The 441,060-nt window shown below is 37.5% G+C and overlaps 3 protein-coding genes and 2 long non-coding RNA genes across 10 annotated transcripts; 2 read left to right on the top strand and 3 right to left on the bottom strand.

The window, feature by feature from the left end:
- Positions 1 to 4,378: 4,378 nt before the first annotated feature.
- Positions 4,379 to 36,366, bottom strand: LOC111193782 (uncharacterized). The gene is made up of 4 exons (XR_002650724.2): positions 36,217 to 36,366; positions 35,613 to 35,697; positions 34,802 to 34,882; positions 4,379 to 4,915 (listed from the first exon to the last, which is right to left on the bottom strand). It is a non-coding gene; the product is annotated as an uncharacterized LOC111193782 (long non-coding RNA).
- A 23,688-nt stretch (positions 36,367 to 60,054) lies between these two features.
- On the bottom strand, positions 60,055 to 246,304 carry LOC103040847 (gamma-aminobutyric acid type A receptor subunit gamma3). 2 transcript variants are annotated; one of them, XM_049479838.1, is made up of 10 exons: positions 245,813 to 246,304; positions 244,917 to 245,037; positions 243,909 to 244,057; positions 197,094 to 197,161; positions 125,292 to 125,512; positions 106,048 to 106,130; positions 86,446 to 86,583; positions 77,023 to 77,175; positions 67,512 to 67,711; positions 60,055 to 65,155 (listed from the first exon to the last, which is right to left on the bottom strand). In XM_049479838.1, exons 1-10 carry the CDS (start codon positions 245,943 to 245,945, stop codon positions 64,877 to 64,879), a joined length of 1,545 nt encoding a protein of 514 aa, XP_049335795.1. In that variant the 5' UTR covers positions 245,946 to 246,304; the 3' UTR covers positions 60,055 to 64,876. The 2 variants fall into 2 exon arrangements, with proteins under 2 accessions (XP_049335795.1, XP_007249168.3); XM_007249106.4 differs by having other exon boundaries at positions 245,820 to 246,302.
- A 7,933-nt stretch (positions 246,305 to 254,237) lies between these two features.
- On the bottom strand, positions 254,238 to 334,243 carry gabra5 (gamma-aminobutyric acid type A receptor subunit alpha5). Its single transcript, XM_022675796.2, has 10 exons — positions 333,764 to 334,243; positions 332,409 to 332,493; positions 331,939 to 332,063; positions 326,213 to 326,280; positions 325,116 to 325,336; positions 306,689 to 306,771; positions 276,098 to 276,241; positions 268,723 to 268,875; positions 265,528 to 265,739; positions 254,238 to 258,355 (listed from the first exon to the last, which is right to left on the bottom strand). Exons 2-10 carry the CDS (start codon positions 332,489 to 332,491, stop codon positions 258,062 to 258,064), a joined length of 1,383 nt encoding a protein of 460 aa, XP_022531517.1. The 5' UTR covers positions 332,492 to 332,493; positions 333,764 to 334,243; the 3' UTR covers positions 254,238 to 258,061.
- On the top strand, positions 271,532 to 416,294 carry gabrb3 (gamma-aminobutyric acid type A receptor subunit beta3). 5 transcript variants are annotated; one of them, XM_007249107.4, is made up of 11 exons: positions 271,532 to 272,335; positions 341,471 to 341,518; positions 348,734 to 348,825; positions 350,516 to 350,583; positions 388,216 to 388,436; positions 394,416 to 394,498; positions 394,753 to 394,890; positions 398,493 to 398,645; positions 411,287 to 411,531; positions 412,654 to 412,734; positions 414,076 to 416,294. In XM_007249107.4, the coding sequence occupies exons 1-11, from the start codon at positions 272,241 to 272,243 to the stop codon at positions 414,424 to 414,426; spliced, it is 1,575 nt and encodes a 524-aa protein (XP_007249169.3). In that variant the 5' UTR covers positions 271,532 to 272,240; the 3' UTR covers positions 414,427 to 416,294. The 5 variants fall into 5 exon arrangements, with proteins under 5 accessions (XP_007249169.3, XP_007249170.3, XP_007249172.3 ...); XM_007249108.4 differs by having other exon boundaries at positions 271,686 to 272,335; positions 412,654 to 412,707; XM_007249110.4 differs by lacking the exon at positions 412,654 to 412,734 and having other exon boundaries at positions 271,700 to 272,335.
- Positions 357,611 to 359,288, top strand: LOC111193781 (uncharacterized). The gene is made up of 2 exons (XR_002650723.2): positions 357,611 to 358,361; positions 358,726 to 359,288. It is a non-coding gene; the product is annotated as an uncharacterized LOC111193781 (long non-coding RNA).
- Positions 416,295 to 441,060: the final 24,766 nt, after the last annotated feature.

Below are 441,060 nucleotides of genomic sequence, written 5' to 3'. Positions count from 1 at the left end.
GGAGAGAGAGGGGAAGAATTACGGTTGTGCTACTTTGATCTGGTGTAATGCATGTAAATGCCTGTGTTAGGGTTGTTTTGTGCTGCTGCAGTGTCAATCCTCTGGGAGTTCCACGTCACAGTAGATTGGTGCAGTGCCTCTGAAGTATTTATGCTTTCTTTCTCTTTTTTTTCGGGAAACATCGCATTGCTCTAGTTTTCCTCCTTTCTTGCTAATATTTTAAGTGAAAATTAAGCTTCTCCTGGGTAGCAAGGTTAGTGTGAAATTGCATTATGCAGGGGTTTAAATAGGCTTTCGAGGGGCTTTTGAGGGGGGCGGTGACACAGGAGGCTAAGATACAATTTCATTACAGTTAAATTGATGCAATTTTACTTTTCTTCTGTGCTTGTCAGCCTTTACTTTCTCTCCCCGGTTAGCTTTCCCAGGCCTGATATGTAATGTAAATTACCTTTAAAGAGCTAGATTTGCAGCTCAGCTGCCAGCACTGATTAGCTTTAGTTAGACTAAATAATGTGTTAAATAGCTTCATCACTCTCTATCTAATCATATATGATAGTTTGAAGCTTGAAGCTTATATGAGCCCTCCTAAAAATGTATATAATATATTTATGTATTGAAATCTGCTGTCAAAATCCATTAGTTTTAGTAAGATCTGTAAAATACTAGGATAAGAATGACAGGTATGCTTGGGAATTACAGACTGATCTATTATTCAAACAGGGGCATCTTATAAAGTACTGCATCTAAATCTAAATCTATGTTCACCAACCCGTTCATATACTGCGTTCATGGCCTACTGTATATAACTGGTGCATCCCAAATACTTTACATACCAAATCATATAGGTTTAGCTTGGATGTTCAAATTCTCATGTGGACCAAACTCTTTACACATCACACAATGGGTCCTATTTTCTGATGTTTATTGTTTTATATGTAAGCAGTTAAGCAAAATTAAAAGCTACCATTAAAAAAGCAGTTAACATAAGCTGTTTACAAAGAAATATGAGTATACCCTAATAAAGCCATTTGTAAATGAGGCAAGATATCAGCATTACTCATGTAAATTATTCAGTAATAAGGTTAACTTTAATGATAGCAATATCAAATCTGGCCACTAGATGTTACATCATATAGTTAGGGTGTTAGAAAGGGGACTCAAAGGGTCTAGCTCCCTTCCCTCTACCTTCATGGAAAGCAAAAGCATGAGTAACAGTGGAATGAGTTATTACAAATTATACTTTATAATTTTTTCCCCACAAAGTCCTGTAAATTCTTCTACCGGCAATAGTTTCCAATTGGATGTTCCAATTGTGCATCAAATTTTGTGCTGTAATTAATTTGTGCATTGATATTTCTAATATTAGTATATAAGTAAATATATACTAAGTAAATGCCTTTGTAATGGTAAACCTATACTTTGATAAAATGTGCTAACTTCCATTTTTCTTTTCTTTTTTATATTCAATATGAATATAATTAAATAGACACAAATGAAAATATGTTAGAAAATATACACAAGTGTATGGAAGTAAATATAAAGTTTATAGTGTATTAAAACCTTATTATATACAATATAGGCTTGACTAAATTCTTGAAAGCTTTACAAATATACTAATTATATCCTAGGATTAAACAACGCAATATACATATTGTATATGATTGCAGTGGCCATATTGCATGAATAATTTAATCACACTTATTGTTTGTAGCAGAAATCTGTCTTATAAATATGATAGTCAAAAGAATTAAAAGTTATTTTTTGAAAGTCATGAGATGCCAAAATGTACAGTATCCTGGTAACTCTGGTACAATATAATAAAAATATACACTCTCCAAAGTCAGTGCAGTGTTTTCTTGTAAAATCTTACTGCACTTCACGCTTCCCTTTGCTGACTTTTTTGAGAGATGTGGATTTCATTTTTCAGCAGGACTTGGCACACTGCCCACACTGCCAAAAGTACTAATTGGTCTTATATAATATTCTAATTTTCTGAGTTACTGATTTTTAGGTTTTCACTGGCTGTAAGCCATAATAATCAACAATAAAAGAAATTAACACTTAAAATAGATAACTCTGTGTTTAATACATCTATGTAACATTTGAGTTTCACATTTTGAACTGAAATACTGAAACAAAGTATCTTTTGAATGATATTCAATTTTTTTGAGATGCACTAGTATATACACGTGACAACTGTTTTCGGAACATCGTTAAAGCAGTTATTTACTGTATGATTTTACTGTAAAAAAAAAAAAGACAGGAATTGGTTACAGTGATGTATAACTTTCATTACATATGAGATTTACATACAGTCTCTTTAGAGTCTTTTTATTCCCCTTTTTTCTGATTAGTATAATAAGAATAACAGAAAAAAAGCCATTAAGCTGTGTGGGCGGTCTCTCTTGACATGACAGTTTTATAATGCTTATTAAACTGCTTCTCTTTTGTCCCAGTTAGACAGATATAGTAATTGTCCTTTCAGCTCCCTGACCAAGTTTTGCTCCGTCCCTAAATGTAGCCTCAGTCTAATTTTCACTGTCTCACTCCCTCCAATGGTATACTCCGCCAAGTCTCATATTAATTAGAATGGGATTAAATGGGTTATGTCGGGTGTAATTAAGGAGCTGGGAAAGCTGGGTTTGGAGGAGATGGTAGGGAATGGGGGCTCATGGTTGCCTTTTCAGTGAGCTACACTTGGACCCTGATGAGACACAGTAATGAAATAAATGAGACTCAGATGGTGTTGGCATTGTAGATCTGCCACCATTTTAGATTTATGGAATGACCTTTGGAATTCCATATATGTGAACCGTATGTTTCTGAAGCTTATGATGTTGTGTCACAAATGTCATTCATATAAAAGATCTGTTTATGCCTGGGTTCCCCTGACCTACTCCTGCCCTACAGATATATGTTTATTATTAATACATGTTTAGTCTAGTTGAAAATACAGACACTTTTTTAAGTTTATTTCAGCTGAGGATGAAGGTATCAAGGTTGGTTGTTCACTCTGTGCTGGTGATAAATTGCTACCTAGCTTCAAAAACACAACTTCAAATTAGAAGATATGTTTGGAGTGGTCATCTTAATATCTTAGTGTGATAAATGATACAATGATAAATATTAGGTGACATTAATATTATTAATCGCAAAACATGCAGAAAGTGCCTTGAATAAAAAAACAGTACAAAGGTTCAAAATATTTTTTTTGTTAAGTTTTTGAAACGCCAAAATACACCGTGTTCTGATAATGATCCACCTACAGTGGCAAGCAAAAGTTTAGGGACCCCTTGTCAAAATCACAGTGAACAGTTTCTAGTTTCCTAGTTTTATTGTGAGAAATTTATTAAATAAATCTATGCTATCCACACACACACAAAAAAAACTGTAAATTCCTGCAAAATAACCCCACTGCTGAAGAAAATATTTTAGTACATGATTCCTCATAGGATCTTTCATTATTTCTATAAAGCACCTAACAGGGTTTCTGTAGTAATAGCTAATTATTACATGTAATATATTACATTATTACTTTCACATGTTTAAAATAACAATAAAGGAAAAGGGTTTGAAGCAAAAAAGTTTGGGCACCCTGCATGGTTAGTACCTAGTACCATTACTGGCAATATCATAGCCTGTAAGCATGTTTTGTAGCCAACCAAGAGTTTCTTCAATTTTTCCTTGCAAAAGTCTTCCAGTTCTGTGAGATACCTGGGTCATCTTCCATGCACTGCTCTTGTGACGTCTTTCTAAAATACTTTAATAATGTTCAGATCAGGTTCCATGAAAAGCCTTCAGCTTGTGCCTTTTGAGGTAGTCTATTGTGGATTTTGAGATTTGAGAATGTGTTTAGGTTCATTATCTATTAACTATTTTGTTTATTTTATTTTATTTTTTATTTTATTTTATTTTTTTTCTCTCTTTCTCCTTTTTTCCTTTTCCTCTTTCTTAATATATGTCCTCCCTTAAGAGTAATGCAATTTTGCCGAGTGAAATAAAGTGTTAGACCTCCAATGAGGGGGGGTGGTGGCTACAAAAAAACTATTTGTAGACGTCACTCTCTTTTCAACTTCAGCTTTTTTCCAGGTGGTGTTATGTTTGCTTCCAGAATTTGCTGAAATTTTATTGGATCTATTCTTCCCTCTACCTGTAAATATTCCCTGTGCCATTGCTTACAACACAACTCCAAAACTCTAAAAAGTTCAGTCTAACCTCATCGGTCTGCAGAACATGTTTGCAAAATGCATCAGGCTTGTTTAGATGTTCCTTTGCAAACATCTGACACTGAATTTTGTGGTAAAGATAGAGGAGAGGGTTTTTTCTGATGACTCTTCCACGAAGGCAATATCTGTGCAAGTGTTGCTGAATAGTAGAACAATGTAGACCTCTCTAGTCTACTTAATCTTCCTGAAGGTCCCCAAACTTTTGTATGCCACTGTATATGCTGAGATATTCCATATGTTGCACAATATTTTACTGGGGAATGTATTCTAGTATTAGTATTTTCTGATGCTTCTAGGACAAACAGAAACCGTACTTACAAAGTAAAGTAATAGAAGCATGGCAAAAATGTAAACGCTGTAGTTTCCACAGCATATTTAAATAACAGAATTTAATGTTGTGACAGAAAGTGTTTAAAGGTCAGTGAGAATCACAGTCTTATATACTGTAGGGCAAACACAGTATGTTTAAAGACATTATTAGATAAATGGAAACCTTAAATCCTTACATAGGTCAGTAGGCCATTTCATAACAGTGCTGCTCTGCATGAAACAGCTCTGCTACAGACTCTGTCCCCTTTTTGTTCGAGGGATAATCAGTAATCCCCAGTCTTCTGATCTTCCATTCTGTGCAGGCTTGTAGGGAGCAGTACATCCTCAAGGTATTTTGGAGGGCAACACTGTAAAACGTTCTAAGTAAGAAGCAGGAGTGTGTCAGCAGTTTCAATATAGAAGAGTAGCTTGAACATTTAAACATTTAATGGCACATCTGTTACGAATCAGCTAGTTATGTTACACAATTTTATTTCATTTAAATTGTAAAAAGATAAAACTTTAGCTAGAAATGTGTATTTGATATACAGCTCTGGAAAAAATAAAAATGTTTCTTTGATTTTACCAAATTGAAAACCTCTAATCAAGATGAAGATGAATGATCACAACCATCAAACCAAGCTGAACTGCTTAAATATTTGCACCAGGAGTGGCATAAAGTTATCCAAAAGCAGTGTGTAAGACTGGTGGAGGAGAACATGCCAAGATGCATGAAAACTGTGAATAAAAAGAGGGTTATTCCACCAAATATTGATTTCTGAACTCTTAAAACTATATGAATATGAACTTGTTTTCTTTGCATTCTTTGAGGTCTTTTTTGTTATTTCTGCAATTTTTCATTTTCTGCAAATACATATGTTTGAGGAAAATTAACATTGTTGTTTTACTCTATAAACTACAGACATTTCTCCCAAATTCCAAAAAAATATTATATTCCTCAAGAACACTGTTAAACACCAGTTGACACCCAATGACAAACATTGGTTGAGAAGAAACATCAGGCCAAAGTCAAACATTGGTTAACACACATCAGGCCAATGTAGGCCCAATGTCAAAGATGGGTTGACATTCAACATCAGGCCAGTGTAGGCTCAATGTCTAGCATCTGTTGACACCCAATATGAGGCTACAGTAGGGCCACCATCAAACATTGATTGACATCCAATGTCAAGCCAAAGTAAACCCACCACCAAAACACCAGCTGACACAAATCTCAGGCCAAAATAGACCCAATGTCAGGCACTGGTTGACACCCAAGCTCAGGCCCAAATAGGCAAAATGTCAAGGATTTGTTGACACTCAAGGTCAGGCCAAAAACAGGCCCAACGTCAGGCATTAGTTGACACCCAATCTCAGGCCAAATCAGGCCCAAGGTCAGGCATTTGTTGACACCCAATCTCAAGCCAAATCAGGCCCAATGTCAGGCATTGGTTGACACCCAATCTCAGGCCAAATCAGGCCCAATGTCAGGCATTGGTTGACACCCAATCTCAGGCCAATTCAGGCCCAATGTCAGGCATTGGTTGACACCCAATCTCAGGCCAAATCAGGCCCAATGTCAGGCATTGGTTGACACCCAAGTTCAGGCCAAAATAAGCTCAATGCCAGGCAATGGTTGACACGAAACATCAGGCCAAAATAAACCCAATGTCAGTCATTGGTTGACATCCAATTTAGGCCAAAATAGACCAAATCTCAGGCAATGGTTGAAACCCAATGCTAAAGTCAAGCCAACATTGAGTCAATTTATACTTGCTATTTGGGAGATGTCTTTCAGTTGCATTTTAACTTGTTTTTTTTATTTGAAGCAGTGAAAAAACAGTGCACCTGAGTAATCAATTTAGAGAAAAACAGATCAGCTTCTCAAGTGTCATCAGACGACAAGTTTGTGGAGATAGGATGTGCTGCAGAGAGTCTAAATTAAACTTTGGCACCTGTGCCCGATACCAACACACGCTTTTGACTGACAGCTTGTTTTGAGGGGATTGCTTTGCATTCTTGCTGCTTACATGGGGTGCTCCTCTCGTCGCCATGGCTACGGAGTCAGCATGTCATATGTTTCGCTGTTGTTGTGATGGGGTGCTTTTTGGGGCTTGGAATGAGCCGATTACAAAGACACACAAATCATGTCAGGAGCAGTGGAAGGCAGTATAGTCGCTGTGACATCTGTATTGATGACGCTCTCATTAGTTTTCTGCTCAGCTGGAAGGGGAGGCCAAGGGTTGCCAAGAGTCTTCTACTGTCAAACTAACGCCACCGCTGAATTTTAAGTGCAGCCTTGTGTTCCCCAGAGTTACCACAGCTCCTGATCTTTATAAAACACTGCTCTGTTATATATCCTTGCTCATCATTCCTAGTTAATAAACCACACAAGAACTCTAGTTTGAATTACCTATTTAAGCTCTGACAATGCGTTGTTTAAAAACGTCTGCTGTGAGTTCTACAGACTGTTGGCTAAAATAATCTGATTAAAACTACACCAAAGCTTAAAAGAAGCAGCATTATGCAAAAATATTTTGTTCTACAATGCTCCCCCTACAGTTGCGAAGTATAATTCACATTTGTGCCACAGCTATACAGCTCTGGAAAAAATGAAGAACCACTTCAGTTTCTGAATCAGTTTCTCCGATTTTGCTATTTATAGGTATATTTTGAGTAAAATGAACATTTTTGTTTCATTCTATAAACTATAGACAACATTCCTCCTACAGTCCAAATAAAAATATTGTCATTAAGAGCATTTATTTGCAGAAAATGAGAAATGGCTGAAATAACAAAGATGCAGAGCTTTCAGACCTCAAATAACGCAAAGAAAACAAGTTCACAATCATAAAGTTTCAAATCAATATTTGGCTGATTAACCCTGGCTTTTAATCAGAGTTTTCGTGCATCTTGGCATTTGCTCCTCCAACAGTTTTACACACTGCTTTTGGATAAATTTATGCCACTCCTGGTGCATAAATTCAAGTAGTTCAGCTTGGTTTGATGGCTTGTGATCATCCATGTTTCTCATGATTACATTCCAGAGTTTTTTTTAATTGGGTAAAATCAAAGAAACTCATCAACTAATAAGACAAAAGTAAAAGTTATTATTTGGCAATTTTAAGGGAAATTGCTAAAACAACAATTTCTACAATACTGCTTTACAGTTGACCCACATAAACTATAAGTCATACACCTTCAGTTTTAGCGGAATTTGAACTTGCAACTTGTGGAATTTGCAAAATGCATCATAGTTCTTCATCAGCGCCCTTTTCATATTTGGTGGTCTATTTTTAGTACAGCAGTGACACTGAGGTGTTTAAAAACTGCTCCACACTCTGATACATTCATACCAGAACAACACACACTAACACAATAACACACCACGGCAAAGCTACTGTTACTTCACTGATAAATAGGGTGAAAGGAGGATAATAATAAAGTATGCAGAGAAACAGATACAGAATTGTAATTACGGTGCGGGGCAGTGGATTAATAGCTATTTTATGAAACGTGAGGAGACGAAACTCAGAGATGTGCTTTTGGATGGGAATAAAATTACCGGAAGACCACAGAGTTCAGCGAAAAACAGTAGGTGATTCAGCCTGTAATTTACTCAGAGGACGTCTGAGAAAAACACATACATGGTCGTTCCGGTTGGAAATAAAATCACAGAGGACCCCCTATAAAAGAAAATTACCCCAGGACCCCCTGAGAAACGATCAGTGGAGCTAAACATTTTTTTACAACGAGAGCAGAAACAGAGAGGTGGTCATAATATTGTGACACGAATGCATTCATGTTCTATTTATAGACTAAACCACATGTATTGCTGCAGGGTCTGGGCTAGAGAAGAACCAGACCTAAGCTGACCCACAGACTTGTGTAAACGTATGAACCCAGCTCTGTGCTGCAGATGTAGGATGAGCTCTGTGGCCTTTCACCCGTTTCCCCTTTAGAAGAAGAAGAAGGAGGAGGAGGAGGAGGAGGAGGAGAAGGAGGAGGAGGAGGAGGAGGAGGGAAAGGCAGATAAGCCCCTGACATCTGTGGTTGTGGCATCTGTTTGCTTACAGCAAATGGAAACCTGCAGGCAAGCTGTGGCACAACTTTCCCCAACCTCATTCCCTGGTTAGATGGTCTGCATGATATCCCCTGGCTCTCAGTATCTCCGTACGGGCTGGGAGCTTACGAAACAAATGACATTTAGGTAATGTGAGGGGCAATGACTAATCTTCTCTTCTTAGAAAATCTGCATATTCCTATTCCTCCAGTATCACAGTAATTCTTTCATTTGCCAGCTCTCTTTCTCCGTATGCCTGTGCTAAGTGCATCTTTCCCATTCTCTGTCTCTCTGTCCCCAGAACAGAAATAGATGTACTCATACAGCTCCTGTTATCATATTTTTAACAGACATTTTGTTACCATGTCTCTGTTCTTCCATTCTTTGTCCTTGAAGGCGAACAAGAAACACTAGCACAGCGTCGCTCCCCCTGTTCTTTGGTCAGTGTTCACCTAAGTGTTCTTCACAACACAATAACAGGAAATGCTTTCTTTGTGTTGAATGAAAAACAGCAGGCACAAATCAGCCACAGTAATGAAAGTGAGTTGTACATCATTCTTTGACCCAAAGAAAAGCTCCCCTTTTTTCATCATGAAAATAACTGCAAAATTTAGAAATATTGATTTATTTTGGCACTGCAAAGATGTACACTACGTTGTGTGTATTATTATATAATATTATAAGAGCACCAGGAGTGCCAGAAAAGCTCTGTTGAAAATGTAATTTCTGGCATCCTTCTGGCGAGCAACGATAGCTACTTGCTAGCTAGAGAGCTGAATGTCACACAACACAACTCTCATGACAGGACAGATTAATTCCCCAAACCTTTTAAGCCAATGATTTTGTCAGTATATTAGTAGTTTATTATTTGAAATAGATCCTAGGCTTTAAAGAAAACAAACAAACACAAACTATAAACTGCCAAAATCATTGCACATTAAAGAGCACAAATATTAAAGCTTAACAAAACTACTACTAAAAAGTCATTTTTCTAATTAAACAGAAATCCCAAACAAACTTCAAGGCATCATGCACTCCATTGCCATAGTGTTATAAAAATATGAAATGTAAAAGTCATTGTCTGTAAAAACTGCACATTTATGGTAACAGGGGTGACAGATAATTTCTGTTTTTTTACAAACATATTTAAAATATTTTCTTGCAGTTATAATCTTCATTTGACAGTGATATATCTGTATACAATGTTTTTGGTAGTACTTTAACATTTTTTTATTTATTTTTTTACAGTGCAGTACACATTACTTTTTTCACTCAATTTTGAAATACGTATAGCCATTGATAATTAAATGTATGGCTCATTATGTATATTACCCTCTGATGGACTGGTTCCAAGTTTAGGTGACTGTCCAGCCTTGTACCTAATAATTCTACAATTCTACTACAGCTCTGCCTGGGACAATTCAGATAAGAGAATGAATAAAGGAACAAATGAACAGTGTTCAATGTTTCTTTAAAGCAAAATAAAATTCTCCCTTTTTCACTTGTTATTCATTTGGCATGTGCCATTGACAGTATCATAATCATCATTCCTGGCTGACTGTCCTGTGCTTTAAGTGATTCTTTTTTCTGAGATTAAATTAAAAGGTCAGCATACAGTTTTTGTAATAATAAGTTCGTAGTTAAATGTCATTTCTTTAAAGCTCTGATTCAGGTTCCAAGGCCTTTAAACAGTGTGAATTACTAATGTCACACAAAGCATTACTCATAGGCTGCTAGCAGCTGATGCGAGAACAGAACAAATGATCACATTTGCTGTAATATTGCGTGTTTTTGTTCTTTGAAAAACAATAAAGTACCGTATTTTAGAAGGAGAAAGAAACACAAGGTACTGATCTGAGTTTCCTCCAAGATATGGATTATACCTCCTTCTGGTCTTAACATTTTCATGCCTACTTTACAACATCAGCAATTCAAAGCAACATTATTTAGCCTTTTATCTTAAAATTACTGAGGTATACTGAGGGGCAATTTAGAACTGGTATGCATTTTTTACATACAGCTAGAGGCGCTGCGGAGCACCGTGTAGAACAGCACAGGCAAAAAAGCACAGTAACAAAACTCGCTAGCTAATGCTAGCCAGTTAGCATAATGAGCTAACACTGAAGTAACAGCAGCTCAGCTCTGTATCATGCTGTCCTGCCTGAAAAAACATGAGAACAGAACTCGCTGCTGTTTTTGCTGCTGCTTACAGTATGAGTAACCAAAGCCCTTTTTAAATATATTAATACTGTAACTGTAAAGATTAATTTTAATGCACACTGAACTGAATGTATTTGTTAACTGAAGAAATAAGGGAATTGTGATAAACTGATAAACATCTGCTTAAATATAGTAATGCCTCTGCTGGCTTCAGTAATAACACACTGTAAATTGATATTAAACATGTGTTTTACGTGTGCAATAGAACAGAAATATTTTTTTTAAATAAACATTAAGTATTTTAGGTTAATTTATAGTGTTTATGAAAAAAAAATGATCTAGTTTTGAAAAGGAAGAGTTAAAATTGCTGCCGTATGTCTTTTTAAGGTTGTTGTAGAAAAAGAAAATGAAAGGTGGGCTACCCCCACCTCTCGTCCGGGGTACAACTCCCCTACGTGTTCGTTTGATAGAGAGTCGTAGACAGGTGGAGTGAAGTTGAAAGCAAACCAAGTATTTATTACTGAATTCAGGAGAACCAATACATACAAGACAGTTAACACCCGTCCCAGTAGAAGTTCTGACCCCCCTCTAATCTGACTCCATGTTTATACCCAAAATGACGTGAAACCTGTTGATGAGGCGTTGCTAAAATCATCTCATGTTAGCGTGCGTAATTTCACGTGTTAGTGCTCAAGTTTCACAGGTCTGACCGGACCACTAGTGTTTGGCCTTGACTGTATCCAGCCGGACAGTGTGGTATTGTTTCAAGAATTGACTGGGTCCAGTCAGACAGTGTGATATTGTTTCAGTAATTAGACAGTGCCGCCCTCCCTATGTGCGCGTGTCTTCCTCCCGCTTTGGTAGGTGAAGAACTTTGCACACAGAGAGAGAAAGGCCACACTGTTCGTCTCGAAGTCTCTTTTGTATCAATTCAGTTCGTACAGAGTGCACTAGCTGATGATTGATGGCCGTTAGTCAGAGACATGCAGTTGAGCAAAATGCTTCAAGCATAAGCTACACGCATCACACAATGAATTCCATATATTATATGTTACTGTGTTAGTAGCGCGTGGTTAGTCCGCCATATAATAGGTCCTATGTGTTAGTATACGCTTTATGTATCATGTGGGTTAATTTGTCATAATAAGGTTGGTGTTAGTCACATGCTTGATCAAACAGTGTTTTACTATATATGTAAAGAATATATTGTGATTATTGGTTAATCTTTTATATAAATGCGTGTAGAATACACTGAGAGTAATAAAAATGATCAAATACAATGTGAGTATTGGTTATGCATATAAAATACAAGGTTTCACACAATGATTATGTAATTATAGATACTAAGATAAGTCATCATAACTGAAAGATATTTGTCAATACACCCAAAGTATAATAAACAGTTACTCTTCAAGGTCTATGATTTATATTCTTCAGCTGTTTTTCTGATAATAAAGTCTGATTTCTTCATATGTTGTATAATTTTTTGAGACAAAATAAAAACAATAGTAATCAAAGCCTTAACTTAAAGCCTTAGTGTTTTATATAATATGTACTCCTAACAGTACAGTAAGTCAAAAACCTATATTAAAGCCCATTCAAGCAAAAAAATAAACATATAAATAATAACAATAAGAAATACAGCGATATACCGTGAAAATCTTGCAAAATACCTTTATATGCATTTTTGGTCATACCGCCCAGCACTAGGAGAACAGCATCTCTGCTGTCACTTTCACTAATGTGAAATCATCCTGTAATATTTCTCTACTGTATCAGTCATCACATTTTTTTCATATACGTTGATAACTCTGTATTGCTTAGCTTGTCCAGAAATGCATGTATTGTGCTTTAGGGATGGCGAAAACATTAAATTACAGTTCCTGACTGTAGGGGGAGCCAAGAGCAAGAAATATCCATTTTTACATAATGCTGCTTAAGAAGATTTCTTCAAGTTGAAGGTAAATCAAGGACCACACATGCAAAATAATATACCCTTTTTAAGCATTTTTCTTTCTGTCCATTCTCTTGGTGGGTTTGTGTAGTATCTAGATTCCAAAGAATGTGCCAAGTAAATAGAACTAAAGAAGGAAGACCTGATCTATTTAAAGAATCAAAATATCTCAATACGACTGGCCATCCTAAATAAAGTGAGACCACATGAACGATTTACTGTGATTGTCTTCTAAAAGCATGGTTAAATTTCACCACAGTGGTCTTAAAAGGGACATTGGGCTGTGGTGTTTAACCTGTCTTACATATGCATCCTGACAGCTAGGTGTTTTGTCTGCCTGCGTCCACCGTCAGGGGCTGCAAACCGAGGCCTGTCCCAGACAAACGGGAGTGAAGGTGACACAGTGTCTGCTCGGCCTATCACTGACACATCTCGACAGCATACAACATGTTTTCCACTCCGTCAGCACCACTCCATCTGTCACAGTGATAGATCTAAGCAGTCAGAGCTCTTTAGTAAAGGTACATTTGACGCAGCACAGACTGCTGGCCTCATGCTTGATTCATTCCACAGGAGAATCATAGCAAAGCAGGGGAAACAGAGGAGCACACGAGTGTTTCTTAACACATACGTACAAAGAACACAAAGAACTGGAGTGGATTAGCGGCTGAAGCACTCTTGACAAGAACGTTCTTGACAACTTACTTACTGCAAGAAGGAAGAAGAAAACAAAGGATAGAAAACACAGATAAAGCTGCATTTCCATCCAAAAGACTTTTTCAAACACTTCAAACTCTTTGCTGTGTAAGCTAGGAAAAAAAAATCCTTTAACTGTAGCAGAAAAATGATTTGTCTTTTAGGGGAAAATTACAATGAAAAAACAAACCAACATGAACAACAGCAACACAAGAAATGAATAAATTATGTTAGAGTCATGTAGCTGCTACAGCAAACACAACCCACACACTAGCGCACTAAACAGAGTGTCCCAAATACTGCACAATAATTAATAGTGCATTAATTAAAGGGGACATATTATACCTCTTCTTAGAATAGGTTAGAACAAGTCTATTGGCAATATTAAAAAATGTTAATCCTTTGCACAAAACAAACTCACAAAAAGTCCCTTCCAGAATGAGCCATTTAAGGGCTCTGTCACTTATGCAAATAAGATGCACTTATGCAAATAAGATGCTTAATATGCTTATTGGTTCATGCATGCTAAACTGCGATAGAAGCACAAAAGCCATCTAATTCTGCTGTGTACTGTCAAAGGTTCTCAAATAAAATGACCGAATGGTAGACTTAAACTGATCTAGTGGGTGGGGCTTTCTTATGACATCACAATTCGGGAGAAATCCGAACGGCTCATAGAAGCACAATATGACTCCTGACACTTTCAAACTTCTTCGATTTTTTGCACTTGAAGTGTTTATAGGGGCAGTTGAAATACAAAAGCATGCAAAAAGTGAGTAGTCCCGTATAAAATGCAGACATGTTCTGTATGTAATGAAGGAAAAAAAAACAGCCAACAAAACCAGTAAAAAGGTGTGACTGGAGTTTAGGATGAGACTGGAAGGTTCTCAAACAGCTTATCAGGATCAGACTGCCAAATCCAGTTTGATTTTTGATAGTATAAAAAATGTAAATTATGTTTTTTAAATTACTGATCAATCAAAACCTATGCAAAAAGGATTTTCTAAATGAATAAATGAAAATCTAGCTTAGATTTATTTTAATGTAGATGATATCCTGCCTCAACTTCCTGTGTTTGGTTCATAAATCTGAACCTTCTTGAAAAGTGTTTTTACACTAAAGAAAAACCAGAGCATGATTAAGCTAATCTTGATTGAGACTGCTTCTTTTGCATTTGAATGCCAAATCTCTTCTGTGTGGGACCTATTAGCACTTTTTCAGCACTGTTCTGGTTTGCATACTTAATTCTGAACCAGTTCGCTGTGTTACCACCAACATAAGAAGATTTCGGACCAGGAACGATTGCAGTTCGCAGTGAGAACTGAAGAATACTAGGTTCTTCAGCGCAAACCGTGACCGCTTCTGTTCACAGTCACTGGGATCTGTCCTCTGTTGATGACATATATGTGACGTTTTGACGGTTCCACTAAAACTGGTGAAACCGTGGGCTGGTTTTCTGAAAAGCAATATGGTTCTTAAGAGCCCGAACAGAAATGGTTCAAAAACCTGAGTTTTTTTGGTGGAAAAGCGCTCTATGCCTCATCTCCAGCTCTTCTTCTTGTCAGACAGGTTTTTATTGTCTTGTTGTGTCCTGTTGTTCATTATATCATACTCTATGATTTTTAGTCAACCTAAACCTTGTGTCTTCTCATGAATCTCATTAAGTCTCTGGGGGCTGAATATGTGAAAATGGCTCCAACTAAGTTATTATTGGCTTGTTTTGTTGGTCAGAAGGAAAAAACAATGGAGCTGAAAATAATGAGCATGATCAGATTGCAGACCACGTCTACATAATCACATCACTTGTAAGACATCTATAAACATTTGGTGCTTTGGGCTACACTAGTATGATCGGAGACCCAGATAAAGTTAGTATTGTCATTTTTGTAGGCAGAAAAAAATACCATTATTTCCGGTCTACATTTCATAAATTGGCAGATTCATTACTGCACGCTTCCCTTATTTATAATTATTGTGACGTACTGTCTGTCTCCTCGTGACTGGATCTAAACTGAAATGACTTAAAAGAATTTAAAAGCATGCTAAGGTTACTTTTGAGTTGGTTTAAAAAGAAACCAAAAGCTGACACCTAATTATCAGAAGCAAATATTATCTGAGTCACTGAAACACATCTGTTCCTGTACTGGTACAGATTTAATTTAATTAACCAACAGCCGTTCTTGTATTTTCTTTCTCCATTTATATGACTCACCATGTGTAAAGATGATACACGGTTTTGTAAGAGGTGACAAACATCTGATGCTGTTTTCAGGCCTGTTTACCAGCGGACTTCTAGTATTTCTTGTTCTCATTCAGGATTTAGATTGCTGCTTTACATTATAGCAAACAAAATACATTTTTACTGATCCATATGTGTTTTGACAAACATTTAGAAAACACCTTTACGAATTTCATAATGCCAACAAGTGAAAACAGCAAAACTGAAGATATAATGATTTTGGTAGCCTTCGTCAGTTAACAGTTGGTGTCAACTAATTGACACATATTAAGACATTAGTGATCATTTCAAGATTTTTTATTAAAGTTTGATTTGTTTTATTACTAACAGCTTTAACTAGTGCCAACTAATAATTAGTTAATGATTAGTTAATAACTATTTAACCATTTTTTTTACTGTCAAAAGTACTGTTATTTGTGAATTTTCTATTCTATTTTTTTTACTTTGGCATCAACAATTCACACGTCTGGTACAAAATAAACAGTCTTATTCAAATGTTTAGGCATCCCTAGTCAAATTACATGTTGAACTAACTTACTATACGTATAACTAATTTCACATTAAAAAAATAAATATAAAAAAATAAATATGCTCTAATTTGCCCTAATTATGCAGAATTTTTGTTTATATTTTATTGAAGAAATGTGTTGTGCTGGACGATGAGCTTAAAGCATGATTTGGTCATCTTTTTCCTTTGGATTGTGTTGTTTAGGTGGCGTCTAAGTTGATTATTGCCAGAATGGAGATATACTTCATTTTGAGTGAGGGTTTCATTTTGTTGTTGGTCTTTTATGGTCAGAGTGTTATTCACACCCCTGAGTTTGGGGTGGTGGGTGGAGTCACTGCCTGTTGTACCATAATTTTAGAAAGAATTACTGCTCACTGGCAGTTGTTTTTGTGCTCTGTCTCTCAGATTTAAGAAAGTTGTTTAGTAAAAATATGGAAATATGGCCCATTATGAGTTAAAACAAATTAACTTTTCATAAACTGAACAATTCATTCATCTGCTTCAAATGAATGTGTTTTATCCCTGACTCTGTTAACCCAGTTTATACCAGTTGTTAAGACTGCAGTCCAGATTATCCGAACAAAAAAAAATACTATTCTACTATTGTATCCGTCCTTTAGCTTAGTGTGTGCAGACAAAAGTGTTATTTGTCAAAAATCAAAAATCCCTGAAGAAATAAAAAAGGGAAATGTATGTAGTGCAGCATTGTCTGGGGGGAGAAAAAGTCTGGAGTTTTGGTAGGGAATGTATTTCCCTTGAAGTTTAGGAGAGAATGAGGCTCATATCAACGGTCATCACTCAACAGCTCGGTGAAGGATATGGGGTGACAAAGATCATACTTATCCAAGCAGCTTTGTGTCCTCAGTTTAATTCAATTTCCTGAACAGGAGTGAAGAACAGCTCTATCAACACTGAAATCACACCTCAGTCCACTCAGTTCAACTGCTGCTCCTACTGGAGTTTAACTTCGCACTTTCTGTTGTCTATTGGTTGTTTTTGTACTGGAAGAATGCCTGTTTTGGTCCTAAGCTGGCTGTGACTCAGGTTTGTATCCTATGGGATGGTGGGTGAAATAAGTAGTTGGACTATAAAATATCAATGCACTACATGTTGAATGAATTAAGATAACACAACTTAAAAACTGTAAACATGTAGGATCACTTATGCTGATTAATTCAAACACATTTAAAAGTGATGATACAGATACTTGGTAGCCGTGGTAACATTTTCATTGCTGCTAAGAGTGGCTTTATGTTGGCAAACTGTTACAATGAACACTAATGCAAAATTATGCAATCATAAAAAAAAATCAATACAAAATGCCCTGAAATTGATTTAAAAACGCGTTTAGGTTTAATTTTCGGCTGCTCCTACTCCTGACATTATGCGTCCACTTGCCACTGCAAAAAAAGTCCATCTAGGCCACCGTACAGCAAGCTAGTTAGTTAGCCAGCTTCATTTATCTGAATAGACTTTGCTAGCATGGAGCAGGGGAAGAGCGAGATTTAACCTGTGCCGTCGTTGCTAAAAGCCAGTTTTTGGGCACAATTTGGATTTTACAATGTCCCAGGGAATAGAGAGCTTGACATGAACAGAATTGTTTGCAAGCAGTGTAAACTGAAACTGAGGTATTTCAGAAATACGACAATCACCCTGAGCTAAAAGAAGCTGAAAAGCAGCCAAAAGCAGCAGCAGACCAGCGAACTCTGGAGCAATGAAACAAACTCCCCGCTGTGAAGATTTCCCACTCCATTTACTACCATATAGCTCAGTCGAAGGCGAGGGCTTTAAGTTCATGGTTAATATGCTGGACTCAAGGTACATTTTACCTTCACATAGATATTTAACGAAAAAGTAGTGCCACAACTCTACAGTGAAACAAAGGATAAAGTGGGAGAAGCTAATTAATGCTGATTAATGCTGACAGACCAGCACATGTGACCTGTGTTTAAGATTTAAGTTGCTGTATGTGTTATATTTAAGGCTAAGTTTTGAAAATGTATGGTTAAGCTAAGGTTATGTTTAAAAGATTAACAAAAAAAATAAATATGAAATGTTGCAATAAGATTTGATACAATAAGAAACCTAAAATTATTGTTTTAAATTAATGTTCTATTTGATTAAATTGTCATTTCATCTTCTCAATCAGATCATTTAAACTAAATTATAGACCATTTGAATAAAAAAATAAAAAAAATCGTGCCGGAAACGAAAATAGTTTCTGAATCGAATCATGACCTCAAAAATCACCAGACACTGAGAGATTTGCACCCCTACTGGGCAGTTTAAAATGTATACTTTGAATCCAGTCCATTCCTGGCTTTGTTTTTGCTAGGAGTTAAAGATAACAGTAAATATTATTAATTTGGCCAGTTACTGTCACATCTACCAAAAATAACAAAGTCCGGATTGAAAGACAGCTGTTTAAGTAGCTTGAATACAATTAATGCTGCTAGCTCACTCAAATCTTAGCTCAAAATTATTTAACAGTTAAAGTTGAAAGGGTTTCAGGCAACTGTTTTTCTCAAACCACTTAAGGAATTTACTACATAAATTACATATGTATTTTATCCCAAACTTGGTTCAAAATCTAAATGTCAGAAATGTTGTATTTAACTGAGAAAATAAATTTGGTTTATATGGATAAAAATGAAGTATAGCTCTTGTGTTGAATTGCAGGCTCATAGTCTGCACTCCAGCTTATCCACACACACAGACCCACTTCTGTTCTCCTGAGTTTGGGCTGCTGGAATGACGTCTGAAAAGTGCAGCTGTTTAAAATGCAGTCATGTGGCCATGTTTGCCACAGACTATTACCCACAAGTTAGCATGTTACTGCCAGTTCAACTTTTCCTTTACGCGCAGTCAAACGACAGCCTTATCAAGCTGAAAGCTGTTGTTTTCACAGCATCAGAGTCTCCAAACTCAGTCAACGGGAAAAGCAATGCAAGCACAAAATGGTACAAAGTGAATGAAATATTTAGCTTCCCTTTATTTTAAAGGATGAGGATTCAGTTATAATATAAACAAAGAAAAAGTCATTCATTCAAATTTACTGGGAATACATGCAGATGTTCAAGGCCATGACACCCAGTCATTAATGCAGTAGATGCATCTGTAAAAAGTGCAATAATAACACATTTAATTTGATACACTGATTTTACATATATGCTGGTATGACACAGATACTTAATCATTACTTGCATACACAAGAAGGTATATTCTGGCATGGCTCTGCCCACATCTAATTAAATTTGCCGCTGGTGGTTTGGGGATTAAGAGTGTCTTTATGGAGCTTTGTGACAAACAAATTAGTTTGAAGAGTACAATATTGATTCGTAATTCCCACACCTTTCCCATTGGCCCCTGGTACCATCTATTTGCATACTGGGCAAGGCTTCCCCTCCTTTCACTTACCACCAATGTGTACTCATTTCCCCCAGGCAACCATATACTATGTGTATACTTAAAATAAACATAATTATTAATAGTGTTTGTCTAGCCTCAGTGTAAAAGACTATAAGAGCAAATTACCATGTGTTGCTTTTGTGGAACAAATGTTACAAATAGGCCTGTCACAATAATTACATTACTGACTTATCGAACAGTAAATGGACGCTACCTCAATAATATTTGATAATTGTGGTATCGTCTATTGTGTTTATTTGAATGTTTGTTTACATATATAACAGAGAACAATATTTTAGCCAGTCATGCTGTAAAAAAAAAATCTTCAATAACTGTAACTGCATGCACAGGTAAAGAAAAGAGTATAATTTTCCCAAACTATGATTATTTAAAAATGTGTTGCATTGTAAAGGATATAAATGCCTTGTTATGCTATACTATTATCATTAAGTCAGTGACATTTAAATGTAAATTTTCCTACAATTACAATAATATCGTATATCGCAATAATTTTTGGCGATGATATATCCGCCACAAAAAAATGCTATCGTGACAGGCCTAGCTCATGCACTAATTCACTATTGTTTATCATTGTTTGTGAAAGTAAAAACTGTTAGAATTTCACTGCAGAAATCTAGTTTGGGCTATATGGCATTCATTTAAAGTTACATTTAATATAAAAACTAATCAGAACAAAAGTGGTAGGGTGAGTAGGGTAGTATAAATATTGTGTTTTATTATTTTTTTTTTTTCAGATGACTGGCCTTGAGAGTGTAACTGATTCTGGGTTTTATTTATATTTAATGCAATAAAAGAGAGATGCGGAAAGGCTTGTTGTGACACTTCAAGAAACGAAGGGGACATGTCACGTATGGTATGGAGTGGCCTTCACTCATATCAAGTGCAAGCACAGGTGCATGGGGGAGACAAAGCTGTTAACTACACTGTAACAAGCATTAGTGATGTTCTAACAGTAAATTACTCTTACAATCAAATGCAGAACACTGCTGTAAATATAGCACACTCATGTGAGAGCTTCCCAGTAAAGGTAATTAACTACCAATAGCTTCTTAGTGAGGGACACTTTTAATTTGAAGAGGTGTTTTGTCATATTATTTTTGTTTAAAAACAATTCAATACTTGTTCATAAACAGGTAGTTTGATATTTTGTGTAAATTTAATTCAATAAAAATGTAAATCTTTCCTACTGGTTACTGGAAATGTATTTGCATAATGGTCATACCACACCCCTCCAACCCCAAATCACCATCTGTGTGTAGTCTTGCCCACCATGACTACATGTAATCATTAACTGCCTGGCCACAGTGTTGTAGGGAATAACAGCAAGTTGCCATTTCCTTTATTGCAAAAAAGTTACTTTGCACTGGATGTAACAGGGAATGTCTATGTCCAATTTTATTCAACAAATATCTATTCAAAATAGGGGGTGAACTCTACACAAATTAGGGGTGGGTGATATGGCCCTAAAATAATAATTTCTATAATAATATTTCATGTTAATTTCACGATAACGATACTCTTGTCGATATGACAAAACACTGAATTAAATAAACGCTTTTAAAAAAAATAAATATTATTACTGCATATGATATGATACGGCACACCCCTAACTGAGATTTAAGAGAAAAAAAATCAAGATTTTATCAGATTTGTAACAGAAGCAACTGATCCAGAATGTCATGATACTAATATTGCACTCCAAAATCTCCATTTATGCAGGATTAAAGTAAAATAAATGCTACTGAAATAATCTGTCTCTAGTAGATTTATAATGGGAAATGAGAACTATATGAATGTTTCTTTTGCTAAAAACAGTAAAAAAAAGTAGTAGCCTGCTGTGATAATTGATAATGAGGGGTGGGTGATATGGCACAATACTTCAGTGTATAATATTGTTCATGATATTCAAAAATGCTGGCGATATTATTGCGTAGCATACGATATGGCACACCCCTACTGTGTATCCTGTGTGTGTTTGGTGCAATGGTTGTGCATTTCCTTAAACATTACTCCCATACACACACAAAAGGCTAGGGGCAGTGTAGCACTCAGCAGTAGCAATGTGACAAAGTTTTGAAGAACAGCTACCAGCATCTGTATAATGTGTCAAATTTTAATGAGATAACAGCAAAAAAAGATATTGTCTCTAAATCAATCACTGAAAAAAAAAAAGTTACATAAGGCAGCGATAAGCATTGTTGTTCTTGGAGACAGATTTGTGCCCTCGCTGTCACTGTGCTGCTGTGCTTTATTCAATATAGTTTTTATACACGGCTCACCTGTGAGACCCAAGGGAGTGGTGACTGGGCTTCAGGAGAGGATGTGACAGAGTGCCAAAGCTCATTAGTAGAGCATCTCTGCATCCACTAACCAGGCCTGCAAATGGAGAAGGAGGAGTAGGAAGAAGAGGAGGAGGAGGAGGAGGAGAAGGAGGCTCTGACAGAGGCTCTGCATGTAAGTTATCCTTGCAGACATAATAAGGGTAATGAAGGGAAAGGCCAGGGGATGTTCACTTTGCTGAAGAGAACTCTCTGCCCACAGTCAAAACCTCTTGAGCAGCCTGAGGTTATGTTGCAGATGTTCCAAAAACTTGACTGGATTTACTGACATTTACCTCAAGCTACAGTTCTTTTAGCTTTATAAAAATGCTTTTTAAAATAACCTCTAGTGCCTCTTCTAGTCTAAATATGAACAACAACAACACCACAAACAAGAAACAGGATAGAAACAGGAAACAGAAAAAGGGTAGGTGATTCTTATGCATGTGAATAGAGGCTCCCTGATGCCCATAAATTGGGGCTACACGATATATCGTTTACGCATAGTCATCGCGATGTGCGCATGCACAATAGTCACATAGCAGGACGTGCGATGTCACTTAAGGCAATTAAATCAAACATCATGTTGAAATGTTTTGATTCTTGACACAAGTAGAAGATACACATCACTGTCTCTGTGTCTGTGTGAGTGACAGGCTGCTGCTGCCTGAGAAGCGCGAGGGGGAGAAGGAGCAGGGGGGTGGGTGTTGGGGGGTGTTAGGATTTAATGCTTCCTCTGACACATGTGAATTCAGCCACCGCTTCTTTTCGAGCTGCTACTGATGCAGTATTGCGAAGTAGCATCACAGTGCGCTCGTAGGAAAACACAGCGACTCAGTTCCGACACTTCAGCTCACAGACGCATTGTGCTGCAGGCATCACCTTTTAGTGATGTGGGGAGAGGGCACCATCTACCCACCTGGAGGGAGCAGGGCCAGGGCAGCTTGATGGCAAAGCTGTTTATTTACCTTTTAAAAAGCCATTTAGATGCCTGATCAAAGAGCCCAAAGTGTCTTCTTTATCTTACAGCGCGCTGGTTAATTATTTTAAGATGATGACGTTGTCTAAACAAACTTTACTTTTTTTCTTGCTTTTTTTTTGCCATATAGGGCCCATATTGGAGACTTAACTCTAAGACTCATGGTTCTCAGTCTGAGGAGACAACATGAAAGCATGCTTAAAATGTGAGAGTAGACTGTTCAGCACAGGATTACACTTAACTAATTAATACACTGGTTTCTTATCATCTAAGATTATTGTTTCATAATGTATAAAAATTGTTAAGCAGTTTATTCACTAAAAACATTTTTTACTCGTTTTCAAACTAACAATGATAGCAAGATTACAGGAAAAATAATGGCTTTGTGGGACATTAAATAAATTATGTCATTATCTAAGGAAACACTTTGTTGTGTAATAATGACGTGAGAACCTCTTTCTGGAGAAAACAAATGAAAATGTCTTCTTATCACAAATAAATATGAGAATCTGGCCAACTGTAGAGAGAAGGAACAGCTAAAAATAATGAATAAATTCTTAGAGAGATACAAAGTGAGCCAGATGACAAATGGGCAGAGCTGATATGACAAGACAAGGTAGATATAGAGAAAGGTTGGAGTTTGGGTTGGAAAACAATCATTTTGGACAATTTCTATGGGCTCAGCTAAATAACTATATATACAGCTCTGGGGGAAAAAAAATAAGAGACCACTTAAAAATGATGAGTTTCTTTGATTTTATCAAATTGAAAACCTCTGGAATATAATCAAGAGGAAGATGGATGATCACAAGCCATCAAACCAAGCTGAACTGCTTGATTTTTTGCACCAGGAGGGGCATAAAGTTATCCAAAAGCAGTGTGTAAGACTGGTGGAGGAGAACAAGCCAAGATGCATGAAAACTGATTATTTCAGCCATTTCTCATTTTCTGCAAATAAATGCTCTAAATGACAATATTTTTATTTGGAATTTGGGAGAAAAGATGTCTGTAATTTACAGAATAAATCAACAAATGTTCATTTTATTCAAACATATACCTATAAATAGCAAAATCAGAGAAACTGATTCAGAAACTAAAGTTTCTCTAAATTGTTTTTCAGAGCTGTATATATAAGAAATAAAGGTCAGTCAATGCAAAACATTTCAAAAACTCTGACAGTATCTTAAAGTGCAGTCTCAAAGACCATCAAAAACATTATGATGAAACTGGATCTCATCAGGACCGCCCCATGAAAAGGAAGAGTAAGGGTTGCACAGGATAAAGTTCATAGTTACCAGCCTTAGAAACCGCTAGTTAACGAGTACCCCAGATAAGAGACACCTAAATATATACAAATATATAAAGGTTGGGTAATAGACACCACACTTTTTAAGATCACCCTAAATTTGGGAGATTTTATACAAATAGCAACTGTTCATATTGTTATGTCACCTGTATTTGAAACATGTCTGAATGTTGCCTAGTCAGACAGAATTCTGAGGCAGGAAGGCAGTCAGTCATGTGTGAATCAAAGGGTAGTTATCTAAGGCTAACATCTACTGATAACAGAGCTAAACACTAATATCGAGCAGTGAGATGTCCATAATTTGACAACGACTTTTTTTCCATACGTTTTTGATACAGAGACCTTCTTCACTACAATGCCTTCTAAACATGACCATGGCTTCAAGTCAGATTTCATTGCATTTCGTACACAGAGGTCTTAAATCTTGTATACCCTTTTGTGGTAGCCATACTTAAGCTGTTCAGCTTTGGATAATAGAGACAAAACTTAAAAAAGTAGCTTTTATTATTCTAGTCTACAGTACTATTTTTTAATATAATGAAAAATAAGGTGCAAAACATCTTAACAGGTCCTTCATTTTTGTTTCTGCAAGGTAACAGAGTCCTCTGCATTCTTGGTATTAAGAAATACCCTTGGTGCACCATCTTGACATATGTGTTATTTTTTTTGTTTGTTTGTTGGTTTCTGTGCTTTTGTGTGTTGAGGTTGTGTTTCTCAGTTTTAGACACAGCCGGACACGTCTCTATGGGAACACACTCTATCTCGATGCCCCACCATGTGGTGCCAGACTGAAGCAATCAATCTTCCGATCCCATCAGGCCGAGCAGAAATCAGATCTATTAGAGAGTACAGAGCAGAAATCCAACCCCCGGCTAAGGCTGTCAACGCAGCCCTGGATAAGAGAAGGAAGAAACAAAATCTAATAATTGAGCCTAAAATGGCTCTTTATACCAGAAGGCACAGGTTTTCCCAGACAGAGGAGAAAAGGGAGGATGTTTAGAAGAATTACACAACCTCTGGATGTCCTACTTGACCGCACTGAAATTTAATCAAGTGGCAAACATTTGAATATACTTGTTCTTTATAATTTCACTAATGCCTAGCCCATACTAAATGATTTTAAGATTCTTTTTTTTATATATATAATTTTCCCATTTTCTCCATAATTTACAAGGCCAATTACCCAACCCAGTTATAAAGACTCCCCCTATCACTAGTGATGCCCCAACAACAGGAGGGTGAAGACTAGCACCCTCTGATACAGGTGAAGTCAGCCACCACCTCTTTTCCAGCTGCTGCTGATGCAGCACTGCAGAGTAGCATCACAGCGTGCTCGGAGGAAAGCGCAGTGACTCGGTTCCGATACATCAGCTCACAGACGCTTGTGCTGATTGACATCACCCTTTGGAGTGATGTGGGGAGAGAGCGTCATCTACCCACCCAAAGAGAGCAAGGCCAATTGTGTTCTCTCAGGGCTCCAGTGACCGATAACAAGCTACATAAACAGGATTCGAACCAGCTGTATGTAAAAAGCGGTGGATGACAGTGAAACCATAACTATGTTGGTTATGAGTTATTTTTGCTCAGAAAAGGCCCAAAAAACGCAATGTGTAAAAAAATTATAAAACCACAGCTGAAAATAAGCAGTCAACAGGGCTTATAGCTTGCTGCATACTGCAAAGTGAGCTTGAAGAAAATACACACATACAAACTATATACTGTAGTTACAGTATCCAACAAAAGTGATTACACCCCTCCCATTTCTAATAATACAAGTTTTATTTTTTTTTTTTATATGGAAAAAGATACATAAGAAAAAATATATATATAAAGATGGCTTGTACCGCAAAACAGAGTCTAAACATAACTCAACACACAGCCATTCATGTCTAAATATCTGGCAACACACGTGAGAACACCTCAAAGTGAACATGTCCAAATTATGACCTATTATGTCATTGTTCTTCCCTGGTAATGTGAGTCATTATGGGTACAAGCAGGGCTGTTAAATTTTGTGTTTTGGGTTCAATTCTCTGATACTGGCCCCTGGATATTTGTAGCATGGCACTTCATGGCAAATAATTCTATTAGGATCTGAGAAACAGAATATTCGCTCTCCTTCTTATGGCCCAGGGTATAAGAAGATTGCTAGCACTCTAAAACTGAGCTAAGGTCAAATAGCAGTTTTCCCAGAACATTGATCACTCAAAACAGGCCTCCCCTGGGTCCACCAAAGAAGTTGAGTCAACGGGTTTATGTCATATCCAGTGGCTGGCTCCAAAACAATAGATGCATGAGTGCTGCCAGTATTGCTGCAGAGTTTGATGAAGTGTGAGGTCAGCGTGCATTGCTCAGGCCATACGCTGTACACTGTTTTAACACTGTCTGCATGGCAGTCATCCCGGAAGTGAGCCTCTTCTAAAGCTGACGCACAAGAAAGCCCGCAAACAGCAGTTTGTGTGGCCAAGATGGTGCAAGCATGGTGGTGGTAGCATCATGGTATGGGACTGCAGGAGTGTTGCTGGCACTGGGAGCTGAATTCCAACATGTTTTAAGACTTTTTGAGACATTCTGAAACAAAATATTAACCCCTCCCTTGGAAAACTGGGACGCATGTCAGTTTTACAACACAATAATGACCCCAAACACTCCTCCAAGATGACAACTGCCTTGCTGAGGAAGCTGAAGGTAAAGGTGATGGACTGGCACGGACATGCATGCCTCCAGATCTTAACCCAATTGAGAACCTCTGGGGCATCCTCAATCATAAGGCAAAGGAGCAAAAGGTGTCTAACATCCCCCACCACCAGCTTTGTGATGTCTTAATGTAGGAGTAGCAACCAGTGCAGATTTGGCGAATTCCATGACCAACACGATTAAGGTAGTGCTAGATAATAATGACGGTCATTTCTATAGTGTTGATTCTTCCCATTATCTGGAAAAAACTTTTTTGATTAGCCTGAATTTGGAAGACATTTTGCAGTTGCAGGGAAAATAAAAAAAATGGCTTAATTATCTTGTACTGTGGGCCATGATAAGGCATTTTAAAGTCTTAGATTTTTTAAATCATAACTTATGTTTTTTTTTTTTTTTACTTTTTACAGTCAACGAGTTTATGCATTGCCTCTTTTGTAAAGTATAATAAGGCCTCTGTAATCACATATTGTTATAAAAGTGAGTCAACGGTTTCCTGTGTACCGTACAATGAATTATTCACACAATGAAACTCATTCACCATAGTTTTATTGTGGATTGTATTAAAAGGTAAAAGGGAGTCAGAAGCTCTAGGGAGTGCTGTATTGTGTTCTTCAAGGTAAGCACACACGCTAGAGCATAAAGATGTATGTAACTGGCCTTTACATGTTGTGCAATGTCTGTTTACTGTACGGTTCTCAAGGCTAAAGAAACTCGCCCACTACAGAAGTACATGTTTCAAAAGTAGCTTGAAACCAAACGCTATGAGAAGCAATTCAAAAGAAAAGTAGTCTTCTTGTAATTTCTGTAATTTTTTTCTCAAAGGTCTCTTTGTCCAGTGTTTAGTGGAGATGTAAACACCACTTACTGCACATTTCTACAATTGTCTTTCCATTTTCCAGAAATGCTTTGGAAATAGAATGAGATACATAGATAGAGCAGCAACATATAAACCCAAGGTCATGTCCAATGCCTGTAAGAGTAATGTCCAACAAAGCCACAACATCCAAGAAGGTCCAAGAAGACCACCAAAGGGTAGTTAGTTATGCCAACCTTATTACTACAGCAACCCACGCAGATACGTTTGTGATATCTGGATATGCCAGCGTAAAAGGACTTTTCTAGATGGTTTAAACTCAATAAATCAAATTACAGGAAATAGACATCATATATCATTAGCCTTTGAACAACACAAAAGAAAAAAAAAGAAACAGTGTTGTGCCAAAATACATAGATGATTATGCCCATGATTCCTATATCTACTGTAACTGTAGATTATCGCTTATTTTTAAACAGAAATAAAAGCAGTCTGAGGATAGTTCTGCCGTGTGATGTGCCTGTCCACAAAGCAAAGTCGAATTCTGCCAGTGAGGCAGAATTCTCCACAACACCTGCAAAAAAGGCAACTCGCCACAGCCCACAGCCTATAGGTGAAGATGACAGGACATAGCAAGTTCTTTAGTCCACTCACTAAACTGCAATGTGAAACCTAAACTAGCTGGATAACATTTATTCAGTGTAACAAACACTGAAATTTGGGCCAGGCTCTGGTTTTGACTTTTAACTGTGATATGTTTGGTGTCTAAATTCTGCATCCTCACTTCTTCAGCACTGTAACGCTGACAATGCGCTAGGTCAACGGTTCCAATGCTTTAGGTCAATGGAACCATGGGCAGGACTCTCAGTTCTTCCCATTTAGTGGTTTCCTGCTTTACCACAATACTGTAAATTCAGAAAGGGCTCGTCAACCAATAAGAATGTCCTCCAGGAGCAAGGTTTGGAACCACAACTCTGGAGTACCTTGTAGATTCTTCCTTATTGTCTTCAACCTGGATCATTGAACGCAAATTATAAAGTGAGGTCAATAGTGAGTTCACTGTTCCCTTAAGACTTCCAGAAAAAAATGTTAATCATATGGGTCTTGCAGTTTAATTAATTTGAAGTGTATGATTCATTCTGTCGCTGTGTGACCGTTGTACAGATTTTCGCAGACTGTTTCGTATTTTCTTGAAGTGCAGAATGAGTGCCCCAAGTCTTTGAGTGTTTGCCCAGAGTAAGATTCATTTTACCTGTATATCAAAGCCAGAGACCTGCATTGCATCCACTCCACCAGTGCTGTTGCTGAGGCCGGGTTACGGGAGCTTTCATACAGGTCAGTATTATGTTTTAGAAAGACCATCTCATAAATATTAATGTTGGGTCATCCTTTAAAAGTCCTGGGGTAAGTGCTTGGTACTCAGTGTACCTCCTTATGACTGACCTCTTTTCCATCCATATTTCTGGCTTAGAGTGCAGAACGCAAAGTTTGTCTATATATAAAAAAAGGAACCATATTTACTCTGTTTTTGAAAGCTCAGTATAGATAAACAAATGTTAATTGTAAATTCAAACGATTATCAGTGGTAAAAAGTAATAGACACCATTTATCTTATTAAATTATCATAGCTTGGTGTTGAATTAGCAAAGGTAAAATTTGCTTTTGTTATTGCTTCATTATAAAATGCAAGTGATTCATTCCGTCATGTAAATTAATGTTAAAGGTCACAGTCTGGTGGGTATTTTAGCAAACAACCACAGTACAGGGAAATGTAAAAATTTAAATGAATGTGCATTTTTATTAGTGTGTGAGTGCGTGTGTGTGAGTGCGTGTGTGTGAGTGCGTGTGTGTGAGTGCGTGTGAGTGCGTGCGTGTGAGTGCGTGTGTGTGAGTGCGTGTGTGTGAGTGCGTGTGTGTGAGTGCGTGTGTGTGAGTGCGTGTGTGTGAGTGCGTGTGTGTGAGTGCGTGTGTGTGAGTGCGTGTGTGCGCGTGTGTGTGCGTGTGTGTGCGTGTGTGTGCGTGTGTGAGGTTAGGGGGAAGCTAAACAGTTTTGTTAAATTCTGTTACCAATCCTTTTCAATATGACTGTATTAGATGTATTTCTGCCATGTTGTTCCTTAATAAAAACATAAATCAAACTTAGGCTATGTTGAAGGTGCCATGGAATACATTTATTGAGTCTATATAGCAGCTGTGTGACTTGGTTGGGGAAAATGTCCAATGCCACAGCACATTTAATGTGGTTTGAAAATAATACACTTCCAAACACTAAATCTTAGCAAGTGAAATGATCTAATTTCAAGGCAATACATTTAAGGATGAATTATATTTCCTATATTTCCTTACATTTAGGAATAATGGTCTTAATCAGTCTTACTTAGAATTTTCACTTTATTTTATGCTATTCAAACTTAAAATAAGCACAAAAAGTCACAGATCCTGTTATTATGATTTATTGTGTCTAAATTAAAGTTTCATTTCACTCTTTTAGTGATTTTGCGATTGGTTATTTTAAGAAATCTTTTTTGCATAATATAAGCATATACAGCTCTGGAAAAAAATAAAAGACCACCTAAAAATGATGGGTTTCTTTTTTTTGCACCAGAAGTGGCATAAAGTTATCCAAAAGCAGTGTGTAAGACTTGTAGAGGAGAACATGCCAAGATGCATGAAAACTTTGGTTAAAAACCAGGATTATTCTACCAAATATTGATTTCCTAACTCTCAAAACTTTATGAATATAAACTTGTTTTTTTTTTTGTTTTGTTTTTTTACATTATTTGAGGTCTGAAAGCTCTGCTCCTTTATTTTTAGCCATTTCTCATTTTCTGCAAATAAATGCTCTAAATGACAATGTTTTTGGAATTTGGGAGAAATATTGTCTGTAGTTTATAGAATAAAACAAAAATGATCATTTTACGCAAACATAAACCTATAAATAGTAAAAACTGAAACGTTCTCTCTTACATTTTTTTTTAGAAACAAAGAGATTTAGTCAAGATATTTACTTTTGATAGTTACAGTTTGATGGTTTGGAATTGACCCATATTACAGCTCTGTTTTGATTATGCTGGATTTTCTTAATCCAACATAATTTAATACAATTACTCCAACATTACTTGCACATGTTTTTTTAGTGATTTAAATTTAATTAAATGATCTTCCATATTAAGCAGCTTCAATCAGTAATGAGCACCACTAAATTTGTCGTTTTCATATTTCCTCAAGTCTTGATTTAGCATAGTCTCGAGTCTCAAATCATCATCTGTAATGACTCAAGCTGAGTTCAAGTACCAGACAAGAGTCTCTATCTTTGATAAATGCTAAATGGGTGACTCATGCACTCAGCACCTAGAATGTGCACCACAGACTGTGTGAAATTAAAAAATAAATAAATAAATAAATGGGAAAGATGGGACATCAGATACAGTGGGATAAATATGCTGTGTTGCTCTATGAGTGACAGGAGCCACACAAACCTTGAGGAAGAAACTTTGGGAGAAACCAAGGCTCATCCTCTTCTGGTCAGTCTACTTATCAACAAATGATAAAAAAAAAAACTCATTATACATCCACATAGGTCCAATATATCCAAGTGAATGGCCACTCAAGCAATAGAAGCTATTAAAAAAATTCTAGTTAGTCCATGTAAACTTCGGTAGCTGGTCTGTTGTGTGACAGGGAAGCCTGACTTCCACAGACAAATGACAGGAGAACCTGAGGGTTAAACCTCAACTTAGGGTTTACTCCAGTACAGACTGATTAATTAGTTTATGAACTTTTGTGAAGAGAATTTCCCTCTTGCTTTGGTTTGTTTTCACACAAGGGAAACCCCAAGTGCACTCAAAATGCATCTCAACAAACAGTATAAGGACATTCTTTTGGCTTATTGGTCAGAACTGTTTGAGGCAGGAGCAAGAAAGTAAATACAGAAAGAAGTACTACTCCTGTGTTCTCTGCATTTTACCATAGAACAACTGCTCCAGAGTTTGCTTTGCTCAATATATTGCAAGACAATTTTCTACAATACTTCACTGAATCTGTGTTAAATAATCAAATACCAAGAATTATGGATTTATTGGTGTCAGTTTCACAGAAATTAGCAACAAATATTATACACTGCAGGTTTACCCTATTCATGGGGTGAGTGTTACCATGTACTGTAATGAAGTCAAATTGGGGGCAGAGTCTTAGGGAATTTAGAGGCCCTATGCTTCAATAAAAATATTAATAATTGCTGCCATGGATCGATAATGAATTTCAAACAAAAGCGATAAAATGTCATAATATCGATATTTTGTCCCACCCCTAGTACATACATGCAATAGATACCAGCCACTGTCTACCAGCGGAAGCAAAACGCCTAAGCTCTACTGTAGAATTTCAGGATACACACACTTTGCTAGAAGAATACAGGTTTAGGGGGCAAGTACTGCTCTGTTGGCTCTTTTGATCATAGCTGATAGGAAAGTCTCCTGCTTTCTCGGCTGCATCACAGTAACAAGTTATTTGCATAGCCATGACTAAAACATATTTCAATCACAAAGGCTTATCGTTTATGAACATGTATTGGGTAATTGCAGTGGAGGGAAATGAGACTGGTACTGCCTCAGCCTAATTGGATTTCTTATCAGGATATCAAGTATACAAAGAAACAATACAATATTGTGGGTTGTGGGTGTTGAATTTATTATGAACGGCTTGAATATTTCAGTAAGCCCTCTGAATCAAACGCTGCAGGCAAAATGCCATAGCTTATCAGAAGAAATTATATAGACCAAAATGATACACTAGACGTGTAATCTATTTATTCTCCACAAAGATTGTAGGATCTTTAGAATCTCCTGAATTCCACTAGAGGGTTCTCAGTAGAGCTGTAAATGATGGACTATGGTGCTTTAAAACACTGAAATCTTAAATTTAGATCACAAAGAAGTGATCACCAGGTATAAAAATAAGACATGATGTTATCACTGTACTTCTGATCATAGTTTTTATGTGCTGTCGCCTTCATTTATTCATACTGAAATATCTAGTGCAGCTTGTTGTACTCCCAAAATACACTGTATAATGTGGCTGATGTGGCGCAGTGGATAACTCCACTGCCTGCTAGTGAGCTTTCACATCATGTGGGAGACTGGGGTTCAATTTTCGGTCTGGGGGACTATGCTGGACCACACCAACAAGAGTCCTTGGGCAAGACTCCTAACACTACATGGCCCACCTCTGTAACGGTACATGTCCACTGGCACCTAAGCCCCGATGCATCCTATTTATTTCAATGCAGAGAGCCGCCGCATTGCATTGAATGCAGCCCCGCCCTCTGGTGAAAAAGTTCAGCAGAACTCAACTTCATTCATTCATTCATTCATTCATCAACTTCACTTAGCTTCGCTGCATCCAGCCAATCAGGGAAGAGCAGGCTGCGATGCCACACACATACAAGCCTCAAACACAGCCACCTTTTAACCACAGAAGAGAAGCTGAAAATGGTGGAATATGGATTTATAGAACTATAGATTACAGTGAGGTTTTCTAAAAAAGTTAAATCTTAAACTTATGATTCTTTACTTGTAGCTTTATTTGAATTCAAAAACATTACGGACACGCCCACACGTGGCAAGCCGAGAGATTTGGCACGACAACATGCGTTGCAGAAAAGTGCCAGTGGACATGTCCCATAACAGGAACAACCTTAATCACTCTGGAAAGAGCTACAAAATAACCTGAGTATCTTACATAGGCTACATCATGCTGAAAGAAATGAGAGCTCGAAAAAAAAAAAACAGAAACAAAATCTCTTAGATGTCTCTCACAGCATGTACTTTTAGTTCAAATCTAAAGCCATAAAGTTTCACATTTTCAAAGTTTAACTGTTGTGTCAGAACACAGTTCTGTTAACATGTTCACTATAGAAGAAAAAAAACAAGTTTCATCTTTGTGCCATTGAGTTTTTGAAGGTCGTAGACAAATATTCAAAGCTAAACAGTTAAATAACTACAGAAAACCACCTATATTGATCTTCTGACAACTGAAAAGAAGAAGAAAGTATAGAAACCTGAAAGGCGATTGCAATATTGACATAGAAAAAGTGTACAAAGGCGCCATATATAAGAACCCTCTATAGAGGGTTCTTTGAGCGATAGAAGACTAGAGTAGAAGACTAAAGAAACTTATTTAAAGAGTAACCTTTTTTTTGTATCAAAGCAGTTCAGCTCAAGGCTTTATTTATTATATTTTCCTCTGCTATGAGGGCAAAGTCACGTACAGTGATGAACATCACTTAAACTAGAAGTAGCAACAGTGCTGTGTGTAGTGCACTCCTGATTTAATCTGCGTCGCTCTTTAAACAGGGTAAGTGTAGCACACACTGCAACAACAGGCATATTTATTTATCTCTCGAGATGACAGAAAAAAAATCCTCATTGTGACCTGTTATGTTAAGTTATGAGCATTAAATCTCATTTGTGGAGTTTTATTTTTTTATATTTAGTGATAACAAATTATATCTCGAGATGACAGAAAAAAAATCCTCATTGTGACCTGTTATGTTAAGTTATGAGCATTAAATCTCATTTGTGGAGTTTTATTTTTTTATATTTAGTGATAACAAATTATACAGTATACTACAGTAAAACTAAAGTAAAAATTATGTAGCCAATTTTTAGTAGTCATTAAAGCTTCATATTTAAAACAAATTAAATTAAATGTCTATTTTATGTGTATTTGATCAAATTATTGTAATGAATAATAGTGTGTAGCATAAAAATGTCTTTAAATATTATAATATTTAAAAATTAAATATTAATATTATAACCCCAACCTTGCATCAACTATTTTGCAGCATTTTGAACTAATGGTCATTAACTATTAGTAAAGAAACTATAAAAAAAAAAGTCTCAAGTAAAATCTTCAAAATATTAAGAACACTATTTGAACAAAATGTACTGGGACACCTGCACAATCGTTATTCTACTCAAGGCTTTTTAATAAAATTTGGAACTTTGCTGTGAGGATTTGATAGCATTTAGATCACTGGCTGGCCATTCCACACATCAACCCTCAACTCCCACCACTTTAAACTTGATTTTAGAGTTTCTTACCTTCATTCAGTTTCAGTGGTGTCTCATGTGTGTCCACTTTTAACAAGGTTGTTTTCCTTTTTTTTCAGGGGGTTCAATCACCTTTAAAAGTGAAAACAAAAATTTGTGTTTCAAACAGTAGAGGTGCGTCTCTGATAAGCTTTAAAAAGTATATACAGGAGTCTCCTCTTGTAAATAAGCTGGAATTTTGTGTAAAATGTAAATAAATGTAAAATAAAACTGAATTTTGAAGGCTTTCACACCTACCTGGTTTGTACAGTTTTATTTGTTTATGTTTAGTGATAACAAATCATAAAGTAAAGTAATAATTATGTAGCCAATTCATTAGTAGTCATTAAAGCTTAATATTTTAAACAAATTCAATTAAATGTGTATTTTATATGTATTTGATAAAAATATAGTAATAAATAATAGTGTGTAGCATTAAAATGTCTTTAAATATTATATTAATATGATAATCCCAGCCAAACATCAACTATTCTGCAGCAATTTGAGCTAGAGGTCATTTATGATTAGTAAAAAAACTATTAAAAAAATGAGAAACATTCGTAAAATTGTTGAATGTTGATAGAGGACAAACAAGCACAAAACAAGGCTAATGTCTCAAGTAAAATCTTCAAAATATTAAGAACACTATTTGAACAAAAAGTACTGGGACACCTGCACAATCATTATTTCGGCTACTCAAGGATGTCTAATAAAATTTGGACCATTGCTGTGAGGATTTGATAGCATTTAGATCACTGGCTGGTCATTCCACACCTCAACCCTCAACTCCCACCACTTTAAACTTGATTTATGAGTTTCTTACCTTCATTCAGTCTCATGACAGTGGTGTCTCATGTGTGTCCACTTTTAACAAGGCTGTTTTCCTTTTTCTCAGGGGGTTCAATCACCTTTAAAAGTGAAAACAAAAAGTTGTGTTTCTGTTGTTATTATAAACAGTAGAGGTGCGTCTCTGGTAAGCTTTAAAAATTAGATGCAGAAGTCTCATCTTGTAAATAAGCTGCAGATTTGTGTAAAATGTAAATAAATGTAAAATAAAACTGCATTTTGGAGGCTTTTACACCTACCTGGTTTGGTCCAGACTTTCAGACTTTTTAGAAGTAAACTAGCAGTTGTGAATGGGGCCGTGAACCACGTGGGTCACAGCGGTTTGGACACAAACACTTATGTTGATTAATTTATTTACTGTGACAGTAGATTAACACTTATTTATAAACATAAATAAAAGGAATTTTATTCTGCTAATTTAAACCTATAATAAACCTACATTTATAGCTCTCCCTACACTTAACCTACAGCTCCAGCTTACTTAACTCACCACACCTGAATCTAATTAACCTGTAGCCTAAGCTTAAGCTTAAAAAGTAACCTACCCATAACCATAGCAGAACACTACTAGAAATGCTTACCTTTTCTTCACGAGTTTCCATCAGTACAGTCGATAAGCTTAAAGAGAAGGAACAGCAGGATAAATGCTGCTATTTGTTTGTATATCTGCAGCGGCAACACTGTTTCTCAGTAGTTTTCTCAGTACTTGGCTGAAAGGTTGTGTGCATTCGGCAAAACAGCGCCACAGGTGGACAGGAGCTGTAGCGCCTCATATTAAATGAATACATGCACATGTAATGGGTACATTTTTAGCCATATATACTAAATATAAATATAGACAGAGGTTTGGCAACTTGGGTTGGGGTTGCAACTTAATGTTAGTGTTAGAAGTTAATGTTATTGTTAGAAGTTAGGTTAGTGTTAGAAGTTAATGTTATTGTTAGAAGTTAGGTTAGTGTTAGAAGTTAATGTTATTGTTAGAAGTTGAGGTTATTGTTAGAACTAAGGTTAGGGTTAGAACTTAATGTTATTGTTAGAAGTAAGGTTAGTGTTAGAAGTTAATGTTATTGTTAGAAGATAGGGTTAGAAGTTAATTTTATTGTCAGAAATTAAGGTTAGGGTTAGAAGTTAATGTTATTGTTAGAAGTTGAGGTTATTGTTAAAAGTAAGGTTAGGGTTAGAAGATACTATTATTGTTAGAAGTTAAGGTTAGTGCTAGAAGTTAATGTTATTGTTAGAAGTAAGGTTAGTGTTAGAACTTAATGTTATTGTTAGAAGTTAGGTTAGGGTTAGAACTTAATGTTAGTGTTAGAAGTTAAGGTTAGTGTTAGAAGTTAATTTTATTGTTAGAAATTAAGGTTAGGGTTAGAAGTTAATGTTACTGTAAGAAGATAGGGTTAGGGTTATAAGTTCATTTTATTTTCAGTAATTAAGGTTAGGGTTAGAAGTTAATGTTATTGTTAGAAGTTGAGGTTATTGTTAGAAGTTAGGTTAGTGCTAGAAGTTAATGTTATTGTTAGAAGTTAAGGTTAGTGCTAGAAGTTAATATTATTGTTAGAAGATAGGGTTAGGGTTTTAAGTTAATTTTATTGTCGGTAATTAAGGTTAGGGTTAGAAGTTAATGTTATTGTTAGAAGTTGAGGTTATTGTTAGAAGTAAGGTTAGAGTTGGATGATAATGTTATTGTTAGAAGTTAAGGTTAGTGCTAGAAGTTTATGTCATTGTTAGAAGATAGGGTTAGGGTTATAAGTTAATTTTATTGTCAGAAATTAAGGTTAGGGTTAGAAGTTAATGTTATCGTTAGAAGTTGAGGTTATTGTTAGAAGTATGGTTAAGGTTAGAAGATGTTATTTTTTATTATTATTAGAAGTTTTATAATTAGAAGTTAGGTTAGGGTTATAAGTTATTTTTATTGTTAGAAGTTAAGGTTAGGGTTTAAACCTAATGAAGTTAAGGTTAGGGTTAGAAGTTAATTTTATTGTTACATTTTTAGTTTTGGGTCAAAGGTTAATTTTATTGTTATTTTATTGTTAGAAGTTAGGTTAGGGTTAAAAGTTAAGGTTGGGGTAGTCGTTAATGTTAGGGTAAGTTCTTAAAGTTATTGTTAGAATAGAATTGTTGTAATTCTATTGTTAGAAGTTAATGTTTGGGGTTAGAACTTAATTTTATTCTTAGAAGTTAAGGTCATGGTTAGACATTAATTTCATTGATAGAAGTTAAGGTTAGGGTTTGGTTAATATAATTATTTGTATTTTTTTTATTTACACATTCTAATTCTAAAAATTGTAAATGTTTTAATGGGTCCTTGAAGAAACCAAAGATGAGTTTAGGCCCATTTTAAAAGTGTCCAGAAAGCTCCCAAACAGTTTTTAGGGTGAAGATATTTGAAAAAGAACACAATGTGGTTCTTCTGTGGATTTTTTATGTTTTATTGTATAATAAGAGAAAACTCCAGCATGTACTCTGTTAAGAGACCACTTTACTTCACACTCATCCATCATCGTGATTGATCACTGCACAAGCAAAAGGCCCAACTGACCTTTTTCACTAAATAAATGCTTCTAAAAAACAATCAGTTGATCTTGGAGTCCTAAGCATGATATTTATCATGTTCTAGTAAAAACTGAGAGCCTGTTTGCAGCTGCATTGCAGCCATTTAGCTTCACCACATCTACCACACTTCACCACACACATTACTGCTGCATGAAAACAGGTCTTTTTTCTTATTAAGGAATGTGTGAGTCTTTGTGTCTTTGTGTAATATGTACAGTGTTGAAAGCTAACTCTTTTTTGCTAATCCAGCTCTCTGCTCTCTGCCATCCAGCCTGAAAGCACAATTGACATTTTATGAAGCTCATCTTACAGCGAAGTCACATCAAATCCCATTTATAAAGTGTGACATGAAGTGGCACTTATATTCAGTTGTAAAGGAGATCAGTTTCGGTCCATTTGTTAAATAATAGTATGCCCAAAATTCCACATTCAAAGTCTTTAACCGCTGCCTGTATAATGAACATCCACATCATGTCTCAGATAAAAAAAATCCTGACACTAATCAGTTATGAAATCTAGTATCTCCTGCAGCAATGCATAAATGGAATTATGTTCCGTACCAAGATTATAGTTATTAACATCAGAGTGCTCTTCTCCAAAACTGTCTCAGTTTCACAGCAATGAGCCAATTAAACATGTTATATTATTCCACTGCAGCCCAGGATATTGTTGTGCTTTCTGGCTTTTCATGATATGATTTCCATTTACTGATGTGGAGTATCACGGTTGCCTAGGTAACTTTAAATAATCTAGACTAACATCAAAAGAGGAAGGACATCTAGGAAAAAATAGACATGTTTATATTATTGTTAAGTTATTGGTCAAAAGTACAGGCTTAAGTACTCCACTAAATAGGAAACCAGAGTACATTTTGTTTGATTTCCAGATATAACCTGAGATAACAGACAAATTGGCCTACTCAAATCTGCGGATGTTCTTATAATATGATATTTTGTGTCCTTAAAAGACAAGGATTAAGTACTTGATGCTGGTCCAGCCTGCAATTTCATTAAAAATATCAAAATACAGCATTGCATTTTACTTCTGTCCCTGAGGTTTACTCATTAAGTGTGTTTGGGATTATCTACCAAATACAATTGTATCTTAAAGACACATATATGCAAATTACTCATGTTCTGATTGGCTGCCCTGTAGTGTCTTAAAAAGCAGAGTATACTGAGTACTACAACAGAACAGCAGAAACAGGCAAAACTAAATGGAAACTAGATGGATAGATGCATTTGCCATCATCTTACTAAAATTCTATCCCATCTAGAATGACCATGTTTGTGTTTTTCTCAGACGTCCTCTGAGAAAATTACAGGCTGAATTTTTTACTGTATTTTGCTGAACTAGGATACATGGTCCTTCAATAATTTATTCCCTGAGTTTCGTCACCTCGCGTTTAATAAAATATCTATTTGTCCACTGTCACGCACTAAAATTACACTTTGGGCGTGCATTTCCATGGAGATCTGCATAAACACAACAACGAGAGGAAATGGAGGAGCTACTGAACTTCAAGACATCATGATCTCATGTGACTGAAAAAGCCAAACAACTCACTGGTCCTCCTGTTTTTTCAATTGCAGTCCAGATGCAAGAGTTTTATCACTGAGTAGAAGTGTGAAACATTTTTCAAAGACATTAATTCCGTCCAGATAGGGCTTTAGAGTAGTGGTGTACAGATCGATCCAAATGCTAATAGTATCAAAACCAGTGTTGGAGTGATACTAGTGTGATGGGATGAATACTTCAGTTTAAGTTTATGGCTGCAAATGAAGCTAGAAATCTTGCAAACTTCAGCTAGAAGTGTTAATACTGTAATCGTTCATCTGTAATCATTTTGTCCATTACAGAATTCAGTTCATGACTCTATTGAAAAATATTTCTATATATGGTACCAGTCAAAAGTTTAGACACACTTTCTTATTCAATGTTTTTATTTTTGTATTTGTTTCCTACATTGTAAATGAATACTGAAGTCATCCAGACTATGAAAGAACACATAAGGGATCATGTAGTCACTTAAACGTGTTAAACAAATAAAAATACTCAAATATTTCAGTGGCTGTTATCTGGGTGCTATTAACTTGGCAACTCTTTTTTGTTTCACAACTTTACAACAGATGCTCTCAAACTAACATTAGGAGGCAATAAATTGAGGTAATGAACTCTTGACAAGTTCAGCACAGCTGTTAACTGAAAGCCTGAATTCAGGTGACTGAGAAAATCCAGCCAAGATGTGCAAATCTGGTCATCTAATCAAAAGGTGCTACACTTTTTTGTTTACTAAATAATTCCGTATGTATTTCTTCACAGTTTGGATTACCTTAGTTATAATCTCCAATGATATTGGAAAAAAAAATATTTTAATGTGTGTCCAAACTTTTGACTGGTAGAGCACATTATTCGTTTTTTTTTTTTTTTTAGATACCAAATTTTGCAGAATTTCCAACCACTAACTCCAAAAGCACTGAGGAAAGTGTAATCTTCCTCAGATCTGATTTTTTTTATCTCTTTACATGTTCCTAGGCTAATAAATAAACGCTTGAATGAAATGTTTTCTACTTCTAGACTTTACCACTCAGACATGCTGCCCTTGATGACCTATCTGTGGAATTTTCAAATGAAAGCAGTTATGTTAGAAAGAGAATATTTTAACCAGGGAAAAACCTCTTAAGCATCCAGAATTTTTTTTATTTGTTATGATTTTTTATAGCACCAATGTTTTTACAAAGATCTCTTTTTTGACTGATATCACATGCCTATATCTTGAGGATTTCTATTCAAGGGTTACATATACATATACATGTTTGATAAGAAATGTTACTGAAAATCCTAATTGTATTAGAAAAAAAGTAAATCTGCAAGTGTTAAAAATAAGAATTAATCAAATCATAAATTTGGGGCATCCTAACGTTAATTTAAAAATCAATATATTCCTGAATACAAATCAAACATTTCATGTCCTCCAAACCTTTTGTTTCCTTACGGTTGTTGTCTTTTTTATATCTGTTTTCAAACATGCAGCATTTGATTTTGGATTTTTAAAAATGTAGTGGATTATATGAGTCCATCTCCCAAAACAAATCAGATTCAATCATCCAGCACGAAAAAAAAAAATAATAAAAAGTTCAACATATATTATATATTTCTTTCTCTAAGGTTTGATCATGCAATTGTGTAGGGCTGTGTACTAATACAACTGTGCCATTAAGATGGATATATGTAAATTATTCATGCTTTGATTGGCTGTCCTGTATTGGCTTTTTTTCTTTTTCTTGTGAGGATCAATTAAAATAATTATATTACTGATACTGAAGTTGGGTTTGATATCGGATCGATACTAATGTGATGGGATCTCAGCTTATGTTTTCCACACTCATTGCAGAGACTAATTAGACTAACCTGTGATCAAATTGATATTGGAATATTAGTAGAAATAATGAAATAACAACCCATATACTGCATATACTGATACCCTCCCCTTACACATGATTCAATCACACAGTTTGAATTCTGTACATGTTCAGCTGGCTTCTTTACAGTTCTTTGCTGAAACTTGGACATCTGAACTAGTTCCACTTTTGAGATTGTGTGCACAAAAGGTCTTTGTGTAGGATTCATTAGATTAAAGCAGAATTGAGAAAAACGGCAGTCTAAACTCACTGTTTTCAGGTGGCCACACAGTTCTCATGCTCCTGATGCATTTACTGATAACAGAACAAATAGTTTAGCTATTGTTTTGAATGCTTGTGATAAAATGCTGGAATAATTGGCTGTTTAGATAATTACATGACTGACAACGTATGTAATTAAAGTGGCACAGCCTCACAGTCAAATGGCACAGTCTCTCTAAACAAATGATTTCAAAAACAAACCTGAGTTTGAATTGGGTTTTATTTTTGTGCCAGTAAGGTCCAGATCTCTCTCTCTCTCTTCTCATTTCCCTGCAACTTCCCTGCATGCCTGTTCATCCGGTGAGGTAGGTCATTTATCAGCCTGTCATTTGCCTTCTCTGGAGCCGCCATTTCGCTTCACACATTGCTGCTTCTGCTGCTGCATTAAAATGGACTTATCCTTAATCAAGAAAGAGTATTAAAAGACCAGGTTTACTTTTACTTACTTAATGCTGAACACAAATGGTCTATTGGCTAATGCGTCTGCATTTAGTATTTTGGTTTGGTACGACCACAATGCATGATTTAAACATCAAAAACCTGAGGTTACAGCAGAGCCACCACATTTCTAAAAGCAAGAACATGCTGAAGGTTTTTGCTTTGATACAGTCTGTAGCTGAACAGAGAAAAATGCAGCCCTACCTGAAGGAAAACCACACATTATCTATTCCCCTGACAGGCCTCAAGGTAGAAGGGAAGCTGTATTTCTGACTTAATCTATTTTTGGAAAATGTCTTTTTGTAATGCTAAGAATTCTGTCAGCAGGGTTGGAAAGGTTACATTCTAAAACATATTCTATTCAGAGTACTGATCATTTTCTTTTTTTTCTCCCCAATTTAACTAGGCCAATTGTCAGCTAGTCAGCTGTATACAGTATCTCCTCTCACAAGTCATGCCTCAACACCAAGAGGGGATAACTCATCCGACACATGTCAACTAGTCACATGTCAACAAGTCAGCTACCGCCTCTTTTCCAACTGCTGCAGATACAGCATTGACGGGTAGCATCACAATGCGCTCAGAGGAAAGCGCAGCGACTCGGTTCTGATACAACAGCTCACAGACGCCTCGTGCTGATCAACATCACCCAAGGAGTAATGAGAGGAGAGAGTGCCATCTACCCAACCAGCTAGAGCAAGGCCAATTGTGCTCTCTCAGGGCTCTGGCAGCTGATGGCAAGCTGCATGCCCAGGATTCTGATCATAGTAGCAGAGCTTAGCCCGCTGGACCACTCAGCCACTCGTCGCCCTGACAGGTATATAAATAATGACACAGTCTAAATGATTCAATAAGTAGTGTTAGTGTACATTTATTAAATATAAAAACACTATGCGTTTATCTGTATTAATTTATAATTAAACTATGTGTATAAAATTTATACATGTACAAAAACAGTGTAGTGCCGCTGCCAGTGGAAAACATGCATCTCCAAAACAGTAACTTTGTAGGGGAGAGACTTTTGATAATTTTTTTTTCAGGCTTTTGAAGAATTTCTATTGGTGCTTTTTTGACACTGCGTAAGGAACAGTTATGTTGTAAATTAAAAATGGACTAAAATGGAGATGGAGTTGTTTTTTCATTGGCCAGTGACAATACCAGGGCATAGTCATAAGGGAATAAGCAACGATCAACAATGAAATGGCATATAATTTCTGATTTTGTGAAAAATAGGTTATTTATTCTCCTCAGGAAAATGTGTTCCTCAAAATATATTCCTGCCTTACAACTTAGAATGATGGGTCTGACCACGACCAGAAAGAAGCTGAAAAGAGATGGACGGCTGTTAAATTTAGCAAACAACCATTATGCTGTAAAATGTAGAAAAGAGTGTTCTGAGAACAGGATGTGAACTTACACACTTCCTGAGTTATGAAATCCCTAAGACCTTGAAAACTAAATGAATCTATATGTTCATTGTCCGTTCTTTCAGCTCTGCTGAGCACATAGGAGCACTTTGTAGTTACAGTGTATAATTACATCCTGCTTTGACCCTGTTCTTCAATGGTCACCGGACACAGGACCACCACAGACCACTGCCATGCAATAACATGGTGGCGGTGTGTTAACACTGTTCTGTGGGCAGCATGCTTCCTCTGTAGGATTTTAGCGGACGGAGACCTTTAAAGGACCGTTGAGAATTAAATCAGAATAGACCAATGAACCAGCCAATGAAAGGGTTTCCAAGCCAATGAAACAGTAGCTTAGCCCCGCCCACTGCACAGGAAAAGAACAGCAACATTGCGTTAGGGCATGGCATCACTACAGTCAACGCAATACAAGGCTAATTTTTTAGAATTTTTTTATCATGTCTATTTTACTGTTTAGGGATGGCTTGAGAAATATAAAGGTCAATATCGAACATAAAACAAAAATGTTAAACACAGACTTCCAATGCAACGGACATTAAAAAAGCAAGCAATTTAATTTTTATCTAGATTTTATATAGTCTTCTTTTGTATGCATTATTATATGCAGAAAACATCATTCTTAAATTTTCCCTTACTGGAACATAATACAGGTCTGAAAGGGTTAATATTAGAAGTATTTTTTTATTATTATTTTTGAAACTAATTTAGAACATTACACAGATTGACATTACATTATTTTATTGTCTCATTGCTCAGTGCACACACCCAAAACAACTCAATTAGCATAGAGCTCACTGGTTTAGAGTTGCATCAGGTGTGTTTAAACCATCTATACAGATATTACCATATATCCACCGTTCAGCATCTACACAGCAGAATAAACAACCCGACCCAGTCGTCTTCAGTTAGCTGCTTCCTGCTGTCAAGGTCTCCAGTTTTAGCAGCTCTTTTTTGAACCGGGACTAGCCTGGTTCAGCTCTCGAGTGTGTGGCACCTGCTGTGCCTAGATCAGCGAGCTATATGAATGTTTCATAATAAGTGCATCGCAGACTAAAATATGCATGGAAATTTGTTTTCGGAGACAGGCTTTCCACTGTAGCGTTAAATCTTCGAGGGAACGACAACAAAAACTAGAATTCCCCGCAATAGCAAACTTTAAATACCTCACTGCTCCATCAGACACAGCTAGCATAACTCTCTAAGAGGGGAAATCCACATAAAGTTAATAATTCATCCTTCAAGGGGATACTCAAATTCCATTTAACAATGTTCCTCCTCATACTGCGGGCTCATCTCTCCATATACATATTGCATACGCACCAGACTAAGGAGAATTGAACCCCCCTCCAAACCCCCACACCACCACCACCACCCCAACCACCTTTTTAATGCAATTCAAATAGAGACTTCATTAACTGATAGCACATGTACATGTATGGTAAAGTCCAGGGCAGAGCAGAAACATACTGACTTGTGGTATTTAACATGATACCGACACTGCAGATCTTCATCTATATCACATACATGTCATGTAGGGTCCGTCATTAGTTACAGGCTGTTCAAATCTGGATTTGCAGAATAAGCAGCTTAAAACTTTGATCCACTTTACTCTGAGAATTAGACTGTATTATATATAATGAAATGAGCAGGGTTATTTTCATTTTAGCTCTGGAAAAAAATAAGAGACCATTTTAAAATTATGAGTTTCTGTGATTTTACCAAATTGAGAACCTCTGGATTATAATCAAATCAAGCTGAACAGCATTTTTGCACCAGGAGTGGCATAAAGTTATCCAAAAGCAGTGTGTAAGACTGGAGGAGAACATGCCAAGATGCATGAAAACTGTGATGAAAAACCAGAGTTATTCCACCAAATATTGATTTCTGAGCTTTATGAATATGAACTTTGCAATGTTTTCATTGCATTATTTAAGATCTAAAAGCTCTGCATCTTTTTTTTTTATTTTTAGCCATTTCTTATTTTCTGTAAATGAATGCTCTAAATGACAATATTATTATGTGAGAAATGTTGTCAGTAGTTTATAGAATAAAACAACAATGTTCATTTTCGTCAAACATAATAACCTATAAATAGCAAAATCAGAAAAACTGAAACTGAAGTTGTCTCTTATTCTTTGTAAAATCTCAAAAATGCTTCAGATATGTTGTATCCTATTTTTACAGGTAATGTGTTTTTGTATTTTTTTGCTACTATGTGCTTAAAAGTGCAGGCTTCTAAGGGGAAACAGGGGCAATGGATGAGGTAAGAGAGTGTAGAGAAAAGAAGAAGCACCTTATGGGCTCTATTTTAGCGATCTATAGCGCATGCAGCTTGATCTAGGGCGTGTCAATGTGTCTTTGGTATCCTGAGTGTGCAAAAAATGTGCAAAATGCACAAACTATCTAATCACTAATCACTGGTGTGTTTTGGGCGTAGCGTGAAGTAAACCAATCACTGTGTCAGTTGTCCTTCTCTTTAAGAGGCAGGTGTGCTCTGACTATGACACGTTGGTGTCTTAAGAGTGCTGTACTTTGTGCATCTCAGTAGAGGATACTGACTTGCATGTTTACACCAATAAATTTACTAATAAATTTATTTAGTCATATAGAATTTAAGGTATTTCTCAATTAACATGTTTTTAATCATCATACAACCTTATTTTATTTTTGAATAAAATCCCTTTTTGTATCACTACCCCCCCATGTAATGCACACATGGGTCAAACATTTTCTATGTTAATTCATGTATGGCTAAGGGTTTATTTAGCACAAATCTTCTTTATGAAGAAGCTTTTGTATTACATCAGGTTTACACACATGGGTCAGACAAGACCCACATTTACCATTGCACAGCTCAACACAGCTCCCATATCACAGGTAACTCAGTTTTGCTTTTAATTGTTTTAACATAACTTTAGAAAATATCTGATGACAGTTAAAATATAGCATAGAAACACTCAGTCATACATGAATATACATAGAAAATTCATGCGGGCCATTTCTGACCCTAGTGTTGCAGAATAGAGGGGTAGTGATACAAAAAGTAAAAAAGGTAATAATAAAATAAGCATGTACTATGATTAAAAACAAGTTGGGTTACTTTTGACCCATGTTGCGCATCAAAGGGTTAATAAAATGCAAAAAAAAAAAACATTCTGAACAAATAGTTTAAACCTGTTTCTTCCTAAAAAATGATGGTTGTAGTCCAGACAGACCTGATCAAGCTAAGCAAGTTCTTCTAAAGACATTGATCAGCTCTGTCCAGAGTCTGGAACTCCAGGAAGACTAATCTCTACAGCAGAGCAGGACTTCAGACGATGGATTGGGGATTTACGATGACACACAGCAGCATAAAAACTCTGTTTCTGCTCTATGATGTGTAATCAGATCTAGATAATGGCTCTGGAGACTTGTTGGAGTCGTGATGGGTCAATCCTTTGCTCGCAGTCTGAATGTGATCTTTTAGAAGATAAGTGAAGCGATAGCGAATTCTGCACCATTGAGGCGTGACATAAAAACAAACGGTGGTTATTTGTTTGATTACAAACCACATTTCATTTCCTGAATAAAGAATGTAATGTGTTTATAAGTGAGGGATTCTGTTGTTGCTGAATTTAATTACGAACTCAATTATAAATGGGTCAATATGAATGTAATGTGTCTTTTGTGTCAGCTAAAAAAAACAAACAAAAAAACGTACAAACATGGTGTAACAAAACAGTTTTCAGTGTTTATTTTGAATGAACACATTATTAGAAATATAGAGAAACTTTAAAGTAGTTTTGATACAACTACTGTATATGTGTGTGTGTGTGTTTTTCATGCAAAAAAACGTTTTATTTGTTTACCTATATTCATAAAAATATCAAGCTATTCAAATGTGTCCAGAAAATTCCCATCCGCCCTGTTATCTATTGATAGTCCTTCCCCTTTAAGAAAGTAACCTATGACAGTGACAGTTGCAGCAGCAAGGGATGAGGAGGCGGATGCAAACACAAGTAACTTACTTAAATCAGAAGTAACCTAAAACAGAAAAATAATCCAAAACTTTAACAACATAGATACACAGAATACACTGAGACCTACTAACAACCATACAGATGTGTAAAATGCATAAGACCAGACTCTGTAACACTGACACAAAGATTTTTTTGTACACACTGAACTAGGGCAGGAAACAGTATACACCTGGGGAAGGTAATGAGGGGGCGTGGCTACCAGGACACAGGTGGAACCACTGATCACTAGGACAGAGGAAAACAACACAGAAAATATCTCAGGAAAATATGAGAAGACCAGAAAAAACACAGAGATAGATCAGAAGGACATAAAACAGGACAAAAGCTTGACAGTGACATTTGTGACATCATAACTTTATTCTGTTTTCTTTCCTAGGGACTGAAGACACTTGCTGCATGTTCAGCAATTTGCAATATTAAATTTACTAAATATATCTCATACTGTCTCCATACTTTAGCTGATTAAAGCTAGTAATGCTGAAGCTGTCCTCCCTGTTGTGGTAAAATATTAAATATTAAGATCATTTACATAATTTCAGAAATGTAAGGGACATCTTTGAAACCAAACACTAAGATCACCTTGAACAATTCAAAATGTTTGCTAGTAATGTCTTTATCAAAAATGCAAAAAAAAAAATAGTTATTGTCTACCCTGTTGTGCAGCTTGTCATGAAATGGTGGATACATAAATTACATTAAATAAACATAAAATATAAAGTGATCATGCTTGGACATATAATTTCTGTGTAAGCTGAAGCCTTAAAGATATGATGAGCCAAAAGAGATAAAAACTGTATCATTTAGTTTTTTTTTGTCAAAAACTAATGTGAGTACACTTATTTTTTTGGTTAACTAATGATACACATATTTTTGATAGACAGTAATGTAGTTATTACAATAAAAGTGTAATAAGAATGTGAGTTGTTGCTCAAAATCAAAACTGGCTTATTGAATGTATTGTGGCGTGAGGAGGCGGGGGAGTTGTGGGTCCGCCCCACGCCAGAGCGCAAAGCCATGCCTGTCTCAGCTGGCCCGCATGAGGGCTGATTGAGCCGCCAGTTGAGACAGGCATATATACTCAGCCTCCGTCATCATTTGGGAGGACTTTGACTGGGGAGCTGAGGGCTGAGGCTGCACGGACTCGTATTTAGCCTTTAAAGTAAAACTAAGTAATTCTACAGACTCTAGAGCCCCATTGGGCTGAGTTATGTTTTAAGTTTATTTTGGGTGTGGTGGAGGGCGTTAAAAGCCAATAAAGGTACGTTTTGAGTTCATTTAATCCCCGTGTCTGTGTATCTCTGTGAGCTTCCTCCTTCCGGGTCACAGTGGTCACGCCCCTAACCCCAGGGGCCTACCACAGTGGTGCGGTGCCCAGTGACCTGGTTGGAAGGAAGCCTCGGAGTGGAGCACGACACGGGGCTGTGGTGGACTCAAGTCGTGCCTTTGTTTGGCTGCCCGAAGCCACACCTCAGTTTCGTTTTGCCTTTTTTTTTTCTAAAAAAAAAAAAAAATAAATAAATAAAAAAAATAAAAATAAAAATGCCTCGCCAGAGGAAAAAAGGGAGGCCCGCCCCCGGCTACTCACCGCTGTTCTGCGAGGATGCCGGGGAATTCCCCTTCGCCTCCCTACTCCTCGAGCCAGAGCCTTCCCCCAGCTTCTCTCCATCGCTCTGCAGCGGTGACGCTGGGGATTTCCCCTTCTCCTCTCTCCTGCCGGAGTGGCTCCGTCAGCGGTGGGAGGACGCCAGCGAGAGGCGGCTGCAGCAGCAGTGGACGCCTCGCCCCGAGCTCGGCTGGTGCGAGTGGTGTCCCGAGCCCAGACACCGTGAGGCGGACTGCGCTCACACCGGCCCGGACTTCTGCTGCTGCTGCGTCTTCCCGGAGGAGGAGGACGAGTTCTGCGCCTCTCTGCCCGGGCTAAAGTCCGACTCCGCCCCGCCTCTCCCGCGAAACTCTTCGGCGGCCGAGTCGGAGTCGTGAAGGGGGGAGAACGGCCCTGAGAAGAGCGAGGCCGATCCAGCCCCGGCGCTACCGAGAGCCGCCGCTCCACAAGCCCCGGCGCTACCGAGAGCCGCCGCTCCACAAGCTGCCGCTCCACAAGCCCCAGCGCTACCGAGAGCCGCCGCTCCACAAGCCCCGGCGCTACCGAGAGCCGCCGCTCCACAAGCCCCGGCGCTACCGAGAGCAGCCGCTCCACAAGCCCCGGCGCTACCGAGAGCCGCCGCTCCACAAGCCCCGGCGCTACCGAGAGCCGCCGCTCCACCTGTCCCGGTGCCGAGAGCAGCCGCTCCACCTGTCCCGGTGCCCCGAGCAGCCGCTCCACCTGTCCCGGTGCCCCGAGCAGCCGCTCAGCCAGCTCCGGTGCCACGAGCCGCCGCTCCACCTGTCCCGGTGCCGAGAGCAGCCGCTCCACCTGTCCTGGTGCCGAGAGCAGCCGCTCCACCTGTCCCGGTGCCCCGAGCAGCCGCTCCACCTGTCGCGGTGCTGCCGAGAGCCGCCGCACCTCCCGCCACGGCGCTGCTGAGAGCCGCCACGGCGCTACCGAGAGCCGCCGCTGCGCGAGGCTGGGGGACGGAGGCTGGGAGGTGGGCTGCCATCTCCACGGGTCTCTCTCTGGAGGGGAGGGCCCAAGCGAACGAACTGCATCCCCCGCTCTCCTCACCCCGCCTCTCTTCGTTCGCTCCAGTCACCAGGTCACGCCTCACCATCGACCCTGGTGGCTGGAAGCTTAGGGGGAGGGACTGTGGCGTGAGGAGGCGGGGGAGTTGTGGGTCCGCCCCACGCCAGAGCGCAAAGCCATGCCTGTCTCAGCTGGCCCGCATGAGGGCTGATTGAGCCGACAGTTGAGACAGGCATATATACTCAGCCTCCGCCATCATTTGGGAGGACTTTGACTGGGGAGCTGAGGGCTGAGGCTGCACGGACTCGTATTTAGCCTTTAAAGTAAAACTAAGTAATTCTACAGACTCTAGAGCCCCATTGGGCTGAGTTATGTTTTAAGTTTATTTTGGGTGTGGTGGAGGGCGTTAAAAGCCAATAAAGGTATGTTTTGAGTTCATTTAATCCCCGTGTCTGTGTATCTCTGTGAGCTTCCTCCTTCCGGGTCACAGTGGTCACGCCCCTAACCCCAGGGGCCTACCACAGTACTTTATTCTGCCACAAACTTCCCCTCCAGAGGGTCCAGCTTTACTTCTACAACAGAGTCGACTTTCATATTCAGTTTATTCAATTTGTCCTCAGTGTTTTTTTAAGTACTGTTGCCCCAGCAACTCAGGAGAGGAAGGGTCTGTTAATTAGCTGATTAGCTGGTTCAGGTGTGCTGGGAACAGAGTAAACACTGGAATGTGCAGGACAGAGGCTCCTCAAGGACCTGAGTCTGGAACCACTGGTGTAGAAAATAGCACTTGTAACAACAGACTGATTGAATGTCCACAGGAGTTCAGTGCACACACTGAAGGACCTCACACTCCTCAGGAAATACTGATTACTCTGTTCTTTCCTGAACTCCAGAGATTCACTTTAGATTGCCATTCAACTCAACACACTTTTTAAAACTAATATCCATTCAGTGTTTCATATTTTTTCTTTTGTTTTTTTGCTGCACAAATTATTAAAAAGATAAAGTTCGTCATGTGTGTCATCTACATTTATAACATGTCATTTTATGTATATTCAAGTATTATTCAACTGCAATCGAAGCAGCATGTTATAACATAAAATAGAGTGAAAGGCAAAGCTGGCCTGAACATTCACTCATTAAATCCTGATAATGAAACACACTGAACAGATGGCTCCCAAAATGTTAAGTACTGACAGTTTTAGACTGTTCAAAAAGAATTAAATCATATTTGTCTTGGATGGAAGAAGGATACATATTTAGGAAACAAACATATTTAGGAATAACACAAAACAAGAATAAACAAGACTAAGAAATCACAATTGTGAAGGAAAATCACTAAGAAAACTTGACTTAAGCCCTATCCAGACGGGATTAGTTTCTCAGTGGGGAGTCTGTGAAAAATATTTCACACTTCTACTCAGTGATAAAACTCTTGCATCCGGAGTGCTATTGAAAAAACAGGAGGAGCAGTGAGTTTTTTGGCTTTCTCGGTCACATGACATCACGTTCAGTAGCTCCTCCATTTCCACTCACTGTTGTGTTTACGTGGATCTCCGTTGAAATGTGCGTCTAAAGTGTAATTACGATGCGTGGCAGTGGACAAATAGATATTTTATTAAACATGAGGTGATAAAACTCAGAGATGTGGATCTGGACTGGACTAAAATTATCTGAGGACCACGGAGTTAAGCAAAAAACAGTAGATAATTTAGCCTGTAATTTTCTCATAAGACGTCTGAGAAAAACACGTACATGGTTGTTCTGGACGGGAATAAAATCACAGAGGACCCCCCATGAAAGACAAAATTACCCCAGGACCCTCCTGAGAAACTAATCCCGTCCGGACTGGGCTTATGAGTAAGAAAACTAAGAAGACTAAACAGATAAAACATTACAAAACAAATAACAAAGAACAACCAGCACGAAAAACCAGCAGACATGACAAAAGTGCAAATCATAGAAGAATATATAAAAGATTTGACGAGAAACACTGAAACAAAGGGGCTTATATGGGACCAGTAACAAGACAGGTGGGGACTCTTATGACAGGGTGAGGCTAGGGCGGAGACTGGACAAAAAACACTGGGCCCTGTGCTAGTAGGGTCACCTTTCAGAGCAGATGAATCTGGTGATTTTAGTGAGCACTCTGTTTTGTTTGCGATAGCTCTTGTGTCATTGCTGTTACAAGGACATTGCAATCTCTTGAAATGTAACAGAACACTCTGTTTTAACATAAAAAATATTTGGTTTTGCATAAATGGGCACAGAAGCACAGTGAGGCCATTTATTAGAAGTTTTTTTCTCTGCCCCTCTCAGCAATACTACTGCTTTCTGTTTAAAGAAAAATATCTCAAGGACTGCAGCTTTCAACTACGCAAATATGCATATTTTGAGGGAAATTCCATTGCAATATAATGCTTAATTTTTATTATGTTATTATGTCATTATCACTGTGTTTTTACTGTTTTATTATAATAATGTTGTTATCATGGTATTACCATTGTATTATACCACAGTTAGTTCCCACCCTGCAATGTGATTGGCTGAGAGGCGTTCTATAATTGCCATTATCAGCCGTTAATGCACTGTAACCAAACCTCTTCATTTATTACTCTGCCACATACAGATAACCTAGCAATGAGCGCAGCTACAAACAGAGCAGCAATGGAACTATTTTAACTCATGGAGTTTTTATAACCAAACAGATCATATTTTCTCGTCCTCTTTAACTCAATATCTTTTAATAAACAGCGGTAATGGAACTGTGCTATAATCGCAATAATACACTCGAGGCTCATGCCAGTATTTAAGCAATAATACGCAAGAGGGAGTGCGGCCACTTGCCTACGACTGTAGCACAGCAGTGCCAATATTACACATTATACCACAGTTCCATTATCGCTGTTTGGGAAGGATTTTGAGTTAAAGGGAGTAAATAGGGTCTGTTTGATTATAAACACTTAAAATAGTTCCATTGCTGCTCTGTTTGTAAGTTCTGCATCGTTGCTAGGTTACCTGTATGTGGCGGAGTAATACATGGAGAGCTTCGGTTACAGTGCATTACCGGCTGATAATGGCACTCATACAATGCCTCTCAGCCAATCACATTGCAGGGTCAGAACTAACTGTGGTAATAGCACTCCCTCTCGTGGTATCATTTACCACTATGGTATTTTTTGTTAATTAATACAATGTTATTACTATAATTTTACTACATCGTTATTACTAGTGTCTTATTACAATTACTACTGTGTATGTGACAATAAAATTGGCCATATGGATTAAGCTAAAGTGAAGTATAACAATAAAAGAGAAGGGACGACTAGCTTTTGCTTTAATGCTTAAGCGTCCTGCTAAGTGGTAAAGAGATTAGAAAAGATCACAAAAGTTCACAAAAGATTCAGTTTTCCACATAAATATAATCAAAACCCTCAGAAATAGTGTTTGCTTTATCATAGATCCTGAAATATAAACCAGGCGTGATGTTTCCTGCTTAAAGTAAAAACACTCAGAAATGTCACAGAAAACCCGTAATGAGCCGCTTTAAACAAAGAGCCTGAGAAGAACAGAAACCCCAGTGGAACAGTCAGAGTGAGGTCAGTGGATCAGTGTGTTGCTGCAGACTGAATTCATTATGTACAACACATTCTTTATTTCTTCATGTATTGATATATTATTGTATTGTTTTATAGCCACAGAACTTATTTTATGGAAGTATATTGCATATAAAAAGTATAAAATGTATTTTGTATTTTATAGTTTGGAATTAGGAATGTAATGTTGAAATGGCTTTACATTGTATTTTAACTAAACAAAAACTAAACTAAAAAACTTTAATAGGAATACACTTTATAGTTGTCACAGTGTAGAGCTTGGAGGCAGAGACTGACATAAATACAGGTAATTTTAACAAAATAAGAAACTCAAAACAGATTAACTGGAAATAAACACTAAACAAGAGGCACAAAAGTAAATAGGAAAAAAATAAGAGAGCACTTCAGTTTCTGAATCAGTTTCTCTGATTGTGCTATTTATAGGTATATGTTTGAGTAAAATTAACATAGTTCCTTTATTATATAAACTACAGACAACATTTCTCCCATTTATTTGCAGAAAATGAGAAACGGCTAAAATAACAAACAAAAAGGTGCAGAGCTTTCAGAGGTTTTCATTTTGGTAAAATCAAAGAAACCAGTATTTTTTAAGTGGTATCTTATTTTTTTTCCCCCCAGAGCTGTATATTCCAATTAGCTCAAACAGTTGTTCGACTTTCTTCTCTCACTCACACGCTGGGAAAGAGAAGAAACACCAGGGGAGGATAATAAGAGGGCTGGGCAACAAATGAGACACAGGGGAAACACTAACGACAAGGTGAGGATAAGGTGGAGAATGTCACCTCAGAATGTCAGACATGCCCACATGGCGAGCTGAAAGAGAATGCATTAAAGAAAGAAGTGCTAGTGGACTCAAGCTTATTAGTTATGGTTAAATACAATTAAATCTTCACAGAAGAAATGTCGGAAGAAATGAGGTGTCTACAGACTTTCCAACAGAAATGTGTCAGTTTTGTTTTCCTTTAACAGGGAACAGAGCCTGTGCTGTTCTTGTACACATCTCAGTAATCCGGGTTGACATACAGAGCTCGATCGTTTGCTGCAAAAACTCAAAACGGGTTTGTGTAAATATATAAAAATGTAAAATAAATGATCAGACAGTCAGGCCACCTCAGTTGAAACAGATCGTAATCAGATAGAGTTAAAATGCATTTTAAAACTAGGTCAGATTCTCCAGCTTCAAATCAGTCATCTCTCATCTTCGGGTTCACTTCATTATGTGCTGAATGAACAGGGTTCCCATGGTAACTGCTCCAACAGTTTTGTGGCGGAGAGATGCAGGAGTTTCAAAGCGGGACTCATCAAAAAGACAGTCATCTTCAGTCCTCGGTGCAGAGCCCACACCAGCTTCCACTGGGGACAAATCTAAATGCATATCATTATATTCCAGCATATAATATAAACACATACACAGTTAGCTGATCTGGTCAGTGCTCTATTTGAAATGAGGAGTTAATTTTATAGTGTAAACATTTTTGAGTTTTTGGGAGTTTTCTAAAACACCTTCAGAATTGGTGTAAAGTCAAAGTTAACAAATCATGGGCAGTGTGAGAGACACAGTTTACTGATTTTGCAGCATGCTCTGTGGTCACCCTTGTAGTATGTTGGGGTTACGTGTGTGTTTTATATGTATTATACGTGTTTGTTTAGATAATGGGATGGTATTTAGTTGTGGCGGTTCCACTGGTGTAGTGTTATTCACTCTCTTGGTGTTGGGTTGGAGGGTAGATAAGGGTCTCCACCTGAGAGTTGCCATTTTATGAGAGAATCAGTGCTTGTTGGGTGGTCTTTTATGTTCTCGTCTGTTCTTAAAAATGAATAATGTATTATTTATAAACATATCTAGCTTGTCTAATTATCTTCAAAATTTTCCAAAGCCTGTTCTCCTGTCTCTAATAACTGTGTAGTTATATATTAAAAATTCATTTACAGTTGTACAGGTTATGTTATTACACATGTCAGCATTCATTTTTACTTGTGTTTAATAGGACATAGTATGTATGTAATGTATATTCATCCAACCGCTTTTGTGTGATGTTATTAGGGCTGTGAAAGGGCTATGAGAAGATGGAAAACATATTATGACATTTATACACATTTCTAATTAAATAATCTGTACAACTTTAATGAATCTGTAACAATGTGTACTACGCTGTTATTACATGGATTGTTAATGTGTAACTACATAGTTATAATAAAGTGTGACTGTAATTTATGTTTCCCTTAGATACTTAGTCTTATAGCTATGGGAATATAACAAATAGTAACTTAACAAATAATTCAGAAAATAATACATATAAGTAAATTAAAAACAACAGTGTTTAGATTTGAAAAAACAACTTTTTAAGAACACTGTTGAAAGTAGTTCTACTTTCAGTTGAAGTAAAAACTTGTTAATACAGATCAGTGAGTTAATATATGAGTTTATATATGACTACATGCAGTGTTAAATTAACTAAAGTGTCAGTCCTGTCACTGACTCCATTTCTCAGCATGCTTTTTCATTGTCGATCTATTTTTGTATTCTTACCATTCTCTTGCCTTGCCCTTTTTCCCTGTTTTGGATTTCACATGTATGACCTCTATGCCTGCTTCTTATGCCATGTTGTGTGTTTATGCTGCCATTTGGTTATTGACCCTGCCTGTCCTTGACTATTCTTCTAAGCCTGAACCTTTATTTATTAAATTAAGTGCTTGGTATCCATACTTGACTGTCCTGTGTTTGGCACTCGTGTGCCAAACTGTATACTGTATCGAGTGGGTCCATATATGTTAGCCAGGACAACTCTTTAAGAGTTAACTTATCTTACAAAAGACAATATTAAGGCTAAATATTGTAAAAATAAAATAAAAATATATATTTCTGACGACTAAGTCACCCCTCTTCAGGCATTTCTCTTATTAAGGCAAATGTCATATCATTACACCAAGGCCAGGAGTCATTTAGAGTAAATGTCAGATGCATCATTAGTTCACATTTTGGTGAGCGTCAGGAATTCATCCTTCACATATTCTCTGTGACGAGCTGAAATCTACTCAGTTATCTCTGTTTTGAAGGAGCTGTTTCGTTTAAGTGGTTTTGTTTGCTGAGTATTTTTTTTAGAAAGCTTTAGCTCGTTGTTTATGCTCATGCAGCCGATAGCATTAACCTACTTTTAGTCCTCCAGTGTTCGGCTGAGGCCTCCTGTGAGTGAAACACTGGAGAGACGTGGATGATTCAGTCGTGCTCATCGCTTCAGCTGAAACAACACTCTGTAAAAATCTAATCCTTTATCATTTATCACAACTGAATATTCACTGAAGTGCCATGTAGGTCAGTGCTAAAGGTCAGACAATAGCTGATGATTTGTGTGAAAAGGTCAGCAAATCCCATCCAGCTCTGACCGCCACTGTGTATCTGAGAGCGGCTCTTAATCCTCAGCTGCTCTCGGGGGCTGTATTGTGCACAGGAAATTTGGCAGTGTTAAATCAACACTGTTAGTGTTAAATTAACACTGAGAGTGTAAAGTTTAACACTAATCAGTGTTGATTTTACACTAACAGTGTTGATTTAACACTGCCAAATTTCCAGTGTGGATGTGGTTATTTTGTATACATACAGGTTTTTTACACCACTAAATTAGAAAAAAAGTTTGGACGGTATGGAAAACGCATATTAAAACAGTCTTTTTTGAATTGACTTTTAATTGATTGATTTTTCAATTTATTTCAGATTTTTGCCCATTTTCTCCCCATTTGGCTATCCAATGGTCCCACCCCTTTGTGCATCCCCATCACCAGTGGCGCATGCGACCCTAGGAGGGTGCGGTTAATCACATGCCTCCTTTGATACATGTGAAGCCAGTCACCCCTTTTTTAGAGCTGCTACCGATGCATCGTTGCATCATTGGAGGAAAGTGCAGCAACTCGGTTCCGATACATCAGCTCACAGACACCATGTGCCGCCCGACGCAACCTTTACACGTGATGGGGACAGCGCCATCTACCCACCCGGAGGGAGCAGGGCCAATTGTGTTCCCTCTGGGTGCCAGCAGCTGATGGCAGAGCTACATGAACGGGATTCGAACCTGCCACCTCCTGTTCATAGTGGCAGCACATTAGACCACTGGACCGCTCGGCACCCCATGATTTAATGTTTTGTCTGCTTAACTTAACATGTTATTTGTTAATTCAGGCCTGCAACACATTCCAAAAAAGTTGGGACAGTAAAGCATGTTTAAAACATTCTCCATACATTCTCTATTAGAAACAGGTCAGGACTGCATGCATACCCTCTTTTTTTACACAGCCATGCCTTTGTAATGTTTGCAGCATGTGGTTTTGCATTGTCTTGTTGACAAAAAGTATGAATGTCCCTGTAAAAGATCTTGAGAAAGTCTTGACAGCAGCATATGTTGCTTTAAGATCTCAATGTACTCTTTGGCGTTAATGCTCCATCAATGAAGTGTAGCAAATGTTACCTTTGCTAAGTGCACATACACAGGCTTGTTGTTAACGGCTTTGGTCCAGAGCACTTGGCATCTTTCAAAAAAAGACCTGGAATGCTGATTCATCTGACCGCAATACACTGTGGCTGTTTCTCAATATGAAGTGCACAAGTTTAGCATTGCGTCCTTGGCCAGAATGGACTTGGTAAGTGAGGAAGCGGGACTTTTATTCTGTAATTGGAACAGCTGCACACTTGATGACGCCAAACTCTCAGAGGAAAGAAAGCATTGTTCTGAAAACATTGAGCACATTTTAAAATATAGCCGATCCACTGACAAATAAACCACATAGCTTTATTTCTAATTTTTGTTTATTAACAAGGCCAATTACCCAAACCCCCCTATCACTAGTGATGCCCCAACACCAGGAGGGTGAAGACTAGCACATGCCTCCTCTGATACATGTGAAGTCAGCCACCGTCTCTTTTTAAACTGCTGCTGATGCAGCATTGCCGAGTAGCATCACACCGTGCTCGGAGGAAAGTGCAGGTCACAGATGCAGCCTTGTGCTGATCGACATCACCCCTTTGGAGTAATGTGGGGATAGAGAGCACCATCTACTTACCTAGAGAGAGAGCAAGGCCAATTGTGCTCTCTCAGGGCTCTGGCAGCTGATGATGGCAAGCTATTTAAACCACATTTCTGAAGTGTAAATCACTACATTGTTGCCTAAAAATTACTTAATAAGCAGTGCTATTTTCAAAATGTATAACTGTACTTTCTCCTCCGCCGATACTGCTGAGAGATGCATTGTGGGATATTGGGCTGTAAGAAGTCCACACAAATCACCTTCTATAAATCCTCAATAATGTTGGAGGAGCAAGAACTCAGCTGGGTATTTAAAGTGTATTTCGCTAACTGTGAACTTAATAGAACTGAATGGAACAGTACTTGGACTGCAACTGATGCTGTTTCCCGAGTCTACAAGAATACAAGTAGTAGAGACAAGAACGTAGATTGAGAAACAGCCTGTGTTTCCACTGTGTGATGGTCTATCCCAGATGCAGTCAATGACACTTCTGGACTTGGTTAGCAAAAGGCATCTTTTTGCATAGTAAAGTTTAAGTGGTATTTGCACTGTAGTTTGCCAAAGTAATCTAACCTTGACCATGTGCGTCTATCAGCTATTGATATTCACTCGCTGAAATTCCACCAGATTCTTTGAATGCTCTAATGATATTATGGACTGCAGAGGGAGAAATCACCTCCAATCTTTTTATGAAAAATATTGAAATTTATTTCAATATTTGTTTTCAGGTATTTGGAATGTGCAGGTCTGAAATGCAGGAATGCAGTAAGGTTTAATTAATAAATTAAATGAGGTTGACCAGACAAAACATGAAATATGTCATGTTCATACTGTCTGCAGTTCAATAAAAGTCCAAGTAAGTTACACAGTGTGAGTTAAATTTTTCTTAAAATGCAATTTTCTTACTGTCCCAACATTGTAATATGTGATGGGGAAGTGTTTTAAAAAGCATGATTGACTGATAAAATGTTTAAAAAGATACAAAGATACACAGATACATTTCTTGCAAAAACGCAGAAAATAAAACAAGCAGAGTAACACATTGCTACTACTTACAAAATACCTTTAATTCATTGTAAATACATTTAACTAAGTCACTTATAAAGTGCAAGATAAAACTGCAATGATGTACAGAAAAGAAAAAACAAACAAAAAATAAAAACAAAAAAACAAAACTTTAGTTCACGTCTTCTCATGTATCTCTGCACTGTACATATCAGATATAAAAAAGAACTACATGTATGAAAAAGCACAAGAAATAGAAATGGGTTTTAAAATAGGCCAAAAAAACTCACATACACCCTCTTTTATCTGGTCCAAGTCATAACCCCACGAACAATCACTGCACATCGCTGAGAGAAGCTAACTCAACACTGGCATTTACTCACAAACTGTCAAAACATGAAAAATATACACTGACCCGTCAAATTCTCAACACAAAGCTAAATACAATGAACTTCTATGTCTCGTTATGATCAGAGGTGGTATAAGTTTGTATGGGTTTGTATGAAGGGTGTCTGACTGGGGCATCAAAACAAACAAATGTTTATTTTTTTAGATTATTAATCTCGAGAGCAGCAGGCCACTGACATGAAAACATCCAAAGAACCGAAGCTTCTCTTCTTACCATTCACAAGTTTCAGAAACAACTTTAAAAAGTTTTAAGTTTAAAAGTAGGCATTGTGATATTTAAGATACTGCACAGACCAACCCCAAACCAAACCACAGCTTCAGAAAGCCTTAAATAAGAAGATGGATCTAAAATAATAATAATAATAATAATAATAATAATAATAATACATCCCCCAGCCATGTCTGTGAGCAATGATTTCTTTGGTGAATCATGATTCATGATTCACCATTATGAGTTCTTTGGCATTCTGACTTGACTGTTACTACTTCCTTTAAAATGTAGAATTTATTTGCAACTAGTAATCTGGATTGTTAACAGAATAAAAGATCTCAACATGCCCAGACTGGAATTGGAAAAAAAGTTCTGTTGATGAAACTATGAGACTATGAAGATTTTAACGCAGGTTAATAGGTTGATTTTTGAGTTAAGAGATGACCAATAATGTGTGGTTTAACCTTAGCAACCGGAGAGTTGGCAAAAGTGGAATGGGTTAGTTCTTATATTATACTCTGCAACCGGGGTGTTGGCGCATGTGGTTTGGGTCAATTACCATATTAATCTTGGCAACCAAAGAGTTGGCAGAAGTGGAATGGGCCAATTCTCATATTATACTCAGCAACGGGGGTGTTGCCACATGTGCCTCGGGCTGATTCTCACAATATACTTTGCAAATGGGGTGTTGCCACATGTGGCTTGGGTCAATTGCCATATTTATCTTGGCAATCAGAGAGTTGGCATAAATGGAATGGGTCAATCCTCATATTATACTCAGCAACCAGGGTTTTGGCACATGTGGCTCAGGGTGATTTTCATGTTATACGTCACAACCAAGATGTTGCCACATGTGGCTTGGGCTGATTGCAGTATTACACTCGGCAACCAGGATGTTGCCACATGTGGCTTGGGTCAATTGTCATATTAAACTTGGCAATCAGAGAGTTGGCATGAATGGAATGGGTCAATTCTCATATTATACTCAGCAACCAGGGTTTTGGAACATGCGGCTCAGGGTGATTTTCATGTTATACTCTGCAACCGAGATGTTGCCACATGTGGCTTGGGCTGATTGCATTATTACTCTCGGCAACCAGGATGTTGCCACGTGTGGCTTGGGTAAACTTGGCAACCAGAGAGTTGGCAGAAGTGGAATGGACTAATTCTCATATTATACTCAGCAACTAAGGTGTTGGTAAATGTAGCTTGGGCTGATTCCCATATTAAAATCTGCAACTGGGGTGTTGCCACATGTTGGCATGTTGGGTGTTGGGGTCAATTGGCATACTTCACTTAGCAACCAGAGAGTTGGCAGAAGTGGAATGAGTCTATATTCATATTATACTCAGCAACTGGGGTTTTGCCAAATGTAGCTTGGGTTAATTGTCATACTACACTTGGCAACTGGGGAGTAGCCACATGCAACACTCAGCCCAAAGGTCAGCCAAAATCAGCCCTAGATCCACATCAGTGCTGAGGCTGATGCAACGCAGGCTTGACATGTGGTATTCAGCGCAGAAATGGTAATGAAACGTTGGGCATGTTCCATGTTCATGTTTTAACAGAAATCCTCAATTAAAATCTTCTAAAAGTTTCTGGCCTAAATTATTCCTAAGTAGTAGCACACTCCTGTCCAAAGGGGGGGTTATGATAATCTTTATCACAGACTAGTGGTCTGCTTACGAAGCCTCAGTTAAAAATAGAGCATTATTAATTTCAGTTCCTTCATGCACAGTATTTATGGCTTTAATTAACGTACCTAACCTTCCAGCATTGTGGTTCTGTAACAAAATCTCAGCAGGAGAGAGCAACACCATCAACTGCATGATGATGGGTCAGTCTGAGAGGGGTTAGCACCACCAATAATGAACAACTAATAGTTATTGTACGTCAAACCGAGTCGACAGCTGCAGTAATAACAAACTAGCATCAGGAAAACCGCAAAACAGGTCAGTAATGGATCGACACCTTCAAGAAGCCACAACAGAAATCACAATAGCGTGAATGAAACGCAGGAGGAGAATCGGTTTGCCAGCAGATCACCACACATTTCAGATGAATTCAATACGCCAACGACAGAGCACAAGACAAACCTCGAAGAGAACCTCAGAAAGGCATTTAAAACGTCCTGTTGGAACACACCAAGTGTACCATAATAGATAGAGCATATGTAGGAATAGGCATCAAATCATAACATATCATCATGACGTCAGGGGTTAAAATTAGTGACCCCGACGTCTGTAAGTATAAAATTATTTTGACCGCAAGTTCTGGCGTTTGCCATCGCGTGTATTGTTGCTTGCACTGAAAAAGCTGCCGACAGAACAGTGAAATCGACTACATAGGAGACCACAGTGGCCTATGATGGGATATTGAAGAAAGATGCTGTACTCAAATAAATGCTACCCTTGTAAAAAAACAAAACAAAAAAATAATTATAATACTATTGCTATTGATCCATGTTATAACCAAACAAAACAATAATAATAATAAGTATACCACTGTGATGTAATAGTAATACAGTAATTAATGACAATGATTTGGCATAGTGTATTGCACACACTCAAATAATAATAAAAGGCCATTATTTAAGAAAATGCAGATTGCCTTGATACATGTATGTTTTTTTCAGCTTCCTTTAGAATAAATCCTTTGGTAATGACTCATAAATAAATTAGCAAAGCAGGTGTTATAGATCTCTACCTCTAATATGGATCATCTTACACTAAGACTGTGCTGGTGACCCTAAGGCAACTCTGTAGCTGTAAATGATATTATTGTGAACTACAGTTTGGTTGTGAACACAGTGGTAATGTAGGACTCATGTTAGTTATTAATGGTTATTGACTGCAGAATGGTGTAATAGAGTGAGATGTATAATAAGGATAACCTAAAGATTATAGGTGTTACTTTGTTTGTTTTGTTTGAACCTGTTCATACCTGCTGTTGATCTCCATCTCACTCTGTTCTTCTTATTGTAAAAGACATCCCATAATTGTGTGTGTGTGAGTTTCCCAAACTCAATCTCACAGCTGAATCATTTCCTTTGTGATTGAGTTGATTTTGCTTATAAGGTATTATGCCACTTCCTACTCTTGGCCAAGGCTAAAGGTAGCATTTTGCATTTGGGAACAGGGATGATAAGGGATACTCTATACATCAAACATGCACCTTATTGTCTGAACGAACTGATTGCGTTTATAGATCTATATAATTCAACTCTTGTTGGAAAATGTTTCGTATAAAAATCTATAAATATAGGCAAACCTCTTTAAAGTCTATACCAATAGGCTATGATATTCCAAAAGTCTGAATTGTTGTGTACTGAAATTGTGCAGATTCAGAGGATTAGTAATACTAATACTATTATAATTATAGCATAGCATGCAATGACCGTGACGTTAGAATTGAGTTATGCATTAAACAAACAAAAAAATTATAATAATAAATGGTGAACGACCGCAAAACGAAAGTTGAACAAACTCAACTCAAAAGGAAAAGCACAAAGTGAGTCAATCAGCAGTCAGTCAAAACCATGAGTTGTCCCTGTCACTGATACTCATCTCTCTCTGGCAGATGGCGACCCCTCTAGAAGAAGGCACTATGGATATCTCTGAATGCTTTCCCATGCCTCTGGTTTTGACTGATGGCTGGTTGGCAGGTCCCCTTGCTGGGAACCACTTGCTGAGACCATCTTGATATTAGAGGTCAGGGGGGTTGGTTACAAGCTGTGCAAGACTTCCTCCCCCAACTCTTCAACCCTTGGCCAAAAGCATTCTTATCCCTTTGATTTTCTTACTGCAGTGTTCTCACCCAATACGAGTTGAGTCTCTGTGATAAGTGGATGGTGAATCTTTTTTTTTTCCTTGGTACCTGAAGAACAAAGGCAAAGACTTCTGGCAGAGAAATGCTACCAGACAAAAAAAGCCTGTGGGCGATACCCCTTTCCGAGCGAATAGAAAGAGCCAGGCTGCTTACCTTAAGGGCTTCAAAGTATCTGCGTATCTGCTGTAACTTTGTCATGGCAAAGTTTCACTTTTCATTCGTGTCCTAAACCACTTATTAACTTTTCAACAAAGTTCTCCTTTCTTTTCCGAAAACCAGCATTTGTTTGTTTTGGCTGTTGCCTTAAAAATGTCTTGGTTTGGGTCTGTCTTTCATTTCCATTCGGACGAAACCACAAGTCACGAGTCACAAGTCAGTTCCTCTGAATCCTGGTTGAGAAGGAGGAGGTGGGTTTGCTAAAGATAGAGGTAGCCTACCCAGTAGACAACATTGAACAATAGAAAAGAGGTGGGAAAGAAGACGCGGGAGTACGCGTCTAGTTCTAAGATGTCTATGTGCACTCGGCCTCTTCTCCACGCTCCTCCTTTGCACTCCTCGTAGCAGCAGAAGAAGCTCTGGCAGTCCTTCCCATCCAGGCACTCGTATATGCAGGCATCGTCAAATTCCTGCCAGTACATTGAGTTGTTGAGCGCGATGACTGTAGGAGGAGGACCCACATCCAGCACTGAGTAATTCTGCAAAGACAATCACAGCACTGAGGAACGGAACTTGGCACTGAGGCTGGCATCTGCTCTGTGTCAAAAACATGTGCTGTATTCTCACTTAGAAGCAAGAGGAAGGAGTCGTGACTTGTTCACATCGATATATGTATATATATATATATATATATACATACATATGTATATATATATATATATATATATATATATATATATATATATATATATATATATATATATATACACATATATATATACACAGTATAGCTGGAGAGAAACATACTTCTGCATCTAATCCAAACTGTGCTGATGGTATCTGTCACTCAAAAGGATGATCTTATTGATTTAATATGCAGTCTCCCTTCCAGAGGGTGGGCTACATCCAGCATCAATCTTTCAGCTGTTACGTTACAGGATTTGAATGTGCTGAACTGTATAGTAAATTACATTTCTTATCCTTTCTTATCTGCCTGTCGACACTCCTAATGACCGATCCTGCTAATAATAATTATATAATAATAAACTGCACAGTATAGATAGGTACAGATGACCAATAGGGCAATATTTGTTTTGTTGAAAATACTGCAAAGCTAATTATCTTAATTTCTCAGCCGGGATAATGCAATCTAATCAGAATGAGTGATTGAGGATAGGTGTGCTGTGTCTGCGACTGTATAAACAGAATGCAAGAACCTGGTGATATGATACTTATCATGATATAGGGGCAATGATTCAAAGTATTGTGAAATGCTTCGATAATGTTAGAAACCTGAATATTAAGAAATGGTCATAGTGTAAAAAAACACCATCAAAAGAGTACAACACTGCGATGTAGCGACCAAAGTTTAAATATAACACTTAATAAAAACAAACAGTTTTTTTTACATGTAATTATGTATTAGCTATTAAGTAAAAATGCATTAAAACACAAGGAGGGTGAAGACTAGCACATGCCTCCTCCAGCACGTGAAGTCAGACTTTGCCTCTTTTTTTTAACTACTGCTGATGTAGCACTGCAGATTAGCGTCACAGCGCATTTGGAGGAAAGCACAGCGACTCGGTTCTGATACATCAGCTCACAGACGCCTTGTGCTGCTCGACGTCACCCTTTGGAGTGATGAGGGGAGAGAGAGCGCCATCTACACACTTATAGAGAGAGCAAGGCCAATTGTACTCTCTCAGGGCTCTGGCAGCTGATGGCAAGCTATATAAATCTGAGAAACCCTACACTTTTTATTTGGATTTATCATACTGTCCCAAAATGTTCTTATTTGGTATTTAAATGAAATTATCAATATTTTCACTTATTTGTCTGAACACAATGAAAATGCTAAATATTTTCGGTTGCCAAATATTTTAGTGCATCTCTTTCTTAAAGTACAGCTCTTTCTCTCCCAGAGGAGATTAGTTAATGGATGAAAGATCCATCCGGGCGCATCTAAATCATCATGGATTTCAGTCCTCTGTGGACCTCCGAAGCCCCAGACAGGCATCAGCAGGCATCACCCACCTCTGCTTTAATTGAAGGGAGCGAAACAACTCTTAATTCTTACGTTCACAGCTCTTACAGACCCACACGGCACCACAGAGATGTCACCCAAGAGCGTGGTCTGTCAGTTTTGTTGAAATGGTACAACTTAATCCTCCTTTCAGGTGCCATTTAGAGCAGATTGCAGCGAAAGATTATTGTATTAGTCATACCATGCTATTTGCTACAGTAAATGGAAATGGACCTGACACGCTGATTTGAAGTGGGCTTATAAGTGCTGGGTCTTATTATGTACTTACAGTAGCCTCCTGAACACTGTTAGTTCTATATCTGAAAAGACCTGCTGACTAATAATGACGTTAGTTCATAAGAGCATGCAGGAAGGTGCTGTATGTAAAGGCTGATTGTAGGGCTAACGGTGTATAATGAACTACTCCAGGGGAAATCGCCTTGTTTCATGTCCTTAAAGAAAGAGGTCGTCTTATTATTTTTTTTAATACATTTATTTCAATTTATTTCGCATTTTCTCGCAATTTAGCTAGGCCAACTGTCCCACCCGTTCACCTGCTACTCAGCAAGGAGGGTAAAGACTAGCACATGTCTCCTCCGACACATGTGAAGTCAGACACCGCCTCTTATAGAACTGCTTAGTAGCATCACGGTGCACTCGGAGGAAAGCACAGCGACTTCAGCTCACAGACGCCTTGTTCTGACTGACATCACCCTTTGGAGCGATGAGGAAAAATAGTGCCATCTACCCACCCAGAGAGAGCAAAGCCAATTGTGCTCTCTTATGGCTTCGGCAGCTGATGGCTAGCTGCATAACCGGGATTGGAACCAGAAAGAGGTTATCTTCAGTCATTTTTTTGGGAAAGTTCTTACCGATCGTTTCGTCTTGTTACAGGTGGGTCTGCGAGCGCTGTAGGAGTAATAGTTGAGGGTTGCGTACTCCATGAGAGCAGCGAAGACGAACAGGAAACAGACAGTGACAAAGAGGTCCATGGCTGTGACATACGACACTCTGGGTAGCGATGTCCTGGCCACTGTGCTGAGGGTGGTCATGGTCAACACTGTGGTTATTCCTGCAATTAAAAAAAAGACAATTTAAGTAGAGCAATATATTCAGAATAGCATGCCACCTTATTCACACAGCATGTTGCAATTTTCACAAACACTCATATACTTACATATACAATGATTCAGCTTTTGAAGATCTATAAACTTTGTTTTATCTGGTGGAACAAACTACTTTCCACTACCACTACCTTTCAAGACAGAGCTGAAGACAGACCTGGTGAAAGAGCACTTAATCTACTAACACCTCTAACAAACTAACTACTTTCTACCTCATTTCCTTTTTCCCTTATTTTCCTCCTTGATTCTTCTATTTTCTCTTGGCTTCCTTTAGGCCCTGTCAAAAAATGTCCTCTATTGCTAAATGTACAACATTAAGTTGCTTTGGATAAAATAGTCAACGTCAAAGGTAATGTTATGTTTTTTTTTTATTTTCCCGCTGAGGACCAGCATAATTTATGATTTTTGTTTATTTAATACTTCCAAACTCCCAGAAAGTGTTTGTTTGAGACTTGAACACAGCTTGATTCGTAAAGAATCTAAATCTAGATAAAGGCTGAAAGATCCAGGGCTTCAAAGACATAGGAAATAGCCTCTATTGAATATGGTAAACAATGCTGGAGATGCTGCTTGATCACATTCTCTGTGCTACATAAATCAAATCAGAACTAATTCCATGTCTTTATCTTTTTCCTGAGATAATAAATGAACACCTGCCCAACCTGAAACTAATAGAAATATGTTTCTAACTAACTGCAATTGTTTAAAAGATTCATACAAAGTAAAGGGTAGTGATTACTGTTATATGGTTTGCACAGAACAATAGCCATAAACTAGTTTACTAACTAAATGAATCCTTGAAATAACAGATATCAACATTTCTTTACGTTAAAGACATTTTTTTTGTTGCAGTGGTTTATTTTGTTGTTGTAGAATGCCCACAGACTGACTGTAATAATAACCTCTGACTGTAGATCAGTGATGATGTATGATGTCACCTCTCTGACTGAGTTATTATTTGGTCTTTTGCCTTGACACCGTTTCTGTAGCCACTGATGGAAAAGAAAAAAATCCTCAAATTGAAAATCCCACCCACCCACGCACCTAGACTTAGTCTTACTCATTCACACTCTGCCCTGCAACATTATTGAGATGCCTCCAAAACCCACTGACTGTGCCACAGTTTTCCAGAGGTTTCTATGGAAACAAGCGAGCCACATCTATTTCAAGCGGACATTTCACACTCCCGTCCTCTGTACTCTGCAACTGCTTCGCCACAGCCATTAGCTTAACCTGTTAAAAAACTAGCTTTGCGAATTCACAAGCACTTAGTCAACGCTCTGACTGCACTACAACTTACTGTAAAACATATATAGCATATAAACTGCTGAGCTCTATACTGACATCATCACCTCTCTCTCTCTATTTCTACAAGTTTTTTTTTTATATTGATACTTGGATCCTTGCATGAATACACTGATACAATACATTAAATATCAATCTTTCTCATTATGATTTAAATGATTTTCTCCCCAATTTGAAAGACCAATTACCCAATCAGGCAAGGGGGGCATTCTCCCAAACTTCAGTATTTCAGGGTTCATACACTTTTTAACCAATAAATTTCCATGATTTTTTCATGACTTTTCCATGCCTTCAAGGCAAATTTTTATGACCATACAATTTTTAAAACATCAGTGCAGACATGAACAATAAAACCAAAAATCAACTAAAACTATAATTAAAATTGATTATAGTAGACCTAAAGTGAATCTGACACAATCTTTAATACTAAGATCCTGATAGCTCCATTGTATACACTGTAAACAAAAAACTGTAGTTTTTACAGGAAAACGCTGGCAGCTGTGGTTACCAGAGTTTTCCTGTTAAAATTACAGACGATAAGTAAATACCTCTACTGAAAAAAAATGTTAATTAATTTACAGTGATTGAAATCACTGCAAAATGACAATAATAATCTGTCAAGTTTACACAAATTAAATGTTAATTTTGCATAGCAGTGTTCTACATAAAAATACCCTTTCCTGTATTTTTTACCTCTAACAAATGTCTACTGTAAAAAAAAATCTTGTCAAATTTACGGTGAAAAACTGGCAGCTGTGGTTGCCATTTTTTCACCGTAAAAAATACAGTGATCTTGTATATGGCTTCACGGTAAGGTATATTAACACTTGTAAAACAACAGTTTGAAAATGTACTAATAAAGAGGAGTTACTGTTAAAATAACGGTGAAAGTGTATATAGGCTCATGGTATAGCTGTATAATTCACAATGTAACCCTGTTGCTTTTTAAGTGAAAAATGATCCATTCCACAGCATTTATTGTCCAATTTTATGGCAAATTTTTGTGGTTGTCCAATAACTTTGAGTCACGCTGTAAACAACATACAGTTTTAAACAGCATTATCTTTTTCAAAAGCGCTTCATTAACTGCTGCTCACTTACAGCACAGAGATGTGCACGGACAGAGTGAAATCACTTATATACACATAATGTAAAACCCAGGCAGGTGGATAAAACCGCTATGAAACTACATCATGGTGATGTCTCTGAACTAAACATCTAATTAACATAGCCACGCCCCATAGACAGCTGCGTTACATCCCATTCAGGCCCTGCTTTTCACGATGTAATATACTTTTTTCACAAGAATATACTGTAAACAAAACGGTTTATCAATATGAAATTTACTGTTGACAAGAATTAAACTGTAATATCGTATACATTTGCAACTGTTTATTTTACTGTGAAATACTGGCAGCATTTTCAAACTGTTGTTTTTACAAGTGATAATATACCTTACCGTGAAGCCATTTACAAGATCACTGTATTTTTTACCGTGAAAAAATGGCAACCACAGCTACCAGTTTTTCACCGTAAATTTGACAAGATTTTTTTTTTACAGTGTATATTTCACATCTTAAAATGGTAAAAAATATAATTGACGGCATGTTTTTTATTTAAGGTTTGTACACCGTGAATAATACAGTAATGTGCTATTTTTAATATGACTGTCCAATGCTGTCACCATTTCAGCTTTTCACCATATATTTCACATGTTAAAACAATTAAAATTAACATTTTTCACAGTTTTTTAATCTATGGTAATTCAATGTTTATTCTACAACAATAAGCTTCTTCTTGCTTTACGGTTTATTTCTGTTGCCATTTCACAGTTTTTCACTGTAATTTTCACGGACATTTTAGGGCTAAAATTCTGAATTAACTCTGAGATGATTTATTTGTTAGCTCAAAATAGATTTTCTCCATCGATAATTTAAGGATTTGTAGACCAAAACTTTCTGGGTATTTTTATTTTCCCAAAACCTATCGAGGCCTGAAAATTGCTGTTTTCAAATTCCATGACTTTTCCAGGTTCTTCATTACCATATTTCATAACTTCATTTAGGCTATATGAACTCCTCATATCACTTGCAATGCTCCCAACAATAGGAGGATGAAGGCTAGCACATGCCTACTCCAATACAAAGGAAGTCAGTCAGCCACCAGCTCTTTTCCAACTGCCACCAATGCAGTATCCCTTGTAGTGCTTGTACACCAATGTGGATTTCTGATTTCGAACCATTCGGTACATTTCCACCAACAAAATTCAGTTCTAGAACTGAAAAGTTTGTTTCCAGCTGGAACCAAAGAATAGTAGTTTTTTGAAAACTGAAAACGTGCGGATGTGTCTAATTGTACAGGAGCAAAGAGCAATCAGAAAATATATCGAGAATCTGTTCTGAGTTTCTTGGGCCACCAGAGGGCGCTCCAGAGTGAGTACAAAAAAAACATTGGTTCATATTGAGCAATTGAGAAAAAACATAGTAAATAAATGTTTGATATTTTTTATACTGATTGCTGTACTCATTTCCCTAATACAGAACACTATCAAATGTTTTTAAAGCTTTTAAACTCCAGTTTCTACTGCATAAACCCTGTTTGTTGTAGAAAAATGGAAATATACAGGTCTAATGAGCCTGAACCAGAGTCTTTTTGGAGGAAAAGGGTTATGGGTAACCGGAGCACTCAGAAGAAAACGCAGCGACCCAGCTCTGATACATCAGATAACAGACACCTGTGTTGACCAATATCACAGCAGATGTGATGTGGGGAGAGAGCATCTTCCATGTACCCACCCAGAGAGATCATGTCCAATTGTGCTCTCTCAGACTCCGGCTGCTGATGGCAAGCAGCATGACTCAGCATTTGAACTGGTTATAGTGTATTTGTCCGCTGGACGGCTCTGGGGCCTCTTTTTTATGTCTATAGTGGTTTGGTAAAAAGTTGAGGACCTTTTATCTATAGATCACAGAAACATACACACACACAGCTGGCTTTCCAAAGTCTAGGCTGTAGAATAGGTGGGATGAGGATCACCAGTTTGAATCCTACTGGATCATGCTGCTTGCCATCAGCAGCCAGAGTCTGAGAGAGCACAACTGGTCTTGCATTCTCTGGCTGTGTAGATGGCACTCTTTTCTCACATTACTTTTAATATGATTTTAGCCAGCACAGGCATCTGTTAGCTGATGTATCAGAGCTGGAGAGCCACGCCTTTATTGGAGCACACTGGCTACCCAGTATAGGAGGAGGCACGGGCTAGTCTTCACCCTTCTAGTGTTGGGAGCATTTGTATGATGTGTCACACTGTTTAAAAAAAAAGTGTAAAAAAAAAAAAAAAAAAACATTCCGGCAGCAGGGGAGTGTGCCAGAAAATGTCTGTAAAATAACAGAAAAATACTGTCACATTTAAAACAGATATAAACTGCAAAAAAAAGTTATTGTATTTACTATGAATAACAACTATTACTGTCATTTTACAACAACTTATCCTATAGTTACCTGAACATTTTCCTTTCAACAGATTTTAATTCTTAATAAAGAGTCATACACTCCTTATGAAACAGAATAATTCTTAATTTTACAAGAAACTGTCCTAAAATCACATGAACTCTTTCACTTTTAACATATTTCAACTCTTAAAAAAGTGTCATACACTCCTTAAAACAGAGTAATAAGTCATTTTACAAGAAAATCTTTCACAGTTTCACCACACCAATCACTCTGTAAACCAACTAACATCAACTCAACATTTTAAAGTACAACAACCACAAGTCTGCAGTAGTGAGACGGTGAAAACAGATTTTAGAATATATTAGGAAACAAGGTGAAAAAGCTAGACAGTTACATGTGTTGCTAAAAGACCCTGACAACACCATCAGTTCTTTCCCCTCTAGAAACACAGAACCCAGAGAGTATTTTTTTGAAAGTGTGTGGCTGATGAAATCTCAGTGGATTAGTTCACTAGCTACTGTGCACCAAGGCTTGTTAATTTGTAAGTGAGATGGAATGAGACTACTCTTACTTTGTACTGCTCTGCTTCATTGATTCTGCTCCTAAGGCTTCTTCATTCACAAGTGAAATAATTAGCCCATGCTGACTATCAGAACACCATCTGCGCTACAAGTTCAACTAAAGAGACGAGGTTAACCTCAAGCAGTGCTACATCAAGCCCTAGCTGCAGCCTCGTTTACAGTAATCACTGCGTCAAGGCCCACACATGTTGGTCATAGTGTTTTTTTTTGTTTGTTTGTTTTTTTTAATCACCCCCTCATTAGTCCACTGAGGTCCAGCGGGTTTCCTCTGGGTAACATTTTCCCGTTTGAAGTCCAGAACCTTTCCAGCATCCTGTTTGGCCTGACATTTTGACATTTCTCTGGGTATGACTGTAAGCTCTGTCTCTGTTCTCTTATCCTTCCCATCTTTCTTTCATAGATGCTGTTGATCGAACAGGATGCTTGTTAAACAAATCTGTTTTTCAGCCCGTTTTCCTTCTTCTCCACCGAAACCTTAATGACTTCTTTTTGTCAGGCAGATTAATTGCATTCATTCCTCTTCCCTTCATGGACTGTCTTGCCTGCTGTTTTTCTTCTTGTCCTCATCCCCCTCTCTATTTCCCTTTCTTGTGTATGAGCAGCAGAATATGTGCAGTAATACTGACGGGCTTTTTCAACCACCGGTCTTTCTGTTATCTTAAAAAAACACACAGTAATATCCATTTGTCTGAGAACCTGCTTAAAAAAAATTACACTAAAAGGTCAACAGCCAATTGTGAGAAGTGGACAGATGTGATATTTACTTATATACTTGAATATCATACTTAAAAACCAGAAAAGGTTGGGACTGTATGGAAAACAAAGTGTGTTTTAGAATGTATTTACACCAGCTCTATTTGTTCTGGTTAAAACGGACTGTGGTTCGCTTGTACCCTTAGCGCTGTTCAGTTGAGCAGGTGTCAAAACAGTTATCTTTTATTTGAGCTAAACTGCTGATAAGGCTCAGTTTAATCTCATATATTAGCCAGATAACACTACTTACAACATCTATGAACAAACTCTGCCTCTGCTCCATGCTGTTTACACGCGCAGTCTGTGCTGCGTTCACTACTCGCAGCCTTGCAGCTGTGTTTACTACGTGTACATCTGCGCTGCACGTCCTATTAAAAACATCGTGTTTGAAAGCACACTGTGTGTCAGTGTTCTGTGTTTAAGCTGCAGCAAAGTGCACAGATATAAGAGCTGTAACACAGAATCTTCACGCTATATTAACTTTCCTGCTCCTGCACCAGACAGCTGTAACCAATCAGAGAAAACAAGGTGCTTGTGTGGTTTATTAGTGTGTATTTTGGTGTGTTTAGGTGTATGCCTGTGTGAAACCAGACCAAACAGAGGGAGGAAACGCTCCAAGTAAACAAACTTATTAACTGATCTGTACCATACACTGTAAACCCAGAAGTTGTTTGACCTTAAATAAATTAAGTCTGTTTTACATAAAACTGGATATTTCTAAACAATACTCAACGATTTTGAGTTAGTTAAACATTCGTGGACACATATACACTTAAACTGAGATCTTTGAGTTGAATCAACTTATAATAACTGAGTTTAGTCTGTTGTCATTAACACCTTCTTTTCCATTGGCTTCTGTTACAATCTATTTGCATACTGGGTGTGTCCAACAGTTTCTGACTAACACTCACCATCAGTGTGTAGTGTGTAGTAGATCACATATTATGATTAAATACTTGGCCTCTGTGTTGTAGGCTGTTCATCTACTTTATTTATTATTGAAAAAAATAGTTGAATGAAACCAGAAGGACTAAATACAAGTTTAGGAAAATATAAATTTTAAATATATATGTATATGTATTTGTTAAGTTCACTGTTCTTAAAAATTATATTGCATGAACTTAAAATTTATTAGGTAATCGGTTACAACAAAAGTTTTGAGTTTAGTCAACTTATCGGGTTTTACAGTGTAGAAACAAACTACAGGTGTGAATACTTTATTTATATTTACATTTATTTAGTTGCAGACAGTGTGAATTCAATCTATTTCATGTTTTTTTTCTGCTTAAGTTTTTAGCATTTAATTTATTAATATACTGTACATCCATTCCTGAATTTAAGGCCAGCAACACATTCCAAAATCAGCCAATGGCAGCAGACTAGTTGGTTCAACTCAAAGATCTGAGTTTGAATGTAAATGTGCCCAAAAATGTTCAACTAACTCAAAATAGTTGAGTATTGTTTAGAAATCTCCAATTTTATGTAAAACAGACTTAAATCATTTAAGTTCAAACAGTGTATGGGTTTACAGTGTAGGAATGAGGTAAAAACAAAAAAACAAAAAACAAAAAAAAAACAATAGAAATCTGGCCATGTGAAAAAGATGACTAGAATACAAAAAGAATACAAAAGAATGATTTTTTAAGGAACAAAGATGGACAGATCTTTGAAATGTTTGAAAACAATATTCCACAAAGGAAGCTTGGTCTGCATTTGCATATTTCTTCTTTTACAGTACATACAGTAATATAATTTTATTACACCAATGAAAATGGGCGTGGTTTAATGGAAATATCCTTCAGACAGCACCAGATCAAGATCTGTCACCTAACACTAGCTGATAGAACTACATGGGAAAGGGATTTCTATGGCAATCCTTTGACAATAACTACAATACTATAGTACATTTACAAATTAAAACCTAAAATATTTTTGTGCATAACAGAAGTCTAATTGTAACCCTAATGTGCTGAAGTGACATCAACTCTTCTGCGGAAAACCAATGCATTTTTCAGCAAGAAAATTCTAAACCACAAGCTGCATCTTAAGATTTCTGTTTGCAGGAAGAAGCTGAACAGAACAATATCCTTGGTTCATACTGATATTAACCCTAATTCCTATTATGAGTACGTAAATGCATTTCTCATCATCATGCTCTGCCTCAGATGCTGTTTACAACACTAGTCATTTAGATTTCAGGGAAAAGAATGCACATTACATTCCTTAGATGTGGTTTCATTAGCCTTGAGTCTGGATTTATACATATAGGATTAAATAAAACACACTTCACACAGTACACACAAAGGGCAGGAATGAAAGGAATGTAACAGTCAGTACAAACAAAATGCATAACCGAACCAATGAAACCAATGAAAGTTATGTGAGTAAAGCCAATGGAATTAAAAACGAACATCAAATGGACAAAAGGAAAAGAACTGAACTGAAAGAAATTACCTTGAACAAACAGTGAGCAGGGCTGCACATGCTTATTGAGAGCAGGGAACTATAAAGCAGTGTGTAAAGCCAACAGAAAAAGAACATATGCACAGTATTTACAAAGCATGGAAAGACACCAGACATCAGCAGAAGGACAGCAGAAACTGATGTAGAACAAAAACAACTTTAAAGTTCAGTTCAAAGAGTTCTTCCTATTTTTAAATGAAGAAAATAATAATAGAAAACCAGAACATATTATACTAATCAGATGCTGCTCATAACTGAAGGTGGTACAATATCTAATATCTAATATCTAATATCTAATATTTAATAACTCTATAAAATTATAAAATATATATATATTTCCACTGTGAGTGGCGGCAGTATTTACAACAGTAAATGTCTTTGTTCTTTTCTTGTCATGGTGTGACTTATTTCTCATAAATAAGAAATCATTATTTGATTGAATTCAAATCCATAGGGAAATTTGTGTGAAATGAGAATATGTACAAACAAATGAAGTAAACAAGAAAATTATTTTTAATAATGTTTATTTTAGTAAACAGCATCATACCACACCTATATCAATAAAAATATTTTTTTATAATATTGGTCTGTCTGTCTGAAATACTAATCAGAAGAGAAGCAGTAAATGATGGAGGCAGTAAGACGTACAGCAGTGTAAAATGATGTAAAATGTTTGGCGGGTGTGTGTTCATTGGTGGTTTTACCTAAAGCAGTTCTGGCTGGTGTTGCATCTTTTTTAATCCAGAAGGAGACCCAGGAGAGCACCACTGTGAGGATGCAGGGGATGTAGGTCTGAATGGTGAAGTAGCCCATTCTTCTGCTCAGGTCAAAATACACCGTCATCACCACATAGTCACCTGGTGGAGGAATCAGAACAGAGTGTGGAAATGGAAATCTACTAAAAAGCAATGCAGGCATTTATTTTTAAATGTGTGCATCATTTTCACAAACACAAAATATGTTGACAGTCACATTAAAACCTAGTTAATGTGACTAGGCCTGTCATAATAAAAAAAAAATGTTGCAAACAATATGTTGTCCCAGAAATTATATGCAATGAGCAACCCTGGTCTGTCCCAGCTGGCCCACATTGGACTGGGATAAAGGCTCTGCCTCAGCCTTCACTTGAGAGATACGCTGACAGTGAGAGGAAGGCTGAGGCAACACGAACCTAAGAGACACTAAACTTAAGCGACTAGAGCCGCACTGGGCCAATATTATGATTCTTAAAGTTTGTTTTGGTGTTGATGTAGGGCAACGTTCCTAATAAAGGTACGTTTTGAGTTCATTCACTCCCTGTGTCTGTGTCTATTTGTGCTTCCGCACAACCGGGTCACGTTGACCATGCAGACAGTTGCAATATGTAAGTGCATTTTGTAAGTGCAAACACAATTGACGATATTACGATTATTAATTAAGTCCATTTATTGAACGATATGTTGATAATGTAATTATTGTGACAGGCTCACTTGTGTCTCTATTTTTTTTGTTTTTCACTTATTGTAATTTGCTAGAGGACAATCACCAGAATATTGATTTCACTTGTTATATACCCCTTCACTTCACTCACTTCCGAGTATTAGCTATGGTTCCGTCTGACTATACTTCTAACATCTATCTTTCACTTTTAACAGATTTTACTTCTTAAAAAAGTGTCATATACTCCTTATAAAACAGAATATTTATTTTACAAGAACTCATCCTATAATTACATGAAATCTTTCACTTTTAACAGATTTTATTTATTAAAAAAGTATCATATACTCCTTATAAAACAGAATAATTATTAATTTTACAAGAAACTGTCCTATAATTACATGAAATATTTGACTTTGCTGTTGGAGCTGTTGGACTAACCAGTTCCATCTTTTAAATTCCAATTTGGCCGAATAACAACTTTTTCAATGCAGTTCATTTCACACAATACACTGGCACTGTGACATAAAAAAACAAACTAACAAAAACATCATTAATACAGTATTTGGTTTAAAGTAAACAAAATAAACTCGATCAAAAGATAAGAAGACAATGGAATAGTCAATCATCAGTGTCCATTCCTATAGGTGTGCCCAGCACACGTACACCCCCGCTCGCTAAACACACACATGAACGCACTGCAGAGCAAAATCAGAATTTTAACTCAACAACAAACAAAATAAGGAATAAAAAACATAACTGTCCCATTAACTGAGCTGCAGAAGTACATTCACAGCAAAATATTGACGTGCAGGTGCAGGTCAATAATCTCTGCTGGGACGTGCAAAGGGCCGCGCTATTAAGATCCCAACACGCCAAAGCCAGAGCACACTGAATGGTTTTATGTTGCACCCTAAACACACCCATGATTAATTAAGAGAATTAGTCAGAGGTGAAAAAAAAGTACAGAAAATTTGTAATTAAGTAAAAGTACCTTTACTTTGCTAAAATTGTACTCAAGTAAAAGTAAAAGTACCCATCTAAAAATCTACTCGAGTAAAAGTAAAAAGTACTCAATTTTTTTAATGAACTATTATTCCACATAATAATTTGGACCTTTCAGGCAGTATTTGTTCAGACCACCCCATAAAACATTTTCAAGAACAAGTGGCATAGGTTTCTATGATCCATTTTTTTTCTTTACTTTTAAAAGTTATGGTCATATAAGTGACTATAAACTGTAATTTTATAGTTTTACAGGTCATTGTTATATTTTAACTTGCAATTGCTGTGCTTTAACTGCTAGTTACATGTTTTTTTTTTTGTTTTTTATTTTTTACATTCAAGCAGTCAAAATGTTTTACTTAAGTAAAAGTAAAATTACCTATTTTAATTCATTACTTTCCACCTCTGGAATTAGTACATGCTTTATGTGCATTTTTTGCTGCACAAGGCATATTTTTGTGCCCTCATGATACCACAGACACATCAATATGCCCTAAATCTAAACCTAAAACTTGACTGAACACAATCTGTCCTTCCATAAGGTGGGATCTGAATCCATTCTCAGATGATCCTTCTAAATTCAGATTTTGTCTTAGTAAAGGTAAAGTATAGTAATATAAAACGCAGCTCTAGTCTTGCAGAATGTGTCATTTTATCTGAAGATGTTGTTGAACAAATAGGCAGCAATCCAGCTCCGAGAGCAGGAGCAGAAACTCTTAAATGTGAAGCTGAAGCTAAAAACCATTATGTTCTTTCAAAAGCCCACCTTGTCACCTGGAAATGGTTTTTAGAAAAAAGGTAACTGCAAACTGGAAAATGTCATGGCACTTGCTTGGATTTAATTGCATCCTTCATGAATGTACTACCCTCTCTCCTCTTTTTTTCTTTCTTTTACAGTGGTGGGTTGACATTTCTACATATTTCATGACGTACAGTGTGACTTCAGACGGAGTATTTGCACTAGAAATAGTGGAGGAAAAATAGCAAAGCAAACATCTTTATTTTCATGATCTTTTTCCCTCTTAGAAACCCCAAGCTTGTTGTTCACATATCTATAGTGACAGCAGATATATGATTTATTTATGCTTGTTTTCTTTTTTATATAATTTATATAATCACGTTTGAAAGTGATGTACAGACAACATTTTCTGTATTTATAAGTAGAAATATTCAACCCATAGTCCCCTTTTTGTATAAAATTGATTACCCCCTTCCTTTCAACAGGTGGTGGCACTCTGTTTTAGCAGGAATAACTGCCACAGCTGTAATACAGCACTGTCTGTAAAAGCTGTGGAGGATTTTTAGTTCACTCCTCTTTGCAGAAATGCTTCAGCTCAGTGATGCGTGTGCACATTTCAGCACCTTTTCACACCTTAAGATTTCATAATTGATACCCTCCACACCAAAAACATTCAAGACGTATTAAACCTTGGTCAATTTCCCTGCCAGACTTCACATCTTCATACAATTCAACATTAAATCAGAATAAAGCAACAGAGCAAACACTTATTACACACACCCAAAGCTCTCTGAGGCTAAACTCATAATTACAGCTGCGGCTACTGCTGTGTTATGACTGTTTTTGTGTTTTGACTGTTTTTGTGTTATGACTGCTGTTGTGTTATGACTGCTGTTGTGTTATGACTGTTCTTGTGTTATGACTGCTGTTGTGTTATGACTGCTGTTGTGTTATGACTGTTCTTGTGTCATGACTGTTCTTGTGTTATGACTGTTCTTGTGTTATGACTGTTCTTGTGTTATGACTGCTGTTGTGTTATGACTGTTCTTGCGTTATGACTGTTCTTGTGTCATGACTGTTCCTGTGTTATGACTGCTGTTGTGTTATGACTGTTCTTGTGTCATGACTATTCTTGAGTTATGACTGTTTTTGTGTTATGACTGCTGTTGTGTTATGACTGCTGTTGTGTTATGACTGTTCTTGTGTTATGACTGCTGTTGTGTTTTGACTGTTTTTGTGTCATGACTGTTCTTGTGTTATGACTGTTCTTGTGTTATGACTGCTGTTGTGTTATGACTGCCGTTGTGTTATGATTGCTTTTGTGTTATGAATGCTGTTGTGTTATGATTGCTGTTGTGGTACGAATGTTCTTGTGTTATGGCTGCTGTTGGGAGATGACTGCTTTTGTGTTATGACTGAATTTGTGTTATGACTGCTTTTGTGTTATGACTGCTTTTGTGTTTTGACTGCTGTTATGTTATGATTGCTGTTATGGCTGCTCTTGAGTTATGATTGCTGTTGTGTTATGACTGCTGTTGTGTTATGACTGCTGTTGTGTTATGACTGCTGTTGTGTTAGGACTGCTGTTATGTTATGATTGCTGTTATGGCTGCTCTTGAGTTATGATTGCTGTTGTGTTATGACTGCTGTTGTGTTATGACTGCTGTTATGTTACGTGCTGATGTGTCTGAAGTAACTGGGTCGCTCTTCAGCGAGACTCTGTTATTGGTAATGTGCTTTAGCATCTCACACTACACTGTAAAAAATCTTAACATACATTTAAATTACTATTTTATTAGGTTGGTAAAATTAAGCTGAGCAAAATGCCTTAACAGACAATTAAGAAATTATACATTTTAGGTTGAGTCATTAAGAAATACTATGGAGAAATTTGGTACCAGATTTTAAAAAGAATTTTTTATCCGTGTAGGATAAGTTTTAAAAGTCAATACATACAGCTAGTTAAAAAATACTACAGTCACATTTATTTAAACAATCATTTAAAGTAAAAGTCTTGGTGAAAGTTTTGGTGAAAATGATTAGTTGCACAAAAACTGCAGAAAAGTACTTTTAAAATGTGCGTTGTGTTGTGGTTTGCATGTACACATTCAAACAGAATCCTTTGAGTTGAGTCAACTTATAATAACTGAGTTTAGTCTGTTGGGATAAACTATTTGCATATTAGGTGTGTCCTCCAGTTTCTGACACTCAGTCATTCCCTCGAGGCTATCTTTGGTAAACTAGTAGATCATATATTATGGCCTCTAAATTCCCCTTTTACAGGCTAACAGTGTGAATATTTATAAAATAAATATTTAGGTAAAATGGAATAAAAAAAATAAAAAAAATTGGAACACAAAATACAATTCATTGGGGCAAATGAATTGGTGTAACAAAAATAAAAACGAACTTTTTAGTTGTAATAACTTGGTTTTAATTTATGTTACCTCAAGTTTTCATTCCCCATTACTTTTTTAAGGCAATTGGCTTGCTCAATTTTTTTAAGTAAAACTTACAGTGTATAATCAGACCATATTTTATTAGGACATACTTCAATAAAACAGCCTTCTTTTATCTGACTTTTATAGACTGAATAATCACTTCTTCCTCTACAAGCAAGTGACAAACACTCAGGGTACAAGTGCGATTCACGCTCCATTCATTCTTCTGACCTTTGTGTCTAAATCACACTTAGTGCTGCATTTGGCAGCCATTTTACGGCATAACGCCCTTGCTGTGCTGAAATTCTCACATACAAACTTCAGTCACATCACTTATATTTACTTGCACACCAGAACTACCCTTACTTAGGCTTATTTGCATGCTGAAAGTGTTTAGCATGATAGAACAGGCTCAATGTAAATAAAAATCTAAGTGTAGGCCAAACCTTAATTTCTACACAAAGACATTTACACACTGTTTTACATAAAATTGGATATTCATAAAATATTACTCAACTATTTTAAACAGTTATGAGAACATATACGTTTAAACTGAGATAATTGTGTTGAATCAGCTTTTAATAACTGAGTTTAGTCTGTTGCCATTGGCAGCTTCTTTTCCATTGGCTTATGAAACAATCAATTTGCCATACTGTGTGTGTCCCCCAGTTTCTGACACTCACCATCAGTGTGTAGTGATTCCCCCCAGACTACCTTAGGTAAAATTGTAGTTCTTATATTATGATTAAGTGCCTTGTCTTTGTGTTGAAAGTAAACCACATTTTGAGTCCCAAGTTAGGGGGGTTGTCTGTTAAATTTAAAGATGAACGTTTGTTCAGCTTAATACAGTATTAAGCTGAACAAAGCTGTTTTTTTTTTTACCTCAAATGATTTGAGTAGACTTAGCTTATCAGAGGTTACAGTGCAGTAAGCTGAATATTTTGCTTCATTTACATTATTTTTAGCATCTTATATGTGTTCTACGTCATATTGTGAATAACACAGGTCTGTGACATTTGCAAAGTATTGCAATCTGTTGTATTTACATTTTTGTGCATGTTATACACACTGCAAGCCCAGATAAATTGAATTTACTTATAAAAATAGAGTAATTTCTTCTTACTTTTTATTTCTATTTTACTTACATATTTTTATAAATACTAGTGTATTATAAATAACTAGTTGGCTTAAGATTTTTAAGTAATGTTTACTGATAACTAAAAACTAAAAACTTTTCATTATTATGCCTAAATTAACGCATTCCTTTCATATTTTTTGTTATATCAATTGCAATGCATAATAATTCTACTTTAACTGTTATGGTCAGGTGAACAAAATTTGTATTCAGTCAATTCTTTTTGATCACATCTAAATAAAATACAGATTTAAAATGCTCACAGAAAATTAAATAAAAAAGGAAATACTATAGAGAGAACAATATAGCATAGATCCAATACTGAGAAAGCAGCTCAGAAAATACTGCTTGTTCTTACAGCCTACAACACTCAGGCCAGATAGTGAATCATAAAACATGATTTACAAGTTTACCTAAGGTAGTCTGGGGGGAATCACTACACACTGATGGTGTCAGAAACTCGGGGACAGTGTGCAAATAGATTGTGCCAAAAGCCAATAGAAAAGAAGCTGCCAATGGCAACAGACTAAACTCAGTTATTATAAATTGATTCAACTTAAAGATCTCTGTTTGAATGTAAATGTGCCCACAAATGTTCAGCGAACTTGAAATAGTTGAGTAACCTTTAGAAATATCCAATTTTACATAAAATAGACTTGATTTCTTTAACTCTTCTAGCTTGTCCATAATGTAGACTTGAAATGCTTAAAAATGACTGATATTATTGTTGTGTATACTGCCCAAATTTGCAGAACGCTTAAAAAAAAAGCATTCATATCGTTTTGTTCTTAACATTGAAACAATCAGAAATGTAAGTGCAGATAAACATTTGTACACATAAAATGTAAATATAATCTTAATGAATGTAACTAAAAAATGAATATAACACATTATGTAATAATGGATTCATCTCAGTTTATTGATGCAACATTTCATTTGATTTCATATTTTTATTCATAATAAGTTTTGAGAATGTTTATGTCATAATAAGTTTAAGTAATTAGAATATTAATATGAGTCAAATTGACACACCCACCCTCCTAAAATACAAACCCATTTCATTTCACTTGGCATTTGAGGGTGAGGATGTATGTAATCTGTGATGAGAGAGAACTGTCCATGCCCACACGGGCAGTTATTAAGCCCTAAGAAAATGTCACCACATCCTTTTATCAAGTGACATTTCCTCTGGCCCACAACCGCTGGACTGAGGTGCATCCCAATAATCAGCATTGTCACCACTATCACTCTGTTAAATGACATTAAACATGATTAAACATCCAATTAGCATTTTAAAATAGCAGCCCTTCAGTATTTCTGACCGGAGAGGGGACAGAATATTCTAATAAATTACATCAGTATGAATCTGCCACCATCCCTGCACAGTCAAATTTATTAAATATAAGAACAGAATTGTCTGGTTGGTCCTGGGAGTTTTTAAGCTTTATTTATAAGCTTTTGTGTTGCTTTGTAGTATTAATTCCATAACAAGGTCAGATTAAACGATGATATCATTTAATTAAAGTAAATTAAAGTAATTAAAGTAATTAAAGTACTTACACAGGTGGTTACATCAAAATAACTGCTACTGTCATTCTGGTTTTAAACCAGGTATTACAATATAACACATCATGAATTAAAATATTACACCACCTTATTTTTCACACTATTAGGCGCACTGGATTATAAAGCGATATATCAATACACGTCTATTTTCTGGTCTATTTTCATACATAAGGTGCACCGAATTATAAATCTGATTATACGACACTAGTAAGAAACAGGGGTGTCGCCATATTTTCCTTCTAATTCAGCAGGTTTTACCACTAGGTGGCGAGACCTGTAAGGCTAAGCTAAGCTAAGTAAACAAAACTGTAATTCTTTAAAAAAAAAAAAGTAAAACGAGCACTGGATGTTAATCCACACAGATTTCTCTCCTGAAAACTGTTTATTTGGGTGAGTAAAGCTCTTCCGTTTATTTACAGTAAACTTAGATTTACAGATTTCCACTAAGGCTTTAGCATTAACAGCTAACAGTAAATGCCACCCAACAGCGCTACTCTGAGGAACCCTAAGTGTTCTGGTAACCCAGAACAATATTAGATTGTGTTTTGTCCCACGAAGCTTGTTTTAACAGAGTAAACATGCAGGCTACAGTCCAAAATATTAACCTCTAAACAGCAAAAGAGCTAGCGCTTAGCACGGTTAGTGAGTAATGCTAATGCTGCTCCAGCAGTGCTAGCTGGGGTTAGCAGCAGGTTACAGGCCAATAATACTCACCTCTCAATGGCAAAAGAGCTAGTGTTTAGCGCAGTTAGCGGCTAACGCTAATGCTTCTCCAGCCTCGGTGCTGGAGAAACTAAACTGAAACTCCTGTATAATGCTGTACCTCTGAGGAGTGACTTTACTGCTCCTTACAACCTGACTGATAAAATTCATACATAAGGAGCACTGGATTATGAGATGCCTTGATCATTTTTGGGAAAATTAAAGAAAAATATGGTACAAACATTATTGGTTGTAAATGAACTAAGGACCCTCACAGTGACAAAAAAACACACAACTTAAATTTTAGTTTTATTTTTGTTGGTGTTGGATTTAGTGTACATGATACGATGACGTTTTTTTTTTAACAAGTGGTTTTTATATATGAAATGTGTAGTTACTGTAAGCAGCATGTGTACTTCTTTTAAGGAACTTTTTTTAAGGAACATTACATTTCGCAGACGCTTTTGTCTACAATAGTGAAGTACAAAAGTAATAGAAGTTAAAGGTAAAAACATCTTTAGATAGGGCTTAAAGGAGGTCAAAGGGAAATAATGGGATAGAGGAGTGAAGGAGGGGAAGAAGGAAATGAGGTTAGCAGTAGTTTTTAGGTAGAACTGTACATAAAACTTGCTCTTTACAGAGTTGCGAGCAGGTCAGAATTCTCTTAAGCTTCAAGCGAGTGTAACTTATGAAGATTTTAGTAAATGCTCATAATTTTAAGAATATTCTTAAATATGAGGTTACAAACTTCTTAGCCTTAAGAAAGTTTGGGAACTGCACCCCTGGTTTGTAATAGAGATGTGTTAATGTGAAGAACAAGGCTGTGTATTGGCAAGAATTTAGCGATATATGTATCACAATACATGCCTTACAATTAGGTATATCGTAATACTGTAAGCCAGTTGATACTCTGATTGTGTAAATCATCTCTTTTGCTGACTTACACCTAATAGTATGTTGCATGTATTAAAAGTACTTTTCTGCATTCTTGGTGCAATTACACACGCTCACCACAGATATCTCTAAATCAACAAATTCCCAAAAGTTCCGAACTGTTGCTTTGATAAGGTCAATTAAAAAAACAAAAAAACAAAACAAAAGCACACACCAATGATGTGGTTACCTGCCGTTGTCTTGATAACGTCTGTAGTGTTCCTTAGACCCATGAAGTCAAACTGGTAGAGTCTCCACGACTTCTGATCCGCCGCCTCCACAGAGTTCTTCCTCCACTTGTAAATCATTTCATCTCGCGGGTAGCCATCTGTAATTACGACAGAACACATGGCAGTGACCTCTGATGCTGTGCACAAGTGGTGATGGATGTCTGAGTGCAGCATGGCTGCGGGGCACGCTCAGCGACATTAGTTTGTTGCCCGGCACCTGCTAATAAAAAGCCACTCTGCAGCGAAATAAAGACAGAGGCAGGAGGAGAAAGCGAGTAAATGAGCGGTTTGGTTCAATATTGCTCAGCATCAATCTTGATGCTGGGACTGACCTTCAGGTGTGTGTTGTTCTCGCACACAACCGCGAGTCCCAGGACGTCAGCAAGAAGAGGGACTGGAGAGAAAAGTCCCATAAGGCTCGGGATTCTAATACTGAATCGATTTTATAAAGACTGCTCGGTGGATAATATTTCACTCTCATGGGGATGAAATCTGAGCACTTTTTGCCACTTTAACATACTGAACATTCCTGAAGCTTTAAACCAGAAACCACCTTCTGCTCCCTGGAGATTACGCTACACTTGAGAAATGATCCCATCTAAAACGGTACACTTCATGCACGGCCACTGCTGACCTTTAGTCATTACCCGTGCAATATAATTCAATTTCTCACCAAATGCACATTAATCCTAATGACAGAGCGTTAGGTGATAATCACGCCCAAAAGGCATCCGAGGTAATCAGCATTCAATTAATAGTGCAAAGATATTAAGTGTGGTCTATAGAGTTAGCTTTTAACCGTTTTATTACTTTTTTATGTTTTGAGGATCGACTTCACTGCATTAATGCATTAGACATTCCTAACTCCTGTACTCTAAAGTATACCACTTTTAATAAAGACCATGTTTGTATAGATGTAAGATGTGTGAGGAATAGGGCTGTGTATTGTCAATAACATGGTGATACAATACAGTATTAAAGTAATACAGTCAAATGTTTGTACACAGTTTCTGATTCAGTGTTTTATTTCCAGCATTGTAAAGTCATCCAGACTTAAGTATCCAAACCAAAATACTCTATAAAGCATTTAGATGTTTCTAATCTGTGGTGCTGTTCACTTGCAGTTTCTGAGGCTGATAATGCTGATGAACTCTTACTCATTCTTTTCTTGGGTGGTCCTGATGAGAGCCAGTTTCATCATAATGTTTCTGATGGTCTTTGCGACTGCACTTAAGGATACTTTCTAGTTACTATTTTTTATTTCAGATTGACTGACCTTCATTTCTTAAAGTATTTTTTTCTTTACTTAGGTAAATAGTTCTGGCCATAATATGGATTAAACATTACTCAAATAGGGTTGTGTTGATTTTCAGGCCTCGGTGTTGTAGACTGTAAGAGCAAGTTACCTTTATTCTGTGTTCTTGGTTGTCACAGTATGTTGGCTTGGAGTTACAGAGTTTACTCCTATAAAGCCCCAGTATTATACTGTCAGTATTGGCAGTTCAATAAAAATATACTAAATATGGTGAGAGTACTATATATATATATACATATATCTTACAAGGTTTTTCCAGTTACAGAGGCAGGCCAATGTGTAGTTAGGAGTCTTGCCCAAGGACTCTATTTAGTGTAGCACAGCATAGTTACCAGACCTGGAATTGAACCCAAGTCTCCCATATGGTAGCTTACTGGCAGGCGGTGGTGTTATCCACTGCACCACACCAACCAAGTGTGTGTATATATATTGAATAAACTTAACTGTTCCAAGTTATCATCTAGCTTTGACTTATTTTGACTCATTAAGTTGAATTAACCTAAAATGTTATGTATTTACAACTTAACCAAGTCAAAGCCAAATGATGACTTAGTTGAGCCAATAAATATGTTTTCTACAGTAAAGAAATATTCTACATAAAATGGTACTGCTAAGTATGAGGTTTTACTGTAATTAATTTATCTATAACTAATTGATAAACTGGTTAGTTGATAAATTAACTTAATTTTCAGTACCCCAGATAATCACCTGATTGTGAAGCAAAACACACAGCAGTAAAGTCCTCATCCAGTACATTTCTTTTTCAGATCTACCCAAGAATCAATATTACCTAATTACTGAGCAATTAATCTGCTCTGGTGAGAATTCAGTGCGACAGGTTCTGCATTGAATACATTGTGGTTTTAAAACGCTTGTGCATTCTGAGAGCGTCACAGCTCAGAGGGTAATTTAGCTCTGGCCCATGTGTGCCATAATGAGCACCTGTTGGACCTCCATTAGATCCATAATCCCTTTAATTGGCACTAGTCGGGGATTACTGGAGAGCTGTAACCCGTGACGATGTGTAGCGGGGTAAAGTAAGATGCTTTATTAATTGTACCAGGAATGAGCTGAAAAAATGAACTTTCTCGGCCTGAGTGAATCCCAAGTGCCGCGCCATTGAATCGTGAGGAATAATTAGCGGAGTTGCACGGACCTTCCAAACCCTTGGTGAAATCATCTGTAAAATAAGCTACAGCAGCGTCAGCAGAATAGTTTCAGCTACTGTACATAACAAGTTACAAGAGTACAAATGAAAGAGAGACTACAGCTTTCTGTAGAGTCTGCGGATAATTCCATTTCAATATGTATTGCAATAGATTTTTAAACACGATTAAAAAAACTGAATGTTATTTTTCACAAACAAAAATATAATTAAAAATGTATATGCACTGAAAAAAGTGTAACAACCATGTCATTGATTTAAAGTACATTTTTATAAAAAAAAACTCTCAGTTTGCCTGAAAGCAAATCCATTGCCTATTAAAACAACCTAAAATAAATAATTTAACTATTTTTCACTTCATTTCAGAGGTTATGACATCACATCACATCAGATCACTCCTCCTGGAGTTTTTCTGTCAGTCAGTTTTCCCGTCACCACTATTACATTTAAAGGCTGTGGCCTCCCTGACCGTTGTTGTGGAATCAGCTCCCCAGAAACATTCGTGCTGCAGGCAGCCTAATTTCTTTTAAATCCTTACACAAATCTCATCTTTTTAGGGAAGTTTACTGCTGTTAATATATCTTTACTTGTATACTTTATTATTTATTTTATTTTATTTTATTATATTTTATTATCATTTTTGTTTGTTTGTGTGTTTTTAAATACTTGCACTGTTACGTGTAAGTGCTTGTATGCATATTTTTTATTCACTATACCTTTTGTCCATGGCTGTGTTGTTAAGCGATTTGAGTTTTTAGGAAAGGCGCTATATAAATAAAATATTATTATTATTATTATTATTATTATTATTATTATTATTATTATTATTATTATTATTAACCCTAGTTAAGGCCAAGCTACTCTACACATGCTCAGTTTGACTCTTTTGCAGGGATTTTCACCTGATGCTGATCCCGCTATTTGCATACTGGGCGTGTCTTGCCACCTCTCACTCACCATCAGTGTGTAGTCATTCTTCTTTTGTGTTGTTCAGTGTGATTATACGTAGTTGGCATCAATTCTCAGTTAGTTGTTATAGTTTTAGTCTATCTATCTATCTATCTATCTATCTATCTATCTATCTATCTATCTATCTATCTATCTATCTATCTATCTATCTATCTATCTATCTATCTATCTATCTATTTAATCTAATCTAACAGAACCAACTAACAGAATGGAAATTTTCAAGTTGGTAAAAGTACTTTTTTTCAGTGTTTTTAACTGGTGTATTATGTATTCTCAGCACTGCATTGACACTAATTGACATGGTGGCAATTAATGTATTAATGTGAGTTCTGTTGGTACAAGAGAATTTGATGCAGAATTGCTGCTGGAGTTTTTACACACCTCAGAGTCACAGCTGGACTGAGAATAGACCACCAACAGCGGAAACTTTATGGATTATAGAACTACAAAAGTGCTCCTAAATTATCAGCAGAGGTGAAAAAAATAAAAATAGAATTATAGGTATAGAATATGTAAGAATAACAGTATCTTATGCTTGATCGTTTGATGTAAACTGTGATATTAACTCTGATCATACTGTTCAGCCCTGGCTGTAGTATATGATATAAAAAGAGCTCATCTTCAGCTGAACGCTGAATCGCTCTTGCGTTCAGCTTCCATTAGACCTTGTTAATTAGGTGGGGTTCAAGGTCTTGAGACCGGTGATTATTATCCGCGGCCAGTGTCAGAGATACACTCTCACCTCGCTTGGTTTCAGCAGTTCTTCTTTCCGCCTCTGTTCCGGCCTCCCACATCTGGATAATAGCGCTTTCATTACTGGAATGTCCCCAGGGGTTTCACAGCATAAAAGGTAAGCAAATTCCACTTAATCAGTGGAGAAAATAGTCATCGCCATGGGAACCGGTGCGCCAACCAACGGCTCCTGTGGGTGAGGAATGGGCCGCTGACGAATTTGAGCACGCGCGCGAGAGCTGCCCGAGGCGGTGGGCGAGTCGGAGGAAGGGGCCGGAGCAGGTGATTTAAACCCGACGCGCTGTGTGTGGGAAGTGTGGAGCTATCAGAGCAAACGACTTTGTAATTTTGAGAATTCATCACGAGACAAGGCTACTATCGATCTGGGCAAAATAAAACACACGGCCTGTCATAGATTACAGAACACAAACCCTGCCACTGCCAGAAGCTAAGAAATGTGTGGAGGGTGGAGGTGGATGTGTTATGGTCTAGACAAAATTAAATTTCTGACACTTTGGATGACCTCTGTTAAGGTCTGATAGGAACAGAAAGTCTGAAGATAAAAGATTATAAATTCTTAATAAGAACAGGAAGCACATCACACTTTACAACAAACAGTAAAATCTACAGTGTTAACAGTTTTCACTCCCTGTGAAAGAGTTATCCTAACAACTCAGTGTAAAACAACAATCCACACAGTTCCTGTCTCTTCTCAGAGTTCAGTTTCTACTCCACAAAGAGTCTTCTGTCTCAGAGGCTCCACCCCTTGATTTTGCTTTGCTCCCAGCATGCTCTGCAGCCACCATTATTTCTTATTTGGGGTTTGTAGGAGTTATTATATTGTTTGTGGGGTTATGTGTTTGTTTGTGTATGACATTTGTGTAGATTTGTTGTGGTGGTTTCACTAGTGGAGCAATAGTTTTATTTACCCTCCTGGTGTTGGGTTGGAAGTTGGATAAGGGTCTCTACAAGTTAGCTGCTATTTTATGGGAGAATCAATGATTGTTTGAAGGTCTTTCGCACTCTTGCCTGTTTTATAATACAGTATATTGAGGGTAAATGTATGCTTTGCCTTTTGCTGTGATTATAACAGTACCCAAATGTAAATAAAAATAAACAAAATGGAGTAAAAACATAAAGAGATTTGAGAATACTGTATGTGGCTCCATATGGTGTTAAAACAGCTCTTGCAGTACAGTTTTTACAATATAGGAATTATGACCATTTTAAATCTTTAAGAGTTAATTTAACACAACATTTTGGAGTTTACCAGTGTAAATAGTGTTGGTTCATTAGCTTTGTCCACTTTGTCTGTGTTATTTATGCCAACACTTTGTAGAAAAGTAAATGAACACTTGGCCAGGAATCACTGATGAACTGGCTTTGCAGCAGAACTGAAGCTATAGATGTTTACTAATTAAAGCTGTAAGGTAGACTCAGGTCAGCTGTATTGAGTTCTGCAGTGAGGTCAATGCAACTGAATCAAAACTGCAGGAAGTAAGTGATATAGATCCAGGTGAATATATGGAAGAGCCCTAGTTAGCTACACACAATTTACAAATTTAACATGGTCCCTGATAACATACACTGAAAAAGAGTGTAACAACCATGTCAATGATTTAAAGTGCACTTGTGTTGGTCTAATGAAAAATTATGATATCAGTTTGCCTAAAAGCAAATTCTTTCCTTATTTAAACAACTTTAAATAAATAAAAACCATCATTGTGAAGTTGTTCCCCTCATAGTATCTTCTCTTAGTTACAGTAGTCAGTTTTAAATATGGCTAAATGCTTGTATACAGGAAGAAATGAAATCCCGATAAGAGACTTTTAAAGTTTGCCCAGCTTCAACTGTTTTTTAATATTTAACTTTGAATTATTCTAACATAATTTAGTAGGTTTTATACTTGTGACTGTAGTAAATATTTATAAAAATAAAGTATTTTGGCTAAAAGAAAAGGAAATAATGGAAAGTTTATAAAATTAACAGAATAACAGAATAAAATGTATTTGATTAGTTTATTTAAAGGTAAAATTATACATTGCTGTAACAGAAAAGAATCCGTTACTCCAGATTTTAAAAAAGTGTGAAAAAGGATATTTATTATTATAAATCATCTTTAATCTTTATTTTAAAGAACTTTACGGTACTTGGGTTAAATAATATATTGATTGATTTTAAATCAAAATGTTAGATTCTAACTAATTCAGAAATATGAGTTGGAAAAAAAACTAAATATATTTAGGTGTAACAAATTAGAGCATTTTTTAGGTTGGTCCAACGTATCTTTTTTTCAGTGTATGATCCCAATCCTACAATGCAGTGTAAAAAAAATACTCCACTGTAGTTCATAATTTAGAGTCAATTCAACTCCATCACACCACACAACAACTCTTAAACGTGTCAACTTAAAAGTGTCTATGAGAATCAGCAGAAACATGCAGGGCTTATTAAATCTAAATAAAATTGCTAGGCACAGTGGAACAAGCTGCAGACTAAGTTAGATAAATGCAGCATATATTATATATTTATCCTGAGCAAACCCTTTAAAACAGAGGAAAGCATTAAAACAAACTGCCAAACAAGCAGTGGAGACCCTCATCCACCCTGTAACCCAACACCAAGAGAACGAAATAACCCCAAACTACAAAGAAGGGCAGCCACAGAGCATGCTGGGAGTAAAGCAAATTTAGGAGGTGGAGTCTGTGTTCGAGAATACACTGCAGGGTCTTGAATCTTTAAGTTTTGTGTTAATATTCATGATAATATTGAAATTATATCGAAAATTATTATAAATTATTATAAAGAAAAGTAAAGGCAAACTAGAAATCTACAAATACCCTATTTTATGCATAACATTTCTTATTTCAGCAGACTGAAGCAGGAGAATGCCATGAAATCCATGAATATTAGAAAGATATTTCCACATTTTCTGCTTTTTGCTCAATTTAACACCAATATAAAGCAAAACAAGCAAATAATCATAAAACTGTGGGATCTGATAAAAAGATAAAAACATCTAATTACACTGGAAAACATTCAGTCTTTTTTTTTCACTGTTTGATGGGCAAGTAGTAAAGAAAAAGAGAGAGAAATTGCAGCAACAAAAATAATCCTGAGTGACACTATCGATAAAGTGCTGTACGACATCATCAAGCAGAGTGGTGTTCAACATGTCTGAAAGACAAAAGCCAAGCAGGCAAATTGTTTAGTCACACATTCGTACATTAGACTGCCAAATAACCACCTCCACACACAGTAATGAGGACAGCCAGCACACAACATCACCGGCATGAATATGTATGGACTAGCGCGAGGCTTCCCCCAAACATCACAACACGCATTTCTTCAAAAATTGTCTGCAAAGCAGAAACACACTCAGAGAACCATTTTAAACAGGTTCAAATGACTAACATTACTAAAAAAGAGATGAAGCTGAGAGGTTGACATTGGTCATGAGGTTGATTTAAAAAAGTATAACATTTACTATTTTGAGAGATATAATAATAATATACGATACAGAATGAAAGCCTTGCCTTGCATAAATTCCAGTCCAGTTTAGCAAACTGTACATAATTCAGCTACAGTAACAGTCTGTATCCACTGCAGCATTTTATCTGCATTTTATTTCACTTGGGATTTTGGTCTCGTGTTTGTTTTGATCAGTAAAGGTGTCCATGAATGGGCCAACTGTTTCTAATTTAGCTGAGTTCTGGAAATTGGCTGATTTTAGGGCTAATTTTGGCCATATTCTGGCTAGAGAATAGCAAATGTTAGCCGGGCCAGAGTTAGCCATCATTCTAAACTGAAAATGGGCAAATAAAAGTATAAAGTATAAAGTAACTCTTGAATTATCCCCACCAATCTCAGAATTTCTCAATATATCCCCATCAAACAAATGTTTCTAAAACCTAATCTAAAATTTACAGGTTTTTATCTCAATTAGATCAAACAATCTCTGTACCAACAAAGAAATGGGAAGAAGATCTCCTAATGACTCTCACTGCTGATTTCTGGACTAACGTTCTAAAAAAAAAATTTAACATGACTAACAATACTAACCTCCACCTTATACAATATAAAGTTATCCACAGAGTTCACTACACTAGACAAAAACTACATAAAATGGGATTAATAGACTCTGAAATCTGTACACACTGTTCATTAAACACCTCAGACAACTACATGCACTCTTTATGGCACTGTCCACCTGTCCAACACTTCTGGCAACAGAACATAAACCACCTAACACCATTACTGAAACAGCCCACCCCCCCATCCCCATCGCTCTGTCTGCTAGGAGACACTTCAAACACAAATCTAAACCAGGAGGAAAACAGGGCACTTTTGGTGGCGCTAACCATCGCCCAAAAACATCCTAACAAACTGGAAATCAAGAGAAAACATCACAATCAATCACTGGGAAAACTCACTCAAAGATCATATAGAAATGGAACAAATATCAGCATCTACTAAAAACAGAACTTAAGAACACATGAACACATGGTCAGCATTAAACAACCTCTTACATTAGTGACTCCATCAGCTCTCTACACACATCACTCATACACCACTAATACAACCGTTTTAACAATAACCATAAATCTAACACCTGTACCCGAATGTTCCTGTAATCACTCACACACACACACACACACACACTTAGGGCAGATACCTACCTTTACTATCTCTCTCTCTGTCTCTTATCTCTCTACTCTCTCTATCTATTACCACATAACATCAAACAAGAAAAAAAATAATAACAAGAAAATATATATATATATATATATATCTTCCTTTTCTATTTCTCCATTCTTTTCCTGTAAATATTCAGATCTATTTGTTGTTGTTTCCTAATAGTTGTATCTTGTTTGCTATAATCTGTTTTTTTGTTTCTCTTCCCCTCTCCTTTTTCTCTTGTGGTTTACAAATCGTTCAGTTATTATTATTATTATTATTATTATTATTATTATTATTATTATTATTATTATTATTATTATTATTATTATTATTAATTCTCTTTTTTCTATGTATTTTTTTTTATTTTTCCCCTTTTCTCCACTATCCCCCACTTCTTATTTTTTATTATTATATATATATATATTTCTTTTTGTTATTATTATTGTTCTTTTTTTCTATTATTATTATTTTTTTTTCTATTATATATTTTTTTGTTTTCTTCTCACAATGCCCACAGTACCAAAAAAAAAAAAAAAATGAAAATGGGCCAAAAGAAAGTGGCAGATGTGGGCCAGATCTAGCCCGGCAAAATTTTGCAATCTGGATCATGTTGAAACATTTAAATATATGTAGATTTGGTCCTATAGCTTGAATATTTATCATTGTCTTTACCAGATACACAAATGAAGAATGAAGAAAATGAAGAAAAAAATATATTATTTCTTTACCCAAGGAGCTTGTGGGAGATATGAGAATCTGACAACCGACCTTCAATGCGGAAATGTGGTTGAAATGTGATTGAAATAATGTCTGTTGTTGTTTTAACACTGACAACATTTAATGTTAAATGTTTGTGCAAACGTTGAAATTTAACGCTGAATTAACATAATGTCCTCAACCTTCTGCCTTTACATTTCATCAAGGTACAATTTCAGAAAATGGATGGAGGGATAAAAAAGTGGTTTTAGTTCCATTTTCAGTTACTGCTTTTTAATTTGACAACAAGTCTTCATAATACCTGGCTCATGTTCTACTTGGTTTACTGTTGTGTTTTTAAGATCAGATTTTTAATCAGGTTGGTAGTGGTGGGTAACATTCTTTATACTCAGCTTTACTACAGTGATGTAAGTTTATTATTAACACTCTGTTAACCATAGAATATTCTAGTTTATTCTAGAGGGAGAATATAAATATAATATATATATATATTTTTTTTATCATGGCTTACAGTTTATACTTCCTCTTCCATACATTTTTGAGCATCTTGAATGTGAGCTATTAAATGTTTATTCAAGTTTGAACATACTACGTCGAAACAATGTTGCCAAATCAATGTTAATTCACTTTTAAAAAACAACACCAAATCCAGCATTGATCCAACCATAACATTTATGTTGATTCAACGTTGAAATACCAGCTGGGTAAATTAAAGGAAAAGGGGATTTTATTCAAGCTCCCAGTGTAGAGACACAATTAATTAACACTTATTTACAATAATTGCTCAAATTAAAGTTTTCACAACGATTTAATGGTTAAACATTTATACTGTGTTCCTTAGGATTTCAGGATTTCAGCTTGTTATACACGGAAGGTCCGCTCCATCACTTTCTCACATATTCAGTATCTAAATGTAGCACTTAACAAATTATTGAGTTAAAATAAAAAAAAAACGTATTTTTGAGCTTCACCTTCACAGAAGTTCTTCACCATTAAATCTTATCGACTCCCGTGACATCAAAGCTGAGCAGAAGCTAATCCTGTTCTTACAGGGATTGAAAACTGTTAAATAGGGAAACTGTGTTGCAGACAGGAAGAGACACATGATCAAAGGTAGTAGCTTCTGTCCCCCAAACTCTAATTAAAGACTTCCGGATTTTAATGAACTTCAGTCCGGTTTTGTGCCGGTTAAACACAATTTAATTGTCTTCTGCATGAGTTCACTGAGATACTGGACCATTCAGATCATCACCAGATCAGAACTTCCTCAGACATGAAAAAGTTACTGATTAACTTTAGCACATATATCATTCCCGTCTCACTTATAGCTTTCTTTCAATGTAATTACCCTATACTAAATTATACCCAAAAGACAAAAACTTTGATTTTAACTTTGTTTTCTGCAATTTATGCTCATTTTAGATACAGACAGATATGTCTACACTGTAAACCCATATGTTGTTTAAACTCAAATGATTTAAGTCTGTTTTACAAAAAAATGGATATTTCTAAACAATACTCAACTATTTTGAGTTAGTTGAACATTTATGGGCACATACACATTTAAACAGAGATCGTTGAGTTGAATCAACTTTTAATAAGTGAATTTAGTCTGTTGCCATTGACAGCTTCTTTTCCATTGGCTTCTGTCACAATTTATTCAGCATTAGTGTGAAGTGATTTCCCCTGAGCTACCTTAGGAATACATCAAGATCCCCTTTAGCTGTAATACTTGATGTTTTAATTTATGCTAACTCAAGTTTTCATTCCCCATTACCTAAAAAATGTAAGCAAACTGGCTGCCTTAAAAAGTTAAGTAAACTCAACTTATCTGGTCTTACAGTATAACAAAAATAAAAAAGTTAAATCAACTTCTCCTTTAGTTGATATAACTTGAAGTTTTAAGTTATGTTAACTTAAGCTTTCATTACCTATTACGTAACTTTTTAAGGCAACCGGTTTCCTCACATTTTTTAAGTAAATTCGACTTATCTGGGCTTACAGTGTAGAAACTGTAACAAAAAAATGAATTATATCCTGGAAATTTCTTACTGTGCTATTGAAGTGTATAATGGTACAAAGGAAATTCCTAAAGACCTCAAAAAACGAGTTGTTGATGCTTATCAAGCAGGAAAAGTCATATAAAAACCATCTCTAAAGACTACAGACTCTAATCCACATTAGTCACACAGATAGTGTACAGAAATGTAGAAGAAATTCAAAGCCATTATTTCCCTCCACAAGTATAAATAGGAACCAAAGGTAACTTCTAAGCAACTAAAGGCCTCTGTTCATAAGTCCATTTACTATTTTAATAAATACAACAAATTCAAAATGAAAACATTTTGGTATAAGCTGGTCGAGTTGCTTAGTTATCTTAAACTTTGAATTGTTTCCAAACTGCAGACTAAATAGGGCGGGATGTAATTTTTTAATTTTATTTTTTTTAAACGAGCGACAATACATGTGCACACAGTGAGGAAATTAACAGAATGAAAAAAAATATTAACATAATAAAAAAGAGAGAAACTATTAATTAGAGGTTCTGAACACTATAATAAAATAATTTTCTATTAGTAGCGAAGCTAATTAACTAAGCTGTTTTTTTTAGCTGGATTACTCTCTGATAGTTGATGACAGACTGTAGCTCCTGTGTAAGCTCAGTCTCCACACTGCCCTGTGGCTATAGGGAGCCATACTATCTCTTTTTAGCTAATTCTGACGTATTTTTGGCTCCAATTTTTGTCCTGGAATACAATTAAGTGCTGATGCTGCATTATGTCCTAAATAATAAAATTAGTTGTCGTTATAAATCATTTAGCTTTTTCACTTAGTCAATTTCCGGTTGCCAAATATTCAGTGCATCGCAGCTTAACATGCTGCTTACTTCTGACACTCAATAATGTCCAGCAAAATGATCTCTTATATGAGAGAGAGGGTTTTAGAAGTGCATGTCCATTCATCAGTGCTCCTATGCTTTGATGGGGATGTTAATGTTGTCTCTGCATGGTCCGCAGAACAGGGTGAAAGCAATTCTCTTAGTTAATGGTACCAAGGTGGCAGGCAGTGACTCAGATGCTGAGTGCCAGAAACCAGCTTCCATCAAAACAGAGGCACAACAGAGTTTTATACACTACCTGCGAGCATAAAATAAGAACATAGCCTGCCACAACCCAGACCCACAATGCCTCTTTCTAGGAAACTGCATTATGATTAAAACCTGCTCTACCAAACAGCTGGCCGGCTGTCACAGATCAAAAAACACACTGACATTTAAACTTGCATTTTGTTTTGTACTTTTGTACATTAATAATTTGTACAATAATACATTTATAGAATAGTCCTTGGATTATTACCACATTTCCAGACAAATTAAACACTGAAAATCATTTCCAGTTCCTGGTGCAGCTTAGGCCAGTTTTCATTTTTCAGCTTTCTGTTCAAACTCAGCAAACTAAAACAAAAAATTCTATATCTATAGATTTATCTGACTGGTACTGTATATTTGTTTAAATAGTTGTTGTATTCTGCTATTTGGTTGACAAAGATGTCTTCACGACTAGAAAGATACTTGATTTAAAACACAAATCAAAGCAATTGCTAATAGCTATCTAGTCCAGGGGTTACTGTGCTTTTTTATATTCTAGTGTTTTCCTGCTCTAGCACACCTCTTCAGCTCAGGAAGGACTTGTTAATTAGCAGATTATTTGGATCTTGTGTGTTGGAAAAGGGCAGAGGAAAGCTCTATAAATAGGTAAGTACTAAGGTATTAATGTTTTTCACAGTATTCTACAGTGTGCATAAAATATAATATATATTTCTAATATAAAACCTAGAAACAAATACATCATGCCACCTCAAACTGACCCACCTTGTTATGTGATGCAAATGTGTGTGATCTTTTTTTTTACTTTATTATTTAAGATTATACACAGGCAATACTAAAGGCACTACATAAAAGCTTGAAACCACATTACTCAATTTATTAGATAAGATTTTATTCAACAGTTGCATCCTGGAATTAGTCCAAGATAAAATATTTTTCTTTGGATTTGCTGTTGGTCTCTCTCTCTCTCTCTCTCTGCCTAATGATTGTGCACTATTTTCAATGCACTATATGGTGGGGTAGTATCTGGTTTGGGACACAGCCCATGTTTCTATTGGCTGCAGGCATCTGTGTGACACAGCAATGTATGACATATAAATCTACACATTTAGGAAGAAATCTACTATTTACACAGAAGAAAGTAAACTGACTGAAATATTTTTACTGTTTTAAATCATCATTGTATTTTGGACTTTTAAATATATCTATGTAATTTTGATGGGATTTGTCAGCTGTTCTTTTTATTTATATTATTTAAAAATTTCAGGAATAGACTGATTTAAAAAATGCTCCGAAATGCCTTCTCCTTTAAAATTGCCAATTTCTGAGATACAAGGTTTCGGATGACAGTGACAATATGACAAGACAATTCAACCATATTGAGCAAACTTGCAAACACAAATAGAATTCTGCCTTCAACTGATCTGTGCAGTGAACAAACGCATACATACATACAAGTGAATTGTCAGTCCTGTCACTGACTGTCTGCCTGTCCTGGACTCTAGCTCTGTCTCTGAAGACTACATTTCCCAATATGCACCTGCGCTCTACCCTCCGGACAAGCCGGATCACATAGCTGTCCCAATTGTCATTTCCTGTTTCCTCTTGTATAAATACCCCTCTGTTTCTGTTCCCCGTTGCTGAATATTTAACCTATTTATTAGCACTTCTACCCAGCGTATATACAGAACCAGTCAAAAGTTTGGACACACCTTCTCATTCAGTGAATCCTGAACTATGAAGGAACACATAAGGAATCATGTAGTAAATTAAAAGTGTTATACAAACCAAACCAAAATCTGTGTAGGATTAAGGTGCTCTTATCTGGGGAGCTGTTAACTTGTGGTTTCTGAGGCAGGTAACTCTGATGAACTTATCCTGTACAACAAAAGTAAATCTTGGTCTTCTTTTCTTGGGGTGGTCCTGATGAGTGCCAGTTTAATCATTATAACATTTCTGATGGTCTTTGCGACAGCACTTGAGGATACTTTCAAAGTTGTTGAAGTTTTTTCAGATTGACTAACCTTCATTTCTTGACCCTCAGTTATTTTTTTCTTTACTTCACTTGCCATAATATGGATAATAACATTACTCAAACAGGGCTATAGATGTACTGTCTTAAAAGTAGTCTATTATTTACTGTGAAGCTTTAGGTGTATTTATTGTATAAATGTTTTAGTTTGCAGTTTATATGCATGCACTAAATATTCTACAATATTTTTTGCTGCATTATATCATTTTATGCTGTTATTTATTTTGCCACATTATTATTATGCTGTTATACTCTTATACAATATTCCTGAAATTAATTAATTATTTTACTGCTTTCCTATATCGCCAAGTATATCGTTATCGCAAACATACCCTAAAATATCGTGATATTATTTTAGAGCCATATCGCCCACCCCTGCTATTCACTGTAAAACCAACTCTACCTCTTCACAACTTTACAACTGATGCTCTTAAACACATTAAGAGACAAGAAATTGAAGTAATTAAGTTCAGCTCAGCTGTTTACTGAAAGCCTGAATTCCACCTCATAAAGCTGACTGAGAAAATACAGGTAAGATGTGCAAAGCAGCCGTCTACTTTGTAGAAAATAAAATAAATATACAACATATTTTAGTTTGTTTGCTAAATACTTCCATATGTTTTTCTTCATTGTCTGGGTGGCTTTAGCATAAAAAATAAGGAAAAAAAAACAAACCTGTATTTTGGGTAAGGTGTGTCCAAACTTGTGACTGGTACTGTATATTTGTTTAAATAGTAGTATTCTGCTATTTGGTTGACAAAGATGTCTTCACGACTAGAAAGATACTTGATTTAAAACACAAATCAAAGCAATTGCTAACAGCTGTGCTACTTCCTGCAACACTGCTACCCAACACTGATGAGAGTCTAAATATCCTAAAACCTGTGAGATGATCCTTAAAAATGAGCTAAAGGGGACAGAATACAGTTAAAAGAGCCACTTAACCCCTTACATGACACTAATCTATTCAGGCCATTGGATAATGAATCAATAAAATTGGCTCAGACTGTGTTCAATTATTTCAGCAGTGACTTGAGAGATTCTTGCGGATGGCTGAACACAGAGGGGAGGGTATATAATTACAGCAGCAGCCGGGGAGACTTGTAGCCAGGTATCATGTCAGTGAAAGTGTCCCTACGAGCAGCATGGCAGGGAGAGGGGCAACAACTGGAGAGAATTTTAGCTGTCTGTTGGATTATTCAGACGGGGAGCGTGTGTTTGCGTCTGGAATATGCTTGGGAGGGCATGCTACTTTGCTGGGCAGCGAGGTGTGAAATATTAAACCTCTCGCTGTGAGTCCTACAGGAACAGGCATTTCAGTCCGAATACATTCAGCACAGCGGCGGCTCCTCGAACCAGAGAGAAACGATTACGAGCCCGCGCTGCCCGGACCTGCCCACCGGACATCAGCCCTCATTTACATACGCCTTGTATTTAAAAATGCTGCGGATTCGTTCTCCGAGGGAGAATAGTGTGAGGGTCATCACCTGAGAGATGGGAGGCAGTCGATAGGGGGTGAAGATGTTGGAATGCCTAAAGGATCGTTTAACATTTCCCCCGCTCCCTCCCCTCCTCTCGCTCCCGCCCAAGACAGTGGGCCTCGTCTGTATTCCAGACAAGTTCCGGAAATGTTTCAGGTCTCAGACTGGCAGCTTCTTTCTGCCTGAGAGACAATGAACACAAAGCTCAGCGGCTAGACCTTTCCATTGCTGTGTGTCTGGGAGGCAGGGGTCATCTTCTGTGACTTCAGCAGAGTGAACCAGCCATGTTCTTTTATTAATTGCTCTATTCTAATGCCAGGCTTAGCCTCGGCTCTTCTGCTGTATTCTACATCCTATTTTTAGAACCAGAATGCAGATAGCTTAATAGATTCTGCCCTGTAGATGCTCCTCATACAGTCTTATGTAAAGTGTCACAGATGTTAAAGGATAAGAAGTAGTTAATGTCGAATTCGAATCTTGGTTTCAAACCTAATTGATTTGTTTAAATCACAGTCTTTCCATATACTGCTTCGGAATTTGTATTAAAGCTAAAAAAAAGTGATGTATGTGACTTTCCCAGAAAAGGTTTCATCACGTTACATGATTTTGAAGTGTTTCAAATCTGTTTAAATGTTTTAGTTCTAAGACAATGAAAGTAGCTCATCAGAAATCCTAATATTTTGTCCCGAAATGGACCTAATGAAAGAAAACTGTTCTCTGATTTTGTTGCCATACCTTTATACACCTTAAAAGAGATGCAAAGCATTGTAACACTTCCGTTGCATTGCTTTATTATTTAATGCTCAGAATTTGCTCATAATTTCCATTTTGTGAAATGGAAGAACCTCAAAAAGACCTAGGTCTGTGGTTTGGGATCATTTTGAACTTGAAAACAACCAGGTAAAGTGTTTGACTGCCCAGCAGATGTCACTGTAGTGGATGATTAAAAATAAACTAAAAATAAACACAAAACACTGGATACAGCTAACTGACAATGGACAAGAAATAAATTAAGACATAGAACAAACTGTGGAGCAACAAATAACAGGCACATAACATGCACAGAACAAGACAAAGAAATACTTAAACAAAGGGGCTGTGTATATACACTGAAACAGGCAAGGAACACCTGACGACAGTAACAAAGGGGCTGGGTTACAAAAGAGACAGGTGGGAATACTAATAAGAGAGAGGGGGTAGGGCAAAAACTAGACAGAAACAAAACAGAGCCATATGCTAATGGTGAAACATGGTGACTAAAACAAGCAGACAGCAAAAGCACAGGGACAAACTAAAAAATAGACACAGAATTTACATCCTATTCCATCTGAGAACCCATCTAAGGCATAAATCAAAAAGTAAACATGTTGGTATAACGCCAGTCCAAAACAGGGTCATGCCTTCTCATGAACATAGTCAATCAGCACAAATTTTTATTTTATGTTCATGTTTGTTTGTAGTTGAATATTTCTTCATTAAGAAAAATCAACAAAATGTATCATGTGATTTTTGCATAAGAAGATATGTGTTCCGTATATTTTACTACTCAACTTTTTGCAATAATTGATCATTTGCATCAGCCTATCATGTTCGACTCAACATGTACCTTTACTCATACCGAAATTACTGTATGTTTTTATTCGCACTATAAGGCGCATCGGATTATAAGATGCACTATCAATAAATGTCTATTTTCTGGTCTATTTTCATACATAATGTGCAACTGTCAAGTTAAGCTAAGTTACAAAACTGTAATTCTTAAAATAAATAAATAAATAAATCAAAGTCAAAGGAGCGCTCAACGTTAATCTATACAGTTTTTTCCCCCTTGAAATCTGTTTATTTGGGTGAATAAAGCGCTTCTATTTATTAACAGTAAGCTAAGATGTCCAGATTTCCAAGGCTGGGTGCAGGAGCATTAGCATTAGCAGTTAACTGTTAGCGCTAGCTGAGGAAGCATTAGTGTTCTGGTAAGCCAGGGTGATATTAACTAGCGGTTTGTCAATTGTAGACTATTACTAGAGATATTACTCACCTCAGAATTACCGCGCTTAGCGGAATACTAAACTGAAATTCCTTTATAACGCTGTACTTTAGCGCAGCAGATTATAAGATGCACTGTCAATTTTTGGGAAAATGAAAGGATTTTAGGTACAACTTATAGCAGTGATGTGCAGTTAATATAGTGGGCACCCCTTCTGCAACAAACCAGCTGTCAGTCAGATAAGAGTCCTATAGCAACTGAAAAACACAGACTAATGCTTTGAATTAGTTGCTGTTTTTTATTTTAGTTAATTTATAAAATATATGCTTATAGTTTACAATAACTATAATATATATTTCCTGATTTAAATATTATGTAAAGATTTACATGCACCTATTGTCACCCCTTCTCTGAAGGGTTAGAAGGGCCTCACTGCACACCACTGCCTTATAGTATGAAAAATATGGTTCTATTATTGAAAACTCTGATTCCAAACCTTTCAGCAGTCCTTTAGTATATCTACCAAGCACCTCTAAACTAAAGCATTTGTCAACATTACACATTTTCTGCCAAGGGAGTGTAAATGAAGACCTTAAGAAAGGACAATCAAGCAAGCTGGACAAGACCTTTCTGTTCATTCAGCTGGAATACCCTTTTGTGTTTCTGCCTTGGAGCGCCTCATGCTGTGTTTCAGATGTCCTTTGCAGTTTGACTTGTGGCAAAATAAAGCCTTTTTTTAAACTCAGCCCCAGAGTGACCTTGAATTTCCCCGAAATGCACTTTTACAGAGAGAGTGCTTCAGAACATCGACAGCAGATTTAAGATGACAAGTGTTTACATGCTTTATTTTGAAAAAAAAGAGGTTTATGGGATTTTAGAGATACATTTGACAGTGTTATGTCTTCTCGAGGACAGAGCTCCACAAGACAAAGCCTCATAAAACCTGAGTTTATTTATTTTTCTAGGAATATTCCAGATCACACAGAGATTTAGTGGAGCACAAGATATTTCATTTTTTAAGGATCGTAGCAATATGTTACATTTAAAGTTGAGTTGGTGTTTCTGTTATTTCACAATTCCACAATAGTGGAAAAAAGCATAAAAAAATGACTGAAACCCTGTAAAACTGTGATCAGTATTTGCCCTGTAAATAGGTCATTTTGTTCATTTTGTTTCTGCTTTGGCCAAAAAACCAAAAAAAAAAAAAACATTTCAGTGAATCACTAATAAATTGTATTTTAAAATGTAAAATGTATTTTGATTATAAATATAACCGCCACTTCTTAGCGCTTGTGTGTCTACTTTTATAATCTTTTTCTTACTACACAAATGTACTAGCAGAAATGGTGTCTCTGAAATCACTGTGTCAGCAGATACTCACAGCTGGAGAAGATTAGAGGGCAGGAGTGCTCATCCATTGGGAAGTTATGAAGCTGCAGCTGACATTCTGCATTTATGGTGAGCCTGTAAATGGACAAACACAACACATAGTAAACATCTACAACTATAAAAGTTATGAGAGGAAATAATATATATATATAAAAACTGTATTCAAGTGTCCATATTGTACCAGCACTGGTTTATTACACAACGATCAGTGAATGATGTCGTTACTCGTACCACACCTATCCTGAGCAACTGAAGCAACTGAAGCTGAGACACAAGGTGGCAGGTGTCCCAGTGCAGCACCAGTCTATCAGTCTACAAGCAATTCTCCCTAAAAGTTTGTATGGTCCTCAGATGTTCATTGCTATATTGGCAGGGAATTGTCACAGGCACACTAAAAATACCCGTACACCCCCTCTTCTTGCTCACACTGCATGCTTGAATCATTTGAAGCCATTGTATAGCTTTGCTAACTTGTGGCCTGTTGTGCGCTGAAATTCCCTTTAAAAAGACTTGCGGGTGATACTATCATTTGAGGACTTCAGCTATCTTCTCGAAAAAGTTTCTTCATATATCCAGAAGCAAGATACCTATTAGAGAAAGGCCATCGTTCCAAAAGAAAGGCTTTTTAACGGATATATTTGCAATGAATTTGGGGAAAACAGGTTGTAACTGTCAGAAATCCCTCCTCATGTTCGACTGCTCATTCGAAGCTTACACTGCATGGCAAACAACGCACAATGAAGCTAAAATTAAGCCCTATCATGAAATTCAGTCGCACCTGACCAGATCTAAAGTGACCAAGCTTTGCTTGGTGATTCATCCGCTCTATACCATAAAACAGTGTTCTCAAGTCTCACGCTTTCACGCCACACGTTATTTTTCACGCTTGCCAATCCTTTGGCTGTATATTATAATGTACTCTCGTTGAGCCAATCAGAAAATAGATTGCAACCACCAAACACCCCCCCCCCAGCCCCCGACCAATCTCACTCTCACCAAACTGCAAAACTTGAGAGCCCTGCCATAAAATATGATGCTGTGCTTCCCTAGTGTATATTTAAGGTCTCTGTAAAACTGGGAATCAACCGGAGATCCGATTTAAACCTGTAGTTACTTACAAAAGATAGCTAACGCTAGCTAGCTGGTGTAAACAGAAGCTGTAAGATCCTCCTTAGCTAACAAGACAGTGTCGGCTCTGCAGCAGCCCTGCTTCAGCTCTGTCTGTTGGCGGTCCCGAGCCGAGATGAGGGGCGAGACCATGAACTCACGTGTTGACGTAGACACGGTGCTTTTCCTGATCGACTTGTTTTTTCTGAATATTTTCTTTTGCTAGTTACTGCAGACAATGGAGGTTAAAGAACAGTTTGATGTGCAACATGCATAAACAACACAGAGAGACCTATAGTATTCCACAAAGAACAAGAAAACGTGTATTTTAGCAGAAGGAGACCTTTAATAATCTTTAAATTATGGGAGAGTATGAAGAATGCGAGGTCTTAACAGGACACGTCATTAATCAGCTGTGCTGAACTCACAGTGAAATCTATTAAAAGTGTCACTATCTGGAGCAGCGGGTTGTAGTCAGTGGGCTGCTGTGTATCTGAGATTAGACAGCTATGTGTGGATGAGTCATTTACTCAGTGTGGAAGAAGCGGAGGAGCGGAACCGTGAGACCGAAGCCGAGAGAGCAGAGCAGCCGGACAGATGTCTGCCTGGCAACAGGTGGAATTCTCTTCCCTTTAATCAACTTCCACCAGACAGCTGACATTTCTGACACGCACAACAATGTACAGCAGGAGTGTGTGATACTGTGTGACCCAGATCCCCGACTTTTTGGAGACTGGATACACAACCAACAAATCCTCAATATCACAAGAAAAACAACAACAAGCATTTAAGTTTAAAGTTTAAAGCATTTCTGGACCTTTTCTACTAGTTCCTTCAGCATAAAGAGGGCTTGGAGTTTGAGTCCCTATTTATTTTATATACAAATAATAACTAAATAATTAATATTCTTCAAAAATGTTCATAAAACAAAATAACCAATTATTGGCATCACTGTGGTTCTCGCTTATAAGAGGCATGGACCTGTTTTGTCTGTAAAGCGCTATATGAATAAGATTGAACTGAATCATAATTGTTGCCACAGTTGGGAAGGGAGGAGTGGGTGAACATAAATGCATGCAGAGATAAACAGCACCAGTCAAAGATTTACACACCTTCTCATTCAATGTTTTTATTTTTTCCTACATGGTAAATTAATACTGAAGTTATTCAAACTATGAAGGAGCGCATAAGGAATCATGTAGTAACTTAAAAGTGTTAAACAAAGCAAAAAACTACTTTAGTTGACTCTTATTCTGGGTGCTGTTAACTTGCGGTTTCTGAGGCTGGTAACTCTGATGAACCTATCCTGTACAACAGAAGTAACCCTTGGTCTTCTTTTCTAGAGGAGACCCTGATGAGTGCCAGTTTCATCATAACAATTCTTTGCAACTGACCTTGAGGATACTTTCAAGTTCTTGAAGTTTTTCAGATTGACTGAGCTTCATTTCTTAAAGTATTTTTTTCTTTGCTTAGTTGAGTAGTTCTTGCAGTAATATGGATTAGAACATTACTCAAATAGAGCTCTTCACTGTATACCAACTCGACCTCTTCACAACTTTACAGCTTGTGCTCTCAAACTAACATTAAGAGGCAAGAAATTTAAGTAGATAACTCTTGACAAGTTCAGCACAGCTGTTAACTGAAAGCCTGAATTCCAGAAGACTCGGCCTGATGAAGCTGACTGAGAAAATCCAGCCAAGATGTGCAAAAGCTGTCATCTAAGCAAGAGGTGCTACTTTGAAGAATCTAAAATATAAAACATATTCTGGTTTGTTTAACACTTTTTGTTTACTAAGTAATTGCATGTTGTCGCTGTCCAATGAAAAACACTTATATCCATTTTTGTTGATTTTTAGTTTACTACATAATTTGAACAGACAAACTGTCCCTTACACTGTGTTAAAATTTCTTGATGAATGGACCAATAGAAACCTTTACCTCTTGACCTGAAATAAACTCTTTTTACATTGACTCCCACTAAAAGTTTACAAGGATTTTTTTCTCTCCTGTCAAATTGCTGTTTTGGAGATAAGTGTTTTTTATTAAACAGCGACGATATGCTTTTCTTCACAGTTTGGATGACTTTAGCATTATTCTACAATATGATAACTTGTAATGAAAACAAACAAAAAAAAACCACTCAATTAAACTTTGACTGGTAATATATATCAAAGAAAACAAATAATAAAATTGACAAACATGCCAAGTTTACAAACACCATAAACTAGAAATGAACACAGACAAGACAAATAATACAATAATACAATACAGCTCTGGAAAAAATAAGAGACCATTTAAAAATGATGAGTTTCTTTGATTTTACCAAATTGAAAACCTCTGGAATATAATCAAGAGGAAGATGGATGCCATCACAAGCCATTAAACCAAGCTGAACTGCACCAGGAGTGGCATACAGTTATCCAAAAGCAGTGTGTAAGACTGGTGGAGGAGAACATGCCAGGATGCATAAAAAAACTGTGATTAAAAAAACAGGGTTATTCCACCAAATATTAATTTCTGAACTCTTAAAACTTTATGAATGTTTTCTTTCCAGTAACGAGAGGTCTGGACTACAAAAGAGACATGTGGGAACAGTGATGACAAGGCGGGGCTGGGTCGATGGTAGATTAACTAAAATAATCTCAGACAGTGATAATAATGTGATTATGATGTATACAGTATGACACTGTGCCTTGTTTCCTGCTGTGTTTGAAGTGTCTGGAAGGGTTAGCAGCAGCGGCAGAAGCAGAGAGATGCAGTGGTTGATTATACCACATCAGACACTGAAGCAGAAACCTCCCATAAATGTTGTCCAACATTATGCTGACATCACTGAGCATGCGTTCATAAAAAAAGCAACAATGAGATTCCGCTCAAATCCACATGCATATTGCTGCATTAAAGCAAATTTGTCTGAAGTGCATTCAGCCCTCAACAAGACATCAAGCCTGAAGTCTGTATGACTCTAGTGCTCACACGCATGGGTAATGCTCTTCACAGGAGTTTATACTGTACGCTCACTTTTACAAGAACTTAAAAGAAGAAAAAAAGCAGTTATGGGCATTTTAATGTATCCACCCTAGGCTGTGCTGAATGCATGGACAGCATTATTAGGTAGTTTCTGGGTGCAAACTTTCTTTGCAGTTTCTATAGCTAATTTTAGCCCCTGGGCCTGGTGAAATTTCATGGATGTGCTTAAAAAGAGAAGATCCAGCTGCTTTATAAAAATAAAAAATAAAAAGTTCACAGCAAGGGGTGGGCGATATGACACTTAATAGCATTTCAGTTTTTTTTTATTTTTATAATAATAGCATTCTTGGGAATATATATAAAAAAAAAAAAAACACTGAAAGGCAAAGGTTTCCCAAACAGGGTTTAGACCTTGTCCTAGACTGAAATTTCCTTTCAACCAAATCTCCATCCAAAATGATGTGTAGTCTGAGATTAGGCTATTATTTTATTCATTTTAAGATTTTAATGTTCTACTGCAACAAAGTAAATATTTTTTATAAGTAATATATTAATTATAATATTAAATAAAAAAAAACTAATAATATAAGTATAAATAAAAAGTAATTATATATTTATATAAGTAAGTACTTTGTTTTAGAAGAATTTTAAACAGTCAGTAAAAACAAAACAATAAAGATAGCCATCAGGGCTGATATGCAATAACTTCTGGAATCACCCAAAAAGAGGCGGTACTCTGGGAAATGCAGCCAACACTGATTGGTATATGATAGTTAAAGGAAGGACTGGCTGTACAGAACAATTACAGATAGTTTAACACTGGTTAAATGTGCTAGAATATTTTCTCTCCTTCTTGCACAATTGTGGGCCATCACCAGGTCACCCTAATTAAGAAGAAGCAGCCACCGCCAAAAACTACAACACTATATCACAGACATAATTAATCTACCACTATATTAAACCACTATATGCCAACATAAACAACTATACAAAAATACATAGCTAAACACATACAAAATAAACTGTTTTAAGAAAGAAAACTGCATGTTTTACAATATGGATTTTTTAAATATAATAAAAAAAAAGATCACAATATCGATGTGTACATAGCGATATGGCACACCTCTATTAACAGTATAGTTATTTAATCCAGCTACAGAATGCTTTGCTGTTTATATTCTGCCAAAGATTAGAAATATGCTACTGACTCTGAAGCTAGCACATAAAAATGTGCTCCAGAAAGAGGCTGCGATGATAAATATAACCATGACAGTACATAAATGGCTTGACAGCATTTATTAGGTGTTGTAGAGAGGTGTGGTAAATTGAATTAACCTCATTTCTCAGCGTAGACCTTGGACGCACGCCTCCTTGCTCTGCTGGAACTGGGAAATCTTGCGCCGCACAAAATGCCACCATTGTTTACCTCGGTTTACCACGGCCACAAATGACTGCAATTAATATGGAGAGTGACATTTCATTGCCCACTCCCACCCTGACTATATAACCAAATATCACTGTCCCAAATCTGCTGCGTCCATGAATATTGATAATCAATAGAGCTCCATATGGGAGCAGCTAGTTAGCCTTTGTTCCAGATTGGCTTCGCCCACAGCGTTCGCCTCTTAGCAACTGCACTGCTTGTCCTGTTGCCAAGGAAATGCTTGACGGAGCGTTGGAGACGCAGCGATGGAGTCCCTCCACTGGCCTGTGAAATCTCTGCTGGTCCAAATACAGTCTGCGTATCGTCTGCTCTTCAGGCAGATGAGCAGTGCACTGAAAGGCCCGCCGGTGCGAGAGACGAATTAACCGAGCCGCAATCTTCCCAAAATACATTCTGCACCTGCGGAGCACGGTTTGAAACGCAATTGTCTGCCGTTTGAGTTCCAGACGCATTTGACAGCAGGATTTAACAAAAAAAAAAAAAGAAAAAAAGAAATGAAGTGTCTGGCATGTGATGTCTACCCATTTGGGCTATGTCTAACACTGCAGCTCGCAGAACAGAAACGCAGAGCAATCTGTGACACTGTTTAGGCTTAAGGCAACATCCTCCTTTAAACAGTGCTTTATTTTTTATTTTTGCGTCTTCCTAAAGCTTCTGTGAGGAGCCTTCCATTTCCATTTACTCCATTTTTCATTTTTAGGAACTGAAATGAGCTATACAACGCTTTACCTCCTTACAAAACTGCATGAATCATTAAAGTTTCTCAACTAACACTAAACACAGCAAAAATTCATAGTGTTAAAATCACAGTGTGAAAACATTTTAATCCCGTAGAAGTTATTAGAATAACCCTTATTGTTAAACATCTAAAGAATTGGTGTTATCTGTCAGAGTTAACAAGTTAATAAATAATGGGCAGTTTCATATTTTTTTTTCTTCACTCATAATTTGTTGGATTCCAACAGGTGTGATTTTGCTTATAATATTTCAATACTATTTAAACTGTCAGTCAGTCCTGTCACTGTGTGTCAGCCTGCCACAGACTCTAGTTGTCCTGAAAAAGACTCCAATTCCCAAGATGCACCTGCACGCAACCCTCTAGACATGCCAGATCAGACGCATCAGAATTCCGGCTCACCTACTGAGATTGCTCACATTTGTATAAATAACCCCTGCTTTTACCTACTCCTTGCCTGGTATTGAATCCATGTTTATAGCTCTTCTACCTCACGTTTCTTTTGCACCTTTGCCTGGCCCTTTTTGCTCTGTTTTTGAATATCCTGTGTATAACAAGACCTGCACACTCTGTTGTTTGTATGTTGTTTGTTTATGCTGCCATTTCGTTATTGACCCTGCCTGTCCATGATCATTCTTATAAGCCTGATTCCTCATTTAATAAATTACATGTTTTGTAACTGCGCCTGTCTGTCCAGTGTTTGGCTCCTGTGACACTCTGTGGTTGCTCTTGGTTCGCAGTTATTATAAATTATACGTTGTGTTAATAGAAAATACAGTATATATAGTGCCATTAAATGGTGCTTAAAATACACTTTCTAGTGTATACACTTTCCAGTAGCATTTCTCACCAGTAGCAAGGTGTACACAATTTGTCCATCTATACAAAATTAGTACATTTACAATATACTTCGAATGTATTTATAACTTAAATCTACTTCAGTTCTTCACAGAACTTAAGAGTACTTGAAAAGTTTTTAAAACTTAAAATTATTTAAAAGCACAATCTAATGATTTTATGTGGTATTTAAATATAGCTTAATTACAACTAAAATATACTCAAGTTGCCATAGGTTGTTCCAAAAAAGTATATTTAGTATGTATTTAGTATGTACATACTTTAATTTAATAAAGTATGTACTTTTTCATGTTAAGTATACTTTTAGAAAATGTACTTAATACACTTTTCTTTTACAAGGGGTGTTATGTTGTTTGTGTGTGTTATGTGGTATATGAGAAATTACTGTGCATATGGTGATTCATACTTTCACATTTACTCTTGTTCTAAATAAGGTTTACTCAACTCCAAGCTCAGCTATGGTCTGGCCTATTAATTTATTGACATTTTCTAGTATAGAGGGTGTACATCAGGGGTCGGCAATAGGAGATCCGCAGGCCAGGTGTGGCCCACAAGCATGAAACATCTGGCCTGTGAGGTTGTTTGAACTATAAAGAACGATAATGAAAGAAAAAAATCAAATAAAATGCTCTTCTCTGGCGAGCTTTTGTTTACATCCCCCCTCTCCTGTCACGTTTGGCGTGACTTTATTTTTCGCTCACTCTCATTTTTTGCCTGTTCTTGGGCTCCCTATCTCCTTATAAGGGCATTTGAAGAGTTTGATTCCAAAACGCCATAAACGCCATTAAAAAAAAAAATGAGTTAGAGCCAGAATCAGAATGTTATGTGACCACTCTTGAAAAGCCAATACTCAATTTTCATCAAAACGCCCCATCCGCCGTGTAATACTGCCCTGCTTTCTCTCTTTCTTTCCAAAACGCGACAAACGCTAGTCTTGTTTTCCCTCGGAACGCCACATCTCCACTCATCCAATCACAGGGCAGCATTCCACAAGCTATAGAATGTAAACACGCGGCCTGTTGAGCCGGCCGGTATTTCGTGTAGCCTACTTTCACTTTCGTTTTTCACTCTAAAAGTCCGCGAAAATGAACAGGTTTGATGGTATAGAGGAGCCTGTTCGTGAAGCAGTTATTGAAAAAAAGAGAAAGCCATCAAAAAAGTCTCATGTACGAGAAAAGGTAAAGAAAATGAGGCATTTGGGAGGGGAAAATGCCGGCTGTCATCTGCAGTTCACACACACACACACACACATAATACACACTATACTACACAACACTACACTACACTACACTACAGCACATTAATGTAACATGATTTTGGGGATTTTATAGTCTTAATGTCTTGTTCGTTAATTAAATTTTGCACTTTTTTGAAAAGAAATGTTTTGAAATTTGTGTTTTTAGGCCCAATGGTCAAACTATTATATTCAGATGTACAATTTACTGTTATTTACTATTGTATTTTGCACATTTTCAGTAAAAAAAAAAAATTCTATTGATGCCAAAGGATATATAAGACATTTTGAAAAAAAAATTGGCATGGATTTATTGCGTTTTGCGAAAAAACGAATTATTTTTAAAAATAAATCTTTAAATATTAAAATCTTGATTTGATTTTTTTGTGTTATTTTAACCTTAGTATGGTATTTGATAGTTTGAAACAGAAAACGGTGGTTTTCAGCCTACCACTTTCTCGCTAAAGAAAACCCTTTTTTACTCAAATTGATAAAAATGGATTTATAGCGTTTTGGAACCAAACTCTTCATTTTTTCCTGGCTGTGTCATAAATTCACTACCCAGGGCAGCGGTAGTATTTTGGACTAAGACCCTGATGAAACGGGTTCGATCCCACGTGTTTATTCATTTATTTTAACCTTTCTTCTTGTGTTTACCTGATTTGAGATCAACTGCTCTGCAATTGGGTTCAACAACCCTCTGGGCTGGAGAGCTACTAGTCTGTAGCACTTTATCCCATTACACTTCATTTTCCAAAACAGAATTTTTTTTGTGGCCCGCCCTGCAACGGCTTGGAAAATATCTGGCCCGCGGCCAAACATAATTGCAAACCCCTGGTATACATTATGCAACTGAGGCCAGTCAGTACAGTACGGGCTTAAACTAAAACGAAAGAATTCAGCAGCCGTCTTTTCTTTCAACTTTCAGTCGGCTACTTTCAACTGTTTCAGGATCCAGAACACCGTCATCCTCTGAGGCATGCTACAACAAAGCCTCAATCTCACAGAGCGGTGGGTTTCTGATGTGGATGAATAAGAGGGACATGGCAGGTAACTCAGCAGTGCATCTGGATGTCCCTATTCTTATAACTAGGGCAGCACTGGGTTCAGTGAGTATCCACTCATCAGAGTCCACTTCTTTGCACACTGTGACCTGTATTTGTGAAAGTGGAGCAAGAGTGCATTTGGTCTCAAGCAGAGAATCAAGGAAGCAAGGTTCTCCTCAAGAGACGAGATGTATACACAAAACGACCTCTTGTCAGAATGAAGCCGTAATCCTGCGCCTGACATTTCGGACTCGGATGCAACCTGTGTGAGTGGGAGTGGGTATTTTGCACTTCTGTTCTCCTGCAGTGTAAAAAATTGCCTTGTAAAATTACAGTACTTAACGGTCAGCAGCTTCGACAGGATTTTACTGCTATTTTACAGTACATCTACTGTATTTTACTGCATACTGAATTTACTTTTTCCATCTTTCCCATTGGCTCCTGGAGTTATTTATTTAAACAAAGGCTGTATCTCCCCCACCCCTAACCCCTAACACCAGTGTGTAGTCTTGCCCACCAGATAATACTGTGTAGGGCTGCAACTAATGACTATTTTGTTAGTTGACTAATCTGATTTTTTTTTTTTCGATTAAATTTCGATTTAAATATCCAGATGTTGTTTAAACATGGACTATACTGACATTTAGTGATTAAATGTGTAATCTGTTGTGTTTGAGCACTTTTGGAGACACTCAAGACAATATAAACTGTGTGAGTGAGACATTTACCCATCTCCCATTGCGCTTCTGTCCCCAGCACTTTGTGTAATGCGGTACTGTTACAAAATAACGATTAATCGACAATGAAATTTGTAGTCGACAAATTTAATTAAACCGATAATGTCAATCATATCGACTAATCATTGCAGCCCTAATACTGTGAGGAAAAAAAGGTAGAAACATGACTGCAAGTAGGCGTTTCTTCATCTACATCATTTTTTTTATTAGTCAACCCATATAGGGCACACTAGCAGGGCTAACAGGAACTTCAAGCTACACCAGACTGCTCTTTTACTTTACTTTCACTTCAGCTATGCTGTAGCAGCAACAGCAAACGCGCTTTTTAACGCGCCCTGACTGGCCCTGACTGAAACTTGGATCAAACCTGAAAACACTGTCACTCCGGCGGCTCTTTCCAATAATTACTCCTTCTCCCATACTTCTCGTCCCTCAGGACGAGGAGGTGGAACTGGCCTATTAATCGCTAATACTCCACTACTACCTGCAAACTGATACAGTTCATTTGAGTATCATGCCACACTGGTTAATACTCCAGCAAAACTTGCCATTATTGTTATCTACCGTCCTCCTGGACAAATGGGCGAGTTCACACACGAACTTGACATGCTACTGTCTTCTATCCCTGAGCAAGATTGTCCCATGCTCATTCTAGGGGATATGAACATCCACAACGACAGTACCAACTTTACAGACTTCTCATCCCTCATGCAGTCTTTCGAACTGGAGCAGGTCCCCAGCCCTCCAACACATAAAGCTGGCAAACATCTAGACCTGATTTTCACTTGTAACTGTGACACCGACTCTCTAACTGTCACTCCTTTGCACCTCTCGGATCACTACTTCATGAAACTCAATATTCATATTTCAAACAAACCCACGGCTACTCCTACGATGGTCTCGTTCCGCCGAAATTTACGAGATATCTCAGCAGACCAGTTCTCCTCGCTGGTGACTGACAACATGCCCCCACCAGGCTCATTTTCATCACTCAATGTAAATGATGCCACCAATACACTCTGCTCCACACTAAGCTTACATCTCGAGCCATTAGCTCTAGCAAACCGCAGCCATGGCTAAAAAATAACTCACTGAGGGAACTACGTTCCAAACTCCGAGCTGCCGAAAGAAAATGGCATAAAAACCAAAAACAAGCAGACCTAAAAAACTACCAACTGCTCCTGGCTTCCTTCTCAGCCAGCATCACGACTGCTAATGCTGAATTTTATGACAATAAATTCAGCTCCCTCACAGACTCCCGGAAACTATTTGCTACTTTTAAATCACTACTGAACCCTCCTCTTCCTCCTCCGGCTACATGCCTTACTGCTGAAACACTTGCATCATTCTTTACTGGGAAAGTGGCAGCTATCAGCAACCAGTTTACTGATGTAACATGTAGCAGTCCTACTACATGCTCTGCAGCCCGGTGTCCCTCGAGTGTTTTAGAGAGAAAGGGTAGTAGTGAGACCGGTCTGTAGTTATCAACCTGGGCGGGGTTGAGAGAAGGCTTTTTAAGCAGTGGTGTCACATGTGCTTGTTTGAAAGCAGTTGGGAAAACACCAGAAGTTAAATGACCTCCTGGACCAGAACCAATCTGGATTCAAAAAAGGACACTCTACCGAGACGGCTCTGTTGTCTGTGACTGAAGCGTTGAAAACTGCTAGAGCTGCAGGCCAGTCCTCAGTGCTCATTCTGCTGGACCTCTCGGCCGCCTTCGACACGGTCAACCACGACTTCCTCCTAACTATACTTTCAAACATGGGGATCTCAGACAATGTGCTGTCATGGTTCAGATCATACCTCACTGGGCGCTCGTTCAAGGTGTCGTGGCAAGGACAGCTGTCCTCAGCCCACTCCCTATCCACTGGGGTTCCCCAGGGTTCGGTACTGGGTCCCCTTCTCTTCTCAATATACACTGCCTCTCTTGGTCAGGTTATCCACTCACATGGCTTTTCCTACCATTGCTTTGCTGATGACACCCAGCTATACCTGTCATTCTCACCTGAAGATAACTCAATCTCTGCACGGATATCGTCGTGTCTCTCCGACATATCCTCTTGGATGAAGGAGCATCACCTTCAATTAAATCTCTCAAAGGCTGAACTTCTGGTCATACCAGCAAAACCATCTTTTCAACACAACCTCTCTATAAGCATCGACTCTCTCTCTCTCTCACCGACAAAGGTTGCTAGGAACCTGGGTGTTATGGTTGATGACCAGCTCTCCTTCACGCACCATGTGGCCTCGGTTGCTCGATCCTGCCGCTTCGCGCTTTATAACATCAGGAAAATTAGACAGTTTCTGACGCAACAGGCCACCCAACTCCTGGTACAAGCAGTCGTCATCTCACGCCTTGACTACTGCAATGCCCTGCTAACTGGCCTCCCGGCCTGCGTAGTAAAACCACTCCAAATGATCCAGAATGCAGCAGCACGTCTGGTCTTCAACCAACCAAAACGGGCACATGTCACCCCGCTGCTCATTGAGCTCCACTGGCTACCAGTTGATGCTCGCATCAAATTCAAAACTCTTACAATCGCCTACAAGGTGATGACAGAACAGGCTCCTTCCTACCTGCACTCACTCCTGAAGGCTTACGCTACCTCCCGGCCGCTGCGCTCCTCCAATGAACGTCGCCTCGCTTTGCCAAACACTCACACAAAGCAATCCAGACTGTTCTCATACAGAGTTCCCCAATGGTGGAACAAACTACCTTCCACTACCAGATCAGGAGAATCTCTCGCTATCTTTAAGAGACTCCTGAAGACAGAGCTCTTCAAAGAGCACTTACTCTCCTAACACCTCTAACACACTAACTACTTCTAACCCCATTTCCTTCTTCCCCTCCTTCACTTCTCTATCCCTTTATTTCCCTTCGACCTCCTTTAAGCCCTATCTAAAAATGGGTTATCTAAATTCCTATTACTTTTGTACTTCATTATTGTAAGTCACTTTGGACAAAAGAGTCTGCCAAATGTAATGTAATGTAATGTAATGTAATATAATTAGCCATAAGTTATTCAATGAAGGTTAGCATGTATTTTTGTTTCTTAATCCAGAACAAAATGGTTCTGTGTCCCTTCTGCTAGCCTGTGGTACCGTTACATGTAAAAACGATTCCAGCTCTAATTTCAGTAACTTCATTGCAATTTTCAACCAGCATAAAGCCACACTGTACAGTAAAGAATTGTGTACAGTAACTTGCTCTTATGACCTACAACACTGTGGCTTTTAAAGTTATAAAAAAATAATAAACATCTAATTAACTTAAGAAAACTATTAAAGTCTACTTAACTTAAGAAAACTCAAAAGAAGGAAACCCTAGAGGGTAAGACTACACACTGATGGTGGGCAAGGGTTGGAGAAGCATACCCATTATACAATAAAAATGATGCCAGGAGACATCATTTTTAGGGGTAGATGGACTTTTTGTGTGAAGTACTGAAAGAAATGTTAAAATGTACTAAGAAATTTGCATTTCATTTGGAAATCAAGGTCTCAGAGTCTGGAGGAAGAGTGGAGAGACACACAGCTCAAGCTGCTTGAGGGCTAGTGTGAAGTTTCCACAATCAGTGATGGTTAGGAAAGACATGTTATCTGCTGGTGTTGGTCCACTGTTTTATATAAAGGATCAAGTCTAAAAGTCAGTGCAGTGTTTTCCTAGAAAATCCTACAGCACTTCATGCTTCCCTCTGCTCACAAATTTCATGGAGATGCAAATTTTATTTCATTTTCCAGCAGGACTTGGCACGCTGCCCACACTGCCAAAAAGTACCAACTGCTCTTAGAATAAACAATATTCTAATTTTCTGAGACACTGATTTTTGGGTTTTCATTGGCTGTAAGCCATAATCATCAACAGTAAAAGAAGTAAAAAACAGTAAAATAGATCACTCTGTGTGTAATACATCTATATAATATATGAGTTTCACATTTTTAACTGCATTACTGAAATAAAGGAACTTTTTAACACTTTCAGACCTGAATTATATTCCAGTGATTGAAAAATATAAGAATGCTGTTTTTTTCTGTGCTGGACACAAAACAGGACTGTAATAATCTAAAATAAAATCTATATTTAGATCTAGATCTTAATTTTCTCTTTTGTGTTTTGTTTAGTTTTTGTTTGTTTGTTTGTTTGTTTTTTTATATTGTTTTGTGTCAATTAATTTTGTAATAAACACATATAAACATATATGTGTGTGTATATATATATATATATATATATATATATATATATATATATATATATATATATATATATATATATATATATATGTAGGACTGTATATATACTGTATATATTTTTACCTAAATATATATATATAATATTTAGGTAAAAAAAGGGTAGGCAAAATAAGCTAAAGCTTCAGCCTATACCTTTTCGGTTGTTTTAGTGATTGTTTAAATGCAAGATACAGGATATAATTTTTTTTCTTTGAAGAAAGGATGTCATTTCTGTTCTTTATGTGTGTATATGTTTTGGCAAAAAACGAAATAAACTAAACTAAAAAACTATATTTAAAATTAAATCCAAATAACTAAAATATTTAATTGCTTTTTAATGTATATTGCATTGTTCAGCATTTTTTTTTTGTATTTGATTTTAATTTCACAAACCATCCCTTTGCCTTGTCTGCTATAATGCTGCTATATGTTAATATCTTGAGTTGCTGTGTTTTCCAGTGGAGTGGCTGGGGCTAAGCTACTGTTTCTTTGGATGGTAAACTTTTTCATTGGGTGGTTCATGGTCTGTTCTGATGAAAAACAGGCCTCAATTGCACTTATGTGCAGCAAAACATTTAATAAAAAGAAAATGTGATGTCCATTTTAATGGACTCAGGGTCTGAAAAGGTTAATGATATTACATTTATTTGAGATGTACCTGTATATCTTCAGAAACTCAACTTTTAAGACGATTCTTCGCATTACCACTACTTCATGTCCGTCTAAGTAGAGTAGCTGCTCTCCCAGCAACCAGCCGTATTAATTGGCCTTCAGTCCGCGACAAGGAGGGAGCTCTTTAGCGCCGGAGGGAAAGAACACGCGAGCCGTTTGACTGCGTGTGCTCCTGGCAGGAGTTTTCCTAAGCAAGGCAGAACCTTCTGGTGTTGCATGCAGGCCACTCTCTCCAGCCCGGCTTCATTACATTTAGATTTATTTATTTATTTATTTTTATTTATGAGAAGAAGAGCCTGGAGGCGCGCGCCACATCTGCTCTCATTAGGAATATCTACAATGGTGTTAGCATAATCTCTCACTGCTGAGATGATATTTACCATGAGGATAACAAGAGGCTAAACAGGATTTGGAGAAATAAGACAATTTTCCTCCTCTTTTGTGCAGCACTCAACAATCTGAAGTTTAAAAGGCAGAAACACATACGGCCCCATTCATAATTCTTGAAAACCAATCCAATCAGCTTCTCTAAGCATATAAGAGCATTTTTTTTATCTTTAATCCTCATTTTACCCTGTTCTTTAATTAATGGCCAGAACTCCATAAGTGAAGGTATCATTTGGTTAGTGGGTCATTCTCTAGACTGCAGTGACCCTCCTGTAACCTGTGTTAGTGTGTGTTGTGTTGTGTGGGTATGGGTAGATCAGAAACAGCAGTGCTGCTGGAGTTTTAAACACTGTGTCCACTTACTGTCCAATCTATTAGACACTCCTATCCAGATGCTGCTCTTTCTACATGTAAGCACAATCCCACTTCTCTTTTGTACCCCTATCCCTAGTTTTTGAGTGTAACTCTTCCCCTTAAAACAGTTTTGTAAGAGAAAAGGGAGTACAATCCTCCCCCTAATAATTGAGACAACCCTTCAAGCACCTGATAGAGATATAGTTAACGTTATAGCAGTGGAGCGCTAAAGTTCAGTAACCTAGGCACTGGGTAAATAAGAGGGGTAATGCTGCAGACTGAAGACTTAAATGTGCAAGGACTTGAAACATAACCCTGTCAATCATGTTTTGCATCAACCAATTAAATTCTTGATTTTACCAATCAATCACATTTTGCCTTATGACCAATTGTAGACTTTTACTATTATTTGCATAACACTGTAGCTCCTACTATAGCACTAGGAACACAGAATAAAGGAAATTTATTCCGAGGTCTGGCAACCAACACAAATACAACACCAATGCATGACAAGGATAAGGTAGCTTTGGGGAACAGAAAACACAAAGATGGTAAGTAAGGAAGAGGCCACACCCAATATGCAAATATAAGGTGCCAGGAGCCTATGGGAAAAACTTACATGTGTAGTAACTAAAAGTTGGTTGAAATCAAATTTTTTCATTGGCTCAACAAGCATTTTTAAGTTTTCAGGTTAAAGTTCGCTGAACTCATTTTACTGAATTGTACTAGTCTGTAAGTTCACTCAACTTAATACAATTAGTTCTTCTGACTAAAACACAATCACTTTTTAGAGTGCACTGAAAAAAATATTTATCGACTCAACTCAGTCAAGTCATCATTTTGCTTTGACTCACTTATGTTGTAAATATATACATACAATTTTAAGTTTATGTACCTTAACAGAGTCAAAGCTAGATGATTACTTAACTCAACTTAGTTTTCTTTTCACACAACAGCAGTTTAATTAGCTCAACTTTTTTTTTCAAGTATTGTGTATATGTATATATAAACATATTTAACATATTAAAAAAAAAACTACTAATACTGACAGCATGATACTGTACAGCACAATAATGATCACTGTAGCTCCAAACCAACATACTGTAAAAACTAGAAACACACAATAAAGGAAGCTTGTTCTTACAGCCTACAACACTGTGACCTGTCAATCAACTCATACATTACACTCATGCACACCTAGGATATGGTAGCTTTAAGCAACAAACAGCACAAAGATGGTAAGTAAGGGAGAGGCCACACCCAATATGCAAATATATGATTTCAGGAGCCTATAAACTGTATGAACCAACACTGTAGAAAGAGCATTGACATGTGTAATTGGTTGAAATCATATTTTTTCATTAGCTCAACAAGCATTTTTAAGTTTTCAGGTCAAAGTTCTTTGTACTAGTTTTGTTTTATTGAGTTGTACTGTCCGGTAAGTTCACTCAACATGATAATATTATCCAGAATAGAATCTGCATATCCACGTCCCCATTCTGGCCAGGCCTTCCCTGGGTTTGTACCGAATGACTCTGTTCCAAAGATTAAGCACTGATCTGAACTGGGTTAGTGGGAAAGGATCTAGTGCCATCGTCTCTCAACATCACACACTTTAAGACAGACAGCAGGTCAAGACCATAGTTAGGACTTCAATTAAAGTCCTTAAAACCATGATAGAATAAATGTAGACCTTCAAATAATCTATTTTTCCAAATAGCTCAATCCCAGAGAAATTCGAAATCCGTGGCTTTTGATAAAATGAACCGAGCAATGCTTAAAATACTGTATAACAACGACCACACCTCTCAGTTTTTAACGTTTTGACAGACACTAGCAGTGTCAGCTCTACTTAAAGTACATCGCTGCTGTAATCAATGTTTATGACAGTTGCTCTACAGGGGTTTGAAGTTTTGATAAGTCTTGAACTGAAGGGGATATCTAATTTTAACTCGCGTTCAAAGCTTCACCAAGAGACCTTTGTATTTAAAATACACAATAAAAGCTACTGAAGCTTTTAAGTTTGACTACAAACTAAGAAATTGAGATCCTATTTAAATATACACAGTCAAGTCACAACATCACATCAACCTCCTTGTTTCTACACTTATTGTATCACTACTTACTGTAGTGGGTCCTTTTCAGCACTATAGTAACACTAACTAACATGGTTGTGGTGTGTGTTGTTCTGGTTCAAGTGGACCAGACACACAGCAGTGTTGCTAGAGTTTTTAAACACTGTGTACACTCACTCTACACTCTATTAGATGCTCCTAGACAATCCTAGACCAAAGCTAATCTGCTAATCTAGCTGTTCCGCCTTGTAGATGTACAGGGGTTGGATAATGAAACTGAAACACCTGTCGTTTTAATGTAGGACGTTTCATGGCTAAATTGGAGCAGCCTGGTGGCCAATCTTCATTAATTGCACATTGCACCAGTAAGAGCAGACTGTGAAGGTTCAATAAACAGGGTAAGAGCACAGTTTTGCTCAAAATATCGCAATGCACACAACATTATGGGTGACATACCCAAATGTTCAAAAGAGGACAAATTGTTGGTGCACGTTTTGCTGGCGCATCTGTGACCAAGACAGTAAGCCTGTGTGATGTATCAAGAGCCACGGTATCCAGGGTAATGTCAGCATACCACCAAGAAGAACCAACCACATCCAACAGGATTAACTGTGGACGCTGTGAGAGGAAGCTGTCTGAAAGGGATGTTCGGGTGCTAACCCGGATTGTATCCAAAAAACCTAAAACCACGGCTGCCCAAATCACGGCAGAATTCAATGTGCACCTCAACTCTCCTGTCCAACAGAACTGTCCGTCGGGACAATAAATAAACCAGGTGTTTCTGTTTCATTGTCCAACCCCTGTAGATACAGTCAGAGACAGAAGCTTAAAACACTACATCTGTTGCTGCACAGTTTGTGCTGGTCAGCCTCTTGTCCTTCATCAGTGCAGTGGTTACAGGACACTGCTCACAAGAAGCTGTTGGAGGTCGTTGGTGGTCAGTTCTCTTTTCAGCAGTTATATTGAGGTGTTTAAAAACTCCAGCAGCACTGCTGCATCTGAGCTACAGTACGTGTACCACCACCAAGTCACCAGTGTCACTGCAGTGCTAAGAATGACCCACCACCCAAGTAATAGCTGCTCTGTGGTGGTCTATCTTGTGGGGTCCTGACCATTGAAGACGAGACTAAAAGGAGAAAAAAAATGAAAGTATGCAGGGGAAAAAAAAAGTTGCAGGACTATTCAGTAATTATAGAAGTGTTTTTTTAGCACTCATACATGGTCAGTTGATTTGAAAAATGTACACAATTTAGAAACAAGGAGGTGGTCAAAATAATCTGAATAGATAGTGTAAATTATTTAAACATTATAAAGTGTTAAAAGTACACCGTATTAATCTCAATATGTCTCAATACGCCACTGACAGATGTCATATGACTGACTTACCTCAGGGTATAAAGTATTTTCCCATCATTCCATATTCTAAGCAGCTGATTGGGCGTCGTAATCCAATGCGAGTCTGCGTTCTTGGAGTTTCTGAAGATAGTATCAGGCACCCAAATGAGTCCAACCATATTGCTGTTCAAAGTAAGTATTTTCATTGTGCTGTTGTATCTCAGTCGACTGTCTGTCCACGTCTGGGCGAAGATGATGTCAATCTGATACTCCTGCAAAAACAAAGAATGGGAGAAAAAGCAAACATGAGTTAATGAGGGTAATAAGCCTGCGAGGGTTTATCTCATCATTAGCGATATAATGGGTTTCAAAACATCATCTCGCCTTTAGCGTTTTAACAGCTTTTGGTTGTTCCAAGAATAATATTCCATGAACAAGATCAGACCGAACATGCAACACACCACACTGCTCTGAATTATTATTATTTTATGTTGGGCAATTTCCCATAGGAGACATTCAGCACTGTGCTTTAACTACCTCAGTCCTAGTTTTTGTTTTTGTTTTCCATTTTCACTATGTAGTTCTCCTGAGGGCTAGAACTCAGCCTAGGGGTGGGCGATATGGCCCTAACATAATATCATGATGTTTTATGGTATTTTTGTGATAACGATACTCTTGGTAATATGGCAAAACACTGAAAACATTTTTTTTCAAGAATACACTACTGCAGCAAAATTAAAATAAAAATAAAATTCTATTATAGCATACAATATATGTAAGGGGTTGGCAATAGGCGGCATGAAACATTTGGCCCCGTGAGTTTGTTTGAACTATAATGAATGATAATAAAAAAAACAATAAAATTAAAAAATGCTTCTCTGGTGAGCTTTTATGTACATTTCTCCCCTGTCCCTCTGTCGCGCTCAGCATGTCCGCCATTTCTCATTTCTGCCCGTTCTATGTCTCTCTATCTACTTAGAAGGGTTTTTTTTTTCTCCAGCTGTGTCCCAATTCATTAGCCAGGGCAGCGGTAGAGTATTGGACCATGACCCTGAAACACAGGTTTGATCCCGTGTAAGGAGCGGCGTGTTTATTTATTTATTTTTTCCTTTCTTTTTCGATTTACCTGCTTTGAGATGAAATGTTCTGCAAATAGGTTCAACAACCCTCTGGGCTGGAGAGCTACTAGTCTGTAGCCCTCCATCCCATTACACTTCATTTTACAAAACAGAATTTTTGTTGTGACCTGCCACATAATGGCTTGGAAAATAAATGACCCAATGGCCAAACTTAATTGCTGACCCCTGATATATGATTTAATATGGAATACCCCAACTGAGATATTAAAAAAATGCTAAAATTTAATTACATTTGTAACAGAAGTCAATGACCCAGAATGTCATGATACTAATAATAATGCACTCCTAATATATCTATATATCCAGGATTAAAAAAGTAAAATAAATGATCCTGAACAGATATAATCTGTCTCTACTAGATATATAATGGGATATTGGTGATATTATTGCATGTGATGCAATGTATTGATGGCACACCCCTACCTCAGCCTCACCATCTAAACTCAAAACAGTGTTTCTATTAATGCAGGCAGGCATCGATCATCAATTAATGACTCAATCAATCAATCAATCAATCATTGCTCCCTGCCAAACATGCACAGGCTTGGACCCAGGTCAGAATCCACTGTGACTTGTTGTAATGAGGATCATGAGGCCCTCAGGCAGAACGCAGGCAGGCAGGGAAGACCCTGAGAAGTGACCTGGCTAACAGACACAGAAATACCCTATGTTTTCCCTTCAGCTTTCAAGCCATTTCACTGTCTGCACTCTCCAAACCATTGTGGACATTTCACAGGGCCAGCGACGTGTGCTTGTCCACAAAATGCGATGTTAGGACCCGAGGCTTTTCATGTGTTGTCCCGAGAGACTGCCGGCCAACTCCTGAGTGCAGCTTAAATAATGCATGGGCCGCTAGCCCTAGCCTTCAGATTTACAGAGCAACCTGTAGGCTAGCTCTAATACTTAATCACATCTATCTCTCTGGTGACAGAAAAAAGTAGAGTGAACCATCTGGTATTTATATTATTTATTTCCTACAGCTTATAGTAGTTCATATGTTTTTGGGGCATGGTGAGCCTTACTTGAGACTAGTTTCCTTACTTATACACTGTAAACCCATACATTGTTTAAACTCAAATGCATTAAGTCTGCTTTACATAAAATTGGATATTTTCATTATGAGTTAGATGAACATTTGTGGGCACGTATACATTCAAACAGAGACCTTTGAGTTCAGTCTGTTTGGACACAGAGTTTCTGACACTCACCATCAGTGTGTAGTCATTTCCCCTTCGGTAAACATGTAGGTCACATATTATAATTAACTGACATGCCTCTAGATTCTTCATTTCCAGGCTTATAGTATGAATATTTGTAAAACAAATATTTAAGTAAAATGAAGCTTAAATAAATTGATATTGCAAAAAAAAAAAAAAAAAACTTTCTCTTTAGTTGTAATAAAATAATGATTTAAGATAACTTTTTTAAAGTAAATTCAACTTATCTGGGCTTACAGTGTACTGTAAACCAATTTATAATAATTGAGTTTAGTCTAGCTTCTTTTTCATTGGCTTCTGGCACAATCTATTTGCATACTGGGTGTTTCCCCTCAGTTTCTGACACTCACCATCAGTGTGTAGTGATTCCCCCTGGACTACCTTAGGTAAACTTGTAGCAATTATACAATCATATTTATTGTGGTTAAAAGCTTTGGTTTTTGTGTTGTAAACTGTAAGAATAAGCAGCTCTGTGTTGGCTGTGCTCTTTCTAGTTAATTTATGTGAAATAATGAAAAGTTAAAGAAAAGACTAATAATATATGTTAATTCAGCTTAACATTGATGTTTATATTAATTTATTTTTTAGTGGTATCCCTTTAATTTAGAATTGTTGGCTATAAAAACAAATTAAAATATGCATATGCTGAGTGCAAACAACTTAATGTAACAATGTTACAATAAACCTAAACATGTAAGACAGACCGGTTGTGCAATAGTGTAATAGTATAATGCAAAAATGAATAATGTCAGGAACCAATAGTTATATCATCATTGTTCAATGAAAAACAAGGATCTTCAAAACAGAGATTTTACATAAGAGAGATAGGACATTCATAACTTTCAATGGACATCAATGTAAAAAGAGTTTATTTTAGGCAATTTTTGGCTATTTCTATTGGTCCACAGTTTGTGTTTTTGAATTAAGTATTAAACTTTAGTTGTACTAAGTTTGATAATATACAGTTACAACCCACAAGAGTTACTGTGCTATTTAAAGTCAGTACAACTTAACTAAATTGAGTAAATAAAACTTACACACATACACATTAGACAATAGGTAAATATAACATGGAAAAAGCTTTAAATTTAACTTTTTCAAGGCAGTTTCCCAGGCTTTCCTAAATTATAATAAGTAAAACATTTTACAGTGTATAAACTCTATGGGTCAGTTTCCTAGACAGGAATTTAAGCCCAGTCCTGTACTACACAGCATTATAAACAGAGATTTTTTCCCAAAAGTTCTTACTGCTTTTGGGCATTCATAATTGGTTGAAATGAAAATGAAATGATGCATTATGCACACAGTAACTATGTCTCTAGTGGCATACATATTATATGCAAAGAAAGAAGATTAAAAAAAATGTTTTGTCATGGATTTTTGTTCCTGTCTGCAGTACAGCGCATATGCCTTTTTAATGAGTTAGATCATGTTCCTCTTCTGTGTTTTCAGAGTGTACTCACCACATACGTAACACAATGTGTCACGGCCACTGTGAATTACTTAAACATTAGTAAACTGAACAGAATAGCACTTTTTGTGCAGTATTCGCTCAAATGTTTATGCATGAGTAAAAGAAAGACATTCTGCTTTTTCTCCGTGCGCCCGGCCCAGAAACAGCCTGAGTGCACAGCCAGCACAACATGTCCAAATTACACTGGAACTCTACACAAAAAGCTTAGTACACTGGATCCAGAAGAAACAAGATACTTCCTGTTTTCAGACACTGATGGTCTGTCGACAACAGACAAGAAGACGAGCATGCAGTAAGATAGCTGGGTCACTGTAGAGCTGTGAAACCATGTACATGTCAGTTTCTGAAAAAAAAAAAAAAAAAATATATATATATATATATATATATATATATATATATATATATATATATATATGGAAAGGTATGTTTTCTGTATTTATAACTGAGCTTTTATGCAATACGATCTTTCAGATCTAGAGTGGCACAACAGTCTAACTGCTTGCTCATCAAGTGAAGAGAGATCATGGGCACTATCTCACAGCCTGCACAAGGCATGTTGCAATGCTCATTGCTATCTTATACCTTGCCAACAGTCCATTTTCACACATTTTGCCTGCATCATTTAAATAGCAACAGTGTTTGTGAATATATCTACGTTGATGGACGTGATGGTCTCAAAATTAGCTGTGCTATCTTTGCAATGGAAAACACAGGTGCACCACTGACTGAATACAACCTGGGTAGACATCAACAGTCAAATGTTCATTGCTATCTTGGTAGAGAATTGTCAAAAGCCACGTGCCAAACGCCCACACACAACTCTTGCTAGTAACATATGCATTTATTAGCTCAACTTGACTCAGTTAAGTCGTAAATATTTAGACATTTAAGTTTATTAAACTTTACTTAGTCAAAGCTAGATGACAACTTGATTTAACTTAACTAGGTTTTTAGTATATCTTTAAGGAACTGCCAATACTGAGAGTACTGTTACAACTAGAGACACAGAATAAAGGTAACATGCTCCTACAGCCTACAACACTGAGCCCTAACAACCAACACATACAATGTTTTTCACACTAATGTATGACTAGGATAAGGTAGTTTTGGGCAACAGACAACACAAAGATGGCAAGTAAGGGAGGGGCCACACCCATTATGCAAATATATGGTGCCAGGAGCCTATAGGAAAGTTGTATGAACAAACACTGTAGAAAGTTTTCAGGGTGAGGTTCTCTGAATTCATTATATTGAGTTGTATCGGCCTGTAAGTTCACTCAAATTGATGATATTAGTTTTTCTGACTAAAACACAAAATCACTTTTTTTAGAGTACAAACTGAGGGCACAAGCCCAAAATTTTACGTCAACAATAAACAGAATGAACAAGCAGGTCAATGTTGGACCTGTCCAGGTAGCTGCTCTAAACACACTGATGGTTTATTGCATGTTACATCCCAAAATACACCCATGATTAATTAAGATAATTGGTACATGACTTTTGTGTGTTTCGAGCCGCACATGCCATACTTTTCCTGTCGTTACGATAGCAAAGACACACTGATGTGCCCTAAATCAAGCTGCATAGTGCACAGTTGATGGCTCACCTATCACTCTATAAAATATTATTTTGTGTTTTGAACTAATTTTATCAAGTTGAGTGAACTTACTGGTCAGTACACCTCAATAAAATGGGTTCAATCTGAAAACTTAAAAAATCTTATTGAGCCAAAAAAGAAATTTCAACCAACTTTTAGTTTACTACAAGTGTCAATACTATTTCTCCAGTGTTAGTTCATACAGCTTTCTCATAGGCTCCTGGCACCATATGTTTGCATATTGGGAATGGCCTCTCCCTTACTTACCATCTGTTGCCCAAAACTACCTTATCCTAGGCACTCCTTAACCCCAAAATACATGAAAAAAGAACAGTTTAAATTAACATATTGTTGTGTGAATAACGCTCAGTTAAGTTGAATAAACTTACCTGATTTATCATCTAGCTTTGCCCGTGAAACTGTATATATTTTCAACTTAACTTAACTCAGTCAAAATCATGACTTGACTGAGTTAAGTTGAATAAACTTACATTTCTATATATTTACAAAATGATGACTTCTGACTTTAAGTTGAGCCAATAAATATATTTTTTCAGTGCATAGATCTAAAATAGGACCCCATAAGTTTATAAGACTGGGCATATCATTAGCTTAGGAATGTTCTAACCTACAGTGCTGCTGAATTGCACTCTAAGCACTGTATGCACTCTATTAAACACTCATACCTCATACCTGCCTTTTTGTGATCAGTAATACTAAATCCTGCTTTATCCCACAATCTTGTAAACCTCAAACCATGAAGGATAGAAACACATTGAAATGCAGTGTAACCTCATCTGCTTTAAGGTTAGCTATGACTAAAATGAGGAGGAGGTAATCTGAGGTGTGATGCAGGGTGGCCGTGTCATTGCAGGCTATGTTTAACTACATGTTTGCATGTTTGCCCACATTGTAATTATGGCACAGTCACGCTAGTGTTAGCAGGTCAGCATGCAGGCCTACATGAAATGATCCAGTGGTGAACAGCATTTCTCTTTATTTGGACTGGATTAGTCTCGCGTTAAGATTGAGGAACTGTTTTGAATTTCGGCTTGTTTTGGAGTGTATCTAGTTAAAGTACTGCTGAACTGATAACTGAATTTATATTTTATGACGAAGGAAAAGCCATGCAGGTCTGATGAGCTGAGACTTTTTTTTTTTTTTAGATTTTTTGCCTCAAAAAAGCATCTAACTTCAATCACAGAAAAAAAATCCAACGTTTGATTTTTTTTTTTTTACCTGATTTTGGTTGCATTTGGTTTGATAGTGTAAACCCTTTACCAACTCAAGTCTTTAAGAGTTGTGTACTGTATCCAAGGTTTAGGTTAAGACTAAGATTTTGAGGGCGTCAATTTGAATAACCCCCCTTTCAGAGACTTCTTTAGAGACTATTTTTAATTTTTTTTGTGGAGTGAATTTTGTTTTACACAAAAAAAAAATTAATCCATAATTACAATTTTAATAATGAAAAGGAAAAATTGTATATTACCTATATTGTTAGATACCTATTTTATGCATGAATATTTAGCACACCTCGCTAACGTGAGCTTTTTAACGGAGTGAAACACTTGCTTAGAGAATAAATATAACATTAAACATAAAGTTTGTATAAAATGTAACTGGGAAATCTGCTGCTGCTGCTGTGCGCTGGAAGCTGTTTGCTCCCCGTGTTTGGAAGAACGATTGAGACTGAATGGTCAGTCTCAGAAGAGGGTTCAGGAAACCCGTCAGTCCAAAAAAAGTGTGCCAAAAGCAAAGGAGAGATTCCAGAAGCAAAAGTCTTTAACAGAAAAATCCAAGAAAGTTCACAAAAACACAAAAATATAAGCAAAGACTGACAAAAACCAACCTGAAATAATTTTCAAATTTTGTTGTAAGTTGTAATTTTTCAAACTGCAAAGAATAATAAAGTAACCAAGTATATTTAAAAATATGTATTTGCCAAAAAAAAAATCTATTTTGAATTTGCAACATACAATTTTTTCTTTTGATTTTTTACATTTTGACTGCAGATTTTATTTTTTTTTTTTGGCACAAAATTCACTCCATAGTAGGGGTGGGCAATATTATATCGTATAAAATATATCATGACACAGAAATATCATGATATTAAAAATCCATATCGTGATAATAGGGCTGTTCTGTCTTAAAAGTAGTCTATTATTTACTGTGAAGCTTTAGGTGTATTTATTGTATAAATGTTTTAGTTTGCAGTTTATATGCATGCACTAAATATTCTGCAATATTTGCTGTATTATATTATTTTATGCTGTATTATTTATTTTGCCACATTATGGTTATGCTGTTATACTCTTATACTATATTCCTGAAATGAATAAATTATTTTAGTTTTCCTATATCGCCAAGTATATCGTTATCAAAAATACTCTGAAATATCATGATATTATTTTAGAGCCATATCGCCCACCCCTACTCCATAGCTCTACACTGCTCTAAACTTCTACAGTGTACAGTTACAAGCTTATTGTTAAGAGCGATGTGTTGCTGGTGAGCAAGCAACACTGTCCTTCCTCAGCTGTCTTATCTTGATTTAATGTGAAGACTCAAAACTGGAAGTCTCTTACTGTAATCGGCTTCTCCTCCAGCAGAACCGATTTAAAAACTCTCATCAATTTACCAAAGAAGGTGCATGTGAAATTACAGGTGTGAACAGCTATGCATTTTAAAAAAAAAATCATTTGGAATCAGATCACCCAGGATACATGTTAATACCAGGTATGAACTGGTGCTAAGATGAGCTCAGTGACCGCTGGCATAGACAGCACAAAAATGATTATGTTCCACACAGTATTAAAGACGGTGGACTCCAGGAATGTTTTTCACTACCAAAAGAAAAATCCACAGCACCAAGCAGTGAGCATGGTCAGCAGAGATACTGTGACCTGTAATACATTCACTACTTACTGCATTTGCAACATGGCTGTTCCATGAAGATAGTGTGGCTAGCTTAGCCATGAGGAGGACTTTACTTGTCTGGGACTCCACCCCTGCTGGAGCAGAATCTTTCACAGGGAATAAATGTGTGTTCTCCTCACATTTGGAGCAGTTATTTGTCTCAGTGGCCTCAAATGGCTTCTTTGCTGCTTTACTGTGAGATAAATAAGGTTGTTAGAAGCTCACAAGGTGTCCTCAAGAGACCAGAAGCACAGACCTGCTGCTGCAACAAAAAAAAACCAACACTTCCCCATTGACTGATCAGCTCTGTTTACTCAGGACTCCTTAGAGTGCACAGTTTCTCTACTGTGGTTCTGAGTAGAAACTACCGAATTAAAGTTTAATGTCTGGCACTGATTTGGCCCTGTTAGTCAGTTTACAGCACTCTGAAGCTTTACACTCTAAAAAAGGTGATTTTGTGTTTTGGTCAGGCAACCTAATAGTATCATGTTGAGTGAACTTACCGGCCAGTACAACTCAATAAAATGAGTTCAGACAACTTCAACCTGATTGTTGAACCAACGTGATTTCAACCAACTTTTAGTATATTAAATAGGGGTGCGATGAGACACTAATATCACGAGACGAGACACGATACTGGGTTCACGAGAACGAGACGAGATTTAAAAATAAAATTTTAAAGAAAACTTCAAAAATGAAAAATGGCTTGAAAACTAGAGTTTTATTTGACAAAATCATATAACGCAAACTTAACAGACTGGTTTCTCTCACACATTCATTCTATAAGAAATAGAAATAAGAATAAAAAATAAAACTTTTCTAAGTCTTATATAGTGCAAACAATATATGCAAACCACAACCAGTCATATTAAGCCTATAATTTGTGCTTTTTTGTCCTAAATCTCTTGTAATTTAACTATGCATAACTATAACCAGTCATATTAACTTAGACTTTTTAGACTTAGACTTCATTTATTGTCATTCTTAATACACTCCTGTACAGAGAACGAAATTTCGTTGCATTGACTCGCAAAAAAACAGAGAAAAATTAATAAATATAGCATGTAAGTAAAATACAAGATATATGAAAATTTAGCAGCATAAATATTAAGTATAGATATATCACATAGATACACAATGTACATCTGCAAAAATATACACACCTCTATGATAGAAACATAAATATCTATAAATAAAGTGACTTATGCAGTTAGAAATATGTAAAGTGTGAAAAGTAAATACTAGCACTCAGATAAGCATATGCTTGAAGTGCAAACAGAGACAGAACTTTTTTTTAAATACAGTACAGAGCTTTAGTACAACTGCCTATGAAACAGTCACGTGCATGATTTACTTACAGTATTTACATATGGTTTGTGTCTTGTTGGTCACTCTGTTACCGTTTATTGTTTCCACTGGAGTCAAAGTGCAGCCAGACATACAACTTAAAAATAGCAGAAGCATATTCTATGCAAATGCTCGTATTTTCCTCTTCTGCTGAGAGCTGCTCTCACTGCTCAGCCATCACACTCTATCGCTATCGCTACTGTGTTGCCAGATCCCTCTTAAAAAGTCCACACTAAACTGGTTTTTCCCCCCGCAAGACACGTTTTAATCTTGCGAGATCTCGTCACACCCCTAATATTAACATTGGGTGTGGCCACTTTCTTACTTACTATCTTTGTGTTATCTGTTGCCCAAAGCTACCTCATCCTAGTCATGCAGTAGTAAAATGTATGTGTTCATTGCCAGGTCTCTATGTCTCTGTTTAGGCTGTAGAAGCAACTTAACTTTATTCTGTGTTCCTAGTTGTTTCAGTTTTATGGTAATAGAAAACAATAGTGATAAACGGGTATTTATTATATATTTATATATATTATATATAAATCATCTTTCTTTCTTTGTTTTAAAGATGTTTTTGGTACTTAGCTTAAATAATTTATTGATTGGTTTTAAACCATAATGTCAGATTCTAACTAGATCCTAAATATTAGTTGAAAAAAAATATATTAAAATATATTAAGGTGTAACAAATTAGAGTATTTTTATTAGGTTGGTCCAAAGTATCTTTTTTTCAGTGTACACTGTAAACCCACAGTTAGTTTGAACTCATTAAAATTTTACATAAAAAAGACTTAATTTGTTTATTTCCAAATATTACTCAACTCTTTTAAATTGGCTAAACACTTGTGAGCACATTTATATTCAAACAGAGACCTGAAGTTTAGTCTGTTACCATTGGCAGCTTCTTTTCCATTGGCTCCTGGCACAATCTATTTGCATACTGGGTTTGCCCCCCAGTTTCTGTGTGAATCAGTGTGAAGTGTGAAGTGATTCCTCCCTGGGCTACATTAGTTAAACTTGTATGTTATATAGGAAAATGATAAACTGGCTTTTTTTTTTTTTTTACTGTATGCTTACTTTTTTGAACTGTAATAAAACAATTTAAGATGTTCTATTTCTTTTTCATAAATAAATAAAAAAACAAAACAAATAACTACAAATAAGTTTTCTTTTACCTAAACAGAAAGTCTGAAGTAAAAGTAATGTGCGAAGAATCATATAAATCATATAAATCAGTTACTTTATCTTTTTAAGTTCTCTTTTTTTAAGCCTCACCTCTTAAACTCTTAAAACTGTTAACTGTGTAAAACATTTGAATGTCATTAAAATGCTGATCTGTGTGCTGATATGAGCACTGAAGAGAATAAATACATTTTGCCGAGCTGCGTATTTACAGACAGGGGTGGAAAAAGCATCCCGACTGTTTGCACAGTAAACCCGGCGAGGCTGCCGCGTCGTTGTGAATGAAAAAAGGATTTTTTTTTACAAGGGAAACAACTGGCACTCCTGTGCATTCTCCACAAAGATCCTCCTGCCTCATCAGAGCTGTGTTTCTGGGTTATTATTCTGAGGCGTTTACCACAAAAGTTTCTTTTTTGCTGTTGTAGGCAAAACACTCACCGGAGACATCCCACAATGCTCCAGTGCCCAAATAGCTGGGTAATGCTCGGTGTGCCTGCCCTATTCCTTATTCATCCGGGCTTTATTTCCCTTTCCTCTCGCTGAAATGATAAATGGCACGAGGACTTTAATTAGAGCTAAGGGAGGAGAAGGGCCGGATGAATCTGCGTACAGGCAGCTCTCGCATACAAATCAAAGGCAGGAGCCTCTCGCAGGTCGCCCAGCCCGGCCGCGGCCCGTTTACGTCGAGCGGTGTGATGTCTCTGTCAGGCGTAGCGGCATTACCTCCCTCATTCTGATTGCTGCAGCTGAGGGAGCAGCCCGGTGCAGCGTGGGAAATCACTCATCTGCATGCAGGTCATTTCAGAGCATGACGGGAAGTCGAGCAGAAAATGATTCCTTACAGGCCAGAGTTCGGGCCACACCGCCTGCTGTAATGAGTTATATTCCTCCTACTCTGCCCCAATTTAAAAATTAAATATGAGAATATTTCCCAAGTGAAATAGAATTTAATAGATTTACAGCCTATTATTGAGCGGGACAGGAATTTGATTTTATGGCGACAGGAAACAGCAGGTAAATTGCATTAGAGTCGTGCTCTATTTGTCTTTAGACTACTTAAGGTCCTAATGCTTGCTTTGAGAATTTGCTGTGCAAATTACAGACAGCATTAACAAGATCATGCTCTGTTCTGAGCGAGACAAAGCTAATAGAGATGTATATGATCTTCGTCTGCCTATTGCAATAACTGATCAGTGTAATATCTACAGTTTAAGCACATCTGCAGTATAATTGCATAAAAATCAAGCCTCGCCTCAGCAAAAATAACAGAGGCCTGATCCCAGATCAAATAGCAGCTGAGTAGCAGCTGAATGGGTGGGGCAATTGGCCTAGCTAAATTTGGAAAAAGTTTGAAATAAAATTGTTAAAGAAAATAATTACAGCAGATGCACTTTGAAGACGTGAAAGCGTGTGGTGTAAGTATATTTATCATTTAACAATCTGCTTGAATGTTAACAAAACATGTAAATAGCACTATGCCACTTGTTCTTGAAAATGCTTTATGGGCTGCTCTGAACAAATACTGCCCGAAAGGTCCGAATTATTATGTGGAATAATAGTTCATTAAAAACGATTTAATTTATGATTTGTTGTACTTTTTTACATTACATAATTAAAAGTAACTATGTAACTTTTACTCAAAGTCAATTTTAAATTGAGTACTTTTTTACTTTTTCTCGAGTAGATTTTTAGATGGGTACTTTTACTTTTACTTGAGTAGATTTTTAGCAAAGTAAAGGTACTTTTACTTAATTACAAATTTTCAGTACTTTTTCCACCTCTGTGCATTTCTTTGTCCAATAGTCATTTTGAATCACATTTCCTTCCATAACATGATCAATGAGATCAAAATCTGGGCATGGGTATCAGAATCAACGTAGCCCTCATTAACATTTCTGTTAATACTGTTAATTAAGTAAGCTAATTAATGATTATGAAAAAATATAATTACATAGAAAAGAGATATAAAGTATTTGACATTGATAACCTTATAATCTTTTTTTTCTTTCTAGTGGATAATAGCATGGACTTTCAGCTACAGTATGAGATAATCACTGAGCCTGTATGGCTGGTCTCAGTATTATAAGAGAACTCCAAACACAAATTAATATAACAGATTGTTTAATAGCACACAAGCTGTGACAGTCTGGGGCAACTCAAACTGCACACTCGTAATTGTTCCACTGAGCATGATATCTGGTTTAGCATGATAAATCTGTCTCACCAGAATCATGAAAAAAATATTATCATATCACTCATTCATTTTCAGGCCCTCACATGCTAAACTGCAATAAATCTATCGGACTTCAGATTAAACCTCTATAAAATATATAGGTATACATGTATTTGCTTTTGATTGATGCCATGTGTCTAAAGCTGCTGTGATGTTGGTAGAAGTTTGTCAGAGTGCACAAATTTTCAGTGTCAGGTCAGAAAATTGTGCATCGTGACCAAAGAACGAGTTGCTTCGTGACAAAGCAGGTGCATTGTGACAAAACTGAAGAACGGTGCTGCAGAAAACCCAGATAAACACCTATTATATCAGACTGTTTGGTATTTTTCCACCTGGTTTGAGATGACATTTTACACTACAAAATCTGTCTGTCCTACTTACTGAATTAATGAAGCTAACATAAAACTTTAAAACTTGCATATATTTAGAAATACTCAAGTTGATTGTATCAAACTAATATAAAAATGAAAAGTATATATAGACTTAGTTATTTTGTGTATATTTTTGACATAGTTTGAAGTTCAAAATAAACTGACCCAATTAACCCTTTCAGACCCTGCATCCATTAAAATAGGAATAGTGTATTTTCTTTATTTATTTTAATGTTTTGTTGCACATAACACTATAAACACTATTTGAGAGCCGTTGTTCATCAGAAAAGGCCATGAACGAACCATGAATGGCCAGTGAACAAGTTTATAAACCAATCAAATAGTAACTTTATTTGCCATTGAGGCAAAGTTACAGCATTTTTTTTAGTAATGTACTGTAATTTAGAACACCTTTTAATAATGTGTTTTACTGTTTAGCAATGTTTTATTAAATAAAAGGGTCAAAATGAAATAAAAAATATTTCACACTGGCTTCCACTGTAACGAAAAAAAAAAGATTACATAGTTTAGTTTAACTGGATTTATTTTCTATACAGAATTTATTGTAGAATATTCTTATATTCTGTGCATTACAGACATTTTCATTTTATATATATATATATATATATATATATATATATATATATATATATTACAGCATTCTTATATTATTTTCCATCACTGGAGATAATTTATGGTTAAGTTTTACAAACTGTAGTGATCTGCAGAGTTGTTTCAATAAAATAAAGTGACCTTTAGGATGACCTTATATTTGGGAGTTCAACCTTGATAACTATTGGTTTCTGGGATCTATTTGCATACTGGGATTCTCATACTGTATTTATTAACCCTATGAAGTGATTTTTTTACAGTGATGTTTCAGTCATATAAATGTAATATTGACACTAACACAGAGAGTTCTATTTTTTAATAATAAAAAAAAAACAAATACAATAAGGGATTTTATGTGATACACAGTGCACCTAACATCATAAATTATGTTTTTCATTATGCACACTTCCTCTCGCATGCTGATTGAGCCTGAAGAGTTCCTCGTGCACCCTGTTAGCTCCCAGCAGAAAAGGTTACAATTATGGCCGGATGGTGCTGCTGCCCGGTGACTTGTGTTAAATGAGAGCGCTATTAAAATGAGGGGACCCCGTCTTGTGGAAAGATCACAAAAGGTCAAATGACTGTCAGTGGTGTGAGAAAGTGGGGCAGGTGTGTGACACCCACAATTAATTATCAACTTATCTGTGTGGAATTGGAGAATTGGAGAGTGTGCTGGAAGAGGAGAGTTAACTCTGTAACCCTGAGGGCTTTTATACCACAGAGTAATTAGTCTTCTATACGGCCAGTGTTAAAAAACAACAACCCATTGATTAATCATTCCAGGAAAAACACATACAGACCTCTAACTATCTGAAGGTCAGAACATACATTAATGCTAATAAGTGAAGAGATGCTCAATCAGTGCAGATGCTCAATGTTAAACTGCTCAGAGTCATCTCACAGCCTGTGTCAGATTCATGCACAGTAAAATCAATAGCGTTAAAATCACAGTGAAAACTAACAGTGTTGACTCACTGGGAATTCTCCTAATATCCCTTATGCCGGTCTTACACCTAACGATTTAAGCGATTTTACTGTCGCAGACAAATTTCCAGAGCAGGGATAAAATGATGAGAGTCTTGCTAGAGTTGAGTTGTGGTTGCGTCATCCCGATCGTTCAGTGTAAGATGGTCATTGATGCCCGGATTCGCAAGATAGTCGAGATCACACCCAACCAGTGCGGATTCGTCAAAGGCCATGGAACAACCGACGCCATCCATGCAGCCAGACTGCTTATTGAACGCCACCGAGAAAAGAACCTGCCGATCCACATGGCGTTTCTGGACCTGGAGAAGGCGTTCGACCGAGTGCCTCATGACCTCATCTGGCACGCCCTGCGGTCCCACGGAGTACCCGAGATCTACGTCCAGTGGATCCGGCTACTCTACCAAGACGTCAGCAGCGTCGTCCGAAGCCCAGTGGGAATCTCACCACCATTTCCAATCACGGTGGGAGTGCACCAAGGATCGGCTCTGTCTCCGCTCCTGTTCATCCTGTGCATGGACACAGTAACTGCTGATCTCCAACACCCGCACCCGTGGACGCTACTGTATGCCGACGACGTGGATATAGCTGACGAAGTCCGAGGACAACTGGAGGCCCAAGTGCAACAATGGGACACACGGCTGAGCGAGAATGGAATGCACCTAAACATCGCGAAGACTGAATACATGGAATTTGGCGAGCAAACTGGTGGAACCATCAGCGTCAAAGGCGTGCCCCTCAAGAAGGTCACGCAGTTCAAGTACCTCGGATCCATCCTTAGCAGCGATGGCGACACGCTCCCAGATGCCCGTGCCCGAGTCAGCGCGGCCTGGGCCAAGTGGCGCCAAGTGACGGGCGTACTTTGCGACCGCAAGATGCCAGTATGCCTTAAGGGCAAGATATACAAGACCATCGTACGCCCTGTCGCCCTCTACGGTTGCGAATGCTGGCCCGCAACCGCACGACACGAGCAAGCGCTGCACGGCATGGAGATGAGGATGCTCCGGTGGAGCCTCGGCCTGACGCTGCATGACCACACCATGAATGAGGACGTCCGAAGACGAATGGGTGTGGCCCCGATTACCGACAAGATGCGAGAAGCACGCCTGCGGTGGTACGGACATGTTGCCCGAAGCGATGAGAACTCGGTGGCCAAGACAGCGGTGCGCCTCAGCCCACGAGGGAGGAGGCCCCGAGGACGGCCAAAGAAGCGGTGGCTTGACCGGATTAAGGAGGACATGAAAAACTTAAATGTTGCTCCTGAGGACGCCATGGATCGCACCAAGTGGAGACTGGCATGTCGATACGCGGACCCTGCGACTTAAAGCGGGAATAACGCGAGGAAGAAGAAGATTCGATACGATTTGATTTTCTTTTTTCTTTTGTTTACAGCAGAGAGGCCTATGCCAGTTTTAGATTAGTCAGTCATCTTGTTTCAAAAGGTGGGCTTGATATAAGTGATGCAAAGTGATACAAGTCATCTGTAATACACCACATTAGGCACTAATGGTCAAATTTAAATAATTTAATTAAGATATACATGTAATGCCATCTAGTGTTTTTTTTTTGGTAGCAGCAGTCTGCACTATTAAAACAGCAACATAATAAAATAAATAATAAAAAAAATACAGGAACAGTCATGTACAAAATAATGGAACAATTAGAGCCTTAACTAACTGAACTCTATCCTACTATAACAGTTAAACATGAAAAATAAGACTTTAAGACTTACAAGAATTACAAGTTTTTTTCTTTAACAAAGATATATTATTAACTTTATCTGAGAGAAAGATGCTCCTTAAAGTACCAAAACTAGTAACATATTTGAGGCTAGACAAAACAACTGTTATTTTTATATTTTCAAGATTTTCTTTAAGAAGATGAGAATGTCCACATTCTCATCTTCTAAAATAAACTCCCTTTAAATCAACTTCTATTTAAAGTTAAAAAGGTTGTGTCCGTCGTCTGTGAAGTTGTTGACAGCTGTTTTAGAGATTCATATTTTTTTATTGGACAGCAATGATATGCTATCTTAGACAGAGTTAAATTAGACACTTCATTAAAACAGTTCATTCATCCTGTTTAATTTTACTTAATTTGAAGGTTTGTGTGAGATTTTAGTGAACTTTTATATAAAATCATTAATCAAACCAATGAACATCTATGTGTACTTAAATGAGTTGTCGGCTGAAGCTGCTGGAATGAATTATTAGGGCTTTTGTGGCTTGCCTTTGGATTTCAAAGCTCAGAAATATAATGAGACCATTAGTTATTCTACCTTACATCAGTAATAAAACACACACACACACACACACACACACACACACACACACACACACATTTTGATCAAACGGTTTCTGTTTCAAGTTGATCACTCAGTTTGAAATGGAGATTCATTGCAAGCTATTTGTGCATCATTTCACATGCAGTGACTTTTTTAACTTCAGAGAGATAGAGAGGGGTACAATGTCTTGTGTACAATCAGAGATTATATTTATATTCTGATAGCTTTACGTCTCTAATGTCTTTGAGATATTGAATCTAAATTGTGAGCACATATGGATGGATGGCCATGTTTGATGATCATGCAGCTGCAGGACATATTTTAACCGTTTCTTTAATGAGAGAGAGTCTCATTAATATTTAGAGCAACATTGTGTGGCATTTATAACTGAAAATAACAGATTCCAAATCAATGTGATGCTCCACTGTCCTGTGAAAGAGAGAATAGTGTTTCTGTAATATTCACTATGGACATGGCATGCTGCTAACTGCACTATGTAACTTTGGTGAAGATTTCATATCTGGTAATATTACTTACCTACAGGTTCAGTCTGTTTGCTTCCTTCACTTTATGCAAAGGTTGTGTATTTCTTAACAGGCCAGACAATATTTTTGTCAATATTCTGCATGATATTACCCCTAAATATTAAGGATTTCTATTCAAGAATTACATAAAAAAAAGCTTTCATGTTTGATAAGGAATGGTATAATAGAAGTATAGAAAGTAATAGAAAGTATGGAACTGTCAAAATGCAACTGTCAACATATAATGAATAAAATCATAAAATTGGCTCTTTCCTGAACTACATTTTAAAATGAATATTTTCCTGAAAACAAATCAACCAGTTCATGTCCCCTGAAGTAATTAAACATACCAGTCCTGCTTAAAATTTTTATAAACCTTTCATAACCTTTAAAAATTTCTGCCTTCGCAATGCCCTCAGGGATTCAACTGTGCTAAAGGCGGGGATGATATGACCATGTACTTTGTTACATGAACACTCACTAACAATATACAGATCAGTCCATTAATAACACCGCTCCCCTGGTGATGTCCAATCATCTGCATCTCGAGTTGTTTAGTATATGTTTGAGTAAAATGAACATTGTTGTTTTATTCTATAAACTACAGACAACATTTACAAAAATCAACAAATATTGACATTTAGAGAATTTATTAGCAGAAAATGAGAAATCGCTATAATAACAAAAAAGACGCAGAGCTTCAGAACTCAAATAATGCAAAGAAAACAAGATCATATTCATAATGTTTTAAGAGTTCAGAAATCAATATTTGGTAGAATAACCCTGTTTTTTTATTACAGTTTTCATGCATCTCAGTATGTTCTCCACCAGTCTTACACACTGCTTTTGGATAACTTCATGCCACTCCTGGTGCAAAAATGTAAGCAGTTTAGTTTCTATTTTTTTTTCTAGAGCTGTATACCACCACATCTTCCACAGCAGGCTAATAGATAGAACGCACTACAAATACAAAAGCTTGTTTGTCTTGGTGTACAGAATGTGGGTGCAGCCTGCGAGGTCATGTTGAGTGACTCATTCAAAGACTGTGCTTTCTAAGAAAAAAAAAAAAGCAGGAAAGAAAGTTGCTCAGCCTCTGGTGTGCTAATTAACACAGAGTCTCCTATAGCTATATGCTGGAACTTGCTGTGCTCATTGTAGCTGATAATTATATTTCCTGACCTTAAATAATAAAAAAAAAATCTAGTTAGAGATATCCAGTTCTCTGTGGACTGGCCTGCATCACATCTTTATCTCATTACCAGAGGAGAAGCCTTGTGGATATTCTGGATCCAGAAACAAGTCATCTGGTCCCCTCAGATCACGTATCTTAAGTAGGGCTGCAGGCGTCCTGGAATAGACTCACACAGAGGACGTGAACAGCGCACGGAGCTGGAGTAACATTACTGCAGGAATTCCCTACTGGAACCTACTTTTTTCATTCAATCGTCCCGGGTGCTTTCAAGTGATGAAGAAAAAGTGCTTACATTGCTCCTTACTGTTACCATCTCTCTGTTCCTCCTCTCTCTCTGTCCTCCATCTTACCCTCCTCCACCTCCCACTCTCTTCCTCTCTAACTAGGCCCCCTGTACCACTAGAATTCCTCACTCTTATCTTCTGAATCTGTTCTGTTTTCTCCCACATTCATGTTTTATGTCACTCAGTTACTTGCCCACTCACCCACTCACTCATCAACCCACTTACCCAACAATCCACCTTCTCATTTACTCACCCACTCACCAACCCACTCACTTACTCACTCACTCACTCACTCACACACCAACCCACTCACTCATCAACCCACTTACCCAACAATCCACCTTCTCATTTACTCACCCACTCACCAACCCACTCACTTACTCACTCACTCACTCACTCACTCACACACCAACCCACTCACTCACCAACCCACTCACTTACTCACTCACTTACCAACCCACTCACTCATCAACCCACTTACCCAACAATCCACCTTCTCATTTACTCACCCACTCACCAACCCACTCACTTACTCACTCACTCACTCACTCACTCACACACCAACCCACTCACTCACCAACCCACTCACTTACTCACTCACTTACCAACCCACTCACTCATCAACCCACTTACCCAACAATCCACCTTCTCATTTACTCACCCACTCACCAACCCACTCACTTACTCACTCACTCACACACCAACCCACTCACTTACTCACTCACTTAAAAAACCCACTCACTCATCAACCCACTTACCCAACAATCCACCTTCTCATTTACTCACCCACTCACCAACCCACTCACTTACTCACACACCAACCCACTCACTCACCAACCCACTCACTTACTCACTCACTTACCAACCCACTCACTCATCAACCCACATACCCACCAATCCACCTTCTCATTCACTCACCCACTCACCAACCCACTCACTTACTCACTCACCAACCCACTCACTTACTCACTCATCAACCTACTTACCGACCAATCCACCTTCTCATTCACTCACCCACTCACCAACCCACTCATTCACCCACTCACTTACCAACCCACTCACTCATCAACCCACTTACCCACCAATCCACCTTCTTATTCACTCACCCACTCACTCATTCACCAAACCACTCACTCATTCACCCACTCATTCACCAACCCACTCACCCCCCCACACACCCACCCACTCACTCACTCATTTACTCAATCACTCACTCACTCAATCACTCACTCATCCACTCATTCACTCGCCCACTAACTCACACATCCACCTACTCACTTAGTCACTAACTCAATCACGCACCCTCTCCCTCACCCACCCACTTACTCACTCACCCACTCACTCACCCACTCAACTACCTACTCACTCATTGTCTCATTTATTCACTGACCCACTCAGTCACTAACTCACTCATTCGCCAACCCACAAACTCACTCACTCATCCACCAACTCACTCATTCACCCACCCACCCACTCACCTTCCCACTCAATCACTCATCTATTCACTCACTCACTCATTCACTCACTCACTCACTCACTCATTTACCCACTCACTCACCTACCCACACACTCACTCATTCTTTCATTTATTCACTCAGTCACTAACTCACTCATTTACTCACTCACCCATCAACCCACTCACTCACTCACTCACTTACACACTAACTCAGTCACACACCAACCCATTTGCTCACTAACTCACCCACTCACTTATTCACTCATTATCTCATTTATTCACTCACCATTCGTCACTAACTCACTCATTTACCCACTCATTCACCTACCCACTCAATCACCTACCTTCATTCACTCACTCATTCTTTCATTTATTCACTCACCACTTAGTCACTAACTCACTCATTCACTCACGCATCCATCAACCCACTCACTCACACACTGACTCAGTCACCCACCAAAACATTTGCTCAATTACTCACCCATTCACTCATCTACCCACTCATTCACTCATGCACCCACTCATTCACTCATGCACCCACCAACCCACTCACTTACTCACTCACCCACTCACTTACTCACCCATTCACTCATCTACCCACTCTTTCACTCATGCACCCACCAACCCACTCACTTACTCACTCACCCACTCACTTACTCACATACCCACACACCAATTCATTCACTTATTTAGTCACCCACCCACCAACCCACTCGCTCACTCACTCACTTACTCACATACCCACCCACCAACTCATTCACTCAGTCAGTCACCCACCAACCCACTCACTCACCCACTCACCCATGTACCCACCCACTCACTCACATCCCAATTGGTCCATTTCTTGTTTGCTTGGCAACAATGCCTCAATCAACTCCAGAACAGCCTCTCAGGACCCCTCCTGAACACTACTCTTACCTGCCACTTCAAAAAGCAGACCCTCCATTTCACACACTCTGAAGAGAGGAGAGAGAAGTCTCTGTACTCTGAAGGAAAAGTGTAATGTGATGTGTCAGTCGCAAACTCGTTCTTGTGCTTGTGAATATTGGAGCCACTTATTGATTTATAAATATTTAACATGGTGCATTTGTATACTGTAAAAGAACCAACTGTTAACCATGGAGCTGGTAGGCGTACATATTCCCAACACTAAATAAGCTGATATAACAAAAAAGAAATAATAACTATAAAGTTAAATTTAAAGTAGCATACTCTTCCATTGAGAAACTGTAGAAGTAAATAGGTCGTTTGGACACTGAATGATTGAATGATGAGCCAAGTTGTTCTGGCTCAGTGAGAGGAAATGGAATTCCCCTTGCTAACACGCCAAGTGTCCATGTTATTTCTCCTATTGACTTCTTAACACCACTAGAGCAGATTAAGAAGTGGGTCCCTGATTGCTGCCAGTGCGTGATCGTGCTGTAGATCCGTATGGCCCTTTGCTCCAGGGAGAGCTCTAAAAATGCTAACTCGCTGCATCACAGGCCTTTTCTCCTGTCCTCATTACAGACACCCTCAGGTCATATTGTGGATGGGAATCATATGGTTTTCCAGCCAAACCTGAGCAGTTAAATAGGGTAACAAAACAAGCTAGAGGCTAAAACTAAAACCTAAAAAGGAGCTCATTCTTACTCAACACTCTAAAAAGTGATTCATATTATCTAATATAAGCTGAGTGAACTTACCGGCCAGTACAACTCAATAAAATGAGTTCACAGAACTTTAACCTTAAAAACTTAAAAATGCTTGTTGAGCCAATAAAAAATGTGATTTTAACCAACTTTTGGTTACTACAAATGTCAATGCTCTTTCTCCAGTGTTGGTTCATACAGCTTTCCTATAGGCACCTGGCACCATATATTTGCATATTGGATGTGGCCGCTCCCTTACTTACCATGTTTGTGTTGTCTGTTGCCCAAAGCTACCTTTTCCTAGGCATGCGTTATTGTATTATATGTGTTCTATGAAAATATGTGTAACTATATATATATCAAATAAACTAAATTATTTATTCCTATAATACTTGAAAAAAACTGTTGAGCTTACTAAACTATTATTGTATGAACAAAACTCAGTTAATTTGAATAATCTTTAAATGTTATATATTTACAACTTAACTGAGTCAAAGCAAAATGATGATCTAAATGAGTTATGTTGAGCCAATTAATATTTTTTTCTATACTTTTTATAAAAATTGTTCAGTTTAGTAGTGTTTTTCTGTTAACATGTACAACAACCCTTCTGAGTTTGTTAATGTGACTAAAAATATTTTAGCAACTTATTTCAACACATTTTTTCAGTCGGCAAGTCTAGCATACATTTCTCTATTACCTGTACTAAATATATTTCAGCCAACTTAAAATATTAGATAATGATAAAAGAACTATGATACATTTTATGTTGAAGTGATTCAGTAATTTAAGTTTAGCTAACATTTAAGACTTGTTAGGTCAACTAATTTTGTAAGTGCAGGAAACAAATGAGCCATGAAGTTGTACTGATTAAAAAAGCCAGGAAATTAGTTGCTTAATAATTTTAAGCTGGAGTGACTTCAAATTTTTGAACATGATCAAATATTGATCCCCCAGTTACATGTAACAAGTAGTTTATCACTGAGCTGCTCAGTCCCTTTAATGTTACAGCATGCCTGGAACTATATAACGAGTTACAGCATTTGCTATTATACAGTATTTGCCTTAAACACTTTCAATATGACAAATACGACAATCCACTATCCGCTATCCTATATATAGTTTAGAATATCTACAAACAATACATTTATTACAAAAAAAAAAGACTTTCGCCATGGAGTTGTAGAGGTTCCTAAAGGTTTTCTATGATAATACATCTCAAACATAATTCAGCTTGAACAATCCTGTATATTTTGCGCTAGGGATGGAGTGCTGATACACGCGTCAGTGCTCTTTCTACAGTGTTGATAAATTGACTAAGTTGACTAAGTTGACTAAGTTAATTTGAGCCAATATTTTTTTTATTGTTTATATTAAGAGGTAAAAAGGTTAATTTTAAGCCATTTTGAAAAATAAAATGGTAATGGTTCCACATATACCTTGGTATGAACAAAACCAGATGATATTATCTGTTATGTAATTCAATCAACTGTTTATTTTTAACGAATTCAGTTGTCTATAAATACTCGTTTGTAAGGTATAAGGATGTAAATAAGTATTAAGAGAGCTGGTGAGGTGACTCTTTATGCTATTCTGCTTCTAGTGTGCTCCTCAAGGGCTCTGAGCAATAAACTGAAGCACTGAGCAGCTCATTACAAGGTAAAGATGCTGATCTTCTGCTGCACAATATTCTGTAGCAGCAATAAATTAACAGGAAAATAGGTCTAACCAGAAATAGCATGCAGTTAAAATCTAAATGGAATATGGAGCATCTAGGGATAACTGGACTATACCGTATATACTGTATTTTTGAAACTGTGAAAGTCAACATAACCAAAGCCTGTTCCATGATTATATGGCCTGGTTCACTGCTTTGCAAAGTGTGTGGAGAATTTATGTTTTGCTGTTGTTACTTTTTATGGTGGAATGTTGAACAAAGAAAGTCAGGGGTTTATTTGAACAGAAAGTCTAGGAGGGACATTTGACTAAAAGAACAGGGGATGCTTTCAATCAGCCTATAACTTGGTAAAAGATGAGTAAAACAAGTATGCATTTTATGTCTGAAAAGTGGCACCTGATAGTATAAAATCAGAAAAACAGCAACATCACACCATTACTAACTTGTGCTTTGTGAATAAGCAGTGTGGGCAGTGTGCCAAGTCCTGCTGGAAAATGAAATCCGCATCTACGTAAAAGTTGTCAGCAGAGGGAAGCATGAAGTGCTGTAAGATTTTCTGGGAAAACACTGCACTAATTTTGGACTTAATATAACACAGTGGACCAACACCAGCAGAAGACATGACTCTCCAAACCATCACTGATTGGTGTAAACTTTACACTAGACCTCAAGCAGTTTGGACTGTGTGTCTCTCCACTCTTCCTCCAGACTCTGCTCCCTTGATTTACAAATAACATTTAAAATTTACTGATAATCAGTGATGGTTTGGAGAGACATGTCACTTTGTTTATTTATTTTTCTATATTATTTACATACTGATAGAAAATTAAGGTATAATTGTCACAAAGGTAGTTTAATAATGTTGAAGTAGATTTTTTCACACAAAAATTAACACACAAGTAAAAGTCAAATAAATGGTTATGATTTTGATGGTATTTCAACAAAGATAAACAAGCCTTATTTGCAAAACAGACAAAAAAGGTTAAGAAACACTGGTCTTACTATATTTGTGATGGGTGATTTTCAAAATAATTTCCAATACAAAAAATGCTTCATTATTGCCAAAATGTTCCAAAAGTAATGCAAGTATATTGTCATATATACCGTATGTTACAGATTAATTATAATAGGGAGTCAGCTGAAACATCAGCTATATGATTAAGTAATCACTAAACACGGCCTAATGTTCACTATATTTCACTCCTGATGTTGCTGAAGTCAATATAGTGGTTTGAACTTGGCCCTGTAGCTGACAGCTAATCTTTTGCATTTACAGAAGAGAAATGAAAGGATGCATTTCAATTTCCTGCACAGCAAGCTGAGGTTATACAGGTGAGTCAGTGAGTCCGTACACAATAAATTACCCGCAGAAAACTTAATGCAATCAGCTCCTACAGACTATTTGGAGACGTCATTAGCAGAGGAATATTTTCTTATTTATTGAGCTGCTGTGGTAAAGCACTCGTATCATAAATTTTCTCTTTGTATATTATTTATTTGTTTACTTGGACCTGCAGTCTACTAACAATACGTATGTGTTTGTGTTTGTGTATCCAAATTAGTCACAATTAAATTTTAAATAGATGTTTTTTTTTGTTACTATGCGTTTAAGTGTGAACAGTTGAGACCAGGTTAATTTACCTAACATTTCTTGGTACATTACACAGAAAGCATTTTTTTTTCAACCCTCAACCATGTGAAGTCTTGCCCACCAGGTCTACCTTCACTTAGGTACTCAGATGAGAGTTAAATAATGGTTCACTCTTGTGCAACAATGTTCCTATTTTTGTTTTGCCACAAAGGGCCTGATTTTAGCGATCAATAGTGAATTATTCAATTGTGGATCGCACACCTGAATTCCTGTCAGTGTGTTTTTGGACACAAGGTATAAACTAATTCTCTTAATTAATCATGGGTGTGTTTTTGGGCGTAACATGAAATAAACCATATAAATAATAAACCAAACAAACCAATCACTTGCCATCCCCTTTAAGAGACAGGTGAGCTCTGACTTTGGCACATCGGTATCTTGACAGCGTGGCACTTTGTGTGTCTCATTAGAAAATACTGACATGCGCTGTGAAGGTATGCCAGCAGCTTATTTAAAAGAATAGCAATGTAATTTTATTCTTTATTCTGTTTATTGTTGAGGTGGAAGTAGGGTTTGTGCTCTGCAGCGCTTCCGTGTGTTTGTGTGTACACGCACTGGCCGCATCTATAGGAATGAACTCTGAAGACTGACTGTTGTCAGGGTTTTTATCAGTCAGTGGCGCAGTGGCCTGTGTTTTCCACCACCAAGATAGCAACATGCCAGAAATGTACCTGAACACACCTCACTTTCACAAAAACCCACCCATCAGTGTAGATTTTAACAGCAAGGGTGCAAAACGTGATAAAAGACTTTTGACGGGTGTAAGATAGCAAAGAGCGTTACGAAATGCCTTGTGCAGGGTGTATGATTGGACACAAAATGTTACTTTTTATCAGGTATTATAAATGCAAAACAAACTTCTATAATTCTAAGTGTCTACAATGCTATGTCACGCCCAAAGGCAAGTTAGCAGTGGCTGACGAGACTGCACAATGATGGTAAGGGACATGCCCATTATGCGAAAAAAATAATGCTAGGTACTAAGAAGCATGATGCACTTTTTGAGCCATGCACTAAGAAATGTTACCTCAATTTGTTCCTCAATTACGTCAATATGTTTGACTGACATACGGCAGTGTGACTAATTAACAACGGTGGCACCACTCAGGATGAAGGATCCATAATCTGGCGAAGAACAGTGAAGCAACTGAACCATGTTTGGGTTAGTGTTCAGTGTAAAAGCACTTTTCTGATTGGTTTGGACTTTCAGACCAATTAAAGGAAGTTAGAACAGTCCATTGTTACTCAGTTAGTGTGTGTTTTATTCAATAACCCCATTAATTTTTTTTTTAGTGTAATTCTCTGTTTTTTGACTCTGTTCCAGACTTTTAGGTATGAAAACGTTTTAAGAATGCGTAATACCTGTTGAACAGGTGCATGTCCACAAGCACTGCATGATAGCATGCACCTCATACACACACGCTGAGCTGCTTCATCAAACTAAACCAGGATCTCCATATCAAATGGTAGGAGCATGTTTCCAGCACTGATTCAAGCCTCTTTGATCACCCACTGCATCCTGTGTGATTGTGTTCTGCATTCTGCGCTTCACTGAATCACTGCCATCTTTCAGGAGGCCAAGCCTGGCTCTCCTGCGCCTGTAATTCCATTCAGCATGTTTTTATTTTTTTACTGTCAGTGGAACAGCCATGTTGGCTGTTTGAACAAGCTCGGTACAGGATCAAAGGCAGGAGCTGCTACGTTCTCACGCGCTGTTTGTCAGAAGAAGGGTTTTGGGATTTGGAAACAGCTCTAGGATGTTTTCTTTTCTTCTATTTGATCACACCCCCTACCTTTACTCTGCTGTTTTTTTATATTATGCCATTATTTGGTTACACGATATTTGAATGGCACCTACATAAAGCCTTTATAACTCATATAATATTACATTTAAGTGTGTATACTTGATTTTGCATACAAATTTTGACTAACTTTACTGTTATACAGTGTTATTTATATACTGTAACTAGTTTTTGTATATTTTACAGTTAATTCATACAGTAAATAGTTGAAATATCCCCTATGCAGATGGCCAGAAGTGCTTTTGCAGATAAGCCTTAAGAACCCCATATAGACAAAACTGTGCAAAGTGCTTTTGCAGATGGCGAGATGAAGTGCTTTTGCAGACAGCCTTATGAAACCACTATGCAGATGGTGAGATGAAGTGCTTTTGCAGCCTTATGAAGCCTTATGAACCCCATATACAGAAAACTGTGCAAAGTGCTTTTGCAGACAGCCTTATGAAACCACTATGTAGATGGCCAGAAGAAGTGCTTTTGCAGCCTTATGAAGCCTTATGAACCCCATATAGAGAAAACTAAAGTGCTTTTGCAGACAGCCTTATGAAACCACTATGCAGATGGTCAGAAGAAGTGCTTTTGCAGCCTTATGAAGCCTTACGAACCCCATATAGAGAAAACTGTGCAAAATGATTTTGCAGACAGCCTTATAAAAACACTTTGCAGATGGCCAGAAGAAGTGCTTTTGCAGCCTTAAGAAGCCTTATGAACCCCATATAGACAAAACTGTGCAAAGTGCTTTTGCAGACAGGCTTATAAACCACTTTGCAGATGGCCAGAAGAAGTGCATTTGCAGCCTTATGAAGCCTTATGAACCCCATATAGACAAAACTGTGCAAAGTGCTTTTGCAGACAGCCTTATGAAACCACTATGCAGATGGCCAGAAGAAGTGCTTTTGCAGCCTTAAGAAGCCCCTATGGATGCAACCATATAACATACTTTTGCAGATGGTAAGAAGAAGTGCTTTTGCAGCCTTATGAAGCCCCTATGGAGGCAACCATATAACGTGCTTTTGCAGATGGTCAGAAGAAGTGCTTTTTACAGCCTTATGAAGCCCCTATGGAGGCAACCATATAACGTGCTTTTGCAGATAGCCTAACAAAGCCACTGTGCAGATGGCCTTATAAAATGCTTATGTAAACCGCACAATGAAACCTTTATGCAGAAAAAGTGTTACTGAGTTACTGAAAGTTGTCTCTTTGCTAAATGCTAGTTTCTATCTATAGATAAGAGTATTGCTGACTATGTTTAAGAATTCCTCACATTTGCTGCTAAACCCAGAGAAAAGTTTGCAGCATTGCTTTACTGATTCAGCTAAATCAGCTTCAGCTGCAGGAGATGGAACTCAGGGGAGACGCTGCAGAAGCAGAGCCGTTTTCACCCGTCCACACATCCTATTCAATTTGCCGAGTGACTCATTCTGTGATGTTTGTGACCTGAGCCGCTGGACCGGTTTATTTACACAGGGCTGTGATTAGTATTAATGACCTCACTTTAAAATGCATGGCCCTCATACCCCGAGCTAGTCCAGCTCTTCCCCCAGCTTCTGTATTCGGCCCTGACTCTGCAGAGTTGGAGATGTGACCTACTTTCTAGTGCATACTTCAGAGTGATCGAAACAAATGGTTTCCCTAACTCAGCCAGCACAGTTCTGCACTCGCAGCGGCACCACACTAACTTTGTTTGCTTTTGTACAGTTTCAGGTTGACTCTATTAGAAACTAAGCAGTGTAGATTTTGTAAAATGTTTTCTACGAATGCTACCACTGTGGATTATTATTTTTTAACACTGAAATATGCCAAATATATTGCAAAAATATTTCAAAATATGTTTGTTCCTGGGATTCTACTTTCTTTTTTGTTACTACATATACACTCAAGAAAATCAAGGTCATATTGTTGCTGTCCAATGAAAAAGAAGAATCTTAATTTTTGAACAATTTTACTTTTCTACATCAATTGAACAAACTGTCTCTTACTTTGAGTCAAAATGAAAGGACCAATTCTCCAAAATGACCTGAAATAAACTTATTTTACATTTTTATAAGTTAAGATTGTTATCTCTCTCTTTCTCTCTCTAAAGTTGTATATACAGCTCTGGAAAAAAAAAAATAAGAGACCACTTAAACATTATGAGTTTCTGTGTCAGGTCTGATGCTGATAGCGCTTCTGTCTCTCCCACACTCAGTGCTCCCTGCAATCTCCAGTCTCCGAACTACACTACCCAGAACGCACCACACGCTGACATCACACATTCACCTGATCTCGGTACACCTCCCGGAAGTCCGGAATACTAATTTCTCACAGTATAAATAGCCCTTTCACACGCATACCTGTGCTGAGTATTGATTGGTTTTCCACTTTACAACGCGTTTCTATTTCTTGCCTGTTTTCCTTTTGTGTATGACCCCTGGATTGTTTATTCTCAACTCTGATTTTTGCCTACGCTCTGACATTGGATTTTTGTGTATTACCTGGACTGTTTATACCATTGCTGATTTTTGCCTGCTCTTCAATATTGCCTTGCCGTGTATGACCTCAGGACTGTCCCTCGTTTTTCGGTACATGTTATCTCTCTGGCTGCTGTTCGCCCCTGTTGAATCTCTTCTGTATATTGACTACCCGTTGTTTCTGTGCTGTAAAATAAATCACATTGTTCTGCATCTGCACGTGTCTGAGTACTGTCTAGCCTTGACATTCTGTGATTTTACCAAACTGAAAACGTCTGAAATACAATCAAGAGGAAGATGGATGATCACAAGCCAACAAACCAAGTTGAATTGCTTGTATTTTTGCACCAGGAGTATAAAGCTATCTAAAAACAGTGTGTGAGTTATCCAAAAAGCAGTGTGCATCGTTTTTGTTATTTTAGCCATTCCTTATTTTCTGCACATAAATGCTCTAAATACGAATCATTTTATTTGGAATTTGGGAGAAATGTTGTCCGTAGTTTATAGAATAAAAACCATGGAAACAATGTTCATTTTACTGAAACATATATCTATAAATAGCAAAATCAAATAAACTGATTCAGAAACTGAAGTGGTCTCTTCATTTTTTACAAGGAACAAGGAAAGTACAAGAAAGGGCAGTTGGCATCTAGCATATTAATCAATATGAATACCCATAAATGATAAGGAAAGTAAAGCACACAACCACTGAATTCTGGACCAGTGAAAACGTTATCTGTTGTAAGGAATTCTGTTTCTCTATCTGTCAGTCTGATTGTATTGTATTGTGCCAGGTGTAAAGTTTGGAAGAGGAGGGATAATGCTATGGGGTTGTTTTTTAGGGGTTGCTCTATGTTCTTCTTGTCTTAAAAATCTTCATGTTTCAGGATATCAAGACATTTTAGACAACTGCATGTTTATATGCTTCCAACTTTGTGGGATTCCAACAGTTTGGTGTGGAAGGACTTGACTGACCCACTAAGACAAGCATTGCTTGGATTAACTGGAATGAAGACTATGAGCCAGGCTCTTTACTGTCTTACCTTTCAAATGATTAAAAGAATGAATTTTGTCTTTTTATTCATCTAATTTTATTTTTTACCTTTTAGCACTTATTTTATTTATTTTATTACTTTCATCCTTTTATTTGTTTTTTTTTACTGCTTTAACTTTTGTCCATTTACCTTTTCATTTCATTTATTTCTTCATTTTACTTTTTTATAATGTTTTTTTTACTTATTATTATTTATTTTAGTTCCATAATTTACTTTTTTACAATTGTGGTTATTTAAGTCCTTTATCTCTTTAATTGTGTTTTTATTTTATTATTCTACGTATTTATCTCTTCGTTTTATTTCTCTACATTTTAGCCTGTTTGCATATCCTTTTATTTTGAATATTTTTTTTTTCTTAATTAAATCTTACATTGTTTGCTTGTTTTTACAATTTAAACTTAATTTTCAATCCCTTTAATTTTATGGAAGCTCGGCTACACTGAAAATGAGGGTTACCCTCAATGTATTTACCGAGTGGAAATAAAGGTTGATTGATTGATTAATTGATTAATGTCTAAAAGAGTGCTGAACATTATTTATGTTATGCTCAGTGGAAGATGGACTGAGAAGATGGTCTGGAGATAAGGATGGTCATTGGTCTGAAAGTGAGGTGTGTATGGGTATGTCTTCCACACTTGTGATGAACACAAGGACATGCAGCAGTGCACAAACCCAAAGCACGTGTCTGTTGGCAGCTATGCAAACTTTTACATCAACAACAAACGGAATGAAAGAGCTTGAATGAGCAGGTCAGTTTCCTCTGCTAAAAAGCGTTGGGCACTTCTAGGTAGCTGCACCCTTCAAATAGCAATTTATCAAAGTCCGAGTGCACCTGGCTCTTAATGTTAATGTAAGGCAGGTGAAACACTGATGATTTATTGCACTTTACGCCCCAAACACGTCCAAGATTAATTAATAGAATAAGTGCATGCTTTTTGCACGTTTTGAGCTGTGCTAACATAAAACAAATGCCTGTTGCACTGTATTGCATAAGCCTATATTTTAATATGAGCAAAAATGAAAAACAAAACACCCTTAGGGTTTCAAAAATGAAACACAAAGGCTCTTTCTACTTAAAGGATCTCCTTAAAATTCATACTTTAGCTTTAGTTTCAAGGATTTCCACATCAATGATATATTCCTCATCTTGTTCAGTGAAACTCAATGTTTTCACATTGATTTTTTTTTTCACTGCATAATGTACAGTGAAGTGGGACTTTGTTTGAATTTTGCATCACGCAAAATGAAACATTTAGTGCCTAGAAGGGAGTTTTGTCAGCTTACATTGTTAATTTACTGAGCAATTTCACACGACCTCATGCATGGCAGTTCATCTGAATCTCAGAATGTGAGATCACACCCGAGAAGGAGCTGAACCTGTGCTGGGCGGTGAGGCAGTGCAGAGCTTAACTCATGCAGTAATGCTGGGAATTAATGTTGCCTGTGCTGGTGGAGTGATAAGGGAGTGCTTGGCCTATTTCTGAACCCAATCCATGAGTTGAGGTTTTTTTTTTTGACATGGTGCAGCCAGAAACCTCCCGCTGAGAGACACTTCTGTTTATGTGACACTACCAGGCCTATGCATCAAAAATGCATAAAAGAATGAGATAATGAGATACCTTGACACACATACAGGGGTTGGACAATGAAACTGAAACACCTGTCATTTTAGTGTGGGAGGTTTAATGGCTAAATTGGACCAGCCTGGTGGCCAATCTTCATTAATTGCACATTATTGCACCAGTAAGAACAGAGGTTGTTGGTGCACGACTTGCTGGCGCATCTGTGACCAAGACAGCAAGTCTTTGTGATGTATCAAGAGCCACGGTATCCAGGGTAACGTCAGCAAACCACCAAGAAGGACCAACCACATCCAACAGGATTAACTGTGGACGTTGTAAGAGGAAGCTGTCTGAAAGGGATGTTTGGTTGCTAACCCGGATTGTATCCAAAAAACATAAAACAGCTGCCCAATTCAATTACAGAATTCAATGTGCTCCTGTTTCCACCAGAACTGTCCGTCGGGACAATAAATTATTGTGGTCTAAAAAAAGGTGTTTCAGTTTCATTGTCCAACCCCTGTACATCCATGCTGAAATGCCCCCATTCATTCTTTAAAAACACAAATGGTCCCAGAAATGTCTGAGAGTTACTTTGCTTGATGTCACTGTTTTTCTTTTTAATGCCTTTAAGTCTGTACCAAGGTCTAAAGTAAGTATCCCACCTCATTTTATTATTCTGGTTCTTTTTTCCTTTTTTGTCTAATGAGCAACAATAGCCTGCAATTAACTTAATGTAATTATGATTAGATGATTATGATTAGAATGGCACTGCTGAGGTAAACTCATGGTTTGAATTGTACTGTTGAAGTAAATTCATGATTAGAATGGCACTGCTGAGGTAAATTCATGATTAGAATGGCACTGCTGAGGTAAATTCATGATTAAAATGGCACTGCTGAAGTAAATTCATGATTAGAATGGCACTGCTGAGGTAAATTCATGATTAGAATGGCACTGCAGAGGTAAGTTCATTATTAGAATTGTACTGTTGAAGTAAATTCATGATTAGAATTGCACTGCTAAAGTAAATTCATTTCAGTTTTAGCCAAAATATTATTAAATGATGATCCAGAAAGTGATAAACTGAAAGTTTTACAATTCAGTTCAATCTGGATTTTTTCTGGGTTCTAAAGAAACTAATCCTTTTTGTTTTGGACTACATTGGAAATTCTGTAGGTCAAATAGAAGCAAAATTTCAATGGATGGTGCTTTAAAGAATCGTTATAGTAAATGTGACATTACTTCATGATCATACACCACAGCTAAGAAACATGTTTGAACATTTAGCAGCATGTGTAGGAGTGTAATGTACATTTAGAAAACGTTAAGCTGATCACACTGGATATTGTAGTATATTGACTTTTTCTTGTTGTTGTGTCAAGGACGCAGCTCACAAAAATGCAAGACGTGTAGGTGGAATAAAGGCTGCGCATGCTTCTGAGAAACAGACAGCGGGTGCAGCACCATACTATATTAATAAAAGTAATTAAAAATTGACCTTGGGCTGCAGTAATTGGAGAGTGGTTTGCTGTGTAATGAGATGTATTGAACTATGCTGAGGTTGAGGGGGCTGTTGAATCGTTTTTCAGTTTGGTTACACACTCATGCACATACAGAATAATAGCGTTTGATTTAAGAGCGCCTTTATCATTATCATAGCTGTTAAGAGCTCAGAAAAACTGTAATCAATTACTGCATTAACCAAACTCTCATAATTGTCTCCATTAATTGAATGGCTGGTTATCACAATATCCCCACAACCTTCTCTTAATGTTTTAACTTGCCCCAAATGATCGTGCCTGAATTGAATACATAATACATTTTATTAACTATTTTTATGGCTTAAAATCCCTCTGCTGTGATTTATAGGATTTTTCAGAATTACTTTGTTTTCAAAAAATGCACTCAACTGCAATGCAATGAACTTCAACCTTAAAACCTAAAAATGTTTTATGAGCCAATGAAAAAAATGTGATTTTAACCAACTTTTAGTATACTGCACTTTTCAATGCTTTTTCTAAAGTGATGGTTTTTACAATTTTCCCATAAGGCTCCTGGCACCATATATTTGCATATTGGGTGTGGCCTCTCTCTTATTACTTACCATCTTTGTGTTGTCTGTTGCCCAAAGATACCTTATCCTAGGCATGCATTAGTGTAATATGTGTGTTAATTGCAAGGCATTAGTGTTGTAGGCTGTAAGAGCACATTACATTTTTTTTCTTAGTCATCACAGTATGTTCACTTGAAGCAACAGTGTTCATTCCTATACTGCTGTAGCAGTATGCTGTTAGTAAATAAACTCCATTTGTAAATTAAAAAACTATTTTGGGTTAATTAAACTACTACTGTGTGAACCAAAATCAATTAAATTGAATATTTACAACTTAACGTCAAAAGTCAAATCAAAACGATAACTTGAGGTTAAGTTGAATAAACTTAAAAAGTCAAAGCTAGATAATAACCTGACTGAGATATGTTGAATAAACTTAAAATGATATATCCATCCCAGACCTTTGCTATCTGGGATTAGTAGGGTCTAACAAGTCTAAAAACGAAACGATGTCCTCACATAGGGACAGTACTTTATGTTAACATTTTAAATTCAAGGATTCAAGGAGATTAAAAAATAAAATAAAATCTCCTTGAATCCTTGAAATTATCTTTGCCAATTTGTATCAAAATGAACCAATTAGACCAAAAACTAAATTTTAGCTTTTTAAAGCCAGTAAATAAACTGGTTTCAAACTTAAAATTGCATAAGAATTTTTGCCAGGTCCATGTTTCTCTCTGGACTGGCTGTAGAAAAGTTTGACTGGGATTCCCACCATTTTGTTTTTAATCAATTGAGTGTAATGTTATCATGTGGCCACTAGATGGTACCGGCAGTGTCTCCATTTGAGACCAAATGATCAACATTTAAAAAAAATTAAGTAACATGGTGCAGAGAAGCAAAAATGTACTGTCCCCATACAAGGACGCAGGGTCTCAAGAAGATACATTTACAAATTAACTGAGTCAAAGCTAGATAATAACCTGACTGAGATAAGTTTAATAAACTTAAAATTATATATAGTTACAACTTAACTGAGTCAAATCAAAACAATAACTTGACTCAGTTAAGTTGAACAAACTTCACAGCTAGACACCTTGAATTATTTAAGTTAATTCAATTTAACTGAGTTTTGTTTACAGAGCAATAACTGAATTATCTCTACTGTTTTTGCTTCCAAGTATTGGGGGCTTTAAGGGATTCAGTTTATTTACTGAGAGCATAATACTACAGCAGCACAAGAAGAAACTGTGAAGTTCCAAACCAACGTACTGTAACCACAATGAACACAGAATAATGGTAACTTGCTCTTACAGCCTACAACACCGTATCAACCAAAACACTTATTCAGACTAATGCATGCCTAGGATAAGGTAGCTTTGGGCAACAGACAACACAAAGATGTTAGGTAACGGAGAGGCCACCCCCAATATGCAAATATATGGTGCCAGGGGCCTTATGGGAAACCAGTTTGAACTGTGTAAACTGTAAAAAGAGCATTGGCACGTATAGTATACTAAAAGTAGGTTGAAATCACTTTTTAAAGAGTTTAGAATAGACACAAGATAGAAGAACACTCAGAATGAAGAGGATTGTTTATACTGTAGCTGTCTGACCACCTTGGTGAGGGGAAGACATTCTAGTATGAGTAAATATGCTTTTGTTAATGAATTTAGCCCAAGGGTTGCAAACTCATTTGAGGTAACGAGCTGCATTACACTATTACACTATCTATTGTCAAGAGGGCCGAACCCAACACTGTACTCACGTCTTTAAAAAAGAAGCATGAGGTTCTCATGCTAATGGAGGTTCTTAGATGCTAATGGAGAATTACATAACATTAGCAAATGTTGGCTAAAGTGTGCTGTTAGAGAAACAGTGGCTGACTGATTGACAAAAGGGCATTAATAAAAGACAACTGGGATACTTTTTAAATTGTATTAAAATGTTTTTGTGATTTTAAAATTAGAAACTTAATCTGCTGAGTAAATATTTTACTGAGAGCATTATCACCTAATTCTTCATTACGGAAAGGAACGCTACCTCAGCACAGCTCACAGCTCAAACTTTAAACAACTTCTACTGTTAAACATGACTTTAACAGATGAACGTCTGGATTAAGTTGGTCAAACATGTAAAACTTATGCCTTAAAGGAACAGGGAGTGTTTTTGTGTGATTGAGAGAAAGAGAAAGAGAGAGAGAAGCAAATGAATAATGAGAGGAAAGAAAACTAAGAGAGTGAGGGTTAGTTATAGGATTTAATCCACATCAATATGATTAAAAGCCAATCTACCCTCTGACCTCAACAGCTTACACAGTGACATGACACTTTATTTTGCTAGCTGTCCAGGTTAAACTTCTAAAAAAAAAAAAAAATATTGGTTAAATAAGTACAAACCTTGTTGTTGGAGTTGCATGTTGCATATGACAGTTTTTAAACAATCTCACTAGATCAGCTTTGAGTTTCATTTAATAACTATTCAGTTGCATGTTGGATAAAAGTTAGATGTGCACACTGAAAAATATGTTTTTTAGTGGCTGTTGTTTTTATGTAAAGAACATAAGTTCACTCTATTACGTTTGCATAGCGTTTCTTTTTTTTTTTCAACACAAGGTATGCTCTGGCATGGCCACGCCTACAACTAATTCCTCTGGCCACTGATGGCTTGAGTTGAGAGTGCTTCTCTGGACTTCTGCTTGAATTATGCTTGGGCAATGCCATCTTGATGTGTATAGCTCACACCTTTTCTATTGGTCCCTGGTACCATATATTTGCATACTGGTGTGTCTTTCTTGCCTTTACTCACCATTACTGTGTAGTCGTTTTCCCCAGGCAACCTTCCTACCTCCTGCTGTAAGTGTAACTGAGGTATATAAATTGTGCTTGTTTCAACCTCAATGTTGAAGGCTGTAAGAGCAAGTTATCAGTTACTCTGTGGCTAACAGACTGTTGAGGATGATCATTTTTAGTGTAACTTAGATATTAACTATGGTATTAATGGTATATAGAGCTCTATAAAAGAGATTATTTAAGTTTCTAAATCAGTTTCTCTGATTTGGCTATTTATGGGTATATGTTTAAGTAAAATAAACATTGTTGTTTTATTCTATAAAGTACGGACAACATTTCTCCCAAACTCCAAATAAAAATATTGTCATTTAGAGCATTTATTTGCAGAAAATGAGAAATGCCTGAAATAACAAAAAAGATGCAGAGCTTTCAGACCTCAAATAATGCAAAGAAAACAAGTTCATATTCATAAAGATTTAAGAGTTCTGAAATCAATATTTGGTGGAATAACTCTGGATTTTATCACAGTTAAAAACTGCATGTTCTCCTCCATCAGTCTTACACACTGCTTTTGGATAACTTTATGCCACTTCTGGTGCAAAAACTCAAGTAGTTCATCAAGTTCATCCTCTTGATAATAATAACAAAATAACTAAAATATACTTTATGTGAAAGAAAAGCTATATACTATATGGTATATGGTATATACTATACCACTATATTATATACTGTTCACTAGTAGCTAAATTAATCTAATCATCAACAGCAGTCAACAATCAGTAACTAACTGGGTTGTATAGAAAAAGGCATTCATACCTGTAGCAGGTGAACACTTTTTTTTTGTTTTAATGCTTGCTATGCATGACCATGAAACAGAACAGAAAAGCTAGATAGAGATAATAAGTAGTTATCGTGAACAACTACAGGACATGTGTTGGTGTAATGCACTGTGAGTACTGTGTGTCTTTTTCATTTACTTTTTTTTACTGAGTTACAATTGTGAATAATTGTGAACAGAACTGAACCACTGTACCTCAGCATACCTGTGTAAAGACCATCTCTTCCAGCATAAATAGATTGTTCTTCTTCTTCTTTTAATAATTAAAGTTATGTCACCTTCAGAGCCATCCAATTACATTTAATTCAATTCCCACAAAGTCAGTGACTGACTTTCATATATCCTTGAACATGACAGACTTCCTCTTTTTCAGTTCTAACACAGAACTATTAGAGTTAATGTTCTGTATAACTTTCAGCTTTCTGTTATACGGCCCATTTTCACAGGATCCACATAATGACATGACAGATGTTCAGATATTAAAAGTAAGAACTGGGCATATAAGCAGTTGAATTATACATTCTTACCAAAGATCTCCAGCCAGAGGAGCTTTTGAGTGAATTAACTAATATCCACCTAAAATAGACCGAACAATGTGCTCTCTTTTGTTCCACAGTTACCAGTGGCTGATGAAATCGAATAATTGGGTGACTTTAAGCCCACATATCCCTCTGTGTACTGCATGAAAAGCCTTGAATTTCCCCCTCTATTATAGTCTCAAGCTGGTATCATTCTTTCCCTTTCAGATCAGAGAGAGGTCATTTAAATGTACATTTATTTCCTGCTAATTAATCACTAGATTGCAGAGACATGATTTCAGAGCTAATGTCTGAACACTGGGTTATAGCGCTGCCACTCATGCTTTTCTGCTTTTAATCCTATCCAGGAACCAATCACCATTCAGCAGAATCAGTGCATTGGTAGGCCACTGAACGTTTGCTCAAATGTTGTTTATTTGTAACAGTTATTGATACACACCAACAAATCTTACTCTAACCTTAGTCTGCTGTTGATGATGTCCTCAAACTACTAAATCATAATTTTAGAACATTTCCTTATAATAATTTTAATCGTGTGGGAATCATTTATAAAAAAAAGACACAAAAAATGACTTTTTATCAAGCTAAGTGAGCAAAATAAGACAGTTCTCTTCTTTAAAATAAGTAAAACAAATAGTCCTCAGTCTTTTTCGGCAAGTCTTTTTTTATGACAAGTGAAGGATCCCTTTAAATGATGTTATTTTCCACCACTGTATAAATTAAATGTATTTATATTTATAATTTTCAAAGAAACAAGAATTTAAATACTACAATTTAAAAAGATCTATTCAACACCTTAGCATTTTACACCCCAGCAGATACATCAAAAAAGCACAATACATTTACCTCAGCAGTGCAATTTTAATCTTAAATTTACCTTAGATTTGCTACTCTATTCATATGATTACCTCCAAATTTCTAGTTTAATCGTAAATGTTCTTCAGCAGTGCCATTCAATTCCCATGTGAGTGAACTAAGTAGTACACAGAGAATGCAGCCAGTCTTTTGATAAACAAGCAAATGACAAAGGTAACTTAGCTCAGCAAACTCAGCATTAGTATATTAGTGCTGTTAAGAGGTTGTAAACTGGTACCGAGCATGATAAGTGATGCTAAACACTTTATGTAATTTAATTTCTACAAATAAAGCATAAAATAAACTTAAACTTGTTTCTCACTTAGTAGATTTTACTTAAATACTGTAGAACCAAATTAACCCATGCCTCTTTCCTATTGGGCCCTGGAATTAATTATAGGCATAATGTCCGTATCCCCCAACACTAATTCACCATCAGTGTGCAGTGTGTTGTAAGCTATGAACTGCGAAACTAGGAATGCTGCGCTGGATTAGCTTCTACACATAATGGGAAGTTTGTGTGACAGAAAGGCTGCAGGAAGTAACAAAAACACAAGCTGACCTTGCTTTAATAAGCAACAGTTAATCATATTTAGTGGCTAATAAATAAAAATAGTGACAGTCCCCTTATTCCTTTCTGTTTATTAACTGAATACCCAAAGCCAGGTAACCTTATCAAAAGGGCAAATAAATAATCCCAGGAGTCCAATAGTTATATTAGCCTTGGCTATTTTAACTTAATTAAGGTTTTATAAAAAAAAAAGTGTAATTTTATGCAATATAAGTTTCTAGGATTTTTAGAGTAAGTACAACTTAGGATCAAATTTGAAAGTTAAATAACCTAACAGCATCTCAATTGGCTGATGCAAAAAATCATGGATAGCTCGTTCTACTCTACAATTGGTCAATATAAAATGTGATTGATGGCTCAAAGCAAGAATTTAATTGGTTTATGCAAAACATGATTGACAGGATCATGTCCCGAGTCGCTTCCCATTTAGGTCTCTGGTCTGCAAAATTACCCATCTCGACATTTAAGGAACTTCTGCATACATGAGAAATATGCAATGCATTTTTCCAAATTCCTTTACACCATTGGCTGATGCACGCAATGATGGACAGGTACTTCACACTTTCGATCGGCCAGTGCAAGAAATGATTGACAGAATCCCACGCCTACTCTTCATGCCCATTGGTTCTCCGGGCTGTGGTTACATGTTCTATGATGTATCGAAATCAAGTCGCTACACTTTTCTTCGAGCACGCTGTGATGATACTCGGAAATGATACATCAGCAGCAGCTCGAAAAGACGCAGTGGCTAACTTCACACGTATGGGAGGAGGCATGTGCTAGTCTTTACCCTCCTTGTGTTGTGGCATCACTAGTGATAGGGGATATACAGCTGAGTAACAGCTGAGAAGCAGCTGAATGGGTTGATCAATTGGCCTATCTAAAGTGGGAGAAAATTAGAAATAAAATAAAAGTTAAGTATAATTTAGACAAATTGAGTAGAATTAAAAAATATATGTTTAAGTACACTTAAATAGTAGTTATGAAAGTAAACATTACCTGAAAATAACACTGCAATATGACTTAAGTAAAATAATTGTTTGTTTTTTATATATTCTGTGAATCTCTACTTTAAACAAATTCCAACACCAGTGCTCAGCATGTGTTTCATCCACAATATCACCACAAGCTTCCAGCATGCTCTCTTATAATTCATGACTAAGCTGGGAGCACAGAGTGAGCATCCAGAAGCGCTGCTAGCCCATTACTCTTGTTTCAGGTTAATAAATCAATAAACGACTCTTGCAAATTGATTAACAAGAAACACTTGATTGTCATTGACTTAAAAAATGGATGCTCAAATCCACAGCATATTGAGAATTTGGGTTCTACAAAATAGCATGCAAGCATCTCTTAAAGACAAAAAAAAAGTACAATGAGTAACTGAAAAGGTACAGTAACTGTGCAAATTGTGAAGTCACCAGAGTCTACTCCTCTCTTCCTGAGCAGCAGCAGAGAACCTGTACTTGCCTCAGAGATGAGACAAATGTGTGGGATGAAGTGTGGGAGTTCTGCTGCTGCAGGAAATTAAATTATTTAAGGAACCAAAGGTGCTCTTAATGGCATTGAATCTTTTTGGCTTTGACTATTTTAATAGCATAGAGTGTTTTTGAATGAAGTTACAGTCATACAGCACCTTTCTAGAAAACCAAGGATACTATACAATTGACATTTATTACACACAACCATTTATACTCAGCAGCCAATAGCGCACAGCATACTCTCAACCGGAAACGACCGTCCACCTGGAGGACTGCATCAGGCACTACAGCATTTTACCCAGAATGCAAATCCATTTTAAACATTTATACATTTATACATTTTATACACACACAATTCTATACAATACACATACCTGTAAATACATATATAAATTAATTTAGATTATTAATTTTTTCTTGGTAATTTAGAGTATCCAATTTACCTGATCTCCATGTTTTTAGACTGTGGGACGAAACTGGAGTCCCCAGAGGAAACCCACACAGACACAGCAAGAATATTACTCATTACATTTACATCTCAATAGAATTCATAGAAATTCACTGTACACTGCTTGACAATCTAGAACTAATTTTGCCTATACATATATATATATTATGTTTGAAAACATTGAATTCTGGCAGACTATTCAAAATATACCCAAGAACTATTAAATGATGACTATTTACATTTAAGGAGAAGCCTTATGACTATTTTTTTATGAATCTCATCTCTTTTGCCAGTGGACAAAAAATTTATTAAGCATTTTTTGCCGCAAAAAACTCAATTTAAGAAAAAAAAACAATGAGTCGGAAACCTTGTTTATCAGCAGACAGCTGGAACTGTCTGGCTCTTAGAGGTGGAGCTATTTTAAGTCAGATTTATGGAGTGAGACATGTTGTTATAGTGAGGGGAAATGTGAGGAGCAGATTCACTTGGTTTTGGTCTCAGTGCAATACAACCAGCCTGCATGCAACATGCAAGTAAAGATTTCTATTAGCTCAGTAACGTCAAGCTTTTTAAATAACATTTTATATTTGTTTAATTGTATGAACTTTTTATTTTACTCATAATGAAATGAAACAAGAATGATTGCTAATTGCTAATTATATATTGTTCATTTTTTAAATTTCCCTTCTGACATTAAACAATTACTTGCTAATGTTTTCTAATAAATTATATTGAACCTATGATGTAGCTGCAAGAAAAAAACAAGTTTTTTGTCACTTAAATTGTCTTTGAATCTTAAGATCCAAATTAAAACTTTTGAACAATATATTTTAAATGATTTCTTCTGTATCTTTAGTTTATAGGAATGGTGATGCTATACCTGAAATGAAAGGTACGTACATGATGATACAGTCTAAAAGAAACAAAAAACCCTAGCCCATATTTTTCCCATTAGCTTAAATGTGTTCCTCTGGAGTAAAGAAACATACCAGTCCTGCTTACATTTTTATGAACATTTCATAACCTTTAAAATACGCTTTTACTGTGGTAAAATCTGCCTCTGTAGCGCCCTCTCAGCCTCAACTGTGCTACAGACGTGGATGATCTGTGTACTTTGTCTGATCTGAATATAGTGATCTGCGTGTCTGCGTACCAATCAATAATACTGCCCCCTCTGCTGACGGCCAACCATCTGGGTCTCCCCTCTATTAGAGGCACACTGCTGCTGCAGCAGCTCAGCCAATCAGCTCTCCCTCCTGCCCTGCCTCTAAATCCATACATCACCCAGTGCCACTCCCAAACTACCCCTACCCTCCCACGATCATGTTTTTTTTTTCCCCAGATGTCCTCTGAAAAAATCACAGGCTGAATAACCTACTGTTTTTCGCTGAACTCTGTGTCCTCCGGTAATTTTAGTCCTGTCCGCGTCCACATGTCTGAGTGTCGTCACCTTGCATTTAATAAAATAGCTATTTGTTCACTGCCACGCACCGTGGAAGTGGAAATGGAGGAGCTACTGAACGTGATGACGTGACCGAAAAAGCCAGAAAAACTAATTCCATCCGGATAGGGCTTAAGATTGCATTTAAATGTACAAAAATTATTTGGGAGCAGAACTAAATGTCTCAAATCGCAACTGTCTGGCCAATTTGCTGTTAATATGTGTATAATGATCACTTTGCCGTTCTTAATGTGTACATAATAAGTGCTTAATTTGGCATATCATGTTCTAAATCGTCACCGCATGCTGAGAAAGGAAACATAGCCCCTGTGGGCTGCCCTTAGGCCCTTTTCTGATGAGCTAACGACCCTGTGTGTGAGTGTTCATGTGTGTGTGTGCACTTGCTCTGGTGTGTATGAATGTGAATGTGTTCTGAGGAGTACAGGTGTGAACGCTCTCTGACAGCAGAAACTCCGTGGCGCTGCTGCAGGCGGGCGACTCCACGCTGGGCCGGCTCATTTTGCACATAAATACCCGGACCTTTATGACAGATAGCAGCTGTAATAGAAAAACAAATTGCCTCTCTGCCTCGGGTTACGTCAAAAGCAAGAAATGATTGCCTTTCAACAGGTACAATCTCTGCTCTGATGTTGTTGTGATCCATAAGGCATTGCAACGTTAGGATTTGGAGCACTGACCTGACTGAGGGAAAGAGAGAAGCCTTTGGATCTGAATGCTTGATGGAAGCACTAAAGGATTACCTTCAAGAGTCAGATTATCAATCTGATTCTGATTTATTTTTGTGTGAGATGGATGTATAAAACTAGGACCCCACAGAACCACAGAGCAGGTTTTTTTTTTTTTAGTTAAAGGGATTGCGGACCATTATCAGCACTTCAGAGAAACTGGTATGGTGGTGGTGTGTTAGTGTGTGCTGTGCTGGTCTGAGTGAATAAGACACTGCAGAACTGCTGGAGTTTTTAAACCCTGTGTCCTCATATGTGAAGGCTTCGTTCACATTACCAGACTGAAGTGACTCAAATCAGATTTTTTGCTTAATGATTTTTTCATGGCTGTGTGAACATGCTAAATCATATTTTTTCAAATCAGATTTAAGTCACTTTCATATGTGGTCCTAAATCGGACACGTATCCGATCCATGGACATGCAACTGGAATGGTAACGGTCAAATCGGAATCTATGTCTTTTTGCTTTTACCCATGCACTACGTGCTTATCTCTCGTACCCTCACATCTCTTGCTGCAGCTGTGCGGCTACAGATGTAAAAACAGCAAAAGCAAACCACCTGACCTTTTTTCACCTCCTCGATCTGAGCGTGTACTTTAAACAAGATGTTTGCTCTCCACTCCAGCAATAAATGCTCCACATATGAGCTGCTAACACATTTATTTCCCTTTATAAAGCTACTAGTCGTCTCTCAAATATGACATTTTTGTTGGTGGTAACTAACCCCCTGATTTTAGCTGACTCCACCCTCAGCTCAAATTTGAAAAATGCTAAAAAAAAAAAAAAAAAAAATGGGAGGGGTAATTTGGGAGGGGCACTGGGTGATGTATGGGTTTAGGGGTGGGGCAGGAGGTAGAGCAGTTTGCCTCTGATATCATTGACATGCAAATTAGTGACTGTTTGAGTTGCATTTTCATTTCATTTTCATCAGGTCAGGAAAGGTTTATAAAAAATGAAAGCAGGACTGTTATGTTTCATTACTTCAGAGGAACACATTTCAACTACTAATAGAAATAATGTGATTTAGGGTTTAGTGCCCCTTTAAAGAGTAATAACTGGTTGCATAATTAGATAAACAAACCTGAATGCAGTTTGCAAAGCTACTGTATTGAACCCACAAACTATTGCTCCACCTTCCATCTATATGTAGAATTTCCCCCTCATTCACACAGGTGTTTCTAGTCTCTTCTGGTTTCACTGCCTGTGTCAATATATCACATAAAGCAGCTCTGTGTGTTTAATTTTATTTAATTGCTTTTTCTGAACTCATTCTTATATTTGCCCTCTTCTTTCATCTACGTAGAATCCAATCTCAGGTTGTAATTATGCAGGTTAAAATTCAGCATGTTGTCTTTTAGCATGAAGGTTAAAATCTGCAAGCTGCCATTCAGATTGTCTGTTTACATTAAGCATGCTGCCATTCAATATGCAGGCTAAAATCAGCATGCTGCCAGGTAGATTTATATTTAGCAAGATGCCATTCATTATGTGGGCTTAAATGTAACATTTTCCCATTCACTGTGTAGGTTTACTCAGTGTGTTGCCAGGTAGGTTTAAATACATTATGTTGTCATTTGGTACATATGTTAAAATCAGCATGTTGTCTGCAAGGTACGTGTCAATAAATGGCTGTGAGGTCCACAGAAATATGTTACTGTAAATACATTTAATATGTTACAATGCTGTGTAGTTCCAATCACTGTAGAAAACTGTAAATATAATGTCACTACTGTAAGAAAAGTGACAGTAACACTACACAGCAAATGTGCCAGTTTAATTCAGAATGGTACAGTTTGTACATACATTTAAATGATAAGTTATATTATCTGTGGATCACTGGCAAAAGCAACAAAAAGCTGCACTGTAAACCCACTATTAGTTTGAACTCAAACCAATTAAGTACGTTTTATGTAAATTTCAATATTTCAAAACATTACTCAACTATTTTAAATTAGGTGAACATCTGTGGGCACACATATACATTTAAACTAAGATCTTTATTTAGAATCAACCTAAAAAAAAAAGAGTTTAGTCTCTTGCCATTGCACTCTAAACCCTAATAAGTTTATTTAAGTCTACCTAAATCATTTGAGGTAATTTGTTGCTTCAAATGAATGAAGTTTTCAAAGCTCGTTTTTTTTAAGTAATTTATAATACTGTATGGAGCCAAACAAACATTCATCTTTAAGTATAACATACCACGAGAACTTAATACTTAAACAGGGTGTACCTGAAGCTTAACTTTTTAAGCTAAAGTAACTATTGCACAACCAGCTAACAGCACAAAACAAAGAGGATTGTTTATACAGCCAACGACACAGAGATCAAACAATTAATCACAATATACAACCTACAAGTTTACCTAAGGTAGCCCGGGGGGAATCACTACACACTGACGGTGAGTGTCAGAAACTGTTGATCACACCCAGTATGCAAATAGATTGTGCCAGAAGCCAATGAATAAGAAGCTGCCAATGACAACAGACTAAACTCAGTTATTATAAGTTGTTTCAGCTCAAAGATCTCAGTTTGACTGTACATGTGCTCACAAATGTTTAACTAACTCAAAATAGCTGAATATTATTTAGAAATATCCAGTTTTACATAAAATAGACTTAATTCATTCGAGATAAAACAACTGATGGGTTTACATTGTGGCAGCTTCTTGTCAAGTGTTCTTTGCACTTGCATAATGGGTGTGTCACCCAGTTTCTGTCATTCACCATCAGTGTGAAGTGATTCCCCCTCGGCTACCTTAGGTAAACCTGACCTGTAGCTTATGTGTTGTAGGCTGTAAGAACAAGCACCAGTTTGTGAGCTGTTACTTCCAGAGGTGGAAAAGTAACAAATTACATTTACTCACATTACTGCAATTGAGCAGATTTTATGAGTAATTTGTAATTTTTGAAGTAGTTCTTAAAATAGGTCATTTTACTTTTACTCAAGTATGTTTTGACACAAGTAAGTTACTTTACTACACTGGAAAACTCCCCATTACTGAGTAAAAAATAAAATGCTGCGGGAAAAAAAATAATTGTCTGAAATAAAATTGAGTTTTGTTCTCCATAGTAGCGCAGCTAAACTTTTCCATGCAATGTTTATTATGGTGGGAGGGACGCTGTGAATCAGCTGTCTAGCCTGGGGTCTGTGTGCGGCTCGGGGGAACCGGTGTTCTGTCGAGTTATGCTACCCATCTATATGTGCTTCTTTACGGCACTGTGCATGCGCCGATCAACAGTTTTGTTGTATGTTTTCATGTTTTTCATGATAATTCCTTAAATTATTAAACAATATATATATATATATATATATATATATATATATATATATATATATATATATATATATATAAACAAACATTAAACAATCTGCTTGAATGTTAAAAAACATGTAAATAGCAATTAAAGCATAGTAATGGCAAGTTTTATAATAATGAATTGTAAAACTATAAAAATACACCTATATGGCCATAACTTTTTAACAGTAAAGAAAAAAAAATGGATCATAGAAACCTATGCCACTTGTTCTTGAAAATGTTTTATGGGGTTGTCTGAACAAATACTGCCTGAAAGGTCCAAATTATTATTTGGAATAATAGTTCATTAAAAACAATGCAATTTATGAGTTGTACTTCTTTTTACATCAAATAATTAAAAGTAACTATGTAACTTTTACTCTAAGTAAATTTTAAATTGAGTACTTTTTTACTTTTACTCAAGTAGATTTTTAGATGGGTACTTTTACTTTTACTTGAGTAGAATTTTAGCAAAGTAAAGGTACTTAATTAAAATTTTTCAGTACTTTTTCTACCTTTGGTTATTTCTGTGTTGGCTTAATGCTACGCTCGTATTTTATAGTATTTTCTTGTTTCATCCAATTTTTTGTGCAATCAAAGCAAAGTGACAACTAAATGGCAATATATTTTTATTATGTATGTTTTTTTAAAGTAAATTCAGCTTCTCTGGATACATTGTGTGTAGTCTATACAGAAAGTTGTACTACTATCTATTCAAAGCAATATATCACAAGAGTAATCCAGAGCTAAACTGAAAAGTACCTGCTGAAACCAATTATCTCACTTTCCTCTACCTGTCTGCCATAAAGCATTTTCTACTGTAGTGTGAACATTTTCACACAATTAGGACAGGATTAATGCATACTGTTAATAGTCAGGCACTTAGGCTTCTGCACGCTCTCATGAGGAAGTCATAGGATGATCATAAAAGAGGTCTCATCACGGTGTCAGCAGATGGCAGTGCTTTAGTGTAGACACAGTAAGTGCACTCATGTGCTGGAGTGTGAGTGTGTGGGCGGCAGGTTCTCTAAAAATTTCAGAGTTGTTAACGTGCCAAATCTCAGCTGAACGTCAGACGAGACGAACAAAGGCAATTTTTTAATTCCAAAGGTCTAAATAATGTGAATCCCATCAATGAGATAATCTTCATAATGCAAATTCCATCACTGATGCAATTCTCACGACAGCAAGAACTGAGAGGAAAGTGGATTCTTTTAATAAATGCAAACTCTGAAGAAAAACAAGACACATGACTGAGTGTTGTTTGTGTGAAATCCACTTACCGCCACCACAACTCAACACCAAGCCCCACAAGTCATTTACAGACACGTGATGCTGATGCTTGTTCTAAGTGCCATTTGCAAACATGCGTTTATTGTTTCCAGTTATAATCATTGTTGTTCTAGTTCTGAAGGCATTTTACTTCCATTAGAAAAATGAATAACAGTGTTGAGACTGTATTAATAATTTTATCATGACAGATTTTTAATGGGCTTGAAATCCTTGAAATACTTGCAATAACATCCCATAATTATAAACTAGTGCTGAGAGTTATATAAGGAGAGAGCTTCTGCACACATTTTAAACTGTTTACTGTTTTGAGTATCCTTAAAATGATTTTCTTTGGAACTAATTCAGCCAGTGTAGTAAAAATCACTGCAGTTTCTTCATGAATACTTTCTGTTTTTATACTTATTTTCGTTCTTACATGATCATTTTTCTATTATTAACTAGTACTGCTTTCTAACTTGAATGTGCTGCTCTACAGCTCTTTATTAGCATTTTTAAAATAAGCCTGTTTCTTCCTTTTGTACCATGTCTGTCTTGCATTCTTTTTTATGTTTATTTTTCTCAACTCTTATATTATTTTTATTTACTGTTTTGTTATTTTCTTTATTTTACCCTTTATCTTCTAAGTTTACATACTGTTAACCTCCTTTTCATACTGATGTGGCGAGAGATTTTAAATTTGTTTTGATATAACTGTAATATTTGTAATATTTGTAAAATTAAAAAAAAAAAATGCCTGTTTACATTGAGCATGCTGCTATTCAATATGCAGGTTAACATCAGTATGCTGAAAGGTAGATTTATACTGTATTTAGCACGTTGCCATTTATTACGTGGGCTTAAATTCAAGGATAAACTCAGCACGTTGCCAGGTTGGTATAAATACATTTAAAGTAAATCAGCACACATTAATAAATGGTTGTTAATTCCACTGTAGTGTACTGTGTTCCTGCACATTATTCATTTCTTCCTAACTTGGATGTGCAGCTCCTTACATCTTTTTAAATATATGACAAAGTTTAACATAATGGCAGCTTCACATTTTAAAAGTTTGCCATTAACTTACAGCATCATTTACAAAAGACCTTTTTACAGTGTGCCTTGGATACTAATAATAGTCATAAACACTTAATGATTTAAACTGTGATTGGAACGAGTTTGCACACTCATTTTGGGTGTTAACCCTTTCAGAAATAAATGCTTGTGCATCTTTTATAAGGTAACATGAATTACATAACAGATCATTTGCTGATTCAGTCTTGATTCAGTCTTTACTTAACTAAATGTGGCTTCAGATTTAAGCCTGTAAAACACTTTCCCATTCGATTTTCTTTTCAACAGCAGAATGGCTTCTAGAGGAAAGAATATACTGTGAGATAATAAGAGTTATTATGTTTCTAAAATGCTTTTTCTCTCTGTCTTTTAGTGAGCTCTTGGTATACACAGTGTATAATGTGGGCTTATTCGTTTTGTCGTAACTACCACAGGGACTTCCCTATCCGCTTTGTTCTCCTGTGTTTTATCTAATTCTTTCAGCCAGTGTTTTTTCCTCCTTTCCGTGATAATCACCATAAGAATAGGACTGTGTGGTGACAGTGCGGAGGAAGCTCACTCCAAACCCTCAGGAGATCAGAACCACTCAGGCACCAGAATCCCATCCATCCTGTAGATCCTGAGTTCTGCTACTGTCACAGAACTTACACATCCCACACTCAACAGAACTCATCAGTCCTTATCAACACTTTTCCCTACAGCCACTCATCCACCATGGAGCTGTTCAACACTCAGCACAAAGATTTTAATATTAGTCACTTTAGCCTTTTATTCTACTTAATGCTGTTTAACAGTTACCTGCACTCTAAAAAAGTGTACTAAAAAGTACTTTTTTGTACTCAAAGATACACTCTTTATAATTATACCCTCAATGATACAATATTGGTCTTTACAGGGTCAGTTGAGTTTCCTTTTAAATACAAAGTATTTTTTTAACAGCAATACGTACAGATTTGTACCATTTATCCAGCCAAAAGGTATATTCTGTATTCTGTATCACTGTACTAATAAACAATCTATATTTATAATTATACATTTTTTTTATTTGAAAGCCAGACCATTTTGGATCATCAGGGGCCTCATGTACTAAGACTTGCGTGGACTTCCTACTAAAACGTACGCACAAAAAAATCCAGATTTATCAAACCGTGCTCTTAGTACATCGCAATCAATTTGAAATCAAGCGCAAGTGCACGAAAACATCACACCTGCCATGACTCCTCCCTCAATTACGCAGAGTAATGTTATAATAATAATAATAATAATAATAATAATAATAATAATAATAATAATAATAATAATATGCTAGAGTATAATAGTCAAGTCAAGAAAGAAAAGTGTCGCAAGACGCATAGCGTAATAATTAATAATTACCCATGTTTAATTGTATTATTCTAAGATGGATAATAAATGCTTTCATTTAAATGCTTTAAATGAGTTGCTTACCAAGAAGCCACCCGTGACGCACTCTGTTTGTTTTCTTATCTCTTATGCTCTTGGAAATCTAAAACCGCTTATACGCCAGTCATCATCATGGGCCAAAAAAACATAATGGTCACGGAAAATGCGCTCTCAATGAATTTCGGCCATTAGCAATATTTTCCAATAATGTCAACGCTGCCATCTCCAACAACTCCAGCGCAACATTTCATGCATTTTTTATATAATCTAGGCTAAGGGGAAACACGTTAAACATTATTTCAGTAAGCCAATGAAATTGTCTGATTTATTTACTTTATTTTATCCAATAATGCTTACTACTATGTGTGCATAAAGGAAATCTTAATAGTTGTAATTTCAAAGCATCGCCTCTAAGTGTCGACAAAAGACAAAAACACAATACATACGTACAAAAAAAAAGCGTACACCCGAAACGAAAGTGCCGTGGGGGAACGCACTTTCTCACTCAGCTCAACCTCTCTCTCTCACTCACTATATCAGTTGGTCTTATATAATATTCATATTTTCTGAGATACTAATTTTTCATTGGCTGTAAGCCATAATCATATGAATCAACAATAAAATAAATAAAAGCTTAAAATAGATCACTCTGTGTGTATTACATCTATACAATACATGAGTTTCACATTTTGAACTGAATTACTGAAAGAAAGTAACTTTTCAAGGATATTCTATTTTTTTGAGATGCACTAGTATTTTTCTACATACGTGTGGATAAAATTGGACAATAAGAACTAAAGTTGTTTGTGAACACCTGAATAAAATATGTGACTCAGTTTACAGTATGTAGCTCAGTTAACCTCTAAATAATGTAAAAGAGAGAGAGAGAGAGAGGGAGACTGACTAGCTTGCCAGTTGGTGCTGACACTAGGTACCATGCTGAAGGATTTCCTTGGCTCAACATGGTTGCCTAGGACACAGCGTTACCCAGACATTTAAAAATAGCCCCCTCAGCCATGTTGCAGCAGGCCTTTTCAAGTGTTGTCCTGTTAATGAGCAGAAACTCATTGTGTCTCTTCATGACTCATGCGTAACACCTGCTAGTTTATCATAAGCACCCTGTGGAAGAGGTACACACAAGAGCGCGTCTCTGCTGAGGCGTCTGCTCCAAGTGGCAGAGGGTTCTTGGCAGGATCCTGACAATATTAGTTCAGTTTAGAACTGAAATAGTTTTTTTTTTTTCAGTCATTTAAATATCTGGAACTGACATAATTTTGCATAAGTTTGGGCCCTACAGGTAGCTGTAGTCTGTAGACTGTTATTAACCCTCTGGGGTCTATAAATTTGTTGGTGCATCAAATGTCAATGTTTTTTTGTTTAGGTTTCTATTAATATCTTTGCAGTGAAATACAGCATGTCCTCTTAACGTGTCTAACTGGTGGATTTGTGTGTCTGTCATCTGCCTCTCATCTGTAATGGGTGGATTCCTGCATCTGTCTATGTTTTGTGTAAAACTGACCAATAGACACACACTAGTCCCTAATGCCTGACCAGGCCAACAGTATTTTCTGTTTTAATCATTCTTAGTCAGTAAACTTAACAGACTACACAGATCACAGCCCTGGATAAAACATATTTTACACACACCTTAAGATCATGTTAATCTCCCATGTTGCTCCCATTCCAGACACCTTGCAGGAAGCTAAGCTGTGTTACCTGAAACTAGGCTGGTCAGAACAGATACAAAAAGTCTTTCCATGATAACTCCAACTCTCTGAAAGATAAAATAAGCTATCAAAATAAGACAAATCTATTTAAACAAGTAAGACACCAAGAGCGAAAAATATAATTTGAAATTCAAATTGGTTTTGGTTTGTCAAGCTAAGATTTGACATGCTTTCAGGCTTTTGCATCTATTGCTTTGGGGTCGGTCGCTAAAAAAAATGTTGAGAAAAAAACTCATTCAAGGTGCCGAGTCATCCAGGGGTCTAAAGCGCTGCCACTATGAGCGGGAGGTCGCAGGTTCGAACCCCTGCTCACGCAGCTTTGCCATTAAGCTTCCAGCGCTCAAAGGGAGCAAAATTGGCCCTGCTCTCTCCGGGAGGGTAGATGGCGCTCTCTCAGCTCTGTGAGCTGATATATCAAACCGAGTCGCTGCGCTTTCCTCCGAACACCCTGGCTGCTCGGCAATGCTGCATCAGCAGCAGCTCGAAAAGAAGCAGTGGCTGACTTCACATGTATCAGAGGAAGCATGTGCTAGTTTTCACCCTCCTGGTGTGTTGGGGCATTACTAGTGAGGGGGGGGGGGGGGGGGGGGGGGGGTCCTAATGAGTGGGTTGGGTAATTGGCCGTGTAAATTGGGGAGAAAATGGGAAAAAATTAGAAATAAAAAAATTTAAGTTTTTTTTTTTTTTTAACAAAATAATAGAGTGTATCCTGTTATTTCTGTTTTGGAAACGCTCATGCAGCTTTGCCATCAAGCTTCCAGCGCTCAAAGGGAGCAAAATTGGCCCTGCTCTCTCCGGGAGGGTAGATGGCGCTCTCTCAGCTGTGAGCTGATATATCAAACCGAGTCGCTGCGCTTTTTTCCGAGCGCGCTGGCTGCCCGGCAATGCTGCATCAGCAGCAGCTCGAAAAGAAGCAGTGGCTGACTTCACATGTATCGGAGGAAACATGTGCTACTTTTCACCTTCCTGGTGTGTTGGGGCATTACTAATGATAGGGGGAGTCCTAATGAGTGGGTTGGGTAATTGGCCGGGTAAATTGGGGAAAAAAATTTAAATAAAAAAATAAAAGTTTTGTTTTTTTACCAAAATAATAGAGTGTATCCTGTTATTTCTGTTTTGGAAACTTGCCAGTTGTTTGGCTCGTGGTACACCCAAAAAAACCCATTGGTTTTATTATTTTTCTCTCTATTTTGGTATTTGTCAGACCTTTTCTTGCTGCAACTTGTAAAGCTGATAAGGTTATAGGAAAAACCCTTTACATTATATATAGAGCCTCTTTTAAAGCTTTAAAAAAAAGTCTGCATGCTTTTTAATGAATCTTATGTACAATTCATTAAAGAACCCTCTATTGAAAGCTTTTGCTTCTTGTTGTAATTTACCTGCCTCTTGTTTTTTCCTTTAAAAAGTAATAGTATTCTTGGGTAATCTATTTTAGATCACTGTTGTGCTGCACTGAGTACATTTTTGGAACCTAGACAGAGGACAGTACTGTCTGTTGCCCTAGCATTATGATATCAAAAATGTCAGAATGAGACACATTTATTGATAACTAACAGGTTTTGGTGTGGCATTTTTGAGTAATCAATTGGAATTGGACAGCATTTTTTTATGTTTTATATAGGTGCTTTATGGTTTTCTAATGCAGTACTGGTAACTGTTAAATGTCCCACTGTCACTGCTGATTCCAGGAACTCCAGCTCCCATAATCCACCTCTCCCTGTGATATGTTCCACACCACACAATCCAAGACAGTTCAAAGACACTTCACTACTAATCATTGTGTTCACCTATTGTAAGTTCCTGTTTGGTCTGTGTATAAATAATGCACTTTTCCTCATTGTCATATTGCAAAGTATTGCCAACACATCTGCCTGTTTGTTGATTTCCCATGTATGATCTCGGTTTTTGTCTCTTGGTTTACTCGCTTTTTGCATTAGACTTCCTGGTTCTGGCTGCCTTGTTGGTTGTCTACTGGTTTTTGTATCTTGTTCTGGTTTCTGGTGTCTGTTTTAACGTAGCATATGTTTGTCTTGTCTGCTATACTGACACTACTGTGGTGCTTTAGCCATAGTGTACTGTTTGACCCCATTTAAACTTATTATTGGTTTTACATCAGTGAGAATCTGAGGGAGCACTTAGAGACAAGCTTCTGAGCAGGAAGCAGTTGCTGGAGGTGTGTAGAATGGATGGTGATTGATGCTCTTGGGTACTTTATTCTGCCTACTTATCAGCCACAGCTGCTGGTCAGGTTCATACTCTTTTAACGCAGTTGAGTAATGCCTATGAGTAGTGCATTTTTAAAAAGAGCTAAACTCACATTGCCCCTAAAAGGCCAACTGCCAAATGAATCTTTAATCAGTGATTTATGGTGCGATGGAATTAGACTTTTTTAAGTTTGAAAATGGGAGAATGCTTTTACTCTTCGATTTCGGGATGCTGTGCTTAATTGGACTTCCTGATGAGAGAATAAATAATTACTGGCTCTTCCTTCTTCCCGCTACGTGGCCAGTCATCTGAAGAGATGACGGCTATTGTCTTCTGGGAGAATGTGTTTTCTCTTGATGGACTCTAATGACGGCTGTCATTTATCAGATTGAGCACCTACCTGCCGAGCCGCGGGTATCGCAGGTCGTTGTGTGGGGAAACTAGATGAGAGTGTTTGTGTGTGGTGCTGACGATGGGTGATTTAAGATTGGGCCCAATATTAGACAGACTTATTTCACAAACTGACATTTTGACAAGTAGCTGCCTTGGTATCAACAAACAATTTCTCCTGTCAAAGTACAGAATGCCCTCAGTGTTTTTTTTTATCTGAAAAACAACGTATTTTATGTTGCTTTTCTGGGGAGTTAAAACACATATCGATGTTAGGAGCTGATGCATGGCTAGCTGGGAGCTGTAGCGATCGAGATTAAAACCACTTCCCGTAGAGTAGTGCCCTCCAACCAAAATCAAACCAGTTAAAGACTTTCACAGAAAATGTTGTTTATACCTTATTGATGTAGTTTAAATGATGCCCTGAAATGACCCAATATCGAGGGTTAGCCAACATTGTACTTAGAAGTCATCATGATCTAATTACCCATCATCTAAACCAGCACTTTATGATCTTTAACTCGCTTTCCCATGCAACACTATAGACTGACGCTGAAGTTTAACATTCACTGTATTGACTAATACAATGATTATTGGCAAATTGATGCCCATCCTTTCTGATCCTATTGCAAACCAATAACTCCCACAGCTAAGACAAGTGTTTAAGTTAAGTCAGTAGTCACTGACTCCAGCCTGACGGGCAGCTGTTAGCTCGCGGCTGCTTCCCTGATTCAGTCCCTCATCAATAATCCTGCAGTCTAGCATCAGGAAGGAACTTATTCTCTGTTGTGCTCCTCAAGGATTTACTGGCTCTTGCTATTTTCCTGCTCAGCTGGTGGCTAGACTGTGTTCTAAGAATGGCTTCACTGGGTAAACTGCAGGAAAAGTCTTTTTTTTTCAATTTTGTGCAGCCCTAGACCAGTAACATTTAGATTTAAATATACATATGGTATTGAGCATTTGGAACTTTTCTGTTCATCACAGTGTTAGATCTTTTATAACCCCAATCAATGTCTAATATTAACACATTTTTATCACTTCTTAAAACAGTTTCTTTAGTTTTCTGTGGCTGCTGCTCATTGTAGTTCACACTACATAGCAAATTGTGAGTTTCATCATCGGATTTCAAGTGTATGGGTGTGAGCACTGAATAGACTCTATGGCAGAGTAAAAGTAACACACTGCGAAGAGTTGAATTGTAGATAGTAGATACACAGCATTGTCTCTTTGTCTGTGTGATTGAAAGGAAATCTGAGGAAATGCTAAATCTGTCACAGCTCACAATTTTTTATTTTATATTTATTAAGCCTTATTTCAGTATCAAACGTTTTGATCAAAGTTAATATAACTTATAAATTAAAAGGATTTATGTTAATAGAGCAACAAGCAACCATTTTTCCATGCAACTGTAATATTTGATTGAATAAATAGTATATTGAGAGTTATTTAACATTAAGGAGTAATTACATTCATTTTGTATTACATCTGGTTACATTTTCTTATATTTATAAGTTACATCTGGCCCTCAGAGGACAGCCAATATGCCAATGTGGCCCTCGGCAAAAATGAGTTTGAGACCCCTGGCCTACATACACATGGTTGGGCACATGATTGTAAACACACGTGTCGAAAGCTGTGCACCTCAGTCCAGCACAGTTTTGTGCAGATATTTCCAGTTACAGCTGAATTCACATTCAGGCTCTTATTAACCTTTTAAAAAGTAGTTGAAATGCCTGATTAAAGGGCCGATTATTGTTGTTTTGCTGTTTTCCTCGGGCTTTGAATGCTCTAGGGCGCTAACTCAGCTTTTGGTCGGTCCAGACGCGAGACCTCACATGGGTGGGGGCGGGGTTGGTGACGTTATGGGTCCTGCATTGTTAAATATTGCGATCTACTGTATATTGTCGAAAAAAAAACAAAAACATTTGCAATGAAAAAATTTCTCAATATCGTGCAGCCCTAACCTAGAGTATATAGTACATCTGGCATAATTTATTTGCATAATGGGAATGTCCCCCACCAGTAAATCACCAACAGTGTGTGAGCTTGCAACCCGGGGATGGCTTCTTGTTCAAGAAAGTGAGCAATTTGATTACCAGTAGTAATTGTCACTATTTATAATATATATAAATGTGTCCAGCACAGAGCACAGAGGTCCTTCATTGCATATCTCCACTAGCAAGTCACAGTGTCCTACTTCAGCAATCTATAGGCGACTGCCCATCAACTGCCCACTGTGCAGAGTGATTTAGGGCATGTCAGTGTGTCTTTACTATCGTAACGACAGGAAAAGTATGCCTTTTGCAGCTTGAAATGTGGCATGTACTAATTCTCTTAATTAATAATGGGTGTGTTTTGGGTGTAACATGAAAAAAAAACAATCAGTGTGTCACTTGCCTCACAGTCTCTTTAGGAGCCCGGTGCGCTCTGACTTTGGCACTTTGCTATGTCAGGGTCGGAGCTACCTGTACGTGTCCAACGCTTCTCAGCAGAGGAAACTGAACTGCTCATTTACGCTCGTTCATTCTGTTTATTGTTGATGTAAAAGTCTGCATAGTTGCACTATGGGTTTGTGCACTGCTGCGTGTCAATGTGTGCATAAAAAGCGAGGGTGTTCACACGTTTTGCACTCGTCTCTGCTGACAATTCCCTCCCAAGATAGCTGAAGATGAATGTATGACTGTTAACATCTGCCCGGGGTTGTTTTCAGTTAGTGGTGTACCTGTGTTTTCCACTGTCAAGATAGCAATGCAACAGAAATGTACATGATCACACCTCATTTCGAGACCACCGCACCATCAGCGTATATATATATATATATATATATATATATATATATATATATATATATATATATATATATATATATATATTTACAATCTTTCACCTTTGCTATATAAACATTGCAGGTGGAAGGCATGAAAATAGACTGCTGATAGTGTGTAAGATAGCAATAAGCATTGCACTGCGCCTTGCACAGGGTGTTAGATAGAGCCTTCACTGTGCAGTAAATAAAATGGTATCTAACTCCTATGGCCTACAACACTGTGGCCAGGCAGATAACTAGTATATTAGTTACAGCTGGGAACACAAGGGAAGATAGCTTGGCTGGGCTATCTGGACTTCTAAGAAGTGTTACTTTAATTTTGCCCAAGAGTCTGCTTGATGGGCACCATTACAGCTGCAAGAAAAAGTATGTAGACCCTTTGGAATTATTTGGATTTCTGCATGAATTGGTCACTAATTATGTTCTAATCCTTACAAGATACGCCTTTTGGAGTGGCCCAGTCAGAATCCTGACCTCAACCCAATTGAGATGCTGTGGTATGACCTCAAGAGGGCGATTCACACCAGATATCCCAAGAATATTGCTGAACTTAAAAACAGTTTAGTGAAGAGGAATGGTCCAAAATTCCTCCTGACTGTTATGCAGTTCTGATCTACAACTACAGGAAACGTTTGGTTGAGGTTATTGATGCCAAAGGAAGGTCAACCAGTTATTAAATACAAAAGGTTCACATACCCCCACCCCCTCACTGTGAATGTTAACATGTTATGTTCAATAAAACCATGCAAACATATAATTTTAATGTGGTATTTGTTTAAGCAGACTGTGTTTGTCTATTGTTGTGACGTTTCCTGTAATTGCAGATCAGACCTGCACAACGGTCAGGAGGCATTTTGGACCATTCCTCTTCACAAAACTGTTCCAGTTCAGCAACTTTTTTGGGATATGTGGTGTGAATCGCTCTCTTGAGGTCATGCCACAGCATCTCAATTGGGTTGAGGTTAGGATTCTGACTGGGCCACTCCAGAATGCGTATTTTGTAAGGATCAGAACACATTTAATGACCAAATCTAAATAATCCCAAAGGGTTCACATACTTTTTCTTGCAACTGCATATACTCCTACTTATTACATAAAACTTACAGAAAGTTCATTTTAAAAGACAGAATTTGCTGTGTACCAGCCACTTAGTTACATATTAATATTTGACTGTTCCTACAGATCCTATCTACTGTATTTCAGAAAGCCAACTAATGAGTTAATGCTGAAAAACAGAACCTAAATATATCGGTGCGCCCCACCCCCCCTTCTCCCTAGATTCTCCAGAGTATTGATCCCACTTTTCCTTCCTAGTCAAAACGTATCTATTCAACAAGTGGGCACAAAAACTCCTGAAGCGCACTAATCAGCCATTCATTTCCTATGCGCTGTGGATTTCCCGGGAGACAGAGCCAGCTTTGCTGACCTACTCTACTCACAGGGGATGATTTCAACCCTAAACAGGCTAGCACAGAGACACGGCTCGCCATGCCGCGGATCGTTACACAGTTCAGAGAGCGAAGGTTTGTGGGCAATGGAGTGTAGCGAGGCTGAGTGTCTGCAAGAAAACAGAAGATGTGTGGATTGTGGCGGGGCGTTCTCCTGAGAGCGCTGCAGGCTCCTGGCTTGTGGAGCGTGGACGGATCGGTCCCCGTGCTGTCGCTCACTCTGTCCCCGCAGGGTATTAACTGTGTTTTGTGATGGTGATGACCTGCAGGACTCTCTAATCCCTGCATTCTTTCATATAATTGTTACCTATAATCCCTGGGATTTTACACAGGGCAGTGTGAATACGGTACAGCTAAAAATGCTGTAAAGCACTGGTGAGGGAAATGGACCCTTTCTGCTCTGTTAATTTTTTCTGGCCTTTATGTACAAGGCAATTAGACACTTTTGGACAGTGTGCCAGGAAGATAAAATGGAGGGGGGAAAAGATTTACATAGTTTTTTATTTGTTGTATAGACAATTATTATACTTGTGGTTTCTATGTTTTTGGCTGGTAGGCCCCACACAAACTAGCAAACAATCATTCTATGCCAAAAGGATTCTTCTGTAATACTGCAAATTAGCGATACACTAAATGGTTTTCTCTAAAGATTTCTTAAAGCAGCTACAGCAGTTTAATGGATTCCAATACGACATCAAATCTAGCCAAAACTAGACAGGAGTGTTTCCTATAGACACTGAGTAGTGTGAAGACTAAGCTTTCATAGGGACTCTAGTCTGTCATCAAATATTGGTGAGTAATCCAGCTCAGAAAAAAAACAAACAATAAGCTAGCTTTAGAGTTAATTGACTCTAGCCCAGTTGAGGCAAGCTGCCGTGTCTATTAGCAGCTGCCCTGCCAAGGCTGACTGCTATGTATGTTGACATCTTGATTTTAACTCAGCTAAACCTCTCGATCCCAGTGGAAACCAGCTGCTGTGCCGAAATGCTTTATTGTAAATTAAAAACCCTCTGTAGGGTTGAACTTTTTTGCCAGTGTTCAATTTACAGCCTTTCGACATTATTTAACTGTAAATTGGTCAGATCATAGTGTCTGACAACAGCATTATATTGTTACTGTCACAGAAAAGACAGAAGAAAAAACATATCTTCCAGACGTTCAATGGAATCAGTGTAAAATGGTTTAATTCCAAGTTATTTCAAGGACAACAGTATGAATCACTATGCTGTACTAACCACAATGCCAGTTTGTGATGCCTGAGGTAAGACAATAGATAAAAAAATCAGAATAAATACATTTTTTCTTTGATATATGAAGAATGTTTTTCCTTCTGTTGTTTTGACCATTTCACAGAAGCATGCCTTCACCAGAAGAGTTTATTTATCCGAGATGCTTTGTTCAGATTTCCAAATACCGCTCTGACGACCTCATGTTTCAATGTATTGTAATCAAAGTACCTGTTTTACCTTCCACTGTCATTGACGTCGTTTCATTATTCCAGTCAGTGCTTTGTTCCCATTTTTAACTTTAGTAATAATTAACCTGCCAAACAAGACTTCTGAGCTCCTGTACAGCGTGCAATGTAGAGAAAGCCGGCTGTGTTTGGTGCCTTGGCACAGTGTGTGCATACTGATTATTAAAGCTATTAGCTTACCTACAGTTCCTGCGTGCCCTTGAATAATGAAGGCTTGATCATTTAATTGTAAGTAAATTGCTCATATAGCATTCCATGTCCATCAGATTTAAATCAGAGTTTTGTACTGATTTGGTAATTGTCTTTTACTTATTAATGTACATAAATGGCACATGATATTAAGAAAGAAAAGAGAGCCAATTACAGTAATTACAAGAAGGAGGGATGGAAAAGCGAGGTAACATTTTATGGGTCTGTAATTATGAGCACACGATTTAACATACATTTTTTAAAGATCCCGCACAGCACACCTTTTCATTTCGAGATTTAGGTTTCTTTGAATCCTCATAACAATAAAAAACCTGCTAGTCTCGCATTCTTATTCAGAAAGCACAAAGAATCCATCTTCATTTGTTTCCTTGAGACAGCATAATGCTATTTAATTATACACTCCATTAAAATCGAAAACAATAAAAGGGTGACAACTGATAAATGAATTCCCGACAGGACTGAGCTGGTGAAAATTAGCTTGTCACGCCATAAAGGAGAGAGGCGCGTGTCCTTAATGGCACCTAAAACATGGAGACGTTCGGCAACGGGAGCTGATGACAGTGCGTCTGCCCACGTGTGAGATCCATTTGAATCTCAGCACAATGCTCCCTGCACGCAGAGGCTCTGGAGCTGAGTCTGTCAATTCAGTCCCTCTGCCTCAGCGCAACAAATCCCTTCCCCACTGACACCGCACACAACAAATTGGAATCATCAGCATGGTGGCCTATTCGCTACCAACACTTGAAGATGTTCCCTTTAATCTGAAGCAGGACAAACAAATGTGAACCCCTTTTTTTAGTTTGGTCCTAAAATATAAAAAGGGCTAAATAGCTATTCGCTACATTTTCTTCATTTTGCAACTGTAACCATCTAATATGTATCTGATAAAATGTACATGACAAAAAATAATGAAGGTGAGTTCTTTGGAGCAATGCCATAAAACAATCACTTTCTGTTTAGTGTTTTTGTGGATAGCATGGTTTAATCTACATTGTTAAAAATGACTTAACCCAAAAGAGCCCACTGTGCTGTAAAGCTGTCCTTTAATTTAACTTGTGAAGTCCCTAAGTGTCATATACTGAACATCGTGAGAGCATCACAGGACATTGTGGGAATCTGTGTTTGTTCATCTCACCTTTTTTACAGAATATAAGAGTGCTTGGTTAGAGCTGTAGTGTACTATTAAAAGTGTACTATTGGCTTCTACAGGTCTGTTGTTGTGTCATTTATGCTACATCATGATTTTAACTGCTATAACTGCTATAACAATATTTACAGTCATGTTTTCCCAATAAGAAACTAATATTATTAAGCTGTTTACTGCCTTTCCTAAAACTGGTATCAATATTCAGAAATGGGTCTGGGCACATAAGGGGTCAAGGAGAACTCTGATGTAAAATAGACTTGGAGTGTAGTGAAACTTGACAACAATGGTGCCGCCATCTTGAAATTAAGTCACGATAAGTCACCTGATTTATGCATTTCCACAGAAATAATTTTACAATCTGTTGCAATCTCTATTCTAACAATTTGTGCATGCTTGCCAATGAACTTATCCTGACTTAATTTCAAGACGGCATCTGGGATGGAGAATTATCTGAAGGTACTGTGTGTATAAACAGTCTTTTTTCTCAGTTCTCAGTGCCTCGTTTTAAATGCCAGGACCCTTAGAATTTTACCAATGAAATGTGGAGCTACTTTGAGCTCGTTAAAGATGTAAAAATAGCGATTTCTTCCATGGGCAATGCTATGCCCCTACTGCTAACATTGTAAGCCTGTTGCACCCCTAGTAAAGAAGTTTTACATTTTGTACAGGTTCTAAAAATTCCTTCACAAGACTTTAAGGAATTTTCTGTGGAGGAACATTGAAACTCAAGTTCTACAGTGTCATTTTACATCCAGAATTCTGCCAGAAAATGAGATTGTCATGGAGAATAAATGAGTTTTGGGGGAGATGGGAGATAAGTGATGCTAGTGAGCAAAGTAAGCACCCCCCTTTCTATTTTACAGCACTGTCATCTCATACGATCTGTGCAATAAACTGAAATGAAAGATGTTCAGATTGTGATACGCGCTGCATCACTGGTGATTTGTATTGTTTGTGCGCCACTGATCCTTTTAACATTCATCTTATAAAATAGTTATTTTGTCCTACACACAAACTGTCCATAGATACACACGGAGTCTTTCTGAGCGCAGGGTGAAGACAGCCTGTGCCTTGCAGTAACACTGTAAGAACAGGGAACAACCTTGGAAAGTTCATTGTCTTTTGAAAATGTCTTTTGATATTCACAGACTTTGCTGTGGAAATGAAATGTCCCCAGGGCATTAAAACAGTCCTTTCATAGACAGCATTATGTGACCCAAGAATCAATACAGTCAGGTCTTTCATGTGGTTGTTAAGATTCTTCTTATTATCCAGTCGCTCGTGTTCTGAGAACATTGCTGGAGGATAATAATTGGAAATCAATACAGCCTCATACTCTCGGTTGAGTCAATGTTATGATATAGTAAGTATATGTGTGAATATAAGAATCAGGTTTTTAATGCTTTTCGTTGGCTGGTCAAATAATTCTATGATGGAAATATATAGCATTAAAAAGATGTTAAAAGTGAAATAATAGTTTTTCAGCATTACTGATAGTAATAGTTTTTTCAGATTACTCTCTCACATTTTATCAGCTTCACAGAGCATATATGAGCACTCTGTAATTCTATTATTACAGAATGAGGTCCTGCTTCTCTTCATCCTCTTCTTCAATCATCAGGACCCCTGATATATTAGAAATACAGCTCTGGAAATAAAGTAAGAGACCACTTCAGTTTCTGAATCTGTTTCTATGAGTGTGTTATTTATAGGTATATGTTTTAGTAAAATGAACATTGTTGTTTTATTCTATAAACTACAGACAACATTTCTACCAAATTCCCCCCAAAAAATATTGTCACTTAGAGCATTTATTTGCAGAAAAATTAGAAATGGCTGAAATACCAAAAAAGAGCTTTCAGACCTCAAATAATGCAAAGAAAACAACTTAATAATAACTCTGGTTTTAATCAGTTTTAATGAATCTTAGCATGTTTTCCTCCACCAGTCATACACACTGCTTTTGGATAACTTTATGCCACTCCTGGTGTAAAAATTCAATCAGTTCAGTTTGGTTTGATGGCTTGTGATCATCCATCTTCCTCTTGATTATATTCCAGAGGTTTTCAATTTGGTAAAATCAAAGAAACTCATCATTTTTAAGTGGTCTTTTATTTTTTTTCCAGAGCTGTTTGTGTTGTGCTGATACGAGTGGATCAGACACAGCAGTGCTGTTGGAGTTTTTAAACACCTCAGTGTCACTGCTTGACTGGGAATAGACCACAAACCAGACATATCCAGCCAAACTGCATCCTGTGAGTAGCCTTCTGTGAGCACTGATGACGGACTAAATGATGACCATCACAAACAGTGCAGCAAAAGATTCAGAGCTTCTGTTTCTGACTTTACATCTATAATCTAGAGCAGCTAGGTAGGTGTCCAAATAGAGTCTAATAGAGTGGAGGACAGTGAGTGAATACAGTGTTTAAAAACTTCAGCAGCTCTGCTGTGTCTGATCCACTCAACACAGCAACCAGCAAAGAAAAGAATGCGAAGAATGACCCACCACCCAAAAAATAATAATAATAGTACCTGTTCTGTGGTGGTCTGTCCTGTGGGGTCCTGACCATGGAAGAACAGAGTAAAAGTAGGATAATAATGAAGCCAAGAATGTTTTCATTAATCAAGAACGAAAGTCGGAGGTTCGAAGACGATCAGATACCGTCGTAGTTCCGACCGTAAACTATGCCGACCCGCGATCTGGCAGCGTTATTCCCATGACCCACCGGGCAGCGTGCGGGGAAACCAGAGTCTTTGGGTTCCGGGGGGAGTATGGTTGCAAAACTGAAACTTAAAGGAATTGACGGAAGGGCACCACCAGGAGTGGAGCCTGCGGCTTAATTTGACTCAACACGGAAAGGATTGACAGACTGATGTCTCTTTCTCGATTCTGTGGGTGGTGGTGCATGGCCGTTCTTAGTTAGAGGAGGGATTTGTCTGGTTAATTCCGATAACAAAGTATGTAGAGAAACAGATACAGGACTACATTCTATAATTATAAAACTACAAAGAGCTCCTATATGATCTTTTGCATTGATTAGATGGACAGTGAGTGAAAGATTTCCTGTAATTATAGGACCAGTCCTGTAAAATTACTTATTATTCTGTTTTATAAGGAGTGTATGACACTTTTTTAAGAATTAAAATATCTAAAAGTGAAAGATTTCATATAATTATAGGACAGTTTCTTGTACAGTTAATAATTATTGTTTTATAAGGAGTATATGATACTTTTTTAAGATTTAAAATCTGTTGAAAGGGAAAGATAAATACAATAACTGTTTTTTTACGGTTTATATCTGTTTTAACTGGACAGTATTTTTTTACAGACATTTTCTGGCGCCTCCCACTGCCGAAAAATTACCGTTTTTTTACACTTTTTTTTTTACAGTATATAGAAACATTGTGGTGGCTACAATGGTGTATGTTTAATATTAAATCAACATTTATGTGTAAACATATTGCTAAAATGCAACTGAACTTAAGTATTTGAGCAAGTATCACCATCTTAAACACAGCTGTCATATTTTGCTTTAGATTGAAAATCCTTGAATTTGACGTCTGGAAAGAACAGATATCTCCAGACATGTAGACTTCTTGTCAGCCTTGTCTTGAGCCTTATCTCCAAGACATGCATTCTGAAGGGTGTTCAGGTCTGGTGAGTGACAAGACCGGTCATGAACATCATTTTTTGGCCTTGGAAAAAAACAGCAGCTGAAGGATTTGGGCACTTTTTTTTTTTGCACTTCAGAATTCATCCTGCTAGTGCTGCTGGCAGGCATGTCGGGAGCAGGTTCTTCTAGCAGCTGTACACATGCCACCATGTTTCATAGATGAGGTGGTAGGCAGTGGTGGAGGGAGGGGGCGAAAAAATAAAAAGCACCTACTGCACAACATGGGGCCTGTTCATTCTAGAATGGGCTAGGCTTTCTTTTTTTACTTTTTATACTATAATACAGTTTATACTATTGTGATGGCCACCTATAGGGAGCCACATCACATTTTATCCACTACTGTGGCACTACTGTGAAAACCGAACAGAGCTCTGCATCCAATTTTCCCTACTGGAAAGGGAACATTTGAAACACTGTATAGTAGAGACACAGTAAAAAGTGTATTGTCATTTTTACCGGAAATTATCAGCAAAAAAGTTGCCACTAAAAGATTTTGTAATATTACAATAATTTACTGTGAAGAAACTGCAGCATATTACTGTATAATAAGAATAGTAATTAACTGTAAACAAATTAATCTTACAGCTTTTTTAGATTACCGTATTTTATGCACTATAGGGCGCAGTATCAATGAATGTCTATTTATTGGTCTATTTTTATACAGAAGGGGCACCGGATTATAAGGCGCATTTTAAGCAACACTAATAAGGAACAAGGGTGTCGCCATGTTTCCCTTCTAATTTTAGCGGGTCTCACTGCTTGGGGCACCTAAGTAAACAAAACTGTAATTATTTTTAAAAAAACATTGTCTTTCAAAGTCAAATGAGTGCTGGATGTTGATCTACATAGATTTCTCTCCTGAGAACTGTATTTTTGGTTGAGTATAGTGCTTCAGTATACTTAAAATAAGCTTAAATTTCCAGTATTTTACCGCGGTTAGCAGCAGCACTAGCCACAGTTAGCAGCAGGGGTTAGCAGCAGTGCTATCCACAGTTAGCAGCGCTTAGCAGTGTGTAGGGCTAGTAAATGCTGCCCAACAGGGCAGACTACAGTTCAGTATACTCACCTCTGAACAGTAAAAGAGCTATCCCTGCAGTTAGCAGCTAATGCTAATACTGCTCCAGTCTCAGTGCTGGAGAAACTTACTGCTCCTTACAACCTGACTGGTAAAACTCATAAATAAGGCGCACTGGATTATAAGCGCACTTTTTGGAAATATAAAAGGATTTAAGTGTCTCTTACTCTTTACAAAACCACAAGTAGTATTTTAGCACATCACTATAAAATAATAGCTGGCCATACACTGTAAAACATTCACTGTAAATAAACAGTAAAACACTGGCAACAAAAACATTACAAAGTTACTGCATTGCAGTTGTCAACTTGCTCTTAAGGCCTACAACTCTGTGGCCAAGCAAAAATGATCCTGTATTTTTACAGTAAATTCTTACAGTAAATAACTGTAACAAGAAACTAAGAAATAGCTAATTCAGCTCCATTTTACTGATGAATTATGATGGACAGCAATTGAAAAATTGTCACATCATCCCCTCCCCAAACCCGTCCCCCCTTTTGAGAAGAGTACAATGCACTACATTTAGCTAAAGTTCAGCAATCCAGCTCCTTTGCTAACACAACAGTTTGTAACTCCATTTCAAAGTAAAGAGTGACACTCAAAAACAAAAGTTAGGTGTACATAAGCGAAATTGAGTTGGACCTTAGTCTTTTGTCTCAGATTCATTCATGATTTTTCAGCTTAGTGAAGGCCTGCAGTTTATATGTACGTCTATGATGCTCCTGTTGAAAGACAAAATCAACAGCCTACTGACATAAATGCCACAACTTGACATCTTGGAAACTGTCTTGTTCATGAACTAATGAGACAACCCCACACCCCTGGCCAAAAACCAAACGCTGCCGACTGTACAGTTACTCGTGAAATGGGGGGTAAGGAATGAGGGTGTATTATGCATAAAGGGTTGTGATTCCTCTAAAGTTCAACCAATATAAATGTAAATACCCTCTATATCACATTCTGCTCTTTAGCCTCACGCTTACTGTTTGTATACAAATATTCAGTACTGGAATACAGAGCCACATCAACACACACTGCATCTGTCAATTTACATCACAATTTACAAAGTAATTCACTATGCTAGTGGCATTGTGTATGACTATGTATGTGACAAAATTATCTTTAACTTGAGCTGAAACATCTCTGAACCACATGTTTGCTCATGGGAATTCAGTGGGACTGAATTATGTATTGTTATTTATAGCCTGAGGTTTCAAATAATCAAAACAGAATTAAAATTCTGTACTGTATATAATAAATTAGTTTGCATGTATGACAGAGGATAGCAATAGGCAGCCCGTGGGCCAGATGTGGCCCTCAAGCATATAATATCTGGCCTGTGAGGTTGTTTGAACTATAATGAATGATAATCAAAAAAAAAAAAGAAATACAATGCTTCTCTGACGAGCTTTTGTTTACATTTCTACACTGTATCACTTTAGTTTCTGCCCATCATTCTTTTTCCTCCCGTTCTTGGGCTCCCTATCTCCTTATACAATCTTCTTAGATCTATCTGCTTTGAATCAACTGTTCTGCAATTGGGTTCAACAACCCTCTGGGCTTGAGAGCTACTAGTCTGTAGCACTCCATCTCATTACACTTCATTTTCCAAAACAGATTTTTTTTTTTTGTGGCCCGCCACTAATTGTTTGGAAAATTTATGGCCCCCGGCCAAACTTAATTGCCGACCTCTGATGTATGACATATATAAATGAAGTCTGATACATTAGGAATGTACTTGTTACAAAAGTTCTTGTTTTGAACAAACTTAAACTCTTAAACTGGCTTAGAAATTGTGGGTAGGGGACAAAATATTTAAATAAATGGCTTCAACATGCTTCTGCAACCATCCCTACAAAGCCAAATATATGCATTCTAACAATATAAGGGTCTGGTAGGTCCATGTCATGTGTTTTTGGCAGTGTTTGCCGGTTACCTGATCATCATCTGTGCTGTTTATGGCAAAAATACAAGAGCTACCGCGAACATGGAGAATTCAGAACATCAAACTAAGTCTTCACCTGCTAATTTACACATATTAAATAATTCATGCAGTATGAAAGAAGACAGCACTGCCATACATGTTTCAAAAGTACTTTCCTGCATTTTCATTTCAATTACACATTCTCACCAGAAAGGTCAGCAAAACATATGACGTGTGAGTGTAACTTTAATGGATATTTAATATTTTAATTATCACACTGCTATTATATAGGTAAAAAAAAAAAACGTTTATATGTATCAGATATCAGATATGATAATGATATGATATATGATATGATACAATCCACCTATCTTTTAAAGGTTAAGCAATTTGTGTATGTCAAATGGAAGTGAATTCATTAAAATATATATTATATATAATATAATTCAATTTCATCAGCAAGTGAGCTTATACTTATCCGTGCTGACAAAGAATAGAAAAGTGTGTTATAAGTCATTGTACATTGCTGCTGTCCAGTGATAAACATCTATCTCCTGTTGTGTTTATGTTTAGTTTAGTAAACAGGAGCTGGCCCTCCAATTATGTGAAAATTTCATGATGAATGGTCCAACAGAAATGCATCAAAATTACTCGGGGGAAAAAAAAACATTTTTTACACTTATGACCATTGAGAGTTAAAAAAAGCTTTCTATTTCTCCTGTAAAAGTTACTGTATTGCATATACATGTTTTTTATTGGACAGCAACAATATAACACTGCACATAATTAGTGTAGCTGCATGTGGCATTAATGGCATGATGATATTTTAGAAAAGCGAGTGAATGCACATTAGGAAGAATAACTGTCATTGATTTGTTTGTGAGGGTGGATCTGTTCATGTTATAGATAGATGGATGGATGGATGGATGAATGGATAGAAAATAACAATAATAACATTAATCGAAGTACTGTAATGTAGGCTTGTGTGGAGTCTTACTACAGTATTATACATTGTAGTAACTGAGCTACTTATAAAACTGTACAGTAATATTTTTTGATAAAAGCCTAGCTGTCAATCACTGTCAAGCACGGTCACAATACACAAATAACTACTTACTTTGGGACATAATATCATTGTTTATAAGATGAGCTTGCTTTTTGTGTGTCGCCAGTGTACTGTGAGATAATGTTCATGTAATACTGTTCAAGCACTGAGAAGTGACAGGTAAACTAACTATTATCTTTCTCCTTTGGTTTAGCAGTGTGGGCCTGGGCCTGTATTACCTGTTTGAGTGCTCTCAGAATTATGAGACTGGTATAACATGACATTTTTTTTAATGATTATTAAAAAAAATGCCCCAGTATGTGTTGTATTTGTTTCTTGTAAATAGCATTCTGTTTATAAGAACCAATGAAGAAGCTTAAAAGATAAAAATAATAGAAGATATGTGTATCCTGGGAGTTTTATGACAAGGTCATATGACATCATGATACAATACCAAGCTGCACAATTTATTATATTGTTTATTATTTACTTGTTATATAAGTTACAGGTTTAAGATCAAGCTAATGAAATAATTCTGATTTGTTTACCGTCTTAAACCCTATATTTATCATTCAGCTCATTCTTTAATCCTAGTACTTTCTGTACTTGTGAATTATTTGGGGACTACATGGTGCAGCATATTGTATTCCTTTGTGGAGTCCCACAGGGCTCAATTCTGAGGCCTCTGAAACTGTTCACAATTATGGCAGAAGGGTAGTTAAGTGTGTGGTGTATTGTGTGAATTGTGTGAGCTTACAGTCATACAGGCATTTAGGGGGTTAATTTCACATTGAACTTCTTGGCAGATTCAGGCCATTTGTCCAACTTGTAGTCAACATCATGCAGCCTTGCCCTCTTAAACAAAGCCCAGTCAAAACCAATTTCAGATGTTCTTTTTATTACGGAAGATTGTTTGAGATTAATCATGCAATCTTATCAACAACCTCACGCTGCCAAGAAAATGCAGCTATTTTTATCGCTCACTTTCTATTCGGCTGTTTTCCATTTTTCCTTCAGGTCTAACTCTCAGGGCCTCGGGGGAGCGGCTGCCTAAGCTCGAGTTTGAACTCCTACTTTGGAGGCTCAGTTTGCCACTAGCCCTGCTTTCAATTATTCAGAAAAACAGTCTCCACTCCAACTGGGGTACACTTAAGACTGGCCCACGAAGCCAGGAAGTGTGGTTTTGAAAGAGGTTTTCGGTGGAAAGTACATGTGTTAAAAGACATTTATAGTGCAGAGAAAAGCTTGTGGAAATCCATTTCACTTACCATATTTATTGAGGACACCGGTCCAATGCTGTTCACAAAGATATCAACGTCAATGACGGTCGGTTTAACTGCAAAAACACAAAAATATAATGAAAGATTTTTATTCAACTTTGCCTGGAATTCAGGACATCAACACTTTTCCTAATATAGACTCACTTCTATCTGCCCACTTGAGTAAAACTTTTTTATTTCTACATTTATCGACACTGGCCCTGAATTTCCTAAAACATCCATAAATAAAGACATTTCGAAGCAACAGAGCTTCTCAGAAATTTTTTATAAGAATAGTATGTATTTTGTACCTTCCTATCATTCCCAAATATGCAGCCAATGGCAGCCAGGCTTGCCAGAATTAATAGATATATACATTTTTTACACATTTATCATTAATAAACTAAACAAACTGATTTATTTAAACAATCAGTGCATGAAACATTTTAAGCATCATAATGCTATAGGGTAGAACTGTAGTATATACTGCAGCTTTATAGCATGCTGAAAAAAAATACACAGTTAAGACTTAAACAACATTCATCTGAAGGTTTTCCTTTCCACTAGAAAAGAAAATCCACTGCAGAGCTTTCAAAATGTTCCCTCTTCAAGGCCAAATACACCCCCAACTTGCCATACATGCTGGCATTTCTGACATTTGAGTGAGCCAAGATTTCTTTTCTTCAGTCTTAACAACAAAGGTTTCTTAATCGCTCTTGGCTTGGAGGTACTGTTCCTGAAAAAAAAAAAAAACTTTAACCTAAAAAAAACTGAAAAAACTGAAGGCTTACTGCAGGAGATATCTATATACTACTATATAGAGGTGAGTGAAATGGCCCTAAAACAATACCATCATATTTCAGAGTATTTTTGCAATAACAATATATTTGGTGATAATTCAAACCATGAAATATATTGTATTAATGTCAAAAATACACTATTGTAACAAAATAAATGTTAGATTTTATTTAGTATAAAAATATAATTATCCTAATGATAATCTTACAAAATAAATAATTGAGCTTAAAATTAAGTGTTTGCAACAAAGCAGCTTATAAACCACAATATTGCATATTATGTGCAATGCATATAAACTGCAAACATATAAACAAAATAATCTTAATGCATTGCAGTAAATAGCAAAACACAAAAATAACTGTTGCTAACTGAGGGTTGTTCATCACTTGTTCATAAAGAGGTAGTTATAATTTAAACTGTATATTGGAAAAGTTTCAGAAGTTGTTTTTCTACATTTTAATATTTCTTAGTACTTTGTACAAAATGTCCATCTTTCCTATTGGCCACTGACATAATGGGCGTGTCCCCCAGTAACAGGCTGGCAAGACAGCTGCCAATGAATTACTGTAATTTTACCAGACATTTTTTTATAGTGTATGTTTGAAATAAACAGGAAGGGTTCTTTAAAGTGATCACTTAGACTGAGAACATTACAGTGCATGGTTCGTTAAAGACCCATAAAGACCCAGCGAGGCGTCTGAATGAGAAGTAGGATTGTATAATGTATCTGATTTGATTAATAAGTTTCACCATCATCTAAACTAGGTGCATTATAATCTGTAAATATGCTTTGCCTCATTGGGTCAGGGTCTCCTCTTCCAGCTGCTGGTGCTGTCAGAACTCATTTAGAGTGATCACAGGGTCCTGGACCATGTGCTAATGCTAATTAACACTGCCAGGTGACCCTTCTTTAATTAGAGGAGTATAAACTGCTCAATCATTCAGTATGCTCTTTACACAGTGAAGGACTGTGGAGGTGTATGTGTGATTATTCAGCATAGCAAGCTTCTGGAGTTGTGAAAATGTGTAAAAGTGTTTTTTTTTGGGTTTGTACAACTTAATTAGGGGGTACTCTTTGATTGTGTAATATTTTGAAACGTATTTACTAAGTGTTGAGCTCCTGACAAGTGTTTTTTTTTTGTTGTTGTTGTTGTTGGCTGAGAACGGCAGTGAATTAACTTTGTGCTGGATGAGGTTTCTCTTGTAAAGTAAACTTTTAATCATTATTTTTCTTAACTATGTAACAGAGTAAATAAGTAAATGAACAACTCCTAAAATTAGTGTACGCTAAACTCTGCCTTAGAGTATATTTGATAGTCATACATATACTTAAAATAAATGTATTTGAACTCATAAGAAGATTCCAAAATGCAGAATTTGATGTGTGGCAGAATATGGATGAAAATTGTCCTGGTCGTTGCCAAAATCTGCCATTCAGTATTAATCTTAAATGCCAGAATGGTTCTAAAGCATGGCAGTGATCCTTTGACAGACTCAGTCCATGAGCACTTGATCACAGTGATCAGCATGTTAAACACTGGCTTTATGGACAACAGCTAAAAAGTTTGGGCCACTTCTGCAGTATGAAGGATGTGGCTGTAAAGAAAAGGCAGTTAAGATGAGGGAATTTTGATAAAAGTGAAGTATTTCTCAGACAACCCTCCATTAGTAGACTATTCTCTGTTTGAGAATTCAGAAGCCTCTCAGCCGTGTGTGTGACCAAGCTTCAGAGAGCTGCTAGTGTGGGTGTTCAGTCTTTAAAGAAGTAGTACACTGTAAAAACAGTCATTTTCCTGTAATTTTGGGGGGAAAATAATCTTTAAAATAAAATATATTTTTGTGGAGACTGTTTGCAATTTTATTAAAGTAAAAATAGTTTATGCAAACTACCTGCTTTTAAGAGCTTTTAGCTTTTAAGGAAACTAACTGTGAAATAAAATGTTTTTGTAAAAAAAACATTTAAAGCATACTCTATAATTTTACATCTTTCAAAAACAGAGAATTATTATTTAATTTTGTAGCTATATGTAAGTATTGTGACAGTAAACTGCATTTTTTATGTGGGTACATGTATGTGTATATATATTACAGTGTCTTGCTTGCTTATTGTAATGGCTACATAAATGATGGATCCATTACACCAGCTAATGTAGCACATACCATTACTAGTCCATTAAAATTAAATTAATACTATACACACACAAAAAAAAATATTTTAACGTATTATTAAGGTTACTGCATGAATATTTGATGTGAGATTGTAGAACAACTGATATGAGCAACTCATTTCTCACTACTGCAGACACCAGAGTATGAAGTTTTTAGGTTATTGTTGACACTTTTCCTTCCACCTTAAAACAATTTTCCCTTCCACCTTAAAAAGACACATACGTTACAATGACCCGTTAGTACATGTTAAGTGCTGAGTTATACATTTCTGTTTGTGTTGTGCAGAAATAACAAACAGTCCACATAAACTAAACTAGGATTTATGTTTAATTGTTCTGTTCCACCTTAAACGCCGAAGAAGTTCACAGCACCTAAATCAGACTGAAGCCTGCGCGCCGCCACAGCTGCATTTAAGGTGGAATGATAAATAAAAAACATTTAAGGTGGATTGATAAATGAGCAGCATTTAAGGTGGAATGATAAATAATAAACATTTAAGGTGGATTGATGAATGAGCAGCATTTAAGGTGGAATGTCAAATTAGCAGCATTTAAGGTGGAATGGTAAATTGAAACACTTGAACATTTTAATGTGAGTGATTTACTAAAGGGAATAATATGAGTGAGGCAGGCAGACGACGAGAGAAGCTAACAGTGAATGGTATAATCCACTTTAGGGTGTCAGAAATAGTATTTAAAGACTTGTCCAGGCATGAATACTGTACATTTAATGTAATAGTTAGCATATTTAACATTATAAGGATATATAAATGCGTTGTCCCCTCCAAACTATTGTTTTGACCTTAATTAAGTCTTAATTGAGGGGTGAGACCATCATGTGTGTGTGTGTTTGTGTGTGCACAGAAACACAGTTTACCTTTTTAAAGATGCTTTAAAGTGTCACACAGGTGGTTTATATGTCCATTATCTGCCAAATATTACACATCTAAGTTAGCTCCTGTGCCGCATGGTTGGTTGAATCAATCAATCTCCATCGTGCTCTCTCTCTCTCTCTCACCGCGTTCACTCCGCTCCCAAGACGCTGGCCTGTTATTAGTCCCGCGTATTAGAAAAAACTATGCAGGAGGAAGAGCGTTCTTTTATAAAGCTCCCCAACTTTGGAATAGCCTCCCTATTAATATACGGGACTCAGACACACTCTCAATCTTTAAATCTAGACTCAAAACATTTCTATTTGCTCAAGCTTTTGAGTAATGTCTCATTACAATTTTCTTCCTCTTACAGCTTATCCAGCAAATATAAACCCTGTCCTAATCATCTGCTTTCTCTTTCTCTCCCCATGTCCTGAGCTGCTGCTGCCAAGTGCCCATCCCACTCCAGTTTTATAAAACCATTCTAACCGCTTTTTCTTCCCTCCCCTCTCTGTTCTCTCTATCTATCTTTCTCACATATGCTGAGACGCCTGGCCGGCCGGTCTTCCTGGATGTGTCCGTCTGTGGTTCCAGCTTTCAGGAATCAGCCCTGTCCTTCTACTCATCAGAATTATTTCCTTTCCTTTCCTTTCCTTTCTGTTTTCTCTATCTATCTCTTTTACATGTATGGAGATGCCCTGTTCCTGATGTTCCCAGCCTGGCTCTCCACTGCCCGCTGTGTTGTTCTCCGGCTCTGCAACCCTGCACTGATTACCATTAACACACTCAGTATCTGTTTCTGTATTAGCCATAGCTCTATAGTTTGAGCCCATCACATTCTTATATTCATAAATTAGTACCTGTTATATTAGCCATAGTTCACATTAATTCTCTGTACTGTTTTTGTTCTGTTATTCGTTTGTTGTTTGTTGATTGTTTGTACTGAGCGGGTCATCCCGAGTAGGATGGGTTCCTCGGACTGAGTCTTGGTTCCTTCCAAGGTTTCTTCCTCTTAAAGGGAGTTTTTCCTTGCCACTGTGTCACCATAAATTGGCATCTCTGTGGTGCTGCTCATAAGAGGCGTGGACCTGTTTTTCCTGTAAAGCGGCTTTGTGACAACCTTTGTTGTAAAAAGCGCTATATAAATAAAATTGAATTGAATTGAATTGAATTTCTCTGCTTTTCTTAATGCAGCTTCTAGCCCCGCCCACTACTCAGCTTTTGACTGACAGGCAAATGAACCAATCATCTTTCCCTAACTAACACGATAGCTCAACAGAAATAATACAATTAAAATGTGTAAACTTTTTTTTTTTCAGAATTTCCTCTAAAACTAAATAATAAATAAATTAATAATAAAATGTGAATGGGATAAATATAAAGGCTTCGTTCACATTACCAGGCTGACGTGACTTAAATCTGATTTTTGGCTTAATGTGGCTCAGATCTGATTTTTTTTTTCATGGCCGAAATCCGATTTTTTCGAATCAGGTTTGAATCACTTTCATATGTGGTCCTAAATTAGATACGTATCCTAATCCATGGACATGCGACATGAATGTGAACAGTCAAACTGGAAATCATGTGTTCATGTGCTTCTTCTCTCTTAAACCTTTGTATCTCTTGATGCAGCTGTGCAGCTATAGCTACAAAAACAGCAAAAGCAAACCACCTGTCCTTTTTTCACCTCCTTGACCTGAACCTGTACTACAGACCAGCTGTTTACTCTCCCCTCCAGCACAAGATTCTCCACATATGAGCTGCAAACGCATCCATTTACCTTTGTAAAGCTACATGTCATCTCCCACATGTGCAGTGTTTCAGGGACAGATTCATTTATATTTCACACAGATACAGGTCACTTGTATTTCTGAATGTGAACCGTCAAAACAGCCAAATCTGATCTGAGCAAAAAAATCAGATTTGAGCAATGTGGCTTGTAATGTAAACGCAGCCATAGTAAATAGCATATAATATAAACTGCTAATAAAAGAACAATGGCGAACTGTGTGGCCAAAAGAGAAAACACCATCAATTCCTCCTTTTCTCTTTTATTCTGGTCTCCTTCAAGCCTGGTCTGATTCCCTCGGTTCTGCCACACTGAAGCCTGCCTGCTCTCCCCCAGGCATTCTCCCTCCCTCACACACAAGAGTGACATTTCCAGCCTCCCTCCTGACTCCACAAATATCTTATTTGCCGAGCGCTTGTCAGAAAACAAATTCTCATCTCTGTCAGCCGCATGCCACTGATTCTGTTTATAACTTTTTTTTTTTTCACTTGGCTTTCTAGAAACAAATGTTAGTAAAAATCGATGCAAATGAAAATCGAAGACAGAGCAGACACCAAACCATTATCTGTGCAACATTGCAATAATTACTGCCGTTAATTCAACTGACAGTAATGCACTGCTGAGGAGAGAGGAAATAAACACAGCTTTAAGTTGAGTTTCTGAAAATGCAAAAGCACATGTTTCATTAACCCCTTAAAACCCATGGGTTACTATTTAGGTACTCAATATTTAGATTCAATAGCTAGCATGACTTAAATGCTTAAACGCTGTACTGCAATGTGAGCATGCTCAGTAGCTCTAGAAAGAACTGGTTGCAATAGTGTGGAAGCTTAGGACAGACCGAAGAGACAGCACATACTGTATGCAGCTCATGTAAGAACTGAAGGGTTAAGGTTAAATATGGTGATTTTTACTGTTCCTTATATCTGGGCAGTGCAATACTGACAAATAAGATTACAGCACTGCCACTTATTTAAAGCAATATTTAAATACTGGTTGTGGCCTTCTGTTGCTGTCACTCACCATCAACCTATAGGCTTCTCCCTGTGGGGGCTACCTTTTCTTACGTTGGCATGTATGTTTTATGATACCTGGCCATAGTCTTGAAGCCTTTTAGCAAGCTTACCCTTTCCTTGCTTAATGAGAGTGAGTGTAAATTATGAGATTTAATCCATATTTTAGCATAAATTAAGTATAATTAGTCCACCTTGTAAATTGAACAGTAGTGAAAAAACAGTGCTTTGCTTGGGCCAAACTGGGGGAAATTATTCATTTAAATTAAGAAGTTATTGCATGAAGTTTCCTATTTAAAATCAAATTCTTTTTTTTTTTCAACACTGTGTAAAGCTTGTCCAATCTTATATATAAGGCTGTATATATTTGCATACAAGGTATGTCTGCTTATCATTAACACCCACCATCACTGTGTAGTCATTTCCCCATTTGGTTGGAATGGTTATTTTATATGATAGTTTAATACCTGCTTTAATACCTGCTACTGGAACAAGGTGGCATCTAATGTTTTAAGTCTTAAAAGTCTAACCTCTTTACAGGCAGGCATTGTAGTCAAATTTCAGACTAAGTACACACCAATATCTTTAGGATATCTATTCATGCATTACATAAAAAAAGTTTCATGTTTGAAAAGAAACCAACTTTCAAAAATCCTAACTATGAGTGTAATAGAAAATATGAAAAAAATTATTTAAGTAAATCTGCAAACTATAAAAATATTATGAATAAAATTTGAGATTTCCTGAACTGTACTGAATTGTAAAATCAATATTTTTGTCACGTCTTAGCCCTGTCTCATGTCTCTGTGTGTCTTCCCCACGCACGTGACCTGTGCCCCTCTGTGTCTCCTGTCAGTAGTTTTCCATCATGTGTTTCTCATTTGTAGCTCCGCCCCTTCCCCAGGTGTTTCCTATTCTAGTGTGTGTCCTGTTTGGTTAAATAGCCCTCCTCTGCCACTTTGTCTCCGTCGGTCTTTGCACCTTCCCCTGTCGTTTGTCTCTCTTTATGTTTCATAGCCTCTTTTCCTCGCGCCTTAGTTTCTGTGTTCATCTCTTGTTTAATATTTCTAGTTTCTTGTTTATTTCCGTGTTCCCTAGTTCCTTGTATATACCCCTGCTTTGTGTTTATTAGTTTGTTCCCTTATATATATTTCCCTGCCCTGTTTGGTTAGTTTATTTCTAGTATCTCTTGTTTGTTTAGGTTTATGTTATTTTGTTTCACTGTTTATTTTGGTTATTGGTTTTTGGTTTATCTTTGTTACGTGTTTACTTGTTCCTTGTTTATTTGTTATTTATTTATTAAATTATTTATATCGCCCTACCTGCACTTGCGTCTCCTCGTCTCCCTGCCTGGGTCACCCCCATATGTGACAATTTTCCTGAAGACACATGTCCTCCAAACCTTTCGTTTCATTACGCTTGTTTAGTTTTTAAGTCTGTTTTTGATCATGCAGAATTTGGGTTGATTCCTGTTACTGATCTTAAATTATTAAGTAGAGTAGAAAGAGAACAGGCAGCTTCTCAAAGTGTCCTGTAGGAGTCTCCAAAGCCCTAAAAGTATAAGAATGTAAATAACTAATTTTAGAAAAGGGGATTTGTGTTGTCTACACTTGTGGTCTATATACAATTGTTGATTGAATTTTTTTAAGGTGGGTTGAATTTATCTTTGTGTATTTTCTGACTTTCAACCAAAAAACTATATACCAGAGTATCTTTAAAACATTATGAAATGTGAGCTATGCCACAGAATAGATTACCTTTTTATACTATCTAAGCTTTATTTAAAACAAGAGATACCATCAAAAACTACCAAAAAAAGGCAGTGGTTCTCCCATAACACAATAACCCTTGGATGGAGACCCTTATCCAACATCCAACCCACGTGAATAACGCTCCATCAGGGGAACCACCACAACTAAGCTAAACCACACACACACACAGCAGAATTAAGAGGCGGAGCCTGGTAGAGTTGAATTTTAACTCTGAATAATAACACCAACTCTGTGGATTGTTTATCACTGAGGGTTGTTAGAAAAACTCCCAGAGAGTTAAAAACATGTTAACACTGTGATTTTAACACTGTGGATTTTACTGTGTATGGGCCTGTTAAGGGGCTAAGAAATTAAGTGGCATTAAATATATTTTTTTCTTTCCATACAAATCTAAATTCTATATTAGCTTGAACTGGATTTTTCCAACATTGTTTAATGCTTGTCCAGTCTTGTTGGAGGCTGGATACATCAATTCCATCAGTTCATCTCCAACTATCTCTCAGTCAAATCTTGACCGTGGAGCATTTCATTCACATTTTGCATGCCTTCCCAACATGACGCATGAAAGCAGCAGGTAGCACAGCTGTGAGAGTTCATGCATGATAGAATAGGCCTTTGGGTTTGTAAACACACATTAAAAAAACTGTCCTTTTAAAGCAAAAGTGAAGCAAGCGAGAGTTACGGCAAGCTCTTAGACCAGCTTTTGGTCTACAGTGCAAAGCTGCAAATGAATCTACTTAGAACTTATCAGACCACTGAAGACCAGTCCAGACAAAGGCAGTGTCAGGCTGTAATTAACAAATGTGGTAATAAAGGATCACTGCACAAACGCTAAGAGGCTGCTCGTGGAGAAGCAGGCTGAATCACTATCTTGAGCCCTGCCCTACTCTGTGATAATTTAAGTCTTCTGCCAGGAGCATACAGAGGTGTCATCACACTTCAGCATCACTTGCACCATCGCCACTTCTCTCTCTCGCTCTCTCTCTCGCTCTCTCTCTCTATCTCTCTCTCTCTCTTTTTCACTCTAATCCACATGCTCTTCCCCTACTCATCTACAAAGCCTGAGGGCAGAAGGTAGGGTTACAGAGAGCTCACACTGGCCAGTGGGGCAAGCATGTCAAGACTCCCATTTAGCTAAGTAACACCATGCTCATCCAACCTGTTGGATCTCAGGCTAATGTAATCGGGTAATGAAAAGTAATGAAAAGTAATGAAAACTGGTGTTCTGTGTTTGTAGATGTGGAGAGAGGTATTGGGGGCACATTCTGACCATTCTGAGTCAGAGGTTGCCAAGGTTAGGACCCCACCAGATGTCTCTTTCGTGTCTGACACAACACACAGCATACCCGCACACCCACATCAGTGTTCCCTCAAATGAGTGATTGAGGAGAAAAGTGAGGTAAAACTGACAACAGAGATTAGTGAAAAAAGGGGGATTATAAAGGAGCAACAAAAAAAGGAGAGGAGAGGAGGATACTTCACTATCTAGAAAAAATGGCACTAGTAAAGTCAGGGTAAGGATAAAGCAGAAGATTGGCCATAGGCGGAACCAACACCAAGCAAAACAACAGATTTGACCAAACATATTTTCTTTTTTTTCACAGCTTTTCATTTATTTAAATTAAATGAATTATGTGCACTGTAACCAACTGCTTTTTTTTACAGTAAAATCATACAGTAACAGTTTAACCATTTTCTGTTGTACAACTGTAGAGCGCAATGCATCTTGGGATGTCCTATGTAAACAGCTGCCATCTGTAAATATAACAGGTACATTTGAGGTAAAAACAGGTGGTTAGATTAAAGACGTTTCCCAAAAATGTACTGCTTTGTTGTGAGACACAAACTTTACATCTCTCCTATTGGTCCATGTGGCATGCCTGGATATGGTGTTGTAGGCCATAAGGGAAAGTTGCAGTTTTCTTTGCTGCAAACTGTGACTTTATGCTGGATTGGAACTCTAATAAAGTGAATGGCCAGCTATAATTTTACTTTAATGTGATGGTAATCTTTTCATAGTACTTGTTTTTATATTATATGTGGTTGTTGTCAAGAACAATTACAGTATTATAAAATATTTATGTATGCCAAAACATACTTTAAAAAATACGTAATATTTTGTAATTTTGTATAGTAATTTATTTATAGTATATTACTATTCGTATTATTCTGTAACATGTATAGGAAATGTTTAAAAAAGTGCAGTCTGTGTAGCCACAGTTTTTAATAACTGGGCTAAAACTATAAAGATATATCTTATTTCTACATATGCATATAGATTTGCTTACATGATCATATATGTTTACAGCCTCAATCTGCCTAATCTAATTTGCTGTTTTTTCTAAGCTGGATTGCTCACTAGTAGTTGATGACAGACTGAAGTCTCTGGGTAAACTTCTTAACACTGATTTGTGGTATAAAGAAATATCTTGTCTGTTTTTTTTTTTAGCTTACTCTGACATATTTTTGCATCTTAGAATTCTTGCCATTTTAAAAGTGTTTTTTGTCATTTTCAGATGAATATTTTTGGTTGCCAAATTTTCAGTGCATGTCAAGTCTACATTTTGACACCTTTTGTGCTTACTGATGAGAACAGAGAGCCTAATAGTATTGAATTGAACTATATTTAACAATATTTTGACTAAGAAAAAATCAGGAAGTGCATGTTCACGTTATTTCTTGTCACCATGCCGGCAGCAGATTGCTTTCTAATTAATGTTAATGTGGTGCTAACATGGGTGGAACGTGGACTACTTGGGTTTCAGGTGGGCATGGGCTCTGAGTGGGTTTGTAAATACAGTATGTTTTTAGTGGGACCAAGTTGGTCATCACACTTGCATTCATATGTGGGCTGAACATGGAACCTATGGACAAACTTCCGTAGTTCCCATTTGGGCTACCCATACAAGCCCCATGCTGGCATGTTATCTGGGTTGTTATTAGTGTGCAGGCAACTGAAATTAACTACTGCAGGAGTTGAGGTGTAAGTGAGAATTTAAATTAGCAGCTAGCAAATTAGCCAGTTTTGGCTTCATTAGACTGTGTGGCTTAATGTGTGTTTCAGTGTGCATTCATGAGGTGTGCAGTAGTCAAAGTCATTCTCACTGTGTAAAATTGTGCTTTTGAGTTGCCTGTTTATTCAGTACCAACAGTATCAATTTTAGTCCAGATATCAAAAAGTAATGTTGATTGATTTATAATAATTAAAGCCTTTAAAATTGTTTTTTGCACAAATTTGTTGGCTTATTTTTTTTTCTACAGGAATCAACATCAACCAGAAGCCTAACTATTACAAATATATGGGTTATTAGAATAAGGAACTACAAAGCAAAATTATTTTTTTTAAATTTGACTAAATCTTGAGTTAATGGCTATTTTAGAGTTTATTTGCAAAATGTTAATTCACCTTTACTGCTTAGTTGCAATTTGAAGCAGCGTCTATCTAACACTTCTTAATACATCCTTTCTTACATCCTGTTGGCTTCTGGCATCAATCATTTGCATAATGGTTTTCCTCATCACCCTCGTTCACCATCAGTGTGTAGTTTTGTTCAATAGGGCTATACCTCCTTGGGTAATCAGTTATTTATTTTATTGTTTTTAGGTAATGGTTGACTGCTTGGCTCCAATGCAGTAACCCATGAGAGAAAATTACCATTTTATTTTCTGCACAGTGTGACTGTGAATTAGAAACATGAATTAGTCATGTTGGGTGAATAATACAAAACATGACATAGATGAATAGTTGCCTACTGGGCATCTTGTTACTCAATTTTCATTATTCAAAGTATTAATTGCACACCAAAGGGAAGGTAGCCCTGGTCAGCAATACCACACACTTATGGTTTATGAGTTATGGGTGGGGTGACACATGCAATAAATGATGCAAATAAATAATACATTTTTGTGTGATTTACTAAACCCTGATTATAGGTAGGATGCAGATTCATACAGTATACTGAAGATGAGTAAAATTAAACTCACACAGAGTGTTGTGTAGGTGGTGGCGGTGCATTGCCTGGTGGTCATACTGTGCTGGGCATTGTTAAGAAACATAATATAAAGTATGAAGTGCTTTAAAACAGACCATTACGGTATAAGGAAACCCTATAGTGAGGAACTAACCAAAAGACTTACTAATGAGCCAGTCTGTCCTGACTTCATGTTTGCAATAATAAACCTGCTGTGCTTCAGGCTTCCTCCAATAAGTAAGCATTTGTGCTGGAAGTGTGTGATTCGGAAACAAAGTTCAGAAAGTTAGAGCGGAATTCTTCAAATAAAGAGAGGTATAAAAAAACTAGGGAGGAGAAAAGGAGGAAAGACTAATTCAGAAGGTACTGGAGAAGAGAGTGAAGGTAAGCGCAATAGCAGAGGGAAAAAGAGAACGTCAGGTGAAAAAAAAGAGAGAAGCTACTGCAGAGTGCAGACGGCAGAATACGGGCTGAATAGAGTGATTCAGAGGATGAAGCGAGACAGATGTTCTGTAACACTGTCTCCAGCACTGGCTTCAAGCTTCCAGCTTCAATCCTCTCAGAACCCTTCAGTCTCCGTGCTCTGTAGTGCCAGCGGAGCGCTCTGGGGCTCCCTGCCTCCTCTACGGTGCACGCAAATTATTGAACCGTATGTCATGAACAATTCATACACAGGATTTCATGCTCAGCTTCCGCCGTCATTTAAAGAGCAATCTTTTAAATCTATTAGCCCTCCCTTGCTGACGTGCCCATATGCCATAACAAGCCATTCGTGCTGGCATGGCAAAGTGCACCACCATCATCATGCATTACTGGTCTTCGGAGGTCCCGTGTCTCGGCCAATTTAATCAGGGTTGGAAGCTTCTCTGTCTGCCAGGGCCTGTATCACTTCCGTAGATATGCTGAGGGAAGTCTGAATAGATATAAAGGGATTTAGCACGCATTTATAGTCCGGATTATGGCGTTTGAATCCCACCGGACTGCTTGGGGACATCTTTGCCCCGGAGTGTAAGTAGTCTAAGCAGCGTAAGGCTGGCACACAGTGAACGCGCTGTATGAGTTGGTGAAATAGACTTTGAGGAATGCCCCCTGGGGCGCTAATGGGCTTTCTTTTCTTATTCTGCTGGCTAAACAAATTGACAGTGACATACTGCAGAAAATGTTGTCTCATAATTTCACAGTCTTCTAATCTTGTTGCACTGCCATTGGCTCTGAATTGGGCAGTCGGTTGCCAGGCACGGAAACGCTGTGCAGCGGGCATGTTTTGCAGCGTAGATGAGATTAAACTCCATAATGGCTCTAAATTCATTAAGACATCAGCGCCTGTGCGGGGTGGCCACACAAGGGAGGAAGCAATCAAAGCAGGCACATCTTGTTCGTCGGTGACCCTGTCAGAGACCGGCGGAGAGGCCGATTTTACATTCGGCACAGGCGTCACCGCCAAGCAAATTAGTAACAATCAACCCTCCTGATCACACGAAGCCCCGGTGTTACTCTGTTATTTCCCCTCGCTGTGTGTGTTCGCCTGAGTGCATTAATGCACGCGCCCTCTACCAACAATTACCATAGATACGCTAATTAATTTGCCAGCAACAACAACACACCAACCGAAGGCGCACGAGCGATAACATGCGAAGCCTCATAAACAGCCATTAAAACTCTCTAAATGCAGACCCGTAACCCCATTAACAGTGTGACCGTTAAGCGAATACACCTTAACGAGCATTGTGCACTCAATGAAAACGTTAAACTGCTACATTATATAGCTGTGCTCACTGTTAGAGCAGTGTTTCTCAAACAGTAGTTCACAAGTGTCTCCCTATACATACATACTGCATTTGCTTTCTTTCTCTTTTTCTTTTTCTTTTTTTTTTAGCAAAAATGTGAACCATTTGGAGGATCAGGAGGACCCGTCTGAAAGCTACCAAAGTAGACAGTTCAGCTCAGAGTCTACAGACCATGGTACAACAGATTAAATGAGATTAAGACAGATCCCGAAACCAATACACTATATGTGCACCCAATGCTGACACAGGCATTCAGTCGCACACACACACACACACACAGCTTGTATACACTTTACAGAAAACTGTTGCCAGTGGAATAAGATGCACTGGAGCAGCTTTTTATTTAGCCAGACCAACTTTTAGCAAAAAAAAATAATAATGTCGGTTGAGGCAATTAGTTAACAATAGTTGACAGTGCAATTTAATCTTTGTGAAAATCACATTAAGGAAAACAAGTTTATCACACCTGGGCTCCAAACCACTGTTGACCCTTGCCTTCAATAGCATGCACTTAACACTGAACACATAGGGTGAGCTTCCCAGACCAGACAGAGATTAAGCCTAGCTTTAGAATATTCAGCTCTGGACAAAATAAGAGATCACTTAAAAATGATAAGTTTCTTTGATTTTACTAAATAGAAAACCTCTGAAACATAATAAAGAGAAAGATCGATGTTCACAAGCCATCAAGCCAAGCTGAACTGCTTGAATTTTTGCACCAGGAGTGGCATAAAATTATCCAAAAGCAGTGTGTATGACTGGTGGAGGAGAACATGCCAAGATGCATGAAAACTGTGATTAAAAATCAGGGTTATTCCACCAAATATTGATTTCTGAAGTTGTTTTCTTTGCATTATTTGAGGTATGAAACCTCTATAATGCTCTAAATGACAATATTTTTATTTGGAATTTGGGAGAATTGGTGTCCGTAGTTTATAGAATAAAACAATGATGTTCATTTTACTCAAGCATATACCTATAAATAGCAAAATCAGAGAAACTGATTCAGAATCTGAAGTGATCTCTTATTTTTTTCCAGAGCTGTATTTTGCTTTAAAAAAAAAAAAAAAAAAAAAAAAAACTCCATTCAAAATGCTGTGCAGTCCAACACATATTGTGAGTTTCCCAAACAAGGATTAAGCCTAGTCTGCACTGTGTTTAGTCCTTGTCTGGATAAACAGTCGTACTATCTGGTCATTGGAGATCTGACTGTAAGAGTGAATTCAGCACTGCTGGTGTTGCTGTAAGCAGTATCATACAGTTAAGCAAAGCTTGTATTTATATTTCCCTGCTGAAGGCATGTCCTGCAGCGTGAGGCTTACTGTCACCTTCCATTCGAGCGGTGTAATTAGGTGGCCATGCAGGAGCTGACAGAGAGTAATGACAAGGAGTGATAACTCAGGTATGACAGCAGGCAGCTCCAGGAGCCCAGGGGCTCGCTGGCAATGTTGCTTCTTTCATCTCCCCGGCCTCATCAAAGTCACACTTAGTGGGAACTAATGAAAGACACAGACAGCATTTTCCATTTCCTCTCGCACATTATATTTTAATAGATTCCCTGTCGGAGCTTTCTGCTCTTACTTCCCCTATTCTTAAGAGCGCTTACGCATTTGTATTTTTCGAAGCAGCAAAAATGGCTCGTCCTCTTAGTCCCCATTTCTTAGGTCCGAGTGTTTCTGGCTTTTGTCAGCAGCTGAAATGAGGCGCGGATAGAAACGCTTTGAGAAACAACAATTCATTTGCAGTTTAAATCTGAGCCGTACAGAAGGATTGCTGAGACAAATTGGAGGATTACTAACCCTTTCCCCCCCAACTGTAGCTTCAGCCAAGAACAGATTGAGACAGTAAGAGTCACACGCTGCAGGCCCTGTATCAGCTCCTCACAAATTTATCCCTCACCTGCTGCAGCTTATCAGCCTAAAGACAAAATCTCTTCCAAGAGCAGGGCTGGTGCCGGCATTAGACAATGATACATGGCTAATGTCTTCCAGAAGGATAACGGATCTGGGAATACAGTGGGAGGAGAGGAAGGTGGGTCAGACCTGCTCCAGCAGCAGGGGAGGTAGGTGGTGTTACTCGTTAATTACAGCTCTTTGAAGATTTGGCCCTCCGGTGCAAAATAGTTCCATTAGAAAATGTGTGTTCACCTCCAGGGATATGTCCACCTACCTGCTCATTAACCTCCGGTAGCCTATGTGAGGAAAAGTAGCAGCAGGAAGCATTTTTTTTTTTGCAATTCTCCAATGAACACTTTGCCTGCAGGCAGTGCGAATGTCCCTTAAACATGGCAAAGTTCTTTTTGCCGGAAAACATTCCCACACTTGCTGAAAGTCCGATGAAGAGGCTTTTAGCACATTCTCGAGTTAAAGGAACTGTTTTCTTGGACCAAGAAAAGAAGAAGCTGTCATGATCAATTGTTTGATTTTCCTTGTATGGAAGTTGATTTACTGGATGATTACAGTAAAAAAGGTACTGGAACCAAAGTCAGTTTAACAAGGATAATGAACAACATATAAAAAGAAACTGATAAGCCTTCTAACCTTCTAAAACCACAACTGTCTGCAATAATTGGCTAAAACACTAGAGATGTCACTGTCCTTAAATGTGACTTCATCCAAATTCATTCAGTGTTATGCGATAAAGGGATTCTTATGCCTTCAGATAAGTCAGATAAAAATTGAGCAGCTCAGTCTAGCTACAGTACAGTAGAGCTTCAGGTGATTTGCCACCATCCATGACAAGATGTCACGACAATGCAGCATGGTGGCTTGGTGGTTAGGGGTTAGTGTTCACCTTTCAATACTAGGGTCTTGGGTTCAAGTCTCTATCTGGGTTGAGTTTCCATGTTCTTCTCATTTTGCATGGGTTTCCTCACAAAGTCCAAAAAACATGGAGATTAAGTTAATTGGATACTCTAAGTTGCCCTGAAATTAGTTACTGTAAGTTGCCCCATTGTGTACTGTATGTGTGTGTGTGTATTGTTGGGTATAAGTGTGAATGTGTGTATGACTGTATGCTCAGATGTGAATTGGCACTCTGTTCTGGGTCATTGCACTTAATGCTTAATGCAGTCCTTTAGATGGACAGTTGTTTCCGTTTGAGAGTATGCTTTGCAGGATTGGCTGTCACTGTTTGTTAGTGTGTAATGTGTGAGTTTGTTTGTGTAGAGTGTTGCAAAGCACCCTTTAAAGCAGATGTGGCCCGCAAGCATGAAACATCTGGCCCATGAGGTTGTTTAAAATATAATGAACAATAATAAATTCTCATTCTTGGGCTGCCTATCTCCTTATAAGGGCTTTTTTTTCTGGACGTGTCCCAATTCACTAGCCAGGGCAGCGGTAGTGTATGGGACCGTGACCCTGACGAGATGTGTGTTTATTTCTTTTTAATTCAATTGTTCTGCAAGTGGGTCACTGGAGAGCTACTAGTCTGTAGCACTCCATCCCATTACACTTAATTTTCCAAAACAGATTTTTTTTTTTTTTTACATAATGGCTTAGAAAATATCTGGCCCGCAGCCAAACTTAATTGCAGACCCCTGCTTTAAAGGCACTATATATGTAAGCAAGGTATGCCCAAATTCCAGTAGAACTTTTCACATCAAAAGGTAGGAATGAAATGGGTGAGTTGAGTCTCATCAGCATAGCAGTGGTAGGAGAACCCACAAGAAGAGATTACTGGACCAAAGGATCTTTTGAATAGTGAAAACAGAAGTGGACCAAGCATTGACTTATGCTGAAGAAGAAAAAGAGTTCACTGAAAAAGAACATACAAGAGTCTCTTAAGAGGAAAAAAAGAAAGAAAGAAATAAAGGAGAAAAGAAGATATACTGGTCTGTAGCTTTTGATGTCTGATCTGTGATGGCTACTTTAAGATAGGTACCCCTCTATTAGTTTTGGAGGCAGACGGAACAAGACCCGATGATTGCTGAGGAGTTCCCAAGGATGAAGCTGTTGAAAAAAGAAGGTCCTTAGCAGTGGTCTTGATGAACAGTATAAATGGGATGAGGTCTAGTGAATGCGTGATTGTATTATAAGATCTGAAAGGCTGTTGGCAACATTTATGGCTGGAGAAGAAAAACAAGTCAGAGAAGTAAGGAGATGGTGTCTGATGGGAAGAATGAAGACAGGATGAAAGGATAGGTAGATGTAGTTGGCTTTCTCCTGAAAGAAGATGACAGGATCTTCTGGGGAGTAAAATGTAGGTGTTGGGGGAGCAGGAGAGTTCAGAAGTAAAAGAAAAAGAGGAAGAGCTTGCAAGAATCAAATGCTATGGAAGCTCATTGCTGGACTTTTGCGCCACAATAGTATCTCATAAGTTCATATACGTCCATATATGTCCATATACGATTCAAATTGTAAACCATTAAATAAGTATTGTTTGCGTACAGATTTATTGAACATACATCAGCCATCCTGTTGATTGGTCACGCTGTTTTGCCAAATACTGTATAAACAACCTGTATTTTGAGTACTAGAAGAAGAACTGAGAAAACAGTGTCGCTACAGCTACAATCATCCTGCCCAGTTATGAAGCTTTTTAGATTTTACATTTTTCTGGCAAGACTGAACTGGAAAGTCATTTTTAACGTATTATTGCATTTATGTTTCATAATTTACAACCAGATTCATGCCTTTAAGCATTTTTTGTTTATTTTACAAAAATCAACATCAAGCCGCCCTGAAAAACTCAAGGCCTTCAGTTCCTCTGAACCTTAATACTCAATAAAGTCAGCAAAGATTTGTAGGAAATGCTGAAGCATAGAAGTTTTAATAAACCATAAGATGAAATATAAGGTGAGCCATAGAGTTTCTTGCTCATATCAACAGTATTCTGCATTATTAATGACATGACTGTAGTATTTCCAGCTATCAGGACACTGTGAGTATTTATGTGTGTAGCTGTTTGTTTCTCAGGTTCTCAGTAAGTAACAGGCTGTGTGAGCAGGGATGTGTTGGAGGATTGTAAATAGCTCGCTGTAAATAGGTAAGGTGTTGAAAAGGTATTGATGTAGACCTCTCAGAATAACCTAGGTGTTACAAATCATATAGTAATTATCACGCTGGCTGCCACCACTAATTGTAGTGACAGAATCTCAGGGATATTGATGGAAATGACGAAACAGCACATTCTCACCCACAATTAGTACTGAGTGCTTCTAATACTGGCTGTTATGAGACAGTAAACAAAAACACACACACACAGAATCAGGAAGGTCAAATGAGCAAAAGTTTCATCTGATGAGTCTCTGTGACTCAATATTGGACAAAATTCAATTCCAGGGTCAAAAGAGCAGGTAGAACTATTTGGACAGAATTAGGCCAATAGGCACAGACTTGCAGATGCATGCTTTAGTTCAAAACATGTGTCCTAGTAAAGGTATGCATCTGGATCAAGGATTTGTCCCAGTTGCCGTAAAAATTCAAATACTGAAGCTCTTTTTTAGCTCATATGCTACTATTCCATTTTATGTATTGTCACAAGGCGAGAAAAGAGAACACTTAGCTTTACATTTACCACATTAGCATTAGCTGGTGCTAAATGGCAAAACATTAACAACCAGTTCATGCTTAACTGAGATAGAATCACAAACTCATTATTTGAAAATCCTTACATCTCCCTCACCTGCTGATTTGCCATAGATCCTATAGGACTATAGATCCCACATTCAGACGAAGTCTGCTGCTAATCCTGCTGTGTGTAAAATATCCTTTTTAAAGAGACAAGTAATCAAAGAGTAATCAAATGTAATCAAATCAAAATCAATAATCGGTTTGATTTTTTAAACAGGTATAATAAGGTATATCAGGTATAAACAGGTATAATCAGTAATCAAAGGTAATCAAATCAAAATCAATAACCAATTTGTAATCAATAATTGGTAAAGTAGCTCTCACATCATGCATACATGCAGATTGTTGTTGTATTGTAAGACTGTAACCTTCAGTGGCACCTACAATCCTTTAAGACTATGGGACTATCGATCCCACATTCAGACAAAGTCTGCATGCTAATCCTGCTCTGTGTACTGTGTGAGGTGGGTGTTGCTCTGGTGATGCTCTCAGGTGAGTAATATATCCTTTTTAAAGAGACAAGTAATCAAATATCAATCAAAGGTAATCAGCTAAAAATTAAGATTGTTTTAACAGGTAATCATTTATAATAAAAGTAGCTCTCACATCATGCATACATGCAGATCATTGTTGTTATCTTGTAAGTGTAACCTTCAGTTATACTTACAATCCTTTAAGACTATAGGACTATAGATCCCACATTCAGAAAAAGTCTGCGGGCTAATCCTGCTGTGTGTAGTGTGTGAGGTGGGTGTTGCTCTGGTGATGCTCTCAGGTGAGTAATATATATATGCTCTTTAAGAGACAAGTAATTAAAGAGTAATTAAAGGTAATCAATAATCAATTAGAATTTTTAACAGGTAATCATTAATTGTTAAAGTAGCTCTCACATCATGCATACATGCAGATCATTGTTGTTGTATTGTAAGACTGTAACCTTCAGTTACACTTACAATCTTTTAAGACTATAGGACTATAGATCCCACATTCAGACGAAGTCTGCGGGCTAATCCTGCTCTGTGTACCGTGTGAGGTGGGTGTTGCTCTGGTTGGGCTCTCAGGTGAGTAATATATCCTCTTTAAAGAGACAAGTAATCAAAGAGTAATCAAAGGTAATCAGCTAAAAATAAAAAAACAATTCGATTTTTAACAGGTAATCATTAATTGTTAAAGTAGCTCTCACATCATGCATACATGCAGATAATTGTTGTTGTATTGTAAGACTGTATCCTTCAGTTGCACCTACAATCCTTTAAAACTATAGGACTATAGATCCCACATTCAGACGAAGTCTGCAGGCTAATCCTGCTGTGTGTACTGTGTGAGGTGGGTGTTGCTCTGGTGATGCTTTCAGGTGAGTAATATATATATATACTCTTTAAAGAGACAAATAATCAAAGAGTAATTAAAGGTAATCAATAATCAATTAGATTGTTTTAACAGGTAATCATTAATTCTTAAAGTAGCTCTTACATCATGCGTACATGCAGATCATTGTTGTTGTATTGTAAGACTGTGAACTTCAGTTACACTTTACAATCTTTTAAGACTATAGAACTACAACACTGAACATGGATTTAACAACATGTGTTTTTAACAACATGTTAGTCATTATCTCCTGACCCACAGCTGTGAGTGTGTGAGAGTAACTGTCATGACTTCAGGCCTGTGTGGTGTGATATGATCGTCCAGATCTAATACAGCAACAACAGATAAACACCATCAAGCTGGGGTGTGATTTTTAAATGAAATATCTTCTCAGCAAGCATATTGCCAGCCATCTGTCCACCTCTGCCTGTGCAGTGGAGAGAATGATGGGTGTAGTTGGAGGAGAAGATGAAGGAAGGAGGGAGAGGGCTCACTGATCTTAATCATGGCATGCTCTGCTGATGGGCCCATTTTTCTGTGTGCTCCAATGAAGCCTCAGGAAGGAGACAGGGCCTCCTGAGGAGCAGCGGAGTGGGAGACTGTAAACTACCCCAGGGGAGAGGGAGTGAGAAAGTAGAAGAGAGAGAGAGAGAGAGAGCAGGAGCTCGATCTGTGATGAGATAACGACCTGTCGGAGGAGACATTTATGTCATAATCGAGTTGGTTTGTATCACTGTCCCCCACTGAGACGTATATGAGGTGTTAGGGAGGGTGGAGGAGACAAGATAAAGGCCTATGTGTCTGATAGGTAATGTCTTTCTCTCTCTCTCTTTCTCTAGTTCTCTCTCTATTCACTGTTACGTTTGCATCTCTCACTCCTGTTCTCTTTCTCTGTACCTCTTTCTCTTGTTCTGTATTCTCTCCCTCTCTTTCAGTCTCTTACTCTAGTTCCTCAAATTAAAATTTAAACAACTTTATTAAGATTAATTGTAATGAACAACTGTTGCCAAAGCAGTGAAAGGGCTATTCAATACAAGAAGTGATTATATTATTGGATGAATTAAGTCATTAATTAACTGTCTCCGTTCGAGTCTTTGTACCTACTTCATTCTCTCTCTCAGCAAGCTGATAGTGTTCACTCAGTTTCTCTACAGGTTTTTCTAATTGGAGTTTTGGAACCATCCGTTTTCTTCCTGTTACTTACAGCCAATTCAATTTTAATGGAAGTCAGAATTTACTGTCTAAAAGGACAGCAAAAATGTCAGAAACACTTTTTAACATCTTATCATAATAATCTCAAACTATTTAAATGTGTCCAAGAATTCCTTGTCCACTCTGTCCTCTTGGAATAACCTTTGGCATCAGTGACATCATAACCTTCATACCAACAATATATTTTTACACTTTACATCTGTGCCCTTTAAAAAAAATGGTGCTCATGAATATATCTTCGTAGATGGGCGTGGCGGTCTGTATATGGGATGTGTTGAGGTAAACTTCTGGTGTACTGCTATCTTGGCAATGGAAAACATAGGTTTCCATCGTGCTAAGCACTGCCATTATGATCAGGATCAGATCGCTGGTTTGAATCCAGGTCATGCAGCTCGCCATCAGCTGCCAGAGCCCTGAGCCCTCTCTGGGTGAGTAGATCTGTGAGCTGATGTATCAGAACCGAGTCACTGCGCTTTCCTCCGAGTGCACTGGTTACTCGGCAATGCTGCATCAGCAGCAGTTAGAAAAGAGGTGGTGGCTGACTTCACATGTATCGGAGGAGGCATGTGCTAGCCTTCACCCTCCTTGTGTTGTGGCTTCACTAGTGAAGGGGGATATACAGCTGAGTAGCAGCTGAATAGGTGGGACACTCAGTCTAACTAATTGGGTAGAAAAACTGGAAGAACATTTGAAAAAAATCTGAATCTCATGTAGTCTAAAGTCTTAGAAATATGATGAATATTGAAGTGAAGTTATGTAATTTTTTCTATTAACTGTCTCAATTCAACTCTTTATACCTACTTTATTCTCTCTCAGCAGACTGACAGTTTTCATTTACTTTCTCTAAAGGTTTTTCCAATTAGAAGTTAAGAATTATAACAATTTTTTTCTTATTACTTGCAGCCACTTAGGTTCTAAAACAGGTCAACATCTACTGTCTAGTTTAAAAGGACAACCAAACCCATGCTGCTCTGGGAGATTTGCCATCACTTCAGTAGCTTAGCTGTTCAGTAGCCTGTCTCATAATGCATTATCTACACTATCCTTCTCCACCAAATAGACTTCAACAATGCTAAAATATCACATTTACCAAGTATGGTAAAGTATGGTAGAATGAGCTGGCTGAATGTAGTGATAGACAAAGAGGAAATAGAGCAGCACACAGAAATTTCACCCCGGTCAATTAGGCTGACAGTGATGCCTCTAATAAACAGATTGTGGCCATAGGCACTTTTAGATTGACTCAAATGAACAGTGTCATTATCATAACTACTTCATCATTTAAAAAATAAAAGGCTGGATAATAGAAGATACTGGCTTAATGGTTAAAAGTTTTAGAACACCCCTCCCCCTGCAGATTCCAGGTTTATTAACATCTAATAGTCATATTTTGGCTAAATCTTAGTGATTGGTCAGGAGTATGCTGATGTAAACAGGACTAACTTTTAAGGACCGCCTATTATACAACCCCAAATAAAAAAAAATAAAAAAGTTGAGACTAAGTACAGTGTTTAACATATTTCCATTGACTTTTATTTTATTGACAACAGTATGAACCCGAGATATTTTATGTTTTGTCTGGTGAAATTCATTTAACTTTTTAATATATATCCATTCCTGCATTTCAGGACTGCAACTTTCATAAAAAGTGGTTCGAACCAAAGAGGAAAAACGACGATCCATACCGTTATCAGCAAAAAATCCAAAATCCGGGGTCTGGCTTGGGTTTATACTGTCTGCACTCAAATAAAAGGCAAACGAAATGTAGGAAACGCCAGTTTTAGGGTTGTACATTAAAAGGAACTAAATACATGCTTTGTACATCTATGTTTTATTGCCCACAGGACCCAGATTAACCTAATTAGTAGAGAACTCCAGGTATGAGCCCAGGTTTTTATTCTTCCCTTCTATAATTAAAAAATAATTCAGCCAATGTACTGAATAATAAGCCTTAGGGTATAAAAGACTCAGTTGTACCATGGATTTCTGTGTCATATTACTGACTCTATATTCACACAAATCTACAGGTATAACTTTTAATACCTGAAGGTTAGGAGGGAAGAGCTCTCCTGGGTTATTTTCAGCTTTTGCTGCATGTCGAGTGTTGCTCGCCTTGTCTTGCTTATCAGATCCTCATATTTCCTACACACCTGCTGTATTATGCAATTTCTGCACTGCTCTGCTGAATAAACTGTGACTGCTGCCGATATCTACGCGGGGGATCATCAGGGTGGCTTCGGGTGGTGCTTTCTCACTGAAAGCCAAATGGCTCTGGATTAATGAGGCTGGATCTAGACCCTCTTCTGCCACCGCTGCGGCTCTGTGGCTGTGTATAGGCTCATTAGAGGACGAAATGTCAAGGGTCTCTGAAATATTCAAAGAGCCGGGCTGATATCCATGCCAAGACCCAGAAAATGTCAGAGATGGGGAGGAAGAAAGAGGGCTATGCAGACCAGGTGGCAGGACAAGGTGTTAGCTGGACTGTGGGAAGGGCTAGCCCAATCACTGGCTGTCTGCGCAGAAGCCTGAGGAGAGAAAAGTACAGCGTTGACAACTGGCCTGCCTGCTCCCAGGCTACTGGTCCTGTGGGGCTTTATAAAAAGACCATCATAAAGATCAGCAGTGTGCTGAAAACGCATGTGGTTAAGGGACATGTAATGAAACTAGAAAATGTCTAAAAAAGGGGTATTAATATGTAGTTTGACCTCTTTTGCTGAACTAACAGCTTCTACACTTCGAAAAAAGGGTTTAAAAAAGGGTCATTAAAGGCAATTAAAAAAATATCTGTTTTGGAAAATGAAGTGTAATGGGATGGAGTGCTACAGACTAGTAGCTCTCCAGCCCAGAGGGTTGTTGAACCCAACTGCAGAACAGTTGATCTCAAAGCAGGTAAACCCAAAAAGAAAGGGAAAAAGGTACCACTTTAAAATAAGACTACCTTTATAAAGGGTTTATAAATGGTTTACAATTAGTTTATTAATGGTTACTAATTAGGTTGTAAATGCCTTAAAAAAATTATTAATAATCAGTTATAACACAATTAGAGAGGGCAACAATATAGATGGCTGTGGGTTCACTATTAGGCAAACAACAGGTCATTGTTGCTCTTTCTACACATGTTGTATAACTGATTATTAATGATTTTTAAGGCATTTACAAACTAGTTAGTAACCATTAATAAAATAATGGTAAACCATTTATAAAGCCTTTATAAAGTTAGTCTTATTTTAAAGTGGTACCAAAAAAATTAAATAAACATCGCTCCTCACGCAGGAAAAATGCCCTAATAAAGAGATAGGGAGCCCGAGAACAGGCGGAAAAACAAGAACGGACAGAAACTAAAGTCCTGCAGAGAGCGACATAGAGACGGGGAGGCATGTAAACAAAAGCTCACCAGAAAAGCATTTTATTTTACTTTTTTTTAATTATAGTTCATTATAGTTACCTTCATAGCGTAAACATGCAGGTCAGTGTCCTCAGCTGAGACGCACAAATTGCTGTGCTGTTAAAATACAAACCTGCCAGAGCACACCTGCCTCTTAAAAAGCACCCCCTAAGAGAATTAGTTTATGCCTTTTGTGAGTTTTGAGCCGTGCAAGGCGTATTTTTGCGCACTCACCACACCACACCAAAGACCACAAACACCAACACATTCTTTTCGTTGTTCTATGGTAAATTGCACTGAAATCTACACTAGTCCAAAACACAGGATATTCTTACTGTATTTACTTTTCTTGATGCCGCCTCAGACAGGCCTAACCAATAAGCAGAAAGAATGCACTTATATAGGTCATTGTGATGCATTATTTGTTGTGGCATGCTTGAATTTTCCATGTATGAAAACAAACCAAACCAAGTGGAAACCGCTCCAAGTTTTTGAGACCAAAGCAAACACTGAACCCTAGGAAAACATTCTATAGTTAATAAACTGTTCAAACATAATGCCTTGATTAAACCCATTGGGTTTAATGATCTGGACCAAGAGTCCAGTCAACTCAAAACTAAATTTTTAGATTTTTAATGCATTTAATAATGTTTATTCATTGAAATAGGACAAATTCTTAATAATCCAGGTCATTCTGAGAGTCCTCAGGATTTAATATATCATCACTGTCCAAAGAAAAAACGTGTATCTTCATTGTTGTCAATTTTCAGTATATGCCTATTGATTACTATCAATAAAACACACAAAGGCTCAAATTTCTTTATGAATGAACCAATAGAAATGTTTTAAAATGAATTAAAACAGAATTATTTTACATTGACTTCTATTCAAAGTTTTGAAGCTTCTTTCCTTTCTTTGTAGTAGAAGTTGCCATTTTGAAAAAAAACATGCTTTTCTTTAGACACAATTTGCTTATAACTATTTTAATTATAATTCATAATGTAAATAAACTATATGTCCTATGAAGGGCAGAATCATTTGAAACAGGTATAAAATATATTTAGTTCAGGTTTCTTTTTTTTTAGGAGTCTATGATTGATATCTTGGTAATCAGGTACAGCACTTCCATCATTACACTTCATTCAGGTTTAGAGCACAGAATCTAGAGCATGCTGATGAGATTGGGCACTGAAAAAAAGCTTGATTGCATGTATGCATTTACCCAGGCTTACACGTGGAATTATAGGCATTGTTACCCTTTGAGTTACCCTTTTCAGAAAATAAAGCATGAGGAATGTTCCTGTGTAGAGTACTATATACTGTATATGCTTCCACGAGCTGCAGTAGTAATTAAAAGTGCATTCAATCTTCTCTATAGATGTATTGTTTATTTAAGGCTGGGTACCATTTGCATCCTTGCTATCATTTCACAACGGTACTGTAGTACTGTCTCTTAAAATAAGAAGAGTATTGCACATGCAGAGTGCTTTTACAATGTATTGTCCTCTGATTCCTTAAAAGCACTCATCTGATTGCTGTTTGTTACTAAGCATGCTGGATTGTAGCGCAGTGCACATGCTACTAATTGAAATGCATTTATCCTCCAGCCTGCAGATAATTGTAGAGGCGAATGTCACAATTTCAGTTTATTGTACACGTGTACAACAGACTATAAAAAATATCAGTTCAATAAGCACTCTTATCCAGAGGCACAGAAGCTCACAGCACTGAACTTGACCTGCCTGTAATGTGCACCTCCAGACAATAAAACTGAGCCATGGTGTAAGAATTAGACCGACCAGCACCTGCACAGTAGCTCTCACACCACACACGCAGGGAATCTCACATTTAGGGCTCATCTAAAGTCCATAAAAGCATTAAAATACTAATAAGTCAATCAATATCAACATAATGTGCCTTTTGTGTCTACAGCACAGTTGCTTACATTTTATACAAACACTGTACATCAGGTTCACTCTGAATAAACACATTATTGCAAATATAAAAGAACGTTAAACTTCACTTTAAAGCAATTTGTACATTTTATACAGTTTCCTTTAATGTGGGGGTTCAGATTTTTCCATGTTCACAGGGCCGCCGGCTTAAAGTGAAAATTTCAACTGTTTATTAATATAATATATCAACATAATACAATTTTGATTTCTAAAAATATATATATTTTCTTAAAGTTTTAATGACTCATGACAAGCCAAGACTGACTCACTGCTGTTCCTACACTGACGGATAATCTGCGCAACAATCGCTTCTACATATATATATGATATACTAGTGCATGATAAGTTACTTTATTTCAGTAATACAGTTCGAAATGTGAAACTCATATATTATATAGTTGTGTTTTATTTTAATTGTTATTTAATTGTTTTAACTGCTACTTTTGGCAGTGTGGGCAGTGTGCCAAGTCCTGCTGTAAATAAAATTTGCATATAAAAGTTGTCCGCAGAGGGAAACATGAAGTGCTGTAAAATTTTTTGGGAAAACTTTGCACTGATTTTGGACTTAATAAAACACAGTAGAACAACACCAGCAGATGACATGTCTCTCCTAACCATCACTGACCATCAGTAAATTTTACATTTCATTTGTAAACCAAGGGCTCAGAGTCTGGAGGAAGAGTGGAGAGACACACAGTACAAGCTGCTTGAGGTCTAGTGTGAAGTTTCTACAATCAGTGATGGTTTGGACAACTTTTATGGAGATGGGGATTTCATTTTCCAGCAGGACCACACTGCTCACATTGACAAAAGTACCAATTGGTCTTATATAATATTCTTATTTTCTGAGGCACTGATTTTTGGGTTTTCATAGGTTATAAGACTTAAATCTTTAACGAAAAAATAAATAAATGCCTAAAATAGATCACTCTGTGTGTAGAACATGTATATAATATGAGCTTTACAGTTTGAAATAAATTACTGAATTGAATTATTGAATTGAAATAAATTAACTTTAGATGCACAAGTATAGTGGGAAATTACTAAAGAAAACATTAGACTAAAAATAACATACATTTGCCACTGACTGTTTTGCAAATCACAAGCAATTAAGTGAAAATGAATAAAACATTATTTTTTTCTGTATCATGTATGTTGCAAATTCTGCAATTTTGGCTTCCTTGATGTTCCCGTCATCTACTGATCCGAACATTCTGTTCATTTAGCTTATTTATCCTCAGAGCTGTAATCAGAGGTCCCGTCTCTAAGCTGCTGGAGGACTCTGTTTAGAGCAGCTGCAGTCTTTTCTGCATGTCTCTCACTGTAGGAGCTGAAAAGTGGTAAGGCTGGCACAAGCTATTATGCCTCTCTAGGAGAAACATCATTGTGCTGCCTCTGGCACATTTACAACATCACAAGCACAAGAAGCACCACACAAAATCAATGCTCTGCCGATACGAACAGCTCTGCTGTGAGCTCACACTTCATACATACGGTATTCTAATTTACGTTTCTAGAAGCAACACTTGGTGTCCTTGAGATATGTGCTGTGTGTGCTGCAGGCTTTGTGATACACAAATAAAGGCTCATTTATACTGCATTAATGTATGACTGTACTGCCCACATAGTTATATAAGTACTTTAGGTTGGAATGGATTTTTGGCCATATGTCCACTAGAGGGCAGTTCAGAGTCAAATGTTTCTGACAAACAAAAAACATGATGACAGTAGAGATGACAGTAGAGAGGGGATAATGTACCTACTACAGAAATATTAAGAGGCAATAGTGATCTGTAATACCATTAAATATTTCTAAAACATGTATTTACATTTTTCAAAAACAGTATTAATGTAATAATGTAATCTTTTTACTTAAATATGCTTAAATATTGGCCCTGGGCACTGCAGTGTTGGATGCTCTACGCTCCGGGCACGTGTGCTACGTGTATGTCACTGAGTGTGTGTGTGTTCACTAGTGTGTATGTGTGAGCCTGGATGCGCTAAAAGCGGACCCACATTCCATTTATGCTTCCAGCACAAGTATGATACTTGATGATGGTGGTTGTCTTGTCTGGCCTCCCTTTTCTAGTGGTTGGTGTGGTGTACAGGTGCAGTGGATAACACCACCGCCTGCCAGTGAGCTACCATGTGGGAAACTGGAGTTCAATTCCAGCTCTGGGTGACAATGCTGTGCTACACCAATAAGAGCAAATGCGTGTCGTACAAATATGTACCTATCCTTAATTAATTTAATATACTGAATAAATTCTCTGGAGGATACCACACCAGTCAGTTTGTATAGCTGTTTTCTGAGAGTGTATGAAATCAAAACTTATTGTCCTTCCTCTGCAACAATTGCTTACGAGTCACTGCAAAACTAGGATCATATAATTTTTTTTTTATGAAAATGTGGCACACTTCATTTTTTGCTTTGTTATTCCTGTACAAAAATCGTTTAATTTGAAATGAAACAAACAATAATTTCTCGAAGGCATCACTTAAAGAACCTTTGTAGCACCCATATTTACAGGGTTGGACAATGAAACACCTGGTTTTAGACCACAATAATTTATTGTCCTGACAGACAGTTCTGGTGGAAACAGGGGAGTTGAGGTGCACATTGAATTCTGCTGTGATTTGGGCAGCCGTGGTTTTATGTTTTTTGGATACAATCCGGGTTAGCACCCGAACATCCCTTTCAGACAGCTTCCTCTTACAGCATCCACAGTTAATCCTGTTGAATGTGGTTCGCCTTCTTGGTAGTATGCTGACATTACCCTGGATACCATGGCTCTTGATACATCACATATAAGACTGGCTGTCTTGGTCACAGATGCGCCAGCAAGACGTGCACCAACAATTTGTCTTCTTTTGAACTCTGGTATGTTTCACATAATGTTGTGTGCATTTTGAGCAAAACTGTGCTCTTACCCTGCTAATTGAACCTTCCCACTCTACTCTTACTGGTGCAATGTGCAATTAATGAAGACTGAACACCAGGCTGCTCCAATTTAGCCATGAATCCTCCCACACTAAAATGACAGGTGTTTCAGTTTCATTGTCCAACCCCTGTATATCTTACATTCATCCTTGTATTTTCTTAAATGAAAGATATTTAATTTTTAAAAAATGTAAATGAACCTCAAAGAAAATATGTTTTCTGTTGTCATGTGATATCTCCCTTTCATATGCATTTTATTTATATTAAAAAGTAATGAATCTCTGCATGTAAGGAACAGGCACTGTAACATTTCTGTGGGCAGGTCTGTGGAGATAATAGGAACAGAGCGCACAGCACTGTATATATCAAAGTTTATTTGTCACTCTGTGTTAAAATTGAAGAAGAGTCCTTGCTTTATTGTAGCCTGGGCTGAGAAGTGTGCAATTGTCAGGTAGGAAGTTCCTTCTCTCTAGAAAGAACTCCTTATGTTGTGTGTGAACAAAAAACTCTAACACTGCATGACCCCCTCTTGTATTATTTTCCTGCTATCATCAGGTTACACAAGCAATCTCCCCTTAAAATGGAACGGCACAATTGGAGCAGTGTCTATTTTGTAGAAAGTTTTCCCCAAGTTTTCCAAAGTTGAAGCAGAAAATTGTATTTCAGGCTTGGTGGTACAAGCTTTGACTGTGTGGAAATGGAACCTGGCACAGGGTCTTTTATAGCCTCTGGGAGGAGCGGGGCTTTGCTGAGAGGAGTTTCGGCGAATGCCCCTGGATACACAGATACTTCTCTAGGGAATGAAGAAGATCCATGCTCCACTGAGCGATCGATGGAGAACAACGTACTTGTCAATTTCCATTTATCACAGTTTATTAGGCCGCCCTGGTTTAGTCTGGCTTTTGTTTCTGCATACTCTGATTCTGTAGGGCCAAAGTTTTAGAATTATCTGTGGTTGGTGTGATGCAGTGGATAACACCACTATCTGACAATGAGCTACCCCATCATGTGGAAGACTGGGGTTCAATTCCCAGTGTGGGTGACTATGCTGCGCTACACCAATAAGAGTTCATTGACCTGCCTCTGTAATAGGAATAATCTTGTAAGCTGCTCTGGATAAGAGTGTAAGATAAAGGAGACAATCAATATAGTTTAGTACACTGCTCAAAAAAATAAAGGGAACACTCAAATAACACAATAAAACTCCAAGTAAATCAAACTTCTGTGAAATTAAACTGTCCACTTAGGAAGCAACACTGATTGACAATCAATTTCACCTGCTGTCGTGCAAATGGAATAGACAACAGGTGGAAATTATTGGCAATTAGCAAGACACACTCAATAAAGGAGTGGTTCTGCAGGTGGGGACCACAGACCACTTCTCAGAACCTATGCTGTCTGGCTGATGTTTTGGTCAGTTTGGAATGTGGGTGGTGCTTTCACACTCGTGGTAGCATGAGACGGACTCTACAACCCCCACAAGTGGCTCAGGTAGTGCAGCTCATCCAGGATGGCACATCAATGCGAGCTGTGGCAAGAAGGTTTGCTGTGTCTGTCAGCGTAGTGTCTAGAGGCTGCAGGCGCTACCAGGAGACAGGCCAGTACACCAGGAGACTTGGAGGAGGCCATAGGAGGGCAACAACCCAGCAGCAGGACCGCTACCTCCGCCTTTGTGCAAGAAGGAACAGGAGGAGCACTGCCAGAGCCCTGCAAAATGACCTCCAGCAGGCCACAAATGTGCATGTGTCTGCACAAACGGTTAGAAACCGACTCCATGAGGATGGTATGAGGGCCCGACGTCCACAGATGGGGGTTGTGCTCACAGCCCAACACCGTGCAGGACGCTTGGCATTTGTCAGAGAACACCAGGATTGGCAAATTCGCCACTGGTGCCTTGTGCTCTTCACAGATGAAAGCAGGTTCACACTGAGCACATGACAGACGTGACAGAGTCTGGAGACGCCGTGGAGAGCGGTCTGCTGCCTGCAACATCCTTCAGCATGACCGGTTTGGCAGTGGGTCAGTAATGGTGTGGGGTGGCATTTCTTTGGAGGGCTGCACGGGCTGCATGTGCTCACCAGAGGTAGCCTGACTGCCATTAGGTACCGAGATGAGATCCTCAGACCCCTTGTGAGACCATATGCTGGTGCGGTTGGCCCTGGGTTCCTCCTAATGCAGGACAATGCTAGACCTCATGTGGCTGGAGTGTGTCAGCAGTTCCTGCAAGATGAAGGCATTGAAGCTATGGACTGGCCCGCCCGTTCCCCAGACCTGAATCCGATTGAGCACATCTGGGACATCATGTCTCGCTCCATCCACCAACGTCACGTTGCACCACAGACTGTCCAGGAGTTGGCGGATGCTTTAGTCCAGGTCTGGGAGGAGATCCCTCAGGAGACCATCCGCCACCTCATCAGGAGCATGCCCAGGCGTTGTAGGGAGGTCATACAGGCACGTGTAGGCCACACACAATACTGAGCCTCATTTTGACTTGTTTTAAGGACATTACATTAAAGTTGGATCAGCCTGTAGTGTGTTTTTTCACTCTAATTTTGTGTGTGGCTCCAAATCCAGGCCTCCATTGGTTAATAAATTTCATTTCCATTGATGATTTTTGTGTGATTTTGTTGTCAGCACATTCAACTTTGTACAGAACAAAGTATTCAATGAGAATATTTCATTCATTCAGATCTAGGATGTGTTATTTGAGTGTTCCCTTTATTTTTTTGAGCAGTGTATTTGGTACTATATACGGATACATAAGCAAAATGTAAATACTGTAAAATAAAAACTTGACTTATCTCTATTTGGCTTACTGAGCTATGTAACTTTGTTTTAAGCAGTCACCGCAATTCCAACAATAACTACAGAACTGACTATATTAGTCATATTAGTGTAAAATCCTGTAATATTAGTCTAATATCCCTCAGCTTGCTCACAAAAGCATGTGAAAAGTGTGTCCTTTACGAGTGCAAATTAACCTTCCCAACTCTAGGGGGAGGCCAAGAGCAAGAAATACCAATTCTCACATTAAGTGGCTTAAAAATTATATATATATCTAATATGGGCAGTATAAAGTATTGCAGATGAGACAATATTATATAGCATTATTATTGCTCTGTTTTGTAAAGGATGCTCTTGACCTAGATCCACTCTGTGGGCATGTAGTTATACGTTCAGGTAAAAGTAGAGGTGGCTGATGGCTCATTAAATAAACATGCAGGATTGAAAAGAAAGAGAGAGAGGGAGAGAGAGAGAGAGAGAGAGAGAGAGAGAGAGATGCATTATATAGAGCAGGGCTAACGGTTGCTTGGCTGTAACCTGGAATGCGTTAAGTACTGGTGACCCAAAACTAGCTCATTTCAGCACACACACATATAAGACCACCACAAAAACAGTAGACCAACATGAGTTAGATCTTTCCAAAAACAAGTGAATGCATGGGAGTGACTAAGCAGGACTGAAAGACTGAGAGAGAGAGAGAGAGAGAGAGAGAGAGAGAGAGAGAGAGAGATGAGTATGTAAGTAATAAATAGAAAGAGAGGGAAGGAAAGGAAAGAGGAGAAATGAGGAAGAGAGAAGAAAGAGTATCTAAAACACAGAGAGATTAGAAAGTGGAGGATAGAGAGAGTGAGGAGTACGTAAATAAAAAATAGAAAGAGGGAAGGAAAGGAGAGAGATGAGAAGAGAGAGAGAGTATGTGAGAGAGAAAGATTGGGAAAAGAGAGAGAGAGTAGTATGTAAATGAAATTTAGCAAGAGAGAGGGTAAGAAAGTAAAGAGATGGGAAATGAAGAAGAGAGGAGAGAGAGTATGTGAGAGACTAGAAAGAGATTAGAAAGTGGAGAAAAAAAGAAAGAGAGATGAGTATGTAAGTAATAAACAGGAAGAAAGAGGGAGAGAGGAAAGGAAAAGGAAAGGAAAGAGGAGAAGTGAGGAAGAGAGAGTATGTAAAAGACAGTAAGAGATTAGGAAGTGGAGGATGAAGTGAAAGAGAGAGAAAGATGAGTATGTAAATACAAATAGAAAGGGAAGGAAAGGAGAGAGATGAGAAATGAGGAAGAGAGGAGAGAGAGAGAGAGAGAGAGAGAGAGAGAGAGAGAGAGAGAGAGGGAGAGAGAGAGAGTATGTGAAAGACAGTGAGAGATTAGGGAGTGGAGGATGAAGTGAAAGAGAGAGAAAGATGAGTATGTCAATAAAAATAGAAAGAGGGAAGGAAAGGAGAGAAATGAGAAATGAGGAAGAGAGGAGAGAGATTAAGAAGTGGAAGAGGGAAAGAGAGAGAGAGTAGTATATAAATGAAATTTAGGAAGAGAGAAGGAAAAAAGAGAGAGAGATCAGTATGTAAGTAATACACAGGAAGAAAGAGGGAGAGAGGAAAGGAAAAAGAAGAAATAAGGAAGAGAGAAGAGAGAGAATGTGAAAGACAGTGAGAGATTAGGAAGTGGAGGATGAATAGAAAGAGAGAGAAAGATTAGTATCTCAATAAAAATAGAGAGAGGGAAAGAAAGGAGAGAGATGAGAAATGAGGAAGAGAGGAGAGAGATTAGGAAGTGGAAAAGGGAGAGAGAGAGCAGTATATAAATGAAATTTAGGAAGAGAGAGGGAAAGAAAGGAGAGAGATGGAAATAGAGAAGAGAGGAGAGAGAGAGTATGTGAAAGACAGAGAGAGATTAGGAAGTGAAAGAGAGAAAGAGAGAGAGAGAGAGAGAGAGAGAGAGAGAGAGAGTCGGAACAGTATTTGTGTGGTGATGCACCTGCGCTTGCCTGTGAAAATCAAATCTCTTGGTTCTGGCTGGTTGCTTCACAATGCACCACACACACACACACACGCACACACACGCACGCACGCACGCACGCACGCACGCACACACACACACACACACACACACACACACACACACACACACTCATGGTTTAGTAGATGATAAAACAGAAGCTGATTTGCTGGTGGCGGGATGATGGAGCCTCACACCACGAGCAGCACATTCACACACTGCATTTCCCCCTTACACTCTCCTCCATCACCATCTCCCTCTTTCACACTCTTCTCCTTCTTTCTCCTCCTCATCACCCCATCCCTCACTCTGTACTGCCACCAACTGATCACTGCTTATCTCTCTCTCTCTCTCTCTCTCTCTCTCTCTCCTTTTTTCTCTTAGATCCAGCCTCCTTATCCATGTACTACTAACCCAATCCCTCTTTCTCACCACCCTCTTTTTCCATCTATCTCTCCTTTATATATTCTTTACTCTCTCTTCCTCTGTTCCTCTCACATCTCTTTCTTTCTCCTTACACATGCAATACTGACCTCATATATCTTTCTCTCCCCTTCTATTTTCCAACAAGAATCTTTCTCTCCATCTTTCTCTCTCTTTCTCTTTGTCTGTTTTTTTCTTCCTCCTTGTCTCTCTCATTTGTTCTTTTTTATTTCTTCCTCCTCACTCATGCAATACTTACCTCATCTCTTTTTCTCTCCCCCTTTTTTTTCCAACACGACTCTTTCTCTCCATCTACTCTCCTCCTCTCTCTTTTTTGTCTTGTTATCCCTCTCTCATTTCTATGTATCTGTCTTTGTCTTTCTCAATTGCACACTCCCTCGTTTCCCTCTTTCTTTCTTTTTTATTTTTCTGTTACCTTCTCGCCCTCTTTGTTTCCACCCTCTTCTTCCATCTCTCTTCTTTTTCTCTCCCACTCCTCTTTTCTGTCTTTCTTTCTCTTACTCTCTGTTTCTTATCCTCCTCTCTTTTTTCAACCTCCTCATGCATACACATCTAACCCCATCTCTGTTTCTCTCTTTCTCCATTTTGGCCTTCCTCTATCCATTTTCTCCTTCTTTTACACGTCTCACCTGTGTGTGAGTAGTGTATGTGAGGAAAAGAGCAAAAGAAAGAGGAGAGATATGGTGGAAAAGATGTAGAAGGAGAGAAAAAGAAAGGGGAGGAATAAGACAGAATAAAAATGGAGTAGGAAAGAGTGTAGAGTATAGATTAAAGAAAGAAGGATGTTGAAGGAAGAAAGAAAAGAGGAAGAAATCAAAGAGAAAATAAAGAGAGAGACAAATAGGAACAAGAGTGAGATGGAGAGGGAATGAGAGAGAGGAATGGGCAGAAAATAAAGGAGAAAAGAAAGATGGTGTCTCCTCTTTACCCTTCTGTTATCTATTGTTTTCTATTCTTTCTAATCTGTTTTAAACTCCTCACCCTGCAGATCCTGCATTTTCTCTCTCTCTCTCTCGTCTCTCTCTCTCTCTCTCTCTCTCTCTCTGTGTCTGTGTGAGGTGTGTATTGTTTCTGGTAGAGACAGGCTGGTGAGTATAGAGTGAAGACCCCTGGCTATCTCAGGCTGCTGGTGTATATTGAGTGGGTGTTGAATGAGACAGTTTGAGATTAGACACTGACTCTTCAGCCCACAGCTCTCCAGCAGCTTCTACATTCTTCTGACGGTTGGAGGCTGGTCTGCCCCGCTCCATATGCAATCCAGAGCCTGAGGGAAACTCACACTGACGGCCAGGAGTCACCTCCTAATTCCCAATGCATCCAGCGCTGCCCTCCATCACTCTCCTGCAGTCTGTTAGACAGGGCTTCCCTTCCCTCCCATTTACATTTCTACCTAAACTGTGATTGTTCTTTAAATACAGAACAACAATCACTTAAATCAACAACACAATGCTTAAGTACCTTTGTACCTTTTGCTGCTTGTTCATTCACATGTACATGAATAATAATCAATGTTCTAATCCACAGAAAGGAGTAGACATAGCAAAAAAAATAAAATCAGTCTAAACCTAGTCAATAGTCAATGGTAAATCAGTATATTAATATACAGATAAATAACTGGACTGTAGTATAAATTCACATCCTTATATGTTATCACAAATAAATAAACCACAATTAATACAAAATTGTTGATTCAATACTTGATGATGATGTTACTTATTAGTGATACTTAATCAATGACAAAATACGTATTGTATCAAAATAATAATAAATGTAAATTATTTAGGTGGGCTCTTATTTGGGGTGCTGCTAACTTCAGCAACTTCAGGTTTCTGATGTTGGTAACTCTAGCCCTGATGAGAGCCAGTTTCAGCATAAAATTTTTGATGGTCTTTGCGACGGCACTTGAGGATGCTTTCAAAGTTCTTAAAATTTTTCAATTTGTCTGACCTTCATTTCTCTAATGATTTCTTCATTTTCTTTACTTAGTTGAGTAGTTCTTTAAATAATATGGGTTATAACATTACTCAAATAGAGTTATTCACTGTAAACCAACTCTACCTCTTCATAACTTAACAACTGATGCTCTCAAACACATTTAGAGGACAAGAAATTCAAGTTATTAACTCTTGACAAATTGAAATCACCTTGAAAGCCATTCCAGGTGATTCTTCCTCATAAAGCTGACCGAGAAAATCCAGCCAAGATGTGCAAAACTGTCATCTGAGCAAGAGGAGTCAACATTGAAGAATTTAAAATATAAAACATATTCTGGTTTGTTTAACACTTACTGGTTTGCTAAATAATTCCAGATGTTGTTCTTTACACTGTAGATGTTGTTCTTTACACTAGTATTAGTATTAATCTACAATGCAAAGAAAGTGAGTCCAAACCTTTGACAGGTACTGTAATTTTTATATTTAAGACATATATAGTGATTGAATGTAAACAAGGTCTAGATCAGAGAGCAGTAATTATCAAACAAGAGGCACCGCTTTTACAAGGATAACCTGCAAATGCAAGTGATTTATTAATAACATAAACATATAAACAAGAAAACAAACAAATAACCAGAAAGCCAGATCGTCTCTCCAAAGTGAAGCCACCACAGGTCGGGCGCCCCCTGCTGTTCGGTTGCAGAAAGCTGTGTAACCCCACCCAACAGACAACTTTCAATCACGTTTTTTTTAATAAACTGTTATTCTACCTCTATTATTTAAATGCTACAGCTAGTGTAACCTCTGCTTATATTGTCAAAATTTTATATCCCCACAGAATTAGTTTTTTTAAAACGTTATTCAGCTCTATTCAAAAAGGTGTGGTTGTTGTAAAAGGGCTGGGTTACGCCTAGCTGAGGTGGAAGCAATGACTGTATGGGCGGGACCATAGACTGTGTGAGCTCTGTGGATGCAGCTCTCAGGGGCGGGGTTATTTAAATGAGTAGGCTGTCTCTCCACAGTCTTTCTCCCTCCTCTGGTCTCTACTGCGCAGACTCAGGTTTCAGGATCGCCAACATGGAGGAAGATTTTGACTTCATTTTCACTGAATGAATGGAACCGGCGACACGGCATCCATCTTTTTACAGTCTCTGGGCAGGGAGGAGGAAAGGTAAACAAACACAGAGACAGAGCAGGACAGACATGGAACAGGGCCAGGACGTGACACGCCTCTATCAGCGGTTTCCCACACTTCCTGTATCAGTGCATCTGTAGGATATCCTAGCCAGAAACCATTTAGGATCTCTTGTGTTTTATAAAGAGAGTGTGTTTAGCTGTATTTTGTGTTGAGTGTAGCTGTGGTGGTGCTGTGTGTACCGGAGTTGAGTGAGAAGAAAATCTGACCCACTTTGGAGGGTTTCCCCCTTTCTCAGTGCATCACCAAACAGAGCTGACACAATCAGGCCACTGTGACACTGCTACTGCTGCAACCGCCACCAATTCAATACACACACACGCAGATACATATATAAATATATATACACACACACGCACACAACCCTTCACCTCACACTGTCATTCCCTCAACTGATCAACCCTTCCTTCACCTGAGCACAATGTTCCTGTATGAAACATCGCTTTACTTTATGACATAAATCATTCCACACCTTAGCAAGACTGATGAAGCACTGTCTACTTGTCAGCAGACAGTAACTGAAGATGCTTACTTCAAAAAAAGGACTGTAAAAACCCACCTTGTAAAACACGATCACAGCTCTGAGATCTGCTTTGCTTCTTACTCTGAATCATATTACCCACAGAATGGCTGCCCTATTCATAACCATACAAATGTTAAATTCTGATATCTATCTATTACCCCTCCAAAAGTGAGAAGATAATGTGATCAGTCACAGCAGTGCTGCTGGAGTTTTTAAACACTTCTACTCCATGTAAATGTTAAAATAATGTTGTTAAAATAAAGTCATCAATACTATAAAGAAAAATATATGGAATTATTTAGCATTTCTCAAAGTAGCACCTTTTGCTTAGATGACAGTTTTGCACATCTTGGCTGGATTTTCTCAGTCAGATTTTTAGAGTCATGAATTTGAATGAATCTGAATTTATCAAGAGTTAATTACTTAAAAATTAGTTAATTTCTTGCCTCTTAATGTGTTTTAGAGCATCAGTTGTTAAGTTATGAAGAGGTAGAGTTGATATACAGTAAAAAGCCAATTACAATTACTTCAAGAAATTAAGGTCAGTCAAGGCAAAATATTTCAAGAACTTATCTTCAAGTATCTTCAAGTGCAATAACCATTAAAAATTATGATGAAAATTATGGTCCCTCATCAGGACCATCCCAGGAAAAGAAGAACAAGAGTTTCCTCTGTTGCACAGAATAAGTTTATCAGAGTTACCAGCTTTAGAAACCTAAAGTTAGCACCCTAGATAAGCACTCATTCCTCACCTGAACAACCCTTTCTTCACCTGAGCACAATGTTATAATGTCATAAATCATTCCACACCTGATGAAGCACTTTCTACTTGTCAGGAGACGCTAACTGCTTTGCTTCTTACTCTGAATCATATTACCCACAGAAAGGCTTCCCTATTCATAACCATACAAAAGTTAAATTCTGAAATCTACCCATTAACTCTGTATCCATTAGTGAGGGGGTGAGAAGATCAGCCACAGCAGTGCTGCTGGAGTTTTTAAACACTTTTACTTCATGTAAATGTCTTTTCCATTATTTTAAACACTTTTGCATTAAATATTCAAAAAATATATGGAATTATTTAGTAAGCATTACTCAAAGTCCTCAAAGTGATTAGATGACAGCTTTGCACATCTTGGCTGGATTTTTTCAGTCAGCTTTATGAAGTAGAGTCACCTGGAATTCAGGCTTTCAGTAATTAGTTAACTTCGTGTCTCTTAATGTGTTTGAGAGCATCAGTTGTAAAGTTGTAAAGAGGTAGAGTTACAGGTATACAGTGAATAGCTCTATTTGAATAATGTTCTAATCCATATTATGACAATAACTACTCAACTAAGTAAAAAAAAGGAACTTTAAGAAATTAAGCTCATTAAGGAACATTATGATATAACTGGCTCTCATCAGGACTGCCCCAGGAAAGGAAGACCAAGAGTTTTCTCTGTTGCACAGGACAAGTTCATCAGAGTTACCAGGTTTAGAAACCACAAGTTAACAGCACCCTAGATAAGTACTGTCATTCCCTCACCTGACCAACCCTTCCTTCCTTCATCTGAGCACGATGTTCCTGCGTGAAACGTCGCTTTACTTCATGACATAAATCATTCCACACCTTAGAAAAACTGATGAAGCACTGTCTACTTGCCAGCAGACAGTAACTGAAGAGACTGACTGTAAAAACACACAATTACAGATTTAAGTTCTGCTTTGCCTTATACAGTAAATAGCCCTATTTGAGTAAAGTTCTGATGCATATCATGGCCAGGACTACTCAACTAATTAAATTAAAAAATGACTTAAGATATAAAGGTCACTAAGGAACATTATGATGAAACTGGCGCTTATCAGGACTGCCCCAGGAAAGGAAGACCAAGAGTTTCCTCTGTTGCACAGGATAAATTTATCAGAATTACCAGCCTTGGAAACCAAAAGTTAACAGCAACTCAGATAAGTACTGTCATTCCCTCACCTGACCAACCCTTCCTTCATCTGAGCACGATGTTCCTGCGTGAAACGTCGCTTTACTTCGTGACGTAAATCATTCCACACCTTAGAAAAACTGATGAAGCACTGTCTACTTGTCAGCAGACAGTAACTGAAGATGCTGGTTAAAAAAAAAATTCTGTAAAACACGATCACAGCTCTGAGTTCTGCTTTGCTTCTTACTCTGAATCATATTACCCGAAGAAAGGCTGCCCTATTCATAACCATACAAAACCCAAATTAGTCTCTCCATTACCTCTCCAAAACCCTCTCTCTGCCATTTCACCTGTACGTTTACTTCAGTACACCCATCGCGCCTGTGTTTTTATTCTCCTCGGCTCAATAAAGCGAGAGCAACAGCTGCGGAAAGCTTTTAAAAGACGATCTTGTTACTGTCTGATTCTGCTGAGTTTAGCTCAAATGGGGACCTCGCACATTGAGCGATGAAAAGGCACCAGAAACACAACAAATGAATGTTCAACAGACTGCTTTAAGGGCTAACAGCTAAAAGTCAATAATGAGAAATGCATTACAGCCGGTGTGCCCGAACAGACTGTGTGGGTCAATTCAAAAGCAAAATTAAGCGGAATAAAGAAACAAAGCTGATCTGAATAAGCGAAGCCTCCTGAGCTCTAAGGGCCTCGAAGATGAACTCCTTCACCCTATTATACAGTACACGCTGTCGCTGCCTTACTAATGTTTCATCAAATTTAAGCATACTTAGCACCCACATTAATTACAGCATAATCATGAGCTTCCAGGAACTTAATCATATCAAATTACATCAAATCAAATCTTCCATATCAGAGAGAGGAGAACAGTGGAGCACATCAGTAATAAAGTGTTGGGACAAAAACTGAATCCAACGAATGTTGGATATGGGAATGATCCAGATGTTGCATGTAAATGTAAGGTAGCTATGGAGTTAACTTGCGTTAAGTGTTAAGCTGAAGCAGTCACGTGGCAAACAATGAACCAATCATACAATTCCACATGCAGCACATGGAGCGGATAGCTTCCACAACTGAACCAGACCACACCAGAGTCCAAACCCCAGACCAGAGGGCTAAAATCAATGCCAAGATGGCGGCACAGGTGACCAAAGGTGTCAAAAATATTGACATTCATTACTCTGTAGGTAGAAGTATAGATACTAAGGTTAAAAATACTTCTGTTAAACTCAAGCTTTCTACTCAAGTAAAAGTGTAAAAGAGTACTGGTTTCCAAACTACTTATTGCTAAACTACTAAAGTATAAAAGTAATGTAAGGAAGGATAAAAGCTTAGGCCGTGCCATAAGATCCTATAGTGCACTACCCCCTAAACACATTTCCTTAAAAGCCATAATGACTATAATGTTATATTAAAATATTGGAATGGAAAAACAAAAGAAAATTAGTTACTAAAAAGATCATTTCAGCTACACATCATGGAGGAATTAAGGGATGGTCAATATTAAGTAATTGTTGCATCACCTGCCCTCTTTCTAAGGACTTACTATGCCCTAAAGTTGGTAAGTTAAGCAGCAGTTGGGTTGCTGAACTTTAGCGCTCCACTGCTTTATAGTTATGTATGTGTTTCAGGAGCTTGAAGGGCTGTCCCAATTCTTAAGGGGAGGATTTCACTCAAAAACAAGGGGTAGGGAGGGGTACAAAAGAGTAATGGGATTGGGCCTACATCTACCAGCATATTCTCAATATTTTGTTTAGGTGTCTAAGTTTTAAATAGTTTCTTCATCTTTGTGTTACTTATTTATGAGTTATTTATGGTGTATGAGTTGTGTACATGGTACAAATCTGGTGGAACAGTTAAGTGTTATGTATGTGAAATGAATCGAATTTCCAGCAGTCAGTTTAATTAGAGTTCTGAAGCCATATAGCTTTTCTCTCTGTGTCCATATGGTGGGGCTAATAACCTATTGTTTAACTTGGGGAAATGCAGTAGTATTATAGTGTATGTCCACAATAGATTCTACAAGTGTTGTTTACACTAGTAGTTCTAATACAATGCATTTATTATTGGATTTATTGTTATAGTATGTTGAATATTGCCCCTTGTATACCAGATAGCGAATCCCTCAGAGAAATTGTACACTGTATTATTTATTATTATTAAAGCTTTAGTTAACACCACATATGTTTCATTTATTATCCAAGAGTTAACTTATAATCACTAACATAGTAAATTCACCTAAAATCATCTAATGTCCTGGTACAATATACCAGTGTGATTACTGCTAAACCCTTAAAAGAATTAGTGCCCCAATTGAGATCTCTTTCATATGTTCACATGTTCCATCAACTTTATTGAGGAGAAAAAAAGCACCTCCAAAAAAAGTGGAGAAAATTGCTAATTTTACCGGCTGTGAAAAGAGGTTAATATAAGAACTTTCAGCTGCCCAAGAACTCCTGATTATGTCTTTAAATTCACTTTAAAAATGTGTAGCATTTAAAGTGTCTCCTTCTCAAAGCGTTCCTTCATACTGTAGTTCTTGGTTTTGTCTGTACTGTCAGTCTGAGATCAAATGTTAATTAAAATATGTTTGCATTATATGGAGGTGCTTCAAATCTTAAAATGATTCTTTATACACTCACATGCCCCATTTTCCCAAAAAATGTTCTCTTGAAAAAGATTGATTGAAACATATTCTTCAGGGAAAGAAGAGGTTATTCTATGATATATATGAAAACTACTATGACACACTGATTATTAAGAGTGTGTAAAAAGAATTGTAGATATGCATTAGGGGTGTGTATGACTATGACATGTTTGATGAAATATGATGATAGCTGTACACGTAATTGTCATACTATTAACTATTTTTATCCTTTCTGATCCTATTTTTGGAAAATCATGTCTTTTTCTTTGTTTTTTCATCATGTTGGTCATGATAAAAAACACTAAACCTAAGATTAAAACCAAGAACAACAAGCTGCAGGAACTGTAAACTTAATTTTTTAAGTCCTCTTTAGATTAGACACCTTAAAAGCTTTCAACATTGAGCTTAATTGCTGCACATTTCAAAAAAGTCTCTCAAGTGCAGCATTTTCTATTGATGTCCACGGCGTCCACAGGTACAGCACTAAGACTGACAGGCAGCCGGACAGATCTGAGGCTAAAATGACATTAAAAAAGGGACGAGAAAGAAAAGAGAGGGGGAGAGAGAACCCAGCTGTGTGGAGTATATTAAAAACCCTTTCATTTACCCACTGTGCACTTCACTTGACAGCTCGGAGACTGAGTCATGTCCATCAGTGTGTGTCCCTTCAGTTTCCAGGGACTAAAAAAATTGGGGGACTTTTTCAGAACCTCACTGCTTCAATAGCTCTCCATCACGCGCTACAGTACTGCTCTCCGAAGACGTCCACCGTTATTCTGTAACAACAACCATTCCTCTCGGCAGACCTGGCTTCTGGAAAACAGCATTCATTTCACGGCGAGGTGACTGCAAAGCAATATGCCTCATTTGTGTTATGGCTGTTATGTGGTTGCAGGTGTGTTTGTGTGTGCTTAAGTGTGTATGTGTGCAAAGTTAAAGAAAAACTCTGGTGTAAAATGGACTTTTTTTGGATGAAAACATGATAAAAAGTATTTACCTTTGATGAATAGCACACCTCCGCTCTCCCACAGCGCTCCGAGATCCAGAGATTTTAACAGTTTGTCCAAACACCCTTTAGACTGGGGCATAATTTGCCCCCATAAATCTAAGCTTTTTCCACCGTTATTCAGGCTCAAAGTAGCTCCACACCTCCTTGCTAGAATCCGGAGAGCCCTGACATTTAAATCAAGGCTTTAATAACTAAAGAAGTGCACAAGAAGCTTATTAAAAACCTCTGTTTACATCCTCTAACGCTAGTTTCAGCTCCGAGCGCCACCATCTTTGTATTGATAATGTCACAGACATATATATATACATAGACTCCGCATTGCATAGCAGGTGACGCCAGGAGGCAAGCTATGCGGAGTCTATGTATATATAAATATATATGCCTATGTTGTTTTCAGTTCAGTAATGGTGGCGCTTGAAGCTGAAGCTAGCGTTATAGGATGTAAACAGTGTTTTTTAATTTAAGCCTCTTGTGCACTTTTTAAGTTATCAATGTCTTGTTTTAAAGGTCAGGGCTCTCTGAAATCTAGCAAGGAGGTGTGCAGCTACTTTGAGCTGGATAACGGTGGAAACAAAGCGATTTATCATGGCAAATTATGCCCTGTGTCACCCAGTTTGAAGGGTGTTTGGACACACTGTTAAGATTTCTGGATCTCGGAACGCTGTGGGAGAATGTAGGTGTGCTATGCATCAAAGGTAAGTACTTTTTATTATCATTTTTTACTACACCCAAAGTCCATTTTACACCGGAGTTCTCCTTTAACCTTCCAGAAAAAGCCATAGCTAGACATCACTTTGAAACTATCATCCATCATCAACCTGATTCTCCACGCTAATAAAAGTCAAAGGTAAGGAACTGGCATCAGTTTAAATAAGGACTAAGTTCCTCAACTGCTTCAGGGACAATAATGCACAGCGCAGCGTTCATGATGCCACAAAACCAATAACTGAGCAGACAGATCTGCCAAGAGGAGTTGGGCTTTTGCACAGTGACACCTAACATCAAGTACACTAGGAGCTGTTTGAATTGCAGATTGTGATCCATTTTTCGCAGCGTTCTGCGTAATTACATTTGACTCAACCAGAAAATATGCATAGGCCTGTCTCTCTGAGCTCACTTCTGATTTGGGTCATCATTCTGACTTCATTACAGACTATGAAAAGATATGAAGCTGACTACATCTTACAATTCTGCTTGCACAGAGGACTTTTTTGCTCTGTCTACAAAACATTGTAGACAGTAACTTCTGTTAGCATTGGAGCTCTAAGGAGGATGCTGACTAGCAGATGAAACAGACACAGAAATAAAGTTGCATGCATGCTGGTTATCTGGGAATCTACACTGTATAAAAAAATACTTTGAAATACCCAAATATTTTCTTGTTGACTCTTGCTGATAAATGCATTGATGATCAGACTCTTGTTAGCACTTTTTACTCTTTGCTTGTCATTCAAACTCTGTTTAATCTTTTTTTTTTTTTTTTTACAGTTAGCCAGAATTTAATATTGAAAAGAATGGCCATTTTTGAAGCACAGGTTCACACAGTGCAAACAGTGTTACATAGAAAAATGCAATGATATGTTTTTGCTCGTTTTTTTAAGCTTATTAGTGTTTTTATTATGTTTTATTATAAGTGTGTTAAAATAAGTTCTGGATTATGAACAATTAAACGCTGACTGAGGTTAAACATAGCGCTGAGCCGCGTTGACATTCACCATTCATCATTCCAGACAGCGCACAGCTTTCCAAACGCCACTCACCTCCAATGTCGGGGCGAAGTTTCTTATCGTACTCCTTCAGCAAGTTGTTGAGGATTTGCGTAGCGTCTGTCTCGTGGGTTCTGGGGGCCAACATTTGATTCACAGTAACGTCGTCGTACTCCTCGTCTTCAGATGCGATTGTTTGAGAGCTACAGGGAGGATAGATAACGAGTTCAGGGTTCTTTATAGTACTGACTCAGTACTAATTTAAGATCAACACAATTAAAAAAATAAAGCCTTCGAAAATATTTTATTTAGTTGTGGTTTCTTGAGTTGTCATAATTGTGTATATGACCCCTTCTTATACTGAATAACCTTTGGAGAATCATATTTTGTGTGTGTGTGCTAAAGAATAAAAATGCATAAATCCGTCAAGTTTCAAACACATATCAATCGGTTTATTAATTATTTTGATATCTAAAACACCGGTCCATTATATAAGTTACCAACCAGCAACAGATAGAGAATGGGGAACATGTGTAGGTCATTGTAATTGTTTTGCAACAGAAACGCCCTTCATTGCAATCAATTTATATACCATTTATTTATTTGTTGGAACATAGGATTCGTTTGCGGCATTTATAGTCAATAAAGTTGAGTCTAAAATAGACTGATGTGTTTTACACTACCATCATAATGATGAAGTAGAGGAAAGGAAAGAAAAAAAATACTTGCGATCGTTCCGTATAATGATAAAAACAAACTGGTCAGTTTATGGGTTTCCAGGGGATGGGGGTGAAGGTGTATTGGGGTGTAATACGCTATATTATATTACAGAATCTTTGCAATATTAGTGAAGATTTTCTAATCAAGGTGACATTAATTAGCCTTGAATAACTTCTGAACTTCTGAACTGAAAAATAAACAGAACTTTAGGGCTATTCCAGACTATTCTAAGGTATTTTGTCTTATGTCATCCAATCCCACCCATCCTCGAATCAACACCAGTTATGACCTAAATGTAATGTACACCGACACCCAAAAAGAGCACAGCCACATCCCACTTACCATGCCCGAAAGACTGAGAGAAGTAAGAAGTAGAGCAGCAATTTGGTTGGCATGTTTAGGTGAGGAGGACTCTCCTTCCTTCTCTCTGAATGTGACATGGAGCAGGGGCAGCGAGGAGATTCTGGTAAGAAGAAGAAGAAAACAGAAGAAAATAAAAGAAAAAGGAGAAAAAGAAAAGTAGCAGCTTCAAGCTTTTCCTTTATGATCCGTCTGTGACGATTAATTAAAAGCAAAACAAAAAATAGGGAAAAAATGTTGCGCTTTCATATATTCCAGAAGTGTATCCGAAATGACCTCCACGCCACTGACCACTGCGTGAAGTTCGCAAACAGCGTCAATTAACTGTGTGAAAAAATGATAAAGCAGCCCCTCCTTCTCCTTGAAGTCCCACTAGCAGCTTGGATTAAGCTGAAAGATGTACAGACATGCTGACGTTCACGGAGGCAGGGCGCGAGCAAACTCCTGAAGTGGACACCAAAGCCCCCTCAGTACCCTCGAGAAGAGAAGCAGTCCCCCCCTTCTCTCTTTAAATTACGTCATTATTGTTTTCTTATATTTTCTTATTTCACTTCCAGTGTTAATTTGTTGTTATTTTTATATGCTGTATTCTGCCAACATTGTTCTGTTTTTAACACCAATACCTCAATCATTTAATAATTTAATGATCTAAATTGCATAAGTGTGCCTTCCAAAACTATCGCTGCGTTAATTGCAAGCATTTTTTCATTCATTTTTGACAGGCGAAAAAAATTGAGTCTATTTTTTTAGATTTTGCGTATTCTCCGCTCGTGCACGTATTCATTAGTATGAATGCATATAACATATAAATATATAATCTGCAGACGTCCACACGCTTAAACGCCTACAAAGTGATTTCTTTAAAGTACCAGTCAAACTACTTACCTGCACTTTTTTCGGAGGGAGTGCCGCGAGAGAGAAGCGATTGAAAGCGAAAGCGTCCCCGCTCGCGCTGCCCATTGACCAAAAAAAAAGTCCAGCGTCAAAAACAGTCCATGCTTGAATACGCATTCGTAAAGTATCGGCTACTGCGCACCAGTCCGTACGAGCGCGAGGAGGAGCAGGTGATTCATTTCCCCACGTTCAGTTCTGCATCCACGACATGATGCACGATTTTTTTAACACCTCCAAGCTAGTAACGTGTGTGTGTGTGTGTGATGGGTGTGTGTGGGTCGTGGTGATAGTGACGGTGAGTGTTTCTTGAACTGCATGCATTTCTTTCTCTACTTTGGCTGAGGCTGAACAGATGCTGGAGACAGAGACAGAGAGAGAGAGGAATCAGCACCACGGACAGCTCCAGCTCGAGCTCCAGTTCCAGTTCCAGCGCGCCCACGCACGCGCCTCGAAGAACGAACGCACTGAAGCCCCCCTGTCTACACCTCCCTGTGCTGAGACCCAAGCTGCTGCAAACACGACGAGACCTGCTCTACAGCATTACTTAAGTTAATCAAACACATAATAATAAACAAAGAATTAAAAAGGAAAAGGAAAACATCAGATTTTTTATTATTATTATTTAAGTGCATACAGTGTTGCATAAGTGATGCATCCATATATTACACTGAACTCTGAGCTGGGAAAACTCTCCATTTCTCCATTCAAACAAACAAACAAAAAAAAAACATAAAAGCTGTTCCGACATCCACATGGAAAGCAGGGTGGCTCTGGAGGGCAACCAGCCTGGAAACTCCAAAAGTCCAGCTGCGTGGCAGACTATCCTCTTGTGGTTGATTACAGTAATGCAGATGGTAAACTTATAACAACAGATATGTTACATCACATCATCAGCATAGAATTTGACAGAACAGCAATCCAAAAAAAAGAAAGATTCTTCTAATTAGATTAACCATTTTTAGCAAACATGACCAGAGTGTCCAGAACATTTACAAAAAACAATAAAAAAAGGGTCCAACCAATAAATGTCTTTTTTTATCGCACAAATCATGTCATTCATGGTGGAAACAAAGAAGTGACTGGGCAAACGTAAATACAAGTAATGATGTTTTAATTACTAAACTAAACCTAAATCAAAAACAAAGAAGAAACTAAAAATAAGAAGAGGATACCTAACACAGTTCTTAGCAAGGTTGGAAACCATTCCAAATATATTTCTACGTAGACACAGATTGGCATGGACTGCTTACAAACCAAGCTATGTCCATTTTTTCTCTGCACAGTAATTTAATGGTACTTAGGGCCACACGAACATTCAGTGGGATGTCTTACTTGGCTAACTGCTCTGTGCTAAAGTCGCAGTAGTAATAGTCATATGAGGCTCTTAGGTAGCATGCTAATGCTGTGGTAGTGATGTCGGATGACCTCAGTGGCTGCCACAGTATACTAACACTATGAGTGCTGTCAGTGCTCCATTTTGCATTGTTAGTATACCCTGTTTTACATCTTAGCACATTCTGGTACTGATCAAGCAATGCAGGCAATGGACAAAAACATCTATACCAGGCTAAAGGGTTGTCTCTGGTGTGGAACGGTCCAAAACGACATTACTAATCTAAACATTTGGCTCAGAAATGGAAAAGCTGTCCTAAACAGCACAAGAATGGGCCTGTTAGCATGTTTCTTCAGCAAAAGACTTGCCATATGGGCGTGTCTAAGATTTTTTATTTATTTAAATAAAGTGAAAAACAGTGTGTTGAAGTAGGCAATCATAGTTTTTTTAAGGCTTTGAATTTTTAACCAACCAGCCTACTCGTCCCTGATTGGCTAGCTGCAGCATGGTTGCCGTACTTATTTGCATTTATTTACATAAAGTTGCTCAATGAGGGTCAATGAGGGTCAATGAGGGTCAACCAATCATGTACATTGGTGTGCAACTGTTCTCTCTATTAAAATTGACAGGATGCTTTATTGATGATGCAAGTGAATGCCAGAACCCAAAACCAGACAAGAAACACTTGGGGATGATAACAAGAGGGCTGGGCTACAGAAGAGGATTATAACAAGGCAAGACTAGGGTGGAGCCAAGTGAGGAGACAAGACTAAAAGAAATCAGAGCCATAAGATAAACTGACAAGAGAAGAACACAATAACAAAACAAGGAAGAGACGAAACTGGACAAAGACAAGACATTCATTAAAGTCAAGTCAAGAGCTTTTTTTAAAGAGTGAAAAGTAAAAAGAAAAAAAGTAAAGAGTTTTCACTGTTATAAAAGGCATCATATAGCCATTAAAACCCACAGATTGATCCATGCATCTTGCTCCAAAAATAAGCTACACATACTTTTTTTGTTTCTATAAAAAAAAAACTGACAAACAAACAACACACAAAACAAGATCAGCATTGATCTTCAGAGAGAAAGCTAAACTTGTCAGTGTAGATATTTTAATCCATGCAGGGATGAGTGACAGTAGAGTGGATTCTTGAGGCAGCTGAACTCCTCTCCACCACCACGAGAAGGCTCCCACGCTGCCCTGCTGCCTATTCCAGAGGATTAAAGGTTTAAAGGTCCATTGACATGCTGTGCATTATTGTGTGAGGGATGAACATGGTATATTGGAGTGCTTCAACCAGACCTGCTTGTGTACTGAAGTGAAGAACGGCCTGTGAGCTTCGACATGAGAACATCATTTGATAGTTTAATGTCTGTTTGATGTTGGTATTGAACAAGAGTGATTGTCTTGGAAAGCAAGATATAGGTTATGTATTTCTTGTTATCATTTTTTTAGCAAGAAAGGAGGGGTAAAAGGGTCCAAGCCTCCATTCCATACTCCTGGAACTTCAGACTGAGTCAATTCTCCTTATTTACCGTATATTACATTACATTACATTACATTTGGCAGACGCTTTTGTCCAAAGCGACTTACAATAGTCAAGTACAAAAGTAATAGAAGTTAAAGGTAAAACATTTTTAGATAGGGCTCAAAGGAGGTTGAAGGGAAGTAAGGGGATAGAAAAGTGAAGGAGGGGAAGAAGGAAATGGGGTTAGAAGTAGTTAGTGTGTTAGAGGTGTTAGGAGAGTAAGTGCTCTTTGAAGAGCTCTGTCTTCAGGAGTTTCTTAAAGATAGTGAGAGATTCTCCTGATCTGGTAGTGGAAGGTAGTTTGTTCCACCATTGTGGAACTCTGTATGAGAACAGTCTGGATTGCTTTGTGTGAATGTTTGGCAAAGCGAGGCGACGTTCATTGGAGGAGCGCAGCGGCCGGGAGGTAAGCCTTCAGGAGTGAGTGCAGGTAGGAAGGAGCCTGTTCTGTCATCACCTTGTAGGTGATTGTAAGAGCCTACAAGGAGTAATATGGATACAGATGTAACACTCTTAAAGCTGGTGCTTAAAACACGTATCCTCTTTCTTAGTTTGGTCCAAAGCAAAGTAGCAAGTGTAAAAGAGAGCCATGGACTAAACTAGTTCCCACCAAAAAACAGGTAGTTGTGATCAACTGAACAATGCTCCAGTTTGTCACAGTGTAAAGTCACATCTAGAAGATACAGATTTTTGGACCAATTACAGAAAGTTGAGGCAATCACAAAAACAACAATTTGACCCAAGGATGTTGGATAATATTGAGTTAAATATATATATATATATATATATATATATATATATATATATATATATATATATATATATATATATATAAATGATTATATATTATTATATTATTATGTATTTCCATACCCATTTTTAAATGTATTATTTGCATTTAGGATATAACCTCACTACATAATGCATTTTTTGCAGTAAAAATCACTGATAGTTCAGCAAACAAACATAAAATACTTGATGCCTAAACTTAATTTTCTGGAGTAAGCCCTTCCAACAAACAATCATCAAACTATTTTTTATTTTCTTTATATTGTAAATGATTGTATTATTATTGCCTTCACGAGTGAAAGAAATTAAAGTTTAAAACAAGTCAAAAACAAAAGGAAAGAATACTTCTTCCAAATGGCTCAATTGCTGGGGTCAGTAATGCTAATGCTAATGGGTATTAGTAAATTTGAAGATAACAGGAAGAGAGCAGTTCACCTCCTGTTAAAGTTTAAAAGGTTCTTCACACTAACAGAACCATTGATTGATTGATTATTGCAAAAACCAAAAATGGTTCTATTGTGTTGCATCTCTCCAATCAACCCCCTTCTGGTAGCTTTATTTTTTAAGAGAGTACCTTGAGATGACATTGAGATGAAGCTTTCAGAGAGCTTGAGATGAAGTGTAGTAGTCATGTAAAATCTGAACAGATAAAACATCCCAAATCTTTGTTGGATGTTTCTGGTAAGTGGACTATTTTTATTCCAGCAGTGACACTGGTGGTGTCTAAAAAATCTAATATAATCCACATGGGGCATTAACTTTGCTAACATGTTTAATCTAAAAATTAACACAACACATATTCAAAAAAAAATATTTAAAGAGTAAACATTCTTGGACAATTCAAATTGGTTATTTTGAGGTGCATCACTCCAAAGAATCCCCAGGCTTTTTAACTGGACACTGAGATGGAGCTTTCAGTGATCTTCAGGTGAAGTGTGTAGTAAAGAACATTGGTAGATCTGCTGTTTGCACTGGTGCACAGACACACTGTATGTTAAAAGTAGATGTAAATCCTTCCTAAACAGATGGAGGCCAGATGTTGTCAGCACACAGAATCATAACATAGATTCTGCATTGATCCATGCATCCATTCATCATTTCCTGCTTTAGGGAATTGTTAGCTGGATATTTCTGGATGGTGGACTATTTTAAAATATTTTTAAATAATGTTTAAGAACTCCAGCAGCACTGCTGTGTCTGTGTTTTTTAAGTGTTAAACATAAAAAGGTTCTTCTTCTCACACTAACACGACAGCCACATTTGCAAAAACGACTCTTCAAAGAGTCATTCACTGAATGTGAGTGCAGACTATTTTTAGCTGTACATTCATTGAGTGATGGAGCTTTCAGTGAGCTGTTTCAGGTGCTGTTTAACTGCTGTTTGCACTGGTGTTCAGACACACCGAATGGAGAAAAGCAACTTAAGTGGATGTAAATCCTTCCCAAACAGATGTAAGCCAGATGTTGTCAGCACACAGAATTATAGGACAGATTCTAAATTGATCCATCCATCCATCCATCCTTTCCTGCTTTAGGAAATTGTTAACTCTATATATTTCTGGTTGGTGGACTATTTTTAAATATTTTTAAATAGTGTTTAAGTTCTCCAGCAGCACTGCTGTGTCTGTGTTTTTTAAGTGTTAAACTTAAAAAGGTTCTTCTTCTCACACTAACACGACGGACACATTTGCAAAAACGACTCTTCAAAGAGCCATTCACTTCATCAATTTGGGTGTTTGCTACCTCTTCCAAATCGTCAGGGTGGTTGTTTCGTTGGGAGGGTTACGCTCAAGCTTTGAAAGATGCAGAGATTTTTTAAGAGTTCAGAAATCAATATTTGGTGGAATAACCCTGGTTTTTAAATCACAGTTTTCATGCATCTTGGCATGTTCTCCTCCACTAGTCTTACACACTGCTTTGGATAACTTTGTGCCACTCCTGGTGCAACAATTCAAGCAGTTCAGCTTGGATTGATGGCTTGTGATCATCCATCTTCCTTCTGATTATATTGCTAAAGTAATTTTTGATTTGTTTGGGAATCAAAAATTATTCTATTGTGATGCATCGTTTCAAACAGTCTGTATTTTTATGAGTGCAGACTATTTTTAGCTGTACATTCATTGAGTGATGGAGCTTTCAGTGAGCTGTTTCAGGTGCTGTTTCACTGCTGTTTGCACTGGTGTTCAGACACACGGAATGGGGAAAAGCAACTTAAGTGGATGTAAATCCTTCCCAAACAGATGTAGGCCAGATGTTGTCAGCACACAGAACCACAGGACAGACTCCACATCCATCCATCTATCCATCCATCCATCCATCCCCTCCTGCTTCAGGAACCTTGCTGCCGAAGCTTGTATGCATGTGTGCTCGTTTGCATGTGTGCATGTGCGCATGCATGCATGTGAGTGTGTATATTTATAATCCCAGGAGTAATCGGGGGAATCCTTCCTCTTCCACAGCAGCAGTGCTCCGCAGCCACTGTTCCATTAGGAAAATACGATGCAAAGCTTCGTGCACACAATCTCTCTCTGCCATGATCCTGTGGAGAGCAGCCATGACTCCACTGAACACACAGAACAAGAGCAGCCATGCAGTTCTCTGCAGCCTGAAAAAGAAGAAAAATCAGCACTGTAGCATCTGTAGCTTAAGAAGATCTTCAGATCTTCATCAGTTTGGGTGTTTGTGGAGCTGCAAATCTTGACAGATCAGGTTCTTGTGGATCCATTGCATTGTTTAGAACAGAAAGTCACATTCTTTGTTGTGAAGATTCCAGATTTCAGTCATTAAGTCTTAAGTTCTTGGTGATTCAAGCTGTTGCTGGAGTTCACACTGTTGTTGGAAAAGTTAAATTGTTTCTAAAATGGGAAAAAATGGTGGTTAATATGGTGCACACACTGTTACCACAGCAACGTTGTGTTCTCTTTGGCTGGTTCACCAAACTATCAAGGTGAGAATGACCATTTTTATAGGACTTATATTTTGAAAAAAACAAACAAACAACAAAAAAAACGATTTCCCTAAAAAAATCCAATCAGAATAACCTGCATAAACATCAGTTTCAATGTCATTGAAAAAATAAAATAAAAAAATAAATAAATAAATAAATAAATACATAGAGTATATTTGACTTTTCTGTTTATAGTAGGCCTGTAACAGTATGTGTATTTACTGTGACCATCATCATCAGGTAAGGATGTAAGGATTTGATGCATTCAGACATATGAAGAATACACTTCCAATGCATGTCACTTGATCAATCTCAACCAATCACCAGTTTCCAAATATCTATATACTAGTATTATCTCCCCTTACACTCCTTTTCTGTTTGCAGATGTGTTTCATATATTTCCCCTCCTTTTGCAGATGTGTTTTTCTTTTTTATTTCCTTCTCCTTTCTCCCCAACGCCTCCAGTTTGGTCCCGCCAGCTGCCCTGGGGTTGGCTCTGCCCCCTGCCGTATGTAGATCTGCTAGGGTCCAGATGTTGCACACCTGGGCCGACCTTACATTAATTGTTACATTAAAACTATCGAAATTAAACTTGTTTTTATTGCCTGTTTGCCTCTAAAATCTTCCTAGTACAACAAAATTTCTCAAGGATGAATGTTTAAGCTGAGAAATTTAAGCTGTAAACTGTTGGCAAGTAAGCAACATGTTATGCAGAGATTAGCTCAAGCTGATTGGTGTCTGACTACGGTGAGTGCAAAGGTCACACAGGTGTTAGAAGCCCCAGCTACTTTTTTTAAGTTGTTTTTTTTAAGCTGAGTTGTTTTCTTCAAGGTTTTTTTTTTTTTTGAGCGGGTTTATATTTGCACATTTATAAACATTAAATAATGTGTGATGCTAAAACTATTTTGTTTTGTTACAATTGTTTTTAATTTTGAAGAAGTTTGACAGAAACTACTATTATATGATCATCTACAGCTCTGAAAAATAAATAGAATTCAGTTTCTGAAACAGTTTCTCTGATTTTGCTATGTATAGGTATATGTTTGAGTAAAATGAACATTGTTGTTTTATTCTATAAACTACAGACAACATTTCTCCCAAATTCTAAATAAAAATATTGTAATTTAGAGCATTTGACTTAAATAACTAAAAAAGATGCAGAGCTTTCAGACCTCAAATAATGCAAAAAAAAAGAAAAAAGTTCATATTCATATTCATAACGTTTTAGGAGTTCAGAAATCAACATTTGGTGGAATAACCCTGGTTTTTATGCATCTTGGCATGTTCTCCTCCACCAGTCTTACACACTGCTTTTGGATAACTTTATGCCACTCGTTGTGAAAAAAATTAAGCAGCAAGTTCAGCTTGGTTTGATGGCTTGTGAACATTCATCCTTCTCTTAATATATTCCAGAGGTATACCATTTTTAAGTGGTCTCTTATTTTTTTTTTCCAGAGCTGTATGATTGTATCATCATGGTCCAATGAAAAATGTGTATTTTCAAAACTTTTGAATAAAACTTTGACTTTAAGTCTATGTAAAAAGAGTACATTTTAAGCTTTTTTAGAGCTACTCTATTGACAATTTCATCATGAAATATTGAAACAATGTACAGAGCAGATACATGGTTCAAAGAATGAAGAGAAATAAAAATGAACAAAAATGAAATACTAACAAGGGTAAAAAGGGTCTTTTTTTGGAATTTCATGTAAAATAAGTGCTGGCAGATGAGAAAAAACAGCTAGTGTGAACACAGCTTTAAAAAACACAAGTTTTCTCACAAGAAAACAAAATGATATCAGTCAAGCAACATACCAGGCATGAGTTTATTGCTTCAGACATATGTATGCTTTACATGGCAACTGTACATCTCTGAAAGAACCCATTCTTCTGATAGAGAACACAACTCGTTCTGTGCAACTTTTCGAGCTGTTTCTTTAAATTGGCACATCTTTGCTTTCCCCGTTTCTGACAGGTGGTTACAGCTTCTGTCTGAGCTGCATGCTGATAGCTGATACTGGCCTTTCAGAGTTCTACTGACCTGCAGAGTGGCTAGCCTTGGGTGCTCTGGTTTCTCTATTGTGCTCTATCTCACCTCAGTTCTACGAGGTCAGAGCACAGTGATTGCTGTGTGATTCATGAACCTCCTGAAGTGGCAAAACTGCACTCATCTGCCCCACTGCTCTGGGTTTTACTTTCCGGGGCAATGTCGCGCCACAGGATGTACACAGACTGTCAGGTTTAATGGAGGGACGGCACTGTTTATTATAACGCGGTCAGGAATGTGCTGAAATGTAGGGTGTGTCCTCATCACTTTCCTCACTCTATCTCAATCACTCACTCGCTGTCACACTGTCCCTGAGCCATGGCCCGCTGTCTCTGCCCTCAAGACAATTGAGGATCACTGCCAAGCGCCTGCAGAGGTGTCATCACACTTCAGCATCACTTACACACACCATAACTCGATTCTCTCCCTCTTTTTCTCTCTCTCTCTTTTTCTCTCTCTCTTTGTCTTTCTTTTGTTCTCGCAAGGGCATTCACACACTTTTTTTTTCTCCACTCCTGCACTTCTTTTATTCATGTTCAGGGCACGTTCTACATGAATATGTAATTTGGCAATTGGAAGAGGTGGGTGGAAACTAGTTACAGTACTTGTACTTTCAGGTGGATTTGCACCTCCGAATCGTGATGCTTTTACTTCGTCTTTAAAGTGTTTTTGCATAGAAAGAGATCTACTTTTACTCAGTTCTGTTTTAACCTTTAACACAAGGATGCTTCCCATTCCTTTTGGGGTTATTTTGAATCATTCTGTGCTGTTGTTTCAGCAATTAGACTGCTTTTCAACTCCCAACATCTCTCACATCCTGGCTTTATCTTTTTATTTCAGATCAAAAAGATGTAAAGATGTGAAGACTCTAGATAGTACTATGGATTGCCACAACAGTTCTATGATCAACTAAAGGCCAATTTCTTCTTCTGCGCTGAATCTACGGCGTAACTTAAGAAATCTGGTTTAAACTTGACGCATCACACAAGCTGCAACCATCTACGCATGTGAAATTATGTCAAAAAAAAGAGACACAATTGTACAAAGATGCGTGTGTTGGTTTCCATGTTCCAAACATGGAAACCCTTTTTCTACTGAATGAAAATGTTTTTGTTCAATTACTCTGCGCATTTTCATTATTCCATTAAATTAAAAGCAAAACAAAACTACAAAAATTAACAGCATATGACCTGTGATAAAAAATTCAAGGAAATGTCAGAAATTTTGTATTTAGTTTAGTAACAAATGCCAGCGAGAATAGATCGAGTTTTCTGCCCCACCCACTCCTCCCCAAACACGAAGCTCACACACTTTGCCAGATTGACAAACAGTGGCAAGCGACCACAAGTCTTACTCTACAGCTGATCAGTAAATAAATACATTTCAGTGTCCAGAATGCCCATCTCTACTATGCTAGTGGTGGTGGTAAATTACCTAGCTTAGGCTGTGGTTAGCAACCTTACTGAAGCTCAGTGATGACCTGTTCAACAGAAAAAAAGCCAGCTCACCCGTTTCTCTGGCTGCACTGTTGTGTACTGTTTGCACGCTGTTGTGTTCTATACCTGGCTACCCTGAGTGTGGAAATGGTTACTGGGGAAATGGTGGTTTGGAGGGGCAGGTTTGTGTGACGTACTGCACAGGTCAAATAAGAAAATATTTAGTGCTTTAACTCAGCATGTTTTCTCAATATCTGATGATCCATTCTAACCATGTTATGAGTTACTACAGAAAATATAATCCTTAATGGTAATAATCCTCATTGGGTACAACAACAAACCTTGCATTCCAGTAACACTTGATGAAATGAAGAGAAGCTGATCAACATACTGAACTTGCTACATAATCTAGACCCTATGAAATGTTATTATATGCAGACATGCAGAGATTTTCACTCATTATGCCTAATCTGCACTGTAAATTACGGCATAGCCTGATGCCGCATGCACCAGGCTGATTCAATGCAGAAGTATAAATCAGCCTTTAATGTTTGAGGGGATTCTATGAGCAGATACTGATCATTCCTTGTTTAAGTAAAGTTGATTTTTTGGCAGGTCACATGTACCTAGTAAAAGTTCTCATTAATTGGGAGATTGCTGGTTCGAATCCTATTCATGCAGGGAGAAAATGGAGAAAATGGGATGAAAAAATTCTCATTAATTAAATAATACTTGCAGAGTATGGTTTTAGGTGACTCTCCTCACCTCTAGCTATTTGCTTGCTTGATGCTGATCTAACCGAAACTGAATCTGCCTGAAGTATTCCTCTGAAATGCCATGTAGATTAGTTTCCATGGTAGCACAAAAAAACCCTCACACACCTCTTAAAAAACCCTCTGTCCTGCCGCAGAAAGCCGCAAGCCTTTGACCATGTCACATCACACAGAAAAGAAAAAGCGTCGAAAGCTACTCTATGTTAGATAAGTTCATAAACAATTCATATCAGTACAGGTAGGAAAAACAACAACTCAATTATCATGGCGAAGCCTACACTAAGAGAACTGGCAAAAGTGGCAACAGGAAAGAAATGCCATTAGCCTGCCATCGAAGCTCAAGCCCACGCAATTCAACGCCGCGGTCTGCAGTTCCGAGCCTCGACTTCTAGCTGCTTACGTTTATGTTTCTTTAGCTGCACTTTAGCGTAGCATCGTAGCACAATGTTTAGCTCTTCCAAGAGCTAACGTTAAAGCAAAGCATACACAGCCTATATACAAGTGATTTGAAAGTCTTTACTGCAACCCGACCGCCTTCACTCCACATACTGCAGTATTAAAGAGCAAAGATTCAAAAGCTGCCACAAGGGGCGCGATGCAAGTCAGCCCATTTGTACTTTAAAATGGCTTTAAGCTATATAACAAAGACGAGTAAAACGAAAGTCAGACTCAAGATTGTTTTTTAAAAAGTAATCGCTGGAAATTTCAGTGCACTCGTATGGTATCGTCTCTCCGAAGGCAACACTTTTAGCATGGCTATTCGTCCGCTTTGCATCGCCGCTCTCTGCTTCAAATGCTCAAGCTAAACTTAAACACTAGAAGCCTCGAGCCCATTTGTACAAAGCAAGGTTTTCAAGGTAAGCATTGATACAGTAGAAAAAAACAACAACTTTTTTTGCATTGCATTTGGCATTGCTGTACTTGTAATTATGTACATTTATCTGACCGACAGACTGATAGATGTAGATGCCAAATCCGAATTAGCATTTGTCTTATCATTTCTCGAAAGTCGAAAACTTTAGAGACTATTTGAGATGAGTGAAATCCTTGCTTTTGTTGAGTATATAAGAGTAGAAGGTAAATGCAACCAACCATCACCTATGAAGTCCTAGTAGAAGATTAATATACAGTAGAAAGTCAAGGCAGATATGGCGATAGTATTCCCACAGAGCTTTGAATCAATCATGCAATCTTTGAAAACAGAAGGAAAAAAGAGTACAGGAAAGCTTGTTTGTTTCTTGGATAAACTGTGAAGTGAATAAATGTTTGGCATTGTTTCTGTTCGCTCCCCGCAGGTTCAGTTTATGGTGGTCGTGGATGGCAGGATGGAGAGAGGAAGATATGAAGGGGGAAAAGGTGGAAATGTCAGAGCGATGCTGGTCAAACATTCGTTTTGATGACCGGTTCCCTGTTGAGGTACGTGGCCCAGTAGACCAGGTTGAAGGTGCCGAAGAGGACGGGGAACACTATCCGGGACATTTTGTCGATCTTGCTGACGCTGTTGTAGGTTTTTTTGGGGTCCAGCGCCGGCTTGGCTTCAGCGCACTTCATCTGAACAGAGGTGCTGTTTGAGATGGTGGCAATGGCAGCGTCCTTCGTGATGTTTGCCGTGAAGTTCACTCCAGTGGAGCAAGCATTGTTAGCTTTCTTGGAGAGTGCCAGTGGATCCTTTTTCTGTGGAATAAAACAAAAATCAAAGGGTTAGACTGCAGTATGTTTCAGCTCTTTTTTTTTTTTAAAAACAAGGCATACAATGCATTACATAGTACTTTTACCTGTATTGTCTATGAAACAAACAAAACTCAACCACAATTTGTTAAACTATTCATTCCTTACCATGTATGTTGGATTATTCTTATTAGATGACTTTGCTTAAATATTTCTAATTGGTCATTTCATTGGTTAATTCCATCTATTAGTGTTTTTAAACCAACTTATTTTTTTTTCGTCATTGTCTCACATTTAATTAGCTCCACTGATCATACAGGAGCACTAGTTCTCATTAGTTCTATTATTACAGAGTGTAGTGCTGTATCTGCTTCTCTCCATACTTTATTATCCTTATTTCACCCTGTGCTTCGAGGGTCAAGACCACAAGGGACCACCACAATGGTGGTGATTGTTTGTTAGTGTGTGTTTTGTTCTGGTATTGGTGGATCAGAAACAGCAGTGCTGCTGGAGTTTTTAAACACCTCAAAAGTCACTGCTGGACTGAGAATACTCCACCAACTAAAACACCTATGTTGCCTCCCTGCTCCCCACTTATTTCCTCTCCCACCTCTACCCTACTCCACCATCGCCCATCCCATTCTCCCCCCATCATTAATGTGTCCTGACTTTTGAAAAGGAGAGTTGTGATACTGTGAGGCGCTGAGAGAATGTCACCAGGACTTTAGTGTCTCTGATAGTGCAGATAATGAACGCTTTGAAGGTTGTAGCCTTCTTGTTAGAGGAGAACAATGCTGTTAACAAAGATCTAGCTGTGTGTTAGAGACAATTGCCTCTGCAGAGCAAAGCTGAAAAGATTAATTAATCAAGAGCCACCATCGTAATGGAAGCGCAGAAGCCGTGGTTTTAAAGGTCTCGTCGACAGACTGCAGAGAACTTGACTCGTCTACACAGAGCCAACAATGTGTGCAGGTCAGAAGCACTAAGGACAATTTTTGTTTGTAAAAGATTTTTACAACCGAAACGCACCAAAAACATGCACCAATAAAATGAAAAATTAATAAAATTAAGTGCCTTATAGCTGATCAACTAAAATTGCATGTTGTAAAAAGGCCACATTATTAAGCCATGTATACAAGACATGTGCAACATTCTGTCCTTTTATGGTAAATAGGTTACAATGTGTTTAGTAATGGTGTCACCTCTGATCTCCTCACCCACTGCTGTCATTCATTTCCCCATCTCATTACTTCATACCTAACTGGTACACTTTTATGTTGCACTATTGTCTTGTGTCTCTTGTCACAAGTATAGGGGTTGGACAATGAAACTGAAACACCTGTCATTTTAGTGTGGTAGGTTTCATGTTTAAATTGGAGCAGCCTGGTGGTCAATCTTCATTAATTGCACATTATTGCACCAGTAAGAGCAGAGTGTGAAGGTTCAATTAGCAGGGTAAGAGCACAGTTTTGCCCAAAATATTGCAATGCACACAACATTATGAGTGACATACCACAGAGTTCAAAAGAGGTTTGTTGTTGGTGCACGTCTTGCTGGGGCATCTGTGACCAAGACAGTAAGTCTTTGTGATTTATCAAGAGCCACGGTATCTAGGGTAATGTCAGCATACCACTAAGAAGGACGAACTACATCCAACAGGATTAACTGTGGACGCTGTAAGAGGAAGCTGTCTGAAAGGGATGTTCAGGTGCTAACCCGGATTGTATCCAAAAAACATAAAACCACGGCTGCCCAAATCACGGCAGAATTCAATGTGCACCTCAACTCTACTGTTTCCACCAGAACTGTCCGTCAGGACAATAAATTATTGTGGTCTAAAACCAGGTGTTTCAGTTTCATTCCAACCCCTGTATGACTATGTTTGTGATCATGCTTATAGTCTATTTCATTCTTATTGAGATTTGTGCCACATTCACCTGCTGTATGAGCGTAGCTGGAGTCAGTCCTAGTACCCCCATACCCAGTCTTCCACTCTCCAACTGCACAGATCTCCCAAAGAACTCCAGGGAATGACTATCCATATTACTTTTTAGGTCCTGAATGTATTTCCACACCGGTTTCCTGTTTGCTTTTAATAACTGGTCATGAACAATGTGATTTGAGCCTGACACCTTGTTCCCTCTGAGCGTGTTCATCCCAGATCAGATAGTTTTAATAACATTCATCAAACTTTTATTTCTACATTCTTGTCCTGCTCAACTAACTAATACAGAAGAGCAAGCATTTGCGTGTATGTGTGTATGCATGTGTGTGTGTGTGTGTGTGTGTGTGTGTGTGTCTACACAACACACAGATATCAGCACTATTAAACAAACTCCAGTGCTGCTTTCAGGAAAGCTATGCTCATTGTAATGTGTGTGTAATGTGTGCTGCTGTAGGTGAGTGGGACTAAGTAAACACAGTTAAAGCATCAGCACCAACACCGTCTCATTAGATTTGGATCAAGTTTTAAAATAAACTATGATCAGTGTGTGAAAAAAATGAACCAGATGTCCTTCAAAACCAAGTCCATGTTTAATAAAAAGAAACATTCATTAATGGAAGTGTTTTTGTAGATCAACAGCAGCAATCTTAACACTGCAGGTTCATTCTGTTTATATAAAGCTCTGTAAGAGTAGGAAACCATTAGGGGATTGCTTGGAAGAAACCCAACTTTAAAAAAGAATACTTTCTGCAAGAAAATCTATGTTTGTAAGATGTAAACAACAAAATTAGGTAGGTCATTTTGGGCAGCAAGTTGGTTTATTGGTTAAAACATTCGCCTCCCAGCACTGGAGTCTTGGGTTCAAGTCCCTATCTGGGTGGAGTTTCCATGTTCTCCCTGTGTCTGCATAGGTTCCTCCCACAGTCTAAAAACATAGAGATTAAGTAAACCGGATACTCTAAAATTACCCAGAAAAACTGAATACTCTAAATTGATCTGTGTGTATGTGTGTGGTATGTATGTAAGTTTGTGTGTCTGTAAATGTATGTATGACTGTGTGCCCAGATATGGATTGGCACTCTGTCCTGGGTAAATGCTGTAGTGTCCGATGCAGTCCTCCAGGTGGAAGGTTGTTTCTGGTTGAGAGTACGCTGTGTGCTATTGTCTGCCATTTTTCACTAGGGTGTGGATGAGTGCTAAGTATACATGGTTCAGTGTAAAAACTTGATTGCAAAGCATCCTTGGGTTTATAGAAAGGCGCTATATAAGTTTAACTTCATTCATTTGAATGAATTTCTCATTTGACATTCGATAACCCATCACAAACTAAAGTTATCAGGTTAAATTTGAAGTAACTAGGCGGGTAATGTTAGCCGAGGGTAAAATAAGATTAAGTGAGAATTAGTATTTTTTGCTCCTGGGTTCCGTCTAGTTATGGAATGAAATTCACTCCACTGCTGTAAATACAAATCATGCTTTGAGCTCCTACTAATTGACAAGCTTACAGATAAAAAAAAAAACAGCACCTGAACATAAGGAATCAGAAGGACTGACACAGCAAGTAGGGCTAGGCAATAATTCCATATGAAAATATATTTTGATATAAATGTTTGCTCATATCGCCCAGCCCTATATAAATGTAATATTAATATTCCTTATGAGAGGTCAGGTGCCGCTCCACCAAAGTAACATATAGCACTTTTCCACTGAATGGCATCAACACAACTCACAAAATGTGAGTTTACTCACATTTTGGTATCTAGCACTTGGTCTGTTTGCCACTAACAGTGCCACAGCCTCACCCACTGAAATGCAGGTAGTGACGTCGCAGCTCTCACTGGATTCTTTTTTCGGCCACCAATCAAAAAAAAACATTTTTACCTATTCAAATTTTATACACAAAAATACACAATTTTATGAGCTGCTTGGTGACTGACATTGCTTACGTCACCCAAAGTTTGTCTCTTGTGGCTGCGTTTGAGGCCAGTTAGCATGCTTACTAATCTAGCAAGCTATTCATTAAACTATCCATTTCTTTCCTCCAAAAATAATTTGGAATAAGATGCATTATATAAAACATTAAAATAAGGTCCAAAGTATTTCTTGGGTAAATCGGTTTAGAACGTCATTTCACCATTTCCTAATTAATTTGCATAAACTAAGACGTCAAATCGCAGCTACAAATTGTCTACTCCCATAAGAAAATGACTGGTCGCTTGTCAATCTGTCACCTGGTAGTGTGAATGCAGGATCAGTCTGTGCTGGATGTCTGCATTGCGTCAGGTAGATTGATGACTCTCTCTGACATTTTATCACTCTGCAAGATTTACACATTCCATTTTAGTCCCTCGTCAGTTGAGAATCAACAATAAGTTTACATATTTTGTGTGTGTGTTTTTTTTTTAATAATATCTTAGAAATTGTAATATTATTTTGGCCTGAAAAAAAAAAAGTTTAAAAAGTATTAAACAAACCAGAATATGTTTTATATTTTAGATTATACAAAGTAGACACCTCTTGCTTAGATGAATGTTTTTTTAACAACTATACTAACCTCTTTAAGAGTTCATTTCTCTATAATTGGAATGTCTTGCCTCTTAATGTGTTTGAGAGCATCAGTTTAGAAGTTGTGAAAGAGGTAGAGTTGGTATACAGTTAATAGTCCTATTTGAGTAATGTTATAATCCATATTATGATAAGAACTACTCAACTAAGTAAAGAATAAAAAATACTTTAAGAAATGAAGGTCAGTCCATTCAAAACATTTCAAGAACTTTGGAAATATCCTTAAGTACAATCACAAAGACCATCAAAAATGTTATGATGAAACTGGCTCTCATCAGGACCTCCCCAGGAAAGGAAGACCAAAAGTTACCTCAGCTGAACTGGATAAGTTCATCAACCTCTGGTGGGGGAGCTGAAGGCTAGGTTACTGGGATGCCACCATGTCAAAATCTGGACACTGTATTATCAAACTGTAACACTAGAGCATTAATAAGCAGCAGGTTAAAAATGTAGCTAACTGATGGTAATCACAGCAGCCCTGTAACAGATCAAGAGCGGAAGACATTTCTTTCCCTCCCTCTGTGCTCTGTTTTTAAACTACAGCCCAATTAGTTAGAACTACATTTCCCTCAAAATACTATGACTTCATTCTCTCATAATATTACGACTTTAATCTTGTAATATTACAACTTAATATTAAAGTTAACTGTTTTTATTTTTTTACGAGTAGCCCAAAAAAAACAGTTCACTTCGAGAATAAAGTCATATATTACGAGACTAAGGTCGTAATATTATGAGAGAACAAAGTCATAGTATTTTAAGGGAAATGTCATAATATTGCGAAATGTTCTGATTTTGGATCTTAATTGAAAATGTAAAAAACTTAAAGATACACAGATTTAAATACCTTTCCATCTCTAAAGCTCCTATTTCTCCACATTTCAACGAGACTTTTAGACTTTTACTCCAGGTGACTGTAAGTATTCAGCAGTTTAAAGCCTCAGTTTGTGATGGAGGAGAGTGCTGGCCCTGAGCCAGGTCATGCAAGTAGAAGGCGGCGGCTTTTGAGCTGTGGTGATGTATCGATCGGCCTCTCTGTTTTAACGCCTCAGCATCAGCCCATTTCATCCTATTCTTTTCATCGGCTGTGTCATTGGAGCTCACACTGCATCGCTTAAAGCACACGGACCCCACAAGGTCTCCCTCCGCTGATGTGCTTCGCCGCGTCGCAGACAGAAAACAAACAAAAACACCTTGACACAGCAAATGAAAAAGATGGCCTGTGGCCTGCGCGACCGTCTGGGGCTGATCACGGAATCCGCAGCAGGAGTGCAGGACTCAGCCAGCGTGCCGGAATATATAGCCCGCGCCTGACCTTTCTGACAGGGTAGTTTAAGGCTCTGGACGCGACTTCCACGAGTCCAAACAAACACAAACAATGTGGACATCAGCACAGAGGGAGCTTTATCTGCTGCAGACCATGAATAAGAGCCTTGGAGAAAATAGGTCTTGTATAAGAATTTTACATTTTAGATGAATGTTAACAAAAGTGGATGAAAAACAGAATGGTTTAAAAGGAGGCGGAGTTATTTTCCCATAAATTTAACAAAGCTCTTCAGATAAGAATAAAAACCGCTGGCCTTAAAACATGACATCTCTCATCTGGACCAATTACAGTGCTGCTATTAGGTTGTTTGATTGTGTCTGAAGACATTAAAGACAACAAAACCTCTCTGAAGATCTAAAGATGTTTCAGTCCTCCTAAAACCATTATTGATAAAAGCCCAGAGCAATCATCTTCTCGTCTTATCAGAGCCACTGAAAGCAAGAGGGCATTATGTATCATTTATAAGCAAAATGATGCCCTTAAAAATACATATTCATTTCTCTCGCTAAATGTACTTTAGTTCTTGTGCTGAATTGAGCATCCAATGATGGAAAACAAAATAACTTCATGGTTTAAAACTGTAAAAAAAATAAAATAAAATAAAAGTAATAAAATAAGCACATCTGATGAGTTAAAATTTGAATACATTCAACATAAAAAAAAAGTATTTTATTCAAGCTTACAGTTTTGGAAAAAATTAATAGCCCACTTCAGTTTCTGAATCAGATTTTGCAATTTATAGGTAAATATTTGAGTAAAATAAAGGTTGTTTTATTCTATAAACTATGGACAACATTTCTCCCAAATTCCGAAAATAAAAATACTGTCATTTAGATCATTTATTTGCAGAAAATAAGAGAGAGGGCTGAAATAACACAAAGGATGCAGAGCTTTCAGACCTTAAATATTTTAAAGAAAACAATTTCATATTCATAAAGTTTTAAGAGCTCAAAAATCAATATTTGGTGGAATAACCCTGGTTTTTAATAGCATGTTCTCCTCCACCAGTCTCACACACTGCTTTTGGATAACTTTATGCCACTCCTGCTGCAAAAATTCAAGCAGTTTAGTTTGGTTTGATGGCTTGTGATCATTCATCTTCCCTTTTGATTATATTGCAGAGGTTTTCAATTTGGTAAAATCAAAGAAACTCATCAAGATTAAGTGGTCTCTGCATATTTTGTCATACAGCAGAGCATGTAATATAAAATAATTTATAATATAAAGAACATGATGCAATTATTTCCCAAAAAAGAAAGAAAAATGGTAGATGTAAAATTGTAAGTAAGAAGGGCTCAAATGAAAAACCTGGCACACACACACACACACACACACACTCACCTTGGGCTGTTGAGCCTCCATGGCTTTCTTGCCGTCCCAGGCCCAGCTGCGTTTGGTGAAGTAGTTGACTGTGGCGAACTCAATGAGGGCGGAGAACACGAAGGCGTAGCACACAGCGATGAACCAGTCCATAGCTGTAGCGTAGGCCACCTTGGGGAGGGAGTTTCTGGCACTGATACTGAGTGTGGTCATGGTCAATACAGTGGTCACACCTGAGGGGACAGTGAGAGGAGCAGCATTAGAAAATAGAGTGTGTCTCTTTCCCTTTCAAATCATATAAGTCTTTTACTTCTGAGGTGCTATGAATGCATGTACTGTTTAAGGGTTAGGTGTGTTAATGCCTCCCTAAACTGCAGGCTTATTCAGTTATTAATCTTAAGAAATACAGGGTTTGAACAATACAACTAAAGCACCTGGTTTTAGACCACAATAATTTATTGTCCTGACGGACAGTTCTGGTGAAAACAGGAGAGTTGAGGTGCACATTGAATTCTGCTGTGATTTGATCAGCCCTGGTTTTATGTTTTTTGGATACAATCCGGGTTAGCACCCGAACATCCCTTTCAGACAGCTTCCTGTTACAGCGTCCACAGTTAATCCTGTTGGATGTGGTTTGCCATTCTTGGTGTTAGCTGACACTACCCTGGATACCGTGGCTCTTGATACATCACAAAGACTTGGTCACAGTCTTGGTCACAGATGCTCCAGCAAGATGTGCACCAACAATTTGTCCTCTTTTGAACTCTGGTATGTCACCCATAATGTTGTGTGCATTGCAATATTTTGAGCAAAACTGTGCTCTTACCCTGCTAATTGAACCTTTACACTCTGCTCTTACTGGTGCAATAATGTGCAATTAATAAAGATTGGTCACCAGGCTGCTCCAATTTAGCCATGACAGTTGTTTTAATTTCATTGTCCAACCCCTGTATGTTTCTAATGAAATAGCTGGACATAACCACAGGATGTAGCTGCAGCATCAAAGGAAAATAAAAAGTTTAAAAAGCAAAGTACAGTATAAACTAAGTACAAACCAAAGAATTGTCTGCAGCTAAACAAAGCTTAAAGATATTCTCGTAACAAGCCTGGCTGTCAGCCACTAGAACTTCCAGATAGCTCTAGTAATTCTGGCGTGGATGAAACCGAAACTTAATGTGAAGCATTGCTCTGTTGCACATGCATGTCTGTTAGACAGTGCAAATTGTTCAGACAAATGTCAGATAACATATGAGCCTTAAAACCCCCTTAACAGTCCTTGGCCTGTATATGGGCTACAGGTTAAGGTGATACCAATCCCATTATCTCTGCAGTAAAATATTTTATTTATATTTTGAAAGGTTTGAGAGATTTGGAGACTCCTAGAAAACACATGGAGAAGCTGTATTGTACTCTTTATACACTTAATAATTTTACAATTAATAATTTTAGATCAGTTTAAAAAGGAATCTGCCTCAAGTTCTGCATGATTGAAAATAGACATAAAAACTATAAAACCATAAGGAAACCAAAGGTTTGGAGGAGAATGAAATGATTAATTTGTATTTAGGAAAATATTGATTTTACAATGTGAAAGTGCCAATTTGATCACTTTTATTCATTACAGTTGCAGATATACTTCAATATTTTTAATTACAATTATAATTAAGAATTTCGGTAATGTTTCTTGTCAAACATGAAACCTTTATATGTAATGCTTAAAGAGAAATCTTCAAGATATAGCTATAGCTATGTAATATCAGGCAGAATATTGACAAAAATGCTGACGGTTAAATTAACATAATATTTGGTGAAAAATCTTGGAAAGATTTGGTTCACTTTATATTAGGGGTGGGAATCGATTACTATCTCACGATTCGATTCGATTCCGATTTTGGGGGCCACGATTCGATTCAAAATCGATTTTTGATTCAAAACGATTTGAATTATAAATATTTCTGCTTCTGGCTTATGAATCGTATTGAAAAAAAACCCTCCATAATATACACTGGTCCTGGAGCAAGTAATGTGTTACAAAAACAATAAAATGTGCAGGAATGTGGGTCCTCAGTGACAGAGGAATCACTGGGATATCACAATGACGTTAATGAACAATAAATACATAAATAAATAACACTGCTTTATTACCAGGCTACTAGCGGTGGTGTGTAGGTGACGCTGCTGGGCTGATGTGATGATAGCAGTGGAGCGCTAAAGTTCAGGAGCAGCTGCTGATTAACTAGTTAATTTAAGGTCGTTGTATTTCTTCAGAAAGGGGGCAGGAGGTGGAGAAATTAATTCATATTGTCCATTCCTTAATTCCTCTGTGATGGGGAGCTGAAATTAGCTCTGATTAGCTTATTGTTATTTTTCCGTTCCGCCTTAAATGCTGCAGCCCGCTGCCACCTGTAGCGTTATTTAAGGTGGAACTGGAAAGTTAGCTAGTTAGCTAGCTAACAGTTACTGAAACTAACTACTAGCGATCTTTTTTATGCTTGTTATGAAGCATTCTGCCATAAAACATTGAAACTACACGTTAATCTAAGGTAATATAGTGCTTGTTCTGCCATCTTACCGGTGATTCTCAAACACCTACGCTCTGTGTGTGTCTGGAAGATCTCCAAAGGGACAAGCGCTATCCCCAGGGTTGCCAGGTCCAACAAAAATACCCAGCCCAAAATCAGTCTAAAACCCGCCCCTCAGAATCGATTTTGGGACATTTTAAATCGATTCTGAATCGTAGTAAATGAGAATCAAGATTCTTATGTGAATCGATTTTTTGGCACACCTCTACTTTATATGCTGTGGGAACATAGCCTTTGTGTGCATATGTGCTCTCCATCTTTGCACTTTTTGTAAGGTTTTATTGAAGAATAATAGAAAAGATTACATAGTTGTATGGGAACAGCAGAGTAATTTCAAAAACAGTCATTAAAGAAGATTAGCAGTTCATTCTGTCCGTCCGCTGCAGTCGATTCCGATTTCCATTTTGATGAGAATTATTGATGTGTAAGCACTAAATTAATTAACAGCACAGGAGTATGCAAGCTAACAATCATTATAAGCTGAAAAAAGATCAAAAGAATAATGTAAAGAAACACCAGCGCTGTCCAGAAGATGCTCTGTGAACGTTAACACTGTGTTTGGGAAGAGCAGTTCAATAGTGTTTTCTATAAAGAGGTTTTTAGAGGGTGATCTGTGATTGGTGGAGGTACTGACCGAAGACCGTTCTCGCAGGGACGGACTCGCGGTTAAGCCAGAAGGACACCTGGGACAGGATGACCGTCATGAAGCAGGGCATGTAGGTCTGAATGACAAAATAACCAATCTTCCTTTTCAGGTAGAAGTGGGCCATCATCACTGTGTATTGACCTGTAAGGTGAGAAGAGCAGAGAGAGAGGATCAAAAAGAAAGCAAAGGGATAAAAGAATGTGATAGAAAGATAAGCAAGGGAGCGAAGAAGAGATACGCAACGGACCGAGAGAGGGAAAAAGGGTGTGATTAAACTCGGGGAGAGGATAAGTGCAAGTCATTTGAGAGGTTTAAAAAAAGACAGCGATTGAGAGAGAAATAAAGAGAGAAAAATAGAGAAAGAAAAATCATTTTTTTGTGGTCACATGATATGAACAAATGAGAGATGTGGCAGAAAATACTAAGGTACTAAGGAACATAAGGTGAGGTAGGAACAGGTAAAAGCAAGACTGTATTTATGAGCATATCTGTAGACAGACACATTAAAACCCATGCAGTAAGGTCTATTTGGCTGAAATGACCACTCAGCTCTGATCATTGACTTAACTGCACAATTGTCTATTAAAAACAAATACTAAAAAAACTACAGTTATACACATTTAAATTTAACCCCCCAAATGTATGAAACTCATATTTTAATCTTTATTACACAGTATAACCTGTTTATTAGAAGTTACTGTATCAGTATCAGTTATAACCAGAATGCATAAAGTGCTTAAGAACATTGTTACTTCCTTATTCAAACAAATGTGGCTAAAATACCTCAAAGTAGCATCATAAACTATTGAACAATTGTAAAAATATATATTTACATATTAAAATATATGTGATATGTAATTAAGGTATATTTACACATTAGTACATATTTTATGCATAATTTCTTATTATTGCATACTAATTTTTTAGGAGTTTCTATCCTGGTGCTATAAACCATGGTCAACAAATCATTTTGAACTTAAGTTCAGTCCATTTCCAGTGTGAAAACTATTATTTTGGATTATACAAACTCTTAGATCAATTACATAAGGTTAAGGCAGCCAGAGTAAACAATAAAAGAAGAGAAATAAATAAGTTGTGCCAAAGTCAGACTGCGCTTTGTGTGCATGCTGTCACACAGCACTATGGGCAAAACAGACTTTGCTGCTGATTCCTGTATCTACTGTAACTGTAGATTAGCTTCTATTCATAAACAACTAAAATAAATCCTCTGTTATGCTTTTTCTGCTGTGTGACACATTAATTCGGCACAACACCTGGATAATCATTGCATTGAGCTGATAACATGCCAAAGTTTGCTTGCTCTTCTACAATTCAATGAAGGTGAAGTACAGGGAGACAGAGTTCACATATGTAGTAAAGTTATCTTATCCGCTTCCTAAACTGTAGTCTGAAACCGAAACAAACCGAATCAAATGCAAACAAAGTAAAAAACATATGGTCGCTGTCCAATGAAAAACAAATATATTATTTTCTGTTGATTTCTAGTATACTACATAATTTAAACAGACAATCTGTCCCAAATTTGATGGACCAATAGAAATAATTAAAAAAGAACTTTTATTCAAAATTTAGAAGTTTTCAGATAATGAACACAGAAAGAAAACTTAATTTATGCATGTTTATTTGTAGAAATTCTGTTTTATTAAAAACAACAGTTAAAGTTCTTTAGCTAAAATATCATTTTGTACACTTCACAGTATAACCCCATTGGTACATTGGTACCAAATGAACAGTAAATGTCATTGTAAAGGAATTAGTATTGTGTCCCATGACTTCTGAAATGTCTCATGCAAACATATACAAAGTATGCTGCAGTGACCTGTGGGATATATATGTGGTGTCTCCTGCACTGAATGTAGATGTGGGTGTGATATCCACTAAAAAATGTTTGTCTTTTAAATGGACAATTCTAGCCAGACACCACAGGTCATAATAATTACCACCCACTGTGCTGCCCAATGTATTCCTGGTACATACGTAAACTCTAATAATTCTCTAATAGTTCTTAATCACATCGCTGTGCAAAGTAAATAAACCTGAATGACTGCTTTTTACTTCCAGGTGAAAATAATCACATAAAATAAAAATAAAAAATAAGAGACCACTTCAGTTCCTGAATCAGTTTCTCTGATTTTGCTATTTATAGATATATGTTTGAGTAAAATCAACATTGTTATTTTATTCTATGAACTACTGACAACTTTTCTCCCAAATTCCAAATAGAAATATTATAATTTAGAGCATTTATTTGGAGCAAATGAGAAATGGCTGAAATAACAAAAAAGATGCAGAGCTTTCAAACCTCAAATAATGCAAAGAATTTATATAAAGTTTTTCAATCAATATTTGGTGGAATAACCCTGTTTTTTTTATCACAGGTTTCATGCATCTGTGCATGTTCTCCTCCACCAGTCTTACACAATGTTTTTGGATAACTTTATATCACTCCTGGTGCAAAAATTCAAGCAGTTCAGTTTGCTTTGATGGTTTGTGATCATCCATCTTCCTCTTGATTATATTCCAGAGGTTTTTAATTTGGTAAAATAATAATAAAAAAATTCAGAGCTGTATAGTGTGATGTTCAAATGTGATTAATAATAATGAGACAATCAATAACAAGAGGTGTTCAGATGATCAGAGAATGAGTGTGTGCAGCAGGTGGGTTGAGCCTTTAGACCATGATTGCAGCTCTCGCACACGTGGGCTTCACACTGGGTGCTGGGACACCGGTGAGTAAATCATTAATGGGAATAAAGGCCTGAATACAGTGTGAGTGGAAAAAACATCATATATCCTGTTAACCAAGCAAAGATTGCATTCAAAGCTTTTAAAAAAATCCTTTCGAGCCACAGAGTCTGATAAACTATAGAAAATCCACTGATGACTGCTGCTTTCTCCTGGCAAAATCCGATTTTTGTGTCCCACTAATCCCTTGTCACAATCTGCATCCTGCAGCTCTCGCTCTCTCTCTCTCTCTCTGCTCTCTCTATCTCTCTCTCTCTCTGTGCCCGTCTCTCTTCCTCTCTCTCTCTCTCTCTCTTTCTAGCTCTCTCAGCTAGCTGTAGCTCTTCTCGTAGACCTACCCACCCCGTCTGTCTGGGCCATCCAACCTCGTATGGGCAATACGCCGTCTTATCCTCTACTGGTGAACTGGACAAGAGGAAGAACAAAAAGAAAAGAGGAGAAAGCAGAAAGTGTCACCACAATCATTGCGGGAGGAAGCAGACAGTGGCCTGTGACTGACCTAGAAGATCAGATGAAGGGACCTGAGCTCTGCTGAGCGCAGTGGGGAACGCAGTATCTTGAAGCAAACTTCAACTTTGGGCCGGCGAGGCTCGTCAGAATGGACCCGGGGGCGAGCGTGTCCTCACTGAGAGGGGCTCACAGCGTCCACCTCGTCCTTCACCTCTCCCCATGAGCACCAGGACTGCGTGCCGTTTCAGAAAAGCCTGCCTTGGATGGGACTCTTGTGAAAGGAGGTAACCATGCGCCTGTGGTGGATCTTACTGCTCAGCTTTTGGAGTGTTTACGGCGAGCTACCGTTTATAGCGGAGAACAATGCTGCCATGCTGGTCAACTGGTGAGTGGTCAGATTTATTATTATTTTTTTGTAGTTTCTCGCTCCTTACCCTGCTAGCAGAATCCCAAAAGCTAAGGCTAAAGGCTAAATCAGACCTCAATATAGTGACATGACTTCTCTGTACAGAAGGTGCTTCTTTTTTTTTTTTTTTTTTTTTTTTTTTTTTAAGATAGCAAAAGGTTACAACTTTAGGTTTTGATGGAATGTTGACATTTTGACTGGCGATGAATATCATCACATCAGTTTGGCAGTTACAGCACTCCCTTCACCCTCAGTTTCTCTCTCCACTCGCCGGGATTCTCAGTTTAGCTGTCGCTAATGACTGTCCCCATGCTGTGAGGTCTTGGTGGAGCTATTCTTGACTTGGTTAAGGAGGGTTTGCACCTCAGATTAGCGCCGCTAATAGCCTTGCAACCTTCTCCCGCAAATTGGCCAAAGCTACACGGCCAGCATGTAAAGGAGTGGAGGGAGGGAGGGAGGGGGGATGGAAAAAGAAGGAGGAAGAAGAAGAAGAAGAAGAAGAAGTGAGGCCATGTCCTCAGGATCTGTCAATGGTTTTACTAGACGTGCCCAATATAGTGTGGGTTACTACTGCTATAGAGTTTGCTATACTTCTTAGGTAAAGGATGGAAACACATTTTACACAAACTATATGAAATAGTTTATTATAAAATAGAGATTTTTCAGCATTGTAGACCGTGAAAGTATCTTACATATATGTAAAGGCATTGAAGTACAGCACATTCAGTGGGCAGTAACACTTTATTTGAATGCTACCTACATCCCTACCTTTATAACATATGCATAGTCATTGAATAAAGTGATTATAAAGCAATGATTGAGTATAAGGTGTAGCATGTATGAACTGCGTAAGCCAGTACTCTCAACATGACATTAGACATGTTATTAAATCAAGAATCATTGACATAACCTGTGTTGAAAAAGTGTTCATATATGATGTCATATCTATATTTTCATTCAATTCATTTATACTTTTCTTTCAATACATTTAAAACACTATGCATACCATTTCTTTTCCAAGTCATATCTATGAAGACTTGGCCTCTCAGCAGTGTCAAAAATTACTGTATGTTTTTTAAACATACAAAACAAATTGATGGACATTTGCTTCATTTTTAACACTGTAAAAAAGCATTAAAGCAATTACCACAAAATTCATAAGCATTTATAAGACAGATGCCTGTTTATGGGAGCAAAACATATCAGGAAAATAGTTCTATGAATGATTTTGAAGCCCTTAAACTAAAGTGATAATAAAGTTTTCATTCAGCAGAATTCACTGGCCATGTTTTACCTTTTTTACACTTTGTATCATTGTTTCCACCCCCCAAAAATAATTTAATTAATACATTTTTTTATCTTATGTTATGTCATGTGTGCTAGCTTAAGCTATTCATAAAAAATCAACTATAGCTTTTTAAATGCATTATTTAGTGTATTATTTATACAGATGTTAGAAAGCTCCTACGTAGATATCCTTTAAATAAAGTGTTATTGAAACACTTTCTAAGACAATATGCGGACTAATCTAACCATGCAACATTCAAATTGAATCAATGCTACATTATGTATTGCAATGAAAAACATTGCAAGGCAGCTGCAGCTGCATCTGCAACATGCAGCAAAAAATTACGACACATCCATTGCGGTCCTGGTGGCGACCTAGCGAGTATTGAGTTAACTTTGAGCTGCAGGTGCCAAGAAGCGAGGGAACACAACTGGGATCGCTTTACAAACGGATTAGGAAGCAGCCGTGGCCAACACACTAAGCTCAGTGGCTCAGGCCAAGCTCAGGCCCAAGTTTTAATGCAATCATTCTCTATCCAGTGCTCCAGGCCCACCAGACGTCCACCAGACATCCACCAGACGTCCACACTTGCTTTAACTTAGCCGTCAGGACATCATTAGAACACTTTTATCAAACGTTGACTGTTTTTGTTTTTTATATATGAATGAATGGATGAAAGTGTGAATGAAGAGTTGTGATCATTCCAGTTCAAAATGTGAACACAACACTGTGCACCACAGTGAGGACCAGTCTGAGGACCACTGTCTTTCTGAAAAGGACAGGAGGTCCATATATGTCCATCTATCGAGGCGGAAGAGGGGGAAGCCGGCCCCCACGTCCACCCTGTAATAACCCTCGGGCTGAAGACAGCTATGATAACAGTGTATTACCTCCCCTCTTTACATAACCGAATTAAGCAGATGCCGCCTGGACCCCCCTCCTCCCCGCCCCCTTTCCCACGTGTCCCACTGTCCCGGGCCAGCTCCAGCCAATCGCAGGCCGCTGACGTCACTCGGTAAAAGCACAACTGATGGGGAGGCACACGGATTAACCCTCCAGACCCAATAGCTCAGGACAGGGATAAGTGTTTTTTTTCCTCCCTTCCTCCCTCCCTCTCTCTCTCTCTCTCTTCCTATCTCCCTCCCTTCCTCCCTCCCTCTTTTTCTCTCTCTCTCAATCTCTCTCTCTCTGCCTCACGCTCTAGAGACAGCTGGCCGTGAGTGGGAGGTGTTTTCAAATCCCCGCCATTCATTTGTCATCTCCATCCAGCTTGATTTGAAAACTCTTCTCTTTTCTCACACTATTGCACAATCAGAGAGCAGACCCATTTTTAACACGGATAGAATCCCTCACATGCAACTACTAGGCTGAAGTAGCTTACAGACAGAGAAGATGAGTGTATGGGCAGGAACATATCACAATATTGGGGTTATGATTCAATATATCGCAATATATTGTCATACTAATAACAAGGCAATATATTGTTTATTAACTGTCTAAATCAAATTTTAGAAAAACTATCAGAGTAAAGCTGGGCGATATGTCACTATTATATCATATCATGATAATTCTCTGATTGTATCGATTATATGCTTTTTTTTCAGCACATGAAGGATTAACATCAGTGCTTTTCTTTACAGAGTGTTAAAATAATCCTGTTAAACTGGATGATGTGCAGCACACATGTAAAAAAAAATCACTGTTCTATGCATTAAAAAAACTTGAATACCAATTTTTAAGAATCTGCCATTATAAATGTATTAAATAAACTATAACATGCGATAGAAATTAAGTATTTTGAAAATGACTTTAAATATTATGATACAATATTTGTACCACATTGTCCAGTGCCATGTCATAGTTAAAAAAACACACTATTATATTTACAAATATACATACATATATATATATATATATATATATATATATAGTAAAAAGATATATTTTGTTTCTGAAAATCAATGTAGAATTGCAAAATTGCAAACCAAAATATTGTGATATTACTTTTTTTTTGTACACCCCTAGCTTACAAGTAAAAAGTGCAAGAAACACTCAGATTTTTTTTTTCTGGCTGACACCTTGATATCTGACTTTATTAACATTATGAAAACCAAAAAAAAAACAATGGTGATTTCATATTCCATTACATGAACCTTCAGAATTTCATATAGAATGTTTTTTTGTTTTTTTTTACAGTTTTACAGTTTCCTATATTCCTATATAATTTCTTATGCACATGCATTGTTTCCTTAAACCACAGCTACACACATAAACAGACTGTTCTGTCTGATACTCCCATATTATGTGTTTTCATGGTAAGATTAGATAACGTGAATGCTAAATAAGGGAGGACATGGGGTATTAGCTGGGTCATGCCACTAGTGACTGTGGAGATGATGACCAGATGCCGACATGACTGACAGCTGTGGCTGAGGGAGGAACGGGGTGTTTACCTCTGCTGGTGCTGATGTCCTGGGTGCCGGCCGTCTGGCCAATCAGGTGGTACTGGTTCAGACGGGAGCCTTCCTCTGCCACAACCACAGATTTAGATGGGCCCTGGGTCCACTTGTAGACCACCTCTGAGATGGGATAGGCATCTGGAAGAACATGCACAGTGATATCATGTTGTCATGTTGCCAATGGTTGTTGCTGGTCGCTGTGGTACAGTTTATCCATTTTATTCATTTTACTGCATTTGAACCGTATCTTCTTGAACATAAAAGTGCTTCAAATGGTTTATTAAGCAATTTAATACAAGAACCACTCTTAGTTCCATAAAGAATCATATTTGTATTAGAAACACTTCAGGGTTGAGAACCTTTAGTTTTAAAAGTCTTAAGATTTTAAAGGTTCTTTACCATTTCAAAAGTCCTTTACATTCAACAGAATGTTCTTCACAATCAATGGATGTATCATTTGCCACATTTCAAATTATATACATTTTTAGGGATGAACCAAATATTTGGCAACCTAAATTATTTGTCCTGAATAATGATGAATTTAATTTAGGTCATACTGCATAATTTAAGTCATACTCTTTCCTGTAGCATTTTTATCACCTGAAGCAACAACATGTGGCACAGGTCTCGGATATTAATGTTAGCTGAGCTAACTTAGCCTTAGCGTCTGTTTGTTTACCAGAAGTCTGCCTTTCTCTGTGTAAATTTCACTCATATGTAATTTGAGTAGCACTGCCGAGGTTATATACTGTATGAGTAAATTCAAAGTCATTAGGATAGCACTGCTGAGGTAAATCAATGACTAAAATAGAGTAATTTTATTATTTGAATAGCACTTCTGAGGTAAATCATGACTAAAATTAAGTACTTTTATGATCAGAATAGCAACACTGGGGTAAATTATGACTAAAATGAAGTACATTTATGATCAGAACAGCACTGCTTAGGTAAATGTGGGGCAAGACATGTGAGCTATGGCTTAATATATGCAAAATACTTGTATAGTGATTACATTGCTGCATGCTGTAATTGTGATATGTCTTGCCATGATGAAACGCTGGCATGCACTCTTTGGAATATAATAAATTATGTTTGTTGTTTTTTTAGGAATGCCTTCATTTACATGACCACTCTGGAAATGTGAAAGTGCTCACAGTACACAGTAAAATACAACACACTGTGATGGGCTGTGTGCCTCATCTCATTTTCATTATGCAACAGAGAGAAGCCTTCTATACTTCTGTCTTTACTGTAAAAGCCAATATCACAAAACAATAACAACACTTTTTATTTGAAAATGTTATATTATACAGTCTTATACTGAAAGCCAGCTGGTATGAAAAGCCCGCTGTGCCCCCGGTTTGATTAAACACCTGCGTTACTGCCTGCAGGTTGCATTCTGATTGATTTGCGTGAAGAATTACATTTTCTTATAAGATCAAGGTTGTAGTCCTGCATCTGTCAGTGGCAGAGAAATATTAGCCTCCTTCAGTAGCAGCAGGCACCCTTGCTCAGCTCCGCCAAGTCAAGCATTAGTGATAATAAATTTAATCAGCATCCGTGTTGTATAATGAGATCAGAGTTTCAGGTTAAAACAAAGAAGCCACTCGAAAACACCTGCGCATCTGATTAACACGATACGATTCACTGAGGCGTCACATTAAAAAGTATGTAGGTGTGTTCCAATTGTGTGCAAATTAATAATACTTACTAGTTTTTGGGTATGAAGCATGGAGTGTAGGTAAACATGTCAAAGTTGATTACATTATCCCACACTATTATCTCACAATGTGAAGCAAAAAGGAATAACTAAAGTGTGCAATGAACAAAAAAAAGTCTGTTGGATTTGCAAAAATACCACCAAAACCTACATGACTTTTTTAATATTCAAAAACTGAATTGAAATTTCAGTTACTATCAAAGTACATAACTTACATTACAATTCCAATGAACACCTTCACAAGTGATGATGGAAGAATTCTGTATTAGTGCATTAGTGGACTTTCTAGCATCAACCAAGTAAGTGGTAACTTGCTCTTATAGCCTTCAACACTAAGGCCAGACAAGCACTATTTATAAGTTTCAGGTAAACCCATGTAAAAAGGTAGTTTAGGGAAAAAGACTGTATTGTTTAATGGTGATTAAAGGAGTGAAAGACACGCCCAGTATACAAATAGATGCTGCCAGGAGCCAATGGGAAAGGTGTGAGATTCACACTTATTGGGTGCACTTTCCATACATACTTCAGCCCCGAATGTTCTCTAGTGAAATTAGTTCTGGAGAAAGCGATGCTTGAATAAAACCTGTGAGCAGAAATAAGAACTTAGATAAATTCAATTATATCTACAAGAAATAATTAAGTACCATAAACAGCTAATTTAATTGGTTGAAAAATGTTAAGCATTCAAGTTTAGATGCAAATGTAAGTGATCCGTTTCATACCAGCATATTTACTTTTTGGCACTCAAAATCAGTCACTCAAAATCATTTTCATTGTGGTAAAAATTGGCAGATAATGATGCAAGTATAAGAGTCAAGAGACAGATTGTTCAGTCTGATTGTGTGATTACACTGGTTTGTCTTGTATACAGCGTTCTAAAGCTTTTAGAGTGCTCACATATACTACTTTTGCTTGCACCATTTCGGACAAACAGTTTCAAGGCAGGCCCCAAGAACAGTTTCACTGTTATTTGGATCTGCACTTGTTTGTTTGTAGTTTTATTTTCATCCCTTATTCCTTCCATTTACTCCTTTCATTTTTCGCCCCTACCAAATCCTAGTTTCGGATTGTCTAACAGCCTCCAAACTTCATGAACTCCTTGAGGGAAGGACTCCAGACTCTGGTTAACTCAAGCCATACTGACCCAAACATATCTGCCTTTTATTTTTTCATCCCTCGTTCCTGCCATTCACTCCCATTCATTTTCATACACGCAAAGGCCACAGAGTTTCTGTCTCCTGACAGCAGCAAAACTTCATATACTCAATTAGGGGTCTATGGCCATATTGACCCACACTCATCTCTTTGTAGTTGTAATTTGTAATTTTCGTAAACGCATAAGTGCAGCAGTCGAGTGCATCAAAAATCCTGAGCCTTTATGATCAATTAATCTAAATAAAAGCGAGAGAAACCAATGTGACAAAATATTAAACAAAAAATAATTTTAATTTACCGAGAGCTAAAACTAATTACATGTTTCGAACAGTGATTTACAGAGCTATTGCAGAATGGAACTCCTTCACTGCTCAAACTGATAACAAAATCTGGTTTAAAAAAACAACTAAAAAGACACTATTTCCTGATCGTTAAATTAAATAAACAAAAGTGAAAAATAGAATATGGAAATTATTTTCAATGGCAATAGTAAGGTTACTGGATTTATAATGACACTTTTTCTTTTTTTTTCTACTTCTTTCTTCTTCTTGATTTTTTTCTTACTTACCGATCTTTATTTATTTTCTTTTGTATACATTTGGAATGTACTTAGAGTATGTTTTCTTTTTATTTTTGTGTGTATTTATAATGTTTGTGTGTTTTATGTCTGATGGACCCCAGGAAGAATAGCTGCTATCATTATATGAGCTAATGGGGATCAAAAAAAAAAAAAAAAAAGCAGCAGCCAAACTTCATATGTTCAAATAGGGAAGATAACTGAGCTATAGTCTATGGCCATACTGACCCACACTCATCTCTTTGCCGTTTTTTCATCCTTTGTTCCTCTTACTTTAGCTTTGCAATATTTTCTTGTTTTATTTAGTAATCTGCTGCACCTGCACTATTAAGATCAGTATACAGTATATACCTTACAGTATTAATGCCCCAAATAATAGTCCACAATTAGGATGAGGCCCAGGTTTATAGATTACATTCCCTAAACAACTGACTGCTTTTATTTTGTCTAGTTGTTCTAACAGAGAATACCTATCTAATTGCACAGGCACCCACTTCTCTCTGGGTGATTTCCTTGAAATAAACAAGCAAGAGTGTACAGCAGTGTGTTTTCATGAAGTCTAATCAATAGATAGAACAAGTCCCTAACGTACACGCGGGTCGATTTGGCTGCAACACTCGTCTCTTTATAGAACTCTCTTTTTCTCCCTTATCTCTTGCTCCAATCCCCCAGCGCACTCCATCATGGCATCCAATCTCTAAGCGATCCATTAATCCTGCCACTCTCATGACGGATGTCTCCAGCGCAATTAAGATTGACTCCAGCCATCCAGACTGTGGGATTATTTGGCTCCGACGCTCTGCGCTTTCACACACACACACACACACACACACACACACACACACACACACACACACACACACACACACACACACACAAACACTCGCACACACTCATACACACTCGCACACACTCCTCTCTAGGACAGTCAGACAGCTGCACATCATGTGATCTGCTCTCGGCTGCTGCAAAAGACCACACCTTTGGCAGAAACTCATCATACTTACTGTTTATATCGTAAAAAAAAAAAAACATAACAGACTTGTAATGTTAATACACAGTCTAAAACAGCTAATCGTAATGTAAAAATTGGATTCCTTTTTTTGTACTTATTTGTACATATGTACTTACAGTATGTGTCATGTACCTGTAATGGTCATGAAATGTGCAATACATAATAAGTGATTGCAACAATGTTATACTTACACATTATTTGTACAGGGATGTAAAGAGCTAGCAGAGCAAACTTAGCCTTAGCATTTGTTTCATTGGCTGCCTTTCTCTGTGAGTAGAGAGAGAGAGAGAGAGAGAGAGCACTGCTGAGGTACTCTCATGACTAAAATTGCACTGCTTACATAAATATATGACTGTAATATCATTTCTAAGATGTTTTTCGGTATGCTGCATTCGGATAACTGTTTCATTTTGGTCGGTTTTGAGCAAAAATTTTGGTGCGTCCCTACAGTATGTTTTACAATGTCACATTATGTGAGCTGTACTCTGAGATTTTATATTGCCAAATCATTGCCAAATCAATCACTTCCATGGACACAGGTTCGCTCTCTCTGGGTGGGTAGATGGCGCTCTCTCCCCCCATCACTTCAAAGGGTGATGTCGATGAGCAGTCGAAGGCTGCGTCTGTGAGCTGATGTATCGGAACCGACTCGCTGTGGCTTCCTCCGAGCGCCCTGTGATGCAACCTGGCAATGCTGCATCAGCAGCAGTTCTAAAAGAGGCGGTGGCTGACTTCACAGGTCACCAACTTACTGCATGGCCAATCGCTACAGACCTCCAAACGTCATGTGGTTTTCAGATTAACTCAAAAACAGTAGAGCGTGGAGAGCTTCATGAAATGAGTTTCTATGGCCAAGCATCTCCATCCAAGCCTTAGATCCCCAAACGCAGGGCAGGTGAGTGGATACTTTTGGCAACACAGAGTACAGTACAGTGTCTAGTGGTCATTAAATATGCAATACAAAACAATAAGAGCAATATACTTGTACACTGCTTGTGCTCATATGCAAGCTTTTCCATGCTTTTAACCACATCATCAAAGCCTACTTCAGCTGCTCCATAATACTCTTAATCTTAATAAAGGCAGAGGCAAGACAAGCAACTTCACATAATTACCTAATCGCATTCAATTATAATGAAATTTTATCTGAAGTGAACTTAATTGCATCTTCAAACATAAGCACAGCACCAAAGCTCAGTCTGATATGTTGATTGGCACTTCTCTACCTCTCCTTTTGCATTTTTATTATTTTTTAAGGCTTTCACTGTATAAACAAGTAGGCTACATTATGTAAGGTATCATGTTGGTGAGCGGCTTGTGAAAGCCTTGCCATTCTTGAGTAACCTCACACGGCTCAGCCCGAAAGGCCATCAGAGGAAATAGTCCTGCCCTCTCTGGCTAATGCAGCTTGAAGTCAGGCCAGGTTACACAGCTAAGAATGAGCTCCTGAAGTGATTCGCTGCTGCTGTCGCTCTGAGAATGGATCTCCTCTACAGGTTCTGAGAAATAAGTACTCCAGACTTCATTCATGAGTTAATAGTGCAAAGCAACAAGTGATTTCTGACATTTTGTATATTGTTAATAAAAAATAAAAGGGTCTGTTTTTATTGTGAATGAGGCCTCGTTCCATTAATATATGTTACATTTGTTACTAGGGAATACTTACAGAATATTTGCAGAATTAATAATACAGAATATTTGGCAACCAAAAAAAGTTGTCAAAAAAGCATTTTGAGTGTTTAAATGAACTGGTGAACAAAAATGGATACTACTGTATTTTTTTTGCATAAGGTGCACTTGAAATCCTTTAACTTTCCCCCAAAAAATCTTCAGTGTGCAAAGAAAATTACAGTTTTGTTTACTTAATTAAGTTTTTGGGTACCCCCACCAGTTTTAGTTTTAGTTTTGTTCTATTTTGATCCATAAAATGCCTTCATTAGTTGTTTTCAGTGTAATTAAGTTGCTTACAGTGAAATGTACAAACACAAGATATTTCAGATGTGCACAATGATTAATTCTCTGGTAATGCTTGGATGAAAATGTGTTTTATTATAATGTATGAGCAAAAATCAATAATCAAAATCTTTGCAAATTGATAAGCAAATGGGCTTTAAAAAAAAAAAGAAAAAAAATCTTCATATGCTGGAATACAATGGAAAAGAGAGTTTATCATTTATTTATTCACAATCACGTATATTTAGAAAAAAAACTTCTACATCTTTGTGAACGGTTTGACAAACAAAGACTGTCATAAAGACAAAGGCGTTATAATTCTAAGCCGAGCAAATTTGACATATAATAAACTTCAGCTGTCAATAAATCCTAATCAGTGACATCTGAATGGATGAAAATGACAACGTTCTAAGTGTGAATATGAATGCTAGCTTGTGGCTACAGATGGAAAGATGGAAAGGCTTCATGTAGGGTTTCTTCTGTTTGAATTTGATGCTGCGATTGCCACCTTTTTCTCAGTCACAAGGCTTGGAGAGTCATTTTCATGCATTATGATCATCACATTTCTCTAAATGACACATTGTGGTTGTGTTTTTTTGTTTTTTTTTTGTACTCAGCTCTCAGCAAAGCAGTGCATCTTTCCTAGTTTTACAAGATAACAGCCTCTTCGGCTATTTCAAAGTGTTCAGAAGTGAAGAACAAAGACTACTACTACTGTGATACAGGAATTGTGTGCTCCTTGCTGAGTGCTGCTGTAATGTACTGAGATGGTATAGCTTCCTTTTGACAAAATATATGATACGTATGATGTGTTCTCCTTGTCAGTATGTTCCCAGCTATAATGTAGCAGATATGAGAATGTATATATATGAATATAAAAAATAGCTCTCATATACAGTTGTGGTCAAAAGTTTACATACACTTGTAAAAAAACATAATGTTATGGCTGTCTTGAGTTTTCAATAAGTTCTACAACTCTTATTTTTCTGTGATAGAGTGATCGGAACACATACATGTTTGTCACAAAAAACAGTCATAAAATTTGGTTCTTTCATAAATTTATTATTTGGTCTGCTGAAAATGTCACCAAATCTGCTGGGTCAAAAATATACATACAGCAACATTAGTATTTGGTTACATGTCCCTTGGCCATTTTCACGGCAACTAGGCGCTTTTGGTAGCCATCCACAAGCTCCTGGCAAGCTTCAGGTCGAATGTTTGACCACTCTTCTTGACAGAATTGGTGCAGTTCAGCTAAATGTGATGGTTTTCTTGCATGAACCCGTTTCTTTAGCACTGTCCACATGTTCTCAATGGGGTTTAAGTCAGGACTTTGGGAAGGCCATTCTAAAACCTTAATTCTAGCCTGGTTTAGCCATTCCTTTACCACTTTTGATGTGTGTGTTTGGGTCATTGTCTTGTTGGAACACCCAACTGCGCCCAAGACCCAACCTTCGGGCTGATGGTTTTAAGTTTTCCTGCAGAATTTGGAGGTAATCCTCCTTCTTCATTATCCCATTTACTTTCTGCAAAGAACCATTTCCACTGGCAGCAAAACATCCCCAGAGCATAATACTACCACCACCATGCTTGACAGTAGGCATGGTGTTCCTGGGATTAAAGGCCTCACCTTTTCTCCTCCAAACATATTGCTGGGTGTTGTGGCCAAACAGCTCAATTTTTGTTTCGTCTGACCAGAGAACTTTCCTCCAGAAGGTTTTATCTTTGTCCATGTGATCAGCAGCAAACTTCAGCCGAGTCTTAAGGTGCCTTTTCTGGAGCAAGGGCTTCTTTCTTGCACGGCAGCCTCTCAGTCCATGGCGATGTAAAACACGCTTGACTGTGGAGACTGACACCTGTGTTCCATCAGCTTCCAAATCCTTGCAGACCTGCTTCTTGGTGATTCTTGGTTGACTCTTGACCATCCTGACCAATCTCCTCTCGGCAGCATGTGATAGCTTGCGTTTTCTTCCTGATCGTGGCAGTGACACAACTGTTCCATGCACTTTATACTTGCGTATAATTGTCTGCACAGTTGCTCTTGGGACCTGTAGCTGCTTTGAAATGGCTCCAAGTGACTTTCCTGACTTGTTCAAGTCAATAATTCGCTTTTTCAGATCCACACTGAGTTCCTTTGACTTTCCCATTGTAGCTTTTGTAGCTGAGTCTAATCACTGGGTCAAATGAGCCCTATTTAAATGGGCTCATGAGAAGTCAACAGCTGTAGTCAATCAGAATCACTTACAAGAAGTGAAGAGGCCATGACATGAAGCTAATTTGATTGACACAACTCGCTACATCACCAAAATTGACAAATTTTGTTGCTGTATGTATATTTTTGACCCAGCAGATTTGGTGACATTTTCAGCAGACCCATAATAAATTTATGAAAGAACCAAATTTTATGACTGTTTTTTGTGACAAACATGTATGTGTTCCGATCACTCTATCACAGAAAAATAAGAGTTGTAGAACTTATTGAAAACTCAAGACAGCCATAACATTATGTTTTTTTACAAGTGTATGTAAACTTTTGACCACAACTGTAAGTGTGCTGTGTTGTGTTGTGTATGTGTTTCTGATCTTTGAAACACTGCTCTGGAAGATGAATGCAGGCTATAGCTTGTGAGGTGCTGATTGGTTGTTGGTATAGCGGGAAGATAAGAGGCTGTTTTAGCGGGATATAAAATGCCTCTCTGTGTAAGACGTATACAGAAAGATAGCTTTACTAAAGATCATAATCTTCCTTTGCTCAAGCAGGACAGACTCATTTGCTTTAACGTCTGTTCACTACCATTGTGTTATTAATGATAAAAGCGTATCTTTAGTCTATTGTATGCTTGTAACTAAAGAGGTACTCACAATACAGCAAGCTTAACTGATGAGAAACCAAGACAAAGGAAAAGATACACAAATAACCCAAAACATTAACCATTTCAGACCTGAATTATGTTTCAGCAATTAAAAAATATAAGAATGCAGTTTTCTGTCTGTAATGAACACAAAATAAGGCACTACTATCCTAATATAAAATCTACATGATAAAAAAGTATTCAATTAACTAAAACTTTTATTCCTTAACATGATAAAAAAAGTGTTCTGAATCACAAAGAATTGGTAATAATGAGCGTGTTTCACTTTGCCTTATTTGTTCTGTAGTGCTGACATGCCCTAAATTTGTTGATTTTTATTTGTCTAGTGCAGTGGGCGGAGCTAAGCTACAATTTTATAGGATGGTTTATGATCTATTCCAATAAACTAGAGGTGTTAATTAGTGTTCTGTGCAACACAACATTCGGAAAAAACAAACAAACAAAAAAACCTTTATGATGTCCATTGTAATTTATGCAGGGTCTGAAAGGGTTAAGGCCCAATATGTTGGTATGGCTAGCTCATGCCACAAGATCATAAAGGCACCATAGGATATCATAACATAGCACAACATCCTTTACTGTAGTAAAATAACAGCTTCAAAATATAATGTTATAGACCATAGACTGTAGAAATGCATCTTGATCATTGCCACTTTATGCTCATTATGTTGCTCACTGCACCATGTAACTTTAGTGAAGATGCCAGGAAAATTGTGAAAACTGTGTAATGCGTAACTGAGTAATTACTGGATTTGTGTAAAATCATATAATATTTTCCATTGCTTTATTCAGTTCTGCTAATGTTAGGATGTCAACTTTCCCTAAAAACTGGCAACACAGTATATCAGAGCAGAAAGAGAGCTGGCAAACAGCTGACAAACATCAGGTTTAAGTTCATTTTTACACTGTAAACCCACAACTGTTTAGGTAAAACTTGCATATTTCCAAACATTACTCAACTATTTTGAGTTAAGTGAACATTTGTGATTTGTGGCCACATACACATTCAAACAGATATCTACCTATGCTACCTTAGGTAAACTTAGATAAAATGTAGATCCTACAGTATATTATGATTAACCGCGTGGCCTCTGTGTTGTTGGCTGTAACAATAATCATCATATAATAATCAGTAACACTTTGTTGGGAGTGTTCCAAATACTTTTCTTTATTTTTTTTTCTTGCATTTCTTTCCTCATCTACTTTTCTATAAGTATTTTAAAAATTACTTGAAAGATATCAAAGACAGACTGAATACAAATCTACGAATTGTATTCACCTGACCAGCACGTTCAAAGTAGAAATGTTATGCAAAGCAATTGATATAACAATTAAAAATAATATACTATAGTATATTTTGTGTCTTTGTTAAGATGTAGAAATTATTTAAATTATGTATTTCTTACTTAAACCAATGTAGCATATGGTACTTGAGAAAAGTTATTTTGTAAATAAAATATGCAGGTTCAGGAAAATCTTAATTTACATTACGTGAACTGCTGGTTTTGCACTGCTTAAGTACATCTATGATTAGCACTATTGCTAATAGATATTCTAATTAGCAATAATAGATAGTAGATATTGTGCTAAATGTGTCACTAGAATAATACTGACTAAAGATACAGGTTTAAGCACATGCATTTCTGGAGAAGCTGAGAGATACTGAACCGGCACCTGAAGTGAAAGAATCATGAGGACGGTTGGGGTAGAATCATTTTACAGGATTTTACACAATTATATTACACAGGATTAGATTAGCACTGCTAATGTGAATTTGCTTTCTTGGCTTGTCTGATGGAAGATAAAAAAATAATAGAATTTTAGTTGTGAACTGAACATTGTACCTGCTGGTTTAAAAGCTTGACTTTGGTCAATCACCAAATTAGTTTAAACTGTTTTCAGCCTGGCTGTGGTAAAGTAGGAAAGGGTAATAACCTGTAGACAAGCAACCTACAACCACACTAAACTGCAGTTAAGTACTACTGAGTACTAAATCCATCCATTCTTCTCCTGCTGTTTGCTGCTCAAATATGAAATGAAGTGTAATTAGTCCTAGCTATTGTCATCTGAACTCAATGACCACGTCTACAGCTCTATTTATAGAGCACTTTGAACAGCCTATGCATCTTATTCTCTCACTATCCTGAATGATTAATCTAGCCTGCAGTGGGGAAGGGGAAATGTGACAGGTGCCCCTTACATTGGCGCGAGTGAGAAAAGACAAGCTATAATGGCAGAGGTTTGGGAAATCAGCAGGGAGATAGGGATAATTGACACTTTTGTTATGTGAGCAGTTCAGAATGGAATATGATTTTTTTTTTAAAAGTGATGAAGATGGAAGCTGGGATGAGCTAAGACTGGGATCTGCTAAAACTGAAGATTTATCATTTAGTATGACAGATAAACTCGGCTTAATAACCATAACAAATTACATAGTTTCTACACTTATTTATAAATTGCAACATTTTTTGGACATCAACAATATATTACATTTTTTTAAATAACATAAAAACAGCTCTTATCCTTGCTTATCCAGATTTGGCTTCTTATTGCATTATTAGTGATTTTCCACCAACATGGAACCAGTACCGTTCTGGCTCGCAAACCTAATTTTGAACCGGTTTGCTGCGTTTGCTCCAACAAAAGTAGGTTCCGGAACCAGGAATGCTCGTTTTCAGTGGGAACCAAAGAATACAAGGATTTTCAGCACGAACCGTGACCGCTTCTGTTCACCACCACAGTGCAACGCCTCCTGTTGACGTTTTGACAGTTCCACTAAAACTGGTCGAAACTGTAAGCTAGTTGGCTGAAAAACATCACTGTTCTAATAAGCCCGAACGGAACTGGTTCAAGAACCAGTTCTTTGGGTGGAAAAGCGCTATATGTAAGTTTGGTGGTAAAGTGGACTGGACAACACAATCCTGTAAAAAGATTCTACCAGTTAAGCATCTCTCAGCTTGTCCAAAAATGCATGTTCAAAGTGTGTCCTTCAGTGGGTCTCAAACGGCGAATTCTCTGTCCCAACAGTAGGGGGAGCCCAGAAGCCAAAAATATTACGCACACACCGCTGCTTTAAGGGGAAGTTAGCTGTGCTAAGACTAATGCGCAACATTACTGCCAAAACACATTCACATCATTTTAAACAGATCTCAAACAAATGAACTGGAATCAATAAAGAGTAACAGACTCATGGTGAGCACACAAGATAATCCTTCCTTCAGGTCAGGAGTCGTGGCTTAGGATCTGTTAAAGCAGCTTATCATTAAGACAGGGTCACTATAGAGTCCTGACACACACAGACAGAGCAGTGGACCAGAACAATTTCCAATAGTCTATAATGCCAAAATTTGCTTTCTGTCACTGGTGTTCACTGTATTTCTATTATAGGTCTGTCACGACTGTCAACTATTTTATTTGGACAATATACTGTCTTAAAAATGACTAAGATTCTAAATAAGACTGATTAATTTTTTTAAAATCATTATAATGTAGTTACACCCTTTTTAAACAAATAACTTTATTATTAGGAACATTCAGACAATGCAGTTGAAATATACATTTTAAAATTAATTAGAAGGTGATTTAAATCTAAATACAAAGATAGTTTGTGATAAACCTGACATTATGGATTATTGATATTAGTGTGTTCTCTTTCCTAAGAAAACCATAATGGGCAATAAAATCAGGCAAAAATGATTGAGGCCATGTCTATACATTGAATGATAAGTCATTAATAATAAAGTCAGGCTCAACCTATTACTTTAAAAGTACAATATATTTTTCTCAGAATTATGACTTGACTTTGTCAAAAACAAAGCAAGCATTTTCTCAGTACATACAATAATGTACTTATTAATTAATTTAAACTAATGAAATATACATATATTCTTGAATAATTATTAATTTAACTAATATTGACCTGTTGTTTTTTAAATAAAGTGTGGCATTTGGACAAAACTGGCCATCTTTCTTATATTTATACTTAGATTTACGCTTATGTTGGCTTATTAAATAACACTATTTTTTTTAGAATGTAATATAAAATTTGATGTTTTTTCAGTCTCTCTCTGTCTGTCTCTCTCTCTGTCTCTATGTCTGTCTCTCTCTGTGTCTGTCTATCTTTCTCTCTATCTCTCTCTTTATTTCTGTCTTTCTGTCTGCCTGTCTGTGTCTCTCTCTCTATCTTTCTCTCTCTCGCTTTGTCTGTCTCTCTGTCTGTCAGTCTATTTGTCTGTCTCTCTCTGTCTGTCTCTCTCTCTCTCGCGCTCTCTCTCTGTTTCTCTATCTCTCTGTCTCTTTGGCAGATAACTGAGGTGTGACAGAAAGTCCTAGTGCTCCCAGTGGCTTTTAAAAATAACTCCATTAGATCACTCAGTGCTGGTTAACACCCACACACTGGCGTGTCCTTAAAGCCTATACGTTAAAGGCAGGATTATAGAGCTGAATCAGGCTCTCACTGCACTGACACACAGCAGCCAGTCTTTACTAGTTCAGCTCAGCACACAGGGGAAACAGGTGGGCTACCGGAGATCAGGCTGGATTATATTTGGAAAGACGATTTTTTTGGTTAGAACATGGTTTTGATTTTTTTGTACCTTCAAATGCAATTTACTTGTGTCTGTGTGCGCATGTATATGTGTGTGTGTGTGTGTGTGTGTGTGTGTGTGTGTGTGTGTGGTGAGTAGGTGCACAGGTGTCTGTGCATGTATGTACACTTGTATAATAAAAACACTGACAGTTGTTTCTGTTTGACAGTAAGTTTAAAATGGATGCACCAACAGAAGTGAATGTATATATGATTAAATAAATACTAAAAACTGTATATTAAATACATGTGTTTAATATATTCCTTATGTTTATACATTAAATGTATGATGGACTACATGACACATTCACAATCAGGGATGCACTGGATATTTGTAATTCATACTAAACTATGACTAATATATTTGAAGTAATATTCCAGTGTTTTCTCTAATGTTAGATTTTTTTTTCAGCAGTGGCAGTAGGCCTACACTACCCTCTCCTCCCCTGGCCAATGGTAAAGCACTGCATATCAGAGCACAATTGCATGTAATGGTGCTGTTAGGGAAAACTGAGAAATGACAGGTTCAAGTTCATTTTTACTTATAACCAAACTGGCTGTTTTCCAAATAAAAGACACATCCAAATAGGAGTACAATAGTAATGTTTGCTGAGGTAACTTAGCCATAGCTTTTTAAACGGAATAGCATTGCTGAGGTAAATATATGACAAGAACAGCACTTCTGAGGTACATGTATGACTAAAACTGTACTGTTGAGTTAAATGCATATTTAGTTTAACACTACTGAGGTAAATGTATAACTAAAAATATGAGGCTAGACAGGCATGTTAATGCTTTAGTATCTTTTACATATACCAGAAGTTATATTTGTGGATGTGTGTTTCATTCTCATTACATACAACAGGTACTGGAGAGTGGGCATAAAAATAGTTGGATTTACAAATAATTAGGAGTGTCCAGATACATACAGTGTATAACCCACATATATCTGTGAGCTCAGTTGAAATATTATATTACAGTCGCTAATCTTGCGCTGTAAAACAAGCCCTATAGGAAAGATACAGCTGAGGTTTACTCATAAAACAAATCCCTCCTGGAGGTAAAATATAGTATTACTACATCCATGAAAAACTGACGCTCTGCAGGGACCACTGCTCCCTTATCCCTCTATAAGCTGTGATTTATATAATCTTTCGACAGGAATCAAAGATGACAAACCGTCGCATGTCCCAAGGCTGTATTGCAGTAAGAGAAGGATTATCTATATACAGATGATAAATACAGAATATGAGCCTCAAAATACCTCACATAAACTATACAGCTGTCTGTCTGAGGTCAGAGCTCAAACCCCAACCTGTTGAAAGCTGCACATTTGTAAGGGGGAGAGCATAACTTAAGAGAGGAGAGTATATAGTACAAAGATTGAGAAACTAAAAATATATATAATTACCATATTGGAGCACTTTGTACAGTATGGTGGATTGACAGGTGGTGGATTGTTCTCAGCTCTGCAGTGATTGCACTGACATTCTGGTTGTTTTGTTAATGATTAGTTGATCAGATACAACAGAGCTACTGGAAAAGGAAAGTTCAATATTGAACTTTAAGTTGGCTTGGAAAAGCTTGTTAATAACATTGAAAAGTTAAAGAAAAAAAAAAACAAACTAAAAACTTTAAATAAATGGACATCTTAAACTCAGTGCTATTGTAATTTACCTGAAATTCGTAAATAGTAATATTTTGAAAATTTGCAAATAGTGATTAAAGTGGTGTAGAGTCCAAAAACATGTGGCTAAATAGTGTAATACTAATTAGTTTGGATAAAAGAGCAATGTTCACAAAAAAACAAGCGAAAAATAGAGAAAAAAAGAGTAAGATGTAGAGTAAAAGAATGAGCTAGAAACAGAGAATTAGACAGAAAGAGAGATCGAGAAATTAGAGAAAGAAAGTGGAAGTAGTAGAGAGAAATAGAGAGAAGAGAAAGCAAGAAATAGAGAAGTAGAAAGAAAGAAATAGAAACAGAGAATAAGCGTGAGAAATAGAGAAGTAGATAGAAGAGAGAGAAGTAGAGAGAAAGAAAGAGTAAGAAATAGCAAAGTAGAAAGACAAATACAGACATAGAGAGAAAGAGTGAGAAATAGAGAAGTAGTTTTTACACTCACTGTCATCCACTCTAATAGACACTCTACATGCAGTAGCTGGTCCACCATATAGGACACCACCCACGGTATGCTGTTGGGTGGATATTTCAGATTGGTAGTCTATTTTCACTGAGGTGTTTAAAAACTCCAGCAGCACTGCTGTGTCTGTTCCACTCATACCAGAAAAACAAACTTCACACTAACACATCACCACCATGCCAGTGTAACTGCAGATTTGAAAATGACCCACCATACAAAAATAACTGTTCTATGGTGGCCAGGTAGTGTAAAAGTAGATGAATGCATTAGTTAAAGGATGTGTCAGTTCACAAACATTTGAACATACAGTGCCCTATTTTAGTAATATATAGATGAGCCATTAACCGTGCACCATGCAGCTTCATTTAGGGTGTGTCAGTTTGTCTTTGCTATCGCAACAATGAGAAAAGTACATGCCCAAAAGACATGTACTAATTCTCTTAATATATCTTAATCATGGGTGTGTTTTGTACATAACATGCAATAAACCAATCAATGTGTCATTTGTCATTTGTCAAGACTTGGCAGATTGCTATTTAAGGGGCGCAGCTACCTGACTGTGACTAACGCTTCTCAGCACAGAAAACTAACCTGCTCATTTTTGCTCATTATGTAAAAGTTGTAAAAACAAAGCTACAAACAGGCCCACGCAGTCTGTGTTATTAATTCACTGCCTAGATAGCAATGAACATCTAATTGTTGACGTCTGTCTATGTTTTTTCAGACAGTGGTGCACCTGTGTTTTCTTTTGCCAAGATAGCAATACGCCTGAAATGTACTTAAATACACCTAAATTCGAGACCACCATGCCCATCAGCGTAAGAAAGGGCTCACAGTGTATCTTTCCCTGCACTAAAAAAGACACAAAATACAGCTTCAGCTCTTAAAACCCCCCTACCATCCACCTTTTTTCTACACCACTGGTCCCAGCAGTCTAAGAGATTGACAGCTACACGCTTTCACTGCATGCATCCTCCCAACTATTAGCCATTTGCCACTGGCTAGTGCTTCAATCTGCTCTAATTGCTTCATCTGACCACAAAACTGCAGGAATACCCCAACCTAATGGGCACATCACAAAGGAAAGAGAGTGACCCCTTTCAGCTCAATCCTTCCCTGCTGGACTGCAGACACTTGCATTCCCCTCGGGCTGAGAGCCACAGATGGCAAACATGAAAAGCAGAGAATGAAACCCAGGCTATATGATTTCACTACATTTTCACTGTGCGCCAATCACGAGCCCCCTACTGTGCGCCTTGTACCCCAAAGTGAGGCTGCTGAAGTTAATGCGACTGGACAGGCAGATGGTGCTTTGTGGACATGATAAGGGTCTATGTGTTGATGGAACGCTTTTTCAAGGCATCAAAGAAAAAAAAAAAAAGACGACCATTAAAAGTCACTCTCATTGGTGCTCTGGACTTTTATGTACAAAGTGACCGGCTTGTAGCTTGTTTCTCAGATGATGTGTTAGAGCTACGAGGCCTGCCACGGTATTAAGCCATCTGTCGTAGTTTGGAGTACACAGGAAAGCCTGCAGATCGAGGAAGAGAGAGAGAGAGAGAGAGAGAGAGAGAGGGAAAATCTGGATAATGATTCTTCTTGTCTATGCCATCCAGTGTTTTCAGCCCCACCACCTGGGAAGCTACTGATTGCTGGAGGTTTACAGAACACCACAGCAGGACAGCAGAAACATCCAACCAAATCAAGACGTGCAGGAGTGAAATACCAGATGGGAAGCAGACAGAAGTAGACACAGAATGAGGGATGGCTCTATTGCAGGTGTAACATAAATATGCACTAGTAAAAAAAGATGAACATTTTAATTTTAGTGAAACAATATCGACACATCGTCCACCTTTTACTTGTAAAAATTATTTTGAGTTTTATACAATGTAAATATTATAAACATTACAGGGGTCCTATTCTAGCTATCTATAGGTGAGCCATCAAAATAAATAATCAGCATGGGCAATATTTTATCCATTAGAGGTGCTCAAAATGTCAGTTCTGATTAACTTTTGATTACTTGTCCAGATCTTCTACTCACTCCATTATAAGAAACACACACATGCACATGAGGACACACAGTATCAGTCAAAAGTTTGGACACAGTCCTTCTTGTTTAAAGTTTTCTTAGTTTTTATTATTTTCTATAATGTAGCTGGCTAGCACTGCTAACCAAGGCTAGCTAGTGCTGCTAACCAAGGCTAGCTAGTGCTGCTAACCAGGGCTGGCTAGTGCTGCTAACCGGGGCTGGCTAACGCAGCTAACCGGGACTGGCTAACGCTGCTAACCAGGGCTGGCTATGCTGCTAACCACAGCTGGCTAGTGCTGCTAACCGGGGTTGGCTAACACTGCTAACCGGGATTGGCTAGTGCTGCTAACCGGGACTGGCTAGTGCTGCTAACCGGGACTGGCCAGTGCTGCTAACCGGGATTGGCTAACGTTGCTAACCGGGATTGGCTAGTGCTGCTAACCGGGATTGGCTAACGCTGCTAACCGGGGCTCGTTATTGCTGCTAACCGGGACTGGCTAACGCTGGTAATCGGGACTGGCTAGTGCTGCTAACCGGGATTGGCCAGTGCTGCTAACCGGGGTTGGCTAACGCTGCTAACCGGAATTGGCTAGTGCTGCTAACCGGGACTGGCTAACGCTGGTAATCGGGACTGGCCAGTGCTGCTAACCGGGATTGGCTAACGCTGCTAACCGGGAATGTCTAGTGCTGCTAACCGGGATTGGCTAACGCTGCTAACCGGGGCTCGTTATTGCTGCTAACCGGGGCTGGCTAGTGCTGCTAAACATGGCTAGCGCTTATCCTTGGACAAAATACTAGAATTCTCTTCCGACTTTTGGCATTATTCTCTCAGTTGGCTTCATAAGGTAGAACCTGGAATGGTTCACCATCTGTTTTAAAGGAGTTCTAGAGAAGCTAAGCTCTTGTTAACTGCTTTTCCTTCACACTGACTCTGCTCCAACTTGTCCAAACAACCTGAGTTGGGTGTTTATATATTACACTTTTTTGTCTACTAGCTAATTAAATGTTTCTTCATAGTTTTTAAGTTTTTAATATTAATCCACAATGTACTAAATTAATACAAACAAAGAAAAAATATAATTATAACTGTAGGTGTATCCTATAGTGGATAGGAGCAACTGTCCTAAGTTAAATATCAATTTCAACAATGCTAGCTGTATAACCTTCATGAATATGATACAGCAGCGTTACCGCATGAGTTGAAGCAGTCAGAACACTGTCAGCACCTTTCGGCGGAGATGACTCTCAAACTAGGCGTCTGCCGCTGTTATTCAACCAGCCAAACAAAAGCTGTTGAATTCAGGCAGCTTTTATGTAAGCCATTATATAACAGGGTACAATGCTTCAAGTAAACACTTTTTGTTGACTGATTTAAAAGTTAAATCACTAATCAAATACTTCTAGTGTCATCTCTGCTCAGAGTACCTGCACCCTGTGATGGAGCGCTGAGGTTCTCGGGAGTGAGTCAGTTTGTCCGGTAGTGATTTAGACAAGTTTTACAAATGCACAAACTTCCTGAGCCTTCCCGAGGCCTGCGACAACATCAACACCAACCTAGGATTAAACCCATGGGAGGTCATAATACATAAAATATCAAGCAAGGGGAAATTACATATCAGTTCATTTACATAACTTTTCATTAAAGTGAGATTTAAGTGAAAGTGAAAACTAAGGAACGTAAAGAAATTATTCATCATGCTTTGGGTGGCGTACTGCAGACGTCAACTAAAAGAGGCCATAAAAAGCCCTCAGCGCATGTGCTGGATAATTTATAGACATTTATTAACAATGTACTATATATGCATGAAACTTTTACTCGGTCCTCATCAAACATTTAACTGCGCACTACATTATAAGTTGCTGCGAAGGCAAAGATTGTTTTTAGAGCCATTAACATGTTTACAAGCTGGTAAAGTCGTAGCAATCAAATCTGAGGAAAACTGCTTAGAGAGAGCTGGCTGACTCATTTATAATGTAATTTCAGAAAAGTGGCGTTTTCTGAACATTCGCTTTAAATCTATATCTACTGTACATCTTCATTTTTAACAGTAATAACTGGTGTAACAATACTGGATCCCAGAAATGTGAACAAACCCTTGTTTAACAAAAATGAATTCTGACTCATTTTGGACCACTCTTGGTAAATATTATAGATAGTAGATTGCTTGCATATGTTAAAGGGATATTCTGTTTTTTTGTAATACAAAAGCATCATAATGCTACTTTATTTTTATGCTACTTGATTAAGAATGTACATTCTCCCAGATCTCCCAGTCTCATCAGCAGAGACACTCTCATTTGCTTGTGTGATCTAAACCCAGGAGGCAGAGGAAAACAGTGCTTAACACAGGCTTTAGATGGAAGCTGCTTCCACCTAATGGCAAAACACTGTGGACAGTGTGCAGCTGGATGAACCTATATGACCTTGTATGCACATGTGGCCTTTAGTTTGGCCAGCGGATTACAAAAGAAGCTGCGGGCGGTGGCACACGGCATTTGAAACACAGACTGGGCAGAGTTTTTTAGTAGACTAGGGCAAATAAACATGTAATAGATATACATGTACTGTACAGCATGGCTAAGTTTCTCAGACAGAGATTAAGCCTAACTGTGGACCAAAATGCTGTGACATACCAGAGTTCAAAAGAGGACAAATTGTTGGTGCATGTCTTGCTGGCACATCTGTGACCAAGACAACAATTCTTTGTGATGTATCAAGAGCCACGGTATCCAGGGTAATGTCAGCATACCACCCAGAAGGACGAACCACATCCAACAGGATTAACTGTGGACGCAAGAGGAAGCTGTCTGAAAGGGATGTTCGGTGGTAACCCGGATTGTATTCAAAAAACATAAAACCACGGCTGCTCAAATCACGGCAGAATTCAATGTGCACCTCAACTCTCCTGTTTCCACCAGAACTGTCCATCAGGACAATAAATTATTGTGGTCTAAAACCAGGTGTTTCAGTTTCATTGTCCAACCCCTGTATATCCAAACGTAATAAAATATCTCTTATTGTTAGTCCAGTTAAATTAAGTTACATTAGTGTTAGAATGGAGGTGTAAACAGCAGGACAGTAGCTCTCTAGAAGTAAGGTTGGTGACCCTGGGCTCTTGTATATGCTCAGTAGACAAGGGTCACTTTTCCATTGTATGGTTAACTAACCATCCTTGGGGCTACAGAACTATTCAGTGGGAGGCTTTAAAACTGAGGATCTCTGGCCGCTGCTGTAGAGATGTTGAATGAGCCCAGTTGTTGGCATGCTGACGGCATGTTAGTAACATTGGGTGAGCCTGGACGCCACCATGCTAATGCTGCATTAGAAATGTTGGACAAGATTGGATGCCAACATGCAAGCTTGTTGGACAATGTCGGTAGGAATTAAAGACGAGTCTTGTAGATGGCATAAGTGCCTAGTCTTAATTATGTAACTAGGCTAACAAGTGCTAACTAAGCTAACTGGGTGATACAAATGGTACAGCAATGCCTTAGTTACCATCTACAGGCCCTACCGTGGAAAAGCATCCAAACAGTGGCAAAGAACTGGGGGTTATGGCCCTGTTTTAGGGTTACTGTGCTCAATGCCAATGCAATGGATTGTGAAGAACTGCCTGAACATTGTTTGTGATCCAGAATTGATCATCTAACATCTGTAACAATCCTCCCTAATGCTCTTGAGTGGTTGAATGCAGTCGAATCCCACACTGTAAGCCCGAATAAGTTGAATTTACTTTAAAAAATTGAGGAAACTGGTTGCCTTAAAAAAGTTAAGTAATGGGTAATGAAAACTTAAGTTAGCATAACTTAAAACATCAAGTTATTACAACTAAAGAGGAAGTTGATTTAACTCTTTTATTTTTGTTATACCAGATAAGTTGAGTTTACTTAACTTTTTTAAGGCAGCCAGTTTGCTCTATTTTTTAAGTAATGGGCAATGAAAACTTGAGTTAACATGAATTAAAACATCAAGTTATTAAGGGGATCTTGATTTATTTCTAAATCAATGTAGCCCACGGGGAATCACTACACACTGATGGTGAGTGTTAGTCAGAAACTGTTGGACATGCCCAGTATGCAAATAGATTGTGACAGAAGCCAATGGAAAAGAAGCTGTTAATGGCAACAGACTAAACTCAGTTATTATAAGTTGGTTCAACTCAAAGATCTCAGTTTGAATACATATGCCCACAAATGTCCAACTAACTCAAAATAGTCGAGTATTGTTTAGAAATATCCAATATGTAAAACAGACTTAAATCATTTGAGTTCAAACAGCGTATGGGTTTACAGTGCATTAGAAACCTAAGGTAAAGCCTTGCCAGAAGAATTTAGTCTGTAACTGCACTTAATTCCAAACGAAACATTATGCAGAGAATGAACACTTTTGTGCTTAAGGAGGGCATTTTGACCCTGGTTAAAAGCACAGTACCGCTGTTGGCAGACGCGCTGCAGCAGAGGGGAACCCTCTACTGTTAGTCTAAGGCTTTTTCCCCTCTCTCTCTCTTTCACTCCGTCTCGCTCTCTCTCTGTCTCTGTCTATCTGGCATCCCTCCGTTCACTGTGAGCCCAGACTAACTCCCAAGATGCAGCCAATCCATTTCGCTCTTCCCGAAACTTCAAATAGAGCTGTGCAAGACAGGTCATCCCTGCTTCATCACACATTGAATTTGTGTGTGTGTATGTGTGTGTGTGTGTGTGTGTGAGGCACTCCTAATCCAGCCCTGAAGTGACCCACTCCACAGAGCCTGCAGGTGATAATCTTAATCCAGCTCCCAAACGGGTGGCAACGTGATAAGATTCAGTTGCGCCAAGTGAAGGCTCAAGTGGACGTTCTGTTACGTTCTTTAATGCACTGGAGAACAGGATTGCACAGGTGTGATACTGTGTATTTATACCACAGTCTGCTTTAAGGCCAGGAGGCTTAGAGGACTGTAACAGGAGTCTTTCATAAAATGGTACAAAAAGGTGATATCCCTCTACCTCAACAACTCAACCAATCAGACAAAATCTTTTTGAATTTTTTTTAGATTTTAAAATTACACCAATAAAATCACAATAAAAAAAAAAAAAATCTGCGAAGCCATGAACATAAACTCAAAAACCCTGAAATCTCTTTTTCTGGAGAAATTATACTGGAGAAACTGTGCTGACCTTAGTACTGTACACATTCTCCCCGGTATAGTGGTAGAGTTTGGTCAGTGGTCTCAGCAGTATGATGTTCTTTAAGATTTGGGATGCTGCCCACTACCAAATTTTGCTTCTTAATAGTGACATTAGAAACCTATACAACAAACAGAATTTGGCTGGTAAGATTTTATTGCTGTGAGAATAGAAGAGTGTATTGCTGTCTGATAGTACTTAGTACTTTCTAATGCGCTTTCTATTAATTTATCTGTCACTACCTGTGTTAGCTGTGGCATTATTAGGTGCAACAAACCAGCACTACGTTTATTTCTATAAAACGCGGTTACTGTAAATATAACTTTAATTACTTTAGCTCTCAGAGTAAAAAAGATTTATCCATCCCCTTCCTTAAGTAAGAAAAGTGTTGCTCACACAGTTCAGCACATTATACAGATGTACAGCAAGATGGAGAGTGTAATGAGGGTGGTGTAATGGGGCCTTAAGAATATAGGGAGGAATATTTTAACTGGCGGAGTGTTTATAACCAAACAGATCGTATTTTCTCGTTCTCTTTAACTCAAAATCTTTCAATAAACAGCAATAATGGAACTGTGGTATAATTGCAATAATACACTCTAGGTTCATGCTATAACGTGTGATATTGGCACTGCTCAGGTTAACCATGATGCTAACAGCCAGCCTCAGCAGGACAGATCCATGCTGCTATCCAACACAGCAGCCAAGCTCGGCAAGGTTGGATCATGTTAACCATGATGCTAACAGCCAGCCTCAGGAGGAATAGAGCCATGCTGCTAACAGACACAGCAGACGGGGTTTATTAAAATTGAATCAGGTAAATAGTGATGCTAACAGCCAGGCTTAGCCTTGTTGGAGGGTCTTAGCTGTGAACTGATTAGCAGGGCTAGAGCCATGATGCTAATAGACACAGCAGCTGGGAGTGTCAGATTTGGTTCAGTTTAGCTGTGAAGTTAACAGTCTGTGCCGTCAGGTTTAGTACCACAGTGCTAACAGACACAGCAGCCGGGATCAGGTTAACCATGATGCTAACAGCCAGGCTCAGCGCTATTGGAGTGTGTTTGCTGTGATGCTAAAAGTGGTACCTGGCAGGGTTAGAGCCATAATGCTAATAGACACAGCAGTCAGGCTTAGGAAGTTTGGATCAGGTTAACAGTGATGCTAACAGCCAGGCTCAGCACTATTGGAGTGTGTTAGCTGTGATGCTAAAAGTAGCACTTGGCAGGGTTAGAGCCATGATGCTAACAGATACAGCAGTCAGGCTTAGGAAGTTTGGATCAGGTTAACAGTGATGCTAACAGCCAGGCTCAGCTTTGTTGGAGGGTGCTAGCTGTGATGCTAATAGTTCAGAAGGGTTAGAGCCATGATGCTAATAGACACAGCAGCCAGGCGTATCAGGTTTGATGCAGTTTAGCTGTGATTTTAACAGTCTGCGTCATCAGGTTCACCATGATGCTAACAGCCAGGCTCAGCACTATTGGAGTGTGTTTGCTGTGATGCTAAAAGTGGTACCTGGCAGGGTTAGAACCATGATGCTAACAGACACAGCAGCTGTGCTCAGCAAAGATGGAGCTTGTGAGCTAGGATGCTAACATCTGGGCCCAGCCATGATGGAACAGACAAACAGTGGAAGGTATGTTAATGTTAAAAGCAATTTGTGCTTTAGTGTCTGACTAAGTTTTGTTTTTTAAATTTCGATTAGCACATGCAGTCGTTTTTAGTATTGAGGACACATGATTTTTGGCTTTCGGTCAAGTAGAAAGCCCTTAGTCAGGGGCAGTCCTGAAGCACAGCGAGAGACTGAAACAGAGATGGCAGGGGAGAGAGAGAGTGTGTGTCTGTGTGTGTGTGAGTCATGGAAGGGCAGGGAGAGGTGACTCCCTCAGTCCTCTCATTACTCTGCTGTCAAAACATGAAAAGAGTCAGAGAGAAATGATGCATCAGCATCCTCACTTACCCCCATTTCTCCCTCTCACTGCTCTGCCTCCACTGCTGCTGCACTTTCTCTTCCTATACACGGGCTCCTGGCCAAGCTGTGCAGCACTGGGTAATGTTCTCACAGTAAAGAAGAGGCTATTTTTAGCTAGATTACACCTATACTACACTAAGGCAGTCCTGAGTCCTGCTGGAGCTCCGATGTTCTAAAACAGCTTTAGTTCAGTTTCTCATAATGATAAGGATCATAATGACTGAAATCTTGGAGGACATAAAATCTATCAAGACCTGAAATCTTGGGAGACATAAAATCTGCCAAGACCTGAAATCTTGGACCTCATTAATCTACCAAGACCTGAAATCTTGGAGGACAGGAAATCTGCCAAGACCTGAAATCTTGAAGAACATAAAATCTGCCAAGACCTGAAATCTTGGAGGACAGAAAATCTACCAAGACCTGAAATCTTGGACCACAATAATCTGCCAAGACCTGAAATCTTGGACCACATTAGTCTACCAAGACCTGAAATCTTGGAGGACATAAAATCTGCCAAGACCTGAAATCTTGGAGGACAGAAAATCTACCAAGACCTGAAATCTTGGACCACATTAATCTGCCAAGACCTGAAATCTTGAAGAACATAAAATCTACCAAGATCTGAAATCTTGGAGGACATAAAATCTACCAAGACCTGAAATCTTGGACCACATTAATCTACCAAGACCTGAAATCTTGGACCACATTAATCTACCAAGACCTGAAATCTTGGGAGATATAAAATCTACCAAGACCTGAAATCTTGGACCACATTAATCTACCAAGACTTGAAATCTTGGACCCCATTAATCTACCCAGACCTGACATGGAGAACCTTGGAGAACATAAAATCCACCAAAATCTGAAATCTTGGAGGACATAAAATCTACCAAGACCTGAAATCTTGGAGAACATAAAATCCACCAAGATCTGAAATCTTGGAGGACATGAAATCTACCAAGATCTAAAATCTTGGAGGAAATAAAATCTACCAAGACCTGAAATCTTGAAGAACATAAAATCTACCAAGACCTGAAATCTTGGGAGACACAAAATGTGCAAAGACCTGAAATCTTGTAGGATATGAAATCTGAAGCAGAAACTTATGCTGCACACAGTAGACCTAAGCCATCAAATGTTTTGTTCCCATGTTAAGCTGTCTTCATTACGGGTGGGCGATATGGCCCTAAAATAATATCTTGATATTTCAGGGTACCTTTGCGATAACAATATTTTTGGCAATATGTAAAAAAATACTTTTTTTACAAAGACAACAAAATAAGCATAAAAGATGCATATTTAGCATAATTATAAAAATTTCATACATTTAATAGAAACAAAAAAAAAAATTCAGGAACAGAAACGTACCTAGAATTTGATTTTTGATACTCAGGGATTACAATCATGTTTTACACACAACCATTTGCACTCAGCACTCATTCCAAACATCCACACACACAAACATCTTTAAGAAGCGCCAGTGTCAACTCTGACATGATCTAAAAGAAACACTTTTTACTGTATATGAGATCTGCAACAACATAACTGCACACATCACGCAGTACACCGAGGAACATCAACTATATTTTCATTCAGTCTAATTTTAGAGAGAACTGTGACAGCAGACCACACGGTAATCTGTCTCAGGATTTAGCAAGCCACGCTACATCTGCTTATAGAGAACCCTGATTACAACAGCAACACAAAAGAACAGTGCAAAGGTCAGAACAAGAAAAAACAATCTTCAGACTTCAGTGAATGTGGACATTGTTAGCAGATCTACACATGGCTGGAGAAGAGCTTGTGGTCCCCTTTGATAATCATTATTTAAACGTTATTAAATAAATATTTGAGGGCCAATAATTGGCAGCAAATAGTTGCATTGCTTATATAAATTCAATGGGTCAGAGCCATGTAAAATGTGTGCCATTGCAAAAAAGACGTAGTTAAATCAGTTTAAGTCACTCAGTTTGTTTGAGTGCTAAAATGAACACCCTATGTCCAAGAGAAGAAAAATCTTAGTTGTAGATTCTTTAGCAACAATGAAAAAATATATACACAATGGTAAACTGCAGTGCCATGAAAAAGTATTTGTCCACTTACAGATTTTTTTTGTTTAGCTTTTTTTCCATACTGACATTTTTTCCAGATTAATAAACTAACTTACAAATACAACCTAAGTAAATACAAAAAGCAGTTTTTAAATTAGGATTTTATTTATTAAGAAAAAAAAGTGATCCAAACCCACTTGGTTCTATGTAAAGAAAAAAAGTACTTGGGTTCTGCAGCAGGACAATGACCCACAGAGATGATGTGGCATTATTTTAAACAGGCTGTTCATACTCTAAAACCCTTTAACTGGCTGAGATAAAACAATTCTGTAACAAAGAGTGGACCCAAATTCCTCCACATATGTGAAAGACTCATTGCTAGTTATCGCAAACACTTGTTTGCAGTTGTTTCCACCAAGAGTGGCACAAGTAAGTTGTTATTTAGAGGGTAAAAACTTTTCCACATAGGGAAAACATTTTTTTCCCTTAATTATAGAAATGATCATTTAAAAATGCTCTATGAAATCATTCCCTAGGCCTGTCACAATAATTACATGAACGATTTATTGTATGATATACAAACATAACCTCAGTTTTGCTAACCTTGATATATATATCGCACAATCTTTTTTTAATTTTTTGTTGTTTTTTTGTGTGGAGAAAAAACTCATGCAAATGAGCGGGTAGGTTGACTTATGTTTATGTTTAACATTTTTATGATTTTTAGAATATTTAAAAAAAAAATATTTAAAAAAATTTAACATAGTTTCTCTTTATTATGCTTTTAAAATTGTATTTTATGACAATAATGTTTGAAAACACTGTAAGAAAGAAAATGTAATCCATGTCGCTTTGCCATCTAACCATGTTTTCACACCAGCAGCCGTTTCCTACGGGATAACGCGATTTGTAGCCATGAATTAGCGTCAAGTGAAAAGCGACATGGAGAAAGAGCGGCAAGCAACAAATCGAGTTGAGATTTTCGTAACTTCATGCAAATGAATTATGACTTGGTAAAGCGACATTTTAAGCTGATTGGGTTCCTATTCTCAACAGTGTGGCGCTAAACATGACACAGAGGCTCATATCCGCTGATTCTCCTTTTCCCATTTTATATGAGACACCTTTGCACACACACACACACACACACACAGGGACAATCTGAAGAAAAGAAAGACAGTAGCACATAATATATATAGCAATAGATATTGTGTTTGTTTGGTTATTACATTTACTTTTTACACACCCACACATAACCAAACAAGCCGCCTCGAACACTCCCACAAGAGCTGGTCTTAACACAGTGTAATTTATCCAGGTGCAGCAGCACCACATTATCACATAAACAGCAATATAAACCAGTCTGGTGTTGTGGTTCATCAATCTGATGCTATATGTGTGTATGTGTTTCCGTATAACAGTATGTCACCATGTAAATGGTTATAAAAGTTATTGAAGTTGAAAAAAAAAAGATTATATCAAATGACATAACAGCTCACAGTGATTTAAAGTGTGAGATGATGTGTGATGACTTGCTTTTGAAATAATGCTGTTGGTTATAAATATGCATTACTTTAGTGAGGAACATTAGCTTTATAGTTGCTAAGTGCTTAACCTAAATTAATCAGACACAAAGCATGTCTAAATCATCCTTAGTTATTTATATTGTTTTCTCCCAAGAGAAATTCCACATGTTTCGTCCTCTTAATAATAATGTTGTTCATGTTATACTGTGTTTATTGAGCTTTCTCACCTGCTTTGCTTTGTTCAGTTTATTCTGAACCAAAATTGTAGGTATGAAGAGTGCTGTGAACCACAGTTTGAGGACTTTAACTTTGTCAGATCAATTTTTTTTTATTTCTCCCATTTTTCCCCCAATTTAGCTTGGCTAATCGCCTACTCAGCTATATATCTCCCAACAATAGTGATGCCTCACTACAAGGAAAGGTGAAGACTAGCACGTGCCTCCTCCTACACACGTGAAGTCAGCCACCACCTCTTTTCAAACTGCTGCTGATGCAGCATTGCAAAGTAGCATCACAGCGCACTCTGAGGTAAACGCAGTGTCTCGGTTCTATATATCATATATATATATATATATATATATATATATATATATATATATATCAGCTCACAGACGCCTTGTGCTGAGTTACATCACCCTTTATAGTGATGAGGGGAAAGAGTACCATCTTCCCACCCAGAGAGCGCAAGGCTAATTGTGCTCTCTCAGGGCTCCGGCAAGCTACATGACTGGGATTCGAACCATTGATCTCCCGATCATAGTGGCAGGGCTTTAGACCGCTCGACCACTTGGTGCCCCATGAAAGCACTTTATAAGATGGTTCGGACATTCAGACAAATTGCTCAAAAAATAAGGCAAGCTATTATCACCTATTAAACAATAGAAGAACAAAAAGAACCAGTGTTGTGTTAAAATCCAAGTCCCTTTTGTGTGCTTGAGGGTCACAAAGCAGTCTGGGCACAAACACTAATACTTATGTTACTCCTGTATCTACTGTAACTGTAGACAAGGAGGCAGAATTTAGCATAACACCTGGAAAGGCATCACATGAAGGGTGAAGACATACGCCTCCTCCGACACATGTGAAGTCAGCCACCACCTCTTTTTAAACTGCTGCTGATGCAGCATTGCCCAATAGCATCATAGCGCACTTAGAGGAAAGTGCAGCGAGTTCTGATACATCAGCTCACAGATGCCTTGTGCTGATCGACATTACCTTAGGAGTGAGAGAGCAAGGCCAATTGTGGTCTCTCAGGGCTCCGGCAAGCTACATGACCAGGATATCGAACCATTGATCTCCCGGTCATAGTGGCAGCGCTTCAGACCGCTGGACCACTTGGTGCCCCTGTGAAAGGATTTTTTTTGTAGATGGTTTGAACCTTCTGACAAGTTACTGAAAATTGAGGCAAGCTATTATCACCTATCAAACCATAAAAGAAGAAAAAGAACCAGTGTTGTGTTGAAATCCAAGTCCCCATTGTATGCTTGAGCCTCACAAAGCAGTCTGGGCACAAACACTAATATTTATGTTACTCCTGTATCTACTGTAACTGTAGACAGGGAGGCAGAATCTAGCACAACACCTAGAAAGGCATCACAATGAACTGCAAACATTCTACAAACCAATTGGTGTCAAGTACCAGAAAACACAGGCTCAGAACATTATTTAAGCCGTGAAACCAAAACAATGTAGCTAACTGTGGTCCGGATTGTGGTCTGGATTTCCAGGTGTAAAAACATTCTTCAAATATCAGAAATATTTGTTTGCTCAGTCATGAGCAAGAAGTCTGAACAGAAGCTAAAAGAATAAATTCACTTACAGCTTCCAAACTTGAGGGGACAGGCATGAGCATCCATGGGGAAATCTTCCAGCTGCATTGGACATTCAGCAGATATGGTCAGTCTGGGGGGGAAGAAAGTGAAATTACGATCAATTCCTTCATCAGAAATAAAACAATTATGAATGAATTTTGCGATAAAGACAACCCTGATTCATTTTAAAAGTGCCACTTTGGTCCAGCTCAGGGATAGCCGACAGCAATCCTCAGTCTGGAACAGAATTGCGTACGGAAAATAAGCTTTATTAAACAGCTTTAGTTTTTAGAGAGATCGGGCATTGATTTCACTGCATGCTTCTGAATGTGAGATTGGGCTGCGCAGGTTAAAGCAAAACCACAGCCAGCGCCATGATAACGACAATGATGATCATCATCATTATCATGGTGGCCACTCCGTAATCCATTCTCAGAAAGAGGGTAATCCCGCTCTGTAAATGAAACTGCTCTCTGGAATGCTCTGTGTGTGTGTGTGTGTGTGTGTGTGTCTGTTCCTGTGTGTGATCCAAAATGTATTTATAGAACAAGGGTGCCACCATGCTACCACAAGTGAGAACGTTGCCAAAAAACCGAAGCAAATCACTGCTAAATTAGGCCCAGCTTATGACTACTCTCACACACACACACACACACACACACACAGAGACAAGAACATGCAGTCACATACACACACATACACACAAACACACAAACACACACACACACACACACACACACACACACACACACACTATATTGCATTTCTCTGTTATCACTGTTTTCATTCTATTGTGTTTTAAAGCGTACAGTCTGGTGCAGTAAGTATAGTATTTGTCATGAACTCACACTGCCACCTACTGGATTAAATAAAGTATATTCAAACAAATGACTAAATAATTTAAGAAATGAATGAATAAGTAAGCAAATACATAAGTAAGTAAATACATAATTAAATAAATAAAACAACATATATAAAACATTTATTTTGCACAATATGGGGAGCTGCCAGTTTTAGCAATAAGCTTTCTTCTTCAGGTTCGTCAAACTCTATAGGTTGGTTTTCCAGACAGAAATTAAGACAAATCCTAGTCAACATCATTTTAAACAGAGAATCTCCATTCACCATGCTGTGCAGTCCAGGACTAAGCTTATTCCTTATCTAGGAAACCAACCCTATACAGCTCTGGTAAAAAATAAGAGAAAATGAATTAAGAGAAAACTGCAGAAAATAAGAAATGCCAGAAATAACAAAAACTATACAGAACTTTTACACCTCAAATAATGAAAAGAAAAAAAAGTTCATATTCATACAGTTCCAAAATCAATATTTGTTGCAATAATCAGAGTTTTTTTATGTATCTTGGTATGTTCTCCTCCACCAGTCTTACACACTGTTTTTGGATAACTTTATGCCACTCCTGGTGCAAAAATCCAAGCAGTTCAGTTTATCTTGATTATATTCCAGAGGTTTTCAATTTGGTAAAGTCCAGAGCTGTATATTTAACATAACATTTAAAGAAGATTCTTCCATATAATAATAGTAAAAATAATAACAAGACAAAAAAAGAAAAAATATATAGAATTACTTATTGTTGAGATGATACATAAATCAAATAAAACAATCCATTAGCATATAGTAAGTTTTTTATGCTTACTCTCAGTCAGTAAGTGTGGTGTAATAATAGATAATAACATATTTGGACAGTTCTGTCATTATGTCATATATATAGGTATTGGCCGATAATTGTTTTTTTTAGTATCATTATATCGGCCGGAATGGGCAAAATTCCCACATCGGTGCATCTCTATTAGCAGTTCAGATTGATGAAGTGAGGCTTTCCCTACTGTATGTTGGGAAAATGCCTTCAACCTTCCATTTATTTTTCATTTGTTTTTTTTTTAGAGTAGATTACTTATTAAAATGCTGAATTAATTACACTGTTTAAAAAATAAATAAATGGTCTTAAATATGATTTACATAAGGAATTTGCGTTAGGCCAAAACATGCAGATTTGAGGTCATGTGCTGGAATATAAACAATGTAGATCTGTATCCATTTCCCTACATACTTTATTATAATCCTTTTATCCTGTTCTTCAATGGTCAGAACCCCACAGGAAAGACCACCACAAAATCAATTTGTATTTCAATTTGTATAGCAGGTCAGTGGCACTGTTATGCAGCAGATCCAGTATCTGTGTCATTCAGGATTTAAGAGCACTCAGAAAAGTAATGGACACGTGAAACTGTGAGTTCAACAAAAAAGAGTCTTTATATAAGAAAAATGTAAATCAAAAATCTTCTTTTTTACAGTTTCCTTTCAATAATTCCAAACACAGTAAGCACGGTCAAAAAACTGTGTGAATCCGTGCTCTCCAATCCTTCACTAAATCAGCTAGTGCTCTACCAGCTCAAGAGCATCCTTTTGCTCACTATCAAAATAAGAGTCCTGTAATAAATTTACAGTTCAATTACACTGGCATTAGGATTACCTTCATGAAATAATACAAATATTACAAAATACTCAAAAACAAATAAAACAAATATAAAATCTTATTTATGGCTCTAACAGGCACTGACATGGTGCTGGTACGAGAGGATCAGACACAGCAGTGCTGCTGGAGTTTTTAAACACTTCATTGTGACCGCTGGATTAAGAATAATCCACCAACCAGACATATTCAGCCAAGAGCGTTCTGTGTCCCCTGATTAAGGACCAGAGAATGACCATCACAACTGTGCAGCAACAGATTCTTCTGTTGAGCTTCTTTCTCTGACTTTATATCTAAAAGATATCTATGGAGGTTCTGACTATTAAAGAACATGGTGAATTGAGGATAATAAAGTATACAGAAAAACAGATTTCAGATTATAGAAATAAAAAGTGCTAATAATATTTACGCAGTGAAACTGATAAGATGGACATCAAGTGTAGCAACATATTATACTGTCATAATATTGTGGATTGACTGTCCAGCAAAAAAAAAAATAATAATAATAATAATAATTCTGCATGTTACAAAGGCATGTACATGTTTACCTGCAGTTCACTGGGATATAAAAAGATCTAACTTGATCAAGATTTCCAAAATGCTAAACAGACCTAGTTTCTCATAAAGAGCTTTCTCTGAAATTTGCTTCCACAAATCAGTACTTCATTTTTTCACATTTCTCAGAAAAAAAAGTAAATGTCTAAAAAAAGTAAATCATCAGATCAGATTAATGAAACTAGATCTTCTGTTTCCTGGAAATATTAGAGAAGGTAAAACGCAGAAAAAATACATGGATAGGAAACATTTTTAAATACTGGAATGAATAAATCATAAATATGCAGAATACCATATTGAATATAAAAGCAATCTTTTACAGTATACAGATAAGTCTACTTTTAGCTATAAATGTATTTTTAGTGATGATAATGTACTATAATCTACTATAAGACTACAGCTAATCCGTGCCTAGAAAAGCAGCTCTTTAAGTTGAGTTATTACACCACATGCACGGGAGGACACAGGCAGCTCTGCTCATAGCTCTGCTATGATACAGGTTTGAGTTGTGTTGTGTGGCACAATATTCTTAAGCATTTAGCTTTTAGCACTTCCTGTATGAAGCAGTATGAAGGCTTCATGTACATATTCTGTTATGTCATTCTGTTATTACTGGGGTAATAGTAATGAAGCACATACATTCATAAGTGATTCAAGTGTAACATGCATTCTGTTTATTAAAAGTACAATTAATCTAATTAATAGGTGTGATAAATGTACAAGCTGTATGTTTTAAACATATTTATAATATATAAAAATATAGTATAATATATTTATAATATAAACATATTTATATTGATTGCTTTTGTTATGATTAGTCAATTTACAAAATATTTAGTAAAAGATTAAAATGTCTTTATTTAAACTAATATTTCTTCATTCTTGAAGAACTTAAGTACTTAAATAAATGAAAAATTATAATAACACAATCCAGTGCTCTTAACTGACTGCATACATACATATATATATATATATATATATATATATATATATATATATATATATATATATATATTTTTTTTTTTTTTTTTTTTTTTTTTGGTGTTACAAACAAACACTGATACTTTATTTTTTATATAAAATTTGAATGTATAAATATAACCATAAATAATAGATTTTAAACATTTCTCCTCTTTTTTTGTTTGTTTTATTTGAACTGACTTTTTTTTACAAAACAACTAAAATGTCCTTTTTATACACTTATATTTGTACAATAATTAAGATACTTCAAACAAAATAACTAACTAACAATAGTGTAAAGGAGAGAAATTATTGATATATGGTTATTCATTGAATGAGATAAAATAATTGTAACAGTATAAAATGAGATAAACGAACACGTATCAAATCCAGAACCCCTGCAGTAGTGAAGAGGATTGAATCTGAGGTGTAAATACTGGTGTAATAATACTAAAACACAGGCGTGTGTTTACTTGTGTCTCTGCACTCAGCAGCTGTGAGTCATATTCAGTGTGGGTGAGTGAGTGAGTGCAGAACCGCAGCAGCTCTGCAGAGACTCTCTTCTGCTGTCCTGCATCCCCCTCTAGTGGACTCCATATTAACTGCTATCCTTCATCCTCATCACATGACCTGCTAGATTACACTCAGATAGTCTTATCTTCTCCTTTAAACGTCATTCATTCAGACTCCATTACTATCACACGCTGTTTCCCGGACCCTCCTTAAAGGTCCTGAGAGTCCCTTGGTCCGCCGGTGTGTCTATATGTCCTGTGATCATCAGCCGGCTGCTGTACAACACAGAGGCTTTCTCACTCCCTGCTGGAAGCAAGTATCATAATGGCACTCAGTGCATACTGATTACTCTGCTGAGATTTACTACATCCTAATGGATGTCCCTCTAAACTGCTGCTCATTTAAGATCAATGTCTGCTGCTGGAGGAGGGCAGCGGCAAAGTCATTTACAAGAGAGAGGCTGAGCAGCCAGCATCAGATACACACAATGCTTCCCAGTGTGGGTTCATTCTATTCTCTCCTTTACAAAACAAAAGAAAGATAACATCAGGGAATAATAATGTTAAATTTAACTTTTGTAGTAGAAGTGCATTTTCAAAGTGAAAATATCCAATTTTTATGTTTTTATTATTAAAGTTGTGAAAGTAGTGAGAGAGTAAAAATTAGTATTTGGTGATTTTTTTAATGTTACTATAAAAGCAAAAACTGACATTAAACTGAATGAATTATTATCCATTTAAAAAGTGAAAAAAAAATAATAAAATCACTGCAGCACAAAAAAATGTAAATGCATGTAGGAGTGTGCTATATTGTATCGTACATAAAAATATTGTTGTTATGACTTTTCAAAATGTCTACATTGTATTATAAGCAATATACTGTATTGTAGACTGTAAGCAGTCTATTTTCAGTGAGTAATATTTGGCTATATTCTTTTGAGCTTTTTGTACAGTTATTTATGTTAGCAGCTTATATGCATGCACTAAATATGTTGCATTTAAATTTTGTGTTACATTTTTGGTTGGCAAATAGAAAGAGAAGGATATATATATATATATATATATATATATATTGTCTAGTTTATGCAAATACAGAATGCAAGTACACAGAATATATGTAAGTTTAGTCTTATATGCTTATTAACCAAAAATAAGCAATCAAAAAATGTAAATCAGGAAAATATCACAGCTTGGCTAAAATTTGGATAAAAAATCTGAATAATGAGACTTGTGCTTATTTTCAGTTTAAATTACTTAAAATGAGGTGAAAATACTAAGTAATAATGATTAAGATCAGTATTTCTAAAATAAGCAAAGTAAGCAAAATCTTACACTTACACAGAAGTAAAAGCAAGGAAACATTTTTATTAGAGAGGAAATTTTGAATTATTAGAGAAATTAGACTTATTAAGATTTGTGACCTGGTATAAACAGTGTCAAAATGACCACTGACTGGCCTAAATACTCTGAAAAGAAGACAAGATAAGTATCAAAGAAAAAAATGATGGACGGAATTTATAGAGATTTATATATCTTTGGTTTTTTTCCCTTTTCATGTATTTTATCAGTCAGGTTGTAGGGGCAGTAAAGCCACTCTGCTGAAGTACAGCGTAATACAGGAGTTTCAGTTAGGTTTTCTAGCACCGAGAGGCTGGAGCAGCATTAGCATTAGCTGCTAACCGCACTACGCGCTAGCTCTTTCGCCATGTCATGTTTCACAATGTTGCCTGCTGCTAACCCTGGCTAGCACTGCTGGAGCAGCATTAGCATTACCACACCTTATAATCCAGTGCACCTTATGTATGAAAATAGACTAGAAAATATACGTTCATTGATAGTGTGCCTTATAATCCGGTGCGCCTTATAGTGTAATTTTGCCAAAGGAAAGAGTCTTAATTCATACCATTTCTGAAGTTTAAGTTTGTAGCTTTCTTCTTGTTCTTTTTTTACTCAACGCCACCAATCATTCTGGAGGCCACTGTAAATGCTTTAAACGAATTCTAAAACTGGGAGGGGGTCTCAGGGAGTGTTAGGAGATGAGGCAGATGAGTGGGCCTCACACTGAGAATGCTGAGAGAGTGTGTAATTATTGGAGGGGGTTGCATTGAGAACTGCCTGCTAAGTGTATAATTTACAGCCCTGGGCCGTCCTCTCTGAAGGTCAAATGGTGGGTTGCCGTACTGGAAGAGTGAATGACCTGTAGATAAAAGCAGAGCCAGAAAAATCACACACCCTGCTGTAGGGGCACTAATATTTCCCTGCGGCAGAGGAGGAAAGTAATGAGATCTGATCACTGAGTTCTCCAGATGTAACCTCCGGTTCAGCGGAGCACCACACACTGACCTCACATACTCATCATCATTTCCTCTGACCACAACGTACAGAGGAATTCCCAAAGCTACAGAACAACAACACTCCAGTATATCATACCACCAATTAATAACTCAACTGTGTTTAATGATGTGCTTTTGAAATGGCTTTTGATAATTACATTATCAACTTATTATACAATAAGTTTACATTACCGCAATAATATTTGATAATCATGATATGGTCTACTGTGTTTGTTTGTATGTTTGTTCACATATATAACAGTAGTAACATAATTTGACCAATCTTTTAATAACTGTGACTCCATACACACAGTGTGGTTTACAGTAAGTGAAGAAAAATGTATATGTATTTCACAAAGGTGTTGTCTTTAAAATGGTATAATTTATTTGCTTTGTTATGCTATTCTATTATCATTGTATCAGTAGCATTTAAATAGTATTAAAATGACAATACAATTGTTTATTAGAGTAACAAGCGTAACTGTCATTATAATGTGGAGTTTTATAACGTAAATTTGGGAGTTTGATCCACGCCCTTACTCCTCCCACTCTTCAACCTATATAAACCGTCACTTCCTCTCTACGTGTGCATTGAACAACCTTGCCCCCACCTCCTCCCCATCTTCCTCCTTAATTTATTTTCTCCCTTTCTTTCCTTTCTTTATCTCTTTGTGTGTGTGGGGGGGGCTTCAGCTTCACACTTTTCCAGTGAAGCTGCCCCGAACTCCTGCCCAATCGTCTGAGTTCGCCCCCCTTCTCTTTTCCTTCTCTTTCAGTCAAGGGCGTGGGGAAATCAAAACAGTTGTTATACAGTTGTTGGCTACATCTTTTACACAGAAAAGTCAATACTAGAATTTTAAGAGTGTTAGTAGCAGGCCCTGCATTAATGTTTGTAATCATGTTCTAAATTGTAAATAGATATACACAGTTCAGTCTTAATATAATAAACAGACAGACTGTAATCCTTCTGTTTTTCTGTATATTTTATTCTTCTCCTTTTACCCTATTCTTTAATTCTCAGGACCCTATAGGGCCATCACAGAGCAGCTACACTGCCTGGCCAAAAAAAAAAAACCTTGGATTTTACTAAGTAATGATCTGGATTTGCTGCAGTTGGTCAGGTTTAGATTCAGCAACAGTATGTGCTGAAAGACTACCTGCTGACTACCTGAATATACTGAATATAGACCATGGCCATATTCCAAGATGACAATTTCAGGATTCATGGGTCTGGAATTGTGAAAGAGTGATTCAGGGAGCATGAGATCATCATTTTCACACATGGATTGAGAGTCCAGACCTTAACCTCATTGAGAATCATCAATGCAGGACTAGAATATGGCCATCATAATCTGTGCAGCAACAGATTCAGAGCTTACAAGGTGAAAACACTGGGTAGGATTGTCCACAGTGTTTAAAAACTCCAGCAGCACTACTGTCTCTGATCCACTCATACCAACACAACATACACTAACACCTCATACACCACCACCATGTCCATGTCACTGCACCCAAATAATAGTGCCCTGTGGGGTTCTGACCATTAAAGCACAGGGTAAAAGGAAGATAATAACATATACAGAGAAACAGATACAAGACTAAATTCTGTAATAAGAAACTGTGAAACAAGTAAAAGGGTCTGTAGGCTTTCCAAATGCTATTTATATATGTAGGACTAATAATGATACATATGCTCTATTAATCACACACATTACTAAAAAGAATTAAAATAAGTAAATAAATGAATGGACTCTCTCACCATTTCCAAAGCAGCTGTTCCACTAATTAGTGTAGCTTAATGAGAGCATGCACAATTGACTGTTTCTGGTCCATCTCTCCTTTATTCGGTCTCCTAACCTGCTTTTTAACTCTAATAAAAGCCTGTAGACTCTGTTCCACTTTTAGAATGTGGGTGGTGAAGTGTTCTGGCCTGCTTTTTGTGCCAGTGGAGGTGCTCTGGTGCTCTGTACTCTCAAAGCAGCGCTGGCACACAGGGCCCGAGCATACAGTCTACCACACAGCTCCTTCCCTCAAAACACTCTGTTTATCCCTCCCTGAAAACACCCGTCATAATAACAGAGTGGAACTGACAACTCATAATGGCCTACACTGGAAACATACCTTATCAAATGCTGAAACTGTTTCCTTTTTCACATATTATTTATTGGGTATAAGCCTTGTGTGTATATTCAGTGTAATAAACTGTAAATACTGCACAGTTGAACTGTTCACAGCAATGCCAAGCATTATGACAAAAAAGTCGATGAATGAAATTCATATTAGATATATAGATATATATACATATATAGATTAATCTCAAATGTTTTGTTGTTTATTGTATAAAAGACAAGACGACAATTTTACACTTTAACTTTAGTATAAATTAACAGCTTATCTCCAACAACAGAGCTCTAATATAATGCAAGAAATAAAAATATAGCTAAAAGGGCATAGCGATGCTCATATTTTCAGAACTTAAAACAGTGACATGTTTAATTTATGATTGTGTTAAAAATTTCATTCTCCACAAAATCTTTTCGATCTCTTGCCTGCCTGCTTCTAATATGCTGCAATCAAATGCTTAGATCTTCAACATTCTGTCATAGATTCAGCATACTGTCAATCATCTTTCAGTTCAGAGGGGCACTGTGAAGTTCAGAGAGTAAACTCAATCGTAAAGGGCTGCTTGTCTAGCACTAAAAATTCCATTACTTTGAACACGATTCCTTTAAGTATCTGACTGTTGCTGCTGTACGCTTGGTTGTGGTTAAACATAGGCTTCAATGTTTGCAGTTTTGTGTGATAAGTGGCGTTTACTAGCTCGGCAGTGTGTTGTTATGTTCTCTTGAGAGGGGGATCTGGTTAGTGTTGTTAAAGGTCTTTCTTACTTTATTTACCCATGAGACACAATAGTTTTACACAATCTACATATTTGTAGTTTGAGTCAGGCAAACACAGAACACAAACTCCCTAGTTTCTTTTTGTGGCTGAACAAGGAAATGCAACATCCTGACTGAAGATCCTTACACAGAGATGCTGGAATCCTTAACTCTTTTATTTGATCTGACATTCAGGATCTGCTAAGTTAGAGGCATATTATGGGGCAATCATTAATCGCAATTTTTGGCTGACCAACAGGGGGATCTGATTGGTCCAGCAGACTAAGGTGCTGCCACTATTATCTGAGGATTGCAAATGCTCTTCCCCTTATTTCTCACAAAGTGATGTTGGTCAGCACAGGCATCTGTTAGCTGATGTATTAAAACTGGTTTGCTGCGCTTTCCTGAGAGCGTGCTTGCTGCCCAGTTTGATACTACAGCATGCTGGCTGGTTTCACATGTGTCAGTAGAGACATAGTTATTGCATCATTACTAATGATTGCAATTAGACTTTTATATAAGAGAGAAAACTGAATAAAGTAGAAATAAATAATAAAAAAAAGAAAATCAACTGACAATAATACAAAGCCAATTTCTAGTTTTTTTTTGTTTTTTGTTTTTTTTTTTACCAGTTTTTTACTTGCAGAATCTGTTACTGAATTGCTATATGTGTCAGTTACCAGCTGCTACCAGATGGTTGATAACCTTTTTTAAATTCTTATAAATTTAAGTTACCTTCAAAATACAAAAAAATAGTAAAACATTAATGATATGTAGAGCATGTACTTGTACAATGCATACATGCTAAATATGAGCTAATGCTTTGATACAGCTGAAGAAAAAACTTTAAGACATCAAGTATGCTCCTAAACAGCTTAAAAAGTGAATAAAAACATTCCTTTATCTCCTGGCTATGCTTTCTCACACCAATCCCCTCCATTGCTATCAGTAAGACAGGTTGTGTAAGAAAATAAAAATGGGTTTAGTGTTGATGCGTGTCTCATACAACTGCTCCTGTAATCCTGCATGAATACACCAGTGAACGATGCGGAACCTCAGCAGCAGAATGTTGCTGATGGTAGCAAGAGTGGAGAAAAAGTTTCTGGATGTGCGTCTGTGTCTGTATTTCTGTGTGTGTGTGTGTGTGTGTGTGTGTGCGCGCGCGGGTGCCCTTATAGCACGGTTAATGGAGCAGACAGTCCACGGAGAAAAGCTCGACAACAAGGGCATAAAAAACATACACTCACACTCTCTCCATGTTTCTCAGCCTCTACTGCCTCTCCTTTCCCTCTTTCTATATCTCTCCCCTAGCATTATCATGCTGTAGTGCACTAAAATGTTCTTGTAGCCACATTATTAATCAGTATAACGTTTTTGTACTTATTATACTTTAATTGTAAAAAAATAGAACAAAAGTCATACTTAAACTGCTAAGTGTACGTAACTGTACTAAAATGTAATAAACTATTTTAAATATACTTAAGTAACATTTGTATGTAACCCCATATTTTAAATAGGCTTACAGTAAAATTATAATATATTTAATGAGTATTACAGCTGTGTCACTATTATACACCGTGCATATTAGGAAGGTAATAAGAATTGAAGATAAATATATTTTTACATTGGAGTACAAATATGCTTTTTGTTCCTGTCTTTTGTAAGTAGCACACTTCTAGTATACTTTGTTGGGTATAAAAATATATATTTTAATATACTGTACTACATTTTTTAGTATGTTACAAATGTACTTAAATAATTTTAAATGTAGTAATTTAAATTATTTCTAAAAAGTTACATGATAAATTGTCTTTTAAGTGAACTACTGTAACAGTTGTTTTTAACACACTTTGCTAAAAATGTACAAAAGTATATTTCGAAATAAGTATTTAAGAAGTATATTGAATTACATTAAACTAAAAGTGTACTTTATAGTAGTCTTTTTTTTAAATACACTATATTGTACTTTTTAAAAAGCATGATCAAAGTTTGTACTTTTTATATATTTTAAGTAAGTAAATGAATTTGTTAGTATATTTACAGCATACTTAGACATTTCTCAATATGTTTTAAGTACAATTAAATATATAATTTTTTTTACCAGGGTCTCTATCTGTGTCTATTATCTCTTTCTCCCTCTCTCTCTCTCTCTCTCTCTCTCTCTCTGCAATAAATAGCAGAGTCAGATCATAAAGAAAGAAAAAAAAAGCAAGAAACTAAAATAACAAAGCACAGTGATAGCATATTCTTCTCTTTAGGGTCATGTGGACTATATGTTAAACACTAAAGCTGATATGTTTGGAGTGTATGAGCTTCGTGTCATGTCCCCGCGAGGCTGCCTGCTGGTGTATCACACACACGCATGCATATGCATCATTAGCCCTATGAAGCGCTAGGCCATTTTCACAATTAGCCTACATTCTTGCAACGCAATTCAAACTCAAGGAAAAGAAAACATCCTCATTTTAGAGCATTGCATCCGTTTCATTAGCGACGGCAGGCGGAGTAAGATCCGGTAATGCTGTTTAAGGCACAGAATGTTCTAAACTAAATATGTCAGTGTCTGAATATTTTGTCAGTTTAGGACACGGCCTAGATCAGATAAACCTGCCAAGGCCTGCTTATTTTTAAGCCTTCTGTACGTCCTTGGCTTCCCTCACAGGGACTGTACAGGGTTGTGCCAAGGAGCCAAAAACGTATGTGCTAATCACGTCCATCACATGATGCTCTGGATGGACAGATAAGGTGAACGAGTGCGACCAGGCCAACTATTACTTCATAGCTCTTGTCTAATTTGAGACTAAGCAGTCTGTTTACAGCCTGGGTAAAAAAAGATCTCCTGTTCTACCCCTTTACCCTGACATCCACAAAAAGAAAATGTATAATATATATATATATATATATATATATATATATATATATATATATATATATATATATATATATATAATTATTATTATTATTAGTGCTGTGTCATGATCCTGTCATGAACAGGAGCAAACAGGGAGTAACATACTATACACTGGAAACAGTCCAGGGTCAATACCAGAGGTGTAAAAAGTACTGAAAAATTGTAATTAAGTAAAAGTACCTTTACTTTGCTAAAATTCTACTCAAGTAAAAGTAAAAGTACCCATCTAAAAATTTACTCGAGTAAAAGTAAAAAAGTACTGAATTCAAAATGTAATTTTAGTAAAAGTTCCATAGTTACCTTTAATTATTTGATGTAAAAAAAATAAAAATAATCGTTTTAAATGAAAAAAACACAGAGGAGCGGGCGGAGGAAGGAGGGGTTTAGTGTGGATGTGAGTGTCAGACATGTGGATTGGGCATTTATGGAAATACGGAACAAATCGCGTCCCTTATTGTTTTTTTTTTAGTTCAGATTTTTTTTTTCCCCAGCATTTTATTTTTCACTCAGTAATGGGGAGTTTTCCAATGTAGGCAAGTAAGTTACTTGTGTCAAAATCTACTTGAGTAAAAGTAAAATTACCTATTTTAAAAACTACTTTAAAAATGACAAATTACTCATAAAATCTACTTAATTACAGTAACGTGAGTAAATGTAATTCGTTACTTTCCACCTCTGGTCAATACACAGGCAAAACAGCAACGTAGGGAAGGCCAAAAAGCACAGTCAAGGTACATGGAAAAATGGGTCAAAAACAGATAATCAAACAGAGCAAAGGAAAACGCGTTGAATTAAAAGATAAATCAAATAATATTCGGCAGGGAGAGAGCGAACTGAGGAGGTATATATACAGAGGTAAACAGGTGAGGATAATTACATTGATTACTTCCTGAGTGAGCCGTGTGCAGAGTCATGTGATCAGATGAGTCATTGTAGTCCAAGTGTGGTGCGTGACTGAAGAGTGCAGGAAGAGCGGGGGAGACAGGAGCACTTTCAGCTCCAGAAGTGACATTAATGCGTTAACGTGCGTGATTAATCTACCTACCAGCTTATATGAGACAGCACACTAACCACAAATACAAAACTTATTAAAATTTCACTAATCAAAACCTCTGAAGTCTTTATAACAGGGGTCTCAAAGTAGCGGCCCGCGGGCCACATGCGGCCCGCGACGCGGTTTCATACGGCCCCTCACGGGTTAACAAAATAAACATACATCTGGCCCGCAATTCAATTTAATTATTTATGCTTTATTATGTTCGTTTTCATATTTTATCTTAACTTGTATTTTGGTGTGTGTGTGTGTTTTTTTTTTTTTTTGCTTACGCTGCGTTGCCTGCTTTAATAGTCTTCAGTAGCCTTCAACAGTCTAACCTTGCAGCCGTGGTGTATCCACTAAACTCCGTAGTTATAAACATCCTGAGGTTAGCAGCGCGCTAACTGACCTGTTTATAATGTAATCCGAGCAGTGCCTCCGTGACGCTGCTCTAAACTGCTGCTGTTAGCTGCTTGGGCTGAAAGATGAACTGTAGAGAGCTGTATTATCCGGTTAGTGGGGTTATTTTATTTCATACACAGAAGAACTTACAAATTTTTAAAAACGCCCCAGACTGGCTCAGCTGAGCCCTGTAGCCCGTGGCTGGGCTGTAGCTCTGACTAAGCAAAGACTGCGGGCTTGTGGTGCTGCAGCTGCAGCTCCGACTAGTGGTTGGATGAGGAACTGCTAAATCTGAGGAAATGCTAAATCTGTCACAGCTCACAATTTTTGATTTTATATTTATTAAGCCTTATTTCAGTATCAAACGTTTTGATCAAAGTTAATATAACTTATAAATTAAAAGGATTTATGTTAATAGAGCAACAAGCAACCATTTTTTCCATGCAACTGTAATATTTGATTGAATAAATAGTATATTGAGAGTTATTTAACATTAAGGAGTAATTACATTCATTTTGTATTACATCTGGTTACATTTTCTTATATTTATAAGTTACATCTGGCCCTCAGAGGACAGCCAATATGCCAATGTGGCCCTCGGCAAAAATGAGTTTGAGACCCCTGCTTTATAATATGCTCTCTTTTGCCTTCTCCCTTGTGTTGTTGGATTTAGCATATATGACCCTGCTTTGCCTGACTACTCTTTGGTATGTTGTTTATATTTGCTGCCATTTTGTTACTGATCTTGCGTGTCCCTCACAATCCTTGTAAGCCTAATGCTGGAACCCTTTTGTAATAAACTTTGCCATTTTTATCTGCGAGTGTCTGTCCCTGGTCTGGCCTCTGTGAGACCCTGTACTTAACAAATAATGGAAACTTATCCATCAGCAAGCATTAAGCAAACTGCATGCCTAAATTACCATACCACACATGACTAATGCTGTATTGATTAGTGAGGTCTGATAGGTCTGAAACACACTTGCCTATTGGATATAATGTTATCTATTAAAATGGCAGTTTTAGGTGGTAGAATGTGATTTAGTGCAGAAACCACATAAATAGTGGCTTAAGCATCCTATCACTGGAAGATATTGATTTCCAGTAAAGCCATAACCATTTGGAGCTGGGAGACCAATAGCGCATAGCTGACCTCTCTGTGGATAGGGATGGCCAATAGACCTAAAAGCCAGTGAGATAATTTAATTACAGACTCCTCTCAGCACTGGGCGATATTTAGTCTATACTGGTATACTAAAAACTTCAAATAAAAAAATACATAATTTTAAAACAAAGTATACAAACTGTATGTAGTTGCTTGTAAAAGTTCAGAATTAAAATTAACTGTTTGTTAGTAAAAATTAGAAATGGACTGTAGCAACATTTTCTCATTTCTCATTTTTCTCTGCTCAGTGTTTTATTTGATAAACACTATAATTATATATTATATATTATATATTATAATATTATAATAGTATAAAAATTATAATGTTTCACTTTTATGTCCTTTAAATGTATTTCATAACTTTATAATGAATTGACTAAAAATAAAGCATTTTATATATATATATATATATATATATATATATATATATATATATATATATATATATATATATATATATGTACTCACTACTCAACCCTCCGCCTCCTCCTCCGGCTACATGCCTTACGGCTGAAACACTTGCCTCATTCTTTACTGGCAAAGTGGCGGCCATCAGCAACCAGTTTACTGATGCACAATGTAGCAGTCCTACTACATCCTCTACTGCCCGGTGTCCCTCCACTGAAGGCGTTGCTTTCTCCTCGTTCACTCCTCTCACTGAGAACGAGACACTGGCTCTCCTAACACGTAGCCGTCCTACTACGTGTCCGCTTGACCCAATTCCTTCAAACCTACTGCAAACTATCGCACCTGCAATCATTCCGGCTATCACTCACACGATCAATGCCTCTTTAACTTCTGGTGTATTCCCGACTGCTTTCAAACAAGCACACGTGACACCACTGCTTAAAAAGCCTTCTCTCAACCCCGCCCAGGTTGACAACTACAGACCGGTCTCACTGCTACCCTTTCTCTCTAAAACACTAGAAAGAGCAGTTCTAAATCAGGTCTCTGGCTTCCTCTCCCAGAATGACCTTCTGGACCAGAACCAATCTGGATTCAAAAAAGGACACTCTACCGAGACGGCTCTGTTGTCTGTGACTGAAGAGCTGCAGGTCAGTCCTCAGTGCTCATTCTGCTGGACCTCTCGGCCGCATTTGACACAGTCAACCATGACTTCCTCCTAACTATACTCTCAAACATGGGGATCGCAGATAATGTGCTGTCATGGTTCAGATCGTACCTCACTGGGCGCTCGTTCAAGGTGTCGTGGCAAGGACAGCTGTCCTCAGCCTGCTCCTTATCCACTGGGGTTCCCCAAGGTTCGGTACTGGGACCCCTTCTCTTCTCCATATACACCACCTCTCTTGGTCAGGTTGTCCGCTCACACGGATTTTCCTACCATTGCTTTGCTGATGACACCCAGCTATACCTGTCGTTCTCACCTGAAGATCACTCAATCTCTGCACGAATATCACAGTGTCTCTCTGACATATCCTCATGGATGAAGGAGCATCACCTTCAATTAAATCTCTCAAAGACTGAACTTCTGGTTATACCAGCAAAACCATTTTTTCAACACAACTTCTCTATAAGTATCGGCTCTCTCTCTCTCTCACCGACAAAGGTTGCTAGGAACCTGGGTGTTCTGGTTGATGACCAACTCTCCTTCACGCACCATGTGGCCTCAGTTGCTCGGTCCTGCCGCTTTGCGCTCTATAACATCCGAAAAATTAGACCGTTCTTGACGCAACAGGCCACCCAACTCCTGGTGCAAGCGGTCGTCATCTCACACCTCGACTACTGCAATGCCCTGCTAACTGGCCTCCCGTCCTGTGTAGTAAAACCACTCCAGATGATCCAGAACGCAGCAGCACGTCTGGTCTTCAACCAGCCAAAACGGGCACATGTCACCCCGCTGCTCATTGAGCTCCATTGGCTACCAGTTGATGCTCGCATCAAATTCAAAGCTCTTACAATCGCCTACAAGGTGATGACAGAACAGGCTCCTTCCTACCTGCACTCGCTCCTGAAGGCTTACGCTACCTCCCGGCCGCTGCGCTCCTCCAATGAACGTCGCCTCGCTTTGCCAAACATTCACACAAAGCAATCCAGACTGTTCTCATACAGAGTTCCACAATGGTGGAACAAACTACCTTCCACTACCAGATCAGGAGAATCTCTCGCTATCTTTAAGAGACTCCTGAAGACAGAGCTCTTCAAAGAGCACTTACTCTCCTAACACCTCTAACACACTAACTACTTCTAACCTCATTTCCTTCTTCCCCTCCTTCACTCCTCTATCCTATTATTCCCCTTGACCTCCTTTTATCCCTATCCAAAGTTGTTTTTACCTTTAAACTTATTTTACATTGTACTTGACTATTGTAAGTCGCTTTGGACAAAAGCGTCTGCCAAATGTAATGTAATGTAATGTAATGTAATATGTGTGTTAAGGAAAGATTTTAGTTTTTTTGCAGAGTGTGTATGTATCATACTACAATGGTGTAGGTTTAGCATTATTTATGGATTAATAAGATCATATTTATGATACCATTCAGTTCCATAAATCTAAAATGGTATTTTATTTCTAATTTTATTACATTTTCTCCCCAATTTAGCAGGTCAATTACCCAACCCATGCTCAGAGAGCCCCAGGGCTCTCTTTATCACTAGTAATGATTGGAGGGTGAAGACTAGCACTTTACTTCCTTTGATGAATGTGTAGTCAGTCAGCTTCCACCTTTTTGAGTGTCATCTACCCACCCAGAGAGATCACGGCCAGTTGTGCTCTCTCAGACTCCGGCTGCTGATGGTGAGCAGCGTGATTCAGGATTTAAACTGGTAAACCTCACACCTCAGGATTCTCCTAGTGGCAGCACCTTAAAATTATATTTCTAACTCTAATGTTTCATGCTCTTTTGTTATGCACTCTGGTTTGCTGGGTGTTGTAGAATAGTTAGTTTTAAAATAACAGCTGCAAATACATTAATCTAAAAAAATATGCTGTGAGTTTTCTGTCTGATTATCTATTTTATCACTTTTATGTCTGGTTATCATTTGATTAGAAGAGACAGAACAAAAACAGCCTAGACAGAACTATTAGAATTATTAGTTTTTGTATAAACACCAGTGAACAGGAACTAAATTAATGCTAAATTAAAAATCAACTAAAGTATAGGACAGTATATTTCAGAAAAATAACCCAGCAGTAATTACACCTGTTCCAGACAGTGCTCAGAAAGCCTCACCTCATAGTGTAGAGCAGCGTGCCGTCGTCCTGCAGCCTCAGCAGCTTGTTGGGCGTGGTCATGTTGTGGGCGATGGATTTCTTGCCGTTTAAGAAGAAGGTGTCGGGGGTCCAGATGTTGCTGGCCAGCAGGTTGTTCAGAGGCAGCATCCCCATGGGTCCCTTAAAGCGCAGACGCTCGTCCTTCCAACTTTGGCGGAAAAACACATCGATTGTGTACTCCTGCAGAGGAGTGCAGACGTTAGCACGGGGCCATTTAAAGCGCGTCCTTTAGCGAGGGCCAGATTAAGCGACACAGCTGAGCTTCTGAATATGGAAATGTGGAGCAATATTACCATCATCCATCAGCTATTTCTGCAGCCGACCCAGCATAACTCAATGAGAAACGAAGAACAAACAGTAATAATCGGGAGATGAAAGTTGTGTGGCAAATGGGGGGTGCTTTGGGGGGGATGATGGTGTGATGATGAAGCTTGGCTGCCTGGACCAGCTAATTATGGAAGCAAATGGATATTTTCAATGGTTGAGGAAGGAGCAGGCAATATGATGAACATTTATTGTTCAGGATAAATGACATGACTGTGCTTCTGTGAGCATACTGGAGGTGATGTCTGTATAAAGGAAGTTGTAAAAATCATATTATAATATCATGTTATTTATATTTCCGTGATACACAATACACAACACGTATTGCAATGTTTTTTTTACATGCAGACAAAATGCAACACAAGTGGTGGATTCTTAAAAAACGATTTTAAATACTCTTAAATAAATGTATCTTTGATTGTCAAATTAATTTTTTTTCAAACAGTTGGGTCAGTGTTCCTTCTAAAATGATATCTTCAATATAAATAAAAAAGCATATTGTTAATACAATACGAAAATTTATAACAATACAAAATAATATCAGCATATTTCCCAACTCTACTTTGACCCACAGCAAGTGTTTGTAATTAGAAAAATAGCTGAAATTAATCATTGTTTCCATTTTTAAAATATGGTACTCGTTTTTGAATTTCATATTATGTTTCATTAGTTATAAAAAGATATTAAAGTATTGTGATTACTGTAATTATTGTGTTTAAAGGACTATCTTACCATCTCGGTGTCTGACACAGGGCCAAAGCTGGTGACAAAGATGTTGGTCTTAATCTCGGTCACCTTTTCTGTAAGATCAAACAGAGACAATGACTTTAGATCATCTTTAAAAATAAATTTAAATAAAGATTCAAATTCCTAGTGTTGACATAGCAAATACAGCATTTTCAGACTGCCAGCCCAAATTTCCCATTTTTGCCATGTTCAGATGTTGTCTATATTGGTTTCTTTAAGTCTGGACACCTGGAAACCACATGGAATCAGATTCTAAATCAGGGTTTGAATGCGATTACAGATCAGAGTGCATAAAAACTAGTTCATTTGCAAAGTCAACCAATAAACTGTCTGTACAATATCAATGTCTCAGGCTGGATGCTCTGGACCTTCAAAACTGATTTTAATATGTCTTTTGTGTCGACCTTGATACCAAAGCAACCCATAAGAAGAGGTTTGTGATGTGTGGACAGAAACAAATCTAATGTACCTTCAGTCTGAACACAGTCTAATAAGCACCACAGGAGTTAATTAATGTAGAGGTGCACAAAGAAAAACTACAAAATACAGTTTGGCAAATATACCTGACACTGCATCACTGTTCAATCAGGCAGAAACACAGCACAGAACAGAGAAGTCCTGTCTTACGTGTGGCTGTTGACCAATAAATGAATAAAGCTTTTTCTCTGCATTTTAATTTATTATTTCAAATAGATTATTTTGTCAAAGACAAAAGACGTGTTTCCAAAATTCTAAGACGTTTTTAAACCTGTCTGTAGTAATGCACTAAAGCTGCGTCCCGATAAAAAAAATGTGAATACCGTCGTCAAATTCGTCGAATACCGTCTTTTTGTAACCCCGCCCCCTTGTTACCAGTCCCAGGTGTTTCTCACCCTCATCATGTATATAAGCCCCTTTGTTTCAGCGTTCCTCATCAAGTTATTTGTTTGTGCTGTGTGTTTTGTTTGCACTTTGTGCTATGTGTGCTTTTTGTGCTTCATGTTCCTTATATGTTGTTTGTTCTGGTATCAGGTTTGTTTGGTTTTAGTTCCTAGTGTTAACCCAGCTATTCAGTCTTGTTTTCTTAGTTGTGTTTATTCTTTGATCTTGTCTTTGTTATTTAGTTATCCCAGTCTTGTTTATGTGTATTTTTGCGTTTGCGTTTTGTTAAACCTGCAGTTATGTCTGGCTCCGTCTGTGACAGTATCTCTGTGCACATAAAATGCGAAGGGAAAAAGAAAGCAACTCAAGTAGAGTTTGTTTTAAAACAAGTGTGTGACAAAATAATTTACAAATTATTTCTAAGAAAAAATGCAAAAACCAACGACTTTCAGGTCTCAACATCATTTCCTGATTAGGGTCTAGGAGAAAACATCAAAACAGCAATATATCATATTGTTTTATCACATCATGGCCTAGAAACGTCAAATATTTCCAGACACCTTTAATTAGTGAATTCAGCTTCTTTAAGCTGCACCCTCTGCTGATACAGGTGTTCAGTTGTGCACACACAGCTTGTTTAATCTTAACAGAAGAGCAGCACTGCCAATAGAACGGCCCGCTCTGGAACAGCTACACATGATCCTAACTTCATCACGTCCAATACCCAACAGTGGCTGTAGCGTTATAACCCACCCCCCGCACTGGGCTGCTGATCAGCAGAACTGTGTTCTCTGGAGTGATGGATCTCCATCCAATACCTCTGGGATGAGACAGAGTGGCATTTGTGATCCAGAACAAACAATCCATCATCAGCAGCACCTGACCTCACTAATGTTCTTGTGACTGGACATAATGAAAATTCCCACAGAAATGTCTGATGATGTGAACAGCAGCTTTAATCAATCACAGCAGAGCAGACTGGGTCCAAGATCGTTCTGAAAACATTATTTACCTCATAACAACATGAGAACACTTTGTGGCACCTTATGGTTCATCAAATAATCATATTTTCAACTTAACTTTTAAGGGTATACCTTTAAATCCCCCACATAAATAGTTGTTTAAATCATACCAAAATTTCTCATTTAGGGAAACTAAACCAAACTTTTGTTTTTAACCAGTGAGTTTTGGACTCATTAAAAGCTCAAAGCCATATATTTTATTATGTAGACTCCCTATAGGTTTACTCTGTAACTTTTTATGTTAATAAAAAGTTCCTGATCTTGATGCAACCAGTTTATTGGTTGTCTTTGCAAATAAACATTGTGATCTTAATTAATTAAAACTAAAATACACATATGAATACATTATCTTCAACGCAGATTGAAAATAATTGTCTACATATTTCTTCTTTTAGGAAAAAAACAGGCATTTATTTTTAAGTACCTTAATGAATGAAGCAAAAAAAGATTCTATGAAAAAGAATTCAAACCTCTAAACAAAATAAATGCAATTCTTCATAAATATGAAGAAACTGCTGATGTGTTTTCTCATTAGAAAAGCTCATATGAAGTATCAGTGCATTTCTGTATACATTGAACTGATACATATTTTTGTGTATATCCAGGGTGTATGTTAGCATTCGAATACTGCTAAAAATAACACTGCCACAAATGGTTCTCAAAAAAAAACCTATTGGTTTGCTAAAGCATTTTTTTTTTTTTACAAAAAATGTGCTCCTGAACTCATCAGGATATCTTCAGCTGTACCTGACCTTCCTGATGCCCCTGTGGCTGAAAGTAATCAAATGATTTCTCAGAGAAATGCCTTGTATAAAAAGGAGCATCCATCCTTTGCAAAAAAATAGAGTGCTGGAAGCAAAACCACGGTAGTGGACAAAATTTACTGCGTATTCCCTTCTAAAGGACTATACGAGGTCTCTATACATTTCTGGCCATACAGTGCACTGTGGTTTAATACAGGACTGAACTGTAATTACGGCTTCAATGCATCCTGTTCATTTCAATGAACGGAGTGAACATAAGGAGTGAACATACTTTGCATGAAAGAGGATTTGAATAGCAATTCAAGAATTTGCCCTGTTTGTACATTTTCTCTGCATGTCAAAACATTGCTATAGCTGGCAGGTCCAGCAGACCACTTTCCTCTCATCACTCCTAGGATCTGATGTCTGTGAGCCGATGTATTGGAACCGAGTTTCTGCGCTTTCCTCAGAGTGTGCTGTCTACTCGGCAATGCTGCATCAGCAGCAGTTAGAAAACAGGCTTCACATGTATCGGAAGAGGCATGTGCTGGTTTTCACCCTCCTTGTGTTGAGGCATCACTAGTGATGGGGGATATACAGATAGCTGGCTGGCAGCTAAATGGTTGGGACAATTGGCCAGAAGAATTTGGGAGAAAAGTGGGAGAATATTAGAAATAAATACATTGAAATAGATATATATTTTTAACCATATCGCCCAGCTCTAGTCAGAATACACATTCATACTCTACAGCAGTCAGCAGCCAAAATCTAGTGTATTTGAAAAAAGTATTTCCATATCAAACAGTTCATGCCGCACAGAAAAGAAACGCCTGCTGAGAAGGTGCAATATTGATTTGTGTATTGCACACCGAAGGAGAAATAAAATATTGATAAACATGCTCAATACTGAAGCTCACAGCTTCACGAACTGTGAGAACATTATGCGCGAAAGGCCTGAATTTGCTGAAAAATTCTAATCTAACAATGCGCCCCAGTGCTAGTCTATGAAGAATGAATAAACTTGAACATAGGTGTACAGCAGTGAACGCAGACTCCTCATAGGCCCAGCGGCTCTGAATGAACATCTCTGAAAGAGACAAATTCCTCTGTTCCAATTACAGTTCGCGTTCGAATCGTGTCCAATGCCATCCTTTGTCTACAAACATCACGACGCAGGAGCCGCTGGAGATGCATGTCCTGCTCTCCAGAGCTGCTGCATGAATAGAGCAGGCCAGGGTCTTTCTCTCTCCCCTTTCGCTCTCTCTCTCTCACTCACTCGCTCCATCTCTCTTTCTCTGCCACAGTTCAGTCCTCTGAGAACAATGAACCTTCCCCCTCTGAAAAGAGCGATAGCTTTTTCAAGGTCAGCATCCACACTTTCAGCTGTGCTCTCTCGCTCTCACTCTCTCTCTCTCTCACACACACAGACACACGCACACACACACACACATAGCTTCCTCTCTCTTTCGCTCAGGAACTCTTTGATTCAAAGTGTGCTGGCGAACGCGCTCAAATTGCTTGAATTGCACCGAGGACCTTGACGTTACATTGATCACTTTTGTTGCACGAAAACGAAAAATCTCATCAGCTGAGATGAATAGAGAGTCATGTTTTTCTCCTCGGCCGCTTCTCCTCCGTTCCACCCTCCCTCAGCCACGCAGTAAGAATGCTTCATGGTCATGTCGCGCCGGCGTTCAGAAAGGTGTTCATAAAGTCCTGACTTGCTGCCTTATTTGCAGCGCTCATAAAATCCATACACATAATAGAAGAGGAGAAACAGTACAAGATAAGCAGTTCAGAGCTACATCTAGAAACACTGAGCTGGTACTTTTATGATTAGACAAATGTCTTGAAATGTCTTACTAGTACTTTAGAACTGTTTGCCTTAGTCAAGCCAAAATGTTTTATAATATAAAAAAAAACAGTGGAATGCAATTAACATCAATCTCACATCAACGTCTAGTGCAAACAGCAAAAAGACCTCAGTAGATAGATGGGTTCTATATAACACTGAAAAAAGAGACTCAAAAAAACATTTTTTGTGGTGCTTCAGATAATCATTTACTAGGTTCCTGGTTTTCCATCACAGAACAACACAATTTAACTATGAAACCACAAATTATTTAAGTCATGGTGCTCACTGTAAGACAAGTCCTTGTTTTTCTTCCCTCATTTCTCACTTTGCTCATCTTCTTAAAGAGAAAATCATTACATTTTTTGGAATTTAAAAAATGTTTTTGGGGGGTCATTAAAATGTAGTACTGAGGAAGAAATTCGGAATATTGAATACATATTTATTACACAATTTCTTTTGTGAAGAGCTCTCTTTGTTGCTGCATGTGGGCTTTGCAGTGTGTTTATCGTAAAAACTCAAAATATCACAGTAATGCTGAAAATACAATTAATCACACAGCCCTAGTAAAACCTTTTTCTGCAAAGCTATCTCTCACCTTCAAGCACTGGTGTTTTGATCTGGCCAGTTGGGCATTTTATGAGCTTGTTTGACTAAATTTTTAGCACATAAACCAAACAGAAGCAAATTACACTAATCCATTTATCTCAAGTGTTTTTACCTCAAAAAAGCACCACATATGATTTGAACAGATGCAAAATTATAATTTTAATTTTAATGTTATATCCTGTGAGCCAAGCTGAAGAACAAAGTGTAGTTCCAGTATATTTCTCCTGGATGCTCCTCAGCCAGCATGTGTATATGTTCAGTTCCGCCAGCAAATTTACCAATTTACCAAACCAGGTGTTGATATGATGAAAACTAGAAATAACTCTATTAAACTCAGATGAGGAGAGATGCTTTAAGGAAAGCAGTGCTGTAAATAAACACTTACTTCACAGATATTCTTTACTGAAATTCCCACAGGTGCCCAAAACATTTGCACAATACTGTATATATACACTTGACTGTAGCGTGACACTATTTCAAGCAGTATCTTAGTTTAAAGGACTATTTAGGTCTATCCACACTACGAAGTTTAGTTAGGCCTCAGTACGAGCATCTATTAAACAGCACAAATATAAAAGCAACGTGTGACTAGAGCTGACAACAGACAAGAGCTGGTTTCTTTACCTCCCAGGCCGGGCCGCAGCCTGTTATCATAGCCGTCCAGAAGCCCGTCCAGGATGCGTGTGAAAACTGTGATGTTGTCATTTAGCTCGGCCTCGTTCGGACTCCCTGTGGTGGTCTGGCAGAGGCTGGGTCAGAAACGCACACCATCGCACTGTTACACATTTATCCTGATGCACATCTGACAAAACACTAATGCAGAAATAAGCTTCTTCAGCTTTTTCTAGTAAATATAACTTATCAGAAAAAACAACCAATCTTCCAAAGTATGACATGCTGGACTTGCTGGTTTTATTATCAACCCAACAGACCAAAAGTAAACCCAGCAGGACAAGATGATAAATGAAATAATGAAATACCTGCTGAAACAGTGTGAATTTAAATGCTGGAGATGAAATGATGTAGCTGTGTATCTGCACGGGACAGGGGGTCGACTGAGTGCATGGTAGGGGTTTGATGCTGAGGTGCTGTACCTGAGACGCCATGTGAAGCAGACGAAGACGGCAGCGACCCACACACTTCTCATTGCAGCGCTGCAGTGTGCCTCATAGCCCATACCTGCAAAACAGACCGGCACACGCTGAGCCAAGTGACTCACACAGACACACACACACACCGACCGGCTGCACAGACAAACAGCTGAGAACCAGCATCATCACAAATAAGAAGCATCAGAAGAATACACAGCACAATAGAGCAGAGATAATCACACACACATACAAACACACACACCATACAGTACCTCCACTAAAGTATGCAAAACACTACTGCCAAACACCGGCATGGCATAAATGATGGGACTATAATAATTATTATATAGACTATAATAATACGAGGCAAGTACAAAACCCATGCCCATGTTGTTGGAAAATTAAAATTGTAATTACAGGTTAATAGAGTTAATAGTAAATTAATAATAAGGTATTAACCCTCTATGGCATTGTATTTCCCTCTTAGACAATAAAACAAATTTACTTACTTATTAATTATATAATTATTAATTTATTTATTTATTTTAATATGATGTTTAAAGGCAAATCTACATCCAATACAATGATACGTGCAAAATATGTTTATGTGTAAGATATTCTTACATTCTTGTTGTGAATTAAAACTTATTATTAAACCGATATTTTTCATTCGTTGCCACTTTTTTTGATAGATTAATCTATCTTGATAAAGCAGTGAAGCATAAATATTATAATCAAATAAATTCTATCATATATATATATATATGTATATATATATATATATACTTATTTATTTATTTATTTATTTATTTATTTTTTGGCCAGTCACAAATAAACAGCGCCTCATTAATTTCTACTCATGCATACAGACGACCATCTCAGGTCACGAGCTGCTGTAGCTCAACCACTCTCTCAACCAACTTTCATCATCATCATCAGCAGCAGCAGCAGCAGCAGCAGCCCAGGACAGAAAAGTACTGGAACCCAGTGTAGCCTCTCTACCCATCACAATTTGTTCCAGTCCATCAGTATTCCACTCAGTGTGAGTCTGGACTAAATAAAAGCTACCACTGACTCAATCCCACACAGAAACATCACACAGCATTTTTAAGTGAATTAATAGTCGTGTGATTAAATAACATTAACACACATCCGAACTAACTAACTATCTATCTTTTGCACGCCAATCCTTTTATTATTGGTTATATTACTGCTCTGGGTTCGTCCCCCCGGCGCTCTTACACTGAGTTTACACTGAGGCAGCTGCAGCAGCAGCAGCACCAGATCCCTGTCTCCATTCATACTGAAAAGCCATCAAACAAGCATACGGAGGAATCCAGCCGCGGGCTTCTCCTTACCTGCCGGTGCAGCTGAGCCAGCCGTGCGTTCCTGAGGCAGAGCGGAGCGGATTCCTCCAGAGGTGGCCGCAGAGCCCGTAGTGTGGAGCCTCAGAGCTCCTCTCCTTCTTTCTTCCTTTCTTTATTTCTTTCTTCCCTCTTTCCTTCTATCCTAGCCCTCAGGACTGAGCACACCTCTCTGCACACGAGCCCCCTCGCGCCTTTCTCCCCATCACTCCTGCAACGCAGCGCTGTTACGAGCCCACACAGCACAAAAGCAGCGGCAGCAGCAGTAGCAGCACGAGCTCAGCTTCTGTGGAGTAGCACGAGCAGTTTTTCTTTGTATATATAAATAAATGTGTCTGTTAGTTTTGCTAGTGTGCTGACTGCATGTAGCCTATGCACGCACCCTCACTTACTTTCCCCTCTCATGCAATGCAATGCAACGCAACTGAATGCTGTTTCCAACTGGAGAACCGGAGACCCCCACACACCAACCACCAGGGTGTGTGTGTGTGTGTGAATTTTATTTTTTTTTTCCTGCAACATCCACCTCTGGCCGCTAGGTGGCGATGCCCTCAGCGGCAGCCTCAGCCCGAACCCCTATCTACCTGTATTGCCGCTCTCTCTCTCTTAACACAGTACAGTTCACTGAGGCTGCACTGGTTCATACTGGGAATTAGAGTGCAGCAGCACTGAAAGCACTGAAAGCACGCCGCCACCGCCATAATTACCCACCAGGGGGAAATCTCAAAGGCAAGAAAGACGTGAAGGAACTTGACTGTAAGATCTTTCAGAGGGAGAGGAGGGGGATACGGCCTCCCTGGGGCTGAGAAAATGCTAAAGCGAAATGAGTGGATTTCCCAACACTTCTGCTTACTCCGCTCTTTACTAAGCGCCAATCAGTGACTACCAAACTGCCGGAGGGGGAAGGGGACTACAAATCCCACACGCGTGCAAAAATACTAAAATAATCATAACATTGTGAAGTCCGGACCGTGGTCCGAACCAAGGTTCATGTGTTTGCTACATTGTATATATTTGGTCTGTTTGTTTTGTTTTCACACTGCAGTTTAGGGAGCGCACCAAAGACCTTTGTGTGATACTCCTACATCCTTTCATCATCACTTACATATCGATGTGTTTTCCTTAACTTGATGCTGATTGGTTTTAGAAGGACATGCGTCTGACGTTGGCGTGTTGACAATTCAGCGGGTGGTTCATTCGGTGGAAAGCCTTTTCAGGATAAGGATAAAAAGAATGAAAATATTTATTTCGTCTCCATAGTAGTGCTGCTATTGTGGTTTTTATACCAGCAGCAGCAACTTCAGGCACAGTACTCTAGGTTAGTTCAAATTCGCCGAGCGAACTTGCTTGTCCTGAAGCAAATGTATCCACGGCAAATTTTTCCTGCTTTTCCGGTTATTTTGAGAGGGTACTGACTGCAGCTTGCAGGAAGGCCCCCACTTTGTTAGCACCATGTCTTAGCTCCGCCTCTGAATGGAAGTAAACAATGTACGGGGCAGTTAGCGGACTTTAAATATAATGTGCCGCGTCGTCCGGCTTAAATACTGTGTATACACTACAAGCTTGCGAGATTGTCAAGGTGTGGCGTGAACAAAGTGGGTGGGACTGGACACGATGGACGTCCAACTCCGCCTTCCCGAGACCACCTCTCTTGGTCGTACCAAAATCTGGTCCTTAGGTCCGGACCGTGGTTCGCAGCCCCTTTCACACCTGCTACTTTGGTTCGGACCAAACTGAAAAGTCCGAAAGTCCGGACCAAACGAGGCAGGAGTGAAAGCACCCTTAGAGTATCAACTGATTCCTACAGAGGCTCTAAGGTGACATCATGTAAAAAAATAAAAATGCGTGGCTACGACTTATTAAGGTTTTGTTTTCTCAAGCTTTATTTTTTCTCCGAATTGCCCTGCATTTGTGTAAAACAGAATGAGCTGAAACAAGTCAAGTCAAGAGGCTTTTATTGTCATCACATCTGAGTACAGGTACACAGTGTAACAAAATTTAGTTCCTCTGGAACCATGGTGCAACGTGGAACAACCAGTACAATAGACAAACATAGTAAAAAGTGAAAACGTGTAACGAAAGTTCAACGTAGAACTATAACACTACAAATACAATAAATACAACAGACAACACAATATAACAAACAGGACAGTGCATTACCGATACAGTACAATGAATGTTGTACAAATGTTGCTGATAGGAATAAGGACAGCAGCAGCTATAAGACTCTCTATGCTCAGATACTCTCCCCTAGGGATTTAACGAAGTACGATATTAATAATAAAAAAAAATTGTGGATCTTAGGAGCTGATTAACTGTGATTAGTCTGACTTCCTACTCTGAAAGTCAAGAAAGCCTCACCAACCCCAAGTTCAGGATCCAAAATGTCTGCCCTATAATAACAGTAGTAAAAGCAGTAGAATTATATAGTTTATTTGCACTTCTGTATCTATTTAATTCTCATTATGTCAGTCTTACACACAGTACTAGTGTCCACCATTTGTCCATGGATATGCTTACATAAGGTGTAGACACACAAAATGTGTTATCATTAACTAATAATGCTAAGCTAACATCGATTGCTCAGGTGTGAGATCATTCCTAGCTCTGACCTCCATCATCTGAGGTAAATGGAACGCAGTATAGTACCTGACTGTTCCTGTTTGGGAAGTTGGACATGTACACCCTCTCAAGTTTTAATTCATTTGGTGGGAAACTCTGAAATAGATGAGTTCCCCGAGTCACAAATTTTGGTGACCTAACCTTTTAACATGGCTATGAAGAACACACAATCAGTAACAGATGGGAGCTAGCTATATATATCTGCATTTTCAACAGTGCATCTGCTGTTGTTGGTTGTTTGAACAAACTATCTGTACCTGAATCTTATATTTATCTATCTACTCATTGAAAATTGACTCCTCTACTAGTGTATTGTTTCAAAGCAGGTAAGAACATGCCTTGCATTTTTATATATCACGCCTCAAAGCACTTGAACGTGTCAAGTTCACAATACTGACTTCACAAGTGGGAGTTAGGGTTGACTACTAACGAATATCATTAGTAACCTTCATATTTCCTGTTTCTCCTAAATTAGCATGCTAGCACTTTGTTTTCACCATTTGTGCGATTTCCATCATTAGCATGGGTTGCCTATAGCTGCAGCCATAGGAAGTGGAGGTGGAGATGAATTGGAGACGCCACAGCAAAAACACTCTAAACACTCCCAAGTTAGAATGGGCTGTAGTATCTGTTCAGATAATGGACAGGCTTTCTGCTATGAAATGCGTTGTGTATTGAGTTGAGTGGGTCTGTGGGTGGGGTTGTGTGAAAGTGTTTGTGGAGGAGGAGGGGTATCAGAGAGTAGTAATGAGCATAACCATCAGAGGGAACTCTAATCCCATTTTTTTCTGATGCTCCCTGTCATTCTGCAGTGCTCCAACTCTGAGCAGATCAAGGCATAGCTGTCAGTACCTGAGGCCCAGCGTTAAGTACGGACTCAATGACCACTTTCATGATGATACTCCTGACTTGTTGCTAGAAGGCTAGAAGGCTGAAGGGTGCAAGTAATGGATCTAGAGCATCACCCGCAAATTACACAGCACTGAAATCTAATATCAGCACTACATGAAAGTCAGATGCTCTGTGAACTTGATGGGGGGGGGGGGCTGCTGCATAACATTCAGTGTGTTTTTGAGCTATTTTGCTTTGTAGAGAAACATAAAGTCTTTGATTACTTTACAGTGGTGGTGAGAGCAAATAGACTCAGAACCAGAACTTTCATGAAAAAGTCCAAGGTATCAGGCATTGTATTTATAACCATTTAAAACCTAATGCAGAATTTATAGGCAGTAAAGTATTCAGATATCTAGTTCCTCTCATCACTGTGAAAGACCCAGACTTGGTGAGTTCATCTAATACAGCACATTTCACCTCAAACCACCCTGAATGACTTTGTTCACATCTTTACCATTTAATTATGCAGAACGTTTGAGCAATCAATGGAGCTTCCCTGTAAGTAACCCTAATTGCTCCATCACAAGTAAGAGGGGAGCCCATAGTTTGCAATAAATCCTTTCTTTAGCCAAGCCTGAGAGTTGTTTATTCTGTAATTATATGTCTAAAAGCTTAAGTGAAGTATCTTTGCTAGATGAACCGAGTTACAGTAATGCCAATAAAGCTGCAAATGAGCTACAGAACATACAGGGCACAGGAAAATACAGGACTCAAAACTGTATGGTGAACTCATTTTTAAATGTGTGAAAACTCCAAGTGATTGGAGTGAAGTGTAAACCCTTGTTCTGAAGAAGTGTGAAAGTATGTGTTAGTCATGTTTGGTCAATATTATAAAAGAAAGATGTTTTTTATATATAGTTTTGGTGCTCATAACGAAACTGTCAGACAGGAGTATGTTATATTTGAGAAGTAGTAAGGATTCCCTGAAATGTTCACCTGCTAAACTAATATGTTAGCATTGTGTTCTGGGCTGTGTTTTTTTTTTTTTTTTTGGAATGGTTCGTGCCTGAATGCAGTTTGACTCCATTGATGTAAACCCCAGTGAGCCCGTCACAAGAACAGCTGTGACGGTCCACCTGTGCCACATGAGTTCCAGATCAGACTGATCCTGTGTGTGTATGTGTATGCAGGTGTGTCTGTGTTAATCAGAGCTTGAAAAAGAGAGGGCAGAATTAAACAGGACACAACTGAGCCTCAGTCATGCCTAGTTTGACTGGGTGTAGTTCAGTTTTACAGCACCTTACATAACCCCCACCCCACCCCAATAAGAATTCGATTTAATCAATTTAAAGTGGCTTGTACAGACACAGACACGTCACGGTTCCAATTTTCTGTTTGGTACGAGTGTAGGACCAAATAAAAAAAAAAACCTGGGGGTGGGGGATGGAGGTGGAAGATGGAAAAAAATAAGTAAAATGCAATTTGAGGTCCTTCCACAGAGAAAACAATACTATTTGAGATATATACATATCTGTTTCTGTTGACCTGAGATATAATTGTTTTTGTATGACAAATGTGGCTATTGTATATTGGGTGGTACACATGCTTCTCCATCCTGCTCTTTTCCTAGCCTATGACAACCCATCATGATTCCATGAGCTGAAAAAATGTTAATAGTATATATTAGTGAGATATTTGTTTGTTCAATTCCAAAGCTGAGAACTGTGAGAGATAAGAATAATAAAGGATAAAAATAACATAAAAGTCACTCTCTCTACACATGGCAGCAAGAGGGAGAGAAACAAAATATAGAAGGAGCAGTTACCACAATACTATTCAAAACCAACAGCTCACAGCTTAAGGGTTTTGTGAGGCGCTTGTGAAATTGTGATCCATCTGCTGTGATGGATGATTTGACAAATATATATTTGATAGAACATTATTTATTTACATTTCACTACGTCAGAAATCTCTTTCTGACACAAAAAAAGTCTTCAAATAAATTTTCTCTAAAAATTTACTCTACACTGCTACCACATTTCTTTAAAAAGTGCTAAGTCTTGCATGCTTCACCCAAAAAGGACCATGAATTATGCCAGGTTCACACTACACAACTTTTTCAGTCGTCAGTTGTTTTTTCAGTCGTCATTTTTACACTACAGTTCTAAGCCTAGTTCTATGCTTTACCTGTATCTCCAGGGTCAGCTCGCCAACCAATCAGCTCGCAGTAGCAGTAATGCTAGTGCTTGACAGTGTAAAACCTGTTTTCTGTTAAAATATTGTTTCAGTGTCATTCACCACAATGATAGAGGACTCACTTGCGGGTGAGTTTAACAGTCCTCTAGAGTTTAACAGTCATTTCATGACATAACAGAGGGGGACTGAAAGTGGTCAGACTCTCTATAAATGTCTCTGGTAATGCAGAGGGTGCGTTTTGGACACATGTTTTTCTCTTTTTCTGTAATTCCATTGGCGGTATGTAGCCACTGCTCCTGACTCCCAGTTGCCGACTGGGTCAGATCTCTAACATGCCAAATATTTGGCAGACATCTGTGACTGGTCGTCGATCAGTCGGTGACGACTCAGCGAGCACCTTTCAGTAGTTCACACTACGCGACTGTGTGAGCGATTTGATGTAAAAGTGTTTGTTACGATCAACAAAAAACTGTCAGTGACTGAAAAACTGGGCTATTATCGTGTAGTGTGAACCTGAAATTAGAGGAAATAAATGCCCCAAAAAAGACTGTATTAATACAATACAAATGAATTTAGAGAACATACCCAACAAAGCTTTGGATGAAATGAACCTGACAACATGGTAACAGGAGCATTTTCAAACATAATGCATAGAATACAGTAAGATACTGTGCTGACATCACATAGCCATATCTGATCTATTGCCAATAAAACCACAGACTGAGCAGCAGAAACCTGTTCTTCAAACTGCTCAGCCTCCTCCAAAAATCCATCATCACCACTAGTATACGAACATCTAGCCTTTACACACACCTACACACACACACACACACACACACTCGGAGAAGTACAGATACACACATACACACACTGAGAGATATACAGATACACACCTACACACACTCAGAGAAATACAGTTACACACCTACATACACTGACACACCTACAGATTAAGTAATAGCCAGGTCTAAGATCCTAATGCCCTACCTTAACGTCTGTCTCTCCTACTATCAGAACACGATGGCTTGATTATTAGTGATATCAGTGATGTCTTACTTAGTCTGACCATTTCAAGATTCAAGATTTTTTATCAATGGATCAATGGACGAAAAAAAACTTTGTTACAACTAAGTTGAGAAGGTTTTATTGTTTTTTTCAGTAACGAGTAATCTTATTCCAATCCAGTAACCAGATTAAAATTACTTAGCCAACTCACTGTGTAATGGATACTTTACTTTTTTGTCATTTTCCTTAGTAAAAATATTTTCTGTCCATTTTTAGTTTGCTACACAGTTTGAACACACAAACTGTGCTTTACACTGTGTCAGCATTTTTTGATCAATGGACCAAAAAAAACCCCTTGTAAAATAAACTATTTTTATAGGTTTTTTACAGCTAAGTTGAGAAGGTTTTATCATTATTTTCAGTAATGAGTAATCTAACGCGTTACTATTTCCAATCCAGTAATCAGATTAAAGTTACTTAGCCAAGTCACTTTGTAATGGATACTTTACTTTTTTGTTATTTTCCTTAGTAAAAAGATGTTGTGTGCATATCATCCATTTTTAGTTTACTACACAGTTTGAACACACAAACTGTTCTTAACACCGTGTCAGCATTTTTTGATAAATGGAAAAAAAAGAAAACATGTGAAATAAACTATTTTTACAAGTTTTTTACAGCTAAGTTGAGAAGGTTTTATGGTTTTCCTGTGAAGTTGCTGTTTTGGAGATACATATTTGTAATTGGAGAGTGACGATCTAATACTGGATATTCTCTGTGCCACTGTGTATATAGAACCATGACACCCAAGGTATGATCCCTAAACTGTGATCCCTCTACTGTGATTGGTTTAAATATACATACCACACACACATACACACACACACACATACAAAAATATTCCATTTTGCACTCTCTGCTGATGTCAGACTTATTGCCAGGGTTTATCTTACTTATGCGGCAGCAGGAGTTCTATCTGTTAACTTGTTAAGCTGTTACTGTCACATAAGAGTGATTATTAACGTTTCATCGTTTCTTGTTTTCCAGGAACGCAGTGGACGGAAATAAGAAGCTATTTGCAATCTATGACACAAGGTAAGTAATTCATCTTAATAATCACACCATATGCACAACACAAAACTGTACTATGAATAAACTAGACAATCCTGTGGGCTAGTGTATTCACCGAGTGTTCTCCCGCACTGCACCTGGCCAGCCATCTGCCTAGCTTTTTCGCAGCCGCGCCTGAATCCCTTGAAAGTTTCAATAGGTATTGCGAGAGACTCGGAGCAAGCCTGTCTCAATCTAAAACAAATCAGGCCTCCAATGTCAGCAGTGCACATGCATTATTCATTCAGCACCGTGCGATATTCGCATCATCCACAGGATCTATTTATCTGTGTCCATTCAATCTGGGAAAGGTATCTGCTGCATCTGCAACATCTTGACACAAATGGAAAGCAAAACCTTTTCAGGGGAAGCCGAGGAACGCATGTTTTCATTCCTCCCCCAGTGATGTTGTAGTCCTTTTCCCCTTCAGTGGATTAGAGAGAGAGAGCGTAGATAGCAACACTGCACACTCCTCGTGGGAAGAATCAAATATAGTGACGCATAAGTGCATATAAGCACAAGTATATAAGTATATAAGCACATGCGGCGTGTTTTCCGCCGCGGGATCAAGAGGCCCGAACTGAGGCCTTTCAAATCAAAGGTGTCGTTGGACCAGGAGACGCTGGCCGTGGAGACGGTGGGAGATGGTACTGAAGGTCCACCCACAGCCTGGTTTGTTTGACTACCATCACACTAAATGCTTTAACAGCATTTGGCTCGCTGTGCGACTGTGACTTGGTGCCATTTGCTCAGCCCACACTCCCAGGAACCTAAGCTTTTTCAGACGGATCACTGTGTGCGAGTGGGCTGTTTTGTTTGGATGATGCGTCGTGGGCGTGTGTGGGTATGTGCTGTGGAAAAAGCACCCGACGCCTGCTTCTCCCTCTTTGAAAGGACGTGTTTTTTTTTTTCTTTTAAAACCAGCTACGCTGTAAGGAGCAAAAGAGAGGTGCCTCCATAAATTTATGTGAAAAAAAACACCATATATTTGCCTTTATTTAGCAACCACATTTACCCCACCACCATTTTCACAACCAAACGGATTTGAGCTTAGCATGAAGGAGGATTACTCTAAAATTCATATGGTCTCTAATTATATAAATGATTGACAGAATAAAACGTGTGAGTCTTCCAGTACATTTCCGCTATCAGAGTGGGACCTTTTTATGGGCTCTACAGAGGAATATTTCAAAAAATATTTAAAAGAAATAAATATGCAAACATATATTCAGTTGACATGGTTCTGTATATCTACTGGTGTTACCTGTATAATCACTTGCTAGGCCTGTCTCCATAATTACATTAATGACTCACTGTACAATACATGGAAATAACCTCAGTAATTTTTGCTGACCTCAATATTACCCATATCGTCCAAAAAACATAAAAACAGTTATCGTGGCATGCCTATCACTTGCTTAATGAAATAACCTTTTTCAGTGATAAACACCTTTAGCAAAACTGGTTGTGTAGTACATCGGTTGTACAAAATGTTATTTTGCTAAACAATGACACTAACAGAACCCTATTTAGTGTTACGTACAGTGTCCTCCAAAAGTATTTGAGCAGTGAGGTAATTTCCTTTATTTCTGCTGTAGACTGAAAACATTTGAATTTGACATTAAAAGATGATCATGACACAAAAGATCAACAGAACTCAAAAGTCTATATAAACAGTTTGTCTGTGAATTGTGAAAGAAAGATTAACCCAAACTGATTGGGAGATCCTTCATCATGCAGCAAGATAATGACCCAATGCAGCCTGAAAAAGCATCACAGAAGAAGAATGCAGACGTTTAGTGATGTCAGTGGGTCACAGACGTGATGCAGTATCTGCAAGCGAAGGATTTCCAATTAAATATTAAGTCTTATTTTGAGGTAATCTGTTCCAATACTTTTGCTCACAAGAAAAATTAGTGGGTTCAAACAGAATGTGCTATCCACTGTGTATCAGATCCAGTTTTAAATACCTGGAAATAAAAGCTGAAATGTTGATGTCTTTTGTCTAATGTTCATTTTTTATTGTCAAACACAAATGTTTTCAGTCGACAGCAGAAATAATGGGATCTGCCTCACTGTTTCAAAAAAAAACTTTTGGAGGAGCCTATATTTGCAGTGGTTCTCAGACTGGTTCTAATCCAGCCCACCTGGCAACATATAGAGACAAAACAATGTGGTCCACCTGGCTAGTGCCTAGCATTAAGTGGGTTTTGTTATTGTTAGAAGCAAATTTTACTTTTAAGGATGAAACATCTATGTAAAATCATACAAAAATCTTGGGAATCCCTTGAACAGGCAAACATAAAAACTATTTGGCACCCAAGTTGAGTTATTTTAGTTCTCTCTTTTTAGCTATTTCTTTAATTAGAGTTTAATTAAAGCTCATTTATATACACTCTAAGAAATTAAACCAACTTATCTTGGATGTACGATTCTTGGGAAAAGTGTGATTGTTTTAAAACGTCTACATTGTGTGGAGACTCTTTGTACTATAAAATGGTTCTTCCCACTCCCACTGCATCTAAGTTCATTAACCCACCATCCACTTAAAGGCTCTTCAGGGAAGCAAAGTTCTTCATTGTTCTTCTCTGATATTGCTACGAAATCCCTTTAGACACTTTTATTTTTAGGAGTGTAGTGCGATATCCTCTGGGTCAATAGATTAACGTTTCCAAACCTCCAGTGAGGAGAGCTGGTCCATTAACATCCTTTCGCTTTAGTCGGAAGTCTATCGGAATGGTCCTTCCCAGACAGTGCCGTTTCTCCTCCTTGGAGCTCTCTTTCCTGCTGCCGAGCTGTGCCGAGAAGCGGAACCCCCAGCCTGAGCATCTGGAGCGCGCCTCCAAAGCCATTAAGACACAATCACGCCGCGCCCACACCGCGATCGTGCCCTAATGGAGCGGGAGGGATTCGAGACGGCCCCAGACAGACTTCCACCGCCGTCTGAGCTTGTGTCCAATCCACAAACAGCCCCTGTCCACAGCCCCTCTATTCACTCTGACCAGAGTGTGCAGCTCTAATGAAAACAGATTAACTTAACGAGATTGTTTTATCAGACTGATGATAAGTTTTTTAAGGCCCTGTGGCAGCCATTTCACTAGGGCTTAATCTCCGGCAGACTGTCAGGCCTCACCGAAAATCTGATTATGGATTATAAGATCTGTCTGGAGGCCCACTGGAAAGGGCTTAATATCCATTGATGGAGAGAGCAGGTGAAGACAAGTAATATATCATATTGGTTTCATCACACAAAGTGTCATTAAAGGAGCCTTATTCCTCTCCCCTGTGCGCAGCATGATGATCTATTTATCACTTTTGGTGTTTGAGAAAGAGAGAGAGAGAGAGAGAGAGAGAGAGAAAGAGAGCAAGAGTGTGTACAGTACGGGCACTTTAATAACTACCTAAAGCACAGGCATTTGAAACCATCCCACAGGCTCTGTGGTTTCCATCTCTCTCCAGAGAAAGAGAGGCAGAGGGAGGGAGGGAGTGCGAATGAGCAAGAGAGTGCGAGAGAGAGAGAGAGAGCACGCGAGTACCTGTATCCATAACATTCAAATGAAGGGGGAAGCGCTAGGTACTTAACAGTCATGACAGCTCCGATGAAAGCTGCCACAGATACAATGCTCTGGCGTTTGAGGGATCAGCTCTTAAACTGTCTACCTTCGGTATCGCTGAATTGTAAAGGATGAAGTTAAGAGATAAGACGTCAAGTCTCTGCTCAGTGCCTGTGTAATCTCTGAGCCAGTCCTCTACTGAACTGCCTTCTTACACAAGCCTGAGCTGATACGTAGGCCTGCCAGCCAAGTCAAAGAGTGCTGGCAGAGTTGGAATGTACCCCGAATGGAGACAGTTATGCATACAAAAGAACAGTAAAGTCAAGAGGCTTTTATTATCATTCCATCTGTGTACAAGTAAGTACACCGTGGAGTGAAACTATGTTCCACAATGACCATGCTGCAACATGAAGCAACGCAACACTAAACAAGACTGCATAAAGTGTAAATGTGCACACATAGAGCCAGGAGAATACAATTAATATAATTAATTAATTGTGGTGGTGCCAAGTATGAGACCATTGGGGTCTTACAAGCTTGTACAGAAGCTCCCAGCATCCTTGTTGGCCACCTTTTTTCTCTGTTATGAATATTTGGGAGCTTTATGTTGTTTGGGGAAGGACGGTATGGGTATTTATTTGTTTGCGTATGTGTATGTGCATTCTTCAACCTCTTGATGTTGGGTTGGATGCTGGATAAGGGACTCTATCGTGACCCGTCATTTTATCAGAGGACTACCGTGCATTCACTCTCTCTCCTGTTATGTATAAAGTTTGCTCAATGTAACTATGGCCTAGCCTTGTTACTCTGGGGGTTACAGGGGGATGAAGACACCCAGCTTTGAGCTGTAGAGCAGTGGAACTGTGCTCTCTGAAATAATTATGCTCCATCCAATACTTTTGGGATGGGTTCAGGAGTTGAAAATGAGGTGGAATGTTAATTATACAACATCCTGAGTTCACTACTACTCTTGTGACTGAATGCAGTCAAAACCCCAAAGGGATTCTCAAAAATCTAGTATAACCTCTTCCCAAGGCAGTGAAAAGTAAACCCCCCCACTAAAGCAAGATAAACTCATTTCATACCCTTATTTTTGACAACAAATGAGAAGGTCTATCAATACTCATCAGTCTCTCTGTATGGTGTAAATAACATGCAAAACATATGTGAACATGACAATTATGTAGGTAGGTTTATAGAGGATACTGAAGTTCACAAGGATAGGCTCCTCAGTTTAGAAGACCCTCCAGGGGCTCCACGTGAATAAAATAATTGCACACATCCACCTAGCACAGCATATTACATATAAGATAATAAAGTCCTTTATTTGTCCCACAGTGGAGAAATAAAATGTTAAAGCACCAAAGGGATAGCAAGGCACACATATGTCACAAACTAAGCATTAACAATATAGACATTACAATTATGAAGTATACATTAAGGCAGGTGATATAACCAAATGTTATAACACAATATATTTCTAAATGTTGGTTGATATGATGCAATTCAGACGGCTCAATAGGCTAAAGGTATATAGCTTGTCGCTGGCCAATAAAAAACAAGTATCTCCAGATCTGCAACTTTACAGGAGACAGATAAAATCTATGTAAAAAGAGTGTAGAAAGAGTTTACAAAGAAAGAGTTAACTTTGGTATTCCCATGGTCCTCAAAAGAACCAACTGATGTAACTTCCTGTTGTAGATGCGTGACTTGTAGAATGTTCCAGATTTTTCAGATGGGGTATTGTGTTACGGTAACAGGACTGAGTGAAAGCCTAGGGACACAACTAAAATGTGTATTTTACACTAAATATTATGGTTTTACTATGAAAAACAAAATAGTTTTAAAGCACAGATGGGATTTGGAGTCACACAACAATGCAAAAAAAAATACATTTTTAAAAAATATTTTAAAGTTATTTTGTGTGCACATTTATACATGTAATTTCCAGGGAACAGAAATGGCACTGATTCGGCGGAATATGCTATGAAATAAAATATTGCTGTATTGCCCAGCTCTAATAGACTACACATTTAGTAAATTATATTAATCAAAATATAAACTTATATGTAGTGCATTTAATATTTATTCATACATAACCTATTTATACTTAGCCTGTATGGTACCCTATATATATATATATATATATATATATATATATATATATATATATATATATATATATATATATATATATATATATATTTCACATTGCATTAACGTAGACACCAGAAGAAGAGTGTGTATAAGGTTAACGTGGGCTTCGGTAACACTGCCCACACTTCCTTTTCTCATCCTTTCCCCACAGAAATGACGCAACAGATGTACGTTTTTTGTTTTTTTCGTGTTTGGTGGCACAGTTTCAAACAGCGAACATGCGCAGCGCTGCTGTGAAAACGGCGTGCTGTTTTGAACATTATTTCGCTACGCTTAGAGCCGTCAAAAGCCGCTGTTAGTTAAAACAGCCGCGCGCGCGCTGCTGCTAGTTAGCGTTGCTAGCCAACCGCGGGGGTCACGTGACGAGCGCCTTTTTCCCTTCAGAGGCGAGAAGTCTGTCTTAATTGCGTGAGTTTACTCAAACTGTGGGCAGCAGCAGCGGCGGATTCCCACACGTCTTCATTCACTTAGCCAGGGTTAGCTAGAGCTACAGGCATTCATTCAGCCGGCGAGCTTGGGAGGTGAAAGAACTCCTGAAATTACATTTTTTTAGTGTGTTTTTTTTCCTCTTTTATTTGTTTGTTTTTTCTGTTCTCTGTTTTTTTTTTGTTTAGTGTGAGCTGTGATTATTATTTTTTAGCCTCAAAAACGAGGAAAGCTACAAAACAAACGCATACTGAACTAAAGTAAACACCACTCAATAGTGGACTTCAGTAACTTAGTGGATGTAGGATATTTATCTATTAGCTGGAGTCCTACTAACCCCTCCAGGAGCAGCAGCAGGAGCAGGCAGGTGTGTGAGATATATATATATATATATTATAGAGAGAGAGGGAGAAGCGAAGGATGGAGGTTTGGCTGAGCCCCAAACAGCGACTCCCCTACGGCCGGTGTCCATAGAGTCTGTGGGCACGATGCTGCGTGGCAGTTCACGAACAGCGCACAGCCAGCGTCTCCAGAGAAGAGCGAAACGAGCGAAAAGCCGGACCGCGACCACCTCTCTCCCCCCCAACCCAGCAGCGCCAACGGACCGGACTCACAAGCGGCTTCATCCGCACGCAGGCACTGATGGAGTAGCGCCGAGCGGCGGAGACCTGTAGCCGGGCGGTGGTGACAGAGACACCGGGGGAAGCCTCGCAACGTCCGTTCGCTCACTCAGCTCCTTGTGAGAAAGAGTAAGGAATGATTGGGGCACAGAAACGAAGGCTGTTTGGTGTTCTCTCAGTGCCGGTGCTTGTGGCTGTGATGTGCTGTGCTCAGAGGTAAGTAACGCTGGGTTAAGTTATAGTTAACCCAGCGTTTTAGTTAGTTAGTATACTATTTAGTTAGTCAGTCAGGTTGGAGCAGCTGGGGATTGACTGACTAACCGCTGCTGCTCTTTTGGAAGAGCTGCTGTCATTTCTCAGAGAAATCTCTGAAATCTCAGTCAACGAGTCAAATAACGCGTAGCTTATCAGCCTATCCTGCTTGTTCTGTTGTTGTGTTCCAGCGCCAACGAACCAGGCAACATGTCTTTCGTGAAAGAGACAGTGGACAAGCTGCTGAAAGGATACGACATTCGCCTTCGACCGGACTTTGGAGGTAACCTACGTTGAGTTGAGGCTCAAGCCTCAGAGCACAGAGCTCTGCTCACTTTTGGTGTGTTGAGTTCATTCAACTTGTGCAGAACTTGTGAAGCTAGCTAACTACGTGTTGAGTGGAGGGTAGGGCTTCAACAATTAGTCCATACAAATTGAAATTTATAGTAATTTATATAATAAATTAATATTATATTTATATTATATTTATATAACAATATAATTTATATAATTTATAATTATAGTCGAGTAATCTTTATAGTCGAGTAATCTTTAATTCGTAACAGTACCGCATTACACAAAGTGCTGGGGACAGAAGCGCAATGGAAGATGGGTAAATGTCTCACTCACACAGTTTATACTCAACTCTTTGTCTCCAAAAGTGCCCTAACATATTGCATATGATATGATACCTCTAATTTAGATTTTCATCAGATTGTAACAGTGTAAAGTCAATGATCCAACATGTCATGATCCTGATAATGTACTCAAAACAAAATTATACTGGACAGATATAATCTGTCTCTAGTAGATATTTAATGGGCAATAAGAACACTGTGAATGTTCCATTTTGCTACAAACAGCAAAAAAGTTGTAAAATAATATCACTATAGTTCAGGGTATTTTTATGATAACAATCTAACATTTTTTGGCAATAAAACTGTGTGCGATACTACATGGCACACCCTAGTAGGGATGCATGATGATATTAAAATCGTATCGTATTGTCAGAAAATTGTTTCAAATATATTGGGTTCTACTATAAACTAACACACGATTATGGAGGAGATGAAATCATCACTACTATAAACTAACACACAATTATGGAAGCAGTAAAATTACCATACCACTATTATAAACTAACACACGATTAAGAAATAGATGAAATTACCATACCACTATTTTAAACTAACACACGATTACAGAAGAAGGTTTTTGATTGAAGGGTGGGGCAGCAACGATTAGGCGATATAATCGACAGTGTCGATTATGTACATTTGTCAACTAAAAATGTTATTTTTAACTAATTGTTATTTGAAACAGTACTACATTACACAAAGTGCTGAGGACAGAAACACAATGGGAGATGGGTAAATGTCTCACTCGCACAATTTACACTCAACTTAGTCTGTGTCTTCAAAAGTGCCCAAACACAACAGATTACATATTTACTTACTAAATATCAGTACTCTCCATGTTTAAACAACATCTAGACATTTAAATGCCTTTTAAATCTCATATGGCAAAAATAATCGTTGACTAATTGATTAATAGAAAAATAATAATCAGATTAGTCAACCACCAATCATTAGTAATCATTAGTTGCAGCCCTGTTGGAGGGAGATGGTGCTAATGTACACTGCAAGCCTGGATATGTTGAATTGACTTAAATTATTTGAAGAAACCGATTGCCTTAAGTTGAATTTTTAAGTAATGTTTACTGAAAACTTGAGTAATTAGACAAAAAACTTGGCTGAAATAACAAAAAAGAGGCAGAGCTTTTAGAATTCAAGAAGTTTAGTTTGGTTCGATGGCATTCACCGTCCTCTTGATTATATTTCAGAGGTTTTCAATAGAAAAGATGCTGCCAATGGCAACAGACAGTTGATTTAACTCAAAGATTTCTGTTTGAATGTAAATGGGTTTACAGTGTATAAGCTTAGCTAACTAAGTTTTCTTTCTGCTGCTTTAAGGTGCACCGGTTGCGGTTGGGATGAGTATCGACGTGGCCAGCATAGACATGGTGTCTGAGGTGAACATGGTAAGTCCCCTCACTAATTTTTTTTTTTGGCTCTTTTTGTTGAACATTTGGTTTTGACTGAGGCTGTGGGCATGAAGGTTCAGTAGTGTGAGCAGATGTGTGAAGCACAGACAACTCCATGAGGTTCTATTAATGTTACACAGCATTTAGTGGCAGTTAGTGTGGTGATTTCATGAAAGCATCTTGCTAGCTTTTGCTAGTCTGTTATGGACAGTTCCTCCTGATCAAATGGAGCTGTCCAGGGTGCTGAAGTCTCACAGCCCCCTGTCTTCTTTTACACTGTAACAGTGCTGTTGAATGGCCTAAATGTCAGTTGTTCCATTATGTTAAACATGTTGTTTGCCAGTGTTTATTTACTTAAGTGTACTTGATGATAATGGCGATTATAATAGATAATAATATAACAGATTATAATATAATTCAGCAGTTTGAAATGAGGAGAGATTTAGGAGTGGGCAATATGGGCCTAAAATAATATCATAATATTTCAGGGTATGTTTGCGATAACAGTAATCTTGGCAATATGACAAAAAGAATACACTACTGCAACACAATGAATATGTAATTTTATTTATCGTATTATTGCATATTATATGACATATCCAATGATCCAACATGTCATGTTCCTATTAATACACTCCATGTATCCAGGATTGAAGCAAAATAAAATGATACTAGACAGATATAATCTCTTTCTAGTAGATATTTAATGGGCAATGAGAACAGTGTATCAAGTTACTTCAATAATATATATACTTCTACCTGCATTTTGCTCTTTTTACTGCATTTTGAACCTTTTTAAAACAAAAATAAATGTTAAATTGCAATGTGTTGCAGCTTCTAGTACATTTTGTTCCAGTTTCTATGTTTTATAAAACAGCTATGTAAAGATAAATAGCACAAACACAAATAAGAAATGAATAATTAACAGAGACACACCTGTTAAATTGTGTTGTTCAGCCTGACTTTACATGCTAAATGGCGCTTGGTTTGGCGTGCAGTGCTGAGATCATAGGGTGGCTAAAACAACAAAGTAACAGTAACAAACAGTAGTAGTTGCAAGACAAGGCAAGTTTATTCACAGAGCACCTTTTGTACGCAGTGGCTATTCAAAGTGTTTTAAACAAACATCCCCACTTAAAGAACAAAAACACAAGCAAGAGCATATAAAAAGCTAACATGATATGAAACATATCAAATAGGTTCTCACTGAATATATATTTAATCTATTTATTTGGCAAAAACCTATGTGTGGAAACTGCTTCTGGTGCATTTTGAGTCAGCAAGAGGTGAGGTCCAGTAGTATTGATTGGCAGCCTATAAGAGAGCTTACAATTCATCTGTGTATGAGCAGAACACTTATACTGTCCATTAGGTTGCAGGCGGAAATGCACATCTTTTAGAGCTTTCTAAATCCAGGGCTTACATGGCGAACAGTCTCCTTTCATGCACCCATTGTGCATAAATCATAATACTATAAGGATGATGTTAGCATTGCATGGATAGTATGTATTTTTTATTCATATGTATGTGCATCATAGCTGTCCCTATGTATTTCCGTCGTTGTTCGTTCTTTTTTCTTTTAATTGTACCAGTTTTACGAGTAGATCAATAGAAATCTTTTTACATTGATTTTCATTAAAATTCTGTATTTTCTGTTTTCTTTCTCCTGCAAATGAACCATTTTGGAAATTTTGAAGAGGGGTTTGCGTGAATGCAGTGATGCATTGATATAATGTGTGTTCATTACAGTAGAGTATTTCCACTCTTTTGGAGTTTACTACATTGAGTCTGCCATTTAGATTTTACGCCAGATATTGCGTGCAGACCGGAGCACACCTGGTGCAGATGCATTGTTAGCCTCGCTTAATGGCCATTGAGCATACCACCGTATGAGACCAGGCCAAAATTGTGGTAACCATATCCAATTCACCGTGGTAAATAGTAAGCGGAGCAGGTGAGCCAACTCTCTCATCTGGACTCTGCTGTTCTGTAGAAAGCAGTACTCCCTCATGACCAATAATGCATAGCACACATGTGCTGAAGTGTGCAGTTAACGAAAAGTGGCACCGTGACACTTGAGACATCGGCATTGAGTGTAGATTGTATTGACCAGTGGGAAACACGGCAGTGAAATATTGTCAATATGACGTGATCTGGATAAATGGAAAATGAATGATAGTTAGTGTGATGGATGGTAAATCAAACATGCCATTAAGGTCACAAGTGAGAATCAGCAGTATAGTAGAAATATATTGTTACTTTTGATATTACGTTTTGACCATATATAATATAAATCTTATTTTTTACTACCATATTACCAGTAGGGCTGTATATTACCAAGAACCTGGCGATATGATACATGTATGAAGCATTTTAATATAACAGTTTGGTCAGTTAGGCTTTTAGAGAAATTTGTTTTGGGGAAGGGGGTTAGTGCACTATAGGCTCACAGCCTAAGCTTTTGTCATAATGGCATTTTTCCCCCCTTATATTACTTTTACTTTTATACTTTAGTCCAGTGTTTCTCAACCCTGGGGTGCCGTCTGGCTTCATCGGGGGTGCCGTCAAAATATTGCGCCTCACGTGCATATTTCCTTTCTAGAGTCAGCGTGTCTCAGGGTGTGTCCCAATTCACAGGCAGCATACTCTGAAGGATGCGACCCACAGAGATAGGCGGTGTATTACTGTGCAGCTGTGACGCAATCTGCCTTCGAATACAGCCTCTGAAGGATGCGGCCCCTAAATTGGGACACACTGTAAAGTTTTTTCCCCCACACGATGCACTGCGAGAGTTGTGTGAAGCACTCAAGCTAACATGGAACGTTTTTTTTAAAAGAAGACTGCAGATTCAGATAACTCTGAATCGGAGCCATTAACTTCTTCATCCAGTGGTAGTTCAGCATTGAGTGTAGCAGAGTATTTCACTAGTTTGAAAAGTCAGCAGGTTTCCCGCTAATTGTAAATTACCACCCCCCCCCCCCACCTAAAATAAAATATTTCGCCAGCACCACTCGTTCTGACCTAAAGTATTGCTCCAACACCCCCCCATCCCGTTTAGCTCCCTCTAATAAATAAATGCAGAGTATATGTTTTTAATACATTGTAAACTGGGGTGACTTGACATTTTGCATACTTTTAAAGGGTGTTGTGATAGAAAAAAGGTTGAGAAACGCTGCTTTAGTCAAAAGCTTGAGATGATACTTCGAGTTCTACAGAAGTATTTTTAAATCCTAGTATGTGATTAATGAATGTCTTTAAGAAGCAAAGATGGTCAAATGGTCTCCAACTTGTAGGGGGAACACTATTGAAATACATTTGCTTTTTTTTTCTCTGCAGTGCATTAAATCACTAAACAAGTAAACAAATTCGGAAGACTTTTAGTGTGTAAAGGCCTAAAATGAACAACCGGGATCCCCTTAGATGACAGTGGATTTACAACCATTACAATCATTCAACAGTAGCTGATAGAACCACATGAGCAATGGATTACTTTTACAAACATTTGTCAAGTACACTATATAGTTACTTTTACAAATGCCCCATAAATCTTTACTGGACAAAACAAGAGCCTTATGTTAACCACGTCCAGAAGTGGCATCACCTTCTCTGTTCTCGGAGACATCTGAGATTAGAATATTGGGGTCAAACTTTTAAAGAAAATAATTGCTGTTTCCAAATTTATGTGATTGCATCAGATCCATATTAGATCCAAATGTCTGTATTCAATACTCACCTCCCCAAGTTGAGTAAAAAAAACTGAATTGAGACATCTCTAAAATCTAGTGTTTCACATACTTTACTGCACTATATTTAATGAAACATGCGGCTGTTCAGTGTCCGTTCTGTACTGAGGATGCTCTGAAAGATTAGTCGCATTAATCATCACAATGGTGATGAACATTATGCCTATGTCTGCTCATTAGTACTCTGCACTGTACATTATGTCACATAACACACGTAGAGATTCAGAGCACAGCACAAAGTGTTCATGCTGATTGAAAGGTCCTGATTAAACTGTCCTTGATGTTTCTTCTTTTCTCGCCGGGATTCTGATTAGCAGTGTGGTGCCATTAACTGCTGCACCACTGCACTACAGCTGCTTTACTGAAGACCAGTTAAGCATTCTTAACATATCATCTGTGTCATTATTGCAGTGTATAAATAGCACAAAAGAGTCGAAAACAATCTTGATCCATCCTTTAAGGGCTCAGTTGGAGCTTGTTTTCTTTTACATTTTGGTGTGATCTTAAGGCCAAGCTCAGACTACACGATATTTCTGTCCCTCATGATGTTCACTATGTCAGATTAATCAGTTAACTTTGTTTTGTGTCATATTTGGGGAAGTGGCAACACTACACGTAAGTCACCGACCAATCATCATCCACGTACTGGTGTGGGTTCATAGGTCATCGCGGGGAAGGAGGATAGAATCTGACAAACATGGCTACAAAACCACTTTGCGTGAATTTTGTACTAAGTCTTTCTATTGGTCAGCTTCATGGAGCACGTCATGGAGCATGTCAAACTAGGTGATAAGATAAAAAAAATTCCAACATGCTAGTCTTTTCGTCGGATGCTCCGACAGCGTCGCTCACGTCAAATTACTGATCTTTTGTCGGCTCCAACAAAGTCGGGTCAAATCGGGCTTAATTTGTGTAGTCTGATCCGGGCATAAAGGGTAGTGGTTTAATTGCAGATATATTTTTTTATTACATACCTTTTTATCAGCTCTTGGTCTTCGTAATACTTTTTAAAGAGCACAAACTTTATTCAGTTAACCAAAAGAACCAGAAAATCTCACTTGTTTTTCTCACTGCTTACTTTAGGATTGTTTTAAAAACAGTATAGAGCAGGGATGGTCAACCCTGCCTGTTGATTTCAGCTCTTATATTCATAGTTAATGCTTGAATATTTGTTGCGCTATATGACTTGTGGCTGTGGAGATGCTACACCCCCTACCACTGATATTTGTTTGCATATATTTGTGTAAATACAGAACCTGTGGCTCCTGATAGTAATGAGTTATTTTTTTCTGTCTCTTTGGGTCCAAAAGGTTGGCAACCCCTGGTTATATATATGTAAACTATAAACAATTTTACTCAATAAATAACCTGTTTAAACTAGTTAAGTTACTTTCGCCATTTATGAGCTGATAAGCAACATTTAACCAGAACATGAAAGTCATCTACAGCCTAAATACAGTGAGGAAAAGATGTATTTAAACATGTGAGAGACATAATAAAAAAAAAATCAGAAAACCCTTGACCTCTGTAATAGCAAACAATAGCTATTTACCAAATATTAACATTGATTTTCACAAATAAACACAAATAAATAATTAAAAAATCATACATTGCGAGTTACGGATTTTCTTTTTAGATTATGTCTCTCACAGTGGACATGCACCTAAGATGAAAATTTCAGACCCCTTCATGATTTCTAAGTGGGAAAACTTGCAAAGTCGCATGGCGTTCAAATACTTATTGTCCTCAATGTATGTATATACAAAAATACAAGAGAATAATAATAAAAAAAAAAAAAAAAAAAAAAAAAAAAAAATATATATATATATATATATATATATATATATATATATATATATATATATATATATATATATATATATATATATGTAAGAATCTAGAAAACTAAGTTTAGAGTTTCCCAGGATGAATATGCTGTGGTAGGTCAAGTGAAGTCAAGTCAAGAGGCTTTTATTGTCATGCCAAATACATACTAAATACAGGTACACAGTGCAATGAAGTTACATTCCTCCAGAACTATGGTGCAACATGGCACAACCAGTACAATATAGACCATATAAAGTGCAAATGTGCAACAAATTTTGTAAACAGAACTAAAACTCTACAATAAATACAGGAGGCATGAGACAGTTTTAACAGACAGGACAGTGCTGTACCGACAGGGTAGAGTCTAAATGTGTGTACTGTGAGGATAAGGTGCATATAGAGGAGATATGTAACTTACTGTAACATATAGGTCATACATGATCACAGCAGTTACTGAGGGAGAAAGTTTATAGTTCTTATAGAATAAGTAGCTATCAGCAATACTTATCTCAATACATATCTCAATATTGCTAATAAGTATAGAGACAGTTTCAGTCTCCTTGTGCTGAATGTGTGTGTAGAGTGATGGGTGGCTTTCAGTACAGTCTTGTGGTGAGGGGGGATTTAGTTCTGTCCCTGTGTGTTGAGGAGTATGATGGTCTGGTGGAAGAAGCTGTTGAAGAGTAGTGGAGGCTTGGATGCTCTGTTATCTTTTGCCAGACGGCATCAGACCAAAGAGTTATAGGTGGGGGTCATCCACAATGCTGATGGTTTTGCTGATGCAACATGTGACCATTGATACAAAATAAATATAAAAAAGTTGTTATATTGTACATAGTGATGGCACACAGATTGTGCTACAAATAGTGAATTAATTTTGCACTGGAACAGTAATAAGTTTTTTACATATAGTAGTAAATGCTATAAAAGTTATTTCTACTTTCTTCTGAGAGAAATTCTCTAAAACCCGGTTTCAGTTGTAATATCTCTTTATCACTTTATGGAAATATGCAGAGACTTGGGTTATAAAAGACAATTAAGCATATTTTGATTCAGACTCAATTATGTAAAAGATCATTTTCCATTAAGAGCTGCACTGGATCTCCATTATTGGAGCTATCCATTGTGCTGAAACAGTAAGGCGGCATTTGTTCCATTCTGTTCCTTTCACTTTCTGCAGTTTCATAATTCCCCATCTGATCCTCTCAGTGATTAGATTTACTTATTGATTAGTGCTTTTTGCACCATTAACAGCATGAACACTTATGGAGCACACATGGAGTGTTATTAGGAAAATTAATTATTCACCATCACATTATTCCTTCCTGATCCTGTCAGCATGAAAGAACAGGCTACATGCCTAAGGAAATGAAGTGTTGGCCAGAGTTTGACCTTGTTATGAGGTCAGCTTTGCGACGGAGCTCGGAGAAGTCATACAGGAAGTCCTGAGGGAAGTCTTTAGCTAAGGAAGGTAATCAAGCCCACGCTAACAGGATTTGCCAGCCTAAGAATGGCATTTGCTCTTTTCAGATTAGTTATTTCTGTACAACGGATTAGCTTTCTTTAGAGACACAAATTAGGATTACTTTACACTTAGTATCAGTGACACTGTGCGTGTGTGTGTCTGTGTCTCGGCCTGTGTGTGCTTGTCTGTATATGTGTGTGCGCATTTGGCTCAGTGCAGCAAAGAGCAGCAGTGATATCAGGCAAACCTTGCATGGAAGGGATTACACCAGGCCGTGTGATGATTATTCTCTGAGACAGATTTTAGAGTGACAAGACCAGGGGGCATCATGTAATACTGCCAATAAAAGCATGCTAAAACACAGTGTGTGCAATTCAACCTCCTTAGATGGTCGTAGGATTAGCAGAGTTATGTCTATTTGCAAGAAAATATAGGTGTAACCCTGTTAAAATAATCATCCTGTAGCTGAGCCATTCTGTAGAGTCAGCCGACCCCTCCCACCTTTCTCTCTTTCCCCTCTCCCCACCCTCCTACCTTCACTCTCTACCTTGTACTCTCCCAGAGTGAGTGTGTTTAGAGCAGGTGCTGAGTCGTCATTTTCGGGTGCTGATTTACAGTTAAAAACGCTGTTAAATCTTCTAAAAGAGACCTAAAATACTTTGTTTCTGTTCTGTTGGTGTATATGAGCCACAAGTTGGATAAACCCTCGTCTGTCTGTTCTATTTTGTGGAGAAACTTCGGTGAGTTCAAATAACACCAGATAAATACAGATTGTAAATGATTCAGTGATGTTTCTGTGTTAAAAAGAGCTTAAAATGTAAAAAAGAGAGTTAAAAAGTTATTAAAACAACCGAAGTGTAAATATGTTAGGTTTTTGTCGAGTTAAAGTGTCCGTTTTTCCTGCTAAAGGTGTAGACTAATAGCGATTAGCATTAGCAATAGCGGTTAGCATTAGCGATAGCGGTTAGCATTAGCGTTAGCGATCGGCTTAAATGTGTAAATATGTATGTTAAGTGTCAAATATTGCTGTTAATTTAGTCAGAGACAAGTTTTGATGCATATGGTGTTCTACAGTTTGACTGATGTTAGTGCTATGTCGAACAGGTTGTTTTAATTGATGGGAAAAACGCGCGAACTTTTTTAGTCCAAGATGGCGAGCCAACCCAAGACTACATGTCCCAGAATACTGTGCGAGTGACGTCAGCAGCGTGAGCACGCAAACTGCACCGCTGAGAGAGAGAGAGTCAGACCACAGATAAGAGGAGCCAAGCACTTGATACACACGCACACAATCACTAGTCTACCCGGGTAGTGAAGATCTAAATACACATTTCACACACTTTGGGACAAAATTACACACACAAAGGGAAAAGAAGAGGAAGCCTGACAGAACATCGTTTAAACTTAAAGACTGTAACTAAAAGAACAACTTGATATTTATTTTTCCTTTGTATTACTGAAACTGGCCATTTTGTGTTTTTTTCCTTAATTGTTTATTTTCTATTTTTAACTGATCAGAGCCCCATTGAACTATTTTTCTTATTTTCATACCCCCCTTCTGCTACTCTAAAACATTTTATTTGTTTATTTTATCAAATACACCTACACTTACACAGTAACAACAAATCATTTGTTAATAAATCTAAATTGTTCATTTTTACCCTGTACACTGTGTCCTGTTGCAAATTCTGTCCAAGCCCTCCTTAACGTACCTAGAGCAAGATTTATACTGGTCCATCCCCTGAGATTAAACAGGCCAAATCTATGGGATACTTTCCCCTTAGTAAATGCCATTGTGATAAATCTATTGAAACTAAGTTGACGTAGCTACTAGGGGTGTCACGATTCTCTAAATCCTCGATTCGATTTCATTTTCGATTTGAGGGTCACGATTCGATTCGATTCTCGATTTTCTTGTTTTTTTTTCTTGTTATTATTTTATGCCTCATAAAATTTAAATAATATATTTATTATTATTATTATTATTTATTATTATTATTATTATTATTATTATAATTATTATTATTATTATTTATTAAGATATATATGGTAATGCCATCTAGTGACTTTTTTTGGTAGCAACAGTGTGCACTATTAAAACAAGCAGTTTATCAGAGCTGTGTGTGGATGGCTGGTGAAACTGCTCATTACATGAAGCTGCAGTTCTTCATCCAACCACTAGAAGCAGCACAAGCCCCGCTCTCTTCACTCAGTCACTACTTCAGTACAGCCCAGCCACGGGCTACAGAGCTCAGCCAGTCCGTTTTTACTGTTTCTGTAAACAAATAAAGGTTTTAACCCCACTAACCGGATAATACAGCTCACTACAGTTCATCTTTCAGCCCAAGCAGCTAACAGCAGCAGGTTAGAACAGCCGACACGGAGGCACTGCTCGGATTACATTATAAACAGGTCAGTTAGCGCGCTGCTAACCTCAGGATGTTTATAACTACGGAGTTTAGTGGACACACCACGGCCGCCAGGTAAGTCTTTTAAAGGCTACTGAAGACTATTAAAGGCTATTAGAGTGTAACCCCTGGCTCCCAGGGGTTACAAGAGGTTATTGAAAGCATTATTGGGGGGCAGAAATCAGTACAGGCTGGTTAGATAAGTGATGTGGGTATTGTCTTATAAATATTTACACACAACTTATATCTCTCCTGAAAAGCTTTTATTTTAGTCAGAAACACGCTTGTGTTTACTTTATCTGAGAGAAAGATGTTTTTTTAATTCAATGGAAAGCAACAGGTGTAGTCAATTATAAGTTTAAGATTTTTAATCCACCTCACTGTGATCTATAGTCAGTGTTCTCAAGTCACACTGACACACGCATTTCAGCGAGTTCACACGCTCTCACCTGCGCGCACCCACCCCTCCGTTAGATACAGATACAAAACCTGCGCGCCCAACCCCCGCCCCCCCTCCCCGTTGGACAGATAAAAACAGTGATCACACTCCCGCCGACTGCGCTCATGCAGTGGCTATCTCTATTTAAATGAATAGGATGCGCTGTGTTGGTGCCGCGCCATTTGCGTAGCGCGCTGCGCTATTTGCGTAGCGCGCGCGGGATCGTCGATCCTCTTTTTGACTTCGATACTCGAGATCGTGACCTCATTTCGATTCGATTTCGATAAAATATCGAGATCGTGACACCCCTAGTAGCTACGGTGTTAATTAAACGTGTGCTACATAGGTGAATTACTTTGGAACTACTTTAAATTCTTCAATGGTTCCTAGTGAAATATACAGTATGTGAACTTCTAACCTACCAACAGGTCATGTTTTATATTGAAAACATTAAGTAAACTCACAGGGCAGGATAGAAAAAAAATAGTTCACTCTATAATCAATTAATAATCTTGTGGATGAAACAGATGGACAGGCCTTTCACTTCAGGGCGCTGCCAGAACCCAATGCTATTTTTACTTGTATATTTTTGGTCATTGTCTTGTTGCATCACCCAGTGTCTGCTCAGCTTGAGGTCATAGACTGCTTAGCAATGCCAGCCTCATGCATCTCTACATGCATCTTATTAGTTTTTTTGTTTCATGGCATGTTTTTTTCAGTATTGTCACTGCAATGTTGCAAAAGGAATAGTCACATCATTAATAAAGGAAAGGACTTACTATATACTACAATAGATAAAATACTCTGCTCTGATATATGCTGTGGTGTGTGATACACAACCACTGTGTTTTCTATGGGTTTCTTAATTAACTTTGCACTGTTAGAATTAGTGTCACCCGCTTACCCCTAATAGCTATGGAGATTCCCAAATATGATTGTGTGAAAAGTAGGGTTGCAGCGGTAACCGGTTTCACGGTATACCATGGTATTAAAATGCATGGTTATCATACCGTGTGTGTTTGCTTATTACCGGTAAAACGCAAGCCAGCGGAGAAACTCACCCGCGCATGCGCAACTCTGCTCCGCTTCAGCTGCTCAGCACACAGCGGTGAGAACAGCAGAAAGTGCATCAGACTAAACAAATCTCCGTCCGCCTAAAAAAAGGCTAAACTAAAATCAGCAGTGTGGGACTATTTCAGAGACCCGCCGAACGCACCCGAGGATGGTTATCCGATTTGTAATCAATGTGGCCGTAAAGTCACAGCTAAAGGTGGACATACGTCAAACCTGTTCTCCCATCTCCAAGAACACCACCCCGCCGTGCAGCGCAAAGTATGTGTTTAGTTTATAATTTTAATCTGAACATAAATAAAATCTCTTTGTAGTCGCGCACAACCAAAAGCGATGAGTTATCCGAAATTTGGGCACGCAGGTACAGGCGTGAAGTGCGTGCTACGACGGATTCACGTGTCCGTGTAAAGGTGCTCGCCGGACTGGATGTGAAAGACGCCATTCATTTAAATGCGTTAATTTTCAAATTCTGACGTGCCTGTTTTTCATGTGTTAAAACCAGACTCAGAAATAAATCCCCTCTATCTGGTTATATACCAACTTGGCAGTAAAACGGACGTTTACAACAGTTGTTGATCAGACACTGACCCAGGCTCAGTTTATCAGATATTAAATAATTTAAACTTAAATAATTGTACTGAATAGTTTAAACACAGGATCTTTACTTCTTAGAGGACATGTAATGTGTGACACGTGTGTGTGTGTGTGTATATATATATATATATATATATATATATATATATATATAATTATATACACCCTTAATGACCTTAAGAGTAGTGGAAAAACCTGGTTTCCTTCACCTAATGGTGTACAGTTTATTTTTTTTAAGGAGACATTATCTATATAGTTGTTCCAGGTTTCTACAATAAATAGTTAATTGAACTAAAAACCTTTGTTGTAATTTCTTTAAGGGTCAGTTTAATAATATATGTAACAAACTGTGATACCGTGATAACCGTGATACCGCGGTATTTTCTGAGACGGTTATCATACCGTGAAAATCTCATACCGTTGCAACCCTAGTGAAAAGCAATTGCACAGTATTATACATTACCATGCACAGAGCAACTACTCACCTTCACAGTACCACAGAAGGTGACTCTTAGCTGTGAGCATTACCTGCCCACGGCATGGTCCAGGATTTCCCAGGTGAGCAAGAGAGCATGTCATTGTGATTTTACTGGGGACACCCATAGAAGCATGTATTCACACCCATGATCTCATTCAGACTCACTATGAACTTAACCTTAACTTCAATCTCAATAAAAAACAGAACTGATACAGTTTAATAGTCTACTACAATGTAGCTTTGTTGGTCCTGATATTTAAGGTCATCCACTTTTTCTTTTGGCTCTCCTAAAACGTCAGGACATTTTTGTTCTGAGCATGCTTGACAAAGACAAACACATCCACAGACACACACACACACACACACACTCTTGTACACTTAAATCTGCTGATATGTCGCACCACGCTGTGTTTTACTTTGTATTTAGCTAATTTCAGTAAAAGGCTCCTGCAGTGTGGAGTGCAGATTGTAATAAGTGAGCATGACTGCACAAAAAGCTTTAGAAATTTCAATTATTTAACCCCGGTTCAGGTCCCAAGCTGCTTTTAAAAGATGTTTGTTCTTTTTAACGTCACCACTCCAAGGACCCCCTTTATATTTTTAGGCTGAGCATTTTAAAAAACAGGCCAAATGGTTGGACTAGAAACAGCTACTCTGTGTGTTAGCAGGTTTGCTGATTGTGCATTTTATCTGGAAACAAACCTTGGCCTGTGATTGATGACTGAAAATGTAAGAAGAAGCTCTTTCTATAGATCTTTATTGTGTTTGTAATAAGGGATGCACCAATACCATTTTCTCCATTCTGATACTGATATTGATACCTGATCTTCAAATATTGTCCAAACTGCTGTCTTCTGCTGAAGTGTTGGAGGAGCTGAATCAGCGAGGGAAGCATTAGGGAGAAAAGCCGCAATTTAGGGCTCGTTTCAGTGAGCCAGACGTGCAGTGTTCTACTGGGCTTACTGGAATTAGATGTGTCTGTAGTTACTGATTGATTGGGGGAATGCAATGACAGCGTGTCACACCTTCTTTCCATGTTCACCGGTGATTGGTCAAACTCATTAACATTAACTGTTGGACATTAAAAGATTTCTGCATTGATTGACACACTGAAGTTTTATTTTTCGTGCACCTTTGGTGACTCCATCGAGAGCTCATTGTGTATAAATAGCTTGCTGCCATGGCAATGAGACTTGCTTTGAGAGGGGAGCTTTATATATGTGTGTGTGTGTGTGTGTGTGTGTGTGTGTGTGTGTGTATGTGCCTGTATGTGTATGAATGAGAAAAATAGAGAGAAAAAATTAAGGACTAATATAGTGTCAAAAGTCCATCCTGTGTCTTTGTGTGTGTGTGTGTGATTGTTGAGAAATCTGTAGGAATATCTCAATCCTGTTTTCATCTCAAATCCTTGATCAAAGTGTATTAGTACTGGGATTTTCATTAATGTTTAATGCTACATTATAAGTATTATAAAATTGCTTAACTTAAATCTGGATGTAATATGACAGTTAAGACCCACGTGTCTTGTTTTTGGCCTGTTTCTTCTAAATTGACATATTCCATTACTTTGTGGGAGTGTACTTTATAGGGATTATAGAAATTCAGCCTCTGATTTTAAATTGTATTGAAGCAGGGGTAGGTAATGGGGCCGGAGGCCAGCACAGTGTGTTATTTTCCCTGCTTTAACACACCTACTGGTAGTAAACATATGGTTTGAATCAGTGTTAGAAAATCTGTGCTAGAATCCAGCCCCCCAGGATTGGAATTGCCTGCCCCTGCTCTGAAGATTGGCAGGTGCTCCAGTCTTCTAGTTTTGAATGAGAGGTAAAAACATTAGACATTGGAATATAGAAAAAGCATGCACTGTGGTTGTTAGAACATTTCTGTGATAGTTCAGTTCTTAACTATTGCTGACCCACAAGTTCACAACATGGACTTTTTTTAAAAAATATAAATTTATTTCTATTTCTTTTTATCCATTTTCTCCCCAATTTACAAAGTCATTTAACCAACCCACTCATTATCACTAGTGATGCCCCAATACCAGGAGGGTGAAGACATGGAAGCACATGCTTCCTCCGACACATATGAAGTCAGCCACTGCCTCTTTTCAAACTGCTGCTGATGCCGCATTGCAGAGTAGCATAGTAGCACACTGTGGTGTGCTCGGAGGAAAGCGTAGCGACTTGGTTCCGATACATCAGCTCACAGACGCCTTGTGCTGAGCCACATCAACCTAGGAGTGATAAGATGAAAAAGCCTTATCTATCCACCTAGAGAAAGCAAGGCCAATTGTGCACTCTCAGGGCTCCGGTAGCTGATGGCAAGCTACACGAACAGGATTCGAATCTGTGGATTGATCCTGATCTGGATCCATCTGATGACACCTTAGGTATATAATTGTGTTGTTAATATTCTAACCCAGTAAAAAAAGGGGGCATAACAATTTAAATACAATGCGTCTTTTTTTCTACATTTAATAGAGATCTGCGAAAATATAATGCAGTGAATATTTGTAATACTTTTTTTTCCTATAATGTCCTACGAAAGCTCACACTGACTCCTTCATACTCAAATCCTGATAGCCAACAACAGAACTTACTGACACAGACTAAGAGACCCATAGTGTTGTGTTTTGGCCCTGAGTTGATGTGTGGATCAGAGATCTACAAACACAGTTGTCACTCATAACATTCCAGCTTCTGGGTTTACTGTGAGAGAAATGACAGTGATGCAGCACACACATGCACAGTGTTCACCACATACACACAGCACCAGTTTTCTCCCAGATCTGACCACTGCAGTTAAAGCAGATGGGAGGAAATCATATTGCTTGTCGCATGTCACCAGCACTGTGTGCAATAGGTAGAAAATGTGCAGAATTGTTGAAAATGGAACGCTGTTCCATAAAAATGAATTAAGTCTAATCTAGGTCTGACGGAACAGGCCACTCCTGTAGACTCTCCAGCAGGAGCCCACGCACAGCCACTATTAAATTACACTGTCAAAATGTGCTGTTAGTAAGCAGAATATATCCCAGAAATCAACAGCGTTCAGACACAAACAGGGAGGCCTTCCTGTTTTGTGTGGCAGCAGAAAAGCCAGCTCAGAACGCAGACCGAAGAAGAGCTTTTTAAAAAGATTTAAAAGATGTTTGGGCCGGCCAACTTTTGTGTGCCATTTAATCGGATAATAAATTGAGTCAGGGAGTGGGAAATGTGTGTATTAAATATTAAAATACTTCCTCTCTTTCTAGCTCTATAAAGTCATGGCCGAAACTGTTGGCCCACTTAAAAATGTTTCCAGAAAATATTTCTTCAAGAACATTATTGCAATTTATTTTTATACACATGTTTATTTCCATGTGTATTATAACAACGCAAAAAAAACAGAAAAAAGCTCAAATTTATATAATTTCACGCAAAGCTCTTAAAATAGGCCGATCAGCTTTTAAAATAATGTAGGGAAATAACTGTTTCAAGCATCGGACTCTTTAAACTCACCTGTGGCAAGTAACAGGTCTATTCAATCTAAAAATCGCACCTTAAACCAAAATAACAACCTGCCTAGGGACTACAGATGAAAGTTAGCTTTTTAGCTATTTCTGGCACATATACATGTAGACACTGAAATGTTAATCAATGTGCATTGTCCCTGTTGAATAAATAAATAAATTTATTTAAAAAGAAGAGAAATTGACTCAGTCTTTGCATTGTGTCTGTGTGAGCCACCTTAAGCATGGAGAACAGAAAGAAGAAAAAATAACTGAGAACTTGATAACCAAAATAGATAGATAGATAGATAGATAGATAGATCATTGCACTTTAGCTAACCTCACTAGATGTGGACGGGGGAGAAAAATTAATGATTGAAGAAGTGTGCAGAATATGCAGAATAGTCCGGTTGGTGGATAAGCAGCTCCAATAAAGTTCCAAAGATATGCCTTGCATGCTCAGGATGCATCAGTGTAAGCATTAACTATCTATTGACATTTAAATAAAATAAAAAGCTATAGTAGGAGGAGACCCAGGATGACACAGTACCTACAGTCAAATATAGTGACAGTTTAAAGATGTTTTAGGGTTGTTTTGCTGCCTCTTGGACTGGGTGCTTTGACTGTGTTCAAGGCATCATGAATCTAAAGATTACCAAATATTTTGGGTCACAATATTCGGGCCAGTGTCAAAAGACTGGGTTTGTTTACTGGGTTTGTTTATTAGGTTTATTACATGGGTCTTCCAGCAGGACAATGACCCCAAACATACTTCAAAAAGCACAAAGAGATGAGTGGAGCTAAAGCGCTGGAGAATTCTGGCCAGCATGTGTGTCTGTGGAGAGATTGCCAAATGTTTCTGCATAATTTTGCATCCCTTTTTTGTGTTGCTCCAATGCAACAAAACATGTAATTGCCATATTTTTCTGGGAGAAATATTCCATTTTCTGGAAACATTTCAGAAGTGCCAAAACCACAACTGTATCTTACACAAAGTTACTATTAAGATCCTCTTCTTGGAGTTAAGAGCAGCTGTTCAGAAGGTACAGGCTGTGCTGTATTTTTATAGCCATTCAGGCCCTCGTGAGAATCATCTTCACGCTGATTTTAGAAGTGCTTTTCATGCTGTTACTGGAATCAATGACACTCAGTGTATATGTGATGATAGATATTCCTCTTAGTGATTCAGGTAAGATGCATTGATTTGGTTAGTGCCATATTCTTCAATGTAATGTTGTGGATGGAAGGTTTACATACACTTACAATGGATGTGAATGTCATGGCAGTACTGAACTTTTAATTATTTATTTTAACTGTTCTCTTTCTGAGCCACAATGATAACACACCCTACATCCTTAATAAAAAGGAAACATTCAGGATTGATAAAATATATATAATATTTTATTTTATAATATCAACACATATAATATTTGGTTAAATGTCGCTAAGCATGTTGCACATTGACCAAAGACTTTTGTTCACCATTAGCAAGCTTCTGGCAGCATTGTGATTGGAAAACTAATAGCTGTTCTAAGAAGAGTTCATTTGGGTTTGTTAGTCTCTTGACACTATGGGTCTGTTTCCCTGGCCTAGTCATAGACTGTATTTTCCTTTAAATGGAAAATCTCCATTCCAAATGGCTTTATTCCTGTATAGTAAACTGTGCTTTAATGTTAAACTTTAAGTTAACTTTTACCATGTTACATTATGTGTGATGGAACACCCTATTGAAGTCAAACCAAAATTAGGGGGGGAACATATGGCACATGTATGACAAAAGGCTGCCAATAAAGCATATTGTATACGTTATTTTTTTAAGTGTTTTACAGCTCTGTAAAAAAATGATGAGTTTCTTTGATTTTGATCAAGGATAAGATGGATAGTCACAAGCCATTAAACCAATCTGAACTGCTTAAATTCTTGCAGCAGGAGTGGCATAAAGTTATTCAAAAGCAGTGTGTAAGACTGGTGGAGGAGAACATGCCAAGATGCATGAAAACTGTGATTATTCCACCAAATATTGATTTCTGAACTCTTAAAACTTTATGAATATGAACTTGTTTTCTTTGCATTATCTGAGGTCTGAAAGCTCTGCATCTTTTTTGTTATTTCAGCCATTTCTCATTTGTTCTGCAAACAAATGCTCTAAATATGGCAATATTTTTATTTGGGATTTGGGAAAAATGTTGTCCGTAGTTAATAAAATAATAGTGAAATATATACCTATAAATAGCAAAATCAGATAAACTGATCCAGAAACTGAAGTGGTCTCTTAATTTTTACTGTTACTGGAATTTGTATGTTAATAGTGTATAATTTTTAAGTAAGGGGTGTTCTCTAAATCCTCGATTCGATTTTATTTCCGATTTTAGGGTCACGATTCGATTCAATTCTCGATTTTTTTTTTTTTACTTTTACTTTTACTTTTTACGATTTTCTTTCTTTATTTTAATATATATATATATAACAGTAATAAAATATCAGAGTATATAAAAACAGAGTATAATAAACTCTTGCTACCATAACTTTACCCTGAAACTGTGATTTAGGCTTTACAAATATAGTACATGAACTTCTTACTGGAAACATGCTCTAATATTGTGCTTCTTTTGTATTTTTACCTTTAAATATACACATAAGAGTAGCATGGTTTGACAGGGTAGCACAACTCGACAGAACACCTGATGACTCGGCTCGCCTTGTGTGTGGGCATATCCGTGACGTTTTTTTTTATTCAAATGAAGCAACAGGTGTAGTCAATCATAAGTTTAAGATTTTAGTTTAAATTTTAAGTTTAAGCTCATGCAGCCGCTCTCTCTACAGTGTGCTGCGCCATTTGCGTAGCGCGCGCTTGCATAGCTTAGCGGGAGGGATCGTCGATCCTCTTTTTGACTTCGAGGCTCGAGACCATGACATAATTTCGATCTATGTCGATAAAATATCGAAAACGTGACACCCCTAAATTCAAGAGTAAAATGCACTTGTTCAGACATTGTGTTTATTCACAATTATATGTTAGTTTGTACTAACAGAGTTCTCATTCTGTTTGTGTGTGTGTGTGTTTGTGTGTGTGTGCGTGCGTGCGTGTGTGCGTGCGTGCGTGCACACCTGTAAACACATGGCCGTCAGACCAAATCATGTGTCCAGATTGGTTGTGAGTTGGGCGGCTGTAAGACTTGTGGCGAGAACACCACGCAGTCACACAACCCATGAGCATTTCAGCATGGAGTGCATGCTGAGTGGCTGTGGTTGCCTTAGAAACCAGTATCATCTTCAGTCACTATCAAGATGTTTATGCCACTTAGGTAAAGAGGAACGGGGGGTTTATGAAATTACTGTTTTCACAAAGTGTGTGGAGCAATGAAAACACCATCATACCCTTAAACAAACCACATGGATCTCCCTCTCCTTTGTAGAATGAAATATAGTAATGCTGGGTGAGAGCAGCTGGGTGTGTGTGTGTGTGTGTGTGGTAGGGGAGAGAGATACAGCCAAAGAGATGAATGCCTCTCATTTACCTTTACCAAAAGACGTGTGAGGCATCGGTTACGCCTCTGATACATCATCCTGGAACAACAAAGGAACATTCATGAATAAAGCTTGTGCTAATCCTTATCACAGTCAGCTTTAATTTAAAGACTGATCTTTCTTGCTCTGGAACAAGCGATTGATCAAGTTGACTTTTACGCTCTATTGTAGAATGTACAATGACATCACAGATCAGTGCACAAAGTTGCACAGAGAATACATGGTATGTGTTAAATTATGTACAGAGCAATCATGCAGTGGGACAAGATTACCTAACAGAATAAAGACTCTAAGTTCCACCCAGAAACCACCCTATAAAGAAACGTTTTAATATGTTGGGTACTTTGATCGATTTTATGCTTGAATTTAGAACCATAGCTGTACTAACAATAGTTTTGATGTCTGTCCTCCAGCCCCTTCTTCTTCACTCTCACCCTCTTTGTCATGTATAAAAGAAAATGGATCACATATTTAGTTTTATTTTTTATTCTTTATCAGTCACTGTTCTTCTGCAGTGAAACAAAGAGTAAAAAGGTATTTTACTGATTGCAACAAACTTATAACTATCCATCAACATAGAACAAACTTTATAGTTTGTACTTTTTCAAGCGCTGACTCTATAACTGGACATTACACGTAAGCAGCTTTATGTTTTAACACATTTAAGCATGAGAAGTAAACACAGCAAGCAGATAAAGAAAAGAAATATGTCCATTGTTTTCTTTTTAAGCCTGGGGTTCACTGTTTGTTAATAAGATTCCTTTAGATTGAGATGTTGGCCCAATCCCATTTCTAACTTTGTACCTCTACTTCTTGTTCTCATGTGTAACTCTTCCCCTTAGATGGAGAAAAAAATATAAAATAAAATTGGAAACCTTTAAGAACCTGTCAGGCTGATGTGATAGCCGTGCAGCAGTGGAGCTTTTGGAAGTTCAACAACCTAGCTGCTGTATTTTAGTTCATTTTAGGGCTTTGTTTGTCTTCAAAAGAGGGGCAGGTCACACAGCAATTCATTATCATTGCCCAATTCTTGCTTCTTCTGTAATGGGGAGTTGAAATTAGCTTTATTTTATTTTATTTATATTATTTTCCACCTTAAATGATGCAGCCTTTGCTATCTGATACAATTTGACTAGCTAGCTAGTTAGCAAGATGTACTGCTAGCAATTTTTTATGTTTGTGATGAAGAAAATGACCATAGAACATTGAAACTACACATTAAAATATTTTGGTTATTATAATTTTTAACAAGGAAAATACTTTCACATAGCTCTATGTTTTTATTATCACAATTATTTTTAGAGTGGAGTAATAATACAGGTAACAATACAGAGGCTACAGTTGCTATTGATACTGATGCTGATCTTTGGGCCAGAATTAAATATAAATGACCATAAACAAAGAGAGAAAGGAGGGGAACAGTGATAAAGAGCAAGACAGACAGTGCGTGTGTGTATGTGTGTTTATGGGTGTGTGTGTGTGTATGTGTGTGTAGTGCTTTGAAAGCCTGAGAATCACACAAGGTATCAGCCCAAAGCCCACTGTGTCTGTGTGGGCGTGTTGCAGAGAGCGTGTTGTCAAGGAGACAGGATTTATTAATATATTTAGCTGTTTTGTTTGCTCTCCTCCCCTTTATTTTTAGCCTGATAGTTGGGTTTCGGGCCTGTAATTGTCCAATCAAGTGTAATGCTGGTGTATAGCAGCTTTAAGGCTGCTTTACAAAAGCTACTCATTATCTCCAGCTCTGGGATAAACGCGTGTGTGCGTTTGGGGCCGTTTACGGCGGGCAACAGGTGTGTGTCAGAGTGAACCGCAGGCCAGCAGGAATACCACAGTCTCTTGTGGACGTGGAGATGTGAGGGAGACTGCAAGCTGGCATGTGCTGTCTGCGCATCTGCCACTGTAATAATATGTGTAATTCTGAGCGATTCCAGAGGGGCGGGAGAAGCACCCCGTCGTTAAAACACGCCGACATTTTGACACATGTTTACAGCTCCCGTGGGCAGGGATGCCCAGTGAGCTGTGATCGTTGAAGTCCCCATGAAGATTTATACTTAAATGCTTCTTCTCTATTACACACACACACATAGGCAACAAGCTGTAAAGTCCCTGCGGACATGTCCCAGTCAGGCACCAGTGGGGAGCAGTGAGGTTAAACAGTAAGATCACAACAAGTCAGCAGCTGCATGGGCTGTGTGTTAAAGCAACAGTTCATCAAAAGAATGAAACCTAATTAGAACGACTGTGACTGATTAGGTGCCAGTTTAATTTTCCTTTACACCTAAATGAGCTTTTATGACATATCCTATCCTAGATCCATATGCATTTATTTAGAGTTGGTCCCCCTTTAAGCTTTAACAGCTTACACTCTTCATGAATGGCTTTGTACAGAAGGGGTGTGTCTGTGGGACATTTTGCCCATTCATTCTGAAGGTAATTTTTGAGGTCAGACACTGGTGTTGCACAAGAAGCCTGTTCTAGTTTGTCCAAAAGGTGTTTGATGAGGTTAAGCTCTGGGCTTTGTGTGGACTAGTGAAGTTATTCAACACCCAGCATGCACAACCATGCCCATTTCTCTGCATTGCAAATAAGCAGAGGTGGAAAAAGTACTGAAAAATTGTAATTAAGTAAAATTACCTTTACTTTGCTAAAATTCTACTCAAGTAAAAGTAAAAAAGTATTAAAAATTGACTGAGTAAAAGTTACACAGTTACTTTTAATTATTTGATGTAAAAAAGTACGACAAATCATAAATTAAATCACTTTTAATCACCGATTATTTCACATAATAATTTGGACCTTTCAGGCAGTATGTGTTTATATCACCCAACATTTTCAAAAACAAGTGATGATCCATTTTTTTTCTTTTCTGTTAAAAAGTTATGGTCATATATGTGACTATAAACCGTATTTTTATAGTTTAGGTCATTGTTATATTTTAACTTGCCATTATTATGCTTTAACTGCTATTTACATGTTTTTTTTAACATTCAAGAAGATTGTTTAATGATAAAAATACTTACCACGACATGCTTTTTCAGGTTTGATGAAGTTTTGAAAGCTGGCAGCTCTGTCCAGCGGGACAGGCACATTTTGTATTGGATGAGGAAGTCATTGCCTCATTATTCCACACGCGAGCATCCCTGCGCCGGTGCATCCGCACCAATTTATTTATTTATTTATTTTTTTCCCCCCAGCATTTTATTTTTTACTCAGTAACAGGGAGTTTTTCAATGTAGCGAAGTAGATTACTTGTGTCAAAATGTACTTAAGTAAAAGTATTTTAAAAACTACTTTAAAAATTAAAAATTACTCATAAAACCTACTCAAATACAGTAATGTGAGTTAATGTAATTCATTACTTTCCACCTCTGCAAATAAGGGACCCTAGGCCAACCCTTGAAAACACACCCTATAGCATTATCCCTTCTCCACCAAACTTTACAACTGACACAATGCTGTCAGACATGTAAAATTCTTATAGCTATCGCTTAAATCAAAGTTCAAGTATTTTTCACAAACATTTGTATAAAAGGCAGACTGCATGACAAGGTGCTTAATTTCATGCACCTGTAGCAATGGTACTGAATGAATCAATTAATGAGACAGTAAAGAATATTACTTTTTTTTGTGAGGGTAGAATGTTTGGTTGGTAGAATGTGCCCTGCTATTAATGATTTGCACGTTTTTGGAAGCTCTTGGTCTAGTGCGACAGAGTGATATAAAATTTCCATATTATGCCAGGCTGGCATGCTCTCTAATGGATGCACCTGTCATGTTCAGCATGGTTAATTCATCTTTATTTAACCTCTTTTAAAAATGTAATTTAGTAGCATGATGGTCAACTGTATATCAGATTGGATTAAGAGCCCTAGGACCTTAACAGCGATACTAGATAGTAGCTGTTGACCAGACAAGAGGAGAGGCATAGAAGTAGGTGGTTTCTCATAAAAGTTTCTCATACACTGTCAATGATTGCCAAACCCCTGACTGCATTGTTTATTAGTGCAAGAAAAGTGAGAACTGTACCTTGTCCAAGTAGTGTACCTTGCAGGAGTGTAAAGCCACTCCTCATTCACCCATTATTACAAATAGGAATTTTCAGATGATTTATATTTACATCTCAGGAATAAAAAGGGCAGAAGAACACAAAAAAGCTATAACTCTTATGGACAGGTAGAGCATGTCCCATAAAATTTACTTTACTGTGATGTACACAGAGTAGGCAAGACCTTATGTCTGCTCCAATATTGAGTAGATAAGAGCAAATATCATTGATTGTCTTGTAAAACCTGTACATGTAAAGATCTGGAATGTATCCCGTTTGCAAATTTAATGTGTTGAAAGTGTGAGAAATGGCAGACATAAAGACCTAAATGAATTTGACAACATAACTGGGTTGGAGATTCACAAAAACGGCCAGGCTTGTGGGGTTTTTCCAGTCAGCAGTGGTGAGGACCAACTGACAGCTGTCGGAGGAATGACAGACCCCAGATCAGCGACGTGCTGTCGAGAGCACCAGGCCTGTTGTGGAAAACATTTCGTTTTTGTTCTTACTAAGTACTTTCCGGCTCGTATGCACCTTGACCCTCAAATATATGCACATGCATGCTAAACTGCCATGTTGTATGTTTGGCAAATGGACACAGCCTGCTGGAAGAAGAGCATGACTCAGGATCACACACACACATACACACACTTATATACTGCTGTGCACTATGAAGGAATCTCCTCCCTGTCTTGTCGTGCTGCTATTCTGGTATCCCCAGTAGACACTGTGGTGTTAACTTGACGTAAATGCTGTTTGACTGGCGCACCATAACCGCATGTGTGTGTGTGTGTCTGTATGTTTGTGTGTGTGTGTGTTTGTGTGTGTGTATAAGAGTGTGCACTCCTTGTCTCACTGATGACACCATTGCTTCACTTTCCCAAAGGACCTCATTTAATGTCTCGGGTTTTTGTTTCCCGGTCTCTCGCGTTCTCTCTCTCTCTCATTTCTGTTTTGGCTCCTCTATTTTTCTAGCTTTGACTCTCACTCTGTATTTTTTTTTAATCGGACTGAGACACCAACATATGTTTTTCTGTTCATTTGTTTCTCTGGCTAGGATTCTAGGCTGGTTTGTATTCAGAGACAGCACCAGCAGACAGATTGTTTTTAATGCAGAATCATTCTTAGGTAAATCATAATCAGAAAATAGATCATTACTTGGAACAGATCATTGAATTGAAACTAATTGAACAACTCACAAACATTTTTTATAGCTTGCATTTGACTGACTGCGGTGGCTTGGTTTGTGTGTTAAGGAGAAAGATGCCTAAAAGGATTTTTTTGAGTAATGACTCAAAATGCTTTCGGTTCCTAGTGAGCCTGCATACTTACTCAATATAAAAAAAAAATAGTTGTACCCAAAAGAAAGTTAGAATTGTTGACTGTATTGGCAATATTTATTGAGCTACCCATACACAAGAAGTGTGTGTATTACATCAGCTTTGGTCTTAGTTACAAGCACTTTGATAGACCAACATTACGCTAATATGGTCCTACAACCAGTGCCTTCTCTTTTCTAAAAACAAACTCTGGTGCAATTTTCCACCAGAACAATGCTCGTCCATGTACTGCTGCCACCTCAACAGCTTTCCTTGAAGACACATGTGCTTTGGAATAACCAGCCATATATCTAGACCCAATCCTGGTTGAAAATATGCTGAATGATACTAAACACGGTGACAACACTACACCGTGCAGGAACTACATACAAAAATTTGAGCCGCAACTGCAACTGTTTTTTTTATGACGAATATATATGTACTGTATATAAAACAAATTCTATCTAATTAAATAAGGAAAATTTGGGTTTGCTCACCAGGACCAGCATTATAGCCATGGTACCCTCAAACCATACATCTAACTACAGTGTAAAACCTGACAAGTTAAGAAACTTTAAACGATTTGAGGAAGCCGATTGCCTTAAACCATGTTAAGTTTAATAACTCAAACAATTTGTGCACAATTTTTTTTAATGAGTGTGAATAATGCATATAATCATTGTTATATAGAATTGAGTAAATCAAGTGACTTGTACTAATCCCTGCTTACAGTGTAATTATTTGTTTATTTAAGTATTTTGGACTCATGTGCACTGTAAACCCTAATAAGTTAAGTCTACTCAAATCATTTGAGGTAATTTGTTGCCTCAAATTAATTAAGTTTTTTAAAACTCATTTTTTAGTTAATATTAATACTGTGTGGAGTGGAACAAATGTTCATTCTCCAAATTATTAATTCACATAAAATAGCTAGAGTGAACAGTATGGAGAGCACAGCCAACAAAGAGCTAGCAGCTCAGAAAATGATCCTTGCTCTTACAGCCAACAACACAGAGGCCAGGCAGCTAATCATAATATATAATCTATAAGTTTACCTAAAGTAACCTGCAGGGAAACACTACACACTGATGGTGAGTGTCAGAAAAGGGGGGTCAAACCCAGTATGCAAATAGATTTTCTCAGAAGCCAATGGAAAAGAAGCTGTTAATGGCAACAGACTAAACTTAGTTATTATAAGTGCCAACTCAGTAAAATTAGGTATGTCTGCCTTAACATGGCTCCAGGTGTGTATGTGTTCTCACTGTGCATATCACAAGTGTGTCTGTTTACTTCCATAGATGGGTTTAATTCTGAGGCTAAATTCCACTGTCCTGTTGTGCAGTTGTGAAGTGGGTTTAATCTTAGTAGTCTAAGTGAAATACTGAAATTCTACCTCCAATCCAAACCCCCCTTTTAAAATCCTTGTTTTTTCTACATGCCGCGTTTGCTTCTGCCTTTCTCTCAGCAGAAGAGCTTGAAAAATGCAGGAGTTCAGCATCAATACTCTCCTCAGTGGTTTAACTTCTTAACAGACAATAACAACAATGATTTTGAGAAGCAAGCTTTTCTGAAACCAGCATAACACGCTAAAGCCCTCGATGCCTCGCTCTCTCACTTCAAGTCAGGACACACAGAGTTCACACACTCGGATGAATAATTTAAACTCGTAGTTTTGTTTGCGGTGTGTGTGTGTGTATGTGTGTAGGTGTGTGTTGTGGAAAGGGCTAGTGCCAGTCTGGTTGTGAATAATTGAGGATTTTGGTCATGTAGGGCAGGGTTAGCAAGGTTACAGTGTGTAGAAGAGCTTTGCGATCTGCTGAATGTCTGGAAGTATCTAACAAGACATTCTTACATATGTATTTGAACAGCCGAGCCAGAAAGGGCACACAGGGCCACTACATGAAAGAGCTGAGATCAGAGGTTTTAGAGAAGGCATGTCGAGGTCAAATAGCATAACAACATCCATGATGAGATCAGAAAGCCTGATCACGTTCAGTAGCAGTGATGCAGAATATCAGTGTCTCATTGAGAGGAGCAGAGTTTAAATGGTGTATTAAATATTTTAGTGTTTATTTTGATATCATTGAGGTAGTACATCAACCATTGAGCTGTCTATCATGTATAGGCATTTTTGTCTACATAGAGAATGCTGCAACGTCTTATTTAGATCTGATTAAAGTCTTTGGTCAATTATTATGGACTACGTAATGTTATATGTACTATACCGTCGCTATGAAAAACACTTATCTCCATTTTTGTCGATTTTTAGTTTACTACATAATTTGAACAGACAAACTATCCCCTACACCATGCCAGAATTTCTTGATGAACGGACCAATAGAAACTCTTCAAAATAACCTAAAATTAACTCTTTTTACACTGACTTTCATTGAAAGTTTACAAGTTTTTTTCTCTCTCCTGTAAAGTTGCTGTTTTGGAGATCAGTGTTTTTTATTGGACAGTGACGATATGCTATATGTTAATAACTAATTTATAGAACAGTTCTACCTTCTGTGTGTATGGACTTACTCTTATTAATAGAGATGGGACTCATTCAATTCAATATTGGTTTCAGGAAAGAAATTGATAAAAAAATTAATGTTTTGGATATTGGACAAATGAGGCAGATTTCGGTCCACAACTTGCACTGTACCAATAATTCAACATAATGTTAACATGAGACAAATCACCGATCCACATTTCAGTTCCTTATCCTGCACCCGCAGAAGCCCCAGCCTCAAATAACTATCTGCTGCTTTGACTCAGAAGTTGTTTGTTTGGAGATATTTAAGTGTAGACGATATTTTAATTGAATGTTTTAATGTAATCTCTCTATATTCACAGGCTTCAAAGTGATTAATGACAAACTATAAAATAACTGTAAATACAGAGATTTGTTTTAATACATGCCTGAAGGAAAGACGGGTCTGATCTAATCCTATACGAGTATTGGGTCTGATACTGAAATCATTCACTAATCAAATATCGGAAAGACAGGGCTGATCCACTTACTAAAGCAGATTCCATTGTGCTGGAACATGAACATATATCACTGATCCAGATTCCATATCATGACTTACCATGAACCCTCACCAACTTCAGTTTATTCTGATTCTAGACAGCTATTCATAATGTGTGTAAATCCATTGCAGTGGGGTGGAGGGGAGATTTCAGAGTTGTACAATACAACCAGCTGCTAAAATACTGCAGAGATTTGTGTTGGGAGTATCAGGAGTTTATGCAAGCCAATCAACAGTTAAGATGCTACCAGGCAGTGAACTCTCACTCATGCTTTCTAGAAACACAGTAAACTTACAGCAGACAAGCCAAAGACTAAAGGGATTACAAAGAAGTTGCTCAACACTTCATTAAATTCATTGACCAATTACCATTTGCAGTGGCTGCAATGTCAGATTTCACACCCTGTTAAATCACTTAAAGCCCAGGTATAATCTGCTGTCCTGAGAACACATTTCAGAGACTGCTATTGCCAAACTGTACAGCCAAGGGTCATAAGAGTTTGCAGTAGGGGGGCGATATGGCCTTAAAATAATATCACGATATTTCATGGTATTTTTGCGATAACGATATTCTTGACGATATGACAAAACACTTAAGCAAAAAAAAAAAAAATTTAAAAATACACTACTGCAACAAAATGCTATTATTGCATATAATATGATATGGCACACAAATATGGATTTGTGTATTAACAAAAAAAAAGAATTATATCAGATTTGTAATATAAGTCAATGATCCAGAATGTTGTGATACTAATACTACACTTCAAATATCTCCATATATCCAGGATTAATGTAAAAGTAAATGATACTGGACAGATATTATCTGTCTCTAGTAGATATATAATGGGAAATGAGAACAGTGTGAATTATTCTTTTGCTAAAAACAGAAAAAAGTAGTACCATGATGTAATAATTAGGGGTGGGTGATATGGCACGATATTTCAGGGTATAATATCATTCACAATATTAAAAAATGTTGGCGATATTATCGCGTACGATATGATATGGCACACCCCTAGTTTGCAGTGCAGTTAGAAGATGTTAAAACCACAAGCCTCACAACTATTGTTGAGAGAGAAAGAGAGAGAGAGAGTACCTCCACCATATATAACAGATTGTGTAGTATGATTCAGGTTTTGCAAACCTTATTTACTTCTCAATTAAACTTGGTTTAATCTGTCAAAGGAATCTTGTTCCAGAATTGGACAGGTTTTTAGATGTTTTGTAGCAGGCTGATCTGGGCTTGAGTGAATGAGTGTTACTAGCTGATAGAATGTTAAAGTGTACATTGGTATATACATTGATGGTGGCTCCAGTTGCCTTTCATTCTGTGAAAATAGAGGTACTATTTAGAAATGGCAGTAATTCATATATCTGTATTTAAACAGGGACAGTTTTTTGCCTTTTGCCAGAACTGTTCTCTCTCACACAGACACACAAGAACACACACACACACACTACAGTTTTGCTGCTGCTGTAGACATTAGTAGCTTCTAATTGAACATGCAAGAAAACTACACTGCTTTTAGATGTCCTGTGTTAAGCCTGGGAAATAGCGGTGGTCCTTCACTAGTTACAGTTTTGATTGAAAACATGTGATCATTCAGTCATCTATTTACCTTACCTTTCGTACTTAATAATGTAAAAAAGGAAGAAGGACATAAAGCCCAAAGTACTGCAGCTACAGCTGAGAAACGTGCTTCAGTAATGTTGAAAAGCAGTCTAATTCTCATTGTGCATATTCATAAAGCTTACTGTTGTTGTCCTGAAGTTGGAAGCCCTCCTCAGGTCATGTCTCACCATAAACCAAGAGCTTTTCAGAGCTCTAAAGTATTGAAAGTGGATTATTAGCTATTTCATTATCATTTAATGGTGATTTGATGGTGGGCTGTGTAATCCAGCACTGCACACTATTTGGAAAGGGAGTGACAAATGAAAAGTTTTGCTAACAATGATATATTAACATACATGGTATTTGAATCATGAAAATGACCGCTTACAGTCTGTTCAGCAGATCTGCCAAGCCCAGATAGTGGGCGGCAGACAGGCGGGGGGTCTGGACCTGCTTGTGTAATGGTTTCTCACACTGAGCTGGATCCCCAAGTTAGCACAGCCTGAAGCCCAAAAACAAGGCAGAGACAGAAACACAGAGAGAGAGAGAGAGAAAGGGAGAGAGAAAGAAAAGAAAAGAAAAGGAATGAAAGAGAAAGGCTCTGTGAAAAAGAAACCTGAAGAAAAAGAATGTAAGAAATAAAAGAGATGAAGGAAGATGCAGAAGAAAGAAGAGTGATAGGAAGCCTCAGATGTTTGTCATGCATGACTCCCTGTTGAACTAAAGGGGTTTTTGTATACAAGCCTCCAGAAGACCTGCTTCTTTGTTTCAGAGGCTTACAAATGATCTAGATGTAATCTAACCTTTTTCACTTTCTATTCACAAAAAAAATTGTCAGAATAAAATAAAAAAAATTAACAATTTATAGTAGGCCTGCACAATACTGTGTGCTTTATATTTGTATTGCAGAAAACTTTACACATGCATTCCTGGACAAGCAGATAGATTCAAAACCATCACTGGAAGTAAAAGTGAATATAAAATAAGCATGCAGACTGAGGCTGTACAGAAATATTACAGGATTTTTCACAAATATGACTCCATTTACTAAGTTTGTGTTTGGGTTGTCCTATCTGCTTCTATGTGTATCTGTTTAGACAAAACAATACAATACAATAGAGCATCAAAATTATTTTAAAGTTGCTATTTTAAAATATAAAAATGTTACTTGAAATCATATAAAAATATTTTTAGTTTAGTTGGTTCACTTAGTCCACAGTTTTAATAGACTTGTTTCATGAATTATTATAAACATATACTCTATGACAGTACATTCTCCTGTTCGCTATGGCCTTCTCCTATTTTAGAGGGAAGCACTTATAGTAAGAGCCACAGGGAGGAAGAATGTAACCCTGTAAAGAAACTTCCCTTATTCAAATGAGGCCTTTTTAGTGCCACTAAACAGTGTTTAAAGAGCAGATATGCATACATCAAAGGTCAGCAGCTTAGCTATAGCCGCTTGGTTCAAATGCTACTCCGTATTCATAATCTTAGCGTGCAGAACTGTAGGCTTTTGTTAGAGTGACTGTAGTGCTCTGAGATATAAAGCAGTAATCTGGATAGGGTTATGGTCTGTAGAATAAATGTATATATATTTTCTTGTTACAGCAAGTCTTCTAATAGTTACATACCATACAAAACTAAATGTCTGCAGGTTAGGCCAAACCTAGATCCAGTAAGAATGCAGTAAAACACCAGTTCAGAACAGTTGGAGACATTTGAATCCAGAAGAATGTGAAACTGGCGTGATCCAAGAGACAGAAGATTTAGTGTCAAATGAACAGAAGTCGAGTCGTATCGAGCTTCCTCGAATCCACTAATTAGCACTTACACTTCTGGTGGTGTAGGGCATAATGTAATGAGGAAGATTTGTATCTCTCAGAATCATTTAGAGGATTCATTAAAACAAAACTCTCACACATAACAGAAAAAGAGAAAAACGACAGAAAGGGAGAGAGAAAATCCGTGTATCATTCGTTCATTTGATATTCAATTGAGAATCAAAATCGGAAAATTAAAAAACCAATTCGTTTTTTCGTTTTTTCGTTTTTGAATATAATACCAAAAAACGAATAACGGCTTGTATTTTGTATTTTTATTTGGTTATCCAAACAAAAATTGGAAATTTAAAAAACGGACCAGGAGCCGAATTTGATTTTGATTTTGAACTTGACCCATTTGTGTGCCCCGGAAGTTACTGATTTGTTTATTCTTGGTGGGTTTCTGTTGCGCGGGAGTTCACTGCAGTGTTATCTACACAGTCTGTATTGCTGTAGGCAGCATGGCCGGACTGGAACCACATTCTGGCCTAATTAAAGATCTTTTTGAAGGTGGTAAGACGCATGAAGAGATTTCGTGCACGTTGCAGCAAATGGGGATCCAGCGATGTTCTGCAATGAGTGTTAGAAGGTTCTGTGTTCAACACGACCTTAAGCGAAAAAGACATGTATCGAACACAGAATTGGAGAGGGCCGTTGAGGATGGAGAGTTTTATCTTGTTCAGAGGAACTAAACGCGTTGCAGTGAAAGAAGACGATATGACAACAGAAAAAATCGGCAGGATCTTTCAGGTGTTTGTCTAACGTTCCGTAGCTAAATGTCATATTTAGTAGGCGGCAATTCACAGAATAACATTAACTAAATATGACATTTAGCTACGGAACGTTAGACAAACACCTGAAAGATCCTGCCGATTTTTTCTGTTGTCATATCGTCTTCTTTCACTGCAACGCGTTTAGTTCCTCTGAACAAGATAAAACTCTCCATCCTCAACTCCATCCAAAGCCTACAGCAATACAGACTGTGTAGATAACACTGCAGTGAACTCCCGCGCAACAGAAACCCACCAAGAATAAACAAATCAGTAACTTCCGGGGCACACAAATGGGTCAAGTTCAAAATCAAAATCAAATTCGGCTCCTGGTCCGTTTTTTAAATTTCCAATTTTTGTTTGGATAACCAAATAAAAATACAAAATACAAGCCGTTATTCGTTTTTTGGTATTATATTCAAAAACGAAAAAACGAAAAAACGAATTGGTTTTTTAATTTTCCGATTTTGATTCTCAATTGAATATCAAATGAACGAATGATACACGGATTAGAGAAGCTTGGAGGGTTGGAATGAAAGAAGAAACAGATGTTCATAAATAAGTTGTCTGTATCATGCTTCTCTGTTTCAGTGGCTCAAAAGCCTGAGTACATAGGCATTTTGATGTCCATGACATCCACACATCATGCCTGTCCAATCTGTTGCTTTATTCTTTTAAATAAATTACACCTTTATGATTATTAATAAATAAATGTTTTTTTAAAAAGTGAGATTATAGAAAACAAGCCTTACATACCTCTTTTAAACAGCTGTCTTTAGAAAGCCCTGGAGTTGAATCTGTACTTACAGGCTCTGTCCACACATATCCAGATATTTTTAAAAAGACACCTTTTTCTAAGATGAATATAAAAAAACTGAGCTTTATGAAAATGCTGACGTGTATGTTTTTGGCTGAATCTCATTAAACCTCTGATAGCACTACATTTCAGATTTTGACATGTTAATAAATGAAAATACTGTTATATTAGAAATACGTAATACAGTTTAGATTTAGAATCCAATTTTTGCTTGCATAGTGGACTACACTGTATGTACAACGTTTAGGCAAGGGAGTCTGCAAGGTGATCATTCACGCAAAGCTTTGTCTTTTAAACGTATGTGATTTAAGCCTCATATAGCTGGACCTCCTGGTCTGTGTTGTTGTCTTTTACAGTTAGTCTCTTAGGTTAACTAACATTATCAGTCTGTGATTTGGTATTTGTGGTAAGCCAGGTAGCTATTGCTATCTAGCTAACTGATAAAAAAATATATATATTTTTTTGTGTTTATTAGTACTGGGGTTAGTTAGTCAAAAAACAGCAGTACTGAGCTGTCTGATACTCTGTGTCTCTGTACTAGAGGCAAGCTTACAAGTAAGCTTCAGAACCCAACAGCACGAAAAAAAAAAATCTGTGTAGACTTGAGTGTGTTCTGTGATGGACAGAATTTTAGTCATTATGCTAGCTAAGAGAAGTTTTCTGATTAGCTGTGCTAAGCATGTTTGAATAGTCTAAAAATATTTTTTTCCACAGGAAATTGCAATTACGAAAGCTGTATTAGTGGTTAATGTATGTATGAACTATAATTACAAACTTCTGTCCACATAAGATATTCCCAGGGTTCTCAGAATAAATGCAGTTGTCTGATTTATTTTTAAATTTCAAGAAATATTAAAAACAAAAAAATCAGTGCATTCGCTGAGCATGGAAGTGACTATGAGCCCAAAGACTACAATCCCCAGCACTTTACAGACTACAAATACGGCACACGTGCAACAGTGTCGTGACAAGTCTCTGGAAGAGCAGGCTGCATCTTCACACACACAGTTGAAGGCTATTGGCTAAATCAAATCGCAGCTTCTACGATTGAAAAATCTAGTTTATTCAAATTGCAATTTTAATAAAAAAAAACTATTATTCATTCAGCCCTAAAAAAAAAACTATGGTTTGATTTACACCACAGTATGGACCTCAGTGGGTTCAGTATGTGTTCAGTACATAAAGCCAGTCAGAATAAAAACCTACAGCTGCATCGCCCTGCCTTAAGGTTGTGCATTAGATTCATCCATCTTCATTCACTGTATGGACATTTTAATTGTTTTTACCCTTTACTGTGTACTGAACTGTCCCATGATGGTTCAGGACAAATACATGAACCTCCATCCATTAATACTGTTGTTAGGCATGCCACAAAGGAGGTGTTTTCACTTAAGCTTTAACATAACCTTTCTCTAAGAATCACATTAACATTGTTTACAATGCAATCTCAGCTATTAACAACAATATCTTTGATAGTCAGCAGCCCATTGCCTTCCATATGAAGACCAGACTATAACTGTTATATCAGTCTAACACTACCACTGCCTGACAATGTCTTAGGCAGGTGCACTCAACTGGCTTCCTATCTGCAGAGAGAGTGAACTCCCACGTAGAGGTAGAGAATCTGCTCAAGTCTGTTTAAACACATGTTTCTAAACGACGTCTAAATAGACCTTATTACATGAACAGAGTGTTCTGAAAGTGGGGACAGCATGTCAGGCCTTCATTTTACCCTTGAGTACACTACAAAGTGGACTACCCGAGATACACACGCACACACATACGCATTCACGCACCTACCGGCAGACATTCATCTACATTACATTCAGCCTGGCCAGTGCTTCCTACTGCATACTAAGCAAGTTCAATAGTTCGCCTGGGGAACCTACAAACTGTATAAGGCGCACGATTTCCACCCTTTTAAAATTCATCGAGTTTCGGACACAGCTCAGATATAATGCCCATCATGCCAACGGTCCGCTTTGATTGGATTTCCTTAGAGTGTAGCGCTTGAGTCATACAGTAATACTGTATAACCATTCAGGGTGATGTAGGATGTAGAGCTCTGACAGTTGTGGTGAAGGTAAGGGAAATCTATAGGGGTCTCTGCTGGCTCATAGAGTGTTGCCTTGGCAGGCTGGCGTGAAAAACGAAGGCCAGCTTGTTTCCAATCCAAGTAGTTTGACGTTTCTATAAATATCACCTTGACAACTGAAAATCTATTTCTAGAGCTCACTGCCTGCAGATTTCTAGCTCTGATCCTGCAACTCTCAGAGAAAGAGAGAGAGAGAGAGAGAGAGAGTAAGTGAGTGAGTGAGACAAAGAGAGAAGAGAACACACGCAGGGAAGGGGGTGGTTGGGGACACCCAGGTGTTTAGAAAGTGCTGATGTGTTGAAGATACCCAGGTGTTTTGATAGAGTTTAAACTATTTGCTATATAAATCAGTGCACATTTTTATATTCCTGCTATTTCAACTGCATTAATTCTATACTATTAAAGGGATACTGGATCTTGGTACAGGATTTGAGCTGTGCATTTTAAACTGGCTCAGTTAGACTGAATCAAAAGCTTAATTTTAAGAGAAAAAAAAACGAATAAAATTATAACTAATAAAAAGAAGTACTTCAGCTAGGCTGCAAGTTCTTGTAATTTCTGACACATCTGATGTAAGTTACCTGACCAGGTATGGTTTAATCTGGTTAATCTTAAACTGGTTTAAAATGTTTTTTTTTTGTTTGATGGTTTAGTTGGTTTACAAGTACCATCAAACATAGTGTAAGCTTGTTCTATTACTATTGTAGTTTATTAGCATGACCAAAAAGACCAATGTGGTCAACCAGCATAAACATGGAAGTTTTGCCTGCTGGTCATGCTGATCAACCAACTTGGTTGTCTTGGTCATGCTGGTTGACCAAACTGGCCAGCAAGACCAAGCTGGTTGACTAGCATAACCAGAATAAAATGCAAAAAGCACCATGTTGGTCAAAAGCTGGTTAACCTGCTATTTTACCAGCACTTGGTTTTAACAAAAAAGACCAGCATAGATCAGTATGATCAGTATGATTCCTGATACCAGATTTTTATAGTAGATGCTTATTTAATTCCAGATGCTATATTGATGTGTGCAGTCTAAAAGAGAACTGCCTGAGACGTGTCTCCCCCTCACACCCACACACACACACACAATCAACATCGTTCTTAAAATGATCAGTATTATTCTGAGAAAGGAAATGTCCATTTTGTTCAAATAAGTAATGGCTTAATTTCACTGCCTGTCATTCTTTCTTCACTTCTCCATGGCCCTGGTTCGCCCAATATCATTTTATGTACCTGTTTCAGTGACTGAGAGGTTTGATTAATAAAGTTATTGAATCAGATTGAAATCAGAATGAGTTCAGAATAAATTGATATTGTTTTGAATTTCAATGAGTGAACTGTCACTTAGACCGAGTTGCTGTTAAGCCAGTGATTCAGACCCTAACTAAAATGACATTTCGGGCTCCCGCATAGAGGCCTTGGCTGTGTCATTTAGAATATTCATAGTGAAGGCTTTGTTAAATATGGCAGGATGGCCAAGTGCACTGGTCTGGGACACAGAGCAATCTAAAGCCTCGCTCATACAGTCAAAAGCCAAGCTTACTGCCAAGAAAAACCCCAGCTTGTTACAATCACGCAATCACTGTTCAGACCAAGCTCTGAATTATTCAGGGTTTTATTCCTTAGCCTTTAACAGCTTATGGAAGACTATTCTTGTAAAAAGGACATTACATTTACATTTATGACTTGTGTCTGATTGTCTTATTCAGAGGGCTTACATTTAAATCATGTTAGTCAGTTAGGCGAAGTGTGGAATGGGCCATATGGACAAAAAAACTTGCATCACAATGTTTAAAGGTATTTTCATGATAAAAGATACTTATCCTAACATTCTGTTAAGAAAAAAAAACATAATTAGCGAGTTTAGTGAGTTTCTTTAAAGTTGCCATTTGAAAACCAAACCAATTTCAGTATAGTGATAATTATTATACATTTACTGGGCTATATCTAATTTAAACAGCACTAATTACACTCTATGCAATGTAATGTGTAGTTGGTTGGTGTTCTTGATTCACTAACAAGATTTACAATATGCTCAGAAAAGTATATTGTAATATAAAAAGTAATATAATTAATATAAAGCACAAAAGTAATCATTTTTATATTGCCCATTAAGGCCTTGTGCAGAATGCCATACTTGCTTGGCAAGAGACTCAAATTGTAATTTGTGAAGCACTGACCAGATGCTCACATACATAAAACCACAATAACAATCTGATAGCTATCAGAACAGAAATAGGCAAGGTAGAGGCATAATTAAGATATATGATCAGGGTCAACCTGATCAACAACAGATGGGTAAAACACAGTGTAGACCATTTGGTATGCAACGACAGGATTGTTGGCAATACTTTGCAAAGAACTATTTTAACTAATTGAGTGATTATACAAACAGGCAGTTTAAACAAAGGTGAAAGATTTGAGTATTCAGATTATATAGATTGTGGAATCAATTTGTGATTACACAGAGATGGGCATATGACAGTCTCTTGATTCAGAGAAGGATTATAGGAATTGTAGTCTATGGAATCAATGGAGGCCCAAAAGTGTGAATCATAAGCAAATTATTGCTGTCATGCAAAAAAAAAACGTTTAACTTTATAATGTAAGTCATTGTAAACAGATTTTATTCCCAGTCACATTAGAGCATTTCTATTAGTCTGTTCATTAAGAATTTTTATAAAGAAATAACATTCAACAAAATGTTCTGATTTAAATCATATCAAAAAGTGAAAATTATTAATTTTGTTATTGATTTACTTATTATTGTCTATTTTTGATGGAACCTTGGATGTCCTGAATGAAATGTCATGGGTTTGTGGACATATCTTTACTGTGACAAATTGTGTATGGCCCAACTGAAATGGAAAATTTTGTGACAAATGAAATATACAACTTAAATATGTACTTTCATTTCTTTTCCTTGATTATTGTTCTGTAGTGTTTCTAAAGTACCAATTTCCTGTGTTCTGCTCTGAAGTATGCAGGGCAGTGGTACTCCAGGACCAGAACAGAGAATCACTGGCCTTTCCTGGCATTCCTGTTCACTGATTTATAAAACTTTCTTTCCCCCCAGGACTACACGCTGACTATGTACTTCCAGCAGTACTGGAGGGATAAGCGGCTAGCATATGCTGGGATTCCTCTCAACCTAACCCTGGACAATAGGGTGGCTGACCAGCTCTGGGTCCCGGACACTTACTTCCTCAACGATAAGAAATCCTTTGTCCATGGTGTGACTGTGAAGAACCGCATGATCCGCCTGCACCCTGATGGCACGGTTCTTTACGGACTGAGGTAAGGATTCATGCTTCTTTTACACTTTACTTCACTAATTCTTGATTATATATTTAAAGCAATGTAATGCAAGTATTAGTATATTTTGCTTGCAGGATCCCTCTATATTTGTGGTTTATAATACACTTTTACACCACTGCTGTGTGCTAAAATTTTGCATTGAGCCCATCCTCATATACATCTGTACACATGCATTTGTTTACAAGATAATAGATACAAACCTGACATCTGAATAAAAAAAATATTGAGAAACAGTAGTATAACATGATTTTACATAAATATTACTCTGGTTTTACAGGACATATTGCATTAAGTTACATAGTAATGTAGCATCATTACAGGCACTGAGTTGCAAAGATAGATATGCTATTCTCTCTATTACAAATCAGTGTAATAAGCACACTGGATTCAAATAGTTTGAGGTAGTCTTCATTCACATAGGTTTGCTTAGTGTTTAGAGACCACAAGCGACACTGGTACAGTTTTTGAAATAAAAAATCTACTATAGCCAATTCAAATAAATGTGGTGTATATAAACTATGACTATAAAATAAAAGAGAATAAGATCCTGCAGTTGGAAATATTTATTAAAAATGACAGTTTTAGTGAAAAGACTAATGACTAGTGTTTTTAAAAAGTGCAATTTTACTGTTTTGCCCTATAAGCAAGCGTACAAAGCAGAGTGTCAGAAAAAGAGCCACAGGGAGCAGAAAAACGGCAGGTTTAAGATCACTTTGTATGAAGGAAGCAATATAATAAGTTTGGCATCACTTATCAAAGATTTGGGCTATAGAGGGCTAGGATAGAAACATTAGCCTTAACATATGTTTCTTTAACAAAAGTCAGGCTGCCTTTTTCTTTTTCTTAAAATAAAATGTAACATGCTGAGGTTAATATATGATTAGGAAAGTACTAATATGGTATGTGCATGGTAGAATAGCACTACTGAGGTAAATGTATTGTGCTTAGTTGGTTCGCTGAAATATTTAACAGTGAAGTATTATAAATATTTTAAAATTGTTTTTTGGTCCAGCAGTCTAAAACGCTGCCACTATGATCAGGAGCTCGCTAGTTGGAATCCTGTTCATGTAGCTTGCCATTGGTTACCGGAGCCCTGAGAGAGCACAATTGGCCTTGCTCTCTCTGGGTGGGTAGATGGTGCTTTCTCCCCACATCACTTTGGATCAGCACAAGGAGTCTGTATGCTGATGTATGATAACCAAGTCGCTGTGCTTTCCCCCAAGTGCGCTGTGATGCTACTCAGCAATACTGCATCAGCAGCAGTTTGAATCAGTTTGAGTCTGATTTCACAGGCATGAGCTAGTCTTCACCCTCCTTGTGTTGGGGCATCACTAGTAATACGGGGAGCCTTAATCAATAGGTTGAGTAATTGGCCTTGCAAATTGGGAAGAAAATGGGAAGAAAATAGAATATAAGGCGCACTTAAAATCCTTTAATATTCTCAAAAATCGACAGTGTGTATAATCCGGTGCACCTTATGTATTATTTTTGGTTGTGCTTTCTATACTCAAAATGTTTTTATGTAGTACACGGTGTTGTACATGTTTGACTGAACTGACTGTTTTGTTGTGCTTAATGCACCTTATAATTCGGTGCACCTTATGCATGAAAATGGACCCATTCATTAATATGGTGCCTAATAATCAGATGCACCTTATAGTCTGAAAAATATGGTAAATGCTTTTTCAGGCAAGACAAAAATGCATTTTGTCTATTTAATTTATTCATTAGCTAAAAAAGGGCAGCAAAATGAATAAAAAACCTGCAAAAATGTTTTGGACAAAAATGTAATTTAAGTGCATCTCTGAAATGAACTAAAAAAGGCTAGTGGAGTATTTGCTTCAGCAGTGAGGCCTGAGCTGCACCTGACTGAGTGAACATGCTGATGTATTGCCAGAGAGTATCCTATTCTGGTCAGCGCACTTGGCTGCTAAATTACATAAGCTCTAATGTGTGCCCTTATCTCATTAGAGCCCTTTAGCGTTATCAGTGTTTCGATGCTAAACGAGCTGCTCGGCTCACTCTGACATGTAAGAGCCTGGGTGTGTCTCCATCCCCTATTTCAAGCCAGAGTGGAGGAGGATGAGCAAGCGAGCATAGCTTGATTTAGCTTGCCATATCACAGATGAGCTTTCGGACGCTAACGTAGCCACCGTGTAAATGCACTGCGCATGCCGGCCGGACGTAGTGAGGGCTTGTTAAATATATCTCTTTTTATCGTGTGACATTTGAATATGGTATTGGCAATCTGCAGAACATCTTCCTTTCACATCTCAAAGAGGAACCGGCCCTGATTAAGCAATGCAAAAGATTAAAGGAATTGATAGAGCAGGAAGGACGGGAGGGGATATTTGTTTGTCAGAGCCACAGCCAAGCCATTAAAGTTAGAGTGCTTATGCATGCGTGGTAATGCATGTAAGTGCTCTCTCATTTAGTATAGCGCTGAAATGAACGCATGGGGTTACTCTTTAAATGATGTGCCAGATGCAACCGCACATGTTTCTGAAATGTTTATCTGATGTGGTGGTATCATAGAATGTTGGTGTCTAGAGGTCACCTGGAAGCATTGAACTATGATTTATATTATTTGCATAAAGTATGCAAACACTATATGGATTAAAAAAGTATTGGGGCTCCTGCTTATTTATTGGCATTTTACAAATCAAAGGTATTAGAATCAGATTTTAAGAATTTGCTTTGCACTATTGAGGCCAGGATATGATTCCAATATTCCACAATGATAACAATATTCCATTAAGGCCCCTTGACCCTACCACTTACCCCTACCCCTTCTTTTTGAGTGTAACCCTTCCCCTTGGAACAGAGTTAAAAATACATCATCAGGAGCACAAAAGTTAAGTAACCTAGCTGCTGATTAACTAGTTAACTTTAGGGCATCGTATTTCTTCAGAAAGAGAGGAAATGGTGTAGAAATAAATTATTATTGTTCATTCCTTAGTTATTCTGTAATAGGGAACTAAAATTAGCTTTGATTAGCTTATATTTTATTTTATAAGGTGGAACAGAAAAGTTCTCTAGCTACCTAGCTACTGAGATAAACTACCAGCGATCTTTTGTTATGAACAATTCGGCCATAAAACATCAAAACTACATATTAAACTATGGTAATATAGTGCTATTCATCACTTTTACCAAGAAAAGTAAAAAAAAAATGGGAGTTTCTTTCGTTGCTTGTTCCGCCACCTCATACTGTGATTCTCATTACCCTCGGTTTAAAGTGTGCCTTTGAAAAATCTCTGTTTGAAGGGCTAACAAGCCCTATCCCTTCCCCTCTACCCCTCCAGTCTAACAAGAATCGGGGGGTAAGTAGTTGGGCCAAGGTGTGAAATGGGGTGAGGCCCAAATCTTCCCAACAACTCATCCCAAAAGCACTGCTCCACAGCTCCATTTTTGTTTTAGTTCTGCAAAATAACAAAACACACAGTGCCCTAATGGTGCTAGCTAATGTTTCTGGTGAAACATTGCACTTGTGCTGAGTTGACTGTGTGGGAGTCCCATCCTTCCTTAAAATGATTCAAAAAGATTCTGATTGGCGTTTAAATCTCTTTTGTCAGACACCTCCAACGAAATGTTAATTTTGATTGTCTTACCTCCAGTTTAAATAGGGATTCTGACTGGTTCTGTTGTGGACCCTGTTTGTGCCTATGTGTTAATGTCAGTTCGGTTTAGGGAGGGAAGGTGATTTCTTTTAAAATGCTTTTGAACTAAAGTGGACTGTTAAATAGTCACCATTGAGAATCTAGATTCTAAATTTTATTTTCAGGCTGGATTAAAACCTGTATCGGGCCGGAACAGGCCCACAGGCTATATGTTTGAGACCCATTTATTAAGTAATATTATTTATTACTATTTAAGCTCAGCATCCACAATTTGAGATTTGTAAAGGTTAAGGAAACAAACTGACACAATGATTTATCATTTTGAATTAAGTACATTTAATGCTTTGATGTCTGATTGGAAAATAGTCACCAGTCGCAACCCCCAGCTTAATGTTGTAATCCCAGCCTCACAGCCCTTGTTGAGTTTTATGTTCTGTCTTGTTAATATGAGCATTCTAGGATTAGTTGCTTCTCATAAATGCAACCCTCAAATCTCAAATCTCATAGAGAGAACAAATCAGCTTGTTATTAAAGTCCAAGCTCTCATTTGGTGGGAGATGAGATGATAGATTGGAAGGGTTCCATGTGACCACAGCAATTGTGAAATGAGATGTGCTTAATTTCCCTGGAGTTAGCCATACATCTCTCTCTCTCTTTCTCTCTTGCTCTCTCTCTCACTTGCTCTCTCCCTCTCGCTCTTTCTCTTACTCTCTTCCGCTGACTCTAATACTTTGGAACCGTCTCTCTTAAACAAAAACAATCCTTTCATTAAAAAGCATTCATTACTGAAACTGAACAGCTGTGACATGAATCTGAATCAACAACAAAAAGAAAAATCTGTTTCATATTTGGTTATTTTTTGCAGTCATGCAAACTGGTGAATATATGTATGTGGTCTGCTCTAGATTAAGTTCAGAAGCATTTTGGAGGGCGGGGACATACAGTATGAAGGCTTCAAAGGTCTGAGCTTTATTTGGAATGTAACTAGAACGAAAACAGGTACAGTGGAATTCATGCTTTGCAGAAGTCCTGGATTAAGCAATCAAGTAACCCAACAATAGAGCATGAAACATATGCACATGCACTGTAACACACTAGAGAACTTTTGGACAGAGAACTGAAAATGGAACCATGTAGACCTTTTCCATATTGACCCAGATATTTTGATTGTGTTAAATTGTACAGTGCATTAAAACACTGGTGCATTACATCTTTTCTCTTCAAAAATCCGCAAAATATGTCATTTGGCCTGGGGTGCACAAACCTTTGCATGCAGCTGTGTATGTGCTTGCTGTCCCCGTGGCAGAGTGTGTTGTGTGGATTTTTAAAGTGCGCTCTCGATGCATGAGAGATGAGAGAGGTGTAAGCAGGAATGATAATGGATCCTCTGTTCACTGGTGTGTCTGTTTTACTGAAGTAGAGATCTGAGCACACCTACTAAACACACACACACACACACACACACACACAGTTCATCTCTTATGTAGTGGCTTTTTTTGAAAAAAAAAAAAGAGGAGTGTATACTAATAGGAGGGTGCTGTGACTTAGGAGGGGTTTTAAAAAATAGATTTTTCAATCGGAATCCAAATTATCATTTAAATGATCAAATATCAGTTAGGGCTGCAACTAATGATTATTTTGGTAGTCGACTAATCTGATGTTAATTTTTTCCATTAGTCGATTAGTCAACGGTTATTTCTGCCATGCCTCCATCTCTAAAAACAACAGAAAAACAGATAAACATGAGATTTAAAAGGCATTTAAATGTCCACATGTTGTTTAAACGTGGAAAGTATTGATATTTAATGAATAAATATGTGATGTGTTTTGTTTTTTGGCACTTTTGGAGACAGAGACCAAGTTTCTTCTGTCCCCAGCACTTTGTGTAATGCGGTACCATTTCAAATTAACGATTATTTGACAATTAAATTTGTAGTCAACAAATTTATATAGTTGACAATGTCGATTATATCGACTAATCGTTGCAGCACTAATATCAGTTCATATAAACCTAACATTGATTTTAAAATGTGATTGTTTTGGACAAAAATCTAAACATTTTACATGCAACTGCTTTGGATTTATTCTTCATCTAAACACTAATATATACGTTAGTTCTCTGATCATTTCTGTTAATATTTAAACCAACCTATCTTTTGTGACTGAAGTATCTTTACATGAAATTATATAGCATTATTGAGTCTATTTAAATTGGGATCTTGTGAATAGAAATGGAACATATTTTCTTTCTGTGTATGTGTGTGTGTTTCTTTATGTGTTTCCTTTTTATATAGTTCTTCACAATCAAACGTTTGTGTCTTTTGTGTGTATGATATAGAATCACCACAACAGCTGCTTGCATGATGGATCTGAGGAGGTATCCTCTTGATGAACAAAACTGCACTCTGGAGATAGAGAGCTGTGAGTATCCTCTTCCTTCACAAAGACACACAGAGACACACACACAGTTTTAGCTTTAGGGGGTTGAAAGAAGTTGTAAATGTCATCTCCAAAGCTAGATACGTGGCTTTATTTGGAAAGTACAACGTATTGGTTGAAATATAACGGTTGGATATTGTATACATGGAACAAAAATGTTCTGTATGGCCTTTATGTGTTGTTATGTAAAAGTGACTCACTGATGCATGTGATTTGTGGATGTGTTTCCTGGGCAGATGGCTACACAACTGATGATATTGAGTTCTACTGGAAAGGAGGAGACAACGCAGTGACCGGTGTGTCTCGAATCGAGCTCCCTCAGTTCTCAATAGTAGACTACAAACTGGTCTCCCGAAATGTCGTCTTCTCCACAGGTGAGTCACTATAAATGCACAGATCTGCGAATGGGGTTAATGTTAATGTTGAAGTGGAACTAGATTGCATTACAGCCATTCCATTTTTACTTCATCTCTACATTTTCACAGACTGAAAAATAATTAGACAGTTGTATAATAAGCTTTAAACTGGCGTCAGGTTGGAAATACATGTAGACCTGATGGCAAGTACAGTGGAATCTGTTCTCAGACCAGCTCTTGCATTCAACCATGTAAGAGTGTATTACAGTAGTGCCCAAAAAAATAAAAAATAAGAAAAGAAATCCAATAAAAAAAGGTTTACCTGAGCTCACCAATCTCTTCACAAACACAGTGACAAGAAATGACAAGAAAAAAAAAAAAAAGGAAAGAAAAACAAAATACTGGACACAGCTACTAGGCTACCAGAATGGAGGCTGCACTTTTGGCTGGCATTTGTTTAGGTGGCACTTGAAACTAGCTTATATTTAAAATTGCTCTCATTTTGTCCAAGCATGCTTTAGTCAAGCATTTAATTATCAAATTAAAGCGTGATTGTAGGACAAGCTGGATAAATGAAGAGTTAATTCAGCACTTATCTGTTTTTGCAATTGGACTTTTCACATATTGTGGGCTGTATTAAAAATCAAGTGTCTTGGTTTGAAATGCCAAATCTGACTGTTTACAACAATGAGGTGTTTATTTCTTACTGAAATCTGCTGATGTCAGTGTAAAATGAGCTGTTTTAAGTCCAGTTCTTCCAAAGACCTTTATTTACCTATTTACCTAAGACCTATTTAAAATGCTTCTTATATTGTTGTGTTTTCTGTTTCAGCTCTAGATTAAATATTGTGAAAAAAATATAGCCTCACTTGTTTTGTCTGTGTCTTTTTAGAATGGCTCTACTTGGAAATTCTGTTTAGTCTCAGTTTCGCTGATTTCTTAGTAAATCCGTTACAAATCTGCTTGTGAGCGTCTGCACAACTGACTTTCTTGCATTTTTCACCTTCTTGGAATCTTCACCTCATAAGACCCCTGGCCTCTGTTTACCCCTGCAAATTGTGTGTTGCACTATTAGATTCACACTGCAGGGTAGCATATATCACAGTAAGGTGTTGCTTTTGTTGTGGCAAAGTGTTTGTGGAGGCTATGCACCTTCTCTCTCTCTCTCTCTCTCTCTCTCTCTCTCTCTCTGCCTCTTTTTCTCTATCCCTTTCTCTCTCTCTCGCACGATAACTCATGAAGCTATTTTTTTTTTCAAAGGCAGAACTAATTACTGGCTTTGCATCATGCATCTATCCCTTGTCATAGAAACACTAGCATAGCCAATGATAATGGAGGGGCAATTACTTCTCTGTTTCTTCAAGCTGTTAAAAAAGAAGAGAGGAAAAATAGAGAGCAAGCGAGAAGAAGAGAAGCACTTGATACAAGGCATCATATATTCATGAGGCAGAGGACCCACTGCATAAATTATTCCCCTCTAAAGATGAGGCGCTCGCAGAAGCAGCGCAGTAATGATTATTCCCAACCCTGAATTAATGACACATAGAGCGGGGTTTCACCAGCCTCTGCACATATTGGAGGGGAATCGGAAAAGAATCACTGGTTTGTTGTTTGAACTCTCTCTGCCAGTAAGGAGGAAGAGGAAGGAGATAAGGGGGGCAAGATGAAGATAAAGCATGGCCTCCTTATGGAGAAAAGAATGGAAATGGGAGATGTACATCCAAACTGTGTGGTGTTTAAAGCAGAAACAAAACAGAACTAGGTTTTCAAATCACCTAAAAAAAGCAGTGGCAGTGTGAGTGATGCAAATGCTCCTTTTCATATGATACAAGCAAAAGTCATGTACTTTAGACTCATGGTATTTGTCTCATGTTTTATCTAGAGTGATATTTAAATCAGGTTACACATGCAGGTGAATCCAGTATTGCATTAGAACTCTTTATTTGTGCAGCCAACCAACCAACCAACCATGTATCAGTTTTTTTTTTCTCATGTGCAATTATTGCTGAGTGATACGACCAAAAATGTGTATCACAGTATTTTTGAAGATTCTGACGGTTTCACAGCATATCACAGTATTTTTATTATTATTATTTATTCATATTTTTGCATGATTAGGCTTTAATATAGGGTTGTGACTTGCAGTACTGTTAAGAGTACATATAATATTAAACATATACATGTTAAAGTTTTAAATTAAGGCTTTGATTAGTATAAAGTTTAATTTAAGATATATTTCTCAAATGTTCTATTGCACAAGCTAGACACAAGTTTAATAATCAAATTGCAATATGTTATGCCTGCAGCCATTAGAGACTTTAAATATTTAAGTAGCTGTTTATCAGGTTATCACTATTCCCATGGTTCTCCAGTTAACAAATAAATTCAGTTCAGTGTGTATTAATATTATCTTTCAAGCTACAGTATTAATATATTTTAAATGGCTAATTTTGATTTTGAGTTTTAACCTTTTCGGTTATCACTGCTTAGTTTCTCTAAGCATGCACAAACTTTGGAACTCAAAGATTTACTATAAAATTAACTGAATGGAGTTTGAAAGACTGTAATCTAAATTAACAAATTAAAAATCAAAACAGGACAGTGCAATTAAATAAAAAAATGAGGTTGGACCTCCCAGCACGATATATATATTTTTGTTTGTATTTAAGCTTTAAAGCTGTATACCTTACAGTATCTGAAGTATGAAAAACATACAAATATTTGATTTTAGATATGAAAAAATGTGCATTTTATGATTTTATTTTCAATTGAATAGGAAAAGAAGGAATGTTACATGGGTTTTAAATAACTAACCCTACATAATTAAATTGTCTAATTATGTAAATACAATTTGCGGTTTGATGTAAAAAAAAAAAAAAAAAAAAAAAAACAGTTTTACTGAGAGCCAGGATCATAATTATTTACTTTAGTGTTAATGTAAACCTGTTTTTTTAAGTGTTATATTCATAATAATGGTACTTGATTTGGAATAAATTGCCTGATAGCTGAGACATTGTTTTGTGAAAGTTTTTACACAAGGTTTTTGGCTTAAAACCAATTTCTCTAAAATACAGTTATAATGAATAAATGCAGCAGAGACCAAAACTTAGACCAAGTTATTCCAATATTTTACTATGATCTGAATTACAGATTAGACATTAGATTCACTAGTCATTTTAGAGAGCAAATGGCTAATTTTAAATTATAGCGATGTCACACTCTTGAGTCTTATCGCCTCTATTTCATATTTATAGTTAAATGAATGTATACTGTTTACAGATTCCTGTAAATTAACATTTTATAGATGCAGGTTTTTCTTCCAACAGGTGCCGTAACAGCTGAGTGATATGGCATAACTTCAGATCAGCATTAAACTTGTTTTGTAAGAAGTTAATCTTTGTTTTTCTGTCTCCTTTGTGGCCATGGTGCTCAAGGCCAGGGTACAACAAACCACAAACAATTTATTCTACCGTGATAGCCTGTTGCCGTAGAGACAGAGGCAATCTGCACAGCCATTGCCATAGAAACTGAAACAAAACATAAAGTATGGCTCCTCGCTCCTTGAAATAAATAGCCTGTCTGTCTCTTCTCTTGTCTCTCCTGTCCGTTCTCGCTCACAGGTGCCTATCCCCGGCTGTCTTTGAGCTTTAAGCTGAAGAGGAACATCGGCTATTTCATCCTGCAGACGTACATGCCCTCCATCCTGATCACCATCCTGTCCTGGGTCTCTTTCTGGATCAACTATGACGCATCTGCAGCCAGAGTAGCATTAGGTATAGTCCTGTTCTCACTGAGCACCACTTCACCTGATGAACATGTGTAGCAGTCCGTTATTGCACTAATCAAAACATTTAAACCTGTACATTAGTCTGTTATTCAGTCAATTTGCGGTGAGTCCATGCGGTGTTTGACCACACATTTAATCTTATATACATTAAGTGTGTTTTAAAACACATACACATTGCATACACATACACAATCACCAAGCAAATTATTAGGAAGGCCTGTACATCTACTCAATCATACACTGACCTGAGCAGCCAATCACGTGGTAGCGGTACAGTGCATAAAATCATGCAGATACAGACATGCAGCTTTAGATCATTTTAGGTTCTCATTTACCATCAGCATGTCAAAAAATATAAATATTTTAATGATTTAGAACACGGCCTCTGGTTTGTTGGTGCTAGATAGGGTGGTTTGAATGTTGCCAGAACTGCTGAAATCCTGGGATTTTCATACGCAAGATTTTCTACAGTTTCCCCAGAATGTTTCTTTATGTAATAGAGAAAAATTTTTAGTGAGCAGCAATTCTTCAGACTAAACTGATTTGTTGGTGACACAAGAGATTCAAGTAGACAGAAAGGCTACAGTAACTCAAATATCCACTCTGTACATTAGTGGTGAGTAGAAAAGCGTCTCAGCATATGTTGGGTTTCACTTCTGTGAGTCAAGAACAGAAAGCTAAGGCTGCAGTGGGCACAGGATCACTGCAACTGGAAACGGTGGACAAAATATATCCTGGTTGAATGTTTAATTTAGTTTTTTTTTTTTTTTTTTTTACAGAGAAACACAGATAGTAGAGCCAGAATTTGGTGCCAACTGCATTAAATCTTAGGCCATCCTACCTTGTGTGAACAGTCCAGTCTGGAAATGGCTGTGTAAAGGTGTGGTGAATGAATTCTTGTCACATGTGGACCCTGTTTATATTTATTAATCGTCACTTTTTGCTGACCATGTGCTTACCTTAATGGCCACAATTTTGCTTTTAGCCAATCGTCTAATGGCTACTTTTATCAGGATAAAACTCTTATATTAGAAAGCAGCTCTTTTTCACTGTTGTCATGAACTTGATATTGAGTTCATTGTTTTTTGTTGGAATTATAGTGCTTTATTAATAGTTTAGTACACGTCTTCCCATTTTCTTATTTTTCGACCTTCATAATTTTTGTCAAACGGGGTATATCTGAAAACAGACGAGTGTATGTGTGTGTGTTTCTGTGGGTAAGAATGTGTGGTGCTGAAGCGGCGTAGGCCTTATGGGCTGCACCGTGACTCAGTCTGCCCTAAAGGCTGCTGGGCTGCTCCAGCTGGAGTGAATGTGAGGACTCAGAGAGAGCAGGCAGCTCAGTGTTTCACTTCAAACTCACTGTCTCCACCTCCTACACCACCTCCTCACACACTCACACTCTAGTCTGGAGCACAGGGTAGGAGTATAAGCTCAGTTTGGACCCATCCTTTATGCCTTATCATGCACATAAAAAATGTACCTTATTTTTTGCACTATAAGGTGCAAAAAAACAACAGTGTGCTTTATAATCAGGTGCACCTTATGTATGAATTTTACCAGTCAGGTTGTAAGGAGCAGTAAAGCCACTCCCCTGAATTACAGCATTATATACAGGAGTTTCAGTGAAGTTTGTCCAGCGCTGAGGCTAGAGCAGTATTAGCATTAGCCGCTAATCATAGTTCTAGCTGTTCAAAGGTGAGGCTGTCGGACTGTAGTCTGCATGTTTACCGTGTTAAAACAAGCTATGTGGGACAAACTGCTCGCTGATAGTTCCCTGGGTTACCCAAACACTTAGATTAATATCCTGTGCTCATTTGACTTTGAAAGAAAAATGTTTTTTTTTAAGAAGTACAGTTTTGTTTATTTAGGCGCCCACATTGGAAGACCTGCTGACTTGGAAAGAAAACATGGCGACACCTATATTCCTTACTATTGTCGCTTAAAATGCATCCAGTGTGCCCTATGTATATAAATAGAGAGGAAAATAGACGTTCATTGATAGCGCCCCTTATAATCTGTAATGTGCTGCTATTCCCACTAATAAGTGTGCAACAACAGCGCACTCACTGTTTTCACGTTTAACTTGTTTCATTGTTTTGGTAGAAGGCTGCTAGTTTAACTGCAGTCACAACACTGACATTGTAGTTATTACAAGTTTTCTTTTCCACTTATAAAGAGGACAGTATTTTTGATTGCCAAATTACCAAATTTAACTAAATGACCAAATTTAACAGAATTACCAAATTTAACTGAACCACATGACAAACAAATGTAAACAGAGCACTGTTACTGGTTACATTGTTACCATGTTTAAAGTTTTTCAAAGGGAAACCCACACCTGCATAAGTTGTGAGGTCACAGTCACTGCAGTGCTGAGAGTGATCCACCACCCAAATAATAGCTGCTCTGTGGTGGTCCTGTGGGATCATGACTATTAAAGAACAGGGTGAAAGGAGGGTAATAAAATAGGCAGAGGAAAAGATCTAGCTACTAGAATGGACAGTGAGTGTAAAAACAGGTAGGTGGTGTGGATGCATCACGTGTGTGTGTATATAGCCCAGCTTGTTCAATTATGTGTGCTGTTATTGTTGGAAAGTCAGATCTCAACTAATTTTAATTTAAAATGTAAATAGTCGCTGGTGAACTGCATGGGTAAATTGTGAAAAAATTGTCCATAAAGCCAGGCGGACACTGTGCGATTTTAGCCCGATTTTAAGCCCGATCTGGTCGGATGCGACTGAATTTCATGATCGGGCCGAATTTTAGCTTGATCGTGCGTCGTTTGTCGTGCAGTGTGAGAGGGGAAGCGATGTCAGATTAATTGCCCATACGAGCTGCGAATGAGCAGTCGGACGCGACCAGGGATTTCTAACATGCCAGAAATTTTGGTCGCTTGTCTCACAGTGTGAGCTATTTTGCGGGCCGATTTCTTAACGTCACGACCTGTTTTCCCAAAAATCTGCAGAGTAACTATAAATTATTATTAGTCATATTTATTTCTGTCAGTTATAAGGATTTATATTTATGTTCGGTACACAGACTTATAGCTTAATATAGCAGACACAGGCATTCTGCTGTTTAATAATTTCAACAGATGCTTATTCTCAGTCAATAGCTGGAGTTTTTGAAAAGATAAATTAAAAGAGAAAATATCTTTGACAAACATAAATTTATTTTATTTCACTTTGCTATTATATCTGAAAAATAAAGCACATTGTCAGCCTCTGGTGCTGCCCGTCAATTATATAAAACTTAAAACATGCACAGAAATATAAAGCTATATTTTATAATTCGTTTCTTTTCGCCAGGGCAAATTTATTAAAATTATAAATATATTAATTTATTAATTAAAATCTCGTCCAGTGCTCCAGAATATTAGCCACGCAAAGCCAGCTTAGCGCAGCGCATGGCATTGCGCGCAGAATAACCTCTGTCTTCTAAAATAAACGTTTTAATAAATAAGGTCGGAGAAGTGTAGTAACATTAATGCTATTAAACTTACTAAAGCTAATAAATGTACTGATAATTAATCAAGATAAATCCGACAAAATGCGCTGCGCCTCTCTCTCGCTCTCTTTCGCGCGGAGCTGAATTCAGCGCGAGGCTATAGATAATATAAAAGTTCAGTTGAATATAAATAAGTAAGGGCCTGTAAGTACAAGCAAAGGACCTGTAAGTAAATATAGTCAAATATAAAGAATAGTTTGAGGTTTTGGTGAGCTGTTTTCATGATTTGAAACTGAAACTAACTGAAACTTTGATTAATCTGCAGAAAGCCTGGGTTATTTTAAACGAATTTTTAATGAGTTTATATTTTTTATTTTTTATTTATTCATTTTAATTATTTTTCTTCTTTTATTAATCAAATCATTAAATATATATCTTCATAAGATATACATTTTTTACCTTATGTCAATTTTTATGATCTTTTTAAAAGGTCCTATTTTTCCTTTTTTACGTATATATTTTATTCGTCTATAATAAATGTCAGTTTTTATTTCTATTTTTTATATATTTTTTTAATCCCTTTTAAACTGTTAATGCTATCCAGTGTGGATAATCGATTGCTTGTTTAATATTCAGTGTTGCAAAACCAGTTTTTACATAAACAATAAACAGAATAAAAGATAAAATTATTTTATTTTATTTAAGCTGCTGGTGTTTCTTTCACAGCCTGACGCGCAGTCATTTTTCTATGCGCTCTCCTTCTGTAAAACAGACAACCCGTAGAGTCCACGTCGCCTCAGCCACCTGCGAGTCCATGTACGTCTCTTCCGTGGACTTTCAGCGCACAACAGGGCACAAATAAGCAAAGCTAAAGGCTTTCTTTTGCAAGGCGACATGTTGTGTTGAAGCGAGAGTTTGTACGCAAAGAAAGCTCCGCCTACGGGCTGCGTTTAGACGTGCAGTGTAAGCTCCCCCGTCGCAGCAGGTCAGTCGGACCGTACAGTGTGTGCAGATGAATCGCAGGCGTTGGTCATACAGGACAAACGATTCAAACGTGCAGTTTGAGCTCTCCAGAACGCATCCGATTACAAAAATCGCACAGTGTCCGCCTGGCTTAAGATTTCAGTGCAAAAATAAATCCAAGAAAAAATATAAAATCAGCTAAAATACAGCTATACCTCACTACTGGATAACAGTTTTAGACATTTTTAGGGCATATACACTATGATCCTAAATGGTTCTAATGGTTTATGTAAGTGAGCAGTGTGTGTGTGTGTGATGAATATGTTGTGCAGGGTGTTAGTCTGCTTTTGGGAGACTATCCTCATTAAGAGTGTTAAGCAGAGAAATGAGAGCACTTTGCACTGGGAGGGAAAAGTCTCCAGGGTCTCTCCTCCACACGCACACACACACACACACAAACACATACACACACACCACTCAGTTCACCTGCTGCTATGCATCATTATGAGCCCCAACACTTTTTCACTCATTCTCTTTCACTCTTTCACTTTCTCCGTCTTCTGTGCTGCAAGAGAACCCGCTAAAAACACAGAGATCAATGCAGCTGGAAAACAATTACATTTAACCTCCATTTCAGTCCTGCGGCCTGCTGCAGCAGCAATGAATCTGGCCTTTAAATGACTCTGTCTTAACTGGGAGTGGGGCTGAGGCCATCCATCCTCCACATCCTCATCCGGCTCCGGCGCTGATGCTGTCAGCAGCTCCAGCTGTATTACACTCACACACACACACACTCACAAACTTTAGAAATCCAGTCATCTCAGATAGGTGCAGATGGTGTTATGCTTCTAACGCCGCTATCATTTCCAATTTGAGCTCTTTCTCTTTGATAGTTCAGATGACTCGGACGGACAGCTTTGGTTTGAGGTCTCAGTTTACACAGAGCTTTTTTGAGACTTGTGTAACTTGATAATTGGCAAGCACATTTGATTATGGCTTTTTAAATATCACACTTTAAATATGCATTTATGAATCAACTGGGGGATGAGTTGCAACAAGAGGCCCAATTCCAATATTGATATGAGTATAAAAGCAAGCACCAAGTGGAGTGCATAATCATGCACTGACAGAGCTTAACAGCAATGTTTTCACATTTTACACTGTAATTATTGCAATATTTTGACACACAGGCAAAATTAATCGGCAGAAGCAGATTTTTTATCTGTTCAAAATTTACTGAAAATTATTTTTAGTAATTTTTGCTTAACATACAGTTTAACAGGATTTTTACACTTTCAGTAATGAAATGTACACTTGGGTCAGTGTTCTTTAAGTACAGATAATATCATCATATTACCCAGCTCTATGTTAAAAAAAACCTTTAATCTGTGAAAAATCCAAAGCTGCCTTGTGTATTGACTCATCACTTAGTAAAATAGTATGTTTAAAAAGGCAAATGCCAGTATTACTGCTTTTCATTCAGCCAAAAACATGTTTGTTGTCTTAAGAGAACATCTAGTAATAGTTATGCAGTTAGGTTACGAGGCTAATGTAGCTAATGTTAGCTATTTACATTGATCCATTGCATTTTAACTGTAGTGACCTATGTTTTAAATTATGTTACAGAATTTGATGCATTTAACATTTAGGAGTCTTGCCCAATTACTCATGGTGGTCTACTACAACACGGACAATAATGTTACCCACTGCACCACACCATCACATAACCTCTGTACTTACTGTAAACTCACAATGTGTCCCTGTGTTATATGTTTAAAACATCCTTTACACTGTGGTTTAAATTCTAAAATTTGTCTCATTAAGCCCAATAGCTTAAATTCCAAACAAAAAAAGCATCAAACTTGAAAATAACTCAATTTTCAAGAGTATTGATTTAAATATTTGTAACACAACAATATAAAACTTTACAAAATTATCATTTAGGAAGTAGGAAAAAAAATCTTCCAAAAACTCCAGTTATCTAAGGATCTAGTGATGTGTTGAAAGGGACTGTTTTGTGGTATTTGTGTATCCAGCTCCCTCCTGCTAAATGTAACCTAATAGAGTTCAGGCTGCAGTCGGTTCTGTATGCAGTGTGTGAGTATTTTGGTCTGGTTAGGTAACGACTCTGCTCTCCACTCTGATGGCTGGGGAGTTTGATCCTCCCATGCTGTGACCTGTTCAGGTACAAATCGATGCAGTGCGCTTTGTGCCTGTACTGCACCTCCACGCAGACACACAGCTTTTGGGGTTATGTAAGACAGCATATGCTCAGTCTACCCACATGCGTCCCCTCTTAATCTAGGGACTCCGACCAGGAAAAAGATCTAAGAATGCAATGACAAACACCACTGTTTTAACAGTTTTCAGATCAGAGTAAAAACATTCAGAAAACACAGGGAATTGAATGAATTGTTTTATGTCATGTTGTAACCAAATTAAATAACTTGCATAACAAACAACTATTTCAGTATCAGTAAAGTTACAACTTTGCTTCACACACAGGGTCAAGGAATTTATTTAATTAAAATAAAAAAATAAAGCCTGTCCAGCTCAACATACTTGATAATATTCAGTACAGGCCAGAAAATTGTTATATTCTAGTTTCTTCAAAATAGCCCCCCTTTGCTCTGATTACTGCTTTGCACACTCTTATTAAAATGACATTTCACATTAAAACAACTGTGTGAACTAGGACCACACTGTGAGAATCACAATTGACAGCACCAGAGAAAAGAAATCAATCAATCAGTCAAAAACTACTATCCTTGACAAAATAAGGAATGATAGCCAGAGGATCAAAATGGATTTGAGTGGTTTGAAACATTAGTGCAGCTTTCTTATCTGTTTGTAAGTGCAGATGAGACAGTTAAACCTCTTTTGTTAAAGGGATGGAATATTCTGGACTATAAAACAAAAACAGCTAACACAAGATACAATCCCCTTCTAAAATAAGTTTGGAGTTTACTAGAACATTACCCTAATGTTCTTCTCGTGATTTGTGTTAAGATAGATTAGATTAGATTAAGATTAGATAGATAGATAGATAGATAGATAGATAGATAGATAGATAGATAGATAGATAGATAGATAGATAGATAGATAGATAGATAGATAGATAGATAGATAGATAGATAGATAGATAGATAGTTTGCTGGCTGAAGCTAAGTGTCAGCAGAATTAGCTTCACCATTAGTTGCCTGCCGCTTTTACTTGCCTCATTTTTGAGGGCAAATCTTGCATGTGAGACTCACAAACCAGTTCCGAGATGAACTTGCTGACACCAAACAAGTCATTATATATGTGTAGCATATGGCGTCCTCAGTTTGTGTTTAGGGGCTATTTGACTTAACACAAATTCTATGCAGTGAAATATGCTGACTGAAGTGTGTCTAGAGTCGTATATGTTATGGTGGTTTTCTACTGCATGGTTCTTACAATACTTAACTGCTTGTTTGCTTTTCCTTCATTTGCTTTTACAATTTGGTCCCTGAAACTAGATACTTTGTTAGTATCCAATCAAACTGCCTTGGGACTAAAGCATGACTGTCATGGCTGGACAGGATACAGACATGTGCAGATGTAAATCAAGCAGTTTATTATAAGTACTGCAGATACACAGGGATGTCAAAGCAAGCAGGGTCACAACAGCAGCCAGAGAGAGTAAACATAACATAAACGACAGACAGTCCAGAGTTTAAAAACAAGAAGACACAAGAATATCGAAGGACAGGCAAAAATGTTGTTAATAGTTTTAAATAGTCCAAAACGATTCATAAAAGGAGATTAAAAACAGGCAGTGAGAAACATTTTGTAAAGAAGGAAAAAACCTTCAATACTCAGTGAGGAGTGAATTAAAAGAAGGTGTATTTATAGGGTGAAGAACAGGTGAGGTCAATATTCCGGTGATTGACTTCCTGGAAGTGTCATGTGCAAAGTCATGTGATCATGTGAGGAAGTGAGAGAGAGACAATGACCGTGACGATGACGTGTAACCATTGCGGAACAATGACTGAAAAGTCACGTGATCATGTGAGGGAGTGATAGAGAGACAATGACATGACGATGATGTGTAACCATTGTGGAACAATGACTAGACAGAGAGAACTGCCGATTGTCATGATGCAGTGGCGACATCCAGCCCAACCAAATTCATAAACCTCCCAGGTACTGTAAAATCACAGTTGTTTTTTTGTCAGGGAGCTCGTAAAATTACACTGTGGTGCTTTGAAGAGGTACAAAAGTTCCCTGCATTTGTGGCCAACAAAAGTACAGCAAATACAGCAAGATGTGGTGCGTCATTTTGTGTAGGTACCGTGCATTAGAAAAGCACTTTTAATCATAAAAATCACTTGTAAAAGGTGAAAAACGGCACTAAGTGTCATCACAGAGGGCTATTTCACTAAATTATAAAATCCAGATGCATTGCTGGAGGGAAAAGGACGTTCTGACAAAACATGCATATTCTCTAAGAATTCAATATCTGAACACCACTGGGCAGTCACATTCTCATTTACCGCATGTCTAGAGTGTAATTCCTGGAATCTTACTAAATGTATCTTTAAATGTTAATGTGGCTGGTCAGGGTAAAAACTAGGCCAGGCCCACTTTGCAGTCAGGAGACAGAGCCCCCTCTCGTTAAGGAGATAACAGCCCTCCCTGGAGAGAGCGAATGTGCCGGAGACAAGGTTCCCTGTAAACCACTGTGGCCCACACTAATTACTCTTGGGTTTTAATACACTGGCTACTATTAACCTATTCAAGAATTTGCTTTTGAAACACTGGTGCTGTGTAAAAATGTATTGCAGACAATTAACCAATTGTATTGGTTAATTGTGTGCTTTGACTTACATGAATTCTCTTTCTAAGTATTTTGAGTAAGGTTTTTGTAATAAGGTAACTTTTAGTAAAATGAGTGCATGTACTAATAGCATGGTAATAATTGCTCTCATTGTCACGCTGGCCTGCATGGATAAAGATCTTTTAATACAGGAACTGCTGCTTGTTTGGAGGAGCTTCTTTATGATGAAATGTGATGCATCCCAAAACCAGTGTTTCCCTGCTGCTTAAGTGTTCGTAATGAAGCAAAATATTAAAAAACAGCCAATATCTAACACTTAGTGAAAGCAGTGGAGTAGGGAAAATAGTGGATTTTTTTTACATCTTTTTTGTTGAAAAGTTATATAGTTCTGTGCTTTATGACTATGTGTTCTTACAAAAACAGAAGCTGCATTTGCATCATTAAAATGTTGCCATTGAGAAACTGTAAGGATCAAAAGAAGCCTGTCGATCACTGTTGATAATTTTTTAAGGTAAAACTACAGGGATTAGGATCTGAGAACATATGCCTTCGGGATTTTTTACTGTATTATAGAATGGCGAGATGAACTACACTTTTTTAATTGGCATCAGAGATACCCCTTAGATGATACTCCACCACTCCACTTGTGCCAAGTCAGGACAAGTCATGAATTCTAGTGTGTTTTCATGGTAATGAAGAGGTAGCTCGCTCCTATTTATGTCTACAGCTTCATTGTCATGGTCCAAATCTAGAATCTGCACACTCACCCTCGTGGAAACAGGACTGGCCAAGGCCCCGCTGTGCTCCGAATGTCAGCGTTAGCCCAGAGCTGCGTCTCAGAAGGGGCGATTTAGGTGATTTCTGCTGGCCCAGTGACTGAGAGAGAACTCCGTCCTCGCTCATTACCCACTCCTTACATACAAGCAGCCTAATGTCAGGATTCGAATTACTGAAGGGTGGAGACTAAATAAGTAGCCTACTGGCCAGAAACCAGGCTTGAAATATTGAAGACAAAGACATGAAACATAGTGTGTAGTGCGTCACTGTGAATTAAATAACATTAATCACCATAAAGTACAAATAAAGTACAAAATAGATAAACAATAATGTAAAGGTGGGTGAGGCAGGTGTTTTAGTGATAGTAAACCACAAATATAAAGCAGTGTGTGGTCTTTCGTTGGTCAATAAAAGAAAATTGAGCTAGCAAACTTGCATGTCTTATATGTTTTATATGGAGATTTACCATTGAAAGGAACATTTAGTATAGGACTAGGCCTAATTCCTGTTCGGGAATTCATCAGTCCTATTATACCCATCATCCTTTAAGTTCACTATTATCTAAAAGTGTCAAATCAGGCCTAGCTTATAGTGAGAGCAGTGGAAAGTGATTGTGTCAAGCTATGGAAATTCAAAATCCAGAGCTAGAATTAGTTTTCAGTAACCACTGTAACATTTTATAGATTATTGTATGTTATAATCATAACCCTTAGAAATACTGTCACCACTACTGATATTTAAAAATGACTTTTATAATACATTTTTAATCAATACCATATTGATTTGTAAAATAAAAGGCTCGTAGTTTCTTACTTATGCTTTTCAGACAGGATGCAATTGATTCATTCAAAAGCTTACCACTAATACAGTTTTATTAGGGATACTCTTATATACTTTTTTCCCCCAGTACCGTGTGGATTGATTCAGAATATTTTTTTCTTTTGTTTTAAAAAAATTAAATAATGATTAATTGTTTATAGCAAAATTCCTGTATGTTTTACGTCAGATTTTATGTGCTGAAATTTGTTTTTTCACCCAAAACATTAACAGGTTAAATGTACTGATTGCTACTTCTGAGACTAATAGCTAAACATACTTCATTGCTGTTATCAGTAGAGCCAGTTGGCAATCAAAATAGTCACATTTTCTGCAAAACTGACTCTCTAAGCACATAGCATAGAATATCATAATAGGCACAGTGTAAATGGATGTAAAAAAAAAAAAAAAAAAAAAGAATGAGTCCAGTATTCAAATCATGTATTAAAGTCTGTGAGAAAGCCACGGTCATAAAAAATGAATATCATTACAAGGGGGATAACAAGTATTGAACCAAGAAAGGGAATGAAATGCAGAAAATCTAGTTCTGAATTTTCCTCTCAGATTACTGCCGGGCATGTTGATCATCTATGCTGTTTTATATGCGTTGTGGATGCATGCGTATCTCTGGCGTATCTTATGTCTCTGATTTGACTAGACTCTGGCTTTGTATTTTGCAAAAGCTTTATGTCCAAAACAGCCTTGTTTGCTAGCTTTTAAGAGTCACTTTAACAGTATTGTAGCCATCCTTTATGAAGATAAGCCTATTACCTTTGTGTCACTATACATACATGTAACTTAAATCATGAATATACAATAAACAGGAGAGAGTTTTTACAATACATACGCCTGCCATCACAAGTGGATGATTCACTGTGAGATTCGACAGTGTGATTGTGTAATTGGGTTTAGTAAGCAGAGCTCATTTTTGGCATTTGCACTCTGACAGAGCTCAATCTGTAGCACCCATCCACAGAGTCCAGATTCATGGTGGGCGGCAGAGCAGAGCTGTCAAAAGAGAAGGATTTCATCACACTTCGTTTGGCTGAGTGTCTGAATAATCTCACTGTCATGGTGTTCTTTCTATGTATACAGCCTCATACGAGCTCCATTTCCAAACGTTGCTTTAAGCATTTCATAGGTTATTCTAGATGCACCGAGACAGCGATCCTTTTGTGTTTTTTTTTAAACAACTAAAGGTAAAAATGACTGAGGTATTGATGTAACTAGACTAGAGATGGATTGAGGTAGAGGGCCACAGTAAACGCGCACAGCAAACTACTTCTTTACCTGGAAATGAGTGCCGCCAAGTTTGTCTGAAGAAGTTTGAACCAATGTAGGATTTTTTTTTTTCACATTTCACACCAATACTGAGGTTTAACCAACACTATTATCACACATTGCATTTTTGTCTATATATATTAACACCCCTATAATATTCAAATGAAATTGGATTTATTAACAGCTTACCTTTTTGTCTAATTAGAATTGTTATCTGAGTAAGTGATAGCTAAAATGGTACTTTTTTGTTACATGTTTTTCACACTTAAAATCCTATAATTTTTCCAAAAATCCACAGTGCGCCTTATGTATAAAAAATCTGGTGCGCCTTATGTATAAATTCTACCAATCAGGTTGTGAGGAGCAGTCAAGCCACACTGCTAAAGTTCAGCATTATATATTATATTATAGTCTGTAAAATACGGTGTGTAAATAAATTGCTTTAAGACTGCATATAAGAAGGCATATATTGAAAATAATAAATACTTTTTTTTGAATTAGCATTAATGCATGGTTAAAATTAAATTATTCTTCCATAGGCATCACAACTGTGCTGACTATGACCACCATCAACACCCATCTGAGGGAAACGCTGCCCAAGATCCCATACGTCAAAGCCATAGACATGTACCTGATGGGCTGCTTCGTCTTCGTGTTCTTGGCCTTGCTGGAGTACGCCTTCGTCAACTACATCTTCTTCGGCCGAGGTCCACAGATGCAGAAAAAGTTGGCTGAAAAGGCAGAGAAAGCCAACAATGACCGCACCAAATATGACGGAAACAAGGTAAAAATCATTCATATTCCTTACTGTTACTGTAACACTGTTAGAAAATGCCTGTATGTAGTCTCTAGTTTGTGTCTCTGTATTTAGTTACACACTTACCACACAGTTCCGGTGAGGCCTTTTTATATTGTGCTCTAGCTCTAATTTCAGAAAGGATATCTTTGTTGAAAGAAGAGAATGAAATCAAGACAAAACAGATTACCTGCAGATTGTATAGCCGTATGGATAGAGTTTCACAAAATGTCATAATACAGGAGGAGAGCACTTTGTATAGAACGCAGACTGAGTGCAGCCAGACTGATGGTCATTAAAGAAATAACACGTTCTTAAAGGGAGTTAATGAGGCTACATAATGCCTACCTATGTAGGTCCTTCAGGATATCTGACATAAACCTCCATAAACATTTTTGAAGGTGAAGCCTTTTGTAAGGCTGACATAACTTTACATTATGACACTATAGCAGCTCGGGCCCTATTTTAGCGATGTTTAGGCAAGCCATCAACTGTGCACCTATTAAACATGCAAACGGCATGCACTGATTCTCTTAATTAATCATTGGTGTGTTTTAGGTGTAATGTGAAATAAACCAATAAGCATGTTATGTGCCATTCTCTTTAAGAGAAAGGTGCGCTCTGACTTTGGCGGATTGGTATTTTAGCGGCGCAGTGCTTCTGCATGTCTCAGCAGAGGAAACGGACCTGCTTTAGGAAAAAAGGTCTCTTTTACTATGGTGCTGTGTGGTAATCAGAAACCCTAGTGTGGAACAAATATATGTACAACCTCAGTCAGTACCCTCCAAAACACACACACGCACACACACACAAACATAATATATTTTTAATTAAACTTGGTTGTGGAATATATTTTTTTATATAAATAAAAGATCAAAGAAAAAAGCAAATTTTTCCATTTTCTCATTTTAGAAGAATAACACAAATATTATAAGAGGTGACCTATATGAACTGTCTTTAAACACTTTGAATGCAACAGGTCAAAACGTATAAAAGAAGGTTTTATATGTACATTGTTATCATGAGGAGCGGTGATGGCCGGATTAGGTTATAGTAATCTAAAGCTGGGACTGACATGAAGAGGAACTCTTTCTGTGTTTTTCTGGCCAGTCTGTTCAGGAGGCAGGGAATTGCAAGCCATCGTCCGTTAAACAGTCCAATCAGGTACAAGGCCACCGTCACTCACGAGGGGTGAGTGCGAGTGTTGCTGGCTGTTATCTCAGTATCTGTAACCTCCCTCTGAAACTTTGCCCACTCACCATGCAAAGTTTTTACTCTAAAGCAAATTCCAGCTTAGAGCTTCCTTCTCAGCCATGCATTGTGTGGAGCTGTGAACACTTTCTCTTCGTTTTTCTGTTTCATGTCACTTTTATTCCTCCCATTCGTGCATGTGAAGCTTCAGACTCCGTCTGCTACAGGCAACTGGTCACCCAGACCAACATGTTTCAACATCTTCAAATGAGTTTCTCTCTTGTGTTTCAATGCTCTTTGTATTTGTCTTTGTATTACACCATCACTGGTCCACATCATTACCGGGATGTTTGAGCTATAATTGAGTTTTTTTTACTAGATTGTTTTTTCTGAATTATTTATTACTGCAGAGACTTTGGGCAGTAAAAGTAAATAAACATTTTGTTTGTTTTTCATGGAGATTTTCTTTCTTCAAGACACATCCTTTGGGAAATCACCGCAATAGTGATTTTGTTCAGAAATGCTGATTACTTTAGCTATTACCATCTGACTGCTAATCATACTGGAGACCTGTTAATACAGGCAAATGTGTATTAAGAGTACTTTTTGCAGATATTTTGATATTTTTAACTGTGTCTCCCATAGATTTTATATTTATATCAAATGTTATTTACGGATAAGATTTTTTCAGTGTGCACTTACATATATGTATACCTTCACATTTGAACATGTGGAATCAGATCTTTCAGTCATACAAAACAAATTTATTTGCAGATACATGTAAAAGAAACATTGTATTGTGATGATAATAATGTAATAATGAAAAAATGTGTTCAGATTGTCAGTAGTTTAAATATGACAAGTGCTATGAAAGTGTACATATAAAAAAAAAATGCATTATACACTTAGGATTACCACTGTTGTTACATTAGTGTGAACATTTAAACATTCAAACAAATCTATTACTGATCTTTTAGGCAACAGTGTTCTTTTTATATTCCTGAAAAAAATATATGTAATCAATTGCATTTATTAAACTGAAATCTAAAACCTAGCATAAAGTGTAGCATCTCTAAAGTTCATACCGAAACTCTTATTCTTACTCCTTCCGTAATTCACTTCATTCTTACTCATCCATACATAAGCTGTGGTTGAAAACCTCTTCAACTCATAATCCACACATCCTCAAAGTGTACAAAAGAAGACTTTTGAGAATCGTATCACTTGCTGATATGGTTTTGAATATTCAAACATACTTCAACAACATACTTGTTGTACTCGTATACGTAGATTTGTAAAAATACATACTACACAAATCTATAAACCTTACTCTGGTTGCAGGTGGACTCCCAAGGGAACATCCTCCTGACCACTCTGGAAATCCACAACGAGGTAGCTGGAAATGAGGTGACCACCAGCGTCAGTGAAGCGCGCAACTCCACGTCCATGGTGTTCGATAACTCAGGGATCCAGTACCGGAAGCAGAGTGCCCCGCGGCACGACACTACCCGTCACAGCGTGGACAGGAACGCGCAGCCCAAGAAAGCCAGGCTGCGCCGGCGCTCGTCCCAGCTCAAAATCAAAATCCCTGACCTAACGGACGTTAACGCCATCGATCGATGGTCAAGGATAATATTCCCCGCTGTGTTTTCCCTCTTCAATTTGATCTACTGGCTTTACTATGTGAATTAAGCCACAGATCTGAGTGTTTTTTTCCTCCTTTGCAATTATCTTTTCCATTTTAGAGGCAAAATAAGACTTTTTTTTTTTCTCTTTTCAAAGGACGTATTTATTTGTGCGCCAATGTGGTGAGCGTGAGCTTTTTTGTACTTGCAAACCCTTGCTTTTCTGTGAGGGTACCAATGGAAGACAATGTGCTCTAAACTGGGCTTTCTCATCACACACACCCACTTTCACATCCATATCTGCTTACATACACATGTACAGATGCTCACAAACAGAATCCATTTTATAAAGACTCTTTGTACAGAACTGCTGAGATTTTGAAGCTGTGGGACTTCCTCCTGATGCAACCGGACCCTTTTTAAACTTACACCAACCTGTTCAATGAATTTAATAGACAACTTCAATGAAAGGTGTCACCTGCAAATGTTTCATGCCAATAAACCTCCATTATTAGATTATCGAGAACAAACCTAAAATGACTTGTTTTACACCAGATTATAGAAATGCAATATACTGTACTTACAGTTGTGTTTTCACAAGATTCAGCATTGACGATTTTTCCATCAGCAGTTGTGTTTAAGACATTTAGACATTTACTGATGTGTATGAATGGAATTTTGTTTGTATATAGTCGTGTTATGACATACTTTTGGGACATGATTTCCATCTGCCTTGGGATGATATAGATGACTTTTCACAGACTTGGTGTGTATGTGCTTCAGTACATGTAACTATCTGAGTAATGCTTGTGCACTCATCACATTTTGATTCATATAAAAGCATAACTGCCAGTGTTGTGGAATGTTTAAATCAGGGCCTGCAAATGACTTCCATAATGCCAACATATGCATTATAGGGCAACGTTATAGGTATCGTACATAGACTTTTGTTTTAAAATGGTTAATTTCTGTTAGTAGTTGTATAGCATTTAGCATGTGTATTTTTTTAAGTGAGAGATTATGACTCAGACATTTGTAATGAATGTTTGAGTCTAATAACATTATTGTAGGCCTTATGTAAGCTGTCGTATGGTCCACTGACGATGTTTGTTTGACCAAAAATTCCACCTAACCTCTTTTCATCTTTTTTTTTTTCCATCAGTGTTCCTTTGATTGCTGGATTATAGACTAAAGGAAAAGTGGTTTGAGGTGCAGTGTGTACCCATGAGAAAAAAAAACAACAACAAAAACTTATCTCAGGTTTTGCTCCAAGATTCTCACGACCCGCAATGCATTGCATTTCTATTATTGGCCATATGCATAGATCAGCATTATATTTGCTGCAATTCATTTGTATTATATGCTCATGTACTCCAAACAGAATGACTGCACAGGCTGATTTGTCTTCTTATTCCAATAGCATGGTATTCTTTATATGTAGAGGACTAAACTGATTGTATTCCATCTTGCTTTGGAGATCACTTTGCCACGAGTCATTCCAGTGACCACTAACCTTTGCTTCAGGGACCGAGGACCTTGCTGTCTGGTGAGAGAATGATGTAATTTATAAAACATGCTCACAAATGACCCAAATATGTTTATACTACCCCTTTTGAAATACTCGGTGTGTGCTGTCAACATGTCGCATTAACAGGCTGCTCTGCAGTTATGTTGTGTCAGTAGTTGCTTGTTATTTCTTTGATTGCTCCTTTTCCTTCTATTCTGTGTTGTAAATATATGGCAGAATATCCAGATTTGTGAGCTGTTGTTTTCTGGGTTTTATTTTTAACCTTAAGGTTCTGCTCTCTTCTGTTCTCCACAAACCACCAGATATCTATTATTGAAATGTGTCCGAATCAGTAAATATATGTGGGGTGGATTTATAGGCTATTCCGAGGACATTTGTTTTAAAAATAAACTTTTCTCTTTCAAGAATTCTTTTTTTTTTTTTTGTTATTTTAAACTGCTGTTGTAAGGTCTGATTTACAGCAAATAGCAAAATTCATTCGAAACAAATCACTGACAAACTTTATGAGACTGTTTGACATTAATATTTGATGTAAATACAAAAACAATACCACAGAAATATATTATTTGCATTAAAATGTGTTTATTTATTTTTACTTCATTTTTTGAATGAGATGAAATACAAAGGCAACCAATCAGAGAGATCAATTGGCAAACAAAAATCAAACATAAAAGACTCTTAGTCTGTATTTACACATACTTCTTTTTAAATTAAATGTTTTGTTCAAATGAAACTGAAAGGGGATCATCTGCAAATGTCGTTAGTGTATTGTGTTTAGATTGTGAGAATTTTTTTCTGGTCTTCTTCAGAACTCCACTCCACTTTTTGTTCACACCTTACCCTGTGTTAACACTGAAAAGCGACAAAGCGAACTTTTTTCAACTTTATGCAAATGAATTATGACGCGTTGAAGCCACATTCTAACCTGATTGGCTACTAGCATTTCTTTGGACCTATAACATACAAGGCGGTCCAAGGTCCTTAATCTTCTTCTCTCTGAACTTTTGGTCCAGGAGTCATATTCCTCATATTTAGTCAAGTCAAGTCAAGTAGTTTTATTGTCAATACTGCATATGTACAGGACATACAGAGAATTGAAATTACGTTACTCTCCTTCCCAATTTTACAGCAGGTACAGAAAATAAATATAATAAAAGAGAGAATGGGAGACACTATGGGTACAATACAGCAGGGACACAAATAGACATACATGAGACAGAAACAAGGTGCAGTAGTGTGGGGGAGAAGTAGATATATAAATATAAGTAAAAAAAGAAATAGATATATAATATAAAAGATATATAATAAAAATAATATACCCTATTTTCCCTCCATAATGTATATTTTTCAAGCTGGACTAAAAATGACGAGATGGTGAATGTTATATAAAAAAAAACATTAATTTTAGTGATCATAGTTTACTTATCAAATACATATTTATTACAAACACACATTTAAAAAAAAAAGATTTTTTAGAGCCGTTAAAAAAATTGTGCCTTTTTCTGGTCGGAAGCTAGACCAGATACACGCACGCGTTGAGATTTCACATGCCCACAAGTGACAAATGCGGGGCAACACGAGCGACCAGTGTGAACGCAGGGTGAGACCCCAGCTATGTTGCTTTCAGCAAGACAGCTGCTATAATTTTTCTGTACAAAAATATATATTTTTAAATATTATTTTAGTATTATTCAGTATTCCTGTACTTTTGTCTCATTTTCTTTACTGATCTCTGGTATACTCTTTTTTTATTTTTCCTGAAAACCACAGAACAAAATGTAATATTTTTTAAGGTTGCAGAGAGCTGATGTTTGGTCCTCTCCTGGGAACATAAATTCCATGTGCAGGCATGCTCCACAAGCTGTCTTTAATCCTTGAGAATTGTGTATGGGTGAGCTGTTTTGCGTAAAACTAAACACAAAGCTTTTCACAATGTACAAATCAAGCAGATTATGAAGCGAACCACAACCAACCTTCTCAGGGCCTTTCAGAAGGGTCTTCGTTTATTTGACATATTCACTAATGCTAAAGTATAACTCAAAGACCTGAGTCTTCAGATGCTGAAACAGTGAAAGTGTAAAATCAAACCTGTCGAAACAAACCCATGTTGTTTTAAAGGTTTTAAAGATAAAAAAAAGTTAGGCCTGGTTTCAGACTTTATCACAGTGAGAAATATGATTCAACATAAATGCAAATACAATATATGTATATATCTGTTTAGCTGTTCCTATTGATTCTTGTTATTCAACATTACATTTTATGTGGTAGCACACCTTACAACAGGTCTTAAACGAATGAGTTTATTAGTGTTTTAAGTTATTCTTTGGTGTATACATAGTGTGTTTTCTGCTTGTGATGCAACATGCTCAAATGTAGTTTTACATACCTATTTACAACCCTGTTATTTTACCTTAGAATAACCACAAAATAACCAGGTATGGCACTGCACCTATCAGTATCTTAGTAACTATTGTGCACACATGACATCATACACATGACCAGCCTATCCCCCACGTTTCTCTTTAACTGCTTTCAGCTCAGACATGCCACTACATAGAGGTTATTAAAAAGGAAATCAAGAAGAATATTTTTAAGGCCTTATTCCGTCAGCACGTTGGCTCATGAGTGGTCAAGATGTTTCATAGAAATGATGTGACAATAACCATCTGAGGGGCATGAAGCGATTGGTTACGTAAACACGTAATTAAGGTCATTAGTGATGTTCCATGGCTTCTATTGTGTTTAATGGATGTGCTGAAGCGTAGGCTCTAGCTAATGAAATGGAGTGTGGACAGACTGGGGCTGAAAATGATTAGTGTCTGTCCACAGCATGTGGATGTATGCTTCATGCATGTGACCTTTATTTAGACTAGAGTTCTTATAGTAAATAAAACTGAAACAAAGGCTGCAACATTTTCATAATAAATAAAAATGAATAAAGTAGTACATTGAGTTAACAGGAAACAAAATCAATAATTACAATATCAATTACTAAATCTGACGTAATTGTGTGTATTGAGTCTAAGAACAGTAATATTTTTTAGCTTTGATTAGAAGCACTGTTGCTGCCATGTGATAACCTCATCTTTTAATTTTGGAGATTTTTAAATTAAATAATCTAATTTTAAATGAAATAATCTGTAAATTGTGCCAGATTTTAATGGTGAATGGATCAACAGAAATGATCTGAAACAACTCAAAAAATTCTATTTTACTATGTCCTCAATTGAACGCTTATAAGGTTTTCTCTTTTTCTCTAAACATCCAGTTTTTGGAAGAACAAGGTATTTGCATAAAAGTGACTATATTTCAAAGCATGTGAAAGCATTGTTTTAAATAGTCACACATATAAAAAGAACTAGAGACACAGAACTGAGTAAAGTACTAGTGCTCTATAAAAAGTGACTTGATTAGAAGCTGAAGTGATCTTTAAGCTCCACACTTAAGTAGAGATTCTTAAATATTCAAAATTGTTTGTGCTTGTTTGGAAGTAGTTTATTGTAACATGTAGTACTGAAGTACTGAAAGTAAAAGTACAAGTACAGTGTTCTGTAGTCACTCCAGCTTTACTGATAATGTGGGTTGGGAATGTTTCCTAATATGTTTATAATTATAACATGTAACGATGCAGCACATACAATATGTAGTGAAGTAAAAGTGAAAGTAGGAGAAAAATAAATACTCCAGTAAATACAAATACAGCATTTTAGTACTTAATTACAGTAGTGAATTAGCTCTCTTTTTTCTCTGGAAATTGTGCACAGCTCACTTACTGATTGTCCCTGAATGTAAGCAGTATGCAGGGGTAAATTTACTATTTCTGTCAGCACAAATGAAAGTTATGTCACAGGGTGTTTGATATTAATACAAAAGACAATATTTATCCACTTTTGCTTCTTACTGCGTCCACATTTTGGCTTGATTATGTTCTCCATCTTGTTTAAGTCATCGCTTCTGGCCAAATGGAGTCAGATCTGAAAGAATGGTGGTTCATTTTGATTACCACCTCATTTATTATTTATTTCTGTCACTGTGGAGAAAAACACTGTAAAAAATGATTAAATGATTCATTTAGTCTGTAGACTTTCTCTTTACTCACTTTGTTTGTTCAACAGTTCATATTAAACTGAGCCTCAAAAACAAGTAAATGAGCTGCAGCTTAAATTACAGCTCTTCCAATTGTCAGAGTTCTGTCCTGTTGATGGGATTTGAATATGGCTACTCTCACATTACAATCCGCATTGCTCAAATCTGATTTTTTACTCAGATCAGATTGGGCTATTTTGATTGTTCACATTCTCAAATGTAAGTGATCTGTATCTGTGTGTAATGTGAACGAATCTCTCACTGAAACGCCTCACATGCGCACATTGATACCTGTATGAACATCGCCTTCTTTACCAACAACGAAAAACGTCATACATCTCTGAAAAAAAATAAGAGACCACTTTATTTTCTGAATTAGTTTCTCTGATTTTGCTATTTATAGGTATATGTTTGAGTAAAATGAAGATTGTTGTTTTATTCTATAAACTACAGACAACATTTCTCCCAAATTCCAAATAAAAATACTGTTATTTAGAGCATTTATTTGCAGAAAATGAAAAATGGCTGAAATAACAAAAAAGATGTAGAGCTTTCAGACCTCAAATTTTGCAAAGAAAACAATTTCATATTCATAAAGTTTTAGAAGTTCAGAATTCAAAATTTGGTGGAATTTTGGAATAACTCTGGTTTTTAATCACAGTTTCCATGCATCTTGGCATGTTCTCCTCCACCAGTCTTACACACTGCTTTTGGATAACTTTATGCCACTCCTGGTGCAAAAATTTAAGCAGTTCAGTTTGGTTTGATGGCTTGTGATCATCCATTTTCCTCTTGATTATATTCCAGATATTTTCAATTTGGTAAAATCAAAGAAACTATAATAATATATAAAATAATTGTCTCTTATTTTTTTTGGGTACAAGAGAGAAGCACATAGCGCATGCATAAAAGCAAAAAGACGCATGAATTCTGATTTGACTGTTTACATTCATGTCACATGTTCATGGATCGCATGCCTATCCAATTTAGGACCACATATGAAAATAACTCAAATCTGATTAAAAAAAATCTGATTTGGCACGTTCACACAGCCATGAAAAAATCACAATAAGCAAAAATCTGATTTGAGTCACTTCAGCCTGGTAATGTGAACGCAGCCTGTATGATCCCTTGCATCTATACAAGCCAAATGTAATCAGCCGCTAAATTACTTTAAATTGGTCTAACTTTCAATTTTTACAGTGTAGTAGAAGTACCAGCCACATGTTTCTGCTAGTCTTGTAGCTGTGTTCAGTATTTTTCTGTTGTCAGACTTTTCATTTCTTGGTGCTGTTTGTAGAGAGGTTGGTGAGCTTTGGTAAACTTTTTCTTTATTACTTCATAAACTTTATTTTTTTTCTTTCAATTTTTTTTCTTTTTGGAAACTAATGCCACACACTCACACACTGCTACATGGTCGTTTTATTTATCACTTGGGATTTAGAGAGCTGGTCTCAGATCAGATATATATATATATATATATTTTATAGCATCATTAGCACTGTTCAGATAGGATTAGTTTTATGTGGATGATGATGTCATTTAACTACAGGACGTCAGTAAAATTTATGGCCAATTTGCATGGGATTAGAGATCTCAGCATAAATGACTGAGATGGAACTGAGTTGGACATTTCCATCATCTCCAAAAAAGCAAGCAACCAGTAGAAACATCGTCAACTGTCCAGAAACCAAACCATTTCCAACAAAATGAGGATGATTTAATTCAGTATTATGAAACAGGTACTCAAGCTAAACTCACTGAATAAAAGCCAGAAGAATAATACAGATAAAATAGTAATTTGAGGGTGTTTTCACACCTGTAGTTCATTTCTTTGGTCCAAATCAATTGATGAGTTCCTTTACGTGAAGCGTTTTCTGCCAAGGTTTGGTTTGGTTTCACACAGGCATAAACCTAAACACACCAATATGCATTCCAATAAACCACAGTGTGTCCTCTGATTGGTCAGAGCCGTCTGACGCGTGAGCAAGAAAGTAAGTATAACGCTGTGTTACAGCACTTATATCTGCGCAGTGTGAAGCTGAAAATTTGCTGCTGCGCTTTCAAACTGTGTTTTTTAAAAGGATGTGCAGCACAGATGTACATGTAGTAAACAGAGTGGAGCTGCTGTGAGTAGTGAACGCAGCACAGACTGTGCGTGTAAACAGCATGGAGTAGCACAGACAGCGTTTGTTCATAGCTGTAGTAATTAATTATTCAGATTAAACTGTGCCTTATCAGCAATTTAGCTTATCAGCAATTTATCAGCAATTTAGCAATTTAGCTTATCAGCAATTTAGCTCAAATAAAAGGAGTACATGTGATAGCTCTGTCAGATCAAGACCAGATCTTCTCACCTCAATCGGACCGAAACCACCTCCTCTAGCTGGTCTCAGTTCAGTTTTTGCAATCTGCGCCCGAGTGCAATTACTGTTTTCACACCTGATCAACCGAACCGCACTAAGGGTCTAGGAGTCCATTTTAACCAGACCAATAGCTCTGGTGTGAAAACACCCTGAATATATAAAGGGAAGGTAGCCCTGTTTGACAAGACTACACAGTGATGGCTCTTGGTTTTGTGGTGACATCATGTGTGAACGTCAAGTGATAACACTGCTTTCACATGTATTCACACACTGAAAAAAAAATTGGCTCAACTTAACTCAGTCAAGTCATTATTTTTGCTTTAACTCAGTTAAATTGTTTTAACTAATTTTAAGTTTATTCAACTTAACTAAGTCAAAGCTAGATAATAATTTGAATCAGTTAAGTTCATTCAACTTAACGGAGTTTTGTTCACACACCAATAGTTTAATTAACCCAACTGTTTTTTTCAAGTAAATAATTTGATTTTTATATATACATATTGGCATTCTCAACAATTTCAGCATATTTTTATGGAACTGCCAATACTTCCAGTACTGGGGTTGCGTAAGAGTGAGCTTTGTAGCTCCAAGCCAACATACTGTGGCAGGTAGGAATAGAATGAAGGTAACTTGCTTTTACAGCCTGGCAAGGTAAGAACTGGCAATCAAAACATACAGGGGTTGGACAATGAAACTGAAACACCTGTCATTTTAGTGTGGGAGGTTTCATGACTAAATTGGAGCAACCTGGTGGCCAATCTTCATTAATTGCACATTGCACCAGTAAGAGCAGAGTGTGAAGGTTCAATTAGCAGGGTAAGAGCACAGTTTTGCTCAAAATATTTCAATGCACACAACATTATGGGTGACATACCAGAGTTCAAAAGAGGACAAATTGTTGGTGCACGTCTTGCTGCCACATCTGTGACCAAGAAAGCAAGTATTTGTGATGTATCAAGAGCCACGGTATTCAGGGTAATGTCAGCATACCACCAAGAAGGAGCAACCACATCCAACAGGATTAACTGTGGACGCTGTAAGAGGAAGCTATCTGTAAGGGATGTTCGGGTGCTAACCCGGATTGTATCCAAAAAACATAAAACCACGGCTGCTCAAATCACGGCAGAATTCAATGTGCACCTCAGCTCTCCTGTTTCCACCAGAACTGTCCGTCAGGACAATAAATTATTGTGGTCTATGTTTCATTGTCCAACCCCTGTATATCACATTAATGGACATCTAGGATGAGGTAACTTTGAGCACCAGACAACAATATGCAAATATATGGTGTGCAAATATATGGAAGCCTTATGGTAAAGCTGTATGAACCAACACTGTAGAAAGAGCACTGACACATTTAGTACACTAATAGTTGGTTGAAATCATAATATTATTTCTTCTCCACTCACCTTGTGGGTATGCAGAGAATGTTAAGTAACTGAGGGTCGTGAAGGATACATCAGCTGCGTCCTCAAAGTCGCTCCAAACGTTGTCTAAATTTCTCTGCTAGATACAAAGAATCTTTCACATTAGAACAGTACTCATTGACATACGTAGTGGCCGAGAAATGAAGCCCACCTCGTCTGCAGCCTAGACTTTGGACGCAGCTTGTGTGTAAATGCATGTGCCTGGGTGTGCACATGTGCTCGTAATGTCCCCTAAGCGCGCTGAGGCTCAGAGATGAAATCATCAGCGCCCGAAGCCTGCAGCCACGACAGCAGAGCAAGCAGAGAGCAGACACTGCTGTAGTCCATTCAGCCGCGCTCGGCCTTGTTTCCTGCCAAGGCTATGAGCCACCCCCAACCCCCAACACATGACATGACGCTGTAGCAGCCAGCGTGTTCTGCAGCAGCGCGTGACCACGGTTCAGTTTCTCAGCTCAATTCAATAGTAGCTGTATCTTAGTCTTAACAATGACTGTAGCTCAATACTCACAACTGCAGCCACATGCAGCAAGGTCAAGAAACGCCACAGACTGCCAGCAGAGGTACATGATTTACCTTCACTTTAGATTTGAGTGGAGATACAATCAAAGATGTAGGAGCGGGTTTGTCATTGGGGGACACATTTGCTGAAATTAATTAAAGCCCATCCTATAGTGACTTAGAACAATATTTGCGGAATTACAGTTTATTATTAGTTGAATCCAACCAAAGGTGACTTTACAACCTAAACATGTTACTCCACATTACATTTAAAGTTGTTGGAAAAAAATATGCATGAAATGTCTGAATTATATACATATATGACAAAAACTGATCAGTTGTCTCCTAATATTTAAAATAATATGACAACAGATTTGGCCGCTGTTGTGCCAAATTCAGCACCCCCGCCAGGAAAAGCACCCCCTCTCGGGAGCGCGCACCCACATCTGGGCACTGGGTGATGTATGGGTTTAGAGGCGGGGCAGGAGGGAGAGCTGATTGGTTGCTTAAATTCCTTAAATTCCTTGAATTCAACACCTTCTTATAATAACCCCATATAAATATAGAAGGGCAGCTGCAGTGCATGCTGGGAGCAAAGCAAAAGGTGGAGCGTCTGAGACAGAATACTGTAAACTGTGAGTTGAATTATAGTTCTGAGAAATAACACCAACTCTGGGCTATGGACTTTTTGTGTGGTCATGCTGGTTATGCTGATCCACCATAGTCAAATTTGGCCTTACTGGTTGTTTTAGGCGTAGACATATCCTTTAATAATTAATTTGTTGGGAGAAGGATTTTATGAACATCCGTCTTTGAGTCAGATTTTTTTTTTAAGCCTGTACTAAAAGCCTGTGTTTAGTTTGTGTTTATGCATGCTTTTAATACCTAACTGTCTGGATGACTTTGAAGCGTCGCTTTTTAAATGAATATTAATGTTGGCTGTGCTATATTACTAATTTGTTGGCATGGAAGAAGCTGGTCTGCCAGCAGAGTGCCCCACTCGGCCAGGCTCTCAGCTAAAGGGCACACTAAGTAAATTATGAGAATCCAGATGATTGGGACCTGGGGAAATAAGCAATTTTGCTTGCTTTGAAAAAGCAGCTAATTCTTCTCTGCAGGGAGCGAACCATCACAAATTAGTCTGATTTATGAAGAGCAGAAGATTAGCTTGGACCTGTAATGATAACAACAGCGATAATAACAATTATAATAATAACAACACAATATTGTTCTTGTCCTACAAAATGACCAATATCTCATCAATAGCTTATTTAGTGCTAGTTTCAGTATTAATGAAGGCCACAAAACAATGTCGTCAATCAAAGTTATCTAGACTTCTGAAAGCAGAAAACACAACATTTCGATTTAGCCTCTGGGTGGTTTAGCTTAGCTTAACTAAACTAAATCATTACAGCCTGAGCTTTAATTAGGGGCACTGTGTTATGTTCCACTAGGCCCTATGAGATGCTTTATGTTATTCAGCAAAAAATCAAGTGTTGAATTAAATCCCACACAGTTCATTTCTAGGTTTAATATGGCTCCACACTTATTGGAGTTAAATCAACACTTTAAAAATAGTTAAAGAGCCACTAAACTCAAAACCACATTTTTTCATTAATAACTGAAATGTGTTTCTTTAACATACTGAAAAATATCAGTACTGTTTAAATTTTTTTAAAAACATTCCCTAACCTTTAAAAACTATTTTATTGTGGTAATTTCTGTCTCTGCAGTGCCCTCACAGGTTCAACTGTGCTATAGTTGTGGATGATGTACTTTGGTACACAGACACATCACAATATGTAGATCAGTCAATCAATAATACCACCCTGCCCCCCTGCTGACGGCCAACCACACTGCTGCTGCTGCAGCTTAGCCAATCAGCTGTCCCTCCTGTCTCACCCCTAAACCCATACATCACCCAGTGCCCCTCCCAAACTTGCCCTCCCATTTTTTTTTAGCCATTTTCAAATTTGAGGTGAGGGTGGAAATGGCAAAGATTAAAAAGGGGTTTAGTGTCCCTTTAAAGGTTCAACACCTTGCCAGAGTTCCTTCTTAACTCATTGTTGTATTCGTTTAACTAACTAAATTGTGAATAAGATAACACTGAAAAGTGATCAGTCAGTCAATATGACTAACAATTGCTTATTCACAAAAAGTTAGCTTGTGTGTTTGCTTCCTTTGCCTATCTATTTCCCTGTAGCATAAGAAATTTTATCCAGCACAGTGTGCAGAAAACGGCAGCTTGCTCATATAGCCTATAACATTACAGCCAGAGAAACTGAGATATAACTGGATACCCAAGATAAGGTAGTCCGGATGAGCAATACTGCACACTGATGGTGAGTAAGTCATGGGGACACGTCCTTTATGCAAATAAATTATGCTAGGAACCAATAGGAAACAAGCGTGGATTAATATAGTGCTATCTTTTTTTTGTAATTTATAATACTGTATAGAATTGAACAAACATTTACCTTTACAGTCAACAGAAGCTACAAAAAAATCCAAAAAATGAAAAAAACAACCATTACTTGTTTTAAGCATCAAATTATTTTATACTTTAAATGTGAAGGTCAATAAAATTTGTAGATTTGAATTTGGTTGCTCTTTGATTTCATTCGAGCAATATATTTTAAATACTCATAGAAACGTAAATGAAAAAAGAAAACACTATAGAGTGATCAGTATTGAGAGCATAGCCAACACAGGGCTACTGCAGCAGCTCAGAAATTTATGCTTTATCTTATAGCCAACAACCCAGTCTTTATCTATGGGCAGAGGTGGAAAAAGTACTAAAAAAATAAAAATTAAGTAAAAGTACCTTTACTTTGCTAAAATTCTACTCAAGTAAAAGTAATGGTACCCATCTAAAAATTTACTCGAGTAAAAAGTAAAAAAGTACTCAATTTAAAATTTACTTTGAGTAAAAGTTACATAGTTACTTTTAATTATTTGATGTAAAAAAGTACAAATCATAAAGTAAATAATTATTAAATTAAATAATTTGGATCTTTCAGGCAGTATTTGTTCAGACTTTCAGCTGTTAATGGCAACAGACTAAACTCAGTTATTATTCTAAATTGGTTCAACTCAAAGATATATGTATATACCAACAAATGTTCAGCTAACTCAAAATAGTTAAGGTAAAACAGACTTAATTCATTTAAGTTCAAACCACTTCTGGGTTTACAGCGCAGTGCTAACAATCTAAACTCAGTTATTATAAGTTTGTTCAACTCAGAGATCTCTGTTTGAATGTTTATGTGCACCCAAATGTTTAGCTAACTCAAAATAGTTGAGTAATGTTTTCAGAAATATCTATTTTTATGTAAAACAAACTTAATTCCTTTGAGTTCAAACAACTTATGAGTTTACAGTGTACTTATTACCGTGTAATAAGTAGTTGTTGTGATGGTGGTATTAGTAGTTTTGCTGGTGGTACTGACTATTGATCATGTGATTTATTTACTGATGACAGGTCTAAATTTACTGTCACTCTGACCTGACCTAAAACTCCTGCATGACGATTAATTTCCCTCATCAAAATCTCACATCCTGTTCTGACAGATATGTTATCCTCATATCTCACACTTTAATACATTTAATATCATAGAGGGAGAGCTGTGGTTGTCCGGATAGCTTGTGGAAAGTAAACTCACTGTATTCTAGATGGTTTTATAGAAAACTTAGCTAAAGGAGCTTTTAAGCTGATTTATTTCTTTAATTGTCATTTTATTGTTTTCTCTTTATTTTTCTCGATACGCTCTTTATCTGCTGCATTTTATCTCTCTAATAAATATTCAGCCTGGGAGAAAGGTTAAGACAAGCGATGAATTGGCCTCTATTATTCAAATTACTGCATATTTACAGTTATTATGCAGGCAATGGGCATTAATAACAAGCACATGCACCTGCATGCATACACACACACACACACACACACACACACGCACATGCACACAAATAGGACACTTGAGATCATGTGAGACACAACACACATACATACAAATACATGTGTACACATACACACACTCTAAATGAGTGAGAGAGAGAGAGATTAATTTATTGTAGTTTTAATTCATTTAATTCATTAATTCATTCATCATGCTCTGACAGCTGCATGTAGTCATATGTACGTAATTAAAACGAAAAAAAAAAATGCAGATACAAGCAAAAGTAATATATTTAATGAAGCCCAAGAGGTGTCTTTTGATGCTGTTAATATTATTTTTTTTTTTTTCATATTCACCCCTTTCACCTTACTAATGGGAATATAAATTTAGGCCTTGTAGGTGTAGACCCATCTTTTTAAATCTAACATAATTCAGGCTTATGGGCAGAAAGATGTGCAGCTTTAGTTACGATGCTTCCCTAAAGGCCCTAAAGGTTATCTCTGTGAAAACATGCATCGTGGTAATTGACAGCAATCCTGAAATCCGTTTAAATTCAAATGAACGGTCTTTGCGTTTAGTCGTGAGCTTTTCAGGTAAAAATCAGAAGACTCAATATTAAAAAAGAGAGAGAAAACCGAGTTGAATCCAGTTTCTCGAAATGAGTGTTGAGATCATCTAACCTTGAGATGCTCACTCTACATGTACATGTGCCATAACTTAACTTAACTTATAACTTAACTATTAAAACGTTACTGGATGCACCAGGTGTTTCAAAGGAAAAATCTCCAGGAAATGAAAATGGCTTGGCAGGCGATGTGGCATTGTGTATGATGTGAAGTCTGGGACCTTTCAGCATAGGTAAAAGACCATGATCTTTATTATGCAGTTAATTTGTATTCTAAGAGACATTTTTTTTGTAGTAGGTTTGATGTTTTTGTTTTTCATGTAAATTTTGAGTTCTCACCACCGTCATGATATCAACTTAAATAACCATGTGTTCAAAGCACTGCATTCAAAAGAGAACTGTAGAACCTGGTGATTCTGGCCAGTGTAAAAAAAAATTAAATGTGAAAGAAGTTAAATCTGATGTAAGAGACAAAGTTCAGCATGAGGCAAAATTATTTTTTACACTCATTCATTCACAATAAATTCACAAAAAAGTTAAGTTAGGCTTCAACTGCAGTCAGATTACCCTGCTTATCTTTCTGAAGTGCCCCTGAGAAGGGAATATGAAAGAAAACCATAGAGTCTCTATGAGCAAACAAGATTCTGAGACCCAACTCTTATTAAACCTGCCATGCTGACTTGATGATACTAATTTGTTCTTATAGGGCACCTTTAAGAATGCCTAGTAAACCCAATTTAGGAAACCCATAAAGTACAAGAGAAAATCAATCAATGAATCCAGTCATAAAAGGAGTATATGGGCCCTATCGTACACCCTGCAAATGGAAACAGTAGATGCTGGTATTGCTGGCCAATGTAAAGTTTAAATGTAAAGAAAGTTGGTGCTTATTTTCCTGAAGTGCCCTTGAGAGGGAAAACCATGGAGTCTCTATGAGCAAATAAGCTTCTGACACATAACTCCAGCTTAACCCGCCATGGAAGTGAGGTGTGTTCAGTTTATTTTTTGGTGTGTTGTTACTTTGGCGGCGAAAAACACAGGTGCGCCACTGATTGAAATTAACCTAGACAACATTTAACTGTCAAGAGCCCATTCCTATAGGTGCACCAAGTGCTGCAAGCGCCCAGCACACTTACACCCCCCTTTGTTATAATAAATATATAAAATATATAAAATATCATTGCTGTTTCCTTAAATTAGATGCTGGTGTACCCTGAACACGCGAGCAGTATGCTCTGCTGAAACGCACAAAAGCACCATGCTGTTAAGATACGAAAGCGCCAAAGTCAGAGCACACCTGACTCTTAAAGGGAAAGACAAGTGACATTTTGTTTGGTTTAGTTCACGTTACACCCAAAACACACCAATGATTATTTAGGGAAATTAGTACATGCTTTTTGTGCATTTCGAGCCACGCAAGGTATATTTTTTGCACCCTCACGATACCAAAGACACATCAACATGTACTAAATCCTGCTGTGCAATCCACAATTGACCGGAGCACTATAAATTGGTAAAATAGGGCCCCATGTGACCAAATTACTAAAGTCAAAAAGGGAACTGTTGATGCTGGTATTGCTGGACAAAGTGAAATTTTAAATGTAAAAGAAGTTAAATGTAATGCAGGATACAAAGTTCAGCATGAAGCAAAAATAAGGCAAAATGTCTTCACAATTCTAATATCAAATTCTCAAAAGTTAAGTTTAAAAGTTTTAAGCTTAAACTGCAGTCAGATTTTTCTGCGTATCTGTCTGAAGTGCCCTTGAGAGAGAAATATGAAAGAAAACCATGGAGTCTCTATGAGCAAACAAGCTTCTGACACACAACTTCAGCTTAACCCACCATGCTGACTTGATGTTACTAATTTGTTCTGATAAAAACCTCTCTCTTAATAGTCTCTCTCAGTCTCTTTCTAGGGGATGTTTAAGAATGCCTACTAAACCCAATTTAGGAAATCCAAAGCTTGAATTGCTCATAAAACATAAATAAAAGTACAAGAGAAAATCAATCAATGAATCCAGTTATAAAAGGAGTATATGTGAGAGAGTTCGTGCTTTTAGGTTGTTAAGTCTTGACAAAAAGGTCATGGGCTGGTAACACACAGACTCTCCGGGGGCCACCGATCTTGACTGCGCTGCTTTTGCTCATCCTTGACACTGGGCCTGGAAGGGCTGCTCTGGCATTTGGCTAAACACGCAGAGAGACCATGTATTAAATAACCTTTTTAACTCTCTTCCTCTCACTCTGATCTATGCAAGCGGAGCAAGAGCTGGAAGGGAAGGTATAGCGATGCTTTGAATGCTAATGCAGAGAAATCAAACACAGCCCAGAGACATCAGACTCCGACTTCAGTTCCATGTACTGAAGGTACACACGCTTTAGAACACAGAGCAAAAAGGGGTAAGGTGTTGTGTGGTTTGCCTGAAGCAGCATCACCCAGCGGTCAGGAAACCCATCCACATATCACTGCCCTGAAGGAATAACACCGGATGGTGGCGTTTCACTCCTTCTTAAGGGAGATAAACAGTCATAGGTTAGTAAAGATGAACTGATAACAAAAAAAATTGTTCCCATCATTCTAAAACAGGGAAAATCTGAACTCATCAGAACACATGATCTTCTTACACTTCTCCAGAGTCCAATCTTTATGCTCACTATCAAATTGAAACCATTTTTGTTTGTTTAGCCTCACTGATCAGTTTTCTTAATGCTACACAGCGGTTTAGTCCCAATCCCGTGAGTTCTATTCACATTGTGAATGTGGAAATGCTCTTACTTTCACTATTAAACATATCCCAGAGTTCTAGTGTTGTTTTTCTATGATTTGAGTTCACCAAATGTGAAAAAGTGATCGCCGATCATTCAAAAAAAAATTGACAATATTCATTCTTCTATGAAGATGATGATGATTCCCCACTGTCAGTTCACTTTTTAATAATGCGTTTGACAGTTTTTAACCCGATTTTAGTAGTTTTAGAGTAATCTCCTTAATGCATGCCAATAATTTAACCTTTCTTTAATGTCCATGACCATTGCATGTGTATTTCTACATGTTCTGCACTTACGCTGTAATTATTTGATGGCAGGTTCTTATGTATTTGCTTAGTTAAATCCAGATTTTTTTTTTGGCCAGCCAATCTGGGCCCTTTTTTTTAGCAATCTATGATGCACCAGTCATTTGCAGATCAAGCTAGTTCTCTTAATTAATCACGGTTGTGTTTTGGGCGTAATGTAAAATAAACCAATAAGTGTGTCACTTGCCATTCCCTTTAAGAGCCAGGTGCACTCGTGAGGTGTGAAAATAGACTGTTCACGGGGTGAAAGATAGCAAAGAGCATCGCAATGTGCCTTGTGCAGGGTGTACGATACAGCCATATGTCTTATATTGCATTTCCGTATGGTTTTACCAGGACATCCACTAACTGCCACAGTGGGCAGCTGTCAACTAGTCAGATGGAGAAAAACATCAGTAAGAGGAACAATCATGTTGTGTGTGCATGTTCTTAAAAAAAAGTAATTTGATATTTAGTTTCCAGTATTTTGGACTCTCCACATTTAGAGAGATAGGCTGGCTTTGTATGGCTTGAGATAACTGCACAAATAAAAACACGAAACACAGATTTAAACCCTTAAAATGCCTTTTGTCTTATATATGGGCTACAGGTGTAGGTGATGCAAAACCCCTTTTTCCTGCAGAAAAATCTATTTATTTACACTTTAAAAATGTGAGGGCTTTGACATCTCCTACAGAACACTTCACTGTTCACTCTCTAATCCACTTACTAATTCCAGATCAGTAACAGGAATCAACCCAAATTCTGCAGGTTTGAAAATAGACATAAAAACTAGACAAACATAACGAAACTAAAGCTTTGGAGGAAATGAACTGTTGATTTTAAAATTAAGTTCAGGAAAGAGCCAGTTGTATGATTTTATTAATTATAATTTGACATTAGCAGATTTACTTGATTTTTTTTTCTGTATTTTCTATTAACATTACAGTTATGGTTTTCAGTAACGTTCCATATCAAACATGAAAGCTTTGTGTGTAATGCTTGAATAGAAATCCTCAAGATTTATTGGTGTAATGTCAAAAATGTTTTGTAAATTTACAAAAATCCTGGCCTGTTAAGGGTTAACTACCCTAACATTTATTAAAGGCCTGAATGTACTGGACAAGGCAAATAAGACCAGAAAAAATATATATCCGGTAGTCTGAGCTTGACATTAGGTAAACCCACACCTGCTTCATAAAGCACAGTGCCTGCTGTTATCCTGTAAACAGGATGTACACTTTGTCATGTCTAGGCATCTTAAGCAAGCTCTGTTTCAAACTGTCTAATCCTGTAAAAGGACTTTTCATGTCATTTAGATGAGTAATGTACTGCTAAACGGAAATGAAATCTTCGTTTTTATGCAAAGTGCAAATCCTTTTTGACTGCCTAATAGGTTTTACGCCTGAACAGAAATCTTATTATAGTCTCATTCTCATATTCATCTCCTACTTAAACCCCTTTTTTCCTCACATATCCAGACCCTTGCTGTCGTGTCCTCCTCAAGTGTTCTCTAAAAGGTTTTTGTAGAGGTTTCACACATGCAACAAAACACACCAAATAAAAATGCTCATAACAATTACCCTGCAACATATATATCAATCATTTAGCAACACTATGGCAACCGACTGGTATGCCATAGCAAGTTCTTAGCAGTAGCATAGCAGCCACCTGCAAGCACTCATAGCAACCATAGCAACCAATGAAAACCATATTAACTTTGCAACTTTTCTTTTTTAGTTTACTTTATTACATTACAGATCCTGACTAAAACGAAAATAATAAGAAATATTACTGGTTTTCATTTTGATCTTTAGGACATTAGTGATATACACACTGAAAAAAAGACAATTGTTGGACCAACCTTAAAAAAATACTTATTTTTAAATTATTTACCTAATTGAATTTTTTATTCTTCTAAACCAAGTTAATTATCTGACACACTAAGAACAGACTAATTAAGTAAATTATGTTGACATTACTCAAACAATGTTCTTTTCATCTGAATTAAAGTTCTTTTTTAAATTTTTTTACACCTGGCCAGAATTAGAAACACAGCTTCCTGATTTAATACCTGAATCTGTAAAAGGTATTGATGGCATAGCCTTCTGCTAACCCTTGCTAGCACTGCTGGAGCAGCATAAGCATTAGCCGCTAACCTCGTCATTCAGAGGTGAGTATTATTTTTATTTTATTCTATTTACAGTATACCACTCAATCGTTTGAGCACATCTTCTCATTCAATGTTTTTCTTCATTTCTGAATTTAATATATTTTCTACACTGTAGATTATTAATAAACATGAAATTAAAACAATTAAGGGATAATTATGGAATTAGATAGTAAACAGTAAAAAAAAAGTGTTTGATCTCCACAATCCTCTGATCTAAACCTAATCAACTAAGATGGTGATTTGAGGTGGTTTGTGATGAGCTGGAGCTTCACAGCATGAAGGAACTATTTTTCAGCACCTCCAGAAACTCCTTCCTTCAAGCCGCTGAAAAAACTATTCCAGGTGACTCTGCCTCATGAAGCCACTAAGATTAAAATAGAAGAAGAATCTGAAATATAAAAAAATATTTTGGTTTGTTTAGAACTTTTTGTTTAAAAAATATTTTTTTAAATTAATCCTGTGCAGCTTAAATTATATATATAAAAAAGAAATAAAACACCTAGAAAGAAAAGAGGTGTGTCTAAACTTTTGACTGGTACTGTACACCCTGATCCATAAACATCTTCCATCAAATCTAAATCCAGATTGTCTCTTACTGTTTATAATCTAAAGCTCTAATCCCTGAGAGGAGAGTGTGATATTGCTGAGTAACGTGTTTTATAGAGGAGGTGAGAATAGAAGGTGCTACAGTGCTTTATGTTCAGCACTGTAAGATCTCATATTGCAAACATATGTCTAATCTATCTTTCAGTCAACTTGACAGAGTGATTGATTAGAGTAGTGGCAAGTGTCATGAGATGAATAATTACAGCATACATGATTAATTAAAGCGCACTCTCAGCCGCTAGCCCCACAGCCACGTGCAGGACTGAAAAGGTCCAAATCTATAATTAGTTTATTTGGAGGAAAATAGAAAGATCAGTGTGCAAACAAGCCTCACTCACTCCTTAAACAGAATGATTCTTTTTATATTATTGTTACAGTGCTGTATGAATTTGTGCAGTAATTGGCATTGTAAATTAGAGATGAGATGTTTTATTATTTTTTTTCTGTGAAGGAAGATCCTCTCCACAGGGAATAACACACAAATTATTTTCTTCTCTGGGAATTAAACAGATCTACTATAATATACAGCTTTGGGAAAAAATGTAAGAGACCACTTCAGTTTCTGAATCAGTTTCTCTGATTTCGCTATTTATAGGTATGTGTTTGAATAAAATTAACATTGTTGTTTTATTCTATAAACTACAGACAACATTTCTCCCAAATTCCAAATTAAAATATTGTCATTTAGAGCATTTATTTGCAGAAAATGATAAATGGCTGAAATAACAAAAAAGATACAGAGCTTTCAGAACTCAAATAATGCAAAAAAAAAAACAAGTTTATATTTATAAAGTTTTAAGAGATCAGAAATGAATATTTGGTGGAATAACCCTGGTTTTAAATCATAATCAGTTTTCATGCATCTTGGCATGTTCTCCTCCACCAGTCTTACACACTGCTTTTGAAGAACTCAAGCAGTTCAGTTTGGTTTGATGGCTTGTGATCATTCATCTTCCTCTTGATTACAGTCCAGAGGTTTTTAGTTTGGTAAAATCAAAGAGACTCATCATTTTTTTAGTGGTCTCTTATTTATTTCAGAGCTGTGCATCATGTGGAGACATGGGTGTCTAGTTTTTTTTTGTTTTTTGTTTTTTACATGAGGGCTGTGTGTAAAGATAGAGACATTCTTGTTATTTGCCCACACAAATATCCCCCATACTGTGTCAGTACCGATATTTCATACAATACAGCAGTTCATATAAAACAACAGCAGCCCCACTGTTTCACAGCAGTCTAAACTGTAGGACTGATGAATAAATTAATGAAAGCATGCAGTATAGCTGCTCACTCAGAGGAAAACACAGCAACGTTAACTCGCCTTTTCACTTCACATGCTTTCAATTATTAGTCGGTCACATGTGAAACAGTCTCTGCCACATAAATTATTGCAAAGTCAATAGCTAATTAAGTGAGGTTTGATCATGTGCAGTAAAGCTACAAATGTGTCCTCTGACTTTTCCACAAGCAAAACTGACGAAACAGCTAAAATCACTTTATCTCCTTTTTTATTTATTGCTCACATGAAAAAGTCATTTGAATGTGAAAAATATTAATTTAGTTATTTTTGAAAAAGATTTGATGTTGGCAATACTTTTTTTTAATGTTTAAGCACCTGTACCAGAGTATTGTGTTTTTGACTCTCATAGCTTGATCACTTGCTGAATTTGTGATTCTATTAAAGTCAAACCTCACTTTTTTTTTAAAAAAGGTGGTAATCAATCCCAAGATGACAGGGTGAAAAAAAGAAATTCTTTATTTTTTTAAATCCAAAAAAAGCTATATTAATACTTGATTTAATTGCCTATATACAAAAAGTCCTTTAAAGAGAAGGACAACATTATTATTATTATTATCTAGATTTGTAATAATATGTTAATTCAGGGTAAACTTTGAAAAATATATTGTCAATGTTTATATGCTAAATATAAATAATTATGCTGCTAAAGGCGAATAGCTCTATTTTAGTATTTTAACTTGTTTGAATGGTTTACAAATGGTCAAATATGGGTTTCAAGCCTATTTACAACCCTGTTCATTTGCTAAAATAATTAAATAAGCTCATTTTAGTTTCATAGGGGTAAAAAGATAAGCTCTGCTCAGATTGGCACATTAAGAACACTGCAACAGAAGCCACATAGCACAGCATAGCATGTTATAGCACAGCATAGCATAGCATAGCAAATACTGTTAAAATTTTCTTGTAAATTTAACAGTCAGCTAAACGCAAAGAAATTGGCAAAAAATGATTGTACAATTATGGTAATTCACTGTGGAGAAAGATTAATGCATTTTACTAAACTGTTTCAGCCAGTTTCCCAAATTTTACAAATAAAATTGTACTATATACAATATAACCAATTGCAGCTATATATATATATATATATATATATATATATATATATATATATATATATATATATATATATATATATATATATAAATATATATCAAATATCACATAAAAATCAAATATCACAAATGCTTTTACCTTGCAAAACCTATAAAATATGTAGGTTGCAAAACCTGAAGAACTGACCCAAAGCCAAACCTGTACCAAGCAAGTTCATTTAAAATAGCACAGAGAGCAGTGAGGTAAAAGAAGCTCAAAGAGCTATCAGGACAGAAGGTGGTGATATGTAGTGTGAACAAATATATATACATATATTTATTTATTTATTTATTTATTTATTTATATCAGCCAAATAAATGGTTAAATGAACAAAGTAAAACAGCAAATTTCATTTAAATTTCCAAAGTCTTTGTGTTGTTCACACTACACATCACTGTCCTTCTGTCCTGATAGCTCTTTGAGCTTCTTTTACCTCACTGCTCTCTGTGCTATTTTAAATGAACTTGTTTGGTACAGGTTTGGCTTTGGGTCAGTTCTTCAGGTTTGAAAGAAGAAAGAGCTGAACTATGAAACCGTTCAGAGGGCAACTTCTTTCTTGTTTATATGGTTTTTCATGGAGGCTTCACACACTAAAAGCACAGAAAGGTGTTTTTTTCCTGTGGAAGAGTGAAAGAGTGGGCAGGTGGGTGCAGCAGGTTACAGTGGTGCACATGGAGGGTCAGGAGAGGAGGCTGAGTAGTGGCGATAAGCTCAGAGCTGTCTGAGCTGCTGTGAAGCATGGCCTCGCTGCAGTGAGGAGAAGTGCCTGAGGAAGAGATGTGCTCCATCAGGACCTGATCTGGTGGACAGGACACAGGGCAGCAGTGATGAATGGGCTTTGGAGGGTCAGGCAGCAGGTAGGAACGATAATGATGGAAAACACTCAGAACACACAGTTTTCCAGAGTGACTGTAAGTGTATGGTGGAGACATGTGAAGGATCCCGATTACCTGACGTTCTTCAGGTTATATTACATACTGTATATAATATATACATGCAAAATGGCAACTATACAGGAGAACAGGAGAAGAAAAAACATCTTTTAATAGAAGTCTGGGGTAAACAATTTTATTTAAATTAACTTTGCAGCATTTCTATTGGTCCATTCAGAAATAATGTTGAAATGCATATTGTGTCAAAAGTAAAACAAACAAAAAACAACAACAAGGTCACACCTTAGCCTGTGTCTGTCCAGTGTCTTTCCTTTTTTTGGTTCCTTCCTGCTCCTGTCCTCTGTTTTTTTGTTTACCTGTCATGTTTCCCAGCCATGTGCTACTGTTGTGTTTTGGTCTTGTCTCCGCCTTAGCCCCGCCTTGTCATCTGTAACCCCTCCTGTCTCATTTGTAACTCCGCCCCCCTCATTACCTTCACAGGTGTCCCTAGTGTGTGCCTGTGTATAAATACCCCATGTGCTCCTTTGTTCTGTGTCGTGCTTTTTGTTTGACCGCATCCTGTTACTGTCTTGATCTCGTTTATCTGTGTTTTGTTTTGCCTCAGACCGTCTGTGTTTTTTCTCTTCAGCTTTTCCAGGTTTTGTCGTCTGTTTCGTAGTGTTTTGTTTTATTACCTTTTCTTTATTACTCCCTAGTGTTTTGTTCTTTGTTAGTTTCTAAATGTCTAATAAAACTGATTTGCGTAAATCCTTGCAATTCCTTGATAATTGCTAGTTTTAAATGAACTATTTATTACTTATTATTTATGTAGAACATGTATTTTTTTAACATGCATTTCAGCCCTTCCAAACAATAACCATATATCAACCACTCTTCCTGTTTAAAAAAATTGTTATTCTTCTCTAATTTTATTAACATTTAAAATGCATATTATTTAGGCTTATATTTAATTACTCATGAAGACACTTATAATAACATAATTTGGAGTCACCTTAAATTCAATGTTTTTTCATAATTTTAAAATGTCACTCAAAATTCCCAAAAAACAGCACCCTGGATAAGAGCCACCCAAATGCTTCACAGATTACAGTTTTAAGTTTTACACTTGTAAGTTGCTACATAATTCCTTATGTGTTCATAGTCTGCATGACTTTAGTATTCAATTATCATGTAGGAAAAAAAAACATTGAATAAGAAGGTGTGTAAAAACTTTTAACTGGTACTGTATATGATACATGATCATATGATCATATGTTCGTTTTTTAATAGGTGACTTTAACCACTTTAAGATGCTCCAACTGCAGGCCAACACATCCAGGTGCTCATATACAACTCGTACATAAAGAAATGAATGAAAGGTCCCGCTCACAGACAAAGGGAGAATGATTTTGAAAGCTGTAATGATATTCAGGGGTCTTCTCTATTCTAATTTCTCCCTCATATAACTCATCACACCCTGAAGGAAAATTGACAAATGTTTATGGAAAAATGTGCTAACAGATGCCTGCATAAATCACAATGATGAAAACTGATGATGAGAGGCGAATAGCGACTGTTTATGCAAACCTTGGCACGAATTGTTGGGCCATCAAAGTTATTTGGGGCCTGTTTGACAGCTCTTACCCTAAGTTTAATCAAAATGTAAATCAACACATTACGCAGATAATTAAGTTTACCCAGTGCCGGACTCCTCCTAACAGCGTGAACAGATACGGCCTGTGTTTGGATGTGTTCTACTACATGGCCTGTTCAGGTGTTACAAAACACGTTAAACTAAATATTAGAAAAATTGCTGTAAAAACATTCTGAGAAGATTTAACACAGCAGTTTAGTAAGTAAGCCTGGAGGTGTCCATTTGTGGTTCCAGTGTTTCAGAATCAGGCTTGTCTTACTACTCAGCAGAGGTTTATCACAACAATTTTAATCCCCTTTTTCTTTCCTTCTTCGTTCCTTTCTTTCTGTTCTCTCACTACCTCTTTCACATGTATTGGGATGCCATGTTTCTCCTTTTGTTTCCTGATAAGAATGTAGGTTCTTTTCCCGGACTGACCAGACCCGAGGCCTGACCGAACTCAGGCTGGGTCGGGCCGAGATTTTACACCTCTGTCCTCAGGCCGGGTCAGATCAGGCTCAAGAAAATAGTCTGTGAGGTAGATGTCTTTTTTATTTTATATAAAGCTATGGCGTAATAATTACAATATAGCTAAGTAACAATTCTTCTAAATGAATAGGTCTATGCTTCTTCAGTGTTGCAATGTTAATTGACATCATTCTGAACAGATTTTGCTCATATAAACAGCCCAAAAATGTTTTTAAAAAGCTCAACTTTTAACGCTCTACTTCCTAAAAAGCCGAGTCGGAGTCGGGCTCTGGCTCATAATGAGAATTTATAGGGTTGGGTCGGGTTGGGCTCGGCAGAACATTTGCGGGCTCTATTTCTGATGTCCTGCTTTGGAACTCTGCACTGCTCCTCTTCTTGCCACACTTCATAGCTGTGCGTATGGCTACTTAACTGCCTAGACTTTAATATTAACTTTGAGCTTGTGTTCATCATCTACGCATACTGATAATTCATACCCTGTTCCTACATTAACTATAGCTCCCATTTTCTCTTGGTATAGTTGTCTTTGTTTTGGTATTTCTGAGTCTTCTTACTGGTTCGTCCAAAGGTTTTTTTTCTCTTAGTGTGAAGGAGTTTTTCCTTGCCACTATCAGCATGGTGCTTACAGAGTCTTTGATCCATATCTCTATACAGTTGCTATGTGACAACAATTGTTGTAAAAGCACTTTATAAATACAATTCTATTGAATTATTTTCATACTTCTTTTCATAGCAAGGTTACAAAGTACAATACCTACCAATAAATGACAAAACATGAAACATAAGCTGTGTTCAACCTTAAAGGCTGAAGTATACAGGTGTGTTTTAATTTTTTTTTTAAATCTCCTTTTTTGACCCAGCACATCTGATATCCAATGGCACAGTATGGAAATAGTACAGACTCTTATACTTATACTTTTTTCCTGGGGACTACTAACAGGATTGACTTGATGACCTTGGTGCTAGAATATGGCACTAAAAGCTTTGAGATAAATTTTGTTTTATCTGAATGCACTGTCTGATATGTTAAAACTAAAATAAATTTTAAACTGAATCCTAA

The sequence above is a fragment of the Astyanax mexicanus genome, chromosome 5 (genome assembly GCF_023375975.1).
Source record: "Astyanax mexicanus isolate ESR-SI-001 chromosome 5, AstMex3_surface, whole genome shotgun sequence".
In the NCBI taxonomy this organism is placed as follows: Eukaryota; Metazoa; Chordata; class Actinopteri; order Characiformes; family Acestrorhamphidae; genus Astyanax; species Astyanax mexicanus.
Note: the sequence above shows the minus strand (reverse complement) of the source record. Positions and strands in the feature narration are given on the sequence as shown.

Excerpts from the sequence above, each read along its gene's own strand:
- LOC103040847 (XM_049479838.1), bottom strand. The coding sequence starts at position 245,945 with ATGCGTATTCAAGCATGGACTGTTTTTGACGCTGGACTTTTTTTTTGG. Across the intron at positions 244,058-244,916 it reads CTCTCAGTCTTTCGGGCATG|CTCTCAAACAATCGCATCTG; the intron begins GTAAGTGGGATG and ends TCCTCCCTGTAG. Across the intron at positions 65,156-67,511 it reads GTAACAAGACGAAACGATCG|AATTACTCAGTGCTGGATGT; the intron begins GTAAGAACTTTC and ends TTGTCTTTGCAG.
- gabrb3 (XM_007249107.4), top strand. The coding sequence starts at position 272,241 with ATGCGCCTGTGGTGGATCTTACTGCTCAGCTTTTGGAGTGTTTACGGC. Across the intron at positions 272,336-341,470 it reads GCTGCCATGCTGGTCAACTG|GAACGCAGTGGACGGAAATA; the intron begins GTGAGTGGTCAG and ends CTTGTTTTCCAG. Across the intron at positions 348,826-350,515 it reads CCTTCGACCGGACTTTGGAG|GTGCACCGGTTGCGGTTGGG; the intron begins GTAACCTACGTT and ends TGCTGCTTTAAG.
- gabra5 (XM_022675796.2), bottom strand. The coding sequence starts at position 332,491 with ATGGGCTATGAGGCACACTGCAGCGCTGCAATGAGAAGTGTGTGGGTC. Across the intron at positions 326,281-331,938 it reads GCTGCGGCCCGGCCTGGGAG|AAAAGGTGACCGAGATTAAG; the intron begins GTAAAGAAACCA and ends TTGATCTTACAG. Across the intron at positions 325,337-326,212 it reads CTGTGTCAGACACCGAGATG|GAGTACACAATCGATGTGTT; the intron begins GTAAGATAGTCC and ends ACTCCTCTGCAG.